The sequence below is a fragment of the Solanum verrucosum genome, unplaced genomic scaffold, assembly GCF_900185275.1.
Source record: "Solanum verrucosum unplaced genomic scaffold, falcon-dt-bn FXZP01000208.1, whole genome shotgun sequence".
Taxonomy (NCBI): Eukaryota; Viridiplantae; Streptophyta; class Magnoliopsida; order Solanales; family Solanaceae; genus Solanum; species Solanum verrucosum.
In genome coordinates, this window is record NW_026020329.1 from 1,767,793 (window position 1) to 2,337,228 (window position 569,436).

The 569,436-nt window shown below is 34.9% G+C and overlaps 9 protein-coding genes, 2 long non-coding RNA genes and 1 pseudogene across 12 annotated transcripts; 6 read left to right on the plus strand and 6 right to left on the minus strand.

Annotated features, from left to right (window-relative positions):
• Positions 1–16,818: 16,818 nt before the first annotated feature.
• LOC125836048 (secreted RxLR effector protein 161-like) lies at positions 16,819–17,466 on the plus strand. Its single transcript, XM_049515138.1, has one exon. It carries the CDS (start codon positions 16,819–16,821, stop codon positions 17,464–17,466), a length of 648 nt encoding a protein of 215 aa, XP_049371095.1.
• Positions 17,467–27,490: 10,024 nt separating this feature from the next.
• On the plus strand, positions 27,491–29,231 carry LOC125836078 (uncharacterized). The gene is made up of 2 exons (XR_007443443.1): positions 27,491–27,670; positions 29,153–29,231. It is a non-coding gene; the product is annotated as an uncharacterized LOC125836078 (long non-coding RNA).
• Positions 29,232–42,979: 13,748 nt separating this feature from the next.
• On the minus strand, positions 42,980–448,710 carry LOC125836077 (uncharacterized). 2 transcript variants are annotated; one of them, XR_007443442.1, is made up of 2 exons: positions 448,701–448,710; positions 42,980–43,212 (listed from the first exon to the last, which is right to left on the minus strand). It is a non-coding gene; the product is annotated as an uncharacterized LOC125836077 (long non-coding RNA). The 2 variants fall into 2 exon arrangements; XR_007443441.1 differs by lacking the exon at positions 448,701–448,710 and adding an exon at positions 412,066–412,075.
• LOC125836066 (uncharacterized) lies at positions 68,007–79,800 on the minus strand. Its single transcript, XM_049515151.1, has 4 exons — positions 79,545–79,800; positions 72,553–73,112; positions 68,736–69,647; positions 68,007–68,567 (listed from the first exon to the last, which is right to left on the minus strand). Exons 1-4 carry the CDS (start codon positions 79,713–79,715, stop codon positions 68,321–68,323), a joined length of 1,890 nt encoding a protein of 629 aa, XP_049371108.1. The 5' UTR covers positions 79,716–79,800; the 3' UTR covers positions 68,007–68,320.
• LOC125836067 (protein HIGH CHLOROPHYLL FLUORESCENCE PHENOTYPE 173, chloroplastic) lies at positions 154,027–161,148 on the minus strand. The gene is made up of 13 exons (XM_049515152.1): positions 160,582–161,148; positions 159,413–159,625; positions 158,436–158,640; positions 158,172–158,247; positions 157,915–158,050; positions 157,691–157,795; positions 156,904–156,984; positions 155,630–155,719; positions 155,485–155,550; positions 154,774–154,830; positions 154,622–154,699; positions 154,503–154,550; positions 154,027–154,342 (listed from the first exon to the last, which is right to left on the minus strand). The coding sequence occupies exons 1-13, from the start codon at positions 161,146–161,148 to the stop codon at positions 154,271–154,273; spliced, it is 1,794 nt and encodes a 597-aa protein (XP_049371109.1). The 3' UTR covers positions 154,027–154,270.
• Positions 240,038–297,243, plus strand: LOC125836062 (guanine nucleotide exchange factor SPIKE 1). Its single transcript, XM_049515146.1, has 31 exons — positions 240,038–240,118; positions 240,649–240,732; positions 247,246–247,408; positions 248,809–248,936; positions 249,020–249,132; positions 249,211–249,266; positions 249,400–249,497; positions 249,610–249,747; positions 250,816–251,124; positions 252,788–253,057; positions 253,487–253,654; positions 253,733–253,924; positions 254,101–254,144; positions 262,383–262,452; positions 264,047–264,208; positions 270,020–270,127; positions 270,302–270,339; positions 270,475–270,619; positions 276,994–277,120; positions 278,858–279,051; positions 280,585–280,715; positions 285,914–285,989; positions 286,140–286,250; positions 290,607–290,789; positions 291,679–291,822; positions 291,953–292,120; positions 292,304–292,651; positions 292,760–293,092; positions 293,201–293,386; positions 295,690–296,661; positions 296,875–297,243. Exons 2-31 carry the CDS (start codon positions 240,652–240,654, stop codon positions 297,127–297,129), a joined length of 5,511 nt encoding a protein of 1,836 aa, XP_049371103.1. The 5' UTR covers positions 240,038–240,118; positions 240,649–240,651; the 3' UTR covers positions 297,130–297,243.
• Positions 397,588–404,805, plus strand: LOC125836068 (apyrase 2-like). The gene is made up of 9 exons (XM_049515153.1): positions 397,588–398,328; positions 398,780–398,908; positions 398,995–399,051; positions 399,182–399,274; positions 402,729–402,934; positions 403,139–403,230; positions 403,757–403,974; positions 404,112–404,301; positions 404,391–404,805. The coding sequence occupies exons 1-9, from the start codon at positions 397,987–397,989 to the stop codon at positions 404,504–404,506; spliced, it is 1,443 nt and encodes a 480-aa protein (XP_049371110.1). The 5' UTR covers positions 397,588–397,986; the 3' UTR covers positions 404,507–404,805.
• A 6,905-nt stretch (positions 448,711–455,615) lies between the features above and the next one.
• On the plus strand, positions 455,616–471,203 carry LOC125836072 (protein GET4-like). Its single transcript, XM_049515156.1, has 12 exons — positions 455,616–455,746; positions 455,869–455,948; positions 456,055–456,133; positions 457,111–457,192; positions 460,072–460,234; positions 467,586–467,676; positions 468,177–468,260; positions 468,473–468,519; positions 469,080–469,208; positions 469,495–469,579; positions 469,738–469,818; positions 470,904–471,203. The coding sequence occupies exons 1-12, from the start codon at positions 455,621–455,623 to the stop codon at positions 470,919–470,921; spliced, it is 1,065 nt and encodes a 354-aa protein (XP_049371113.1). The 5' UTR covers positions 455,616–455,620; the 3' UTR covers positions 470,922–471,203.
• Positions 466,402–467,326, plus strand: LOC125835973 (uncharacterized). The gene is made up of 2 exons (XM_049515067.1): positions 466,402–466,563; positions 466,990–467,326. Exons 1-2 carry the CDS (start codon positions 466,402–466,404, stop codon positions 467,254–467,256), a joined length of 429 nt encoding a protein of 142 aa, XP_049371024.1. The 3' UTR covers positions 467,257–467,326.
• Positions 471,204–473,842: 2,639 nt separating the features above from the next.
• LOC125836073 (uncharacterized) lies at positions 473,843–481,346 on the minus strand. The gene is made up of 3 exons (XM_049515157.1): positions 480,785–481,346; positions 476,429–476,635; positions 473,843–474,205 (listed from the first exon to the last, which is right to left on the minus strand). The coding sequence occupies exons 1-3, from the start codon at positions 481,295–481,297 to the stop codon at positions 474,062–474,064; spliced, it is 864 nt and encodes a 287-aa protein (XP_049371114.1). The 5' UTR covers positions 481,298–481,346; the 3' UTR covers positions 473,843–474,061.
• A 37,452-nt stretch (positions 481,347–518,798) lies between these two features.
• On the minus strand, positions 518,799–519,489 carry LOC125836060 (EPIDERMAL PATTERNING FACTOR-like protein 2). The gene is made up of 2 exons (XM_049515145.1): positions 519,387–519,489; positions 518,799–519,065 (listed from the first exon to the last, which is right to left on the minus strand). Exons 1-2 carry the CDS (start codon positions 519,487–519,489, stop codon positions 518,854–518,856), a joined length of 315 nt encoding a protein of 104 aa, XP_049371102.1. The 3' UTR covers positions 518,799–518,853.
• Positions 519,490–536,719: 17,230 nt separating this feature from the next.
• LOC125836049 (putative late blight resistance protein homolog R1A-10) lies at positions 536,720–538,867 on the minus strand (annotated as a pseudogene).
• Between the last annotated feature and the right edge of the window lie 30,569 nt (positions 538,868–569,436).

Below are 569,436 nucleotides of genomic sequence, written 5' to 3' on the forward strand. Positions count from 1 at the left end.
CGCTACAAAAGTGATAAATAATAATTTTAAATTAATGTTTTTTTATTTTTAATATTTAAAATACTTATGTATTTGATTTTTCACACATAAATTATTTTTTTGACTTCTTTGATTATTATTATTATTTGAATTTCTTATTCTTATTTCATTTTTTCTTTCATTTTTAGTGTAAAAGAAGATTGAATGAAAAAGGAGAAAAAAAATTAAAACTACCTTTTTACGGCTATATTGTAATTTAGTTTTTTTATATCCGTAACATAAATTGGGACATCTATAATAAATTTTACAAGAAAATAAGTGGAAAAAAATTTGACCATCAAAATAATAAAGTTAAATTAGCCACTGAATTTAAAAAGTAAAAAAAAAAGTGTGAGAAGAATCAAATATACCCCTACATGGATTTTTTAATAAGAAATTAATAAAAATTAATTTAAAATTAATATTTTTTCACTTCTGCTAAAGGTAAAAGGTATATGTGAGTCATTTGTGTAACAATAGCTAGAGGTATATATGAGTCATCATAACGAAGAATATATCAGCTCTAAATGACAAATTTGAGGGGTAGATCAAACCCTTTTCCCTACATATATACATTTTTTAAAGGTGTGGGGAGATTTTCCCTACATATAATGATATTATATTAAAAAAATTACATCATCAAGTTACCTAAAATATATTTTTGTAAATAACTTTTCATACAAAGTGAGATTTGTAATATTGAATATATTAAAGGGCATTTCAGTACATTTTATATGTATTTTTAGTTTAAGATAAAAATTTAAAAATTTATTTAACTTTCTTAAACTTTGTGTCAAGTAAATTAGACAAACAGATTAATACAAAGGATACTATTTAAAAGATAATCTTACTCACAATATTTTCTTGAGCCGAGGATCCACCTAACGTGATCTTTTTATCCCATTGGATAAGTATACATACACACCACCCTCTCCATATCTTACTTGTGAGACTATACTAAATATGTTACTATTGTTATTGTTCTAATTTGTTCTAATGCATTTACTTTATTATCGAACAATTTGAACTCACCAATTAAATTATAAAATGTCAATTCATTGAGTGTTTTTTTTTTTTTTTGTAAAAAATAGAAATAAAATCAAAGAAGTTTCCTTGTAATGGGAACGTATGCATGTAAAGATTGAAAAAAGAGGAAAAAGAAAGATACAAAAACATGTTTGAGGATAATTCTTTTATCATGCATGACGCCTTGCATTTATATGATCGACAAAGCACATATCTTCTATCTATATATATAATAGAAGAGGAAATAGTGCCACATGTTGACACCATAAAAATTCTAATTATATTAAATAATAAATAATAATTTAATTTCTATATATATATTAAATAATAAACAACAATTTAAAAACTAAATAAAATTTTAAAACAGTTTTAAAATCATGTACGTTACAAACGGTTGATTTAGTCTCTTTTTTGAAAAACAATAATAAATTGAATTTGTTTATTCCTTATACAATTCAAACTCACTACCGTTTTCATGTTTGAATGTAATACAATTTCCCACAAAAGAAAGATACAAAAACATGTTTGAGGATAATTCTTTTGTCAAGCATGACGCCTTGCATTTATACGATCGACAAAGCACATATCTATCTATATATAATATGAGAGGTGATAGCGCCTACATGTCAGCACAACAAAAAACGTATTTTTTAAATATCTAAAATGAATTAAATCTATATAATTTTAAAATAATTTTTAAAATAAGGGAAATGTAACTGCAAAACCATTTTTTATTGATACACAAAATTTTAAAACATTTTAAAAATTATCTTAAACATGGTAACTGTTTTTTTTTTCTTATTTGCATTTTAAAATAAACATATTTTTTTTAAAAAAATACAACTTATAATATATATATATTCTATATTTACTGATTAAAAAAATTGAAGTAATAAAAAAATAGAGTTGTAACATATTTTTTAAACCATGTCTCAACTAAAAAAAAAATCTCCACTAACTCATAAACACACCTACACCCGTTTTTTAAAATAATTAAAAGACTTGAATTTAAAAATTAAATATTAAACGGTTTTAGAGATAAAAGTTGCAGTTGTGAAAATAGTTTTAACTTCCTCATTATTTTGTAGGAGTTTAAACTTCTCAGTTATCTATTTAAAACACAATTCTCTTCATATCTCATAGGACATGCTAATATTCAAAATTTTCAAATGGCAGAAAAAGAGATGAACGATGAAACTCCATGAATTTTACTTATTAATGCTTCAGATTGGTAGCAAATAATTCAGGTTAATTTTTTTTTATTATAAATATCTCTTTAATTCATGTTAGTTCTTCTATCTATTGGTGAATACGTTTCTTCCTTAACTTTTTTTATTTATAAAAGTATATAAAGTATTCCAATGTGATCAAATTTCGCATGAATAGAAATTGAATTTTGCCGGTTATTTTATTTCTACGTTTGTATGTTGTGGGAACTATGCAATTTTATGAACATTCTCTTCTAATTATTTGTTTATATAAGATGTGAGATAATATGAAGATTTTTGTATAGTTAATACAGCTTGACACATAAAAAATAATAATTATTTAATGCATTCAATAAATTATAGCTTTACGTAATTATTTTGTCCATGAACTATTGAAGATACAATAAAAGTTGAATATTCGTGTTATATGATTATGGTATTCCGAATCACTAGAAGTAATTTAAAGTATTTTTAATTAATCTGTCGTTTTAATTATATAGTTGAATTGATATTATTCTTTATCCTTGAAATGTTGAAAAATACTACTTAATGTTAATATCATTTTTTCGTTTTTCTTTTGACGATTTAATTTTGCTCCTTCTTTTAATGTGACTTCGAAGTTGTTGAGAGAAAAATCACTATAATAAACTTCATATATAGAATTAACATTATCATGAGATTTGTGTATGTGTTTTATCTATTGCAACTTTTTAAGCATTAAAATCTATTATCAATAATTATTGTAAATAGTTAATTTTTGTTGATTCTTTTTTCTATTTTTATTAATTATTTTTAATGATTGTAACTTTTTTTTTTGCAGGTTGATTAGTGTGTGAATTTCTTGAATTTCAATCTGAATTTTATTCTTATTTTTGAAATATTGTCAAAGTTATTATCTACACATACTGAAAGTGTTGCATTCATTTGATAATATAATAATATCTTATAAAATTATTGTTTATTTTGTTGTTGATGCAATTGATATTATTAGATAAAGACTCAACATAAAAAAAAGTTATTTACCAAAAGTTCATCTATAAGCTAACCAAATCTATGTATTTATTTTATTTTATTAATAGAAAATATATCATAATGTGGTAAAGATCTCATGCTTCTTAATATCTTTAAGTTGATAATTATTGTATATTTAATGAGATTTTATTTTCTAATTTTACATTTTTGATAATCTATATGAATACCATTAACAATGCTTTACATAAATATTCAATACAATATAATTTAAAATTTATTTCTATACTCACTAAATGATTTACTACAATAGAGTAAATCACTTTTTTTACCCATTATTAATAGCAATTACAAAATTAACTTTTTCCTCCTATAACAATTAAATTAATTAATTTATCTCCAAAAGTTATTACAATTAATTTTTAAAATTATTGAGATCAGTTTTTAAATTTCTGAGCACTAATTTTATGATGAATTTCAAAAATTGAGGTAATTGATTAATAGCTACGTTTTAAGAAAAAATAATAATTAAATACTCCTAGAAGTGTAGAATCTCTTCTCCTAAATCATAGGCACATAATAATTCATTTATCTCCACTCAAAATAAAAAACACGAAAAATTAAGTCAAAATGACCTGGGAGGCTCCTGTACTTGGCTTCGTTTGTCAGTTGAACCCTTCTACTCATCACTTTGCCAAATGAACCCTTAAACTCAATGAAACTCTATTTTTTAAACCCCTCTAATCATTGTCCGAGCTTATGTGGCACTGAAATGACTTAGTTGGACAAATACGTGACCCCATGCATTTTGAAGCAAGTGAATACAATATTTTTATTTTAAAATTATCAAAATTATAAGACAAAACAATAATAATAATTTTTAAAAAAAAATATTGAAAACCTCCTTCTTCACTCCACCCCACCCCTACCCCCACCCCTTCTCTCTTCTTCTTCTTCAGACCCCACCCAACTCCACCCTTTTTCTCCTCTTCTTCTTCTTCAACCTCAGCCCCCATCCCCACCCTATCCCGCCCCTATTCCTTTTCTCTTCTTTGACGTACACATTATCACAATAAAATCATCAAAAAAAAAAAATTAAAAAGCTTTTGCAAGAAAATATATTATTCACCATTTTTATAAACTTAATTCTTTAAGATCTATTACTTGAATTTACATGTACACATATTTTTTTCAATTTGAAGTTTTCTTGATATCTCTTTTTATCAAATCAAAATAAATAGAACCCTAAAGCATGTGCAAGATATCTTTATTCTATTTGTTGCTCAAATAGAAAAAATATATATTTACTTGTAATATCATAGATTAATATATATATATATATATATATATATATTAAAAAAAACTTATTATATCATCAAGTTATCTAGAATATAGTTATAAGTAATTTTCGCAACAAATAGAAAAAAAAAATATTTACTTGTAATATCATAGATTAATATATATATTAAAAAAACTTATTATATCATCAAGTTATCTAGAATATAGTTATAAGTAATTTTCATAAAAAGTGAGATTTTTATTTTGAAAATAAAATAAATTTATCTTATGTAATAAATTAATAAATAAAAATAACTTGGGGATATTAGCTAGTATAAATTCTATCAAAAATCTGTCTATGGAGACCCTCTCTTTAATTTGTTGATAATAATAATAATAAGTACTATTAGCGGCTATATACTTTGAAATGATAATAACATGTTCAAAACATTATAAACGATGATTAAATGTGTTAATTATGTGCTAACCTAAGTTGAGATGTATAGTGTCAACACTATAATTTATTCTTCTTTATTCCTTTTTCTTAATTTAATTTATTGAGAAGATATGAATTTTTACTTTTGTTGCAAACACATTATTTTCCTTCAAATTACTCAACTCTCATGCTATATGCTTAAGTTTTATGAATTAAGGTTGCCTTTAAGAAAAGCATCGATGAAAGGTTTTCTCACATATGCATGAATTGTGAAATGTTTTCTCACATATTAAGAAATCTTGATTGGTCAATAGATTTCTCACACATGTATGAATCATGATTTAAGGAACTACTTTATGATGATGTCACGACCCAAAAATAGACGCGAGGACACTTGTATATTCCCACCAAGACAAGTTAGTCTCAACCCAACGAAAATGAAAGAAATGCGGAAAATAATAAAACAAGAACAAGATAAAACAGAAAAACTTATTTTTTCTATTAAAACCCTCAAAATTTGGTTGTCACGTGTACAAACCACTAAATACATAAAGTGTGAAATTAAGAAATAAGTACAAGTCTCAATCTTTGATTCTCAATTAGAACAAAGCTTAAAGAAAAGGAAAAGAGGGCCCGTCGGGATGACAAAAGTTACTCTCGATAGTCCTTTGATAAGCCTAAAAAGGTAAGAGAAGAAGGACGATCACGCTAAACCGGGCTCAGAACCTACACAAGTGTAGAAATAAGGAGTGCAGCCTAATAAACAAGGCATCTACCTAGAAATTGAATACCCCTTACATTCCAATCGAACCTCCTCATACTACAACTTTCACAGAAATTAGCCCAACCTAGCAGTTCTACAATGCACAACTCACAAGGCTCAATAATTACAGTTCAATAGTCACAATTTATCAATCAAACGAATCAAGTAGATCAATCACACGCAACAAGTGTATCAATAACAATTAACAAGCAAGTCACACATAAGCATCAAATGCCTCAAGTCACAATAACCAATCCCTCACCGAAACTATTTCCCATCGGCACCATATCTCTAGACGGAACCATTTTCCATCGGTTTTATATCAATCCTCTAGCCGGAAATGACTTTGGTATCACAACACTTGCCGGAAATGACTTAGGAATAATAGCACTCGCCGGCGATGACCTCGGCATCATAAACATCACATACCACATCACAGTGTTCAACAATCAATGCACACACGCAATATCACACCACATGAAAGAGACAATAATTCATGCAAATCAAGTCCACATTTATGCTATCAAGCATTTCATCAATCAATCAATAAGGGTCACAACAAAGCAATTCACATCATCTTGTTCATCACATAACCTTTTCAATTTTAACCCTTTCTATCCATTAAGATTTATCAAGTGGACAATTAACCTTTCACCCCATCCCCATTATTCCCAATACACAAACAACAAAGGGAATACACGAATTCTACTAGAATACAAGGTTTAGGAGATCGCTTGTCTTAAATCAATCAATATACAAGCAAGTATCCACAATCACTTTTCGGAAACAACAATACCCACATCAATTGCTTAGCACAATGGGTCAACTCACTCAAACCCAATTTCAAAAGGAAAGTTTGAATCCGAAATTTAATACTTGAAAGCAATACTCAAAACTTTAGAAACTCATTGGTGAAAATTATTTTGAAAAGGGACTCAAAAACAGTTCAAAATCTCCATTTAAGCTAAGAATTTGAGTTCTTGAAAATCTTACCATTTACCAATCAAAATCTCATATTTTGATGTTAAAATCTCATTATATATGTTATTTACTTATTTATTGAATTATGTATTTTATTGAAAATATCTAAATCGAAAACCTAAACGGCAAAATGGGAATCCTAGTGTATAAACATGAGAATATCAATAAAGAAAACTAAATTAATAAATCAAATGAACCTTACAACCCATTAGATATCAACTTTTGTCCAATAATAATGAACCCTTGGTTTACAGAGAATATATATAAAAATATAAATGCGAATCAAATACGAAAACCATAAGAGAATAAGAAGAAAGCTAAGGTAGAAACCATAACAATTGCTTCAAAGAGAGAGGCAATCTTGAATAAAATTGAGTCAATGAACCAATTGCGCAATTTGTATATTCTCTTTTTCTTCCTCAAACACGAATTCTTGAATCTCAACCTCAACGATGATGTCTTAGTACTACAATTATTTTCATCTTGAGAACCACCAACATTGCTAACACGTTTAGGTGCGCTGATATTTTCATTATTATTCTTGTTTAGCATCTTGAGTGACAACAAATAACCTTCTGCTTTCATATCACTTGGATCCTTGACTTAGTTTGTTTCTTTGATTTTTATTTTTTTGGGTATAGAACAATATAGTTGATGAGTTTGATGAGGCAATGAGGGGGTTTTGGTGTACCTATATATAAGGTTGTGGAAAAAAGGTATTTATGAATAGTCAAAAGTGGGGGGCTGTATGAATAGCATGACTTAATTGCACCATTTAGGAAAGAGATTGTGAAATCAAAGAAAGTAGAAATTACGTAGAAGATATGTATGTATTTGTTAATATTATTTTAGATCGTTGAATTTTTAAAGGACGTTTCACACGCTTTTTTAGATTTATCTAAGCTGAAAACGTTAAGGGATTAACATTTTTAAGTTGGTAGATTCAAAATTAATAATTTATACTTATTTAATAACAATTTTCAAATAACAATTGAGTTTCAACTAAAACTATGACAACCCTCTATCTAAAGAAATATAATGTGAACTCTATATCTACTCTTGCATCAAATTTTTGAGATTATGTAAATTAATGTATTATTATTTTATTTATTATTACTCTAATAGAAAATATATATATTTACTTGGTATATTAGAGTTTAACTTTTATTTATATATATAATATAAATTATATGATAGTATAATTTTTTTTACGTTATTAAGTTACTTAGAATATAATAATAAATAACTTTTCAGCAATAAACGTGCGATTTGTGAATGAAAATAAAATAAATTATCTATCAGAATGCATAAATAAAAATAACTTCAACGGATTAACCTAGTAATAAATTCTATCAAAAATCTACATAAAAATGATTATTTTCTCACATTATCCCTATTAATTAATAGTTAATTAGTATTAGATATTAAAAAATAGTTTGAGAAATTAATAAATAATTAATACTAAAAATAAAATATAAAAAAGATTTACTTTTTGAAAACATATCAAAAGTGACAAATTAAAATGAAAATTTATAAAATAATGGACGATGAGTATTATAAACTATGATCATTAAATGTGTTAATTATGTGTGAACGCAAGTTTTGAGATATATTACAAGATAATTTATTCCCCCACCCCTCTTCTTACCTTAATAATTTATTAAGAAGATATACGATTTTGATTTTCTTGCAAACACGTGTTTTTTGCTACAAATTACCCAACTGCTTTACACGTTCAACTCTCATGCTATATGCTCTCTTGTCAACAAATATAATATGATTTGTCTTTTTCTTTTTAATATTTTTAAAAAGATATATGTTTTTTTGACAATTTATTAATTTCAACTTTTTACCTAACATATTTAACAGTATAAGAAGGGGCATTATGGTACATTTAACATGTCTTTAGTGTAAGATCACAACATTGAAAAATCGTCTTTACTTTTTTAAACTATCATGTTGAATCAAAACCAGACAAATAAACTAAAACGGAGGGAGTACTAATTACAAAATAATTCTAACTTAATTAAAACGGAGGGAGTACTAATTACAAAATAATTCTAACTTGCAATATTTTTTTGAGTCGAAGGTCTATCGAAAACACTCTTTACTCCATGACGGAAACTCGAAGAGGATAAAGTTTGTGTACGCACACACCACCCTCTATAAATCCTACTTGTAGAATTATACTTAATATGTTGGTGTTGATGTTCTAACACATTTACCTAATTATCGAACAATTTAAACTCATCAATTAAATTCTTATATAAAAAATTGATTATAAAAGTTTTTTTTATAAGAAATATACTAATCAAAGTAGATTCCTTATAATGAGAGGGTCATGCATGCACCTTTATTCCAGTAGAAGACTGAAGAATCTCAAGGTCGGGCATCATTATAATTTTTCCTCTATGAAATGGAGTAGCAGTACTATCTGTTGAATAAATAATTCAAATAAAAGAAGAGAAAAGTTACCGTAGCTTTCTTTTAGTATTTTACTTCACTGCACTTTGACTTAACTATCGTTGGACCATAGATTTTCAAATATTATTTGGATGAAAATATGAGGGAAATTTCACCGTGTGTTTGGCCATAGTATTTGGAAAACATATTTTATTTTTTTAGAAAAAATATGATTTATATGCATAAGTTTTAAAAACTATGAAAACTAACCATATGTTTGTATTACAAGTCAATTGGATCTTCCTTGCAACATGCATCATTTCATACACTGGAGCAATGTGGTAGTTTGGAGTGAGTGCAACAAGCATCATTTCATACATCGTGAAGTAGACAAAACACATGACTTTGTTACCTTCAGACATGATGTGAACATGTCTTTTGCATTGGTTTTGAGACATGGTTGTGATAAGTGTTATGCGGATTGAGTAAGAATAAGAAATTAAAGAGGATGTACCATTTCGAGGGACGTGTCGCACGCCGCGACAAATTCTATTATCGAGAAACATGTCGCACGCAGCGACGAATTTTATTATCGAGGGTCGTGTCGCACGCCGCGATGGATACATGAACAGATATGTCCATCATGGGTCCCGAACTGAGAGACAACGGGTGTGTATCATTAGATCAGACATTTATCACTATACTTGACATTGCATTTCATTGTCTTGCACATCTTTATTATTGGTGAACTTGATCTTGCGTTGTTGATCTTGTGAGTGTCATTCTGTGGAACTTGTGATTGATGAACATTGAGTTTGTTGTTGAGGATATGTAATTGTTAGAGTGTTGTTGTTGAGATGTGTGCTATGTAAATTGTAAACTATTAGGTTGGACTGATTTTTATGCAGGTTGTAGTGGTGGAGGTTTGGTTGGGGTGTAAGGAGTACCTATATTCTATTCCCTTAGCTTGTGTTTAGAAGTTTACTTGTTGAGTACCGTGTGGTTTGGTACTCACCTCTTGCTTCTACATTTTTGTAGGTTACTAGCCCGAATCTTTGTGAAACTCTTTATTCTCTTCTTTTCCGAGGCTTCATGTGGAGATTTGTGAGGTAGTTGTTTGTCGTCTCAACGGACTTTCTTACTCCTATATATGATCTTGTTCTATTTTAGAGACAACATCATTTGAGACTTATGTTTTCTTTCAATTCTAGTGTAATACGTTAGAGGCTTGTGCACTTGGGGGTTTAATTAAATTGACATTGTATTCCACATATTATCGTTATATTTGAATTTAGGCTGACTTGTCTAATTGGTGGGATAAGATGAGTGTCAGCACATCCATTTTTGGATCGTGACAAAAACACAAATCATAACTAGTTGTATGTGTGAGGGAAACTAAACTCCAGTAATACCAACCTTAAAAAGTCTCAAACAATTGAATCAAAGGCCTTTCGAATATCAATCTTAACCATATATCTAGGGATGGAAACAGGACATTGTTGGAATTAATACATCCACATTAATGAGTATCCCAAAATTGTCTCTTAGTTTTTCAAGAAGTCTTTTAGAATTTCGTAATACATGTATCTAGTAAATTGTAATACATGTATCTAGTTATTTGTGCAAGACCTTTGATTTACATTATTAGTAGTATAAATAGAGATGTAGTTGATGATTGTAATCATCTCAAGTGACCTTAAGTAGCCTATATAAAACTTGAGCATTCTCTAAAGATAGTATTCTCCTTCTATATTTACTACAAATTGGTGTCAAGAGCAAGTTTTCGTTCTTAATCTGGGGTTAGGTGAAGAAAAAATATGACATCCAAAACAAATGAAGGTGCTGATTCTTCAGTTGTTCTTACTCCATTTTTTTATGGAACTGATTTTGAATACTGGAAGATAGAAATAAGAACACATTTGAAAGCTGAAGTTTTTGTGGACTATTGTTGCAATGGCTTTGAAGAGCCAGAAAACGATGGTAAAGTTACAGCAACAGAGATGAAAAATCTTGGGGCTAAGTATCGTCAAGATGCAAAAGCCTTAAGCAAAATCCAAATGAGAGTCTCAAGAGCATATTTTGTAAAAATTGCTACTTGTGAGACTACAAAACAAGCTTGGAAGTCTCTGAAAACTGAGGTGTATGGTGGCGAAAATGTACGCACTATAAATCTTCAAACTCTTAGAAGAGAGTTTCAAAATTTGAAGATGATAGAATTTGAAAAAATAGATGAATATTGCACCAGAGTCATGAATATTGTTAATGAAATGAGAAATCATGGTGATACAATTACTGACTAACAATTTGTAGAAAAGATTCTAATTAGTGTCACAAAAAAGTATGAGTACATTGTTGTTATCACTGAGGAGACGAAACATCTTTTCAAGCTTTCCATCAAAGAGCTAGTTGAATCATTTTGTGCACACGAGAAGCGAAGATTTTTTCATGAAGATCAACCCAAAGAGACGGCTTTCCAGTCCAGAACAAATGAGAATCCTCAAATATTCTCAAAAAATCAACAGAAGAAGAATTACTGTCACGACCCAAAAATGGGAGTGATGGCACTCGTCTTATCCCACCAAGACAAGTTAGCCTAAATCTCAACCACACATCCTTTCCATAATTATATTACTTCCACCTTAATACCAGATCTAACATTCAAACCACACACGACACCAACTACTCACATGAGGAACTACGCACGAGTCATCATATAAGTGAGAGTGAATGGAATAAAGCGATGAGAATCAAAACCGGATCAAGAATGCACGATAGAGATCTAAGAAGTGAATTTTTTTCCCTAAAAATCACTATAGCCTCTCGAAGATAAGTACAGACGTCTCCATACCGATCCTCGAGACTCTACTTAGACTCAACTTGTACATACGTGAGACCTATGAACCTGGGGCTCTGATACCATTTTGTCACGACCCAAAAATGGGTGTGATGACACTCGTCTTATCCCACCAAGACAAGTTAGCCTAAATCTCAACCATTACAATATAATGCGGAAACTTTATAATCAACTCAAAAATACCCCAAAAATCTGGTTGTCACGTGTACAAGCCTCTAAAGTATTACAATTGATTCAAAAGAGAAACACAAGTCTCAAATGACCTTGTTTCTATAATATAACAAGATCATAAATAGGAGTAAGAAAGTCCGCCGAAATGACAAGCAGCTACCTCACAAACCTCCACAAGAAGCCTTGGAAAAGAAGAGAATGACAAGTACCACAAAAATCCAGGCTCGTAACCTACAAAAAATTGTAGAAGTAAGGGGTGAGTACCAACCACACGGTACTCAGCAAGTAAACCTCTAAACACGAGCTAAGGGGATAGAATACGAGTACTCCTTACACCCCAACCAAACCTTCACAAGTACAATTTATATACAACCAGCTCAACCTAACAGTTCACAATTTACAAGTACATATCTCAACAACAACATTCTAACAAACATATATTCTCAACAACAAGCTCAATATTCATCAATTACAGCCTCCACAACTACAACCTGCTTAAAACCAGCCCAACATAACAATTCACAGTTTACAAAGCACATAGCTCAACACAACACTCTAACAATTTCATATCCTCAACAACAACAACAGTTTCATATCCTCAACAACAATACTCTAACAATTGTATATCTTCAATAACAAGTTCAATATTCATCAGTCACAAGTTCCACGGAAAGGCACTCATAAGATCAGCAACACATAAGATCAAGTTCACCAATAATAAAGAAGTGCAATGTAATGAAATGCAATGTCAAGTATAGTGATGCATGTCTGACCTAATGATACACACCCGATGTCTCTCAGTCCGGGACCCATGGGGGACATATTTGTCCATGCATCCATCGCGGCACGCGACACGTCCCTCGAAATGTAGTATTCATCGCGGCGCGCGATACGTCCCTCGAAATGGTACATCCTTTTTAGTTTCTTATTCTTTCTCAATGCACATAACACTTATCACAACCATGTCTCAGAACAATGCAAATGACATGTTCACACAAATAATGAGGAGATGACCATTTTCATAACATTGCTCAAATCACAACAACACAATCATGGTACAACTTCAACAATGATTCAACAAGTCTTTCAAACAATTCTCAACACATCACACAAACAATTGATCACATTACTCCCAAACATATACCACAAGGAAATACATGAATTCCATATGATTAACAAGGGTTTAGAAATCCACTTGCCTCGATCTATCGAACAATAACTCCGGGACTTGAGTCTTCCCCTTTCGTTAAACTTCCAACTCAATGTCATCTATTCAAATAAATGACCATAATAAGATTTCAAAACTAACAACATTCATATTATTATATGTCTAGCCTAGACCCAAGAACTTACCCAAATCTATAAGCAAGATCTTAAATCTTGATGTCAATTAACATGTCAACTCTCATATTTTCAAATTTCAAGTCTAGGATTATATTCTAAAATCTCCAGTATCATGAATCTAATAATATTCAAATAATACAATACATATAGTATTTAATTAGATCTATCAATATATCACAACTTTGATAATAATGTGGTACCATATTTTTAATTGGAGTCGCAGGAAGAACGAAGGAAAAATATGTGTCCAACAACCAACTAGTACGTCTACTACTTAAATTCCATTATTCCTCACTTAAATCTCCCAAGGACCACTCACTGTACAATGATTACCACCTAATCATTATTCAATGATTGCACTCTAAACCCATTTTTCCACTCACTCATATTCCAATTTCAAATATAATTTTTTTGTCAAACCCACCTTCCTTGATTATCTTTCATAGCCAATATTAATAATAATATTAATTCTAAACAATCATAGCTGCTCATTAATTATAAAAGAGATGAACAATTGCATCCTTATTAAGTTATGGTCATTACCTGGACGAAGTGCATCGACGGTGGAGGTGAGTATTCCAACCCTTTCTATTTTCTTTTTTACTCGGCTGCGTGAACTGCTGTTGTTCGCAACTGCCAACAACATTTGCCCTTTTATTTATTTTTTATTATTTATTTATTTATTTATTTTCCTTTTCTATTATTATTAGCAACAAAATAATCTTTTATTAAATTTGAAAATCATGTCACTCATTCTTATAAGTCATAAATTATTTATAAAAGCTACTAAAAAGGGCTAATATAAAAATAATGAGTAAAATTCATAAAACGACTAAGAGGGTTGTTACAATTACAATCTAAAAAAGAAGCAGGATCATGATGGTTCTTCAAAAAAGATTGAAGAAAAAAGTGAGAAAAGTTATAGTCGTTTTTGTAAAGTTTGCAGAAAGACTAATCACACTGCAGAAAAATATTGGCACAAAGGCAAGACCCAATGTAACTTTTGTAAAAAGTTTGGCCACATTGAGAAGGATTGCTGGCACAAGAAACGGGAGCAAGCAATTTTTTGTGAAAAAAGAGAGGAAGAAAGGGAAGAAAACCTTTTCTTTGCTTCTAAATCTGATACTTCAACAAAAAGCAACGAATGGTATGTTGATAGTGGTTGTAGCAATCACATGACTGGATATGAAAAGGCTTTCCTCTCAATTAATAATAGCATCACTACTAAAGTGAGAATGGGGAATGGAGCCTTAGTTGATGCAAAAGGTAAATGTACCATTTCGATCAACAAAAAAGGGAGCGGTAAGAAAATTCATGATGTTCTTTATGTTTCCGACTTGAAAGAAAAATTGCTTAGTGTTGGTCAACTCATGGAAAATGGCTATTCTCTTGTGTTTAGAGATAATTGTTGCAGGATTTATGATAAAATTGAGTCAAATCAAGTCATTGTTGAAGTAAAGTTGATAAAAAAAAAATTCCTTTGCAATTTCATTACAATGCATTAAAAAATCAAGTTGTAGATGATTCATGACTTTGGCACAAAAGATTTTGTCACTTGAATTTTCATGGTTTGAAGCTTCTTAAGCAAAAAGACATGGTGCAGTGCCTTCCTGAGATACATATGGAGGTGGATCCATGTGAAAGTTGTATAATGGAAAAGCAACATAGAAAGTCTTTTCCAAAAGGGATGTCTTGGAGAGCAAGTGTACTTTTGGAACTAATCTATACCGACATTTGCGGACCAATGAAGACTCCATCTCTTGAAAGTCAAAGGTACTTTCTAATCTTTATTGATGATTTTTCAAGAATGACTTGGGTTTATTTCTTGAAACAAAAGTCAGAAGCATTTGCTACATTCAAGAAATTTAAAGCCCTTGTTGAGAAGCAAAAAGGTTGCAGCATCAAAACCATTCGCATTGATAGAGGAGGTGAATACACAAGTCGAGAATATGAAGAATACTGCAAAAATGAAGGCATTCAGAAGCAACTTACAACAGGGTACACTCCTCAACAAAATGGTGTATTTGAAAGAAGAAATAGAACAATTGTTGAAATGGCCAGAACTTTGATGAATGAGAAAGGGATGCCAAAATATTTTTGGGCAGAAGCAGTACCTACAACGGTGTACATCCTCAACAGGCGCCCGACAAAGGCATTGAAGGACAAGACACCAGTTGAAGCTTGGGGTAGAATGAAATCTTTTGTAAGTCATTTTAAAATTTTCGAGTGTATTTGATATGCTCATATACCTGCTGAGAAAAGAACAAAATTGGATGAAAAAAGTCAAAGATGTATATTTCTTGGTTATAGTGATGTGACAAAAAGCTATAGGCTTCTCGATGTCAAAACTAACAAACTTGTTGTTAGTAGAGATGTCATTTTTAATGAAAAAACAGCATGGAATTGGAAGAATAAAAAGATAGAGAATACTTCTATCATATCTTTAGATGTGTCAAATCAAGAAAAGGATGAGGAAGAGGAAGATGTCCCTGAAGAGGAAGAAATTTCAAATTCAGATGATGAAGAACCACCTCCAAGAGGAACAAAAATGTTGAGTGGCATTTATTAGAGATGTAATTTTGCCAGTGTTGAGCCAGAAAATTATTAGGAGGCAATAAAGCATGATGTTTGAAAGAAAGCCATGGCAAAAGAAATTTGAATGATTGAAAAAAATAATACTTGGGAGCTTGTGGCTATACCCAAAGAAAGAGAAGTTGTAAGTCTAAAATAGATTTACAAAATCAAACTCAATCAGGAAGGAGATATTCAAAAGCACAAAGCAAGGTTGGTTGCTAGAGGCTTCACCCAAAAACCAGATATTGATTTTTATGAAACTTTCTCTCTATTTGCTCGTCTTGAGACAATTAGAACCGTAATTGTTGTTGCTGCACAAAAGAAATGGAAACTATTTCAACTTGATGTCAAATCTGCATTTCTTAATGGAAAACTTGATGAAGAGATTTATGTTGAGCAACCTTGAGGACTTTTTGTTCAAGGGGGAGAAGAGAAGGTGTACAGACCAAAAAAAAGCTCTTTATGGGCTGAAGTAAGCTCTAAGAGCCTGGTACAATGAAATTGATACATACTTTCTGAAAAAATAATTTTCAGAGAAGTAAAAGCGAAGCCACTTTGTATGTGAAGAAAGAACATGACAACATTATCATTGTTTGTCTCTATGTGATGATTTGCTCTTTACAATGATGTGAAGATGATGCAAAAATTCAAGCAAGATATGATGCAAGCCTATGAAATGAGTGATCTTGAGTTGCTAAATTATTTCTTGGGCATCGAAGTTTCTCAAGTGAAAGAAGGAATTTTTATTTCTCAAAAGAAGTATACTAAAAATATTCTTCAAAAATTCAAAATGATGGATTGTAGGTCTGTGGCAATACCATTAGCAGCAAATAAGAAGTTCAGAAAAGATGATGGAGAAAAGAAAGTTAATAGCTCACTTTATAGGAGCTTGATTGGAACCCTGCTATATCTTACTTCAACAAGACCTGACATTATGTTTGCTGCTAGTTTATTATCCAGATTCATGCAAGAGCCAAGCCAAGTACAGTTTGGAGCTGCAAAGCGTGTTCTACACTACTTGCAAGGAACAATGGATTATGGGATAATGTACAAATTTGGTGGAAATTTGAACTTAATTGGTTATTCTGATAGTGGTTGGGATGGAAGTATAGATGACACGAAGAGTACTTCTGGTTATGCTTTCTTATTTGGATCACGTATTTGTTCTTGGTTATCAAAAAAACAAAGTGTTGTTGCTCAATCCACTACCAAAGCAGAATATGTCTCAGCAGCTAAAGCTACTTCTCAAGCTATTTGGCTTAGGAGAATATTTGAAGACACTGGTGAAAAACAAAAAAGAGGGACTGTTTTGTATTGCGATAACAAATCATCAATTGCAATTGCAAAAAATCCAGTCAATCATGAAAGATCAAAGCATATTTCCATCAAGTATCATTTTATCCGAGAAGCACAAGAGAAAGGCGAAATTAGTAAAACTTAAATTCTTATACCTCACATTTTCACAACATTGAGAGTATGATAAAATAAAAATAAATAACTAAATAAAATGAACCTTACACCCCATTAGATATCAACTTTTATCCAATATTAATGAACTCTTGATTTACAAAGAAAATATATATAAAAGAATCAAAAATGAAAACCATAACGGAAGAAGAAGAAAACTAAGGTAGCAACCATAGCAATTGCTTCCAAAAGAGAGGCAATCTTGAATAAAAAAAATTCAACGAACCGATGATGACGCAATTTGTATAGACTCTTCTTCTTCCGCGAACACAAATTCTTGAATCTCCGCCTCAATGAGGTTGCCTTATAATTCGTAGAATTATTATTATCATCATTACTCGTTGTTATTTCCCCTTGAGAATCACCACCATTGCTAAGACTTTTAGATGCACCATTTTTATTCTTGTTCAACCTCTTGAATGACATCAAATAACCACTCTCTTTCATATCTGAATAACTTGAACGTAACAAGAATTTAGACTATTTGTTTAAACGTTGAGATTGAATCGAACGTCGTATGAATTAGTACTCAAGTCAAATATTGGATTCTTGACTTTGTTTGTTTCTTGGATTTTTTATTTTTTTGGGAGAGGATAATAGAAGATGAGTTTGGTGAGCCAATGAGGGGTTTTGGTAATGCCTATATATAATATAAGGTTGTGGGATAAAGGTATTTTTATATATGATTAGTCAAAAGTGGGGGCTAGAAGTGTGAACATGATTTTTTTAATTGAGCCTTGTAGAAAAAGTCCACTTAGGAGAGAGGTAGTTAAATTCAAGAAATTGGAAACTTCGTAGAAGATAGCTAGGTAGAAGCTTCCTCCCCCTTTCAAGTTTCACACTTAATCGCTTTATACGTTATCCGTGTCCGATACAAGCATTACACTATTCTAAATTTATATTGTACTTTCTTTTTGTGGTTTCCTATTCGGTGTACCTGATTGCATTATACATTATTGATATTCGATATTTGCATTAGAGTTTGACTATTCTGGATTTATATTGTGCTTTCTTTGGTTTTTTATTCGGTGTTCGATAGCTGCATTGGAATCCGACTATTACGGATTAGCGTTGTATAAGACCTCATTCGGGGGGAGGGGGAGGGAGGGGGGAGTGCTCCCTAAACAAGATTTTTGTCATATTCAAGGCTCGAATTGAGATCTTTAATTAAAAGAGGAACAAACTCATTCACTGCACCATATCTTTTGATAATGTTCTACTCTCATGGTATATGATATTATATGCATATATGCTCTCTTGTCAAAATAAACTACTACATATTTTTTTAATTTGTTTAAAAGAAATGTTCTTTTCTTTTTTGGCAATTCATTAATTTCAACTTTTCACTACATATTTAAGATTGTAAGATTAAAGGACATTTTAATTTGGTACATTCTACATATCTTTAATTTAAGACTATAAGATTCAAAACTTTTATCTATTTTTTTAACTTTGTGTTAAATCAAAAGTAAAACAAAGGGAGTACTATTTACAAAATAATCTTGACTGACAATATATTCTTGAGTCGAGGATCTATGAAAGTAATCTTTTTACCCATAATATAAAAGGTGTAAATTCGACATATACACCACTCTCTCCAAATCTTACTTTTGTTTCGATGAAGATTGAAGAATCTTAAGATTGCGCATCATTACCACTATCACTCCTAAATATTCAAGATGTATCATAAAAGGAAAATGTAAAGTTTGAATGAATTGCGCTTTATAAATAATGTGTGGGTCAAAATGGCAGGAGAATCGTGCGTTGTTGCGCCTTGTAGAATAGGTCCACTTAGGAACAAGTAGCCAAATCTTGTTTTTATCTTTCTATTCTCATCTAAAATAGGAAAAAAAAAATTGGCAAGAAAATTTGGTCAGAATTTGGCTAGAATGATAGATTTTTTATGTTATTTCAACTTTTAAAACATTTTTACCCTTTTAACTTACATACATTTTAACTAAAAAATGAAAAAAAGATTAGTTTGTTTTAAAATAAAAAAAAATATTAAAGTTTTTAAATTTTCTAGCCAAATTTTCTGATCATTTAGCACTTCCCTCTAAAATAAATGACGTTTCACGTAAAATCCAAGAAATTTATTGAAAATTACAAAAAAGATACATACGTAATTGTTAAAATAAATGATGTTTCATGTGAAATTTGAGAAATTAATTAAAGATATGTACGTAATTGCCAATATTATTTAGACCGTTGAATTGAAGCGGATGCTTCCCCCTTTTTCAGGGTTTCACACCCTTTCTTTGGTTTTAGTCCAACTCAGTAGATTTTGCTTAAATAATATATTTGTGATAGTAAATTTATTATATATGTAGAAATATTAAATTTAGAAGTAATCCAATTATTACTATTTAAAATCGTCATAATAAATTTTAGAACTCATAAAGTTAAAGCTCTAGTCTCGCCTCTCCAGTCTACAATATTACTCTTCCTGTTCATATTGAGTAATGCTTATACCTATTTATTCTGATCTAAAATAAATGATATTTAATTGTTTTCTTCCAAATTTATCATCTTTATGTAATCCAATATTAAATATTTACTATGATATTTAAGTAAGAGTGCTTTAATTTATATATGCATCCAAGAGAATAATATTTTTTAATTTAGTAATTTATATATATAGTAAATAGATATTTTAAATAATTAGTATCTGGCTTGAACATAAAATTAGTGATGATCTGCAAAACCTATACTGTTAACTCTATATCACCCCCACAGTTGCATCGATATTTTGAGACTGTGTAAATTAATGATATTAATCTTCTATTTGTTGCCCAAATAGAAAAGATAATATTTGGTGTCTATGGCAGAATTAAACTAATTTTTTATTTTTTTTTGGTCATCGAATTAAACTAATTATTACCATATGATAAATGTGAATGATTTTAAGCATTTCACGAGGCCGTTAATATGTCTGTTAATTAAAATTATTCTTATTTGACTAGGGTCTATGGAAAAAAATTTGTCGACTCTATGGGTGTGTTTGGTACGAAGGAAAACATTTTTCGGAAAATATTTTTCAATTTTCTCATGTTTGGTTGGGTAAAATGTTTTCCAAATCAACTCATTTTCCTCAAATTTAAGGAAAATGACTTTCATTCAAAAATGAAGAAAACATTTTCCAAAACTCTCCTCCAACTTCATATTACAATTTTTTTGTTGAAAAAATAAATTTAAAGTTTGTTTTTAAAAAATATTTCCACTTTTAAATTTTTATTTTTCACCCCCCACCCCGCCAGCACCCCTATCACCCCCCCCCCCAAAAAAATAGTTTAAAGTTTGTTTTTTAAAAATATTTTCAATTTCAAAATTTTATTTTTCACCCCACCACCCTAACCTCGACCCCCCCCCCCCAAAAAAAATTAAAGTTTACTTTTAAAAAATATTTCCAATTTCAATTTTTTATTTTCACCCCACACCACGCCTACCCGCAACCCCCTCCCCCCATCAGCCCCCTACCAGCCACCAACCCCCTAAAAAAAATTAAGTTTTTTTTTTTAAAAAAAAATATTCAATTTCAATAATTATTTTCTACTCTCTAGTAAAAATAAAAGATATTTTCTCAAAAATATTTTTCATTCATAAATTAAACACTAAAAAATATTTTTCAATAATATTTTCTACTCACTAACCAAACATGAGAAATAAGTCAAAAATCTACTTGTTTCCCAGGAAAACATTTTCTAGAAAAACATTTTCCTTCATACCAAACACACCCTATATCTATCTATATTTTATATTCTTTTTGTTCATTTATATTTATCTATTTTAATTTTTGCATACCTTTTGAATCAATGATTAATACAAATATTTCATTATATATATATATATATATATATATATAAAAAAGAGAATAAGTTTTTTTAGCGCCAATTGAATCAATGACATTGCTTTTAGAGTCATTAAAAGTCTTTAACAATATTTACATAGAATATTAATTATAAATACTCATATTATTATTGCTAACTAATTATCGTAATTTTTTTTATTTATTCTCGTGTTTATGCACCTTTATTCCTAAGAGAAAGATAGAAGCATAGTGCGAGTAGAAATTGAAGAATCATAATATCTTTTTCCACTATGAATTGGAGTAGCACTCACTCCCAATATTCCAAGCAGTAGGGGTGTACAAAATCGAATCGAAAACCGAACCAAATCGCAAACCGAGTCAACCCGAAAAAAAAACCCGACTAGTGGTTTGGTTTGACTTGGTTTGGTTCTGAAAAAAAAAACCGACTATATTTGGGTTGGTTTGGTTTTAACTAAAAAAAACCAACCCGAGACCAAACCAACCCGAATTTATATATAATTTTAAAATTTTATTTTATACATAAAAATATTTACTTTGATATAATTTTTAAATATTTCTTATACTTTTCCATAGTTTTTATCTTTTAATATATTATTTCAAGTTTGAAACTTAGAATTATGAATGGGCCAATAAAGATTATAATCCATAGTGTTGGTAATTATAATAAAGCTTAAATCAAAATCAAATTAATACTTATGCAAAAAGAAAATCAATTCAATACTAAGAATGACAATAATATTGAATATTTGTTCTTTAGTTTTGCATTGGTTTAGACTATTAAAATACATAATCTAATTTTAATTTTCTTTAATATTTAGTCATGTAATAATACTTATTAAACTTAATTTTAGCATGATTTAGTACTTTTAAATTATGATAATTTTCATTATGACTTGTTAATTGCAATATTTGTTTTACGCGATTTCATTATTATTATTTTTGTTGGATATTTTAGTGTCATTAATCATATTATATTGTGTTATATTTTTAAGAAACATCTTAGATAGTTGTATTTTGGTAGGACTAAAGAAATATTTGAAGTACAAGTAAATTATATGTTTGTATGAATACTTTACCGGAAAAACCCGAAACAACCCGAAAAACCGAAAAACCGAAAAATCCGAGGTTGAAAAACCCGAGTTTTATTGGTTTGGTTTGGTTTATAAATTTAAAAATCCGACACAAATGGTTTGGTTTGATATTTGAAAAACCCGAACCAACCCGGCCATGTACACCCCTACCAAGCAGTATCATAAAAAGAGCATGTAAAGGTTCAAAAAAGAGGAAAAAGAAAAGAGATTAAAGAAGTGGAATAAATTAAATATTGTTCTTACAAAAATTGTGATTAATTATTAATAAAATTAAATTAATTCTAAATAATTTAGTCAAGGAACATGTTTAAGATGATATTTTAATTAATTTTAACGAGAAAATGGTCAAATGTCTCCCTAACCTATATTCGGATTTCCAACTAAACACTTTAACTTTACGGGGATCATATCACCTTCTTGAACTATTTAAGTTTGATATTATTACACCCCTAAAACGTCACAATCACATTTATGCTGGCCGGTGAAACCCACGCGCTGATAGGTGAAAATTTTATTTAAAACTTTTTTTTATTCTTTTTCCTTTCTGATTTATTGTCTAGTTAAAGGTCACAATGCCAAAATTTATGGATGTATTTTGGATCTTCAAATTTGAAACTTGTTGATAACATAGATGGTTGGTAATTATTTGAAGCTAAACATGATGAATTTGTCTAAGTTCATGGCTAAGATTTTTAGATTTGAAGAATAGCCGAAACTCCATGGAAATCGATGAGCTTCCATATGAAATTATTGGATCTATATTCTTGATTTGGGAGTTGCTTTCGTTGATGGCTGGAAGAGTTCTGTATGGCTGAAAACTGAAGCTCATAGTTTAAAATGTGAAGCACCAACTTGAAACCTCCATTAAAGATAGTTTAAAAGCTTGAGTTCGAAATTTGATTTGCCACAAACGAGCTTCATTTTGAGTGGGTAATATATCAAAGGAATCGAAATGTCTAGAAAAGTTTATATTCAGAATTTATGGGCGATTTTGAGAAGAACTTAGGTGATTTTATATCAAATTTCAGAGCAATATGCCGAAGAAGATGAAGAACGGGTGTTACATTTTTTTAAAATTTGTAGAAAAATGACCAGTTATTAAAATCAGTTGAGAAAAATTTCTATGGGTCTGTTGAGTATTGAATATAGGATAAAATAGTTTCTTAATATTCAAAGTTTATCGAAGAAAAGCAATTGGGTATCCTTATTCAAGCCTAATTTTGCTTTGATTTGAAATATTTTTGATACATAATTCTTGATTGTGGAAATTAGTGGGTGAAATTGTTAATACGATTTGTGGTGTATGATTGACGTAGTGTTGGCGATGATTTCAAAATGGTGATGAAATTTAATGCTTGCCATATATGTTGTATCAAGTTGCTATGAAGAAGAAAACAAATTAAAATAGATAAAAACAATTAGGAAAAAAAGGAATAATAAATAAATATACATATATTTATGAAAAATATATTAGAATAATATTTTAATATTTGTTTTTCGTCTTCACTCTCTCAAAGAGAGTGAAATACACTCACTTTGCCAAGTTAGCGTTTAGGGAGATAGAAATTTCAATTTTAAAAAGTTCAAGGGGGTGATAGGACCTCCATAAAATTGAAGTATGTAGTTGGAAATCCGAATATAGGTTATGGAGGCATTTGACCATTTTCTCTAATTTTAACTACTAAAGATTGCGACTGAAAGAAAAAAATAATTAACTTTCACACTTGGCACGGAAGTGGTATAGATATTTACTATTTGTGTTGAATTATTCAACTAGTCTGACTAATTTATTTATTTATTTGAGTTACTAATGATAGGGTTAGTTTTAGGAAAACTTACGCGGTTAAGCAAATATATATTATTTATTATTCATCATATTTATAGTTTGCTATAATTATCACTCGCGACTAACATTAACCATTAATTACGTGGTCTGACCTCGAGTTTGTATAATTAGTTACGTTTATATATGTATAATTCGCACATTTGTATAATTCACAACTAACAATTCTTTGTTTGATTTGTATTTGTATACGGTAGTTTGTATTTTATATGACGATGATTTCCTTTGGTTTTTCAGTTTTGTCATCATATATATTCAATCTTTTTGTGTATAACTTTTAAAGTTTGTATAAACGTATAGTATTTGGATTTTGTATAATATAATTTATATAATGTAATTTGTATAATATATTTTTTTTATAATTGTTTAAAGTTCATATGTTTATGTTTGTATCAATTCGTTATTTCGAGTTTTATCATATTTGTATAATTTCAGACATTATATTACTCAATTATACAAAAACATGTGAATTATACAAACAAGATGCGAATTATACAAATTATTGTCCTCTCTCACTCGCCTCTCTCCTCCCTCTCCCAATCTTGCTGACTAGAATATACAAATACATATGTATAATATACAATTTTCTAACCGATATACATATACAATTCACCTCTCTCCCCTCTCTCGCTCGCCTCTCTCCTCCCTCTTCGTCTCGCTCGCCACTCTCCTCCCTATAACATGTAGCTACAAATTGTAATTAGCAAACTATAACTATGAAGCGTAATTAGAATATTTTTGAGTGGCTATATGCGAAAGTTCACTCATTTTAAATTTACACTCAAGCAAAAAGGATGTTTTTGTCATTTTATCAGCTTGATATCAACCTAATAAATATATTACGTGTTGTTATATAATATTATTTTTAATTATAAAATTAGTCATAATAAAGTTTGGTAGACCTGTAATTAGTCTTTCCAACTATGCAAAAATTGTGTCTTGAGAGTCGCAGCTTATCCAATTATCGCATTGTCAACCCTTGAATAAAGCTCTGCGTTGGACATTATTTGTTATTTTATTCAATTATTAAATATTTACTGGTTGCCTACTAGTATATGATTCTATTTAATTAGTTGTCCTCAAGTTTTACGTTTAATATAACGTAAGCTTACAGCGAACGTATGATATGGTTCTTTTTCAGATCTTATATGAACATAATATATTTTGTGTATTAAACTACTGTTGTTGTTGTTGTTGTTGTAGCTTACTACAAATTTGGGAGATCTGTGAACAACTAAAAGAAATGAAATTAATGATGAACTTTGTCATTATTAATCTATCGTATTAACTTTTTTAAAAGGATAGTTTCAGAGATCTTTTTTCAAGTTTTGTCGTATAATATTCACTTCTCATATGGTTTACGATATTACACCTTCTTTATTTTTTTTTAACATTCTTTGAATCTATTTAAAATAAATATAATTCAATTATAACTTGACAAATTTGTCCTTATTTATATATATTTTTTCTTTCATATTAATGCATATTATTAAAATCATGATTATTTAACAAAAATACTTTTAAAATTGTGTTATTGCTTGATAATACTTAAGACAACAAGATAAAAGGACATGATATTGGATATATTCTATATGTTTTTAGTTTAAAACTATAAGATTTAAAGTCTTATTTATTTTTTTAATAAAAATTGTGTCTCAATTCAAAATCAAACATAACAAAATTATAAAATTAAAACAAAGGGAGTATTATTTACAAAACAATCTTGACTAATACTTAATATTTTCTTGAGCTAAGAGTCGATCAAAATTAGACTCTGTACCTTATAATGAAAGGTATAACTTGGAAGGTCAACATACACGACATCATCTTAACAATATCCTATTTATAGAAATACACCGAGTATGTTCACAATATTATTGTTGTTCTAACACATTTACCTTTAAATTTACCTTATTAAATAATTTGAACTCACCAATTAAATATGTAAAATTGATCAAGAAATATGGTTTATTGTGACGACTTTTAGTGGCGACACGTAGAGTTGCAGCAAAAGTTGAAGCTTTTGTAGCGACTTGTAAAGGTTGCCACAAAAGGCGCTAGCTTTAGGGGCGAGCCTTAAAATTGCTACTGAAAATTATATAGTCAGTGGCGACTATGTTTAGGTCGCCACAAATATGCACTAAACTTTTTAATGAAATTAGTTATAGTGGCGACTGATAAGCCGTTGCTACTAAAAGATTATTTGTGGCGATGTAGTTGCCACTAAAACGCCATTTATTGTGGCAACATTTCATGTCGCCAGTAATTCTCTTCTACTTTCTAAATTCAAATTTTATTAATAATAATTTCTTATTTAAATATACATAAATATCATACCAATATATTGAAAACTTCTAATAATTATTTTATAGAATTATTTAAATAAATATAACTCTAATTAAATAGACAAAATTATTATTATATATATAAAGTTATTATACGTATTTATTAAATGAAAAACACTTTGAGTACTAAATAAACTTATTTATGGATATATTTGATTACTTGATTGAAAATAAATTCATTTATCACAATAATAATTAAAGATTTAAAATAATTAGTGATATAGAATAAAAACCCAAAAAATCATAAAGTTGACCAAATATTGATTTGTGTATTTAACTTATAAAAATAATAAAATCATTTTTGAAAATATGTTTTAGATAAACATAATATAGGGAAAAAGTTGACCAAATAAAAAAGTGATGCATATATACCTTTGTCGTCTAACTAATGAGACATACAGACTTACCTTTTTCGTTAACAAACTTAATTAACAAAAATATTTTCTAAAACTGATATTTTAATTTCAAAAATGTCAAGGGGCTTAATTTTTTTTAGCTCATTCAATTTTTACCCTTCAAATCCATACAAACCTAATCCAACTAAAAATACCTTAATCCTTTTGTTATTTAGATCTGACCCAAATAAATTTTATGACTAAATAGTAAGGAATTGATTTATTTATTTTTTATTTCAATTGTGTTTAATTTGAAGCGGTAAAACATTATTAGGTTAATTTTTTAAAGTCACGTAATATTTTTGGAATTAAAAAACCACCATTATTTTTACTTCGATAAATGTAAATTTGTGAATAAAAAAATTAAATAAACATTATTTGTCAAAATCACTCAGGGGCATATTTACTCGAAATATGAATATATTTATTCATTTTCCTTATAATATATGAACCATTCATTAATTTATAACTTAAACATTGTATTTGTTTATTGGGGGTGTCTAGGGTTTTTAATTAAAGGTTCTGCCGAGAGATTGATGAGAGTTGAGAAGCGAGAGAGAATGAGATTGAGAGTTGAGATGCGAGAGAGATCCAAAGGTTGCCTGGAGCGTCCACTGCTGGCATCGCACTTGCTGCCATCGATTGCCGCTGCTCGTTTGTCTTCCCCGTCTTCAGGTAAGTTCTATGTCTTTTTTCATCTATACACACCATAAATGAATTGAGACTAGTTCAAAACTTGATTTTTGTTGGTTGAACATGTGATTTCGATTATTAGTCTCTGTATTTGAAGTTCTTAAATCAAACAGAGAGTAACATTGAAGGTGAAATTTATTGTTGGCTCTGTATGTAAATGAACCCAATTTCCTTACATTGAAGGCATAAGAATGACCTAAAGTTAGCAATTATTTTAGCACCAAGTCCAATTATTTGGAAATAGACTTTTGTGGTTAGAGACCTTTAATTAGCAATACAAGTAGGGTGAGATTTATTGAAAATATACTATTTAAAAAAAATGTTTGATACTAAGATTTGGGGTCTATGAATGAAAATGAGAGAGTACTAGAAAAAGAATAAACAATTAAAAGCAGTGAAAGTTTAAAATTTTGAATAGTTTTAAGTATTGAGGGCAGTGAAACGTGAAATTCTGATAAAAAAGTTTTTTACAACTAAGCACTTGTACAAAAATGTTTAGAAAAGTTTGATATACCTATTTTATATAATACACAATTTTAGTCAATTTACTTTAACTCTTTGAGTTATATTAATTTTATCTTATGATTTCAGTGGCATTGGGCAGCTACTTGGTTGATTCTTTTGTTTAGCTACTGCTGGAGTTCTTTTGAGTTGTGGTATGCAGCTTTTTGCTTCTTTCAGTCCAGTTAGTATTACACTCGTGGTGTCTATGTGTTCTTTCCTCTTAGATTGTGATTGTCCTATTGAAATTCAAGTTCATATCATTAGATTTACTCTCCGTGACTTTAATCTTTTGTACATTTCTCTGAGATAAGAAATGGTAGACCGCTAAGCTCAAAGGAGGGTCCTCCAAAAGAAGCTACATTCCAACACTAAAGCAAGCGCAACGTCGACATTCTATTTTCCTCTTAATAGTTACGTACATCTTGTTAAGAATAGGTTAATGTCGGTAAAGTCAAACCAGACCTTCATTGACATCTTCAGTCCAACACAATTAGTAAATTCGTATTTTTTTAAGTACTACTTTTCCTTAGTTTTTATTACCTTTTCTGGTTTTGCTAACCACTTGATTGTGTTATTCCTCTTTGACTAGATTGTTTTGTATCCTATCTTCCCTTTTTTTTGTGCTATACTTATAGACTAATGAATTAACTGGGAACGTTTTATTTTTTCATGTCAAGGACCATGTTTTACTTACAATTTTGAATGGAGCATATCTTTCATGATAATTGAAACTACACTTTCTACTTTTAAATTTGGCTAGATATCTCCATTTGTTGAATTAGGTAGTTGTAGGAGTACGGTGATACATTCTTGTATATCACTCTAACATAGAAGTTTGTTGAGATTACTTTAAAATACTTTATGTTAAGTAGATATTATAATAAGGAAAATAATGTGAGATGTGTTTCCCTGCATAACAAAACTTTTATGGTTACGAAGAACTACATCTTTTTTATGCAGGTTACACAACTTCATAATTGTTGTAGTTGCATGCCCTGCTGCATCTGATCATGCTCATTACCTTAATGAAGTGCAACAGGTAGGAAGTTTAATTTCTTGTTCGAATAACACTCTTCTGCTCTGTTTGGTCGAATTATTTGCATCATGAATTGCAGAATGTAGGTTTGAAAGAGTGTCTTATGGTGGTATCTACATATCTAGTAGGACAAGAAATACTACCTATTTGTGTTATGGTGGTATGTATAGATAGGTGGACAATAAATAAGACTCCCTCCATGTCAATTTGTTTATCTTGCTTAGATCTGTTTCAAAAGAATGCCTCTCTTTATTCAGTCACTCTTTACACCCAATATTGTACACGGTATATTTAAGGCCACGAAATTCAAAAGGAATTTTAGTGCATTACACATAATTAGTTCATCACCACAAGATTCAAAGGTATTCTTTATTTTCTTAAACTCCATACCGAGTCAAACTAAGACAAGCAAATTGAAACAAAGGGAGTATCTGCTATATTTATTTTCTAAAGGAAAACAGCAAAACTAGTAGGTTTAAGAAAAATTACTAGGTTGCACCAGCACATCAAATTGTAAGTCGGCACTGAAGTTTTTCAAGCCGGAACGTGGAAAAATAAGTTGTGTGATTTGAGGCACTATTTGAGGTGATAATAGCCATGGGTATCTTCTAGATCTGAAGTGCAAAAGACGTATTGATGAAATTGATATTAACCTGCATCTATGTTTCAGTGATTTCACATTTGGTATCGTAACTGTCATTTTGGGAATATTAGTAGAAGATTCAATTACATTGTTGATGTCTTGTTGACCAGCGGCTTCCTTTACAATAATTTTAGCCAGCTAGGAAAGTTTTGTATCCTTTATTGCCTTTGACCCTTGCAATTTACCTTTTATTTCTTTCTTGGATACCCTTCAGATTGTGCGTCTATGGAAATAAACAAATCATGGTTTCCTAAGGGAAAAATAGATTTGTTGCGATTTTCTTTATAAATAATGAAATACTATTACATACTAATTTTCTTTTATCTTTGGCACTTCATTAACCGACTAACTCGAAGGAAGCTTAGGTAAATTGAATTTTGTTTTTCTCTGTCTAAGACAACATTACTATTGTTGTTGCCCACTTAGTCACTAACATTATGTTCTTCTGTACGCTTATCCTTTTACGCAATTAATATTTGTATGAATTCTTTCTGTGTGGAAGATACGGTCATGTAGCATGCTGATGACTGATCTATTTATTTTCTTAAAAGTGTTTTGAATTCTTTAACTCAAATATTATCGTGGTCTCCCCTTATTCTATTATATTCTCATTATAGATTATGAGAATAATTCTATGTTTTTTCTTAATAACAGGGACAATACTTTTACACAATTACAAATGGCGTGACTAAGGAGGAGTGTGAAGACACTACATATGTTGTTTTTTTTAATTATATGTAAGTGCAAAAAATATACAATAGCAAGCATATTGTGTAGGAGTGAGTATATTTAAATGACTTTTTGGTGGCGGTACTATTTAAAATATTTGAGTTGACATGTATTTTGTGTTCTCTGTATTCATATTGGATGTTTTGCCATTGATATGTAATTGAATCAATATTAATGTGTCTATATTTTTTTTTTTGTTGAAAAAATAGGTATTAGTAGCGACTAATGTTGCTACTAAAATAAGGCTATTGTAGCGACAAAACATGCTACTGAAGGTATAATGGTTTTTGTGGCGACTAACATATGAGGTAATTGTAGCGACATAGGTTATTGCTGAAGGTATAATGGATTTAGTGGCAGCAGTAGTCGCCACTAAAGGTCATACTACAGCGGCGACCCTACCCTATATGTATTTTGTTGTAGCATATTCCATTACCTTTTGTGGCGACTGTAGTTACCACAAATAATGGTCATTAGTGGCGACTTCACATTGTCGTCACAACTAACATTTAGTTATGGAAGTACTTGCCACGGCGTCATGTCACCACTGAATATCTTTAGCGGCGACTTTCTGGCAATCTGTGGCGACATTTTTTGCCACTAAACGTCCAGTTTCTTCGCAGATTCAACATCGACAAAGCTAAGGTTGTCAATGCACCTTTAGCTATGCACTTCAAATTGAGCATGAACCAGCAGTGTCATTCTAGTTATGATGAGAAGGAAGATCTGAAGAAAGTTTCTTATGCTTCAGTTTTTGGTAGTTTGATGTATGCGATGATTTGTACAAGAGCGAATATTGCTTACGTTGTTGTTGTTGTTAGCCGTTTTCTCTCTAATTTGGGAAGAAAACATTGGAATGCAGTGAAGTGGGTTATGAGATATCTTTGTGGCACTTTTAGTTTGTGTTTTGGTATAGGGAATCCTATTATTTGTGGTTACACTGATTCTGGTATGGTTGACAATGTTGGTACTCATGAGTTTACTTCAAACTACTTGATTACTTTTGCAGGGGAAGCTATGTCTTGGCAATCTAGGTTGCAAAAATGCTTTGATTTATCTGCAGAAGCCGAGCTTATTGCATTTGTAGAAGCTTGCAAAGAGTTGATCTATATGACGAGATTTTTGGGAAACTTAGTTGTGCTCAAGAGAGGTATGTGCTTTATTGCGACAGTCAAAGAGTTATTCATATTCTATGTTTCATGATCGGTCTAAACACATTGATGTAAGGTACCATTGGATTCGATATGTGTTGAATTCTGAATTGCTTGAGCTTGAAAAAATTCATACAAATGAAAATGGGTCTGACATGATGACTAAAGTTTTGCTAAGAGGGAAGTTTAAAGAATGTTGCTTGATCGCCAGGATGACAGTCTCCTCCACATAGTTATGAGGCGGAGAATTGTTGGATTTAGGATCTTTTTTCTTTTCGGTGTGGATAAATAAAAGTCTTATTTAGACGAGCCACTTTAACCCATAATACCAATATTATGTGGCATATATAAGGCTTATTTAGGTATTATTTTGAGACACATGAGAGAAAAAAGTCAAGAGAGTTGTTTTAGAGATTGAGAGAGAGAAAAATCATGTTTTTGCTTCAAGGAATTTTCTGCACAGGCAGTCCACTTTAAACAGAGTTCTTCACTTCGTTAACCGTTGGATCGTACACAAATTTGAACCGGAAGTTCTCACTATATAATTCTTGTATTTCAACGGTGGAGATTAGATTTAGTTATCTGTAGCTTCTGATTTTGGGGTGTGAACAATAGCTCTTTTTTAGTGGATTCTCTCCTTTAATTCTCTAGTTTTGGTGCAATCTTATTTCGTTGTTGCTCGTTATTTGGCACTTCTTTTGTCGCCAATTTTGGAGAACAATATTGTAACTCTTGGTGGTTATAGTGGAGCTTTTGGTCCAGTGATTTTTTACTTTTCACATTGAAGAGTTTTTCATGTAAATCTTTGTGTCTTGTGTGATTGGTTAATTCTTATCTTATTGTTTTTGTTTGATTGATATACTTGTTGTCGATTCTTCGTATTGATTGATTTAGTTTTTCTTCTATTGATTCAAATTGTAAGGGAAAGTTTAGACTTTGATATTTTTCCACTGCTATCCTGCCGAGCATTCTTTGATAGTGCCTTGCCTTTCCCAACAAAAACTAATGTTATATCTTATATTATCAACTTTATCATATCTGCCCTCACATCAAAATTTTGAGATTGTGTAAATTAATATATCTTTTTTCTATTTGTTGCTCAAATAGAAAAAATATATATTTACTTGTAATATCATAGATTAATATATATATATATATATATATATATATATATATTAAAAAAACTTATTATATCATCAAGTTATCTAGAATATAGTTATAAGTAATTTTCATAAAAAGTGAGATTTTTATTTTGAAAATAAAATAAATTTATCTTATGTAATAAATTAATAAATAAAAATAACTTGGGGATATTAGCTAGTAATAAATTCTATCAAAAATCTGCCTATGGAGACCCTCTCTTTAATTTGTTGATAATAATAATAATAAGTACTATTAGCGGCTATATACTTTGAAATGATAATAACATGTTCAAAACATTATAAACGATGATTAAATGTGTTAATTATGTGCTAACCTAAGTTGAGATGTATAGTGTCAACACTATACTTTATTCTTCTTTATTCCTTTTTCTTAATTTAATTTATTGAGAAGATATGAATTTTTACTTTTGTTGCAAACACATTTTTTTCCTTTAAATTACTCAACTCTCATGCTATATGCTTAAGTTTTATGAATTAAGGTTGCCTTTAAGAAAAGCATCGATGAAAGGTTTTCTCACATATGCATGAATTGTGAAATGTTTTCTCACATATTAAGAAATCTTGATTGGTCAATAGTTTTCTCACACATGTATGAATCATGATTTAAGGAACTACTCTATGATGATGTCACGACCCAAAAATAGACGCGAGGACACTTGTATATTTCCACCAAGACAAGTTAGTCTCAACTCATCGAAAATGAAAGAAATGCGGAAAATAATAAAACAAGAACAAGATAAAACAGAAAAACTTATTTTTTCTATTAAAACCCTCAAAATTTGGTTGTCACGTGTACAAACCACTAAATACATAAAGTGTGAAATTAAGAAATAAGTACAAGTCTCAATCTTTGATTCTCAATTAGAACAAAGCTTAAAGAAAAGGAAAAGAGGGCCCGTCGGGATGACAAAAGTTACTCTCGATAGTCCTTTGATAAGCCTAAAAAGGTAAGAGAAGAAGGACGATCACGCTAAACCGGGCTCTGAACCTACACAAGTGTAGAAATAAGGAGTGCAACCTAATAAACAAGGCATCTACCTAGAAATTGAATACCCCTTACATTCCAATCGAACTTCCTCATACTACAACTTTCATAGAAATTAGCCCAACCTAGCAGTTTTACAATGCACAACTCACAAGGCTCAATAATTACAGTTCAATAGTCACAATTCAACAATCAAACGAATCAAGTAGATCAATCACACGCAACAAGTGTATCAATCACAATTAACAAGGAAGTCACACATAAGCATCAAATGCCTCAAGTCACATTAAGCAATCCCTCACCGAAACTATTTCCCATCGGCACCATATCTCTAGTCGGAACCAATTTCCATCGGTTTTATATCAATCCTCTAGCCAGAAATGACTTTGGTATCACAACACTTGCCGGAAATGACTTAGGAATAATAGCACTCGCCGGTGATGACCTCGGCATCATAAACATCACATGCCACATCACAGTGTTCAACAATCAATGCACACACGCAATATCACACACATGGAAGAGACAATAATTCATGCAAATCAAGTCCACATTTATGCTATCAAGCATTTCATCAATCAATCAATAAGGGTCACAACAAGGCAATTCACATCATCTTGTTCATCACATAACCTTTTCAATTTCAACCCTTTCTATCCATTAAGATTTATCAAGTGGACAATTAACCTTTCACCCCACCCCATTATTCCCAATACACAAACAACAAAGGGAATACACGAATTCTACTAGAATACAAGGTTTAGGAGATCTCTTGTCTTAAATCAATTCTATATACAAGCAAGTATCCACAATCACTTTCAGGAAACAACAATACCCACATCAATTGCTTAGCACAATGGGTCAACTCACTCAAACCCAATTTCAAAAAGAAAGTTTGAATCCGAAATTTAATACTTGAAAGCAATACTCAAAACTTTAGAAACTCATTGGTGAAAATTATTTTGAAAAGGGACTCAAAAACAGTTCAAAATCTCCATTTAAGCTAAGAATTTGAGTTCTTGAAAATCTTACCATTTACCAATCAAAATCTCATATTTTGATGTTAAAATCTCATTATATATGTTATTTACTTATTTATTGAATTATGTATTTTATTGAAAATATCTAAATCGAAAAACTAAACGGCAAAATGGGAATCCTAGTGTATAAACATGAGATTATCAATAAAGAAAACTAAATTAATAAATCAAATGAACCTTACACGCCCATTAGATATCAACTTTTGTCCAATAATAATGAACCCTTGGTTTACAGAGAATATATATAGAAATATAAATACGAATCAAATACGAAAACCATAAGAGAATAAGAAGAAAGCTAAGGTAGAAACCATAACAATTGCTTCAAAGAGAGAGACAATCTTGAATAAAATTGAGTCAATGAACCAATTGCGCAATTTGTATATTCTCTTTTTCTTCCTCAAACACGAATTCTTGAATCTCAACCTCAACGATGATGTCTTAGTACTACAATTATTTTCATCTTGAGAACCACCAACATTGCTAACACGTTTAGGCGCGCTGATATTTTCATTATTATTCTTGTTTAGCATCTTGAGTGACAACAAATAACCTTCTGCTTTCATATCTAATTAACTTGAATGTAACAACTATTTTCACTTGGATTCTTGCCTTAGTTTGTTTCTTTGATTTTTTTTTTTTTTGTGTATAGAACAATATAGTTGATGAGTTTGATGAGGCAATGAGGGGGTTTTGGTGTACCTATATATAAGGTTGTGGAAAAAAGGTATTTATGAATAGTCAAAAGTGGGGGGCTGTATGAATAGCATGACTTAATTGCACCCTTTAGGAAAGAGATTGTGAAATCAAAGAAAGTAGAAATCACGTAGAAGATATGTATGTACTTGTTAATATTATTTTAGATCGTTGAATTGGATTTTTTCTTAAAGGACGTTTCACACGCTTTTTTAGATTTATCTAAGCTGAAAACGTTAAGGGATTAACATTTTTAAGTTGGTAGATTCAAAATTAATAATTTATACTTATTTAATAACAATTTTCAAATAACAATTGAGTTTCAACTAAAACTATGACAACCCTCTATCTAAAGAAATATAATGTGAACTCTATATCTACTCTTGCATCAAATTTTTGAGATTATGTAAATTAATGTATTATTATTTTATTTATTATTACTCTAATAGAAAATATATATATTTACTTGGTATATTAGAGTTTAACTTTTATTTATATATATATATATATATATATATATATATATATATATATATATATATATATATAATATAAATTATATGATAGTATAAATTTTTTTACGTTATTAAGTTACTCAGAATATAATAATAAATAACTTTTCAGCAATAAACGTGCGATTTGTGAATGAAAATAAAATAAATTATCTATCATAATGCATAAATAAAAATAACTTCAACGGATTAACCTATTAATAAATTCTATCAAAAATCTACATAAAAATGATTATTTTCCCACATTATCCCTATTAATTAATAGTTAATTAGTATTATATATTAAAAAATAGTTTGAGAAATTAATAAATAATTAATACTACAAATAAAATATAAAAAAGATTTACTTTTTAAAATATAGCAAAAGTGACAAATTAAAATGAAAATTTATAAAATAATGGACGATGAGTATTATAAACTATGATCATTAAATGTGTTAATTATGTGTGAACGCAAGTTTTGACATATATTACAAGATAATTTATTCCCCCACCCCCTCTTCTTACTTTAATAATTTATTAAGAAGACATACGATTTTGATTTTCTTTGCAAACACGTGTTTTTTGCTTCAAATTACCCAACTGCTTTACACGTTCAACTCTCATGCTATATGCTCTCTTGTCAACACATATAATTTGATTTGTCTTTTTCTTTTTAATATTTTTAAAAAGATATATGTTTTTTTGACAATTTATTAATTACAAGAAAGGGCATTATGGTACATTTTACAAGTCTTTAGAGTAAGATCACAACATTCAAAAACCGTCTTTACTTTTTTAAACTATCATGTTGAATCAAAACAGACAAATAAACTAAAACGGAGGGAGTACTAATTACAAAATAATTCTAACTTAACTAAAACGGAGGAAGTACTAATTACAAAATAATTCTAACTTGCGATATTTTCTTGAGTCGAAGGTCTATCGAAAACACTCTTTACTCCATGACGGAAACTAGAAAAGGGTAAAGTTTGTGTACGCACTCACCACCCTCTTTAAATCCTACTTGTAGAATTATACTTAATATGTTGGTGTTGATGTTCTAACACATTAATTTACCTAATTATCGAACAATTTAAACTCATCAATTAAATTCTTAAATAAAAAATTGATTATAAAAGTTTTTTTTATAAGAAATGTACTAATCAAAGTAGATTCCTTATAATGAGAGGGTCATGCATGCACCTTTATTCCAGTAGAAGACTGAAGAATCTCAAGGTCGGGCATCATTATATTTTTTCCACTATGAAATGGAGTAGCAGTACTATCTGTTGAATAAATAATTCAAATAAAAGAAGAGAAAAGTTACCGTAGCTTTCTTTTAGTATTTTACTGCACTGCACTTTGACTTAACTATCGTTTGACCATAAATTTTCAAATATTATTTGGGTAAAAATATGAGTGAAATTTTACCGTGTGTTTGGCCATAGTATTTGGAAAACATATTTTATTTTTTTAGAAAAAATATGATTGATATCCATAAGTTTTAAAAACTATGAAAACTAACCATATGTTTGTATTACAAGTCAATTGGATCTTCTTTGCAACAGATAACAAATAGTGTCATGAAACTGGAGCAATGTGGTAGTTTGGAGTGAGTGCAACAAGCATCATTTCATACATCGTGAAGTAGACAAAACACATGACTTTGTTACCTTCAAACATGGTGTGAACATGTCTTTTGCATTGGCTCTGAGACATGATTGTGATAAGTGTTATGCGGATTGAGAAATTAAAGATGATGTACCATTTCGAGGGACGTGTCGCGCGCCGCTACGGATACAATCTTTCAAGGGACGTGTCACACACCGCGACGGATTCTATTATCGAGAAACGTGTCGCACGCTGCGACAAGTTTTATTATCAAGGGTTGTGTCGCACGCCGCGATGGATGCATGGACATATATGTCCATCATGGGTCCCGGACTGAGAGACAATGGGTGTGTATCATTAGATCAGACATTTATCACTATACTTGACATTGCATTTTATTGTCTTGCACATCTTTATTATTGGTGAGCTTGATCTTGCGTTGTTGATCTTGTGAGTGCCATTCTGTGGAACTTGTGATTGATGAACATTGAGCTTGTTGTTGAGGATATGTAATTGTTAGAGTGTTGTTGTTGAGATGTGTGCTATTTAAATTGTAAACTATTAGGTTGGACTAATTTTTATGCAGGTTGTAGTGATGGAAAGGAGTACCTGTATTCTATTCCCTTAGCTTGTGTTTAGAAGTTTACTTGTTGAGTACCGTGTGGTTTGGTACTCACCCATTGCTTTCACATTTTTGTAGGTTACTAGCCCGAAACTTTGTGAAACTCTTTATTCTCTTCTTTTCCGAGGCTTCATGTGGAGATTTGTGAGGTAGTTGTTTGTCGTCTCAGCGGACCTTTTTAATCCTATATATAATCTTGTTCTATTTTAGAGACAACATCATTTGAGACTTATGTTTTCTTTCAATTCTAGTGTAATACGTTAGAGGCTTGTGCACTTGGGGGTTTAATTAAGTTGACATTGTATTCCACATATTATCGTTATATTTGAATTTAGTCTGACTTGTCTAATTAGTGGGATAAGATGAGTGTCATCACATCCATTTTTGGATCGTGACAGAAACACAAATCATAACTAGCTGTATGTGTGAGGGAAACTAAACTCCAGTAATACCAACCTCAAAAAGTCTCAAACAATTGAATCACAGGCCATTCGAATATCAATCTTAACCATATATCTAGGGATGGAAACAGGACATTGTTGGAATTAATGCATCCACATTAATGTTTAGTCTCCCAAAATTGTCTCTTAGTTTTTCAAGAAGTCTTTTAGAATTTCGTAATACATGTATCTAGTAAATTGTGATACATGTATCTAGTTATTTGTGCAAGGCCTTTGATTTACATTATTAGTAGTATAAATAGAGATGTAGTTGATGATTGTAATCATCTCAAGTGGCCTTAAGTAGCCTATATAAAACTTGAGCATTCTCTAAAGATAGTATTCTCCTTCTATATTTACTACAAATTAAATTGGTATCAAGAGCAAGTTTTTGTTCTTAATCTGGGATTAGGTGAAGAAAAAATATGGCATCCAAAACAAATGAAGGTGTTGATTCTTCAGTTGTTCTTACTCCATTTTTTTATGGAACTGATTTTGAATACTGGAAGATAGGAATAAGAACACATTTGAAAGCTGAAGGTTTTGTGGTCTATTGTTGCAATGGCTTTGAAGAGCCAGAAAATGATGGTGAACTTACAGCAGCACAGATGAAAAATCTTGAGGCTAAGTATCATCAAGATGCAAAAGCCTTAAGCAAAATCCAAATGGGAGTCTCAAGAGCATATTTTGCAAAAATTGCTACTTGTGAGACTACAAAACAAGCTTGGGAGTCTCTGGAAACTGAGGTGTATGGTGATGAAAATGTACGCACTATAAATCTTCAAACTCTTAGAAGAGAGTTTCAAAATTTGAAGATGATAGAATCTAAAAAAATAGATGAATATTGCACAAGAGTCATGAATATTGTTAATGAAACATGGTGATACAATTTCTGACCAACAAGTTGTGAAAAAGATTCTAATTAGTGTCACAAAAAAGTATGAGTACATTGTTGCTATCACTGAGGAGACGAAAGATCTTTCCATGCTTTCCATCAAAGAGCTAGTTGAATCATTTCGTGCACACGAGAAACGAAGATTTTTTCATGAAGATCAACCCAAAAAGACGACTTTCCAGTCCAGAACAAATGAGATCCTCAAAAATTCTCAAAAAATCAACAAAAGAAGAATTATAATCCAAAAAAAAAAAAGCAGGATCATGATGGTTCTTCAAAGAAAATTGAAGAAAAAAGTGAGAAAAGTTCTAGTCATTTTTGTAAAATTTGCAAAAAGACTAATCACAGTGCAGAAAAATATTGGCACAAAGGCAAACCCCAATGTAACTTTTATAAAAAGTTTGGCCACATTGAGAAGGATTGCTGGCACAAGAAACGGGAGCAGACAATTTTTTGTGAAAAACGAGAGGAAGAAAGGGAAGAAAAACTTTTCTTTGCTTCTAAATCTGATACTTCAACAAAAAACAATGAATGATATGTTGATAGTGGTTGTAGCAATCACATGACTGGAGATGAAAAGGCTTTCCTCTCAATTAATAATAGCATCACTACTAAAGTGAGAATGGGGAATAGAGCCTTAGTTGATGCAAAAGGTAAACGTACCATTTCGATCAACATAAAAGGGAGCGGTAAGCAAATTCATGATGTTCTTTATGTTTCCGACTTGGAAGAAAATTTGCTTAGTGTTGGTCAACTCATGAAAGTTGGTTATTCTCTTGTGTTTAGAGATAATTGTTGCAGGATTTATGATAAAATTGAGTCAAATCAAGTCATTGTTGAAGTAAAGATGATAAAAAGAAACTTTCCTTTTCAATTTCATTACAATGCATTAAAAAATCAAGTTGTAGATGATTCATGGCTTTGGCACAGAAGATTTTGTCACTTGAATTTTCATGGTTTGAAGCTTCTTAAGCAAAAAGACATGGTGCAACGCCTTCTTGAGATACATATGGAGGTGGATCCATGTGAAAGCAACATAGGAAGTCTTTTCCAAAAGGGATGTCTTGGAGAGCAAGTGTACTTTTGGACCTAATCTATACCAACATTTGCGGACCAATGAAGACTCCATCTCTTGAAAGTCAAAGGTACTTTCTAATCTTTATTGATGATTTTTCAAGAATGACTTGGGTTTATTTCTTGAAACAAAAGTCAGAAGCATTTGCTACATTCAAGAAATTTAAAGCCCTTGTTGAGAAGCAAAAAGGTTGCAGCATCAAAACCATTCGCATTGATAGAGGAGGTGAATACACAAGTTGAGAATTCGAAGAATACTACAAAAATGAAGGCATTCAGAAGCAACTTACAACAAGGTACACTCCTCAACAAAATGGTGTATCTGAAAGAAGAAATATAACAATTGTTGAAATGGCCAGAACTTTGATGAATAAGAAAGGGATGCCAAAATATTTTTGGGCAGAAGCAGTACCTACAGCGGTGTACATCCTCAACAAGTGGCCGACAAAGGCATTGAAGGACAAGACACCAGTTGAAGCTTGGAGTGGAATGAAACCTTTTGTAAGTCATTTAAAAAATTTCGGGTGTATTTGTTATGCTCATATACCTACTGAGAAAAGAATAAAATTGGATGAAAAAAGTCAAAGATGTATATTTCTTGGTTATAGTGATGTGACAAAAGGCTATAGGCTTCTCGATGTCAAAACTAACAAACTTGTTGTTAGTAGATATGTCATTTTTAATGAAAAAACAACGTGGAGTTGGAAGGATAAAAAGATAGAGAATACTTCTATCATATCTTTATATGTGCCAAATCAAGAAAACGATGAGGAAGAGGGAGATGTCCCTAAAGAGGAAGAAATTTCAGATTCAGATGATGAAGAACCACCTCCAAGAGGAACAAAAATGTTGAGTGACATTTATCAGAGATGTAACTTTGCCAGTATTGAGCCAGAAAATTATTAGGAGGCAATAAAGCATGATGTTTGAAAGAAAGCCATGGCAAAAGAAATTCGAATGATTGAAAAAAATAATACTTGGGATGGTGGAAATTTGAACTTAATTGGTTATTCTGATAGTGATTGGGATGGAAGTATAGATGACATGAAGAGTACTTCTGGTTATGCTTTCTTATTTGGATCAAGTATTTGTTCTTGGTTATCAAAAAAGCAAAGTGTTGTTGCTCAATCCACTACCAAAGCAGAAAATGTCTCAGCAGCTAAGGCTACTTCTCAAGCTATTTGGCTTAGGAGAATATTTGAAGACATTGGTGAAAAACAAAAAAGATGGATTGTTTTGTATTGCGATAACAAATCAACAATTGCAATTGCCAAAAATCCAGTCAACCTTGAAAGATCAAAGCATATTTCCATCAAGTATCATTTTATCCGAGAAGCACAAGAAAAAAGCGAAATTCAGTTGCATTATTGCCAGACAGGAGAACAACTTGCTGACATCTTCACCAAAGCACTTCCTAGATTTTTTTTTTGCTATCTTCGAGAACGCATTGAAGTTTTCAAGCAAATGCATTAAGGGGGAGTGTTGGAATTAATGCATCCACATTAATGTTTAGTCTTCCAAAATTGTCTCTTAGTTTTTCAAGAAGTCTTTTAGAATTTCATAATACATGTATCTAGTAAATTGTGATACATATATCTAGTTATTTGTGCAAGACCTTTGATTTACATTATTAGTAGTATAAATAGAGATGTAGTTGATGATTGTAATCATCTCAAGTGGCCTTAAATTGCCTATATAAAACTTGAGCATTCTCTAAAGATAGTATTCTCCTTCTATATTTCCTACAGACATGTGCAGGTGTGTAAGGTGCGGGTTTTAGTCTATGAATGGTGGGACAGGTTTTAGGCAGGGCGAATGCGGGGTGTGATGAAATAATTTTTTTTCTATATTGATGCGGGGCAGGGCGAATTACTAGTCTATGCAACGAGTTTAAGGGGGTCTATGACAATGCCTTTCCTACCCGAATAATCGCATGCCTCATTGGGGACATTTATGCATCTCCACTTCAAATGTCCAAATAATCTCAGTCTGACATTCATCATCTTGTCTATTACGTAGTTCAGTTCCACCTTGTCCCAATTTTTTTCTTTTAATATAAGACCAAATAAAATGAAACGAAAGGAGTACATAACAACAAAAGAAAAATTCCAAGTTAGAAATGCAAATTAGTACAGCTTAAATTCTTATACCTCACATTTTCACAACATTGAGAATATGATAAAATAAAAATAAATAACTAAATAAAATGAACCTTACACCCCATTAGATATCAACTTTTATCCAATATTAATGAACTCTTGATTTACAAAGAAAATATATATAAAAGAATCAAAAATGAAAACCATAACGGAAGAAGAAGAAAACTAAGGTAGCAACCATAGCAATTGCTTCCAAAAGAGAGGCAATCTTGAATAAAAAAAATTCAACGAACCGATGATGACGCAATTTGTATAGACTCTTCTTCTTCCGCGAACACAAATTCTTGAATCTCCGCCTCAATGAGGTTGCCTTATAATTCGTAGAATTATTATTATCATCATTACTCGTTGTTATTTCCCCTTGAGAATCACCACCATTGCTAAGACTTTTAGATGCACCATTTTTATTCTTGTTCAACCTCTTGAATGACATCAAATAACCACTCTCTTTCATATCTGAATAACTTGAACGTAACAAGAATTTAGACTATTTGTTTAAACGTTGAGATTGAATCGAACGTCGTATGAATTAGTACTCAAGTCAAATATTGGATTCTTGACTTTGTTTGTTTCTTGGATTTTTTATTTTTTTGGGAGAGGATAATAGAAGATGAGTTTGGTGAGCCAATGAGGGGTTTTGGTAATGCCTATATATAATATAAGGTTGTGGGATAAAGGTATTTTTATATATGATTAGTCAAAAGTGGGGGCTAGAAGTGTGAACATGATTTTTTTAATTGAGCCTTGTAGAAAAAGTCCACTTAGGAGAGAGGTAGTTAAATTCAAGAAATTGGAAACTTCGTAGAAGATAGCTAGGTAGAAGCTTCCTCCCCCTTTCAAGTTTCACACTTAATCGCTTTATACGTTATCCGTGTCCGATACCAGTATTACACTATTCTAAATTTATATTGTACTTTCTTTTAGTGGTTCCCTATTCGGTGTACCTGATTGCATTATACATTATTGATATTCGATATTTGTATTAGAGTTTGACTATTCTGGATTTATACTGTGCCTTTTTTGGTTTCCTATTCGGTGTTCGATAGTTGCATTGGAATCCGACTATTACAGATTAGCGTTGTGTAAGACCTCATTCGGGGGGAGGGGTGGAGGGCTCCCTAAACAAGATTTTTGTCATATTCAAGGCTCCAATTGAGACCTTCAATTAAAAGAGGAGCAACCTCATCCACTGCACCACATCTTTTGATGATGTTCTACTCTCATGGTATATGATATATATGCATATACGTTCTCTTGTCAAAATTTACTACTACATATTTTTTTAATTTGTTTAAAAGTAATGTTCCTTTGTTTTTTGATAATTCATTAATTTCAACTTTTCACCACATATTTAAGATTGTAAGATTAAAGGGCATTTTAATTTGATACATTCTATATATTTTTAATTTAAGACTGTAAGATTCAAAACTTTTATCTATTTTTTTTAACTCTGTGTTAAATCAAAAGTAAAACAAAGGGAGTACTATTTACAAAATATGACTGACAATATTCTTGAGTCAAGGGTCTATGAAAATAATGTTTTTACCCCATAATATGAAAGGTGTAAATTCAGCATATACACCACTCTCTCCAAATCTTACTTTTGTTTCGATGAAGATTGAAGAAATTTAAGACTGGGCATCATTATACTTTCCCACTACAAAATGGACTAGCACTATCACTCCTAAATATTCAAGATGTATCATAAAAGGAAAATGTAAAGTTTGAATGAATTGCGCTTTATAAATAATGTGTGGGTCAAAATGGCAGGAGAATCGTGCGTTGTTGCGCCTTGTAGAATAGATCCACTTAGGAACAAGTAGCCAAATCTTGTTTTTATCTTTTTATTCTCATCTAAAATAAATAACGTTTCACGTAAAATCCAAGAAATTTATTGAAAATTACAAAAAAGATACATACGTAATTGTTAAAATAAATGATGTTTCATGTGAAATTTGAGAAATTAATTAAAGATATGTACGTAATTGCCAATATTATTTAGACCGTTGAATTGAAGCGGGTGCTTCCCATCTTTCAGGGTTTCACACTCCTTTTTTTGGTTTAGTCCAACTCAGTAGATTTTGCTTAAATAGTATATTTGTGATAGTAAATTTATTATATATGTAGAAATATTAAATTTAGAACTAATCCAATTATTATTACTTAAAATCGTCATAATAAATTTTAGAACTCACAAGGTTAAAGTTCCAGTATACTCTTCCTGTTCATATTGAGTAATGCTTATACCTATTTATTCTGATCTAAAATAAATGATATTTCATGTGATTAAGGATTTGTTAATTGTTTTCTTCCAAATTTATCCTCTCTATGTAATCCAATATTAAATATTTACTATGATATTTAAGTAAGAGTGCTTTAATTTATATATGCATCCAAGAGAATAATATTTTTTAATTTAGTAATTTATATATAGAGTAAATAGATATTTTAAATAATTAGTATCTGGCTAGAACATAAAATTAGTGATGATCTGCAAAACCTATACTGTTAACTCTATATCTCCCCCACAGTTGCATCGATATTTTGAGATTGTGTAAATTAATGATATTAATCTTCTAGTCGTTGCCCAAATAGAAAAGATAATATTTGGTGTCTATGGCAGAATTTAATTAATTATTACTATATGATAAATGTGAATAATTTTAAGCATTCACGAGGCCGTTAATATGTCTGTTTAAAATTATTCTTATTTGACTAGGGTCTATTGAAAAAAAATTGTCGACTCTATGGGTGTGTTTGGTATGAAGGAAAACATTTTTCGGATAATATTTTCCAATTTTTTTATGGCTGGTTGGGTAAAATGTTTTTCAAATCAATTCATATTTCTCAAATTTAAGGAAAATGACTTATATTCAAAAATCAAGGAAAACATTTTCCAAAACTCTCCTCCAACTTCATATTACAATTTTTTTGTTGAAAAAAATAAATTTAAAGTTTGTTTTTAAAAATATATTTCCAATTTCAAAATTTTATTTTTTCACCCTTCCATCCTACCGTCGACCCCACTGCCCCCCCCACAAAAAATAATAATTTAAAGTTTGCTTTCAAAAAATATTTTCACCCCACACCACACTTACCCGCAAACCCCCCCCCCCCCCAATCAGCCCCCTACTAGCCACCCACCCCCACCCCCTCCAAAAAAAAATTAAGTTTTTTTTTAAAAATATTTTCAATTTCAATAATTATTTTCTACTCTCTAGTAAAAATAAAAGATATTTTCTCAAAAATATTTTTCATTCATAAATTAAAAACTAAAAAATATTTTCTACTCACCAACCAAACATGAGAAATAAGTCAAAAATCTACTTGGTTGGGTAAAATGTTTTCCAAATAAACTCATTTTCCTCAAATTTAAGAAAAATGACTTTCATTCAAAAATAACGAAAAACATTTTCTAAAACTCTCCTCCAACTTCATATTATATTTTTTTTGTTGAAAAAATAAATTTAAAGTTTGTTTTTAAAAAATATTTCCAATTTTAAATTTTTATTTTTCACCCTCCACCCCGCCAGCACCCCTACCACCCCCCCCCCCAAAAAAAATAGTTTAAAGTTTGTTTTCACCCCACCACCCTACCCTCGACCCCCGCCAGTCCCCCTACCAGAATCCCTCCCCCAAAAAAAATAATTTAAAGTTGTTTTTAAAAAATATTTTCAATTTCAAATTTTTATTTTTCACCCTATCACCCCACCCTCGACCCCCCCCCCCCCCTCCTCCCCACAAAAAAAAAATTGCTTTTAAAAAATATTTTCACTTTCAAATTTTTATTTTCACCCTGCACCACGCCTACCGGCAACCCCCCCCCCCAATCAGCCCCTACCAGCCACCACCCCCCTCCAAAAAAAATTAAGTTTTTTTTTTTAAAAAAAAATCAATTTCAAAAATTATTTTCTACTCTCTAGTAAAAATAAAAGATATTTTCTCAAAAATATTTTTCATTCATAAATTAAACACTAAAACATATTTTTCGATAATATTTTCTACTCACCAACCAAACATGAGAAAACAAGTCAAAAATCTACTTGTTTTCCAGGAAAACATTTTCTAGAAAAACATTTTCCTTCATACCAAACACACCCTATATCTATCTACATTTTATAATCTTTTCGTTCATTTTTATTTATCTATTTTAATTTTTGCATACCTTTTGAATCAATGATTAATACAAATATTTCATTATATATTACTATATAAGAAGAGGGAATAAGTATTCACCACAAGTCAACATGTGTTCCAATAAGAAGAGGGAATAATCAATATATTTATACAAAGAAATAACATATAAAATAAAATGGAGAGAGTATTGGTTTTTCAAAATGGAAAAGGACAAAACACATATAAAACTAAAAAACATATAAAAAAAAAGTTGATTTAACTCTCAAACATAAAAAGTAACATATGTTATTAAAAACTTTAATAAAAAGTACTATAATTTACAATAAATAATAACTTAAAATATCTACAAGACAACAAAAAAAGGACTAATTTTTATACTGATTCTGTCACATAAATTAGGATTGGGATGATTTTAAAATTTTAATTTTGGTTATACAGTATAAAATAGCCAAAAAATTGAATGATATAATTTTAAAAAAAATTAACCGAATGAATTACTATATAAGAAGAGGGAATAAGTATTCACCACAAGTCAACATGTGTTCCAATAAGAAGAGGGAATAACCAATATATTTATAAAAAGAAATGACATATAAAATAAAATGAAGAGAGTATTGGTTTTTCAAAATGGAAAAGGACAAAACACATATAGAATTAAAAGACATATAAAAAAAAGTTGGTTTAACTCTCAAACATAAAAAGTAGCATATGTTATTAAAAACTTTAATAAAAAGTACTATAATTTACAATAAATAATAACAAGACAACAAAAAAAAAGACTAATTTTTGTACTGCTTCTGTCACATAAATTAGGATTGGGATGATTTTAAAATTTTAATTTTGGTTATACATTATAAAATAGCCGAAAATTTGAATGATATAATTTTTTTTTAAATAACCGAATGAATCGTCCTATCGATAACCCTAATGTTACTTCTACTTTGTTTATTTTTACTTAAATTTTAGAAAGATATGCTTCATTTCTACCCTCAATCTTATCGCTACATTTATTTGCTATTTAAAATTGAAATTAAAAAGACAAATGACAAATAAGTTTCTATATTAGCTCACTTATGAGCAAAATATATTATAACAATCTTTACTAATTTTATAACAATACATAAACTATACTCCCTCCGTCCCATATTAGATGAGCACTTCCAACTTTACACGGTGATTAAGAAATCATTAATAAATTGGAAGACTTCACCATTTTGCCCTTTGTTTATATCAATGTACATTGAAATGAGTTACAAAAAATACACATACAATATAGGAATGGTCATATTAATTGTAGGGGTAAAATGGAAAAGAATTAATTAATTCTATCCTAATTTAATAAGTGCTTAAATAATATGAAAAAAATATTTTTAGTAAGATTCTCATCTAATATGGGACGGAGAGAGTATTAGTTTTTGAAAATGGAAAAGGACAAAACACATATAAAATTAAAATACATATAAAAAAAAAAGTTGGTTTAACTCTCAAACATAAAAAGTAACATATGTTATTAAAAACTTTAATAAAAAGTACTATAATTTACAATAAATAATAACAAGACAATAAAAAAAAGACTAATTTTTGTACTGCTTCTGTCACATTAATTAGGATTGGGATGATTTTAAAATTTTAATTTTGGTTATACATTATAAAATAGTCGAAAATTTGAATGATATAATTTTTTTTTAAATAACTGAATGAATCGTCCTATCGATAACCCTAATGTTACTTCTACTTTGTTTATTTTTACTTAAATTTAGAAAGATATGCTTCATTTCTACCCTCAATCTTATCGCTACATTTATTTGCTATTTAAAATTGAAATTAAAAAGACAAATGACAAATAAGTTTCTATATTAGCTCACTTATGAGCAAAATATATTATAACAATCTTTACTAATTTTATAACAATACATAAACTATACTCCCTCCGTCCCATATTAGATGGACACTTCTAACTTTACACGGTGATTAAGAAATCATTAATACATTGGAAGACTTCACCATTTTGCCCTTTGTTTATATCAATGTACATTGAAATGAGTTAAAAAAATACACATACAATATAGGAATGGTCATATTAATTGTAGGGGTAAAATGGAAAAGAATTAATTAATTTTATCCTAATTTAATAAGTGCTCAAATAGTATGAAAATATATTTTTAGTAAGATTCTCATCTAATATGGGACGGAGAGAGTAACAATATAACTTTATTAATGCTGCCCGGGCTTTCTTTTTAATTGTAGGGGTAAAATGGAAAACAATTAATTAATTCTATCCTAATTTAATAAGTGCTCAAATAATATGAAAAAAATATTTTAGTAAGATTCTCATCTAATATGGGATGGAGAGAGTAACAATATAACTTTATTAATGTTGGGCCCGGGCGCTCTTTACTAGTATATATATATATATAAAAGAGAATAAGTTTTTTTTAGGGCCAATTGAATCAATGACAATGCTTTCAGAGTCATTAAAGTCTTTAACAACATTTACATAGAATATTAATTATAAATACTCATATTATTATTGCTAACTAATTATCGTAATTTTTTTTTAAATTCTAGTGTTTATGCACCTTTATTCCTAAGAGAAAGATAGAAGTATAGTCCGAGTAGAGATTGAAGAATCATAATATCTTTTTCCACTATGAATTGGAGTAGCACTCACTCCCAATATTCCAAGCAGTATCATAAAAAGAGCATGTAAAGGTTCAAAAAAGAGGAAAAAGAAAAGAGATAAAAGAAGTGGACTAAACTTATATATTGTTCTTACAAAAATTGTGATTAATTAAATTAAATTAATTCTAAATAATTTAGTCAAGGAACATGTTTAAGATGATATTTTATATATTAATTTTAACGAGAAAATAGTCAAATGCCCCCTTAACCTATATTCGGATTTTCAACTAAACACTTTAACTTTACGGGGATCCTATTACCACCTTGAACTATTTAAGTTTGATATTATTACACTCCTAAATCATCACAACCACATTTATGCTGGCCGGTGAAACCCACGCGCTGACAGGTGGAAATTTTATTAAAAACTTTTTTTTTATTCTTTTTCCTTTCTTATTTATAGTCTAGTTAAAGGTCACAATGCCAAATTTTATGGATGTATTTTGGATTTTTAAATTTGAAACTTGTTGATAACATAGATGGTTGGTAGTTATTTGAAGCTAAACATGATGAGTTTGACTGAGTTCATGGCTAAGATTTTTAGATTTGAAGAATAGCCGAAACTCCATGGAAATCGATGAGCTTCCATATGAAATTATTGGATCTATATTCTTCGATTTGGGAGCTGCTTTCGTTGATGGTTGGAAGAGTTCTGTATGGCTGAAAACTGAAGCTCATAGTTTAAAATGTGAAGCACCAACTTGAAACTTCCATTAAAGATAGTTCAAAAGCTTGAGTTCGAAATTTGATTTGCCACAAACGAGCTCCATTTTGAGTGGGTAATATATCAAAGGAATCGAAATGTCGAGAAAAGCTTATATTCAGAATTTATGGGCGATTTTGAGAAGAATTTAGGTGATTTTAAATCAAATTTTCAGAGCAATAGGCCGAAGAAGATGAAGAGCGAGTGTTACATTTTTTTTAGATTTGTAGAAAAATGACCAGCAATTAAAATTAGTTGAGGAAGATTTCTATGGGTCTGTTGAGTATTGAATATAGAATGAAATAATTTCTTAATAATCAAAGTTTATCGAAGAAAAACAATTGGGTATCCTTATTCAAGCTTAATTTTGCTTTGATTTGAAATATTTTTGGTACATAATTCTTGATTGTGAAAATTGGTGGGTGAAATTGCTAATACGATTTGTGGTGTATGATTGACGTAGTGTTGGCGATGATTTCAAAATGGTGATGAAATTTGATGCTTGCCATATATGTTGTATCAAGTTGCTATGAAGAAGAAAACAAATTAAAAGAGATAAAAATAATTAGGAAAAAACGGAATAATAAATAAATATACATATATTTATGAAAAATATATTAGAAATAATATTTTAATATTTGTTTTTCGTCTTCACTCTCTCAAAGAGAGTGAAATACACTCACTTTGCCAAGTAAGCGTTTAGGGAGATAGAAATTTCAATTTTAAAAAGTTCAAGGGGGTGATAGGACCTCCGTAAAATTGAAGTGTGTAGCTGAAAATTCGAATATAGATTAGGGGGCATTTGGCCATTTTTTCTAATTTTAACTACTAAAGATTGCGACTGAAAGGAAAAAATAATTAACTTTCACACTTGGCACGGAAGTGGAATAGATATTTACTATTTGTGCTGAATTATTCAACTAGTCTGACTAATTAATTTATTTATTTGAGTTACTAATGATAGGGTTAATTTTAGAGAAAATTACGCGGTTAAGCAAATATATATTATTTAATTATTTATCATATTTATAGTTTGCTATACTTACCACTCGCGACATTAACCATTAATTACGTGGGCTAATCTCGAGTTTGTATAATTAGCCATGTTTGTATATGTATAATTCACACATTTGTATAATTCACAACTAACAATTATTTGTATGATTTGTATTTGTATACGGTAGTTTGTATTTGTATATGACGATGATTTCCTTTGGTTTTTCAGTTTTGTCATCATATATATTCAATCTTTTTGTGTATAACTTTTTAAAGTTTGTATAAACGTGTAGTTTTTGAATTTTGTATAATATAATTTATATAATCTAATTTGTATAATATATTTTTTATAACTGTTTAAAGTTCATATGTTTATATTTGTATCAATTCATTATTTTGAGTTTTATCATATCTGTATAATTTCAGACATTATATTACTCAATTATACAAAAACATGTGAATTATACGAATTATTGTCCTCTCTCGCTTGCCTCTCTCCTCCCTCTCCCAATCTCGCTGTCCAGAATATACAAATACATATGTATAATATACAATTTTCTAACCGATATACATATACAATTCACCTCTCTCCCACTCTCTGCCCTCTCTCACTCGCCTCTCTCCTCCCTCTCCTTGTCTCGCTCGCCACTCTCCTCCCTATCACATGTAGCTACAAAGTTAATTAGCAACTTATAGCTATGAAACGTAATTAGGATATTTTTGAGTGGCTATATGCGAAAGTTCACTCATTTTAAATTTACACTCAAGCAAAAAGGATGTTTTTGTCATTTTATCAGCTTGATATCAACCTAATAAATATATTACGTGTTGTTATATAATATTATTTTTCTTATATTATTTTAATTATAAAATTAGTCATAATAAAGTATGGTAGACCTGTAATTAGTCTTTCCAACTATGCAAAAATTGTGTCTTGAGAGTGACAGCTTATCCAATTATGACATTGTCAACCCTTGAATAAAGCTCTGCGTTGGACATTATTTGTTATTTTATTCAATTATTAAATATTTACTGGTTGTCTACTAGTATATGATTCTATTTAATTAGTTGTCCTCAATTTTTATGTTTAATATAACGTAAGCTTACAGCGAACGTGTGATATGGTTCTTTTTCAGATCTTATATGAACATAAAATATTTTGTGTATTAAACTGTTGTTGTTGTTGATGTTAACTGTTGTTGCTGTTTACTACGAATTTGGGGATCTGTGAACAACTAAAAGAAATGAAATTAATGATGAACTTTGTCATTATTAATCTATCGTATTAACTTTTTTAAAAGGATAGTTTCAGAGATCTTTCTTCAAGTTTTGTCGTATAATATTCACTTCCCATGTGATTTATGATATTACACCTTTTTTTTTTTTTAAAAACTTTCTTTGAATCTATTTAAAATAAATATAAATCAATTATGACTTGACAAATTTGTCCTTATTTATATATATTTTTTTGTTTCATATTGATGCATATTATTAAAATCATGATTTATTTAACAAAAGTACTTTAAAAATTGTGTTATTGCATGATAATACTTAAAGACAACCCGATAAAAGGACATTTTGGTATATTCTATATGTTTTTAGTTTAAAACTATAAGATTTAATTTTTTAATAAAAATTGTCTCAAATCAAAATCAAACATAACAAATTATAAAATTAAAACAAAGAGAGTATTATTTACAAAACAATTTTGACTAATACTTAATATTTTCTTGAGCTAAGAGTCGATCAAAATTAGACTCTTTACCTTATAATGAAAGGTATAACTTGTAAGGTCAACATACATGACATCATCTTCAAAATATCCTATTTATAGAAATACACCGAATATGTTGACAATATTATTGTTGTTCTAACACATTTACCTTTTAAATTTACCTTATTAAATAATTTGAACTCACCAATTAAATATGTAAAATTGATAAGTTATTTATTTTTCAAAAAATAAAATAAAAATTAAAGCAGTTTCCTTGCAATGAGAACGTATAATTAATGCATGCACCTTTATTCCAGTAGAGATTGAAGAATCTCAAGGCTAGCACTATCCCTATGAAATGAAGTGGCATTAAAGGAGCATGTAAAGTTTGAAAAAAAATTAATAGGAAAAAGAAAGTGATAGAATTTTGAGAATAATTCTTTTTGTGATGCATGGTTTATATCTTGCCAGATACATGCTATATCAATCGACATTCTTCTCAAAGAAGTGTATCATTTACTATCTCCGTCCACTTTTAAATGTTATGATTTTCTTTTTTAGACTCAAACTATAAGAACTTTGACTAACATTTCATTATATATTTTTTAATCATATTGATATACAAAAAATTGCAATTTATAGTATTTTTCGTATAGTTTCTGAATATCAAAATTTTTTGTTTAAAATATCGAATTAATGTAATTTAATTTAACTTTAAAATTTAGTCAAATTAACTTTTAAAAAGCTCAACATGACAATCAAAAGTAGATGAAAAGAGTACATATTTTTTCTTACTTTTGGAACACGCAGACAAATATATACCATCGACAAGAATATAATAAAGTATGTGATCAAGTATCACTTTTGTGAGAAATGTTAATATTTCAAGATCGTGTAAAATCTACTAATATTAGGCTAAAAATGCATATATTTAACTGTTACGAAGACCTCCTATATATGTGTTTTTTTACCATCACTTGACCATTATTAAAATCGTTATATGCTTATTAAGTGTGTTTCTTTGTATAGTAAACTTATGTCAAAGCTAATTAATAAGTTTGGAGCGAAAATAGATTTGTAATGGAGCTTTGAAATCTGAGTAGAAGCCCATTGAAATGACAAAGAACGCATTCAATAGTCATTCAACTAAAAGAACTTAGAAAATGAAGAAGAACTTGAGGGTGCAAGAATAGACTGCGTGGAGCGGCTATGCTACCAGGCCCGCTCCGCGCTAGTTGAAAAGAAACCAAGAAACTCATAATTAATACAGTGGCTTCTGGAAAATTGGCCACGCGTGGAGCGGATATGCTATCTGATGAGAATACATAGTCGAATTAGTTATAATTAATGTTAAGAAAGTTAGTTATATTGCAGTTAGTTAGGCATTAGTTTGGTTGTTAGAATTCTTTTATGCAGTTAGGATTAGAATCTTCTAGAATTCCCAAATCATTGATTGTATATAAATGATAACATTGTAATGCTTAGTTCCTTAATTTATTTTCAATAAAATTTTACAGCTTCATGCAATTCTCCTTTCCAGTTTCAGTTCTCTCCATATGAGCTTAGCTTGCATTAATGGAGTTCTTCATTTACTTCACAGTCTGAGTTGCTATTTTTCACATGGTATCAGAGCACAGGAGATTGCTCGCAAGTTTTGCTCTGCATCAAATCCATTTCGTGAGCTCATTTTTCCTCTAGCTGTTCATTTTTTTTGTGCATTTTGAATTCATTTGTTGTTTCTGCCATTTTCGATCTTCCTCCAATCCTTTGATCGATTAGAGTTTTCCTCTTGTTTGATTGGGAAAGATTGGATCCGTAGTTTGTTGTTGTTTGTCTGTTGTTAATTGGGAAAAAATAGATCTGTAGTTTGTTGTTGTTTGTCTGATGTTTACAATCCTTGAAACACCACCATGGTCGACATACAAGCTGATACTACTTCAAGTTCTTCACATCTTCCAGTTGATTCTACATTAGTTCGAATGAATTTCTCTAGCCCTTTCTATCTGCACCCGTCGGAGAGTTCTGGATCCTCTTTGTTACCTGTTGTGTTTGATGGTGGTGGTTATAGATCATGGAGAAAAGTTGTCCTTAGAGCCTTATCAGTGAAAGGCAAGACATGATTCATCAATGGAGCATTGGTGCGACCTGATCCTACTGATCCCAATTTTCTACGGTGGGAAAGGTGTGACGACATGGTAACATCTTGGATCATGAACTCATTGTCCCCTGATTTACATGACAGCCTACAGTATGTGAACAATGCAAAGGAACTTTGGGCAGAGTTGGAAGAAAGGTATGACCAAACGAATGGATACAAGTTGTATCAGCTACAAAAGGAGATAAATGACCTCGTCCAAGGTGCTTTAGATATTACTGGCTATTACACGAAAATGAAGAAGTTGTGGGAAGAGATGAACACTATTGATATTAGTTCCCATTGTACATGTGTGTGCACTTGTGGTGGTAAGACCAAGTTGCACAAAGCTGAATAGGACAGGAGACTAATACATTTTTAATGGGGCTATACGAGATGTATACAACCATTAGAGGCAATATTCTCATGATGAGCACACTTCCCAGCATGGCACAAGCCTTTGCCATTTTATCCCAAGAGGAAAAACAAAGAAAAATGAAGTCTCACAACCACACAGTGTTGGATTCCACCTCACTGAATGCATATGTCCAATCTAACAATGGTACAGGACTAAAAAATCCCAGGACTAATTACAGTTCCACTAGGGGAGGTGGAAATGGGCCTAGTAATCACAACAACAACAACAACACTATGTTTAGAGGCAGTTCTAGCACTAATAGGTCCTCACTATTCAGTGACTACTGTAAAAGATCAGGACACACAAAGGACAGGTGCTACAAACTTCATGGATACCCATCCAACTGAAGGTTTCCAAAGGGAAAAAGTTCAGGTTCTGCAGGAAATGTATGTGCTTCTGAGATGAGTAAGGACCAGAGTGAGGAAGATCCTGAATTGAAGAGGCAAATGCCATTGAATGTCTACGAACCAATATGAACAGTTGCTTAATATCTTGGGAACTCTACAAGTTGGAAATGGAGGCACTAACTCAGATAATTCTGACAACATGATGAATTGAGCTGTGAACTTGGCAGGTATACTTGCTTGCTACTCTTCTATAAATAAAATAGGTGATCTATCTTGTAAGTGTGTTAAATTAGTTGCTGACTCTTGGATCATAGATTCGAGAGCATCTTATCGTATGACTTATAATAAAACCACACTCACAAACATCAGACCACTCCCATATCCTTTCTTAATTTCTCTACCTAATGGTTACAAAGTTAAAGTGATTGAAATTGGTGATATTAGTCTAAGTTCAACACTGACTCTTAAAAAAGTATTGTTTGTACCAAGTTTCAAGTTTAATTTAATCTCAGTTCACTGTTTGGCATTACAACTTCATGGTGTAGTTAGTTTTAACAGTGTTTCTTGTTTGCTGCAGGACCCTTCTCTAAAGAGCCCTCTGGAACTTGGTAGAGCCAAGAATGGTATATACTTCCTATGTCCCAAATGTCACAATTGTTGCCCATCTCCTGCTGAGATCAACTCATCTTATGTGAAATGCCATCTTGTTCCTTCTGTAGTCAATATTAACAAGGATTTTGATCCTAATAAATGTTCTGTAAAACATTCTAATTCTATCAATACAAATGGTTGTTCTACTGTCAGTTCTCTTGTTTGTCCTACTGATAATTGTTCTTCTTTTGCTATTACTTTCAATCACACTCATGATGATGAACTCTTATGGCATGCTAGACTAGGACATGTACCTTTTGTGAAAATGAAAAATATTTTCACCATACCTGTCAATTTTTCTCCCAAACAACCTTTCAATTGTACCATATGCCCAATGGCTAGGCAGACCAGACTTTCATTCCTTGAAAGTACCATCACCACTATTAAGGTGTTTGATTTGCTACACATTGATCTATGGGGACCATACCACACTCTCACCCATGATGGTTACCATTATTTCCTAACCATGGTGGATGACTATAATAGGTCCACCTGGACACAATTGCTTAGATGCAAAAGTAATGCCCTGCAAACTATCAAAGCTTTTACATCTTTCATAGAAAATCAATTCCAAACTAAGTTGAAAGCCATAAGATCTGGCAATGGTTTAGAGTTCACATCAGCAGAAGCTACCTGTTTCTTTCAAACAAAAGGAATAATACACTAAAAATCTTGTCCCTACACACCTCAACAAATGGTGTGGTAGAAAGGAAACATAAGTATCTCCTTGAAACAACAAGGGCACTTCTCTTTCAATCACAGTTGCCTATGAGGTACTGGGGAGAATGTGTTTTGACAACCACATATCTCATCAATAGATTACCTACTCAAATACTTCATAATAAGACCCCATATGAGCTATTATATCACAAACAACCCACTTATTTCGACCTTAAGAGTTTTGGTTGCCTCTGTTTTCCAACTGTTTTAAAGACTCACAAGGATAAATTTGAACCTAGAACTATGCCCCATATTTTTGTTGGATATCCTTTCAACACAAAAGGATACAAAGTCCTAAATTTGGCTACCAAAAGAGTTCACATATCCAGAGATGTTGTCTTCCATGAAAAGGTTTTCCTTTTTGTCATTGCTCCTGATGGTTCTAGTTTCAATTCAATTTTAAAATTGCTTGATCATTCTACTAATTCAACTTGTGTACCTGGTCCAATAAATACTTAGGTTGATGATGATTTGTTGAACAATGCTACATCACATGAGGTCACTAATAATTTGGTAACCACAAACACACATTAGCACACACCTTCACCTGTAGCCTCAACTGAACATACCAGTGTAGAAAATCCCACTACTCCAAGTATTCATGTGACCAATGATGATGAACCAGCACCTAGAAAAACAACTAGGACCATTCACACCCCTAACTACCTACATGACTACACTTACATACTACCCAATCTACATTCTTCCACACCTGCACATATCACCTCTGCTCCACATCACTCTATCACCTCATTTTTGTCTCACCATGGCCATGTTTGTTTCACCACTCTTTGTTTTGATAGTCAACGGTTGGTAAATACCATCTCACTTGATTATGAACCTAATTCATATGAAGAAGCTGTGTTGCATCTTGCCTGGCTACACGCCATGACACAAGAATTTGAAGACTTGTATGCAAATGACACTTGGGACCTGGTCCCATTACCTAGAGGGAAAAATGTTATTGTTGACAATGGGTGTACAAAGTCAAACATAAGGCAGATTGTAGTGTGGAAAGATTCAAGGCTAGATTGGTAGTAAAAGGGTACACACAGTAGGCTGGAGTAGACTATACTGAAACATTTTCACCTGTGGTTAAAATGACTATTGTTAGGACACTTATTTCGTTGGCTGTTAAGAAGTGTTGGAGTATGTACCAACTAGATGTCAATAATGCCTTTTTACATGGTGACTTAAATGAAGAAGTGTACATGACACCTCTACAAGGTCTTGAAGTAGGTTGCAATACCATGGTGTGCAAATTGAAAAAGTCCTTATATGGATTGAAACAAGTCAGCAGGCAGTGGTATGATAAGCTTGCCAGCAGTCTTCGCTCAAAAGGATACAAACACTCAGATAGTGACTATTCACTGTTTTGTAGGAGAAAAGACAGCTCCTTGGTTTTTGTTGCAATTTATGTTGATGACATAATCCTCACTGGCACTGATGTAAGTGAGATAAACTCCCTAAAGTCTTTCCTTCATGACCAGTTCAAGATAAAGGATTTAGGGAAACTACATTACTTCTTGGGGCTAGAAATACTGTACAGGCATGATGGTGCTCTTATTTCACAGAGAAAGTTTACTTTTGATCTTTTAAAAGAGTTTGTTGTCTTGAATTGCAAAGCCACTACTTCACCACTTAATTACACTGAAAAGTTGAAGGCTACAGATGGGAAACTACTGTCAGATCCTACTTACTACAGAAAGTTAGTTGGCAAACTAAATTTTCTCACAAACACAAGGATGGACATAGCCTACAGTGTACAACACTTCAATCAATTCATGCAAACACCTAGAGAACCACACTTGAAAGTAGCTTACCATGTTCTCAGATATTTGAAGCAAGACCCTACACTGGGAATTTTCATCTCAAACAAGTCTGACCTCACTGTCAATGCTTATTGTGATTCAGATTGGGCAGCTTGCCCTGATTCAAGGAAGTCTATCAGTGGGTACCTGGTCCTTATGGGGGATAGTCCTATTAGCTGGAAGTCCAAGAAGCAAGCCACTGTGTCTTTATCCTCTGCAGAAGCTGAATATAGAGCTATGAGACAAGTGGTAGGAGAGTTAGTGTAGATGGAAAGACTACTTGATGAGTTGACAGTAAAGTGCTCATTGCCTATACATGTTCATTGTGACAGTCAAGCAGCAGTACACATTGCCAAGAATCCAGTTTTTCATAAAAGGACAAAGTACATTGAAATTGATTGTCACTTTGTTAGGAGTAAACTTCAACAAGGCTTGATCACACTTCACCACATATCCACTAATTCATAGCTGGCAAATATCTTCACCAAAGCCTTGACTGGGGTCAAACATACTACACTCTTGAGCAAGTTCTCTGTTCTCACCTCCAACTTGAGGGGGGCTGATGAGAATACACAGTCAAATTAGTTATAATTAATGTTAAGAAAGTTAGTTATAGTGCAGTTAGTTAGGCATCAGTTTAGTTGTTAGAATTTTGTTATGCAATTAGGATTAGAATCTTCTAGAATTCCCAAATCATTGATTGATTATAAAGGATCACATTGTAATGCTTAGTTCTTTAATTCATTTTCAATAAAATTTTACAGCTTCATGCAATTCTCCTTTCCAGTTTCAGTTCTCTCCATGTGAGCTTAGCTTGCATTAATGGAGTTCTTCATTTACTTCACAGAGTTGTTGTTTTTCACATGGCCCGCTTAGCATACGACCAGTCTAGGTTAATACATTATTTATACCGCACATATTTAAGGAATGTGTGGACAAAAATGGGGTTACACAACTTTTGGGAGGAAGAATAAGGAGAAGAACCGACACATTGGAATTTGTCTTACAGTTTCATTCTCTTCTACTCTTTTACTTGTTCGTTATGCAAATCTATGCTAAGTTCTTAAACTCTATTATGAGTACTTAGATTATTTTCTAGAGTTTTGATTGAACCTTTTGTTGGATGAATTCTTGTTACATTTTTATATAATTGAGTCATTCTTTTATCTCTAATTGTTCAACTACGTAATGATTGTAATTGGTTAGCAATTAACAGTGTCTTTATATCTTGTTTTTCTCGGAGAGATTATGATATTAAGTTTTAGTTGAACAATGTCACTACGAAGCATTAAAAGATCAAGACTGAGATTTAAAAGTGGAGGTTAGAAATAACAAAGCTTTGACAAAATTTAAGTAAATAGATTAATCAATTCGCTAAGGTTCATTCGAGAAAATAACACTAGGAAATTACTACACTTGATCGAGCAATATTTATAGTGAAAGAAGATTCATGATTGGTATGAATTAGTTAGGTGATATCATATCAAACGTAGCGAGAATTAAGGAATCCGACAATTAGAGAAATCATAACTCTAGGCGTCCTTAATCTTGAAGTCAACCTATATTCTTTTTAGTTGATTTTTTTTATTGCTTTAATATTTGTTAGAATAAGAATCTTTCATTTAAAATTAAATAATTGTTCAAATTTATTTTCTTAGTGATATTTAATAATTATAACTAAATTTTAATTCTCTTGAGATTCGACTCCGGACTTAGAAACCAAATTATATTTACAGTGACCACGTATCTTTTTTAGGACGGGTTTTGGACATGATCATCTATCAATCATGTTGAATTTTTCAACTAATCTAACTAATTAATTTATTTAAGTTACCTAAATTAATTTTACTCATGGGAATCTTTAGATTTCCTACTCGCCTGTATTAAACTTAATCTCAATCTTGTATGCCTGCTATGGAATGAGGATTAATAAGAAGGCATTCATAATGTTTGTATAATGATATATTAAGCAAGGCAAATAGGTAATCCTATCAAACCGCTAATCACCTAATCACAAGTCCTTGTGGATCACGTTGGATGTAACAAGTTTTTAACGTTATTGACGACAGAGACTTAGTAATTAACTATTTTAAGAAGTTAATTGTTATTATTTCTTTATTTAACTATTAATAATTCCATCTTGTTTCATTTGTTGTTGTTTAAGGTACTAATTAATCTACACATCACATTTTCATAACATCGAGAATATGATAAAGAAAACTAAATAAATACTTAAATCAAATGAACCTTAGCTTACACCCCATTTGATATCAACTTTTGTCCAATATTAATAAACCCTAATATTCAAAAGTATTATCAAATATGAAAACCATAACATAAGAAGAAGAAAGCTAAGGTGGAAACCAAAGTAATTGCTTCAAAAATAGAGACAATCTTGAATAAAAATGAGTCAACAAACCAATAGTGCAATTTGTATAGACTCTTCTTGAATCTCCACCTCAATGATGATGTTTTAGTACCACAATTATTTTCATCTCTTCTTATTATTTCCCCTTGAGAAGCACTAGCATTGCTAAGACTTTTAGATGCACCAATACTGTTTCCATTATTGTTCTTGTTCAACCTCTTGAACGATAACAAGTAGCCGTTCACTTTCATGTCTAAATAATTTGAACGCAACAAGAATTCAGATTATAACGATAATTTTCACAAATTTAAGATATTTGATTGCTCTTTGAAATTGAATCTGACGTCGTATGAATTCTCAAATCAATTGGTTTCTTGACTTGGTTTGTTTTTTTTTTTTTTTTTTTTGAGATAATATAGATGATGAATTTGATGAGCTAATGAGGGGTTTTGGTAACTATATATATAAGGTTGTGGAATAAAGGTATTTATAGAAAGTGTATGAATAACTTCACGTGATTGTGTGTTAATAAATAATCGTGCATTTATCTTTTTATTCTCATCTTATACTAGGAACAAATAGCCAAATCTTCTAGTTCATATTAACCGATGCTATTATCTTTTTATTCTTATCTAAAATAAATGATGTTTCACGTGAAATTTAAAAAATTAATTAGAAATTACGTAAAAGATGTGTATGTATTTGTCAATATTATTTTAGATTGTCGAATTGAAGCAAACACTTCCTTCTTCTTTCAGGGTTTACACCCTTCTTTTGAACTTAATCGAACACAATAATTTTTTCTTAAATAATGTATTTATGATAATAAATTCATTAAATATGTAGAAATATTAAATTTATTACTAACCCAACCATTATTGCTTGACCTAATTATCTTAAATTTCAAAATCCGTAAAGTTGAAATTCTACTTTTGCCTCTACGACACTACATAAGTGAGGCCTTTCATACCTTTTTATTATGATCTAAAATAAATAATGTTTCATATGATTAAAATGGTATTGATTATTTCTTCCAAAAATTTTCTTATTTAGATTTTATGTAATTAAGAGTTTATATTTAAGTAAAAGTGATTTAGTACAAACAGGAATTTACTTTCTAAAAATAAGTTGGTTTTTAAGGAGTATATCGAACTAAAAGCATCACTTAATACATATGGACCGAAAAGAATAACATTTCATGTTAATTATTTTAAATTAATAATTTTTATATATTGATAAAAATAGATTTTAAGATAAATATTATGCTTAGCCTAAACTGTTGATGATAACCTACAGTATCAACTATATTAGCTCCACACTTGCATCGATATTTTGAGATTGTGTAAATTAATGATATTAGTCTTCTATTTGTTGGTCAAATGGAAAAGATAATATTTGCTAACTAATCAGAGTTTTTAACTAATTACTATTTAATAAATGTGAATGATTTTAAGCAAATATACAATGTTGTTAACAGGTATGTTTAAGATCATTCACATTTCAGTGAGGTTCATGAAAAAAATTTCTGGACTTCATCTATATTTTTTGTTTTTTCGTTTATTTTTATTTGTTTACTTTGAATTTTACATACTTTTTGAATCAATGATTAATATGAGTATTTCATTACTATTTTATAGATATTCAACTTGTATGTTATATGCTCGATTGCCAAAATATACTATCTACAAAACAATTTTGATTGAAAATATTTTCTAGAAGTTCTATCGAAAATAATTTTTTTATTCTATGAAGACAGAGATAAGGTCCGTACACACATCACCTTTCTCAATCCTTTATATATTGATTATGTTGTTATTACTATAACATATTTGTATTTTGAATTTACTTTATTATCGAACAATTTTAAAACTCACCAATTAAATTCTAGAAAGTAAAAATTGATTAATTTGATCATAAAAGTTTAAAAAAATAAAATAAATTGAAGTAGATTCTTTTACCAATAATTGACTTGATATCTTTCAAAATTGTTAAAGCTTTTAGCGACACTAATTTTATAAAGTTTTAATTCTAAATACTCATACAAAAAGAAAAATTATATTATTATCGCTAAATAATTACCACATAATCATTTATTTGTTGCAGTGTGCATACACCTTTATTCCCAAGAGCAAGATAAAACTCCCAAGTCCCAATATTCAAGCTGTACCATAAAAGGAGCATGTAAAGTTTGAAAAAAAAAAGGAAAAAGAAAGAGATAAAAAGATTCTTCTATAGTCGACAATTTTTCATAAAAGTGTATCACTTACATGATTGTTGTTAGTTGTTACTCTCACAACATATAAATAAAATAAACACGATTCCAAGTAATAAAGTGATAAGATTAAATATTGAGAATTTGTGATTAACTATTTATAAAATTTACCTTATCTAGTCAAGAAACATGTTTAAGATGATATTTTATATTATCGGTAAATTTGTAACTACTAAAGATTCCATGGGATATCTACCTGTTGTGTTTGAATTTTTCAACTAGTTTGACTAATTAATTTATTTGAGTTAGTACTCGATATATATGGTTAATTTTATTCTATTGGAACATGGTTTACTTTATCATACTCCCTCTCTGTCCACTTTTAATTGTCATATTACGCTTTTCGAAAGTCAGGTTGACTAATTTTCCAAGCTAAATTAAATTACATTAATTCGATATTTTAAGAAAAAAAATATAGATATTAAAAACTATACGAAAAGTACTATAAGTTGCATATCAATACGATGAAAAATGCATCGTAAAATAGTAATCAAAGTTTCTATAATTTAACTCTAAAAAAGAAAACTACTACAATTAAAAATGGACAAAGAAAATAGTTCTCAAGAAAAGGTAAAATTCATAGACAAAAAATATTTTTGTTTATTGCGTGATATAAATGTCAAATTCTGCTTTTAAATAAAGTTAGAATTACTCGGAAATATAGATGCCGCTCCTTTCTTTGTAAATGACAAAAGACTTGCTTAATATAAAATACAAATCCTTATATAGAGGAACTTTCGCAAATAGTCATTATAATAAATTTAATTATGTTCCATAGCTATAGTTTGCATATTTACAGGTTGTAGCTATAGTTTAAGCTGCCTCGCTTATATAATTCGCGGATTTGTATAATTCACAGGTTTATATAATTCACGATACATTTGTATAATTCAGTTATTTTTGTACAAACCCGAAATAACGAATTTATACAACTACAAACATCAGAAATGTAAACAGTTATACAAACTTTATTATACAAATTCTGCATTATACAAAAGTTATACAAATTATATTGTACAAATTCCGAATTATACAAAAATGTGAATTATACAAAACTAAAAAGCTAAGCAGCGTAATTATAGCTAAAAGTAGGTCACAAATTGTAATTAAGGCAAACTATATCTATGTTAAGTAATTAACTAGTATATGTTTGCTTATACGCGTAATTTTCCCTTATATTTATATATATAAAAGAAAAAATTACCTAAATACACATTTTATTTTATCATAATCTCTAAAATTCCCTACAATTTAAAAAAATTCAAAAATCTCCTCTCAGATATATTACTCTCCTCTCTCGCTATACATTCTAATCCCCTTCTCTGATACATCTCTCTTATCTAGTCTAAAGCAATCAAACAAGTTGTGGAACATTGCATCATCCAGATAGGTGACAGGGTGTTGTTAAAAGCACAGATCATCAACCAATAAAATAAAATAAAAAGAACACAAACAAAGTATACAAACAAAGAGAGAGTAAAATAAGCAATTAGTTCGTTAATCTTAAAGCCTACAACTTTATATGAGTTGGTCAATCTTCCAAAATAATTTATTCAGATCCAGTCTTTATATATATGAGAAAATGACAGAAATGGTCCCTTCTGTTTGAGGTCATAGATTCAAAATATATTTTTTAAACTTTCTCAAAGATTAATACTTTTTATTTCTGCTAAATATATATATCGAACTTTGTTTGTTAAATTTAACAAGAATAGTAAAAAAAAAATATCCTAAATATCAAGAAAATCTCATCAAATTTTAAAAGGGAAAAGAACACGTGTCCCCAAAAAGAAAACTATTTATAAATGGTTGTTTTACTGCTTGATACCATCAAAGTATATATGTACTCTGGTCGTATCAAAGAGGAAGAAGGGTGTTTCAGTGAAAACATTACTCAATTATTGTTTGATACCATCAGAGAGTATATATACTCCGATAATATCAAGGATGAAGAAACAATGGTTCAATGAATAGAACAAGGGACAGTCGAATAAATAGTTTGAGTCGTGGATCCAATCAAAGTAAATATTTTGGGTTGAGTTCAATTTAAATAAGTAATTTGCCTAATGAGTCCAATATGTGTAGTTATCAGCTCCCACCAATTTCTTCTTCTACTTCTTCATGATTTCCCGCAAATCTAACAAATCAAGTTTGATAAAAATTTGATTAGAACTAAAAGTATTTAACTTTTCTTGAAGTTAAAAGATCCAAATTGTGAGATTATTTTAAAGTTACCCACGAGCAACAAAGACATTTTTTGTCATTTTCTCATCTTGATATCAACCTAATAAATATATATTAGGTGTGATATTACATAAGCTTATTCTTCTTATATTATTTTTAGTTATATAATCACTGATAGTGAATTATTGCATATCTGTTATTTTTTCCATGTGCAAAAATCTTTGTTCTACAAGACTTTGATACCAATCCAATTATCGTATTGTCAACCCTTTTGTCTTAAGTAGCTTTAAATAATCTATGAGTTGGACATAAATTATTTGCTGTTTTATTCAACTATCAAGTGTTTATTGGTTGTCTACTAGTATATGATTCTACTTAATTAGTTGTCCTAAACTTTTATGTTTAATAATGTAAGCTTACCAGCAAGTTGTTGTGTGGTCATTTTCGGATCTTACAAACACAGAATGCTTTTGTGTATCAACTTCTTATAAGTGAACCACTAAAAAAAAATGAAATTGATGATAAATTCCATCGCTAATCTATCGTTCAGTTACTTCTAGATCTATTCAAAAACATTTCAATAATATGTTGCAAATTCGTTGCTAGATAAAATTGATACATGTCTGAGCAAAATGTCACATTCTAAATAGCATCTTTGTTGGTGAAGATTCAATTTCCACTTACAATTTCTTACCCCGTCAATCGAAGCAAGAGATAATATACCTTGATATTATTGAGTTTGATTTGAAGCATTGTTCCATCTCAATTGAAAAGGCAACAACATCTCAATGTAGGATACTTGTCCGAGCAAAATATCACATTGTATTTACTAAAGACTATAATTATTGTAGTTTGGTGAATGATCCAGCTAAAATGTTTGACAGATGAGCTTTTTCTTTTCGAGAATTCATAAGTTTTAAAATGACAGAGGGTGTGTTTGGTATAAACGGGAAAATGTTTTTCTTATAAACCAAGTGGATTTCTAACTTATTTTTTCATATTTGGTTGGTGAATAGAAAATATTTTTAATGTTTAGTTGATGAATGGAAAATATCTTTTATTTTTGGCTTGAGACTAGAAAATACTCTTTAGAAAAATAATTTTACCCGACCATCAAACCCAAACTAGGACAAGACACCGATCACCAAAATTCGATCCTGAGATCTAACCCATGACCTGACCTAGACTTTTGACTCAGGACATGACCCAGGAAATTATTTTTCAAAAACAATTTTTTTAAGGAAAAAAAAAATTGACGGAGGGGGCGGGGGGGGTGCAGAGGGTCAGGGTGTGGGGTGGAGTAGGAGGTAAAAAAAAACTTAAAATTTGAAATATTTTTCTAAAGTAATTTTTAATTTTTTGTTTGGTGGAGCGGGGGGAGGCATATTTGAGGGTAGAGGATAGGGGTTAAAATATATTTGAAACTTAAAATATAAGAAAACTTAAAAATTTTAATTTTTTGTTTTGACAGGGAGGTCAGGTTCGGGGTATGGGGTAGGGTAAGAAAAATATTGAAGGATGAAGTAAATTTTCGAAAAATGTTTTTCTTAACTTTTGAAGGGAAGTCATTTTCCTTAATAAAATGAGTTGATTTGAAAAACATTTAAACCTGGAAAAAATTTAAAAACAATATCCATAAAATATTTTCCTTCGTACCAAACATATGTATCTTCCTGTAAAGGATAGTACAACTATAAAATATGAAATGAATACAAATAAAATAAAAAAAATGGAGAAGGGGGTTACTGATAATAAAACATACAAAAATTGTACGTATATCTCGAACAGCTTTAAATTTTGAACAAAGTTGTTCGATATAGGAATAAGGTGAGATATTCCAAGATTAAGTTTATAATTAATTTACTTTTTATTTGGTATTGTTAAATTATTCACAAGTCATGACTGGTTAATATGATTTATCTATGTTGTTAAACAAAATGTTCTTTAAGTTTGCAGCTCCAATTATGATCAAACCAAATCAAAACTAACCACCCCATAAAATTTACTGGAAGACTTGTACAGTTACTCACTATAAAGCTCAAGCCTCGAGCAGTAATATTCGAATCATACTCTTAAATACTCGAAGCATCAAACTATGGGTGGGGAGTGGAGAGAGAAGGGAAATTCAACGATATACAGAACTTGCCCCGGAAAAAAGTATCACTATATAAGTTGGATATAAAAGACAACTATGCTTGCGCGAAGCAATGCCAAATACCAATTTAAATGAAATTAATACCTCACTGAAAGAACACTATCCTTCATTGCCCTGTTCATCATGATCAGGCTGATCATGGCCTGAACCGTAGTTCATCCATGGTAACATAGACTCGAGCAAGACAGCAATTGCATTTCGATCTGTCAGATCTTGGAGACGGTGGTTTGCAGGCTGTGCATCATTTGGCACTTCTCCCCTCGGGTCAACCATGAAATTTTGCAAGTTATCAGGAGGCAAAGTCTGAACTGAATCAGAGAAATCTGATACCAGCAAGTGAGAATACCTGGCAATAGTAGAAAGACAAATTTTAAGCCCCACATGCATGAAAGGTATGTGTAGACAGACAGTTAATGAGTAGTGAACTGAAGAAATACTGCAACATGGGGAATACAAGCAACACCAAAAAAAAAGTTTCATTGATGAGAAGGGCAGGGTGATAGGTAGTACTCACTCATTTTTCTCAGATGAAAACGCTTCTTTTCTCACACATGTCCAGTCTCTGGCATAAGTCCCATCATTCTGCAATGTCTCAATCACCGAAAGTGCGGCATCCCTAAGAAACTTCTGGAGGTCAGGAAGCCTCCATATAATGTAGCTCCTTTCGACATATATATTGATCAAGTGGTCTAAGGAGGGTGTCCCTGTTTGATCAGAGCTAAAGAAATTGTGCTTGATTATGCTAGTCCAGGCTTTATCCTTTAAAGGTACCTTCGACACCAACTTTTTCAAGACTGAAGGATGTAGCATCAATGCCTGCTTCATAAGATCTGCTGAAGAAGCTTTTAAATCTTCTGCCTTTATCTCTTTAGCATGTTCATCATTTTCGACATAGTATCGGCACACAGCAAGAGAATAGGAGAAATTTGGAAATAACCACAAAGAATTATCACTCTTATATTGCTCAGAGAACTGTTCAAGCCATGTATACTCCTCCGCTCTTAAAGAATAGTAGTCAATGCAGAACAAGACACCCATTGGATCGTCTGGATCTAGTAGAAGCAACAATTTGCAGAGCTCAAGGGCAGACCGATGGCAACCACGTCTATCCATGTTTTTCATGTGGGAGAAAAGCACAGAGAACAACGGTTTGTTGATTTCACAACTAAACTTAAGTTGACAGTTGCCCATTAAAGGAGTGAACATTGGATGCCAAGCACATTCCAATGCATACAGACATCTTGCAGTACAATCAGCCGACATTTGCTGTTCACCACTGAATTTGTAATATTCAGCTAATGTAATAAGTGAATCAACATGATACGGATGATGCAACAGAATGTTCACGATACCATTAAAATCATGAACTGCCTTGGCACTTTCAAATGCTTTCTGGGCTTGGCTATAGGATGATGTATGTACATACCTAGGAACACAATATGAATCCAGTTAGTTTACACTTTTACACAATAAATCCATCTTCCAAGACAAGAAGCAGTATCATCAAATGAAATAAAGATATAGGGCTGAAGCTTCAACTCTTAAAGTTTTTAGTTTCATGGGTCAAAGTAAGTTGAGCAATTTAGCCTGAATTAAACAATAATCAAAAAACTTAATTAATCATAACGCGAAGGAATCAAGATGCTGAAATCCATTTATTTCAATCGGCCACTCATATATAGGCTCTCTTTCCAGTTGTTGGAATATACTAAAAGCAAAAAGTGGCGAACTTTCATGCAGTACACAGTTTTGCACGAGTTAAAGCCATTCAGTAATCTGTAGGCAGGATATTATTTTGAGAGCATGAAAATATATTTTAAAAAATAATAAGGTAAGATAATACATTAAAATCTATTTCAAGAACAGTATTTCAGATGATAAGATAAATAGAAACACTAGGCATGTAGCTCAAATTAGTACTCAGTGTTGTTTTAATAGTCTTTAAAGCTTTAACTTATAAGTCAACGATAATACATTAAAATCTATTTCAAGAACAGTATTTCAGATGATAAGATAAATAGAAACACTAGGCATGTAGCTCAATTTAGTACTCAAGTTGTTTTAATAGTCTTTAAAGCTTTAACTTATAAGTTGTTGACGTCAAAATCAATTCCACTACAGTTGATTGGTGGATGCTATAGGATCATGAAGTTCCAAACTTGCAACAATTTTCTATTAGAGTTCCAACGTTAACTTGTAGCTCATTCGGATGCGAAAGAATTTGGAGTGTGTATGAACATATGAGAAGCTATATTACATTATTACAAAAGTAAACTGTATCTCGATTATCCTAAGTACTCCTATTAATTACTTTCTACAACTTATGTGCAGATTAATACTAAAAAGAGGAATATGCTCGCAATACCATTCCAATTTGTTTGGATAATATTGATGAAGCAAATGAATGGTTAACTAGAGCCCCTCAACATCATAAAGAAGGAGAAGTGTATGAAGGAGAAGATCTCACTTATTTACCATGTTGCTATGGCAAGTGGTGTTAAGGAGGGTTCAGGGGGGAGTACTTTAAGGAGCGAGGGAAGAGTAGCTACAAGTTCAAGAACCCTAGTTGATGAAGCCTATGATGATGAAGAAGATGATGACCAATATAATAACATGATGACACTTGAATAGTTTGGAGTTCTTGTTGAAGAATAGGATGTTGCTCCATTGCTTAATATGTTATGACTCATGAGGATTATTGAATTTCTAGTTCTACATCTATTATTTATTTTAATTTAAGAGCTGAGAGATTTGCTAAATATGTTATTTCTATTGAGTTCTTGGCTATTCATCTATCAAAATTAAATATTTTAAATTTTTGTATTAAATTGCACTTCAGTTGAAAAAAACATGTACTCCCTCTGTCCCTAATTACTTGTCCACTTTTGAATTGACACACATATTAAGAAAACAATTAATGACATAGTGAGTTTACCATTTTACCCTTATTAATTATGATGAAGTGGATGAAAAGTTCTACATTTTTCAAAGTAATTAGTTATTTAATTGAGGGTATAATAGGTAAAAAAAAATTGTTCTTTCTTGATTTGTCAAAATGGACTAGTAATTAGGGACAACTATAAAAGGAAAAGTGGACAAGTAATTAGGGACAGAGGGAGTATTTCTCTTCATGCTTCTCGATTCGAGGAAGCGAGCCCTTGTTGCCTTTTTTCACTTCTCTCTCTCCAAAACACTGGGTAGTCCAATAAAAAATTACAGAACTGTTTAAAATTTGTTAACCCAACCCGATACCGATAAACCAATACAATTTTGTCAATCTGATTTATCAACTAAACCAGGTTTTGCACACCCCTAGCTGATACCAGTATTATTATTATTACTCTCCTACTATCTTATGCTTCAATTTTATCATTATTTATTGTTTCCTTTTGCTTCAATTATCGTACTATTTGTTGTTGCTACTATTTCTTATCTCCATCATTTTCACTATTTTATCTATTATATTTCCTTTCCAACTGATTTTGATATGCTTTACTTGATTCGAGATTCTATCGGAAATAATCCCTCTAACTTCACAAGGCAGGAGTAAGTTGCGTACAGACTACCCTCACATTGCACATGTTGTTGTTGGTATTCAATTTAAACCCCTTTTCATTTGATGTTCAACGGAGGCAAGGTCATAACTATTCTACTAGCTTATACTAAGCAATGCATAATCAGACTCAGAAAAACTCAGAATGGCAGCATATAAATGCAAAGAGATCATATTTATGGAAGTTATAGACAAAGAAAAAAAGTAAATAATGATATATGCATTAACATACATTTAGATTATGCAGCTTTGATTTCTTACACAAAATTATTGTGATTGTTTAGGAAATACAAATAGACTAAGCTACTCCATTATGCAAATTATTTGCATAAGATTTTGTGGTGGAATTTACTATAGAAGACAACATCCATTTTTTTGGTTTTGCCTTGCTTTTTATTTTGCCCATCTTCTAAAAAAAGTTGCATCCATTTTTTAAGATAAGACAAAATATCAACCAAAAGAAAATTACAAGGAACACAGGTAGCAAGTCAACTTTAAAGGTTAACATATTTCCTAGAATTTGCTAAACTAATACTACTTAATATGTTATCATAAACCATCCAGAGACAAATTACAAAAAGAACATGTTGTTAATGGTGAAAACTTTTAGTTTTCTTTACTCTAAAATATGGTCTAAATGTTTCTAATAGTGTTTTATCTAGCACAATAAATTGGAAGTCCAAGGCTATGCCTCATCCTGCATTAATACCCCTATTCCACTAGCAAAAGCATATAAAATTGACATGTCAATACTATCAAGAAAAGCAATGACATTTACCTAAAATCAGATATCCCATCTCTGGTTTCCACAAGTTCCATCGACAGTGATCCATCCCACTTTGGCCAATGTTCTAAAGGACAAACAAGAATAGTCTTTCGATGGTTCTGACTCCCACGTCTTCCACCTCTTGACTGTCTAGAACTTCCAGTTTGATGACCTTTTTCGAATGAATTCACCACTTTAGAACCAAATATCCTTCGAAGTTCATTTTCTGCATTAAGAAATTTTGGGTCCACTTGTAAGACAGAAGATGTACACTGCTTGACCACTTTTCCTCTGCCATTTAAATTTCTCAGATTATATTTTCCAGTATCAGGAGCAACATGCTCCAGATGACAAGAATCGTCTTCAATTGATAACTGTTCTAATGACTCATTCCAAGAGTTCCCTTTATCCTTAGCTCCTGGTTGTGACTTCTCCTTGTTTTTCTTCTTTTTCTTTTTCTTAAATTTGCTATCTGACAACACAAATGCTTCAGGAGTGGTTTTTTTGGTGGACGATTGCTTCTCATTGCCGTTCTCAATTGAGGATCCGTCATTGATATCTGCATTGTTTTCCTGCAGCATAAATCCATCATTAGGCACAACTACTGTCAACTAAGTATAACTGCACAAGGATTTATTTATTTATTTGCAAGAAATTTTCATGTAAAAAAGGTCATTTTACAGATTACAAAGTCAACTTAAAATATTTGTACGGCAAAAAATTAAACGAATTTAGTGAAGGGAAATCATAGCACTAGAGTTTCAGCAGAAAAAGAAGCTACATATTAATGTTCTAAAGAGAGCAAAGGAATTTCAAAGCCAAGGGGAATCCTTCTTTTCAAGAAAATGAAGAGGTTGGCACCTCGTTCCCGTGCTAGAGAACGCAACCAAGAAGAATTCATGAAGAAAAAAAAAATAGGAAGAGAATTCAAAAAGGCTAGCTTCTGTCTATAATTTTGATAGATTTGATTTTTAAATAGTCAAATTGGGATGGGAGCAGAGTTTGGAAAACTAGGGTTACTAAAATTAAGAGCATACCCAGTTGTACCAAATCTATAGTCCTTATGTCTACAGTGAAGACCAGACGATTATTATCTCCACTCCGTGCCTACACATAACACCAACTTACCATGGTATCCCCCCCTCAATTTATGCACCCTAAACCACACACCAAAAGTAAGAACAGTTACACATCTCACAGAGCGAGCAGCGAAAGAATGGCATGATGCAGAAGGATGCAACAATCAAGCAAAACATACATCTTCAAATCTTATTTCTCTTCTGGGAATATAAATATCAGTTTCCTGTAACTGGTAACTTATTTTGTTGTCATTTTTTCTTGCAATCCTTCTATGACTAACTTCCCTTCTAAGTTGAGGGTCCATTGGAAACATCCTATCTACCCCACAAAAGTAGGGATAAGGTTTGTACACATCTTACTTTTCTCAGATCCCACTTGTTGGATTACACTGCATACATTGTTGTTGTTGTAAATAAAAGATAAATGAACTCAAACTCAATGATCTACATTTTCTTATGTACGACATGGATTTATCCTTTTTACTTATTCAACAAAAGTGTGGAAGGAGGAAAGAGCAGAGTAGTGAGATTACTTGGTTTTGATGACAAGGGAGCAATGAAAAAAGAATGAAAAAGAACCCTTCGGGGTGGCCCTGTTGGAGGTCTCAAGTTCGAAACCCCTTGCCAGCAAAAGCATGGGGTTTGCCTTCTGGGTCGAGCTCGTCGCACTTGGCTTGCCTAGTGCGGGTTACCTCTCCTATGTTGTTTGCGAGCTATTGCATATGAGCGGGGTTTTTAACCTGTGCGCACCCAAAGGGTAGCGGTTGCAGGTTTCCCTTGTCATCAAAAAAAAAAAAGGATGAAAAAGCACGAAAGCCATTTGAACCGGAGAAATAATTCAAGGATAAATTGAGCAAGTATTTCCTTTTGAATACCTTTTTTGAGGAATAGGGATGGAAACAAACGAAGAAGTCATCCTTAAACATCAAGTTGGAGACAAAAGATATGTTTGAGTAATGCATGCTACACAACTCAAATTATACACAATTCTCCATCAAACTTGACCATCAAGACATCACGGTAGTCTCTACATCAACAATAACATACCTAGTGCAATCCCACAAGTAGGGGACTGTGGAGGGTGACATGTACGCAGACCTAGCCTTTACATCATGATAGTTTCTATTCCACCAAATATACAAGTGAAACTCAAAAGTTCTTTTAAAGCTTTCTACACCATTCTCAGTACATGCAAAGATGCTTAATATGTCATAGTTGACACTTGGACATTAAATCCAACATTCGATTGTAACTTGTCACTTTCAAGGTGTTTGACATTCATCTCAATGTCCCTAAATTTTAATCCCCATCCTCCAGTATGCCAAGACAGAAAGCAAAAGCTTATCTTCATGTCAGGACATTTACATAAGCCACACCACTTCATCTAAAGCCCAACTTAAGGTATCAGGAAAAAACTAATGCATATGCACCAATTTAGAATTGTCAACTGATCACTTTAAGGCTATTCTCTATTGTTCCCATATGAATCCTACCGACATAATTGACCCTATAATCAAGGTTGGACTGTCTCTAAATTTTTGTACATACATACTATGCTCGAAATTGCACCGACTACTAATATGATGAATTAGCATCTACATTCACACACTTATTTTGGTACTAGCAGTTACTTTTGCTTGATGTAGTAAAAAAAGTGGCACTAGGGCAAAGGCAATAGTCGGAAGCAATTCAATTAAATATCAAGAAAGGAATTATGGTGGCGAATAAAAATCAATAGATTGTGAAAAAAGTTCTATGAAACAAATCAAGAATGGAACTTACAAGGCTCACAAATCAAAACCTTTTTTATCCTAAAACTCATACACAAACCCCGTCAACAACTTCATGTTATACATATGTTCTTATATATCCATCTTCCTCACTTCAATAGGAATCTTATACCCAAAACAACTAACTATTAAGTACCATGAATTGTCAAACAACCTTTTTAGGTTATTCCCTGTTCTTTACATGTTCATATTCCTTATTTGAATTGCAATCTTAAGCATCATAATTCCTAGCATCATGGGATGGCCCATCAAATTCATTTCAACACATAGAATTCAGGAAGTTATTCACATCCCTTTGTTTTCTACCCTAATTTCATTGATTTCTCACTAACAAGATTCGAAGTCTAAAACTTACGTATCTCATACGAGAGGGAAAGGCCCAAGGGCATGGAGAGTGGCCCCCTTAGCAAGCATGTGGGTTATTTTGGAAAGAGAGAAATAGGAGGGATTTTGAAGGAGTGGAGCAAGCTTTTTAAAATTTGCGAAGTAGTTTTTTGTCTCTAGTTTCCTTTGGGTGTACTTCGAGGTCCCTATGTGTTTAGAGGATTGGACCTCTTTTGCTGAGAACCATATTATGGCGTAGATACTCTTTTTGGTATATGGCTAATGGCTTGGCTTGTAGGCGAGGTTACCACAATTGTTAATAACATTCAAAAAAATTACATATTGCCCTACTTAACCATAAATCTAGGGTTGGGTTATATTTACTCGCACACTTATTCTTGGCACTTGCAACTTTATATTTGTGGTTAACACGGTCACAAAAAATGGGTATATTCTTTTTTTGGTCGAAAGTAACATTTTAATTCAACCAAGTGTGTAATTACAAAACTGTAGTTCTTTAAACTCCAGAACTAATCCTCAAAGCTTACCTCTTCCTATACTAGGCTAGATTACAAAATTATATGGGTAGGATAACTACTCAATGGGCCCAATATGTCTGCATCTCAAACAGGACGCTCTCTATGAGATGTAATCTTCCACTGTATGATGGGAATTTTGTTGTCCAATTCTTGATTCTCGCTATCATCTTTTCTATAATATGCATGCACTGCTGAATAACTAGCTTCTTGGAAGAGAGGGGTACCCCCAAATATTGATAAGGCATTTCCCCTTTTGAGAATAGCATATCACTGATGATTTGATCCTTGAAGCTCCGAGAAACTCCTGCCAGATATATTGAACTTTTTTCTAGATTTTCTTGTAGTCCAGATACTTGGGAGAAGTGTTGAAAAGCTTGTATAATTAGCTGTATAGATTTTTTATCGACTCAGCAACACATTAAAAGATCATCAGCAAAATAGATATACACTATTTGAAGTCTCTCACGCCTGGGATAATAGATGAAATTTGGGTTGTGTCTAAGTTGCTTCAAGGATCTGTTCAAGTACACCATGGCTAGGACAAAGATGTAGGGAAACATTGGGCCACCCGCCCGTTTGGATTCTCTTAAAAAAAAGTAGCTTTTAAGTCAAAAATAAAAAATCAAACTTAAATGACTTAAGTCAAAAAATAAAAAGTAGGGGGAGGCCTACTTTTGGTTTTTAAGTTATTTTCAACCTTGCCAAACACTTCCTAATTTATTTTAAGTCATTTTTGACTTATTTTAAGTTATTTTTTATATTTACCAAACACTTTAAGAAGTAAAAAACTGACCTAAAAGTAGGTTTGACCAACTTTTAAACCAATCCAAACACCCTCTTAGTCCCTTTTTGCTTGGAACTTAGGAGCCATCCCAGCATTGATAATCAATGCATACTGGACAATAGTTACACATTCCATTATCTATTTCACAAATTTACCAGGGAAGCCAAATTCAATCAACACCATTCTCAGAAATCCCGAGTCCACAGAGTCATAAGCTTTCCTTATATCCACTTTTACTATACATCTTGGAGAGACTCCCTTTCTAGAGTAACCTTTGACTAGTTCATGAGCTATAATCACATTGTCAAGTATACTCCTCCCCTCAATAAATGTAGATCGTGAGGACCCTACCAGATAATCTACCACTATTTTGAGTCTGGAGATAAGGACCCTAGCTATCAATTTATAGACAGTCATACAACATGCTATGGGTCAGAACTCTTTAACATAAGTGGGGTATGGTACTTTGGGAACGAGAGTCACTGTGGTACAATTCATAGCAGACAACAATTTTCCATTTTCAAAGGATTGCTTATAGCACCTCCTCACCTATTGTCCCCAGGATGTTTTAAAGAATTCAGCTAGAAACCCATCAATGCCTGGGACTTTGTCCAAGGGTAGCTTTTTAAGAGCTAATAATACCTCCTCCCTGGTGATCTCCTTCATTAGTTTCATTTGTTGATCTTGTGTAAGGCATGGTCCATCTCCGGCAATGTTGATATCGAGACTGGCCATTTCAGCTGCTTGTATTCCCAACAGGTTCTTGAAGAACAGTAGGAACTCTTGTTGTATCTGTGTCTGTTCAGTTAGTAGGTCCCCAGCTTCAGTGCTAATACTGGCCACCTTCTTTCTAGCTTGTCTTGCCTTCATGAACGCATGAAAAACTGTGTTTGAATCTCCATTGGATATTCAAGGATCTCTAGATCTCTGTCATAAAACCCTTTACCTGAATAATTGACCATTCTTAAAGTTTTACTAACAATGTTCTCTCCTTGCTAATTAGCTCAAGGTTGAATAGATCATTCTGTAATTGTGCCTAAACTATTGCAAGTTGGTCGTGCAATGTTTCAACCTTCCTGTCCAGCTGAGTCATTTCCCTGTTCATGTCTGGCTTGTTGTTCAATTAACTTCAATTTACTCCAGACACTATACATGGTGTGACCATTTATGGATTGGTTCCAGCTATTTTGCACTATCTCCTTGAAGTCCTTTTTATGCAATAGCTCATTATATAATCTGAATGGCCTTGGTAATATTTGTAGAGTGACCTCAGAGTAGATCACAATCGGAAATGGGTATATTCATCTATTCATCTTCTTTACCTAAATAGGGTTCTTATATATCAAAAACAACTAATGTGAATACACCATTTAGAATTGTCAAACAACATTTTAAGGGCATAACCATTCAAATATATTCATCTTCCTCACTTGAATCACAATCTTAAGCAACTTAATTCCATCTTCATGGAGTGGCGCTCCGAATCCATTTTTCAACACACATAATTCAGGAATCCAATCACATCCATTTGCTCACCTAGTTTGTTCACATCTAGATAACAAATTCGAAGTGGTCTATAGCTTAATGCCTTAACCATATATCTAAGGTTGGATTCTGTTCATCGCAAACTTTTTCTTGGTGCTTTCAGCTTTATATTTGTGATATATGTGGTCACAAAAAACAAGGGAGAAAAAGGAAGGAATAGTCACTTGAAGCAATTCTATAAAATCAATCAAGAATAGAATTGCATGGCTGATCAAATCAAAAGCCCTTTTTTTTCTAAAGCTAATCCACAAACTTCAGAAGCATCTTCAGGTTATACCATGTTCTTGTTTATTCACCCTCCTTACTGAAAAGGAATCTTATACATCAAAAACTACTAATGTGTATACACCAATTAGAATTGTCAAACAACCTTTTTAAGGGTAAATACCCAATTCTCACACATTCATTCTCTCTTCTTTTTTTTTTTAATAATGTTGGTTGTTCACATCACCTGTTACCCTCCTACCAACATATGTATTGGATAACTCTATCCTTGGGCAGAAGAAAAAAAACACCTAGAATTTTTTTTCGTGTGCTAGGATTTAACATGATCTCCAAAGTTTTCAGCCACTTCATCAACCGCCAGGCCCTGGCTGCTACTCGATTTGAATCCGAATTTCAAGCAGTTGCCCCAATCTTCACTGAACTGGAACACCCCTTTGCAGTCATCTCCCAACACAGATTTCACGAATTTGTTCAATTTGATTAAAGCTGTTCGCTTTACACCTTTTCAAGTATTCATGTTCCATCATATTCCAAGAATGACATTTGAAGTGATCTGTAGTTAACTTACTACCTTAATCTACCCTAAAATTATCAGGGTTTTGTTCATTCGCAAACTGAAATCAATTTTCTAGGAAATAAAATCAAACAATATGATTTAACCAAAATGACATAACTATCAAATAAAAAGCTTCTTTTTTTCGATAGTAACAACACAAACCTGGTCAACACCACCATCATCATCATCTTCGTCGTCAAGCAGATCGAAGGGATTACGGAAAGTACCGGAAGAAGGAGGAGGAGATTCAGATTCATCTTCGCTATTGATTAGTTGTTGAGTCTCAGGTGGTTCTTGTTCCTTCAAGATTTTCTTCATCAAACGAACCGACATTTTTTCAAGATTTATCAAGTTTCCCCAAATTCAATCTTTGTTTCTCCTTTCTTCTTCTTCTGTGTTTTAGCTGCCGAACAATTCCACCCTTCAATCTAATCCAAGGTTTAAATACAGATACTAATGCCAATTTTATTTTTATTTTTTATTTTTTATTTTATAAAAGAATTGATGCAAGTCGGCTAGTTTTTTTTTTCTTTTAAAAATCATTTTTCAACTTAAATTTTTTTTCTTTTGGGTTGTTATTGTTTTTCAAATTTTTGAAAATTCTAAAATTCAAGTGAAGTTAAATTTTGAATTTTGTTACCAAACTTGTTTTGTGGAATTGACACCGAAAATAGGTGAAAAGTATTGTCAAATGCTTCCGAACATTCGATATATGATTCAATATTTCTAAAATAGACATTATGCACTGAATTTTTAAAGTTCATCTGATACATAAATAAACTTTAATAGGATATATTTTGATATGAAAATTCAATAATTACGTATTAAAAAAAAGATATTGTAACAAAATATGTCCATAAGGGAAAAGGCATAGAATTCATCCTAAATTTGTCCCCAAAAATCAAATAACTTAAATACTCAAATTATTATGCCAATTTATTACATACATAATCTTGTTTAAGGTAATATTAATATTATCTTGGAAGTTGACATGGCAAATAAAGTGTCTTCACTTACTTTTAAGCGTGTAAGAAGAAGAAAAAAAATACTCCCTCCGTCCCATTTTATGTGGCACAATTTCCTTTTTGGTTAGTTAAAAAAAATGTCATATTTCCTTATATTGTAAGTATTTAAAGGTACAATTCCTCTTTTACCCTTGTTGGTCCCACTTAATTTTAAAGATAGTATTCCAATACATTTATGAAGAGAGAGAAAAGTGAGTCTATTTTTTAATATGACTATTTTTGAAGGGGCAATTTAGTAAACATTTCAAAGTCTTCATTTATTTCTTAAACTCCGTGCCCGATCAAATGTAGCCACATAAAATGGGACGGAGGGAGTAATAAAATTATAAACCTGACACTATTTTATTGATCATTAAATAATTAGGTATTTTTAGTATAAATAATTTTTAATATATTAATTATGCTAATTCTCTTTCTTATTTTTTAATAAGTTATGGACTCCACTTTTTTTTGAAACTTCTTTTATTATTCTTCTTTCTGTGTTCTTTTTCATCAATTCATTATCATCATTGATTATTTTCAGCAAATTCATTTGAGAATCTACTTGAAGAAAATCATTCGAAAAATCATGAGGTATATGATGACTTCGATTGAAAATACTATGATATATATGCATAAAAATTATGATTATTTTCTTAAAACTTATCGAAAATTCATCTAGAAAAATGATTACTTCTCTTTGTTTTCTCTATTTTGTCGTAGAAACATCTCAACCATCACAATATCATTTCAGTCTCAAGTCATCAATAATATATTTGATTATTCATTACACACAAAGTATATCAAATAAATTATTGAGTGGCATCCATAATTATCAGAAAAAGTTTGAAGAATTTTAGTAATTTTACAGATCTAGAAGTATTCGTTTGCTTTACCAACACTAATGATATAATCATCGTCTATCAACACTCCACAACCAACATCTTTATAATTCATAATTATCTTACTATTCCTTGTTTTTCTCTTCAGATTTATCTTTTCTCCTTCAATTTGATTTATTAATGATGGAACAAAGAAAAAAGTGGTTTAAAAGAGTGAGAGATAAGTTACGGTAGAAGAGGAAGAATCCAAGAGGAGAAAAAGTGTTTTGGTGAAGAAGATCTCTACTCGGGTGGATGGGAGGAAGGAGGGCAGAGAGGGATTCTATGACTTTTTCATGTTCATAATTGATTTAGTATTTGACATGTTAATTTTTAAAGAAACCTCAGTATAGGTTAGATCTCCACTTTCAAGCCATAACATTATAAATTTGGTGTCATAGATCAATTAAGACATCCAAATGACTCGTTGATGTTACTCATATATATGGTAAATAATTCATTAGAGATGAAAGTTTGATATTTCTAAAATTTAATTTTGATAATTCGATAATCAATAATTAAAAATAGACATTAAATACTCTTTTGAAAATCGTTCTATATACAATACATTTTAATGGTATTTCTGTGCATGAAAACATAGTAATGAAAAAGGTAATAGTCAAAATATGATTCATTTTGACTAAGCGCCCCAATCAACTTCTGATACAATAATTCAATTTTCACTGCCTGACATTAAAAATTGAACCTATATATTGTGTAGAAATTTGTGATGTTTCATTGAATATTAAATTTTAACAATAAAGAAATATTAATTTTTTATAATGTTAAATGTAATATAATATTTTTGTTATTATAAGCACATATCATCAAGAAAAAATAGAAAATTTAAAATAATAGTATTTTTAAAATATATAAAATATCATTTAAATTAAAAAATGGCCACATAAATAATAATTACAATTAACAATAACGATAGATTGATAGATAAAAATAATTAAAATTTACCAATCACACCAATAACTATGAAAAATAAGAATAGCCTTTTCTGTAAAGCAAGATACAGATGCTAGAATGTTAGTTATCTTATTTCAGAATATTTAAGATGAATTTTCTCTTTTTACTATTATTTTATTTTTAAAATATCATCCCAATTTTTCATTTTTATATATAAAAAAGTACCCATTATTTTATCCACCAACCAAATTTTAAAAATACCAACTACAGACATTCAAGAAATGATCCCTCGTCTTTTTAGGTAGCTAATCAAAAACTAAATGTTTGACGAGAAGAAATTGTTCCCTCAATACGAAATTTTTTATTAAAGAATATTTATTTACTAGATTTATTTAATTTATTCACTAATAAATCTTTGTAATATGCTATTTATACATAGCAAGTATGTTGAATAGTGAAAATTGTAGTTTATTGGTTATGTTATAAGAAACGAAAACATGACTGCTTGTGGTTATTTTCAATGTTTAATTGTAATGTTATTTACTTTTGTATTATAGTTGAGTTGTAAAAGTTATGTTGGTTAATTTTGCTACTTTTTAGAAATTGAGGATCGATATAAACTATATTTATAAAATAGCACATCCAATTTTTATTTTTTTTAAATAATCAAATACTATGGTCATCACCATCTTTATGGAATGAGAAACAACGGACACTAAGATAATTTATATGATTGTTTGGTATGACAGTAATTTTTTCGTCTGGCAATCCTACTGCGACATTTAAGACATTTATATTGATCATGAACAAGAACAATATTGTTGTTGAGGTGATAGTTGCTATAATTGTAGTTTCTTCCATGGTATATCTTACTTCTCTCTTTCTTTTTCCTCCAAATATCCTTTTGAAATATCAAAATGTAAAAGAATGATTAGGAGAAATTATTAAGGAAAATTAACACTTTTTGGCAAGTGTTTAATAAATTTCTTAAATTATAGAGATAATATATAACATTTTTTCTCTAGTTATTGGTATAATTTGATTTCAATCCTTTTAATTAATATATGATTCATTACACTTAATCTTAAATTAACCATAAAACATAATTATTTTTGTCCCTTTTACGTACAAACATGTTATTAGATATAGGTTTTAGAACTATATTACCAGTAAATTTGACGTAACAACACAATTTTAACATAATATAGGTAACATTGGTTTTATATAATTGCAAATATTTATCCAAGAAAGATGTAGAAAAACTTGTTGAAAGCGTTTGAATAAATAGAAAAAATATAGGTTTACGTCATCGACGACCCCTTAAACTTGTTTGCATAATTCACTTAGACACCTCAACGAGGAATAGTACTAATTGAACACCTAAAATATTTAAAATATATACCTATTAAGCACAAAATGCAGATGTGGCAAAAAATATGGATCTCACGAATATTAAGCGCGTGACTAGATCCAAATAACTATTTTTTATTTTTCTTATTAAAAATCTTGTACCTTTTTTTCTTTTATTGACATTTGGCATTGAATAATAACTATTTTTTGTATTTAAAAAAAATTCTTAACTAGCAAAAGAAAGTCATTTAGTCAGTCTTTTTCCCCATTTTTTTTTGTTCATACTTCTGCACTTCTTTTCTCCATCTTCATCCTCCATTTTCAGTTCTCAATCTTTTGTATTATTTTTTTGTTTTGTTTTCATTCATTATATTAAAAAAATCGAATCTACTGGGCAAAATTTGTAAGAAGAAAGAAGATTTCGATTTGGAGTTAAAAAGTTGACCGACGTCCGTCAGTTTCTATTTTCGATCATTTCGATCAAACATCACCACTCAAATTAAAATGTAAACCCATTGAATTTATTAAAATGATATTCGAGAATTCTAATAGAATTTACTTGAGTACTCTCAATTTCTCTTCGCCATCGTTCAAGGACATCGATTTATTTTCAACAAATATCTCAATAGTCGTTCCGCTAAGCTATACATATGTCACAACTTATTTCACTATTTATATTTATCTTAATCCCATAGTTTATAATAAGGAAAAAATGAATCTTGTCGGAGGAGTCGATAACATGGGTGATAGTCGTGAGCCAGGGAAAGAAGAAGAAAGACCAAAGGGTTAATCTTTTAGTTGATTAACATTTTGAATTATTAATTGTTGAAAATTAATTTTTTTCATCTTTTTAAATTTTAAATTTATTTTTAATGATTAGATTGGACCCACATGCCACATGTCGTAGTTCTATTTGTGACTTTTTCAAGACACAACGTGTGAATTACACGCACATTATTTTTTTAGCTAGTTGTCATTTTGTGTTCAATACATACATATTTATTAATATTAGAGTGTCTAATAGGTACTAGTCCTAGTTAAGGTGTCTAAATGAATAACGCAGACAACTTTAAGTAGTCGTAGATGAAAATGTACCATATATTTTTTCTGTGAAGAGTTTTGGAAAGGATTTTCAAACTTAAATAAGAATTCTTCTTCTTTTTTTCCTCTCCTTGCTTTGTTGAATGATTAAACTTTTCCATGATTGCTATAAATTTATAAAATAAAAATAAAAAGACAAACAAGAGGGATAAAGTTATTGTAGGAGGTTTTAATTAAATCTTTTATACTATCTTAAAGATTTTTACTATTTTTAATTATTTAACCTTATAAAGAATATAAAAGGAATATATCTCAATTTAGATACACAAACTTATAATTTCTCTTATTTGTAGCAACACCAAATATAATTATGCCATAATCCTAGGGATTTAAAAGGGTATTACAATCTTTTTTATGTAGTGCTGATGAACTAATTTATTTGATAATGCGGTACATTTTATGATTAGAATACCCTTTAGCTTAAAGTTTACTAAATGCTGACCTTTTGGGAATCTCATAAAGATTATGACCTGGATCCGATCGATTTTTTTTTGAATCTCTATACATGCAATTTCCTTGACACAGAGGACGTTCTCATATTCTTTCGTACATCAATATTTGGTATTTTGAGAATATAGTCTTTGTTTGACCTATTGTTTGGATGTTTAGTTGTTCTCTACTGTAGGTGTGTATTATGTGTGCATAAGTATATATTTAAACTTGCATAAAGTTGAACAAGTAGACACATATTTTGCTCGCTTTCCAATGTGTAAACTTATTGTCAATTTACACACTACTTTTGCTTGCTTTCCAATTGGTTGACTTTTCTTTTGGTAGACTTTTGATTTTACTGTAATACATTTTGATACAACCTCATTTAAGTTCTCATTCTATCGTAACAATCTACCTTGCAGCTTAAAGTTTATGAGTGCACAGTATGAATCGTAGAAATTTACGGTTCGTAGTCTGTACTCGTAGACTCCAGGTATGTTTATGAAATTTTGCTAGGTGTAAAGTCAAATGATGAATGCCTTCTACGAATCATAGTAAAACATATGGTCCATAGATGGGCTTTCGTCGAACCTGAAAACTTAATTTAAAGACCCGACCCGCGACCCTTTTTAATAAAACCCTTTTAAAATTCATCCCCCATTTACCTTCACCCTCCAACTATTGCAAACCATTTTCCCCATATTAAAACTCCATTGATCTATCATCATCTCCAATTCTCATTCCTCCTTTCTTCTCCAAAGTCAAACTCCCCTACGAAATCCAAATCCTACCAAATTGTGCAATGGTCGTGGCCAGTCGAAATCAAAAGAAAAAAAGTAGAACCACTCACTCACACAACTTAAATTAACTCATAAAGGTATGGATCTGTGATTACCAATGTTTGTTGAAATTTAGGTTGTAACTTTACTTAGGGTTGAAATTTTGTATGAACTATTGTGTTAAAATCAAACCTAGGTATGATTTTTTTTGTGGGTTGTGATGCTCCCCCCCTTATGAACATTCGCCCGCGAATGGATCTAGACAATTCCTTGGTTGTGTTTTCTTTTTTCTCATAGGACTTTATTTGCGAGTCTATATTTTTTACAGTCGCAAACCTGAAGTCAAATTCTGAAAATTTTAACTACTAAGCTTTGCATAGCTATCTTGTAAGAAGACATATAAATTGGACCTTCAAGCTACTTAAAATCTAATTAAGTCGTTGTGAAGAAATAATTTCCAATTATCGAAATGTGACTCACCTTAAGTCGTAAATAGTTAGGGATACTCCTTCCTCATTTCCTCTTCCGCTTCACAAGTCATTTCCTCGACGTTGTTATTTCTCCGTAACACTTTAACAGAAGCTACATCTTTAGTTTGGAGCTTTCTTACTTGCCGATCTAAAATTGCTATTGGTACCTTTGCATAAGATAAATCTTCAGCGATACAAATATTTTCAATGGGCTTAATACGTGAAGGATCTCCAATGCACTTCCGCAACATAGAAACATGAAATACAGGATGGACTGCTTCCAATTCTGAAGGCAAATCAAGCTCGTATGCCACCATACCGATCTTCAGAATAATATTATACGATCCAACATACCTAGGACTGAGCTTTCCTTTCTTTTCGAATCACATGATGCCCTTCATTGGAGATACTTTCAGGAAAACCCAATCTTCTACATCAAACTCTAAGTTTCGTTAGCGAACATCTGCATAAAACTTATGCCGACACTGTGCTATATGAAGGCTATCTCTAATAAGCTTAACCTTTTCAATCGCCTGTTGGACTAGATTGGCAGAGGCGTATCCAGGATCTCAAGAACATGGGGGCACCATTATCTTCAAAATAGACAATTAATTCAATTATATAAATTTTACGGTGAGAACAAGTTGACGAGCAAGTAGGTAGTAGCAATCTTTATATAGTAATATATTAGCAAAAAACATCATTCACTTACAATTGTCCTCGACGAGTTTTCATATTTTGAAAACGGTCAATAATGGCATCATTACTTACATTTTTAAATATACTACGCTCTATATAGCAAACTAAACAACCATTCAAAAGATCTTCATCCATCCTATTACGCAAATCATTCTTTATGTACTTCATTGATGAGAATGCTCTTTCCACACTTGCGGTAGCAACATGAATAATCAAAGTTAACTTCACAAGTAGATACACAAGTGACCAAGTTTGATCTAGTTTTGTCTCTATCATCACTTTTGCAAGATTCTTGATTCCCTTCAAGTTGAGAAACTTGCTATCACACTTTTGAGCATAGACAATAAAATTATCAAGTTGAAAATTGAGTTCCCGAAGCTCTTTATCACCAAACTCACTTAGGTAGTACTCAACTAGTTTCATTATCCTATCCTTGTGAAAATTAGCAAATGAATCAACCGGACTCAAACTAGCCATATCGAGGAGCAATTCACTAGTCACCACATCAAAACGATTATTGAGTTCTTGAAGTGCCAAATGAATGACGGCATAAAATACTTCCACACGAAAGTGATGTAAATATGAAATATTGGACCTCTTACGCTTCGACTTCCCATTAGAGTAGTCTTCATTCATTTTGGGAATTGAAATTTCATGTTTACCACAAAATAAGCTAACCTCATCCATCATAGAGTCCCATTCATCCTATCTCATCATTTGCAATCGTTTCTTTGAAAGGTCAAGCAATCCCATAGCATTAACGATATCTTGATCTTTCTTTTGTAAAATTTTATTCAACTCATTCGTCAATAGCAACACCTTAAACATCAAGTGCAACATAAAGACAAATTCAAATTCATGAATCTTGCTCAAAAGATTTTCCGCTGCAAATCTATCAAGATGATATGGACAATTACGTTTCATATCCTTACGCATATTAACAATTGAAGAAAAAAGAATCAGGAAATTGTCCAAGGTTTTAAAATGAGACCCCCAATGAGTATCACCCGGTCGTTGGAGGCCACGTTCTTGATTCAAACCTTGCCCTGTATGAACTTCTCCAAATTTAAGCAACTCCTCCAACTTATCTTCTTGATGTTGTCGAAGTGAATCTCTGCGTTTAAATGAAGCTCCAATAGTATTCAAAATATTAGTGAGAACATAAAAAAAATTATCCACATCCGAATTCTTTTTGGAAAGACCTACAAGTGCCAATTGCAATTGGTGAGCAAAACAGTGAATATAATATGTAGATGACGTATCTTGTAAAATCAAAGACTTGAGACCATTTATTTCCCCTTGCATACTACTAGCCCCATCATAACCTTGACCACGTATTTTGGATGTACATAATGAGTGATCCAAAAACAAAGAATAAATTGCCCTTTTAATGATTGAGAAGATGTATCATTTACGTGGACAATACCCAAGAATCGCTCTATCACCATTCCACTTTTGTTGACATATCTCAAAATTAGAGCCATTTGCTCCTTATGAGAAACATCCTTTGATTCATCAACTAATATTTCAAAATAATCACCGTCCAAGTCTTCAATGATAGCCTTAGTTGTTTCTTTAGCACAAGCCTCCACAATATCTTTTTGAATTGTCGGACAAATCATCATATCATTTTGTGGAGCATTACCTAATATTACTCTTCCCACATCAAAACTTCTATCCCCATACCATTTCAAAAGTTCAAGAAAAGCACCCTTATATTCGGAACCTTCACTTTCATCATGTCCACGAAATGGAAATCCCGATGTCAAGAGAAATCTTGCTACATCAATTGAGGCATTTAAACACATCCGCTAATCACTTCTTGCCTTTTCACTTTGCTTGTCAAAAGAAGATTGGATCGATTGTCGTTGGTTTTTCAAATCTTGCATCCTATTGAAACATTTATGATGGATACTATTTACCTTACCAACATGTTTTTTTTAATCTTTCTAAAGCTTTGTTCCAACACCTAAAACCATCTCTTGTAAATGAATCTCCGGCATTTCCACAACTTTCAAGTTCATTCTTGAACAAATAACAACACAAACAAAATGTCGCGTCTGCTTTAATGCTATATTCCAACCATTGAGATCTTCTCTTAAATCAAGTTGGTCGAAATTGACGCATTTTTTTTCCAAACTTAGTTTTAGGGAAGATATGAACAACAGGCTGACATGACTTTTTTTTAATGTAATACCTCCTTACCGCATCTCGAATATCAGGACCATAAGATGAAATAGGCATTCGATCTTTGGGATTTGCTTCAAGAGATTTAAAATCAAGCATATTATCCATATTTGAAAGTGGAAAAGAATTTGTATGTCTTTGAACTTCCGGAGCAACGTGTGAACTCACAAATGGTTGATTAGAGCTAGAACTTGGTTGGCCATCTTTTGGCTTTGGTAACTTGATGAGAAACTTATCCATTTGTGATTTGATGAATTGATTGTAAGAATTATTTTACCTACAAAATTAAATATTCACACTTCTATTCAATCTTATAAAAACAAAATAATTTTAAAAAAATATTAGCACAAATAGCAAGTTTACTAATAAAAGAATCACAATTATTAGATAACTATTTAGAAATCAAGAAATTCTTATAAATTTAAATATTCAAGCAATCAAATAATGGAACCACTTCATAAATCAAGAAAAACATATAAAACAAATGAAGTACATTAATAAATATATTTTTTTAGATAACATACCTTGTTACGTGTTCTCAAATCTCACTTCTACTTCACCATGAACAACAAAGTGAAAATGTGGAATGAAGCCAAAAGAATAACAATATGATGTCTTTACTCCTTTTGACCTTTTAGTTTAGGGCTTTGAAAAGTCAAAAGAAAAAGTTTAAAAAAATAAATAAGAAAAACGTCTAAATAAAGAAGGAAAGGAGAAAAAGAAAGTAAAAAATATAATTTGACTTTATTGACACTTCTAGCTTAAGGTCTAGACATAGCTAATGCAACCTAAAAATATGGGTAATTGAACCTCTTTTTATTTATAAATTATTAAATTTTTTTATGAAAAGTGGCACATTTTGTTATATTAATTAAAAATTAAAAATGTTAATGTGGATAGAAAAATTTGAACCACAAATTTATAAGTTATGCACCCCTATTTGTACTTACTTATCAATATACTAGAGTATTCTTTTTAACCTTGGGTTCACCAATACAAATTTAAAAAGAAAATTAGAAAAATAATAGTATTATATAGGGATTAGGAAGGGGATGATGGGTGCATGTGAACCCCCTCCCCTTCATATACATACGCCTCTGTAGATTGGGACCTAGCAAATCTGCTTCCCCGAGCTCAAACCAACTAATCGAGGACCTACACTTCCGCCCATATAGTGCTTCGTAAGGGGCCATCTGAATACTAGCTTGAAAGTTGTTATTATAAGCGAACTCGATAAGAGGTAGATGTTGATCCCAACTTCCTTTAAAATCCAGCACATAAGCACGTAACATATCCTCAACCGTCTGACTAGTACGTTATACTTGTCCATCAGTTTGTGGATGAAAAGTGGTGCTAAGGTTTACCTGAGTGCCTAGACCTTTCTGAAACGATCTCCAAAAATGTGATGTAAATTGAGCTCATCGATCTGAGATAATAGATAATGGAACTCCATGAAGGCGAACAATCTCCTAAATGTAAAGCTTGGCATAATCTTTAGCTGAATATGTCATCCTAACTGGTAAGAAATGAGCAGATTTTGTCAGCTTATCGATAATTACACAAATGGAATCAAACCTTCGTGGAGTGCGAGGCAAACCACTGATGAAGTCCATATTTATCATATCCCATTTCCATAATGGAAGCTCAATATACTGGGTTAGGCCTCCAAGCCTCTGATGCTCTACTTTAACTTGTTGACAGTTGGGACATTCAGCTACGATCTCCGCTATATCTTTTTTGATGCCCTTCCACAAATAGATCTACCAAAGGTCCTGATACATCTTCATTACTCCAGGGTGAGCTACATATCTAGAACAATGGGCCTCTGAAAGAATCTTTGTACGGAGCTATCCAATTGCCGGTACGCATAAGCAACCCTGGTATCTAAGGACTCCATCTCCAGTTAGCTTAAATAAATGTTGTTGCTTCTGTGGAATCTTTTCCCTCAATTTCCTAAGCTTAAGATCTTCATGTTGCTGCCTTTTCACTTCAGTCACAAAGGAAAATTCTACCATATTCTTAACGACAACACCTCCGCCTCCCGCATCTACCAAACATACTTGCAAATTAACTAGCTGGCATAGGTCTTTTGTAATTCTAGCCTTATCAACTTCAACATGACTTAGACTACCCATGGACTTTCGGCTGAGCGCATCAGCAACAACATTAGCTTTGTCGGGATGATATAAAATGTCAACATCGTAGTCCTTTAATAATTCTAGCCATCTCCTTTGTCGTAGGTTTAACTCTCTGTGCTTAAGTAAGTACTGAAGGCTCTGGTGATCAGTGAAAATATCTATATGAACCCCGTATAGATAATGCCGCCAAATTTTTAGGGCAAAGACAACTGCAGCCAACTCAAGATCGTGTATATGATAATTCTGGTCATACTTCCGCAATTGTCTAGAGGTGTATGCAATAACCTTACCATGTTGCATAAGAACACAACCTAGGACAATTCTTGAGGCATCACAATAAACAACATGCCCCTCATTACCATCTGGAAGAGTTATGATAGATGCGGTCATAAGCCTTTTTCTTTAGTTCTTGAAAGCTCTGTTTGTATGCCTCGGTCCACTGAAACTTAGTTGCCTTATGTGTCAATTTTGTTAGTGGTGTAGAGATAGAAGAGAATCCCTCCACAAACCTTCGGTAATACCCTGCCAAGCCTAAAAAGTTGTGAACCTCCGTTGGATTCAAGGGCCTCGACCAAGTCATCACTGCTTCAATATTTTGTCCATCAACCTTAATACCCTCACCTCTATTAACATGACCAAGAAAAGCTATTGAAGTAAGCCAAAAGACACATTTAGAGAATTTAGCATATAACCTGCAATCTTGGAGAGTATGCAATACAACTCGCAAGTGGTCTGCATGTTTAGCTTCTGACCGTGAATATATAAGAATGTCATCAATAAACACAATCACAAATTCATCCAAGAATGGTTAGAAGACCCGATTCATAAGATCAATAAAGGCTGTTGTGGCATTTGTAAGCCCAAAAGACATGACAAGGAATTCAAAATGGCTATACCTCGTCCTAAATGTTGTTTTTGGGATATCAACTTCCCTGACTCGCAGCTGATGGTTACCAGACCGCAAGTCAATCTAGGAAAAGCATTTGGCACCTTGTAACTGGTCGAATAAGTCATCAATCCGTGGAAGAGGATATTTATTATTTATAGTGACTTTATTTAGTTGTCTATAGTCAATATACATCCGTAAGGATCCATTTTTATTTCGAAAAAAGAGCACTGGGGCACCCCATGGGGAAGTACTTTGCCTGATAAAGCCTTTATCGAGCAAGTCCTTCAGTTGTTCCTTCAATTCTCTTAGCTCTGCAGGTGCCATTCTATAGGAAGGAATCAATATAGGTTGCGTATTAGGAAGCAAGTTTATAGAGAAATCAATTTCCCTTTCTAGGGGAATTCCTGGAAGATCATCAGGGAATACCATTGGAAATTCATTCACGATAGAAATTGACTGAAGAGTCATGGGCTCCTTATCAGTATCCTATACATGAACCATATGGTATATACAACCTTTAGCAATAAAATTTCGAGCCCTAAGGTATGAAATATACTTACCCTTAGGTGTGGCTGCATTACCCTTCCTCTCAAGGACTGACTCACTTGGAAAGTAAAATTTGACTATCTTTGCACGGTAATCAATATTAGCATAGCAAGCTGCCAACCAATCCATACCCATGATAACATCAAAATATAGCATAATCAACTCAACTAAATCAGAGGGGGTTGGATGATCATTAATTAACATCGTGCAACCTCGATAGACACGAGTAGCTTAAATAGAGTCACCAACCGCTGTAGAAACCTCAACTGGTTGTGGCAACAATTCTGATTTCATGTCAATCTTTCTAGAAATAAATGGAGTAATATATGAAAATGTAGATCCAGGGTCTATCAATGCGTAAACAGCTTAAGCAAATATCTTCAATATACCTGTAACAACATTAGGGGATACCTCTGAATCCTGTCATCCTATGAGTGCATAAAAGCGGTTCTGGCCACTGCTCGAACCTGTATCTCCTTCACCTCTCCCTCTACCATGACCCAGAGTAGGATGTGGTCCTGGTCATGGTGCACGGACTGAGGGTGAAGATGTTGTTGTGGATCTTAAAGGCTGAGCTAAATCACCTATGTTCAACCTCAGGCACCGACTAATAAAATGTCCTGTTTGCCCACAATGATAACATGAAACTGAACCCTGTCTACATTGCCTAGAGTGTGGCTTACCATACTGTGTACGTAAAGGAGTGGGATGTTTTATCTGTACATAACGATCCTGTTGACGCTCAGGCTAGCCTGAGCTATGACCTAGTCCTGATTGACTATAACATCAAACCGCGGTCCCTGCACCTATGATGAGACACTACCCGCTGGTCGAGGTGGATATCAATGGAGTGGAGGCCTAAAATCACCAGGTGGATCCCTATAAGACCCCATAGTATGGGTCCTCTTACTCTACTTCCTATCCCTATGGGTATCACGAATCCGTTTAGAAAGGTCCTCTATAGTCTGAGCAAAAGCCTGTATACGGGAAATATCTACATCATCTGATAAGGATGCTACCCTACAATCTTTGATCAGATGATCAGCCAAACCATCAACATAATAATGAAATCTGACTCTCATGGTATGTACAAAATTTGGTGCATATCTTGCCAAAGAATTAAACATGTGGCTATAATTCCTCACACTCATGGTTCCTTACTTTCGATTGATAAATTGGTCAAGACGGGCCTATCGAACTTCCTGTGGAAAATAATGGGCAAGGAAGGCCTAAAAAAAGTCCTCCCACTCTACTGGCGGAGCATCAGGTCCTCTAGATCTTTCCCAGGCCTCATACCAAAGGATGTCTACATCACGTAGCCGAAAAGATGCCAACTCCACTGCCTTTGTGACGGAGGCATGCATCACCCTTAATACTCTATATATATGGTCTATAAAGTCCTGGGGATCTTCAGTAGGACTAGATCCTGTAAATAACTGAGAGGGCAAATGAAGAAACTCTCGTACCTTCGAACTTTCTGGCCGGTCTCTCTGAGTATCTACTCCTGACTCCAGTTGTTTCTCATAAATAGAAACCATCATACTCAACAACTAAACTGCCTCCCTCATCCCCTGCTCCCAATCTCTGGTGGAGGAACAATAGGTACTGGAGGTCCTGTGTCCCTAGCTTCCTCAGGTACCAATGGAACTGGTGAGGCTGGGGGTACTGCATCTCTTCGGGCTTCAACAGGTGCCGGGGAGGCTGGTACTAGGGGTACTAGAGATTCACCCTATGCCTCCAAGGGAATTCTATCCCTTTGACCCGGTGGGGAACGACTAGTACCTTCCTTAGATCCATATCTATCTCTCGATTTGCCATATCCATAGCGAGTGTAGCCTGTTAGATAAGAAACATAAAGCACAATTTAGATTTCAAATGTTCTTATACTTTTGCACTATAGCACCATCTATTAGTTTAATGAAATGTAACCATTTTTAAATTCCCTGTAGCCTCTTGATTATAGGTGTGGTGCACAACACACCCATAAACAAGACTCTACTTGACACGCTTGTGGAGCCCCCGAGATACGATCTACTCTGATACCAAGTTTCTCACACCCCTAAATAGGGGGAGTAACTGACACTCAATACCCTATAAGATCGAGTTACCTACTAAAACATAATAGCAAACCAAAGTGAGAGACAACAAAATTGGACAACACAACCTCTAAAAAGTGAAGACTGGACCCTGAAGGTCATAACCTAATGAGAATAAACCATACAAATAATGGTAGACCAGCCTAAAAAAAATAAAGATGTACTATCTAGCCGACGAGGCCACAACCGAAGACATACCTACCTACACACATATATATACATGCCAAGACTATGGGTTGGAGATTGAAACATACAAAAGAAAACCCAGAATAATGTGTCCATAATAGCCTCTATGAGTGATATAAGCACTTTCGGGACAAGGCCCCAAGTATAGCCAAACTGTACGACAAAAGTAAACATCCTCTGATTGCCCTAGGATAAGATGGAGCTTACCAATACACAACTGAACCTGAATCTTAGTGGGTGGGTCGATTAGAGTCCCTATCTGTACCTGCTCGCACGAAACAAAAAGCAACGTCCCATGCAAAGAGACGTCAGTACGAATAAAAATGTACTGGTATGTGGTATGTAAAGCAGAAAGTAGAATTATAAATATTTACTATAAAAGGGTAATAGAGATACCACTTGAAACTGAAACTCAAATAATCTCCATGGCTGAAGTTTGACCCCATACTATTTAAATATACATGGTATGCTCGTATAATCGTATGTCTTGAATACATATATATATAGATTCAAATGCATGACATACCCAACCAAATGCTAGCAATGATGGTGCTTCCCGTTAGCTAACCAACATCATATATGCCAACTTATGGCCATCGGTGTCTCATACGTATAAATATAGGCAATAGGCCCCATACCCCTCGATTATAGCTCGAGAGTAGAATGCATAGCATGTCATGGATTTATAACACCTATATGTTACTGTTGTCATGTTGCCAATCTTGACCCGTTTGTAGTCTTGTTCTCATAACCTCATAATCACTTTCGTATAACATGAAACCATTCATGGAACCTCATATGTTCTTCCAAATAAGCTTGAAAAGTTAACTCAAATTTTAGAAAGATAACATAACCTTGCAGATATTCATAACAAGTTTAAGGTGATTTACTTAGTTCCTAACTTGGTTCCTAGATAATTTATAAAAGAAGTATTTCAAAAACCAAGTGTTCTAATAGTTTAAACATTTAAGTTATATTAGAGAGTTTTGAAAATCGTGAGTTACTTTAAAGATTTTTCATAATGACTTTAGTGGTGAAAGAGGGCTGGTTACAAGTAATAAGGGTATCTCGTGATATTTTAAGTCACATCACCTAAAAAAGAATAATAATTCATACATGCAGACATATAATCAAGGAAACTGATAAAATGACATGTAAATGTCGAATACTCTATTTATTCGAATAAGTGGACTATCAAAATAATAGAATCATGAAAATAATTCAGCTGAGATCTCAATGCCTTTCACTGAAGGACTTTCTAGCAATAGAATAGCAAAATATCACATTCGGCGTTTTAGGAACTTCCCAAGAGTGGTGCTAAAATGAGGGACGGAGCTTAGCCTTTATATACCTTTCCAATGAACGCTCGAATAGCCGTAGCTTCTTCACGAGAGTTGTTCCTTATGTCCTAAGCTTCGCAAAAACTATATATACACAACTGGTACACACCTATAAACAGTTCATAATTGATCTTAAATCGACAGATTTTCCATATGGCTCCAACTTGACGAAACTTCCATAGAACTTCATAAAAACAATCATAAAAGAGTCCCGAGATGATTACCTTAGTTAACCAAGTGTAAACCTTGAAGAAACACCAATAACTACAAATTTATATCTTCAAAAACTAGCTCCAAATGCAGCTAATAGAAGGGGAAAATGATTGCCACGTGTAGAAATCACATTTCTAGGCACGGGGGCAACCTTTAATGGTTGAAATCGTCAAAAACTAATCTTTATCATGCAAGAACTTTATTAGAACCATCTCTTAAGCTTTATTTTTGTTAGGGAGTGAAAAGAAATGTTTTTGTGGCTTTAAATGTTGAGTAAGCCGACATACCACATTATTGACCCGACCCGAATTTTTCCTAAGCAGTCCGCAGCAAAACCTTCATAACTTCTTACTCCGATGTTGGTTGGATACAGGGTTTTATGCATTGCAAACTAGACACGTAGGCCTTCGATTTGATGGGTCATAGGCCTTTTAACTCTTTATATATTGGGAGAAAACATCCAAGATATTCGACCCAAAGTTAAGAAAATATTATTAGTGAAATTTCGAGAACTTTTGCCGACCTTAGTTTCGCTAATTTTCTTGACTTCAAAACTTAACATACGACCCTTATGCTATTATAGTACCTTATTACACACTATTCTTAGCATGTTGTACACTCATAGTCCTATCCACAAGGTATGTGACAATTTAAACCTTTCAAACGGGCAAAGTTCTACCCGAGCCATTTCTTTAATCATGAACTTTGTTTGAGGGGTCCCTCTGACCTAAAACTTTAGTTTAGTTCCTTTATATTGCCACCTATTTGCAATCTTAATCTCCAATGTACGATACAAAGTCATAAACACCTCATATAACCATGCCATACTACACCACATCTATTATGCAAGAATAGAGAAAAAGTACAGGATCTTACAACGATGATGTGTTAAATACTTGTTTAGAGATAGGTTGGGTTGTTAATCGGAACAAAATTTGAATATGGGTGTAAAATTGGCACACTCGTCTAGCATTTTGTGACCTACGAGGGTATCCTACAGATCGTATAAATTTCTACGATTCGTATTTTCCTCTTGTGGAAAGACTTGAATGATCAGTGTTTCCATGCTGCACATATGTTTGTATGTATTATATCTTGGAGTCATAGGATCTTCTATAGTTCGTAGATAGGCATCGTACACTGACATATGTAAGGATATAATTTGAAAATCACAGGGACTATCTACGATTCGTACAAATGCTTACGACTCGTAGATTAGTCTCGTAGTCCTAAAAGGCACAAACAAGTATCCTAAGTTAGGAACTAAGGGTTGACATACGGTTTGTAGAAATATTGACAGGCTGTACTGTCAAACCATAGTTCCAACTTTAGAAGCTTAAAAATTGACTTTCTTTCCTACGATTGGAACCTACGACCCGTAGAAACTTCTACGGTCCGTAGGAACCCAACCGTAAGACCAAAACAATATGATTCCTGCACATTTTGTTTTGGTTTCTTGGTTTTATTTTCAATTCTCTTGTTTTCTTTTAGTCTTTCTATGGTATTATCAAGTCTTCCACATGTATTATGCTGACAAAAGGTACTTTATAGAAAGGGGGAAAGTCCATCGCACCTTCTTCCTGGGCTCGAACTACTTCTACATATCAGTTGCGAGACAAAACCACAGATGATGAAGAAAGTGGTTGGGAATACAATCCGAACGTGAAAAAGGACTCACCTAGGGTACTCAGACCACCAGAAATTTCCCAAACCTAATTGATATGGATGCGCCCCCACAAAGGTCAGTTCCTCAGTATAAAGACGGAGTTGTAACCTCTAGCTTGGAGGCTACTTCACAAGGAGGGTCGACATCTAGCTTGCAGTCCGAGTCCAGCTCTGGATTGCAATTCGATTCTGAGTCTAATTCTGGCGCATCCCAGTCTAGAGAAGCATCTGATACACCAATCACTAGACTTTCTGAGCCGGTATGAGTTGATGGTGAGCGACATCCGTGGTGTGTCTGGGGTATGTTTGATATCTATTCTGAGGCCATATGCCAAAATTCTTAGTACAAGAATATCGACCTATTAAGGAGGAGCAACGGGTTATTATTGGGAGTATTCACATTGTCCCAGCCATACATGAATTATTCAAGAGGCACAGGTGTGACTGGACGACTGACTCATAGGGAATGTATAATGCTATCATGTTTTGAGAGTTTTATGCCTCCTATGCGGCTATAGTGAAAAATGCCTTACCTCCGAAGGCCAAAGAGTCGGATCAGCCCCACTCCTGACCATATTAGTACATGACATTTCATAACACACAGTTCGTTGTTTTATTTACGAGCCATCACATGAGCAGTCTATCACTACGGTTGAGTTCGATTACCGGATGTAGTTAGTCCGGAGTTGATCAGCCATGAGGGATACGACTCAGAAAAAAGGCTTGTTGAGATCGGTAGTTTGATATATAACTGAGAAGGGTGTCGACACCGAGTAGTTTCGTGATTTTTTGACCGCTATAAAGAAGACTTCACTCAATTTTGCTGTGAAATTTTACTGGTCCATTGTCCGTGCCAGACTATCTCCTACTATGGCAGACAATCATTTGACATTGGATCGATTGTGATGGTTGCATGCTTGATGGAAGGTCATGAGATTGACTTTGCCCGCAATCTTGATAACTAAGATCCACGAGAGAGCTTTTTGGAAGTCTACTACCCTTCCGTTCCCATGCCTGATCTTCCAGCTGTGTAGAGATGTTATTGTTCCGCTGATTCAGGTTGATGCTTTGATTGAGGTTACCAAGGCCGTGGACGTCAGTCTAATTTGCAATGAGGACAACTTGGGTGCACTGAGACGCGGTATCCATTTTGATATGCCGGCTATGAGTGAGGCACCCACCCAGGTGTAGCCTGATGAGGGAGATACTACTGAGACTTCTGTGAGTGCTCCTCCATCTACTTTCGCCCCAGCTAATAGCACACCACGTGCTTTCACTACATTGGGTTTCTCTACTTTTCCCATAGGCAGACTTCTGCGGCTAGAAACTTAGATGGATCAGCTGCTACAGCACCTTCGACCCTGGATGCAGACAATTGTTGAGGAGTCAGACATGAGGATGAAAGTTGTGGTTACTGTAACAGCCCAAATTTTTTTATGCTAATGCCCGAACCATTCTTTATTTGCATGTAAAATTGAATCAGGTGATTCTTAAATTAATCATATGTGTAAATGTCATTTCTTTTGTGTTCTAATGGATTTGGTTATGACTTAAGATCATAAGAGCCTCCTAACACAAAGTTGAGTTGAAAGCTTCATTATCGATTTAGTTTTGACATAAGATTCTACTTAGGTAAACTTCAAACGATAATATCTCCCAGCACATAATGAATTATGTGGCCTATGACCTACCAAATTAAAGTTCTTTAAGTCCTCTTTCCAACGCTACCAAGTTTGACTCATTTCATGTTCGGAGTAAAAAGTTATGGCCATTTTACTAGAAACTTCCATATCAGAGTTTTCTAAGTTTGCGAACGATGGCTCCAACCGACGAGCTGTAAGTTGAACGACGACCCATCCAGTCAAGTCATTTGTAGAGTATTGGGAGTCAACTTTTGGGACCCAAATCCTACGGATCCAACCGATGAGTCGTAAGAATTACTACTGGCTATCATTTGGAACCCATAAATGGACTTTTGAGCCTTAAAAGTTCAATATCAATTCCATGGATGGGATCTACGGTCCGTAGATCAAACCACGAACCATAGATAGTCCCGTGGATAGTTTTTGTCAACTTTAAAGAGGGGTAGTTCAGTATCCCTCCCTTGTATGCTTAAACCACAACCCTCTTTCACCAAATTAAGGGTCTAAATAGTGTTAAAATATTATATTACTTTTTTTGACACTTCAAAGACTTAGAGCAAGGATTCAAGACGAGAAAAGATAGGGTTTTCAAGAGTTCTTCAAATTTCATCTATTTTGCCTAAACTTTGTTCTTCCCGGTATGTAAGGTTATCATAGTGTTGTACTAGTTCGTCCTCATGCCCTAAATCTACTTTCAAATCAACAAAAGAGTAATCTAGGGTTCTATCCTTAGATTTTAGTATTTGTGAGATGAGTTGATATTGAGTTTAGAATTCTTGAGTTGTTGATTATTGAATTCCTATTCCTTATCATTGAATTGTCCTACAATATGAACTGTGATTGTTGAATTGATTGTTCATAACAATTTTTCAACATGAACCCTATTTTGAGTATTCTTTGAATTCTTATTGAAAATCTTTTAAAACAAAACATTATTGTTTGAATTGAGTTTTGAGGAAGTAAATAAAAGTTGTGAAAGAGTATAAAAGAACTAAGTATTTCCTAAATGTTCATTTTTACATGAAGAAAAAGATGTAGACTTTTTGAGAAAAGTTAAAAGTGTTTTTAGAAAGATTAAGTACAGAGCAATTACTTCTTAAAGACCCCCCCCCCCCCAAGCCTTTTGAGTAATTATCTCAACCCATAATATATTTTTACATTATGTAAAGAGAAGCCTTGTTTTCTAAATTAACTATGAGTTCTAAAGACAGTTTAGAGTAGTTACCTCTTTTAAGAGGATAGTTATAGCAATTATCTCAAACCAGAGAAAAATTAATGTTTTTATACATTTGAGCAACAATATGTATATAGGGAGTAGTATTGAGCATCGATATGAGGGAGAGTTCAGACAACTCACAACCCCCGTAAACCATGTCTTGCCGTGGGTACAAGATCATACTTTTTAAATGAATCCTTAGCGACTTCGGGCAGAGCTTCGTGGATCCACTTAGTTGAGGTGTTCTATATCCTGGCATGATATAGGACAGTTCTTGCAGAGTGGACAAGACGGTGTATCATCAGTTAGCTCATAGTGATGGTTGTCGGTAAGAGAAACTCCTAATAGAGTTAAAGTATATTTTTAAATATTACATATTATGTTAAAGTTCATAGAATGAGAAAGTATTTTGTAAAGTTAAATAGTTTCATTCCTTTAATTCTTTACATTCAGTTGAGTTTATGTTATACCTATTGCAGTCCTTCTTTTTAGTTATTTTGCTTCGGCTATATTACATACTCGTGCATTCAATATACTGATGTTATTCGACCTGCATTTTTTATGATGCATATATAGGTGTTGAGGATTATCAAAAGGTGTTTCGTTGAGATCACTTTGCACTTCAGACAGTTTTGGTGAGCCTCTTTGCTTTTCGGAGGATTTCACAATTTACTTTCATGTTATTGTTGAGTTGTCATGGGTCTTGTCCCGACTTCTATTTTAGTAGAGGCTTCATAAATAGTTAGAGTTGAAGAGTATCTTAATATTTCCCTTTTGTTTGAGATGCTTTGAGATTGTATTGCAAAGTATTATTATTATTATTGCAATTAAGTATTTTCAGACAGTTTGAGTTAAGTATTTGCTTGAGTTTGAGTTTTCTAAATTCTATTTCTAAGCTTGTTATCTCTTGAGTAAATCTTCCGCTAAGTAGTCAGCCAGGCCAAGGGTTCGCTTAGGGATAAGAAATGGTTCTCGGGTGTTGGCCACGTCTAGGGTGTAGGCTCGGGGTGTGATAGTTATAGAGAAGACTGAGGCCACATAGAGGAGGATTGATGCCTTCGAGTTTCGGATGCTAGATCGACCCCTGACTACACCAAGTGTAGATCATTCCAGATTTAGTTGGCTAGACTCCATGCTGATGTTGATGCGTTGGCTACTAGAACTTTTTCTACACCTAATCCTACACCTACGGAGGCTGGAGATGAGGTTCTTATGGCATTGTTTGGTGATGTAGACCCTCCTCGTACAGCTGGAAAGTGCTCATAGACTGAGGTTGGTATTTATAAGGATGTTGAGTAGCATGCACGAAAGAGAGAGCATCATGAAAATGAGGCAGCTCTACGATAGTCTAGAGTTGATAAAGATTTGAGATTGGAGAGACTATGACAGCAGGCAGCCGAAGCATCGACTACGGGGGAGCTAGTGATAGTGATCCTTAGATTATTTCAAAAGACATTAATGATGGCATCCCACAGACTAATACACATATGCACATTTTTGCACCGGGGTCCCCACAACCAGACCCATATGCCTCTATCTAATTCTTTGGCTCTTTGGTACCACATTTTTTTCTTCACCTTCGAATCTTTATTTTTTTGTGCATTAAGGACATTACACATTCTTTTTTGTGGGGGTGGGGTGAATTTGTTAAGAGTGTGAAGGGTGAAGTTTGAATAAACATAAGACTCTAACTATGCCTTGGGGTTTTCTTACATGTGTTCTTTTTCCCTAAGGACTATTTAATTTCTGTTGAACCGACATGTTAGGATGTCAATTGTAAAAGTAGACTAGATACAAAAGCATGATGATAGTAATGAAATTGATATCCCTCCAAATTTTTGTGTTTGTGTTGTATCTGTGTGATTGATAAGTCAACTGTGTAGGATCTTTTTAGGAATCGATAGGACAACATGACTTAAATTGAAGCATTAACTAGATACACTGATAATTTGATAGTGAAATGATGTGCCATGTGTGTGTGAGATTATTTGCTCATTCGTACAATATATGCCAATCTAGAACTTTCCCCGTTAGTCTTGCTAAGATGATTTAACTGTTAATTAGGAAAGGATCATAGGCCACTATTGAAACTAACTCGACTAAGCCAAAAAACAACCAACCAAATTAAAATGCTCCCTTCGATCCAAGTAGATCCTAAAATAAACCATTCTTTCGATTTAACCAATTCACCTTTCCTGTGATAATTGTTAACCTTTGTTTTTGCCCTGATCTTTCTTTGGACATCGTGCACCTCAACTCAGGCTAAAAGCCTAAGTAGAGGGTGACTACTATAAAGGAAAACAAGAAAAGATAAGGGGTATGAAAAGAGTTATGTATTGAGAAAAGAGAAGAAAAAAAGATGGTGTGGCAGACTAAAGAAAATAAAAAGGTAAAAAAATGAAAATTTTAAGAAAAGTTTGAAATGAAAAACAAAAGCAAGTCAAAAGTCACACCCAAGTTTTAATGAAAAATGAGGAGAAAAGAAAATTAAGGAGAAACTCGATTTGGTTGTAAAAGAGGAAAATAGCCAATGTAATGTCAAGGAGGGAAACAAAGTCACTTAAAACCTAAATACACCACACCTAACCCTAAGCCTACATTATAAGCTACGAAATTCCTATGGTGATCCTAATCTAACGGTTTGAGAGTCTAAGTTTAGAAAATAAGGGCAAACCTATGGTATTGTGCATGTATTTTATTGAATTCAATTGTGAGAGTGAGCGTATATTGGGTCTGTGGAATTGAACTATATATCAATATTTGTGTGAACAAAGGGATTTTTTCGTGGTAAGGGAACATTTTACATTGTCAAAAAGTTGGTATCTTGGTGATTATTATTTATGTATGTAAGTATATCTATTAGGTATGTCAATGTCATGAATTGATCTACATGTGATGACTTGTTTGAACGCAAAAATTGCAGTGTGTTAAAAAAAGTGAAATGGAGGATAGATGGTTGAAGATACTGCCATGTGATTGCTGGAGTTCTAGGTTACTGTTTGCATTGTGTCGTTTTGTGTTAGTAGTGGCACTCAAGGACAAGAAACAATTTTAAGTTGAGGGTGTTGATGTACCGCAAATTTATGGTACGTATAATGCTTTAAACTTGGAGTTTTGCATGTGTCTTAAGTATTTGTTAGTAGATTTGGTGGGTTTTTACTTGTATTTTGCAGGAAAATAGGTTTTGGGCAAGTCGGGATGAGAGAAAGGTGAAACATCAGTTTTAGAGTTTTACCGACTCATCCTACGAGCCATAGGAATGTGTCGTAGACTGAAGCACTGAAATTTGGAGCTAAGTATAAAACGATGAGACCATATTATGAGCTGTAGGAACTTCTACGAGTCATAGGTATGATTCATAGGAAAGATAGAGATTTTGAGCTCCAGTACTTGAACTACGAAAGAGCAAGACAGGTCATGCAAAATTCTACGGGTCGTAGAACATACCTGTAGAAAAGTCCAGAAGTTAGAAGTAAAGGTGTTATTTGACGGAAGGTCTCTACAAATCGTAGGAATTCCTATGATTTATAGGACCAAATCATGGAAGTGACTGTCGAAGCCAAAATTTTCTATGTTTCCTTTGTTGACTTTGTTAAGGATTAAATGTATATAAATGGTCATTTTATTCTCGTTTGTTTTATAGTTAGACAATTTGATATTTAGTTTTTGGTTTTGAGAATTATTTTGGTGAACATTTTTTCCATTTAATTCTTGAAGTATCAGTTTGAAACAATCTTTTGTTCGTTAATTCAAGATTCCAGAGTTTATCTACTCTCATTGTCAGTTCATGATTTGTTTTAACAAACTTATTATGAATTGTGATTACTCAAACATGAGTAGCTAAATCTACAACTAGGTTTGTGGTAATCATGAGTAATTAATAATTTAGACTTAATAATTAGTCATTCTTGAATAATATTTATGCATGTATTGTTGATCTCTTCACTTTGATTGCATTTTAACGGTGCGCAATGTTTCAAACTGCCTTATTCCTACTTTTCCGACCAAGAAGTAACAAATAGAAAAAGAGATTAAACAAAGAAGATTGAGCGAGTTAATGCATTATCTAATAGCTTGAACCATATCTGTGAAGGCTAATCTTGGTCAAGGGTAAGGGTTAGTAAAGCACACACTCGTAGACCGATCAAATTGCTTGATGAAATTCCTTATTTGGACGACCAATCACTTTGGAGATACATAACTTACCAACTTTGTATGTTAAAAACTAGATAGGATCACTACTATAAGGTTTACTGCGTTAAAGACTTGTGGGTAACACATGCACCCTAGTTTCATCTTCTTTTGACTTAACAAAACATTCGATCATGTTTACTTGGTTACTTATTATTCAACTAAATCAATATATCTTTTTTTTTTTTACAAAACCCCCATTTTACGGAAATAATCTTACTAAAAGTACAATCTACTGTTAATTAGCCTAAGTCTAGACCCTCGTGTTATCAACCCTAACCTCTGTTATGTTCTTTATTTGACCAACGACCACTTATACTTCTTTAGGGAGGTGTAATTTGGGCGTATCAAGTTATTTGATACTCACTCGTTGCTTCTACTTTTGTGTAGGCTACGAGCCCGAATTTGTGTGATTATCCTTTTTCTCTACTTCGTCTGAGGCTTTTCTGTGGATACTTGAGAGGCAGTTTCTTGTCATTTCAGTGGGACCACTTGTTCCATATTGTGTTCTTGTTCTACTGTAGAAACAGACATTTGAGACTTGTAATTTCTTTCAATTCAGTTGTAATACTTTAGTGGTTTGTTGTAACACCCCAAAAATTTATAAGCTAACGCCTGGACCATTCTTTATTTACATGTAAGGTTGTATCGAATGATTCTTAAATTGCTCATATGTGTAAAGATCAATTCCTTAGTGTGGGAATGAATTTGGATATGAATTGAGGTCATTAGAATCTCCTAGCACAAAGTCGAGTTGAAAGCTTCCTTACCGAATAAGTTTTGATGTAAGATTTTAGTTAGGTCAACTTCAAACAATCATATCTCCTAGCACGTAATGAACTAGGTGGCCATACCTACCAAATTGAAGGTCTTTCATTTCTCTTTCTAATGCCACCAAGTTTGCATCTTTTCGAGTTTGGAGTAAAAAGTTATGGTCCTTTTACTAGAGACTATCGCCAAAAAGTTTCCTGAGTTAGTTCCTACGACTCCTTTCTACGGGCCGTCAAAATTTCAATGACTCGTACTGTCTAGTCGTCTAAAACGGCAGAGAATCTAATTTTTGGAGTCCAATTCCTACGAATCCATTATGTGGGCCGAAGGAACTTTGATGGGCCGTAGTTTGGACCCGTAGAATAGACTTTAAGCCTAAAAATTGTATAAAGTCAATAGATTGGATCTACGATTCGTAGAAACTTCTATGGGTCGTAGATTGGACCTGTAGAATGAAAATTTGAGCATTAAAGTTCAATATAAATTTCACGGATGGGATCTACAATCTATCAGTTTTAAGAGGGGTAGTTTAGTCTTTCCTCAATCCTTCTAAGACTAAACCCTAACTTTTTTACACCTAGTTAAGGGTTTAGAAAGTGTTAATTAGTTATTTTGTGTTCATTAACACTTCAAGTCTTTAGAGCAAGGTTCTAAGAGGAGAAAAAGCTAGGGTTTTGAGTGTTCTCTGAACTTCGTTGATTTTGCCAAAAACTTTGTTCTTGCAGACATATAAGGCTATCATAGTGTTGGACTAGTTCTTCCTTACACCCTATATCTATTTTATATCAGTAAAAGAGTAATCTAGGGTTATATCATTAGTTTTGAGTATTCTTGAGATGAGTTTGATGTTGAGTTCTGAGTTCTTAAATTTCTAATTTTGAGTTTCTATTCCTAATTATTGAGTTTTTGTATATTGTGCATTGAGATTTTTGAGTTGATTTTTCATGTCTATTTTTCAGCATGAACCCTGTCCCTGAGTATTCATTGAGTTCTTACTGAGTATCTTTCAAATAAACATAATCGTTTTAAATTGATTTTTTGAGAAAGCAAAGAGGAGTTTTGAGAAAGAATTTTTTACATGATTTGAGTTGGAGTATAAGGGAACTAAGTATTCCCAAATGTAACACCTTTTACATTGACAAATGAGAAACCTTGTTTTCTAAATGAATAATGAGTTTAGAGATACTTCAGAGTATTACCTCTTTTAAGAGGATATTTTGAGCAATTACCCAAAACCAGAGAAAGGGTATGTTTTATACATTTGAGCATGAGTATACATTATTGGGAGTAGTATTGAGCACTAATATGGGGACGAGTTTAGACAACTCAACATCCTCATAAACCATGTCGCCAATATGGGTAAAAAGGGTCATACTTTTTAGATGATTCCATATTGCTTAGTGGATCCACTTAGTTGAGAGGTTTTATAACCCGACATGGTATAGGACAGTTCTGGAAGCATGGGTGAGACGTTGTATCATCACGTAGCTCATAGTGATGGTTATCGGGTAGAGAATTTCCCAATTAGAGTTAAAATGTATTTTTATATATCACTTACTATATTGAGTTCAGAGATAAGTATTTGTAAAGTTATAAATGATTTAACTTTTTATATCTTTAGATTCAGCTTAAGTATATTTTATCTCTTGTAGTCCCTTTTATCAGTTATTTTCTTCGGCTATATTACATACTCGTACATTCCATGAACTGATGTCATTCTACCTTCATCTTTCTATGATTCAGATACAAGTTCTCGAGATCATCAATAGGCGCTTCGTTGAGATCACTTTGCACTTCAGATAGCTTTTGGTGAGCCTCATTGCGTTCTGTAGGACTTCACATTTACTTTCAATTTAGTATCTTTGAGATGCCGTGGTTATTGTCCCAACACCTATCTTACTATGTCACAACCCAGATTGTCATGATTGGCACCCACACTAACCATCCGGTGGGAGAACCATTAATACTAATTAGCTAACCAAAGTACTAAACAACTTAATCAAAACTAAGGCATTTAAAGATACAAAAGCAAGTTTAAATGCAAGAGTCAAGTAGAGTTCCCATAAACTCCAAAAGATCTAACAAAACATTGCAGAAATTATTCCCTAGAACCTGAAAGTCAATGTACCAAAACTCTAACAAAGAACCATAGTCTAAAGAAATGGGTACAACCCAAATTAAACAGGAGAATTATCTAAAGAACTAGTCAAGTCCGAAGAAATGGACTAAACAAAAGGAGAACTCAAGGCAGCCCGGAAGAACTGACTCACCCTTGAATTCGATGACGATCACTGATCTTCTAAACGAGGTATGTCAGTTGCCGCTTAAAGATGCCCTGTACTCAACAAAGAAAGAGCAAGTGTAGTATCAGTACACAACCACAGTGTACTGGTAAGATCACGCGGCTATCCCACTAAGTGCAATATAAGCAAGTAATTACAACATTATAAACATGCATACACCGAACATATACAATATCATTTCAAGATCAATGCACAATTCCATATTCTCAACAGTAAGTGTATGCATAACAAGTCATTGGTCCTCTCACGGAACACATATCCAAACAGTTAGTGTACCGGTACGTGGTACCCGATCCTAGTTAGTGTGTCGCACGTGACACCCGATCCCATGTATGTACCAGAACGTGTACCCGATCCAAGTTAGTGTGTCGGAACATAACACCCGATCCATTCAACAAGCCACAATCACAATAACGATGTATATTCTCATAATCATACAATCAAGTCATGATTCATGGCATACAATTATTTAATCATCCTCATTTACTATTAGTGTGATCAATAATGCAATATTCGCATACATACATGCATTATAATGAAGAAAGTACAAACATATATCACACAACATGAAATCACAACCATCACCTACCTCGAACAAAGCTTGAATCCCCTAAGAAACTTGATTCTTCCCTTTTCAGATTCTTTTCGCTTGTTCTTGGTTTACAAACAATCAATATAATGCTAGGATCAATAAACAAGACTTAATTACTCGAATATAATCAGTACTATCAACCTTAGATCAAACTCATGATCCCAATATCCAAATTAGGGATTTTTCCACCATAATTCCCAGATCAAAACTTCCCCCCAACAATAATTACCCAAGAAACTACGTTCTACGGAACGAAAAATAGATTCGGGGAGTAAAAACCCTACCTTTAGCTTCAAGAATGGTGAAAAACTGTCAAGAAGTCTCCTTGGTTCGTTTCCTAACTTTCAAGAACAAAAATTGCAGAATAAAAAGACATTTTGGGGTTTATTTCCGACTTAAGTCGTGACTGTCCCACTATGGCGGCCCCCATCCCGCCACAGTAACCCCACCCTGAAGGGGATAATCCTGCCCTGGAGGGAATAATCCCGCCTTGGCGGCTTGCACGGAAACAGCGAGCTAATTTAATAGTTTCAAACTCCCTTCGTGCCATGACACTTTAAAAATACCCGTTCACGCTAAGATCAGTTTCGGGAGTTCTACTCGCCCGAATTCGATTCCGTAAAATCGTACGTGTTCCTTATCATCTTAGCTATCTACTCATGTGATCAAATTCATAATTAGATCTCTAATTCGTTACCAGATTTTCCTTGACCTCATTGACTTCAATTTCGTCCAAAACTGGACTAGGTTAAGAATTTCCAAGTTACTACCAAAAAGTTTTCTGACCCCAATTCTTTCTCCATTGGCTTTTCCCTAACGAATGAATCAGGTCGTTACAATAGATACCAATTTACCTATCACTCGTCCCTGAGCGATCAACTAGGAAAGACTAGATATGTAAGGGTAGAGTAGTATTTGAATCATCGAATTACTGGAATACTTGTCTCGCATGTCCTTAGCTTCTGGAGATCGCGATCAAGAATTGCAATCGGTTCTTCTTCATACTGAAGATCTTTGTTTAACAAAACTGAGTCTCACTTTATGATGTAATCCTTGTCCCCATGATACTTCTTCAACATGGACACATGAAATACTGGATGAACTCTAGATAAGTTTGGAGGTAAAGCCAATCTATAGGCTACTGTCCCTACACAGTCAAGAATCTCAAATGGCCCCCATGTATCGAGGACTAAGCTTTGCCTTCTCGTCAAATTTCATCACCAAATCAACCCCCAAAGGTTTCACATTTTCAGCCTCGAACCAACCAATTGAATACCTACACATCCTCCCATAGCCTCAATGAAGTCATCACAATACTCGAGTGATAAGTATTGTTGTATGTAAACTTAACTAACAACAAAGTTATTCCCAATAACCACCAAAGTTGATCGTACTCACGTCTACCACATGTTATCAAGGACCTTGACACAATCATGAGGACGAATCCTTTCTCGCATAAGTATGATAAAATTCTAAATCAATACTCGCTATAATTAGAAGTGAACCTGAACCAACCAACACACACTCATACTACCCAAACAATCATAGTTCTTATCACCATCTCCATCTCACAACATAAATTTCCATGAGCTTAAGTTATAAAAAATTGATCTTTAGACATCAGATACTCATCGAGGGATATGTCAAAGCATACAAACCCTCCAACAAAACTATCGAAATGCTAGATTTAGTAATTGTAGATTACCTCTTACGAACAGTAGAATTGGACCCAATGATCCCCACATTCAACCACACATAATCGATACATGACCTCGACGAATAGACGAATATTAAGATTGTCGGACAACCATAGATATGCATGGCAACTCTTCTATAAATTCTCATAAGCAAGGTGGTACATGTAGAACCACTAAAATACTTTACTAACTCCAAGACAACACCAATATGTCATTTGAAATAACCAAATCTTCCCAATCATCCCACTTAACCAAGAGAACATCGCATGATCAGTACACCTGATCCACCACTAGGGATCCACCCACAAAAGTGAAAACACACGTGAGCATAGCTAGTGAATCATACTCACAATCATCATGAACAATCTAACCATTTACTTACTCTAAACCAACACTTTTAAAATGAAAACCTTTCTTAGATACCTTAACAATCAAAAGTAATAAACTTTATGACTCAAACTAGTGCAAGTCCTTTTAAATGCTCAATATCTGATGCAATTGACCATTTCTCACCTTACAAATTCATACCTTGACAAAATCTATCACCATGAATGTAGACTTAAAATGAAAAATTTGAAATGTAAATTCAACTGTATAACACAATCCCCTTATCTATCAACATTAGCTTATCCCTTGAAGATTTTTATGAATTCATGGATCTTTGCTTATCGATCTTACAATATCTTTCGCTAACAATTCAATTGTACTCATTACTAAACTCAAAGACAAAACAAAGCACTTATCATCACACTCGAGCTAGTGCCTGTACACTCTTTTCTCAAGTCTTTTTCAATAGTTTTCAACCAATTTGACTGACTTGTGAAACTATTACCACAACCACAATAAAACGAATAAAATCACGGTCTTTGAACCCAATTATCTACCCTTCTGAAGATATCTCTTTAGCCTTTGCAATTAAATAAAATATTCTTGCTCTTGCCTCTCTATAAAGGTTGTACTACATCCCACTATATTTCCTTTAATTATAACTCTAGCTCTTTAAAATTCTATTTGAGTGGTGTCCCACCATCTCTTAAAAAATTCTATACAACCACGTTATTCACCAAATATTAGAAAACCACAACCTTAGATACTCGCAAGTCGTAATTACTATACCAAAATTCGTTTAACCAACAATTTTATTATATAGTTGCATCTCGTCACAATCCATCACAAACTTTTATTATCATTACGCTCAGTCAGCCTTAACTATCACTACGAAATCAACCTTTTCATCAACATGACACCTCCAAATTAGGTATACTCATCAAATTCAAAGGACCAACCCAATTCTTATACGCACTTTCTTACTAAAATCTTCAATTTCCTTCACCCAAGTATACTCAATGGAATTTTCTTTATCCATAAGCTTGTCATTCCGGTATTGATCCACTCATTTATGGCTTAAGATACTAGTCCTCATACTAACATCTTCTTTCTTAACAAACAAGAAAGGAGCACCCCACGGGGAAGCAATATGATGGATGAAACCTTTATCAAGAAGCTCCTGGTTTGAGCCTTAAGCTCTCTCAATTCTACCGGAGCCACGCGATAAGAAAGAATGGGGATGGAGCAAGTGCCAATTTCCAAGTCAATGCATAATCTATATCTCGATCCGGAGGCATACCAGGCAAGTTAGTAGGAAACACTTCTCTAAATTCTAACACCACGGGAATAGACTCAATAGAGGGAGACTCAAACTCAATATCCCAAATATGATCTAAATAAGCCAAACAACCCTGCCCCACCAGTTTCCAAGCCCACGCGAAAGATATGATCTTAACTAGCTTAGGCTTGTACATCTCTTCCCAGTCTAACCTTTCCCTAACCGGGATCTCTAGAGTTACCGACATAGTATTACAATTATGCCTGGTATAATAGGGGTACAACCAAGTCATACCTAAGATTGTATCAAGTTAGTCATATCCAGCATAACCAAATCAACTCAAGTCTGAAAATCCATAAACACACAGGACAAACACGATACACATGGGTGATTATGACAGACTCTCCAACTGGGGTGAAAACATGGATGGGGGCATCAAGTACATCACAAACCGCATTAAATCCCAAGGTAAACTGTACTAACACATATGAACATGTAGAACCCGGATTCAAACAAACAGTAGCCATTGGGTCACATATAAGAATAGTACATGTGATCACTGTATCTGATGCCTCAACCTCGGTATTGTACGAAAAGGCATAAAATTGAGCCATGTCATCTCGATAGGCAATCTCCTTGCCTGGCTGCACTACTCTTCTATCTGCATTACCATTTCCCCGACCTCCATGACCTTGCTGATTTCCTCCTCATATGCCCAGGTTCTCCACAATTGTAACACACTTAATAACTTAACTAAGTAAGCATTGTTGCTATTGTAGTAGTCGTATCATGAATCTCTTTGATATATAGAATTAATCCAAGAAATCATAGAATAGCTTCTAACCTCAATTGACATAATTTAATTTCATCATTCGCTAAATAACCCATACATGTTATGACAACCATACTAAATGCATTTTCCAAAGTAATGGTGTTCATTATCTAGTCGTCCCTTATAAAACTTCTTGAATGTTGTCACCTATAAACTTGAATCTACAAAACTGACCTTAATCCCTTCACAAGCGATGATAGTAGCTAGAAAGCCCCATAAAACTCTTAATTTTAGTCACAAAACTAGGTCGGACCTAATTCCTGACTGCTTCACTCTTTTGGGGATCTATCATTACCTCTTCCCTTGAAACTACATTCCCCATAAAGGCAATTAAAGTAAACCAAAATTCACACTTAGAAAATTTTGCATTCAACTTTTGTTTTCCCAAGAACACCCAGAATAATACGAAGATAGTCGGCATGCTCTTTCTCACTTTTCGAATAAACCAAAATGTCATCAATAAATACTATAAAAAATGAATCAAGAAATGTTTTGAACACACCATTCATCAAACTCACGATAGTTGCAGACTCATTTATCAACCCAAAAGACAAAGCTAAAAACTCATAGTGCCCATAGCCAGTCTGATGAGTCCGAGATTTGGACTCATTTAGGGCTTTATTTTTATAGGTTTAGTGTCCTTAAATGCTTATTTTGTGCGAATAACTGATGTAAAATCCTTAATTTTTAGGATTATGGATTAAGGAACAAAGCAAGGACAGTAAGTTGCAAAAAGGAACAAAGACAACTGAAAGAAGGAAGAAAAGAGTGCTTGGTGATGGCCAAGTCCATTTGGCGAGTTGCCGAGTGGCCATTTGACCGCCTAAAGTTCTAGTGTGCCAAACCCTGAAAGAAAGAACCAAGCTAGCGAGAGAAAGGATCACGCGGCGGATTGCCGAGTGGTTTCGCGATACAGTGTTGGATCGCCCAAAGTTACAAACTTGGAGGATGCTAAAGGCCAAGGAAGAAAGGCGATGAAATTGACCAAAGGGCGGATCGCCGAGTGGATCGGCGAGCTCGACTTACTTCACCTAGTGGCTCTTCGCAACACATTTTTGGTGACTATAAATGAATTTTTAAATATAATCTGGGAATCGTTATTCATTCTCAATAGTTCCTGTGTTCATAATTTTCTGAGTTTTGAACTGTGAGACAAGTTTTCCTTAGCTTTGAAGAATTTATGTTTTTCACTTTTGAGAAATTGGAAGTGGGTCTTTGAGATTCTTTGATTTGGACCTTTGTAAAGACTATATTAATCATACCCAGTTGATGGAAACTCAATTTGGTAACGATTTTTATCTTTTTATGATGTCTAGCTAAAACCCCAATTCTTGGGGTGTGATTATGATTATGGGCTGATTTAGCTTATGGGTATTGCTAATTGTTAGTTTAAATGTTGTTTAGAAGTGAGTTCAATCATTAATTGTAGTTTAATTTAAGAATTGTAGTTGCAAATGCAGTTTTACCCTTGTGTTTTTGGCTTACTCGAGAGAGAAGTTTTAAAAATAAGATTATTGAATGATAGTCTGTGGGTATTGGGTTGTCATGGTTCAGCTCAAGAGACTGAATCCTAAACCCTTTTCCACACATTCAGCTCGAGAGAGTGAATGGACTAAGATATAGGCTGGTCTTATTTTGCATGGTGTCACCCCCTGATTTGAATGATGTCTTTATTCAAAAACTTTTATTCCTATGACTTATTTAAGCATATTCGTACTTTACTATTGAATCTTAAACACGTACCACTCCCTATGGGATTCGACCCCAACTCATTTAGTTGTGTTTTATACTGACTAGCGATCGTTGACACTTAGAATTGGATGAAGTGTCCTTGAAACGTTAATCAAAATGGCGCCTCTATCGGGGAGTGGTGTTGGTTAAGATTCTTTGGTGACATTGAATTTTGTTGTTTTTAGTTATAGTTGAATCTACTTATTTTTAGTTTTGGTTTGTGTGTTGCTATTTTAAACAGAGGAAATGAGTGTCAACGGAAGCAATGGTAGCCAAGTGGGCTACCAAGATGACATCGGCAACCTCAACGATGTAAATGAGCTGATTGTTAATGACCCTCATCTAATGGGTGGAATTGGTGCCATTTTTTTGCCTTCGGCTGAAGGGAACATTGTGTTCCATATTACAGGCACCATGTTGCAGCTCTTGCAATTGAAAGGGTTGTTTGGTGGGTTGGCTCATAAAGATCCGCATGAGCATATAAGAAACTTTGTTGATGTTTGCGGGCCGTTCTCCTTCAAGAACATATCCCAAGAGTCGGTCCTTTTGAGGTTGTTCCCATTTTCTTTAATGGGAGAAGCATGTAAGTGGTTGGCTGAATTCACAAGAGACTCCATCAGTTCATGGGAAGAGCTTGTCACCGCATTTCAAGTGTGATTTTTCCCTCCTTCGAAGATGATGACACTTCGGGACAGCATCCAAAGCTTCAACCGTTTGGAGGGTGAGCCAATTCATGAGACTTGGCTAAGATTCAAGAAGTTGGTGATGCAATGCCCAACTCATGGTTTGCCCGACAACGTTTTGCTGCAATATTTTTACCGAAGCCTTGATACAGTGAACAAGGATAAAGCTGACCAACTTTCTCTGGGAGGTTTAATGCAAAAACCTTACATTATAGCAGCCCAACTTTAGGATGGTATGAGAACAATTAATTGGGCTTGGTACACCCGCGAAGATCAGGTCTCCCCTCTCACTTTTAAATTGACCAAGGAGCAGCTTGATAAAGATCAAGAGAGGGACCAAAACATGGCAAAAATCATGACCTAACTTGACAGTTTTTCCAAAAATGTCATGGGAGCTGGTGCTAGAAGTGTCAATGCTGTGGGTGTTGAGTGTGTAAACCTCGATGAGGCCAAGTTTGAAGAGTTGTACAACGAAGATGTGAACTTCCTAGGCGGTGGTTATCGTGCAAACTACCCAAGGCAGGGTGGTAACCCAAGTTGGAAAAGGGATGAAGGTTGGAGAGACCGTGATAGAGAGTGGAGGGATCATAATCCCGTTTGGAAGGAAAGAGATGGGGACAAGGATAGGTATGTTCCTCCTCACGAGCGTCAAAAGCCCAAAGAGCCTGAGAGTGGCCATTCTGAGGATATGCTCTCTCGTATTATCAACAAGGTTGAGGGGTCCAATAAAATTTTGAAAGAAATGAAGGAAGATGTACCAACTATTAGCCAGACGGTTACTTCTCATTCTGTCTCTATCAAATAGTTGGAGACCCAAATGGGTCAGATTTTGTCTCATTTAAACCCAAGACAACAATGGGGGGTTTCCTAGTGATACTATGGCAAACCCCAAAATTGATGTTTGAGCTAGGACTTGTTTTTGGAATAATCGTGTGTTGATTGTGCAGGTGAAAAAGTGGAATGTGTTTGAAAAGTGCAGATGGCGAGCAAAATATCCAGTCGGCGACTCGCCAAATAAGTCGGCGAGCCCAACCTGGACCGTCGTTGGGCTAAAAAATTTATGAAGATGGAGTCTGTAAAATTCGGTGGGCCCATGGACAAGTCGGCGGATCACCGAACTGGTCGGCGAGCCCGACCTTGTCCGCCGTTTGGACCCCCACATTAACTGGAGATCTTGTAAAACTCGGTGAGGTAAGTAACCACTCGGCGTGTCGCCGAGTGGTTTGGTGAGGTCGACTAATATCACCAAATGGGTGAGAACTGGACAGTTTCTTAAAGGCCAAAGGTTTAAAATTTCAAACTCTTTCGCATTCCCTCACTTTTTAGCTTCACAAGATCACACCCGCATGCTATAGTTCCTATTTTTCCCACATTTGCTTGCTTTATTGTCGTTGATCTAAGTTCGGAGTTGGATACTTTGCCACCTAGCTTTTCAAATCATATATTTGGCATTAAAGGTTGGTTTTCAAACCTCGAACGCGTATTTAATAGTGATTAACGTATCAAGACACTTCATCCAATATTAAGTGTCAACGATCGTTCAATAATAATATAACCCAACTAAGTGAGTTGGAGTCGAGTCCGAAAGGAGTAGTTGTTCCTTTAAATTCGAAGGTGAAGTTGTGACAACAATCTCTTCAAAGAAACACTTGTTACGCCTTTATGGTTTGAGTTTCAATTGTCAAATTTCACTCCAATTTCACGAATCAACACAAAATAAACAAATAGTAAAGTAGAACTTGGGGAATTAACCAGCCAATTGTTGAATTTTACTTTAGAGAGTAAATATTGATGCTCACAATAGGGTAATTTGTTGTGGGTAGGTCATGCCATATAAAAGATAACTTTCTTTCGAACAATTACCTTTTCTATGCTGAATTCTCTCAAACTTCAACACAAATCGGAAGATTCCCAACCCTTTGTCCTCATCAAATCCGCTCTCTCGAGCTAGATACAAAGGATAGATTTCGTATTTCACTCTCTCGAGCTGAAATCCCGATAACCCACTACTAAGGATGCTAAGTTTGCTACCTTGGTTCTGTGCCTCTCTCCCTCAAGCAAGCTCAGAAAACTAAACTTGTTACACTAAATATGCAAAACAACTTCAAAATGCAACAACAACTCAGACCCACTTCAAATTAACCCCATTGTTTGCAATTCAACAATACCCACTTTGCAAAACTCAACAATTGGCTTCATAGTAAAACCCCAAGAGAAGGGTTTTAGCCACTCATATCGAAAATAGAAAAAATCAAAATCCATCCTCACTCCCATAATTGAGTACAAAATAAGAATTATATGAGGAAATCAACTAAAAATCTTCTCTATTACAAAATCTCTAAGAAAATCTTGCTAAAATCACTAGGAAAAGCCTTTGGTAGTGTTTTCTCTCTAAGTAATTTCTTCCTCACGTTTCTGAAAGAATTTTCTCTCTCTAGCCAAAACTAATTTTAAACAAGTCTGATATGTCACTGTTTAAGATCACTTGGCGAGGTAAGTCGGGTGTCGCCGACAGATCGGTGACTTGCCGATTGTTCTTCATCTCGTCTTCATTTTTTTCTTGGTCTGGCTACTGTGACTTTAGGCAATCCAGGTCGGGATAGCCGAATAACTCCGCGATGTGCCCTTTTTCCTTCTATCTCGCCCATCAGCACTTGCTTGAATCTTCTTCAGCACTTTTGGCGACCTGATTGTCCTTCACCGAATAGATTGGCGACACGTCGAATGGAATTGCTGCTCGCTGAATTCACCCCCATTTTAGCTCTAGCATTTTGTAATTTTAGGCGGTATCTTGGCAATTTGGTGATTTGCCAAATGACATCGGCAATCATCAGGTCTTCATTTCTTCATTCCTTTAGCTTGCTTTGTTCCTTTCTTGCTCAATAGTGTCCATGCATCGTTCCTAAATCCAAATACCTGAAATTCAAGGAATTACATCATTCATTGGCACAAAACATGCATTTGAGGATACTAAATCTATTAAAATAAATCCCTAAATGAGTCCAAATCGTGGACTCATCAACACCCCCAACTTAAACTTTTGTTGTCCTCAAGTAAAACTCAAGTTCAGCATTTCATAAAGGGATGTCTCAAACAGTGCTACACAAAATTCAATTATGAATGCACACAAAAAGACTCAATTTACTCATGTAAGGATCAATTGTCCACTCAAAGATTCAAGTTATGACTTACCACTATCAACGATTCTCAAGTTTGCAATACTTGCTTCAAATGCAAGTTCAAGCTCAACAAAGGTACTCAAATGCCCTCACACAAAGAATGATTCCATATTCACACACAATGGTTCACAATTTAAAGCTCTAGAACCAAATGCAACGCTCACACTCACAAAAATGAACACAATGCATGATTTCACCCATAGGTTTACTCGTATTTTCCAATCAACACTTGCTTCAGCTCACTTAAGATCAAAAAGGTCTTTTCAAGGCTCGTAATGGGGCTGAGTGCAAAGGTATGGTCATTTAGGCTCAATAGCTAGAATCCTCATGAAATGTGGTGTGAACAACGCTTCCTTTCCTTTTCTTCACCATTTTCATTCGTGCTCACAAGTCATCCCATTATTCACTTTCAATAGACTGTTGGAAACCCCATTTTCTTTATATTTTCACAACTTTATTCCACAATTTGTTCATTCTTTTTCTTTTTCATTCTTTTCTTCTTTTTCTCTCCCTTTTTTTTTGTATGGATGAGTTCCATTTTTCTCAAAACCATGGGTCAAAGGGGACTTTCTTTCACTTCTTGATTTAACTTTTCTTTTCACTACACCCCCAAACTTATTTGGCCTAAGTTGGCTATTCAAACAAACCACAAATCAAGAGGAATATGGGTAATGGATTAAGAAAGGTCACAATGTTATCAAGTTTCTTCTAAGAAAAGGTTAAGGCTCAAAGGGTGTTCAAAAGGGGTTCACACACTCACAAGGTAGGCCACAAAAGAGGTATCATATCAAATTGTTTCACACGGACTAAGAGATTGCCTTACTTAGTCAACCAGACCAACGGAGCAAATTCTAGGTGTCATCACACATGGTTCACGGTAAGCTCATCACACAAAGCATAGACACCAATGTCAAAACAATACTCGACACTTTAACTAGTGTGCAATGCTCATCATAAGAGACTCAATTCGATACTTGGCTAGTCACAACGAGAGAGTTCACATATTGTCTATGCAACTTTATTTGGCCACATCGTAGCCACATATTCATTTTTGTTTGATTATGAGCACTATTTGAGTCATCGGTATTGATCAAAACTGATACTCAAATTTGCAAGAGAACAACCACATTCACAAACATGAGAGGTGGCATAAAGAGGAGGAGGTTCATTAAGGACACTGGCCAATTTCCACACCCCCCACCAAAAGCATTCAACATTGTCCTCAAAGTGGGTAGAGAATGGACATTACCGCAAATAAAACAACATAAGAATAATAAAGAAAGACTAACAAGAAATGAAAACATTCTAATGTGTAAAAAAGTAGAGCAGGGTAACGAGGAATCTTCACTAAACACCCAGTTGGCGAGAGGGTAAACCAGTCGCTGAATGCTTTGGCAATGTGCCTAATGTTCTTTAGATCATCCTTAGTTCCAGTGGACTATAGTCCCAGAGAAGGGCAGATCGGCGAAAATGTAAGAGGTCACCAAACAGTTCAGCGACTCATAGAATGGACTCAGATTATTGCCGACCGATCCTTGAGGGACGTAATCAACGTCGAAGGCAAAAGGGTGAGGACAGTCAGGTCGCCTAAGCACATCGGTGACTTGCCAATAGCACTTTTGTCTCTCTAATGATCCAGCTCCTGTAAAATCAACACACACATTATTTAAAAACCCTAACACTTGGGTTGCCTCCAAGAAGCACCTTATTTAACGCCGCAGAATGACGTGGAAATTCTCTCAGGCATCTTTCAGATACACCACCTCAATCAAAGAGATCTTATGGCACTCTCCAAAGTATAACTTTAAGCGTTGCCCATTCATCTTAAATGCAGGTCCTTCTTGACCCTCAACTTCTATGGCGCCATTGGTGAATACTATTGTCACTCTACATGGTCCTGACCATTTGGACTAGAGTTTTCTAGGAAAGAGTCTAAGTCGGAAGTTGTATAGTAACACCCAATCTCCCATCTTGAACTGTCTCTTAAGTATCTTTGCATCATGCCACTTCTTCATCCTTTCCTTGTAGAGAGCTGAACTTTCGTAAGCTTTAAACCTAAATTCGTCCAACTCGTTTAACTGTTCTACTATCTCTTTTGAGGTTTTTATCCAGTCCAAATTCAGAGCTTTCAATGCCCACATTGCTTTGTGTTCTATCTCGACTGGTAGATGGTAAGACTTCGCAAAAACTAACTGATACGGAGACATACCGATTGGAGTTTTGTATGTGGTGCGATATGCCCATAGTGCGTCATCAAACTTTTGAGACCAATCAATCCTATTAGCATTCAGTGTCTTAGCCAAGATGCTCTTGATCTCCCGATTTGACACTTCAACTTGACCGCTTGTTTGGGGATGATATGGAGTCGCTACCTTATGTTTCACCCCATACTTACTCAATGCAGCTGAGAACCATTTATTACAAAAGTGGGATCCACCATCACTAATACTAGCTAGAGGAGTACCAAATCTAGCAAAGTTGTAGCGTTTCAGAAATTGAATTGTTTGGAAGTGCAACAACTTCCACCCATTTAGAAACATAATCTACTGCCACAAAGATATACTTATTACCAAAGGAACTCACAAATAAGCCAATAAAATTGATTCCCCGAACATTAAATAGCTCAACTTTTAAAATGAGAGTAAGGGGTAACTTATATCTTTTAGACACTCCACCTTGCTTCTGACATTGAGCGCATTTCTTTACAAATTCATGTGCATCATTGTAGAGGGATGGCCAGTAATATCCACTTTAGAGAACTTTAGCAGCTGTACGCACACCGCTATGATGGCCCCTAACCGAGGAAGCATGACAAGCATGGAGAATTTCTACCGCATCTTTTTCCGGAACACACCGTCTAATGATATGATCTACACACTCTCGAAACAAGTATGGTTCATTCCAAAAGTACTTTTTAACGTCGAACATGAACCTCTTTTGTTTGTAAAAGTTCAGCTCATCCGACATTAATCCGTACACTATGTAATTGGAGAAATTTGCATACCATGGAGTTTGTTTGAGAGTTATTGCAAACATTTGTTCATCGGGGAAGGAATCGTCTATGTCAACCTCAGGCTCGTCATTCTGCTTGCCCTCTAACCTTGATAAGTGGTCAGCCACCTAATTTTCGCAACCTCTTCTATCTTTAACCTCAAAGTCAAATTCTTGCAATAGTAGCACCCACCTTATCAACCTCGGTTTTGTATCCTTCTTTGCCATTAGGTAACGGAGTGCGGCATGATCAATGTGAACAATTACTTTAGTGCCTAACAAGTATGCCCAGAATTTCTCAAATGCATAGACTATCGCAAGAAACTCTTGTTCAGTAACGGTATAGTTACGTTGAGCACTGTTTAGAGTCTTGCTTGCGTAATAAATTGGATGAAAAATTTGGTTGCGTTTCTTCCCCAGTACAACACCCAATGCCGTTCCACTTGCATCACACATTACTTTGAAAAATTCTGACCAATCAGGACTAATAATGACCGGGGTAGATACTATTTTTTTCTTCAAGCACTGGAAAGCCACCATACAAGCATCATCAAATTGGAATTTCACCTCTTACTCTAAGAGTTTGTATAAAGGAAGTGCAATCTTTGAGAAGTCTTTGATGAACCTCCGATAGAAACCGACATATCCTAAGAAACTACGAACCTCCTTTTATCGAAATTGGTAATTTCTTAATCACTTCAATCTTCGCTTTATCAAGTACTATTCCTTTTTAACCATGAAGTGACATTTTTCCCAGTTGAGGACCAAGTTCGTCTCCACACATCTTTGGAGAACTTTTCCTAAGTGTTCTAACCACGTCTCAAAAGTATTACCCACAACTAAGAAGTCATCCATAATACCTCCATTGAATCTTCTACCATGTCGGCAAAAATCGATAGCATGCAACGTTGGAAGGTTGTTGGGGCATTGCATAATTTGAATGGCATCCTTTTACAGGAAAGTCCCATAGGGGCATGTGAATGTGGTTTTCTCTTGGTCTTTCGGTGCAATGGAGATTTGGTTGTAATCGGAATACCCATCCAAAAAGCAATACCAACCTCTTTTCGAGAGTCGGTCAAGCATTTGATCCATGAAGGGCATGAGGTAGTAATCTTTTTCAGTCCATGGGTTCAACTTTCGGTAATCCATACATACCGTCCATCCGATCACCGGCCTCATACACAAGTTGCCCTTCTCATTTAGGACCACTGTGATACCCCCTTTTTTTGGCACTAATTGCATTGGGCTCACCCATTTGCTATCAATAATAAGGTAGATCACACCTGCGTCTAACCACTTTATTATCTCCCTTTTCACTACTTCTTGCATTGGTGGGTTCAATCTCCATTGATGTTCAACACTCAGTTTACACTCACTATCAAGTTGAATTTTGTAAGTACATATACCAGGAGGAATGCCCAATATATCAGCTATGGTCCAACCTATAACTTTGATATGCCTTCGTAACACATCAAGAATAAATTTCACCTGCTATTCAAGCGAGTCAGCTGCAATAATCACCGGTAGAGTGTTATTTACCCCCAAGAAAACATACTGGAGATGGGGGGAAGTGCTTTTAATTCCAGATGTGGTGCTTCTTCTGTTGATGGCTTTGCGAGAGGACTCTCTCTATTTTTCAAATCAATGTCCAATTTCAATGGAGTCTTTGAATACCCTCCCAAGCCTGAAAGAGAAGCTACTACATCTTCATAACCTTGAATTTCAAATTCATCATAGTTAGCAAGCACGGCTTCAAGAGGTTCGCTCATGCACATCAAATGGCTCACGCTAGCCACCGCCTCATCTATAACATCAACAGTAGACACCACATGAATATCACTTGGGTGTTTCATTTACTTACAAACATTGAAGGTTACTTCATCTTCATTCACCTGAAACTTCAACATCCACCTGGTTGCTAAGAATGGTCTTCCCAAAATAATGGGAATTTAAGCATCTATTTCACAATCAAGAATGACAAAATTGGCTGGGAAAATGAATCGATCAACCTTCACCAAGATGTCGTAAAGTATCCTCACGGGCTATTTGATTGAACGGTCAGTCATTAAGAGCCTCATGTGGTTGTTTTTGGTTCACCCAACCCAAGTTGTTTGTATATCGCATAGGGCATCAAGTTGATGCTTGCCCCTAAATCGCATAAAGCTTTAGCGAATTGGAGCATGACAATGGTGCAAGGGATTGTGAATTCCCGGGGATCCTCTCTCTTTTTGATTAACTCATTTGTCATAATTGCACTACAACTATGGGAAACTTCAATTGTCTCAAAATCCAAGCTCATTTTCTTTGTGAATAACTCTATCATGAACTTGGCATATTCTGAAATTTCTAACAATGCCTCTACAAGGGGGAGATTAATTGACAATGTATTAAACACCGATAAGAACTTCTTGAACTTCTCATCTTCATTCTTCTTCTTCACACGTTTGGGAAATGGGGGAGGTATTTTGGGCAGAGGTTGCATGACTTTTGGAATTTGAACGTCTTGTTCCACTCCCTTTTTTTGTTCTTTGGCAATGTTTTAACGGCTAAGTAACTCTTGTTCCTCCATGCCTTTATCTTCTTCATGCTTTTGAGTATTTTCATTTCCTATCACATTACCTATTACCACTTTTCCGCTACGAGTAATTACAGCCAACCTTCTAGCATCGTCTCCCATCGTCATCTGTGGTTTCAATTGAGCTGATATTAAACTCAATTGTCCTTCAAGTATCTTGATGGCATTGGCATGAGAGTTCACTTCACTGTTAAATGATGAAAAGTCATATTTCATCCCTTTCAACAAATCATCCGAACCTTCAACTTTATCAAGTATGCGTGACAACAAGTCATTCACCCGGGGACTACTTGCACTCCCTTTTGATTTTGGGCTTTCACTCGAGTGAGTATGGTTATCATCATGATCATCTTCCCTTCTCTAATAATCATTTTGCTCAGCCCAATCTTGATAGGATCTCCTTTGTTCTTCTCCCTTGTGATAGTTCAACCTTGATTTCCGCCTCGCTGTAGATGGCATGGGTGGAAACCCTCCTCATATCTCTTGGAGCTCCAACCATGATTCTCCCATGGCCTTGAGTAATCGGAAGAAGAACCCTCCTCAACTCTAAACACTCAACAACTCCCCTTCATGTGCTCTTGTAGAACTTCCATTTGGGTCAACATATTCTTGATGTTTTCATCACTTTCTCTCTCTCTTTATCAAGTTATTCTTGCGTTAGTCTAAAACAAAATGGAGAGACTTAATCCTCTTGGGTGTACCACGCTTGGTTTATTCTAGTGATGTCATCAAGAAGAATCGAAGCTACCTCAATTGATTGTAACATTATTCCACCTCGTATCAATTGATCAGCCACTCATTTATTAACCAAATCAAGACTTTGGTAAAAGAATTGAAGTAACAAATCGTTTGGTAACCCATGAGTTGGGCATTTAAGTAGGAGTTTCTTAAACCTCACACACGTTTCATGGATAGGTTCTCCCTCCCGTCGCTTGAAACCTTGAATTTCTTCTCTACGTTTCATCATCCTTGATAGAGGAAAGAACCTTGTGTTAAATGCTATAATCAGCTCCTCCCATGATGTGATGGAATTGTTTGGTAACTCGGCTAATCACTTATTAGTTTCTCCCGTTAAGGACAGTGGGAATAACCGCATCCGAATTGATTCTTGCGACACATTTTTGAATGAAAAAGGGTTGCAAACCTCTGTAAAAATTCTCATGTGCTCATGCGGGTCTTCGTGATCTAGCCTTCCATATAGTCCCATCATTTGGAGTAAGTGAAGAGTGGTGCTAGTGACTTCAAACATCGCATTCTTGAGGGATGCAAATTGCACCCATTCCACTTGATTGAGCTGGGTTGTAGACACTATTGATATCGTCTATACCATCTCGATGACCTGCTTGGCTATCATTCATCTCTTCGTCACTCATGTTCACTCTTACGTAGTCCAACCAACTCTTACGCAAAGCAGCCAAAGTTAATTCAACTACAGCCAACAAATTTGAGAGTATCAAATCTTCAATCAAAGAATTCTAAATAACGATACTCTCCGGCAACGGCGCCATTTTGATTAACGTATTAAGACACTTCATCCAATACTAAGTGTCAACGATCATTCAATAGTAATATAACCCAACTAAGTGAGTTGGAGTTGAGTCCCAAGGGAGTAGTTTTTCCTTTAAATTCAAAGGTGAAGTTGCGAAACAATCTCTTCAAAGAAACACTTGTTACGCCTTTATGGTTTGAGTTTCAATTGTCAAATTTCACGAATCAACACGATATAAGGTAACTTTCTTTCTAACAATTACCTTTTCTATGCTGAATTCTCTCGAACTTCAACACAAATCAAAAGATGCCCACCCCTTTGTCCTCATCAAATCCACTCGCTCGAGCTGGATACAAAGGACAGATTTCGTATTTCACTCTCTCAAGCTGAAATTCCGGTAACCCACTACTAAGGGTGCTAAGTTTGCTACCTTGGTTCTGTACCTCTTTCTCGAGCAAGCTCACAACACTAAACTTGTTACACTAAATATGCAAAACAACTTCAAAATGCAACAACAACTCAGACCCACTTCAAATGAACCCCATTATTTGCAATTCAACAATACCTACTTAGCAAAACTCAACAATTGGCTTCATAGTCAAAATCCCAAGAAAAAGGTTTTAGCCACTCATATCGAAAATAGAAATATCAACATCCATCCTCACTCCCATAGTTGAGTACAAAATAAAAATTATATGAGGAAATCAACTAAAAATCTTCTCTATTACAAAATTTCTAAGAAAATCTTGCTAAAATCACTAGGAAAAGCCTTTGGTAGTGTTTTCTCTCTAAGTAATTTCTTCCTTGCGTTTATGAATGAATTTTCTCTCTCTAGCTAGAACTAATTTCAAACAAGTCTGATGTGTCACTGTTTAAGAATACTCGACGAGGTAAGTCGAGTGTCACCGACAGATCGGCGACTCGCCGATTGTTCTTCATCTCGCCTTCATTTTTTTCTTGGTCTGGCAACTATAACTTTAGGCGATCTAGGTCGGATCGCTGAATAACTCTGCGATGCCCCCTTTTTCCTTTTATCTCTCCTATCAGTAGTTGCTTGAATCTTCTTCAGCACTTTTGGTGACCTGATTGTCCTTCGCCGAATAGATCGGTGACATGCCGAATGGAATTGCTGCTCGCTGAATTCACCCCCATTTTAGCTCCAGCATTCTGTAATTTAGGTCGTATCTTGGCAATTTGGTGATTCGCCGAATGACATCGATGATCATCAGGTTTTCATTTCTTCATTCCTTTATCTTGTTGTTCCTTTCTTGCTCAATATTGTCCATGCATCATTCCTAAATCCAAAGACCTTAAATTCAAGGATTTACGTCATTCATTGGCAACATGCATTTGAGGACACTAAATCTATTAAAATAAAGCCTGAAATGAGTCAAAATCGTGGACTCATCAAGCGGTTTTACTCATTTGCAATTTTTTGATCTTACTGATGTGTGCTGGGCCTCTCTGAATTCATATTTGTGTGCTTGCCTACCTTTTTTTAAAATTTAATATCCTGCCTTAATTGCCTAAGTTGTTGATTTCCTGAAATTTTGTGCTTTAAAATTGATCTAAATTTTTGGGTTATGCTTAAATCTTGTTGGGTCTAGTCGAGTGAAGTCTGAGTAACCCATAATTGTGTTAAATGACATGATTTTCCCGATGATGGAACGTTTGACGTCATTCTTAAGGGCGTAAGTCGCCCAATGGACAAATTTGGCCAAAATGGGGAAAGTCTGAGTACCCCGGTAGCATGGGTCTTATGGGTCTAAGCTTAATTCAATGAGTGCATGCTTTGATTTTGTTTTTGGGGCTGTGAGGTTTATTTTGGAAGTCGGCACGTTGGGAAGTTTGGTGAGCTGGGTCAGCTCACCAAACCACTCACTTGTTCGCTGAACCCCCCTTGATCGCCTTTAATTTAATAGTTTTTGATGTTTTTGGTTCTGTAACTTTCGGCGAGAAGTGTGAGTTCGCCAAGTGCACTCGGTGACTCGTCGATGGTCTTCTTTGATCACCCTTTCTGCACCCCTAACCCCTAAAATATACTATAACTTTTGGCGGGCCAGTCGTTGCTCGCCGAATGCTGTCGGCGATTCACCAAAAGGCCCCTCCCATCGACGACATGGCATTTTTCTTAAATTTTTTGAGCCAATCCTTTTGGCGAGCCCGATCTAGTTTGCCTAAGTGATTCGGTGACTCGCCGATCGGTTCGGCGAGTCTGTCTGCAATGTGATTTCTGTGATTTTTCTTGAGATGTTTCTAACTTTCAGTGATGTTTTTGCAGCTATGGATAGACCAAATGTGGCAGGTAGAGACATGCCGCCCTGCAAGAGGGCCAAGAGAATCAAAATTAATGAGGACGACAATGCATCCAAGGCAAAGGCTACCAAACTTCCTACCACAAGTGGGAAGACACATGGGAAAGGCAAGGCACTGACTCCTGCGTCATTGGAGGTCAACTTCGACAGTGACAAAATTTATGCCACTCACCTCACCATTTCTAATAGTGAGGGTGAGCACCAGGACTATCAGGCTGCAACTTCTAAGCTTGAAGATGAGTACTATCAACCTAGAGAGCGGAGCTGCGATCCAAGAGGTTGAATGATTCGTCTAGGATCAGGACTCCCCAGGCCACCACTACTCCTTCTGCTCCAGCACATGTTGTGGTTCCTGCACCACCTGCACAGGGTCCTCCTCCCCAGTCTATGAACAGACTGAAGACTAAGGGATTGAGGACCATTTTAGAGGAGAAGAGGCTATCTATTGACAGGGTAATAGACAGACCCGGAGAATATGAGTTGCTTTAGGTCTCACAAGTTTTAGATCTTTATTAGACGACGTGGCCCTTATATTTCAAACTGGATCCGGGAATTCTACACTGCCTACGGAGCGCTAGTGCAACAAAAGAAGAAGATGCCCACTAACTTCAAGGCGGTTGACTAAGTAATTGTCAGGGGAAAGAATGTGCTATTTGACAGTACTAACATAAATGTTGTCTTGGAATACACCGACAACATTGTAGACGACTACCAATACAAGATCAAGACTAAGTCCTTGGAGAATATGAAAAGCTAGTTGGATCCCCTCATATCTGATGGTACTCCTAGGTGGTTGGAGGCTAGAGCTCTGATCGAAAAGAAGGACCTTAATGTAGCAATGTGGTACTAGTTTGGCTTTATTAGCAGCACTATCATGCCATCCCAAAATGAATCCATCCTCCGACACACAAAGGTGGCTTGTCTTGGATCGATCATTGCATGAAAGCATATAAATTTGGGTATGATCATTGAGCAGGAGATGGCCATGAGGGCTAAGCAGGGACAAACTTCTCTCCCCTTTCTAGTATTGATCACCGAATTGTGCAGACGAGCTTGGGTGCCTCGAGATGAGAATAAAGATGTGGAAGTGATTCCTACCTCATGTACCGACATCCGAAGGATTGAGGTGTAATACTTGAAAGACGAGGCTGAGAAGAAGAAGGCAACCCCGGTGGACTTTCCCCGGTTGTTGATACTCAAACACTACCTGCAGAGGCAGTATTGCCTACTCTAGCCCCTGGGCCTTCAGGTACATCTAGTGTTGTCCCTTCTGTTACTCCAAGTTCCTCCACTACTCTCTTGCCTCCTAGATCTGGTACTGCTGTTGCTGCCCAACCCTCGCTCACCCAGGCCACATTACTATGGATGGGGCAGCTAGCCCATTCTGTTAATAGTCGCACCTCTAGGCTTGAGGCCACCATTCCAGGCATGATCGAGACGGCCCTTGTGAATGTTGTGACACCCTTGAGGTAACTATTGATGCCTTTACAATGTGAATAGTGGTGTGTGAGCGAGACCAAGGGGCCACTGATGAGGTGACGGCCCTAAAGGCCACGATTGCTGAGCTGAGGAAGGACGTGAACCAGCTGAAGTCTACGAATATGTCCATGATATTCGAGACTATGTAGATCCACGATATGCCTGCTGATACAGATGTCCCTTCGGCTACCACCAAAGATGAGGTTCGAGTTAGGGAGGTAGATGTTGTAAAGTCTGAGGTAGAGACCGATGAAAAACATCTTGGTATTGATGAAGAGCCTTCTTATGAGGGCCTTACAGAGATTGAGAAGGCCATGGTAGATTCAGTTGTGCAGATATATTTGACAGACACACCCATGGCTGATCCTAGTGGTGTTAGCAGTGTTGATGTGACACGGGGCATTGATGCCCCGATAGATGGAGAGATTGTGTAGACAAGACTTTTCTTTACCTCTCTTTCTGTCATTTTTATTCACTTTTGGATATTTTTGTTGCATTTGAGGACAAATTGCTTTTTATTTGTGTTGGGGTGAGGCATTTTCATACCTACCCCTCGTGATTATTTTTTTTGTATATATTGGGCTTTTGTGTTTGAATTTTGTTTTGACACTATGTTGTGGATGTTGGAACTTCCGGCTCCTCGTTTTAAATGCAAATGGTTTTTGACCCTTCTGAAAAATTTGCTACTTCTTGATTGTGTTTAATTGTGGTTGTTTTTGTGCAAATTTGAGTGTCGGTCATGATCAATACCGATGACTTGAATAGTTCTCTTAATCGAACAAAAATGAATGTGCGGCTACGATGAGGCCAAATGAAGTTGCATAGATAATATGTGAACTTTTTGCATCTCGTTGTGACTAGCCGGTTATCGAATGAGTCTCTTGTGATGAACATTACACACTAGCGAAAGTGTGGAGTCTTGTTTGATATTGGTGCCAATGCCTTGTGTGATGAGCTTACCGTGAACTTTGTGTGATGACACCTAGAATTTACCCCGTTGGTCCAGTTGACTAAGTGATGTAAGCTCTTGAAATGATCTTTAAAAAAAATTGAAGAGTGAAACAACTTGACATTATACCTCTTTTGTGGCCTACCTTGTGAGTGTGTGAACCTTGCTTGAACCTCTTTTGTGCCTTGCCCTTTTCTTAGAAGAAACTTGAGTAAATAAGACCTCTCTTTATCCATTCACCCATAATCCTCATGAAATGTGGTGTGTTTGAATAGCCAACTTAGGTCAAAAGCCTAAGTTGGGGGTGTGGTGAAAAGAGAAGGAAAATCAAAAAGTGTGAAGAAGTCCCCCTTGATCCATAGACTTGAAAAAGATGGAACCCCTCCATACAAAAAGAAGAGAGAACGAAAAGAAGAAAGAAAAAGAAAAAGAATGAAAAAGTTGTGAAATAAAGTAGTGAAAGTTGCAATAGAAATGGGGTGTCCGATAGTCCATGATAAGTGAATAATGGGGTGAAATTTGAGCACGAATGAAAATGTTGAAGAAAAGGAACGAAAATTGTTCATACCATATTTCATAACGATAGCAACCATTGAGCCTAAATGACCATACCTTTACACTTAGCCCCGTTACAAGCCTTGAAAAGACCTTTTTGATCTTGAGTGAGCTGAAGAAAATGTTGGCTGGACAATAAGGGCAAACCTATGGGTGAAGTCATGCATGTGTTCATCTTTTAGAGTGTGAGAGTTGTTGTGATTCCGAAGCTATAAATTGTTGAATAATTGTGTGTGAATATGGAATCATCTTTGTGTGAGGGCATTTGAGTACCTTTGTTTAGCTTGAACTTGCATTTGAAGCAAGTATTGTGAACTTGAGAATCTTAGATAATGGTGAGTCATAACTTGAATCTTTTAGTACACAATTGATCCTTGCATGAGTAAGTTGAGTCTTGTTATGTGCATTCATAATTGAGTCTTTGTAGCACTGTTTGAGACATCCTTTTTGAACTGTTGAACTTGAGTTTTACTTGAGTACAAGCAAAAGTTTAAGTTGGGGGTGTTGATGAGTCCGAGATTTGGACTCATTTAGGGATTTATTTGTATAGGTTTAGTATCCTCAAATGTTTATTTTGTGCCAATAACTGATGTAAAATCCTTGATTTTCAGGATTATGGATTAAGGAACAAAGCAAGGACACTAAGGTGCAAAAAGGAACAAAGCCAGCTGAAAGAAGGAAGAAAAGAGAGCCTGGTGATCGCCAAGTCCATTTGGCGAGTTGCCGAGTGGCCATTTGACCGCTTAAAGTTCCAGTGTACCAAGCCCTGAAGGAAAGAACCAAGTTGGCAAGAGAAAGGAGCACTCGACGAATCGCCGAGTGGTTCCGCGATACAGTGTTGGATCACCTAAAGTTATAGACCTGGAGGATGCTAAAGGCCAAGGCAGAAAGGCGATGGAACTGACCAAAGGGCGGATTGCCGAGTAGATCGGCGAGCCCGACTTACTTCGCCGAGTGGCTCTTCACAACACATTTTTGGCGACTACAAATACATTTTTAAACATAATTTGGGAATCATTATTCATTCTCAATAGTGCTTGTGTTCATAATTTTTTGAGTTTTGAACTGTGAGACAAGTTTTCCTTAGCTTTGAAGAATTGTTGTTTTTCACTTTTGAGAAATTGGAAGTGGGTCTTTGAGATTCTTCGATTTGGACCTTTGTAAAGATAAAATCAATCTTACCCAGTTGATGGAAACTCAATTTGGTAACGATTTTTATCTTTTTATGATGTCTAGCTAAAACCTCAATTCTTGGGGTGTGATTGTGTGATTATGGGCTGATTTAGTTTATGGGTATTGCTAATTGTTAGTTTAAATGTTGTTTAGAAGTGAGTTCAATCATTAATTGTAGTTTAATTTAAGAATTGTAGTTGCAAATGTAGTTCTACTCTTGTGTTTTTGGCTTGCTCGAGAGAGATGTTTTAAAACTAAGATTATTGATTGATGGTCTATGGGAATCCTAAACCCTTTTCCACACATTCAGCTCGAGAGAGTGAATGGACTAAGGTGTAGGCTGGTCTTATTTTGCATGGTTGTCGATATTCGAGAGAAATCTACTTGATTTGGGGTAAACTGTTCGAGAGAAAGTTTACATCCTCTATAGTCTAGCTTACTCACTAATATCTAGCTATTTTCTAATAATTGTAATTACCCATTTGTCTATAATAGCCTATGATTGAATCACATCCCAAGAACCCATCTCACTATTGTTATTTCGTATTATATGTTGTTATTTGTAGTTGATAATTTCAAACCAAAACCCCCCCATTTGGCATTCGTGTCACCCCTAATTTGAATGATGTCTTTTTCGAAAACTTCTATTCCTATGACTGATTTGAGCATATTTGTACTTTACTATTGAATCTTAAACACGAATCGCTCCCCATGGGATTCGACCCCAACTCATTTAGTTGGGTTTTATACTGACTAGCGATCGCTGACACTTCGAATTGGATGAAGTGTCCTTGAAACGTTAATCGGGTCCTAAATGTCGTTTTTAGTATATCCTCAGGCCTAATCTGTAAATGATGATAACCAGACCTTAGATCAATCTTAGAGAAAAATGATACACCTTGCAACTAGTCAAAAAAATCATCTATACGAGGCAGCGGATACTTGTTCCGAATAGCGACCTATTTAACTATCGGTAGTCTATACACATCCTCTCTTGCTAGCGATGGTGTTACCAATTTTTTTGCTCTAGTTCGGACCATAGAGTGAAGGAGAAAAGATGCTAATTTGTATCACTCAGATACCAATTGGATTCAAGTAATAGCACGAAGAAGTAGAAAGAAGTGAGTTTTTCCTAAAGTCCTATAGCCTCTCGAAGAAAAGTACTGACGTCTTCGTACCGTTCCGCAAGACTCTACTAGACTCATTTTGGTCCAATGATATCAACAAACATAGGGCTTTGATACCAACTTTGTCACGACCCAGACCATCTTGATTGGCACCCACACTAACCCTCCGGTGGGAGAACCATTAATACTAATTAGCTAACCAAAGAACTAAACAACTTAATCAAAACTAAGGCATTTAAAGATACGGAAGCAGGTTTAAATGCAAGGGTCAAGTAGAGTTCCCATAAACTCCAAAAGATCTAACAAAACATTGCAGAAATTATTCGGTAGAACCTTAACGTCAATGTACCAAAACTCTAACAAAGAACCACAGTCTAAAGAAATGGATACAACTCAAACTAAACATGAGAATTATCTAAAGAACTAGTCTAAGTCTGAAGAAATGGACTAAACAAAAGGAGAACTCAAGGCATCCCAAAAGAACTGGCTTACCCTTGAATTCGATGGCGATCACTGATCTTCTAAACGAGATCTATTAGTAGCTGCTTGAAGATGCCATGTACTCAACAAAGAAAGAGCAAGTGCAGTATCAATACACGACCACAATGTACTGGTAGGATCACGCGGCTATCCCACTAAGTACAATATAAGCAAGTAATTAAAACATCATAAACATGCATACACCGAGCATATACAATATCAATATCATTTCAAGATCAATGCACAATTCCATATTCTCAACAATAAGTGTATGCATAACAAGTCATTGGTCCTCTCAAGAAACCCATACCCAAACAGTTGGTGTACCGGTACGTGGTACCCGATCCAAGTTAGTGTGTGACACCCGATCCCATGTATGCGCCAGAACATGGCACCTGATCCAAGTTATTATGTCAGAACGTAACACCCGATCCATTCAACAAGCCACAATCACAATCACAATGTACATTGTCATAATCATACAATCAAGTCATGATTCATGGCATACAATTATTCAATCATCCTCATTTACGATTAGTGTGATCAATAATGCAACATTCACATACATATATGCATTATAATGAAGCAAATACAAGTATATCTCACACAACATGAAATCACAACCATCACCAACCTCGAACAAAGCTTGAATCCCCTAAGAAACTTGATTCTTCCCTTTTCGAATTCTTTACATTTGTTCTTGGTCTACAAACAATCAATATAATGCTAGGATCAATAAAAAAGACTTAATTACTCGGAATATAATCAGTACTATCAACCCTAGATCAAACCTATGATCCCAATATCCAAATTTGGGCTATTCCCACCATAATTCCCAGATCAAAACCTTCCCCCAACAATAATTACCCAAGAAACTACGTTCTGCGGATAAAAAAATGGATTCGAGAAGTAAAAACCTTACCTTTAGCTTCAAGAATGGTGAAAAACTATCAAGAACTCGCCCTGGTTTGTCTACTAACTTTCAAGAACGAAAATTGTAGAATAAAGACGTTTTGGGAATTATTTCTGACTTAAGTCGCGATTGTCCCGATATGGCGGCCCCAATCCTGCCACAGCGACCCTGCCCTGGCGGGAATAATCCCGCCTTGGCGGCTTGCACAGAAACAATGAGCTAATTTAAGAGTTTCAAACTCCTATTTCACAACACACCTTGTCCCATGACACTTTGAAAATACCCGTTCACGCTAAGATCAGTTTTGGGAGTTCTACTTGTTCGAATTTGATTTTGTAAAATTGTACGGGTTCCTTATCGTCTTAGCTATCTACTCATATGATCAAATTCATAATTAGATCTCTCATTCGTTACCAGATTTTCCTGGACCTCACTGACTCCGATTTCTTCCAAAACTGGACTAGGTTAGGAAATACCAAGTTACTACCAAAAAGTTTTTTGACCCCAATTCTTTCCTTATTGGCTTTTTCCTAATGATGAAATCAGGTTGTTACATACTATTGGAGGCTTCATAGATAGTTAGATTTGAGATGTCCGCAGAGTTCGTGTTAAACTATTTTACAACTATTATGTTTATTACATTGATTATTTTCATACGTTTGAGTTGAGTATTGACTTTGAGTTTAAATGATCGAATTTTATTTTAAGCTGCTTGAGTAAGTCTTCCGCTAAAGAGTCAGAAAAGTCAAGGGTCCACTGGGGATTAACAATGGTTCTTGAGTGTTGTCCACGTCCTGGGTGTAGGCTCGGGGCGTGACACTTGTACACGTGACACCCAAGTTTTGAGGGTATTTACGAGTTGACTAAGTTATCTGCATTTATGTTGTCGATATTTTAATTTCTACATTTCTATCATTATTATTTCTGAGTTTTAGCCTGACTTGTCTTGGTAGGATAAGACGAGTGTCCTATTTTTGGGTCGTGTCACATTCCATGTACTGATGTCTCTCAATATTGCAACATTTATAATTCAGATACAGGTGCTCGGATCATAAACATGTGCTTCATTGAGTTCACTACCTCGTCAGCCTTTGGTGAGACCTCCTTGCTTTCAGGGGACTCCATTCATTATGTTTATTAATAGTAGTAGTAGTAGTAGTCAATTAGTAACTTTGAGGAAGTTGTGGGTCTTGTCTCGGCACCTAACTTTATTTTAGTAGAGGCTTCATGGACAAAGTTAGAGAGATAGTTCAGTATTTTCTTTAAGATGTTTTGAACATTTTCATTACCTATATTTAGTATTTTCAGACAATGCATGAGATGTAGCTTAGTGTTTTCAAATGCTCATTGTTAAAGTTTCCACATGTATGTGTGTAGACTTCCGCTATGTAGTCAGTAACGCCAAGGGTTCATTTGGGATCAACAGTGGTTTCCGAGTGTCGGTCATGCCTAAGGTGTAGAATTAGGGCGTGACAATGTGAATATATGATGGTCACGTAGGAAACTCGCAAAAAAAAAGTTACTTCAAGTGTTTTTTTTTTATCATTATCTCTTAATTTGGTTTTTAAAATTATAAATTAATTCTTTTAACTGTTCGTGTGGAGTGCCCAATGACACTATTTTTAAATAAAAAGGAGCATACCCGCACTGTTAGATAATAGTTGGGATGTGTTTCAATAAATAGTTGGTAATAATTCATGTAAGAAACAACAACACATGATAGTTCAAATATGAAACTCGCAAAAAAAGTGATACTTAATTCAAGTGTATGTTTTACTATTATTTCTTATATATCCTGTAATTTTTAACAAAAAGATTCAAATGAACTCCTTGCACCATTGTGGCACCGTCATGTATCCTATCAATAACTTATTTGATTGTTGTATTTTAAACCTTAAAAAGTATCAGATTTGAAGTCAAAAACACATCTAAAGTATCCCATTTTTTGAGTTTCATACTTGAATTATCAGATGTGCAAATTAACTACCTGAACTATCACCAACTATTTTTTAAAACACATCTTAACTATCATGTGTGCGAGTTTTCTACCAAATGACATCTTTTCTTTTAGGTTCATCCCATAAAAATGTTGCCTTTTCATAATTGAAAATAATTTAACTTTAAAATGATTGTTTTTACCATTAATGAAATAATTTATAGCTATAGAAATAGTCAAAAATATTTTAAACCAAAAATGATGACCAAAAATTTGAGACAAAGAGAGTAATAACTAAGTTAACATATTTTTGGTTGGATAATACCCTTTTAAATCCCTAGGATTATGGCATAATTATATTTGGTGTTGCTACAAACAAGAGGAACCACAAGTTTGTGAATCTAAATTAATATACGTTCTTTTTATTCTTTGGAAGGTTAACTAATCAAAAATAGTAAAAGCATAAAAATACTTTAAAAGATTTAAAACCTCCTACAAGAACTCTGTCCCTCTTGTTTGATTTTTTTAATTAATTATATAGCAATCATGGAAAAGTTTGATCATTCAACAAAGCAAAGAGAGAGAGAAAAAAAAGAAGAAAAATTTAGTGGAATTTGAAAAATCCTTCCCAAAAACCCTTCACAGGAAAAATATAAGGTATATTTTCTCTATTTTACTTGGACGCTTTTAACGAAATTTTCTACATTTTTCTTGAATAAACATTCATAAAATTAATGTTACCTATATTATATTAAAATTGTGTTGTTACATCAAATTTAACAGTAATATAGTTCTAAAATCCAAATCTAACATATATTTTACATAATGGGGACGAAAAAACTTATCATGTTATAGTTAATTTAAGGTCAAATGTAATGAATTGCATATTAATTAAAACGATCAAACTGAAATTATACCAAAAACTAAGGAATGAAAAGTGTTATATATTATCTCTATATTAAGAGAATTATTAAACACCAGCCAACAAGTTTTAATTTTCTTTAATAATTTTTCCTAATATTTCTTTTATTTTTTGATATTTTAGGAGGAAAAAGGAGCATACACCATGGAAGAATATAAAATAATAGCAACTATCACCTCGAGAACAATATTGTTCTTGATCATGATTAATTTAAATGTCTCAAATGTTGCAACAGGATTACCAGATGAAAAAATTGTTGTCATAACCAACAACCATACAAATTACCTTAGTGTTCGTTGCTTTTCCTTCGATGATGATGGTGAAGTTAAGCACCTCAATACTATGGGCAACTTCAACATCACCGTTAAAATAAAAAAATTCCTCCCCACTTCAACAATGTTCAATTGCTCCACAAACATGGGAACATTCGTGGCATTTAATTCCCACTATGAGTGTGTTAGCCATTCGGGGCCTTGTGAATGGAGATTTGATGAGAACTTCACGTATCGCTATAGTCCCAAGGAGAAAGAGTGGGTTGCTCGCGAGTACAATCCAAATTATGAGTCACTTACTAGAGGAGGAGTCATCAAAGGGTATTATGTTAACTAAATGGAATTATAAATATCTATTATTACTGAAGATCCAGATAGTTGACTCCAACTTGGTAGGACTATCAAAATGCTTTGTCAAAAAATAGTAGTATGAAATGTAATTTCGAAAAGTAGAATATTTTGTATGAGATCTTAGAAAAATATTTCAAGCTGAGGTCCTTACATAGATACTCAAAAGCTTCGTAGATAGTTTTAGTTTTCTTCCTCCTCATATCTCAAAGACTACTCAAATAGCGATTTGGTAAGCGAGCTATGTTGTGTATGGTAATAGTTGTATCACAATATGTACTCATCAAGTTATGTATTAATGGATTTAGGTTATGCATATATTTGATGGCATCAAGATACATTTTATTGAATTTAATTCAAATAATGAATCTTTTACTAGAGGAGTCATCAAATGGAATTATGTAAACTAAACTGTAATAACACATTTCAAACAATGAAGATTCAAATATAAAATGACAATGATGAGAACGTGACAAGGGATTTTTTGGCGATCGAAGCAAAAAAAAAAAAAAAAGAACTTTCACAAAAGTAAGTATGAGTCATGTGATTCTATCTGAACATACAAAATTAAAAGAAGTGTTCTCGTACGCCTATAATATCCGTTTATCCTCCATTTAAGACTCACTAGCACATTATATTCGTACATGGCAAATTCTAATGGTTAAGTAGTTCTTAGGATACACATAAATTGTAATCACCTGGAAGGTCATTTTTATAAATTTTTATAAAATTACCATTTTACCCCTCCTGATACTGACCCGAGTCTTTTATGTTTGAGTTAGATATTGGTTTTGGACTTTGAGTAAAGAGTTGTGATTTATGTAAGTTTTTGGTTTCAAAAGGCTAAAGTTATTACAAAAGGTTTTCGGTGTCTTTTGGAGTTTCAAGTGCTAGAATGAAATTCCATCGTTTCCATTGGTTTTGGAATGTGTAAATTGGTCTACGAGAGTTGTCGGTTTCAAATTTGGAGTCTTTTTGAGGATTTGAAGTCCTAAGTTGGAACTTTGTGAAATTCTAGCCTATTAATTGACTTTGGTCAACATTCGAGGTTTGCATGCTAGGATCGGAAATTGGAGAGTTCCATTATATTCAGGGGATGATTTTAGACCTAAGTGGGCTCTTGATTGAATTTTTAGAGGTCTCAAGCTTGATTTAGCCTTTTACACGTTATGTTCGTTTCTTGTAACTTTCACGAGTTTCGGGTCAAGGAGAATTCAGATTTGTGTTTCGATAGTTCAATTGAGTCTAGAATGTTGAGTTTAGTCAAATTTCGTATGTGGTTTTTGTGTACAGGATTCAAGTCATATCCCGAGGGTTCATTCGATAATTTGAACTTGGTTGCTTTTCTGGTACTGGTGCACCTCATTTTCGCGAGGCCTGGCTCGCTTTCGTTATGGCCACATTAGTGAAGTTTGAATCACTTAAGAGAAGGCTACCTCTTTTACGGGATTCTCTTTAGTGATCAGGTGGCCTCTTTTGCGATGTTCACGAAAGCGAATCAATGTTCGCAAAAGCGAAATTAAAGACCCTTTTTGTTTGAAAATTTTGGGGTTTTACCATTTTTCATTTTGGAAAACCCTTGGAGGAAATTTTTAAGTGATTTTTATGGTGAATCATTTGGGTAAGCCTTTGTAACTCTGAAACTTCATTTTCCTTTTATCATTCATGGATTTTAACATCAAAACTTGAGATTTTGATTGGCAAATGGCAAGGTTTTCCAAGAACTTGAGTTCTAAAGTAAAATGGTGATTGCAAACTTATTTTAATTTCTTTGTCAAAATGATTTTCACCAATGAGTTCAAAATGCCTTGGTAACATTTTCAAGTAAAGATTTTCGAATTCAAACCTCATTTTCAGAATTGGGTGTTTGAGTTGATTTGACCCATTCTTCAAAAGGTATGAATTAGGAGTAGTTATTTTTGGAATCTTATTGTCATTACTTTATTAAACTACATTGTGTGGCTTTGGATATTGTTTGAAAGGGTAAGACTCGATTCTTGGATTGACTTTGATTGAATTGAGGCAATTGATTTCTAAACTTTACTTGTAGAATTCTTGTATTTTCCTTCATTGTGTGTGTTAGGGAGTAATGAGAATTAGGTGATGGGTTCATTTATTCCACTCGATTGATCTTAATGAACAAAAAGGGGATTTAATGATAAAACAAGGTGTTGATCATAATCATTTGTTAATTGCTTTGTTGTGGACCCAAATTTGTTGATTGTCGAAAAGCCTTGATGGCGTTGTTGTGGCCTTGAATTGCGTGAATTAATGTCTCTTCCTTATGGTATGAAATTGCTTATTTGTATTGATTGTTGTGCACGCGATGAGACATGTGATGTTTATGTCGAAGGGAAATGGTTCAGAAAATTGATATGATATTGTGCGAAGGAAAATGGTTCTGGCTAGTGATATTGTGCCAAAGGGAAATGGTTCCAGCAAGTGATATGATATAAAGCCGGAGGAAAATGATTCCGTCTAGTAATATGATATAAAGCCGAAGGAAATAGTTCCGGCTAGTGATACTGTGCCTAAGGGAAATGGTTCTGGCAAGTGATATGATATGAAGCCAAAGGGAAATGGTTCTGGCTAGTGATATGAAATAAAGCCGAAGAAAAATAGTTCCGGCTAGTGAAATTGTGTCGAAGGGAAATAATTTCGGCAAGTGATATGATATAAAGCCGAAGGTAAATGGTTCTGGCTAGTGATGTGATATTGTGTCAATAGGAAATAATTTTGGCTAGTGATATTGTGCCGCTAGAAAACCAATTTCGGCATATTATCTACTATAACCCAAATTGAATCATGTTGTTGCCAAGTGCGACGTAACCCAACAATGAAGACCATATTCAAATCTTTCTACTTCCAAGGAATGCTAATATCTTGAGATAATTCTCCCGGCTTTTGATGCTCAACTTTTACTTGTTGACAATTAGGAATTAACCATAAATTCCGCAATATCCTTATTCATCCCATTCCACCAATAGACCTCCCACAAATCACGATACATCTTGGTGGCTCCCGGGTGAATGGAATATCTAGAACTATGGGCTTCTGACAAGATCTGCTATCTCAAGTCATCTACATTAGGAACACACAAACGACCTTGATATCAAAGCACACCATCTCTCCCTTGAGAGAAAGCCTCTACGAACTTTTAAGCACCGCTTTCTTCAACTCAACCAAAGTCGAATCAAGACCTTGCTTGGCTTTAACATCTGCCACAAAAAGGGATTCTGAACTATTCTGAACCATAACACTACCTTTGGTAGAATCAACTAACCGAACACCCAACCGGGCAAATCTATAAACATCTCAAACTAATTCCTTCTTATCATCCTCAATATGAGCAACACTACCCATCGATAATCGACTAAGAGCATCTGCCACCACATTCATTTTATCGGGTTGATAGGGAACACTCATGTCATAATCCTTTAATCACTCAAGACACCTTCTTTGATGAAGACTTAGATCTTTCTGATTGAACACATAATTCAAACTCTTGTGGTTGGTAAAGACATCTACATGAACACCGTACAAGTAATGCCTCCAAATCTTTAAGGCAAACACAACCGCCACTAGTTCAACATCATGGGTAGGGTAATTTTTCTCATGAATCTTAAGTTGCCTTGAGGCATAGGCAATAACTTTCCCATTTTGCATAATGACACATCCTAACCCAATTCGTGAAACATCACAGTAAACAACAAAACCATCAGTTCCATCTGGTAAAGTCAACACCAGAGCGAAAGTAAGTCTATCTTTTAATGCTTGGATATTCTTCTCGCATGCTTCCGACCATATGAACTTAGCCTTTTTTGGGTCAATACCGTCAATGGAGAGGCAATTGAAGATAATCCTTCCACAAACCGTCTATAGTAACCGTCTAAACCCAAGAAACTTCTAATATTTGAAGGGGATAGAGGTCTAGGCCAAGTTTTAACTGCATCTGTCTTCTTAGGATCTACCTCAATACCCTTACCGGAAACAATGTGAAGCTGTGGACCTTAACCAAAACTCGCATTTTCTAAACTTTGCAAAGAATTGTTGGTCCTTGAGGTATTGAAACACAATCCTCAAATAATCAGTATGCTCATCTTCACTCCTTGAATAGATCAATATATCATTTATGAACACAGTCACAAACATATTGAGGTCTTGTCTAAGCACCCTATTCATCAAATCCATAAATGTCGTCGGAGCATTAGTCAAACCAAACGACATTACCAAAAACTCATAATGATCATATCGAGTTTGGAAAGCCATTTTCTGAATGTCATCTTCCTTTACCCTCAATTGGTGATAACCCGACCAAAGGTCAATCTTAGAGAAGTAACTTGCTCCCTGTAGTTGATCAAGCACATTATCTATCCTTGGAAGGGGATACTTGTTCTTAACGGTAACCCTGTTCAATTGTCGGTAGTCAATACGCATACGAAGCGAACTATATTTATTTCAAACAAATAAAACTGGAGGACCCCATGGAGAGATGCTCAGTTGGATGAAACACTTATCCAACAAATCTTTCATTTGCTCATTTAATTCCTTAAGTTCTACTGGAGCCATACGATAAGGAGGAATTGAGATAGGTTGCTTATATGGGAAAATGTCAATATCGAAGTCTATTTCCTTTTCGGGAGGAACAATGGGTAAATCATCGAGAAACACTTCCGAAAACTCGTTAACTACGGGGACCGACTCAAGAGTGGTTCGAAATCCATATCCCTAACTCCAACAATATGGTATATGCAACCTTTAGAAATCATCTTTCTAGCTTTAAGACAAGAAACAAACTAACCCTTAGGCATAGAGTTTTCCCCTTTCCACTCTAGGATGGGTTCAATTGGAGATTGAAACTTGACTACTCAAGTTCTACAATCAATAGAAATATAACATTAATGCATTCAATACATACCAATGATAACATAAAAATCTATCATATCAAGCTCTACAAGATCAACGTGAGTGCCTCTATGGGACAAGGAGACGACACTTTCTATAGACCCTCTTAGCCATAATAAAATAACCAACTGGGTAGAGACAGAAAAAGGATCTAACAACACATCCAAAAGAATACCAAATCACATGGCCACATATGGCATCAGAAAAGACAACGTAGCACCGGGGTCAAGTAAAGCATAAACATCAAGTTGGAAGACTTTCAACATATCAGTTACCGCATTGGCAGAACTCTCTTACTCATGACTAGTCTGAAGTGCATATAATCAGTTTTGCTTTAGAGAATTTGAACATAAACCACTAGGCGGATCTTGCTTACCTTCTCTTCCTTTAGCCGTAAGCGATGGATAATCCTTTATTTTTTGACCACTTTTACCACAACCGTAGAAACCATCCATGCCGGCTAAGCACTTACCCTCATGCTTCCATCCACACCTAGCACAAATAGACAATGAAGATCCACCGTCATTCCCTCATTGAGGCTTAGGGTTAGACATCATATCTTTGTTGAACTTAGGAGGAGCATTGGAGGAACCTTGACCGAAAAACCTTTGTCGAAATTTTGAACGACCGTGTCCATCGGACTTTCAATGTGAGAAGTTACCATCACCGGCTCTTGCCTTCTTTGTCTCCCTAGATCTTCCCCTAAGTTTCTCCGCTTCTATTTGTTGAGCATGAACCATAAGACGAGAAATGTCCATATCATTGATAAGTATACCAGTACGACATTTCTTAACTACTATTTTGGACACACCTGAAACAAACTTACTCATTCTTTCCCTGGCATCGGCAATCATAGTAGAAGCTTCGTTGATGCCACTTGCAGTTCCAGTCAGCTTTGGTGATCTTTCTTATATTCTGGAGGATTTCACCTTTACCTTAGAGTTAGTAGTTTTGAGATGTCATGGTTCTTGTCTCAATATCTTTCTGTAATAGTAAAGGCTTCATAGATAGACAAAGTTGAGTAGTTTCAGTATGTATCTTATTTGAGTTGTTTTTAAAACTCTGAGTTCATCTATTGAGTATTGTTCAGATTATTTTAAAGTTGAGTATTTAAGTTTATTGAATTTATTTCAGTTATAAGCTTTTGTATGCTTGAGTTAGTCTTCCGCTTATAGTTGGCCAGGATGAGGGTTCACTTGGGGACCAACAATGGTTCTTGAGTATCGGCTACGTCCAGGGTGTAGACTCGGGTCGTGACACGTAACATGGCATATAGGACCCCGAGAGGCCCAACATAGGCCATTTAGCATACATCATACAAGATAATATAAAATTAAGAGATTTTAAAAGACAATTTAAAAAAATATGAGTTTATAAAACGTTGAGGAAGTCTAACATAGTCTCAAAATCATCTAGTATAACAAGAGTGATCGGGACGTAACCCATACATCACATACAATACTGAAAAGAAGTAAAGACAATATGAAATAAAGGCTCGATCCTCGGAACATGAGGACTAACCAATCTTCAACTCTATTATAGTTTACTCTAGCCACGGGGATGCGAACTTGAAGCGTCGAACCCTACATTTTAATAATAATGTAGGCAAGAGTATGCATTAGTACAGGAATGTACCAAGTATGATAGCAATGCATAAAAGTATGAAATCGTGCTAAAATGACCTTTTCATGACATGTAATGATCAATCTAAATCATGAGGTAAAAGGGTTAGAAAACACAAGTCATAAAACATGGTCAATACAAGCTAACATATTTAAAACATTCATGAGATACTTTTACAAGTAACCTTAATTCATTATTGTGGGAGATTTACCTTTAACCAACATTAAGACCATGTGAGCTATTAACATGGAATCTAGTGTCTACCCCACATAGAAAAAGGTATCCTACTTGCCAAGGTAAGACCATGAACTTCTAGCTTATGTTGATCCACTAGCTAATGCATATTTAAGACAATCATCCTATGGGGGCACATATGTATGGGATAAGGAGATTTCTACTAGAAATCCGAACTCAAGCTACGAAAGTGTTTCCATCTCAATATCCTCTCGGTGCTAAGTGTAAATCCCACATAATAGTCATTAATCTTAACTTGTCTCATTATCCATGCAAAGGCACAATTAAGTAACCAATCCAAGCAAAACTCACACTATCATCCAAGAAAAGATATAATTAAGCAACAAATCCAAGCTAGAGACATCATTAGAATAACTCCTAAATCTTGATTCAAAGCTTAGTTGAAAAACCTTTCAACTCTAAGAATCCTTTATGTGAGAAAACCCTTTCATAATCATGTTTCATGTGTATGTGAGAAATCCTTTCACAACAACAAGAATCACATTGATACTTCACTCTCAAAGCATCCTTAAAATATTTACATCATTTTCATAAAGAACATGCATATCTTCATAAACTTATCTTTCATGATTCAAAAGCTTCATCATATGATCAATTCTAGAAAACATGAATTTCACATAGGTACATGGGGATTCAACTTAGAAACATGCAATTTCTTCAATTCATGCATAAAAAGACATAAATCAATCAATAATATCATAATTGAAAAGAACCCATGTCAATTGAATAAAACCATAACTCAATTGGGGGAATCTAACTTTATAAAATTGGAGAATTTAGGAACCTTATGGAGGAAAGGACTCCATAGGTGAATACTATCTGAAATCTATGGTGAAATTGGAGACTTGACTTGAAACCCTAGCCTTCTTCTTCAATTTTTAGAGAGAGAAATATTTGGGAGGATGAACTTTGTCAATCTTTTGGAATTTTGAGAGAATGAATTGAATTGAGTGATTTTGGGGGTAAAATCATTATATAGGGCTTTGGTAGAAGGTAAAAGACGTAGTTTTGAGTTAAAACAATTGGGAAAGACCCAAAAGCCCCTGACTTAAAAGCTGACGAAATGACTTCAAGGAGGCCTAAACGGCCCGTCTAACGGGTCGTGAAGAAACTCTGTCTGACAGGGCTTTACTATTTTGGACATAACAGTTTACTCTGAGCTAGGAATTAGGCGAACTCGGTGGCATTGGAAAGAGCACTTAATTATATTTAATTTGATAGGTCATGGGGCACCTAATTCATTTTGTTCTAAAAGATATGATCGTTTGAAGTTGACCCTAAACTCTGATAAACCCCCTTCACGGATGACTTCACGGTCCGTGTGAAGCTTCACGGGCCATTTAGACATTTGTGGTCCTTAACCACTGACTAGGGGAGAACCCCCTCTGATTTGACCCATCTGACGACCCCTTTGATGACCCGTCAACATCACCACAAGCCGTCTGGGCATCCCTCAAGGTGAAGCCTACTTGGGGAAGGTTTTGGAAGACCTCACGATCAGCCAAACAGATCGTGGTCCCTTACACGGCCCGTCTAGGGCTCCGTGGAGGGTTTCATGGTCAACTTTTGGGTTCTTGATCAACCCACTTAACCCCTTTATAGCCTTTCTCTAATTTGAGGTGTTATATGTGTCTTCCTTTTACAATGAGTCTCTGAATCAACAAAATCTAAAAAATTATAGAATCCCAATAAGAAATCAAGAATAGTGACACCCATATTGATAGTTTTGGAAATCGGGTCCAAGTCAACTCAAAAAGTTAACTACGATGGTTAGGGATAAATCTGGATTTTTCTTATAAATCATGATACCCAAAGCTTTTGGAACTCACAGGTGAAAATCAATTCGAAAAAGAGTTGAAATCGAGATTTAAAATCCCATTTGTGTCTAAAATCCAAGTTTCTTGAGAAACCCACAATGTTTGAAGTCAAAATCAATGATTAAATGTTAAAATCGTCAAATAAGTAATGGGTAATGAAGGTTTCGAGTCAAAATCGCTTACCCAATTAATGAATCTTGAAAGTCACCTTGAAATCACCTAAATCGTGCTATTAGGGTTCAAATATGGTGAAATGGAGAAGAAATCCCGACTTTTGGAATGTCATTAATTGCCAGGTTTTTTCTTTCCACAAACATGAACCCTACCCAGTGAATGTGGGAGCTACTCTGCAAAAGTGAATGTCTGCACCCAGATACTTCGTGATCCCGACCAAAACCCCGCGAACGTGGAGGCCACACCAGCATACCATTTGCAAACGTGAAGGACAAATCACAAGGCCCTTTGAGAACATGGATAGGATCCATGAACGCTAAGGAGACACTAGACATCAGCAATTACAACAAAACCCCTAGGCACAAGAGTTCGTTGAAAGAACCCTTCGGATGTTCAAAATCCCGTACACATAAATCATATATGCTACTCAACTAAACTCGACGTTCCGAGCATAATGGAACCATCGAAATATGGATTCGAGGTCACCTTGACCCGAAACCCGTCAAAGTCGCAATAACTAACTTTCACTCAAAAAAATACTAAACTGCTCTCGGAGCCTTTGAAAATTCAGTCAAGACCTCACCTAGGCCTAAAGTCATCCTACGAACCCAAGGAAATCATTGGAAATCCAATCCGAACGTCCAAATTGTGAATGTTGACCAAAGTCAACCATTGGCCTAATTATACTTAAACATCCAACACAAGCGCTCAAATCCACGACATAACTCTGAAACTGAAAATGACAACACTCCTAGACCAGATTCCACATTTTTTGAGTTGATGGAACTAACGAAATTCCATATTCGTAGCTCCGGTTGTTGACTAAACCCACTTAATTCAACTTATAAATTTCCAAAATATCCAAAAAATCACTATTTGTTTTATTAAATTTCAAAACTAATCCCAAGAATTGATCAGATATGACTCGGAGAAACTATTAGGAGGGGTAAAATGATAATTTTCTAAAAAATTCCAAAAATGACCTTCAGTGCCATTACATCCAACTTCTTCAATTCTTCATAAAACCTCAAATTTTGGCCACATCAGTAACTTTTATGTTTTAAAAAACAAAAATTCTAAAATCATTTGTGGGGTTAAAAAAGCCCACTCGTATTATAAAAGTTATTCAAAAAGAAATGAAAATCAATCCCAAAATTTTGAAAATATGCTTTGATTCGTATTTTTATTGTTGTTTTTTATACTAGATCTTTGTTCCATAGTGTAGTTTATGTTCAAAATTTCAAGTGATTTGGAGTTGGAGAAAATTCAACCATTAAATGATGTTGAAGTTTTGAAACTTTGAAGAAAATTCAAGTGAGACTTGTTAAGTTAGGTTGAATTTGAAATCCAAAAATATTGAGTTTTGGTATCTAGTTCGGAGGAAAACTACTCTTGGAATTTGAGGAAATTTCGTGAAGATTTGAAGAAGTTGGAAATTTGAGAGTTCTTGGTGTTTTTCATGTTTTCTTGAGGAAGAAGAAGCAAAAAAAATAAATATACTTGATCCAAAATTCCTATTGAAAAGTGTTAAAAGTTGTTTGGGGTCTTGTTGAGGTAAAAAATAATTTTGCAAATCCGAAATTAAAAATAATGGCATGGATGAGAATTTTTTAACGGATGGCATAAATGAGCCTTTTCTCAAAATTCGATGACATATTTGAGTTTTTTTCCTTTAAAGTACATAACCTAATTTTAATTTTTTTTTAATGTTTAATCATGTATTAATACTTATTGGACTTATTTTATCATGATTTAGTACTTTAAAATTATGGTCATTTTCATTATGACTAATTAATTTGCAATATTTATTTCATACGATTTCATTATTATTTTTTTGTTGAATACTTTAGTGTCATCAATTATCTCATATTTTCTATTATTTTCTTAAGAAACACCTTAGATAATTGTATTTTGGTAGGACTAAAGAAATATTTGAAGCACAAGTTAATTATATGTTTATATGAATACTTTACTGAAAAAACCTAAAAAAAACTCGAAAACCAGAGAAACCCAAAAAAATCTGGAAACCCCCGAAAAACCCTAAGGTTGAAAAGCTCAAGTTTTTATCAGTTTGGTTTGGTTTATAAATTTAAAAATCCAACACAAATGGTTTAGTTTGATATTTTGAAAATCCGAACCATCCCGGTCATGTACACCCTAATCACGAGTACTTGAAAAGGGGATTTTTGTTCTAAACCAAAAAAAACTCTCACAAGAGTAAGTGTGGGTTTTGTTTAAATGCACAAAGTAAAAAAGAGTGTTCTTGTATGCTTATAATAGTCCTTTATCCTTCACTTGAGACTCATCAGCACATTGTGTTTGTACAAAACAAATCATAATGGTAGAGTAGCCCCTAGGATACGCATAAAAGAAGCATTTGTAACAACCCGTTCCGGTTGATATGAGTAGGTCAATAGTGGAAGATATTGGGTTAGAAAACTTTTTGGGTAGTGACTTAAAAAATTCTAGGCCAGTCTCAGATGAAATCTGAGCGAGGTGAGGGCTAGGGAAATCTGGGAATGGGTTGGGGGATATGCCTAGGCTTGGTTTATGTTTTCTAATAGCTAAGACATTAAAAAATTCATAGGGCTTTTCGGAATCGAATTCGGGTAAGTAAAACTTCCAAAATCAATTTTGGCGTGAATAGATTGGTATAGGTTGTTAAGGTAGAAGATATATTACGAAACGGGGGATTTTTGGGAGGTTTCGAGTCTTTGATTCCATGAAAGTCGCTATAGCATGCAGTATGCTGCTATAGTAGGATGCATGTGTAGGCGCTATAGAGATGGAAGCCTCTATAGTGGGTCGGGCTACTATAGTGTGGTAAGTCAGGGCTTTATGTATAAAAAAAGTCTCAAAACCTCTTATTTTCTGCAACTTCATTCTTGAGAGAAGGGAAGGCAATTTGGGGTAGTTTGCAGTTGTTTTCCCACCAAATTCTTCGGTAAAGGTGAATCTTAGACCTTAGAATCTAGGGTATTACTCTTGGGAGAGGGTTTTGACTTATTTTAATGGTGTTATGGACCCTTGTTGGGTATAATGATCATGAATTAGTCTGGGGTTATTAGGATTTGGTTTTGGGTATCCTTAGGCTATTATTGATTGATTGTTGTATTTTCATTATTGTTTAGACAAAAAACAAGCCAAGGCACTTCAAAAATGGAAAACTCGGGTTCTTTAGGGTTTTCAATGATTCGAGGTAGTTTATGGTTTGTTGTTTTCCAAAGATTGTAATATGTGCATGTTAACTACTTTATATTGCTATTGTGCAATGCATATGGGGGGAAATTGGAAGGTTAATGTGAAATGATCTTGTGTAGTTATCTCGTGCAACAAACGTGTTTATTTACTTGCAATTTCAAGTGGGTTGATCAAGGTGATTGTGATTGTGCATGTTGTTTGTGATTGATGGTTAGCTCGGGTACCACGCTGATACAGGAATACGAACGGTTGGCTCGGGTACCACGTCTGATATGGATATTAACACTAGTTGGCTCGAGTACCGCGCATGTACATTAAGGGGTCGTTTGGTGTGAGGGATAAAAATAAATAGTGATGGAATAAGAAAATAGTGATGGGATAACGTTTTTGTATCTTGTTTGGTTGTCATGTTTGGGATAAATTATCCCATCATTATATCAGAGTGATGGGATAAGTTATCCCATATACATGGTGGGATAAGTTATTCCAGGATAGCTTGTTCCCAACAAAACAACCCCTAATAGTTTGTGTATGGGTTCTATAAGAGGACCAAGTATTGATACGCCCAAATTTACACCACAATTAAGAAACATAAAGCGGTCGTCATCAAATATAGAATCCAACTAGTTTGGGGTTCAATCTAACATGGGATAAGGCGAGAACTAAGTCGTATGCAGTTATCTACTTCTAGTTACTTATTTCTAAAAAAAATGAGAAATATGGAAATTTTGGATTTTGGTTTAAGATTCACTTTTCGACTAGTAACAATTAACAATATCACTTAATTTAGAATCAATCAGAGAGAATTACCCAAGATTATGTTCACCAAGACTGTATGACTATTTTCGGGTTAATTTTATAACTCAACTTGCGTTGTTAGTATATCATTTTATCAAACTTATGTTACATATACTTGTTTCTCAACAAATTTAAATGTATATCACTTTTATTTTTTTGAACTAAAAGTGTTCACCGTCATTTCGACAGATAGATACTTAAGTTGGTTAATCTTGTTACAGCAATAACCATTAGATGAGTCCAGATCCTCAAATTTATGTTATTAACTCTTTTTCCAAGTTTTAGCATTTTTACTCAAACAAGCTTAACTTCAGGCAGGTTCTAATAATGTTTGCAAACATTAAAAGTCAATTAAGATGAAAGAGATAATAAGGTATACATATACAACACATGAGTCATTCCGTAAAAACCTTATTTTTAGGTCAAGTCGTCATGGATTTCACAACCCTTGGTTGTGGGTTTTATCCACTCATGATAATTGAAACAAGGTATAGAATTGCATTCACTCAAGAAGTAATTACTTACAAGAGTTAAACACAATCAACACTTTGATTTCAATATACCAATGTAATTCTTGTTCAAATTTCGTTCAAGCAGTATTGTTTTCTTCTCTAAAAAAAAGATAATAAAATAAAACCCTAAAAATACTTTATATAGTTCCAGGAAATTTGAAATTTGAAAATAAAAAGCAGAAATCTCGAGACTCGTCTGAAGCTGCGTTGTGCAGACATTGTGCCAATGATTTGGTGTTCTAGGAAAACGTCATGAGAGTTAACAATTGCTTAGAAATTAACGACCACCTATGTTGACTGTGATATAATTAGTTGTATCATACTTTGTTGTTTCCAGTGTGCAAAATAGCTTACATATACTAAGCATTTGTTGTAAACTCGTGATCTATCCTTTTTGAGTGCCAACGTTGTGCAACTCTATTCATTAACAAATCTTGTATAAATCTCTTAAGATTACTTAGCAAGAGAGATTGCTGCTATAACTTCTCTGATGGGAACAATGCACCTTCTTTCACAATCCAGGAGGGTAACAAATGAAGTAGAATCACAAGTATTGCTGATGATGGAGAAGAATGAACATATTCGAACAGAGGCGAAAGCGAGGCTTCTTATGATCTTGCAACAAACTATACCACACATTGATTATGTGAAGGAAGATCTCAGCAAGCAGAGGAAGAATAACAAGCTGCAAGCTGGAAATGGTTCGATTGGTGGTTCTAGTTCACCACGATCGGATGTTTCAAACATTGAGAACAACGTTGTGGGGTACAACATTGAACAAGAGCTCATGCTGCGTCAACTTACCGGACACTCGTCTCAAATGGAAGTCATCTCTATTGTTGGGATGGGTGGGATAGGCAAGTCAACTTTCGCCAAAAGAATGTTTTCTGATTCCTCAATTGTGAGCTTCTTCGAGATCATCAATGGGTTTCAGTTCATTATTCAGATTATGGAATACTGAAGTCCAATATTCTTGAATTAGGAGTAGACTATTTCAAACCACTTAAGAGTATTAAACTTGTAAAGTGTTTCTGGGTTGCATCCTTCTTGTTGCACAAAAGAAATGTTCCAAGGGATTAAGAAAGTGAAACAATTGGGAATTTGTAACTTACATTTGAGGTTTACTAGTGATCCCAAATGCCTAGATAATCTAATATATTTACATGGGCTCAAGGCACTAAGTATTGTATCATACTCGTTACCTCGTGGGCTTCCATGTCCGGCTTCCTTCCCATCAAATCTCAAGAAGTTGACACTCTGCAACACCTTTCTACTGTGGGAGAACATGGCGATTATTAGCAAGTTGCCTAAACTCGAGGTACTCCAATTGAAGGCTCAGGCCTTTGAATGTACTGAAGATGTTGGAGAAACAGTCTGGGAAGTCACAGATATTCTTCCTTCTTGAGTGGTTAGATCTTGATTATTGAACGCATAACTATCAGAAATTGCCACAAGTTGAAAGAGATTCCACAAGTACTTGAGCAAATTGAGTTACGGGGATGTTCTTCTTCCCTCGTGACTTTTGCTACGAAGTACCAAGAAAATCATGAGGATTTGGGAAACAACAGACTTAAAGTTGATGCCTTTGACACAATAAGAGGTAATAAGTAGAACGATTCTTCAACATCCACTATATGTTTTACTAGTAATTGACCTGATGACTTTGGTTGAAAATTTTACGTACATAACTGCAGTATATCGTTTGATTGTAATACGATAGGTAAAACTGAATGTTTCATATGTATAGGCTCTGTGAAATCTGTTGGAAACGAAGACACTTTTGAAAGAGTGGCATGCCAATTGTTCCAAAGAAACCAAAAATATGCCCTTACATCTATGAAAAGCGTAACGTGATCAGACATGACATGACATAGTTTCAGTTTACTGAGGATTTGACCTTAAATGGAAAGATGTGGGAGGTTATTGATTAGGGTAGAAGGTTAGTAGGTAGTGGAGTGTTCTTTTGCTTTCCGAAGGGTTTAGGCTTAGTGGTGTGTGTCTGTCGTAGTATTAGTTTTATTCTTGTAGTGTGTTGCTATTGCATTCTATTACCGTGTGTTTTTTTATGATGTTTTGGTTATTGTATTATTTTGTTCTTGTTAATGTTTTCTTCCATATTGGCTGCTTCACTGTCATTTTCCTATTTTATACATACTTTGATTTGTTGTGGAGGCAGAGAGACTGTTTCATTTCAGCTTGCCATGAGTTGCTTACAAATTGCGATTAGAACACCTGTCTTGCATCTATTAATTTGATGTGAACACAAGTGCACTAAAAAAATAAAAATTGTAGCCTTCTCTGGCAGGACCTTGATTGGGCTATCCTTACAGAAAAATTGAAGTCCAAATGTCATGATTCCATATGAATACATGGATATCACCCTTGGTTCCTCTCTTCCTTCCCAGGCATTGGAGTGTCACTTGTTTTTGCCCTTCCATTCAGAGGAAGATAAAAGAGGAGGACAAAAAGGTTGGATTGTAACTCACTTGGTAATGAGTAATGAGTTTCCTTCAGTCATCTTAAACAAAATAGCTTTAGGGATGTGCTTGCTTTTAATATATACATGACCATCAGTAGATTAAAAAAAATACTATTGCCATATATATATATGTACACATATATTTAAGAACAAATACAGAGAAAGTATTCCTCTTAGTCAAAAAGATCTCGATAAGTCTCACACCAATACCTTCTGTTAGAGATTGAATCAAGATTGTAACTCGAACTAATTGGGAGCATGATCATCATGTGTTTTTCTCCAGCACAGAGAGTGCTGGTGTCAAATAGTTGTTTGCTTTGTCAGGCAAATGTGCAACCTGCAATTTTTATAGGAAACTGAATGAGAAACAGCAATGAAGTAAAAATTTAGCTACTATTGCTGCCAAAAGCAATTCATCCAGAAAGTGAAGGAAATGGCTGTACAATAGTTCGCCTTTGATCATTCAATTGATAAAATTTGTTAAGTAATGGACTTACCAACTCGTACAACTCCTTCCCAGGCTCAGCGACATATTCATAACATACCTAGTCAGAGAATAGGGTCAATTAGTTCATTTGTCAAACTCTGCCATCAAAACAAGTAGAGTATTACTCACATCAAAGCTCTTGTTTCTGGCTGTCGAATCATGCAATGCCTTCACACAAATGTCAGCCACATCAGCACAACTGATTCCCTGCATTTACCGTTACGAAGGTGAGCTCAATTGGAAGTGAAGCAAGACTCTCATGAGTACAGTAGATCTCTTACCTGAGAGATACGATTTCCTTGATCAAATATGAGCGCACGTTGCCCACCTGGTTCTTCCTGCAGAAAGTAATTATATCTTCAGATTTTGCTAAAATCTAATATTTTGGGTGGTAGGTCTCTTATTATTTCCAATAATATGTGAATCAATTTATGGTACAGCTGCTAAATCATGCTTCCTTTAGGCATTTGATTAGTGGAAAACCACATTATTGCAGCTGCTAAGCAGAACTTTCCATAGAAATACATCCGTGCCACCACTGCTGTTAACTAATTCCGTCCTACTCTGACTAACTTTAACCACTTAAAAGGTTCCCTTCTTATAAATCCACTTGAGTCCTTACCGCCCAACATATGGTTCCAAGGATAGTCCATTTGCATCTAATTTAACATCCAGCTAACTTTAGAGCATTGTTCTTAAGCATAATTAACACTTGTTCTGACAAATATTGGGGGAGGGGGGGGGGAGGGGGGGAGGGGGGGGACACACACTTCTTGCTCTCCCACTCAAAGTCCAAATACAACCTATCACAAAGCATGCTGATTTACAATTATATTTGCCTATAGGAATACCTAATTCTAAGCAAAGCAAAAGCTGCCTCGAATCGGACTTATTGCTCGAGGTCAGTCCTAAAGTTAACCAGAAGTTAACTATACTCAATATTTCCAGCTGAAAGACCAACATATGAGCAATGGAATGGAAAACATATTTACCATCAAGGGTCCTGGGCGAATAATTGTGTATCCAAGGCCGGACCTTCTTAATGAATCTTCACCAGCCTACAAAAATTAAAATAATCAGGGATTCAGTTTTAATCCAAGAAGAATACGTGAAGGAAGAGTCTGAAGAAGAGCTCACCCTCTTGGCTCGCAAAACTTGCTCCCGTCTGGTAGGCTCTATTCCTGACCCCGTACATGATACCAAGACAAAGTCAGTTTCTTGTCCAGTCTGCAAAATTTACAATAATCTGGCAATAAGTATATTATCCAACATAATTCTTTTATCAAACTATTTTCAACCAAATCATCATTTTAAAGATGACTGATGAAAAGAAGTAATAGCATCGACCATAAACACGACTATTTTCTGTATAAGTTCACTTTTTTTCTGAACAGCACAGAGATATATAAGTTGCATTCGACCAAAAGTCGCCTAAAATTTGCAGTCAGTATTTCAATACACAAACGCCTAAAACCATGCTGATTTACAACCTATCACAATCTGCCTATCTAATGAAACCAGTCATAAGAAAAACACTGATTGGTCTTTCAGTTAGAATTGGAGTGAATAGGTTTTGTTTGATGTTCATTGATTTGGCACAGTTGTGGTCTTAAGATTCAAATAGAAAAAGAGTAGAACTGTACATTACATTTATGCTTACATTACGAGGAAAAACAAAAAGCACCCATAGGAACAATAAATATAACTATATGAACAAGAAAGCTGCCTTTATCTTCCAAATCACATATTAGATTCTACTAGACGTGAGTCATCTTTCTCTAGGATTTACCAATGACACTAGTCTCAGAAACACAGCACATCATGAAACATGTATAAGCTATAAAGAAAAAGTAGTCAATTTTCATGTGAAGGAGGGTTGCAGGAATTGAACTCTTCCTTTCTTGCTTACTCTATCAATCTACCTATGTTTATGCTATCCTTTGCATCAACTGTCTGCAATGGTTCAGCAGGACCTTAAGTTGAGAAGAATGAACATTGGGCCTAATTCAACCCCGAAATCTAGCTCATTAATTGAAGATTGATCAAAAATATATAAGGAGATAACGAGTACTCACACAACCAATTTAGGACATTCTAACCACATTCTTGGATAAAATTACTTGCATTTAATTTTATCAAAGAACTAGCACATTTTACAGGTTGAACCAAATTGACGGAACTTCAAACTTTTGCGGCCAACAGATATTAATATATATAAAATAAATCTGAAAGTAGAAAGGAGTTCTACCAGGAACACTCTAGACTATAATTATCTTGAAGATTCTAAACAATTACCAGTCAAATTCCTGACTTCTCATAGATTATGACTATTATATGCAGAGCACAAGCAAAAACATGAAGAAACAAAAGTCTCACATAATGCTGTTGCACAAACAGGCAACTGAACTTACAGGCAAAGCCTTAATATATTCCATAATTAGCTGAAAGCTTCTCAGATCTTGGTTCGTCCCCGTAGGTCCTTCAATTGGCCTCTGTAGCAATTAGCAAATGACCATGTCAAGTATCAGCAACTAGCACAGAAAAACAGTTGTATTCTACTTTGAAATGTTTCAAGGATTCATGTCATATCCTATAATAGGGATTTTGCAGGTAGGACTATTAATTTTGTTATGAGTCTTGGATCTTCTAGTGGAAATAGCTCTTCTTTCATAGCATAATTGGTCAAATACTTCAAATAAGAAAATAGTTTGTTTACTTTGTGGCTGGTGGAGGTTTTGGTTGGGGGTTGAAAGCAGAAAGAAACAATCTGCCGACAGATTGTCCATTCTTGGCCAGTATATAGTGGAAATGAAGTAGTTGAGTTGTAAGGTAATATGTTTAGTTCGTATAGATAGGAGAAAAAAGAGGAAATATGAAGTGCAAACACTAACAATAAAAACAGTATGTTTCCCACATATGCAAAAAAGAATTAAGAAAATGACTCCTCAATTATCGGTGTGTATTCACCAAGCCTGGTCCACTCAATCTATTATTTCATTTCAAGATTTTGCTCCTGAATCTGTACTTAAATAATGTGAACTAGACGCAAGTGTATGAGCAATTGATTTATATATAAATCAACTTTTGGCGTTCCAAAAATATGGTAACTCAAGTATAACAGTAGAAGAAATAGTTTTAAAGTTTTAAAGAAGTGAAATGGCAACAATGAGGAAGGGAATGCTTCGGTCAAAGGAAGACCTGTCTTCTAGGCTCAAAGCGTATGGTCAAGGTATGCACAAGGAATGGATCCAATGGGGGATCATCTGGCTTCACCGGCCGAAATGAAGAAAATGGAACTCTCACCTGTGAAAACAAGTGCATATGCAAAGACATTAAATAAAAATATGAAGTATCTAATAGTATTCAGAATGGAGGCATTACTTGATCAATAATTTTCCTTCACGTTGTAAATCCAAACTCACCCTGCAAAATCCTGCTTTTGTGCTAATTCTGGAAAAATACAATTTGCTTTGTGTTGTATCTGCTGAAGGACCAGCTTCAAGAATTACAACATAAGATCTTCCATTTCCACCAACAGAGAATACTAGACCCTCATACCTAAGTATAAAAAAGTCAATAGTGACACAAGTATATGGAGTGAGGATAAATCAACAACTGGAAAAATAGCATCATGTATGAGCAAAGAATAAAAGGAAAAATTGAAATTTACAGTAAATACCTGTCAAGAGTGTAACCCAAAGGGAGTGAGAGTTTTCGTGACAAGTCAACATAGCCTCCTCTTGTGAAGACATACCCTTACATGAGCCAAAAGAAGGAACACATAGAAACAGGGATCAAAATATTGCATCTTTGAAATTCAGTATTTCACAACTATCCTTAGACTTGTCTTAGTTAGCACCATTAGTGGGACTACAGGTCCCTAAATATGTTCACAAACAACGTGTACATGCTTTCAAGACCTGGGATCAACTTCCGCAGTTACCTGAAAAAACAGCCTCTCCGCTTTCAGTAAACTCAAACTTGGCATCCATTCCTCCATCATACTTAGAAACAACCACATCCTGGAAATATGTCCCCTGACGGACTTCCCACCCGTTCAATGAATCTTCAGACTTGAATTTTGCAATTAAAAGCTTGCTTTTGCTACTCTTTCCAGCTCGTTGCTGTGCTAGTTTATTGTTGTAGTCCTACATGTTTTGAAACAGAATGCATACAGATTACACACTGATCAGATCAACAAGGGACAGAATTTGGAAATGCACAGATAAGAGTTGCCTGAGATGGTAGTCCTATACATTTTCTTAAATGCAGGAATTTAAAGCATTTCTGAAAAATGTTTTTACTAATAGCCCAGTTAACTAAGAAACAGACAATTATCACCTCTAACAAAGAAAAGCTGCTATCTAAAATTTAAACTCTTGTCATAATACAAATGTTGTTCTTCTTGCTGAAAGTTAAAAATTGTAATACATAATTTAGCACCAAGTTCTTTATTAGATTTGATTAATTCAACATGGATATTAATATTACCAGATATAAATATACTTTAGTTAAGATGTGTGAAATCAACTATAGTATATGATGAGTTGCCCTTTTCTGATATCACGTTGATACTCCAATACTAGTTTCTTGCCTAAATTTTGTCAAATTAAAGGACAAATATCTTATTTGGTGGCAGCCTACCTATCCACCGGATCGAAATATATATTTCAATACAAAAAAAAATCGCATCTTATGACAAGAAACTATGTTAACCAACTGATGCTTGAGTAGTGCTAGCAGTATTTGCACAAGCATCTTATGCAGCATTTTGAGAGGAAGATTTTGTCATCCAAACTACTGTCAGACATCAAACCCAACCCTTGGGATTTCTGTTTCTTTATTCCTTTTCCATTCCCACTAATTGGTATAACCTTGCCACTAATGTACCAAAACAAGATAGTGGAAGAAAACGAATACCTGCAAGGCTTTGGTGAGATTGTAAACCCCTTGATGATCAACTCTGATGAGATCCCCAGTGATTGAAGACCGAGCAGTGGCACAATAGATGATTTTGTTGCAACCTTGCACTGCATTTTTAAGACTGGAAGGATCACCAACATCGCCTGTCACTAGCTCCACAGACCTTGGTAGCATGTCAACCACTTCCGGTTCAGCTTTCCTTACTAGAGCCTGTGCAGGAATGTAAGACAAATTGTAAGTGATGAGTAGCATCTCAGTTGGATATCAAGTAAATATATTCAACCAAAGAAAAAAGAAATATATAGTTAACGGGAAGGAAGCACTCAAACTCTCAGAACTTGATTTAGGATTCAAACATTGTTGATTCCTTATATATATTTACAACTAACACTACATCTTAATCCCAAACTAGATAGGGTCAGCGATATGAATTATCTATATTCTCATCTATATTCTTTCCAATCCATTTGACCCTTTTCGCTAACTGTTCCAATATTCTCCGAAACTAGAGATTCTCTAAATCTCACACATATCCCTAAGCTGCCATACAATCTCTTTCAAAATTTAAAAGCTCGTGTCAATAAGTGTTTCAACTCTCAATTTGAAACCTTATAATAAAACTTTCTATGCACACACAAATGCAACAACGACAATTACAAAACTACACAACATTCTCAAACTTTATAATAGAACTTTCTATATGCACAAAAATGCAACAACGACGACAATAACAAAACTACACAACATTCTCAAACAAGTTGGGGCCAACGATATAAATGCTCACTAATCATGTTTTAGCATACTACATAAACAAATACTCAAACTTGGCCTCAGCAAGCAAGTAAACATTCTAACTTTGAGAGTGCACATCTAGACACCTCAAATGGCAACTAAACACTCCAACTCCTCCTCAATATGCCTCATGGACACCACGTGACACATAAATTCTGGAGGTGTTCAAATGATCATTTTGTATGTTAAAGAGTGTTCAACTAACACAATGTGGAGATAAGTTGAGGTGTCTAAATGTGCACTCTCAAAGTTAGAGTGCTTATTTAAGTTTGAATGTCCGTTTATGTATAATCCAGAATCCACAATATATGCAATTACTAAAGAAAACGGAAATTAAAGTAGAGCAACAGGCAAAAAGTAATCGAGAAATGGACCTTGACAGTGTAACCCCTAAGCATGAGTTTGCGCACAACAATTCTACCAACACGACTAGTGGCACCAACAACAAGCACAGTAGTATTCTGAGCACCAGGAATAGCGAATTCACACATGGGTCCACCTTCTCTAATAAGCAAAGTACTCTCATCATCAGAACGAATTGTTCTCGAAATTTGCCCTAATCCTGAAAACTTTCGCCACACTTCATCAAACACTTGACGTGAACGCCTTCCTAATCCCACTGGATTTACATCGTCCAATCTCTTTATAACAGAAACTGACGAAGATTGTAACTCTTGCACCTGCTCCCGCTCCTTCTCCTCCACCGTTTCCTGTACTTTTTGCTCCTTATTGTCAATCACTACCTTCTTTTTCTTCCTCTTATTTTTCTTCTCATTATCAGTTTCCGGATTCGAAGAAGAAGTTGCTCTTGTAACAAAAGAAGTGGTGGAGTATTTGCAGTTTGTTGTTGTTGTAGTAGTAGAACTTTTTATTGAATTGGGTTTTCTCCATATTGGATTATTATTGGTAAATGCTACATGAGTGAATGTTGCAGCACTCATTTGGAAAGAATGAAGAATAGAACTCTGGCTTACTGCAATTTTTTTTTAAAAAAATTGACGAAATTGAATTGTCAGAAATCAGAATAGAAATTTTGTGTTTTGAAATTAATAATAATAATAATTCAGAAAGATGATATCCAAGTCATGATTGATGGTGACAGTGTAAAATGTACTCCACACAAATGTGAATGTGAATAAACAAGTGATCTGATCAACCTGCCGCGGAAAAAAATGTTGAAGCTGCTTGTGCCACGTAGAGATACTCCTTTCCTTAGATTCTTATTTTGGCCGGGAGTTTTTTTTTTTATGGTTTTTTTTGGAATCTATTTTTTTTATTAAAAAAAAAGTGTATTTCAAAGAAGTCTATTTTTTTTTTTAAAATCACATTGACTAATAAAAATGTAGCAAATAATTTTGTATCCTTAATCTCATTTTATCAATTAAAATAGAATAATTTTATTTACCTTAAATATCATATAATAAGATCATAATAAATTGAGAAAACACATAAAAAAAAAAACCTGAACTTGATAGGATAACTTACTTTAGCACTTAAACTATACGGGCATTTAAATATCTCCGTAACATCTTTGAAGTGAATTAAATGCAACCCTAAGGAATGATGTGGCAAAGAGAGTGAATTCGCTCACCTAATAGCGTGTGAAGGAGTTAAAAAAGAAAAAAATATATAAAATCATACACATGCCATTTTTTTATAGGTCAATATATAATTATATTTTAAATATTATTTTCTTAATATATTAATTTTTATTAAACTATATGAATTTTCCTATTGGCCCATAAAACTTTTAGTTTTTTTCTCTTCATTTTATGGTCTTCCCCAATAAGCTTCTTATCTATTGAAGCATCCTTTTTTCCTCCATCTTCATCTTCAACTCTATCAACTACCTCAATTTCACCATCTCTTTAGTAATCCACAAAACCCAACACTAACATCTTATTATTGACGTCAATTTCACACCTATAAATTTTGTCGATTTTCATCAGAGCTAAAAAAAAACTTCTTGGTTCACCAAATAAGACGAAGAAAGGAAGAGAAACAGGAGGTGTGGTGGAGCTCATTGAAAAATATGAAGAGGAAAAAAATGAACACTTAAGAGCTAGAAATGGTGAAGAAGAAGGAAGAAGAAAGAAGTGAAGGGGGTGGGTGGGGGCTGGGTATGGGGGGAAATAAAAACGGGGTGGGTGGGGCAGAGTATGGGGAATAAAAATGGATCCCCATCTTAAATTTTAATTTTAGAAAATATATTTGTGATTAATTACTTAGTGTAAATTAATTTTAAAAAGTGTTAAAAGAATTTTTTGTAAAAATAATTAATAAAAAATTTAATTAATGATATGGCGCTGACATGACTATGTTGTGGCACTTACATGGCTACAATGTGGCAAGTGAGAGTGGTATAATAATCTCATAGTGATTTTTAATTCACTTCAAAGATGTTAAGTTTAAGTACTAAAGTAAGTAATCCAACCAAGTTCTGGGGTTTTTTTTATATATTTTCTCTAACAAATTTATTGTTAATTTTTATTTATATAACGATAAAAATCAATTATAATAAAAAAATCAAATTGAAGAGGTATAAGCCTTTGCTAGTTTTTAAAAAAATATTATTAGAAAAAAATGTGTTAAAAATAAAATAGATAATATATTTATTTGGAAAAAGGGCATTTTTGACCCATTAAGTAATAAAAAGGGCATTTTTGGTTCAAAGTATTGACGTAAGGGTATTTTTGGACCAAATTATAAATGGAGGGCGTTTTTTTCATTTCACATAGTTTAAGGACATTTTTTTACCCTTTTCCATTTAAAATATAATTTGTTCCTAAATACGTATCAATTAAGAAAATCAAGAAAGAATTAATTATTTTTCAACTTTACCATTTGTATTAATTATTCTAGAATTAAGAAAAATGTAAATAGATAAAGACTAAATAATGTAATAAAAATATATTAGTCAAATTACACTTTTAATTAATTTTTCTTTAGGGTCGTACAAAATTATATTATAGCAACTAAAAAGGAACGAAAGGAGAAACTACTATATGTTGAAAGATATTTTTAGGTGTCGAAATTGATTTTACAAACAAAGTAATTTGTGTTTGAATAAAAGTGTTGAGTATATATTCTTAAAGTTATTTATGAAAATATAGATTTAAAAGTATTTTTATTTTTACATTAAAAGAAGGGACGAATGATGAAAATGAGATGGAAAGAGAGTTAGAAATTTTGTTTGAGAAAAGATATATATGGACAATTATAAAAAAATATTAGGGATAAAATATTTGATTAAACAAAAGATACTTATAAATTGAAAAATCATAAATTCAATGTGATCATTTTATGGGTTTTAAGTACTTTTGATATTTATCAAAAGGAAAAAGGACAAATATATTCCCGAACTATCGTAAATTTTATGCAAATACCCTCCGTCATACTTTTGGGACATTAGTGCCCCTGCCGTCCAAAAACTAGAGCATATATACCCTTTATACTAACGGACATCCACGTGTCATAATCTTATCCACCGATCTGACATTTATTGACGGATAAGATTGTGCCACGTGTCCCTATTTAGTCTTCCGTTAGAGTGAAGAGCATATATGCTCTAGTTTTTGGTCGGAAGGGGCACCAATGTCTCAAAAGTATGACGGAGGATATCTACATACCATTTATGATAGTTCGGGGGTATATCCTTTTTCCCTTTATCAAATGAATAAATAAGTTGAAAAGTATTTACGATTTGATTTGACCAGCTTATAAATTCAGTCAAACATCTTTCATAATTATTTATATGGAAAAACTATCTAATTATACAAACATTTCTACTATATTTATTAATTTTTCCTTTTAGTTTGAAATAATTGCATATTGTCTCATTAGTTGATAATTTCTTATTAGATTTCAAATCAGATACATGTAGATACATGTATTTTTGCTATCTGATACACTGAAATAGGAGAGGGGCAAGTGAGAGAAGGAGAGAAGCGGCCAAGATAGAATGGAAGTGAGTAAGATAGTCTATGTATCCCAGATACACGTGAATCACACTAGATACATATATCTTGGATACCAAATATATTGTGAAATACAAATATATATGGAGAGAAACGGGTGAGAGAGTCAAATACATATGAATCCACTTAAATATAGTATATTTGGAACAAATTACACATAATTTTGACCTCATGTATTCGAGCCTCATGTATCTGGCGCGTCCAGATGCATGTAGTCAAAGTCCAAATTTTGATAAAATTTGTAATATTAGAAACTCGCATGAAGAGAAGTAATTTGCTCTTAAACTAGTGGGATTTGTATTGTTTGTCTCATTTATATTTATTAAGATAAGAAAGTTCAGGGGAAAAAATTTTGAAAGAAGAGTCTTTTAAAAACCTTTTTGAGGATTAAAAAAAGACTTTCAAAATAGTATTTCCAAGTTTTTTGTTTCAATTTTTTTTGAACATGTTGCAAAAATCAGTACAAACGAGTAGAAATAATTAGTGGTCAAAACATTAGTAACAATATAGCCCTTGTTGACACCAAAGAGTACTTTAGTTTCCTCCTTAGGATTTGGATAACGTGAGATAAGGCCAAATATTTTCTTAGTGGTCTGAAATCCTACAACTAATATTCCTTGTTGTCACAAGGGAGTTCTTTTGTTTTTTTCCCCTTATTAGGATTTGGATAATGTGAAATAAGAAGAGCTAGATGACATCTTAGAAGCTATACAAGTGGTGGAGGTCATGGGATGAGATGGGGAATTGAAGAATTTGGTAAGTGTAAAACATGTCAATTTTCATAAATTGGAAGATTTTCACAAAAAAGGATATTTTTGGGTTGTTATTTAAATATTGTCCCTAGTTTTGACATTTGGTGTCAAAATGACCTTTTTTAACTTTAATGAGAAACTAAAATACCCTTAAGTTTGAATGATATAAATGGTATAACAATGATAACATATGCGTCATCTAAGTCTTATAAAACCGATATCACTTCATGTTATATTCAATTATTGTCTAATTAGATTTTTCGTAAATCATATTGCATCGTCATGATTTCAGAGATACAAGCAAATAATTATAGGAAAAAATACATTTCAAAACTGTGACATCAAATCATAATAGAGCAATACCACTCTTGCTACATTCATGTGGATTACTCACAAATCATATTTGATTGTTATGACTTCAAAATTACAAACAGAGAAGTACGTGTCATACAAGTCATGTCACACATGTTTAACTTCATGATATATTCAGTCTAGTTATATATCCTGATGAATTACTCACAAATCACACTAGATCATCTTGATTTCAAGCTAGACGCAAAAAGAGAAGAAACACTTAGGTTAATGAAATCAATGAGAGAAAATTTCAAGATTATGAATTATCTAACAATCTTATTGCGTATCCACTTGAATTGAATAACTGATTAATTGGGTTGATAATGCTTGTGAGAATTTATCGTCCTTACTCGGCTATTCAAGTTAACATAATGCCTATATTTTTATGGAATTCAAATAAAAAAGAGTGCATTGATAAATTTCATAAAATAATCAAGCGAGACCATTAGGTATATGTCTATTCTAATTGTAAATTGGTAGCCAAATATAAATAATTATGTATTAATCTTTTAACTAATCCATTTGTATTTTGTGGATATGTCCATCTGCATAAATACTTAGCATCCCTTTTCTTTCGTATCATTTTATTTTCTTAAATGACCTAAAGAATATTTTTGCTTTCACATATTAGGTTTGCATTTCATCTAATATTTTTGCTTTATTTGACGCTAATGCATTTTATGATGTCACATATGCTAAAAAAAATATATATATATATGTTCAATCATGGGTGTTTATTACTATATTGTTTATCATACAATCTATCGTCATAATTATGATTTTAATTTATCACCACTTTAATTTACTAATTCTTTTGAACACTTCGATACCCTTAACATATATGTTAATTTCTCTTGTGAGTCCTCCATATATTTTGTGATGTAAAAAGGTTCTCCCTTATTGACATTGTGATCTAGTTATTAGGGTATTTCACGTTGACTTTGATTTTATGTTCATCCTTTATTATAAAAAGAAAGTACTAGGTGTAAGGTATCATCTTGATGAGTGGACCTATTATATTGTACCATAGTAGATAATTGGTTGTAATTTGTTCAAGAAATTTTACCTTTCAATCTATCTCTAATATGTTTGAATTTTTTAAAATTTTATGGGCATGCAGAAGAAAAAATGTTATCCTCATTTGTGTTACATGAATGTCTAATATGTGGAATCCTTTGGAGAAAAGTAAAGAATCCTAGTTGGAGATCAGTGGCGTAGCCAGAAATTTCATTAAGGGTGTCCAATTTTTTAATAGTAATTTTTTTTATAAAAACGACGATTTAAATTACCAAAACAAATAATCAAGTTAAGCAATATTTAATTAAATATAAGAATATTTTTAATAGAATTACAACTGTATAATTCAAAACTAACATAAAGACAAAATAAACTACTATTGAAAACGTAATTTAAATATATTATTGATCTACCTGTTTCTTTATATGGTTGACTTAGAGAAGTCGAACTTTTTTTCGTACTCTATTATAATAATTCCTCATGTCCATTGAAACTTGAAACTAAAATTTTAAGTTGGTTATTTTTGTTATAAAATAAGAGAAAGAGAAGAGAAAATAGAGAGAACTATTGAGATTCTATTCTTAATAATATTGTGATATAATTTGGGTAAATGAGTCTCCCAGAGAAAGAAAACCTTATTCCACAAGGAAAAAATATTAAAATTTAAGGAAATCTTATTCCACAAGGAAAAAGTATTAAAATTTAAGGAAATAATTCAATTTTAATTGGAAAAAAAAATAGTTAGTGGAGGTAAGATTCGAACTTGGATCCCTAAAGCCAATCATGACACTGTTAACCATCAAGCTACTGAACATTTATGTTAAAGTTATGCATGTTTATTACTTAATTAAATTCAAGAAGTCAAAATATTTACAGAAAAATGAAACACTCCTGCGTGGAATCGAACCAGGGCAAAGAGCATGTTCGCGCCGGCTATTGCCAACTACACTACACATTACTTTGTTATTTCAGGGTGTCTAAATTCTATATATATCAACATAAAGTCAAAAAATTATGTGTATATATAGTATAACTTTTTGACGAAGGATGTCCAATTGGACACCGTGGAGCCTACGTGGCTCCGCCCCTGTTGGAGACTAAGTCAGTTTTCCTCTATAAATAAAAGAATCTTCTTGCATTGTAATTCAAATTTATGAGTATACCTCAAACCCTAATATCATTTGAGATGAATAATAAGTCTTCTTTCTTCTCTCTACTACTTTCTTCTTATTGTTTTATATAGTTTCATAATATGTTATCATCACGCGACTCTACCATCTCGAGCAAATACTTTAAAAGGATCAGTATTACAAATTAATGCGGCAGCAAAATGTCACGACCCAAGGGTACCCCCTAGACGTAACATGGCGTACTTGACCCCGAAGGGGTCTCATACAAGCCCTTAGCAAAATCATAACATAAGATACTAGAAAAGTACGGAAAATTTAAAACTTCTTTAAAACCATACAATCGAAAACATTTTCATAAGAAAGCGGAAGTCTTTACTAAATCCTTGTCTCAAACCATCTATTAAACTATTGAGTAAAAGACTTGGGACGCAGCCCATACAATGTCTAAAACATAAAGAAATGACATAAAGGAATAATGGGTTTGTCCTCGAAGCTATGAGGACTCACCAAAATCTTCAAGTCTTCTTGCAACTTCTAGAAAGCTATCCTCCAAAGGAAACTCAAACTCCGAAACCCTACATTTGATTAGAATGTAGGCAATATGTGTTAGTACAAAATGTACCAAGTATGAAAGCTAACACAACAACATAAGAGCATCTTAAAATGGTTAGTCAACATAAGACATAAGCATAAGAGATGATCACATAGTCATAACATAATCTCCAACCTAAGCATCATATAATCAGAAGACAACATAAGACATAATAATTGAGCATAGGAGATAAGCCATATTCATATAAACATAATTGACTCGTAGTCATCTATACCATAATAGCATCATTCTCAAGTAACCTCAAAAGCATACAAGTGCAAAGCATGAATAGCATCCCATAATACCACTCATGCCAAGTACCCATTTTTAGTCATCTTAATCATAGTCTATATACATGGTCAACTCTTAAGCTTCTTTACCATAAGGGTATCATACTCCTAAGTAACCTCAAGGTACGCTTGTGCAATGCATGAAAGGCATCCCATAATATCATTCACACTAAGTATCACCTTGAAGTCAACATAGTCATACTTACCCTCCTTTAGTCTCATTTTTTATCTTACTTCATATAGACAAGGGAACTATCATCCTTAGTCAAACATATCATGGAAGGCAACTATAGCACAACCCTATCTTAAAATATATCACTCATAAGAACTCTTTCTTGAATGACCCTAAGTCATACTTGTGCCATGCATGAATAACATCCCATAATACTACTCATGCTAAGTACTACTTTCAGGTTCTCATACTAATACTTCTTGATTTGAAAGCTAGTTCCTCTCTTTAACTCTAGAACACTATGAGGTACTCTCTTAAGCACATCTTAGTTCGTTATTAGGTCGAACCCTATGAGATACTACTTTCAGCATGTCTAGGTTCATCATCTACATGGATCCTATGAGATACTACTTTAAGCATGTCTAAGTACATTCATACTCTTGAACACTATGAGGTACTTATTTAAGTAAGTCTTAGTTCAATTATGCTTTAGAACACTATGAGATGCTTCTTCAAGCATGTCTTAGTTCATTGGATATGGAGATTTCTACTAGAAATCTTAACTCAACTATGTGAAGGCTTCAATCTCATGAGACCTAACTTTGGGAAAACCCACACTCTACTACGTAAGAGTTCCCCTTTTAACTTGGATAGTCCTCACATCAACTAGGTGTGGTTCTCCTTTCTACTTGGAGCGCGGACTCCATCTTGTATGACACTTCATCTCATTGTCAATATCCACTTGGAGCCAAGTATACACCCCAAGATTTACTTGTTAAGCCTTGCTTAACACTCATATCTCATGGAAGGATGTCCTTGACAACCAATCCATGTTCAATTGATTCTATCACTTCATACTTTCAAGCATTCATAAAGTAGATTAGGTGAGTATAGGCCTTTCACCACAAATCCACCTTTTAGACTTATATTCATCACATTGACTATACTCTCAAAGCCCTAGTGATTCAACATTCATGACTACAAGACTTACTCTCAAAGCTTTACTTCATTCTATCATCATGCATATCTAGATCACAAGACATTCAAGTAATAAGCTTCATCTTAAGAAACGCATCACACTCTTCATTACTAGGTGATTCTTTGTCATAATTCATCATAAAGGCTCAATTCCATCTTTACAAGTCAAGACCCATCATATTCAATAAAGTCTAGTTCAACTAATAATTATATGTTCCTAACCTTGAAAAATTACTACTCATGTCATTGATTTAAGAGAATCACTTTTGAACCTTCAATTTGACCTCTAATGGCATAAACCCATAAATATCACATTCATCAATTTAGACTAGGGATTACCATAGAAATCACATAAATTCATCATAATATCACTAAAGAAAGCTAAATCAATCATAATTAGGTATTATCCACTAGATTGGAATCATACCCACATCCTACCCACAATGTAAGAAGAACCCTAGTTAGAATTGGGTTTCTGATCTACAATTGGGGGTTTACTAAGGGGGCTCTATGGGTGGAAGAACCCATAGATGATAATCTAAACATACCTTAATCAATTCCCTAGCACAAGCCTTCAGCAATGGAGCCTTTGTTCTTGACCTTAGCTTCAAGCCCTAGTTTCTTCTTCGATGAAGGTCTTTCTAGAGAGAGAAATATTTGAGAGATGAGTGATTTGGGTCTTGTGAAAAGTGAATTAAAATTGGGGGCTAATGACTTAAAATACTTTAAATAGGTGAATAAAACTCATATAAAACGACCCCATTAATTAACTAAACGATTTGAAATTTACTAAACTAACCCTCACTAGGCTGCCCCTTGCCAGGGGCCACGCCCAAGTTCACGAGCCATCAAGGGAACCATGGCCCGTGGTGGTGCCCGTGGTCCCTTGACCAGTGGCTCCCCTCAACTCACCAAACTCCCAAAATCCTAAGGCATGACCACGAGCCTCCCACGAGCCGCGGTCATGACCACGGGCAGTGAAGTGGCTCGTGGTCCCTTAGGCAGTAGCTAAGCTTTTGGACCCTGCCTCCCATGAGTCTAAGGGGTCTTCACGGACCGTGGTCAAGACCACTGGCTGTGAAGGTGGTCGTGAACCCTTGGACAGTAGCTTGCCAAGGTTGGGCAGCCTTGGCCCCTTAGCTTAGGCTTGCCCTTTTGCCTTGGCACTTGCCCTTCCCATGCTCAACCAAACTCCAAATGGTCTTCTATGCTACGAGGTCTAACACATACCTTGACGTTCAACCACTAAACCCCTCATTCTAAGCACGTAAAGTCTCATCTACAACTCTAATTCACATACATCAAACCTTAGAACCCTAGCTTAAGGCGCTAGTTTGGTCTACTAGTTTCCGGGGTATTACAAGAAATAACTTATTTGTTTTCGTTGAATAACTAATAAAAAGGTGATAATATTGCACAAGTTATCACATGTCTTTAAATTGCTATTCTACTCCCACTACAGAATAAAAAATGAAACATTGCCGGAGGGGATCTACGTGGACAGGTGGGTGTGCCACGGCACCCAGTGATCTCGGAAAAAATGTTGTATGTATATGTATATATGTATAATAATTCAATCTATATTACTTTTTCCACCCAGTAACTGATATGCGGAACAGCTAAATTGGTGAAGGAGATGGTTTGCTTACACAGCCAACGCGGGTTCAAACCTCGCTGCCAACACCTTTTTTTTGCTTACTCCTTTGCTTCTTTTCTTTTCTTTTTTCTCCCTTTTTTTCTTTTCTTTTATTTTTCGTCTTTTTCATTAGTGTGTAAAGGGCTTAATTTTTTTTCTCTCCATTCATTCTTATTTATTTACTATTCTGTATTAATTCAAATTGACTCCTTTTCATAATTAATTTTTAGTTTTTTTTTTACTTTCTCTTGCACTAAATATTAATCTCTTGATATGAGTGTTACGTGTTTATTTTTTATTAATTAATGAGTACTGAATTATGAACGTCAAATAAATATAATTAAGATTATATTTAAATAGTAGTTTCTAAAAAATATAATTTCTAAAAATGATGAATATTATTATTAAAGTTTTTTTTTTAATTTAAATATTTTTTTGATCTTCACCGACTTTCTTGCTAAGTAAGATGAATATGCTAAAACTACAATTTTTATTCTTTCCCTACTACATATCTCCAACAACACATAAAGTCAATCAAATATGAATATATTATGTCAATACTATTATATGATTTATACAAGCTCAAATTTTAATGTGAAAACTCTTTTTTTTCTCAAAGTTTCAGCGAATAAGACATCTACTTCCAAAAAGGAAATAAAAATTGAATTGTTTAGTTATCTCTAATCTCAGAATATCTAAAAGAAAATATTACTAACATGCATATTCTATCGATTTGTTTATAAAAATAAAAAAGATCAATAACTCGAATTGTAACCCAAAATTAAAGCAACCGATCCTTTTATCTTACTTGAACGATGTGGCATCAGCGACCTCCAAATCCTAGATCCGCCTATGAACATAGCAATATGTGATAATGATCTGTATATGACTAATGTATGTTTTACAACTTTTCATGAGGTCTTGGTGTTAGAAAGTTATGATATGTGGCAAAAGATGAACATGTCGAATACAGATTATGTAATTTGAGCTTTATGCTTATTCTTAATTTAATATTTTTATCAATACTTGCTAAATTACTATGTATACGTATAAGCATCTAGTAACTATTTTGTTGCATTTTATTAGCCTATTATGTTATTGGTTGAGAGTAAGATGATGGATTCATGTTCAATTACATCAAGAAGGTAAGACAGTTGATTCATGTTCAAGCACACCAAGCGGGTAAGATGATAGATTTATATCCAAGAGGATAAGACGATGGATTTGTGTTCAATCGCACCAAGAGGGTAAGACATCAAATTCAAGTCTTGATGCACCTTGATGATAAGATATTGGGTTTAAGGCCCATCTATTTATGGCTTAAAACATCTTTTTATGGATAAGATGTTGGGTTTGAGTCTCAATGCACCATAATCCATATTGATGATATAATGATGACTAAAGCAAATAATATGTTTTTGATAAAAATTAGTCATGAAACTTATTCCATTGAAACCGCTTCATTCCCTAGAGTGAATGTGGTAGCAGTGCATAATATGTATGAAGTGAATAGGGTGTATGCCCACTATGCTAGGTATGGAAAAGGTCACGACGTTGTCGTGGACATAGTATCACCAAGAATGTTGATGAGTCCACAAATTGGACTCATTTAGGGTTATATTTTAATAGAAATTGTGTCCTCAAATGCTTATTTTATCTCAATATCTAATGAAAACCTACGTTTCAGGTGTTTGAAGTTTAAAGGAAAGCATGGACACTACAACGCAAAAAGGAATGAATAGGCTGAAAAGAACAAAGAAATGTATGAGGATCGCCGAGTCAACTTGGCGAGTCACCGAAGGGTCATACTTCGCCTTTTGTTCCAGTGTGCTGAGCCCTAAAGGAAAGGATCAAGTCAGCGAAAAAAGAGAGCAGTCGACGCATCACCGAGAAGTTCAGCGAAGCAGTACCATGTCGCCCAATGACCCAGAGCACGACGATACTGAAGAATGGTGCAAGACGGCAATGAACTACACTAAAAGGCGAATCACCGAGTTGAACGACGATTCCGACTAATGACGCCGAATGATCCGCTGCAGCATAAATCTGTGGAAACTATAAATACTAGTTAGAAGTGTAGTTTTAAGTGTCGAACAATTATTATAATTTTCATATAGAAGAGTACTTTTTGATATTCTTGCTCTAAGTTTGAGAGGGTTTTGAAGACTTAAAGATCCAAAGGGTTCCATCTTCAAGATTTGGATTTGGGTTTCTTGGATTCTTAAATTTTGGCATGTATCAAGACTTAAATCTTCATACCCAGTCGAATGCGAGATCAATTTGGTATTAACTTCTATCTCTTATACATGTGTGGCTAAAAACTCCAATTCTTGGGGTGTGATTTAGCAAATATGGGTTAAGATAATTGTTGGGTCTTGCTTGCTGATAGTTTAATCGTAGTTTGATTGTGATTTCATTTAGTAGTTGTGGATAAATTTAATGAATTTGTAGTTGCAAATACAAGTTTATTTATATGTTTTCGGCTTGCTCAAGGGAGAGGTCGTAAAACTAAAACTATTAAATTTATGGTCGGTAGGAGTGGGTCGACATGAGGTTCAGCTCGAGAGAGCGAATCTTAGTCTCATTCCCACACACTCAGCTCGAGAGAGTGAGTGGGTTAGGGCGTAGGCTGGTCTTCATGAGGCAAGTGGGTGTTCGAGAGGAACACATTTGAAACGGGGTAAGTTGCTCGAGAGAGAGAGCTTATCCCCCTTAAAGTTTAGCCTAGTCACAATTATTCTATGAATCTTTTATCGAAAGCATGTACCCAATAATCTAGATTAACCCGTATTCCCGTCACATCCCAAGGATCCCCTATCATTTCTTAGAAATCCTTGTTTATTTTGTTGGTTTTACTTGCTTGTGACAAAACCCTCCATTGTTAATTGACACTCATGTATCTCCCTTTAATTTACAATGATTTTAATCGTTAATGTCTTTAGCTACGACTAGTTAGAACTAAATTTTATTTTTCTATTAATTCTCAAAACCACTCCCTTGGGAACGATCCCAACCCTTGGTTGAGTTACTACACTATTGTACGATCGTAGACACTTGCATCGGAAGTTTGTGTCTTGATTACACAAACATCAAAATGGCGCCGCTGCCAGGGAGTGGTGTTATTTGGGAATTCGTAGATTAGTAGAATTTTTGTTCTTAATAGTTATAGTTTACTTGCCTAATTTTTAGTTTTGTATTTTTCTTGTTTGAGCTTTGAAACAGAGGAGGTAAGTATGTCAAGCAGTACTCGTTAGCAAATTGAGTTTCCTCCATTAGAAGTAATGATGTTCAGAGATCATATTCTAACTTTCAAACAATTGGAAGATAGATGGATTCATGAGGCATGGGCAAGGTTTAAATCGCTTCTGATTCGATGCCCCACTCATGAAATTCCTGATATAGTCCTCCTGAACTGCTTCTACAGAAGTCTTAGTCCCGAAAACAAAACATTGGCTGACCGATTCATTCCGGGTGGTATTACACATCAGCCTTATGCGATAGCAGCACACCTGCTTGATCACATGACTGAAGCAAACCAAGAAGTAGAGAAAGACTTCATGTTGGCTGCACTAATGACTAAGATGGATGAGTTGGCCAAAAAGATAGTGGAGATTGAAGTCCAATGCAAAAGGAAGGACATATATGTTCCCCCTCATGAGTGAAGAAATCCCAAGGACAATGAGGGTAAACGTGTTGAGGGAATGCTCTCAATCATTCTCAACAAGGTAAGTGAGCATGATAGGGTGCTGGAAGAAGTGAAGGAGAACATCAAATTGATGAAACAGATGATTAGTTCTCATTACAGATCCATTTAGCTGCTCGAGAACCTTACGGGTCATGTGATGCCTCATCTCCATCCGGCACAAAGAAGGGGGTTGCCAAGTGATGTTTATGCTAACCCCAAAAGTGAAGTTTAGGTGTTAACCCGCGTCGTGTCATAACGTTAACTAAGGCGACGTTTGGGAGGCAACCCAAAACCCTTTATTGCTTTATGTTGCTTTGATAAAATAATGGTATGTTAATTGTGGAGGAAGAAGTGTGGGAAACATTTGGAAAGAAAGAGATTGGCAAGGGAAATGTTGGTTGGCGAGTTGTAAAAGTATTAGGCGACCCGACTCACACCGTTGTTTGATCTAACCCATCTTGGGTTTGGGGTTTGTAAAACTCGACGGTCTTGGCGAGTCGCCGATCAGCTTAGCGACCCCGATTTGTATCGTTGTTTGGATCCCTACATTAACTGGGGGATTCTGTAAAACTCAACGAGGAAGGTGATTGCTCGGCGTGACGCCGAATGGTTCGGCGCTCACGACTAATGTCGCTGAGTGGGTAAGAACTAGACGGTTTTTCAAGCCAAAGGTTCAAAAGTTTCAATTTCTTATGCTCTACCTCATTTTCAAACTTTGCAAACTCGTACCTAGTTTTATTCTCAATATCGCTACATCTCTATTTTGATTTGGTTGTTAAATTGTGCTTGGATCTGGATTGCATTGCCGCCTAGCATCTCAGTAGTATCTTAATCAGCAATCAAAGGTTGGTTTCCAAGCCCTACGTTCCTTTTATCAAAAGTTGTGCTCAAATGCGATGACATTACTTTGATGATGTGTGCTAGTCCTCTCTGGTACGATTAAATTTTTTGTTTACTTGCTTTGATTCGATAATATTGACTGTACTGAGTTTAATAGTTAATTCCTGAAAATTGTGCCCTATAGTGGATGAAAAATTGTGGGTTATGCATAAGTTTCGCTGGGTCTGAGCCTAATTTGGCTATTGCATATTTTGATTTTGCTTTCGGGGGTTGCGGGGCTGATTTTAAGAAGTTGAGTTGATAGTAGGCACGACGAGTCATTTTTGCGAGCTGAGACAAGCTCGCCGAACCACTTAGCAGTTCGCCTAGTTGCCCTACCTCGCCTTTGATATCGTGCTTTATGTGTTGAGGTTTCTGTATCTTTCGGCGATAAGCATGAGGTCACCAAAAGCACCTGGCGACTCACCGAAAGTCTTCTTATTCGTCTTTTATCAACACCCCTGACCCTTTTTGCACTGTAACTGTCGGCGGGCATCCTTTTGTTTGCCGAAAGTATTCGGCGATTTGCCGAATGGACTGCTGAGTCAGCCTGCTTTTCTAACTTTATCTCAAGGCTTTACAAACATTGTCCAGACCAAAAGTTGCAGGAAGAAATATGCCACCCTGACATATAAGGGCATAAAAATCCAGAAAAGATGTTGGGACGACAGATCACCCCAAAGCAAGGAGAGAGAACAAGAAAGCCAGTTCCAGTAAGAGGATTCCCATTGACCCTAATGTCCTTGTGTGGGCTCGAGGGTTCATTAACGCAAAACATGCCTTCGGAGCAGCTCACAAGTTGGATAATATAGCTAAGGCTAATATCGCTGCAGCAACTGAGGAAAATGCAGCTAATGAAAACCAGAGTCAAAATGACAACACTCCGGGCACTGATGCCCAGACAGATGGAGCAACTGCGTAGACAGGATCCCCTCTTTACCTACCTCTCTGTCCTTCTTTATTTTAATTCTGGATATTATGTTATTTGCATTTAACAACAATTGCTTTTTAATTGTGGTGGGGTGAGGCTTACCTTTTGTGTGCTATTTGTTACTCGTGCTTTTATGTATATATTTGGGTTGTTCTGTTTAAAATTGTGTTAATACTGCTTTTCTGTGGATGTTTGAGCTTGTGACTCCTTTTATTTTAAATTGCAAAATGATTTTGACCCTTCCGAAAATTTTGACTTTATCGCACATTTTTGCCACCTCTCGTGTGTTGAATGTGGTTGTTCCTTGGCTAATTTGAGTCTCGGTTTCTATCAATATCGATGATTTGAATATTGCTTACAATCGAACAAACATGAATATACGGCTAAGATGAGGCCAAATGAAATTGCATAGACAATATGTGAAGTCTTTGCATCTCGTTGTGATTAGTCATTTATCGAATCGATTCTCTTGTGATGGCCGTTGCACACTAGCAAAAATGTGGAGTCTTATTTGATTTATGTGTCGATGCCTTGTGTGATCAGCTTACCTGAAACCATGCATGACAACACCTAGAAATTGCCTTGTTGGTCCGGTTGACTAAGTAAGACTTTCTTTTGATATGATCTTTGACAACTTCGAAGAGTGTGAACCAATTTGACATATACCTCTTTTGTGACCTACCTTGTGAGCGTGCGATTCTCTCTTGAACACCATTTGATCCTTACCCTTCTTTGAAAGAAACTTAATGAAAACTAGACCTTTCTTAATCCATTACCTATAATCCTTTTGAATTGTGGTTAATTGAATAGCCAACTTAGGCCAAAAGCCTAAGTTGGGGGTGTGGTGAAAAAGAATAGGGAGAGTCAAGAAATGCAACGAAAGTCTCCTTTAACCCATGGTGTTGAGAAAAATGGAACCCTTCCATATATATAAAAAAAAAGAGAAGAAAAGAATATAAAAAAAAGAAAAGAGAAAGTTGTGGAATAAAGTACCAAAGAAATAGGGTTCCAAACAATCCATGGGAAGCGAATAATAGGATGACCTAAGATGCACTAATGAAAATGATAGAAAGAAAAAGAAAGGAAGTGTTGAGAGAACCACATTTCATGAGGATAAAAGTCACTGAGCCTAAATGACCATACCATTGCACTCAGCCCCGTTACAAGCCTTGTTAAAACCTTCGTGATTTTGAGAAAGTCAAAACAAATGTTGATTGGAAAATACGAGCAAACCTATGGGTGAAAGCATGCATTGTGTTCATCTTTGTGAGTGTGAGCGTTATATCTGATTCTTGAACTTTAAATTGATTATACCTTTACGTGTGAAAATGAAATCATCATTTGTGTGAGGGCATTTGAAGGCTTTTGTTGAGCTTGAACTTGCATTTGAAGCAAGTATTGCGAGCTTGAGAATATTTGGTAATGGTGTGTCACAACTTGAATATTTGAGTACACAATTGATCCTTGCATAAGTAAATTGAGTCTTGTTGTGTACATTCATAATTGAGTCTTGCGTAGCACTGTTTGAAACATCCTTGTTGAACTGCTGAACTTGAGTTTTATTTGAGGACAAGCAAAAATTTAAGTTGGGGTGTTGATGAGTCCACAAATTGGACTCATTTAGGGCTATATTTTAATAGAAATTGTGTCCTCAAATGCTTATTTTTTCTCAATATTTGATGAAAACACTTAAGTTTCAAGTATTTGAAGTTTGAAGGAAAGCATGGACACTACATCGCAAAAAGGAATGAAAAGGCTAAAAAGAACAAAGAAATGAAGGCCTAAGGATCGCCGAGTCCACTTGGCGAGTCGCCGAAGGGTCTTACTTCGCCTTTTGTTCCAGTGTGTTGAGCCCTGAAGGAAAGGATCAAGTCTGCAGAAAAAGGGAGCAGTCGGCGCATCGCCGAGAAGTTCCGCGAAGAAGTACCATGTCGTCCAATAACCCAGAGCACGACGATGTTGAAGGCTGGTGCAAGACGGCGATGAACTACACCAAAGGGTGAATCACGGAGTTGATCGGCGATTCCGACTAACGACGCCGAATGATCCGCTGCAGCACAAATCTGTGAAAACTATAAATACTAGTTAGAAATGTAGTTTTAAGTGTCGAACAATTATTATAATTCTAATATAGAATAGTACTTTTTAATATTTTTGCTCTAAGTTTGAGAGGGTTTTGGAAGACTTGAAGATCCAAAGGGTTCTATCTTCAAGATTTGGATTTGGGTCTCTTGGATTCTTAAATTTTGGCATGTATCAAGACTTAAATCTTCATACTCAGTCGAATGCGAGCTCAATTTGGTATTAATTTCTATCTCTTATACATGTGTGGCTAAAAACTCCAATTCTTGGGGTGTGATTTAGCGAATATGATTTAAGATAATTGTTAGTTTAATCGTAGTTTGATTGTGATTTCATTTAGTAGTTGTGGATGAATTTAATGAATTTGTAGTTGCAAATACAAGTTTATTTATGTGTTTTTGGCTTGCTCGAGAGAGATGTCGTAAAACTAAAACTACTAAATTTATGGCCGGTGGGAGTGGGTCGACATGAGGTTCAGCTCGAGAGAGCGAATCTTAGTCCCATTCTCACACACTCAGCTCGAGAGAGTGAGTGGGTTAAGGCGTAGGTTGGTCTTCATGCGGCAAGTGGGTGTCCGAGAGGAACACATTTGAAACGGGGTAAGTTGCTCGAGAGAGAGCTTATCCCCCTTAAAGTTTAGCCTAGTCACAATTATTCTATGAATTTTCTATCGAAAGCATGTAACCAATAATCTAGCTTAACCCGTATTCTCGTCACATCCCAAGGATCCCCTCTCATTTCTTAGAAATCCTAGTTTATTTTGTTGTTTTTACTTACTTGTGACAAAACCCACCATTGTTAATTGACACTCGTGTGTCCCCCTTTAATTTACAATGTGTTTAATCTTTAATGTCTTTAGCTACGACTACTTAGAACTAAATTTTATTTTTCTATTAATTCTCAAAATCACTCCCTTGGGAACGATCTCAACCCTTGGTTGGGTTACTAAACTATTGTATGATCGTAGACACTTGCATTGGAAGTTGTGTCTTGATTACGCAAATATCAAATGTCTCTAGGAAGACATGTATTACTGAAAAGTTTCCTGCTTTATCTTCTAGCTTGTATTGGACAATAATTAGTGCAATTGAGGCACAATCTGTAGTAAATCAGAAGTTTTCTAATTCTTATACTCAGATTCACAAATGATGAGACACATTATCGAAAATTCAAATGGACATCTATTAAAGAACCTATGATTCTTTTAAATAGTGATTTTTTTGTATTGCTTATTATAAAGGCAAGTTAATTATGAAACCATCATCAATAGAAATTGAGATTGAGTCCCCCGAGTTCTTGAAACATATATTTGCATGGGAAATTTGTGGACCTTTTCACCCACCAAGTGGGTTGTTTAGATACTTCATGTCCCTAGTAGATGTTTTTTTTTTCTAAATGGTCTCATGTGTGCCTATTGTCATCTCACAATTTGACGTTTGCATAATTGTTGGCACAAATAATATGATTAAGGGTGTAATTTCTTGATAATCAAATTAAGTCAATTCTCATTGAAAACGTTCCAGAGTTTTCTTCCCAAGCATTTGATTATTATTGTGTATCGATTGAAATTGAATAAACTCAATATTAAAGTGAATGTGATAGTGCAAAATAAATTATCAATACGCATGTGAACTTAATCGTGATGGGATCACTACTCACTTTCAGAAAAAGTAGAGTGAGTGAGAAGAAATAAATCTGAAAATTACTCTCAGAATAGTAAATCTAAATTTTGCTCATATAATAGTAAATAAGAAGTTTGTTATAAGCAAAAGGCACATGTCAGGATAAACTTGTAATTTACTAGTATAAATAATTTTATTAGTTGATATGAATTATTTGGTCAACCCGAAGATGTGCATACTGCATAATAGACATATATTGAAGAACTAGATGATTTTTTAAGAATTCTTTATGTTGTTTGTTCTCATGATAAGTTGATTGGATCAACTAATGTTGGGACTAAATTCCTAAAAAGATGAATATGGATCCGTTCACTTGTCATGTGATATGATAAATAAATGCACCTAAAAGATAATCATATGTGCATTTATTGTCAACGTGCAATTTGACATTCGCAAAACTGTTTGTGCATGATAATTGAGTTAAGAGCACAACTTTCAGAATATGTAATCAAGACAATTCATCTTGATAATATTGATAAATATCCAAATTGATGTGACATTAAATGTCACAGATAAAAAGTTAATCATTGCTTATGAGAACAAAGATTCATGGTCTGAAATATAATTTATTGCATACTAAAGTAATTGTATGCATCAGACCAATAAATTATGATCAGTTTTCCTCTCAATTATATTACGGTTAGGGATCAAATATTTTCCATCTAATAGATTTTGATCGTTGAAGAAGAATCCTGGAAAAGATTGGAAGAATCTTGAATGGAAGTCGTATGTTTTAATTTTCCCTTAGGGTTTCAATGAGAAGAGAATGAGGGATTAAGAGATGAAAATCTGATTGTTTTGGGCCTTTAATTAGTCAAGAAATTTGTTTAGGGTTTTCTTATAGGTAAAATATTAAAAAAAAAAGACCCTTTTTAATGTTTTTCCGTCAACTAATTCGTGAAGGCTACTAAAGTGATCATAACTTTTACTCTTTTTACTCAAAACTATATTGTTGAGAAATTGGTGGCGTTGGAAAGAAGATTCAAATACCTTTAATTTGATAGGGTATGGGCCACATAACTCTTTAAATAATAAGATATATGGTTGTTTGAAGTTGACTCAAGTAGAATCTTACAACAAACTTAATCAGTATGAAAGCTTTCAACTCAACTTTGTGCTAGGGGATTCTAGTGACCTTAATTCATATCTACATTCATTCCCAAACTAAAGATTTAACCTTTACACATATGGGAATTGAAGAATCATTCGGTACGATCTTATTCACAAATGAAAAATAGTTTGAGTCTTAACTTAGAAATTTTTGGGGTGTTACAAAGGAGATAATAAGCAACCAAGAGTTGGATGCTCCTATTGAATGTCCATGAAGGACAGAGTCTACGACATGCATAAAGCATAATAGACCACTCGATTTTATATAAAATAATCCTTGAAAAAAGGAGAGGAGCAAATGATTAAAATGATCATAATGAGAAGGTAATGTGCTCTTGAAGAGCCTATGACATAACACTTCATGGAACCTCATGAGTGGGATAGGTACCTAAAATAATGAAGTGGTGAGATCTGAATAAGTTATGTCGTATTGTAAGCCGATACAAAGTGATATTTCATCGAAGATATCTTTGATACAATATAACGTACTATTGTAAAATATTATTGATGTACCGTGAATGTAAGGTATTTTTTATGCATTAAACTTAGAGTTTTTCATGAGTCTTAGGCAATTTATTAGAAGATGTGATGGTATTTTGATTTGATTTTGCAGGAAATAGGTTTTGGAGTAGTTGGTATTCGAAGAGTTGAAACAACAGGATTTTGGTGACAAACGAAATCACCTACGAGTCATCATTCTTTTGATGAGCTGTAGGTGGAAGGTGTGGTCATAGTGCTGAGAAAATGGAGTTAAGCGTTCAACGACGGAAGGAAATTGACGAGTTGTAGTAATCAATACGAGTCATACATGAGGAGTCATAGATAACTTCAAAGAGGATGAGTTCCAGTATAACGACCGGATTCCATCGTTATAGAAAAGCCAATGGAGAAAAATTTTGAACCAAAAAACTTTTTCATAGTAACTTGAGATTTCCCAACCTAGTCCAAATTTGGATGAAATTGGAGTCTGTGAGGTCTAGAGAAATCTGGTAGCAATTGGGTGATCTAATAATGAATTCGATCATACGAGTAGATAGATAGGTCGTTAAGGAACCCGTACGACTTTATGGAATTGAATTCGGATGAGTAGAACTCCCGAAACTGATCTTGGCGTGAGCGGGTAGTTTCTGAGTATCGTTGGTTAAAGGTGTGTTGTGAAATGGGGGTATTGGAATTATTAAATTAGCTCATTGTTCTGTGCAAGCCGCTACGACGAGGATTTGTGTTACCAGGGCGGGGCCGCTGCAGCGGAGTGGTACCGCTATGGCGGGGCAAACGCGACTTAAAGTCGGAAATAAACCCCAAAACGTCTTTATTCTGCAATTTTTGAACTTAAGGGCTAAGGAGCGAACCCATGGTTTTTCTTGAAAGTTTTCCACCATTCTTGAGGCTAAAGGTAAGATTTTCACTCCCTAAATCCATTTTTTGATCTGAATAACGTAATCTAATGGGTAATTATCGATGGGAAAGAATTTATATTTGAGAATTATGGTGGAAAAGCCCTAATTTGGATATTGGGATCATGGGTTTGATCTAGGGTTGATAGGATTGTTAGTAATCCGGATAATTAGTGATTGTTTATTGAATTTCGTGTTATTTTGATTTTTGTAGACCAAGAACAAGTGAAACGAATCCGGAAAGGGAAGAATCAAGTTTCTTAGAGGATTCAAGCTTGTTTCGAGGTAGGTGATGGTTATGATTCTATGATTGTGTGATGTATGTTTGTTCTTGCTTCATTATGATACATGTATGTATGCGAATATTACATTATTGATCACATTAATTGTAAATGAGGATAGATGAATGATGAATGTCATGAATCATGACTTGATTGTATGATTATGAGAATGTACTTTGTGATTGTGGCTTGTTGAATGGATCGGGTGTTGCGTTTCGACAAACTAACTTCGATCGGTTGTCATGTTCCGGCATAATTATGGGATCGGTTGCCACGTTCTGGCATTATTTGGATCGGGTACCACATTCCAGTATGCTAACAGTTTGGATTTGGGTTCCATGAGAGGACCAATGACTTGATATAACTGTGATATTTGAGAATTGTGAAATTGTTCGTTGTTCGTAAATGCTGATGATATTGTATATATTTGGTGTATGCATGTTATAATTATATTGTATTGACTTAGGTATGTTGCACTTAGTAGGATAGTCGCGTGATCCTACCAGTACATTGTGGTTGTGTACTGATACTACACTTGCTCTTTCTTTGTTAAGTACAGGGCATCTTCAGCCGGCTATTGACAGACCTCGCTTAGAAGATTAGTGATCGTCATTCGAATTCAAGGGTGAGCATGTTCTTTCGGGCTACCATGAGTTTTATTTCTATCTATGTCCACATTTCGGGCTTAGATTTTCTAGTTAGTTGTTAGTACATTAGTTTAGGGTTGTAACCCTTCTTGTTAGACTTATGGATTTTGTTAGATGTTTTGGTACGTTGATTTTCAGGTTCTAGGTGTTACTTCCGCATTTGTTTAGTTGTTAGACTTTTGTTTGGAGTTTATGGGAACTCCCTATTTCTTTCCTTAGCATTTAACTTTCTTCCGTAACTTAAATGCCTTAGTATTTTGATTAAAGTTGGTTAGCTTATTAGTATTAATGGTTCTCCCACCGGAGGGTTAGTGTGGGTGTCAATCACGATGGTATAGGTCATGACATACCGTCCATGAACGACGGTTGAATAGGATGGTATGTGCTTAGACCTACAAGCCGTAGGTCATGCCCGTTGATGGTACCCACTAGAAAATTTACTAACTGTTGAATGATTGAGGCACCTACGAGCCTTCGTTCCTTCGACCAGCCGTACGTGGCCAACCGCAGGTGACAAGGCACAAAACTGTATTTCCTTTGTCTTCATTTTCCTACTTGGTTTAGGACTTGTTTTCTATAAATATTAGTTGTAAATTTCGTTTTTGGGTTGTTAGACTTTTTGAGATACTTTGTTTTAGCTTTGAGAATTATATTGCAAACATTTTTGGCATTTAATTCTTGAAGTTTGGTTATGAAATTTGCTTTTGTTCTTCAATTCAAGATTTTGGATTTCATCTATTCTCATTATAAGTTCATGATTTATACTATTAACCCTAATATGAATTGTGAATTCTTAAGCAAGAATAACTAAATCCACAACTAGGGTTGTGGGAACCATGAGTAATTAATAATTAAATAATTTTGGAATAGTGTTTATGCATGTATTTTTAACGGTGCGCAACGTTAGAACTTGCCTCACTCCTACTTGCCCGACCAAGACAGTAATGAATTAGAAAGAGATTAAACAATGGAGATTTAGCGTAATAATCCGCTATCTAATAGCCTAACCCAAATAAGTGAGGGCTAATCTGGGGTCAAGGGTAAGGGTTAGTAAAGCACACATTTGTAGACCGACCAAGTTGCGTGGTTAAATTCCCTACTTAGACGACCAATCACTTAGGAGATACCTAACTTACCGAGTTTGCATGTTAAACACTAGGAAAGAGTCACTATTATTAGGATTATTGCATTAAGAACTTGTGGGGAACACATGCCCTAGTTTCATCTGATATTGATATTACAAATTGTGAATTTTGCTTACTTGTTACTACAAATCAATCCACAATTACTTTGTTTACAAACACCCCCTGTTTACGGAAGTAATCTAACTAAACGTACAATTAACCATAAATTATCCTAAGTCTAGATCATATTCCTCGTGGGATCGATCCTAACCTCAGTTAGCTTCTTTATTTGACAACGACTGCTCATACTTCTTTAGGAGGTGTAATTGAGGCGTATCAATTATGAGTATCTAAATTTTACCGTCAAGTAAAGCATGTTGGCGTAGAAATATTTATGAAGTGAAAAATGGAATGATGCATTTTAGTAAGCGTAAAGCTTATTTAACTTGTAGCCGAGACACTAGAAGATGTCATGCATTTAATATTGAATGTTGTCACTTGAAAAAAATGATATGAATACATTCAAAATGCATGAAGTATATACAAGTTTTTGAAAAACTTGTTTATAAGCCTCATATGGATTAAATCAATCAAGAATCTTTCGTATTGTTATGCAAGTTAATAACTTGAATTGTAACTCTTGAAGAGTTTTCGAAAGGCAATAGATTATTTGCTTAAAGTAGTTGACATGAGGAACTTGCAAAATTCTTTGATCATGAAAGGAGGATTCATAAAAGGAGATAGAAAGAAGCACATTTCGTCAAATCTTTTCTACACACATGAGCTCCCAAGAATGGTGATATCAACGTGCAACAGATTTGTCCAAGTAATAATATGGTTGATTTATTCACAAAGTCTCTATCAACTATAACTTTCGAGGAGATGGTGCACAAGTTTGGAATGTGTAGATTCATGTCTTTGGATTGATGTTCACATTAGGGGGAGTTAATATGTGATGTACTCTTTTTTCCTCACAATGTTTTGTCCCTTTGGATTGTCCTTGTATGATTTTTAATGAGAAATCCAAAATGTGTGTTATAAGATATGTGTACTCTTTTTTCTTCATTAAATTTCTTTCCACTAGGTTTATCTAGTAAGGTTTTAACGAGGCACATAAGCTATCAAATAGACATTCAAAATGGAGTGATATAAACATATTTATGTTATAGTGAATGTCTATTATATGGAATCCTTTGGAGAAAAGTACGGAATGCTAGTTGGAGACTAAGTCAATTTTCCCCTATAAATAAAGGTGTTTTCCCGAATTGTAATTCAGATCTATGAGTATACCTCAAACCCTGATATCATTCAAGAGGAATAAGAAGTTTTTTCTCTTCTCCCTACTATTTTCTTCTGTATTGTTTTATGTATTTGTGATTATATATCAGTAATAATACAGAAAGGAAGTTGACAACCAGTGGCGGATCTATGAAGGGCTGTGGGGGTGCCACACCACCCCCGAACTTCGATGGAAACTCTATATATACATAGGTATATATATATATATATAATATTTATATAAATATAAAGCGTGCCACCCACAAAACAAAATTGGCTTGTGGTGCCACGGTAGGAGGACAACTTTAGAAGGTTGATGTTACGGTTCAAATCCCATTTGGCACCCACGGACTCTAAATCCTGGATCCGCCACTGTTGACAACATGACTGTGGTGATATTGGGCCTACCGATAATTGGTTTGTCATATGGATACTTTCACTTGGTGACAACTAATTATGTTTTGAATTTCTACCCTATAGGCCAGCCCAAAATGAAAAGTATCATATACAAAAGTTATAAAATGAAAGAGATGTTAAACATATTGCTCCATCAAGCTTATATTTTCAAGTTGTTTTTTCAAATAGAGTAAATATTATATGGTCTGTTTATTGAGTTAATTCACATTAAGCCATTCGAAGAATTCTTCCGGAAAGCATTTGTTTATTGAGTTAATTCACACAATTTTAATGTATATATTTGTATATATGCTAAGAATTATACCCAATATACATAGGTATATAAACTAAAATAACATGTATTGATCCATGTACATATTCATTGTTATGTGTATACAATGTGTTCAATTTGGTAGACCAAAAAGGTGCATTGGGAATATGTGTTTACATGCTTGGTACATACAAACGTGAAATTTGAAAAGGTCAAAAAGATTTAGCTTTCCGAAATTCAATATAAACATATGTTGGCTAGTAAGTGTAAAAAATGATGTGTAATGCTAAATGGCCAGAAAATTTGGTCAGAAAATTAAAAAGTCTATAATATTCTTTTTATTTTAAAATAAACTGATCTTTTTTCCAATTTTTAATTAAAAGATATTAAAGTTAAAAGGGTAAAAATGTTCAAAAAGGTAAAATAAAATAGTGTGAAATATGTTAGTTTACCATTCTGGTCAAATTTTGATCAAATTTTCTGGCCGAAAGAATTTTTTCAAAAATTATTTGGTTGATCGTAAAAAGTAAAAACTTGATTTCATGAGTGGTACATTTGTAAAGTTTCTATCATTCTTGGTGATGAGTATTTTTACAATAATAAATTTAGTAAAAATTACATAAATCTTATAGTGTTAAGAGCTAATTACTTTCTATCTCTATTATTTTTCAAATTACAAAAAAAATTCTTAGAATAATAAAATCTCGGATACATCAGAAAACCTGTTGATACATAGCTCACAGATTGTAAATAATACATAAAAGAGTAGTAGGGTATGCATAATTTTTTACAAGCGGTGTCATCTTTAACACAACTCACAAATACTATTTTATCTTTTCCAAAAATTAAAATAAAAAAATATATTTTTTAACTTTTTTTGGATAAATTTTCATTTTGAAAATAATCTCACTAGAAATAATAGGGCTAAATATTATTTAAAATATAAAATAACAAAAGAAGAAAAGAAAAAACAAAATATATTACTAAACACCTTAAAGCTCATGTATTAAAAAGAAATCAAGTTATCCGAACTTCGAAATCATATCCCTCACGTGGAGCTGATGCACTTAACCAATTGAGTTGCGCACTCCTTTCTATCAAGAGTTACCACTTTATAATAGTATATTAGACACAAGTGTTCATACTAGTACGGGTTCAATATCTGTTATTTTTTATTTCACTTTATGTGAAAAAGAATTTAGAGAGTCAATTAATTTTTAATATGATTTTAAATATTTTAAGTTGTTAATAATTGTTTAGTACTTTTTACGTAATTTTTAAATAATATATATTACTTCTCGTGTCCCAATAGCACAAATAAAATTTCAAGAGTAAATCAAATGTTGTTAATTATTGAAATTTACAATATTTTTTATGTAGTTTCCAAATCAAATAATACATCTTACTTATTTTGTCCCATTTAATGTGACACAGATAGATTAATTTTATGAAAATATTTTTAGTTGTTAATTATCATAATTTATAGTATTTTTTACGCAATTTTTAAATATATAAAAAAAAAACAAAAAAACAAACAAATTAAAATAGAAAAAAAAATTGAATATAGGGGAAGCTGCCAGGCAGGCATGTCGACCATGACCTGTCTGGTTATCCCTACTTATATATCAGTAAGGGATATCTATATTTTATGTCGTCTTTTAATTATATGTACATATTCAACAAATTTTTTCAATGAAGTCGTGTCCTATGACACCCTTTGGGTTGTAACATCTCGCTAAGTCAAAGAATTAGAATTAGAAACAGTCATTTTTGGAAAGAATGAAAAATCTGGAAAATTGGTTAAGTTATGTTAAGTATGGGTTTTTGGTCAATTTCAAACGACCATAACTCCTAGATCAGGTGTGCTACAAGATACCGTAGGAAAGATCTTTGAATTATCTTTCCAACGCCACCAAATTTGCTCAGTTTCGAGTTCGTATGAGGGAGATATGTCCATTTGAAGTTGGGAAGTCTAGATAAGGAAAGTCAAAATCGGATTTTAGAAGGGTATTATGGTCTTTTCTCTACCAATTAAATTATTTCATTTTTGGTAATTACTTAGTAAACTGAATTTGGTCAGTTTACACACTCAAAGATTTCACGCTAGGGTTTTTAGAGAAAGGGCGCAAGAGGAGAAAAGAGGAGAAAAGAGGAGAAAGAGCCAAAGTTCATCGAGGTTTTGCTTGAGGATTTCGCCAAGGGTTGATCCCTACGAGGTATGTGAGATCACATAGTGTTGGGTTAGTTCACTCACAGGCCAATCATGATTTGATTCAGCGTAATTATGTTCTTGAAAGAAAAGTTTATGAGTTCTCGATGAATATTGTTGAAAATTTCGTTTAAATCTTGATTGTTGAAATTGTCGAGAAGTTCTTGAGTTAGATTCATGAAATTAGATGTCTTTTTTAGTAGATTCTTGCATATTTTGATCAAGTAGTCGAATCTAAGTGTTTGGGGAAAGACCCAATTGAATCTAGAGGGCTTAGAGTTGAAAAACGACCAAGAGAATTCGTTAAAAATCTGGGGAAAAGGGGTGGGGCGCCGCTCCACTCAGGGCGCCCAACAAAGTGCTCTGAAGTTTGGCCTCTAGGGAGCCGCGCCAGCCAGAGCGCCCAAGCCAGTGTCTGAAGTTTATGTCTGGCGCCCCGCGCCACTCAGAGCGCCAGGGACGCGAGGTCTTCTACTTTTTCCCACTTCTTTCCATACTAGTTCCCTTGAAACGTACCTATGTTTCCTAGTTGATTTCTATACTCGAAGGTACATCTAAACAACATGAAATCATCAATAGACTAGTTGATTCACTTAGTGTTCAGGCTCTATACCCTCGGTAAGGTATAGGACGACCCTGGCAGCGTGAGGCAAAATGTTGTATCATCACAATAGCACTTAAGTGATAGTTGTCGGTTAGAGAAACTCCCACAGAAGTATTTTATATTATTATATACACAGAGTTATTTGTATTTTCATATACATCCAAAGTTTATATTATATTTTTGCATACATACAGAGTTATTATTGTATTTCTAAATACACAAAGTTGATATCCATGTTTTAAATCTTTTCTTTATAATGCACTTATTTATACTGCTTTATATTGAAATGAGTTCACTTCAGCTGAGTTGAGTTGAGACCAGGTTTGTTCTTTCAGTTCCTTTTAAGCTTATGTCTTGTTTCAGTATTCCCCTCGCATGCTCGTATATTCAATGTACTGCTGCCAGTTGTCCTACATCTTTTTATGATGCAAATGCAGGAAACTAGGATCAACATCCAGTGCATCGTTGATTATAGTTGAGCTACAGAGTTGTTGGTGAGCCTCCTTGCTTTCGAAGGATCCCTTTAATTTTTTCATTATGTTTAGTTCATTAGGATGTCGTGGGTTTTGTCCCGACGTCCATCTCAGTTGTTAGAGGCTTCATAAACAGTCAAGATGTTAGTTCTTTAGTCTTTTCATTTTCATTCTATTATGTTGAGACTTGAGCTGCCACTTTGGCTAGTGAATGTTATTTTAATACATTCTCAATTATCTTTGAGTTTTCAGTTTACTTTTAAAGGTACAGTTATGTTGGGTTAAGTCTTCCGCTGAGTGTAAGCCAGGCCAAGGGTTCGCTTGGGGCAAGCGATGGTTCTCGAGTGCTAGTCCCGCCCAGGAGGTAGGCTTGGGGCGTGACAAACTTGGTATTAGAGCACAAAGTTCAAGAGTCCTAGGGAGTCTATGAAGTCGTGTATGTAGAGTCTTAGTTATTAGTGTGAAGCGCCCCACATCTATAATTAGGAGGCTCCAACATTTAGGAAATGTGTTCACTTCTTTGATACTCATTTCGTGCGATAGAGTAAATCTCTATAAAGTTTCTTTTAACTCGTACTTGCGCTTGTCTTTCAGATCATGCCTCCACGAAGAGCTGTCAGAGGTTGTCCTGCTAGGCATAATGTTGAGGAGCAAGGGGTACCTAATGCACCTGAAGTGCAACCCCAAGGAGAGGTCACTAATGATGAATTATGTGAAGCTATCTGGATGCTAAGTCAAGTTGTGACCAATCAAGTTGGACAGAGAGAGAATCGACAGGAAGGGGCTGACACTTCAAGGATCTGTGAGTTCTTAAGGATGAATCCACCAAGCTTCGCTGGTTCAAGTGTTACTAAGGATCCAGAGAACATTGTTGAGGAGCTTCAGAAGGTTTTTAAGATCATGCATGTTGCTGATGCTGAAAGGGTACAACTAGTTTCATACCAAATGAAGGGTGTCGCTAGGATCTGGGTTGATCAATGGAAGAAGAACCGAGTTGGGGTTGCACCACCTATGAGTTGGACTTGTTTTGAAGAGGCCTTCTTGGGGAGTTTCTTCCCCCGAGAGCTAAGAGAAGCAAAGGTACAAGAGTTTCTCACTCTTCAGCAAGATTCTTTGAGTGTCCATGAGTACAGTCTCAAGTTCACACAACTTTCCCGCTATACTCTGGAGATGGTTGCTGACATGAGAAGAAGGATGAGTTTATTCGTTGTTGGGTTGTCACTCATGTCAAGCAAGGAAGGCAAGGCAGCTATGCTGATAGAGGATATGGACATAGCAAGGCTAATGATCCATGTGCAACAAGTTGAGGAGGACAAGTTGAGGGATAGAGAAGAGTTTAAAAATAAAAGGGCTAAGACATCATGGAATGAGTTAGGGCAACAGAAGAGTAATGCCAACCGGTCATCCTTCCAACAAAAACCAAAGGGACCTACTCTATCATCTACTAGTACTCCTGCACAAAAAAACAAAAGTGAGTACAATAGTCAGAATTTCAGAGCTAAACCTATCTATTCTCAGGGTAGTATGGAAAAAAGGGGTAGTAAGCCTCCTGCGTGTGCTAAGTGTGGTAGGAACCACTCAGGGATGTGTCGTGATGGCTCCACTGGTTTGTTCAAGTGTGGCCAGAACGGTCATTTTATGCGAGAGTGTCCAAAAAATAAGCAGGGTAATAGTAATGTGGCCAATAGAGCCCAGTCTTCTTCAGTTGCTCCACCAGACAGAGACGCATCTAGATGAGCTACTTCAGGGGCAGAAGGAGGAGGAAACCGTCTTTACGCTATCACTAGTCGGCAAGAGGATTCTCCAGATGTTGTCACTTGTATGTTTCAAATCTTTAACTTTGATGTTTATGCGTTGCTAAATCTAGGAGGGAGTTTATCTTTTGTAACTCCTTATGTTGCGATGAATTTTCATATTCTTCCTGAAAAACTTAGTGATCCCTTCCGTGTTTCTACACCTGTTGGTGAGTCTATTCTAGTAGAGAGAATCTATCGTAATTGTCCCATTTCTGTCAATCACAAGAGCACCATGGATGATTTAGTTGAGTTAGACATGGTAGATTTTGATGTCATTATAGGTATGGACTGGCTTCATGCATGTTATGCCTTAGTTGATTGTAGAACTCAAGTTGTCAAGTTCCATCTCCCTAATGAGTCATTTATAGAGTGAAAGAGTAGTTCAGCAGTGCCTAAGGGTCATTTTATTTCGTACCTTAAGGCAAGAAAGTTAGTTTACAAGGGGTGTGTTTATCACTTAGTCCGAGTTAATGACTTTAGCATTGAGATACCTCTTATTTAGCTAGTTCCAGTAGTAAAAAAGTTCCTAGAAGTCTTTCCATATAATCTTCTCGGAGTCCCTCCTGAGAGAGAAATAGACTTCGGTATAAATATTCTTCCAGATACTCGTCCTATATCTATTCTGCTATATAGGATTGCACCAGCACAGTTAAAAGAGTTAAAAGAGCAGTTGAAAGATCTCCTTGAGAAGGGTTTTATTCGACTAAGTGTCTCACCTTGTTAGGGCACTCCGATCTTATTTGTAAGGAAGAAATATGGTTCCCTTAGAACGTGTATAGATTACTATCAGTTGAACATGGTTACCATCAAGAATAAGTATCCTCTTCCGAGAATTGATTATTTTCGATCAACTTCAGGGTGCCACTTGTTTCTCTAAGATAGACCTCAGATCTGGCTACCATCAGTTAAGAGTAATGGAATGTGATATTCCAAAGACAGCTTTCAAGACCCGTTATGGTCATTATGAGCTTCTGGTCATGTCGTTCGGTTTAACTAATGCACCTACAACATTCATGGACCTTATGAATAGAGTATTCAAGCCTTATTTAGATATGCTTGTTATCGTATTCATTGATGACATACTAATCTATTCAAGGAATGAGGAAGATCATGTTAGTCATCTCAGAATAGTTCTCCAAACTCTAAAGGATAGAGAGTTGTATGCCAAGTTCTCTAAGTGTGAGTTTTGGCTTGAGTCTTGGCTTGAGTCTTTGGAATTCTTAGGCCACATTGTTTCCGGTAATGGAATTAAAGTTGACACTCAGAAAATAGAGGCACTACAGAATTGACCTAGACCCACATCTCCAATTGACATTAGGAGTTTCTTGGGGTTGGCTGGATATTATAGAAGGTTCGTGGAAGGGTTCTCATCTCTTTCGTCCCCCTTTGACTAAGTTAACTTAGAAAATAGTGAAGTTTAAATGGTCTGAAGCTTGTGAGAAAAACTTTCAAGAATTGAAAAGAAAGTTAACTATTGCCCAGTATTGACCTTACCAGAAGGTACGCAAGGCTTTGTTGTATATTGTGATGCATCCAAAGTTGGTTTGGGTTGTGTGTTAATGCAGAATAGCAAAGTTGTAGCTTATGCCTCCAGACAGTTGAAAGTCCACGAGAAGAATTATCCAACCCATGATCTAGAGTTAGCTGCCATAGTATTTGCTTCAAAAATATGGCGTCACTATTTGTATAGTGCTCATGTTGATGTATTCACCGATCACAAGAGTTTTCAGTATATGTTTAGTCAGAAAGAGCTTAATCTAAGACAACGAAGGTGGTTAAAACTACTCAAGGATTATGACATGAGTATTCTTTATCACCCAGGTAAGGCTAATGTTGTTACTGATGCCTTGAGTAGATTGTCTATGGGTAATATCACCCATTTTGAGGAAGATAAGAAAGAGTTAGCGAAAGAGGTGTATAGGCTGGCATGATTGGGAGTTCGACTAATAAATTCCACAGAAAGAGGAGTGGTGGTGATGAATAAGGCTGAATCATCATTAGTGTCAAAGGTAAAAAAGAAGCAAGACCAAGATCCTATTTTGCTTGAATTAAAGGCAAATGTTCATTAGCAAAAAGTATTGGCTTTTGAACAAGGAGAGATGGTGTATTGAGGTATCAAGGTAGGTTATGTGTACCAAGGGTGGATGAACTCCAAGAGAGGATCATGGAGGAAGCTCATAGCTCCAGATATTCTATCAATCCAGGGTCCACAAAGATGTATCGAGATTTGATAGAGGTTTATTGGTGGAGTAGTATGAGAAGGGAATTGCTGAGTTCGTTACTAAATCCCCGAATTGTCAACGAGTTAAACTAGAACACCAAAGGTCCGGTGGTATGGCTCAGAATAAAGAACTTCTGGAATGGAAGTGGGAGATGATCAATATGGATTTCATCACATGCTTACCAAGCTCTCGTAGGCAACATGATTCTATTCTGCCCACTTTTTACGGGTAAAAACTACCCATTCAGCAGAAGATTATGCTAAGTTGTATATTCAAGAGGTAGTCAGACTTCATAGGGTTCCGACATCGATTCTTTCAGATAGAGGTGCACAATTTACTGCACAGTTCTGAAAATCTTTTCAGAAAGGTTTGGGTTCAAAGGTGAACTTGAGTACTGCTTTTCATCCTCAGACCGATGGTCAAGCAGAGCGCACTATTCAGACTTTAGAAGATATGTTGAGGGCCTGTGTGATTGATTTCAAGGATAATTGGGATGATCACCTACCTCTCATTGAGTTTGCCTACAACAATAGTTACCATTCTAGCATCCAAATGGCTCTTTATGAAGCTATTTATCGGAGAAGGTGCAGATCTCTAATGTAAGGCCAAAAATATATATTTTAATCATTATTTGCCGCACATTTATTATTTATATTTATCCATTCTGAGCATTAATTTTATGAATTGTGCTAAATTGTGTATTTTATTTGTAGGATTAAATTGGTGGAAAATGAAGAAATTTTAAGCTAAAACAAATTAATGATGGACGATTGAAGAAAGAAATAAACCAGATAGCTTAACGGATTAAATTTAATATTATATTAATATTTCAATATATAAGAATTGTAGCGCAAAGTGAAGAAACCAAAGTATGTTGTTATTTCATTACCACCGGGCAATCTCTAAAGCCACTGGCCAATTGATGCATGGCGGTGCAAATCAAATAATTTGAGGCAGTACTGTTCTACGCAGACAGCTCACGCGGCGAAAAAAAAAAAGAAAATCCAATTCCTTTTGCTTTTGGATTTCTAATTCAATTTGGACTCAGTTATTTTATTTAGGGTTTTCTATATCTATAAATAGTCCATAGAAATAATTATTTAGGGGGAGATCAATGAGAGGAAATACTTTTGAGGGTTCTTTTCTTCTTCTTATTTGGGTTAGACACAATTGTATACTTTTAGTTTTTGGTATTTTCTTGGGAATTAATTTTGCAAAGTTTGGCAATTTGATTTCCTAATTTCGGTTTATAAGATTTTTGCTTTCAATTTCAATTGGAGATTACGGGTTTCTTCTACACATTACGTAAGTTCATGAATTCTTCTTCCAAAAATATGAATTGTGTTCTTGCTAGCATGGGTAACTAAATCCACAACTAGGGTTGTGGGAACCATGAGCGATTAACAAAGTATGAATAGTAACTAAGTAATTCTTTAATAGTGTTGTTGCATGCATTGATAATTTTTTCGTTTAGAAGTCTTTTTAACGGTGGCCAACGTTAGAACTCGCTTTGTTGCTACTTGCCAGACCAATGAGGTAGTTAATAAGAAAAGAATTATCAACAAAGATTTAGTGTGATAATATCTAATAGTCTAATGTCAATTAGTGCGAGGGTGAAAACTAAGTCATACATTGATGTGATGTCTAATCTGAGGTAAAGGTAAGGGCTAGTAAATTATACACACGTAGCCGGACCAAGGTGCGGGGTGAAATTTCCTATTTGGCGTACCAAGCACTTAGGGATACATAACTTACCACTTTGCATGTGATACACTAGGAAATAATTACTATTACTAGGATTACCGCGTTATGAGCATATGAGGAACACATACACCCTAGTTTCTTTCTCTCATTGATAACAACTAAAGTTCGAATCTTGCTCACTTGCTCTCTCTAAACAACAATCAGTTATTTGTTACACAACCCCCCCCCCCATTTACTTACTTGTCTCGGAAATACGTAATGGTAAGTTAAAGCTAAGTCTAAATCATATTCCTCGTGGGATCGACCCCAACCTACAAGATGGGTTTTTTACTTGATAATGATCGCTTATACTTCTTTAAGGAGATGTAATTTGAGCATATCAAATTTTGGCGCCACTGTCAGGGAATAAGGCTTTTAGATTAAGTTTAACTACATAATTGAACTTTAGTCAATTATTTCCTAATTTTACTTTTATTTTTGTTTTTGTTTTCTACAGGTTTCTACTATAGTGTATGCCAAGTACACGGAGTCGAGGCAAAACCATTGACTCAATACGATCCAGAGTTAAGCAGAACTTTGAGAAGGATGAGTAATCAAGGTGTCATATCAACCCAATCAGTGGAAATCTTGATGATGGAGTTGAGTTGCAGCCTCCTGGGTTGTTAATGAGAATGCACATGTTTATGGTGATAATTTACTTGGAGATACATTGAGGGTGCAAAATCCGCCAGAACCAAGGTTGCAAGATAACTACAGGGTCGAGTTTAATGCTGTTGAATCTGAAGGACCCATTGTTCTCCCTCCACTACCTCCGGGGCATACATTCGTGGTGACTAGAAGTCTGATGCAGATGCTTACAGCGAGGGGTTTGTTTTCTGGTATGGCTTTAGAAGATCTGCATGGGCATATGGCCAAGTTGAGGAGTGTTTGTAAGAGTTGTGTGGGGCGACCAGAGTTGGATATGAACTTCATAGGGTTGAGAGTCCTCCCTCTATCATTGACCAGTGATGTTAATGTATGGTTTTCTGAGCTCCCGTACAACTATATTCATACATGGGATCAATTGCACATGGTGTTCATGGCCAAGTACTTCCCATTGTCAAAGAAGCTGAACCACAAAGATAAACTCAACAACTTCGTGGCACTACTTGGAGAGTCTGCGAGTAGTTCGTGGGATAGGTTCACTGCATTCATTAAAAGTGTTCCAAACCACCGCATTGATGATGAGGCACTAAAGGAGTATTTCTACAGAGGTCAAGATGATAATGTAAGGCTTTACTTGATAACGATCGCTTATACTTCTTTAGGGAGGTACAATTTGAGCATATCAATCTCCAATTAGATGGTTTGAGGTTGGTGAAGCTGGGTTGATAGAACCAGACTTAGTTCACCAAGCTATTGAAACGACCCCAAAAATGCCCGAAAATGTGCTTCGGAAACACCTATAATTGTAATTTCCGTATATCTCAAAATCCGTGCATGATTTTGGAAATTCGACTTCATATTCTTATTCAGGGGGGTAAAATTGAGTGGGAAATGGGTCTAACCCGAATTTTAGAGCAACCGTATCAAAATTCAAAAATCGCAAAAAATACGATTTTCAGGGTCAACTTTAAAGGGGCATATCTCTTAGCACACAAGGAACTGGAAGGGCCGCTACCTATTAAATTAAAGCCCTTCGAGTTAGCTTTCCAATGCAATTGGTTTCACCTCATTCTGAGTTAGGATGAAGGAGTTATGATCATTTTCGTAAAACCTGTCGGAGCAGAATTTCAATTTCCAGTAGCTAAAGTTACTGTAGCGGCTGGACGTTTTTCTTTTATAAAAAAGAGGATTGTCCCATACTTAGTTATATTTCTTTCTAGTTTCAAAACACTCTCTAAACCCTCTCCAAAATTCCACCAAGATCTTCAACCAAATTCAAACATCTCAAGTTTTAATTCCGGATTCAAGACTCAATCTCAAGCATCAATTCTCCATTCCAATCCTCATCAAGGATTCTCCAAAGTTGAGGTATGTGGGTTGATTGTGGAAACCTTCCTTTCCACAAGTCCAACCATTTATCCTCTATTTTTACTTCAAGTTTATGGATCCTTATGATCATTTATGAACTCTTGAATTATGGAATTACTACTACACATCCTATTATGGTCTATTTTTGCATATTATCATGAAATGGAATTATTATGTAATGTTTATGGTTTTCATGCTTCCATGATCAAATTATGAAGGTTGATATATATACTTGTATGTTGTTGGTGGGCTGATTTATATGAATGTTGGAATTGGTTGGACTTAGTACTCTTGAAAGACATGATTTTATCTACATGAACAATAGCCCACCATGTGTTTGATAAAATGTCATTTATAGAATTCTTAGGAAATGGAAGGTCCAATGTACATCCTATGAGTCGGATGATTATATAATTATTGAAATGATGATGAAAGGGATACATGTATATGATTTTCTCTATAAAAGTGTTGTGAGTCGACCAAGCCTAGTACGGGGGGTAGTAGGCCCGTATAACCGTATCAAGGGGTTGGTACCTTGGTTGCCTAGTACGGGGGGTAGTAGGCCCGTATAACCATATCGAGGGGTTTGTACCTTGGTCCCTAGCTCGGGGGTGGTAGGCCCAGGTAACCACATTGAGGGGTTTGTACCTCTTTCTCCTCTCCAAGGGGGTGGTAGGCCTTGGAAATACTATATTGATGGTCACTCACCACACATGTACTACGTCCCACTAAATATGATTCTTATGTAAGCGTCATTATATGTATCATTTCTTTAATATGCTATCTATCGGGTATGATTATGCATTTTTCCTATGATGTCCATCTATTGTAGCATTGCATTGCATCCCATATACTTAGTACATTCAAACGTACTAACGCATACTCTATGCCTACATGATGTCACCATGTAGGGACCGGAGCACCGCTTGACCCTCCTCCTCCGCGTGGCTAATACGATTTCCTATCAAGGTTATTGGTGAGTCCTCCATTCCGAGGACGTTGCTCATGATCTTTTGCTATGTATAAGACTTTTCTTTTTAGTTATGTTTTGACTATGAGGGTGAGCCCGGTAGTTTGTCTTGGCCCCCGCTAAGTACTCATGTTTAGAGGTGGTGTTGGACAAGTTGTGTATTATGCTTGAGTTTGACTCATCTATGATATTTATGTATCATTTCTTCTTTTTTTCTCTTGCTCCCTTAGTCCCGATTTCCCCCTTGATTATGCTTGTCGCTTATGGTCATTTTAATTGCTTCCGCGACCAAAGATGTGTAATGATATGCTATGAGGCTTGTTTGGGGTTTCTTCGGGTTCCCCATTCGTCGGTCACGTCTAGGCCCTAGGCTTGGGTCGTGACAGCTATGGAGAAGGTGAAAGTCATTAAAGAGAGGTTGAAAACAGCGCAGAGTTGTTAGAAATCTTACACTGATGTTAGGAAAAGGAGATAGAGTTTGAAGTAGATGATTGGGTATACTTGAAAGTTTCACCCATGAAGGGTGTTATGAGATTTGAAAAGAATGGGAAGCTTAGTCCCCGATATATTGGCCCTTACAGGATATCCAAAAGGGTTGGTAATATAGCTTATGAGTTAGAGCTACCCCAAGAGTTGGCAACGGTTCATTCGGTATTTCATGTTCCCATGTTGAAGAAGTGCATGGGAGATCCTTAACTTATCATACCTACTGAAGATATTTGTATCAAGGATAGTTTGTCTTATGAGAAGATCCTTGTTCAGATTCTAGACCATTAGGTTCGCAAGTTAAGGACCAAGGAAGTAGCATCAATCATAGTTCTTTAGAGAAATTAGTTTGTTAAGGAAGCTACTTGGGAAGCTGAGAAGGGTATGAAGAAGAGATATCCACATCTCTTTGAGCCGGAGAAATTCCAGATCAAGGTACTAATCCTCTTTTTAGTACTCTTTAATTGATATGCTTAATGTGTTAGATTTGATTGTTGGGTGTTTGAACTAAATATTTGATATTATGCCCTTAACTTACTAAGAGTAATCTCATTCGAGGATGAATGTTTCCAAGGGGGAGATATTGTGACATCTCTCTAAGTGAAAGAGCTAGAATTAGAAAGAGTCAATTTCGGAAAGAATGAAAAATCTGGAAAATTGGTTAAGTTATGTTAAGTATAGGTTTATGGTCAACTTTAAACAACCATAACTCCTAGCTCAGGATGATTTAGGTGTGCTACAAGATACCGTAGGAAAGATCTTTGAATTATATTTCTAACGTCACCAAATTTTCTCAGTTTCGAGTTTTTATAAGAGAGATATGTCCATTTGAAGTTGGTTATCTAGATAAGGAAAGTCAAAACCGAATTTTAGAAGGGTATTATGGTCTTTTATCTATCCAATTAAATTATTTCATTTTTGGTAATTACTTAGGGGTCTAAACTGAATTTGGTCAGTTTACGCACTCAAAGATTTGACACTAGGGTTTTTAGAGAAAGAGCTCAAGAGGAGAAAAGAGGAGAAAGAGCCAAAGTTCATTGTTCTTAAGGTTTTGCTTGAGGATTTTGCCAAGGGTTGATCCCTACGAAGTATGTGAGATCATATAGCTTTGGGTTAGTTCACCCACGTGTCAATCATGATTTGATTCAGTGTAATTATGTTCTTAAAATAAGAGTTTATGAGTTCTTGATGAATATTATTGAAAGTTTCGTTTGAATCTTGATTGTTGAAGTTGTCGAGAAGTTCTTGAGTTAGATTCATGAAATTAGATGTCGTTTTGAGTAGGTTCTTGCATATTTTGATTATGTAGTCGAATCTAAGTGTTTGGGGAAAGACCCAATTAAATCTAGAGGGTTTAGAGTTGAAAAATGATCAAGAGAATTCGTCAAAAATCTGGGGAAAACGGGTGGGGCGCCGCGCCACTCAGAGCGCCCCACAAAGTGCTCTGAAGTTTGGCCTCTGGGGCGCTGCACCAGACAGAGCTCCCCAAGCCAGTGTCTGAAGTTTCGGGTTTGGCTCCACGCGCCACTCAGAATGCCAGGGACGCCAGGTTTTCTACTTTTTCCCACTTTTTTCCGTACTAGTTCCCTTGAAACGTACCTATGTTTCCTAGTTGATTTCTACACTCTAAGGTACGTCTAAATAACATGAGATCATGAACCTTGAATCCATAATTAAATTCAAGGAAAGTTAAGAGTCAAGTCAAGAGAAGTTCATAGAGTTTTCCAAAAGTCTTTTACAAATGTTTTAACATTGTTTTAAGACTTGCGTTTGGAGTTGAGTAAAGAGTAAAGATTGAAGTTCATTTATTCAAAAGAGTATATGGGGACTATGTATTCCCAAAGAGTAAAATATTTTCACATTTAAACAAGAAAGGAAACTTTGATTTCCAAAAGAGCCTTTGACCTAGTTTTTCAGTAAAGAGTAAATGTTTTCACAATTAAGCAAGAGAGGAAACTTTGTTTTCCAAGATAGCCTTTGAGCTAAGTTTTCAGCAATTATCTCAAATCACAGAAAGAAGCTATGTTTTTAAACATAAGAGCTAGTATTATATTTTGGAAGTAGTATTGAGTACCAATATGGGGGAGAGTTCAGAAAACTCCCAGCCCCATAAACTATGTAGCCATCATGGGTAGAAAAGGGTCATACTTTTTAGATGATTCCTTAGTGCTTTTTAGTATAGACTAGTGGATCACTTAGTAGTCAGGTTTTATACCCTCGACAAGGTATAGGACGGCCCTGGCAGCATGAGGTAAAATGTTGTATCATCACAATAGCACTTAAGTGATGGTTTTCGGTTAGAGAAACTCCCACAAAAGTATTTTATATTATTATATACACAGAGTTATTTGTATTTTCATATACATCCAGAGTTATATTGTATCTTTGCATACATACAGAGTTACTATTGTATTTCGAAATACACAGAGTTGACATTCATGTTTTAAAGCTTTTCTTTATCATGCACTTATTTATACTGATTTACATTGAAATGAGTTCAGTTCAGCTGAGTTGAGTTGAGACCAGGTTTGTTCTTTCAGTTCCTTTCAAGCTTATGTCTTGTTTTAGTATTCCCCTCGCATGCTCGTACATTCAATGTACTGATGTCGGTTGTCCTGCATCTTTTTATGATGCAGATATAGGTAACTAGGATCAACATCCAGCACATCGTTGATTCTAGTTGAGCTTCAGAGTTGTTGGTGAGCCTCATTTCTTTCGGAGGATCCCTTTTATTTCTTTCATTATGTTTAGTTCATTAGGATGTCGTAGGTCTTGTCCCGACGTCCATCTCAGTTGTTAGAGGCTTCATAGACAGTCAGGTGTTAGTTCTTTAGTCTTTTCATTTTCATTCTATTATGTTGAGACTTAAGTTGTCACTTTGGCTAGTGAATATTATTTTAATACATTCTGAGTTATCTTTGAGTTTTCAGTTTATTTTTAAAGGTACAGTTATGTTGAGTTAAGTCTTCCACTAAGTAAGTAAGCCAAACCAAGGGTTCACTTGGGGCCAGAAATGGTTCTCGAGTGCCATTCCCGCCCAGGGTGTAGGCTCTGGGTGTGACATGGGTCTAACTAGATTCGCCCCTGAATGAGATGGATGTATTTGAGAAGGAATAAGGATGTATCCGAAATGAGGTTTTTGTAATTTTTTTAACGATATATTTTTTTTAGAAGCTACGATAATATAAGATAGATAATTAGGTGATTTTTCATAACCTTAAGCAGTTCTAATAAGCTCTCAACGCTTACCAATTTTTAAAATTTCCCCAAAGTTTTGTTCGAATGTTTGGTTAGCCCAACTAAATGTTAATGGGCTATATAAAGTGTGGTAAAAAGGGAAAACTGCACAAAATAGATCCAATTGTGAAACTATTTATCCAAATTGGACTCAATCGACCCTTAATGGACCCATAGCTTAAACTATTTATCCGCTTACCCCACTTTCTCTTTTCTTATTTTGCGTATGATGTCAACATCTCTACAATAAATTAATCCTTTATGATACTCTATTGGTATTATATAGTATTGAGCCTAATCAACTATTATACTCCATTAGTATTTTGATGCCCTATCAATATCGTATAGGTTTGGGTTCTTCTTTTAAGAAATAAATAATAAAACAATTAAGAGAAAATTATTAAAGTCACAATCTTATTTATTAAACTCTAAATTAGTAGAAAATATATTTTTTGTGATACTCTATCGGTATATTGATACCATATAGGTATCATATAGGATTGAGCTTAATCCTCTGTGATACTCCATCGGTATATTGATACCATATCAGTATCATATTGGATTGAACTTAATATTCTATGATACTTCGTCGGTACCATATCGATATCATATAGGACTGAGCTTAATCCTCTGTGATACTCCGTCAGTATATTGATACCCTATAAGTATCATATAGGATTACATTTTTTTTTAAGAAATAAATAAGAAACAAGTAAGAGAAAATTATTAAAGTCACAATCTTATTTATTAAACTCTAAATTAGTAGAAAATATATTTTTATTTTTATTTTTCTCTTTTTACAATTTTTAAAAAAATTGTATCTTAACTATAACTCTTTTTAAATTAAAATATTGAAGAAATGAAACATACCTCAATTATACCACAACAATACGTAGATATGCACTAATTGTATCATGGATGATTGAGTAATCTCATTGAAGGACTGAGGAAAACCTTAATGAAAATACTGCTTAGTTACTCATTGATAGGGCTAGGCATAAACACCGAAAAACCAAACCGAACCGAATTATTTCGGTTTTGGTATTTCAGTTTTCGATTCGGTATTCGGTATATGTTTTGTGTATTTTTCAATATTTCAGTTCGGTTTTCGGTAGGTAATTTTTGTGTTATTCGATATTTCAGTTTACCAAAATATATTATATTATAATATATATTAATATTATATTAATTATTAATATTAAATAATAAATATTACTATAGTTTAAAATTAAAAGAAAAAGTTTGTCTTTTCAAACTTTTGTTACTTTTCCACTTTACAGTACCAAAGTTCCCACTTCCCAAAGGCCAAAAGTGACTGACATTCCCACGTTCCCACTTCCGAGTTCCGGCGACCGTTCCCACTTCCGAGTTCCGACGACCGTTCCCACTTCTGAGTTTCGGCGACCGACGTCGACCAGCAGTAGCACTCAGCAGCTGCCAGTCGACCAGCAGGCAGCTGCAGCACTGCAGCGACCGACGTCAACCAGTAGGCAGCAACACGCAGCACATCAGCAACTAGCCGTCAACCGACCTTTTCACTTTCCACATAGCCAGGCGCCACCATAAAAAAACCGAACTAACAAAAACCGAATCGAATCGAATTATTTCAGTTTGGTGTTCGGTACACGTTGTACAAGAATCAAAAATCGAAAAAACAAAAAAAAATAATCAAAATAGAACCGAAATACCGAATGCCCAGCCCTACTTATTGATACCACCAAAGTATATGTCACGACCCGGGAGCACCCCCAAGTCGTAACAAGGCGTATTCGACCCCGAAGGGGTCTTATACAAGCCACATAGTCATTCATTGCATTCAATAATGATAATAGTGCGGAAATAAAAACTTATTTACATCCAAACATTCAAGCTTTATTAAAACAACTTTAAAAACACACAGCGGAAGTCTAAGTCTCACATGGCCATCTTAGACACAATCACAAAACATAAGTAGGGACACAGCCCTTTACAATCAAAAGAAGTATATTAAGTCTATTACAAGAACCTTATCATAAAATTAGAATAGAAAAGTCTTGTCCTCGACATATGAGGACATACCACAAGATCTTGGAAGAACTTCAAGTTCCAAGCTTACTATAGAACCCGCTCACTTTCCGGAACCTACACTAGTAGAAAATAGAGAAATATGGAATTAGCACAATTAAGTACTAAGTATGATGACCATGCAAAACATGCTTTAAAAGGGACATTTTGGCTAGAAACCATGCATTATGCCACTTTTTGAAGTATCATGAACAGTTGCATAAAAGACATACAAGACAAGCATAAACATCAAGTAAGTCATAATATCACCTTTAAACAATATCAACATGAAAACCTTTACCTTGGACCTTCACCTCAAGCAACCCTTATGCTATACCTCATGCAATGTATGGATGGCGTCCCATACCACCATCCATACTAAGGCACCACATTTAGGTCACAATTGTGTCACATACATTAGGATTTAGAGAAACTCACTATGACCCTCTCCAAGCCTACTCATGCAATGTATAGGTAGCATCCCATACTACTACCTACACTTTGTAGAGCCTATCAAGAAACCATAATGAAATCTCACATGATTGGAAGTAAGCATTTAACCGACATAGACCATGAGAGCTTGTCATGGAATCCGGTGTCATAAGTCCCCACACTGTAAAGAGGTGGTCTACTTGCCTAAGGAAGACCAGTATATATAGCTTAATGGATCCACTAGCTACCTATGCGGGCACATAGTTTATGGGATAAGGTAGACGATCATTGAAACTCATGCCTAACCATTGGGGGAGTTTCCATCTAACCAAATCCACTTGATGCTTAGCCTACATTCCCATAGAATAGTTCGTTACCTTGACATTATCACATATGAGAGGTGCCATTGGCCTACCAACTCCAAATTACATTCATTAACACGTGAAAGGGTGCTTTAAGCCTACCGTTTCAAGATTCATTTAGGAAAGCTCATTAACTCCTCTTGAAAGGGTGCCATGGGCCTACCGGTTCAAGTCTCATCATTAACCTTCATGGAAAGGTGTCATAGGCCTACCGACTCCAAGGTTCATTACTATCATTAATGGAAGGGTGCGATAAGCCTACCGATTCCAAGGTTCATTATTATCATGAGTGGAAGGGTGCTACTAGCCTACCGATCCGAGGATTCAACAACCAATAATATAATCATTTAAACAAGAAAATGATGCACAAGCTCTACCAATTCGAGATATGCAATAAATTGGAGAATCCTTCATATTCTATCATCAACATTCATGAGTGTCAAATTGAGAAAAATCCTTTCAATAATAACACATTTACGTTCATAACATGATCACATTAGCTCCATTGAATGTCCATTCATAAAAATGTCATGTAACACTTATATTTCTCATACTATACCTTCAAGGCCATGGTCACAATACATTCCATAATTAAACACCTCCACCATAAGTGGATCAAACCAAGCAAGAACAATTTTTTTATCCATAATATGAGATTAAGCCAACTTACCATCCTCCAAAGCCATAATCAACAACACTCAAGTCCCAACCATTTTTCTTACCACAAGAGAATTCATCCATAACTTGCCCATAAGGCCACAATCCTCAATTCATCCATATACCAACAATTCATCATAAATAGGTATATAAAACCATATAAATCAACAATACAATCCAATCTAAACTCAATTTCATCAACATTAAATCATAGGCATTAAACCCACTTCATTAGCAAATTCTAGGCTTTTAATGAAAACATGGGTTCTTGAAGAAGTCTCATATAAAAATCATCTTAAAATCATAAATAGAACTTCAATTCACCAATATAATGACTTTGAAAATATTTTACCCATGAACCCATACCTAGAATAGAAAATAGAAGTTTTGTTCTTTGAATACTTTTGAAACCCTTTTGAATGGACTCCTTGAAGGAAAGATAATCAAGGATCAAGGGTCACCATACCTTTGTTAAGACTCCCCAAGAAAATTGATGAAGAAACCACCTTCAATCCAAGCCCTAGCTCCAAGTTCTTGACCTTCTTAAAATGGAGGATTGTAGAGAGAAAAGTATTTGAGAGGAGGTGAGTTCTTTTTAATTCTAATTTGAGTGACTTAAAATGGAAGAATTTGGTCTAGAAGGGTTTTATAATTGCTAGGAAAGGCATATAATAAAAGGGGATCAACTTAGGAAAAGAAATAAGGACCCACTTAAAAGTTTCCACCAAACCCGTCTAAGCTCGTCCTTGCTGACAGTGCTTCACTATTTTGGGCATAACGTTTTACTCCGAGATCGGAAAAGGGCAAGCTCGGTGGCGTTGGAAAGAGGACTCAGATACCTTTAATTGGATAGGTAATGGTCCACCTAATTCATTTTGAGCTAAAAGATATGACCATTTAAAGTTGACCCTCACTCCTAACTTAAAACTAAAAACTGTTTTTAGGGGACAGTTTTGAGGGTCTCGGTTCTAAATGATTTCATGACCTAGCTTAAGGTCTTGCTAGCTTATAAAGGTGATTAATCAACTAGTTAATCAACCCCTTAAGCCCTTAAACAACACTCCAAACTTCAACGACAAGACCCTTACAACTTACTAGTTCAAAAGACTAGTTTCCGGACGTCACTGTCATTTCTCATCATTTCATCAAGTTCTCAACTCCAAACTCACATGTGAGGCTCTAGTTTCACTAGTTCGTTTTTTTGGGTCGTTACAGTATATTATAGTTTGATGGTATCAAGGAGGAAGAAATCGTCCTTCAATGAAGACACTACTTAGTTCTCTTTGATACCATTAGAGTATATTCATGTGCAATAATATACTTTGATGATATCAGAGACAGGGAAAAGGGTGAGCGATGATGTCAACATGATGTCGGGCGCGGATAAAAATAGATATATGTCATTTTAAAATAAAAAGGGGTATAAAAGTAAAGGGGCATTGGGTAAATATTTTACTTTTTGAGGGTATAAGAGTTCTTTTCACGGTAGAATATGAAGAGATGTTTTTTGAATCGCATCATATTCAATTTTTATTGTTTTCTTCTTTCACTTTGTTTACTAGTAATGGTTAATAATTTGTATTTCTAAGATACTTATACTAATAATTTTCCAGCATTTCATAAGAAACGATAAAATCTAAAAGCATATTTTTAAAAGCGGAAAGTTAAAACTAATAAGAAAATAGAATCTATAACAAATCAGAAACAACTTTGGAAGAAGAAAAACGAGTCCGCTGAATGCTCAGTGTGTCCTTAAAGAAATTATTCCCTTCAAGTATCCGAGATTAATAGAATATATCCTCCTAGAATAGAACGATTTTTACTCACAAGTGTATTGATACCTAAAATTATGGTGTCAGGGAACCTCCCAACGGGAACAAAATACACTAGAATTTATTCATGCAGAAGAAGAAGTTCAAAAAATTCTTAGTTTGAACTCTGAAGTCTAAGAAATCAAAGGTATTTATAGCCGCAAGAAAATTTGCAACCTCCCAGAATAGTCACTTAGAAAATGATTGTTGCGAAAAGTTTGCAACCTTCCAGGATAGTCAGTTAAGAAACGATTGTTGTGGAAAGTTTGTGACCTTTCAGAACTGTCACTTAATAAATGACAGAAATTTTAGATAAAATTCGGGAAAGAAACTAAGCATGGTCTCACAAATCCAATTTGAGTTGGCTAATTTAATGATTAAATAATTTAATAAATAGTTTGTAAAAAATTGTCCAAAAATAATTTCTCAATTAATTTTCTAAGTCAAAGTCAAAGTCAAAGCCAAGCAATCGACGATGCGATGGGTCCCTCTTTCCAACCCTTTTAACAAGTAGAAGTGTTTCCTTATTTAAACACTTGAATTTTTCTTTCCTATTCACTAAAGCATAGGAAAATATGAACTTTCATATTTCCTTCATTTTCCATTTATTCTTACTATACCAACAATAAGTTTAAAATTTATACTACTTATTAAAAACTAAAATCTTAGTACTTCTGAAGGAGTATACTAATTAAAAGTCAATCGTAGATCTACTCTCAAACTGTATAACACAAAATAAATTTATACCTACTTCGTTATAGAAAAAAAAAACATATACTTATATTAAGTTGAATATATAGTTACCAAATACCACATTAAAGTATAACAAAAAATATACAATGCTGAATATCCTAGGAAAGTATGAAGTATATAGTTAAATCATTTCATTAAGAATAAAAAAGAAATTTTAAATTATTTTTAATTCTAAAATGTGATATTCTTTATAAATAGATTAAAAAAAATATCATGCAAATTAAAACCAAAAAAATATTATATTTAAAATAACAATACAATAAGTCGATAACACAATAAGTAGCCATCATCCAAACAAGTTGTTACATGTCTAAATTAGTGGAATTTGGTGCTAAGACACCTTTTTACTTGAAGCCTTTGTTTCTTACTCAATGTCCTCCTCATTATAAGTTTCATGAAATTTATCTTTGATACTACTGTTAACATCTAGTACTATAAGAATTCACCAAGAGAATAATATAAAATTATTGTTATCTTTGAATTTCACTTTTGGAGTTTTCTTGAAAAAGAGTTTGGTGAGGTTGGAAAATTTGTACTCAATCTCCCCACTAATGGACCTCTCTCCCTTTTTTTCTTTTTCCTTTTAGTTTTTGATTTTGCATCCAATATCTAATACTTGTATTGAAGATCAATCAATTTAAATTCGCGTCGTGTAGCGCTTTATTCGAAGGAAAGCACTCCAAACTTTTTAAAAAATCATATTCAAAACTCGAACTCGAACTCGAAATCTCTGATTTAGAGAGAAAAAGCTCATTCACTACACTATTGGAGGGTGTAATGGACCTCTCCAAAATAAAATAAAATTGAATACTTGAAAATAAAACTGATTTATTAACATCAACAATATGAATGGATGAAAAGTTCAATGCGTCATAAAGTAATTTGTTTTTGAATAATAGAGGAAAACATTTGAAATTTTTCCGTTTATTAATGCACATCAGCATTTCAGTTTTATTACTAGCTATACTAAAATGGGAAATTTACGTAATTGCATACTTCTTCCGTCTCATTTTATACGACACTTTTTGGATTTTGAAATTCAAATAAGTCTATTTTTTACTGTAAATTTTTCATAGATCTTTTAAACATTTTGAATTATCAATTATTGTGACTTAATAGTACTTTTTACATAGTTTACAAATATATAAATTTCATTTAAAAAAATTTGAAGATTTCATGCGCAAATTACCGGTCAAATTTGAATTGTTTGACTCTCGAAAAATGAAAAGTGTCACATAAATCGGAACAAAGAGAGTATTTAAGATAACATAATTTCTAAAAATTCTTACTATTTGAATCAATTACAAAGAATTTCATTTTTCCTTCTTTTATTAACATCTTGATGCATTACTCCACCTCTATCAGATACATTAAAATTTGTTTGTGGAAAGGTACGCGGTACATATGTTATTGTTGATACATAACCCCAATTATTTCAAACATAAATCAGTACGAATTTGGTTTATAGTTATGTATCCGATACATAACTTATATATCGTATACATAACTTATGTACCGTTTGCTATGTATCAAACATAGGAGCATCCATGAGTTTTGAAAAATCCAAAATTATTATAATTTGAATTTTTTTTGAAATAAGACATAATTAACGCCCAAATTATTGAGTTTTATGTAATTTATATCAATAAAGATAGTACTATAATTTAATGTAAATACAAGAATGTCAGATTATTATTTTATTTTAGAAGACAACTGTGTCACAGTTGCAGCACTTTTAGGCTGTTTTCGTAGTATCCAATCATGTCTTCAGAATTTTTAAAATTCCATCATCATGACTCTTCAGAGCCAAGGTACTTCAAACAAAGATCTTTAAAAAAATAAAATTAATCAGATATTTTTATTGTTGGAGTGTTTATTGGGTGGTTCGATTTGATTTTAAATGTTATTAATTTATAAATATGTTAAGTTATTATAAAATTATTAAAATATTAATTATCAATTTATTAATTATTACTCGTTAACTGCTCAATCATAGATTTAATCGTTAAAAAAAATTGTTGGATCTAATAAATCTAAATTACATATGGTCAAATATGCGACCTTCGGAATTTAATATATTATCATGCTACCAAATAAATAGAATAATGTCCACTTTAGCTTCTTTTAACTTCAAATTGTCGAACTTTTTCATTATATAATATTGTACTCATTACAAGAAATATTTTGCAAGTCTTAAAATACACTAAAGTGGACATTGTTCTATTTATTAGGTAGAGTTGTAATTATTTAATAATTATTATTGAATTATCAGTTAATTCACTAAGGAAAAAAAAATTCTAAACCGTATATAATCGATAATCTAGTAAAAAGCCTAAATCATTATCGAATAATTAGATCAATATATCATTATCAATAATTGAATAATATTTTTTCGATTTGATTTTGAACAATTTTCATATTAACCCAAAAACAATTAAATTCAAGGATCACTCCTTAAAATAAAGAAAAAACTACCTAATTAATTAGAGAATACATACATTTATTTTATTAATATGTATGTGTATTTATACAAGAGAGTAAACAACAAATAAGGAAAGAATCAATTAATAAAGTATTGTGATCTTCTCCTAATCATAATAGAAACTAAATTACTAATGATATACTAAGATATGAAAGATCAATCAAGATAAATCCTGATATCAATCGAGATATTAGTGTGCATGGCTGATGTAATGTATTCTGAAGAAACCTTGGAGGGCTAGCTAGCATGTAATTGATGTATCATTTGGATGATGCCTTCTTTTTATTTCTCCTAACTGATATAACTTACATATGTTTACTTTTTGAGGATCTTAGTAACTCAGTTGATTAACTATCTTGACTTTTATTTTATTGGTAAGGATTTAATTATCTACCTTGTAATCCTCTCCCGTTTTCCCTTGTCTACCCCCTATATATATATATATATATATATATATATAAACTTTTAATTTTGTTTATAAAATTAGATTCCAATCACCTAAAACTAGAGATATACATAATATAAAGTCGTCCATATATCACATTGCTTGACATGTAACTAAGTTTATCAAAGTTATCAATGTTATTAGATTCACTATCAACTAATGTGGTGTGACAAATAATGTTGTTCTTCATTTAATTAGAGATCTCAATTTCAAGCTTTGAATATGAAAAAATTCTTGATAAGGAATGCTTCCCTCGAATGAGCCTGTGTGAAATTTTATGATAAATTCATATTAAATTTTGGATTAATCCATAAATTCATGATATATTGACCAAGTCAAATTACTGGTTAGTAAAGTCGGCTTAATATTTAAGTCAAAATCTATGACTTAAATAAAGTCCAAATTACATTTGGGTCAGTCCATTAAGTTGGCAAGACGAGCCAAACTCATGTTCTTCAAGCCTAGGGGCCAAAATTGCTTGGACGAAAATACCCCTAAAATCATAGCTCAAGCCTATATAAAGAGGTCTTCATAAGACCAAAAAGAAAAAGAAAAAAAGACACACAGAAATACATAGAGAATCCTTGCTCTTCAGTGGTGATCTGCAAGTCTTCCGCATACAAAGAAGTCTTTGCTCTAAGTGTTGAGCCGCAAGTATTCCATCAAATCAAGAACATCCGTGAAGAGAAGAATCAGGGGTTTACATATCTTAAAGATTTTATAAAGATTGTAAACTTCGCATAAATTCAACTACAAATACTATTGTTTGCTTGTTATTTTCCTTTCCTGTTTGTTGTATTTCAGGATTGAAACTTTAAACGCATACAAATTGGCACGCCCAGTGGGACAATCTTTACCTCTAATCTCTTCTCTTAAAAAAAACCAAAGTTCAAGAACATTGAGATGACTTTCAAGAAGAATAACTCAAAATCTGCATCTGCATCCAAATTCGGATCCGCATCTGCATTCGCATCTGGATCTGCATTTGTATCCGCAAAAACTGATGGATCCAAATTCTACATTGTTGTGAAAAATATCCTTGATGTTACTGCGGGAAGCATGAGACTTGTCACAAGGAACCAAGCCAAATTGCTAGGACAACAAGCCTCCCGAGTGCCGTTCGAATTTGCTATTGTCTTTGGTTTGTCTCAAAAAAGTGTAAAGTCTCTTGTAAAAGCCGCAAAAGAAGACATTACCGAAATGGTTGAGAGGGTTCTTTCTCAATTGAGCCTATCTACATCTAAAAAACCCTCACTTAAGCCAACAATGATGTCTTAAGCAATGGGTCTACTCTGCACAACATATCTACATCTCATGTCATGGAAAATCAATGTTATTCTCCATCATCTGCAATGGTGATCGAAACTTCCACCATAAAAGAACAACTTGCAATTTTGATGAAAACAGTTGAAGACCTATCAAAGTACATCAAAGGTCAAGATGTTCAGATTATCCAGTTGACAAATATGATGGAGGATATGGAGGAAAGAAAATTCACTCAATTATGTGCAAAGCTTCATGAAACTCAGGAGAAGAGAGAGTCATTCGCAAAATAAGAAATAATCATTAAGGAGTTTCAAGTGTCTGTCGAAGGTCTGATTCATGTTGACAAATTGAAGGACTTCATCAAAGAGGCTATCAAATATAAATCTGAGTCCACGTCCAAGTCTCCTCTCACATATGTAAAGCCGTATTAATCAAAGAATTGATAACCTAAAAATACATGTTGGCTATCAACCTCTTAAGTTGCAGCAATTCGACGGGAACGAAGATCTGAAACAACATGTAGCACACTTTGTCAAAACTTACAATAATGTTGGGACGTATGATGATTATCTTGTTAAGTAGTTTGTTAGATCTCTCACAGGAATTACTTTCGAATGGTGCATAGATCTTGAGTCTAGTTTCATCAATAGTTAGGAGAAGATAGAGCAACGATTCCTTAAGCATTTTTATAGAACAAGGCTTGTTGTGAGCATGATAGAGAGATTGCAAACGCCCATCAAAGAAATGATGAACAAGTTATTGACTTCATAAATCGCTAAAGGAGCTTGAGCCTTAACTGCAAAAATCGACTTAGTGAAACTTCTAAGATCAAAATATGCATCCAAGGTAAGCATTGGGATCTTTGACACATATTGCAAGGCATAAAACCTAAAACATTTGAAGAACTAGTGGCGCGTGCTCATGATATGGAACTAAGTATGACTTCAAATGGAGATCAAGAATTGTCCAACTTTGAACCTTACAAAGAAAATATAATTGACATTGAAGATGAGGACAAGTTTTCATCCAAAATCGAAATTGAAGAGTCTATGTAAGTTGACATGCTCCTTGACTTACGAGTCTAAACTGCAAGTCATAATGCTCCTTGACGTACGAGCCTAAAATGCATGTCGTGAAATTCATCAAATTCAAGCCAAATTTTTCAAGCTCCAAAGCTCCTCAAATTCGAGTTATGACAATGAAATTTTATGATAAATCCATATAAAATTTTGGATTAATCCATAAATTCATGATATATTGACCAAGTCAAATTACTGATTAATAAAGTCGGATTAATATTTAAGTCAAAATGTATGACTTAAATAAAGTCCAAATTACATTTGGGTCAGTCCATTAAATTGACAAGACGAGCCCAACTCATGTTCTTCAAGCCCAGGGGCCAAAATTGCTTGGAAGAAAATACCCCTAAAATCCTAGGTCAAGCCTATATAAAGAGGTTTTCATAAGACCAAAAAGGAAAAAAAGGAGACACATGGAGAATCCTTGCTCTTCAGTGGTGATCTACAAGTCTTCCACATACAAAGAAGTCTTCGCTCTAAGTATTGAGCCGCAAGTATTCCATCAAATCAAGAACATCCGTGAAGAGAAGAATCAGGGGATTAAATATCTTTTCTTAAATATTTTATAAAGATTGTAACTTTCGCATAAATTCAAATATAAATGATTTGTTTGATTGTTATTTTCCTTTCATGTTTGTTGTATTTCAGGATTGAAACTTTAGACGCATACTGAGCCTTATATGCAACGCAAATTCAAATTAGACAAACTCCAATATGAATATCCAATACCGAGTAAAAATATATTAAAATGAAATCATAAAGTATCAAGGTTATCTAAGCTATAGGAGTCATAAAATATATAAGTACTATCGAGGTTATCAAAGTTGTAGGCTACCGTAGGTTGTCATATAGGGTGTGATCCGTACGAAGGAAAATGTTTTCTTCGAAAATAAGTTGATTTTAAACTTATTTCACATATTTGGTTGGTGAGTAGAAAATATTATTCGAAAAATATTTTTTAGTGTTTGATTGGTGAATGAAAAAAACATTCTTCCAGAAAATATCTTTTATTTTTGGTTAGAGAGTAGAAAATATTTTTTAGGAAAATAATTTCTGATTCGAAAACCAATTCAGAAAATCGACCCCTACCCCGACACTCTAACCTAATCGATCCGGAATTCGACCCCGACATTCGACCTAGGACCTAACCCTGACACCCTACCCTGACCCCAACACTGACACCCCAAAAATATTTTTCAAAACAAACTTTTAATTTTTTATTTTTTTTTTGGGGGGGGAGGGAAGTTGGTGAGAGGGACTAGTAGGGGTGGGCAAAAAAGAATGAAAATTTAAAAGAAAAAATCAAATTGAGGGTGTGAGTTTGGTAAGGGGCTAGTAGCAGCGTAAAAGAATGAAATTTTAAATATTTAAAATATTTTTTTAAAAATAAATTTTAAAATATTTGTTTTGGTTGGGGGTGTAGGGGAGGGGATGGTAGGAGGGAAGAGTAGGGGGTGGGGTAAAAAATATTAGATTTTTTTAATTTGATATTTATTAAAAAAAAATTAATAATTTTTTTGTGGGGGTGGGGGTGGAGGTGGTAGGGGTAGGGTGGGGTAGGATGGGATAAAAAAAATGAAACTTTAAAATTTAAATTATTTTTCAAAAATAAATTTCTTTAGTTTGGTGGGTGGATAGGGTGTGGGGCTGGTTTGAAAAATATTTTCCGTTTTTTTTAATAAAGTCATTTTCCTTAAATTTGAGAAAAACTAGTTATTTTGAAAAATATTTTTCAAAACATTTAAGCCAACCAAACATGAGAAAATTTCCTTCGTACCAAACACACCCATGATGTTAAAGTTATCCTTATTTGTAAATGTGTATATAATACTATATATATACCGAAGGCCAAAATAATTACTAGTGTGTATATTATAGTAACTTATAAGTAACATTTGTATATTGTAGTAACTAATAAGTAACATTTTATGCAATCCTTCGCTTGCCTTTAGCTTTGCATAATATTATCCCTTGCTTGAGTTAATTTTCCAAATGGTCACTTAAGTTTTGAAAGTTTGGATCGATTGAATGAGTATATTAGTTAAATAGGTTTATTAAGAAAAATTAAGTGGAACATTTTAGTTTTTTCTAGATTTGTATACATAAACATAGCAGGCTCGTTTGTATCTATGAAAACCTTTTAATTGTTCTAGATTTGTATCCATATACATTACAAGTATCTTTGAAAATTGTGTTTGTATAATTACGTAAATTTGTATATGTATATATTCTCTGTATTCTCCGTCGGTCCTGGCCAAATGGCAAACTAGGTGACACACTAGCTGCGAAATACAATTAATTTAAACTGTAGCTATAGCATTTAAATAGAATTAAATATTGTTATATCATATATTTTCCCAAAAATTAATGTGGCGTCACATGTGAATAAATAGAGAAGGAAGCTTTTGTGGTGTGAAGTATTTTTTAGAAAAATAATAATAATTGAATAATTTTATAATTTTTTTAAAAAGTAATTTGAATTAGTAGGGAATTCTCAAAAAATTAGTGATCATTCATGCAATAAAACATCACTTGTTTTAAGTTGATCGGCTTACTCACTTAAGGATTGTTTGGTAGATTGTATTATAAGAAACAATGCGTTAATTAGTTTTGTGTATAATTAATAGTTTCTTAATTGGTAATTGGTACACTTTTTCAAACCCATGTATAACTAATACTTACATTAGTTATACACTCTATTGTGTATTGAGGTGTAAATTTGCAATACATGAAAATTCATGGTATTAGTAATGTAAGGGCTTTCAATGCATGCATTAGTACGGTTAAAGATACAATTGTCCTTAAAAAAAAAAATTTGCATCTTTTGCACCATATTTATGGATGACATTTTTGTAAATAAATATATTTTTAGAAATTATGCAATGTATGTTTTAATACACCAAATCAAATAATGCACAAAAAATAATATATCCATAACTAATGCAAGCATAACTAATACAAACATTATTAATATACTTTATTTAGCATTATTCAAATACACTCTACCAAACGATTGCTTCATTACTTTGGCTATCTTGGCTATATGCTAGTCTTATGAGTTATGTTGGTGTGTACCTTTTGAGACTATTTTACTTTTAGTAGTAATTTGTCACGATCCCGACTATCTTAAGTGGCACCCACACTAAACCACCTGGTGGGAGAACTAAAGACTAACCTGAAGCCAATCAAACTCCATTTATACATCCCAAGTATATCAAAATAAAGAAGTAAAACAGTTTCAACAACTAAGAATTGAGTCCCCATAAACTCAACCCATAGCCAAAAACATTCAATGCGGAATGTAACTCATATGAACTAAAAGTCACCATACCAAAACTCTAATAATCAAGACTAGGGATGCAACCACAAAAACTAAACATAAAACTAAATTCTAATGCATGTGTCAGAAAAGATGAACAAGAAAAACAGAGGGATCCATGACAACCTAAAAGATGTAGCTCACCTTGGGATTCAGAATCAGCTATCCCCTCAACTGAGGTCTTGGATCAGCCGCTGGAAGATTCTTTGTACTCAATAAAAAAAGAACATGTGCATTATCAGTACACAAACTACAATGCACCGATAGGATTACAAGGCCAGTATAAGATATAAACGTAAACAGTTCACAACAATGCAGTAACACAAAACAATGCATATAACAACATGTATCAAATTGTCACGACCAAAAGTACAGCCTGAACGTGACATGGCGTATAGGACCCTGAGAGGCCCTACACAAACCATTTAACATACATCATACAAGATAATAGAAAATCAAGAGAGTTTAAAAGACAATTTCAAAACATAAGAGTTTATATAAAAATGTAGCGGAAGTCTAACATAGTCTCAAAGTCATCTAGTACATCAAGAGTGATCGGGACATAACCCGTACATCACATATAATATTGAAAAGTAAAGACAATATGAAATAAAGGTTCGGTCCTAGGAACATGAGGAGTCACCAATCTTTGATATCTACTAAGGTGATCTATAGCCACGGGATGCGAAATCAGAGCGTCGGACCCTATATTTTTACAAGAATGTAGGCAAGAGTATGTGTTAGTACAAATATGAACCAAGTATGATAGCAATGCATAAAAGTATGAAATCATGCTAAAAGGACCTTTTCATGACATGCAATGACCAAGCTAAATCATGATAAAAGGGTTAGAAAACATAAATCATAAAACATGGCCAATGCAAGCTAACATCTTTAAAACATTCGCGAGATACTTCTAGAAGTAACCTTAGTTCATTCTTGTGGGAAATTTACCTTTAATCTTAACTCATCTTATCATTATGTGACATGAGTATTCGCCTCTTGTCGTATCATTATAGGACATGAGTAATCGCCTCTTGTCTTATTATTATGGAACATGGGTAATCACCTCTTGTCTTATTCTTATGAAACATGGGTAATCACCTTTTGTCTTATTATTGTCGAATATGGGTAATCGTCTATTGTCTTATTATTATGGAACATGGGTAATTGCCGTTTGTCTTATCATTAGGGGACATGGGTAATCGTCGTTTGTCTTATCATTAAGAGGACATGGGTAATCGCCACTTGCCTTATCATCCATGGAAGGCACATCAAGTAGCCAATCCAAGCTAGGTTTTTATTAGAATAGTCCTGAATCTTGATTCAAAATTTAGTTGAGAAAAACTTTTCAACTCTAAGAATCCTTTATGTGAGAAATCCTTTCACAACAACAAAAACAACACATGTGCTTTAATCTCAAAGCAACTTAAATCATTTTTCATCAATTTCATAAAGAATATGCATATCTTCATAAATTCATCTTTCATAGTTCAAAAACCCACATCATATTATCAAAGCTTAGAAATCATAGGTCATGCATGGGTTCATGGGTAATTCAACTTATATCATGCAATTTCTTCAATTCATGCATAAGAAAACATAAAACAATCAATAGGATCAATATTGAAAGGAACCCATATCAATTGAATAAAACCCTAACTCAATTGGGGGATCTAACTTTACAAAACTGGAGAATTTAGGAACCCTATGGAGGAAAGGACTTCATAGGTAAATACTATCATATCTTGATGCGAAAAGCTTGAAATCAATTGTGAAATTGGAGACTTGACTTGAAACCCTAGCCTTCTTCAAACTTTAGAGAGAGAAATATTTGGGAGGATGAACTTGGTCAACTTTTGAAGTTTTGAGAGAATGAATTGAATTGGGTGATTTTGGGGGTAAAAATCATTATATAGGGCTTTAGGTATAAGGTAAAACAACATAGTATTGAGTTAAAATAACTGGAAAAAGACTAGAACTTAAAACTACCAAAATGACTCGCTAGAAGGTCTTCACGGGCCGTCTAGAGCACCACCGACCGTCAAGTGGGTCATGAAGATGCTCGGTCTTATAGTTCTTCACTATTTTAGGCATAACTTTTTACTCTGAGATTGGAATGAGGTAAACTCGATGGCGTTGGAAAGAGGACTCAATTACCTTTAATTTGATAGGTCCTGTGACACATAATTTATTTTGTGCTAAAATATATGATCGTTGAAGTTGACCCTAAACTATAAGTCTAACAAGTCTTCTTCACGGACGAATTTACAGTCCATGTGAAGCTTCACGGGCCATTTAGACGTCTGTGGCCCTTAACAGTGACTAAGGGAGAAACCTCTTCTATTAGGCCACTTGATGACCCATTTGACGGTCCGTCAACATCACCACGGGACGCCAGTGAGTGACACCTGCCTAGGGCAGGTTCTGAAAACTTACCACGAGCCGTTTAATGGACCGTGGTCCACTTTTGGGTCCTTGAACAACCCGCTTAAACCTGTCACGACCCGAGCCTACACCCTGGACATGGCCGGAACTCGAAGACCATTCCTGGTCCCTAAGCGAACCCTCATCCTAGCTGACTACAAGCGAAAAACTGATTCAAGCATACAAAGCTTAAAAACTGAAATAAAAGTTCATAAAACTTAAATACAGACTTTAAGTCCAAAGAAAACTCTGTATAATAAAATATATACAACTCGCCATAAAAAGGCAACTTTAGTCTTTAAAACATTTAATAAAATAAATGATACAGACTTCTCAACTATACTGACTATCTATGAAGCCTCTAACTGATAAAGATGGAAGTCGGGACAAGACCCACAACGTCCTAACAACTGATATAACTGAAAGGTAAATGAAATCCTCCGAAAGCAAGAAGGCTCACCATAGCTAACTCGAACTCTCGGATGTATCAACGAAGCTCCTGTTGATGATCCTGAATACATGTGTCTGCATCATGAAAAGATGCAGGCCAAATGGCTCAGTACGTGGAATGTACGAGCATGTAAGAGGAATTCTAAAACATAAACATAAGTTTGAAACTTGATAGAAATGAAACATACTTACCTCTTCTCAAACTTACTCAACTCAAGGAATACTCAAGGGTACTCAAAACTACTCAAACTTACTCAACTCAGAAGTACTCAAGGATAAGATACTCAACTCCGAGATTAGATACTCAACTCTGAGATTAGATACTCAACTCAAGGATATGATATTCGACTCAAAGATATGATATTCGACTCTAGATACTCAACTCTGGATACTCAACTTTGAATACTCAACTAAATATGACTGAACTCATTTCAATATAAAGCAATTTAAAACAAGTGCAATATAAAGAAACAAACTGTTTAAAAACATGCTGTCAAATCTGTGTGTATGCAAGGATACAACATAACTCTGAAATGTATATAAAAATACAATAAACTGATGTATATAAAAATACAATAACTTATGTGGGAGTTTCTCTAACCGACAACCATCACATAAGAGCTATAGTGATGATACAGCGATCTACCTCACGCTGCCAGCGCATCCTATACCCGGCCAAAGGTATAGGACCTGAACTACTAATGGATCCACTAGTCTATGTGAAAAAGGGTTCATCTAAAAAGTATGACCCTTTTCTACCCATGATGGCTACATGGTTTATGGGGGCTGTGAGTTGTCTGAACTCTCCCCCATATCGGTGCTCAATACTACTCCCAAAATATACTAGCTCTTATGTTTTAAAAACATACTCTTTTTTTCTGCTGATTTGAGATAATTGCTCAAAAACTTAGCTCAAAGGCTATCTTGGAAATCTCAGTTTCCCTGCTTGCTTCATTTAGAAAGCTATTACTCTTTCTGAAAACTAGCCCGAAAGCCCTTTGGAAATCTCAGTTTCCGTTCTTATTTAAATGTGAAAACATTTATAAACTCTTTGGGAATACTTAGTCCCCATATACTTTTGAAGAAAAGGACTTCAAACTTTACTCTTTACTCTTTACTGAACTCAAAACTTAAGTCTTTAAACAAAGTTAAAACGTTTGTAAAAGACTTCTTAAAATATGGTTCATACCGAATTATGGACATGAACTACTAAATGCAAGGTTTTCAATAACCATAGATAGAACTCAAATACTTGAAACTCAAGAACTTCAATGATACTACTAATTTCAAGAATGCTCAACTCAGAGGGTTCATGCGGAATTATGAGCATGAACGACTCAACTCAAGGACTCAAAGATACTTCTCTTCTCAAGACTGCTCGACTTATAGGATTCATGCGGAATTATGGGCATGAACAATTTAACTCAAAGACTTTATGGGTAACATGTAATAGTCCCATGCTTAGAAATATAATCTCAAAGGGGATTAGGAACTCAATACTCAAGACTTAGAACTTGAAGATACTACTCCTCTCAAAGATACTCAACTTTTGGAGTTCATGCGGAATTTATGGGCATGAACGACTTGACTCGTAAGTCTACATAACATTATGAAACTCATGTATGTGACTCTTCTCATTCTCTGACTTACTTCCTCAAAACTTAGTTCAAATCGATAGTTGATCTCAAAGGATTCACAATTGAACTCAAAGGCTTTCTTGAACTCTACTCTTAACTCTCTCTTGAATTTGAATTATGAATTCAAGAGTTATGATTCATGATATGAAGGATCTCAATAACAATATAGCTATTCGATAATTAGGAATAGAACTTTTAAAAGAAACATGAATTCAAGAACTCAAAATCAACTTAACTCAAGAATACTCAAATCTAGGGAAAGTATCCTAGATTACTCTTTTACTGATCTAAAAGTAGATGTAGGGTGTGAGGACGAACTAGTCCAACATTATGATAGCCTTACATACCTAGAAGAACAAGATTCTTGAAGAATCTTTAAAAATATTGAAGAAGAACTTGATTAGAAGCCTTGAAACCCTAGCTTGAAGGTAAACAATCAAGAAGACCTTTCTTGAGATTCTCGAGTTAGTTTCTTAAAATCTCTATAGCCAAAAATTATGATTTTCATGAGTGAAGATGAAAATCTGATTGTTTTGAGCTTTTTAATTAGTCAAGAAATTCGTTGATGGTTTTCTTGGAGGTAAAGAGACAAAAACGATTATTTTCAATATTTTCCCGTCGGCTAATTCGTAACAGCACTGTATAGGTTACTAAAATAGTCATAACTTCTTACTCAGATATTGGATTGATGTGAAACTGGTGGGGTTGGAAAGTAGATTCAATTACCTTTAATTTGATAGGTTATGGCTCACGTAACTCTTAATATTCTAAGAGATATGGTCGTTTAAAGTTGACTTAAGCAGAATCTTACTTCAAAACTTAATGAAACTTCAAGAACACTTATCAATAACTCATCAAGAACTCTAATCTTTAAATTTCAAGAACGAAATTACGCTGAATAAATCATGATTGACATGTGGGTGAAAGAACCCAACACTATGGAAGCTTACATACCTCTTAGGGATCAAACCCATGGCGAAAATCCGCTACAACACGCAAGAATCTCGACGAACGCTTGATCCTCTCCTCTTTTCTCCTCTTCTCTCTTCTTCTTGAACTCTCAACTAAAACCCTAGGTGTATTTTAGAATTATAAAACTGAACCTAATAGGATTTGACCCTTAAAATATTACTAAAAATGAATTAAATCTGGTTGGGTAAGGAAAAGACCAAAATACCCCTCTTTATTTTCGGCTAACTTTCCTTAACTGGACAGCCTATCTTCAAAAGGTCATATCTCACTCATCCGACCTCGAAACTTAGCAAACTCAGCGGCGTTGGAAAGATAATTCAAATATCTTTCCTACGGTATCTGGTAGAACACCTTACTCATTCTGAGCTAGGAGTTATGGTCGTTTGAAGTCGACCCAAAACTCATACTTAACTTAACTTGCAAAATTCCAATTTAATTCTTTTTGGAACTCAAGGTGCTACATCTAGTGACCTTAACACTTAAGAAATTTTTAATTCCTTGCCAAAATCTCACTCACTATGAAGAAAGGTTCGGGTCTTAGTTCAAAAAAAATTTCTGGGGTGTTACAAAACCTTTATAGTCTTTCTCTAATCTGAGGTGTTACACAAACCACATAGACTCTCAGTCACATATCATGGAAAAACAACATTTTTATGCATGTCCCACATGATCATAAATGCAAATATTCAATTCCCTTATGGAACCACAATTATATACTTGGTCCTCTCACGGAACTTAAATCCAAATTGTTATTGTACCAGCGTGATATTCGAGTCATTCATAGTTAATGTATCAGTGTGGTACCCAAGCCATCCATAGTTAGTGTACTGGCATGGTACCAGAGTCAGCCAACAATCACAAATAATCATGCATAATGAACAATACCACTTGAAAATCACAAGTCACAATAACAAGTTCATTGCATGAGATTACATACATGATGTTGTTTCATATGTCTCCCTACCATGCATTGCACAAATGATACTATAAAGCAGTAGACATGCATACATACATAAATCGGAAACATACAATCACCACCTACCTCGAATCAAGCATCTTGGAAACTCTAAATAACCCGAGTTGTTCCCTTGCGACGTGTCTAGGCTTGTTCTTAGTCAAACAAATAATATAAACGATAATCAATCTCTAATGACCTATAATTTACCCGAATTATCAACAAATCATAATCCTATGACAATATATGATCATCTTTCCCAACTTAGGGATTTTTTCACTATGGAATTATGTCAAAACCTCCACTGCCAAGGGCAATAACCTAGATTCTTAGGCTTAAGATTCAATGCATAAGGTTGGGGAGTCAAATTCTTACCTATACCGATGAATTTCGTGGGGAAAAAACGAGTGCAAAGTAACCAAAATCACCCCTCCCAAAATCTCCCTCCCAACTCCAAAAACACAAAGTGTAGAAAATAGGGGATTTGAGGCTATTTCTGCACTAAAATTTGTTTCACCCCCTATAGAAGGCTAGGTTTCTAAAGTGACGTCGCTATAGCGGAAATTAACCCCATTGTAGCGGTCTAAGCACCGTTATAGTGGAACACCTTTCGTTATAGTGGAATCGATGATACTTCAGAAGCTCAAAATTCAAAAAAGTCCATTTTTATAACACAACCTCTTTCCTTGACATCCTGACATATACCTTCCACACCAAGATCAATTTCGGGAGCTCTACTTACCCGAATTAAATTACTATTTAATATTCTTTTTACCCAAATACTTTCACTATTGGCTTACTCATAACGACTAGATCATGTTGTTACATAATGGAATAGTCATGTATTGAAATCTACAATAACTATATGAGCTCTATTAATATGTAGTATTTTCTCTGTTTCAATATGTTTGTCTGATTTTGATTTGACGTTGAATTTTAAAAAGTAGAGAAGATTTTAAATCTTGTGGTATTAAATTAAAAATATGTTGAATTTAATAAAATATCCTTTAATCTTATGATCTTAAACATGTCGTGTGAAAAGTCAAAACTAACAATTATAAAAAAACATTTTGTAAACACATTAAAAGATAAAGTAAATAAACAAATTGAAATGAAGTAATATTAAGTAACAATAGTATGGGTAGTTATGACTTATGTTGTTATTCAAACCTAAACTTTACGCTTCGTCTATGATTAGTTTACAATATGAACTCGTTATTGGACCATAAAATAAGATTTGCAAACAATGTCTGGTGTATGATTTAATAAAAAAATTATTTAGGCCTTTCGATTGTCAATTAAGTTTTCATTTTGGATTGTGATTATTTATATGATACATATCAATCTTATAAAAATTAAAAATTATCACAAGTCATGAAATAGTTTATACTTTTAAAATATTTAATAAAGACTTAGTCCTACTTGCATTCATGGAAAATGAATCTAAAACAACAATGCAAATTGAAAAATACTTCTAAAAGACTATGAAGCTATTAATATGAAACTTGACAAGTATATTATAATCTACAATCCAAACAAGGTTAATCACAAAGAAGCCTCAATTGTAAATAAGAATATTTTAAATAAATAAGTTTTATTGAGTATTTCAAGGTAGAATGTTGCAAAATGTTACTCCATGTCCTAGGTTAGAATACAAATTTTAACTAAATATTAATGTTTAAAATATTTACGTTATTTTATATGATCTACTAGAACTTTGAGAATTTTAGAAAATTTTAAAACATGTTCTGCAAATTTTTGCTGAGTTTAATCACTGAGCGTCATCAAAGCAAATCTCGATTCTCCATTCAATAAATTATTCAAATTAAATAAAGATATCAATCTAAATAGACAAACTAACTATCAATTAATAAAAAATATAATTATGTATCAATCAAGATTTAAGCTTACGAAATTCAATTAGACACGTCAACTCCTTATATCAAACAATTCGAGCATGATAGAAGAAATATATGTTAGCTTAAAAACTCAATAACCGTAATTGGCGCATGTTACTGATATTAAATATGGTAGTTATTCGATTTAAGTTTTAAGTCTTTATGTATAACTATACAAAATGACAAACATTAATACTATAGATATAACTACATTTGTCAAAATTATGATACATGACGACATTTTGAATTTAATAGAAATACACTAAACTTTAATCATTTTCTTCAACGACCCAAACACCTTCTTCGTTGAACTTTATACTTGCCTCTCTAAAACTCTCCTCATCCAATCATTTTACCTTAAGTATTTGTTTCATTACGAAGATTTCTTTATATGTATGTTACTTCCGATGAAAATTTTGAAAACATGATTGATGAATACGAATATTTGAGTTTATCTTCTAAAATTTCTTTGCTTTGTTTGTTCTGATATTGATGAGACGAATTTTTGACAATGTTTCTACATTATTTGTTGGTTTGTTCATTTCTACTCTATCTTCTAGTGTCATTGTTATTGTGTTTTCGCTAAAATTTTAAATCCATTAATATTTTGTTTTATTTGATTTTCACCATCGCTTATGCTTATTGATGGAAATTTTATCCATCTCATATTGCTCCGGTTTGAGGAGGAAGACCTCAAAAATTGTAAAATATCTCTTTTATTTTTTCTATTGTACGCTTTTTATGATGACATAATTATATCTCATAAAATAAAGTGATTTATAAGTATTTTTTTTATGACAATTAAGGTAATTTATTGTGATGATATAAATGTATTTTGTAAAATAGAAGTGTGATACAGTGAAATAAAATGGAATATAAGTGTATGATATATATAAACAAAATTGATGTTGTATGCATGTAACTTGTATATGTGATATTTTGGAGTGATTGTAAAGTGCATTTGAAATGTATGCATATGTATAAAAGTTGATCTTGTATTCGAATGATTTTAATTAGGCAGGAATATTTGTATTCGTGTAGATATAGTGTATTTTGCTTGCCCACAAAAATAATATATTTTGCTTGGGCACAGATACAATGTGTTTCGCTATAATTTGTCATAAATACACAAATTATCACTATATTTCGTATTTATAAAGAGAAATGTCACTATTTATAAAATATTCTCTATTTTGAATGTCATAAAACAGACTAAAGTTTTTCTCAACTTTTTTTTTATTGTTAAAAGATAAGACACAACAATCAATTTTCTGATTTGCGATTTCTTTTAACCATACAAGTAAGAATTTGAATTTTAAAAGCTTGAACCTCGTTATAGGTTTATGCAAATAAAAAAGCGAGCACAGTGAAATACCTATTAGTTATTATATTTTTTTATACCTCTCTAAGAAATGAATATTAATGACTAAAATTTATGATGAAATGTATAATTTAGACGATGAATAAGAATTTGAGTATGAAAGATTTGAAGGACTAAAACATAGGGTTTATGTTTGAGGTGAATCTTGAAATATGTTATGTTTAATTTAAGGTTCTTAAGAAAGTAGAAGACGAATAGTGATAAGCTAATGTGATTCATATTATTTTTCAAATAATTTATATTTACAATACAAATTGTATCATCCCAATTTTTTACTAAATTCATGCTTAAAATCGTCAACGTTAAATAAACTTTATTATTCATGTAAAATTGGTATAAGATGGATTAAAAATCAAGTAAATGAATGAGAACTAAAATTTGTGATGAATTTGCATTACTTAAGAAAAAATCTTAACTTGAAGCATTAAAATTTTATAATACTTCTGAAAAATAAAACTTTGATAGATTAATCTGACATACTTTCTTAAGTGATGCTAAACAATATAGTATAAACTTAGAAAATAAATTATGAACGAAAATTTTCTTGATAAAATTTTTAAAATTTCTGAAAACAATGTCCCAATAGTCACTCTACAATTTGTGGACAAATACCATATATCGTGATTTGGCTCGAGGCTTCCTGTGTAATTTTTTTTCCTGAATTCACTTCATGGTTTGATATGGATTGATTTATACTCCATGACTCGTGCTGCCAATAGTGATTCAAAGAAAAAAATATCAATTCGTTATTTAAATTTTAATGTATCACATTACAAATCGTGATTCAGTCCATGAGTCGTATTATGCTTTATGAAAACTTGAGAGTTGAGTTGGTATTGAGGTTGGTTCCATTAGTGGTTCTGCAGATGATAGACTTGGTTCACGACTTCTGAATCAATTTATGAAACTCTAAGACTGCAAAATATCAAAGTGATTTTTTAATATTAAGTGTTAAGTATTTATAAGTTCAAAATCTGAGATGTTAGAGAAGGGTATAGCACTTGAAATCCACAAATTTGTAAATTTCTTCTAATTTACGACATTAGAAGAAGGTTCAAATACATTCCTATCGTAGAACTTAACTTTATCTCTACCAAGGATGTATAGATGAAGATCATATATAAAAAAATGAAGAAGTATAGTTTAGGGATAATGGTCTGAAAAATATCCCAACTTTGGTCGAATTTGTTGTTGCGATACTAAACTTTCATGAGGACCTATTACCTCCCTAGACTATTTAATACCGTATTTTTTACCCCCTAAACTATTTAGTAGTGTATTTTAAAGGTATATATGTGCCCACGTGGACACATTACTATTTATAATTTTGCATTATTTTTTATGCCCATGTGGGCAAATATATATGTTTAAAATATGGTATTAAATAGTCTAGGGAGGTAATAGGTCCTCATGAAAGTTTAGTATCGCAACAAAAATTCGACCAAAGTTGGGGTATTTTTCAGACCCTTATCCCTATAGTTTATATTTTGTCAATTAGACCTTCTTTATATTTTAAAGGGAAAATGCATAAGTACCCCCCAACCTATGCCCAAAATCTCTGAGACACACTTAACCTTTACTAAGGTCCTATTACCCCCCCGTACTTATTTTTTAATTAATTTTCTACTCCTTTTTGGACTACGTGGCACTATCCTTGAAAAAATTGTCAACACGCGCTGGGCCCACAAGATAATGCCACGTAGGCCAAAAAGGGGTAGAAAATTATATATAAAATAAGTTCAGGTGGGTAATAGAACCTTAGTAAAGATTAGGTGTGTCTCAGAGATTTTGAGCATAGGCTGGAGGGTACTTATGCATTTTTCCTATTTTAAATTAAGCTAAAAGTAAACATATCAAGAATATATAGTGAACAATAATATAAATTATCACCCTATTTAAATATAGGAATACTCTTAGCCTTAATTTAAAATAAAGTCATGTGTAACGAAATATACTTAACCCTTCTCAAGAAACAAATCCAAATATATACAAGAACTTTTAAATAATACAATTTATGAAAGAAATAAGACACAACTCTCACCATAAGGAAAGATGAAGAGAATCTGTTAGAGATTGTCACTATTTTCACCTATGAACCATCACTAAATCCTGCAATCAGACTTTGTCAATCATAGCAAGAGTAGTATCAGTACAAATAACATGTATTGGTAGACATCATCGATTAATTTGAATTCACCATATAATATCATGTTAATAATCAAAGAAACATGAAACTTAGAGATATAATTAGGACTCTGACCCTTTACGTGGCCAGCACTCGAGAACCATATTGACCCCCAAGCGAACCCTTGTCGTGGCTCATTACTCAGCGAAAGACTTACTCAAGAATATATGAACCTCAAATGTAAACTCAACTCATAAAGATATCATTACTATGATAATTTAACTCAATATATATGAAATACTCAATAAAACATAACTTATCAACTCAAGTCTTTAAAATATCATAAAAGAAATGAAAAAAAGACTCCTCAACTACTACTGTCTATGAAGCCTCTAAAATACTATGATGGAAGTCGGGACAAGACCCACGACATCCTAACAAATTGGAAGTAAATGTGGAACCCTCCAGAAGCAAGAAGGCTCACCAAAGCTTAATGTGACTGCAAGTGGTAGCAACGGAGCGCCTGTTGATGACCCTGAATACCTGTATTTGCATCATGAAAAGATGCAGGCCAAATGATGTCAGTACATTGAAATGTAGGAGCATGTAAGGGGAACTCTGAAGCATAAACATAAGTTTGAACTAATAAAAAAGAAGACACACTCACCTCGTCTCAACTCAACTTGACTCAACTCAAGAATACTCAACTCAATTCAATATGAAAGAAATAATAAAGATGCAATATATATATATATATATATATATATATATAAAGCTTTTAAACAGTAGATAATAACTCAATGTATATAAAAGAACGACAATAAACTCTTTGCTCTTATTTGGGGGATTCTCTAATCGACAACCATCACTATGAGCAATGTGATGATATATCGTCTCGCCCACGCTGCCAGAACTATCCTATATCTTGCCGGAGTATAGGACATCCTCAACTAAATGGACCCACTAAGCTATGCTTAAAATCAATAATGAACCATTTAAAAGGTATGATCATTTACCCATGTTGGCAAACATGGTTTATGAGGATTTTGAGTTCTCTGAACTCATCCACATATCGGTGCTCAGTACTACTCCCAATAATATATATAGCTCATGCCCACATTGCTTAAAAGATTCTCTTAAAAGAGATAATACTCTAAACTCCTCATGAACTCATTTAGAAATCAAGATTTCCTCTCGTTTTAAATGTAAAAGTGTTACATACTTAGGAATACTTAGTCCCCTTATACTCATTTTGAAATATGAAATCTACTCTCCTCATTCTCATACTCATTTACTCAAGTCTAAAAAAAATTATAAATGATTGCAAAAGACTTCTCAAAATGACTCAAAAGGACTCCCTCGAACTTTACTCTTAAGTCTATCTGAATTTGAAATGTGAATTCAAGAGTTATGATTAGGATATATAGGATCCCTTAATGATTAATGAAGACTTAGATAGGAGGTAATAAGAAAAGAGCAAACACACGATTCAAAGGTACACATATAAGATGAATAACAGAGGCGAAAGGGGCCTGACGCCCCTGGCGCAACAGTGGCCCCCCGAGCCTGTAATACCCCGCAACTAGAAAGAACTAGAATTAGAAAGAGTCATTTTTGGAACGGAGAAGGGCCTAAAATGCCCCTCAAGTATTTGAATTGGTACAAAATTACCCTTCATCCACCTATCGGTCCTAAAATACCCCTGACGTCCACCTTTCGGCTTAAAAATACCCTTATGTCTAACAGATCACTCTCATTAGGTGGATGGAGGGTAATTTCGTACCAAATCTCATAGTTTAAGGGCATTTTAGGTCTTTTTCCGTTAAAATAATTTGAAATTACTTAATATATAAGCTCATGTGATTGACTTGATTTTGAATTTCATAGTAAATTTAAAATTATAAAAAGGTTAGGCATCTACTCTCTAAAATACTCCCTCCCTGGCCCTTCACTTCCTATCTCTTCCAAAAAAAATCTATTTGTGTCTTATCCACAATTTTTTTTTAATTCATGACAAACAAAAGATAAAAAAGGGAGGAAAATAATGATGCATTCATATATAAATATTTAGTTCAATAAAAGATGACTTAATTAAGAAAATATGTACAAATATTACATTTTTTTGTGTGTACCCAAAATTAAAAATAAAAGAATAAAAATAATCATTTCTTTTATCCCCACCCTCATCCCATCATGACAATAATACTAAATAAAAGATTATAAATATGTGAGTTCATTTCAAGTTTGAGTCCCGGATATCCTAATTAAGAATAAGAGATTAAAAAAAGGAATAAAATAGAAAATGAACAAGACATTTGGATAATTGAGAGAAAATTTTATATTAATGAAAATCATAATATTTTTAGATGGACAATCAGTCGGGGTAAGTATGAATTTTAGTTGGATTCCCATTTATGAGTTGAGTTATGTTATAATGAATTGGGTTTGATTTAAAATAGGTCAATAGAAAGATATCATGAAATTATTTTTTTCCAATATTATTTTCAAGTGTATCGGGTCAAAATATGAATCATAAGTGGTAGAAAAATAGTATTTTTAAAAATATCATTTTTATCATTTATTTGATAAGGGTTTAAATTTGTACCAATCACATTAAGCAATATAATAAATAAATATTTAATAATTTTACTTTAAGGGAGCTATTAAAAATAAGGGCAAATATGAGTCAAAAGATTAACATTGAGGGTATTTTTGAGTCGAAAGGTGGACGTCAGGGGTATTTTAAGGCCGATAGGTGGATTGAGGGTAGTTTTGTACCAACTCAAATACTTGAGGGACATTTTAGGCCCTTCTCCATTTTTGGAAAGAATGAAAAATCTAGAAAATTGGTTAAGTTATGTTAAGTTTGAGTTTTGGGTAAATTTCAAACGACCATAACTCCTAGCTCAGGATGAGTTAGGTGTACTTCCAAATATCGTACAAAAGATCTTAGAATTATCTTTCCAACGCCTCCGAGTTTACTCAATTCCGAGCTCATATGAGTGAGATATTCCCATTTGAAGTTGGGTTGTTTAGATAAGAAAAGTCTAATACGGATTTTGGAAGGGTAGTTTGGTCTTTTCGTTACAAAATTATTTTATTTCGTTTTTAGGGGTTTGTTTGGGGTCTAATAAGATTTAGATCAGTTTAGTCAATTGTAAATTCACGCTAGGGCTTGGAGAAAAGAGAAAAGAGGAGAAAGGAGAAGAAAGTTCAAGATTCGTCGATTTCTTGGAGAATTGTGTGTGGATTTCTTCAAGGGGTGATCCCTACGAGGTATGTGAGATCACATAGCGTTGGGTTAGTTCACCCACACGCCAATCATGATTCAATTCAGTGAAGTTGTATTATTTTGAAAGCAAATCCTATGAGTTCTTGATGTTAATTCGTTTGAAATCTTGTGGGTTCTTGTTGTTGAAGTTTCTTGAGGTTGATTCACATATTTAGGTGTGATTTTGAGTTGAATATTGCATATATTGAGGGTATAGTCAATCCTAAGTGTTTGGGGAAAGAACTAAGTTGAATTAGGGGTTTAGAGTTGAAAAACGAAGAAGAAAAGTCGGAAGCCAACTGGGCAAGGGCCTGGGGCGCCGCCCCAGCCAGAGCTCCCCAAAAGGGGCTCTGAAGTTTGGGCTCTGGGGCACCCCGCAAGCCAGAGTGCCCCAACCCAGGCTCTGAAATTTAAGGGCTAACGCCCCGCGCCTCTCAGAGCGCCAGGGACGCCAATTCACCCACTTCCCCCCCCATTTTTCCCGTGTTAGTTCTTTAGCAACGTACCTATGTTTCCTAGTTGATTCCAACACTCTAAGGTACGTCTAAACATTATGTAATCATCCATAAACATGAGATCATGAACCTTGAATCCATACTTCAATTCAGGAAAGTTAAGAATCAAGTCAAGGGAAGTTCATAAAGTTTTTCAAAAGTCTTGCACAAACGTTTTAACTTTGTTTTAAGACTTGACCTTTGAGTTGAGTAAAGAGTAAGAGTAAAGTTCATTTCTTCAAAGATTATACGGGAACTAAGTATTCCTAAGAGTTAAAATGTTTTCACATTTGAGTAAGAAAGGAAACACCGATTTTCAAGAGAGATTTTAAGCTAAGTTTTGAGTAATTATCTCAAACCAAAGAAAGAGTTTTTGTTTTAAAAACATATAAGCTTAGTACATTTTGGGAGTAGTATTGAGCACCGATATAGGGACATGAGTACATAATACCTCAAGTCTCCATAAACCATGTATCCATCATGGGTAGAAAATGATCATACTTTTTAGATGATTCCTTAGTGCTTGTTAGCATAGACTAGTGGATCCACTCACTTAAGGCGTTCTCTATGACGACAAAGTATAGGACAGTTCTGGCAGCATGGGCAAGACTCGGCTTATAGTGGTGGTTGTCGGTTAGAGAAACTCCCACAATATTCTATTACTTTACATGTAAACTGAGTTGTTATTACATTTCTTTAACAAATTGAGTTGCTACTACTGTTTTAAATGCTTTGTATAACTGCACCATTATTGTTGTTTTACTTTGCATTTGAGTTGAGTTATTCATGAGTTGAGTAAAGCCAAGGTAAGTGTTCTTTTCAGATTCCTTTCAAGCTTATGTCTTGTTTAATATTCCCCTCGCATACTCGTACATTCAATGTACTGATGTCTTTTGGCCTGCATCGTTTTATGATGTAGACACAAGTAACCAGGATCAACATACAACGCCTCGTTGAGCACCCAGAGTTAGTTGGTGAGCCTCTTTGCTTTCCGGAGGACCCCTTTATCATTTGCTTTAGTACTTTATTTGTAAGGATGATCAGGGGTCTTGTCCCAACATCCCTCCTTGTTTTAGAGGCTTCATAGACAGTTAGTAGTTCAATTGTCTTTACATTGTTATTTCTTATGTTAAGACTTGAGTTGCCTTTATGGCCAGTGAATTTTTCCATTTTACATCTAAGTTTGAGTTATAAAGTTGTCTTTTAAGTCTTCCGCTGAGTAAGTAAGCCAAGCCAAGCCAAAGGTTCGCTTGGGGCCATTATGGTTCTCGAGTGCCAGTCTTACCCAGGGTGTAGGCTCGGGGCGTGATAGAGCCAGCCCTCCATTTACTGGGCTGGTTTGGGGTACACTGCAGGCGTAGGGCACCAACCTCCTTGGCACTACGTGGGGGCGCCCCTCCAGCCTAAACCCAAAATGTTTTAACGAATTTTTCTTCTCGATTTTTTGTCCCAATTCACCTAGAATCGATTGATTTCTTTCAAACTCCCTTAGACTCATAAACCCAACACAAGTAAACGAAAACCTACTTAAAATCCCTCAAGAATAACACTTATTCGTAAGACCCTCACCTCAAGAACTCAACAAGACTTCATTGTTAAAGAATGAAACACAAAACCTCAAGAAATCTCAATATACACAATCTCATGGACGAATTCAATAAGGAAACTCATGATTAGCGTGAAGGTGAACAAACCCATTACTATGAAAACTTACATACCTCGAAAGAACTAAGTTCTTGGTGAAAATCCTCAAATTCTTGAAGAACTCCTTGAAACCCCTTCCTTAAAGAACTAAGTTCTTGGTGAAAATCCTCAAATTCTTGAAGAACTCCTTGAAACCCCTTCCTTTCTCCTCTTGAACTTTTCCCTAACTTTCTTTGTCACGACCCAAGCCTAGGGCCTAGACGTGACCGGCGAATGGGGAACCCGAATGAGCCCCAAACAAGCCTCATAGCGTATCATTACACATCCTTGGTCGCGGAAGCAATTAAAATGACCATAAGCAATAAGCATAATCGAAGGGGGAAATCGGGACTAAGGGAGCAAGAAAAAAAGAAGAAATGATACATAAATACCATAGATGAGTCAAGCTCAAGCATAATACACAACTTGTCCAACACCACCTCTAAACATGAGTACTTAGCGGGGGCCAAGACAAACTACCGGGCTCACCCTCATAGTCAAAACATAACTAAAAAGAAAAGTCTTATACATAGCAAAAAATCATGAGCAACGTCCCCGGAATGGAGGACTCACCAATAACCTTGGTAGGAAATCGTATTAGCCACGCGGAGGAGGATGGTCAAGCGGTGCTCCGGTCCCTACATGGTGACATCATGTAGGCATAGAGTATGCGTTAGTACGTTTGAATGTACTAAGTATATGGGATGCAATGCAATGCTACAATAGATGGACATCATAGGAAAAATGCATATTCATACCCGATAGATAGCACATAAATGAAATGATATATATAATGACGCTTACATAAAAATCATATTTAGTGGGACGTAGTACATGTGTGGTGAGTGACCATCAATATAGTATTTTCAAGGCCTACCACCCCCTTGGAGAGGCGAAAGAGGTACAAACCCCTCAATGTGGTTACCCGGGCCTACCACCCCCGAGCTAGGGACCAAGGTACAAACCCCTTGATATGGTTATACGGGCCTACTACCCCCCGTACTAGGCAACCAAGGTACCAACCCCTTGATACGGTTATACGGGCCTACTACCCCCCGTACTAGGCTTGGTCGACTCACAACACTTTTATAGAGAAAATCATATACATGTATCCCTTTCATCATCATTTCAATAATTATATAATCATCCGACTCATAGGATGTACATTGGACCTTCCATTTCCTATGAATTCTATAAATGACATTTTATCAAACACATGGTGGGCTATTGTTCATGTAGATAAAATCATGTCTTTCAAGAGTACTAAGTCCAACCAATTCTGAAATACATATAAATCAGCCCACCAACAACATACATATATATATATCAACCTTCATAATTTGATCATGGAAGCATGAAAACCATAACATCACATAATAATTCCATTTCATGATAATATGCAAAAATAGACCATAATAGAATGTGTAGTAGTAATTCCATAATTCAAGAGTTCATAAATGATCATAAGGACCCATAAACTTGAAGTAAAATAGAGGATAAATGGTTGGACTTGTGGAAAGGAAGGTTTCCACAATCAACCCACATACCTCAACTTTGGAGAATCCTTGATGAGGATTGGAATGGAGAATTGATGCTTGAGATTGAGTCTTTAATCCGGAATTAAAACTTGAGATGTTTGAATTTGGTTGAAGATCTTGGTGGAATTTTGGAGAGGGATTAGTGAGTGTTTTTGAGTGTTTTGAAGCTGGAAAGAAATATAACTAAGTATGGGACAATCCTCTTTTTTATAAAAGAAAATCGTCCCAGCCACTACAGTAACGTAGCTCATTGGAAATTGCGATTCTGCCCGGACAGGTTTTACGAAAATGATCATAACTCCTTCATCCTAACTCGGAATGAGGTGAAACCAATTGCATTGGAAAGCTAACTCAAAGGGCTTTAATTTAATAGGTAGCGGCCCTTCCAGTTCCTTGTGTGCTAAGAGATATGCCCCCTTTAAAGTTGACCCTAAAAATCGCATTTTTTTTGCGATTTTCGAATTTTGATACGGTTGTTCTAAAATTCGGGTTAGACTCATTTCCCACTCAATTTGACCCCCTGAATAAAAATATGAAGTCGAATTTCCGAAATCATGCACGGATTTTGAGATATATGAAAATTACAATTATAGGTGTTTCCGAAGCACATTTTCGGGCATTTTTGGGGTCGTTTCATTCTTGAAGGTTTTAGAATGAATAAAAATTGACTTAATCTGATTAGACCACTTAACTTAGGTGGGTAAAACGTGTTAGGATAGTAGGGTAAGGAAAAAACCAAAATATTCCTCCTTAAAATGGATGAATTTCCTTAACTAGATAGACTATACTTAAAACGGGTATATCTCCTTCATCAGAACTCAGAATTTAGCAAACTCGGCATGTTGGAAAGATGACTCAACGACCTTCGATTTGACACCTCATGGGCTACCTAAATCATCATGTGCCAAAAGTTATGGTCGTTTGAAGTTGACCCTAAACTCACAATTGAAGAGTAACTTGAACCAATCTCTATTTAGCTCTTTCTAATTTAGTTCTTTCTAAATTTAGCTCTTTTTAAGACCGAGGTGTTACAAATCATTACTCTTACTATAAGTTGTATTACCTTGGAACTTATACGTTCTATTTTGAATCACCTATCTCCTTTCTCTACCAAGTTCACCATTTAGGTCATTTCACCTTTATATCATATCATAACCTAATCCTTTTATCACATAAAGATTTCTCGAACATAAGATCATTACTAACTCTATTACCAATTTACTATTCTCTTTGAAGTTTCCATGCCAACACTCTGATCCTTGTCCAATTTAGTATATCACTTGCAAAACCATCATTAACCACCTTGACTCAACCGCCATCCAAGACATGTTTAAAAACATAACAATCATGCAAATTTGATTCATTGCACCTTTCAGATAAAATCCCTAAAATACTAATACAATATTTAGTATGCAATCTTGATTTACACATGGATCACCTCAGCATTTATATACACCAATGCGGCTACTCAAGGACCGACATGTGCTGAATATAACACAATAAATAAATTCGATTCATTCACGGAACCAATATATAACAATCACGTCATGAAGAAGTAATTTCGATTCTCTCATGGAACCCATAGTCAGTGTATCATGCGTGGTATTGATGCCAACCGTTAGTATGTACTGGCGTAGTACTCTAGCCAACCATATACGAATATTCATGTACAAGACATGGTATTCAATCAAACACTTAGGGGTTGTTTGGTAGAGTGTATTAGGAAAAATAATGCATGCATTAGGTGTGTGTATTAGTAATACCTTGTTTGGTACACTTTTTCATGACATGTATACACTATATTGTGTATTCAGTTGTGTATTACTAATACCAAGAAATTCTAGGTATTAGTAATACATAACATTTTAACACTTGCATTAGATTATATAATTACAAAACTATCCTCAAAAGCCTTTTATAAAAACATTTTCCAAGAATCTCTGCAGCTGGTCTTGTGCTCACCAAGGATACCATTACTCATTAATACATTTCCTTTACAAAGTAGTTGCCTATATTCCCCGGAGGGGGTGGTGTAGAACTAAAGATTTCTCATGGGTGGTAAATAATTTGAATTTGTTCAATTTGACAAGTTGAACTTTATGGTCCTGTAGAGTTTTACGTGTCTTCATCGCTGGACTCTCTCATATTGAATGCTGTTGATATTGCCCTTGCTATTCAATATAGTTTAATAAAAATATTTACTATTGTGACGATTAGTTTGATAAATGATGTTTTAACAAATAAATCTTTTTTGATGTTTTAGCAAAGAACCTTGTTGCAAATGAAGTGTACAAAGAAATAAAGTGTGAAGGATATTTTTGCGAACATACATTTTTCTAATAGAAATTATGCAGATTTGTTATTTCTAATACATCAAACCAAACATTGTATAAGAAATAACTAATGCAAGCATTACTAATGCAAGCACTACTAATGCATGCATTACTAATACACTATATTTTGCATTGTTCTTATATACTCTACCAAACGACCCCTAGTATATACCAAGCATAATACCCTAGCCAATCGTGAGATATTCTCTACTAGGCATAATATCCGAGCCGATTAGCAATCACATATCACATATCACAATCACAATGAATACAAATCACACTTGTACACTAAGTAAACACATCCGTTGCATGCGATCGATAACAATATAATATAAAGCGATCAAACAAACATAACCTATCCAAAAAGATTCATGCCCAAACAATTACCGATCATAATCTGATTACCCACAATTACCTTTCCCAGGATAACACCCAACATTCATCATAAGATCAACATTAACTAAGCAAATTCATCCTCAGCCTAAGCCACAACTAACCACAAATTCAATCATCCAAATTTTGTGCACGAAGACCTACACATGCAATCTCTTGATAACCTACAAAATATTATGTAAATAAAGACATGTCTAACTACTCAGTTAAAAAATAAAATTTAGCCTACCTGGACGCCATGCAATCACTGAAGAACTCAAAGCACAAGTCTCTGCTTCGTGGGATGAATTTTAACGGACGTAGATAGAAAATTTAGGGGTTTTAACCTTTCCTTGCGTACTGAAATTCCTCTCCTCCATTGTTCTCGACCTTAGAGCTGCTTAAGGGATTTTTTAAAAGTAACCCTCATTTATTTTACCACTGAAGAGGAGGAGGAAAATAAAAGAATTCACGTTTTCAAGTTTTGCCCTCGCTGATCCCGCTATAGCAGCGCCGCCATAGGTGAAATATTTCTGCTATGGTGGAATGAAATTCAGCCTGGTCAATTTTTCAAATTCTTAAATTTTTCGTCATGTACCCTAAATTTTAAATCGACTACATATTTCAAAATATATTGAGGTTCTGCACGAGGTGCCTTTAGAATAATGACGGACCAGGTTGTTACACCACTACTTGACTTAAAAATAACAATTATTTTTATTTATACATTTCAGAATCAAGTCAATTACTTTTTGAAGAAATTATACTTATAAATAGCAATTTTATTTTTTTAAAAATGTTTGGAATTGCATTATCTTGCAGTTGGGTCGGCACTATTGCACTCGACTTTCAAATAAATCTCCCCTCCCACCCAAATGAAATTGTTTTAAATGGATGTTTGATCATATTTCATTGTGAACTTTGAAAATATAATTTTGTTTTTAAAGTAAAAAATGATGTATAAAAAAATTGAAGTTATGTTTGACCAAGGATACAAGTTATTTTCAAATTCTTAAAAATTTAATATCCAACTTCAAGTTGAATTTCAAAATTTTATGGACTAACATAACTTTCGAAGTTCAATTTCGTCAAAAATGAAAAAAATTCATTGGCCAAACACACCTCATTAAGAATGATTTTAAAAAAGAAAAGAAAATGAAAAAAGAAAGTCACTACGTATATTTTGAGTTATTAGTTGATTTAGACCAGTGTCGATTTTAATTTGACTATATTTTGACCAACACAAGTCGCCTGAAAGCTCACCCCCTCTCTGCGCTGTGAGCTTTTTCCTCTCCGTCGGCTTTCCTCTTCCGTACTCTCCGCCGGTTACTTACTCCGGCGAAATCGATCTGTAAGTTTTCACATTTTTCTTTCTCCTCCCCTCTCTCCCTTTCTCCAGATTTGCTACTTTCTGTCTCTCAAGGGACAGAAAACCCTAACTCTTTTTGCTAAATGATTGTGCAATGCAAATTGCAAGTCATATTGTCTTTGTTTTTTCCAATGCGCAATGAAAGCTACAGTTTCGATTTGTAAATATCTCTTCGTGATTTTCCCCAAATTGATCTGCTTTGCCTTCAAAGTTGTGTTGGTAAACTGACTACTATAACTCTGAGTATGACTAACCAACTTTTCTGTAACAATTCTCTTAGAAAGGAAGAAAGCAAATTATTGTAGGCTCTTGTCATTTTTAACCGTTAAGGTTAAGGAATTAGCTTTCTTTTGTTTGTTAATGTGTTTAAATTGTTTTTGTAGCATGTTTTTGATATGGCATTACTCTACATTGTTTGAAATGCAAGATTTGTACATCTCCCGAGTAAAACACCCTTGCCTCTTCTTACAGTACTCTGTTTGATATTTTTCACTATGTCTATTCTTTTGCAGTTGATGGAAACTTCATCTAGTGGATATCGATTTCGGAGAATACCACACCATTCCTTCGCTGGTTCCTTGAATTTAGATCCACTGGTGAGTTTGGTATTCAAGCTTTTGGACTTACCAATGCTTCTTTGTATGGACAGAAAGTGACAGATTGGGAGGAAATAATCTTCAGTCTCATTTGTTATTTTCTTAACTCTAGTCTTTTTCATTGTCAATAAAGAATTACAAGGATGAGATATTTAAGCTTAATATTCTTAAGAAATGAGAACTAAGTCAGTAGGGATCCTGTTAGTGCTGCAAGTCTATTATAGCCAAATTACTAAGGAAGGCACTTTGTTTGGTCTATAAAGATGCTAAAAAGACCACTTCTCCCCAAACCGAATTCTTCATGCATTCATCTTCGTAGTCCTTACATTGCTTCCATGCTAGGATTACCATGGAATTGTCATCAAAGTTGCCTCTATAAAGCTTTACCTCCTTCTTTCTGATAAAGCGTGCGTTGATTTAGAGTCTTTTGCTATTTGTACTGGGAGCACCCTTGGAGGCCAACTTGCCTTGTGCTTGGGGTTTCCATCCAACTTATTTCCTTTTCTCTTGGAAGTCTACCAATTATATTGGGAGAGCACTTTTGTGAATTTGTAATGTGATGTAAATACATTTGTAATGTAAGTACAAATGTGATCACTTGTTTTTAAGCCAAAAAGACAAAAATAAGCCTAAAGCAATAAGCCCATCCAAATAGACTCTTATTTACTTGTTGAGTAAGGTATGGAAGTAGTATCAACTTTTCTTTGGATCAAAGATGGTGTGGGGAGAATATGTTGGGGATGTTCTTCCCCAATTTATTTAGAGTTTATAGATAGAAAGAGATAATGGTGTAACAAATTTTTGTTGGTGCAAGAAGGGGAGTTTGTGGGACTTGAGATTCAAAAGGAATTTACAAGAGAGGGGGGGGGGGTGGATTAATTCTTAATGTTGAAACTACTCTACTAAATGAATACCATGCTCACGGGTGAGAACTCGTGGAGGTTGGAGGGGGGAAGACAAGTAAGTAATAATGTATTTTAAGTCAACTTATACTATCATAAACTTTTGTTGTGAGAGTAGTCGAGATTTCCATGTCTTTTTTGATTTTTGGAGCACCTATCAAAGTTTGCTTTTTCACTCGTGGGTAGCAAAAGCGGTCGATTGTAACGACAAAGATCATGAGAAAGAGTAGTAATTTTTTTATGTACATATGTTTAGGAGAAGAAGTTTTATCACTTCTTGGTACGTTGCCAAGGGGCTTCACCCATGTGGTGGTTGAATTGTTTCGTGGTAGTGGGTAATGGAAGGCTAAGTGAAGGATACACACAGTTGTGTCACTAGAAGAAGAAGGAGGTGTTCACGGGTTAGTTATTGGTCAAAACCAAAACCAAAACAAAATCAATTTAATTGATCTTTAAATTATTAAAACCAAATCAAACCAAATATAATATGCAATTATCAGTTTGGTTGTTATCGGTTTTGGTTCAGTTATTAGTCATACGCGAAAATAAAATCAAAAGACAAGGTAAGGAATAGAAAAACAAATAAGTTAGCAAACAAACACTTGCCAACATCATCTGCCATAATTGAGTCTTCACTGACAATGGAGAAAATGAAATCAAGATCAGAAGAGCCAACAATTGGATCATGCCTCCAAATTGATTCCATTAAATCCTCCTTGGTATCGAGGAAGAGCGATATTTTCATCTTGATTGTTACCATTCTTGTTTCCAAATACGCTATTAAGAGCTAGATGTTCACATACTTGACAAAAGAATGCCATTGGCTTTTGTAAATGTTCAAACTATTAGGCCATCTAGGTCTTTGAGCAAGGCGCGAGAAAACAAGGATCATTTCCTTTTTGGTAAGTAAAACAAAAAATATTTAAAGCTTTGAAGTTATAGTGGGTAATATGAATGTGATTAGCCTAGAAATTTTAATTGAGGTCATAAATATAGTAGCTTAGATGAAGGAGAACTCTTGATGTAAAGTAGTTATGACAGATCCGTGTTCTCTCTGTTTGAGCAAGGTCATCAATTCAAAGATAAATCACATTGAGAAGAGTTAGAATGAGTCATCGATATTTTGAGAGTGGTGGGAATACTAGAGAAAACTGATGGGTAGACAAAAGGAATATAGGGATGAAATGCTAATTAGTACTCAAAATTCAAACATAAGATTTTCGTGCTAGAGATTCTTAAGGAAGGAAGCAACAAAACATTTGATTTCGCAGAATGGTTGTTAATGGGGCGACAAGTGTATTTTGACAACTATATCACAAAATTTTTGAACAAGGTTTTAGTTTCATTTGGGTTTATTGTCATACTAAAGGGTAAACAATCAAGCGGGCGGGGTGACCAGTGCTTTCGTGTGTTCACGTAGGGTCCGTGAAAGGGCTGCATCCCAATTGGGTGTGGTGTAGACAGCCTACCCTGACACTTAATTTCATACTTTTTTCTTACAAATTCCTTGGCATACTTCTCAATCTTGAAGCTTGAATCTCCATTAGCATTTCTTAATAGGGCCTTGTTGTAAGTTGAGGTCTAAACCCCTTATTTCTTTGGGGACTTTATCTACTCCTGATGGATTAAGTGGAACTTCCTAGCCGAATCTGTTGAATGTTATTGGAAATTCCTCTTAACGCCTCTACAATTTAATACCTTGTACGTTAACCAAATTGTAAAACAATGAAAATGAAGTATGTAGGGATGTTTGTAAGTGTACTCTTAATTAACACCTTTGTCCCTCTTTTGCCAAGCACCTCTTCTGTCATCCTACTACCCCCGTCTCAACATTTTTAACCACAAAAAAACAAAGCTGACTAGATGGAACTTATGTCTGATAACCAAGCGGTCCTTCACATTGCATCAAGTTCGGTATTTCATGAGATGAGTAAGCACATTGAGATTAAATGTCACTTTGTCGGAGAAAAGATACTCTTAGGAGATATTATTACAAAATTTGTGAAGTGGTGATCCGTCTGTAGATATTTTCAGCACGTCCATCACTGGTAATTACATTTGTAGCAAGCTCAATCCATATGACTTGTATGCACCCACTTGAGGGGGAATGTTAACATAGGAATAGGAGTATGGTTTGTATATAGTATCCTACTTGGAGAAGGAATGTCATGTATGCCTATAAATAGGTCTTAGTGTAATAATGTAGCTACACAATTCAATAATATTTCTCAGAACTTTCATATCCCCATAGCTTATATCATGTCCTCGATAAACTGAAGATGTACCCTGATCTGTCTAATCACCTCTCCCCAATATTTTTTCAGCCTCCCTCTACCCCTCTTTAAATCCATCATTGCCAACCTTTCACACCTCTTACCAGGGCATATGCACATCTCCTTTTCACATGCCTAGCCATTTCAGCTTCACTTCTCTCAATTGGTCCATCACGGATGCCACTTTCATCTTGTCCGGGACATCTTCATTCTTAATCTCATCTCTCCTAGTATGTCCACATATCCATCTTTGCATCCTCATTTCCTCAACGTTCATCTTCTGAACATGAGAGTTCTTGATAGGCCAACTCTCTGCTCCATTCAACATAGTCTGTCTAACTATCACTTTGTAGAACTTACCTTTAAGTTTTTGTGGCACATTCGTATCATACAAGACTCCCGATGTGAGCCTCCATTTCATCCACCAGCACCAATACGATGTGTGACATCATCGTCAATTTTCCCATGGTAGAAAATATGTTTTGTATGGAAATACATCTTATGGTAGGATTTTTCCTTTCAATCTCCCAAATGACAAAAAAAAGTTACATTCATTGTATATTTGGTGCTGAATCTCAGTTTAACTTGGGTAGCATAGCACATATACGTACTAGTGAATTCACCCGCGCTTCGCGCGGTCATGAAAAAACACAAATAATTTACTAAATATTATTTAAATAGAAGAGGTATTGTATATATGTCTTTTTTTATGTATATATTTAATATATGTGAATTTTAGTTGAAATTTTTAAATACTTTTTGAGAGTTTCTTCTTACATAAAAAGAATATAAAATAAAATAATTATATTATACCTTCGTATAAATGTATAGATGTATATTTGGTTCCATAGGAAAAAATATGATTATTTTTTACATGTTATCATCTTCTTTAGAAGTGAAAGAACATTCTTGTAATTTATAACGATTTAAAAATAAATAACATAAATACACTATTTTTCAAAGTAAAAAAACAATAGAAGAAGAAATAAATAAATATACTTTTAAAGAATAGATGATATATATTGGGTTTGTTAATTATAATTAATATACTTTTAATGTAAATAAGTAATGGTTACAATTAAATAGTGAGTAATGTTTTAATCGTGGAACTTCTACGTACTAATTAGCTTTAACGTAGAATAATGATTTTTATAATGTGATAAAATATAATTAACGTTCTTATTCTTAGAAAGTTAGTCAATTAATTGTTATTGTAATTTCCAAACATTATGAGCATGTAAGCCAAAATAAACTTAAACAATGATGACCCAAAATGTCCTCTTCTCGTATTTATTTTAGATTTAGGCTATTTATCTAGATACAATATATATTTGATTAAATATACATACACCATCTTCTTATTTTGAGTATTAGAGATAAATCTAGCACTAATTTATAATCCCCCAGTATAAAACAAACTAATAATTAGTTAATACTTTATATTATTCATTTGTGTTGTTGATTTTGACTTTGTTCATTTCGATCTTTTCCGCCCTCCTCTACCAAATATGAATCGTAATTATGTTTAATGAAGTGAATTATGTAGAAAAACAATAAACAATACAACTTGACCTTATGATGAACAAATAAGTTATGCCCTTTCTTTATAATATCAATAACAATGATTGTGTCTCAATTATTTCAAATAATATAAATGTTTCTTCTTTGTGTATATAAACTTTTTTAGAAATACCTCATCCTCTTTCCCTCCATGTTACTGTATATTTATCTTTTAAAGTTTTCACGTAGGCATATTTCTCGATAGTTTTAAGAACTTACATAACAAACATCAAATAAAGAATATATTTTAATTATTAAAATTTATTTCTTTTAAGCAATCGATTATAAATTTTAAAATTTGATTAGTAATTAGCATCTTTTTCAACATAATTAAGTTACTAATTTGAACCAAGAGAGAATATTTATAAATTCTAAACTTGATTTGTACTTATAGCAAAATTTCAATCATAATTAAGATAAATTTGTGAGGAAGTGGTATTACTTTAGGATCTTACTCTAGTATTTTATAATACTAATTTGAACTAAAAGAAATTATAGACTTACAACAATAAGATGTTCGTATAAAAATTAAACTTAAGAGGCATCATAAAGATACACAAGAAAGAAAGAAAGAAATAATACAATACACATATCATTGCGACTTTAATCATTAAAATAAAAAATAGAAGGAAAAACTAAATCAATATACATAATTGTCTAAGATCTTGTCATATCCTCTTCACAAGCCTATCAATATTCAAGAGTTTTTTTTTTTTTCAAGTCAAACAAAAGCGGAGAGGCATCACTGTTGTTGATATCCACTTCACAAATCTATCACTATTCAAAAGCTTTCTTCGTATAAAAATTAAATTTAAGAGGTATCATAGAGATATATCAGAAAAAAAAGAGAAAAAAGAAATAGAACAATGCACATCATTAAAAATAGAAGGGAAGAGAACTCAATACATAATTATCTAATCTCTTGTCAATATTCACTTCACCAGCCTATCACTATTCAAGAGTTTTCTTCTTCTTTTTCAAGCCAAATAAAAGCATGAACATAATACTATAGTGAAAATGAAGGGTAACTTTGGATAGAATCTCATGAAACAAAAAATATGAATTTATATAGAAAATAATGGAGGAATACCATAAGGTATCTTAACTTTCATATTTGATATTTAAGGGTTATGAATATGAAAAGTTATAAATCATGAGAGTTATAAATATATGCACATTATATCTAATAAAGAAGATATATTGTAGTGGGAGAGGGTTATGAATATGAAAATTTGGAAATTATGAAAGTTATAAATATATGCACATTTTATCTGATAAAGAATATATATTATAGTGGGAGGTGAAAAGTTGAGTAATTGAATATAAAGACTTAATGATATATTTAAAAAAACAAATAAATTAAATGAAGAAAATGGTCAAAAAAAGAAGAAAAAAGATAAATATGAATGGAGGCCATAGAGAGGTGCCACATCACCTTGTCTATGTTCCTCCTTTATATATAAATAGATTCCTTATTAAGTGCTTGAAAGCCATCCTTCATAAACCCTATGCAGAATTTACAATGTACAGTTTGTGCTACTAACTTAATCAAGTATTCTTATTTTTATAGTTGCATCGTGCAATTCATGTATGGTCCTTTTGGATTGTTGATAGAATGTGGAGGCAGATTATGTCTGTACCCACTTTGATATTAAATATTATTTTGACAAGTTATTCAAAAATTATCTGTGCGATAAACCATTTCATTCTTAATCACCACTTGATAAATTCCTTTGTCCTATTATCATGCTCTCATTATTCTTTCCTTTTAATTGCAGCTTGATGAAAATTTGGAGCAGTGGCCACATTTAAATGAACTCGTGCAATGCTACAGAACCGACTGGGTAAAAGATGAGAACAAGTATGGTCACTATGAAAGCGTCAGCCCGACTTCATTTCAGAGTCAAATATATGAGGGTCCTGATACTGATATTGAAACAGGTGAGATACCCTACTGGGACACCTCTTCTCTGTGTATGTGAAGATTAAGGGTTAGGGGTCACTGATATTCTGATGTGTCTTGTGTGTATTCGTGAGTAGATTGTGTTCAACATTTTGTGAAAGGGTGCCGATTTGAACGGAGAAGTTTCACATTTCATGTGCATCTATGCAACTCTTTTTTCCAGCAGGACATCTTCAATGCTCTTCATTCATCCATTCCTAAAGAACCTGACGATTCCATAAATTCTGAAGCTCTTCTTCTCATCTCTTCCAAATTAAACATCTTAATGGTGCAATACATGTAGAATTGTCTGCTAGTCCGTTTGTGCATACTATCTTTAAAATCAAGAAAATAAAGTGTATAGCAAAGTCATAGTAAAATACAACAATTTTTCTGTAGTATATTTCAACAACATACCCAGTGAAATCCACAAGTGAGGTTTGGGGAGGCTAGAATGTACACGGACCTTACCACTACCTCATGGAGATAGAAAAGCTGTTTTCGAAAGACCCTCGGCTCAAGTGAAACAAATTCCGGTATAAAGAAGAAGACAATGAAGAGAAATCGAAACAAGAAACAGTGCAAAAGTAGCTAAAACAACAATAAAATCATGTGATAATCGAAATGCCTTAAACAACATACTAGTGTAGATTATTATTAAAAAACAATAATAAACAATGATAAAAAAAAAAAAAACAAGAACTATAATAATAAAACTAGTACCATCGCAAACACCAACCACCCTAAGCAAGACAACACTACACTATCTACCACCCTTCTACCCTAATACAAGTCCTGCACACCCTCCTATCTAGGGTCATGACCTCGGTAGCCTGAAACAGTGTCATATCCTATCTTATCACCTCTTCCCAATCCTTCTTCGGTGTACCTCTACCTCTCCACGTACCTCTATAACCAACCCCTCACTCTGTCTCACTGGTTAACAAAATATATTAAAAAATTCGAATGCCAAATTTATTTTCCAAATATTAAAATGAAGAAATACTCTATGAATATGGAAATTCCATTAGACCTGCTTAGTCTAGAACAGAATGTGCAATCCTTGAATATCTGAAATTGTCCTTGTTGAAATAGCTTTCGTATCATGTAGTGAGCATCTTGTATTTCATAAAATTATATTCCTCTATTGTCGTCGTATCCAGAATATAAGTAGACACCTAGAAAGCATTTTGATTCTTTCCTGCCATGCAAACTAATGAGTGTTTTACAGCGGAAACAGCTTTCCTGTGGGTTTGGCATTTAAATTTCCTTTCAGCTAATTGCACCCTTTTGATTAGCTGAAAATAAATATTTGAAAATATAGTTACAGCCCAACTGTCCGCTTTGCAATATTATTGCCTTTCTTGGAACTAATGGTTATATGCTGAATTGTCTTCAGAAATGCATCTTGCAAATGCTAGACGGTCTAAGATTGAGGATTCAATTGATGGTGAAATCCCCAGCACTTCCGGGACACAACTCTCTGAAGATAATTTCTCTGACCTCTCAAATGCCAAAGTCTCCAAGGTTGTTTCCTGTTACACAAATGCAGATTGCAGGCCTTTTAAAATGCTCGTTCTCTAAAATTGATTCAAATCATTAACTTGCAGCATTTTGGTGAATCCCCTCTACCGACTTATGAACCAGTTTTTGACTGGGAAAATGAAAGATCATTAATAATTGGGCAAAGGATTCCTGAAGCTCATATGTCCCAGTATACGAGGTTGTAAATCATTTAACATTCCTTTTGTCCTCTCCCTCCTTGTAATGTTTCTTATCACTTAAATGGCTGTGGTTATAGCGGTCTGAAGATTGCTGTGAAAGTCCTATCATTGTCATTTCAAGCTGGACTAGTTGGTGAGTTTATATTGTTGAATACTGGTCTTGATTGTTAAAAAGATGTGTCTGCTTAAGATTTTTCTATTCATTTAAGCCTTTGAAATTTGAGCTGCCAGCACTCCTTATCTGAGTTTCCGAAGTTCTTTTGTAGAGCCGTTTTATGGCACAATTTGTTTATATAATAGGGAGCGAAGAGAAAAACTTTCTGAGGATTTTATTTTCCATGTATTGCCTACCGAAATGCAAGAAGTAAGCTGCTTCAGTTTTGCTTATCTTTTTCTTGGTTTTCATTTTTACTTCTCTCTAGTTTCTTCTGATGCTAGCCTGTTGTAATGTCTGTTTATTTTGGATCCATCTCCAGGCAAGCAGTTCCTATGAAAGGCGTTGCATTTTTCATCTAGATGCTCCATCAGCATCTATTTGTCTGCTAATCCAACTAGAAAAACCTGCCACTGAAGAAGGTGGAGTGTCTCCTTCTGTTTATTCACGAAAGGAACCAGTAAGTTTGATGACCTCCTCTGGGAAGACCTAACTTAATGATTGCTTCATTTTCAATACATTATTTTGTTTAAGTGATTTGTTATGCTGACACAAAGCTTAAATTTGGTCTTCATCTTTTTGTTGGTTACACTTATTTGGCATTTGATACATGGTTGCTGAACATTTAGCAGTTGCAGACTCTTGGAGAAAGGAATATGCTTCCACTTGGAATTCTATATAGGTCATTATTAGCATGAAGAAGTGGAGATATCCTCTCTACGTCCTGCCATTTTGGCCCACTTCTTTTTTTCTTACATTCGGAAAGAAAAGAACTGTACTAGACTTTGGGTGTATGGTATTGGATATGATCTTACTGCAGCCAACTGGATACCTTTTTAAGCCAAAAAACCTGCTAAACTAGAATATTTTTGGTATGCTGGACAGGAAATAAACATGTATCGAAGTTTGTGTAGGTTGTATTTTTAAAGATTTCCTTGCAATTAACAAATCTGCTCTCACCATTTCTATTCACACGTTTTTCATCTTCGTGGTATCAGACCTCTTACTTCTGTTTTTAGTTTAGTTATAGAATGTTATGCTCAAGTTTGATGTTATCCTTTCTATAGCTACACTGTTAGAGCCACATCAGTTTACTGCCATATCTGGACTTTCCCTTTAAAATTATTGAATTGTCAGTCTGGAAGCTTTAATCGTACTTCTAGTCTGTTTGTACTTTCTTCCAGTAGAGGACATACTTTCTTGAGATATCTGATTAATAAAGGAAAGGACTCCATCTGTTTTAGTTTCTGTGAGAAGTAAATCACTAGAAACTTTCTTGCATTTGATTTGTGGTGGTTGTAATTTGTTACTTTGCCAGCTTTTCTATCAAGTACATTCTGAAGATGTGCTTTTCTTGAGGTTAAACTATTGTAGTTTCTTCTCAAGCGCTAAGTTAGAAATGTTGTTTTGCTTTCGCTGAAGTACTCCAGCTTGTTTTTGCACGGATAGGTTTTGTTTATATGCAGTCATTTTGCATGTAATAGGATATGTTTTTTTCTTCTAATTGAATATCTCTACCTGTATGTAGGTTCATCTGACAGAGAGAGAGAAACAGAAACTACAAGTATGGTCGCGGATCATGCCTTACAGGGAGTCCTTTTCCTGGGCCATCATTCCACTCTTTGATAGTAACATAGCTTCTGTGGGTGGCTCTGCTTCTCCCAGCAGCCCTCTTGCTCCCAGCGTCTCTGCTTCAAGTTCACAAGAGGGTATCACTGAGCCACTTTCAAAAATTACAGCAGATGGAAAGCTTGGTTATTCAAATGGAAACTCCATCGTCGTTGAAGTGTCTAACTTAAACAAAGTCAAAGAAGGATACACTGAGGAATCTCTCCAGGTTTGTTTTCATTCATTTGTTATCTTTATGATTTCTATTCACTTATTGGTTTAAGAATAATTTAGAGCCTGTTTGGAATGGCTTATTTTAAGTGTTTTTAAGCCAAAATAGCTTTTAAGCACTTTTTTTGACTGTTTGGGTAAATTAAAAAGTGCCTATAAGCGCTTGATTTAAGGGTAAAATGATAAAAATAAGCCAAAAAAGCAAAAGCTAATCCAAACAGACTCTTAGTGGCCTTTGATGCAATCTAACTTATTTTACCATTACTTTTTTTTTAGTATGTCTTGTATGTTGATCCTTCTCCTTAAACAAAGTCAAAGAAGGACCCACTAGTGTATCCTTCCAAAATAGAGTTCCCTTCCATCCATGATATTGATCCTCAATCTGCCTTTTAGATTCAACCACAACTTCCTGATGGATCTCCATAGGCTGATTCCATAAGGAGTGGTCACAGTTCCTCATAAAGTATGTTCTTCTTTGGTGAACCTCCACAGTTGTTTTGCTTCTTTAAGCTCCTGATTCCCATGCCCCTTTCTTTTTTTTTTTACTTATGGTCAGCTTTTTCCATTTAACCAAATGGAATCCTCTCTTCTATCTATTGCCTTGCCATAGGAAATTGCTCCTTACTACATCCAACCTCTTTTCTGCATTTACCGATATAGGAAATAGTGACATCGTATATGTGGGAAGTGCATCCAGAACTAGTTGATTGGAACCAATCTACCTCTAAAAGATATGCAGTTCGTCTTTGGTAGCATCTTTTCTCACATATTTCTATGATCCAGACCGTATATCTTTGGATTTGCTCTTTTCCCCAAGCGGCATTCCAAGATGCATGGTTGGGGTGCTTCCAATTTCTCCACCCAATGTATCAACCATCTGTTGCATTCTGTCCACTACATTCACTGGAAAAATCTGTCTCTTTCTCTAGTTTATATATAATCCTGAGGTTGCTTAGTAAATTAAGTAATCAGTTGAATCAATCAAAGTAAAGCATAATAAGCAAGTAAATCACGGCATATCACCTAGTACCTGCACAAGCGCTCGTCACCTCGCCTATACGCTCCCCTCATTTACATAGTATATTTCTCATCCTCTAGTTGGGAAAAATCCCCCATTGAAGTCTTAAGTCTTAACTTACTTCGGTTTGACTGTAGCTTTAATCCTCTCAATATCTCTTTTTTTTGGTTTTGGAGAAAACAATAAAACCTCTCAATATCTCTACCGCTTCTTGATGAAAGTGCTTTTCAAAATAAGTTGCCTTTGGTAGCATGGCCAAACAGACTCTTCAGTCTTGTTAGATGACTTCTAATATTGTTATTACAATTATTACAGTTATGTATATATATTTAACTTAGTTTAACTCTTATTTTTATGTGGTGTGATGATGACTTGAGGTAGGCTTAAATGAAATCGTGAGGATTCATATAACTAACCCCAACTTGTTTGGGACTAAGGCATAATTGTTGTGGTCCGTCCACCACCATAAAGCATTGCTATATAGGAATTTAATGTTGCATCTATTCCTGCTTATGAGTTTTTCCTCCCATTACTCGATTGAAGTCAGCACGTTCTTCTGATTTCTTTTGCTTAAGTAACTAATTTACACATTTCAATTCTGCATCCCTTCTGTCAGTTGATATTTGATTTGATTAAATTTCAGGATCCAAAGAGGAAGGTTCATAAACCAGTAAAAGGTGTCTTGAAATTGGAAATCGAAAAACTGCCAGCTAGCTCTACTGAAGTTGAAAATGCTTTGGAGAGTGGTAGTTTGATCTATGATTCTCTTGATCATGGCGACCATTTGAATGATTCAACTTCTATGAAATGCCCTACTAATGGTTCCTTTTCCAAGTCTAAATCATCTGAGATGAAAGAGCTTGTTCGGAATGGTTCAGTTACTCATGAAAATGTGGAAAATACTGCTGATGATGTAAGTGTCGTCTTTCAAATCAATGTTTTTTCCTTTTAAGTTCAACAATTATAACTTTAGAATTGCTTAGTATATAGCTGGCACATTTCAGTGGTATGTTGTTTGAGAGATGTGCTTTTCTGTTCAGCTGCTTTAGTCTAAACTCTCATATATGGAAGCCTCAGCCGTCACCCTGATGATCTGGTACATCTTTGTCTAAAGATGATTCTAAGATCGTCTAAGATAATATACTTAAGTAAATCTTGTGCTCATATAATGTGACCAAAATACTTTTCAGTTTATTGCAAAGGCTTAAATGCAGAGCAACATAATTTTTCCAAATCTTGTGATATAGGTTACGTGGCCTGTTGGTCTTGCACCTGTCAACTTGTTCGATGAGATTTGATTCATTACTAACTGATTCAGAATAAATTATATTTGAGTGTACAGTTTGAAGCTTTTGACTTCCGCACAACGACAAGGAATGAACCGTTCTTGCAGCTCTTTCACTGCTTATATGTCTACCCCTTGACTGTTAGTATGAGTCGGAAACGAAACATGTTTATTCGTGTTGAACTGAGAAGGGACGACACAGATATTCGAAAACCATCTCTAGAGGTCTGTATTTGTGTTTTCAGAGCAGTTTATTTTGTAGATTTCATGTGGTTGGATTCCTATATAACTCTCTATCATTAGGCTATGCATCCAAAGGAACCAGGTGTACCACTTCAGAAATGGTCTCACACACAAGTTGCTGTGGGGGCAAGGGTGGCCAGCTACCATGATGAAATCAAAGTTTCTTTGCCTGTTATTTGGACACCATCACATCACCTTTTGTTTACTTTCTATCATGTTGATCTTCAGACAAAACTTGAAGCACCAAAGCCGGTAAGTTTGATGTTAATTGGCTTTTGAGGATCGTGTCAATTAAACTGACAGTTTGAGCGTTCCTCTCTTCACCCTGCATGTGTTGGAATGTGTGTGTTTTCCACATGTTAGAGTTGGTACACTGGTTGATGGCAGACTCTTTATAAGTTGCTCTTTTCTTTGTTTACTTCTGCCAGGTGGTAATTGGATATGCTTCACTTCCATTATCGACACATGCACAGTATGTTTTTCTATTCTTTGACTAAAGTGTCTTTTATATTTCCCCTTCACTTTAATATCGATGTTTTTCAATATCTAGCTGGATTTTTCCTCTGTTAGTACCTTTATTTCGGGCACACATCTCATTTAATTGAGGGAGCAGCTTTGGGCCATCGGCTGCCCAGTAGAAAGAGGGAAACTCCTTTTCAAGAATGGGCCAGATTTTTCAAGTCAAGTCATTTTTAATGACATAACTTGTTAAAGCCCAATACCACTTAACAGTGGTAATTTTCCAGAACTCCCAGAGCTGCAATACAATCAAGATACAGAAAGAATAGCCACTCAGAACTCGAATCCAATTGCCTAGGTGGAGGAGGAGATGGTTAACATGGTCGGAGAATCAATTATAGAATCTCAACACCTATTAATGAGTTAATATCTCAAAATGTCATTGAACTATGAGAATTTAACTAGCAAAGTCATTGAACTTTGTTTTGTTTCAATAGAATCACTCAACTTAACACTTTTATCTTCAAAAATCACTCAACTACATTTATCATTAAAATAAATTTGACATAAAAAATAAATTCTTTTTTATTTCATATAATCATAGACTCCACAAATAAACAATTTTTTTTTTTAAAAAACTAAAAATGGTGCGGATTTTGACCTTTTCTTGAAAAAAAATGTTGCAAAATAAAAAATAATGTAAAAAATGGTGACTTTTAGATTTGTTATTTCTCTGTGGATTGTTCCTGTTCAGTGAGTCCACCAGAGGTTCACACTTTCTTTTTTTGATAAGGTAACTTTATATTCACATCAAAACTCATCAGCAAAGCCTGATGAGGTGGGATTTACAGCCCCCAGGGGGTAATTTCAAAAGCCAAAAACTGGCCAAAACTTTACAATTGAGCTTTAAAATCCACTAAGCTATCTACCTCCCCCACCAAATCCTGTTTACACCAAAAATACAGCAGGCTCAAGCTATTCATCTTGATTTTCTGAGTGCTGTTAAGTTTCCCATCATGTGATCTTTCATTTCTTTCCTTCCACAATGTCCACCAGATGCAGGCTGGGATGCATTTCCACCAGTCCTCTTTGGATCTTCTTCTTCTGCCCACTCCTTCCCATTGTCTCAACAACTCTAAAGTAGTCTTGGGCATTACCCAGTTAACTCCAAGTATACATAAGAACATGTTCCATAGATTTGCAGCTGTTCTGCAGTGTAAGAATAAGTGACTATTAACTTCTGCCTCTTCCCCACACATGAAACACCTTGAGCAAATTTGTATACCTCTTCTTTGTAACACTTAATGAGTTAGACATGCTTCCCTAATTGCCAACCAAATAAAACCTGAGTCCTTGTGAGGAACCTTGATTTTCCAGATTAGTTTCCAAGGCCATTCCATTTCCATAGCCTGATTAGAGTTTAAGCTCCAGTAACAAGACTTCACAGAAAAAATCCCTTTCTTGTGCATCCCCACCAAAAAATCGCTGTTTGCGTGTTTTCCCTCCCATCATTCCCCCATTTAGTGCTTCTTAGCATATTCGCATAGGAAATGTTGTTGTCAACCAGTCTATGCTTCTCTAAGTTCCCCCCACGTTTGGACTAATGAATCTCCCAACTTTCTCTGCAATTCCTGTCCAGCCTGAGTTAAAATTTAGCTTCGGTATAATGATGACTGCCCTTCTTCTACCTCTGACGTTTATCAAGCTTATATATCTGCCAAACTTGTTAAAATTCTTGGCGCAATAGATTTCTGAAAAGGCATCTTTTTTCTTCCATCTTCTAACTGAGTTCCCCTTCGATTTGGAAGCTTCTCGCAAGGTCCAAGAAATCCATTCCATATCTTTGCCATTGAATGTTGTTCTCGTCACAAACTTCCTGTTTCTTTCTGTGCAGTCATACCAATCTCCTGTTGTACCTGAGGTTCTTGCAATATCGTATGATTTGAATCCCACCGCGAAGTAAATGATGTCGTCCATCAAATGCTTGGCTGAGGATGAAAGAGAATGGAAAGAAAGAGAGAGAAAGAGAAAGAGAAAAGAGAGAGAAAGAAGAAGCGAAAAGGTGTTCCAATGATCGGAAGGGATCACCGGATATAGAGGAAGGAGAGTTAGGAAGGCAGTTCTCCGGCGACCTACCGAAAAGAGGGTTCTCTCTCTCCTAGGAAGTAGGAGAGAGAGTTTTTGGGAAAAGTGCCTCCACTTTCTTTCTAGTTTCTTGGTGTAAAAATTATATTTTGAGAAAAATGGGAATTGTTCGAAGAAATTTAAAATTATTCAAAATGTATTAGAAATAACACTTCAACGGGAGAAAGTGCCTGGAAATGGTGCAGATTCAATTTTTTTCAAAAAGTAAAATAAAAAATAATGTGGGAAATTTTAAATTTTTATTTATTTGTGGGATTCTTGTTTATATGGTATAAAAACAACTTATTTTGCCATGTCAATTTGATTTTAAAGATAAATGTATTTGAGTGATTTTTGAAGATTAAAGTGATAAGTTGAGTGATTTTATTGATACAAAATAAAATTTAATGACTTTGTTGATTAAATTCTTATAGTTCAATGACCTTTTGAGATATTAACTCCCTATTAATAGAGATAGATGATAATTGTGAGAAATATTGGAGAAAAAATATTATTGAATTGTTGTCTCTACATTATTACATAGACCGTACAATACAATCCTTGACCAAGTAGGAAACTACATTCTATTCCTATTCCTATCTCTATTGTAAGTAGGATTGTATATACCTATTCCTACCAGTGGCGGACCTACCTTGTGCATAATGGGTGCTTAAGCACCCACTGCCTTTTGTGACAAACTTTACTATTTATGTATCAAATTTAGTATTTCATTGAAATGTATTAATTGAGCAACCATTCTATGTAGTAATTTTCGAGTTAAAAAAAATTGAGCACCCATAATATAAAATTTTTGGATCCGCCACTGTATTTCCTACTCTAACGATAATGAAGTAAGGGGGGGAGATGTCAGAAAGGAGGACAATGGAGCTTTAGAAACAGGATTGGGTAAAGTTTTGGGTGTTGATTTCCAGGGCCATGGAGAGGAGGCCTTGGAATTATTACTTCAAGTGGACAATTCAAGACATGCCAGGAGAATGGAAGTAGAGGGTGTGCAAGAAAACAAGATTCAGAGGTTCCCAAGATTTAAAAAGTCTAGTAACTTTGATGTGAAATTGAAAAATAGTGGAAACAGGGGTACGTGGAGAAACTTGCTCAAAATCTTTCTCTCTCCTAATCTAGGAGAGCAGAATTCCCCTCCGGTGACCGAATGTCACCAAAATCCTCTCCTCTTTTCTTTCTTTCTTTCAAACTGGCATAATCTTCTTTTTCTTCTAACCTATTTTCCTTTTCTTCTAATCAATATAAAGATATGATTTTCTTCGCAATGGGATTCAAGTCTTATGACATAGCTAGAGATGAATCACGAGCGGAGATGTGGTATGACTGGACTGAGAGAAGAAGGATCATGATTAGTAGAGCTAGCTTTAGTCAGAAATCGATGGAATGGATCTGTTCGATCCTTAAGGAAACGTCAAAGGTGAAAGGAAACACAGTTAGAAGATGGAGAAGACAGGAGCATGTTTCACACTTATTCTGTGCAAGAAACTTTAACAACAAAGGAAGATATATAAGCATTATCAGCATTCAAGGAAAGAGCAAAGCAGTATTAATAGTCCCAGAAATCTCATTCAGTGTTGGTTGGTGGGATCTGGCCACCAAAATTGAAAAGTTCATTTATTACAAAGCTAATAAGAGACAGTCAATCAGAATTATAAAATAGTGGATAAAGAGATTCCATATGCAGAGTCGGTGAGGAGGAGCAGATGGTCGTCCAGAGAGATCAATAGTGCAGTCATAAAGGAGAGAGGGGACACCATCCTCAATCAACCTTGAAATGAGCTCTTAGGCAAGAGCCTTGTTGGTAGCTTTCCAACAATTGGATCTGAGATGGCCACCCTGTCGGAAGTTCGTAGATGGGCAAACAAAAATTGGAACCAAGCCCACGGCCTTAACGTTTACGAGATGGGAAACAACTGCTTTCTCTTCGAGTTTACGTCCATAAATGCGGCCGAGCATGTTCTTAGAGGAAGATGGTTGTGGAAGAATCAAGGAATTCGGCTGCAATGGTGGTCGCTGACTGTTGGTGCAATTCAATCTAGGGTTGCCATAAGCCAGTTGTGGATCAGTGGGCCTCCCTTTACATTTGTGGTTTCAGAATGTATTTAAAGCAGTGGGGGACTTCTGCCGTGGCTGGGTGAAGACAGAGGAGGAAACAAATCTTCGCAATCACCTAAAGTGGGCAAGAATACTAGTCAAAGCCAACGGAAATTCCATTCCGAAGGAGGTGAAGATAGCTTTTGAAGGTATTGAGTATATCATACAAGTATGGGATGAAACACCGACAAGGTTTTTCGCCGGAGAGAGTGCCTACGATATCGGAGGAGATAGGAGGACTCAGTCTTCAAACCAATGGTTATTGCAGAAGGGTGAAACTTTGAAATCCACTCCTCTGCCTGCCAGCTGGTGACATGAACTTTCACGTGGGAAGCACAAAAGATTTGAATCTATTAATAGGGCACGTGATACTAAGCAGCTGAAAGGAAAAGAGTTAGGCTTGGACCCACTGGCCCAACAAGCTTTATTTATCCTGTGAATGAAGTACCACAGATCAGCCTCCTGGCAAACATTTTAGGTGGCAAGATAGGGGAACTTCCCACCACCTATCTTGGCATGCCTTTGGGAGCTAAGAGTAAATCTTTGAGCATCTGGAACTCTGTGGTAGAAAAATGTGAAAGGAAGTTGGTTAACTGGAAAAGTCCATACTTATCCTCGGGTGGTAGAGTCACACTTATCAACAGTGTTCTTGATGCCATGCCAACCTATATGATGTCCCTTTTTCCTATGCCTGGGAAGATCATTCAGAGGCTGGACACAATCAGAAGAAATTTTGTTTGGCAAGGTAATAGGGAAGGGGTTAAGAAATTTCACTTGGTTAATGGGATGCTGTTATTTCCAACAAAAAAGAGAGAGGTCTGCGAATTAAGAATTTGAAAGCCCACAATAAGAGCCTTCTGCTAAAATGGCTCTGGAGGCTAGCAACAGATGATCAGAGCTTATGGAAGGACACTATCTTTGCAAGATATGGAAAGGAAGGATCATGGACTACTAAGGAGGTTAATACTCCTTATGGTGTGGGTCTATGGAGAACTATTAGAAATCAGTGGCCTGGAATTTGGAGCAACTCTGTGATTAATGTGGGAAATGGGAGGAAAACCTTGTTCTGGAATGATATATGGATGGGACAAACACCTTTGAGACAACAGTTCCCAGACATTTATATTCTCAATCAGCAGAAAATGGCTGCAATTGTAGAAGTAAAAAATGAACAAGGATGGAACCTGATTTTTAGAAGGTTCCTCAATGACTTGGAAATGGAGAGATTGACTCAGTTCTATAATACCTTGGAACAAGCCAAGAACCTCACTTGTGAGGAAGACAAATTGACATGGAAGCTGGAGAAAGATGGCAAGTTCAAGGTGAAATCAGCCTACAAACTACTATACATTTCAACAGAAACCAAGGAGTTGTGGCCTTGGAAGATGATCTGGAAAGGGAAGATACCACATAAGGTGGCTTACTTCACATGGCTTGTTGCAAGACAATCTGTTCTGACTTAGGATAACTTAATGAAAAGAGGAAAGGACTTATACTCCAGATGTTTTTTTGTGAATCTGAGACGGACAATAAACCATCTTTTTTTGCATTGTAAAGTGACTGAGAAACTATGGAAGTATTTCATTAACCTAAGAGGTATCACATGGACCATGCCTAGAAATACTGTAGAAGTCCTAGCATGTTGGAATAGAGATGGAAATCAGTCAGGACACAAGGAGAGATGGAAGATTGTCCCTGCCTGCATCTGGTGGACAATATGGAGTGAGAGAAATCAAAGATGTTTTGAGAACAAGAGCATCCCTTTCCAAAGCATTAAAATGAATTGTTTAGTGACCTTTTACTTTTGGTGTATCCATTCAATTCCCAAGGATCCGGGGAACATCACCCTATTCTTAGATAGTTTATGAGGGAGATAGGTGTTTTGATTCTTTTTGGTAAACCCTCTATACTTTTGATGTAATTACTACAGGAGTTCACTATTGGTGTACTTCTATGTTTATAATACCAGTTAACTTTCTCAAAAAAAAAAAAAGTGATAGATGAAATTTAAATTGGTTTAATGGAATGTAAGGGACTAAATAACAGGGATAAGAGAAGATTAATCAAAATAATTTGGGGGGATGGAATGCAGACATCATTTGTTTGCAAGAAACTAAGTTAGAAGGGGATGTGATAGAGGATGTTAGGCAGATTTAGGGAGGGAGATAGATTTGGAAGCTAGTGGGACTAGATGGGGAATTCTAATGTTATGGGATTGCGTGGAAGGGGGATATTCTTGAGATTGACATCTACTCTGTAACCTGCGAATTTGAAGCTCAACTTCAAAATTTCACTTGTCACATTACAAGGGCTTATGCCCCCAATTGCTATATGGAAAGGAGGCTTGGCTGGGAGGAAATAAGGGGGCTATAAGGGGTTTAATAGAAGGACCTTGGGCTTTGTGTGGAGATTTCAATGCGGTGAGGTTCATCTCAAAGAAGAGAAACTGTTTGAGAAGGAAAAAAGGCATGAGAGAATTTGTAGATTTCATAGAAGATCTGAAGTAGATTGACATTCAACTAGAGGATGACCCATATACTTGGTTCAAAGGAGATAATCAAGACATCACCTCCAGAATTGATAGGCTTCTGTTATCAGAAGAACGGGATGATAGCTTCAACAACATCAAATAGATTGCTTTGCAGTGGCTCAGATTAGACCACACTCCTATGGCATTGCAGGGGGGGGGGTGTGTGGAACCAAAACAAAAATTATTTCAGGTTTGAAAACTAATAGTAAGACACAGGGGTTCACAAACAGAATTAAGGAATGGTGGGACACTTCCAACTTCTCCGGGAGACCAAATTTCATACTTGCTTCAAACTTAAGGCATTAAAAGGAAAAGCTTAAGGTTTGCAGCATGAGTGATCAAGGGAATTGGGGAGCCAAAATGATGATCTTACTCAAAGAACTGGTTGTTTTTTTATGAAGTTAGTAAGGGTAGATCACTAACTGAGGTAACAAGGTACAATTTTGGATTATGAGGAATTGGTCAAATATGAAGAAATTTCACCGAGACAACGAGACAAGATCACTGTGGTTAAAGGAGGGGAACAAGAACACTAATTTCTTCCAAAGATTGGCCAATGCACACAAGAGTACAACAACATTGATCAACTAGTAATCCAAGGAGAACAAACCCAAGATCCTGCCAGAATTAAAGGGGAGATAGTAGATTTCTACAAGAAGCTATATACAAAGACTATTGATTGAATTAAAGGGGAGATAGTAGAATCCAACAATTGTATGTCTGTTTTTCTAGTTTTTATATGATTTTTTGCTTATATATTCTGTCTCTATTTATTTTGGTCTTTTTTCTTTTAAATTGTGCTTCACTTCAATGACATGAGCGCTTTGCTTCTTGCTTAGCTTAAAGCGTGAAGCGGGACCTTGTCACTTTTTACCGCTTTGCGCTCCCCTAAACACTGATAGGAACAAACAAAAGAATATAAAAGAAAAACTCTGATGGATTTAGTTGTTTTTTAGTTTTATTTCCTGCATTTGCATTGTTCAAATGTAGCATTCAAGTGGTCCAAGGTGGCAGACTTAATATCTAGTTGTCATGAGTGGCTTGGGCTCGAAACCCTCCTGTCATTATACTCTTTTAACTGCACCAACTGATATGGGATTGATGCATAGTTGAATGTTTTTACTGCTTAAATGTATTGGTTTAATTTGGCAGCTCTGGGTTAGTTTTTGTAACAACAGAATTTCTTTTGTGTAGATGCATGACCATCCAACAGAACATGAATTAGGGTACTACTTATTGTAATTTGTCACTGTAACTTGTTTATTTTCCTTTCTGGGAAAACTTTAAGACCTGCTACTTGTTGTAATTTATTTTCTGACAATTACTTATTCACTCTCCTGTGGGGTGCGTGTGTGTGTGTGTGTTCTGTATTAGTTGTTCTGTACTTCTCCTATGGGATCGGTAATTAAAGCTCTATCTTGCCTTGGCAATGTATATTCTCTTGAGAAATGTGAGATTTTAACATGCTGGAGTTTCATCCAGGTTCAGATCTGAGATATCCTTGCCAATCATGAAAGAATTGGTTCCTCATTATCTTCAAGAAAGTGGCAAGGTTTGTTTCCTATCATGTTTGCTATTGTTAACCTTCCATCACTCTTTATGTTCTGGTTGTGTTTTATGTATGAACTGTTATTTTATGTTTAATTTGGGAGTTTTGTTTCATTTTTTAACTTCTCATCTCATTTCTTTTTCTGGGAGTTCAATTTCTTGCCCTTCTAGACTGATGATTATAGCTGCAGTACAGGGCTAGGGTAGCTCTTTCTTTACTTTTCAGGATTGAAATCTTCTCTATTTGAATATTCCTAGTTATTTTGCCTTTTTGTGGAAAAGTTCCACACGGCTTTTTCATGAAGATAATTTTTTGGGTATGATAAGAAAAGCCCTGCATTCAAGGTGTTCACAAAAAAAAGTAAAGAGCCCTACTGAAATATGATAATTTACTTAGAACATCCAATCATCTTTGCTGATTGGAAAGTATATATAATCGAAATATTGAAAAAACTATGAAGGTTCTGCTAATATCTACTTAATCATTTTCAGTTTCTTCATACCTCATCCATTTCGTTTGTTCCAAATTGCCACATGAGTGCCAAAAGTGCTACTTGCTGTGTTCTTCTTCGCTCCTCCTTTCGAACTTCCACTATAGTAACATCTCTGTGATTGTTCATTGTTCATGGCAGTACACCCTCAATGTCAATCCCAAACATTCATTGCATCAATACCTGTATGCCACCTTAATCTTGCCATGAAGATGCGAATGCCAAATGCTGTGGATTGTCCCACTTTTCCTTTTAAGCCACGTATAGTGGTCGATGCAATTTGTTCTTGGTGTGATTACTTTTTGACAAAGGTGTTGTCTATATTCTACAGTTTTAGAACACCTCTTACCAGCTCTCAAGTAACCTACTCAACCTATCTATTCTTAATTGAGACGTATTCAGCCTATGTGCTCTTAATTGACTCCTTAACTGCTCTAGAAGAATCTTAGAACTGTCAGAATCTGTATGCTCTTTTGTTTACTCATTGTGATATTTAGTCGTAGACCCAACAAGCCTACTATAGCCCGTAATCTTTGGACTTGATAGTTTTGAATTATCTGATAGGTGTTATGAGCCTTTTGAATTTTCAAAGCCATACCTTCTCTTCCCTGTTGTTCTCGTCCTGCACATGAGATCCTAAGATCTCCTTTCTATCTGTCTCTTTCCTAATTCCCCTTTCCCATTTTTTTTAACCTGGTGTACCAACTGCATCACAGAGCTCTTCAACAATGAGTTATTTTCCAATTTCCTGCCTCTATGTTTTGAAGATCTTCTGTCAGATCATTGTGATGGTGAGCCATACACAGCCTGGATTTTTCTTTAGTTTTCTTTCTTAACTTTTAAAGTAGATTCCTTATCTTGAATCACTGTTTTTTCCGCCAAGATAATATCTGGAACAGCTATATTACTCCTTTCTGTTCCCAGCCATGGATAATTGCTTTTTTCTTAGGCAGCTTCTACCTGATGATTAGTTTTCATGCTACCTTAGCCATCTGTCCAAGTCCCACTGGATTTCCCTCTTTTAGTTATACTCGTTTTGTTGTGGACAGGTGACAGGCATGATAGTCCTGATGACATCATAATTTCTTTATGTTTTCTTTCTTGTAGGAAAGGCTGGATTACTTGGAAGATGGAAAGAATATCTTCAAGCTTCGTTTACGACTATGTTCATCATTATACCCAGTTAGTGAGCGCATTAGGGATTTTTTCCTCGAGTATGATAGGCATACTCTACGGACAAGCCCCCCTTGGGGATCTGAACTTCTTGAGGTACCATAACTAGAGTTGTCATTGACCATTAGCTGTTATTCCCTGTGCTGTAGTTATCACATTCTAAAGGTACTGTGCAAAAGTCGGGACTTTGTTTTCCCTTTTTTTGTTTGTTAATTTGTTTGAAAAGTTAACTGTAAAGGACTGAATATTACTGGAGCTTACAAATCAACGGAAATATAAAAATAGGTAGTAGGGAACCTATCTTGGTAATGAGATACTTTTGAAATTTGTGGTCTAAAATAAGTCATATATTTGTGTGGCTAAAAATTATTTCATTAAGGGCTCGTTTGGTAGGGAGTATTTGGAGAAATAATCCATGTATTATGTATGGTATTATTTAGTACTATGTTTGGTAGGAATTTTAGGCCTATGTTTAACTAGTCCATGGATTAGTTATACACCCTACATGGTATTATAGGATGTATAACTACTACCTTCAATTGATGGTATTAGTAATACATATGATTTAATACCATGTGATTAATCTATGTAAAGACAAAAAATACCCCTCAAATCCTTTTAATCATTTTATTTATTTTCTTGATTTTATGTTTTATATTTGTACTAATAAATTTATTTAAATAAATCAGCTTACATATTTTATTATTTAGAAACTGTTGTTGTTTGTTGCTAAATAAATCCAATGCAAATCAATATAATATTTGAAATGAGAGTTGTTTAACATTTACTAATTGAAAAGGCAAGTATATGACCACATGATGTTTGTGATCTTAATTGAATGTATTATTTGTTGATATATATGTGATTTTCTAATTATTTGTATTTTTGAACAATTTATAAAGTTGCATACATATTAAATCTACAACTTTAATTTGCAATTTTTATGTGTAAAGCAAATGGTTTATGTGATTTTACTATTGTTTATCGTCTTTTGGTTTTAAAAGTAGATGATCTATCTTTTTTAAATTGAAATCTGATATTTTGTGAGTGATCAATTTATTAAGATGACAATTATTTACCCTCAAATAATTCAAGTGGGAAAATAACAAATATGGCGACAAGATAGTTCATCTCCTAGCTAGTTAGAAAGGGACAAAAAAAAAAATATTGTCTGGAGTTATCTACCTTGACCCAATTACATAAAATAGAAAATCCCATAATAATCATATATATATTTTTTTTTTTGATAAAGGTAACATTTGTATATCAATCATTAGCTCAAAGCTGGTATCCAAAAATTTACATCATATCCTCCCTCCATACATGTGTGTCGGGCATAAACAAAAGATAAAGAAAAAATAGAAGAAAAAAGAGAACTATCCCTAGATCCTCCTTTCACCTTTATAAGGACCCTAGAATGTCTACAATAGCCACAAGGTCATCTATATACTCTGAACTACACCAATAGCAAAAAGTGATAATGCAGTTCATTTTAATCTTGTGCAGAGGGCTGCTCTTGTTATCAAAATTCCTAGAATTCCTTTCTTTCCATATGGTCCACCAAATAACAGCTGGGACAATTTTCCATCTACTCTTGTCTGTGCTGCCACTGCCCTCCATATTCCAGCTTTCTAGAGCCTGTCCTGTTCTCCCTGGAACAGTCCAACTTATACCTATGAAGCTAGTAAACAAATTCCATAGCTGGCGAACCACTTTACAATGTAAGAAAAGATGATTAATTGTCTTTGCAACCTGCTCACAAAAACAGTAGCTTGGGCACATTTGTATTCCCCTCTTCATAAGATTCTCTTGTGTAAGTACAACCTCTTTCACCACCAACCAAGTAAAAACTACCACTTTATATGGTATTTTAACCTTCCATCATATATATATATATATATATATATATATATATATAAAAGAGAACCTTATGCCCGCCTATGTGGCGCCACCACAAACCAGAATTTACTTTTAATTTATTTATTTCCAAAACTAACCTTCCCCTTTCATGAGAAGTTGTGAATTTTATGAAAAATTGTGACTTTTATGAAAAATTGCGACTTTAATGAAGAGTTGCGACTTTAATGAAGAGTTGTGACTTTTATAAATTATGACTTTTATGAAAAATTGTGACTTTTATGAAAATGTGCGACTTTAATAAAAAGTTGTGACTTTTATGAAAGGTTGTGACCTTTCGGAAGGGTTGCAACTTTCCAAATAGTTGCAACCTTTCCGATAAGTCACAATAAACATTTGTTCACACTACCATTTGCTGTCTATAAATAGAGGGATTTCCTCTCATTTTAAAACAATGAAAATTCTGAACCTCTTCTTCTTCTTCTTCACAATTAAATATTTGTGTACTTTACTCATGTTGAGTGGCTCAGTGACGCCATTGCTTATGTTACAGAGGATATGTAATTTTACAGTCATTAATTTATGCTTATGCTGTTAAGGATAAATGATAAGATGCAATAATTTTTATTTTTCTTTACATTATTAATCTTTTATGTAAGATAATATAGTATTTTAGTTATAGTTACTGATAGGTTTTAAGTATTATTTTATATATTCCGTGATACTAAATTCCCGTGCGAAGCGCGGGTAATTTTACTAGTTCAAGGGTATAATTGAAAAGAACTTTTTTGTTGAGTTTTAATTCAAACACAAGATTAGGTGGAAAGCAATGAACCAAACACTTGATAAAAAAGATCTCTGCATTACTAATTCTTGCATTACTAATCCTTGCATTACTAATTCCTGCATTATTAATCTTTGTACCAAATGAACCCGAAGGGTAAAATGAGTATTTTAAAGTTAAATTGTTACTAAGGGTGTGTTTGGTATGAAGGAAAATGTTTTCCTAGAAAATGTTTTCCTGGAAAACAAGTTGATTTTTGACTTCTTTTCTCATGTTTGGTTGGTGAGTAGAAAATATTTTCCGGAAAAGATTTTGTGTTTGATTTATGAATGATTTTTTTTTTTTGAGAAATATCTTTTATTTTTACTAGGGTAGAAAATAATTTTGAAATTGAAAATATTTTTTTTTTCTTGGGGTGGCGTGGGGTGGGGGTGGGGGGAGGGTAGGGGGTGGGTTGAGGGTAGGGGTGAAAAATTGAAATTTTGAAGTTGAAAATATTTTTTAAAAACAAACTTAATTTTTTTTGGGGGGATGGGGGTTGGTAGGGGGTGGGTGGGGTGCGGGGGCTGGTAGGAGGTGGGTGGGGGGTCGAGGGTTGGGGTGAAAAAATAAAATTTTGAAGTTGAAAATATTTTTTAAAAACAAACTTAAATTTTTTTTTAGGGTAGGGGTGGCGAGTAGGGGGTGGGTGGGTTGGAGGGGGGGGGATCGAGTGTAGGGGTGAAAAAATAAAAAATTGAAATTAAAAATATTTCTTAAAAACAATAAAAAAAAATTGATAGGGGGGGCGAGGGTAGTGGGTGGGGGTAAAAAATAAAAAATTGAAATTAGAAATATCTTATAAAAATAATCTTTAATATTTTTTTGGGAGAGGGTGGGGGTAGGGGTAGAGGTAGGGGTAAGGGTGGGTAAAAACATTGAATCTAAAAACAAGTTTTTAATTTTTTTTTTTTTTTGGGGGGGGGGGGTTGGTTGGGTGGCTGGTTTGAGGGTAGGGACAAAATAAATTGATTTTTTCAACAAAAAAGTAATTGTAGTTTGAAGTTGGAAGAGAGGTTTGGAAAATGTTTTCCTTAAGTTTTGAAGGGAAGTCATTTTCCTTAAATTTGAGGAAAATGAGTTGATTTGGAAAACATTTAACCCAACCAAACATGATCATACCAAACACACCCTAAATGTAGAAATGTGTCATTCTTTTTGGGACTGACTAAAAATGATAGTAAGTCATATAAATTGGGACAAAGAGAGTATTATTTTATAGAGGTATTATTTAATTGATAAATTAATATTTATAATTTAAAGAGTGTTTTAGAGATTCAATGAAGGTTAATTTTGATTACATAGTTGGGGATGAAGCCTCAAGGAATTTAAATGAATCCTCTTGTGAAAACGACATTCATGAATTTGAAGTCATGATTAATAATCTCGGTTACCGGATAAGATGGATGTCATTAGTCGGTTAGATTACCCAGGTGAAAAATGATGAGGTTCAAAGCTTAGAAAAAATTGTGGATACCATCGGAGAAAACAATGTTAATGATGAAGTTGAATACAATACAATACCTTTGGAACCAATTACGTATAAGGAAGCAGTTATCGTGTTTAGGACTCTTCAACATTTTTTTGGTGCAGTTCAAGAAGACAACATCAAAACTTTTGAATGCAATAAGAAAAGTAGAGATGAGTTTCAACTAGATTTAAATTTTAACAAAAATTTAAAACACTATAATCATATAACACTATAATCATATTTCACTAAATTGTCTAGATATTTTTATAATTTCAAAGAATTATTAATTGATAATATTAATGGGACCATATTTTTATAATGGGTCTTCCAAAAATATATTATCTTATCAAAGTCTGTGATTTTTTATACTAGCCCAAGTCGGGACCGGAGAAAAATATTAACTTAGAGAGTTTATTAATCTATCGAGTATTAATTTAGAGAGGTTCTACTGTAATTTAACTTGAAAATTTTCCTTTTACCCTTAATGAAATGATTTACAACCACACAAATATCTAAGATTGTTTAGACCACAAGTTTAAAAAATCTTCAGTTTTTTCTTAAACACCGTGCCAAATCAAACAATGTTTAAATGGGACAGAAGTTGTACTATACATTTAAACATGTTTCACTGATTTGTTGCTCTCCATATTCTTCTCTCTTTATTTGAGTGGACCTGCATTATGTGAAAAAAATGGAGTCTGTGAAAATGATATCTGAGGAGTCTTAAGTGCCAGTGTTTAGAGAAAATAACATGTACTTATTTGTTTAATGTTCATGTTTTTTGAAAATAACAGTAACTAAGTACTATTCTTATCTATTCCCCATAACTATTCTGGCTTCATCTCACTAATTTTCTGCGTCCATCTATGGTGTTCTTCATCACTCAACTCGGTTTTGATTCATTTCGTCAAGTTGCAAAAAAAGGTTATAACTTATAACCTTGTCCTTTATGTCTTCCATACATACAACCTGAAGTTTCAACTCCTTCCCTGTGGCAGTCCTATGTGCCTCATGCCCATGGATTATTTTGGCAGTCACTACTCGAACTCTGAGTATTCATGAATCTTGTATGATAACTTATCAAGCTAGCTGTTTGCATCAGTTGATTTGTCTGGTCAATGTGTATTTTAGTTGGTGAAATGTCATCCTCAGATCATCGGCCAGTTGGCACTGTGGTCAAACTGGTAGCATACATGTCCTTATCAACCGTCCTTCATTGATTAACTGTCGCACCACAGCCAAGTCAATCTCCTGGAAATGCTAAGTCAGTTTTGTCTCAGAGCAGTTCTAAGCTAGTTTTATTTCTGACCTCATATTCTAGTTTTAATATACAAATTGAAGTTGTTTCATCAGCTTGAGTTTGAGGGGTTATGTTAAAATAAAGAGAGCAAGATTCTTAATGGTCATGTCATTGATGAAAGTCAAGAGAATAACTAAGATTAAAATATTCTAATCATGATGTATAAAAATTAGGAATCCGAAGAACTTGGAGACTTAACTTGTTTCATGTAACTTGAAACTCCTGCATAAGGAGCTCTCTTGTTAGTTGTTAATGACCAATTCAGTAGAAGTTCTCTCTCTCACTTTCCAAAACTGTCTTGCTGTCTAATTCGGCTTTAAGGGTTAAAAGTGTCATCTTCTGTCCCTGTTAATGTTCTGCTTGGTAGCTGCTGAAAAGACGTGGAAACATTGAACTTGTTACTTTTCAACTATGCCATGTGATGAAATGGTAATTAAAGTTATCCAACTTTTGCAGGCAATCAATAGCTTGAAGAATGTTGATTCCACTGCGTTGCTTCAATTTCTTTATCCAATCTTAAACATGCTTCTCCATCTTATTGGCAACGGGGGAGAAACTCTTCAGGTTTGAGACAGTCATCACTGCTGCCTTTCATGATACCTGCCTTTTTTATTTCACTTGGTTCTCAAATAATGTACCTCTTTTCCGCCCTTTCACAATTGTTATCTGCTGTTGGGCTCTGCATCACAATTCTAAATGGTAAATATTGAGGCTTCTTTTTTCACTTTCTACTTTCAGGTTGCTGCCTTTAGGGCTATGGTTAACATTTTAACAAGGTACATTTTATAGTTGCTCTATGATTTGGCTTAAAAGGTTGTAAAAAGGTTTCAGGAGTAAGAAATTATATTGCACTCACACTGCTATGTTAACACTGTTATCCTCTATTAATAACATTAGATCTCTACCCGTAGGGTGCAGCAAGAGTCAGTTGATGAAGCTGAGAGAAATGCTTTCCTGGTAAACTTTGTTGATTATGCTTTTGATGATTTTGGCGGCCGCCAGCCACCAGTGTATCCTGGTTTGTCCACAGTGTGGGGAAGTTTGGCTCGCAGTAAGGTAAAATTAGTGACTTGTACTTTTCTTTTGTTAAGTCTTTAGCTTTATACAACTTGAGTGCTTACTGGAAAGCTGTTGGCAATGAAATGCTTAGAAACTTAAAAGAAGCTTGTTACCATTCTAAAAAAAAAGAGCAAAAAACCACCTTAGAAGAAGCTCTCATAATGGGATTCTAATGTTCTAGTACTTGGACCAAATAACAACAACAACAACAACATACCAAGTGAATTGGACCAAATCATACAATGCAAAAACTCAAATCTGAAAAATTAGGAACCATCAAATCTAAAGAGAACAATTGTTGTTCTGATTCATCTTAATTTAGCTGCATGTGTCATAAATTTAATATTTAAGCTTTACTGTTATTTCTAACAGAAGATACTAATATCAACAAAATTTTAGATGGAGTATGTTTTGATGAGAATATGTTTTGTGGTAAATCTGAGGGACTGTTACGTCATCAGTTAAGTTATGTAAAGCATTCCTCTCTCTATTTTTTTTTTCTGGGACTCCAACTTATAGAATTAGGGAAGGAAAGCTGGCAAATGACGGAAATTGATAATTCTATCAATACTTTGATATTGTAATTCTTGTGGTTCCATGCATCTGTTTGTTGCCAGTTGGTTGGTTGTCTATGCAGCCTTAGTGCTATTCTCGGATAGTTCTGTCTTGGATTTCTGACTACTAGTCTTCTGTTAGTTTCCTTTTCCCATCCAGTCACCGTTCATGATCCTCTTTGTGGAAATGTTCACAAACAAGCACAATAGAGACAAACTCAGTATTTCTGTAGTTGTTTTGTTCCCGAATCTCTCACCATCCTTCTGCAATTATCATCAATCACTTTATCTACTATACTAAATAGAAGAGAAAGCTACATCTAGAGAAGAAAGTTTTGGTACTTTCATGGATGATGAGAAATTGGTGAATGAAAGTTTCTCCACGCACTGAACATAACACACTCAACAATTTGGCCCCAGCATCCTTTTGTTTTCAACTGTCAATATAAGGTTATCCATGTCAAGTTTGCTGAATGAGAACTCTCAAATGGAGAGTTCTTCCATTAAATAGAAAGAATTCTGATTTACAGGCCTAATAATCTGCTATTTACACCCCTAAATATCTGCTATTCCTAATTGTAATATCTCTAAAAATATGCTACATTAATCCCTGATATCTTTTACATATGGAAAGCAACTGACACCATAATTACACTAATATTTAGAGCTATTACATAGATACGTACAACTATTAGAATTTGTCCAACATGCGAACATCCCCCCCTCAAACTGATGCCGATGAATCCAAAAGCATCAATTTGCCTACCAGAAACTGATGACGTTTCCATGCCATAGATTTTGTAAACACATCAGCTATTTGAAGATCACTGGATACATGTGGAAGAGTAATGACTCTCTTATCTCTTATCTACAATTTCTCTGATAGAATGACAATCCATTTCTATGTGTTTGGTCCTTTCATGATAAACCGGGTTGGTAGCAATCTGAATGGCACTTGTGTTGTCACCATGGAGATGAGTGGGATTAGATTGAGGAAATCCAATTTTTGCTAGTAAACCACGAAGCCAAACAATCTTTGAGCACGCAGTAGACATTGCGCGTTATTCAGATTCTGTTGAAGATTTTGAAACATGGTCTTGCTTCTTGTTCTTCAAGATATCAAGGAATCTTCGAGAAACATGCACCAACTTGTGATAGAACGACGAGTATCAGGACTTCTAGCCTAGTCAGAATCACTAAATGCATTAAGTTGAATCGAAAAACCACTAGGAAAGAATAATACACCAATAGATATTTCCAAGAGATATCAAATAATGCGACGCAAAACCACCAAATATAGATGGTGAGGAGTCTGCATAAATTGACTCACTTGTTGAACTACAAAAGAGATATCAAGCCGAGTAATAGTAAGATAATTTAGGCTACCAACTAATTGCCGAAACAAAGTTGGATCATGAAGAAGTTCTCCTTTCGCATGAAAATACTTTACATTTAATTCCAATGAAGTATCTACAGTGTCACGCCGCGAGCTACCCCCGAGACGCGGACACGGGACCTAGGACCACAAGTGATCCCAAGCTAACCCTGCTGGCATGATCATGAGCATAATAAGGATAATAAACTGATGCGGAAGCTAATTCATAAATACATCTGAAAAGATGGGGAATACCCATGTACTATAACTGAATATATCAAATCTGAGAGTTTAATACAAAAGAAATATCAAACTCAAAATACTAAGCTGAATCTAACTATGTCTAAATAAGCCTCTAAACTGACTAGAAATGTTGGGACATGCCCCAACTAGGTCTAGCAAAACTGAAACTAAAGTCTAAAAGCGATAAGATAAACATGTCACTAGTCCTCGAAGAATGAGGACTCACCACTGATGCTGTTGAACTGGAGATCGGGAACCGATCTAAGCGTGATCTGGATGCTGAGAACCTGAACCTACATCACGAGAAGATGTAGCGCACGTATGCGTCAGTACTTGAAAGGTACTGAGCATGCAGGATAGAGTAAAGCTGAAATAACATATAACTGAACAAAGCAATAAAGCAATGAAATAATCTGGACATGATATAAATACTGAAAATACTGAATACTGAGCTAATTGATGCAATGACCAAATTTATAACATGCTGAGACTGAATACTGACTGTACTGAAATATGGTAAATGCAAAAGAGTCTGACTGAACTGTGGGAGCTACTAATAACCGACATAAAACCACATGAGCTATGGAGTCCGATGTATATGCCCCATCGAGAGGACCCAATATACCCTGCCAGAGGTATAGAGGCATGCTGGCGTGATCACTAAACTGATGTTGCCCATAGAGGGGACTTACACCTACGTGGCTCGTAGTTCTGGGACTATATGGGTACGCTGAACCCTAGTCCAACTCGGTATTATGCTACTCCCAATGAATTAAGTGGTTAACTGGTTATGACTGAATTTCTGTAAATACTGGATAGCTCAAAACTGAACATGCAAACTGAGAATGCAACAATTAATTTGATAATGATGCATTCATAAACTGAGGCATGTAAAACTGAATACTGAAATATCTGACCTAGCATGTGTAATTCAAGAACTAAAGAAATACAAAGCTAGGGTTTTGAAATTCATGCGATAAACTGAGCAATAACATGATAATCTGATTTGGAACATTTAAATAACTAATTTATGATGATCTGCTGTAATTCTAGAAACCCTAGGTCTGTTCATAATCATGGAATCAAGAATCTGATTGAATTTTAGGGACCTAATGGGCGAAAGGAACCCACTAGTGAAATCCCACATACCTGGTGACGAATTCTACGGAGAAATCTTTCGATTTCGGGGCTGGAACTGATGGAACCTTGCTGCGTTATTGAACTAGGGTTCTTGACCTTTTTCTCCTATCTTGATTCTAATTTTTCTAAGTTTTGATTAATGATTTTGACTAAGGTAAGTTCTAGTTATGTTTCTAGGCTTTAACTGACTAAAACTTCATGATTCAAGGTCTAAATGCCGTATCTTAGGGGTTAAACGAAATAGGAAAAGTCTAAAAGACCCTTGAATTAACTGTTGTCGGAGTGACCTACGGATTGGACCTACGGGCCGTAGGTCAATCTATGGTCCGTAGATTGTGTCCGTAAGTCAAGCCTGCTCGACATGCCTTCACTAAAACGAGCATAACTTTTTACTCAGAGGTCAGAATTTAGCAAACTCGGTGGCGTTGGAAAGATAATTCAATTATCTATCATATCATAGGTCATGGGACACCTAATTCATTTTGTGCTAAAAGTTATGACCATCTGAAGTTGACTTAACATCTAACTGACTGCTGATCCTCACTTACTGTCAGACCTACGGACCATGCATCGAATGACGGTCTGTGCTGGTCGACCGTAGTTTGTGTCAGAGACTGGGTAAGGGAAGTCTCGATCCACGGACACAGACCATGGACCGTGGTCTGATCTACGGACCGTGGGTCTGTCCGTGAGTTGGGACTTAGCCAATTTTCTGAGCTGGTTTGGGGAGGAGTTGCAGTGGTGAATCACGGACCACCAGTACGGGCCGTGGTCTGACCTACGGTCCGTGGATGGTGACCGTAAGTTGCACCTTCAACTTCTCAAAATCTGCATTTTTGGTCCATTTCGGATACGGGGTGTTACATACAGAGGAAGATTCTTGAAGACCAGCCAGAACAATCAAATTCTGAGTACATTTGTGTTGGTTCAAGTGCACACCTAAAGAATCATAATGAACTTCCAACGCCCAAACATATGTAAGAGTACCAAGATCTTTCATATGAAAAGAATCCTTAAGCTGTTGTGGAGGCTAGCAATTTGTGAAGAATCAGTTCCTGTTATAATAATATAATCTACATACACCAAAAGAAGAACACAACTTGTAGATGTTTTTCGAAGAAACATAGATGAATCATATTTGCTCTTCTCTAAAGAGAATTGAAGCAAAGTAGATCGAAACATGTCAAATCAAGCTCAAGAAGCTTGTTTTAATCCGTACGAAGACCGCTTCAACTTACATACATCTTATGCAGGTGATGAGAGCAAACCAAGAGGGGGTTTCATATTGATATCTTCTTTGAGATCACCATAAAGAAAAGCATTTTTGATATCCATTTGATGAAAAGGTTAGTTTTGTGACGCTACAAAGGCAATAATAGTTCGCACCGTAGTCATTTTTGCTGCCGGCGCAAAAGTCTCCTCATAGTTCACACCATACTCTTGTTTATTACCAAGGACCACCAATCGAGCTTTGTACGAATTCCATCAATATGAAGTTTAATTGAATAAACCCATTTACAAGCAATTGGATGGACATTCGAAGGACAAGTAACAATGTTCCATGTGTTATTTTCTTTAAGAGCCAAAAGTTCTTCCTCCATTACTTTCTACCAACATTCAAGCTTGGAGGCTTGTGAGTAACCTGTTGGATTAAAGATGGTGGATAAAGTACAAGAAAAACCATACAAGTAAGGAGTACGAGATACTTTGGTTGATCGCCGAGGAGGCTCAAGAGGAGCAGGCTTGGAAGAAATCTCAAAGTTGTCCGACGTCGTTCATATACAAATCTAGGTTTTAACTGCTTAGAAGAAGATGACAAATCCTCAAACATAGGAAGAAGAGGAGAGACAGAAGATGACTCAACATGAGTAGGAAAGAAATACTAATTCTCAAAGAAAACAACATTTCTAGAAATAGGAAATTTATTAGAACTTGAATCTTAGTAAATAAAACCTTTCTGACCATAACCTATAAAAACACATTTAGTTAGACTGAACATAAAGTTTATTGCGTTGAGAAGGAGGCAGATGCACAAAACAAACACAACCCAGATGTATGCAAATTATTGATTTCAAAAAAATGTATGCAAATTATGATAACTAGGATTTTTGTGATAAAGACTATAATATGGAGACTCAAAAGTTAATACTTTAGATGGCAGTCTATTAATCAAATAAACAACAGACAGCTTCCACCCAGTATTTAGACGGGATAGATGACTCAATAATAAAAAGTATGAGTGACATCTAAAAGGTGGCGGTTTTTACGCTCAACATCCCCATTTTATTGTGGTGTATATGGGCAGGAGCGTTGTGAGACGATTCCTTTCTCAAGCAAGAAATTATTGATTCATGAGACATATTCTCCACCAGAATTAGATCTTAATATTTGATAGAGATGGAAAATTGTGTTACAATGTAAGCCAAAATTTTCTGGAACATGGAAAATACCTCAGATTTAGAACGAAGAAAATACATCGTCTTTAATAGTAACTGGAATATGGAGATTAAGTGCAGAATCCGAAGGAAAAAAACAATTTTCAGAAGGAAATGAAGAGAAACTAAAAGTATATTATTGCTTCTAGGTTCAGAAGCCTAAAAGGCACAGCACTCTTCACCCAGTAAAACAGAAAGAATCCCCTGACAATATATTTTCACAAGTGATACTTAACCGTAGTCCGTAGTCTTTACCTAGCACCATTACATGGTTCATACATATCAACTAGGACCAAAAGATAAGGTTTGTTAGTTATACATAACACTGACAGCATCAGGGGAAATACAGAAAACTCAAAGAGATCTAGCAGGGGTCTATCAAATCAGAAAGTTTTCTACAAGATTCTCCTGCATCATTAAGACTCTCATTTAGTAGGGTATGTGTTAGATCTGCGTATATCATGTTGACTTCTGTATGTCATTGCTAGCTTAGTTTACTGGATATTGGATAACAAATATTTTAGCACCACAGGAAAGGACTCGATGGCCTGGAAACTACAGAACCATTTAGTTCTTTAAGATTTCTGTATTTTTATGTCTTAACTACTTTGGTTTCTGGTACAGGCAAAAGGGTACCGCGTTGGGCCTGTCTATGATGATGTCTTGGCAATGGCTTGGTTTTTTCTTGAGTTAATTGTCAAGTCAATGGCACTGGAGCAGGCTCGATCCTTCTATCACAATCTTCCATCAGGTAATTGCCCATTGGGCATGTTACTGCTGTCATTGTTATTATCATATCCATTTGTAATCATGTAATCATGCTTTTCCTTAAATCCTCTTGTCTGAAAAGTGCATTCATTTAAGGTCTTTATAACAACTGTATTCATTGTTTTCCTTCACTCAGTCAACAACAACATACCCAGTATATTCCCACAAGCGAGGAAATTACAATAAAGAAGAAAAAAAGAAGAAAACTTACCTTTTGCATATGATCAAGGAAAAACAGTTGTGATGTTTTTGTACTTCCATTAGTGATCTTATTTGGCTGGTCTTTTTGTCACGACCCAAACTCCCCTAACCTATGATGGCACCAATACCCCAAACTCGGTTGGCAAACAATTCTATTTTTTTATTCAAGTTCCATTAATTAGATATATGAAGTAAAGCATTAGAAGCAATTATTAGTTATAAAGGCGTCTCAATAGTCATAAGTGTGGAAATCAATGGTGCAACCCCATAATTTGGTGATATGATTACAAGAGCAACTATGCATACTAAAGTACAAGTCTAAATAGTTTAATAGTCTGAGAAATAAAGATAGATGGAGACCGGTGCTGCAGATCAACCAAGCAGCTCATCCCAAAGTCTCCAAGTTGGAAACTATATATCAGACACGTTTGCACGCTTCATTCTTTCATAATTTGAACCGGTGGAAACTATACTCAAAGCACTACAACTTTCATTGTATATCATCTCCAAATTCCTTATAGATTAAGAGCAGTTCGCTTGCGAAGTCGGGTCAAGCGCAAAAAATAATAATCAGATTTTTAGCACTTTAAATATTTCAAAACTTACTTCAAATGCGCTGAAATCACCTGAGCCCCTCCGGATGCAACCAAAACATGCAAATAACTCCAAGTCACCCTACGAACCTGTGGAACTCTCAAATCACCATTTCTAGGTTGTCTAGACACAAACTTGACCGTGTTCAACTCGTAATCTTCAAAATAACTAGTTTTTAAATTTAATGTGTGAATCACTCCCGATCCCCTTAGGACCCATCCAACAAAGTTCTAAATCATCATATGAACATATTGGAACTTTCACTTGTGTAACCCCCTCTTGTTTCCTATTCTAACATAAATGATGATTTTACTTGGAGTTTTTGTAAATCTAATTGATAAAAGATGGATGTTGAGTTAAAACTTGGGGTGCGTGGTAGGTGAAGTGATGAACAAGAACTTGTGTCTCCACTTTTAGGTTTTCCATTTATTCGATGGGTTTTTTCGAGTGATGAAGGGTTGTAGACTTGTAGTAGGGGAATATCTTCTTACTATATGACAAATTTTTTCTTGGAATGGGATGTTTTAGTATAATGCTCGATGAAAAATGAAAATGTTTACCAAGTTGGTAGTTTTGGTCGCACCTTGTTACATGTGTCTCTTCTACATGATAGTCTAATCAATTCATCTAAGGATGTAATCAGGTAGTCGAATCCAATCATCCATCTATGTCCATTGTGAATGATGAGCGTGCATTTGCTTCACCACTGCTATACTTTGTTTTGAGCTAATAACCATGGCTTCCATTACATGCATGCGAATTCAGAATTTAGGTTTTGAAGTCTTAGACTACTTGTTATTTACTCTGTTTGGATGCCTAGTATTTCTTTTGAAACTTCAAATTTCTGACTGTCGAATAGTTGTGTTTGGAAATTCACTAAATTGAGGCTTTATATTGATAAGCTGTTTCATCCTTCCGTGCACAGGTGAAGATATCCCGCCAATGCAATTGAAAGAAGGTGTTTTCAGATGTGTTGTTCAGTTGTATGATTGCCTTTTAACAGAAGTTCATGAACGCTGCAAGAAAGGTCTAAGCCTGGCCAAGCATTTAAATAGTAGTTTGGCTTTCTTTTGTTATGATCTTTTATCCATCATTGAGCCTCGTCAGGTCTTTGAACTGGTAAGCTTTCAAACTCAACTTTTGCTTGTCTTTCTGATTTAGTCTTCCCTAATTGCTGTTACCCTTATTCTACATTACTCAGCCCTGTCAGCCCTCTTTTCTCCAGTTAATGGTTGAGACATAATCCACCACCTTGGTTCCTGCTGGACTTTTCAAAGAGTATTTAACCCAATATTTGCATAGTTAAGAAATCTGGGACCTCTCTCAAGTGATACCTCCAAATCTACTAAGCAGACATCTGCTAATGTAGTTTTACTTCAGAGAATCTTCTTCCATCACAACTGTGTTTCTCAAGATTTTCTGATCTTTCCAACAATTTAGGTTCAACGTCCGACCCTTTATGCAGAGCTGCTGCATTTACTTATCTCTTAGTCATCGATACAACGGTGGGAGATTTAGAGTCTTCCCCAAGCAACTTAAAATCTTTTGAACCACATCCAACCAGCCAGGATTAGAGCTAATCTAAAGATGATTACTGCTGATCTCTCTCTCTCTCTCTCTCTCTCCCACATTATTATTTTAATCATAACAAACCACCCACACCTATTGAAGTTCTGTATTATATTATATTCATATACTTCCTCTGTTCAGTTTTTTTCTTTCTTTCCATTTTAGTCCGTTTCAGAAAGAATCTCTTTCCTTTTTTGGCAACTTTTCACATGGCATGTTTAAGACTACAAGATTAAAGGACATTTTAGTACATTGTACCTATTTTGGTTTAAGACCACAAGATTCAAAAGTCTTCTTTACTTTCTTAAACTCTATGTCAAGTCAAAACCAGAGAAACAAATTGAAACGGAGGGAGTACTGCTTAATTTTTGCCCATCTTCAACAAATCTTTCCTATGCTTTCTGATGGTAGATGCAGAACACTACTGCTGGCTGATAAAACAATAATAACAGCATCTGTCCAAACTAGTTGTGTTGGCTATTTGAACCCTTGAAGTACATTTGGGCCTGATTTAGAGCAGTGCATATCACTGAATTTATGTTTTATCAACCTTCATACTGCTACCGCTAAAATGATTTCTTCTTTTCACTCACCAGCACATACCAGTCAGAGCAATTTTCCTTTAGATCGGTTGGCTCAAAAAGATGTTTCTCTAGGGCGCTTGAGTCGACCTGAACACTACAAATCCACACCTAATTCACTCAACCTATATACTGCTAACGTGGTTCCTTCTTTTCACCAGAATGTACCAATCAGTGCAATCTTTCTTTAGGTCAATTAACTAGAAGGCCTTCTCTCCTGCTTTGAATTCTTAGCATGACTAAGAAAAATAACGGAAAGAATGTCGATTCGGTATGCTGAACCAACATGATTTACATTAAAATGTTAATGCGATGGTCGTATTTAATTTAAAAGGGAAACATACATTTTCTTCAGCTCTGCTGTGGTTGTGGCTTTATTCAGCACCAAGCAGAATTTTCTTGATATCATTATGTTATGTGATGTTACATTAAATATTTTTAATTTTTGTTTTCCCACACTCTAATAATTATGCATCTTCCTTGTAATTGCTCTTTTTTACAGGTGTCCTTATATCTCGATAAATTCTCTGGAGTGTGTCAAACGGTGCTGCATGACTGCAAGCTTACCTTTCTACAAATTATATGCGATCACGATCTTTTTGTTGAAATGCCTGGACGAGATCCTTCTGATAGGTAAATGTTCAAATATTTTCAACCGTCTTTTTTTGTTCAAATACTGGTTAGTTTACCTTGTTTATTCTGCTATAGCGCTACCCTTTTATATAAAACATCTATTCTACAAGGTCAAATGACTTATGTTCAGATTTATTATATATTGAGTTAATTCCTTATAGAAATAACTTGGTAAAGCCACTTTTGTTTTTGTTTGTGTTATACCAATAATGTTTTACGCGTTGTTCCACAAAAGAACTCCTATTATGGAAAGCACTAGTGAATGGCATAGATGGTCCCTTAAGTTTGAGTGTAGGTGTAAGTTGTTCGATAAATATACTTTTTTGCATATTAAATCCTTCGAAGATGGAGTTTCTTCTCCATTCCATTTCATCACGCGATAGTTCTAATTGGAGCTCAGATCTAGCATAGAGTGTCAATAGCTTTACAAATTTGTAAACATAGCAGATTCGTAACTTATTTAATTTCTTTTTTACATTCATTGTTTGGAAAACATATAATCTAGATTTCCCATGATATCTTATGCTGCTTACTTTGATCATTTGACCATCTAATCTTTTGTTCTTCATTATTTTAAAAACATGCTGAGTGACTTTAAAACACTCTTTTCTCTAGAAACTACCCATCACGAATCAACTCTTTTCATACACCACACACATTACTTGTCAATTGTAGTGAAAAGTGAAAAAAAGAAAAAGATGAAAACAAACCGAGTCTTTTCTATTCCTCATTCTGCTTATGTTACTTCTAATTAAATTGCAGGGGTACTAGTTTTATAGGTTTCTTGTTTTGTTATATATGGACTCCCCATGATACTGAATACAACCAACTATTACTATTCGAAGAGTCATTGAAAGTTGTCCGGATAAATATACATTTTACTGAATACAACCAACTATTGTCCTGCCTCACTTCACTTTTGCTCCTCTTGCAATAGTTTATTAGTTATACTTGCACTACATGTATTCTATCATCCTACAATTATCTTAAGATCCTGCTCTCCAAAATCCTTTTCCATTGTTCTAGGGTTTATTGACTTGGTTCCTAGGTTTGTCCATCAATACATGTCATTTTAAAAAAAGCATCCATCACTCATACTCATCTTGTATGACTAGATTATAGAAAATTGGATCTCTATAAACCAACAGGTGGGAGAAACTTGTTTTGTATACTTCATCAAAAGAAGCTTGTTTGTATCTCCTCCGGTTGTTCACACACTTGTCGCATCCTCCAAGGACTTCTAAAAATGCATAATTCCTTTTAATTAGGTAACAAAGGAGGTATTAACTCATGTTATTCAACTATATTCGTGATGATTCATTTCGTGTCTTTGATTATAAGTAAAATGATGCATGTGATAGAGCCAGGGGAGGATGCAACTATATAGCTACGGGTTCATCTGAACCAGTACTTTCTATGCAGAAGATAAGTTAATGTGCAAAAATGTCACGCCCTGAGGCTACCCCCTAGACGCGGACACGGGACCTAGGATCACAAGTGACCCCAAGCTAACCCTGCTGGCATAATCATGAGCATACTAAAGATAATAATAACTGATGCGGAAGCTAAATCATAAAGTAAGTCTGAAATGATGGGGAATACCCATATACTATAACTGAGATGAATGAAAACTGATGAGTTTAATACAAAGAAAATATTAACTCAATACTAAGCTGAATCTAATTATGTCTGAAAGTAGCCTCTAAACTGACTAGAAATGTTGGGACATGCCCCAACTAAGTCTAGCAAAACTGAAATTAAAGGACTAAAAATGCTGAAAGAAACTCATGACTATTGTCCTCGGAGAATGAGGACTCACCACTGATTCTGCTGAACTGGAGATCGGGAACCGATCTAAGCGTGATCTGGATGTTGAGAAGCTGAACCTACATCACGAGAAGATGTAGCGCAGAGTATGCATCAATACTTGGAAGGTACTGAGCATGCAAGATAGAATAAAGTTGAAATAAACATATAACTGAACGAGCAATAAAGCAAGAGCAGAATCTGAACATGATATAGATACTGAATACTGAGCTAATTGAATGTAATGACCAAATTTATAACATGTTGAAACTGAACACTGACTGTACTGTAAATGAGGTCAATGCAATAGAATCTGAGTGAACTGTGGGAGCTACTAATAACTGACAATAAAACCACACGAGCTAAAAGTGGAGTCCGATGTATACGCCCCATCGAGAGGACCCAATATACCCGGCCAAAGGTATAGAGGCATGACTGACGTGTTCACTAACTGATATTGCCCACAAAGGGGACTTACACCTACGTGGCTCGTAGTTCTGGGACTATATGGGTACATTGAACCCTAGTCCAACTCGGTATTATGCTACTCCTAATAGATTAAGTGGTTAACGCATTATGACTGAGTTTCTGTATATAATGGATAGCTCAAAACTGAACATGCAATCTGAGAATGCAACAATTAATTTGATAATGATGCATTCATAAACTGAGGCATGTATAACTGAATACATTATGACTGAAATACTGAATAGCTCAAAATACTTACATGTAGATACTCATACTTGAAAACTCCTTAGAAAACAATTCAAAATCATATTATACTATGATCATTGATGACTTGGGAAGTCATACTGCATAAACATTGATGGTATATCTAGATACCGTACTGTTCATACATTAATGACCTATTTGATTGTCATACTAATCATGTTTTAGAAGCTCTTTCTCAAAAACTCAGTTTAAAACTCAAGTGTTGTCTTAAAAAAAGCTTCTCAAGATTTATAACTCAAAATAGGGTTTATGCTGAAATATACTGATAATGTGGCGTTCAAAACTGGAGCATGCATATCTGAATAACTGAAATATTTGACCTAGCATGGGTAATTCAAGAACTAAAGGAATACATAGCTAGGGTTCTGAAATTCATGCAATAAACTGAGTACAAACATGATAATCTGATTTGGGACATATTCATAAGTAATTCATGATAATTTGCTGAAATTCTAGAAACCCTAGGTCTGTTCATAGTAAGAGAATCAAGAAACTGACTGAGTTCTAGGGACCTAATGGGCGAAAGGAACCCACTAGTGAAATCCCACATACCTGGTGACGAATTCCACGGAGAAATCTTTAGATTTCGGGGCTGGAACTGATGTAACCTTGCTGCGTTCTTGAACTAGGGTTCTTGACTTCTTTCTCCTCCTACGTTCTAATTTCTCTAAGTTTTTAGTGAATGATTTGACTTAGGTAAGTTCTAGTTATGTTTCTAAGCTTAAACTGACTAAAACCTCATAATTTAGGGTCTAAACGACATAGATTAAGGGTCCAACGAAATAGGAAAAGATCAAAAAACCCCCGACTTAACTGCTGTCGGAGTAACTGACGGAGCTGACTGACGGGCCGTGAGTTGACTGACGGTCGGTACTGGTCGACCATCGTTCGCTACTGAGGATTGAAAGTTGACTGGCCCATCGACGGAGCTGACTGACGGGCCGTGAGTCGACTGACGGTCCGTACTGGTCGACCGTCGTTTGCGACTGAGACTGAAAGTTGACTGGCCCATCGACGGAGCTGATTGACGGGCCGTCAGTCGACTGTAGTTGGCTTCCGTCGGTGGCACCTTCAACTTTTGAAAATCTGGAATTTTTTTCCTTTCTCGAATCTGGTGTGTTACAAAAAATCTATTAAAATTGCAATAAATAGTAGGTTGGAACCCATAATTTTTAAAATACAAATGATTTCAAATACTAAAAATTATGAAGGTTGAACCCATACAACTTAAATGCTAGATCGCCTCTGGCTAGAGCAAGTGCAAGTGAATGGATGTAGTTAAAAAGAAAGCAGGGGTAAGCCTTGAATAGGGGCTAATTTTTGCAAGCTCTTGTCGTCGTTGAAAAAGGTACATAATGTGAAAGGTTAATGATGTTGATAGCAAGATGTCTAATGGTTGCATAGTTGTAACAATCCCTATTGCAACAAACTAGATTCCAGAAACTCTAATTATTGTCTAGATTCCTAATACTTTTTCGTTTTTCGGATAACCGTAAGATCTTTTATTGATAAGAAATATGATGGTGAAACCTTGCATACAAGTACTAGATATAAATACAAGAAGAGTGTAAAAAATTGCAAGCACACATGACTTTGTGCAATAACAGCCGATCATCTAGACAATTGGTATATCATTTGTGCTCCTACAAGTACACAACAAAACTTTTCCACTGATAACTACACAAGCATTTCTCCATCAGTCACACTTCTATTTCTTCTCTTTAGCATTTTTCACATGAATTCTAGAGGAGTCATTTCTATTCGTTTCTTTCTGCACTGTCATCTGAAGGGCTGCTCCCTAATGATTCTTGGTATTACTCTTTCATTATCAAATATATTCCAAAATGTACTTCGTAACCTAGATTCATAAGATGATGGAGCAGTAAATGAGTTGTATCCTCTCTTGCATTCTCGCACATGAAAGTTCCGACTAATGTTTAGTAAATTTGCTTTTCATCGAATTTTCAACTGTTAGGATGGATTCCTGTGTCTAAACAAAGGAAAGAGGCATTTCTTGGTGCTCTAGGGATCCAAGTTGGGGAATGTGGGAACTACCTGCCATAGAGTTCTCATTTTTCCTTTGCAAGTTGGAGAAAGATTTTTCTGTGAAAGTTCAAGTCCCATGAAATATGCCTCCCACTCTTTGCAAATCTCAACTACTACTGCTATCTGCTGTGTTAAGATGTTCGATATAGCTTGATAAACATAGACAGCAGCAACACAAGAATTCTGCTTCTAAAAGTTCTATTTCCACTCCATTTCCTACTTCAGATCTTGCAGTTCAATGGAATTCATTTTCCCTTTCATTGTGCTCCTCCATAATGCTGTTCCATATGGTTGCTTTACCTGATAAAAAATGTTACCTAATAGTATTTCATGGACAAAAGAATTTCTCTGAAAATCTTTTTAAGTATTCTTCAATGCTTTTACTTATCAACCAAAAAAATTGATTTTCTTTAATGCTTCATGCTTTTTCGTTTCCCAAAGCAACGATATGGAATGGCAGTAGCAGTATGCTTCTTAGTTAAAACTTCTTATTTTGATTTGCATGCAGTGCCTGTTGACAATGCTGGCAATGTTTCACTGTGCTCTGCCATTTTTTGTTAATCGCTTGGCCTGATCGACAGTTTAACTTGTGATGTTATATTTTTTATATGCAGGAACTATCTTTCATCTATCTTAATTCAAGAGATTTTCCTTACATGGGATCATGATGACTTGTCAATGAGGGCAAAAGTGAGTACTTAGCTGGATGCTGATATATTTATTCAAAATTTTCCTCCAGATAGTATTCTGCTCGTTGTGGGGAGTTGAGTTCAGTGCAATTATCTTGCCTAGCTCAGGCTTTCAAGCTGCACATTAAACTTTCACTTTATATATTTATAGGCGGCAAGAATCTTGGTGGTCCTCATGTGTAAGCACGAGTTTGATATCCGCTACCAAAAACTAGAGGATAAATTATATATTGCTCAATTATATTTTCCCCTTGTTGGCCAGGTTCGTGATTCTAATTGAGCAATGTTTTATAAGCTTTTGTTCACCCTGATTGATAATGTTGTTTATTCGCGCATGTTGTTCAAAAATACTTAAAGTGTTAGAAATTTCTTTGCAAAACCTCCACAATGCTCTACATTACAAGGTTTGGTGAACTTATTTACTAGCTGTGAGAATAAAGAGAATTTGAGATAAAACTCAGGTTGATTATTCCCTCGAGCTATTGGGGTTTAAATAACTATGTTTACATGTTCCAAAAAAGGAAAGAAAATCACTACCTAATTACAATAGGAGTAAATTAAGATACCTCTATATTTACATATAACCTTGAATATTCACAAGGTATCTTACATCCCCTCAAACTAGTGCATACAAATTATATCTACCGAGCATGTGACATATATAACTTGTTCTGGGACCGGCTAGGGACTTTGGAAAATATATTAGACCGCACAAACTTTGTGACAATGTCTCTGGAAAGTACTATCTATCTGACCAAATGACAATGATATCTCTATGTGTTTGGTCCTCTTGTGAAACACGGGAGTCGATGCAATGTGAAGTGCAGCTTCCTTATCAAACACAATTTTCATTTATTTAATCTCTCCAAATTTCAACTCCTAGTTGCTTGATCCGTATTAGTTCACATGTCGCCACTTCTGCCTTTGATCTAGCAACCACATTTTTTCTTACTTTTCCAAGACACCATATTTTCCCAAACTAGAACCCAATCTTGCCTAGTCTGCATCTGTATATCCAATAATTTTCTCATGTTCTTTATCTTCGTGAAATAGTCCTTTTCTTGGAGCAAATTTTATGTATCAAAGAATACGATTAATTGAATTCTAATGACTGTCACAAGGAGAATCTAAGAACTAACTTACAAAATTGATTGGGAAAGCAATGTCATGTCAAGTCAGTTAAAATTCAATTTTCCTACCAACCTTCTATATCTTTCGGGATCACTGAGAGGAGGCTCCCCCTGACCTGGCAGGAGCTTAACATTTGGATTTTTTGGAATATTAATTGGCCTGCAATTTGTCATCCATCTCTCCTCAAGAATATCAAGTGCATACTTCCTCTATGAAATGTCAATTCTTGATTTGGATTGAGCAACCTCAATTCCCAAGAAGTGCAATCGACCAAAATTCTTAGTGTAAAAGTGCTGAAAAATATGATGTTTCAACTTGGCAATTCTCTCATAATCATTACTTGTGCTGATTGTCATCAATGTAAATCACCAAGTATCAACTTCACTTCAAACCATGTCACATTCCTAAATGACGTCCAAACCATGCTCAAGGAAACTACCTCAAGCCATAAAGTAATCGCCATAGTTTGCACACCATGTTAATACTTAATAGATGCCCCTGAGTGACATTTTACTCCATATACACCCCATCTTCGAGGTTCCCATGATGGATAGCATCTTTAATATCCAATCGGTAGAGAGGCAAATGGTGAACTACTATAAATAAAAAGAGACGGACTGAAGCAATCTTAGCTACATAAGAGAAGGTGCCACCATAGTCAAGTCAGGAGGGTTTATTGATGGTAGTAGGTGGATTAGCAAACATTATAAAACATGTTTTCGTCAAAAACAAAATAATTGTGTAAAACCCTTGGCGACTAGTCGTGCCTTTAGGCGATCAATCTATTCTTAGGGCCGACCTTCACTGCATATACTCAACGGCAACTAAGAGTGTGTTTGGTATGGAAGAAAATATTTTCCCATTTTTCCATGTTTGGTTGGCCAAAATATTCTCTAGAAAAAAAAGTTCATTAAAAACTGAGGAAAATGACTTCCTTAATCAAAGTAGGAAAATAAGTAACATAAGTGATAATGTGACATTGCTAGTTCATTATCTCTTCCCCACCCACCCCACCCCCTCTCTGTGACCATCCCAACCCCCTCCACCCCCGAACTCCACTCCCCACCCCACCCTATAATGTTTTGATTGATAACATACAAAACATTAGAAAATAAGTAACAAACCCACTTGTTTTCCAAAACACTTGTGCAGAAAAATATTTTGCATGGAAAACATTTTCTTCCATACCATATACACCTTAAATGTAGACATACCCTGTGGTAGATGAACAAGCTCTGAAGTGCCACTAGAGTGTAAGGTAGACATCTCTCCAATCATAACCTTGTTGTCAGCCTGGATAAGAAAGAGCTATACATGTAGTCTTGGGAATAGAATTGCATGATAGTAAATTAGTAATGATCTCAAGGTAGAATGAGCTGGGGACAAACAATGATAGCTCAAAGAAGTATAGATAGGATGGGGTTACAAGTAGGCCAAATACCTTTTGGAGTGGCAATGGGAGAACTTTGTGTAGACGGTAGACTACTCCACAACAGGCAGGAACTCTGTGGTGGGCGTGAATTGTTTGGACCGGATGAGAAGTGCCATGACGATGATAAGTCAAAAATGGTGGAGGTAGAGTTGAGGAAGACGGAGTTGTATAAGGTGGAGTAGAGGGATAGATTATGGCAGAAGCCACAAAAGATGGAACTATTAAAACGTCTGAAATGTCTTGATGTTAAGCCGAAGATGTAAAGTAGGGCTGACCTTCAAAGAAAGTAACATCAGTGGTTATAAGGTATCGATATAGATCAGATGAGTAGCATTGATATCTCTTTTGTACCCTCAAATAATTGAGGAAGACATATTTAAGAGCACAAGGAGCCAATTTGTCTTTTTCTGAGTGAGGTTATGAACAAAACATGTGCTCCCAAAGACACATGGTTTTAGGGAGAGCAAGGTTGATTGAAGAAACTATATTGCTCTTGAAACTTGATTTTGAACAACAGAAAAAAGCATATGGTTAGTCAAATAACAAGATGAAAATTGCATCCCCCAAAGCTCAATGGAACATGTGCCTATACGAATAGTGTGCGGAAGTGTCAACCATATGCCCATTTTTTCTCTCTGCGATCCCGTTATATTCTTCAGTTTAAGAACAAGATCAAGATGTCTACTGAAGAATTTCATGGGAAGACAAAAATTGTTGAAATTGGGATGATAAATATTCACATGCATTATCACTACAAAAAGTATGAATGGAAACACTAAATTGATTTTGTATTTCCACACAAAAAGTTTGAAATATATAAAATAATTAAGAATGATCTTTCATTAAGAAAATCTAAGTCAATGTTTAGTAATCATCAATGAAACTAACAGAATGCTTTTAACCCAAGGTGGAACTAACTCTACTAGGACCAAATATCATAATAAACTAAATGAAAACCAGACTCTTGACGTTTATTAAAGACTACGCAGAAAGGTAGTTTGTATGTGCTTCCCCAATTGAAATAAACAGAGTCTTACAATAGAGAATTTTGACAAGCTAGGTACCATCTTTTGAAATTTGGATCAACTAGGGTATCCCAATTGTTTGTGTATTAAATCTAGAGAGTCGGAGGCTGAATAGACTGTAACAAAGCTGGGAGGACTGAAATAATAAGGTCCATTTGATTCATACCCTTAGACAATCATTCTTGCCATACTAGGCCCTTATAACAAAGAATTCACTAAAGAATGAGATGAAACAATTTAAGGCTCTAGCCGAACAACTCGTTGACGGAAGGCTAAAGGGACAACCAGGGACAAAGAGAACATTATTTAGAGTAAAGAAAGGTAAAAAATTGACTTGACCTACTCCAATTGTTATGGTTTGAGAACCATTAGCTAAGGTAGCAATAGGAAGGGAGTAATACTAAACATTATATATTTGTTACTAGAAATGTGATTGGAAGCACTCGAGTCCATGACCCAGAGATGAAGTATGGTGGATCGTGAGAAACAAGCAATAAGATGGCCAGTTTGAGCAACAGAAGAGATTGGTGGAGATGTGTGCTTACTCGCCTGATACTCAAGAAAGTCATTGTATTCTACTTAGATAAAGAGAACAATTGATTGGTTGGAGTACTAGTGGATTCAGTCTTAGCAACATGAACATCTTTTTGTTTACCATGTAAAGAGTAGCACACATCATGGGTATGGCCCAACTTGTTACAATAGTTACACTTTGACTGAGGTCTCCCACAGCGGCCTCCTTGTCGATTTCCAGTCCTAAATGTAGCTTGAGATGCTAGAACAGATGATTTTGTTGATTTTTTTGAGCTTGATTGACATGTTTTTACTTCATTTATTCCAATCAGTTGCGATTTTTGAAATTCTTGGTCCTCATTTGTTGTTTGTATATATTGTTATTTTCTCTTTTATTGCATATTCATTATCTTGTTTTTTTTCATCCGCTTCAAGCTTGCGTTTTGCACTTGAATATCCAGTTCACATGTTGATCTTTTCTATGATTTTTGCCTGTGACATTTTTATGTGTGTGCAGATCCTGGATGAGATGCCTGTCTTTTACAATCTGAGTACAATTGAAAAGCGTGAAGTCTTGATTATATTTCTGCAAATAGTGCGCAACTTGGACGATGAAACACTTGTTAAAGCTTGGGAGCAGAGCATTGCCCGTACCAGATTATTCTTTAAACTCTTAGAAGAGTGCTTGATGCATTTTGAGGTTGAAATCTGAACTGCCATTTATTTAACATTCAGAAGCTCAGATTTCATGTTCATTTGACGACCCGTGTGGTTGCAACCTTAAAATGATTTTGATAGCCAATTCAGGATTTTTTTATGCGTTTAATGGTAAAAACTTCTGATATGCTTCCCAAACATAGTCACATGAGAAAATAGGAACATAATGTAGCTGGATGACATAAATTAGGTATTTTGTGCCGTAGGACGAGTGTTTCATTAGCAGTGGTTTGAGTTTAAACTGACTTGTTTGCCAATGTGGTCGTCCAAGAGAAACAGAATTCACTATGTCAAATGTCTTGTGTTATTTTCCTGATCAAATTTTAGGATAGTGGTAATAGACCTTTTAACATTTAAGAACGCTTCAGGAACAAACTTAAAAGTACTAAAGGTGATGGATAGGAGAAAATAGCACTTCCTCTAGTCCAATATGAATAAACTGTTGGGGTGACACACCCCTTAAAGAAGATACTTAAAGACATTAATCAAAGGGTAATTTTTCTATATTACCATTTTGATTCTTCCCAAACTCTTCTTAAAAGTAGAGGAAGTCACTATCTGGGATTTAAAAGTAGTTGAAAACCCCATTGAAAAGAAGGGTAATTCTGAAAAAAAATAATTAAGTCTTGAACTTTGAAAAATTCCTTTATTTTATATTGGACTGGAGGGAGTATTTGTTTTTAGATTAAAAGGTTCTGTCACACCACTAAATCATTTAATTTTTCTAGAACAGGGCATACCATTGGACCTTCGTGGGAAATAATTTGAACATAGCAATTTTGCCCTCTAGAAATGCTGGTGTTTGGTGTTATTTGTCTGTCACTAGACCATTTGGCTCTGTGGTACTCATGTTGATTCTACATATTTTGCAGCATAGGAAACCTGCTGATGGCATGCTTGTTGGTAGTAGTTCTCGTAGTGTGATAGGGGAGGGACCCGCATCCCCAAAATATTCTGACAGACTTTCACCTGCAATTAACCACTACATGTCTGAGGCAGCAAGACAAGAAGTCAGAGTACGTTATATGTGTTCAAAGTTGACCAACTCTTTTGAGCTTCACAAGTTTTCAGTGTTACACATGCACTCTCTCTCTCCCCCTCCCTTCTTTTGTGATAGAACTGTTTCTAAGATCTATACATCTTCAGGGAACTCCGGATAATGGTTATTTGTGGCAGCGGGTTAACTCCCAATTAAGCTCTCCTAGTCAGCCATATTCATTGAGAGAAGCCCTAGCTCAAGCCCAGTCCTCCAGAATTGGAGCTTCAGCACTAGCATTAAGGGAATCCTTGCATCCAATCTTAAGGCAAAAGCTGGTATTCCTCTATGGGTTTTATTTGCTTTACTTCCTAGATTGAGAAACCTTGGATTACTTCCTATGGCTAGTCAGAAGTCATAAAACCTTGTGACACGTACATTTGCAGCATGAAATGACTCTTTAGCTCTTTATCTTTCTGTCATAAACTAGTTTCTGTCACTTAATCGTAAGATCATTTCAGGAACTTTGGGAAGAGAACCTGAGTGCTGCTGTTAGTCTTCAAGTTTTAGAAGTTTCTGAGAAGTTCTCACGGACTGCCGCAACGAAGCGTATTGCTACTGATTATGGAAAACTTGACTGTATCACATCCATATTTATGAATGTGTTCTCACGAAACCAACCACTCTCTTTCTGGAAAGCACTGTTTCCTGTCTTCAACAGTGTCTTTGAACTTCATGGAGCTACATTGATGGCAAGAGAAAATGATCGTTTCTTAAAGCAAATTGCTTTCCACCTTCTTCGGCTTGCAGTGTTTCGAAATGACAATATCAGAAGAAGGGCTGTAATTGGGCTGCAGATACTTATACGGGTAAGGCTTGTAACAGAAGTTTGTATATATTGTTCCTGTTCGCTTAGTTACCAGTTTGAGTAATCTTTATGTATTGATTGCTAAACTTAGTTTTGTTTCAATCTGCAGAGCTCGTTCTCTTATTTTATGCAGACGGGAAGATTAAGAGTCATGCTAACCATTACATTGTCAGAGTTAATGTCTGAAGTTCAAGTAACACAAATGAAACTTGATGGAACACTAGAAGAAAGTGGTGAAGCTCGTCGTCTTCGAAATTCTTTGGAGGAAATGGCAGATGAGGCTAAGAGTTCCTCCTTATTACTTGAGTCTGGGCTCCCACAAAATGCACTGGCTGCTGTTCCAGAAGGATCAGCAGAAAACCTCTGGTCCTGGTCTGAGGTGAAATTTCTTTCTGAGAGTCTTCTTATGGCTCTTGATGCCAGCCTGGAACATGCACTTCTGGTAAGTTTTGACCTCCTTAATCACTGCTCTTAAGTTCAAACTATTAATATTCTGTAATAAAGTTTTTTCATTGACTCTCTTGTAATCTCTTGCACAATTTTCCTGCAGGGTTCTGTTATGAATGTCGACAGGTATGCAGCTGCAGAGAGCTTTTATAAACTAGCGATGGCATTTGCTCCTGTACCAGATCTTCACATAATGTGGTTACTGCATCTTTGTGAAGCTCATCAGGAAATGCAGTCTTGGGCTGAAGCTGCTCAATGCGCTGTTGCTGTTGCTGGTGTAGTGATGCAGGTAACTTGATTGCCTTACCTTCCTGTTTCTTGTAGTGATGTTGGAAGGAAGAAGTAAGTAATCCTGCTTCACCAAGAAAACTCATCTTTTGTTGGTCGTTTCCAAGTTAGTGCCGGAAATCCTTTCCTTATTTGTTTCCTAGTTAAACTGGGACTGATCGTCTAATTTTGACAAAAATCAGCATCTAGACTTTAGATTTACAGCTTTGTATGGTGGGGTACTCTTTTCTGCTATAGCATTTAATTCTATTCTGCAGTTACTTGATTTTTCTTTGCTGATGAGAATGCAATCTTCTGCTGATCATGTTATAACCTTATTGGTGCACCATTTACTTTAACTTAAAGGTAAAAGATGCGACCAAAAAAAAAACCTTCTAAGTTATGTGTTTTAGCCCTTGTATTCTGGTTTAGAGATTTGTGCGCACATGTAGGGACAACATGGAGATTGAAAGAACATCTAGTTTTAGAGAACTCCTAATGTGCTTTAAAATCTGAATGTATCAAACGAATAATTGATTGACTAATGCAACAATACTTCTACTCAAACTTTGTATACTTGATACTAATGCGCATGTATGCTTTAATTTATCAATAACTCTGGTCTTGATGAGTTTAGAACCTAGATTCATCTTGGTTCACATGCAAATTTGTTCTCTAGCCTCATTTTCTCAAAACTTTTTTGGAGTCGTCATTTCGCCTCTATTAATGGGAGATCTAGATTTCTTGAAAGATCAGGTCATCTACTTGGTCCTTGGACATGAAGAGGCCTAAATCAATGACCTCTTGCGAGAAGGTCTCCAAAATTCGTCTATCAAAATTGTTGCCTTATGTGCAAGAATAATGGGGTGTACTCTCATTTATTTGAGGAGTTATCCTTCTCCACAAGAGTCGTGGAGACATCTATGCAACCTGAGTGATTCTATATGACTCCTTTTTCCATTGCTAAGTTTATCTGTCAAACTAAAATATTATAATATGATGAGTGGTAAGTTTTTCAAAAGAGTGCTTGATTGGTTATAGTTACCTTTATTAAAAAAAAGAGTGCTTGATTGGTGGTTGTGATGTGGTGATTTAATAGATGACATAGTGCTAGAGAATGTTCCAAGGTTGGTTTATATCCTAACGGTTTTTAAATACATAAGGATTCCATGTTGTATGTGACCCAGACCCCACTTTGTGGGATTCCACTGGGTATGTTGTTGTTGTTGTTGTATGTGGTGTAATGCAGTAGGCCTTTCATGACACCCCCTTGGTTATTGGAAGGCTTTCTCAATTTGATGGGAGTCTTAGTGGGTGATATAGTTCTTACCCAAAAGAGAAATCGAATTACTCAACGACTTCTTTGAATGCTGTGTTGTTGTCACTATTCTTATTGCCATGACTTAGGACTGTGTTAAACCCTGGAAATGACTTAGAAGAGTGTTTTACATGAAGTGGATGGAGCATTGTCTAATTTTCAACATACAGTTTGAAATATTCTGCATCTTTATTGGAAGCAAAAAACTTTTTAGAAGGTACCAATTAGTTTAAATTTGATTACCAAATAAAAACTAGTTGAAGTAAAGAAGTAGGTTTAGAGGATATAGATCAGTTTGTAGATTTATTAAGATCTCTGTAAGTATCTTCTTTTCTATTTGTTTTTTTTATCTAGCACTTTTTCATGGTGTCCAGCATGTCCTCAATGCTGAGGAATACACATTTACCAGTTTAAAAAAAAAAAAAAAAACTAGTTGAAATTTTCATTAGGTCTGATATTTGATAGTATATCTATTTAGTTTGTTTGAAGATTTTATGTTACTGAAGGGATAAGTGTGAGATAAAATCTCTAGTTTTAGAGAATCCATAATTTGTCTTAAAAGACAAGTTCTTGAGTGTTATAGAGAAATAGGCACAAATGAAGGGGAGTAGTTAGTTAGGATTCATAGAGATGACCCGGCTAGTTTCAGATTGAGGAATGGTTATCCTAATAGGGTCAAGTATTTTTGTGCATCTTTTCAGAGATTTCTTCTCTATGGATGTGCTTGAATTCATCACTCCAGTACTACCTGATGCCCATGTGCATCAATTTCTCCTGACACTTTCAATTACAGTTAGCCTGGTTTTTAGCGACCCAAAACTGATGCTAAAAGTTGTAGTGTTAGATATTGGGTGCTTGAACTAAGTCTACTAGGTCTTCAGTGATGCTGATGCCAAGAGGCATATGTTTTCATGGAATGATCTTCTAACATTGCTTTTTAACTTTAAGAAGTTGAAGCATGGCTAGACATATGTTGTGCTGTGATACTGATAGGTATCTATCTCCAGGCCCTTGTGTGTAGGAATGATGGTGTCTGGAGCAAGGATCACGTGAGTGCATTACGCAAAATATGCCCCATGGTCAGCAGTGACATCACTTCTGAGGCTTCAGCAGCTGAGGTGGAGGGATATGGTGCTTCAAAACTCACAGTTGACTCGGCTGTGAAGTATTTACAGCTTGCAAATAAGCTTTTCCATCAGGCTGAGTTGTTCCATTTCTGTGCAAGCATTCTAGAACTCGTAATCCCAGTAAATAAAAGCAGGAAGGCATATGGACAGCTTGCAAAATGCCACACAACACTTACTAATATCTATGAGTCCATCCTTGAGCAGGAATCAAGCCCTATTCCTTTCACAGACGCCACATATTATAGAGTTGGATTTTATGGTGAGAAGTTTGGGAATCTGGACAGGAAAGAATATGTTTATAGAGAGCCTCGTGATGTGCGATTAGGTGACATAATGGAGAAATTGAGCCATATCTATGAGTCGAGAATGGATGGAACTACATTACACGTAATTCCTGATTCAAGACAGGTCAAAGCAGATGAGTTGCAGCCTGGAGTCTGCTACCTGCAAATAACTGCAGTTGATCCAGTAATGGAGGATGAAGATTTAGGAAGCAGAAGGGAAAGGATATTCTCTCTTTCTACAGGAAGTGTCCGTGCTCGTGTCTTTGATCGGTTTTTGTTTGATACCCCTTTCACTAAAAATGGAAAGACCCAAGGAGGCTTGGAAGACCAATGGAAGCGGCGAACAGTTCTGCAAACTGAGGGATCTTTTCCTGCGCTAGTGAATAGACTCTTGGTTATCAAATGTGAATCCCTTGAGTTCTCCCCGGTTGAGAACGCAATTGGAATGATTGAAACTAGGACAGCTGCATTAAGGAATGAACTTGAAGAGCCTAGAAGCTCAGAAGGCGATCAACTTCCCCGTTTGCAGAGTTTACAGAGGATTCTTCAAGGTTCAGTTGCAGTTCAAGTGAGTGTTCATGTCTTTGTATATTCACTTTTCTTTAGTACATCACCAGATTCTTTTCAATAGGTGCTGATATTTCTGCAAATTTTATGCATTTAGACAGGTTATGTTCAGCTTCTCCCTAATCTTTATCTTTTCCATCTAACAATGCATTTATGTTATCTATGGTTTTCTTGCTGGAGTTTGCTTATCCAAGTACAAATGGAACTTTTACAGGTTAACAGTGGAGTCCTCAGCGTCTGTACAGCTTTCCTTTCTGGTGAGCCTGCAACTAGGTTGCGTTCACAGGAGCTACAACAACTTATTGCTGCCCTTCTTGAATTTATGGCTGTGTGCAAACGTGCTATTCGAGTACACTTTAGGTTGATCGGGGAAGAAGATCAGGATTTCCATACTCAGCTTGTAAATGGGTTCCAGTCTCTCACTGCAGAACTGTCACATTATATTCCTGCAATTCTTTCAGAGCTTTAGCAGTATTTCTTATTTTTTTTTTTTTCTGTATGTAGTCTGTGTTCCTCCTATAATATGTTAATATTGTTTGCAATGACTTTGTTTTGTATTCAGGCTGGGTCTCTGTTCATAATTAGTCTTTGGTATCCTCATCTTTGTATTTAATCATTCCCTTTTCCTTTAAACTTACATGATCTATTCTGTGAATCTCAAAATTAGGCTGTTTGAAGAAACATTCCAGGTATATGTTCATCCTGACACTGCTGCTTTCCTGTAATCATCTCTTCAGCATTTCTGCAGTCAGATTTCCCTCCATTTTGTGTATGCCTCTTTCTTTCAGGAAAGTAGGATTATTGATTATTGCTTTTTCCGTACCTCCGGGAAAAGCATGAAAGAATGACACAAATGTACCCCTCTGTCACCCCAGAATGAAGGGTAATCTTGTAGCTATAGGCAAGGGAAGATGCATTGTTGGGTGCTCCAACTCTTTTTTTTTTTTGTTGAGGTCAAAACTTAACCTTTTTCGAGATAAGGGATGTATTGATTCAAGAGGAGAGAGGAGCCGTGTTGCCCCCCTCCCTCTTTAATTCATTCTTTCCTTATAAGTTCTCTGTGTTGTTTTTCTTAGTCATGTGTATGCTCTTGTTGCACGCATGCAGTAATGCCCTTAAAGCTGTGAAGACAAGTGAAATTACTCTGTTACACTTGGTCGCGTATACTACTAGTAGCATCACGTTTATTAATTAGATGATATTCAAACAAGTGAAATTGTAAGCTGGTAGAGTGGAAATAAAACACTTAAAGGTTGAAGATTATTGATCCACCTATGCATGCGCCTTTACGATCTGCCAGAGATGGTAGAATACGGTTTATGGCATAGTTATCTCCTATAATTGCCCAACTGAAGGATTGTGTAGTGTTTTCTTTTTGTTAACTTGGTAGGATGTTTGGTTTCTTAAGAATAAGTTGATCTTGACATATTTCCCATAACAAAGCAACCGTTGATATTGAAGCAGCTAGCACGTCTCTGAACTTGGCTTTTGACCAGCAGTACAGAATAAGCAAAGATGCAAAATCTCCATGTTGAGTACAAGAAAAATAATCAGAGATACTTGGTCAAATCATTCTACGTTATATTTCTTATCTGCCTCTTTTTGGTTAAATGGACTATTTATCATATATCATATTAATCCTAGGCCCGCCTATGTGGTGCCACAACAAATCATGATTCCCTTTTAATTTATTTATTTTCAAAACTAGCCTTCCCCTCCTCTCAGAAATCTTCACAACCGTCACAGCCATCTTTTAAATTAAGCCTCCACCAAATCAGCCTTTGTACTTAAACAAATGATTGCTAGATAGGAATACCCAGCTAAACTTAAGTTTAACCAACTGGTACCAGAATGAAGTATTGGGCTAAACTATGAGAGTTAGCTGGCTCGGATGAATATATAACAGCTATACCTTAAGAAATTACTTTTTAATTTTGGAATTGTGAATGCTTTTTCTTTAATCCTATGTATACTTGCATTGTTGCATGCATTAATCTACCATTTCTCGATAATCTTACTTTACCTTTGGTGATTTGAGTTAATCATTTTTTTGTCTAGGAGTGGTTTAATATAGATTGAAGGTTAATGTCATTTATTAGAGCTTTGAATGAAATATGAAGAGTTGCGACTTTCATTAAAAATTGTGACTTTTATGAAAAATTACAAGTTTTTAAAAAAAAATTGAAAGTAGGCATCAACCCATTTTATTAAAATAATAAAAAAGGAAACCCGGTCCACAGAAACAACAATGAACCAAACATAAAAAACAAAAACAAAAAGAGAAACACTGGACACCATGTCTGAATGTAGCTCAAGTTTGTCTCTTCATCTCCTCTTGACATTGAGACTTCTTCTCCTTGGATGAGACCTCTTCTCCATACAGGTAAGCTCTATGTAACCCTCCTCTGCTATTACTCTGTCTAATTTCAAATCTTTATGCTACAACTGCAAATGGTGGTCTTCCTTGAAATTTTGTTGAGTTTCAGATCCGTTGAAATGGAGCAGAACCCTTGTTGACCTGGGATTTTCCAAGAGGTAAAGATCGAAGCCAAACTTGTTTTGATGTAGCTTTCGCTAGTAGATAGTCGACTCCTGCTTACGTGATTGATGAAATCAAAATGGAGGCTAGCTCGACAACCCATGTAAAATTAGTAATTTCTTTTCTTAGATCTAAATCTGATGGATTGAACCCCACAAATGGGATTAATACAACCATCAAGATTTCGATCTATGAAGAGAAAATACTAACTCTATGATCTTGAATTTGAATCTGATTCTAGCATTGTATAAGTTCCAACACCAAACCTTTAACTACCAACTGAGAATCAGAAGCTCAATCTTTACTCATAGGTGCAAAGATACAGAATAAACTATCTAGAAGTAACAAAGTTAGTACAAATTTACTCGTCCTAGTTTATTATCATACGTGACACCTCAAAGCTCTCACCAGGTGCATGATACTTAACCAACAAAATCTAATTCAGACGAATTGAAGAGTACATAACTAACAACTAGATGAATTTATTTAGCACCATAGAACCTTAAGAGATATAGACATATTTTATAAAAACCTTAATGAAATTGTCTTATCCTTAAATGAGGAATGCCATGTTTATCTGCGTTAATGATTCTCCTACCTACAAGTGGTACATCTTGAAATTGTTTAAACTCAAAGGTACCTGCAAAATTAAAAGCTAGGTTAGTAAAATAATCAGCAAAAGTATTTCCCTCCCTTAAAGGAGTGTTGTACTCTTGTTGTCATCAATGTTCTCATTTTGTTAATATAATTGACCTCCAAAGCCACACTCCAAGGAACAATCCATTTTCCATTCAACATATTAACCAAGGATAAAGAGTCAGATTCTAGTATAACTGGTGACAAATCATTCTCCAAGCAAAATTGAAGACCTTCCTTCAAAGCAATAGCCTCAACCACCATGTTAGTTGTGTCTAGGATTCTTAACCCCTTTGCTCCTACTAGATTACTAGAAGAATCCCTAACACAAAAGACAATAGTACTAGGGCCAGGATTACCTCTTGATGCCCCATCAGTATTACATTTCCACCACCCCAAATATCATGCCCCGAAACTACCTCCAAGACGCGGACACGGGACCAAGGATCACGAGTGACCCCAAGCTAACCCTACTGGCACATCATAAGCATACTAAATAAACTGAATTAGGAAAGTACTGTGCGGAAGCTAAATCATAAGATAAACTAAAATGATGGGGAATACCCATAAACTATCTGAATATAAAAAAAAAACTGAGAGTTTAACAACAACTGAAAGGTCAAACACAAATGCTAATGTTGAATCTAACTATGTCTGAAAATAGCCTCTAACTGACTAGAATTGCTGGGACATGCCCCAACTAAATCTAGCAAAACTGAAATTAAAGAACTAAAAATAGAAAAGAAACCTATCTGTCATCCTCAGAGAATGAGGACTCACCACTAATGCTGCTGAGTGAAGATTGGGAACCGATCTATGCGTGATCTGTGATGAGTCCACAATTTGGACTCATTTAGGGCTTCATTTTAATAGAATTAGTGTCCTCAAATGCATATTTTGTCTCAATAACTGATGTAAATCTTCAAGTTTCAGGTATTTGGAGTTTGAGGCAAAACATGGACACTACTTGGCAAAAAGGAACAAAATGGCTGAAAAGACGAAGAAAAGAAGGACTGAGGATCGCCTAATGCATTAGGCGAGTCGCCGAATGGTCTCAACCTCGCCCAAAGTTCTAGAGTGTTGTGCCCAAAAGGAAAAGATCAAGTCGGCGATGAAAAAGAGCAGTCGACGCGTCGCCGAACAGTTCCGCGAAACAGTACTATATCGCCCAATGATCCAGAACGCGAAGATGCTGAAGGCAAAAGTTGAAAGGTGATGAAGTAGACCAAAGGGCGGATCGCCGAGTGCATCGACGATCCCGACTAATTGCGCCGAGTGATCCTTCGCAACAAATTTTTTTACAACTATAAAAGTTAGTTTGAATTTTTATCTATGTATGCAATTTTAGATACAACATTTTATTTTTCTAAGTTTTCAAGTAGAGAATATTTTTGCTTAGCCTTTGAAGATTTGAAGACTTCCAATTTCAAGAAATTGGAAGTGGGTGTTGAATATTCTTCATCCTAGACTCGTTTAAAGTGAATATAAATCATACCCAGCTGATGTTACTTCAATTTAGTATCATTTTCTTCCTCTTTTTCTATGTCTAGGTAAAACCCCAATTCATGGGGTGTGATTTTGTGAATATGGGTTAAATTTCCTGTTGGGTATTGCTTATTGTTAGTCTATTTGTTGTTTAAATGTGATTTCGTTTAGTAGTTATGTTTGATCTTAATGGGATTTGTAGTTGCAAATATGATTTCATCTTAGTGTTTTTGGGTTACTCGAGAGAGAGGTTTTAAAACTAAGACTACTAAATCGATAGCCGGTGGTTATTGGGTCGTTGTGGGTTCAGCTCGAGAGAGTGAATCCTAGGTCTTTTCCCACACATTCAGCTCGAGAGAGTGAATGGGCTAAGGTGGAGGCTGTGCTTAAAAGCGACAACTCGGTGTTCGAGAGAGACCGAGTTGATTCGGGGTAAGTTGCTCGAGAGAGAATTTACCCCTACTAAAGTCTAGCCTAGTTACAAATGTTCAACAATTGATTATCAATAACATTTATCCGATAGTGTAGTTTATCCCATATTCCTATCACATCCAAAGAATCCCATCTTCCTATATTCACATCTTTATATTTTCACTGTTTTTGTTCACTAGTTGAATGCAAAACCCTCCATGATAGTTGACATTCGTGTCAACCCATTGATTTATCATTTTTTTACTCGATAATGTTTTTAGATATGGTTAACTCTAGCATATTCACGCTTGACTCTTAATTCTCAGAAACCGTTCCCTTTGGACTCGACCCCAACCCATTTGGTTGGGTTATATTACTATTGTACGATCGTAGACACTTGAATTAGAAATTATGTCGTGATTACGCAAACATCAATCTGGAAGCTGAGGACCTGAACCTACATCACGAGAAGATGTAGCATAGAGTATACATCAGTACTTGAAAAGTACTGAGCATGCATGATAGAATAAAGCTGAACAATAAACATAACTGAACCACAACATATATCTGAGCAATGATAAGAGATAAGCATGATACTATACTGAGAATACCGAACATGAACTAACTGAATGCAATGACCAAGTTTATAACATGCTAAGACTGACATCTGACTGTAACTGAATACATGGTCAATGCAATAGAATCTGACTGTAAGAGAGCTACTAATAACCGACATAAAACCATATGAGCTAAAGGTGGAGTCTGATGTATACGCCTCATCGAGAAGACCCAATATACTCTGCCAGAGGTATACAGACATGACTGGCGTGATCACCAAAATGTAATGTCCAAAGAGGGGACTTATAAACCTACTGGGCACATAGTTCTGGGACTATTCGGGTACGCTGAACCCTAGTCCACTCGGTATTAAGCTACTCCCAATTGATTATGTAATTAACAATTTATGACTGAATTTTTGTAATATGGATAGCTCAAAATACTGACATGCAAAATCTGAGAATGCAATAATTATGATTGATAATGTGACATTCATAAACTGAAGCACGTATATCTGAAATAACTGACCTAGAATGTGTAATTCATGAACTAAACGAACTACATAGCTAGGGTTCTGAATATCATACAAGGAACTAAGCAACAATATGATAATCTGATTTGGATCAATATAACAGCTAAAACCCAATAATTTCTAATATTCAAGAAACCTTAGGTCTACATAATATTAAGGGAATCAAGATTCTGACTGAAATCTAGGAACCTAATGGGTGAAAGGAACCCACTAGTGAAATCCCACATACCTAGTGACGAATTCCACAGAGAAATCTTTCAATTTCGGGGCTGAAACTGATGAAAACCTGTTGTTTTCTTGGACTAGGGCTTGGTAAGACTCTTTTTCCTTCTTTTCGTTCAACTAGATGAATTTTTGGAGAATGAGTTGACTAGGGTAAGTTCTAGTTAAGTTACTAGGCTAAAACTGACCAAAACTATGTAGTTTAGGGGTCCAACGCATAAGGAAAAGACTAAACGACCCTTGACTTAAAAGCTATCGGGGCCACCGACGGAACTGACCGATGGTCCATGCTGGTCAACCGTCGATGGGGTTCTGGGGCTTGATTCTGAGGCCTCGATCCATGAACTTGGACCACGGTTCGTGGCCTGAACTACGGTCCGTGGGTCCGGCCGTGGGTCATGCCTTATGAACTTTTCTGGGCTGATTCTTGGGAGGGCTGCAGGTGGCCATCCATGGACCACCAAGATGGACCGTGGATCACCCTACAGTCTGTGGGTGCCAACCGTGGGTTGCACCTGCAACTTTTGGAAATTTGCTGGTTCGGTCTGTTTTCGGATACGGGGTGTTACACCAAAGGTGGTGACTTCTACCTCACCACCTTAGATATAAAAACAGGCTTGAAGCTATCAAGCAAAGCTACCATCTGAGGCCAATTTTCTGGGATATTAGAGTATTTAAATTTCAATTTAATGAAATTTCTAATAGTGTTGGAGATATCCCAAATTACTCTATTAGCAGAGTAAGAACTACCATGTAAGATGGAATTCCTCCTTTTCCACAGAAACCACAAGATAACATTAGGCAATGCATTAAAAGTCATCTTTTTCCTAGTTTTGCCTTTAACATCCCACCATTTCATCAATACTTGTTTTACCTGAACCCATGGTCCCAACAGACCAGCTGCACCTGAAAAAAACCTCCACACAAAATCTGCAACTTCCCTTTTTAGGAATAAATGATCCATTGTCTCATCAACTGGAATCACACAACAACCACATAGATGAGATATGTTAGGATTCCATTGTACCATTAAAGTAGCAACTGGGATTTTCTTTTGTAACGTCTCACAAATTGAAAGAACTAGAAAGAGTGATTTTTGGAAATAATAAAAAAAATTGGAAAATTGGTTAAGTTAAGTTTGAGTTTTTGGTCAAGTTCAAACGACCATAACTCCTAGCTCAGGATGATTTAAGTGTATTTCTAGATATCGTAGGAAATATTTTGGAATAATCTTTCCAACGCAGCCGAGTTTGCGTGATTCCGAGTTCGTATGAGTGAATTATGTCCATTGGAAGTTGGGCTGTTCAAATAAGGAAAGTCCAATCCGGATTTTAGAAGGGCATTATGGTCTTTTCACCACCCAATTAAGTTAATTCGTTTTTAGCAATTAAATTGGGTTCTAAACTTAATTGGTTCAGTTTAGACAATTGGAAATTTACGCTAGGGTTTTTGGAGAAGGAACGCAAGAGGAGAAAAGAGGAGAAAGAGCAAAGTTCGTCGTTCTTGAATGTTTAGCTTATGGATTTCAACAAGGGTTGATCCTAAAAGAGGTATGTGAGTCTTTCGTAGTGTTGGGTTCGTTCACCCACGTGCCAATCATGTTATTTCAGCGAAGTTTGTTCTAGAGAGTTGAAAGTTGATGAATCCTGAATGGTGTTCTTAAAATTGGCCTTCGTTATTGAGTTAGGTTAAGATTGAAGAGTCCTTTGAGGTTAAAATGTCGTTTCTTTGAGTTGTTTGAGTTAGATTCTTTTGTATACATACTAGGTATCTGAATCTAAAGGGATTTTGAGAATAAGAATTGAGTTTAGGTGCATTGGGGTTAGAAAATGAAGAAGGAACAAGTCGGGCAGAAACTGGACGCAGACCTGTTCCTTAGAAGTGTAACTTTCTCTTCGCGTCGTGGAGAGGTCATGGACCTCTCTGGCTCAAAAGTTATTTCGCGATCAAATAATTAAATGCACCTCCGCGTCGCGGACTAGTTTCTAGGAAGTGAATTCTTGATCATTTCTCATGTTTAGCTATCTAAAATCATTCCTAAACATCATGAGATCTTTCCTATGACAAATCACAATCCTTGAATCCATAATTCAATTCAAGGAAAGTTAAGAGTCAAGTCAAGAAAAGTTAAGAGTCAAGTCAAGAGAAGTCAAGAGTCAAGTTAAGAGAAGTTCATAAAGTTTTCCAAAAAGTCTTTTACAAATGTTTTAACTTTATTTTAAGGCATGAGTTTTGAGTTGAGTAAAGAGTAAAGTTTGAAGTTCATTTCTTCAAAAGAGTATATCGGGACTATGTATTCCCAAAGAGTAAATGTTTTCACATTTAAACAAGAAAGGAAACTGAGATTTCCAAAAGAGCCTTTGAGCTAGTTTTCTGTAAAGAGTAAGAGTAAAGTTCATTCTTCAAAGATTATACGGGAACTAAGTATCCCCAAGAGTTAAAATGGTTTCACATTTGAGCAAGAAAGGAAACTGAGATTTCCAAGAGAGCTTTTAAGCTAAGTTTTTGAGTAATTATCTCAAACCAAAGAAAGAGTTTTGTTTTTATAAACGTATGAGCTAAGCATATTTTGGGAGTAGTATTGAGCACCGATATGGGGACGAGTTTGAGTTCAGATAACTCACGTCTCCATAAACCATGTAGCCATCATGAGTAGTAAAGGATTATACTTTTTAGATGAATCCTTAAAATGCTTTTAGCATAGACTATTGGATCCACTTAGTTAAGCGTTCTATATGACGGCAAAGTATAGGATAATTCTGGCAGCGTGGGCAAGACGCTGTATCACCACTTAGGCTCGTAGTGATGGTTGTCGGTTAAAGAAACTCCCACAGAAACTATATTACTTTATTTTATGAGTAAAGTTGAGTTTGTTATTGCATTTTCTTTAACGAACTAAGTTGTTTTCTAATGTTTTAAAAGCTTTCTATTAATTGCATGCGTTTTATTGCTTTATATTGAGTTAAGTTATCCAGGAGTTGAGTAAATCCAAGGTAAGTGTTTCTTTCAGATTCTTTTCAAGCTTAAGTTATAGTTAGCATTCCAACTCGCATACTCGTACATTCAATGTACTGATGTCAGTTGGCCTGCATCTTATTATGATGCAGACGCAGGTAACCAGGATTAATATCCAGCGCCTCGTTGATCCAGTTGAGCACTCAGAGTCAGTTGGTGAGCCTCCTAGCTTTCCGAAGGATCCTCTTATTGCTTTCAGTAGTTTAGTTTATTAGGATGTCGTTGGTCTTGTAGCGACGTCTATCTCAGTTGTTTAGAGGCTTTATAGACAGAGTTATTGATGTTAGTTCATGAGTCTTTACTTTTCCTTTTCAGTTAAGTTGAGACTTTAGTTGCCATTTTGGCCAAGTTGAATGTTGACTTCTAATACATTCTAAGTTATATTTTGAGAAGTTCAGTGTACTTGTTTTAAAAGTATTTATCTTTAGTAAAGTCTTCCGCTGGGTAAATAAGTCAGGCCAAGGGTTCGCTTGGGGCCATCAATGGTTCTCGAGTGCCGGCCACGTCCAGGGTGTAGGCTAAAGTCTCTTTCTAACTCGTGCTTACACGTAACCAATTTTGAGCTGGCTTATGGTCGAGAGTGCCTTCATGAGGTGTTTCTTTCCTCGCGAGCTAAGAGAAACAAAGAGATGGTTGTTGACATGAGGAGCAGGCATTTCTTTCCTCGTAAGACATCCATGCTAATAAGTTACATGGGTATATTAAGGCTGATTATCCATGTGCAACAAGTTGTGAAGGAGCAATTGAGGGATAAAGAAGAGTTTAAGAACAAGAGAGTTAAGACATTAGGGAATGAATCCGGGTAGCAAAAGAGTAATGCGAACCGGTCTTCTTTCCAACTTAAGCAGAGAGGACCTGCTCCATCATCTGCTAGTGCACCTACACCAAGGAACAAATGTGAGTACAATAGTCAAAATTTTGAGAACTTCAGAGCTAGGCCTGCGCATTCACAAAGTAGTAAGGCACAAGGGGGTACTAAGACTCCTGCATGTGCTAAGTGTGGTAGGAGCCACTCAGGGATGTGTCGTGATGTTTCCACTAGTTGCTTCAAGTGTGGCCAGAAATGTCATTTTATGAGAGAGTATCCTAAGATAAGACAATGTAATGGTAATGAGGGCAATAGAACCCAGACTTCTTCAGTTGCTCCACCAGATAAAGCTGCATCTAGATGAGCTACTTCAAGGGCAGGCGAAGAAGGAAACCGTCTTTATGCTATCGCTAGTCGCTGAGTGCAAGAGGATTCGCCAGATGTTGTCACTGGTATGATCCAAGTCTTCAATTTTGATGTTCTTCCTGAGCAACTTCTTGAGCCCTTTAGTGTTTCTACACCTGATGGTGAGTCTATTCTAGCAGAAAGAGTCTATCGTGATTGTTCCATTTCCGTCAATCATAAGAGTACCATGGTTGATTTAGTTGAGTTAGACATGTTAGATTTTGATGTCATTCTAGGTATGGACTGGCTTCTTTCCTGTTATGCATCAATAGATTGTAGAACTCGAGTAGTCAAGTTCCAATTTCCAGTGAACAAGTTATAGAGTTGAAGAGCAGTTTAGCAGTGCCTAAGGGTCGTTTTATTTCGTACCTTAAGGTGAAAAAGTTAGTTCTAAGGGGTGTGTCTATCACTTAGTCCGAGTTAATGACTCTAGTGTTGATATACCTCCTATTCAGTCAGTTTCAGTAGTAAAAGAGTTTCTAAAAGTTTTCCCAGATGATTTTTCGGGAGTCCCTCCTGAGAGAGAGATAGACTTCGTTATAGATGTTCTTCCAGATACTCGTCCTATCTCTATTGCTCCATATAGAATGGCACCAATAGAGTTGAAAGAGCTTAAAGAACAATTGAAAGATCTCCTTGATAAGGGTTTTATTCGACCAAGTGTCTCACGTTGGGGCGCTCCGGTCTTATTTGTGAGAAAGAAAGATGGTTCCCTTAGGATGTGTCTAGATTACCGTCAGTTGAACAAGGTTACCATCAAGAACAAGTATCTTCTTCCAAAAATTGATAATCTTTTCGATCAACTTCAGGGTGCTTCTTGTTTTTTTAAGATAGACCTCAGATCTGGCTTCCATCAGTTGAAAGTAAGGGAATGTGATATTCCCAATACAATATTTAGGACCCCGTCTGGTCACTATGAGTTTCTAGTCATGTCGTTCAGTTTGACCAATGCACCTGCATCGTTCATGGACCATATGATTAGAGTTTTCAAACCTTATTTAGATATGTTTGTTATCGTCTTCATTGATGACATACTAATTTATTCAAGGAATAGAGAAGATCATGCTAGCCATTTTAGAATAGTTCTTCAGACTTTGAAAGATAAGGAGTTATATGATAAGTTCTCTAAATGTGAGTTTTGGCTTGAGTATGTGGCGTTCTTGGGCCATATAGTTTCCAGTGATGGAATTAGAGTTGATACCCAAAAGATAGAGGCAGTGCAAAATTGGCCTAGAACCACATCTTCAACTGATATTAGGAGTTTCTTGGGTTTGACTGGATATTATAGAAGGTTCGTAGAGGGGTTCTCATCTATTTTGTCCCCTTTGACCAAGTTAACTCAGAAGACAATGAAGTTTCAATGGTCTGAAGCTTGTGAGAAAACCTTTCAGGAATTGAAAAAGAGGTTGACTACTGCCCCAGTATTCACCTTACCAGAAGGTACGCAAGGCTTTGTTATCTATTTTGATGCGTTTAGAGTTGGTTTGGGTTGTGTGCTAATGCAGAATGACAAAGTTATAGCTTATGCCTCCAGACAGTTCAAGGTTCATCAGAAGAAATACCCAACCCATGATCTGGAGTTGGTTGCCGTAGTATTTGCTTTGAAAATATAGCGTCATTATCTTTATGGTGTTCATGTGAATATGGTCACTGATCACAAGAGTCTTCAGTATTTGTTTAGTTAGAAAGAGCTTAATCTCCTACAGAGAAGGTGGTTAGAGTTACTTAAAGATTATGACATGAGTATTCTTTATCACCCTGGTAAGGCTAATGTTGTTGCTGATGCCTTGAGTAGATTATCTATGGGTAGTACCGCCCATTTTGAAGAAGATAAGAAATAGTTAGCAAAAGAGGTGCATAGACTTGCACGACTAGGAGTTCGACTAATGGATTCCACAAAAAGAGGAGTAGTGGTGATGAATGAGCCTGAATCATCATTAGTGTTAGAAGTAAAAGATAAGCAAGACCAATATCCTTTATTGTTTGAATTAAAGGTAAGTGTTCATAAGCAAAAAGTGATGACTTTTGAACAAGAGAGAGATAGTGTTTTGAGGTATCAAGGTGGATTGTGTGATTGATTTCAAAGGTAATTGGGATGATCACCTACCTCTCATTGAGTTGCTTACAACAATAGTTGCCATTCTAGCATCCAGATAGCTCCTTATGAAGCTCGTTATGGGAGAAGATGCAGATCTCCTATTGGATGGTTTGAAGTTGGTGAAGCTGGGTTGATAGGACCAGACTTAGTTCATCAAGTTATGGAGAAAGTGAAAGTGATTCAAGAAAGGTTGCAAACAACGCAGAGTCGTCAGTAATCTTACACTGATGTTAGAAGAATAAAGTTAGAGTTCGAAGTAAATGATTGGGTTACTTGAAAGTTTTACCCATGAAGGGTGTTATGAGATTTGGTATCAAGGGGAAACTTAGCCACCGGTATATTAGTCCTGACCGGATATCAAAAAGGGTTGGAAAGGTAGATTATAAGTTAGAGCTACCACAAGAGTTAACAATAGTCCATCCGGTGTTCCACATCTCCATGTTGAAGAAGTGCATGTGAGATCCTTCACTTATCATACCAACTGATAAGTGATCAAGGATAACTTATCTTATGAGGAGATTATCTTATGAAGAGATTCCGATTCAGATTCTAGGTCGGCAAGTTCGCAAGTTGAGGACTAAGAAAGTAGTATCAGTCAAAGTTCTGTGGAGGAACTAGTTTGTTGAGGATGCTACTTGGGAAGCTGAGGAAGATATGAAGAAGAGATATCCACATCTCTTCGAATTCGGAGAAGTTCCAAATTAAAGTACTAATCCTTTTCTTGGCTTTTATTTATAAGATTAGCATGTTGGAATTGCATTGCTTGTTGGGTGTTTGAGCTGATTGTTAATGTTACACCCTTAGCCTACTAAGATTAATCTCATTCGAGGACAAATTTTGGAAGAGGAAGATATAGTAACGCCTCACAAATTGAAAGAACTAGAAAGAGTTAGAATTAGAAAGGCTGATTTTTGGAAATAATAAAAAAATCTGGAAAATTGGTTAAGTTAAGTTTGAGGTTTTGGTCAACTTCAAACGACCATAAATCCTAGATCAGGATGAGTTAGTTGTGTTTCCAGATATCGTAGGAAAGATCTTGGAATAATCTTTCCAACGCCGTCGAGTTTGTGCGATTCCGAGTTCGTATGAGTGAGTTATACCCATTGAAATTTGGGCTATTCAAATAAGGAAACTCCAATCCGGATTTTAGAAGGGCATTCTGGTATTTTCACCACCCGATTATGTTAATTCGTTTTTAGCAATTAAATTGGGTTCTAAACTTAATTGGTTCAGTTTAGACAATTGGAAATTTACGCTAGGGTTTTTGGAGAAAGAACGCAAGAGGAGAAAAGAGGAGAAAGAGCAAAGTTCGTCGTTCTTGAAGGTTTAACTTGTGGATTTCGACAAGGGTTGATCCCTAAATAGGTATGTGAGTCTTTCATAGCGTTGGGTTCGTTCACCCACGCGCCAATCATGTTATTTCAGCAAAGTTTGTTCTAGAAAGTTGAAAGTTGATGAATCTTGAATGGTATTCTTGAAATTGGCCTTTGTTCTTGAAATTAGGTTGAGATTAAGGAGTTCCTTGAGGTTAAAATGTTGTTTCCTTGAGTTTTTTGAGTTAGATTCTTGTGTATAAATACTGGGTATCTGAATTTAAAGGGAATTTGAGAAAAAGAACCAATTTTAGACGAATTGGGGTTAGAAAATGAAGAAGGAACAAGTCGGGCAGAAACTGGGTACCAGGTTCGCGGACCTGTTCCTCAGAAGTGTATCTTTCTCTTCGCGTCGCGGAGAGGTCACAGACCTCTCTACCTCAAAAGTTATTTCGCGATCAAATAATTAAATGCACCTCCGCGTCGCGGACTAGTTTCCAGGCAGTAATTTCTTGATCATTTCTCATGTTTAGCTATCTAAAATAATTCCTAAACATGATGAGATCTTTCCTATCACAAATCACAATCCTTGAATCCATAATTCAATTCATGGAAAGTTAAGAGTCAAGTCAAGAAAAGTTAAGAGTCAAGTCAAGAGAAGTCAAGAGTCAATTTAAGAGAAGTTCATAAAGTTTTTCAAAAAGTCTTTTACAAATGTTTTAACTTTGTTTTAAGTTTTGAGTTTTGAGTTGAGTAAACAGTAAAGTTTGAAGTTCATTTCTTCAAAAGAGTATATCGGGACTATGTATTCCCAAAGAGTAAATGTTTTCACATTTAAACAAGAAAGGAAACTGAGATTTCCAAAAGAGCCTTTGAGTTAGTTTTCAGTAAAGAGTAAGAGTTAAGTTCATTCTTCAAAGATTATAGGGGATCTAGGTATCCCCAAGAGTTAAACTATTTTCACATTTGAGCAAGAAAGGAAACTGAGATTTCCAAGAGAGCTTTTAATCTAAGTTTTTGAGTAATTTTCTCAAACCATAGAAAGAGTTTTGATTTTACAAACATATGAGCTAAGTATATTTTGGGAGTGGTATTGAGCACCGATATGGGGACGAGTTTGAGTTCAGATAACTCACATCTCCTAAACCATGTAGACATCATGGGTAGTAAAGGATCATACTTTTTAGATGACTCCTTAAGATGGTTTTAGGATAGACTAGTGGATCCACTTAGTTAAGCGTTCTATATGACGACAAAGTATAGGACAGTTCTGGTAGCGTGGGCAAGACGTTGTATCACCACTTAGGCTCATAGTGGTGGTTTTCGGTTGGAGAAACTCCCACAAAAACTATAATACTTTATTTTATGAGTAAAGTTGAGTTTGTTATTGCATTTGCTTTAACGAGCTAAGTTGTTTTCTAATGTTTTAAAAGCTTTCTATTAATTGCATGCGTTTTATTGCTTTATATTGAGTTAAGTTATCCAGGAGTTGAGTAAAGCCAAGGTAAGTGTTTCTTTCAGATTCTTTTCAAGATTAAGTTATGTTTAGCATTCCAACTCACATACTCGTACATTCAATGTACTGATGCCAGTTGACCTACATCTTATTATGATGCAGACACAGGTAACCAGGATCAATATCCAGCGCCTCGTTGATCTAGTTGAGTACTCAGAGTCAATTGGTGAGCCTCTTAGCTTTCCGAAGGATCTTTTTTTTTGCTTTTAGTAGTTTAGTTCATTAGGATGTCGTGGGTCTTGTACCAACGCCCATCTCAGTTGTTTAGATTCTTCATAGACAGAGTTAGTGATGTTAGTTCATGAGTCTTTACTTTTCCTTTTCAGTTAAGTTGAGACTTGAGTTGCCATTTTGGCCATGTTGAATGTTGACTTCTAATACATTCTAAGTTATATTTTGAGCAGTTCAGTTTACTTGTTTTAAAAATATTTATCTTGCGTAAAGTCTTTTGCTGAGTAAGTAAGTCAGGCCAAGGGTTCGCTTGGGGCCAACAATGGTTCTCAAGTGTCGACCACGTCCAGGGTGTAGGCTCGGGGAGTGAAATCTTTCTCCACACCTTCCAAGGTAAGAAAGATATTTTAAAGGGGATGCCTTTTACCCAAATCTTCTTATAAAAATCAGTTTCCTCCTCTCTCTTGCTTATAAGATCCCAAGCACTTTTGAATGTGAAATGACCAGAACTGGTCCTTTGTCCACCATGGTTTATCACTAAGGTCTGGTTGTCTAATTTGGTCTATGTGCAATTTGACATGATCCACCACATGTGGAGGCAAGTGCCTCATCATCTTCTCATAATTCCAGCCATTCTCACTCATTAAGGTATTAATATATGTTAGATTGTGGTAGGTCTGAACTTCAGTTGGTTGTGAAAATAGAGTCCCTTGCCTTGTCCAATTATCAAACCATATTGAAGATGTACTACCTCTTGGCTCCCACCAAATAGACTGTTCAAAGATATCCCTGTCCATCAACATTTTCTTCCATATTTGAGATCCACCTTTCTATTGTACCAAACTAGGAATTTGCTGCTTGCAATATTTATTCCACATAAAATTGGTCCATAATGATTTTTGAGTTCTAAATTTCCACCAAAGTTTAGCATATAGAGCTTGAGACAAATCAAACATAGATCTAAAACCAAGACTACCCTCTTGTTTGGGTAAGCAAACTTCATTCCAAGCAGCCCAATGCTTACTCTTTCCTGTTACTTTATTACTCCAATTTCTTTTAGTAAAGATTCTATGGAGTTCTTTTAAGACACATATAAGAGGTACAATAGCTGATAGAATATGAATGGGAACACTTTGCAAAGCACTATTGATTAAAACTTCTTTACCTCCATAAGATAACATATTTCCTTTCCAGGCTTGTATATTTGATTTGACCCTTGTAATAAGATCAGAATAATGCTCATTTCTCTTCTTAGTTTGTGATATAGGACATCCCAAATACTTAAATGGAAATTGGCCTCTACTGAAGCCTGTACACTCCTCAACCAGCAACCAGTCAGCAGCTGCTGCATTTTGATGCATATAAAAGGCACTCTTATCCTTGTTAATTTTATGTCCTGATTGAGCTTCATATTTCTTTAAAATTGACATGATCTTTGCCAATGAGTATCTGTGAGCTGATGCAAAAATAATAGTATCATCAACGTAAGCAAGATGATTGATATTGACACTCCATTTTGGCATCCCATAACCCTGAAATAGATCATCCTCAAATAAAGAGTTTAATGCCCTAGCCAATGCTTCAACAAATAGAATAAATAAGGCAGGAGGTAATGGATCTCCTTGTTTCACTCCTCTAGTAGAGTGAAAAAAGCCATGTAACTGACCATTTATAAGTACTGAGTACCAATTGATAGCAAGCAATCTCTATATTAAATTCACCACCAATTCAGAAAAGCCCATCTTTCTTAGCACTTTCATCATAAAGAACCAAGACACTCTATCATAGGCCTTTGCCATATCAAGCTTAATTACAACATTAGAAGGCTTATCCCTTTTCTTGATGTCTGTGACAACCTCTTGTGTTAATAGTACATTTTCAATTATACTTCTACCTTTCACAAAACCAGATTGATTTGCAGAGATGAGTTTAGGAAACATACCTTCTAATCTGTCATGAACAACTCTAGAAAGAATTTTGTTGATAAAGTTACTCAAACTTATTGGCCTTAAATTTGCAAAGGTGTTTAACTTGGTCTTTTTTGGGCAATAAGACCAAATTAGTGTGAGTAATAGATTTAGGAAGAGATTACCAACAAAGAATTCTTGAACCAATCTGAAAATATCTTGTCCTACAATCTCCCAACAACTTTGATAAAAATTACCAGTTAACCCATCAGGACCTCCAACACTATCCCCATTCAAGTTGAAAACAACTCTCTTTACTTCCTCAACATCTGGCTGTTTGCACAAATCAACATTTTCCTCTTCTGTGACAACATTAGGAATGTGTCTCAACAAAGAAAAGGAAGTAGCTTCTCTATCTTGGTGAAATTGGTCCTCATAATATTGAACATCTTCAACAACTATCTCATTATCTTCCATCAACCAATCACCTTGTCTATTTTGAATTCTGTTAATTTGCAACTTTTTCCTTCTACCTTTAACAATGCTGTGAAAAAAATTGGTATTTCTATCTCTATTTTCGAACCAATCATATCCATCTTTCTGCTGCCAAAAAAACCTCCTCAAAATGTAAGTACTTTTTATACTCAGCTTGGGCTCTATGTAGTATGTCTCTATTTTCAGCATTAGGGACTTCCTCAAACAATTGTTCTTTGATCTTGACAATATCTTCCCTAATTAGTAACTACTGAAAAATATCCCCAAAAGCTTCTTTACTCCATTTGGCCAACAGATATTTGACCCTTTTGATGTTCTCTTTAAAAAGAAAGAAAGGATTTTGGGATACATCTACAAGCCAGTTCTGCCTCACTACCTCCTTAAATTGAACATGCTCAGTCCCAAACTTAAGAAACTTGAATGGTTTCCTATGTCTAACCACCCCCTTTTTCATAGCCAATAACATAGGGCATGATCAGACCCTGTTCTTGCTAGATGTTCGATTTCCATAAAATTAAACCAATTTTGCATGTGCTGATTAGAAAGAACCCTTGTTGACACCCAATTTTGACCAACCTTTAATCATTTTTGGGAATGCTATTCGATTAAATACGTATTATTAAAACATATTTCGAGTTTAAATTTTTAATCGATTTTGTCTAAAATTATGAATTATTAAAGTATTTTATTATTATTAAATCATTATAGTTGAACTCGAAGCAATCATTTTACTCTGAGGTTTTAAATTTTAGTGATTTTTATTATATAAAAAATATTTTTATATTTATAGTATTTTAATTAAATAGCATTTCTTTAAATTTCCTCTAAATCATTTAAATTGTAGCCTATTTTATTCTAATTATTTCAATTCTAGCCTAATCAATTCCAATTTTATTTCAATAATAACCACCCTTTCATTGCAATTCTAGCTAGTTTTATTTCAATTTTGGCCAGTCCAAATCCTCAAGCCAATCTGATTTTAAGATTTCATCTTTTAATCTCGATTGTCCTTATTCCAAGATTGGATCCTAGCTCTTCATCTCTTTTAAATCAATGGTCCGAATTTATTAAGCTTTATTTTCCTATTTACACCTAAAAGACTCCTAAACCTAAAACTCATTCACTATTATCTTCCTCCCCTCTCACTCTAGTGCCGCTCCTCCTCCCTTTTTCTCTCCAGATCCCCGCCTCCGGTGAGAACCGAGAAGTGTCAGCGCCGCCTCACTCTCTTCCCATCTCTTTCCCCTCGTCAGTCTCCTCTCTTCTCCCCTCGCCCCTCTTTCCTTTTATCCTCCTTTCTTCAAATCGACGGAGAACATCCTCGACTAAGCGACCTTCGATCAGTGAGCAAGCGAGGCCTCGTGTCTCATCTCCTCTCTTCTCCGATTGGAATAAGCAGCAGCTCCGGCGAGAACTCCTCAGCGAGCAACGATGACAACCAGCAATGAGCAGCTAGCTCGGCAAGTTCAAGGGATCGATTGAAGACAGATGTAAACAGATCCATCCCTGGTTAATGTTGATTTCGATATACTCTCCTCAAATTTTGTTTCCTATCAGTAATATTGCTTAATTGTGGCAACTAGGAAATCCTATTATAATTAATACATATCCGTGTGATTTATGCACGCATAACTTTGGTAAGTGTATAATTGACCATTTTTCCAATATATTCCTTCTCTTCGATATATCTTTAATTAATATAATGGCTCTTTAATTGATTTCTCTACCTTAATTATAATGTGTACTGATGTTTACTCGTCTATTTTAGGTAAAGCCATTCAGTTAAGGTAAATAATTATGCTAATTGTATTTCTTAGTTAAGGAAATAAAATTTTCAGAATTGCTCTTGCTTTATGGGTTTTCCTTATTGGTATGCCATTCCCACTATAAAAAGATACCATTTTCCCTTTTTATTTACTCACGGTTTACACACGGTAAAACACACTGACTAGGCTTGAACACTTTAACAATTAGAAAAAAGTTCTCCACTCTTAATGAAAAGAAGTTTCTTGCATATTGGGAGTGTTCTCTCTTTGTAGCGTTGCTGTTTTGGATTGAAAACCTAGCTAAATACTTCATTGCTGATAACTATATTCTGCCTAATCGATTAGCTCTTCTTCATTGGTTTAAATTTCATCTGGCATCATCTATTTTGAATATTGTTGTATGTTTGAATGAATAAAAGGAATTGTACGAGCCAATCTTTTTCTCCTTTTGATATGTGATGTTATGTTTACTGTTTTCCATAATTCTTCAAGTTTTATGTTCTTGACTCTGCCTATGTGCTATGTTTTTATGTATAGATATTGTGTGGTCTCTGGCTTGTTTTGATTGTCTAGCAGGTTCTTCAAGAAAGGTTCGGATGTTTCGAAGATTTGCCATGGGGTGGGAATGTTTAGCAGAGCTTTGTTTATTCAAATTTATAATTTTGTGTCGGCTTGTAATAATTTGTATAAATGTTAACAATATGCTATACATATGACTTGGGGGATCGCCTAAGAGGGGAGGGTTTATGTGCTAACTATTTCTTTAGCTTTATTTTATTACATGTGAGTTTGCTATAGATAATATGCCTAGATGCGAGCATGTCGGAATTTCTTAAATAATCCGCCTAAAATCAACTCTTTGCTTACGTATAACTTGTCTTATCTTAAAACTGACTAATTTGTAATAAATAACCTTTAAGTATGTTGCACTATCTGATTTTCTAAATAATTGTTAGATACTTGGATTAATAAGAGTTTTGGATAATCTTTGGTGTGTTGGTAATCTAGATCTTAAGATTTATATGTTAATAACGTTTCGACACGCTAATAAATTTAAAAGGAGTAAAATCGGAGACTTTCAAGTGTTCATCTGCTCTAATTGTTATGTGTTAAATTAAAGCATGTTCACACCTAGAAATCATGCTCTTAAATAACAATTTGAATCTATGTTGTCTGATTGTACTGTTTGTGTGATATAAATGTGTTCTTCCATTTAGAAAGACTGCATATATGATTTTAATAGCCTAATAATTTTCAACTTATTTGTCAGTCGGTTTAATAGATGTTAGCAAACTAATTTACCTAGAAGTCATATGTAGGATCTGATTAAATATCCATAAAATTTGCCCGCTGATGAATAAATTCAATTTCACCTTAGTAACTATGCCTAAGATTTAATAGAACTAATATGGATCAGTTTAAAAATTCACATCATGTTAAAAGTAGTAATAAAGTTGCTGCATATTTTCTAACATTGCTAACAATTCCGTGATATAATTTTCTCTACCATTTAAGAATAAAAGTAAATTCATTTTCCTGTATGCTATAATCTGCCCCCAATTAGATAAAATGAAATTAAATCAATTCTGCTTTAATATTCTGGTTGTAATATGACTGTTTTGAAATATGCTCCAAAATAATTAATTTTCTGCATCGTAATTAACTGTTTTGCCACTTAAAATCAGCTATTGATTAATCTCTGCATCTATTAAACTGACTACCCCTTAAAATAAATTTCACATAATAGTCAAATCAGCTACTGATTAATCTCTACATCTATTAAACTAACTACCCCATAAAATAAATTTCACATAATAGTCTAATCTGCTACTGCATTAATATGCTAATTTTTGCATAATTTGTCACTTTAAATTTACTGTCCTAATAAAATTCTGCCCGAAATATTTTAGTTTCTGCATTATGAATAAATGTCATGCCACTTTTAATCAACTAATAAATAAATATTTCATGCATGCTTTATTAATAAAATAAATAAATTATGCATTGTGTCATAATCCCCTGTCCTTGTTAAATTATTTAGCACATTATTATGAAACTTGTTTATGTGTTTGTATGCCACACACTTTGCATGCGACCTTTTCACAGTTACTTGTGTTTGCCACCATGTTTAATAAAATCTAGAGGCCAATATGAGACATTGTGTGCCAAATGCTCGTTCAAATTGTTTTGCTTGGTGTTTAGGGGGCCTATTTAGAAGCATATATTTTTATTTTGGTATAAATTCACCCTAATAGTAGTCCAATGCCTCTTGGAGCTTAAGCGTGGACGCTAGGCACCTTTTAGAGATGAAATGCATGCAGAATATGGGGTAGGGGTAGTTTAGGCCCTATGAAGATGATGATATTGCCTCGAGCTGTAAATGACAAACATTTATTTTGTCTGTCCCTATATAGAAGCCGAGTGCTAATCCGTAAAGTTGTCACAGTCTCCCTTCCCTTCTCCCTTTTTATGTTTATAATAATTATAATTATTTGGGGTAGTTTAATAAAAAATAAAATTTGATTATCCTATTTGATTGTGCAATTTCTGTCTCATCGCTTATCTTCTATAACTGTTTCATGTTTAATATATATATTTAATATTATGTTATCGCCTAGTTTTGCATGCTTAATTAATTAAATAAATAACTTAAGTGATTTAATTGTTTAATATTATGTTATCACCTAGTTTTGCATGCTTAATTAAATAAATAAATAAATAAAGTGATCTTGATTGTTTAATGTTAATAATCACTTAGCAAACATGTTTTAAATAACCAAATAATGAATTGACTTTAATTGCTACTTGTAACCCCATATAAATTGCATGAGATACGGACGAGACCCACATTTATGGACCTTGAGGGATGCCTAACACCTTCCCCTCGAGGTAATTTGAACCCTTACCCGATCTCTGGTTCGTTGACCTTAGTTAGATTAGTTAGGTTCGATAGGTGCCCTAACACGCCTTAATTCGTTAGGTGGCGACTCTTCAATCCAACCCAAAAGCCCAAAAGAGTTGTTAGGTCGTGCACTCGAAAACACGTTTTGTGAAAAAATAGGGCACGACAGAATGACGAATCTACTGGGGATATTAGGTTCTAACCATTACGTGTCTCAATGATTTGTGTGGGGTTTACTTATTTGGTCATTTTATTTTTTGTTGGTTATTTGCTTGTTTAGATACAATTTGATTTCCCTGTTTATTGTGTATTTCCATGTTCCACCCTTTTTCCTTTTCCTTATTTGTTTATTTTTATGTTTAATCCCCTCATTTTTCCTTATTTGTTACTCGTATGCTTAATCCCATACCCTCTTTCCATCTTTGCTTGATTCTCCAATATGTTTGTATGTTTATTTCCTTTTATTTATGCATGTATTTATTTACTTATTTATTTATTTACCGCTTTTCATAAACTTCTTATATGTTACTGCTTTCCACCTAAAGTGCTAAATGTTATCGCTTTGATAAACTGACATTCCGCTCATACTTCCCCCTAATTGGGAACCTCTTCCTTTATTTATTTAGTTCTTGTGATGGTGTGTGACTATGCACATCTCACAAATACTCCAATGCTCTTCAAATACCCTGTATTAGAGAGATGGTTGAGGCATAGCATATGCGGATAGTTTTACTACCGTGGAACCATGTGCCTTCTCGCATAGAATCCCTTTCAAGTCCGTGTCAAGCCAATTCTTAGAATTCTCAATTAGGTCATACATGTTGCATAAGCCCTAGGCGGTTTGACCCTTGGTGTCAATCCGCATGATTAGTAGCCATCCTATCGTCTAAAGGGCCCCAACACTCTTTAGACAAATTGCATAATTATGTGTCAATGTGATCACGATAATTAAATTAAGCCAATTTTTGCCAAAATGGAGTTTAGAATTTGTTTGTTATTTTGTTTGCAGAGTCATGACCTTCCCATAATCCGCTGCCCCACAAATGGTCGTAAATGTAAACTACAAGCTAAGGAACTAGTGGATTGATATTAAAAAAGACCGCGAAAGAGAGATCCGTAAGTTGTTGGGCGATATTACCTACCTCATCTTTGTTATACCAAACCTTCACCTGATTAGGGCCTTGCTAGAATTTTAGGACCCTGTGAGAATGGTCTTCAAATTCGTGGATTTCGACTTGGCGCCAACGATTGAAGAGATAAGTGGTTTCATCGACATGCCATACCATGAATGTGAAATGATGGTACCATATAAGCCATCATCGAGGGAGTTTCTAAAAAGTCTGGGAATGAAGTCAAATCCAACCTTGCCTTTTTTAGACCTTGGGTGGATTCATTTTGACTTTCTATATTCACGCTTTGGCCGAGAGGATAGTTATTACTCTTTTAGTGATGAGTTTGAGTGCTCCGTCTAGAAATGGGAAACATATCGTCTAAATGCCTTTGCCATTGCCCTATTAGGATCCCTGGTTTTTCCTAAAATAAGAGGGCGGATCGACACACGTTTGGGTTATGTGGTCCGAGATTTTGTTCAAAGAGAGGGCGAACCTAGGAAAACTATAGTGCCCATGATCCTAGTAGAAATAATGAGGAGTCTGTCAGCATGCGTCAACGGTAGAATATTTTTCGAGGGATGCAACCTTTGCCGCAATTATGGGTTATTGAACACTTCTACCTACGATTTGACGCGGTAGACATCTTTCTTGGTTATGGCAACAAGATTAATAATCATCCAAGAATAATGGTAGCTTTCACCGCCCCTGTAGGATACGTAGACTGGCAGATATTTTTGATAGCGCTTGAGAGCTGCCGCATCCAATGGAAGCTCCATTGGTTGTCCACCCTTCATGCAATAGTAAGAGGCAATGACTGATACTTCATTGAGCTTATTGGCTTAAAGGGCGTTCAACCATTCGCTTCTCTTCGAGTACTCCGTCAATTTGGGTAAACTCAAGTAATACCACTCCGGTCTGATATGGAGCAGTTTAAGTATGAATTTGGATTAGATAAACCACAAGTCCACAACATACTTCGAAGATGGGAGTGAGTGTTGACCATTCCTATCGGTGCACGACAGACCTTATGCACACGTGAGTATTACATAGGGATCCTAAAAGAGGTTAAAGATAGAGAATTGAGTAGGGAAGGATACTATGGGCTCACTGATGAAAGGGAAAACATATGGGCACGCAATGCGTTGAAGATCGGACATGAAGTCATTTCCTATACAAGAAGTCAATTGGCGCCAAGCTCTTGGAACCAATATCTTCAAGATTTCAGAATATAGGATGACTTTCCCATTGTTACCCCATTTTCCTTAGTTTATTTCAGTTTTTATTTTTCAATTATGATGTATTGTCGAATTTTACAATAAATAAAGTTTGTTTATTTCCTATAATCTAAACTCTAAATTGTCAATTAAGGCTTGAATTAACTGTTGTGCATCACTTATATTCGTCTTAGGCCTATCTTTGGCTCAACGAGGCTCCTTGTATTTAAGGCGTTTATCTTAAAACATTGTGCTTGTTATCTCAGTCTATGCAAAACTCTAACTTAGGTTTCTTTTGCTTTTAATTTTGTTTTTACCCTTCCCCAACGGTTGATCTATAAGCTATGGTTTACCACACACGATCAATGGGTGCTACTCTTCCTTCTCTTCCAACTGAGAATCGCAAAGGAAAAAGGAAAGTGACTAATGAGAAGGTTATGGGTAATACTATTGAAAAGAAACATCCTTCAAACGAGTTTGTCTCAAGCTTGGAACAGAAAATATAGAAGTTAGAAGAAGAGGTGTCAGATATGCGTGAATGGGCTAAGCTGTTTCTCTCTGTCAATCCCGCCTTGGAGACAAACATGAATAAGTCACATGTCACAAGTCAAGCCACTCTCCAAGATAATCCTCCACCCACTCACCCTATTTCTCATCCTCCACCAACTTACTCTGCTTCTCATCCTCAAAACCAACTAGGCTCCATTCATATGCCTCCAGTGAATACCCAATTTCCAAATTACTAATATCCTCCCCAACATCATGCTTATGCTTCCAAACCTCCATATCTCACTCCGCGCCTGCAGAATCCCATCATATAGGCTCCTCAATATCAGATGCCTCTACACCAAGTTTCTTGGTATCGCGCGCTGCTTGTACCATTTCAAATTCCTCCATATCAAAAGCCTTTATCCTAAAGGCCTTATCTACCATATCAACAACCATCATATCCTGCCCACAATGTCAAAACCCTCACTCAACCCCATATTCGTAAAATCCTATTCAATGCTGAGAAGAAACCCATTAAAGTTTACACTTTTTTAGCTGAATCCTTTGACCAACTCTATAAAAAGGCTTAAAGTGGTTGGCTATGTGACACTTATCCCTGCCAAGAATCCAGATACTCAATCCAAGGGGTATGACCCAAATGAGATTTGTGACTATCATTCAGGATGAAGGGACATCCTATTGAAACATGTCGTGCTCTATGAGGCAAGATTCGGCAACTGAATAAGGCTAAAGGCATACACTAGACAAACCTTGTGCCAAAGAAGCCCCAACAATAAACATGTCGAAGCTCATTTGAAGTTGTTTCCAATAAGTGGCTTGCGCCATTTAAGTTTTTGTGCAGGTACCCATAGTAGCATATGCACAATAAAGTTGGTCAGAATCTGTCATTTTCAATATTGGTTAAGAATGCTCTGTCTTATGCTCTCCGTATTTGGAACTACGTCAGACCTGATTCCCGTTTAAGAGGGTATACGTAGGCGCTCCTATGGATTTCGGTCTTATCATAATAAAAATTCCATTTTCCCTTTTGACTGTGTAACTGGGCAAATTTTTGAGAGAGTCTAAAAAATTCCATCAGAAGGACATTTTCTTTCAAGTGAGGATACTGGGGCAGAATTTTTGAGCGGAAGTCAAAAATTCCTTCAAAAACATTTCTTCTCGCAAATCAGTAACCGGGGTAGAATTTTTGAGAGGGTTTCAAAAATTACTTCAAAAACATATTTTCTTGCAAATCAAGACTGGGGCAGAATGTTTGGGAGGATCTCAAAAATTCACATCATTAAGCTACAATCTACAATAAAAATCAGAATAGCAGAAGTTCTACACTGGACAAATTTTTTTGAGAGGGACCACAAAATCTTTTGACAACACTTCAAAGGACATTCGAGCAGACGCCAAAGGAGCATATTGTGCCAAACAAGGGATACATATCAACCTCCCCTTAAACTAACTATTTTTCTTTGAATGCATAAAAGACAGGTACATATATAAATAGCAACTTCAACAACGCTTGAAGGATCAACATACCACCATTTTGAGCCAGACAAATCGCTAATCAATGACATCCCATCCTTCCAACAAGGAAAATATCAAGCTACATTACTCTGATCCAATATCACTAGTCAAATGGCACACTGTTCTTCCGGATAGATGGTCAAGCTACAATACTCCGAACTCAAAATTCACCGACAAATGACACTCGACCCTTTCAACAAGGCGAAGGTTCAAGATACTTTATGCCCTCAATCAACTATTATTCATATGCCCAAAGATTGCATGTGCCAGAGAATTGCATTATTGCATGTGCTTGAATTGCATTGTGCCCGAAGATTGCATGTGCTCGATATTGCATTGTTCCCGATATTGCATTGTGCTCAAAATTACATTGTGCCCGAGATTGCATTGTGCGTGATATTGCATGTGCTCGAATTGCATTGTTCCCGAAGATTGCAAGTGTTCGATATTGTATTGTGCCCGATATTGCATTGTGCCCGAAGATTGCATGTGCCCGAATTGCATTATTCCCAAAGATTGCATGTGCCCGAAGATTGCATTGTGCCCGAGATTGCATTTGTGCTCGAAGATTGCATGTGCCCGAATTGCATTGTGCCCGAAGACTACATGAGCCCGAGATCGCATTTTGCCCGAGAACTGCGTGTGCGCGAATACATCTGTACAGAGTCACTACTAAATAAAGCCACAATATGCTCGAATTACATCAAAACAGATACACTCTCTTTACTCATTACTTATGTTTCGAAGGCGTCATGGTCTAAACGCATCTTTCATGGCCTGCGGACATCATATCATGGCCTAAGGATTTAATTTCTGTTTATCATGATCCACATATGTCATAGTCTAAATGCATCATTTTTCATGGCCCCCAGACAACATTTGCATGACCTGAGGATATAAATTTTGCGTATCATGACCCTAGACATCACCTAAGACTCATTTTCATAGTCTTAAGGCAAATTGATGGTCGATATGGGAAATTGCATCATGTTCACATTTACCGTTTATTTCATATATCTTCTCTAATAACTTTATTTAGTCATATTACAAGCTATAGATTTGCAGATTACAGACAAGATCAATCACCTTCTGAGATACTATTTCCATGCTTGCATGGCTATCACAACAAAGGCACTACCAAACTCTTTGCTACTTGTATCACCGTTTTTAATTTAATCCTTGGCTACTCATATTACGTCGTCTTCATCAGATCCTTCGCTCTTAAACCGGAAATCTCTCTGCCATGTCTTTCTCGCTACTCTAATCTTATCCATTCAAGCCGATATCATTCCCATTCGAATATCATACTGCTCTTTCATTCTTTAGGAGCTTTGTTTGCTTCTGAATCCAGAACTACACACGACCTGATTCTCGTATAACCAGAGATATGTAGGCGTCTTAATACCAAAGTCTCGGTCGTACCCCTTTTTAACTCTATATCGTTTCAACTGATCCTACTGACATCTCTCGTCGGTCAGACAGAATTGGCTACTAAGTCAACGTTGGTTGCCCAACAATTCATCCTTCATTTCCAAGCAACAAAAGGGCAGCTGTTGACACCCAATTTTGACCGACCTTTAACCCTTTTTGGGAATGTTATTCGATTAAATACGTATTTTTAAAACATATTTTGAGTTGAAATTCTTAATTGATTTTGTCTAAAATTATGAATTATTAAAGTATTTTATTGTTATTAAATCATTATAGTTGAACTCGAAGCAATCATTTTACTCAGAGGTTTTAAAATTTAGTGATTTTTATTATATAAAAAATATTTTAATATTTGTAGTATTTTAATTGAATAGCATTTCTTTAAATTTCCTCTAAATCATTTAAATTGTAGCCTATTTTATTCTAATTCTTTCAATTCTAGCCTAATCAATTCCAATTTTATTTCATTAATAACCACCTTTTCATTGCAATTCTAGCTAGTTTTATTTCAATTTTGGCTAGTCCAAATCCTCAAGCCAATCTGATTTTAAGATTTCATCTTTTAATCTCGACCGTCCTTATTCCAAGATCAGATCCTAGCCCTTCATCTCTTTTAAATCAATAGTTCAGATTTATTAAGCTTTATTTTTCTATTTACACCTAAAAGACTCCTAAACCTAAAACTCATTCACTATTATCTTACTCCCCTCTCTCTCTAGCGCCGCTCTTCCTCCCTTATTCTCTCCAGATCGCTACCTCCTGCGAGACGAGCAGCAGTCGGTGAGAACTGAGCAGTGTCAGTGCCGCCTCACTCTCCTCCCATCTCTTTCCCCTCATCATTCTCTTCTCTTCTACCTTCACCCCTCTTTCCTTTTCTCCTACTTTCTTCAAACCGACGGAGAACATCCCTGACTAGGCGACCTCCGATCAGTGAGCAAGCGAGGCCTCGTGTCTCCTCTCCTCTCTTCTTCGATCGGAATCAGCAGTAGCTCCGACGAGAGCTCCTCAGCGAGCAGCGACGACAACCAGCAACGAGCAGTGACCTCGGCAGTTCAAGGGATCGATTGAAGACGGATCTAAATAGATCCGTCCCCGGTTATTGTTGATTTCGGTATATTCTCCTCAAATTTTGTTTCCCAACAGTAATAATGCTTAATTGTGGCAACTAGGAAATCCTATTAGAATTAATACATATCCCTATGATTTATGCACACATAATTTACCATTTTTCCAATATAGTCCTTCTCTTCGGTATATCTTTAATTAATATAGTGGCTCTTTAATTGATTTCTCTACCTTAATTATAATGTGTACTGATGTTTACTGGTCTATTTTAGGTAAAGCCATCCGATTAAGGTAAATAATTTTGCTAATTGTATTCCTTAGTTAAGGAAATAAAATTTTCAGAATTGCTCTTAATTTATGGGTTTACCTTATTGTTATGCCCTTCCCACTATACAAAGAGACCATTTGCCCGTTTTATTTACACACGGTCTACACACGGTAAAACAGACTGACTAGGATTGAACACTTTAACAATTAGAAAAAGGTTCTCCACTCTTAAATTAAAGAAGTTTCTTGCATATTGGGAGTGTTCTCTCTCTGCTGCGTTGCTGTTTTGGATTGAAAACCTAGCTAAATACTTCATTGCTGATAACTATATTCTGCATAATCGGTTAGCTCTTCTTTAGTGGTTTAAATCTCCTCTTGCATCATCTATTTTGAATATTGTTGTATGTTCGAATGAATAAAAGGAAGGGTACGGGCCAGTCTTCTCCTCCTCTTGATATATGATGTTATGTTTACTGTTTTCCATAATTGTTCGAGTTTTATGTGCGTGACTCTGCCTATGTGCTATGTTTTTATGTATAGATATTGTGTGGTCTCTGGCTTGTTTTGATTGTCTAGCAGGTTCTTCAAGAAAGGTTCAGATGTTTCGAAGAGTTGCCATGGGGTTGGAATGTTTAGCAGAGCTTTGTTTCTTAAAATTTATAATTTTGTGTTGGCTTGTAAAAATTTGTATAAACTTTAACAATCTGCTATATATATGACTTGGGGGATCGCCTAAGGGGGTAGGGTTTACGTGCTAACTATTTCTTTAGCTTTATTTAATTATATGCGAGTTTGCTATAGATAATATGCCTAGATGCGAGCATGTCGGAATTTCTTAAATAATCTGCCTAAAATCAACTCTTTGCTTATGTATAACTTGTCTTATCTTAAAACTGACTAATTTGTAATAAACAACCTTTAAGTATGTTGCACTATCTGATTTTCTAAATAATTGTTAGATACTTGGATTAATTATAGTTTTGGATAATCTTTGGTATGTTGGTAATCTAGATCTTAAGCTTTATATGTTAATAACGTTTCGGTACGCTAATGAATTTAAAAGGAGTAAAATCGGAGCCTTTCAAGTGTTGATCTGCTCAAATTGTTATATGTTAAATTTTAGCATGTGCACACCTAGAAATCATTCTCTTAAATAACAATCTGAATCTATGTTGTCTGATTATATTGTTTGTGTGATATAAATGTATTCTGCCATTTAGAAAGACTACATATAGGATTTTAATAGCCTAATAAATTTCAACTTATTTGTCAGTCATTTTAATATCTGTTAGCATATTAATTTACCTAGAAGTCATTTGTAGGATATGATTAAATATCAATAAAATTTGCCCGCTGATGAATAAATTCAGTTTCACCTTAGTAATTATGCCTAGGATTTAATAGAATTAATATTGATCAGTTTAATAATTCACAGCATGTTAAAAGTAGTAATAAAGTTGCTGCATATTTTCTACCATTGCTAACAATTCCGTGATATAATTTTCTCTACCATTTAAGAATAAAATTAAATTCATTTCCCTGCATGCTATAATTTGCCCCCACTTAGATAAAATGAAATTAAATCAATTCTGCTTTAATATTCCAGCTGTAATATAACTGTTTTGAAACTACCCCAAAATACTTAATTTTCTGCATCGTAATTAACTGTTTTGCCACTTAAAATCAACTACTAATTAATCTCTGCATCTATTAAACTGAGTACCCCTTGAAATAAATTTCACATTATAGTCTAATCTGCTACTGCATTAATATGCTATATTGTGCATAATTTGTAACTTTAAATTTACTATCCTAATAAAATTCTACTCGAAATATTTTAGTTTCTGCATTATGAATAATTATCTTGCCTCTTTTAATCAACTAATAAATAAATATTTCTTGCATGCTTTGTTTATAAAATAAATAAATTATGCATTGTGTCATAACCCTCTGTCCTTGTTAAATTATATATCACATTATTATGAAGCCTGTTTATGTGTTTGTATGCCACACACTTTGCATGCGACCTTTTTACAGTTACTTGTGTTTGCCAACATGTTTAATAAAATCTAGATGCCAATATGAGACTTTATGTGCCAAATGCTCGTCCAAATTATTTTTCTTGGTGTCTAGGGGGCCTATTTAGAAGCATATATTTTATTTTGGTCTAAATCCACCCTAATAGTAGTCCAATGCCTCTTGGACCTTAAGCGGGGACGCTAGACACCTTTTAGAGATGAAATGCATGCGAAAGGTGGGGTAGGGGTAGTTTAGGCCCTACAGAGATGATGGTATTGCCTCGAGCTGTAAATGACAAACATTTGTTTTGTCTTTCTCTATATAGAAGCTGAGCGTTGATCCGTAAAGTAGTCAAAGTCTTTCTTCCATTCTCCCTTTTTATGTTTATAGTAATTATAATTATTTGGGGTAGTTTAATAAAAAATAAAATTTGATTATCCTATTTTATTGTGCAATTTCTATCTCCTCGCTTGTCTTCTATAATTATTTCATGTTTAATATATATATATTTAATATTATGTTATCGCCTAGTTTTGCATGCTTAATTAATTAAATAAATAACTTAAGTGATCTTAATTGTTTAATATTATGTTATCACCTAGTTTTGCATGCTTAATTAATTAAATAAATAAATATAGTGATCTTGATTGTTTAATGTTAATAATCACTTAGCAAACATGTTTTAAATAACCAAATAATAAAGTGACCTTAATTGCTACTTGTAACCCCACATAAATTGCATGAGATACGGACGGGATCCATATTTGTGGACCTCGAGGGATGCCTAACACCTTCCCCTCGAGGTAATTTGAACCCTTACCCGATCTCTGGTTCGTTGACCTTAGTTAGATTAGTTAGGTTAGATAGGTGCCCAAACGCGCTTTAATTCGTTAGGTGGCAACTCTTCAATCCAACTCAAAAGCCCAAAAGAGTTGTTAGGTTGTGCACTCGAAAACTCGTTTTGCAAAAAAATGGGGTGTGACAACCCTATCTAATCTTTCAAAGATACAATCATTTCCAACTCTTCCATTCCACCATGTGAAAGGACTACCTTTGAATTGAAACTCTAATAGATCACAACTCTGAATACAAGTCTTAAAATCGTCATGATCAACCTTTTGAACTGGCAGTCCTCCAATCTTCTCATCTGCATTCAAGACTACATTAAAATCTCCACCAATTAACCAAGGACTATCAATAGTTTCTGTCATTTGATATATATCCTCCCAGAGCATTAATCTATCCTCACTAGTTCATTTAGCATAGACTAATGTAACATGAAAACTATGAGGTTGTTGTAGCTTTTTTAAACAAAGTGTCAACTATTGTTCTGTATCCCTTATCACAGTAACATCAAAATCTGAATTAATAAACACCCGAATCTTTCCATTGCAATTTGCTTTCACTAATGCCATCTTCAACCTCCTTCTATATTTGTTGATCTGTCTAAAATGTTGAAATGGTTCCACCAAGCCAATAAAAGAAAATTTATGAAAGTTATGCAAAATTTGCACTATATGGAATGCTTGTTGGGACTTTACATACCTAATGTTCCATATTACAACTTTCATAGAGTAATACTTGGATTTATTTCTCTTTGTCTACTTCCTGATGGGTTGATTGGCATCTCCAATTTCTTGCTTCTTCCCTTTTCTTACGAATTGAATCAATTTTGGAGACAAATCTGCCTCTAAAGGAAAATTATTTTGAATTTCCTCAGAAGGATCAACTTCTGTAACTCCAACAACTTGATTATCTTCTATTTTGCCAACCTCTTCTTGTTCAATATTGTGCGTAATAATATCATGCAACACCCTATGAGGGGATACCACTTAAAATTGCATCTACTTAGTTATGAATAATAGTTATTGCCTATTTAGAATCAGTTGTCGCCCCTTGATTACCATTAAAAATTACTACAACTTTGCTATAATCACATTGGTTATCAAAATTATCATCCTCATTACTTTTAGCAACCATATTTGCATCCATTACTATGTCAACATCACCCATCTCTGCATCAGTTACTGTTGCCATACGTATATCTTCACCAATACAAAGATTAGACTCTTTACTTGCATCACTCTTCTTTGCAACATGTACTGTCACATTCTCTGTGCTTGCATTTAATTCTTTCTCGTTTTCAATATTAATAGACATCTGTTGTAACTGATCACCTATATTTTGTTTTGCAGATGTATCAATTGTAACCCTTTCAACCATGTTTTGTGCTTGGTTATTTGGAGAGGTTCCAAAAGACTGACGAACCCATTCTCGAGTTGAAACTTCTAGTTGACCCTCTAGTGATCCCTGATGACCTCTTTGTTGTATGCTATTTTTAATACATAGATTAGGACCCTTAGCTTCTGAAAAGGATGCATTATTAATTGCTTCTTTATCTGCTAAGTTTTCCTCGGTTAGCGCTGCGAATCTATTGTCTTTCACAACATTCCATGAACCTGGGTTTCCTACTACTCTACCACTAGACAGGATTCTAGCCTTACCTTTTCAAAAAAGTTTGACCCACGGTCGCTCGGGCTCTATCTTACACTCCCTATCTTGATATTTCTTATTTTCAACACTATTCTCTGCACTTTTCTATTGATTAGATTCACCCTCATATTTATTAAGATTTCTGCACTCATGATTTTCATGCCCTTGCATCTTACATTCATAACAATACTTCAGTATATAGTCATATCGAATATGCACCTCTTCTGATCTCACTTCCCCTGATCCTTCATCAACAATATCCATCATCACAACCTTAGGGAGATTACTCTTTAGATCAACTTGAACTTTAACACTTGCACAACCTGGTCTAGTTCTATTTAGAGTTGCTAGATCGAGCTGAACGAGTTCCCGTATATCAGAAGCCAATGAGTATAAGCATTCTTTGACAAAGTATATAGGTAATAAGTTTGTAAAAGAGATCCAAGCTAGTGCCTTTGTGGTCTCCTCATTAATTTGAAATCTTGCATCATATATTAGTGTGCGCATACGGTATGAATACCCATCCTTACAGCCAATGTAATACGTCCCAATAGATATCAGATTAATGAAATCGACTTGCTTGGAGAGCCTAATTAGAATATGTTTGTTACGCAATAGCCCAATTTGACAATCACCTTTAATATCACATTGTTTCGATATATTCAGTCTCAATTCCTCCATATATCGTATGTGAATTTGCCAATGACGGCATATTGTAGGTTTTCAATTCTATTCATGATGTTCACCTCTTCTTTCGACCATTTAATCCGTGGAACACCATCTACAATCACAACTTGTTTTCGCTGAATAGTTTTTGAATTTTTAGCCTTATTCGCAATCGTACTAATATATGATACTGTACAAGAAATTTTGTATTAAGATTGGACACATTAGGGTTCAAAGGAGGAAATTCGGTCTCAAACAGATGACCAACCTCTGAAGGAAGCTGGCCGGCGGCCATGGTGGTCATAGGGTAGGTTATTAGGTCATATTGTGACTTTTTGAAGAGTTGCGATTTTTATGAAAGGTTGTGACTTTTATGAAAGGTTGTGACCTCTCCGAAGAGTTGTAACTTTTCCAAAGAGTTGTGACATTTCCGGTAAGGCACAATAAACATTTGTTCACACTACCCTTTGTTGTATATAAATAGAGGGATTTCCTCTCATTTTAAAACAACGAAAATTCTGAACTTCTTCTTCTTTTACACAATTAAATATTTGTGTACTTTTCTCCTATTGAGTGGCTCACTGACACCATTATTTTTGTATCAATACACTGGTGAATAGAATCGTTCTATCCTAAGATGATTTATCCTTTTAAACCTTGGGTACTAGAGGGGAATAATTTCCTTATAGGGACACTGTGTATTCCGTGGGCTCGATTTTTCCTTTTTGTTTCATTTTATTGTTACAGATCCTGGTATATTTTTTACAATCATTAATTTATGGTTATGTTATTAATTGTCGATTTTGAGTGCATGCTTTAAACTTTGTTGTTTATGTTTCTGCAAAGTTATTGTGATAAGTATTTGTTAATATAGATTAAATAACACAAGTTAATTGAGTATTAAGGCAATTTTTCTCTACTGTAATTGTTGAAGGTAAAACAAAAAAAATTCCTTAAAGATCTATACTACCATTTCTTGAAGACAAAATTCAAATTTGGTATACCATTGTAAGGACATAAAGACCTTAAAAACCTTATCATACCTTGATGTGTGAAGTGAACTAGGAAAAGAAGACAAGAATTAATAAACTTTTGACATGGCTTCAAGGATGTTGTGTCGGGTGACCTATAAAGGAATATGACTAGACTGGAGCCTCTTTTAATCCCAAAGATATAGATAACTACACAATAAATTAATTGCTCATATTCAATATGACGTTTGGATAGATTCTAGAGTTTACTACAAGTTGTAAATACTTTTCTTGAAGTAATAGATGTGTTTCTCGACATTGTGATTGCAAAAGAAGTGTAATTTCAAATTGAACTTCATCACTCTAGTATGTTGATTTTAATGTCACGACCCAGGAGGTACACCCTAGATGTAATATGGCGTATAGGACCCCATACAAAATACATAACATTCATAACATAAGAAATAAAATATGAGAGATAAAACAATATTTCAAGTCCAAAACATTTTTATAAAAGTAAAGCGGAAGTCTAGACACTTTGTCTCAATAGCCATCTAATACAATAGAATGAAATTGGGCCTACCCTATACATCATGTTCAAAAACTGAAAGTAAGACAAAAATTAAAAAGAATCAAAGTCCGTCCTCGAAGCATGAAGACTCACCAAACTAGGAAATAACCAAGTCAACCTCTAGCCACAAATCTGAGAACCTTGAATATCAGACCCTGTATTTGGGAAAAAATGTAGGCAAGAGTATGCGTTAGTACAAAACAATGTACCAAGTATGATAGCCATGCATAAAACATTTAAATCATGCTAAAAGGGGACATTTCATGACATGCAATTGACCAAGCTAAAACATGATATAAGAAGGTTAGAAAACATACTTCATACAACATGGTCAACGCAAGCTAACATCTTTAAAACCTTTGAACTTATATGAGATACTTCTTGAAGTAACCTTAGTTTATTATTAATGTGGGGAATGAGCCTTAACTGACATAGAGACCATGTGAGCTATAACATGATCCCCCGGTGTCTCCCACACCAAAAAAGGTTGCCCTACTTGCCAAGGTAAAACCATTAACTTCTAGCTTAAGTGGATCCACTAGCTAATAGGGATAAGGAGAATTCTACAAGAAACCCGACCTCTACTAACGAGAGAGCTTCCATCTCAATATCCTCTCGGTGCTAAGCATAATTACCAAGGAGTAGTCATTTCTACTTGTTCATATTATCCATGGAAGGCACGTCATCTTGCCAATCCAAGCTAAGTCATGATTCATCCATGGAAAGGTATCATTCATTGACCAATCCAAGCTAAGTTTCATTAGGATAACTCCTTATCTTTGATTCAATGAAGTGAGAAAACCTTTCAACCTTAGAATCCTTATCATGTGAAAAAACCTTTGACAATCATGCTTTAATGTGTTTATGAGAAATCCTTTCCACAACACAACATCAATCATCATCATTGATACTTGACTCTCCAAGAATCCTTAAAACATTCATATAATTCTCATGAAAACATGCTTAATTTCATAATCTCCTCTTTCATAGTTCAAAACCCACATCACATCATCATAATTGGAAAATATGAGGATTACATGGGTTCATGGGGGAAGCATTATAAATTCATGGTATTTCAAAAATTCATGCATAAAAGATCATAATTCAATCATTTAAATCAATAAATCGAAGAACTCGTGGTAATTGAAGAAAACCCTAACTCAATTGGGGATTTCTACCTTTGAAAATAAAAGATTTTGGGGACTTCATAGTTGAAAGAAATCCATGGATGAAAACTATCATACCTTGAAGCCAATTGCTAATCTTCAATGGAGGAATTGAGACTTGACTTGAAACCCTAGGTTGAATCCTTTTTCTTTAAGTTTTCTAGAGAGAGAAATATTTGAGAGTTCTTCTTTTTGGTGAGTTTGAAGAGAATGAAGTGAATGAAAAATTTTTGGGGTTGGAAACTCTTATATAGGGGTCTTAGACATAGGCAAAATGACATAGTATTAGGCTAGACTAATTAGGAAAATACCCAACTACCCCTAAGATTATTTGTCGACTACAACTCAAGGCCTTCGATTGACGGTTCATGGACAGGACGACGGTCCATCCTGAACGACTATCATTTGTATCAGAGACTTGGGTTTGGGGGGTCTAGAGCATGGTTCTACCAATGGTCCGTTGGTTCAGGCCGTAGGTCCAACCACCAATATTTCTGATATTTGTTTTTTCTTTGGATTTTTAGGTAATGTACAATTTTTAGCTATATGTCCTAATTTTCCACAATTGTAACAAGTACATTCTGTTAATTTTTTCTTTGGTCTATATGGTCTTTTAGTTTTATAGTTTTTTTACATAGTATCTTCTTCTTGGTTTTTTATATTTATATTTTGATATGTATTTTTTATTATATTCTTTTTATAGTATCTGTCTGTACAACCGAATTGGGGTGTTGTTTTATTTTTGCAACATGCTAAGTTTTTTACCAATATTTTCTCCATTTTTATTTCTTCTTTATGTTTTTCACATAGTTCTATAAAACATTGTTGTAAGAATTTCATTCTAGTTCCTAAGGTATCTGTTAATCCTGCTTCATTCCAACATTTTATTACTTTTGAATTAAAAGGTTCTGGTAATTTTGTAAAATATAATTTTCTTATTTCTTTACTTTCTTCTATGCTATATGTTCCTTTATAATAGTATTCTCTAAATGCACATGTATATTCATCTATATAACACATGTTACATATTGCTAATTTTGTCATTAGATTCCGGTTTATGATTTTTTCTTTATTTTGTTCTTCTAGTTCTGTTGTCATACTACTAAATTCGTTTCAACGGACCACACCTACGGTCCGTGGTCCCATCCACGGGCCATGGGTGGCCTCCGTTGGTTGTCTCTTACAGCTTCTGAAAAATGCAATCTTACCCTCTTTTGGATTCGGGGTGTTACAATATCTCCCCCTTGGGATCATTCTTCCTCAAATGAGTAACTAGACATCACTTAGAGGAAAAAGACTCTAAACTAGCAACCCATCATGCATGCAACTTCATAAAAATGTGCACAACCGAGGAGGAATATCGACTCCAAGCTAAGACATACTTAAAACATCACAAGGAAGATGGAAACTAGCATCCTAACATGAATACAAATCTCATAAATGCATATATCCAAGGAGGAAACCTCAACTCCAAGCTAATCATACTCATATCTTCATATCATGAAATTCATGTGCAACTCCTACTCAAATACACATATTCGAGGAGGAAATATCAACTCCAAGCTAAAGTGTGTTGAAAATATCATATCATGAAGTCTATGTGCAATTCATACTCATATGCACATAAACATGTAGAAATTAATCAGATTGACTCATTTTCTCAAAACTTAAGCTTTTCATGAACATGCACAAATAAGGAAATCATGGGAATATCTAAAACACATGACACCAACATTGTAAACCAAGAGGAACTCAATACCTCAAGCTAGAGTACGAGTAGAAGGAAAACGATGAGGATATCGGGACATCATATCGGCCTCGGCCTCCCAAGTAGTACCCTCAACTAAATGATTCCTCCATAACACTTTCATAGAAGCAACTTCCTTGTTCCTCAATTTCTTGACTTGCCGGTCTAAAATCTCAACCAGAATCCTTCATAAGAAAGATTTTCTTTAACTCCCAAACCTTCTAAGGGAACTATGGATGTCGGATCTCCAACACATTTCTTTAACATAGAGACATGGAAAACCGGATGCACCGATGCCAACTATTTAGGAAAATCTAGTTCATATGCAACTTTACCAACACGCCTCAAAATATGATATGTGCCTACATATCGGGGACTAAGCTTCCCCTTTTTACCAAATCTCATTATACCCTTCATAGGTGAAATTTTCAAGTAAACCCAATCATGAACATTAAACTTAATATCTCTTCTTCTAACATCGACATATGACTTTTGTTAACTTTGAGTCGTTCTCAACCTTTCTCTAATAAGATGAACCTTCTCTATAGCCTTATATACTAATTCAGGACCTATTAGGGCTACTTCACCCACCTCAAACCAGACTATAGAAGATCTACACCTCCTACCAAATAATGCCTCAAAAAGAGCCATACCAATAGTTGAGTGATAGCTATTATTATAAGCAAATTCAATCAATGGAAAATGGTCATCCCAATTGCCCTTAAAATCAATCACACAAGCTCTTAATATGTCTTCCAAAGTTTGGATAGTACGCTCCGGTTGCCCATCGGTTTGGGGATGAAAGGCCATACTAAGCTTAACACGAGTACCAAGACTGATGCGATTCAGATTGCCACAAGACCTTTCACTCATAGCCAAGTTTGGGAACTTCAATGTATTGAAGAATTGTTCACAAAGATGGAGATTCTTGAGCTTGTATTGATGACAAAGAGAAGTTTACATGCATGGAAGATCACTTGGGAAAGTGAACGGAAGAAAGTGGACAACACTGCCACTTTTGGCGAGCAGGAGCTGTTCGGCGCATCGCCCAAGGGCTTAGACGATGACCCCAACTCGCCTAAAGTTTCAGAACGTAGCTGAAAGCAAGAACTATCACCGAACCAAAGGGCGAATCATCGAGTCACTAGGCGAGACCGACTTGGCTCGCCCATTGACAATTTTGGGTCACTTTTGGGCCTTTTTATCTAAAACTATAAATATCTACTTTGGGTTCATTTTAGAGGAGACTATTTTGAATATTGAATATTTAAAACTCATGTATGAGTGTTGATAGGTTGGTAAATCTTTTGGTTGATCTTTGCTTATAAACGAGGGTTGCTTGGTGAATTTGATTCCCTTGAGGTCTTCGTAAGAGTTAGGTGTTATTGTAGGATTAACGGATTGAGGTCATTGGGTTTAATATACCCTTTGGTTCCTTTTTGTTTCCTCTTTGTGTGTCTGTCTATCTATCTTTACTTTTCGTATTTAATTTCCGCATTTTAGTTGTGATTCCCTTTTGAGAATTACATCATTTGGTATCAGAGCCAAGTTTAGATTCGTCCCAACGATTCTAGTCTTGGGTTTGTTGCTACAAAAAAAAGGTGTTCAAAATCGTTTTTGAAGAAAACCCTAAAATTGCTTTTGTGATTTGTGTCTTGTTTGAAGTTTCTAAGGTTGTATTAGTGTTCCCAAACCTTATTTCAGTCTAGTTTTGAGATTTGAAGGAGTTTGGTTCACTATTGAAGAATCCACCATTGAAGGTTGAATAAGCTTGAAGAAGGTCCAAGTGGGTTTTGAAATCTGTAGATTTTGGCAAGGTGTTGAGAGTTAAAAAGTATTGGGTGTTGTTCCCTATATCAAGGAGAGCTTGTATCTCAATTTTCGTAAAATTCCAAGCTAAAGATCTTGAGGGTTAATTTTTGGGTCTTCATCTTGTTCTTGAGTTCTTGAAGAATATTCAAATCTTAAAAAAGAAGGAATATTCAAAAATAAGGAATTTAATCCTAAAAGAAAGGAAAGATAAAGTGGATAAGTGTTTGTACAAGAGGGAATTTACCAAAAAAGGTAAAGACTAAAGGGAAAAGTGCAGGGGGACCACATGAGCACAAATTTAGAGGTCTCCAGGAGCAGGTGCTGGAACTTTCGGCGAGCTCGACTTTGCTCGCCAAGTCCATTTGGCGCCTCACCTATTGGGTAGGTGGGTCGCCGAATTGACCCATAGACACTATAACTTTCGGTGAGCTAAGCCTTACTCGCCAAGTCCATTCGGCGCTCCACCGAACTGCCTCCCCAATCGCCGAGTTGCCTTTGCAGACTGTCAAGTTTGGCGATCCCATCTTCAAGTTGGCAAGCTGAACTTCACTTTTGGCGAAGAAAACATGTCATTTGGCGATCGAAAACTAGTTTTATGCTTATAATCTTAGGTTCTAATTCCTTAGTTTCTTTTGTTTTATTCTAATTCATTCACAAGATTCCTAAACTGATTTTCAACTTGTAATTGCTCTACTTGTTGATCATTGGTTCTTGAATTCACTTCTTTTTAGTGCCATTTATTTTCATGCTTTTATTCATTTTACTTTGTAGTTAACTTCTTGATTCAAGTCCATTTTACTTTAATCGAGTTGTCCTTCTTTTCTTAAAACAAGAATCCATTCCGGCCAAGAGTAGAATTTGACACGTTGTGATCAACCGAGTATAAGCAATATTCAACCTTGGCCGCGCCAATTTGACAGACAATCAAAGGTGTGTAAACACGAGTGATTTTGAGTTCATATTTTACTAACACTAACATCGTTTGTTGTTTTGTTGAGTTGTCTTATTATTAGGTACAATGGCAACCAGAAGTCAAACCCGCCCACCTAGGGGGAAGGTTACTTTGGAATCTATCATGGGGGTGATTACTAATGTGAGTCAGATAATGGGGAGGCTGGAAGGAAGAATGACCGACTTGCAAGATAGTTTGTCCATAATGGTATATGGGGGAAACAATGTGGAGGATCAATTTAATCCTACTATCACCCCTGAAACTGCCCATCAAGTGTTCAACCCAACACCGATCAATCAAGATGAAAGTTGTGAAGGGAAAACCCAGGAAGGTGTTGAAGATGAGGAACAAGACCCATGTAAAGGTAGAAAAGTTGTAGTGTCTGATTGTTTGATGAGGAAGTCCACAAGGGATAAGGCTTGGCCCAAAGAAGGAGAGTTCACCATACCAACGTATGTGGTAAGGCGAACTATGACTAGCAAGGCCATGGGTAGCCAAATTCAAAGAGAGAATATTTTCCATTCCAAGTGCCTCATCCAGGGTAATGTATGTTCCTTGATCATTGATAGTGGAAGTTGTGTCAATATTGCTAGCACCGCTTTGGTAGATTTCTTGAAGCTTCCTACCACTAAGCTTTCTAAGCCTTACAAACTTCAATGGTTGAGTAAGTGTGAGGAATTGAGGGTGCATAAACAAGTCTTAATCAATTTCCAAATTAGGAAATACCAAGATGCGGTCCTATGTGATGTGATCCCAATGCAAGTTTGTCATGTACTACTCGGGAGACCTTGGCAATATGGTCGTTCGTCAAAACATGATAGGAGAACCAACACCTATTCACTTGTGTCGAATGGATGTAAGTATGTCATTCATTCTATGTTACCATCTCAAGTCAAGGAAATGTATCAAAAGATGAGTGCGTTGAGGGATAAAAGGAAGAATGAGGAGGGACATGTAGAGGTCGAATGCCAAGAAGAGGAAGAAAGGAGGAAGTTGAAAGAAAAAGTCCAAGTGTTGTTGGCTGAGCATAAAGAGATAAGGGAGGACATGGAGGTCGAAAGTTCATTGATCCGTATCACACATAGGGATCATGTGTTGCAAACTAACCTATCTAATTCTTCTCTTCCCTATTCTATTTCCTTTCTTTTACAAAATTCTAATGATGCCCTTTTAATGGGACTGCCAAGTGGAGTGCCCCCTTCCCGGAGTATTGAGCACTAGATTGACTTCGTGCCGTGCTCACAATGGCCAAAAAAACCGGCTTATCGAAGTAATCTAGAAGATATCAAAGAGCTACAAAGGCAAGCTAAGGAACTCCTCAACAAGGACTATGTGAGAGAAAGTACAAGCCCGTGTGCTGTTCCGGTTCTATTGGTTCCAAGGAAAGATAGAGCATGGCGCATGTGTGTTGGTTGTCGGAACACAACAAAATCTTCATCAGGTATCATTCTTCTATCCCTAGACTAGATGACATGATTGATGAGCTCAATGGGTATTGTGTGTTTTCCAAGATGGTTCTTTTCTATTCATGTATTAAATGTGATGATGCTTCCAATGTGGTATCTTTGTTTGATGAAAATGTTGTTAAGTTGTTTGAGAATCCACTATGGTGTGATGACACCCTTTCCAGAGGTGGAAATCTCCCAAATGTTCTTAAATTGTTTGAGAATCCACTGTGGTGCAATGACACATTTCCTAAAGATGGAAATCTTTTTTGTGAAGATGGTAGTACATTTATTGGAAAGGGTAGTGTTAAGATGAAAGAGAATGCCTATGTGTTAACTGCTACTTCGTCTATGTGTGTTCCAATGCTTCATATGAGTTGTGATCCTCTAGTATGTAAAGTGGAGGCTAAAGTTGGGAACCCCTTGATTGAAGTGTATTTAGGCAACACTTTTCTTGATTACTTGTTTGTATATCATGATGTTCACGCTATTAAGTGGAGTATGTTTGGGGAAGATAAAAGTGCCAAGCTGACAAAAAGAGGTGTACTTGATCCAAGTTCGTGGATTTCCTTTCCATTTGATCTTGGTAGTGAGCTGGATTGTGGTATTTGTGTGGTGATGCTTGGTCGAGATGGCAGGCATAATGTGGGTGAAATTGTTGATACGTTTCCCTATAATGGAAAGTCTTCCTTGAGGGTTTACAAACCACTGGAGGAGCCTACATTGCGTATAGGGATAACTTCCTAAACCCTTTTCGTTACTCTTGCTTTGAGCATCATCTTGTTGATTGTGCATCTTATGGGGGTAGGAGTTATTGCCAAGAGAAGGTGAGGTTTGTACCTTCCTCTACTATATCTTTTCATATGATGAGTCCCCTAGTTGTATTAAAGGTGCATTGCATGTGGATTGGGGTATCATTGAGGTTTTTACTTGTTTGTATCATCCAGTCATGTGGACCTTTTATCAGTTTAACCCCGGTGAATGTTTGAGAGTTTTTGAACTTGCGAAGGTAACATATTTTGGGTGGTATTATCCTATTGATGAGAGGAATAGCCAATGTCCTTGTTCTCCATCTATGGGCTTAATAGCCATGAAAATAGAGGATGCTTGGTTGTTCCTTGAGTTTGAGTTTCCTCGGTTCAATGTTTTTAATACTAACCATTATACTAACCATCATGCTATGAGGATATGTTTCTTGCTTGTGATCTACATGGTTTTACAAGGTTTGGATTCGAGGAATCAATATTATCTACTTGCATATGATGATACTCATGCTTGTGTGGGTAGGATATTTTATGTTAGTAGTGGTATCAATAGGACAAATAAGAGTCTCTGTGACTCAATTCTATGTAATCCTTTTCCATTTGACCTCGGTGTTGGTTTTAAGTGTGCTGAGCATGGTAGTAACACCGTCTTTCATTCATATGATTCTTACTTGGTGTTATTACTTGATCCTATGTGCTTGAATGAGGTATGTTTGCCAATTTGGGTAGGGAATGCTTGTGTACTTGAACCCGCTCATGAATTGGGAATAATTACTTTCTTGAAGTTAGCTAGTGCATTGGATGGTGTCTTAATTTGGGTCAACATTACTTATGCCTTTGCACTTAGGTATGAGAGTGTTCATGTGCTACTTGACTTAAAGGGGAAATTATGTTTGTTGAAATGTGGAACCAATGAGGGTCTACATATGTGGTAGCTTAAGTGTATTGGCTCCTTCGCTGTACCCCTTTGTCAAAGTTTCTTAATTAACCAAGTATTTATTGCTTTGATGGGTTACAAACCCTTCGTTGATAATTTTGATGCTTAGTTATATGTTAAATTTGTGCATCCTTGGCCTAGTGATAAAATAGTTATTGCTAACGCTAACCCTCATGCCATAAGGATCTTGTTATTGTTTGGTTCCCCTATGGTTTTGCAAGGTTTTGATTCGAGGATGAATCCTTTTCAAGAAGGGGAGAATGATGTAATTCAGATTGCCTCAAGACCTTTCACCCATAGCCAAGTTTCAGAACTTCAGTGTATTAAAAATTGTTCACAAGGATGGAGGTTCTTGAACTTGTATTGATGACAAGGAGAGGTTCACATGCATGAAAGATAGCTTGGGGAAGTGAATGGAAGAAAGTGGACAACACTGGTCCTTTTGGCAAACCAGGACCAATCAGTGGATCGTCCAAGGGCTTGGGCGATGAACCCATCTCACCTAAAGTTCCAGAACCTGGCTAGGACCATCGCCGACCAATGGGCGGATCGCCAAGTGCATTAGGCGAGCCCGACTTGGCTCGCCCTTTGGTCATTCCGGGTCACTTTTGGGACCCTTTTGTATTAAGTTCCTAAAACTATAAATAGGTAGTTTGGGTTCATTTTAGACTTAGACTATTTTGAATATTGAATATTGAAAACTCATGTATGAGTGTTGAGAGTTTGGTAAAGCTTTTGGTTGATCTTTGCTTGGAAATGAGGGTTGCTTGGTGAATTTGATTCATTTGAGGTCTTCGTAAGAGTTAGGTGCTATTGTAGGATTAACAGATTGAGGTCATTGGATTTAATATACCCTTTGGTTGCTTTTTGTTTCCTCTTTGTGTGTCTATCTATCTATGTTTACTTTCCGTATTTGATTTCCATATTTTAGTTGTGATTCCTTTTTGAGAATTACATCAAAGATCCTTTTGGAAATATTTCCAAAACTGTGAAGTGAATTGGGTACCTCTATCGGAGATAATGGACAAGGGTTCTCCATGCAACCTTACCATTTCTCTCAAATACAACTTACCATAATCCTCTGTCGAATAGGAAACCTTGAAGGGAATGAAATGAGCTGATTTTGTCATTCGGTCTACTATAACCCAAATCGAGTCATGTTGTCATTGAGTACATGGCAACCCTACTATGAAGTCCATATTCAAATCTTCCCACTTCCAAGTAGGAATACTAATGTCTTGGGACAAACCTCCCGGTTTCTGATGCTCAACTTTCACTTGTTAGCAATTAGGACATTTAGTCACAAATTCCACAATATCCTTCTTCATCCCATTCCACCAATAGATCTCCCACAAATCACGGTACATCTTGGTGGCTCTGGGTTGAATGGAATACCGAGAACTATGGGCCTATAACAAGATCTGTTCTCTCAAGTCATCAATATTAGGAACACATAAACGACATTGATATATAAGTACTCCATCTCCCCCTTGGGAGAAAACCTCTATAGACTTTTTAAGCACCGCCTATTTCAATTCAACCAATATTGGGTCAAGACCTTACTTGGCTTTCACATCTATCACAAAAGACGATTCAGAACCACTATGAACCATAACACCACCCTTGGTATAATCCACTAACTGAACTCCTAACCGGGCCAATCTATGAACATCTTGAACCAACTCTTTCTTTTCCTCTTCAATATGAGCAACACTACCCATAGATAAGCGAATAAAAGCATCCACCACCACATTCGCCTTACCGGGGTGATAGAGAACACTCATATCATAATCTTTTAATAACTCAAGCCACCTTCTTTGGCGAAGATTCAAATCCTTTTGGCTAAACACATATTGCAAACTCGTATGGTCGGTGAATACATCAACATGAACACCATACAAATAATGCCTCCAAATCTTTAAGGCAAAAACAACCGCCGCTAATTCAAGGTCATGGGCATGATAATTCTTCTCATGAATCTTAAGTTGCCTTGAAGCATAGGCAATAACTTTCCCATTTTGCATAAGCACACATTCTAGTTCAATTCTAGACACATCATAATAAACAACAAAAACATCTCTTCCTTCCGGTAAAGTCAACATTGGAGCGGAAGTAAGTCTATCCTTTAATTCTTGAAACTTTTCTCACAAGCTTCAGACCATATGAACTTAGCTTTCTTTAGAGTCAATGCTGTCAATAGAGAGGCAATTGAAGAAAACCCCTCAACAAACCTTCTATAGTAACTAGCCAAACCCAAGAAACTTCTAATATCCGAAGGTGATAGAGGTCTAGGACAACTCTTGACCACATCCGTCTTAATAGGATCTTCCTCGACACCCTTACTTGAAACAATATGACCTAGGAAAGCCACAAATCTTAGCCAAAACTCACATTTGCTAAACCTTGCATATGAGTTGTTGTTCCTTAAGGATTTGCAAGACAATCCTCAAATGATAAATATGCTCATCCTCACTTCTCGAACAAATCAATATATAATCAATGAACACAATTACAAACAAATCAAGGTATTGTCTAAACACCATGTTCATCAAATCCATAAATGCCACCGGAGCATTAGTCAAACTAAAAACATCACCCAAAAACTCATAATGACCATACCGAGTTCGAAAAGACATTTTCAGAATGTCATCTTCCTTCACCCTCAATTGGTGGTAACCCGACCTAAGGTCAATCTTGGAGAAGTAACTTGTCCCTTGAAATTGGTCAAACAAATCATCTATCATTGGAAGAGGATACTTATTCTTAACTGTAACCAATAATCTATCCTTGGAAGAGGATACTTATTCTTAACCATAACCTTATTCAATTGCCGATAGTGTATACACATTCAGAGAGAACCATCCTTCTTTCTAATAAACAAAACTGGAGCACCCCATGGAGATTTACTTGGTCGGATGAAACCCTTATCCAACAAGTCTTTTAATTGCTCTTTCAATTCCTTAAGTTCTACCAGAGCCATTCTATAAGGAGGAATAGAAATAGATTGCATATATATTTCCTTTTCGGAAGAAATACCAGGTAAATCATCTGGGAACACTTCTGGAAACTTATTAACAACGGGGATCGACTCAAGAGTAGGGGTTTAAGAATCTATATCCCTCACCCTAACTAGATGGTACATGCAACCCTTAGAAATCATCTTTCTATCTTTAAGATAGGAAACAAACTGACCCTTAGGCATAGAATTTCCCCCTTTCTATTCTAGGATAGGCTCATTCGAAAACTGAAACTTGACTACACGGGTTCTACAATCAACGTAGCCAATCCATACCCAAGATAACATCAAAATCTAGCATATCAAGCTCTACCAAATCAACAAGAGTAACTCTAAGGGATAAGGAAACGAGAAACTTTCTATAGACCCTCTTAGCCACAATAGAATCACCAACAGGAAAAGAGACAGAAGAAGGTTCTAACAACACATCTGGGAGAACATCAAACCTCATAGCCATATACGGCGTCACGAAAGACAAGGTAGCACCGGGATCAAGTAAAGCATAAACATCAAGTTGGAATATTTTCAACATACCGGTAACCACATCGAGAACACCCTCTTGTTCACCTCGAGTCTGAAGTGCATAAAATCAGTTTTGCTTGGAAGCATTGGAACCCGAACCACTAGGAGGATCTTGCTTTCCCTCTCTTCCCTTAGCCGTAAGCATTAGGCAATCCCTTATCTTATGCTCACTTTTACCACAATTAAAGCAACCTTCTGAGCCGGGTAAGCATTTACCCTCGTGCTTTTTCCCACATCTAGCACAAGTAGACTTAGGCAATGAAGATCCACTACCATTCCCTCCTTGAGGCTTAGGGTTACACACCCCATCTTTGTTGAACTTAGGAGGATCATTGGGGAAACTTTGACCAAAAATCCTTTATCGAAATCTAGGACGATCATGTCCATCGGACCTTACATGAGAGAAATTGCCATCACTGGTTTTTGCCCTCTTTGTCTCCCTAGAATTTTCCTTGAGTTTATCCTCTTCGATTTGTTGGGCATGAACTATGAGTCGAGAGATGTCCATGTCACCAATGAGCATGGTGGTACGACATTCTTTAACCACCATTTCTGACACACCCGACACAAACTTACTCATCATTGCACTAGAATCGGCAACCATTGTAAGGGCATATTTAGATAGTTGTGTGAACTTCAAAGCGTATTCCCTCACACTCATACTTCCTTGACGAAGGTTGATGAACTCAAGCACCTTTTCTTCCCTCATCTCAAGGGGAAAGAACCTATTAAGGAAAGCAACCTTAAACTTTTCCTAATCAAGAGGACCTGTATCTTTCGGTATCCCTTCTTTCCATTGGTTGTACCATATTTGAGAAACACCCATAAGGTGGTAGGCGGCCAACTCCACCTTTTCCTTCGGCGTCACTCCCATGATCATCAAAACCTTGTAGACTTCGTCGATGAATACTTGAGGATCTTTCTCAACCTTAAAACCATGAAACTCCTGAGGGTTCATCCTAGTGAAGTCCGTCACTCTTGAATCCGCCGTACCCACATTTAGGTTCACTGGGACCACAACCTCCCTATTGGCTTGGGCCGTCACAGCTTGAGCCAATACTTGAAAAATAACCCTAAACTACACGTTAGTCACTTGTTCAGGCAAAGGATCGACCGGAGCTTGAAGAGCTTGTGGAGGAGCTTCTTGTTCCTCATTCTCCCTTACATTCCTTCTAGCATACACTCTTCTATTATCCATGTCCTGTAGAGCATCGAGTAAGGATTAAGAGAGATACTTTATAGAGTTAAACTCTATCGCACGACTTTAGAGTAATCAAAGAAGTGGAGTTTCCTAAACATCTTGTAGCCACTCATTCATAAATGTGGCACGCTTCACACTCATGAACGAGACTCTACTAGACGTGACTTATGAGACATCCTAGGACCATTCTAAACTGGTGCTCTGATTACCAAATTTGTCATGACCCAGAGGTACACTCGAGATGTAACATGGCGTATAGGACCTCGAGGAGCCCATACAAGACACTTAGCATTCATAACATAAGAAATAGAACATGAGAGATAAAACAACATTTTAAGTCCAAAACATTTTTATAAAATTAAAGCGGAAGTCTAGACACTTTGTCTCAATAGCCATCTAATACAATAGAATGAAATTGGACCTATCCCATATATCATGTTCAAAAACCAAAAGTAAGACAGAAACTGAAAAGAATCAAAGTCCGTCCTCGAAGCATAAGGACTCACCAATCTCAAAAATCAACCAAGTTAACCGCTAGCCATAAAACTGAGAACCCTGAATAATGGACCCTACATTTGGGAAAAATATAGGCAAGAGTATGTGATAGTACAAAACAATGTACCAAGTATGATAGTCATGCATAAAACATTTAAATCATGCTAAAACATTTCATGACATGCAATTGACCAAGCTAAAACATGATATAAGAAGGTTAGAAAACATACTTCATAAAACATGGTCAACGCAAGCTAACATCTTTAAAACCTTTTAACTCATATGAGATACTTCTTAAAGTAACCTTAGTTCATTATTAATGTGGGGAATGAGCCTTAACCGACAAATAGACCATGTGAGCTATAACATGATACCCCGGTGTCTCCCACACCAAAAAAGGTTGCCCTACTTGCCAAGGTAGAACCATTAACTTCTATCTTAACTGGATCCACTAGCTAATCATCCTATGGGGGCACATAGATAAGAGATAAGGAGATTGCTACTAGAAACTCCACCTCCATTGCCGGGAGAGATTCCATCTCAATATCCTCTCGGTGCAAAGCATAATTCTCATGAAGTAGTCATTTCTTACTTGTTCTTATCATCCATGGAAGGCACATCATCTTACCAATCCAAGCTAAGTCATAATTCATCCATGGAAAGGTATCATTCGTTAACCAATTCAAGCTAAGTTTCATTAGGATAGCTCGTTATCTTTGATTCAATTAGGTGAGAAAACCTTTCAACCTTAGAACCCTTATCATGTGAGAAAACCTTTCACAATCATGCTTTAATGTGTTTATGATAAATCCTTTCAACAACACAACATCAATCATCATCGTTGATACTTGACTCTCTAAGCATCCTTAAAACATTCATATAATTCTCATGAAAACATGCTTAATTTCATAATCTCCTCTTTCATAATTCAAAACTCACATCCTATCATCATAATTGAAAAATATGGGGATTACATAGGTTCATGGGGGAATCATCATAAAATCATTATATTTCAACAATTCATGCATAAGAGATCACAATTCAATCATTTAAATCAATAAATCGAAGAACCCATGGTAATTGAAGAACACCCTAACTCAATTGGGGATTTCTACCTTTGAAAATAGGAGATTATGGGGACTCCATGGATGAAAGAAATCCATGGATAAAAACTATCATACCTTGAAGCCAATTGCTAATCTTCGATGGAGGAAGTGAGACCTGACTTGAAATCCTAGGTTGAATCCTTCTTCTTCAAGATTTCTAGAGAGAGAAATATTTAGAGTTCTTCTTATTGGTGGGTTTGAAGAGAATGAAGTGAATGGACCAATTTGGGGTTGGAAACTCTTATACACGGGTCTTAGACATAGGAAAAACAAAATACTATTAGGTTAGATGAATTAGGAAAATTCCCAACTACCCCTAAGATTAACTGTTGACTGCAATTCATGACCATCGATCGACGATCCGTGGACAGGACGACAGTCCGTCCTGCACGACCGTCTTTCATATCAGAGACTTGGGTTTGGGGGATCTGGACCACGGACCCTCGACCACGGACCGTTGTTCCACCAACGTTCTGTTGGTTTGGGTCGTAGGTCCAACCCTTTGAACCCCTTTTTGGGGATCCATCCACGGACCACACCTACGGTCCATTGTCCCATCCAAGGGATGTGGGTGGCCTCCTGCAGCTTCTAAAAAATGTAGTCTTACCCTCTTTCAGATCCGATGTGTTACATTTAAAAAACACTCAAACAAACTGAATAGTTTTCTGTAATATTTTTCTCTTTCAAGTATATATGATAAGTTGAATTGTTGTCCAATATGATACACTCTTCCTTTAATATTTCATTTTAATAATTTCTTATGATACATTTAAATGGGGAGGTTAAAAATGATATATGAAAAGCAAAGGTAGGGCTGAACTTTCTACACGTTAAAATTAGAATATTTTTTCTCTTTTTTAGCCTTTTAAAATTTATTTATCCCATTACCAACGATATTTATTTATTAGAAAATTTAATATCACAGGTTGATGTTCATTTGATTCCCAAAAAATATCAAATAGTAACACTTTCTGGAAGCAAAATGATAAATTATAAAAATATTAATATTCGTTACTACGTAATCTTGTATGTAGGATAATATTTTTTTTTTGTAACATCTCGTAAATTTAAATAACTAGGAAAGAGTTGAAAGTTGAGGAAAGAATCATTTTAGGAATGTATATGAAAATTTAGGAAATTTTGAAGTATGTTAGTTGAGTTTTTGGTCAACTTAAAATGGCCATAACTCCTAGCTCATGATAATTTAGGTGTATTTCCAAATATGGATGGAAATCTTGAAATAACCTTTCCAACGCCGCAGAGTTTGTATGAGTGAGTTATGCCCTTTGGAAGTTGGGTTGTTTGATTAAGGAAAAGTCTAATCCGGATTTTGGAAGAGTAATGTAGTCTTTTCCTTTCCTAATTATTCTAATTCATTTTTAGGAGTTAATTGGGGTAAAATCAGATTTTGGTCTCTTTAGAAAAGTTGAAGTTTCATGTTAGGGCTTGGAGAAAAGAGAAAATAGGAGAAGGGAGAAGAGAAATCAAGATTCATCAAGATCGTCGAGTTTAGCTCGTGGATTTCGTCAAGGGGTAAGCCCTACGGGATTTGTGAGATCACACAGAGTTGGGTTAGTTCACCCACACGCCAACCATGATTCAATTCAACGAAATTAATTCTTTGAAAGTTTAGAAATTGAGTTCTTGATGAACATTGTTGAAAGTTTTGTTTGAATTTCTTGTGGGTTGTGTTGTTGGAGTTTCTTACAATTTGATTCATGTTTTCGGGTGTAATTTCAGTTTGAATCTATCATATATTGAGGGTATAAATGATTCTAAGTGTTTGGGGAAGTAACCATTGAAGTTTAGAGATGAAAAACAGAGAAGAAAAGTCGTCAAACACCTGGGGATAGGGGTGGGTCATCGCGCCAGCCAGTGCACCCCAAAAGGGTCTCTGAATCTTCACCCTTGGGGCGCCGCACCAGCCAGCGTGCCCCAGACCAGTCTCTTATTTTTTAGGGCTGGCACCCCGCGCCTCTCAGAGCGCCAGGGACACCAGTTCTCCCCATTCATTCCCCCTCTTTTCGTACTTGTTCCTTAGCAATGTACCTATGTTTCTTAGTTAATTCCAACACTCTTAGGTACATCTAAACATCATGAAATCATCCATTAACATGTGATCATGAACCTTGAGTCCATAATCCAATTCAATGAAAGTTAGGATCAAAGTCAAGAGAAGTTAAAAGTCAAATCTAGAAGTTAAGAAGCAAGTCAAGAGAAATTTATAAAGTTTTTCACAAATGTTTTAACTTTGTTTTAAGACTTAAGTTTCAAGTTAAGCAAAGAGTAAAGAGTTGAGTTCATTTCTCAAAAAGCTATAAGGGAACTAAGTATTCCCAAGAGTTTAAAATGTTTTCACATTTGAACAAGAAAGGGAAACAACGATTTCCATGAGAGCTTTTAAGTTAATGTTTTGAGTAATTATCTCAAACCAAAGAAAGAAGTTTTGATGTTAAATCATATGAGCTAAGTATATTTTGGGAGTAGTACTGAACACCGATATGGGGATGCGAGTTCATATTAACTCAAGTCTCCATAAACCATGTAGCCATCATGGGTAGTAAAGGATCATACTTTTTAGATGACTCTTTAAGATGCTTTTAGCATAGACTAGTGGATCCACTTAGTTAAGGCGTTCTATATGACGGTAAAGTATAGGACAATTCTGGCAGCGTGGGCAAGACATTATATCACCACTTAGGCTCATAGTAGTGGTTGTCGGTTAGAAAAACTCCTACATAAACTATATTACATTATTATATGAGTAAAGTTGAGTTTGTTATTGCATTTTTCTTTAACTAACTAAGTTGTTTTCCACTATTTTACAAGATTTCTATATATTGCATATGTTTATTGCTTTATATTGAGTTAAGTTATTCAGGAGTTGAGTAAAGTCAAGGTAAATGTTCCTTTCAGAACCTTTTCAAGCTTAAGTTGTGTTTAGCATTCCAACTCGCATACTCGTACATTCAATGTATTGATGTCAGTTGGTCTGCATCTTATTATGATGCATATGCAGGTAACCAGGATGAGCAACCATCGCATCGTTGATCCAGTTGAGCACTCAGAGTCTGGTGGTGAGCCTCATTGCTTTCTTGAGGATCCCTTTTATTGCTTTCAGTATTTAGTTCATTAGGTTGTTATGGGTCTTGTCCCGACATCCATCTCAGGTTTTAGAGGCTTCATAGATAGACAATGTCACTCCCCAAGACTACCTCCGAGACGCGGACATGGGAGCTAGGACCACAAGTGATCTCAGACTAACCCTACTGGCATAATCATGAGCATACTAAAGTTAAGTTGAATAATAAACTGATACGGAAGCTATAGTCATAAATAAAATGAAAAAATAGGGAATACCCATATACTATAACTGAGATGAATGAAAACTGACGAGTTTCATACAAAGAAAAAATTAACTAAATACTAAGTTGAATCTAACTATGTCTGAAAATAACCTCTAACTGACTAGAAAGGATGGGACATGCCCCAACTAAGTCTAGCAAAATTGAAACTACAACACTAAAAATACTGAAAACATAAACATGTCACTGGTCCTCGAAGAATGAGGACTCACTACTGATTTCGCTAAACTGGAGATCAAGAACCGATCTAAGCGTGATCTGGATGCTGAGAACCTGAACCTACATCACGAGAAGATGTAGCGCACGTATGCGTCAGTACTTGAAAGGTACTGAGCATGCATGATAGAATAAAGCTGAAATAAACATATAACTGAGCGAGTAATAAAGTGAGAGCATAATCTGAAAATGATATAGATATTGAATACTGAGCAAACTGAATGCAATGACCAAATTTATAACATGTTGAAACTGAATACTGACTGTACTTAAATGAGGTCAATGCAATAGAATATGAGTGAACTGTGGGAGCTACTAATAACTGACAATAAAACCACATGAACTAAATGTGGAGTCCGATGTATACACCCCATCGAGAGGACCCAATATACCCGGCCAAAGGTATAGAGGCATGACTGGCGTGATCACTAACTGATATTGTCCATAGAGGGGACTTACACATACGTGGCTCATAGTTCTGGGACTATATGGGTATGTTGAACCCTAGTCCAACTCGATATTATGCTACTCCCAATAGATTAAGTGGTTAACATATTATGACTGAGTTTTTGTATATAATGCATAGCTCAAAACTGAACATGTAGTCTGAGAATGCAACAATTAATCTGATAATGATGCATTCATAAACTGAGGCATGTATAACTGAATACATTATGACTGAAATAATGAATAGCTCAAAATACTGACATGTAGATTCTCATGCTTGAAAACTCCTTCTTAGAAAACAATTCAAAATCATATTATACTATGATCATTGATGACTTGGGAAGTCATACTGCATAAACATTGATGGTATATCTAGATACCATACTGCTCATATATTGATGACCTACTCGATTGTCATACTAATAATGTTTTAGAAACTCTTTCTCAAAACTCATCTTAACTTTCTCAAAAACTCAGTTTAAAACTCAAGTGTTGTCTTAAAAAAAAGCTTCTCAAGATTTATAACTCGATTTAAAACTCAAGTGTTGTCTTAAAAAAACCTTCTCAAGATTTATAACTCAAAATAGGGTTTATGCTGAAATATACTGATAATGTGGCGTTCAAAATTGGAGCATGTATATATGAATAACTGGAATATCTGACCTACCATGTGTAATTCAAGAACTAAAGAAATACATAGCTAGGGTTCTAAAATTCATGCAATAAACTGAGTACAAATATGATAATCTGATTTGGGACATATTCATAAGTAATTCATGATAATCTGCTGAAACTCTAGAAACCCTAGGTCTGTTCATAGTAAGAGAATCAAGAAACTAACTGAGTTCTAGGGACCTAATGAGCAAAATGGAACCCACTAGTGAAATCCCACATACCTGGTGATGAATTCCACGAAGAACTCCTTCGATTTCACGTTTGGAACATGAGGAAAATTGATGTGTTCTTGAACTAGGGTTCTTGACCTCTTTCTTCTCTTAGCATTCTAATTTTTCTATGTTTTGAAGAATTATCTGACTTAGGTAAGTTCTAGTTATGTTTCTAGGTTTAAACTGGCTAAAACCATAATTTAGGGTCTAAACGGCGTAGCCTAGGGGTCTAACGAAATAGGAAAAGACCAAAAGACCCTTGACTTAACTGTTGTCGGAGTGATCTACGGACGGCAACTACGGTTCGTAGGTCAATCTATGGTCCGTAGATTGGGTTCGTAGGTCAAGTCTGCCTGACAGGGCTTCACTAAAATAAGCATAACTTTTTACTCGGTGGCGTTGGAAAGAGGATTCAATTATCTATCATATCATAGGTCATGGGACACATAATTATTTTGTGTTGGGAGTTATGACCATTTAAAGTTGACCCAATCAACAATTTTCCTCTAACTGGCTGCTGACCCTCACCTACGGTCAGACCTACAGACCGTGGATCGAACAACGGTCCGTTTGGGTTTGCCGTCGTTTGCGTCAAAGGCTGGGTAAAGGGGGCCTTGATCCACGGACACAGACCACGGACCGCTGTTTGACCTACAAATTATGGGTCTGTCCGTGGGTCGAGACGTAGCCAATTTTCTGAGCTAGGTTTAGGGAGGGGTTGCAGTGGTGAACCATGAACCACTAGCACAGGCCGTGGTCTGACCTACGATCCGTGGATTTCAACCGTGGGTTGCACCTGCAACTTCTCAAAATCTGCATTTTTGGTCTATTTCGGATATGGGGTGTTACATTATCTCCCCCTTGGGACCATTCATCCTCGAATGAAGACTAAACTAGCAGAGTATGGAGGGAAGAAGCTGCAATCCCTACCACTAAGTACTAGAAACTAATTTTTGACTGAACTGAGTTCCAATAACATGCAAATACGCTGAAAATGCAAGGCTGACTGAAGGAATAAAATACTAAGACTGAATATGCGCAAGAATGACTGAAAAACATATGAGGAAATATTACCTCAAGCTGGAGAGGAATCAGAAGGAAAGAAGTGAGGGTAGTTGGACTTTATGGTTGCTTCTGCTTCCCAAGTAGCTCCCTCTACGGATTGACTCATCCACAAAACCTTGACTAAAGTGAATTCTTTGTTTCTCAACCTTCGAACCTGACGATTAAGGATTTCAACTGGTACCTCTTCATAAGTGAGACTATCCTTCACAGCCACACTTTCTAAAGGTACAATAGATGCTGGATCACCCACACACTTCTTCAATAGCGAAATATGAAAACTAGATGCACTGCTGCTAATTCAGTTGGCAACTCTAACTCACATGCCACTCTACCAATCCTTTTCAAGATCTTGTAAGGGACTACATATCTAGGATTGAGCTTCTTTTTCTTGCCAAATCTCATCACCCCTTTCATAGGCGACACTTTTAGAAAAAACCAATCATCAACTTGGAACTCTAGTTCTCTTCTCCTTACATCTACATAAGATTTCTTGTGACTCTGGGCTGTCTTAAGTCTATCTCTAATGAATGGCACTTTCTCCATAGGTTCATGAACTGAATCTAGCCCTATCAAGGCGGCTTCACCTACTCATCCACCTAAGGAACACATAAGCGACCATCTCCCCCTTGGGAGAAAACCTTTACTTTCTGTTGTTGAACTGAACCTTCTGACTGAAATAATATAGGATCATTGTCTTGTTTCCTTTAACCGCCGCTACCAATGAAGGTTCTGATCTATTCTGGACTAACACACCACCATCTGATGTGTTAGTATGACTAACTCCTAAGAGAGCAAGCCGATGAACATCTTTTTCTACTTCCTTTCCTTTTTCCTCAATATGTGCTACACCACCCTCTAGATTCACCTCTTTTTGGCCTTAAGGTAAGAGATAATCGACATACAGGCACTGAGTTATTACCCTTCTATTCTAAGACTGGCTCGTTTGGAAATTGGAACTGAACAACCCGAATTCTACAATCGATTGAGGCATGACAGAACTGAACCCAATCCATGCTTAGAATTATATCGAAATCTACCATTTCTAACTCTACAAGATTTGCTGAGGTGACTTTCTGAGAGACTGAGATAGGGCAATTTCTGTATATCCGTCTAACTATAACTAGGTCACCAACTGGGGTAGAGACTGAGAAGGGTTCTGAAGGAGTTTCTAGACTAACTGCTAAGATTACTACTATAAAGAGAGTTACAAAGGTAAGAGTAGCCCTTGGATCTAACACTACAAAAACATCTAAAGAAGGACTCGAAGCGTACCAGTGATCACATCAGGAGAATCTTCCTGGTCCTGGTGAGCCTGGAGAGCATAAAGCCTGCCTTGGCGTTGACTGCCACCTGTACAAGATGACACACCCTGCTGAGTTGGGCAACCTGTCGGTACTGTTGGAGTTGTAGACTGAACCCTAGTATTGTTACCTTCTTGCCCCTTCTTGGTAGAAGGGCCATTCTTCACCCTATGACCAGACTAACCACACCCAAAGCGTCATTCCTTGCCTGCAAGACACTCACCTAGATGGTTCTTACCACACTTTGGACAAGTTGGGTAGGTCTTATTTCCTGAAACACTTCCCTGAGACTTAGAGCCTCGTGCCCTACTATTCTGATCTTGTTAAAACTGTGAGTGATTTCCACCACCTGATTTTTGCTGAGAGTACTCATAGTTCCCTGTTCTAGCTTTCTTGTTTACCTTAGCGATTTCCCTAAGATTATCTCCCTCGACCTGCTGATTGTTTTGATTATTCATACTTTGAGCCAAAAATTGAATAGCGTTCTAAAACTCTACATTCAAAACTTCCTGATCTGGGATTAGAGGAACTGCGTTAGCGTTCCTGGCATTAGCTCTACGGGGAGGCATGATCGATGTAACGTAGAATGTCGAGTTAGAATAGAATTAGATCATATCTTACGGACGATAAGAGTAATGAGAAAATGAAGATTTTTCCTAAAACACTTCGTAGCCTCCTTCTCATTAGATGTAATGAAATTCACACCCATGAAAATGACTCTACTTAGTGCGGCTTTTCAGACATCCTAGGACACTTAAAACTAGTGCTCTGATACCAAGTTTGTCACGCCCCGAGACAACCCCCGAGACGCGAACACGGGACCTAGGACCACAAGTGATCCCAAGCTAACCCTACTGGCATGATCACGAGCATACTAAAATAAGTTGAATAATAAACTGATGTCGAAGGTATAATCATAAATAAAATGAAAAAAATAAGGCATACCCATATACTATAACTGAGATGAATGAAAACAGATGAGTTTAATACAAAGAAAATATTACCACAATACTAAGTTGAGCCTGAATATGTCTGAAAATAGCCTCTAACTGACTAGAAAGGCTGGGACATGACCCAACTAAGTCTAGCAAAACTGAAACTAAAGGACTAAAAATACTGAAAAGATAAACATGTCACTGGTCCTCGAAGAATGAGGACTCACCACTGATTCCGCTGAACTAGAGTTCGAGAACCGATCTTAGCGTGATCTGTATGCTGAGAACCTAAACCTACATCACGAGAAGTTGTAACGCACGTATGCGTTAGTACTTGCAAGGTACTACGTATGCAGGATAGAATAAAGCTGAAATAAACATAAAACTGAAAGCAATAAAGCGAGATCATAATCTGAACATGATATAGATACTGAATACTGAGCTAACTGAATGCAATGACCAAATTTATAACATGTTGAAACTAAATACTGACTGTACTGTAAATGAGGTCAATGCAATAGAATCTGAGTGAACTGTGGGAGCTACGAATAACCGACAATAAAACCACTTGAGCTAAATGTGGAGTCCGATGTATACGCCCCATCGAGAGGACCTAATATACCCGGCCAAAGGTATAGAGGCATGACTGGCGTGATCACTAACTGATATTGCCCACACAGGTGACTTACACCTATGTGGCTCGTAGTTCTGGGACTATATGGGTGCGCTGAACCCTAGTCCAACTCGATATTATGCTAATCCCAAATAGATTAAGTGGTTAACACATTATGACTGTATATAATGGATAGCTCAAAACTGAACATTCAATCTGAGAATGCAACAATTAATTTGACAATGATGCATTCATAAACTGAGGCTTGTATAACTAAATACATTATGACTGAAATAATGAATAGCTCAAAATACTGACATGTAGATACTCATACTTGAAAACTCCTTCTTAGAAAACAATTCAAAATCATATTATACTATGATCAATGATGACTTGGGAAGTCATACCGCATAAACATTGATGTTATATCTAGATAACATACTGTTCATACATTGATGACCTACTCGATTGTCATACTAATCATGTTTTAGAAGCTCTTTCTCAAAACTCATCTTAACTTTCTCAAAAACTCAGTTTAAAACTTAAGTGTTGTCTTAAAAAAAGCTTCGCAAGATTTATAACTCAAAATAGGGTTTATGTTGAAATATACTGATAATGTGGCATTCAAAACTGGAGCATGTATATATGAATAACTGAAATATCTGACCTAGCATGTGTAATTCAAGAACTAAAAACATGATAATCTGATTTGGGACATATTCATAAGTAATTAATGATAACCTGCTGAAATTCTAGAAACCCTAGGTTTGTTCATAGTAAGAGAATCAAGAAACTAACTTAGTTCTAGGGAGCTAATGGGCAAAATGGAACCGACTAGTGAAATCCCACATACCTGGTGACGACTTCCACGAAGAATCCTTTGATATCAAAGATGGAACTAGAGGAAACTTGATGTGTTCTTGAACTAGGGTTCTTGACCTCTTTCTCCTCTTAGTGTTCTAATTTTTCTAAGTTTTGAAGAATGATATGACTTAGGTACGTTCTAGTTATGTTTCTAGGCTTAAACTGACTAAAACCTCATAATTTAGGGTCTAAACGACGTAGCTTAGGGGTCCAACAAAATAGGAAAAGACCAAAAGACCCCTAACATAATTGTTGTCAGAGTGATCGATGGACGGGACCTACGGGCCGTAGGTCAATCTACGGTCCGTAGATTGGGATCGTAGGTCAAGTCTGCCCGACAGGGCTTCACTAAAATGAGCATAACTTTTTATTCGAAGGTTGGATTTTAGAAAACTTGATGTTGTTGGAAAGAGGATTCAATTATCTATCATATCATCGGTCATGGTACACATAATTCCTTTTTTGCTAGGAGTTATGATCATTTGAAGTTGACCTAATCAACAATTTTCCTTTAACTGGCTGTGGACCCTCACCTACGGTCAGACCTACGGACTATGGATCGAACGATGGTCCATTCTGGTCGGCCATCTTTGCATCCGAGGCTGGGTAAAGGGGGCCTTGATCCATGGACACAGACCACGGACCACTGTCTGACTTACGGACTGTGGGTCTGTCCGTGGGTCGAGACTTAGCCGATTTTCTGAGTTAGGTTTAGAGAGGGGTTGCAGTGGGGAACCATGGACCACCAGCACGGGCCATGGTGTAACCTACGGTCCGTGGATGGCAACTGTGGGTTGCACCTGCAATTTCTCAAAATCTGCATTTTTTGTCTATTTCGGATACGTGGTGTTATAAACAGTCAGTTAGTTCCTTTTTCTTTACTTTTTTATTGGCTTATGTTCAGATATGAGTTGCCACTTTGGGTAAGTTAAATGTTTATTTCTAAAACATTATGAGTTTAGTTTGAGACAATTGAGTTATCTTGCATTTGAGTTCTTTTCTTAATGCTTAAAGTCTTCTACTGAGTAAGTAAGCTAGGCCAAGGGTTTGTTTAGGGCCATCAATGGTTCTCGAGTGTCAGCCACATCCGGGGTGTAGGCTCGGGGCGTGACAAACTTGGTATCGAGCACATAGATCAAGAGTCCTAAGGAGTCTCTGAAGTCATGTCTGTAAAGTCCTAGTTATCGGTGTGAAGCTTGCCACATCTATAATTAGGAGACTGCAACATTTAGGAATTCCTTCACTTCTTTCATACTCACTTCGTGCGATAGAGTGTATCTATATAAAAGTCTCTTTCTAACTCGTGCTTACGCGTGATCGATTTTGAGCTGGCCTATGGTCGAGAGTGCCTTCATGAGGTGTTTCTTTCCTCGTGAGCTAAGAGAAGCAAAGAGATGGTTACTGATATGAGGAGCAGGATGAGTTTATTCGTAGTTGGGTTGACTCGTCTGCCAAGTAAGGAAAGTAAGGCAGCCATGCTAATAGGTGACATGGACATAGCAAGGCTGATGATCCATGTGCAACAAGTTGAAGAAGACAAGCTGAAGGATAGATAAGAGTTTAAGAATAAGAGGGCTAAGACATTAAGGAATGAATCCGAGCAGCAAAAGAGTAATGCGAACCGGTCTTCTTTCCATCATAAGTAGAAAGGACCTGCTCCATCATCTGCTAGTGCACCTGCACCAAGGAACAAATGTGAGTACAATAATCAAAATTCTTAGAACTTCAGAGCTAGACCTGTGCATTTGCAAGGTAGTAAGGCACAAGGGGGTACTAAGACTCCAGCATGTGCTAAGTGTGGTGGAAGCCACTAAGGGGTGTATCGTGATGGTTCCACTACTTGCTTCAAGTGTGGCCAGAATGGTCATTTTATGAGAGAGTGTCCTAAGAGCAGACAGCGTAATGGTAATGGGGGAAATAGAGCTCAGTCTTCTTCAGTTGCTCCACCAGGTAGAGTCGCATCTAGATGAGCTACTTCAAAGGCAGGCGGATAAGGAAACCGTCTTTATGATATCGCTAGTCGCCGAGAGCAAGAGGATTCACCAGATGTTGTCACTAGTATGATCCAAGTCTTCAATTTTGATGTTATTCCTGAGTAACTTAGTGAACCATTCAGTGTTTCTACACCTGTTGGTGAGTCTATTCTAGTAGAAAGAGTCTATCGTGATTGTCCCATTTCCGTCAATCACAAGAGTACCATGGCTGACTTAGTTGAGTTAGACATGGTAGATTTTGATGTCATTCTAGGTATGGACTGGCTTCATGTTTGTTATGCATCAATAGACTGTAGAACTCGAGTAGTCAAGCTCCAGTTTCCAGTGAACCAGTTACAGAGTTGAAGAGTAGTTCAGCAGTGCCCAAGGGTCGTTTCATTTTGTACCTTTAAGGCAAAAGAGTTAGTTTCTAAGGGTTGTGTCTATCACTTGGTCCGAGTTAATGACTCTAGTGTTGAGATACCTCTCATTCAGTCAGTTCATATAGTTAAAGAGTTTCCAAAAGTCTTTCCAGATGATCTACTCCTAGTCCCTCCTAAGAGAGAGATAGACTTCGGTATAGATGTTCTTCCCAATACTCATCTTATATCTATTCTGCCATATAGAAGGGCACCAGCATAGTTGAAAGAGCTTAAAGAACAATTGAAAGATCTGCTAGATAAGGGTTTCATTCGACCAAGTGTCTTACCTTGGGGCGGGCCGGTCTTATTTGTGAGAAAGAAAGATGGTTCCCTTATGATGTGTATAGATTACCGCCAATTGAACAAGGTTACCATCAAGAATAAGTATCCTCTTTCGAGAATTGATGATATATTCGATCAGCTTCAGGGTGCTTCTTGTTTTTCGAAAATAGACCTCAGATCTGGCTACTATCAGTTGAATGTAAGGGAATGTCATATTCCCAAGACAGCATTCAAGACCCGTTATGGTCACTATGAGTTTTTGGTCATGTCGTTCAGTTTAACTAATGCACTTGCAGCGTTTATGGACCTTATGAATAGAATTTTCAAACCTTATTTAGATATGTTTGTTATCGTCTTCATTGATGACATACTAATCTATTTAAGGAATGAAGAAGATCATGCTAGCCATCTTAGAATAATTCTTCAGACTTTGAAAGATAAGGAGTTATATGCTAAGTTCTCTAAATGTGAGTTTTGGCTTGAGTCTGTGGCGTTCTTTGGCCACATAATTTCTGATGATGGAATTAGAGTTGATACCCAAAAGATAGAGGCAGTGCAGGATTGGCCTAGACCCACATCTCCAACTAATATTAGGAGCTTCTTGGCTTTGGCTAGCTATTATAGAAGGTTTGTAGAGGGGTTCTCATCCATTTCGTCTCCTTTGACCAAGTTGACTCAGAAAACAGTGAAGTTTCAATGGCTGAAGCTGTGAAAAAAGCTTTCAAAAATTGAAAAAGAGGTTGACTAATGCCCCAGTATTGACCTTACCAGAAGGTACGCAAGGCTTTGTTGTATATTGTGATGCGTCTAGAGTTTGTTTGGGTTGTGTACTAATGCAGAATGGCAAAGTTATAGCTCATGCCTCCAGACAGTTGAAGGTTCATGAGAAGAATTACCCAATCCATGACTTAGAGTTGGCTGCTGTAGTTTTACCTTTGAAGATATGGTGTTATTATTTATATGGTGTTCATGTAGATATATTCACTGATCACAAGATTCTTCAATATGTGTTCACTCAGAAAGAGCTTATTCTCAGACAAATGAGGGGGTTAGAATTACTCAAGGATTATGACATGAGTATTTTTTATCACCTAGGTAAGGCTAATGTTGTTGTTGATGCTTTAAGTAGGTTGTCTATGGGTAGTACTGCCCATGTTGAGGAGGAAAAGAGAGAGTTAGCGAAAGATGTGCATAGACTTGCACACTTAGGAGTCCGACTAATGGATTCCACAGAAGAAGGAGTAGTGGTGATGACTGGGGTTGAACATTCATTAGTGTCAGAAGTGAAAGAAAAGTAAGACGAGGATCCAATTTTTCTTGAATTGAAGGCAAATGTTCATAAGCAAAAACTATTAGTTTTTGAACAGGGGGGAGATGGAGTATTGAGATATCAAGGTAGGTTGTGTGTACCAATGGTGGATGAACTCCAAGAGAGGATCATGGAGGAAGCTCATAGCTCTAGATATTCCATTCATCCGGGTTCCACAAAGATGTATCGTGACTTTAGAGAGGTATATTGGTGGAATAGTATGAAGAAGGGCACTGCAGAGTTTGTTGTGCAAAGTGTCCGAATTGCCAACAAGTTAAATTAGAGCATCAAAGGCCCGACGGTTTGGCCTAGAATATAGAACTTTCAGAATGGAAGTGGAAGATGATTAATAAGGATTTCATCACAGGTTTACCAAGGTCTCGCAGGCAACATGATTCCATTTGGTTGATTGTCGATAGAATGACAAAATCAGCCCACTTTTTTCCGGTGAAGACTACCCATTCAGCAGAAGATTATGCTAAGCTATATATTCAAGAAGTGGTAAGACTTCATGGGGTTCCAGTCCCATTATTTCAGACAGAGATGCGCAATTTGCTGCACAGTTTTGGAAGTCATTCTAGAAAGGCTTGGGTTCAAAGGTGAAATTTAGTACTGCTTTTCATCCTCAGATAGATGGTCAAGCAGAGCGCACTATTCATACCTTAGAGGATATGTTGAGGGCTTGTGTGATTGATTTCAAAGGTAATTGGGATAATCACCTACCTCTTATTGAGTTTGCTTACAATAATAGTTACCACTCGAGCATCCAAATGGCTCCTTATGAAGCTCTTTATGGGTTAAGGTGCAGATCTCTTATTGGATGGTTTGAAGTTGGTGAAGCAGGGGGTTTAGGACCAGATCTAGTTCATCAAGCCATGGAGAAGGTGAAAGTGATTCAAGAGAGGTTGAAGACGGTGCAGAGTCGTTAGAAATCCTACACTGATGTTAGGAGAAGAGAGTTAGAGTTTGAAGTTGATGATTGGGTGTATTTAAAAGTTTCACCTATGAAGGGTGTTATGAGAATTGGTAAGAAGAGAAAGCTTAGTCCCCGGTATATTGGACCTTATCGAATCGCCAAGAGGGTTGGCAAAGTATCTTATGAGTTGGAGTTACAATAAGAGTTAGCAACGGTTCATTTGGTATTTCACGTCTCCATGTTAAAGAAGTGCATGGACGATCCCTCATTGATCATACCAACTGAAGATACTGGGATCAAGGATAGCTTATCTTATGAGGAGATTCCTGTTCAGATTCTAGATCTCCAAGTTCGCAAGTTGAGGACTAAGGAAGTAGCATCAGTCAAAGTCCTTTGGAGGAATCAATTTGTTGAGGAACCTACTTGGGAAGCTAAGGAGGATATGAAGAAGAGATATCCACATCTCTTCAAATCCGAGGAAGTTCCAAATCAAGGTACTAATCATTTTCTTGGCATTTTACTTATAAATTGACATGTTGTGTTTGCTTTGCTTGTTGGGTGTTTGAAATGTATGAATGATATACATCTTTAGCCTAGTATAAATAATCTCATTCGACAACGAATGTTCCCAAGGGGAGATATTGTTGGAAATCTCTTGGAATAACCTTTCTAACACCGCTGAGTTTGCGTGATTCCGAGTTCGTATGAGTGAGTTATGCCCTTTGGAAGTTGGCTTGTTTGATTAAGAAAAAGTGTAATCCGGATTTTGGAAGGGTAATTTAGTCTTTTCCTTACCTAATTATTCTAATTCGTTTTTAGGAGTTAATTGGGGTAAAATCATATTTTAGTCAGTTTAGAAAAGTTGAAGATTCACGCTAGGGCTTGGACAAAAGAGAAAAGAGGAGAAGGGAGAAGAGAAATCAAGATTCGTCAAGATCGTTGAGTTTAGCTTGTGGATTTCATCAAGGGGTGATCCCTACGAGGTATGTGAGATCACATAACGTTGTGTTAGTTCACCCACGCGCCAACCATGATTCAATTCAGCGAAATTAAGTCTTTGAAAGTTTAGAAATTGAGTTCTTGATGAACATTGTTGAAAGTTTCATTTGAATTTCTTGTGGGTTGTGTTGTTGGAATTTCTTGCAATTTGATTCATGTTTCCGGGTGGAATTTCGGTTTGAATCTATCATATATTGATGGTATAAATGATTCTAAGTGTTTGGGGGAAGGAACCACTGAAGTTTAGAGGGTTTAGAGATGAAAAACGAAGAAGGAAAGTTGTCAAACACTTGGGGATAGGGGTGGGGTGTTGCACCAGCCAGCACGCCCCAAAAGGGTCTCTGAATTTTCACCCTTCGGGAGCTGCGCCAGCCAGCGCTCTCCAGACCAGTCTCTGATTTTTTAGGGCTGGCGCCCCGCGCCTCTCAGAGCGCCAGGGACGCCAGTTCTACCCATTCGTTCCTCCTTTTTCGTACTTGTTCCTTAGCAATGTACCTATGTTTCGTAGTTGATTCCAACACTCTTAGGTACATCTAAACATCACGAAATCATCCATAAACATGAGATCATGAACCTTGAGTCCACAATGCAATTCAAGGAAAGTTCGGATCAAAGTCAAGAGAAGTTAAAAGTCAAGTCTAGAAGTTAAGAAGCAAGTCAAGAGAAGTTTATAAAGTTTTCAAAAGTATTCCACAAACATTTTAACTTTGTTTTAAGACTTAAGTTTCAAGTTAAGCAAAGATTAAAGAGTTGAGTTCATTTCTCAAAAAGCTATAAGGGAACTAAGTATTCTCAAGATTTTAAAATATTTTCACATTTGAACAAGAGAGGGAAACACTGATTTCCAAGAGAGCTTTTAAGCTAAAGTTTTGAGTAATTATCTCTAACCAAAGAAACAAGTTTTGGTTTTAAATCATAGGAGCTAAGTATATTTTGGGAGTAGTACTGAACACCGATATGGGGATGCGAGTTCATATTAACTCAAGTCTCCATAAACCATGTAGCCATCATGGGTAGTAAAGGATCATACTTTTTAGATGACTCTTTAAGATGCTTTTAGCATAGACTAGTGGATCCACTTAGTTAAGGCGTTCTATATGACGGTAAAGTATAGGACAATTCTGGCAGCGTGGGCAAGACATTATATCACCACTTAGGCTCATAGTAGTGGTTGTCGGTTAGAAAAACTCCTACATAAACTATATTACATTATTATATGAGTAAAGTTGAGTTTGTTATTGCATTTTTCTTTAACTAACTAAGTTGTTTTCCACTATTTTACAAGATTTCTATATATTGCATATGTTTATTGCTTTATATTGAGTTAAGTTATTCAGGAGTTGAGTAAAGTCAAGGTAAATGTTCCTTTCAGAACCTTTTCAAGCTTAAGTTGTGTTTAGCATTCCAACTCGCATACTCGTACATTCAATGTATTGATGTCAGTTGGTCTGCATCTTATTATGATGCATATGCAGGTAACCAGGATGAGCAACCATCGCATCGTTGATCCAGTTGAGCACTCAGAGTCTGGTGGTGAGCCTCATTGCTTTCTTGAGGATCCCTTTTATTGCTTTCAGTATTTAGTTCATTAGGATGTTGTGGGTCTTGTCCCGACATCCATCTCAGTTTTTAGAGGCTTCATAGATAGACAGTCAGTTAGTTCTTTGGTCTTTACTTTGTTATATGCTTATGTTCAAATTTCAGTTGCCACTTTGGCTAAGTTAAATGTTTATTTCTAAAACATTATGAGTTTAGTTTGAGACAGTTGAGTTATCTTGCATTTGAGTTCTTTTCTTAATGCTTAAAGTCTTCCGCTGAGTAAGTAAGCTAGACCAAGGGTTCGCTTGGGGCAAGCAATGGTTCTCGAGTGTCAGCCGTCTGGGGGGTGTAGGCTCGGGGCTTGACATTTTTAGTTTTAATAATTGATAGGTTTTAAGTATTATTTTATAAATTCTGTGATATTAAATTTCCACGCTAGGCGTAGGTAATTATACTAGTTTATATATAATTAACTAAATAGCTTACATCATACATTGTTCAGGAGTAGTTATTTCAATTGTTTTGGGCCAATGGTTGGCCTTGCATGTTAATATATGATATTACAAATGTAATGTTTCTAGGAAACATAGTTTCTAAAATGTAAGTTGCATTTGTTGCAAACATTAAAGGAATTGCCAAAAATATTAGGTTATTGTGTGCATTGGAGCTCCTAGCTTATGTATTAAAGATCTGTACAGAAATATGATGTTATTATATGGTAAATGTCCATGTGTGATGTGATAATAATTTCATTTTGATTTTATCTAATAATTTCTAGAGAGTAGAAGTTTGTTCTACTATAATTTGAAGTTCTTGCTTCAATGTAAGTGGCTCAACCAATGGTGTGGGAAATGCTCATCATGTAGTCCATTACCTAGGGTGTGTTTGTTATGAAATGTTTTCCATTTTTTCCATGTTTGGTTAGATTAAACGTTTTCCAAATCAAATCATTTTCCTCAAATTTAAGGAAAATGACTTCCCTTCAAAACTCTACTTTATCCTTCAATATTTTTTTCTTACCCTACTCCATACCCCAAACTTGAACTTCTCCATTTTAAAAAAATTATTTTTTTTAAATTTCAAATATATTTTTACTCCTACCCCAAACCAACCCTCCGCCCCAAAACAAAAATAAAAATAAATTTTAAAATTATTTTTGAAAAATATTTCAAATTTTAAGATTTCTTTTACCTCATTGAACCACTACCACCCCTATCCCCCCACTCCCTACAACCTCGAATTTAAGAAAAAATCATTATTTACCCCCCTGCCACCCACACCACCCACTCAGGCCACCCCCCATTAAAAAAATAAATTTTTTATCTCTTTTGAAAAATATTTTAATTTTTTTTAAAAAAATCATTTTTACGTCACCCCCATCAAATTTTTGGAAAATATTTCAAATTTAAAAACATTTCATTTTTTACATCACCCCCATCAGATAGTTTTTTTTAAAAAATTGCAACATATTTAAAATTTAAAAAAATCATTCGAAAAATAATTCAAATTTTAAAAAAAAACATTTTTTACCCCAACCTCCACACCTACCCCCAACCCAGGCCACCCCTATAAAAAAATAATTTTAAAAAAAAAGAAAGTTGGAAAATATTTCGAATTTGAAAAAAATATTTTTTTACGTCACCCCCCCCCCCCTCCAGGCCACCCCGTCAAAAACTTTTATTTTAAAAAAAAATCATATTTTATGCCACCTACCACCACCCCCCCATCTCAGGTCACAAATTCTTAAGTTACAACACCTAAATTCTTATTCTTCTTTAGGTGTTGTAACTTTAAAATATTAGGGATGAACATTATGAATTTGAAACCACACATTCCTTTCTAATTTGTTTTTTTTGAAAAACTTTAAATAATATGTCGATCTCCAAAACTCTTAAATGTAACTCATGTGTTTAAACTACTAAAGGGCGTGTTTTTTTAAATACTTTCTTTTACAAACTACTAAGGAAACATATATAGAAACTAAGTGAAGAACTTTAAGCTCTTTATGAACATCCTCAGGTTTATGTTACCTTTCTAAATCCGAGTTAAGTGTACCCATTTAATCTACAAGTACATGAGGTTCTATGAGACATTCACATGTGATACGAAAGTGATTACGAGATTATGAGAACAAGTGTACCAATGGGCCAAGATTGAAAGCATGATTATGGTAACATAAATGTATTACGAATCCATGACATGACATGTTATGCATTCTACTCCTGATTTATAATCGGAAGGTATGAGGCCTATTGCCTATATTTATACATATAAGACACATATGGCCACAATTTGGCGAATATGATGTCAGTTCGCTACATGAAGGCACCACCATTGCTAGCACTTGGTTTGGTATGACATGCATTTTCATCTATATATATATATATATATATATATATATATATATTCACAACATACGATTATGCGAGCATACCATGCATATTTAATTTATATAGGGTTGGATGTCAGTCATGGAGGCCATTAGAGTTTCTGTTTCAGGTGGTATCTTTGTTACCCTTTTTACAACAGCTATTTATGATTCTACTTTCTGCCTTACATATCAGTACATTTTTATTCGTACTGACGTCTCGTCGCCTAGGGAAGCTGATTTTTTTTTTTTGTGCATGCAGGTCCAGGTAGAGATTCTAATCGACCCCCGCTAGGATTCGGGGATCAGTTGTGAGTTGGTAAGCTCCACTTCTTCCCAGAGATTTCATAGGTGTTAAAACACTGATTATGAAAAGAGGATGAAGCTTGACTAGAAGAAAAGAAAGGAAGATCTACAGTAGAATGGAAGAATAATCATTCATCAAAAAACTCAATACCATACAATGCTTCTATCTATTTATAATTATCTAGCCGACTTAACAAGTAAAAAGATCCAACTCAATTAGCTACTCCTAATCATCATTAATTAACAAACCAACTGATCCTAAAGTTGGTTATAACAACATTTGCTAGCTGGCATCCTAACTGATCATTTTTGTACAATTCTTTACTCTAATCACTCCCCCTCAAATTGAGGGTTGAAAAACATCTATTAACCTCAACTTGTCCAATATGTAGTGATGTTGTTTGCCTCCTAGAGCTTTAGTCAAAATGACAGCTTCTTGATCAGTTCTAGGAATATGCATTGCCTTGATTAATCCCTTTTGTATATTTTTTCCTCACAAAGTAGCAATCTATCTCTATGTGTTTGGTCCTTTCATGAAATGTAGGATTCCCAACAATCTGTATAGCAGCTTTGTTATCACAGAACAATTTCACTGGTATCTTCACCTTTATATTCATTTCTGCCAACAGCCCTACAAGACAAATAATTTCTGCAACAACAAAAGCCATACTTCTATACTCAGCTTCTGTTGTACTTCTTGACATAGTCTTATGTTTCTTTGATTTCCAAGAAACCAAGGGGTTACCTAACTTCACACAGTAGCCAGTAACTGATTTCCTTATTACGGCACAAGATGCCCAATTAGAATCACAGAAGGTTGTTAGTGTGACATCCTTGTCACTACTCAGCAAAATTCCCAAGCCAGGATTCCTTTTAAGGTGCCTTACTACATGAAGTGCTCCTTCCATATGAGTTGTTTTGGATCATGCATAAATTGACTTAAGGTTTGGACTGTATAAGAGATATCAGGACTGGTCATTGCTAGATAGAGTAACCTCCCTACTAATCTTTGGTAAGCACTTTTATCCATCAATTGTGGATCATCATCAACTTTTTTTTGCAAGTACTTATCATAATCAGTGGTGGTGTATTTCATATGTTGCTCTAGAGGTGTCACAGCAGGCTTAGCTCCTCATAATCCCCATTCTGAAATTAACTCCAAAGTATACTTTCTTTGTGTCATGACTATTCCTCTACTAGACCTCAGAAACTCTTTCCCTAGGAAGTATCTCAATTCTCCCAAATCCTTGATTTTGAAGTCCTGTTGCAAAGTGTTTTGTGATTCCTTGATAAGATGCATGTTATTTCCAGTGATTAATAGGTCATCCACATATATAAGTATCATCACAATTTTCTGACCAACTTTCTTGGTGAACAATGAATAGTCATGTTTACTTTGTTGGAACCCAGAGTTGATCAATGCAGTGGTAAGTTTTAAGTTCCACTGCCTATATGTTTGTTTAAAGCCATATAATGATTTTTTTTAACTTGCACACCTTTGAGGTCTCCCCCTTACTGCAAAAACCTTGAGGCAGTACCATGTATACCTTCTCATGAAGATCACCCTGTAGAAAAGCATTAAATACATCCATCTGAAAGACAAGCCAATCATGTATAACAGCTAGAGAAAGAACACACATAACAGTAACCATCTTTGCAACAAGAGAAAAGGTATCATGAAAATCCACACCCTCTTTTGTGTGTAACCCTTTGCCACCAGTCTAGCTTTAAATCACTCTACAGAACCATCAACATTATACTTGATCTTATAAACCCATTTATAACCAATGGTTAGTTTTCCAGCTAGTAAATCCACTACCTCCCAAGTTCTGTTTTCAACAAGGGCATCAATTTCTTGTTTCATGGCTTGAATCCATCTATCATCTAATATAGCTTCAAAGTAAAGGTGGGGTTCAATGGAAGGAGAAAATTTAAATAAGAAAGCCTGATAACCAAGACTAAGATGAGAGTAATGAATAACATTGTGAATGGAAAATGAAGATGGTCTGGAATGAGTGGGTGGATGAACATAATCAGACAGCCATATGGAAGGACTGATAGCTCTAGAATGTCTTTAGCAAGCATTGTGGCTGGTGAAAGAGTGGGAAGAGAGGAAAGTTGTGGAGGAGATATGGGAGAAATGACAGGTGAAATAGGAGGATCATGAGAATGAGAATGATGTAGAGAAGGGTATGGATGATCAAAAGTGTTCTCAAGAGGTAGGGGTGTAGAATCTGAGTCAAGAAGATCGGGGAGGATATCATAAGATAAAGTGTTAGATGGTGAATGTAGAAAAAGAAAAATGTATTCTCTAAATGAACATCTCTGCTAACAAAAAAAGTGTGAATTATAGAGTCTATATCCCTTTTGAGTAGATGAAGACCGCATAAAAGCAGCAGGGATTGCTCTAGGTGAAAACTTATTAGAAGGAGTAGGATTAGTAGCATAGCAGAGACAACCCAATGTTCTCATGTGTCCTAGTCTGGGAGCAACTTTATGGAGTTTGTCATCAGGTGAGACACCATATAGAACTTTCGAAGGCAAGCTATTGATGATGTAAGTAGTTGTAGGCACAGTACAATCACCCCAAAATTTAAGAGGAATGTGACTTTGAAATTTTAATTCCCTGGCAACCTCAAGAAGATGTCTATGTTTTCTTTCAGCTATGCCATTCTATTATGGGGAGTAACGCCTCGAAGCTACCCCTTAGACGCGGACGCAGGACCTAGGATCATGAGTGACTCCAAGCTAACCATGCTGGTACATCATGAGCATACTAAATAAACTGAAGTAAAGAAATATTGTGCGGAAGCTAAATCATCGGATAAACTGAAATGAAATGATGGGGAATACCCATAACTATCTGAATATATAAAAACTAAGAGTTTACCAACAACTGAAAGGTCAAACTCAAATGCTAAAGCTAATTCTAACTATGTCTGAAATAAGCCTCTAACTGACTAAAAGTGTTAGGACATGCCCTAGCTAAATCTAGCAAAACTAAAACTAAAGACTAAAAGCAAAAGAAATATTTATGTCGTCCTTGGAGAATAAGGACTCACCACTGATACTACTGAGATGAAGATCGGAAACCGATCTATGCGTGATATGGAAGATGAGGACCTGAACCTACATCACAAGAAGATGTAGCGGAAAGTATGCGTCAGTACTTGAAAGGTACAAAACATGCAGGATAGAATAAAGCTGAATAAAAGTATAACTGAACAAGGCGGTAAAGCAGTGATATAATTTTGAACATGATACTATACTGAATATACTGATCATGACATGACTAAATGCAATGACAAAGTTTATAACATGTTGAGACTGAATTCTAACTGTAACTGGTAACATGGTCAATGTAATAGAATTTGACTAGAGTATGGGAGACTCTACTAACCGACGTAAAACCACATGAGCTAAATGTGGTGTCCGATGTATACCCCCCATCGAGAGGACCCAATATACACTGCCAGAGATATAGAGGCATGACTAGCGTAATCACTAAAATGTAATACCTACAGAGGGGACTTATAAACCTACGAGGTCACGTAGAGGTAAGCTGAACCCTAGTCCACTCGATCTTAGCCTACTCCTAATTAGAATGTATATAAGCAATATTATGACAGAAATGCTGAAGTACTGGATACCTCAATTACTGATATGTAAACTCTGAGAATGCAACAATTATGACTGATAATGTGACATTCGTAAACGGAAGCATGTATATCTGAATAATCTGACCTACCATGTATAATTCATGAACTAAACAAATCTATATAACTAGGGTTCTGAATATCATACAAGAAACTAATTTGCAATAATATGATAATCTGAGGGATCATTCTAACAGCTAAAACCCAAAAATTTCTAACATTCAAGAAACCCAAGATCAAGATAATATTAAGGGAATCAAGATTCTGACTAAAATCTAGGGACCTAATGGGTGAAAGGAACCCACTAGTGAAATCTCACATACTTAGTAACGAATTCCACGGAGAAATCTTTTGATTTTGGGGCTGGAACTGATGAAAACTAGTTGTGTTCTTTAACTAAGGCTTGGTCGACTTTCTCTTCTATTTTGCTCTAAGTTTGATAATTTTTTGGTGAATAATTGACAAAGGTAAGTTCTAATTAGTTTACTAGGCTAAAACTGACCAAAACCACGTTGTTTAGGGGTTAAACGATGTAGTTTAGGTGTCCAACACATAAGGAAAAGACCAAACGACCCCTTACTTAAAAGTTGTCGGGCCAACCGACGGACCAGATCGAGGGTCCATGGACTGACCCACGGTCCGTGCTGGTTGGCCATCATTCAGCTTTAGAGAGGCTGAATCTGGGGCCATGATCCACGGACCAGGACCATGGATCCGTGGGTCCGGTCGTGGGTCATGCCTTAGAAGATTTTGTCTAAGGTTTCTAGGAGAGTTGCAGGTGGTGAACCACGGACCACCAGAACGGACCGTGTGTCACCCTACAGTCTGTAGGTGGCAATCGTCGGTTGCACCTGTAAGTTCTGAAAATCTACATTTCGGTAGTTCTAGCATACGGGGTGTTACATTATCTCTTCCTTGGGAACACTCATCCTCGAATGAAGTCTAAACTAGTTGGAGAGGGAGGGTAAGAACTGCAAACCCTTCCACTAATTTCTAGAAACTGATTTCTGACTGAGCTAAATTCCAAGGACATGCAAATACGCTGAAAATGCAAGTACAAACTAAAGGAACATGATATTAAGACTGAATCTACGCATGAATGACTAAAAAACTAGAGAGGAACTATTATCTCAAGCTGGAATGGAATTGGAAGTAAAGAGATGAGGATACTTGGCCTTCATGGCTGCTTCTGCTTCCCAAGTTGCTCCCTCTACGGACTGACTCCTCCACAAAACCTTAATTGAAGTAAAAAAAAAATTATCAACCTTCGAACCTGACAATCAAAGATTTCAACTGGCACCTCTTCATAAGTGAGATTATCCTTCACAACCACACTTTCTAAAGGTACAATAGATGTTGGATCACCCACATACTTCTTCAACAACGAATGTGAAAAATCGGATGCACTACTGTTAGTTCTGTTGGTAACTCTAACTCATAAGCCACTTACCAACTCTTTTCAAAATCTTGTAAGGGCCTACATATCTAGGATTGAGCTTCCCTTTCTTGCCAAATCTCATCACCCTCTTCATAGGTGACGCTTTCAGGAAAACCCAATCATCAACTTGGAACTCTAATTCCTTTTTCCTTACATCTGCATAGAACTTTTGGCGACTCTGGGTTGTCTTAAGTCTATCTCTAATAAGTTGCACTTTATCCATAGCATCATGACTGAATTTGTCCCTATCAAGGCTGTTTCACCTACTTCAAACCAACCAACTGGGGATCTACATCTACGCCCATACAATGCCTCATAAGGGGCTATCTGAATGCTTGAATGGTAATTATTATTGTAGGCAAACTCTATAAGAGGAAGGTGATCATCCCAACTACCCTGAAATCGATCACACAATCTCTCAACATGTCCGCTAAGGTTTAAATGGTACGCTCTACCTGACCATCCATATGTGGATGAAATATTGTGCTAAGATTAACCTGAGTACCAAGACCTTTCTGAAATGACTTCCAGAAATGAGAGGTAAACTGAGGACATGTATCTGAGATGATAGACAAAGGAACCCCATGCAACCTGACTATCTCATTAATGTAAATATTGGTGTAGTCCTCCACCGAATTTGTAGTCTTAACAGCCAAAAAGCGCGCAAACTTAGTGACTCTATCAACTATCACCCAAATGGAGTCATGCTATCTGCCAGTATGAGGTAAACATGTAGTGAAGTCCATGTTGATCACTTCCTACTTCCAAGTAGGAATGTTGATCTCTTGAGTCATACCTTCTGCTTTCTAATGTTCTACCTTTACTTGCTGGCAATTAGAGCACTTAGCCATAAAATCCGTTATATACCTTTTCATACCATTCCACCAAAAGACTTCCCACAGATCACAGTACATATTAGTGGCGCCGGGATGAATAGAATATCTAGAATTATGAGCTTCTGCAAGAATCTGCAGTCTCAACGCACCCACCTTAGGAACACATAATCGACCGTGATAACGAAGCACACCATCTCCCCCTTAGGAGAAAACCTCAACTCTTTATTGATGAACTGCACCCTATAGTTGAAGCAATATCAGAGCAATGTCTTGCTTTTCCTTAACCTCCGCTATCAATGAAGATTATGACCCATTCTAAACTGTTACACCACCATTTGATATGTTCATAACATTAACCCCTAAGCGAGCAAGTTTGTGAACATCCTTTGTTAGTTCCTTTCTTTTTTCCTTAACGTGTGCTACACTACCCATATATAGTCTACTAAGAGAATATGCTACTACATTGGCCTTACCAAGATGGTAATGCACACTCATATCATAGTCCTTGAGGAACTCAAGCCATCTCTTCTAGCGAAGATTCAACTCTTTCTGGGTGAACACATACTGAAGGCTCTTATAGTCTGTGAACACATCTACATGAACACCATACAAGTAATGTCTCCAATTATTAAGTGCAAACACCACTGCTGCAAGCTCGAGGTTATGAGTCAGATAATTCTTCCCATGCACCTTAAGCTGTCTAGAAGCATATGTTATAACCTCACCTCGCTACATCAACACACAACCTATGACGACTCTGGATGCATAACAATAGATAACATAACCATTTGAACCCTCTGGTAGAGTCAAACAGGAGTTGTAGTCAACCTAGTTTTTAGTTCTACAATGCTTTTCTCACAATCACCTGACCACTGAAACTTAACCTTTTTCTGAGTCAACGGAGAAACTACGGATGAAAATTCTTCCACATACCTTCTGTAATAACCCGCTAAACCCAAGAAGCTTTTAATATCTTTAGGAGAGGTAGGTCTAGGCTATTGTTTCACTACTTTTATTTTCTGGGAATCCACTCGAATCCTTTCACTAGACACAATATGTCCAAGGAAAGCAACAGATTGCAACCAAAACTCACATTTGCTATACTTAGCAAATAACTGGCGATCTTAGAGAGTTTGCAGGACAACCCTCAAATGATTCGCATGCTCTTCCTCATTCCTAAAGTAAATGAGGATATCATCAATAAATATGATAACAAACAAGTCCAAATACAACTTGAACACTTTGTTTATCAAATCTAAGAAAGATGCAGGAGCATTGGTTAGTCCAAATGACATAACTACAAATTCATAATGACCATACCGAGTTCTGAAGGTTGTTTTTGGGATGTCACTATGTTTGAATGTAAGTTGATGATAACCGGATCTAAGGTCTATCTTCAAGAAATGATTAGCACCTTGAAGTTAGTCAAACAAGTCATCAATCCTGCGGATAGGGTACTTATTCTTGATTGTGACTTTGTTCAACTGTCTATAGTCAATGCACATTCTGAGAGAACCATCTTTCTTTTTCACGAACAACATTGGGGCACCCCATGGGGAAATACTGGGTCTGATAAAGCCCTTATTTAGAAGGTGTTTCAACTGCTCTTCTAGTTCCTTAAGCTCAGTTGGAGGAATTCTGTAAGGAGGAATAGAAATAGACTGGTTATCTAGAAGGAGATCAATTCCAAAGTCGATTTCTCTTTTAGGAGGAACTCCAGGAAGATTTTGTGGAAATACTTCTAGGAAGAGAAAAGACATAAAGACACCATCAAAGTTGTCCAGTATTTGCATAAAGACACTTTAACTTTCAAAGTGTCCTATCACCCCACAGAACTATTTAATATCTTTGTAAATGGGCCATTTTGACTCATTCCCTCGTCTGGGTTGTTACCACGCATATGAGGTGCGCCATGTAGTGTTTTCACTGCATAGACCAGTTTAAAAGTGTCACGTGTCATTTTCTTTCTTTATTATTAATTATTTAATTAATTTATGTCATATTCCCCAAATTTAAACCCAAAATAGCAATTGGTAGCCCTAATTTTTCAATTTCATGATTTTTTTCCATCGCAAGATCAACGTTGCTACTCTCTGTTTGACGACTTCATCATCTTACGTCATCCTTAATCATTAAAATAGAATAGTTGATTGACCATTTGAGTAATGGACTCCGAAAAGGTTTTACCAGAAGAGTCAAAACAATACACATAAGCATTGTCAAGAAAAACAACCAACACAGAACAAAATTACAGTAGCACAATATCAAAATAAATTTATTCCATTGCTAAAACATCTAAAATTAATATACTGGGTAATTTTATTCTATTTCTATCACTTCCCTTTCCCCTTCTTTTGCGTTCCTACACAATCCGCGCAAAACCATTTCCCCTTGGGCTGTTCTTTGAGGCCAACGCAGCCGTAGTGGAACCACTCTGTTTTGCAAATAGGATTGTCGCAAGCAACCATTTCACCATAGATAACTTGATTGCAGAAACAGTATGTTGGTTCGTTAGGATCAGCAGGCATAATGATGTTAGTCACAGTGGAGGCACAAACCAAACAGAGAAGAAAAGGAAAGGGGAAGATGACTTTTCTTCAAAGAATAGGGTCGGGTCAGGTTGAATTTTATCACAGGGAGTGAGCAACATGCGCGACTACATAGACTAGGGAATGAGTCAAAATGGCCTATTTACAAAGATATTAAATAGTTTTGTGGGGTGATAGGACACTTTGAAAGTTAAGATGTCTTTATGCAAATACAGGACAATTTTGATGGTGTCTTTATGTCTTTCCTCTTCTAGGAACTCATTGACTATTGGAACTAACTCAAGAGTTGGGGTTTCGGAGCTTGAATCCTTAACCCGAACTAGATGATAGAGATAACTGTTAGAGATCATCTTTCTGGCCTTAAAGTAAGAAATGAATCGACGCATAGACACTAAGCTACTACCCTTCCATTCTAAGATAGGTTCGTCTGGAAACTCAAAACGAACAATCCTAGCTCTACAATCGACTGAGGCATAATAGGAATGTAACCAATCCATGTCTAGAATGATATCGAAGTCTACCATTTCTAACTCTACAAGATCTGCTGAGGTGACTTTTTGAGAGAATGTGACAGGGCAATTTTTGTATACCCATCTAGCTATAACTAGGTAACCGACTGGAGTAGATACTGAGAAGGGTTCTAAGAGAGTTTCTGGACTAACATTGAAGTTGACTGCTATAAAGGGAGTTACAAAGAAAAGAGTATCCCCTGGATCTAACAAAGCATAAACATCTAAGTTAAAAACTCGTAACGTACCAGTGACTACATTAGGAGAATCTTTCTGATCCTGGCGAGCCTGAAGAGCATACAACTTATTTTAACGATGTCCACCACCTTTCCTAAATGAGTTACCCTGCTGAGTCAGGCGACCTGTTGGTGCTGCTGAAGTTGTAGACTGAGCTCTACTATTATTGCCACCTTGACCCTGTTTAGCAGAAGGGCAATCTCTCAACCTGTGACCAGACTGACCACACCCAAAACATTTTTCCTTTCCTGCAAAACACTTGCCCGGATGGTTCTTACCACACTTTGGACAAGTTGGGTAGGTTTTGGTGCCTGAAATACTTCCTTGAGACTCAGAGGCCGATGCCCTACCTTTCTGATCCTGTCGGAACTTGGAGGATGAAACACTAGCTGATGAAGGTGCTGGAGCTGAAGACTTTTGCTGAAACTACGAACGATTTCCACCACCCAATTTTTGTTGAGAATACTCATAGTTGCCTGTTCTAGCCTTCTTATTATCCTTAGTATGTTCCCTAATCTTATCATCCCCAACCTACTGAGCATGAGTCATGATCCTACAAATGTTCATATTTTCCAGCAACATAGCAATCCTACACTTTGTTTTCATTAAGTCGGATAACCCCTATAGAAAATTGTTCATTTGATCCCTGGAATCGGCAACCATGTGAGGAGCATACCTGGAGAGTTGAGTGAACTTGAGTCCATACTCTTAGACTGTCATGTTACCTTACCTCAAATTTATGAACTCATGAGCTTTTTCATCCCTCAACTCTCTTGGGAAGAACCTGTCTAGAAAAGTCTCACTAAAGCATTCCCAAGAGATAGGAGTTGCATATGTACCCCTGTTCTCTTTCCATTGAGTATACCAAATGTGAGCTACATTCTTAAGCTGATAGGATCACAACTATACCCTATCAATACATGTCACTTGCATCACTCCAAATATCTCCTTGACCTCATCTATGAAGTTTTGGGGATCCTCACCAATTTACGATCCTAAGAACTCAAGCGGACTCATCCTAACAAAATTGCGAACCCTGGTTGCCACTGAACCACCACTAGTATTTGCAGGAACTGGAACCTGTTGGTCGTTCTGGTTAGTCACACTCTGAGCCAAAAGCTGAATGGAGTTTTGAAATTCAGCTTTCAAAATTTCCTGCTCTGGGACTGGAGGAACTACGTTAGCATTGCATGTATTTGCATTCCTTCCATAAGCTCTACGAGGAGGCATGATCTGAAACGCATAACGTCGAGTTAGAAATGAAAATTTAGATCATACCTTACGCACGATAAGAGTACCAAGATAGAGAAGTTTTCCTAAAACACTTTGTAGCCTCCCTCTCATTAGATATGGTGCACTTCACACCTATGAAAAGGACTCCACTTAGTGTGTCTTTTCAAACATCCTAGAACACTTAAACCTAGTGCTCTGATACCAAGTTTGTCATGCCCCGAAGCTACCCTCAGAACACGGACACATGACCTAGGATCACGAGTGACCCCAAGCTAACCCTGCTGGCATATCATAAGCATACTTAATAAACTGAAGTAAAGATATACTGTGCGGAAGCTAAATCATCAGATAAACTGAAATGAAATGATGAGGAATACCCATAACTATCTGAATATATAAAAAACTGAGAGTTTAACAACAACTGAAAGGTCAAACTCAAATGCTAAAGTTGATTCTAACTATGTCTGAAATAAGCCTCTAACTACTAGAAGTGTTAGGACATGCCCCAACTAAATCTAGCAAAACTAAAACTAAAGACTAAAAGCAAAAGAAACATGTATGTCATCCTTGGAGAATGAGGACTCACCACTGATACTGCTGAGCTGAAGATCGGTAAAAGTTGAAGACCTGAACCTACATCACGAGAAGATGTAGTGCAGAGTATGTGTCAGTACTTGAAAGGTACTGGGCATGCAGAATAGAATAAAGAAAAATAAAACATATAACTGAACACGATGGTAAAGCAATGATATAATTCTGAACATGATACTATATTGAAAATAATGAACATGACATGATCGAATGCAATAACCAAGTTTATAACATGCTGAGACTGAAATCTGACTGTAACTGATACCATGGTCAATGCAATAGAATCTGACTGGACCATGGGAGCTACTAATAACTGATGTAAAACCATATAAGCTAAATGTGGAATCTGATGTATACTCTCCATCGAGAGAACCCAATATACCCTGCCAGAGGTATAGAGGCATGACTGGCGTTATCACTAAAATGTAATGCCCACAAAGGGGACTTATAAACCTATGGGGGCACGTAGAGGTAAGTTGAACCTTAGTCCACTCGATCTTAGCCTACTTCCAATTAGAATGTATATAAGCAATATTATGACTGAAATGCTGAAGCACTGGATACCTCAATTACTGACATGTAAACTCTGAGAATGCAACAATTATGACTGATAATGTGACATTCGTAAACTGAAGCATGTATATCTGAATAATCTGACCTACCATGTATAATTCATGAACTAAACAAATCTATATAAGTAGGGTTCTGAATATCATACAAGAAACTAAGCAATAATATGATAATCTGATTTGGATCATTCTAACAGCTAAAACCCAATAATTTCTAACATTCAAGAAACCCTAGCTGTAGATAATATTAAGGGAATCAAGATTCTGACTGAAATCTAGGGACCTAATGGGTTAAAGGAATCCACTAGTGAAATCCTACATACATGGTAACGAATTCCACGGAGAAATCTTTTGATTTCGGGGCTGGAACTGATGAAAACTCGTTACATTCTTGAACTAGGGCTTGGTCGACTTTCTCCTCCGTTTTGCTCTAAGTTTGATGAATATTTGGTGAATAATTTACTAAGGTAAGTTCAAATTAGTTTACTAGGCTGAACCTGACCAAAACCACATAGTTTTGGTGTCCAATGCATAAGGAAAAAACCAAATGACCCCTGACTTAAAACTTGTTGGGCCAACCGATGGTCCATGGACTAACCCACGGTCTGTGTTGGTTGGCCGTCGTTCGGCTTTAGAGAGGCTAAATCTGGGGCCATGATCCACGGACCAGGACCATGGACCATTGCCTAACCTATGGTCCGTGGGTCCGGCCGTGGGTCATGCCTTAAAAGATTTTGTTTGAGGTTTCTGGGAAGGGTTGTAGGTGGTGAACCACGTACCACCAGAACGAACCATGAGTTGCACCTGTAACTTCTGAAAATCTGCATTTTGGCAGTTCTAGCATACGAGGTGTTACATGGGGTATAGACATAAGTCCTTTGATGAACAATACCAAAGGATTGAAATAAAGCAGTACATTGGAAGTTAATGAATTCTAGACCATTATCTGATCTTATGGTCTTAATGGATGTGTCAAATTGATTATGAACAAGATGCATAAAGGTTTGTAAGTGAAGTAAACAATCACTTTTGAATTTCAAGAAGAAAACCACCCACGTCATTCTACTAAAATCATCCACAAGGGTAAGGAAATATTTGTTCCCATTATAAGTGTCTTGTTTAATAGGATCCCATACATCCATATGTTCTAACTGAAAAAGCATGAACAAAAACAGTATTGTGAGTAGGAAAAGCTATTCTAGTTTTCCTAGCTAATGGGAAAACAGGACAATTACAAATTTTAGATGTATCTAATGTATGTTTGATAACTTGTATTTGATTGAGAACTGGAATTGGTGCATGCCCAAGCCTTTGATGCCAGATGGAACTTTTGATATTAGCAGACTGAGTTGAGAAGCAGACAAGAGCATTTTGTGAGTTGACAGAAGTGGTAGGTGTTGGTGATTTGGTGGGTAGAATGTAGAGGCCATCCTTGTCCTTACCAATCCCCTTCACCTTGTCAGTGTAAAGATCCTGTAAGAGAAATAAATCAGGATAGAAGGATGCAAAACATTGTAGGTCTTTAGTAAACTTAGACACTGAGAGTAGATTGTATTTAAACATAGGTATATAGAGGACATATTGGAGTGTTTGATCTGTGTCTAGTGTACAAAGACCTCTATGAGTGATTGGAGCTACGTCTCCATTAGGGAGATTGACTTGGTTATAAGTGGAAGGTGGAAGAGCATGACTAGAGACAATAAATCCAGAGAAGAAACCATGTGGTTTGATTCCCCAGTATCAACAATCTAGGAGTTAGTTTTGAAACCAGCTAAAAAATAGTTAATCGTACTTGACATATTTGCTACATTTTCAGGTGTCTCTTGCTTGTCAAGTAGATTGAGTAGCTTCTGAAATTGTTCAGCTATGAAGCCTTGATCCTTAGCATTTAGCTTCTTGCTATTTTGCGACTGCTCATAATTAGAGAACCACATTTGCATTATGTGCATTGTAACCACTAGATCTATAGCTATTTTGACCTCTGTTATATCCAAAATTATTGTAGTTGCCTCCTCTAAAATCACTCTGGTCTTTCTCTCTATTCCTGATGAACTTAAAATCTGTGGGATATCCAATGAACTTAAAATCTGTGGGATATCCAATGAACTTGTAACACCGCTCTCTAGTGTCGCCTTTCAAGTGACAAAAATCTCATTGAAGATGATAATTTCTCTTCAGCTCATGTTGTTATTGTTCCTATGGAAATTATCATTCACAGTAGTTGATCTTGAAGATTCACCAACCTCATAGCGAGAAGACATAGTTCCCTTTTGCTTCAAATTGGGATCATGTCTCATCATAGAAGCAGCTGCAATAGCTGAAGACTCACCATCCTCATAATGTAGACTAGGGCGTGAGGTTTTTACAGCCAAATTCAGATGAGATCTTTGACTTTCTTCATGAATGATTAGTGAATAGGCTTGATTTACTGAAGGTATAGAGGGCATCATTAAAATTTGGCTCATCGACTAATTATAATTCTCATTTAGACCCCCTAAAAACTGCATTAGCTTTTGTTGCTCTAAATTCTGGATGAATTCACGTGATTACTCACAGAAACATGAAGGAGGAGGAACCAAGGACTTACATTCCTCCCAAAGTTCGCTCAATCTTGAATAATAAACTGAAATCATAGAAGAACCTTGAACGAGTGTCGCAATTCCTCTAGAAATATGATAGATCTTAGTGGCATTCACCTTGTCAAATCGCTCTTTGAGATTTGCCCATACTTTGTGAGCATTTGATGAGTACACGATGCCATCAACCAGATCCTTTGATACAATGATCATGATCCATAAAAGCACAATTGCATTTACACGCTCTCATTAATGGTCCATCTAACCTTCATACATATCCTTCATGTATGTGCCATCCACGAAACCAGTTTTGTTCTTCCCTAACCGCGCAATTCGCATCGATTTACTCCAGAGAGTATAATTCTTCATCCCAATGAGAATGCAATGAGCTAAGTTTACACCTGGAATATTCGAACTCTGTAAAAACAAAGGATCAAAAGAATCGAAGATTGGCCTTGGAATTCGAGCATTCTCCAATCCCGATCCAGTGGCATCATTCGATGATTCACCCCCAATCGCCATTTATGAAGAGTATACAGAATCACAAAGAAATTATAGAACAAGAAAATTTAAACAATCTATGATCGCCATTATTGGCTCTGATACCATGTTAAAACACTGATTATGAAAAGAGAATGACTCTTGACTGGAAGAAAGAAAGGGAGATCTACAGTACAATGGAAGAATAGTCATTCATCAAAAAACTTAGTACCATACAATGCTTATATCTATTTATACTTATCTAGGCGACTTAAAAAGTAAAAATATCTAACTCAATTAGCTACTCCTAATCATCATTAATTAACAAGCTAACTGATCCTAAAGTTGGTTCTAACTACCTTTGCCAGTTGGCATCCTAACTGTGACATCTCGCAATTTGAAATAACTAGGAAGAAGCTAATAATTGGAAATAGTCACTTTTGGAAAGAATGAAAAATCAGAAAATTTTGTTAAGTTAGAATAAGTTGAGTTTTGGACAACTTTAAGAGGCCATAACTTCTTACTCAGGATGAGTTAGAGGTAAATACAGATATGGTAGGAAATATCTTGGAATTATCTTTCCAACGCCGCTAAGTTTGCGCATTCCAAGTTCGTATGAGTGAGTTATGCCCTTTGGAAGTTGGGATGTTGGAATAAGAAAAGTCCAATCCAGATTTTGAAAGGGTAGTTTGGTCTTTTCCTTAGCCTTTTATTTTAATTCATTTTTGGTAATTACTTAGGGGTCTAAACTGAACTTAGTCAGTTTACGCTTTTGGAAAAAGAGTTAGGGTTTTGAGAGAAGAGAAAAGAAGAGAAGAAAGGAGAAAAACGTTCAAGATTCGTCAAGATCGTCGAGTTTAGCTTGTGGATTTCGTCGGGGGTGATCCCTACAACGTATGTGAGATCACATAGCATTGGATTTTTTCACCCACGCACCAATCATGATTCAATTTCAGCGAAGTTATTAGATTTGAAAGTAAATCATTGAGTTCTTGATGAAATTCGTTTGAATTCTTATGGGTTGTGTTGTTGGTGTTTTCTTGAGATTGATTCATGTTTTTAGTTGTGTTTTATTAGTAGAATCTGATGTATATTGAGGGTACAAATGATTCTAAGTGTTTGGGGAAAGAACCATTGAAGTTTAGAGGGTTTAGAGATGAAAAACGACCAAGAAAAATTGGGAATTTTTTGGGTAGAGGCTTAGGGAGCCGCGTCTGTTAGAGCGCCCCATTTCAGAGTCTGAAGTTTGGGCTCTGGGGAGACGCGACAGCCATAGCACCACAACTTTTGCTCTAAAGTTTGTGCTTTGGCGCCTCGTGCCTCTCAGAGTGCCAGGGACGCTAGTTCTTCCCAACTTCCCGTACTAGTTCCTTAGCAATGTACCTATGTTTTCTAGTTGATTCCAACACTCTAAGGTACATCTAAACATCATGAAATCATCCGTAAACATGATATCATGAACCTTGAATCCATAATCCAATTCAAGGAAAGTTAAGATCAAAGTCAAGAGAAGTAAGAGTTAAGTCAAGAGAGTTCCTAGAGTTTTTCAAATGTTTTAACTTTGTTTTAAGACTTAAAGTTCAAGTTGACTAAAGAGTAAAGTTTGAAGTTTATTTCTTCAAAAGTATATGGGGACTATGTATTCCCAAAGGGTTTAAAATGTTTTCACATTTAAACAAGAAAGGAAACCTCGATTTCCAAAGAGCCTCCGGGCTATTTTTCAGAAAAGAGTAATTGCTTTCTAAATGAAACAAGAGAGGAAACTTTGATTTCCAAGATAGACTTTGAGCTAAGTTTTTGAGCACTAATCTCAAATCACAGAAAGAAGTACGTATTTAAACATAAGAGCTAACATCATATTTTTGGGAGTAGTATTGAGCACCGATATGGGGGAGAGTTCAGACAACTCACAGCCCCCATAAACCATGTAGCCATCATAGGTAGAAAAGGGACATACTTTTTAGATAATTCCTAGTGCTTTTTAGCATAGACTAGTGGATCCACTTAGTAGTTCAGGTTCTATACCCTAGGAAAGGTATAGGACGGACCCGACAATGTGAGGCAAAAGGTTGTATCATCACAATAGTTTTTACGTGATTGTTGTCGGTTAGAGAAACTTCCACATAAGTAATTGTATTCTTATACACACAGTTTATTGTATTTTTACATACATTTCAGAGTTATATGTATATTTGCATATACACACAGTTTATTGTATTTTTACATACATTTCAGAGTTATATGTATCTTTGCATATACACAGAGTTGACATCATGTTTTAAATAGATTTTCTTTATACTGCACTTGTTTTAAACTGCTTTATATTGAAATGAGTTCAGTTATGTTGAGTTGAGTTGAGCCAAGTAAGTTCTTCAGATTTGTTTCAAGCCTATGTTGTGTTTAGTATTCCAACTTGCATACTCGTACATTCAATGTACTAATGCCAGTTGGCCTGCATCTTATTATGATGCAGACAGAGGTAACTAGGATCGGCATCCAGCGCATCATTGATCCAGTTGAGCACTTCAAAGTCATTTGGTGAGCCTCATTGCATTCTGGAGGACTCTTTTTTATTGCTTTTAGTTCTTTTCAGTATTTCATTTGTTAGGATGATCGGGGTTCCTATCCCGACATCCATCTCAGTTGTTTTAGAGGCTTCATAGACCGTCAGATGTTAGTTCTTTAGAATTTTCATTGTCATTATCTTATGTTAAGACTTGATTTTGCCTTAATTGCCAAGTTAAATGTTCATTTATAACATTCCATTTATTTCATAGCTTTATCTTTATTGATTTAAGTCTCCCGCTAAGTAAGTAAGCCAGGCCAAAGGTTCGCTTAGGGCCAGCAATGGTTCTCGAGTGTCAGTCCCTCCGAGGGTGTAGGCTCGGGGCGTGACAAACTTGGTATCAGAGCATAGAGTTCAAGAGTCCAAGGGAGTCTATGAAGCCGTGTATGTAGATTCCTAGTTATCAGTGTGAATCGCGCCATATCTATAATTAGGAGGCTGCAACACTTATGAAATTTTCTCACTTCTTTCACACTCATTTCGTGTGTTAGAGTTTGATCTCTTAAAAGTTTCATTCTAATTCGTGCTTGTGCGTGTTTTCAGATAATCATGCCTCCACGAAGAGCAGTTAGAGGTCATCCGGCTAGGAGAAATGTTGAACCACAGGAACAAGGGGTACCTAATGCACCTAAAGTGCAACCCCAAGGAGAAGTTACCAATGCTGAGTTATGTGAGGCTATCCAGATGTTGAGCCAAATTGTGACCAACCAAGCTGGGCAGTAGAGAGGGAATTGACAGGAAGTAGCTGACACTTCGAGGATCCACGAGTTCTTAAGGATGAATCCTCGAAGTTTCACAGGTTCAAGCACTACAGTGGATCAGAAGAATTTTATTGAAGAACTGAAGAAGGTATTTGAGGTTATGCATATTGCCGATACTGAGTGAGTTGAACTAGCTGCATATCAACTAAAGAATGTTTCTAGGACTTGGTTTGATCAGTGGAAAAAGGGTAGAGCTGAGAATGCACCACCTGCGAGTTGGGCTTGTTTTGAGGATGCTTTCTTGGAGCGTTTCTTCCCCCGAGAATTGAAAGAGGCTAAGGTACGAGAGTTCCTCACACTTAAGTAAGATTCTATAAGTGTTCATGAGTATGGGTTGAAGTTCACCCAACTGTCCCGTTATGCTTTGGAAATGGTTGTTGACATGAGGAGTAGAATGAGCTTGTTTGTTATTGGGTTGGCTCGTCTGTCGAGTAAGGAAGGTAGGGCTACAATGCTGATTGGTGACATGGATATCTCAACGTTAATGGTATATGTGCAGCAGGTTGAGGAAGATAAGCTAAGGGATAGAGAAGAGTTTAAGAACAAGAAAGCTAAGACAGGGAACGAGTCCGGACAGTAGAAATGTAATGCCAACCGATCATCATTCCAACAGAAACAGAAGGGACCTGCTCTATCATCTGCTAGTGCACCTATACCTAAGAACAAATGTGAGTACAATAGTCAGAATTTCAGAGCTAAACCTACTTATTCTTAGGGTAGCATGGCATAAGGGGGTAGTAAGCCTCCTTCATGCGCTAAGTGTGGTAGAAACCACTCAGGTACATGTCGTAAGGGCTCCACTGGTTGTTTCAAGTGTGGTTAGAATGGTCACTTCATGCGCGAGTGTCCAAAGAACAAGAAGAGAAATGTTAATAGGGCAATAGAGCCCAGTTTTCTTCAGTTGCTCCACCAGACAAAGCTATGCCTAGAGGGGCTACTTCCGGTATTGACGGAGGAACAAACCGCTTGTATGCTATCAATAGTCGCCAAGAGCAAGAGGATTCGCCAAGTGTTGTCACTAGTATGTGATACGCTCAAATTGCACCTCCCTACAGAAGTATAAGCGATCGTTATCAAGTAAGAACTCAACTTGTAGGTTGGGGTCGATCCCACGAGAAAAATGGTTTAAACTTTACTTTAACCAACAATTATATTCAATTAGTCAAATTACTTCCAGAAACAAGAAATTAAAGGGGGGTTTGTTTGTGTGAAACAAATAGTAAGAATTTAATAAGTTATCAGTAATAAAAACTCAATTTTGGTTGTTATCAAGATGAGAGAAATAACTAGGGTATATGTGTTCCCCACAAGCTCATAACGCAATAATCCTAGTAACAACAATCATTTCCTAGTGTATTACATGCAAAATGATAAGTTAGGTATCTCCAAATCCTTGGTCCGGCATCTAGAGAATTTCACCCCGCACCTTGGTCCGGCTACATATGTATAATTTACTAACTCTTACCTTTACCTCATATTAGACATCATAATCGATGTTTGGCTTAGTTATTACTTCGCACTAATCGACACTAGCCTATTAGATAGTATCACACTAAATCTATGTTGATAATTCTTTTCTTGTTGATTACCTCCTTGGTCCGGCAAGTAGCAACAAGGCGAGTTCTAACGCGTTCACTCGTTAAAAAGACTTCTAAACGAAAGAATTATCAATGCATGCGAAACACTATTCAAGAATTGCTTATGTACTATTCGTACTTTGTTAATCGCTCATGGTTCCCACCTAGTTGTGGATTTAGTTACCCATATTAGCAAGAACACAATTCATAGTTTTAGATGAAGAAATCATGAACTTACGTAAAGAGAATAATAAACCCAGAAATTCAACTTGAATTGCAAAACCAAAATCTTCAAAACGCACTTAGGAAATCAATAATTGCTAGTGTTGCAAATTAATCTCCAAAACCACAAAGTAAAACTAAAATAATAATGTCTAGCCCCCAAAAATGAGGTTTACATGTCCTATTTATAGAAAACAAATCCTAAATTAAAAGGGAAACAAATTAAGGAAAGTTTGTTCAGGCACGCATCTTCATTCCACGAGACTGACTTACGAACCGTCGATGGATCTACGGTCTGTAAGTCCCTTCCGTCAGCCAGGACTTAGAAAATATTTTAGCTCATAAAAATCAGTTTCTCTTAAGCAAACGACGGACTTACAGTACGGACCGTAGATCGATCTATGGTCCGTCAATCCCCTCCGTAGCTTCACACTTAGAATCCTCAAAAATCAGGTACTGGAACCCTCACAGTATCATTCTACGGATCAATCAGTATGGTCCGTAGATCAATCTACGGATCGTCAATGGCCACCGTGGTTCCACACTTGGTCAGATTTCCCTGATTTGTCATCCATACCTTGCCTGCTGATCTACGGCCATCACCCACGGACCGTCAATGGACCTACAGTCCGTAGATCACCTCCGTGAATGCCCTTTTTTCTGCATTTCTTTCAGTTGTCTCTATATCTCTGTGCCTGAACATCTTTCCTGCAAAATACAATAAAAACACATAAAAACCAATACAAAAAGGCCCTAGACACACACAACTTGTAAGTGAAATGTATTAGAAATACCGTAAACTCACGGTATATCAGTATGATCCAAGTCTTTGACTTTACTGTTTATGCTTTACTAGACCCAGGAGTGAATTTGTCTTTTGTAACTCCATATGTTGCTATGAATTTTGATGTTAATCCTGAGCAACTTAGTGAACCATTTAGTGTTTCTACACTTGTTGGTGAGTCAATACTAGCAGAAAGAGTCTATCGTGATTGTCCCATTTCCATCAATCACAAGAGTACCATGGTTGATTAATTCAGTTAGACATGGTAGATTTTGATGTCATTCTTGGTATGGACTGGCTTCATGCCTGTTATGCCTCAGTTGATTGTAGAACTCGAGTTGTCAAGTTCCAGTTTCCAAATGAGCCAGTCTAAGAGTGGAAAAATAGTTCAACAGTGCCTAAGGGTCGTTTCATTTCGTACCTTAAGGCAAGAAAGTTAGTTTCTAAGGGTTGTGTCTATCACTTGGTCCGAGTTAATGACTCTGGTGTTGAGATACCTCACATTCAGTCAGTTCATATAGTTAAAGAGTTTCCAAAAGTCTTTACGTATGATCTACCCGAAGTCCCTCCTGAGAGAGAGATAGACTTCGATATAGATGTTCTTCCAGATACCTGTCCTATCTCTATTCTTCCATATAGGATGGCACCAGCAAAATTGAAAGAGTTGAAATAGCAGTTGAAAAATCTTTTAGAGAAAGGGTTAATTCGACCAAGTGTCTCTCCTTGGGGCGCTCCGGTCTTATTTGTGAGGAAGAAGGATGGTTACCTTAGAATGTGTATAGATTACCGCCAATTGAACAAGGTTACCATCAAGAATAAGTATCCACTTCCTAGAATTGATGATCTTTTCGATCAGCTTCAGGATGCTTCTTGTTTTTGCAAAACTAGACATCAAATTTGGCTACCATCAGTTGAAAGTAAGGGAATGTGATATTCCCAAGACAGCATTCAGGACCCGTTATGGTCATTATGAGTTTCTGATCATGTCGTTCAGTTTAACTAATGCACCTGCAGCGTTCATGGACCTTATGAATAGAGTTTTCAAACGTTATTTAGATATGTTTGTTATCGTCTTCATTGATGACATACTAATCTATTCAAGGAATGAAGAAGATCATGCTAGCCATCTCAAAATAGTTTTTCAAACTTTGAAAGATAAGGAGTTATATGCTAAGTTCTCTAAATGTGATTTTTGGCTTGAGTTTGTTGTGTTCTTGGGCTACATAGTTACCGATGATGGAATTAGAGTTGATACCCAAAAGATTAAGGCAATGCAGAATTGGCCTAGACCCACATTTTTAACTGATATTAGGAGTTTCTTGGGTTTGGTTGACTATTATAGAAGGTTTATAGAGGGGTTCTCATCTATTTCATCTCCTTTAACCAAGCTGACTCAGAAAACACTGAAGTTTCAATGGTCTGAGCTTGTGAGAAAAGCTTTCAGGAATTGAAAAAGAGGTTAACTACTGCCACAGTTTTGACCTTACCAGAAGGTACGCAAGGTTTTGTTGTCTATTGTGATGAGTCTAGAGTTGGTATGGGTTGCATGTTAATGCAGAATGGCAAAGTCATAGCTTATGCCTCCAGACAGTTAAAAGTTCATGAGAAGAATTACCCAACCCATGACTTAGAGTTGGCTGTCGTAGTATTTGGCGTCATTATTTGTATGTTGTTCATGTTGATGTATTTACTGATCACAAGAGTCTTCAATATGTATTCACTCAGAAAGAGCTTATTGTCAGACAAAGGAGGTGGTTAGAATTACTCAAGGATTATGACATGAGTATTTTTTATCACCCAGGTAAGGGTAATGTTGTTGTTGATGCTTTAAGTAAGTTGTCTATGGGTAGTACTGCCCATGTTGAGGAGGAAAGGAGAGAGTTAGCGAAAGATGTGCATAGACTTGCACACTTAGGAGTCCGACTAATGGATTCCACAGAAGAAGGAGTAGTGGTGAGACTGGGGTTGAACATTCATTAGTGTCAGAAGTGAAAGAAAAGTAAGACCAAGATCCAATTTAGCTTGAATTGAAGGCAAATGTTCATAAGCAAAAAGTATTAGCTTTTGAACAAGGGGGAGATGGAGTATTGAGATATCAAGGTAGGTTGTGTGTACCAATGGTGGATGAACTCCAGGAGAGGATCATGGAGGAAGCTCATAGCTCCAGATATTTCATTCATCCAGGTTCCACAAAGATGTATCGTGACTTTAGAGAGGTATATTGGTGGAATAGTATGAAGAAGGGCATTGCAGAATTTGTTGCTAAGTTTCCAAATTGACAACAAGTTAAAGTAGAGCACCAAAGTCCCGGTGGTTTAGCTCAGAATATAGAACTTCCGGAATGGAAGTGGGAGATGATTAATATGGATTTCATCACAGGTTTACCAATGTCGCATAGGCAACATGATTCTATTTGGGTGATTGTCGATAGAATGACAAAATCAGCCCACTTTTTGTTGGTAAAGACTATTCATTCGGCAGAAGATTATGCTAAGTTGTATATTCAAGAGGTGGTAAGACTTCATGGGGTTCCGGTCTCCATTATTTAAGATAGGTGCACAATTTACTGCACAGTTTTGGAAGTCATTCCAAAAAGGCCTGGGTTTAAAGGTGAACTTAAGTACTTCATTTCATCCTCAGACAGATGGGCAAGCAGAGCGCACTATTTAGACCTTAGAAGATATGTTGAGGGATTGTGTGATTGATTTCAAAGGGAATTGGGATGATCACCTACCTCTCATTGATTTTACTTATAACAATAGTTACCACTCGAGCATCCAAATAGCTCCTTATGAAGCTCTTTATGGGAGAAGATGCAGATCTCATATTGGATGGTTTGAAATTGGTGAAGCAGGGTTGATAGGACCAAATTTGGTTCATCAAGCTATGGATAAGGTGAAAGTGATTCAAGAGAGGATGAAAACGGCGCAGAGTCGTCAGAAATCCTATACTGATGTTAGGAGAAGAGAGTTAGAGTTTGAAGTAGATGGTTGGGTATATCTTAAAGTTTCACCCATGAAGTGTTTTATGAGGTTTGGTAAGAAGGGGAAACTTAGTCCCTAGTATATTGGACCTTATCGAATATCCAAAAGGATTGGCAATGTAGCTTATGAGTTGGAGCTACCACAAGAGTTAGCCGCAGTTCATCCGTTCTTTCACATCTCCATGTTGAAGAAGTGCATGGGCGATTCTTCATTGATCTTACCAACTGAAAATATTGGGATCAAGGATAGTTTATCTTATGAAGAGATTCCAGTTCAAATTCTAGATCGCCAAATTCACAAGTTGAGAACAAAAGAGGTAGCATCAGTCAAAGTCCTTTGGAGGAACCAATTTGTTGAAGAAGCTACTTGGTAAGCTAAGGAGGATATGAAGAAGAGATATCATCTCTTCGAATCCGGACAAGTTCTGAATTAAGGTACTAATCCTTTCTTAGTATTTATTTATAAGTTGGCATGTTGTTTTGCATTTGTTTGTGGGTGCTTGAATTGAATGTTGCATGTTACACCCTTAGCCTAGTAAGAGTAATCTCATTCGAGGATGAATGTTCCCAAGGGGGAGATATTGTAACATCTCGCAATTTGAAATAACTAGAAAGAAGTTAATAATTGGAAATAGTCACTTCTGGAAAAAATGAAAAATCTGGAAATTTTCTTAAGTTAGAAGAAATTGAGTTTTGTCCAACTTCAAATGGCAATAACTTCTTGCTCAGGATGAATTAGAGGTAGTTCCAGATATGGTAGTAAAGATCTAGGAATTATCTTTCCAACACTGCTGAGTTTGCGCGTTTCCGAGTTCATATGAGTGAGTTATGCCCTTTGGAAATTGGGATGTTGGAATAAGGAAAGTCCAATCCGGATTTTGAAAGGGTAGTTTGGTATTTTCCTTACCCTTTTATTTTAATTCGTTTTTGGTTATTACTTAGAGGTCTAAACTGAACTTAGTCAGTTTATGCTTTTGGAAAAAGAGTTAGGGTTTTGAGAGAAGAGAAAAGAATAGGAGAAAAGAGAAGAACGTTCAAGATTTGTCAAGATCATCGAGTTCAGCTTGTGGATTTCATCGGGGGTGATCCCTACAAGGTATGTGAGATCACATAGTGTTGGGTTGGTTCACCCACGCGCCAATCATGATTCAATTTCAGTGAAGTTATTAGATTTGAAAGTAAATCCTTAAGTTCTTGATGAAATTCATTTGAATACTTATAGGTTGTGTTGTTGGAGTTTTCTTGAGATTGATTCATGTTGTTAGTTGTGTTTTTCTAGTAGAATCTGATGTATATTGAGGGTACAAATGATTCTAAGTGTTTGGGGAAAGAACCATTGAAGTTTAGAGGGTTTAGAGATGAAAAACGAGCAAGAAAAATTGGGAATTTTCTGGGCAAGGGCATGGGGTGCCACGCCTCTCAGAGCTCCCCACTTAAGAGTCTGAAGTTTGGGCTCTGGGGAGACGCACCAGCCAGAGCGCCACAACTTCAGCTCTGAAGTTTGTGCTCTGGCGCCCTGCGCCTCTCAAAGAGCCAAGGACGCCAGTTCTTCCCATTTCTTCCCCAACTTCCCGTACTAGTTCCTTAGCAATGTACCTGTGTTTTATAGTTGATTCCAACACTCTAAGGTACATCTAAACATCATGAAATCATCCATAAACATGAGATCATGAACCTTGAATCCATAATTCAATTCAAGGAAAGTTAAGATCAAAGTCAAGAGAAGTAAGAGTCAAGTCAAGAGAAGTTCTTAGAGTTTTCCAAAAGTCTTTTTTCAAATGTTTTAACTTTGTTTTAAGACTTAAAGTTCAAGTTGAGTAGAGATTAAAGAGTAAAAAGCTTTTCTTTATATTGCACTTGTTTTAAACTGTTTTATATTGAAATAAGTTCAGTTATGTTGAGTTGAGTTGAACCATGTAAATTCTTCAAATTCCCTTCAAGCCTATGTTGTGTTAGCATTCCAACTCTCATACTCGTACATTCAATGTACTGATGCCAATTGGCCTGCATCTTATTATGATGAAGACACAGGTAACTAGGATTTACTTCCAGCACATCATTGATCCAGTTGAGCACTTCAGAGTCATTTGGTGAGCCTCATTGCATTCTGGAGGATTCATTTTTATTGCTTTCAGTTCTTTTCAGTATTTCATTTGTTAGGATGATCGGGAGTCCTGTCCCGACATCCATCTCAGTTGTTTTAGAGGCTTCATAGACAGTTAGATGTTAGTTCTTTAGTCTTTTCATTGTCATTATCTTATTTTAAGACTTGAGTTTGCTTTAATGACCAAATTGAATGTTCTTTTATAACATTCCAGTTTATTTCATAGCTTTATCTTTATTGATTTAAGTCTTCCACTAAGTAAGTAAGTCAGGCCAAGGGTTCACTTGGGGCCAGCAATAGTTCTCGAGTGTCAGTCCCGCCCAGGGTGTAGGCTCGAAGCATGACACTAACTGACCACTTCAATACAATTCTTTACTCTCAACAATAGGATGTTTACTTTTTTTTGTATAGTTTGGGTATAATCAGGGCATTGTCTCGACCAGTGCTTATGACACTCTTAGAGGCTATTGTGGAACAATATTCTAGGTTTCTTTCTGTAGCTTTTAGTCTCCAGCCCCATAGGCTTGGCATGTATATATATATATATATATATATATATATGTATGTATGTATGTATATGTATGTATATGTATGTATGTATGTATGTACGTATGTACGTATGTATATCTTCAGTTGCAACCTCGTTGACTAGCTAGTACTTTATTATTTTTAGCTTGTCTACCTTCATCTATATGACTTGTTGTTATTCAGGTTATGACCTTAATGGTCCAGTCGTAGTATTTTAGATTGTATGTTGCCAACCTTCTAGGCCCACAGTTGAGTTAGTTGGTATGTTTCAGTGGCTAACTCGATTGCATAAGGTATCGAGTGCCAGTCACGCCTCCCCTAGTTTGGGGCGTGACATTTTTATTACCCCATCCCAGCCTATCAAGTACCCCCAATCCCACACCTCACTACTCACCATTCCCAAAAAAATCTTTTAATTTTTTAGGGGTGGATGGGATGGAGGGCGGGGATAGGGTGTGGGATGAGATAAGAAAAAATAATTTTATTTTAAAAGTAATTTTATTTTTTTAAGGCGTTGGGTCGGGGGGGTTGGAGTGGGGGAAGTCAGGATAGGTGGTGATGTGAGATAAGAATATCTTTGTTAGAACTTTTAAAAAATATTATGAGGGGTTGGGGGGTGATGTGGTTGGGGTACTGGGTAAGGGATGGGATAGAGTAAGATGTTTTTTCTTTAAAAAGTTCTTTTTTATAATTACTAAATTTTAGCATTTAATTTTTTAAATATTTTTTCTTAATTGTGTATGTGCGTGTGTGCGTGCGTGTGCCACATCAACATTTTTTTCACATATACGCATAAGAGGAGTGTTTTTAAATTACTTAACCAAGTAAAATAGTCTTTTTAAAACTGTCAAGAATTATGTCACTAAAGTAATAATTTATGCTGAGTTTGGAGGAAAAAATGTAGAGGTAATTTCGTACAAACATTTATAACGCATGGATTAGTAATACAGGGATTAACAATGTAGAGATTAGTAATGCATAGTTTATTTTTTATTAAGTGTTTGGTTCATTGCTTCCCACTTAATCTTGTGTTTGATTTAAAACTCTACAAAAAAATTATTTCCTATTATACCCTTGTGTTATTATTAGATTGTTTATTTCATGTAATTGGTCAAGGTAGATAACCACCGGACAATATATATTTTTTGTAGGATTTTCTATTTCATTTAACTAGTTAAGTTATATATATATATATATATATTAATTTTGAGGTGTGATGTACCACTAAGGAGATCCTTGATGGCACTGTGTATTTTTAATCTTTTGTTGGTCAAATATATCTTAAACTTAACATAGATTTAAGGCTACTTAAATTGTTCGATACCTAAAGCTTATTAAAAAAAATAGCTCAAGTGGTTAATCTACGAACTACATAAAAGAAAATGGAGAATTTTGTTTTTTAATGAAATCATCAAATTACACTAAACGGATTTGGAGAATTAAAAAAGAACATGTATAACCAGTCCAATATAAATAAAAAAGAAATCAAATTACAAAAGAAATTTAGGAAAAAGAATAGGGGGAGTTTAGTCATTTAGGGGTCTTATCAGGGGCGGACGTACAGTGGGTCAAGTGGGTTCATATGAACCCACTTTGTTGAAAAATAACACAGTATATATATGTATATTTAATCAGTTTTTAAAATTTTATATGTATATATTAACTTTTGACCCCACTAACACAAGTGTGACCCTTCCGAGTGGTGAAGAGGGTTCAATTTTCCCAGCCAACCCGGGTTTGAATCCATGTTGCCACATTTTAGTTTTAATATCTTGAACTCACTTCGTGAAAATTCTGGGTCCACCACTGGGTCTTATCCAAAGATTGTCAAACCTTGAATTAGTTATCCCTTTATTTTCTAGGGATAAAATAAGACCACATATGTTGTATCATTAATCCATGGATTAAATTAAATAATGTAACCAACTAATGTACACTACTTGTTTTGTTCAACTTTGGGATAAATGGTGAGAAAACAATACAACTTTTGCATCACCAACTACACAACTTGAGGTTCATGAATGAGTATTACTCACTTCTAACTAACGACTTGTTACTCATATTTTGTAGTGTTTCATAAGACTTATTAGAGGACGGGGAAGACTTAACAAAATAATACTCCATATGTCCTAATTTTCTCTAGATGTTGAGTTTATTTCAAGGTCATTAATCATCGTCACAATGTGTGTTACACAAGATGATGTGAAATTGGTCTGTTTATGTAATCCGTAATTCTTCAAGAAGACAAGATTACCCCGGATCTTCTGGAGAACTTCTAAGAAATTTCCAATGAGAGAAACTATTGCTTGACTATAAGTCAAGTAAGGAAAAAAATGAACAATAATTAAAAACATGATTTAAGTCCTCCATCTACTTAAGAGTATGTAGCAACAAAACAATAATACTGTGAAGAATTATTTGTTTTTTTTTGCTTTTAATTAAAAAAATTGTTTGATATGTGTTTTAATTTCCTGCTTTTTTATTCAAAAAAATTTAAAACCTCAAAAGTTATCTTTAAGTAGGGAAAAATGAGGTAAAATAAGATGTTTTTTTAAAGTTCTTTTTTTTAAAGGGAAAATAATTGTTTTGTCCCTGTGTTATGACCTTATTATGATTTTAGTCCGTGTGATATTTGACTTCCCCTATTTAACCTTTAATTAAGAAAGGAGAACAATTTTAATCTTTTTATAAACAATTGCTACAAATATTATAAACATATTTGTCACTACAGTCAAGAACAATTACGATATTACAATAAAGAATACTCTTCCACTATTGATCACAAAGATTAAGTCGATTGAAAAAGAATTACACACGCTAAGATTGAAAAAGAATTACACACAAGGAGAACAATTTTAATCTTTAACTTTAACTAATATTAATAATTTATTCAATTTTTGTCAAAATATTTTGTCCATATGGAGTGTGACACGATCGTTTCTTTTAAATAAAAAAGAGAGTGTATTACACACTACGAATCTACGATAAAGTGTAATAAAAGAGAGATAAGTGTGTTTGTCAACCTAATAAGTGACTATTTTTTAAATATAAAATTCACAATTTCAATAATTTAAATATGAAACTAAAAAATAAATAAAAATTAAGTGTGTTTCCAACCGTAATGTCTTAGTTTCTCTCCACATGTGTCACTCACTAGTCAGTAGAGTGGCAAATTGCTCATGCCCGGTTCAACAGTTCAGTTCTCCATTTCAACAGACGTAAACCCGAAAGTCCTTCTTCTTCCCCACTGAACTTCGCCACTTTGCTTATCCTACACTCTCGGATCAGCCCCTTTCCCATCAATACAAGATTCCTATAGTGTACATAAAACCCAATATTCTCAAAGCAATAATCTCTACAGGAGCGGCATTTTGCTTTACAGCCGTTCCTGCTGTACAATTTTTTCAAATTTTGCTTCTAGTTTTCTAGTACAACAAGAAAGAAGAACGAACTGGAGTCAATACAAGAAACCCAGTCCAAGAAACCGCCAGGTAACGGTCAGATCCGATACCGATCACCATCAGCAGCAGAACTATTAGAGCATATGCAACAGGAAGACCCAATTCAAATGGAGCATGAGAAAATGTTGAAACGTAACAGGCAACAACATGGGGACTCGTTTTCTGATAAGATCCATAGATATCGTGGAGTGATTTTAGTGATTTCGGTTCCTATGTTGCTTATTTGTTTTGTCCTTTTTGTAATGCCCACGAATTACTCTGATTCGATGGGGTCAGTTAATAGGAAGTTTTCACCCAAGTTTGGATCTAGAAATTATGCAGTTATATTTGATGCCGGTAGTTCTGGTAGTAGGGTTCATGTTTTCTGTTTTGATCAACATTTGGATCTTGTTCCCATTGGCGATGACCTCGAGCTCTTCTTGCAGGTAATTTTTGGATTTTGAGTTGATTTTGTTCTTCAAAATGCTGCTCAAATGGAGCCCGTAATTGCAAGTTATACTTTTTGGGTGTATTTGATGTGTCAAAGTTGTTTTTGCAGAACATACTTTCGTTGATGGAATCCCTTTTTAGGAAAAAATTACTCTTGTCACTTAGACTTCTGCCATTCAATTGTTGTTGTTAACCTTTACTACTCAATAGTATCATCAACGCATTATACTTATAATCTTGTTCTTCATTGAACATTACAATATGCCACTTACTCTTATACACATCCAACATTGTGAATTAGCATATCCCATGGTAAAACATTTATCATAGAAAAATTTTCTCTATACAGAATGTACCCTGTAAGTTTGTTGCAAATGATCACCTGTATTGTGTAAAGGCTTTCTCTTGGCACCAATTGTTCATCTATAGTTGGGTTTGGCACTACAGAAAAAACCAGGGCTGAGTGCATTTGCTAGTGACCCTGCATCGGCTGCAAAATCTCTTCAATCACTTTTGGAAAAAGCTGAGGATGTAGTTCCAATGGATTTGCGCAGTAACACACCAGTCAGAATTGGGGTGAGTGGATACAGTTATAGAATTAGGTTGACGTTAGATTCTTTAGCCTACTCAATATACTGAATACTGATGTGGAGTATGTCTAGGCAACTGCAGGTTTGAGGCAGTTGGGAGGTAATACATCTGACAAGATTCTTCAAGCGGTAAAATTGATTCCTTTCTTAGACCATCCTTCGTAACAGGCTTTCTTTCTGCTTGGGCATGTCTTATGATAGAATTTTAACTGTTCCTTTTCTATTTTGAATTTCTGAATCACTAAAATCTCATTTGAAGGTGAGGGATTTTCTGAAGAGCAAAAGCAGCCTCAAGTCAAAGGGGAGTTGGGTTACTGTTCTTGACGGGAGTCAGGAAGGTGCTTATCAATGGGTATGTAATGTGGATTTCAACTTGTTCTGTTCTTCTTTGTACTTAGAACTACCATGTCATTTGAAGTTATAGGTGCTTGCTTAATTTGAATTTGAGATTCTTGAACTTTTTTTGGAGCTGAGGGTCTACCAAAAACAACCTCTCTACCTCACAAAGGTAGTGGTAAGGTCTACATACATCCTACCCTCCCTAGACCCCACTTATGGGATTACACAGGGTATGTTGTTTTTATTTTGTTGTAGATACCAGAGAGAAGTAGTGGTTATGATCTCCTGTCAAGGATCATTTTCTGGTAGTTTACCCTTTTGTGTGATGTTGATTAGTTAATTCAAAGTTGTTGTCTCTTTATGCCAAGATGTAGGGTAACTAGAATGGAAGAAGTGAATTCTAGCTCAGCTTAAAGGAGAAAACAACCAAAAGTAGAAAATGGCCGTCATGCCAATTTTTCAGTATTACCAATTAACATCTTGAAGCTGCCTTTGAAGAAGCTTCATATGAATAGCAACTCTAGTTGGAGTTGTCAAACCAGAGAACAAGGACTCTTATCATCCCGAATGCTTTCTTGTTGCATTCACATCGTATCCCTATAATTTCCACAGAAGTATTTTGGTCTCCTTCAAGCCTTTAGGCCATGTTTAGTGACACTAGATCAGATTGCAGGAAAACAACTGATCCCATCTGAAAGATGAGATTATTATCCTACTCATTTCAGGATATTCTATCACTTCCATGGAGTGGGGATAAGGGTTGAGCTTTTAAGTTCATTAGATAACTTATCCCATCCTAAAGATAGGGATGAGGGGAAGAGCTTTAAGTTTATCCGTATTCCCATCCTATAGTGTTTGAAACAAAAGGTAGAATATGCAAATTGGAGATTTTACTGTCCAGGTGGCTTCTCAATGAGCTTTACAGTCTTTTTGGGGATATGCTAAGAGAAGACATCATGAATACTTTGCAATGTTTCCACTATCATGAAGTGTTCGAGAGAAGCTTCAATGCTACAGATGTTGCTCTCAACCCAAAGAAAGTAGGTGCATCTGAATTATGGGACTTCAGACCTACAAGTCTCACAAGTGGGTGTATAAGATCATGGCTAAATTATTGGCAGAAAGACTGAAAAGGGTAGTTAGCAGCCTAGTAAACAAACATCAGATGCCATTTAAAGGGGAGACAGATGGGGAAGGGGAATCTGATGGGGAAGAAAGAATGAAGAAAGATGGGTTAGATTTATTGGAAAACGGGTTTGGGTGTTGGGTTGGGTGGGGCTTTTTTATTTGATAAAAAAATATGTGGACCAATGAAAATTGGCCATTTGTTTAGTTGAATTACATGTCAGATTTCCCTTAACTAAAAGGGCATTGTTTAACCTAAAGAAAACGTTAAGGACATTTTAAAACCAATAGGTGGAAGGAGGGCATTTCTGAACCATTACTAATAGGTCAAGGGCGTTTTTGAGCCTTTTTCGTTGTTTTTTTTCATTAGAAAGGAGACTCAGGCAGGGTGATGCTTTGACACCTTTCTTGTTCATTCTAGCCAAGTAAGGCTACAATAGTATGGCGAGGATTACAAGTTCTCATAAAATAAGTATGATGAGGATTACAATCCAGAACAGGTGGTTAAGAGGATTTAAGATGGGCAATAGGTTAGGAGAGGACATGTAACATTTCATTTACTTAATGTAGATGACACAATAATTTTTTGTGAAGCTAGGGCAGAACAAATAAGATATTCTACTAGTATATGAATCAACATCTGGTTTGATTGTGAACGGGAGGAAAAAAGTCTATTCCCAAAGAGACTGTACAAGTGTGACTCTAGCCAACATTTTGCAATGCAGGGTGGGGAAAATGTCAACAGTTTACATTGGCATGCCTTTGGACAATCTAAGCTACACAAACTCTTCATTTTCAGTGCCGCTCCTGTGTGGACACAATGTGAGTGTCGGTGTGGGTATGGGATCTGTACCGCATCTGGTCAATTGATTTTGGGTACTTCAACTAATATTGACGGTGAAGTTTGGGACAAATACAGTGACTTTTGTAATCAAACTAAAAGTTAAGGTGAAATTGAAGAAAAAGAAATACCTCGTATGTAGAAATTTCTATGTCAGTCCTTTTCTTTACATCTCCTTCTGTGATTCTCCTCTTGATCAATATTTTCTCCTCAAAATACCTTGTTAGTTTTCCAAATTATGACTCATAATTTTGACATAGAACTCTATTTTTTAGATATTTGAATTATTTATAGCCGAATCCTCGTACCTGTGTTCGTATTTGGATCCATACCCCAAATCATAAAATTTAGATCATTATTTTGGGGTCATAGGTGGCCTGGAGAAAACATCTTGAGAATCACATTTCCTAAAATGTATAATATCTCTTGTCAAAAGAAGACGTTAGTCCATTGGTTATGGAGTATGCAAGGGGGAGAAGTTATTTGGGATTTGAGGTTTAGGGAGGAATCTTCAAGACTGGGAGGTTGGAGAATTTCAAAATCTGACTCGATTACTTCACCAACAATAAGTTTTTATGGATACTGTAAATGATGGAGGACAGGAGGAAGTGGTGTTTTCTCAGTCAAATCTTTATGAGAAATTCCTCTCTAGGGAGGAATACCACTTTTTCACAGAGTGTAATATGACCTCCAGGTACCTCAAAAAGTTTGTTTCTTCACTTGGTTAGCTGTGAAGGAAGTAATCTTGACGGCGGAAAATTTATGAAAAAGGGAGATCACTTGTGTCAGTTGGTATTTTATATATAATCTGGAGAAGACGTAAGTAAACCACCTCTGATTACATTGTCGGTTAGCGTCTTCTTTGTGGGGGAGAATTCTGAGATGGTTTGGAGTTGAGTGGGTGGTGCCTGGCACTGTGAAAGACTCAACAGTTAGTTGGGCTCTTAGAAGACGGAAGAAAAGAAGCAGAGACTGAGATTGTTGCTCGATTGGCACTCATGTGGACCGTATAAGAGAGAGGAACATAAGAGCTTTTGAGGGCATAGAGAAAAATTTTACGTATTTGAGAAATAGTCTCTTTGCTCTTATTTCTTTTTTGCATTCATGAAGTTCCTAAGGAGGCAGGGATGCAGATACAGCCAGGAGGTTTGCCTAGAAGCAGCCTAGGTATAGAGGATTGGGTGGCTTTTGTAGAAAATCATGTTTTGCTGTGAGGTTCTCTACGTTTTGGTATACAGGCACTTTTTACCCCTGTTAATATGAACACTATTACTTCATAAAATAACGAGGAGATTGCTTTACTAGTGAAACTGTTTTTATAATTAAGATCTTTGCATATGTAGGTAAAATTGATCACATTTGTGCTATCTTCTCTTGATCGTTAATCCAACCACATGGATTACATGACCCATCTAACCTTGTGTTCATAAACTGACTGTAGGATACACGAGTCAACCAATTGATACAGTTTGTTGAATTTGTATTACAAATGTCTGTGCAGGTCACCATTAATTATTTGCTAGGCAATTTGGGTAGGAAATTTTCTGATACTGTTGGAGTGGTTGATCTTGGAGGTGGCTCAGTACAAATGGCATATGCCATCTCAGAGTCAGATGCTCAAAAGGCTCCAAAGCTATCAGTTGGAGAGGATGCGTATGTGCAAGAGATGTATCTCAAGGGGGTAAAATATTACCTCTATGTTCACAGGTCCGTCTCAATTCTCATCATATGTAAAGATGTATATGATCTCAGAAAATGTCAGGGTACCCAGTTAACACTTGCTAAATTTACCTTGAATTTCTGTTCCGACTTATTTGCAGTTTCACTTGATATCTGGACATGTGGGTTTCCTTGTGTTTTCTCACCCTTTTATTGCACATATTTAATGTGATTTACCCATCTTGTTTGCAGTTATCTGCGCTATGGATTGCTTGCAGCTCGAGCTGAGATTCTGAAGGTGACTAAGGAATCTGGCAGTCCTTGCATCTTGACAGGGCATCATGGTATTTACTATTTTTCTCAATGCTGCTATTTCTGTCCCATAGTTGGTTCTTTTGGTGCGATTGTCTTTTTCAAAGCATCACTTACCTCCCTCCATCTCTCTCTGTCTCTCAATGAGTAAGTAAGAGAAGAAACCTTTCTCTTAACAATCCACTAAAACAGTAAGAAGAAATCCTCTCTGTGAAGTTTCAACTTCTGTTTTCCCCAAAATCAAGGTTGTCCTTAAATGTTTAGTTACTCGTAAAGCAAGTCACTCGTCTTTATTGTCAAACCTTTTGACTATCCAGTTCAAAAATTTGCCAGAAGTCGTGTCATCATGTGCAGATCACGTGAAATTTTACCCCTCCAGATCTGAAATGTTTGAAATACGTATGGACAAAGAAAGGAAGAGATTTTTCTACTTAAATAGAACTGAATTCGAATTTAATGAAATTTTGAGGAAAGGGTTCAATTATGGTACTGGAATTATTTCATCAACTATATATTCCTATAAAAGTAAATTTGTCTTGACAATATTTTCTTTACAAGGGTCCTACAAGTATGGAGGAAAGGTTTACCCGGCATCGACTATGTCTGAGGGTTCAAGCATGACAAAATGTAGGTTGGTAGCCCTGAAGGCTCTGAAAGTTAATGAATCAACATGCACCCACATGAAATGCACCTTTGGTGGAGTGTGGAACGGTGGAGGTGGAGCTGGTCAGAAGAATATGTTTGTGGCCTCATTTTTCTTTGATAGAGCTGTTGAGGTACGAGTCACCATTGAGTTAGATGCTTACCAAACTTTGATGGGCTTACAATTGTACCTTTTGCTGCTGTTCCGAGAAAGGATAAATTCCCTACTATTCTATGGTTTTGCAACTAATATAACGTCTTGTGGGCACAGGTTGGTTTTGTTGATCCAAATGTAGCTGTTGCTAAAGTTCGCCCAATTGATTTTGAGAGTGCAGCTAGACGTGCTTGTGATACTAGACTTGATGATGCCAAAGCTACATTTCCTAGTGTGGAGCCAGATAACTTGCCATACTTGTGCATGGACCTTGTCTACCAGTACACACTACTTGTAGATGGATTTGGTAAGACTAGATTCATCCTTCAGGAAATACACAAATTACAGATCAGTTTTAGTATGTTTCATTTAGTCATTGAATACTTTATTGGACAGGACTTGATGCTCGTCAAGAAATGACATTGGTGAAAAAGGTGAAATACAAGAATTCCCTAGTTGAAGCAGCATGGCCATTAGGTAGTGCCATTGAAGTCGCGTCATCAATGAATTAACTTAAAAGATTCAAGATTTACACATCCGGTTTTGCCTTGTATTAGCTTGTGGGTATCAACTATCAGCGGTCTCTGACCTGCAACTAGGCTCTTCGCGCTCGAGAAGATCATCCTTGCCATATAGTTGGATGCCTGGTTCAAGCAAATCGCGATTGTTTCCCCTTTTATTCCAAGGGGGTGGCTGGTTAAGAATAATGATAAAATCTGTTTGTGATTATATTATAGGAAACACTGATGTTTGACGAAATGAATGATAAGATTCGATTTTTATGTCATTCTTAAGCTCTCTTTGTCCATGAGTGGAAATCCAATGATATATATATATATATATATATATATATATATATATATAGAGAGAGAGAGAGAGAGAGAGAGAGACGCAATCTAGTAAATCAACTTCCTCAGTATTAAAATCCAAGCTGGTGTGTTCTCAAAATTAAAGAAAACAGCATAATTTTCTTAATTGTTCGAGCACAGTGAACAAAAGTAGATGAATAAATATGAGAAAAGTAAATAAATTAAGATCAAAATAAAGTGGGAGGATACCAGGGAGACGATCAAAATAAGTTTTTGACAAGACCATTAATCGATAAAACAAATATAGTATTGAGGATTTGAGGTGGACAAAGCCCTTCCATCCTAATTAACTTTGTTCTTTCTTCACAAAGCAATGATTCACTTTCTAGAATTAATAATTTTGAAAATTATTTGATTAATCTGCTCGTACAAATTTATATTTATATAATCATTTGATTTTCAAAATAAAAACATATAAGTCACAACTCTTACTTTCAAGTAGCCAAAGAAAGATAAACAAAGAAAATCAAAGACATCATGAAAAGGGAGTAAAAGTGCATTATAGTGCTACAAAATATTATCAAGGAGAAAAATGGAAAGAAGAATAAAAAAAGGTACAAATTCTTATAAGATGAGAGGAAAATATAAGAATACTAAAGAAGAAATGAAGACCAAGATATTGCGAGTGGAATATAGTGTTATTTTATTTTCTTCAAGTGTATCTTCCACAAGGGTGAAGAAGTATGATTTTGTCTTCAATTAATCAATAAAATAAATACACTAATAAGTATTGAGGCGGACAAAGTCTTCCATCCTAATCAATTTTGTTCTTTCTCCATAAAGCAGTGATCCACTTTTAAACATGAAATGAAGACAAAATGATATTGAGAGTAGAATGTAGAGAGCCTTATTTTATTCTCTTCAAGTATATCTTCCACAAAGGTGAATAAGTATCATTTTGTCTTCATTTAATCAGTAAAACAAATACAACAGTATATACTGAGGCGGACAAAATCTTTCCATCCTAATCAACTTTGTTCTTATTAGAGAGTCTTATTTTATTATCTTCCATCCTAATCAATAGAATGTAGAGTCTTATTTTATTCTTTTCAAGTGTATCTTCTAATACCCTTTTATAGGATGCACAATTTATAATCTTTAACAAATATGTTGGTACAATATTTAAGTAATACATTAAAAGATACATGTATGTTAAAGAGTTAAATGAATAAAACATCCACAATTAAATGAATTCATAACACTCCCCCTTGGATATGTTTATAAATAATTGTCTCGTTAAAATCTCACAAGGAAAACCTCAGTAGGAAAAAACCTAGTGAAGGAAAAAGAGTATACATATCTTGTGATACGCCTTAAGTGCCGCCTCATTAAAAATCTTACCAGGAAAATCTAATGGAACAAAATCTTCAAGAAAAAAAAGAATACAACACATATTTTACTTTCCCTGATAAAATTTTATTTGATATCTCGAAGCTGATGCATTTTAATCATTTATCTTAGCTCTCAAATGTTGACATTGGCAAGACTTTATGAATAAATTTGTAAAATTATCACTCAAACGAATCTGTTAAACATATATTTCACTATTTTGTTTAATATCATGTGTGAAAAAGAACTTAGGTGAAATATGTTTTTTTCGATCTCCTTTGATTTATTCTTCCTTTAATTGAGCTATGCAAGCATCATTATCTTCATATAATATTGTTGGAATCTTTGTTGGCACAAAAAGATTACATTATTGCAAAATGTGTTGAATCATTGATCTCAACCTGTAACACCCCTCAAAATGAAGTAGGATAAAGTAGAGCCTCACATGGGTTTTATACATTAATAACTTGTTAAAATAATGAAGAATAGCCTTTTTAGTCAGTTTAAAGAGTTTGGAAGTCAAACGTCAAGGGACGACCAAGACGTTCGGAAACTACTCTTTTACGTGTTGGTGTGTTCTAGTATGTTGTTCATGTTTTTATGTGTTGTTTTGAGTCTAAAATCAGTGGAGGTGACCCTAGTGTCTTAATAAATGTTTTTAGGGTCAAAACGTTCGGATACGACACCCCGGGGGGCCACCCTAAGGGTCCCCGAGGAGGACCCCAACCTTGGCCAAGCAAGGCAGCTTGAAGTTGTGCTTGGAGGGAGCATGTCCGCGTCGCGGACTAGCTCCACCAAGGGCCAAATGTTCGGTCCGCGTCGCGGACGTGTCGCAGACTCTTCTGTCTCAAAATTTAATTTTCAGAAACTGGTGGGAACACCTCCGCGTCGTGAACCTGTGCCCCGACGAAATCTGCAAAAATAAAACTCAACTTTGACTTGTTTAAAAAGGTCCAACTAAGTGAGGGGTAGTTTGGGTACCTTGGGTTATTGTTTTAAGTGTTTTTAAGTATATTTAAACATTTAAACTCTATTTTTAAAGTCATTCTCCTAAAGTCAAAACCCTCCCTCTCTCAAACACTCTCAAAAACCCCATGGAAGCTCAAGGTGAAAGATGGAGCTAGGGTTGATGGTGGCTACTGATTTCTTCTTCATTTTCATTTGGTTCTTGATGATTAAGGTATGGGGATCCTTTATCCTTGATTATTCTTTCTTTCAAGGAGCCCAATCAAAAGGTTTTCAAGGTTTTTCAAATACACAAAATCCTATTTTGAATTCTAAGCATGAGTTCTTGCATTAAATAATTTTAAATGATGTTTCATGTTGTTATTAATGATTATTTATGGTTTTAAGAAAGAAATCTTTGTGAACCCATGTCTTCTCAAATTCTTTAAATTTGGCCTAAAGTGGGTTTAATGATTTTGAGTAATTGATGAAGGATTATTGAGTGGTTTGATGTGGGCTGTTCTTATATGATCTTAGCTATGTTGAATTGCTGGAAATTTTTATTGAATTGTATAATGTGAGGTAGTAGCCTTGAATGGTCATAAGTTGGGATTTAGCCTTTATGTTGGTTATTGGATATTGTATAGCTTAACTTGTATAGTTGAATGTTGTTGTTATCATTGTTATTGTATTGTTAAATGTTAGAATATGAGGATGATGAAGATAGCTATGGAAAGAGGGTAAGTTGACCTAACTTGATGAATATTGTATAATTGGCATGGAATTGAGTATTGTGGCTTATGACCTTTGAAAGGTTGAAAGGTGGTAAGATGGCTTGATCTATTAATATTGCTATAATTGTTTCTTAGGTTGGATCCACCTTTGGTGGAAGTGTTGCCTGTTGCTCTAGAATTATGATTGTGGCCATGAAGGGCATTATATAAGTATTGTTGTGTTATTATATATAAATGAGGCTATATGTAAAGTCCTATATGAAGCTATATGTAAAGTTTTATGTGAAACTATATGTGAAGATATGATCTGAATGAGTTTATGTGATCTTGTGATGATCCCATATAAAGTGGATAGCATTGTGATCTAAAGTATGATTTCTTATGAGGTATATATGTGATGATGTTGGATTATGAAGTGTCCTCAAATGATAATGTTGTGACTTGGTTAGTAGACTAAAGTGTCTCTTCTTGTTACTTAAAGTCTTGAATGCATGAATGTGTGAAATGGGTTAGAACTAAGAAATGGTGCCCTTTCTATAAATGCTAAAAGAGGAACTCTAGGCCAAGACTTGAATCGGCAGAACTAAGAAATGGTGCCGTTTCATAAGTCTAGCTTTCCTAAGTAAATGTATAACTTTGAAGGATGGGCCTTAGGGCGATGTTCCCTTCTTGAGTGAAATGATAGACTTAGAGATGGATGGAGCCGGAACGGCTTGAGAATCCTTATCTAAGAAAGTTAAATGAGCTATCCTTATGAACCTTGATTGGCTATGACTAATAAATGAGGCCTTTCTTGGGAAGAGGTACTATGAGTTGGTTGAACTAGAAAAGGAACCCTCTCTAGTACATACGTGATTGAATATTCTATGGGAAACAAGGCTAGCACCGAGTGGATGTGGTTAGGAAGGTGGCCTAGTTAAGTATGAGATTAGGCACAATGAACTTCCTTGGACATCCCCTAAACCATGTGCCTACATGGGTTGTTTACTAGTTCTACCCTTGGCAAGTAAAACAACCTCCACGAAGTAGGATAGACTCCGGATTCCATGCCTAGCTAGTATGGTCTATGTCGGTTATGCCTATTCCCATCATGTGGGATGTGCACTATAGTTATTGGATAGGTTCTACAACGTGTAGGTAGTAGTATGGGATGCTATCTACACATGGCACGAGTAGGCTTTGAAGATACTAAAGTGAGTTCCCTAAGTCTAACGACTATTATGTGAAAGTCCCCTTATGTGCTTGAAGGTCTCCTAAGTGGTTTCTTAAAGAATGTTAGTCTATTGGTGTTATGTTGTAAATGAAATGTCATTATCTAAGGTAATCTTGAGGAACACTTAAGTGTGCTTGAAGAGGTTGTATGGGCGGTCACTTCTTGTCTCACTCAAGCGTGTCTTAAGGTTATATTAGGTAGAGGTCCTATGGTAAAACAATGGCATGTGTTCTTCTAAAGTTAACCATGGGTTGGATATGGATATGTTGAGTATGTGTATGGTTGGCTATGGTCTTATATGCGAATGTTGACTTGTATTATATCTCTTAGACTTGTGAAGTGAAGGTTTTATCAAAAATGATATGAAAGCATATGTACCTTGTAAATGTCTGTTGAAGCATGTTTTGCATGGGCTCCATACTTAGTACTTAATTGTGCTAACCCCTTTCTTTCCCTTTTTGACTAAAGTGTAGGGATTGGGAGATGGTGACATGTCATGGCTACTTGATAGGTTTCTAAGTGTTGACGATGAAAACTTGGTGAGTCCTCATAGATTCGAGGACAACACCTTACATGTTCCTTTTGATGTATTTCTAGTATTTTGTTTACGTCTTGTATGGGCTTAGTCCCATTGTTGTATTCAAGTATTAGATGGTTTTGAGACATCATGTATAAAGTCTAGAAAGTCTCTCGCTTGCTATTTTTAATGAAATGTCTTCTTTGTAAGGAAAGTTTTTAAATTCTTAGTGACTTTTATGATCTATGCGATGAATGAATGCTAAGGCTTGTATGAGACCTCCGAGAGGTCGAATACGCATGTAACTTCTAGGGGGTGCTCTCGGGTCGTTACACAACCATACACACTCTCGACTAGCTTCATCAATGACTATTATCTCCACATGATTTGAAAAAGTAGTAATAAATGTGTGTTTTCATCGAACGCCATGATATAGTTATTCCCTCCATATGTGAATAAATAGTATGTCTAAGATTAGACTTTATGTGGGTCAGATCAATATCCCGCATCTGCATAATCAATAGGGGTGGGCATTCGGTATTTCGGTTCGGTTTCGGTTTTTTTTTTTTGGTTTTTTCGGTTTTCGATTCTTGTACAACGTGTACCGAACACCAAATCGAAATAATTCGGTTCGGTTCGGTTTTTATTATTTCGGTTCGGTTTTTGTTATTTCGGTTTTTTGTTATGGGCCTGCTTAGTGGGCTTTTTAAAATTTTGTAATTTTTCTGTTTATTTTATTTATGTTTATTTCTTTTTGCTTATTTTACTCAGTTTTTCAAATTATTGTATGATTCAAAATAATAAATTATCGTTAACATTGAAATTTAGCCTTGTATAACATTGAAATTTACCGGTCGTTGTTGTGCTACGGCTGCCTACTGGTCGATTGGCAGCTGCTGCATGCTGCTGGTCGCCGGAACGGTCGACGCTGCTATAGTCTGTAGACGACTAGACGTGGGAAGTGGGAACGGTAATTTTTGCCTTTTGGGAAGTGGGTTTGTAAAGTTGAAAAGTTTGAAAAGACAAACTTTTGTTTTTAATTTTAAATTATAATATTTATTTTTAAATATTAATAATTAATATAATATTAATATATATTATAATTTAATATATTTCGATAAACCGAAAAACCGAAATACCGAATTACACAAAAATTGCATACCGAAAACCGAACCGAAATACCGAAAAATACAAAACCATGTACCGAATACCGAACCGAAAACCGAAATACCGAAACCGAATTACCAAAATAATTCGGTTCGGTTCGGTTTTTCGGTTTTTCGGTGTTTATGCCCACCCCTAATAATCAATCATTTCTGACTTGAATGTATTATGATACACCAATTTCATCTCAATTGCTCCTTGAAGATATCTGAATATATGCTTAACACCTTTCCAATGTCTTCTTGTTGGACGTGAGCTAAATCTCGCCACTAAATTTACTGTAAATTAAATATTTGATCGGATATTGTTGACAAGGTACATAAGTGCCCCGATAGCACTGAGATATGAAGTTTCATCACCAAGAAGTTCTTTATCCTTTTCTTGAGGTTGGAATGAATCCTTATTTATATCAGGCCATCTCACAACCAATATGATACTCAATGGGTGTGATTTATTCATGTAAAATCGCTTCAACACCTTTTTAGTGTATGTTGATTGTTGGATAGATATCCAATTTGTCAACTGTTCAATCTGTAGGCCAAAACAAAATCTTATCTTACGAAGATCTTTCATTTCAAATTCTTTCTTCAAACACTCAATAGATTTTGAAAGATTTTTAGGAGTGCCAATGATATTCAAGTCATCAACATATACAAATATTATAACAAATTTAAATTTCAACCTTCGTATAAAAATACAAAGATGAATAGAGTCATTCTTATACTCTTCCATTAGCCAAAATTCGCTAAAATGATTATACCACTGATACGCTCAAATTACACCTTCCTAAAGAAGTATAAGCGATCTTTGTCAAATAAAGAACCCAACTTGTAGGTTGCGGTCGATCCCACGAGGAATATGGTTTAGACTTAAACTTAACTCACTATTATATTCGTTTATTCAACTTATTTCCGAGACAAGTAAATAAGGGGAGCAGGGGGGGGGGGGGGGATTTGTGAAACAAATAACTGATTGTTGTTTAAGTAACAAGTGAGCAAGAGTCAAACTTTGTTGTTATCAATGAGAGAGAGAAACTAAGGTGTATGTGTTCCCCATAAGCTCTTAACGCGATATTCCTAATAATCGTAATCCTTTACTAGTGTTTTACATGCAAAGTTGGTAAGATATGTATTCCTAAGTGATTGGTCCTCCAAATAGGGAATTTCACTCCGCACCTTGGTCCGGCTAGGTGTATATAATTTACTAACTCTTACCTTTACCTCAGATTAGACATCACATCAATGTATGACTTAGTTTTCACCCTCGCACCAATTGACATTAGACTATTAGATAGTATCACACTAAATCTCTGTTGATAATTCTTTTCTTATTAACTACCTTCTTGGTCCGACAAGTAGTAACAAGGCGAGTTCTAACGTTGGCCACCATTAAAAATACTTCTAAGCGAAAGAATTACCAATACATGCATCATACGTTGTTAATTGCTCATGGTTCCCACAACCCTAGTTGTGGATTTAGTTACTCATGCTTGAAAGAACGCAATTCATATTTTTGTAAAGAGAATTCATGAACTTATGTTTAGAGTAGAAGAAACCCATAATCTCCAATTGAATTTCAAAGCGAAAATCTTATAAACCAAAATCCGAAAATCAAATTGCTAAAGTTTGCAAGTTAATTCCCAAGAAAATATCAAGAACTAAAAGTAAACAATAATGTCTAACCCCCAAAAACGAGGTTTACATACCCTATTTATAGAAAAACATGTCCTAAACAAAAAGGAAACAAAAAGGAATTCTGGACGCGACTTTGATCGACGACTCGACCTACGGACCATGGGTCAACCTACGGTCTGTAGGTCCCCTCCGTTGGTCAACACTTAGAACTTTTCTACATAGGTTGGAACTTTCAACTCCAATTCATCACTAACGGACGTACAGAACGGACCGTAGGTTGACCTACCGTCCGTGGGTCCTCTTCCGTGGCTCCACACTTAGGATTTTCATCAGGTACTGAAACTTCAACTCTCTGAACACCTACTATGAACATGCAGGACGGCCCGTAGGTCGACCTACCATCCATAGGTTGCTTCGTGGTTCCATACTTGGTCAAACTTCCCTGATGCTCCCATCTATGCCCACCATCAATAGAACGTCATAGGACCTACGGTCCTTAGGTCCCTTCGTAGGTGGCTACTTCTGCAGATTTTCCAGCTGTCATCTTACTAAATCGCGTCCAAGCCTATTTCCTACAAACATGACACAAAAACATTAATTCCAATACAAAATGGCCCTAGACACACACAACTATTAAGTAAAATGTATCAAAAATACTGTAAACTCACGGTATATCAATAACCTCAACTTAAATATGTTGTTTGTCCTCAAGCGACACACTAACACTCTACACGACACTTGTGTAGAAGCAGATATACAAACTCAGCAATCACATGGCTATTTCAACCCATTCCATCTTCTTAGTGCAAATCATTTTTATTAGACTCAACAAGCTAACTCATGCGGATCAAGATATGACAAAGATCGACCAATAGACACCACAACATACACTTTTCAGAATCACCAGGATACCAACTTTCCGACAATGTAACTAGTGCCCTCACTTCAAACAAAATCCTTTTCACAAGAAGACATGACTTTTGAGTTTTAAGAATCATTCAACACTCATGCTCAGAAGTGACTTCAAGTATAGTTAGTGTTCAATACCATAGGCTTGCCCTTATTTTCACTGCTTAGACTCCCCAAACTAGTTGCTAGGATCACTATAGGACTTTCTTAGCTTGTAACGTAGGCTCAGGGTCAGGTGTGGTACATTTGGATATTTTTCAGTGACTTTCTGCCCTCCTTGACATTACATTGGCTTTTTACCTATTTTCTCAACCTATTTTTGACATCCTTTCATTTTACTTTCTTTCCCTTGACTATTTTCAACATGGATGTGACTTTTTACTTTTTGTCTCTTATTTTTCACTTTCTTCTTTTTGTTTCACCTTTTTTTTCTTTATTTCTTTCATCACTTTTATTTATCATCTTTTTGCTTCTTTTGCACAAAGTCACATCCTTTTTTATCTTTTCTTTTTCTCTTTTCAACACAAAACTCTTTTCATACCCTTTTTTCTTTCGATTTCCTCTTTCATAGCCACCCTCAACTTATGGATTTTGCATTAGTTGAGGTGCACAATATCTGATGTCGGACCAAGGCCAAGATCAAGGTAACTTTTGAATTAGCCACCCTCAACTTAGGTTTTTGGCCTAAGTCAAGGTGCACAAGTCCAAGGAGGGACCTGGGCCAAGACAATTATTTTTGGGAAGGTAAGTTAGGTGAATCAAAAGAAATGGTCTATTTAAGGCTCAAACATTAGGATCAAAGGGAACATTGATTTCATTTGTTTAGATCATTTTAGGCTTAAGTGAACTAATTTGAACAAGGGCCTATTGTCACGGACTTAGAGTCTTACTAAAGCTCTGTGCGGCACTTGACAACTTACTCACGAATCTTTCACGATCTTGTAAGCTCAAGTAAGCCTTTACGACTAAGATCGCTAAGAGAATGAAAAGGAAGACTTAGAGAATTTTGGAAAAAGGCTTGTATTGCTTGGAGAATGCTTTACAAGTTGCTTGGTTTCTTGCTTGGATGGTTGGATGCCTTGCAAATGAATGGCACCCCCAATTTATACTAACTCCTAAGGACTAAAGTGTAAATTAAAACTACTTACAAGTCCCTAAGATATTTACACAAAAGCCCTTCTCTAGAATTCTCTACACACTCTAGAGAATTCCAAGGCTTTCTTGGAAACTATCTATATTATTCTAGAGTATTCTAAGGAATTCTCTAGCCTTCTTGAATAATCTAAAGGGTTCTAGAGTCTTCCGAAAACCTCTCCACAACTCTAGACCCTTCCGCCCCTACTAATACACAAAATTTCACTGTGATGTGGCGGGACGTGACACTCTCCCCCACCTATTGATGCGACGACCGTGTCGCATTACTTCTACATCGTCATCCGAGCCTTGTGCATGCGCGACCAATAGTCCATTGACTCGATTAAGGCCCTTGTGCAACGCCTTCAACGTCTTCCATATCGCTTTTAGCTCGGTCTTCTAGCCTACCTCCTTCCTAGGAGGCAAGCGCCTCGGCGACTTCTTTGGCATCACGACATTGTTCTCTTTTGGCACCTTCTTCATGCACGGTGGCAAGGACCTTCTGGCACCATTATTCTTCTTCGAACTTGCAATGGTGGCTCTAGACATCAACTCCTTCTTCTTAGGGTTTTTCTCTAGCTGCATGGCTGTTAGGCGGACTTGTCCTTCCGTCTTTGGCACCTTGACCATGGGCACCATACATGATCTTCCTTGCTCCATGACTAGAAGTCGTTGGAGGTAAGGGTCGATCACTGCGTGGCACTGCTGGAAGAACTCCTGCCCAAGAATTATGTCAAAGAGATCTAAAGGAGCAACAGTGAAATTGGTCTTACCTTGCCACTCGCCTAGCGTGATGCTCACTCCATGCACGACTCCGCTCACAGGAGTCGGGGGTGCATTGACCGTCCTGAGTTGGGTTTTACTTGGATTGTAACCCAGACCCAACCTTGTCGCTGCCGTCTTGGTCATGATATTGACCTCTGCACCCGTGTCGACCATAGCATGCGCGGGTCTTTCATTTATCGTAATGCCGACATACTATGCGCCGTATCCTCTTGGCTTCTCTGGCTGCTTCGTGATGGCTCCGCATAGTCCTATCGAGCCCAACTGCGTTGTCTCTACGCCTTGTCCTTGCTCCTGTGCGTCTTTCGCCTTCCGCTCTCGCAGGATAGCACCAAGGCTCTTCAGTTCAGGGCACCTTGCATAACCATGCGGCCCGCCGCATATGTAGCAGCCACCTTTGTTGGCAACCTCTATCTTCCTCTCTGTGTTACCATGACGTCCAGACTTCTTGCCATCAGACTTGTAGGTATCATGATTCTTGGGATGTGGCCGCTGCTCCTCGCCTTTGCCACGGTCTCCCCCACCATGGTCATGACTACCTCTAATCTCCTCTCCTCTGGCTCTATCGGGCTTCTCCTGCCTGAAGTCTGTCAAAGCTTCGGTTTGCATGATGGCTTCATCTATGGTCCTGACTTGCCGAAGTTCCAACTCCGTCCTGGCCCAATTTTGCAGCCCATCCATGAAGTGGAACAACATATCATCATTCGTGAGGTTAGGAATTTGAAGCGTGAGGGTAGTGAACTCCTGCACATATGTGTGGATGCTGCCCGTTTGCTTCAGCTCCCTAAACTTGCGCTTCTCCTCATAGATGACGTTGTTAGGGAAGAAGGCTTTCTTGAACACCTCCCGGAATTTCTCCCAGGTGTTGATGGTGCACGTCCCCTTTCCTATCTCAGCCTCTTTGCGCCTCCACCATAGCATGGCCATCTCCGAAAGATACAACACAGCGGTGTTGATCTTACTCTCGTCGCTCTTCAGCCCGTTGCACTTGAAGTAATTCTCCAAATGCCAAAGGAAATTCTCCACCTCTTGCGCGTCACGGACGCCTTTGAACATAGGTGGCTTGGGAGCCTCAACCCTGGCCTCCCTATCTTGGTCAAGCGACGATGATCCTCCAGTTGCCACACCTTCCTTGAGTGCTTTCATCTCGGCCTTCATGGTCTCAATCGTGCTCAACGCCTCCATGAGCCGACACTCCAAGGAAGTGATAGCCTCCTTCATCTCAAACTCAGCCCGCTGACGTCCCTCCAACTCCTTACGGATGTTTTCGGTCTCCTCAAGGGTGCAGTCCTCAAGAGTCTTGAACTTACCATCAGCCACGTTCAAACGCCGGACTAATATCTCCACGGCCTGCCTCGCCACTTCAACCCTTGCGACCCATTCCTCTCCAGCGGTGACGTCAATGGCCTCCTCAGCGAGTTCATCGTCACTTGCTTCGGTGGTCGAGGGTGGGTGAGATGTTAGCGCCTCGCTTGGTGTGGGATCCTGCAGCATTTCCTCATTACTCCTTTGGTGCTTCTTTCCCTTGCGGATTTTCTTTCCACCATCCAAACAGACATTGGTGGTGCTAGCGGCGTTCACGTCTTCTTCGGTTGCCATTCCCTTAGTGCAAACCTGGCTCTGATACCACTTTGTCACGGACTTAGAGTCTTACTAAAGCTCTGTGCGGCACTTGACAACTTACTCACGAATCTTTCACGATCTTGTAAGCTCAAGTAAGCCTTTACGACTAAGATCGCTAAGAGAATGAAAAAGAAGACTTAGAGAATTTTGGAAGAAGGCTTATATTGCTTGGAGAATGCTTTACAAGTTGCTTTAGTTGCTTGCTTGGATGGTTGGATGCCTTGCAAATGAATGGCACCCCCTATTTATACTAACTCCTAAGGACTAAAGTGTAAATTAAAATTACTTACAAGTCCCTAAGATATTTACACAAAAGCCCCTCTCTAGAATTCTCTACACACTCTAGAGAATTCCAAGGCTTTCTTGGAAACTATCTAAATTATTTAGAATTCTCTAGCCTTCTTGAATAATCTAAAGGGTTCTAGAGTCTTCCGGAAACCTATGATCACTTCCCAACTTCTAGCCTAGATCATCTTTGTATGACCAACTGGGAAAGTTCTAGATTGGCACAAACTGTCTAAACATTCAACTTTTCTCACACACTTTTGGCACCTTGTTACATTATCAGATTATCAGATTACCCAGTTCAAGTTTTAGCTTAAGTCATGAGGTCACATCAGTTCCTTATCATGTCACATTGAGATCCAACACATTCAACTCATCAAGACTATCGATTTAGCACATTTTAACATTTTTGGACAGGGATAATTTTTTTATGCTTTTTATGCCATCATGCTTTCATGTTTCTACTTACTCCTACACATACATCCCTAAACATGCCGAAAAAAAACACAGGCAAGAAAACCCCAAGAGAGGACTATGAGTTGGGTTACTCAGACTTCACCCTATCACTCACAATCCATTTACCCCACCCCAACAAAATAAAGTGAAATTGCCCCCAATGCACAAAAAAATAAAAAGCAAAGGATCGGGTGAAGCAATCCTGTGGAGCATATGCGCCGAAGACCCCTCAAGAAGAGGGTGAGTCTGGTTTCCTAGAACCCGTTGGATCAACACTTGGAATGCCATCAGTAGCGCTCCCATCTACCATCTCAGCACCCTCAATAGTGCTATCATAAACTCTCGAGGCACCATCAGTAGTGCTCATATCGCTAGATGGGCCCATACCTATCTCCCTATCCCTCTGTTGTCTCATCTCTTTGTCAACTATGGATGCCCTCCGAGCCACCTCAATCTGCTGGTACTCTCTCTTCCTCACTCTCTCAGCCTCAGTGTCATCAAAAATACGACCGGAGCGGGGGCGCTTCCCAGAAATACGGGAAGAATATGGCGGTGGCACACCATCTCTAAATAGGGCACTCAACACCATATCATCAACCGGTGCCATAGGGGCAGACTCTAGCTCAGTCTCTGGTGGAGCGAGAAATGCAGTGACATCAACACGGAGGCTCTCTATCTCATTTTGGAGGGTGGTCATATCAATAGTCAAGGCCGACCTCTCTATGACTCTCAACTCAAAGGAATCCAGGCGCTGATGAATGACCTGAACCTTCTGGTCCATCATATTCTCCATTCGTTGTTCAACCCTAGCCTCGGACTCCGTTATAGCACGCTGCATCCATGGCCTCACATGCTGAAGCAGGGTAGCCATTTGTGCCTCGAGCCTCAGTACTCGAGCTAGAGGGATGGCGGTGGAACCAGAAGAATGGGTGGCTCTGGACGAGCTAGGGGCCTGAGTGGCGGCTAAAGATGGATGAGCCTAAGCCTCTGCTATAATGGCTGGAGGGGAAGTGTCATCAGCCTGCATCTGCTACAGGATCATCACTCAATGTGGTACCTCGACCTGTGGCTCCCTGCGATGTGCAGCTACATTGGCCTCATCCCGAATAAGGCCTACATCAGGAGTCTTGGTTGCCTGAAGCAACCGGTCACAATGCCAAACGTATACACCAGAGTCCGTGCAAAGCTGGAAGATGAGGCAGGGAAAAGGCAAAGTGGTGGTGGCCTTGAAGACCCTCTCATGGATCACCGAAATCAGGATGCGACTGAAATCTATCTCCAACCCGGCAACCATAGCTGCAACCATCACCGCACGATCCCATGTGAGCATATTATCTACCTGAGTAGGGGACACATGATTACGCACCAGCAACTAGAAATATTTAGCGGCAAAGGTCAGGGTCGCCTTTTTAATACCCAAACTCGGGGCCTGGACCCACTTAGTGTGGTCTCCATCAGTAGCCAGATGTTGGGCCAGCCATCTCAAAAGGTACTTGTTGCTCCCCAATATAGACGCAAGTGTACGTGGTCGCGCAAGTAATATGGATTCTTTAAAGAAATGAGTTATCGTTCCCAAGGGACTTATGATCGATTTATATCTAACACTTAATTCCACAAATAAAATAAAAGTAACCTTTCAAGAGTTGGTGATAGTTGTTTACTACTACTACGAATTATACAATAACTAATAGTAACGGATTGTGAATGACTTTAAGATGATGTTTCAAGCAAGTAAAAGACAATTCCAGGGCTTCAGCATGCAATAAATCTCATGTATCATATTATCGGCTTAGAACTAATTTTAGTTGTCAAGTTACTGATTTGCAGGGTTAATTGTATGAGTCGGGTTACACACCTCTAGTCACCTACTCCAATTAGCTGTCTAACTACATCGTTGAGTAGGGATAAATAGACTAACTGGCGAGCATTTATATTTCATCTTGTTTCATAACCAAGCGAGTTGTTCGTCCGGGCGTCACTCCTGAATACAAATCACTTTAACTTAATGGGTCGATCAAGCTCTCTATATTTGTTGGTCTATCTAATCCCACCTCTCTCGATTTTAAGATTAGATAATAGGTTTATCTTATGGTGCGCAAGCATAAAATACTAAAACAAGAAAATAGAAGTAACTTATAATGACAACTAAGAATTAATTCATAAACCTTAAATATTCAACATTCGATTCGTAGCTACAGCCCCAGAACCAGGGCGTTTAGCCACTCATGCTATTAGAAAACCACAAAATACAATTGTTCATGTGATTTCCAGAAAATAAAAGAGTTAGAAGATCAAAACCTATTACAATCGATGATACTTGCTCTTGCACACCAATAAAAAGTTGAACCCTAACAATGGAGCCCTAAGGGTCTATTTATAATAGTTGGGGACAATAGAGTCGAAATCTACTACAATTAGGAATCCTTTTTAATAATGTTTTTGCTGGTAAAGTCGGAACAAGGGTGGGGCATCGCTCCCAAAATGCGCCTGGCAGGCTGGCGCGCCGCGCTACCAGTGTGCCAAAATGCAGCCCCAGTAACTGCGCCTTGGCGTGTCGCGCCCTTGCTGTGCCAGTGATGCTGGGGAATCGTGCTAGCTTTAGCTTCTGGCATCACTTGTCGTCTTCAACTCCTTTTCCTTCCTTGCATCAATCACTTCCCTTAGGAATCCTGCAAAATCACTAATCATGTATATTAGTATGCAATCATCGCAATTCTAAGTAAAACATGTTCGTTAGATTAGTGAATATCCTTAAACTCACGTTAAAAGATGGGTAATTTGTATTAATTGGGCATATAATTATGCCCAAAATCACCACCCCACACTTAAACATTTGTTAGTCCTCGAACAAACTTTATCTTATTAAATCACACTTTTTTGCATATCCCTTGGACTTATCAACCCACCTTAAAATCAACCAAACATTTTTAATCATGATTTTGTAGTTCAAAATGGATGCAACATTTCAAAACTTTTACACCAAGTTACAACACATATGCTCAAAGAATGACTTTTTTTACTATTTTTCCGGGCTAATGCAAACTCATACAAACATACCAATTAGATAATCCAAACACATGCCATGAATGCCCTCACTTATTTGTGTTTAGTATAGCCTTTCACTCAAGCAATCATAATATGAACAAGGCCTATTTTCAAACAATCAACTCACTACTCACGAATGAAGTTCTTACTTCTCTCAACATGCCATAAGCTTGCCCATAGTGTATTTTCACTTTCACTTTGTATTTCTCAAGGAATCAAGAGTACTTTCATTTGGTTGTAATGTCGGCTTAGGGTAAGGGAGGGAATATTTAGGAATCATTTTAGTGACTACACCTCCCTAATGCACATGTCATTGTTTTGCCAACAACTTCCTCCTTAGCTTTTCTTTCTTGTTAGTACACACTTCATGAATCTTTTCCCTTTTGTTGCTCCATCTTTGCCCATTATTCATTTTTTTCTTTTCTCTTTTGTTTTTCTAAATACATGCCTTTGCACTAGCCACCCCCACTCGATTTTAAGGTCCGAGTGAGGTACACAATATCCTTGGTAGGACCAGGGCCAAAACAGAGTTTCACTTATTCTTTTGTTTTCCACACAATTTAGCATTTCACCCTTTCTCATAACAACCAACATTTTCAGCCCTTCTTCTTAACATAGTGCATTAAGGATTTCATTAGGATCAAAAGACTTTGGTATCAAGCAAACAGGTTTCGGCTTATCGTGTGGCTTATCAACAAACAAGGCTAAAGGCTCAATGGGGTTTCACTAGGGGTAATTTCAATGGTAGGCATACAATTGGAGTCAAGAATTGGCTTTTTTCAAAGAAACACCTCAATCACATTCCCTAAGTCATACAAGCTACTTATTCAACACACACAAGGCAAGTTCTAGATATCAATTGAACAAAACACTGTCCTCAGTGTGCAAAGTAAAACAAAGTGAAAAGGTAAAAGAGAACTCCCTTTCGGCCTCTAGGCCACGTGCTGCAAATCAACGGCCCGCATCAATATCACCATCTCCAGGGCCAATATCATATGATGCATCCTCATTTGAGTCATCCACCTCAGCAACAGTGGCATCATCATCATCATCAATGGGTTCTTGGAAAGCCGGGCCCATCCGACATAAGTACATCGCGATATCCGTCAGAGGGTAACGCTCCGCTAGTGTCGCCATTTCATTCTCAGACACCGGACGACCACCTACCCGTAGTTGTAAATCAGTCATTCCAAACATACGCCCCATCCAACTATCATCACGAGCTTACCTATCAATAACAATCAACACGGGACCTTGCGATAGATCGTGCACTTTAGTTCTTGTGACATCAACCAAGCGTCACTCTAAATTAAGGGCACGGGGGAGGGGGGTGGGGGGTGGGGCGTACACATCATGAACTTCCTTCTCAATTTGTAAATCTCAGAGCTACCTAGTAATGATGCTCCCATAACAGAAACACCATCTCTTATTTGTCCTAAGCTTAAGCATGTTTTGCTTCAAAATAGCCCCAACATTCACCAGCAAACCCTTCATCAAACGGTAGACTAGCACCACTCTCTCCTTAGTGACATCAGTCGTATGCTTACACGGTAATAAGGTGCTACACACAATTTTCAACCAAATGCGAGCCTCCAAATTGAAGTGGCCATAGTGAAGAGTCAAATGACATCCCGTGTCTCTAACTTTATCCCACCGCGCAACAGAATTTACCCCACACAAAGTATGCTTAATATCACAATAAGGAGGTCTTTCAATCATTGCCATAAATTTAGCATTGTCACAATTTGGTGTACCCAAAAAATCATTCAGTGCTTCCACAGTAAATCTTACCCAACTTTCCTTAATGAACCCTCGGTTCAACTCAACACAATGTGTATTCCAATTCACATAAAATTCACGGACTAAGCTTAAATTGCACTAACCTTGATCGATGAAGACATATTGGAGTCCCAAAACAAGGATTTGGGCGAGAATGTAGGGAAATTCCTGTCCCAATCACCCCTCATCTACATACTCATCACCTAGGTACTTGGATTCTTGTTGACATTCGTACCAATTCTTTTCATAGTGCATTACAGTTTGCTCGCCAAATTTTTGAGGCGGCAAATTAGTGGTTTCCCGATTAGAACTTTCGGTAGCCGCTCATTTCCTACTACTTATAGTACCCAAACCACTAGAAACATTCTTACCCTTATGAGCCATCTTTACACCCAACAATGGGAGAAACTAAGAAAAGAAAAAAAGAAAAAAAATTGTGGAAAAAGGAGGAGGGTCGGGTGGGCAGTGGGGAGCGTGAGGTTGGTGAGTTTTGGAAGTTTGGTGGATTAGAGTGGATTTTAAGAGGTGAGAGTTGAGGAAAAGGGAAGGAAAGAAGGTTTTAGTAAGGATTAATGGAGGATTTTTGAATTTTGGGGAAGAAAAAAAGTGGAGAAGAAGAAGAAAAATTATGGGTTTAGAGAGAATTTGAAGGAGAGGGACGATTTATCGAGAGAAAGAATTTGGGAAAGTGGGGTGTATTTATTTGGGTAGGTGGAGGAGTTAAAGGTTTGAATTTAAGTGGGTCCCACGATTTCCCAAAAGTTTTGCTCGGTGCGATAGGGGTGCGGGGCGCTGCCAGTATGCCAGAAACCTCCCCAAGTAAAACTCCTTCTGGCGCGAGGTGCCCTGTCTGTGCCCAAATATGTGGCGCGGCGCGCCCATGTTGCGCCTGTCATCGGCGTTCTCTGGGAGCCTTGCGCGATGGTGGCGCATTGCGCTGCCAGTGCGCCAAAAAGAGGCCCCAGTAAGTTAGTCTGGGCGTGGCGTGCCCAAATTGTGCCCAAACTGCATTTTTCAACGTATTTCTTTTATTTTTGGGTGGTTTCTCCTTCTATGACCTGCGCATCAACCAAACAACGTGACATAATAATGGTGGGTTGCCTCCCACCCAGCGCCTTAGTTTGGTCGTGGCACGACTCATTTTTTTGTATTTTTATTTATAATTTCTAAAGCCCTATCTAAAAACCAAACTAAGAAAATAAAAACTCTACGCCTAGAAATTTGAAACTAAGCTAAAATTTCAAAATTAAGCGAAACTACTACCTATTACATATCATTCACAGGTTGCCTCCCGTGTAGCGCTTGATTTAACGTCGCGGCAAGACTCAGCTTAGATCACTCATCATTAAGCTCAAGAGCCTCCCGATCACGATTCGAATCCACACCTAAGTAGTGTTTCACTTTCACCCTTTTCCCATTTACCAAGAACGTAGGGCCAGTCTCACCTTTAAGTTCAATAGCCCCATGTTGTGTCATTCTTACTACTGCGAAAGGACCACTCCATTTAGAACTTAGTTTTTCGGGGAATAACCTCAATCTAGATTTAAAGAGTATTACCTTTTCTCCCGGAGTGAAAGTACGAGTAACTATGTGTTTGTCATGCCACATTTTCGTCTTTTCTTTGTAGAGCTTGGCATTCTCATATGCGTGGAGCCTAAACTCCTCAAGTTCATGCAATTGATTCACTCTCTTTCTACCGGCCAACTCGGGGTCCAAGTTCAGCCTCTTAATCGCCCAATAAGCTTAGTGTTCTAATTCCACCGGAAGATGACATACTTTACCAAATACTATATGCTAGGGAGAAGTCCATATGGGTGTCTTATATGCAGTCCTATATGCCCACAACGCATTATCTAACTTCTCAGACCAATCTTTCCTCTGCGCATTCACCATTTTCTGCAAAATTTGCTTCACCTCCTCTCTATTCAAAACCTCCACTCGGCCACTCATTTGGGGATGGTAAGCTGTAGAAACCTTCTGACGAATACCATACTTAGCAAGAAGATTTTTAACTAGATGGTTAATGAAATGCTTACCTCCATCACTTATGATTGCCCTTGGAGTGCCAAAATGAGTGAAGATGCGCTTCTTAATAAATTTTATCACCACCCTTGAATCATTCAAAAGAAGAGCGATAGCCTAAACCCATTTACTCACATAATCCACAGCCACAAGGATGTATTGTTTTCCATTTGATGGCGGGAAGGGAACTATAAAGTCAATACCCCACACATAAAAAATTTCTACCTCCAAAATGTTACTTAGCGGCATCTCATGTCTTCTCGAAATAGTACCCAACCTTTGGCATTTGTCACAACCCTTCACAAAAGCAATATAATCTTTAAATAATGAGGCCAAAAGAAACCAGATTGTAGTACCTTATGTTTTGTGTGCTCTCCTCCATGGTGACCTCCATATGGGCTAGCATGACAACTTTCGAGCACTTTTTAAACCTCATACTCTGGAATGCATCTTCTCAATACCCGATCCACACCTTGTTTGAACAAGAATGATTCATCCCAGATATAGAACTTAGCATCATGATTGAGATTTTTCTTTTGTTGCGTGGTTGCACCTGGAGGGTAATCTCCACTTACTATCAGATTCACAATGTCTACATACTATGGCACTTAAGAGATATATAATGCCATCAGTTGTTCATCTGGAAACTCTTCCCAGATTTGCTCACCTTCATTCATATGGGAAAAATCCTCCAACCTAGACAAATGATCAGTTATTTGATTTTCAGTACCTTTCCTATATTTAATCTCAAGGTCAAATTCTTGGAGAAGCAATATCCATCGAATCAACCTTGGTTTAGCATCATTCTTATTGAATAGGTACCTAATAGTTGCATGGTCAGTAAAAACAATAACTTTAGTACCTACCAAATATGATCTGAACTTGTTGAAAGCGAACACTAGAGCTAGCATATCCTTCTCAGTCACTGTGTAATTAGCTTATGTAGAGTCCAGGGTCTTGCTTTCATAATAGATCGAGTGGAACACCTTTCCTTTTCTTTGTCCCAACACTACACCCACTTCTATGTCGTTTGCATCACACATGAGTTCAAATGGTAATTCCCAATCAGGAGCAATTAAGATGGGAGCCTCAATTAAGTTCATCTTCAACATCTCAAAAGCTTTCAACCACATTTCATCAAAGCCAAACTTCACCTCCTTCTCCAAATTGACTGCACATAGGTCTCGCAATCTTGGAAAAATCCTTGATGAATCACCGGTAAAAACCTGCATGACCAAGAAAACTATCCCCGACTTAGACACCTTATGACCCAACACTATCCCCTCTCTAACCAAAAAATGACACTTCTCTCAATTTTGCACTAAGTTAGTGTCCTCACATCTAGCAAGTACTTTATCAAGATTCCGGAGACATACCTCTAAAGACTTCCCAAAGACGGAGAAATCATCCATGAACACCTCTACAAAGTCTTCCACCATATCATGAAAAATGGTTATCATACACCTTTGAAAAGTCACTGGTGTATTGCAAAGTCTGAATGGCATGCGTTTGAAAGCATAGGTACCATAAGGACAAGTGAACATGGTCTTTTCCTGATCTTCGGGGGCAATTAAGATCTCGTTGTATCCAGAATATCCATCTAAGAAACAATAGTACTTCTGCCCTGCTAGTCAGTCAAGCATCTGATCAATTAAGGGAACTGGGTAGTGATCTTCACAGGTGGCATCATTAAGTTTCCGGTAATCCATACAAATTCTCCAACCGGTCACTGATCTAGTAGGAATCAACTTCTTTTCGTTCCTTACCACTGTCATACCTCCCTTCTTGGGAACACACTGCACCAGACTTACCCACTTACTATCAGAAATCGGGTACACAATTCCAGTATCTAGCCACTTTATTACCTCATTTCTCACAATTTCTTTCATCACATGATTTTGCCTACATTGATGTTGTGCACTTGGTTTGTGATTATCTTTCATGTAGATTCTATGCATACATAACGCCAGAAATCCCATGAAAATCAACCATCTGCCATCCAATCGCTTTCCTTCTCCGCTTTAGGATCCTTAAAGTCGAATTAACGTGTTCAGACAACTCTGCAGAAAGTATAACAGGCAAAGTTTCATTAGCACCCAAAAATGCATACCTTAGGTGAGCATGCAGAGTTTTTAAATCCAGCTTGATGGCTTTGGTGGAAGCCCTAACACACGATCTAATGGCTCTCATCTACGCTTATAAGTCTCCACAAGTGCCAGATTTAACCATGTTTCTATCTCTTGATCCTCAGTATCTCTATCCACCTCATGACCCACTAACACTTTTTCTAAGGGATCTTCGTGTAACAACCTATATTATGCGTATGTTAGTTCTATTCATGTGATACTTGACATAGCCTTATAGTATATGTGAGGGACTGTGCTTCTTATATGATTAGTGCTGGTTTAAACTAACTCGGAAGGTGATGTAACGCCTTGCATGTTTCAGCATGTGTACTGCAGGTTAACTCCGACGGAAGTATTTACACTAGAGGTAGTAAGGTGGTAATTAAGCTTAAAGTTGAAAATTAAGTGCTAAGTTGAAGAAAAAGAGATTAATATTTAGAAGATGGAATAAAATAAGTGAGTTGTTTGCTTGACTTAACTAAGCTAGTAGGTGCATCACCTACTTTGACTTATTGACCAGTCCAAAGGACCAAGTAGGTGCATCACCTACTAAGACTCTTTTTTTTTGCTTTTTTTTACCATGTAATTGGGCCAAGTGCACTACCACCTACTTGCATTAATCTGGCCCAAGTTGAGTAGAAGAATAACAAAAAATGGATAGCCAAGGCCCAATAGTCTTAAGTCAAAAAAGGCCCAAGTTAAAAGGCCAAGTAGGTGGGTCACCTACTTGACAATATATGGCTGAAAATTGGCCAAGAAAGTCGGCCATTACACCTCCCTTTTTAAAGGGATAAAGATCAGATCTTTTGCTCCATTTTTCACTTGCAATTTTTTTAGATTTCTTAAGCTTCTCTCTTGGTCTCTCTTGGCTTCAATAAGCAGCCCTAAAACACCTTGGATTCTTGAGTATTGTCCCCCTTTTCAAGTAAAAGTTTGAAGGAGAGTTTCAGTTCTTGAAGTACAAGTTTAGAGGATAAATTTCCAGAAACTAAGGTAAGACTACTGCCCATTCTTGCCTATTTTTAAATACAGGTTTGGGGTGGAGAATTTTGTATATATTTATCAAGAACTAATGGATGGTGATAAATCCTTGAGTCAATATTCTCCTATTATGCTGAAAGATTTTTAGGGATTGATAGTGGATGCCTTATGTATAATATTGTTGGGGGTAGTTTGAGTACCTTGGCAAAAGATGTATGAAGTAATATTAATGTATAGAAGAAGGGTGTGGTGGTTCACCATTTGTGTAAGGGTTGTATGGGCCTATTTTCCGTCAATTGTTTAGCTACTATTTTTTTTGGGCCTTAATGTGATTAGTTGCTGACATCAGCTTAATCATGACTTATATTGTAGATTAGCACCCAAGAAAGGAGGCTAAATCGTGACAGTTGTATTGGTCAGAAAATAAGGTATGTAGGATTGTTCGATTCCATATTCCTTGGCATGAAATCTGATACTTGCGACTAATATCAATAAGTGAATTTCCTAAGTTCTATTCCTAGTAAAGGAAACATAGTGGCAGCGTACGATATCCAAATAACTCACAATATTTCCCCCTCTCCTAAGTGTATAGAATTACTTAATTATACGTTCAGTACTCCATAGTCAATTGAAGTAAATTGTGTCATTTAAGCTCACAAGTAATGCATTGATGTTACATAGCTCTTTATGTCATTGTTACTGCCTTTGAAGTATTATTTTCATGTCTTCTACTACTGATCCATAGTTCCAAATATTAAAACTGATTATGACCACCAAAACAGCAATCTTAAAGATTAAAGAATTTAAGTAAAGCAATCTATATATTAAGGGTGGCATCTCAGGGGAAAAAGCCTAGCATGGGCCGATCCTAATTAGTATAGAAAGGTGACAGCTCAGTGGCAAAAGCCTAGCATGGGCCGATCCCAATTTGTGTAATTATGAGGACCGCATTCCAAGGGTTAAAATGCCTAGCATGGGTGTTCTACCACTGATCAGTTGGTCATTCGTATCACATGCCTTATAAAGATCATAACACACAGAAAGGTAAAGATAAGAATGTAACATACATGATCCCACAAGAGTTAACAGATGTGGTCTTCTATTCCGATTTATGCACACATATATTGATACTTGGTTTCATTTGAACTCTTAGTTTATATATGTTATTACCTTACATATTCAGTACATTTTTTGTACTGACGTCCCTCGCGGGGGATGCTGCATTTCATCTTGCAGGCACAGGTACTCCAGCTAGTAGACCTCATCAATGACACTCAGCTACTTTTGGTGAGCTCCAGGTTGCTTCAGAGCTTTACTGAGTCCTTGGTAGATTCATTTTGGTATTGTATCGTAGTTAAGGGTAAGACAGGGTCTGTCTCGACCTACTCTAAGGATTTCTATCTTTTATGTATGTGGTTCAGTTGCGTCTTAACAAGTTGTGGCCTCAATGGTCAAGTCTTGTATATAAGTTTTAGTCTACTTATGTCAGTTCGTATCGTTGCATCCTATGTAAACTTGTCACAAGATTGTTATAGTTACATGCATAGTAAGCACATGTTATATGTTGGTTCTCTCGGGCCTTTAGGGTATCGAGTGTATCTCCGTCTTAATTGGATTTGAGGCGTGACAAAAGTGGTATCAAAGCAGGTCATCCTAGGGAGTCTACAAAGTTGTGTCTATGTAGAGTCTTGCTTATGGATGTGTTGTGCACCACATTTATAAACATGAGGCTACGGGACATGTAGGAGTTGTCACTTTTCTTTCATTTCTTAGATCGTGTGATAGAACCAAGGTTGTGGGAGAATCGTACCTAACTTCTAAATTGTTTTATTATAGCGAAGATGACAATTACGAGAAAAAGTAAAAGTATAGGTAAGCGAGTGGATGTGGCTGCCTAAGAAGGGACCAGCCAACCACCACCTAGTCAAGTTGTTCAAGGTGAGGCTTAAGATCAGTCTCTATCACAGACTTCCTCGACCCCTCCATCTCCAGAAGATCTAAGGAGGGAAGTTGTACCTCAAGAACTCCCTATTAATGCTACCGAGCAAGATTTAAGGAATGCAGTCCAATTATTGACTCGTATAGTTGTTGGCCATAGCCAAAGGCAAGAAGGTCCAGTTGCAGGTACTAGTGGTGTAGATAGAGCAGCTAGCATGCGGATACGTGATTTCCTTAATTTGGACCCTCCATCATTCACCGGGTCAGATCCTAATGAAGATCCACAAGACTTTATAGATCATATCCAACGCACTTTCAATGTTATGCATGTAAGATGTAAAGAAGCGCTCGAGCTAGCAACATATAGATTAAAGGGTATGGATATATTGTGGTATGGAGCTTGGAAACAATTTAGGGGAATAGATACACCTTCAGCTACATGGAAAGAGTTCAAAAAGGCATTCTTTGACTATTACCTGCCATTGGAGATCCGAGAGGCCCGTGCGGATCAGTTCTTAAATCTCCACCAAGGAAGTATGAGCGTGAGAGAGTACAGTCTCAAATTTAATTCCTTGGCCAGGTATGCTCCTAATGCAATAGCTACTACGGGGGATAAAGTTCATCGATATGTGGATAGATTAGACTCATATCTGGTTAGAGAATGTACCATTGCTTCATTGAATAAAGATATGGATATAGCAAGGATGCAAGCTTTTGCGCAAAAGTTGGAGGATCAAAGGCAAAGAAGAAGGACACAAGAGTCAGAAATAGGGCATTCTAAAAGGGCCAGATCCATGGGGTAGTTTACACCATCCCAAGGTGAGTTTAGGCCTCGGTTCTTTAACAGACCGCCTAGGCCATCATCTTCCTACTCTACAGTTAGTGCCCCACCTCAGTTTCAAGAGTCTAGGGGCAATCAGTTTGGGCAAAGAGGTGAAAGCCAAGGTTTACGAACAACAGGGTACCAAGAGCAGGGAAGTAAGAGCCAATCAAGACCTCCTCGACAGTCTTGTAAACAATATGGAAGAAATCATTTAGGTGCATGTTGGTTTGGGACAAATGTTTGTTTTTGGTGTGGTACACAAGGTCATATGATGAGAAATTGCCCTCATAGGGGTGTGGGTAGTGTGGCACAACCTACTAGATAAGTTGTGGCATCCTCATCATCATCACCTTCTTTAGGTAGAGGATAGATGCCTACTGGTCGTTGTAGAGGAGCTAGGGGAGCAGCTAGTTCTAGTGGAGTTCAGAATCGCACATATGCTCTCGGGGATCGACAAAATTTGGAAGCCTCGCCGTATGTGGTTACAGGTACATTGTCCATCTTTTCACATATTGTATATGTATTAATTGATCCGGGGTCTACACTATCATATGTTACTCCATTGATTGCTGAAAAGTTCAAAAGAACACCAGAATTATTAGTGAAGCCATTTGAAGTGTCTACACCGATTGGTGAGTCTATTATAGCTAGAAGGGTTTATCATAATTGCATTGTAACTATTTGTGATTGTTATACATTGGCTGACCTTATTGAGCTAGAAATGGTAGATTTTGATAATGGGTATGGATTGGTTAGCTTCTTGTTATGCCACGGTAGATTGCCGAACTAAGATGCTGCATTTCCATTTCCAAAAGAGGTCGTCCTGGAATGGAAAGGTAATATTGGGACACCAAAAGGTAAATTTATTTCTTATCTTAAGGCAAAGAAGAAGTTGTCCAAAGGATACATATGGCATCTAGTGAGAGTGAAAAATATAGATGCGGAGCCACCAACTTTTCAATCCATTCCAGTGGTAAATGAATTTCCCGATGTATTTCCTGAAGATCTTCTGGGTTTGCCTCTAGAACGAGAAGTAGAGTTTGGTATTGATGTGATTCCAAATACTCAACCTATATCTATCCCTCTATATAGAATGGCCCCGGCAGAATTACGGGAGTTGAAGGAGCAATTAAAAGACTTATTAGAAAAGGGATTCATAAGGCCTATATGTCCCCATGGGGAGCACCAGTTTTATTTGTACGCAAGAAAGATGGCTCGTTAAGAATGTGTATCGACTACCGGCAGTTGAATAAGGTAACGATTAAGAACAAATATCCCCTCCCTAGAATTGATGATTTGTTTGATCAGTTACAAGGTGCTAAGGTGTTTTTCAAAAATCAACCTAAGGTCGGGTTATCACCAAGAGAGGGACAAAGACAAAGACGTACCCAAGACAGCTTTTCGAACACGGTATGGTCATTTTGAGTTTTTAGTCATGTCATTCGAGCTAACGAATGCACCAACAGTTTTTATGGATTTGATAAATAGGATGTTTAAGCCATTTTTAGATGTATTCGTGATAGTATTCATAGATAATATTTTGGTGTATTCAAGATCGGAAGAGGACCATGTTAATCACCTCGGCAGGTTTTACTAATTCTTCGTGATTGTAAGTTGTATGCAAAGTTCTCTAAATGTGAGTTCTGGTTAACATCTGTGGCATTCTTAGGTCATATTGTATCCGATGAAGGATAAGGGTTGATAACCAGAAGATAAAAGCTGTGAAAAACTGGCCAAGACCTACAACGCCTACGGAGATCCGTAGTTTCCTTGGATTGGCTGCTTATTACAGAAGGTTCGTTGAAGGATTCTCTTCCATTGATGCACCCTTAACAAAGCTAACACACAAAGAAACCAAGTTTCAGTGGAGTGATGAATGTGAAAGAAGCTTCCAAGAACTAAGGAATAAATTAACTTCTACACCTGTATTAGTACTTCCAGACGGAACAGAAGGGTATGCAGTGTATTGTGATACTTCAAGGGTGGGTCTAGGATCTGTATTGATGCAGCATGGTAAAGTAATAGCTTATGGCACAAGGCAGCTGCGGCCACATGAGAAAAATTATCCAACTCATGATCTAGAGCTAGCAGCAGTTGTATTTGCTTTGAAGATATGGCGCCACTACTTGTATGGAGTTCATGTTGACATATACACTGATCACAAGAGTTTGAAATATATTTTTAAGCAAAAGGACCTAAATCTGAGGCAATGAAGATGGCTGGAGCTATTAAAAGATTATGACATTGATATCTTGTATCATCCCGGGAAAGCAAATGTAGTAGTTGATGCATTAAGTCGTAAAATAATGGCAAGCACTTATGGGCAGTCTGTGGAAAGACAAGCAATAACTAAGGATCTATGTCAACTAGCTAGCTTGGGGGTTCGCCTTCTTGAATCTCCAAACAAAGGGGTTATTGTGCAAAATGCGGCAGAATCCTCATTAGTAGTGGAAGTGAAAGAGAAGCAGTACATTGATCCTATTCTATTGAAGCTTAAGGAGAATGTACAACAGGGTATGACAAAGGCATTTGAGCTTACGCAAGATGGAGTACTTCGATGTCAAAACAGATTGTGTGTACCTAATGTAGATGAATTAAGAAAAAGGATTATGATGGAAGCGCATCATTCAAGATTGTTCATCTGGGGTCAACTAAAATGTATCATGACTTGACAAAAATGTATTGGTGGGGGGACATTAAGAAGAACATTGCGGAATTCATGGCTCAATGTCCAAATTGTCAACAAGTAAAAGTAGAGCACCAAAAGCCTGGAGGTTATATGCAGCGTATAGAACTTCCAATTTGGCAGTGGGATATGATTAACATGGATTTTGTCACTGGCTTGCCTCGTTCATTTCGGAAGTTTGATTCTATATGGGTAATTGTTGATAGACTGACCAAATCAGCGCACTTCTTGCCGGTCAAGACTACTTATACAATTGAAGAATATGCGAGGTTGTATATTAAAGAGATAGTTTGTCTACATGGAGTGCCAATCTCTATTATATCGGATAGGGGAGCTCAATTCACTGCAAATTTTTGGAAGTCATTTCAGAAGAGTTTAGGAACACAAGTGAATTTAAGTACAGCCTTTCATCATCAAACAGACGGTCAGGCAGAGCGTACAATTCAAACACATGAGGATATTCTGTGAGCTTGTATATTGGACTTCAAAGGTAGTTGGGATGATCATTTGCCATTGATCAAGTTTGCATACAACAATAGCTACCATTCAAGTATTAAAATGGCACTTTATGAAGCTTTATATGGTAGAAAATGTAGATCCTCAATTGGCTGGTTCGAAAAAGGTGAAACTGCCTTATTTGGGCCAGATCTCGTTCATCAAGCTATGGAAAAAGTAAAGGTGATACAGCAACGACTAATAACTGCTCAAAGTCGACACAAATCATATGCGGATGTTAGAAGAAGAGGACTAGAGTTTTCCATAGGGGATTGGGTGTTCTTGAAGGTGTCTCCAATGAAAGGGGTAATGAGGTTTGGTAAAAAAGGGAAGTTGAGTCCCCGCTATATAGGGCCATATAAGCTTATTCGAAGAGTTGACCAAGTAGCCTATGAGTTAGAGCTACCACAAGAGCTTTCATCAGTTCATCCGGTGTTTCATGTCTCGATGCTTCAAAAATGCATAGGTGACCCATCTCATATTACTCCTACTGAAGATGTACAGGTTACGGGAGATCTCACTTATGAAGAAGTACCCATTGCTATTCTGGATTGACAAGTTAGGAAGTTAAGAAATAAAGAAGTAGCTTCTGTAAAAGTATTATGGAGGAACCAACAAGTAAAAGAAGTTACATGGGAAGCGGAAAAAGCAATGAAACTGAAGTATCCTCATCTCTTTCAAATCCATGAGAAAGATGAAAATGCTTAGTCTAGACACTGACAAGTAAGTACAAGCCTATATATATTATGTGATTAATAGTAGCACTAACTTAGGCTTGAACTTGTTTGGGCTGGATAACCATGCTAACATTCGAGGACGAATGTTTTTAAGGAGGGGAGGATGTAACAACCTGTATTATGCGTATGCTAGTTCTATTCATGTGATACTTGACATAGCCTTATAGTATAGGTGAGGGACTGTGCCTCTTATATGATTAGTGTTGGTTTAAACTAGCTCGAAAGGTGATGTAACGCCTTGCATGTTTCAACATGTGTACTGCAAGTTAACTCCGACGGAAATATTTACACTAGAGGTAGTAAGGTGGTAATTGAGCTTAAGGTTGAAAGTTAAGTGCTCAGTTGAAGAAAAAGGGATTAATATTTAGAAAATGGAATAAAATAAGTGAGCTTCTTGCTTGACTTAACTAAGCTAGTAGGTGCATCACCTACTTTGACGTATTGACCAGTCCAAAGGACCAAGTAGGTGCATCACCTACTAAGACTCTTTTTTTTTGTTTTTTTTTTACCATGTAATTGGGCCAAGTGCAATACCACCTACTTGCATTAATCTGGCCCAAGTTAAGTAGAAGAATAAGGGTAAATGGACAGCCAAGGCCCAATAGTCTTTAGTCCAAAAAGGCCCAAGTTAAAAGGCCAAGTAGGTGGGTCACCTACTTGACAATATATGGCCAAAAATTGGCCAAGAAAGTCGGCCATTAAACCTCCCTTTTAAAGGGGTAAAGATCAGATCTTTTGCTCCATTTTTCACTTGCAAAATTTTCAGATTTCTTAAGTTTCTCTCTTGGCCTCTCTTGGCTTCAATCAGCAGCCCTAAAACACCTTGGATTCTTGAGTATTGTCCCCCTTTTCAAGTAAAAGTTTGAAGGAGAGTTTCAGTTCTTGAAGTACAAGTTTAGAGGATAAATTTCCAGAAACTAAGGTAAAACTACTGCCCATTCTTGCCTCTTTTTAAATACAGGTTTGGGGTGGAGAATTTTGTATATATTTATCAAGAACTAATGGATGGTGATAAATCCTTGAGTCAATATTCTCCTATTATGCTGAAATATTTTTAGGGATTGATAGTGGATGCCTTATGTATATTGTTATTCGGGGCAGTTTGAGTATCTTGGCAAAGCATGTATGAAGTTGTATTAATGTATAGAAGAAGGGTATGGTGGTTCACCATTTGTGTAAGGGTTGTATGGCCTATTTTCCGTCAAGTGTTTCGCTACTGTTTTTTTTGGGCCTTAATGTGATTAGCTGCTGACATCAGCTTAATCATGACTTATATTGTAGATTAGCACCCAAGAAGGGAGGCTAAATCGTGACAACTATATTGGTTAGAAAATAAGGTATGTAGGGCTGTTCGATTCCATATTCCTTGGCATGAAATCTGATACTTGCGACTAATATCAATAAGTGAATTTCCTAAGTTCTATTCCTAGTATAGGAAACGTAGTGGCAGCGTACGATATCCAAATAGCTAACAATATTTCCCCATCTCCTAAGTGTATGGAATTACTTAATTATACGTTGAGTACTCTATAGTCAGTTGAAGTCAATTGTGTCATTTAAGCTCACAAGTAATGCATTGATGTTACATAGCTCCTTACTGCCTTTGAAGTATTATTTTCATGTCTTCTACTACTGATCCATAGTTCCAAATATAAAAAATGATTATGACCACCAAAACAGCAATCTCAAAGATTAAAGAATTTAAGTAAAGCAATCTGTATAATTAAGGGTGGCATCTCATGGGCGAAAGCCTAGCATAGCCCGATCCCAATTGGTATAGAAGGGTGGCAGCTCAGGGGCGAAAGCCTAGCATGGACCGATCCCAATTTGTGTAATTATGAGGACCGCATCCTAGGGGTTAAAATGCCTTGCATAGGTGTTCTATCACTTATCAGCTGGTCATTCGTATCACATGTCTTGCATAGGCAATCTGTATAATTAAGGGTGGCATCTCATGGGCGAAAGCCTAGCATGGGCCGATTCCAATTGGTATAGAAGGGTGGCAGCTCAGGGGCGAAAGCCTAGCATGGACCGATCCCAATTTGTGTAATTATGAGGACCGCATCCCAGGGGTTAAAATGCCTTGCATAGGTGTTCTATCACTTATCAGCTGGTCATTCGTATCACATGCCTTATAAAGATCATAACACACAGAAAGGTAAAGACAAGAATGTAACATACATGATCCCACAAGAGTTAACAGAGGTGGTCTTCTGTTCTGATTTATGCACACATATATTGATACTTGGTTTCATTTTGAACTCTTAGTTTATATATGTTATTACCTTACATATTCAGTACATTTTTTCGTACTGACGTCCCTCGCGGGGGACGCTGCATTTCATGTTGCAGGCACAGGTACTCCAGCTAGTAGACCTCCTCAATGACACTCAGCTACTTTTGGTGAGCTCCAGGTTGATTTGGAGCTTTACTGAGTCCTTGGTAGATTCATTTTGGGATTGTATCGTAGTTAAGGGTAAGGTGGGGTCTGTCCCGACCTACTCTAAGGATTTCTATCTTTTAGAGGCTTTGTAGACTTATTTATACGGTTCAGTTGCGTCTCAACAAGTTGTGGCCTTAATGGCCAAGTCTTGTATATAAGTTTTGGTCTACTTGTGTTAGTTCGTATCGTTGCATCCTATGTGAACTTGTCACAAGATTGTCATAGTTACATGCATAGTAAGCACAGGTTACATGTTGGTTCTCTCGGGCCTTTAGGGTATCGAGTGCCTGTCCGTCTTAATTGGATTTGAGGTGTGACACTTCGGGCACCACTGACTGTGACTCTTCTAGGTGGTCTACAACCGTAATAGCAGACAATTCTTCATAGCTAGAAGGCAATTTTAAAGCTCGATTAACATCAAACACTTCAACCTTATCATGTGCCCTCATAGTTAATTATCCAGTTGTTACATCAATCAATGCCCTCCCCTTGGCCAAGAACGGACGTCCCAATATTAATGACACATCAAAATCGAGTTCAAAATCTAAGACCACAAAATGCATTGGGAAAATCAGGGAACCTACTTGTACTAACACATCTTCAACCACCCCCTCATACCTAGCAATGGATCTATCAGCGAGTTGTAGAATGACGGTGGTTCGTTTTGAACTACCCAACCCAAGTTTTCTTTACAATGACAAGGGCATCAGATTTATACTTGCCCCCAAATCACACAACCCCAGGCATGAACACTTTGCCCAATTGTAATATGCACAGTAAAACTACCGGATCTTTTAACTTTTTGGGTAGTCTATTTTGGATTCTAGAGCTGCACTCCTCAGTAAGTGCCACAGTTTCGTACTCCGTGAGCCTCCTTTTGTTAGCCATTATTTCCTTCACGTACTTAGCATACTTGGGGATACCCTGCAACATGTCAACCAAAGGTAGGTTAATATGAACCTGTTTAAGGACAGAGAGAAACTTAACGAAACATTCATCCTCATTATACTTTCTGAGCCTTTGTGGAAATGGAGGAGGTAGTTTCTTTTGAGGAACGAGCGTCTCAACATTGGAGCTTTTTACTACATCTTCCACTTTCTTTTCTTTAGTACCAGCCTTAGTATCTCTCTTCTTTGGAGCCAGTTCCTCTAGTTGTAACCCACTTCTAGTACTTATTGCATTCGGTTGCTTTGGGTTGGGTTCAGTATCACCAGGAATCCCACTTTGGGGACGCAAGTTCAGAGAATTAGCTACTTGTGCAACCTATTTCTCTAAATTGATTTGGGACATTTGAAGATTTCTGATGTTCTCATCCTGCTTATCTATCCTATCATTTATTTTTGTCCCTATTTCAGCCATGAGCTTTTGGAGTAGCTCTTCATTGGTCATCCCCCATTTTGGTGCACTAGGATTTCCGTTTTGGTTAGGATTTTGGTATTGTTGCCCAGCCCCTTGAGAACGGTATTGGTTAACCCCTTGCGCTTGGTTTTGGTTTTGGTTCCCACCCCATGAGAAGTTAGGATAGTTCCTCCAACTAGGGTTGTAAGTGTTGCCATAGTTTTGTTGACCTCTACCCCTTTGCGCATTACCCACATAATTTACGGAATCCGAGTTTGCCTTACATTGCTCGGTTTCATGAGCTCCACTACCACATACCCCACACCAATTGGCTGCCTGTTGTACCATGTTCGCTGGTGCTTGGTTTATTGACATCTGTTTGAAATGTATAGCTATATTGTGTTGCATTGCATCCAGTTTGGCATTTCTGGCGGTAGCTTGATCTACATCTAAGATTCTCATGGCTTTTTAGGTTGTGGTCCTAGGCATTTCTCCTTCATAACCTGGGTTCCCTTCTGAGAGCCTATCGATTAAGTCAAATAACTCTTCACAGGTTTTTGCTAAAGCTTGTCCTCTTGCTGCACTATTAAGAAGTACACGTGCATTATAATCTAAACGCTCAAAGAAAGTGTGAGCAAGTACCTCATTAGTTTGCATGTGGTGCGGGCAGACATTCAACATTTGTTTAAAACGAGACCATGCTTGGTATATATCCTCCCCATGATTTTGCTTAAATCTTAGTATCTCACTCCTCAATCGTGCGGTTTTCTTGGATGGAAAGAATCGACTCAAGAACTTTTTTGCTAGATAATCCCATGTAGTAATGGAGTTTGGTGGCTCACAATCTAACCACTGCCTGGCAGTTCCTAACAATGAATATGGGAACAACGTCAACCTCACATAGTCCGATGAGACTCCATTTGGGATATAAGTGTCACTAATCTCTATGAAATTCCTAATGTGGATTTGAGGATCCTCGTGGGGGAGACCAGTGAATTCCCCATTAACATGAATGAGTTGTACCGTGCCTTGTTTTAGTTCAAATCTACCCCCGATGGAGGTTTCCTAATGCTAGACACCACATTAGCTCTTAGTGGGACTGCCACATCACAGCTGGTCTTGCAGGTACGACAGGGAGAACCTCTTGGTTATTCAGGTTCTCTCGATTATTCACGTTATCTTGGTTATTCTCCTCATTGTCTTCCTAAAGACCTAACCCCAATTCTTCATGACGTCCTTGATTAGCCACTTTTCTGTGTCGGCGTAGAGCTTTTTTGGGTTCGCTGTCTGGTTCGACAAGTTCTCCTTTCTGAGACAGACTTGAAAGTCAATGCCTGCAATCAAAAGCTAAGATCAAGTAATTAACACCAAAATATTCTAATTGTAAACTTAAGAAGATCGAATATAAATCAATTTCTAAGTCCCCGACAGCGGCGCCAAAAACTTGTTGCTCCCTAGTATACACGCAAGTGTACATGGTCGCGCAAGTAATATAGATTCTTTAAAGAAACGAGTTATCGTTCCCAAGGGACTAATGATCGATTTATATCTAACACTCAATTCCACAAATAAAATAAAATTAACCTTTTCAAGAGTTGGTGATGGTTGTTTACTATTACTACGAATTATGCAATAACTAATAGTAACTAATTGTGAATGACTTTAAGATGATGTTTCAAGCAAGTAAAAGACAATTCCAGGGCTGCAACATGCAATGAATCTCATGTATCATATTGTCGGCTTAGAACTAATTTTAGTTGTCAAGTTACTGATTTACAGGGTTAATTGTATGAGTCGGGTTACACACATCTAGTCGCCTACTCCAGTTAGTTGTCTAACTACATCATTGAGCGGGGATAAATAGACTAACTGGTGAGCATTTATATTTTATCATGTTTCATAACCAAGCGAGTTGTTCGTCCGATTGTCACTCCTGAACACAAATCACCTCAACTTAATGGGTCAATCAAGCTCTCTATATTCTCTAGTCTATCTAATCCCTCCTCTCTCGATTTTAAGATTAGACAATAGGTTTATCTTATGGTGCGCAAGCATAAAATACTAAAACAAGAATATAAAAGTAACTTATAATGACAACCAAGAATTAATTCATAAACCTTAAATATTCAACATTCGATTCATAGCTACAACCCCAGAACTATGGCATTTAGCCACTCATGCAATTAGAAAACCACAAAATACAATTGCTCATGCGATTTTTAGAAAATAGAAGAGTTAGAAGATCAAAACCTATTACAAACGATGATACTTGCTCTTGTACACCAATAAAAAGTCGAACCCTAACAATGGAGCCCTAAGGGTCTATTTATAATAGTTGGGGACAATATAGTCGAAGTCTAATACAATTAGGAATCCTTTTTAATAATGTTTTTGCTGGAAAAGTCGGAACAAGGGTGGGGCATCGCGCCCAAATCGCGCCTGGCAGGTTGGCGCGCCGCACTGCCAGTGCGCCAAAATATAGCCCCAGAAACTGGGCCTTGGCGAGTCGCGCCCTTGCTACGCCAGTGATGCTGGGGAGTCAAGCCAGCTTTAGCTCCTGGCGTCACTTGTCATCTTCAAATCCTTTTCCTTCCTTGCATCAATCACTTCCCTTCGAAATCCTGCAAAATCGCTAATTATATATATTAGTATGCAATCATCGCAATTCTAAGTAAAACATGTTAGTTATATTAGTGAATGTCCTTAAACTCACTTTAAAAGATGGGTAATTTTTAGTAATTGGGTATATAAATATGCCCAAGATAAGGACTCCCTCTTCTCAACATCCCGCTGAAAAGCTCCGCTCGGAATAATGCCCATCCGATAGTCGAACTATGTTGTATTGATGGTCAGAGTCTGGTCCAGGCCATAGATGAACCTGCGGAGGGTGGTCTCAGAGATGTCCACAGAAAAACCTCTAACTAGTGTAGCCTCAAGTGGAGGCTGAGCAGCGGACTTGGCTTTCTTGGAGATGGACCCTCTAATAGTGGCGGCATAGGAGGCATAGAACTCCCTGACTATCTCTTCACTGTAAGTTCTTGAGGGTCGTGCTATCCACTCACACCTGTGTCTACAGAATAGCCCCTCAATAATTGGAGTGGTGTGAAGGCTGCCTGTGAGAACCCGGCGCTCATCGGTGACTGTCCGAGCTATCTTATCATGTTCATTAAGCAAGCAGGCATATCTGTATAACTGATACTGGCCCTCCACACACCATCGATTTGGTTCTTCAGCTACTGGTGCAGATTCGGTACTGCGGGGCACTGGAACGTCACCCGCACTATCAGCCTCAGAAGACGAGGTGGTGCTGCCATTAGAACTGGAGTCGGATGCAGACTCAGAGCCAGCCGGTGATAGGATCAGTATGGCCCCTTCATCAGACTGGGGCAGTGACCACATCAGGAATCACCTACTAGGACAGATTCCGTGTAGTGCGTGGAGCAGTGGGGGATGTCCTGGTAGGCGGTGGAACTTACTCCACATCCTCATCCTCATCGATCAGCCTTAATGAGGGAGCAATAAATTTGGATTTTCCCTTTGCAGCATAAGTTGGAGCTTGCTTGGGAGCCATGGTACCTGTAGAAGCTTAGTTAGTACTAAAACAAACAAATAAAACACACGAAAGAATTTTAGAACAAGAAACAAATCAAAACGAAAAAATAAATAAATATGGGCAGTAGCTGAACTGCCAACCCACAGTGGGTACCTACGGTCTGTAGATGGACCTACGGTCCGTAGGTCAGAGTACCCAAAATTAGGTTTCTGATGTGGGAACCACGGATGTGAAGAACGGTTCGTCAATGGAACGACGGACCATAGTCCACACCGTGGTTCGACACTTAGCAAAAATAATATGTTCTTCTGACCTACGGTTCGTAGACGAGGTCTCATGGATCACTTCTTTCAAACCTTTTTCTTCTCCAATTTTAAACATTTTAGGCCTATACATGCATTTCAACAAGTACTATGGTAGTTAATCATCCTTAAGGTTCCAATTTTTACCGAATTTCACAATTTAGCACACTGAAACCCACGAACCCTAAGTCAAAACTTCCATTTTGGCCTATTAACTTGAGTTGTTCAGTTTTAAGTAATTACACACTCACATACCATCATACCAAGGGTCTTCTAGCTTACAATTTCACATACTAACATATGGTTAACAACCCAAGGTCAAGTTCCAACTTCGTGACTTCATTATACAAACTATTAATAGTGAATTCAAAGTAAGGGCGAAGTCATTTACCTTTCAAGTAATCGAAGTGGGTGAGTTTGATGCAATAAACTTCTAAACCCTCTTTGTAAGCCTTTGACACCGAACCCGGACTGTGAAATCATTGGGGAATGGAGATGAGGGATTTGGAAGGGAGAAGAATGTTATGGGAATTTGGGAAGTGAATGGGGAATGAATATGGGAGTTATATGAGTAATTAGAGGGATTTAGAAGGTTGAAAACGATTAGGGGGGATTTAGATGGATGTGGGAAGTGTTTTGAATTTAAATGGTTTTATTTAAAGGGAGTCCGAGTCGGGTCGGTAGAACCCTAGTTTTGGACCCACGAGACCCCGTCTACGATCTGTGGGTCGACCTACGGACCGTAGGTCACTCTGACACTTGGAATTTTTGAAAACTTACCTGGGGTCTACGGACGCCGTTCACGGTCCGTGGGTGGACCCACAGACTGTCGATAGGGTCCGTAGACCTCTGCACAACTGTTTTTCTACAGATTTTGCCTTTCGCCCCTGCACACGTAGCAACCATTAGGACTTTCTTTTACATTTTCTAGACACTTTTTAGACACGGACCCTATTCTATATCTAGACAACACTAATACAAAAATAAAACACCTATCTAAAGAGTTACGTAGATTAAAATAAAAGAAGAAAACTCCTAAGTCGAAAAGAAAAACATATAGTTGGCTAGATTGTACATCTTGGGTTGCCTCCGAACCAGCTCTTGATTTAACGTCGCGGCACGACGCATGCCCCTTGATTACTCAGACTTCATCAAGGTAATATGCCTCAATCGCTTCTTGCACACTCTCCAATTTCCCCATGTAGACTTTGATCCTTTGCCCTTTCACTTTGAACCTTGTTCTCGAGCTCGGTCGCTCCATGTGGAAACACTTGAGTGACTTTGAATAGCACGGTCCACTTGAACTTGAGCTTGCCAGGAAACAAGCACAACCTTGAGTTGAATAGAAGCACCAGATCACCCACAACAAATTCACGCTTTTCAATCTTTTGATCATGATACTTCTTCATTTTCTCCTTGTACAAGGCTGAACTTTCATAAGCTTTTAGGCGAAACTCATCAAGCTCATTCATGTCATTCACTCTTTGACTCGATGTGGTGCCCCAATCCAAATTCAACTTCTTTAGTGCCCACTTAGCCTTATGCTCTAGCTTTACCTGCAAATGGCATGACTTCCCATATACAAGTTGGTAGGGGTACATACCTATGGGAGTCTTGAATGCAGTGCGATAGGCCCATAGAGCATCATCAAGCCTCCTTGACCAATCAGTTCTATTGGCATTCACAATCTTTGCAAGAATTTGCTTTATCTCTATGTTTGACACTTCAACTTGCCCACTAGACTGCGGATGGTAAGGAGTGGCTACATTGTGACGGACTCCGTATTTCTCTAGCAACGCCTTGAACAACTTATTACAAAAATGAGAACCTCTATAGCTGATAATCGCCCTATGTGTACCAAATCTGGAGAAGATACTCTTTTTTAGGAATGCGGTGACACTTTTCCCTTCATTGTTTAAAAGTGCAATTGCTTCCACCCATTTCGACACATAATCAACCGCAACAAGAATATACTTCATCCCATGTGAACTCACAAATACAACACAAATAAGGCTCATCCCAAAAGAACTTTTTCACATCATGCATAAACTTTTTCCTTTGGTGAAAAGACAAATCTGATGGAACCAGATCACTTGCCAAGTAGTTAGCAAAGTCTGCAAACCAAGGAATAAGATCATGAGAAGCAGCCAATAATTGTTCGTCTGGAAAAAATCATTAATTTCAGCCCCATCTCCTAGATTGAGCATAACTTCCTCCTCTAATCTGGACAAATGATCGGCAACTTGATTTTCGGTCCCCTTTCTATCTTTCACCTAAAAGTCAAACTCTAGCAGCAACAATACCCATCTAATCAACCTCAGTTTTACATCCTTCTTAGCCATAAGATACCTCAATGCATAATGGTCAGTATGCACTATGACCTTAGTACCAAGCATGAATGATCAAAATTTCTCGAATGCGAAAACCACAGCAAGGAGTTCTTGTTCAGTCACCGTGTAGTTCTTTTGAGCCACATTTAGAGCTTTGTTGGCATAGTAAATAGGATGAAGAATCTTTTCTCGCCTCTGTCTCAATACCACACAAAGCGCCACTCCACTCGCATCATACATCACTTCAAACAGTTACCCCCAATCCGGTGAGATAATGATAGGTGCGGAAACTAGATTTTCTTTCAACTCTCCAAATGCTCTTAGACAAGCATCATCAAAATCAAACTTACACTTCTTTCGAGGAATTTGCACAATGGGTGTGCAATTTTGGAGAAATCCTTGATAAACCTCCTATAAAAGCCTGTATGCCCAAGAAAACTTCTAACGCCTTTAATAGAGATAGGTGGTGGAAGCTTTTCTATTACCTCGACTTTAGCTCTATCAACCTCAATACCCTTCTCAGAAATCCGATGACCCAGAACGATCCCCTCATTCACCATGAAGTGGCACTTTTCCCAATTGAGCACAAGATTGCACTCTTTACACCGTTTCAGTACCTCGACCAAATGCATCAGACAACCATCAAACGAGTCACCTACTACAGAGAAATCATCCATAAATACCTCAATAGTGTCCTCCACCATATCTGAAAAATATCGACATCATGCAACGCTAGAAGGTCGTTGGAGCATTACACAACCGAAATGGCATCCATTTGAAGGTGAAAGTCCCATAAGAGCAAGTGAAAGTGGTCTTCTCTTGGTCTTACGGTGCTATGACGATCTGATTGTAGCCCGAATAACCGTCAAGAAAGCAATACCAACAATGCGGTCCAACATCTGATCCATGAATGGCATAGGGGAAGTGATCATTTTCTGTCCAAGCATTCAATTTGCAGTAGTCCATGCATACTCTCCATCCAGTAACTGGCCACATCGGAACAAGCTCATTTTTCACATTAGGAGCCACATTAATCCCACCTTTCTTAGGAATACACTAAACATGACAAACCCAACTACTATCTGCAATGGGATATATGACTCCAGCATCCAACCACTTGATGATTTCCTTTTTCACTACCTGTTGCATATGCGGATTTAGTCTCTTTTGGTGCTCGATACTAGGCTTGTGATCCTGCATGAGTTGGATTTTATGAGAACAAATGCCATGAGGAATCCCAATAATGTCCGCAATAGTCTATCCAATAGCCCTCTTGAACCTCTTCAACACAGAAACCAGTTCCTCAACTTGTTCCTCACTGAAATCTGCCGCAATGATGACCGGTAAAGTACCATCTCTCCCCAATAATACATACCTCAAATGCAATGGTAGAGCCTTGAGCTCCAATTTTGGAGCCTCTTCAATAGACGGTTTTGCGGGTGGAGAGTCGCGATTCTTCATATCTAACTCCAATTTCTTCGATTTGGAACGAAATTTGAACCTATCAAGTGCGGCCACTAATTCATCATAGTCTTCAATACCATCACCCTAAAAATTCATCATTATCGTTGCCAGTGCATCAACACCCAACCTCTCTTCAATAGACACAATCAGAACTTCATCTGCCCTCTCTCCATATCGACCAAGGCACGCCCAGTAGCAAGGAATGGTCTCCCTAGGATGATGGGAACCTCAAAATAAACCTCATAATCAAGTATCACAAAATCCGCTGGAAAAATAAACAACTACACTTTCACAAGTACATCTTGGAGAACACCAATAGGCTTCTTCACAGTTCTATCAGCCATGAGTAATCGCATCACAGTTAGTTTTGGACCCCTAAACCCAACTTCTTGTAGATAGACAATGGCATCAGATTAATGCTTGCTCCAAAATCACACAACGCCTTCGCAAAATGCAACAACCCAATGGTACAAGGAATAGTGAAAGCACCAGGATCCTCTTTATTCTGCACAAGTGACCTAGTAGCAATAGCACTGCAATATTGCAACCTATCATCATTTAAAACTGTCGGCCCTCTTCTTAGTCACCAAATCTTTCATAAGTTTTGCATACCTATGCATTTGCTCTAAAGCTTCTATCAACAGAACATTGATAGAAAGTTGTTCCAACATAGTAATAAACATGCAGTATTTTCCTTCTTCATTCTTCTTTACCAACCTCTGTGGGAATGGAGATGGAGGTCTAGGCATGGGAACAACTTTTTGGGTTATCTCTACTTCCTTCTCTGTAGGATTCTTGGACTCTCCAGTAACCTCAAACTCATCATCATCTTTTTCAATCACAATTTCAACCTTAGACGGCATATGTGGATCAATGGATTGTTTACCCCTTTGAGTAGTGACTGTCATACAATGCCCATCATTATTTGTATTCTGGATGGTGTTGCTAGGAAGTGTGCCAGGTTGACGTGCGTTTACTGTAGTGGACAATTGATTCATTTGCTGCTCTAGTTGTTTGATCGACACTGCATGGGCATCAACTTTATGACCAATTCCAGACAAGTCATTTCGCATCTCTTTCACATTCTCATTAGTCGTGTCAAACCTCTTCATCATCTTCTGCATCATATCCTCAATATGTAACATACTACCCCCAGTTTCCCTATTGCCAGATTCCCGATTTGTAGGTGGAACATAAGGCCCAACTCTCTCGTTTCTTTTGTCATAGTTGTTTCGGTTGTAGTTGTTGTCACGATTATAGCTCCCATCCTGGACATAATGACCCTCTCGATTATAGTTACCATAGTTCCGACCTTGGTTTCCTTTAACATGGCGCCAATTATCCAAATTGGAACCTTGGGCGTTGGCTAAGAAACCCCCCGTTTGATCATTCAATAAGTAAGCATCCTCTTCATAGTAGCATTCCTCAACTGGTAGTGGTGGATTTCTAGTCAAGTAGTTTACCACATTCACCTTTTCTGCACCTCCGCTCAGATGCTTCAATACCAACCCAAGTTTTATCCACATCTAAGCCATCTCCTCATGAATGTCATTGGTTGATTGAGTAGGTGCAGCTTGAACTGCAAAAGTGTTTCTTCCAGTGTCTCACTTTCTAGTGTTTCATGCTTTATTATTTTGGGAAATCTTCTCCAGTTTCTCTGTGATCTCCTCAAAAGTGCACTCACCATATGATCCTCCATCGATAGTATCAAGCATAGCCTTACCATTGTCATCATGGCCTTTGTAGAAGTACTCCTTCAGTGACTCATCATCGATGCGGTGATTCAAAACTCTTCTTATGAATGCAGTGACCTATCCCATGAACTACTCATAGAATCTCCAGGTAGTTCCACAAAGTTGTTGAGTTTATCTTTGTGGTTTAGCTTCTTAGACAACGGGAAATACTTGGCCATGAACACCTTGTGCAATTGGTCCCATGTATGAATTGAGTTATATGAAAGCTTAGAAAACCAGATCGCAGCATTTATGGTCAATGATAGAGGGAAGACTCTCAACCTTATGACATTCAAATCCAGCTCCGGTCGCCCTACACAACTCTTGCAGACACTCCTCAACTTGGCCATGTGCCCATGTGGATCTTCCGAAGCTATACCAGAAAACAATCCCTTCAGAGTAATCATCTGCATCAAACTACTCGTCACCACAAATGTATGCCCTAAAGGTAGAGGACGGAGAACAATGGGTCCTTCTGATTCAACTGTATTAAACTGGACCCTGTAGTTATCTTGCAGCCTTTGTTCTAGCGGATTTTGCACCCTCAATGCATCTCCAAGTAGATTACCACCAGGAACCTGAATGTTCTCATTATTCACTACGTCCTCATGCTCCTCTATGATCGGATTATTATTGCCCCCTTAATTTGCCATTCTTCTCAAAGTCTTGCTTAGTTCGGGGTCGTATGGAGTTAGTGGTTCGCCTCGACTCCGTGTACTTGGCATACACTAGAGTAGAAACTTGTAGGAAACAAAAACAAAAGAAAACGTAAAATTAGGAAATAATTGACTAAAGCTCAATAATGTAGGTAAATTTAATCTAAAAGCCTTGTTAACCGGCAGAGGCGCCAAAATTTGATACGCTCAAATTACACCTCCTTAAAGAAGTATAAGTGATCGTTGTCAAATAAAGAACCCAACTTGTAGGTTGGGGTCGATCCCACGAGGGGATTTATGAAACAAATAACTTATTGTTGTTTAAGTAACAAGTGAGCAAGAGTCAAACTTTGTTGTTATCAATGAGAGAGAGAAACTAGGGTGTATGTGTTCCCCATAAGCTCTTAACGTGGTATTCCTAATAATAGTAATCATTTCCTAGTGTTTTACATGCAAAGTTGGTAAGATATGTATCCCTAAGTGATTGTTCCTTCAAATAGGGAATTTCACTCCGCACTTTGGTCCGGTTACGCACTTTGGTCCGGCTACGTCTGTATAATTTACTAACCCTTACTTTTACTTCAGATTAGACATTACATCAATGTATGGCTTAGTTTTCATCCTCACACCAATTGACATTAGACTATTATATAGTATCACACTAAATCTCTGTTGATAATTATTTTCTTATTAACTACCTTCTTGGTTCGGCAAGTAGCAACAAGGTGAGTTTTAACGTTGGCGAACATTAAAAAGACTTCAAAGCAAAAAAACTACCAATACATGTTGATGCACCATTCAAGAATTACTTAGTTATTATTCATACGTTGTTAATTACTCATGGTTCCCACAACCCTAGTTGTGGATTTAGTTACTCATGCTTGAAAGAACACAATTCATATTTTTGTAAAGAGAATTCATGAACCTACGTTTAGAGTAGAAGAAACCTGTAATCTCCAATAGAATATCAAAGCGAAAATCTTATAAACCGAAATTGGGAAATCAAATTTCCAAAGTTTGCAAGTTAATTCCCAAGAAAATATCAAGAACTAAAAGTAAACAATAATGTCTAACCCCCAAAAATGAGGTTTACATACCCTATTACCCAGTCATTTGTAGTTGATGAAGTCTTAGAATTCTCCTCCCCGAGAGCTTTGTCATGTGTCCCATTTATCTTTTTTGTTCCTTTTACTACTGCATTAATGGTATTTCTGTTCGACCTACTAACAATGGATTCTTCAGTTGATACTCTATCATTGTGTGCAAAAGCTTTCTCTTTGTCTATAAGTCCATTATTTAAGGCAGCAAAAGAGTTTTTCGTAGTAATTTCTTCCCCCTGATTATTGCCTTTCTCCCTAATATCTTCTCTTGAGAATACTTTACTGGTAGGATGCCATCTTTTGAGAAACCTACCCATTCTGATAATCGGACCCTCACCAAGATGCTTGTTAGCCTCTTCACCCTCTAGTTTCCCTTTATCATATTCTGATTGTGATCTTTGTAATTCATGATGTAATATTCTACAACCTTCCTTATTATGCCCCTGCATCCTACATTCTTTGCAGTATTTCGGTAGCATGTCATATTGAATCTTAAATCGTTCCACCCTGGAAGTTTGCACATTCTCATTCACCACTTCCAATTCCATAAATTTTGGAAAAGTTGAAAGTAAATCAATTTGTACCTTGACCCTGACGCAGTTGGGTCGTGTTTTATTAATAGTGGCCATGTCTAAGTGAAGAGGTTTTCCTACTGCAGTAGCTAGTGAAAAAATGGATTCCTTAACAAAGTATGTTGGTTTTAAATTCGGAAAGGAGATCCAAGCCATAACTTGTGTAATTTCTTCTTCTACGTTGAAATTAACATCATAGATAAAGGGCCTCATCAAGTATGAATACCCATCCTTAGCCAAAATATAATAATTAGGTTTAGACATCATATTAATGAAATCTTCTTGTCGATTGAATCTCATAAAAATGTATCTATTGCGCAGTAATCCAATTTTGTATTCACCCTTGATATTACACTATTTGGGGATTTGAATTCGTAGCTCTTCAAGTTCTGGCCATCGATATGAGAATTTTCCAACTACAGCATATTGGAGATTCACTATGGTATTCATTATGTGTACTTCATATTCAGTCCAGGTAATTCTATGTATACCATTATTATAACAATTTTTTTAATGAAAATGGGTTCAACAGATGATTTGGTTTGATTTGTTGTCGTGTAACCCTTTAAAACATTGGCATAACAATTCGACAAAATCGCATCGCTATTCACTTCAGTATGCAACATGGTATGCGCGATAGGCAAAATAGGAATATTTGCAGAACTTGTAGAAGGATGTATCAGATGTGGGAATTTAGCAAGATTATGTTGGTCAGCCAAGGAGGTTGGTTGACCAGTGGCCATCCACTACAAGATCAGCAGAGAAGCTAGTTCTCTAGGTTTTCAGCGCCAGTCACCCTTTTCATCCAATAACAATTAACTAATACCGATAATTAATGTTTTTTTCTAACCTTAGTTGTTGATGGTTTAATAACCAACTTTTCTTGAGAACAACCAGCATAAGAGAGTCCCTTTGATTGAAGCAATTTTGTTCTTCAAAATATGCTCATTTGAATTCTTAATTATTTTGCGCATCATTTTATAAAATCATGTCAAATAATAAAATCATTATAATAAGTAAACTTTTTCTTTATTATGACATATGATTCAACCATAACAATAGTTGTATAGTACAACCCAAAAGAAAGTGTAGCTAATTTTTCATGCATAAATATTTTTTCCGCATTTATTGTGGTAATATAAAGGTATTCAACATTTTCTTCATTTGTAGTTGATAGTCATTTTGGCGAATAACCCTGAAAGTTAACAAGTTTCTTTGAGACTTACTACAATACAATGCATTATATATCAATTACAAGTACTGTTCCTCAAGGTAGTAATAAAGCTGCTCTTTCAAAACCCTCAATCAATTTTGTATTATCGGATGTTATATTAACATAGACCTTTTTCATGACTAAATGAGAGAAATATTTCTTTTTTCTTAGTATCATATGAATTGTGACACTATTCATAAGGCACATATCTCTACTATTCATCTTGAGTCCAACGGAAGACTAGAATTTTTTATTTATCTTCATAAAATAAAAATACATAATAAGAAGTACGAAATAAACTAACAAAAGAAGATTCAAGTACTTTAACTTTAAATAAGATATTAAAAACACATAAAAATAACCACTTTATTCATTTTTCAATTCAATGATCAATCTTCTGTTTTAATATCCAAAGAAAGCCCAGCTTCTAAATGAATAATATTATTGAGATCATAAAAAATATCATCTTTCAATGTCAAATTCGCCTCAACATTTTCATCATATTTCTGAGAAGGCTCTGCCTGAGCACAATCCTTAAGAGTCAAATACAACTCCATCCAAACATTAGAAAAAGAGGTAACACCTTTATTTTCTTTTCTTTTGAAAGAATTTTGATAAATCCTGGCAAAATGCTTAAGTGTCCGACATTCATTTTTTCAGGCCGCGACGATAATAGTGATCACCTTTGCCTCTTGAAGGATTATTTTGATAACTCATACTTTTTTTTACTGTTGTTATGACCATCACCTCGACAATTATTATATCGTCTCTTGTTATTATCACGCCCACACACATTATTATGACCCTCAATATTTAGTCTTATTTCAGATTGGTCGGGTACTTCTATCATATTTGCTTATGATAATGGAGTAGTTTCAATAGAACGGATTTCATGATTTCATTAAAAAAAACATTATGTTTCTCAACTACCAAAACAGATCAATTCAGTATTTTTCTGAAAATTCTTTTTACGTTATTGTTGATGTAATGTCAGATTTGAGGCATGTGAAGTAATTGCCATCTTTTATAGTTTTTCCACATAATTGAGAAGTTATTCTAAATACAATAGAATTATACTCAATTACGATTTTGAAATCATAAGTGCATCCACTCATAACAAGCTCTTGCCAATACCGTTGCCTTAAGGTGGTCATACCTTCCTTTCAAAACACAATTCAAGTGGATCTTTCATCGTAAATTAAAGATATTCTTAATTGTTCTACAATATTTATTACTAGTTTCAATAGATATTAACGCCAAAGTTGTGTAAGAATTATAAATCATATTTAATATCATACCCTTCTTCTTTATGACACACAAATAATGATCATAAATGTATGACAAGAAAATACTTACGTGTATTCTAACTAATGTGCTATCATATTTCATAGTATTTAATTTTGTGTTATAAGTTAGTGACATATAAATAACACAATATTTTAATCCTTAAACATTTCAATTATCATACCTAGTAAAGTATCATAATAATACCTAAAGCAAGTCATGTATGCAGTAATTAAATTGCAGATCGAAAACTTACGAAAGTCCTATTGGAGATGTTATAAGCGTATACATATATACCTGAATCGAAAAGAAAAATGATTAACTTTTAACATAAAAGACTGTCCTGATTTAAAAAGATCTTAGTTGATTTGAGACTCATGTTTGATAACGTGTTATAAAATGGGAGGAAAATATAAAAAATACTAAACAAGAAATGAAGATAAAATAACATTGAGAGTTAAATGTAGACAGTCTTATTTTATTCTCTTCAACTATATCTTTTACAAGGATGAAGAATATCCTTTATAGTATGTACAAATCATCCATTTACTATCTTTAACAAATACACTAGTACAATATTTAAGTAATACATTAAATAGATACATATATGTTAGAGAGTTAAAAGAATGAAACATCCACCATTGAATGAATTCATAATATAAATTTATTTGTTCGGTACTTTTTTGTTATTTCACATATTTTCTTTGTTTTATTTTTCAAAATATTAGATATATCATAGTTAAAAGGGAAAATAGTCAAAAATATCCCTCAACTTTCACCTATTAGTTATTTTTATCCTTCGTTATACCACACAATTATTTATACCCCGCCATTACCAAATTTAGCAAATATACCCCTCAATTGGATGATTTCCCCCAAATAAAAAAAAACTATTCAATTTAAATAAAAATTACTCGATTTTCCTATTTTAATTCGAATCCGACCAACTAAATAAATAAATTCAAACCAAATTAAATCTCAAAACTGTCTATTCTAATCTTCTTCATCTCGTTCATCTATGGAAACACCATTCTCCATCTGTTCCCAATTTATCTGATCCTTCTTCATCGCCTTCCTCCATGAAAATCCATAAAAGAGGAGGATCCATGATTTTTCCTCCAAGTGAAGCTCTTTAGGTCATTCAAAAAGTTGTTGTTGATTCGAACTTTCTTTTGCAATCTTTACTAGAACCTTTTCCATTATTCCTGTTGGAAAGGAGCTTATTTTGTAAATATTTTATTTTTAAGGGTCAATTAAAGCTTTTCCTTTTGCAATCTTTTGTGTGTTATTATTGGTTCGTATCTCTAATTATTTGTGTATTGTTATTAGTTTTCCTAGTTCTTCTTCTTTGTGTTTGGAGTTCTTGTTCGAGTCAAAATCAATATTTTGTTGAATCTTTGTAATGCACTTAAAAAGTTCTTTAGGTTGTTGAACAAAAAATAACTTATGAAAATTTCTAACATGGATATGTGATTGATACAGGAACATATTTTTTAGATTTTTTGAAATGGGTATTAAGAAATCGATACAAGAACATATTTTTTGAAAATTTCTGAAATGAATATGTAGGAATTTGATACAAGAACATATTTTTTCTGGAAATTCTAGTTGTATTTTGGAGGAAGCATTAACTAACTGATTGCTTGATAAACTTGGATATAAAATAAATAAAATAATGAACGATTATTGTTCATAACATCATATTCGATTTTGACTTTTTAATACTTTGAGAAAATAATGAAAAGAATTGTGCCATCAGCACACTTGTTAGGGACTTAATGAAAGTTGTGTTCTTAAAACTTTTGAATTTTTTTTCTTATTTTGTGGAGACAGTCTTTTGTGACAACATTAAGGAGATGAAGAAGTTGGAATAGATGGGATTTGAATAGATGAGTTTTGAGATTTAATTTGGTATGAATTTATTTAGTTTAGTGGATCAGGCTCGGGTTCAAAGAGAAAATCAGGGAATTTTAATTCAAAATTGGTAGTTTTCGTTGATTTGAGGGAAATCGTCCAATTGAGGTTTTTTTTGCTAAGTTTGATAACGACGGAGTATAAATAACCACATGATATAAGAAAGGGAAAAGGCATAAATTACCCCTTGAACTTGTTCCAAAAAGTCAGTTACACGCTTAAATTATCATAGTGACATATTACACACATATACTATTCAATAGTGAATTTTCTTACCCCCTAAAACTGACGTGGCAAAAAAGTAAAACAACAATAAAAAATAGGTGCGTCAGTTTGAAATTAAAGTAAAAAAAAAAGTTAGAATCCTCTTTTCCACCCCCATCCCCCATACCTCTTCTTCTTCAAACCCCACCCATTGTCCTCTTCTTCTTTATTCTTTATTTCGTCACACTTCTTTATTTTTTTCTCACAATCTTAAAGCACAATTTTTTTTTGATTCACAATTAGGTTAATTTCCATAGATTTGTTAGTGAATAATTGTATTTTATCTAGAAAAATTTTGATTGATTGTTTCTATCTTTTTCATTTTTTTTGACTTTGTTAAAGAATTTTTTGTTGTTAATCAATTTTTGGGTTTGGTGGTAATAACAACTTTATGGGTTTGGTGGTGATGGATGGCAGGTGACAAACATTAAAAGAGGTAATTGAAGGTGGTGAATAAGAAAAAATCGATATTGATAATGGTGGTGGTGATATTTGGTGTTGGGTGACAAAGAAGAAGAAGAATTGAAGGTGATATAATGGTGGTGAAGAACAAAATCAATAGTGAAGGTAGGGCCCGGATATGATTTTCCGATAAAATGAGATTTGAAAATGTGTGGGATTAGTGATGAAGAAGAAATACTTATTAGAGAATTAAAATAATTAATTAGAGATTAATTAGAGTAAAATATAGTTAACAAAAGAAAAGTTAATTAATAAAGAAAAGAAAACAAAAAATTATAATTTATGACATGACGATGGCGTAGTGCTGATGTGGCAGCGAGTGTAATACACCATATAATGTGAAAGTGATGTTGCACGTCTCAGGTGGTAATAAATTACTTTTGAGTAGTTAAGGTGTGTAATAAGTCACCATGATAGTTTAAGCGTATAACTGACTTTTCAGGATATGTTTAGGGGGGAATCTATGCATTTTCCCTATAAGAAAAGATAAAGTTAACTAATAAATAAATTGAGAGGTATTTTTTATCCTTTTCCCTAGTTGAAAACATTGTAATTTCTAAAAAATAAGAACTTCATTATATTTTTTTTAAAAAGGAAAATTGTTTATCAAGTTTACATAACAAATTTTTTATATATACACAATTTATAAATATGGTATTTGAAGTAATTAAATTATTTCTATTCATATCATCAAAAGATCAAAATTTCAACTTTAATCAAATTTATAAAGCAAATTTTATTTTTTATTATATGCATATATTATACATATATATGCGATATTCCAGTATTTCTCAGACCTTATTAAAACCTCTGATTCTTCAACCTCCTCTCTACTTTTTCATCGCAAGGATGTCTCGAGAGAGAGCCAAACGTGCGACACTGCCTCCAGCTCAAGAGGTGCCCCAAGATGCATAATTTTTTTTTTTGGAACTACTAAATCTGAATTAACCCCTCAGTATAAAATCTATGCCAATTTTCTTGTATAGGGATGTTTGATTTACTTGATTTATGATTTGCAGAATATTGAGAAGTTGGAAAAGGTTGTAAAACAGGGAAATTACTATGGAGCTCAACAGATGTTTAAGTCTATAAGTGCTAGGTACAATCTTTAAAAACCCCTCTTTTTTTATTTTGATAATTTGACATCAAGTCTAAAAGGGGTAATCTTGGATTCAGTTTTTTTTGTATATTTGATATGATTTCAGATATGTGTCTGCTGAGAGGTACTCTGAAGCTTTGGATATTCTTAAGTGTGGTGCTTGCTTACAATTGGAGAATGGACAGGTTATGATCGATTACACTTGTATCCTTTCTCGATTTTATGTGAATGTATTTGATTGGATCCATAGAGTTTAAGATGTTAATTGAAGGTTACGAATTAGGGTAGAAGTTTAGCTGGTGGTTGAGCGTTCCTGCAGGATAGTCTTGGTGGTCGTACTTGGATCTTCTTTCGTACTAGTGGTGTTAGCACTATTCTCGTAGTTTCTTGTTTTTTGATTTTGGTTATGGCCTGTGTTTTTTTGTGTTTCGGTTATCGTATTATTTTGTTGTCGTTATTGTTCTTTCCTCTGTATATTGTGTACTGCTCTATGTTTCACATTATTTCGTTGTTGTTATTGTTCTCATTTTTGTATTCCCTTTTTCAAATTGCTTGGAAATGCTTTAATTTAAGCCGAGGTTATATAGGAAACAACCTCTCCATCTTTACAAGGTAGGGTAAGATCTGTATACAATGTACACTTTTATCCTCCGGCCTAGACCCCACTTGTGGGATTACAGTGGCTGTGTTGTTGACACTAGAAGAAAATATTAGAGTGATGGTTGAAAAGTTAGCTTGATACAGAAAGCATTATAGATTGAACACCTTAATATACTTGAATCGTGAAAGTTGTATAAAACTAAATCGTGCGAAACATTTTTGGGATGTTCTAAAATTAAAGGAGTGCGTACAAATTTGGATTTGAGGAGGGTCTAGGGGTGTACATTTTTCATTTCCTAGCATTCCCAGTGGGAAGATTACTTATACGTATTGTGGACAATTCAGCAGATAAAGTTATCACTTGCAACAAAAGTCTACTATCTAATCTGGATGACGTCATGGTCAAACTTATGTCCATGAAAATTTTTAGACTCGATGGAGTTGGTAATGGCACTTAAATATACTTGAAACTCAAAGCAATTTGAGATTATTCTTGTTGCGAGACTAAAAAAGGACATGTTTTATTTCTGTATTGATAAAAGACGATCTTGACAATTTGCAGGTTACCTGTGGGTCAGAGCTTGCTTTGTTGTTTGTTGAAACTCTTGTAAAAGGAAAAGTTTCTTATAATGAAGAAACTCTTGGTAAGTCTGCTCTTATGTTTACGTTCTGGTAAATTTTCCTATTCTATACATTTATAATTTATCAAGCTGAGTTTGTTCATGAACTATCAGTTAGTCATTTCTTTATTCTTGTTTTGTTCTGTTAATTATCCTACTTTATCATTAGTTCGAATCACTCCACTCTTTCTAGTTCACGTGTCTGTTTCTTGACTTAATTTGCACTTAGTAAGAAAGGAGTCCTAGTAATTTGTTATATCAAGAAAAGAGTCTATCACTCTGATAGTACCCTCCTTAAAGAAAATAAAAACTGTATCTGATAATGGTCAACTTGTATTAAATATTAATCCCCTAGAACTTCTGAAAAATACCGCATGACTAGCCTTTAATGTGGTAAGATATTGAATTATCAAGATTTGTCGCTTTTCTCGCTTCATGCTCGACAAAACACTATTAGAGGCAGACAAATAATGGATATTGTGTTGACAACTAATGAAGCAATTAATTCTGGAATCTGACAAAGAAAGCATGGCATTTTTGGTAAAGTTGATATCGAGAAAACGTATGATCATGTCAACTGACATTTCATCCTCGGAATGGTGAGACAGATGGAATTTGTGGAGAAGTGGATCAATTGGTTTTGCATCTGAACTGTGAAATTTTCCATCCTTATTAATGGGGCACCAGAAGTTTTTTTTTAGTACACATAGAGGGATAAGACAAAGGGAACCTTTATCCCTTTTCTTATTTATTATAGCCATGGAGGGACTTAACAATATGCTTAAGATTAGGAGGATCTAGGGTTTCAAAGTTCCCAGAATTTGAGAAAACAGACTTGAGATTACTCATCTCTAGTATGCTGATGATACTCTAATTGTGAGAATAATATTGATATATTTTGAAAGTTTCTCTAGTCTTCACATTAATTGGAGTAAGAGCCATCTATTCCCAATTAATTTGACATCCAATATGGAGCAGTTGTGCCAGATTTTGGCTGGAGTAGTGGTACCTTGCAATCAGTTATCTTGGCATGCCTTTGGAGCAAATCATGAACCAACGAGATTTTTTGGAGAAATTGAGAAGCTGTCCAGATGGAGATCACAATATTTATAACCAGAGATATATTATCTTGATAAATTCTGCCGTAGATGCTATACTCATGTTGTTAGATGGAGGATAGACAAAATCAGGAGATCTTTCTTTGGAGAAGTAATAAGGAGAAAAGAAGCTTCCACTTAGTAAATGAAAAAATCTTATTAAAATACAAGATTAAAAAGAAAACTAGAAGTCAAGGTGGACTAGGTATCAAAAACCTTAGGAATCAAAGTGAAGTTCTTAAGGTGAAATGGCTGTGGAGATATTTTCAGGAGCTCCAAACTCTCTGTAGTATTATCAAAACAACCAAACAGCTGGATAGTTGGATTTTTAAAGAAGTTACTACTCCTTACGGTGTAAGCCTATGGAGAACTATTAGGTCCTAGTGGCCTTTCCTAAAAAGTCATTCTACTGTCAAGGTTCACAGTGGCAACAAGACACTGTTTTGGACATACAAGTGGATGGGTTCTGCCAGCTTACAAGATTTATTCCCTGATTTATTTGCCCTAGCCCAACATTTAACACAAGACAGTAGGTGAATGGGATTTGGTCCTCCATGTTGCTTTGACTCTTCAAAAATGCCAAGCATGTCGAATCCTCCAAAAGTAGTGCATCTTTGGAGGATCCGATCCGGGTGTGACAACATTTTTGGGGGGTCTGAACAACATAGCTCAAAAGACTTCTGAACGATGGGAGATTCCAAGGTTCATTGACTTTTACAAGTATCTGGAATCTTTTCTAGGGCCACAAAATTGAGTGGACTGTTTATGGTGGAATCGACATAGCAAAGGTATTTACAAGGTGAGGGAGGGGTACAAGATTTTAAATTAAGCTAAGACACAGATCACTACATGTGCTTGAAGCACATTTGGAAGTTAGAGTGCCTCAAAAAGTGGCCTATTTCACTTGGCTTATAGCTAATGAGGCTGTGCTAGCCCATGACAATCTATCAAAGAGGGGAATATCCCTATGTTCAAGATGTTATTTATGTGGAAGTGATGCTGAGACAGTTAGTCATTTTTTTTCTGCGCTGCATTGTCACTGACCAGCTGTGGAAGATTTTTATTAGTCTTGGAGGCATCTCATGGACAATGCCTAGTAAGATTGTTGACACTCTTTTTAGCTAAGAGGTAGTTGGAATTGGTGCAAGAAACAGAGATAGAGGGAGGATTATCCTAGCATATATTTGGTGGACCATCTGGAGAGAAAGAAATGCCATATGTTTTTTTTTTTTGAAATTGGTACATTGTATTCCTCAGCATTAAGGATATGCTGAAGATAGTGGCAGCAATGTGTAGAAGATCAAGCTTAACTGTATATTGTTATTTTGTTTCTGGTGTACAAAGGCTTAATATGAAGATACTGAAACAGTCCTAGAGTTTGGAATTTGTCTAGAATTGCCATCTCTGTTTAATATTTTGTTTTCTCTTCTTTTTTTTTGTTTGTAAATATGGTTTTTCAGTATTACCTAACTACTGGCTTTAAAACAAATTGTTATCAGTTTTAAAGAAGGAACTACTGATTGCATTTTATTTACCGAAAGATAATAAAACAGTCACTTCAAAGGTATAATATTTCATTAAATTTAAGGGATCTATACGTATTCTTCTGTACATGAGTTCTTCAAATAACTAGGAAAGAGAGACAAAATATTCTGTAACTTAACCAGCATGAATTAAATCCTGATGTGACTTCATATTGCTGTATCATAAGGGGTAATGGCTACTTTGCTGCTCTACTTTTTTTCATGTATTGATGCTTAATAATTAGTTCCAGTTCTTGCTTGATCATGATGCAATTCTCCTTAGACCATGTCAGGAAAATCTATGAGAAATTTCCTCGACCGTTGGTGCCACAAAATTTGGACCTCACAGATGACGATGATGATGATATGCAAAAACTTTCAGAAGCCATTGCAGCAGCCAAAACCCGAGTAGAATGCTGCTCTTCTTTCTTAAAAGCTTCTATCAAGTTAGATGCTCTCCCTCTCTCGTCCTTGCACATATTCTCTATGTTTGTTTCATTTGTAAATTCTTAAAAAACATATCATTTTTGTTGTTTGAATTATGTATTTGTTGAACATTTTATATTATACCACTGAGGATTAGCTATCGAGTTTGCTTTTAATTTTAAAGGGAATTGGCTTTTAGTGAACGGGTACCGTACTTTTTGGATAATTGATAGAAGAAGAAATAACGAACTCAGCAAATGTACTTAGATCTCCAGAAGCAGCGCTTAACTTTTTACACAATTGGTTGGGTAATCTTCATTTAGACCCTTCCATACTTTTCTTCAAAATCTAATCTGTGCAGCCTATTTGGATAGACCATGGATTGAGCAAAAGAAAGGCCTCACCTTCCTTAGCTCTCCTCAAAACTTATTTGGTTTTCATTTTTTATGGAAATCGGTGAAGTATCAATGTGTTCCCTGGAATCCAAACCTTCACTTTCGAAGTACCACTGTCCATCCTGCAGTCGTTTCTGGAGGATCCACACTGCTGTGCAATCTTCCTGCAAGACATCTTCAAGTACTCTTTTCACCTCTTTGTTATATCGTGTGAAACAGTTAACATTACCTCATCTTGCAATCTTTTCTGGTAGAAATTTCTGTCAAGGGTTAGTATAAACCATGCCACTGTCAGTGCTGGATCAAGTTGAAAAAGACTCCCAGGCACGAATACCAATGCACTTTCTCTGTCCTACTTTCTAGGGCAGTAGAAGACCATTTTTCCAGCAGCAACCACCGGAATCTTAGCCTTTTCTTTCTAAGCCAACAATTATCACCCACTGTGATAATTGCTACACACTTTAGCCTAGGATGGAAGAGAAGAGAAATTATTTTAATGCTGGGTTTAAGTCATTCGACATCACTAGATGGAACTCGAGCAAGTCTGAATGGTATGAATGGGCTGAAAGAAGCAGAAAGATGATGACGAGGTTAGTTATGAGCAAGAAAGCTATGGAATGGATATGTTTCTGCCTGAGAGAGGCTTCAAAGGAGCACAAAAAGGAGACGAGAAGATGGAAACTAGCAGAAAGAGAGGGAGAGCTTTTTTGTACTAAGAAGCAAAATGAATATGGGAAATTTATGAGCTTGATAACCTTAAATAGTGGTGGAAGGTCGGGATTAATCATACCAGAACTTGCATTAAATGCAGGGTAGGTGGATATTGCATTAAAGATTGAGAGATTCATTAAATGTCAGCAAAGAGAGAAGGAACATTCTTTCTCAAGGGTGACGGAGGATGAATACTCTTATGCTGAGGCTGTCCAACAGAGTAAATGGGGGAGCAGTAATTTAAGAGGAGCCGAGATAAACACCAAGAAAGGAAGCATTCCGATTACTAAGCCAGTGAATATTCAGGAGGAAGATCTCCTCAAGAGATGCCTTATAGGATATTGCACTGCAGGCAAGAAGGAGAAACCAACTCTGGTGGATATCAGGAGCTGGTCCTCCACAAACTGGAAAAAGGTCTTTGGAGTCAACATATATGAATTGAACAGCGAAATGTTCCTTTTCGAATTCCCCAATAGATACATGGTAGAATTGATCATCCAAGGCCAATGGAGGTGGAAGAGTAGCATATTTCATCTAGATTGGTGGAGCCCAACAACAGGGTGCACTCCTAGCCCCTCAACTGTGCGTGAAACTTGGATTAGAGTACTGGGGATTCCATTGCATTTGTGGTCTAGGAAGGTCTTCCAAGAAATTGGGGATCTGTGTAGAGGTTGGATTGAGACAGAAGAAGAAACTGAGCTAAAAAACCACCTGAAGTGGGCAAGGATTCTGGTGAAAAACAACGGGAGAAACCTTCCGAGAGAGGTCTCTGTCGCTTGTGATGGAATTACATATTTTTTTCCAGTTTGGGCAGAAAGCAACCCAGATTCGAAATAAGGTCGAAAAGTGGAGGCATAGTCGCCGGGGAAGATGAGGTCCTGTGCCCAGGGAATAGATTTATCCAGAGGTCTGATGGCGTAAACATCTGCGACATAGTACCAAAATCCCATCCTTTTAGGGATTTTAGTACGTCGAAGCACGTGGGTGTACTTCGACAGCTGGAAAGATAATTGGGAATGGAGCACGTGAGAGGCATGTGAGTTTTTTAAATGAGAGGGCTGAACTAGGCCCATCAGGAAAGCCCAAGAAGAATACCAATTCTAAATGGCCCAATGGCCCTGATTTTGCAGCACATGTCATTTTTAATGATTTACAAGGGACAAAGCTCGGCTGCACAGAAACCCAGAAGGACCATATATTGGCTGGTGACATAACAGCCTTGCACGTGTCCAATTCAGGCGAAGCAAAGCAGAACATGAATCGTGACAGAGCTGCTGGAGGAAGAAATCAGGGGAGATTTGATGATACCGGGAGAGGAAGAACCTAACTCCATAGATAGGGGAGATGATAGAAAAATTACAAAGTCAGGGGAGACTAGGCTAGCAATACAGAGCTCAAACACAAAAATAGTTAATTGGGAGGTGGAGGAACCTGTACCAATTATGGTGCAACAACAACAAATGGCTCAAGATATAGATAAAGCGAATTCAGCATGGGTACAACAGAACTTGATAAATCTAGGGAAAATCTTTGGGATCGATTTCCAAGAGCATGAAGAGGACAAGTCAGGAGAATGGAGCAGGATACAGAAGTTAAGAAACTCAAGATCAAGGGTGCACAAGAGCTTAAAAGTCTTGTAGCCTTTGATGTAAAATTTAAAAGTTCTGGGAGTAGGAATAAGGGGAGGAACACAATCTTCAACACATGATGAAGTTTAAGCTAATATCATGGAATGTTAGGGGATTAAACGATAGGGAGAAGAGAAGGGTCGTACTTAGTTTGTTGTCTGGATGGAGAGCAGATATAGTTTGTCTCCAAGAAACAAAAATTGAAGGGGATATCTCAGAGATGGTAAAGCAGATTTGGGGAGGCGGGTGGATTAGATATGTCTGTCTAGAAGCTAGTGGAACAAAAGGAGGTATCTTACTGATGTGGGATGCGAGGGCATGGATGGGGGAGGTCTTGGAAATTGGTTCTTACACCATTACTTGTAAATTTGAATCACAAACCCAGAATTTTAGCTGCCATATATCTGGAGTGTTTGCTCCTAACTGTTACAAGGAAAGGAGACTTGTATGGGAAGAATTGAGCTCAGTAAGGGGCCTGATAGAGGGACCCTGGGCAATGTGTGGGGACTTCAATGTATCTAGGTACATATCTGAGAAGAAGAACTGCAACAGAAGAACTAAGGGAATGAGAGAGCTTTCTGATTTCATAGAGGACATGGAATTAGTTGACATGCAATTAGAAGATGCTGCATACACATGGTTTAATGGAGACCAACAGGAGGCAACCTCCAGAATTGATAGAATCATGATTTCTAAAGAATGGGATGATACCTTCAACAATTTGAAACAGATTCCTCTTCAAAGGCTGGGCTCAGATCATATACCAATAGCTTTGATTACTGGTTGCTGGGAGAGGAATAAAAGCTACTTCAAGTTTGAAAATTGGTGGCTGCAGTCAGAAGGATTTGTGGATAGAGTTAGAGAGTGGTAGAGCTCCTTCAGCTACACAGGAAGACCTGATTATGTTTTGGCATGCAAACTTAAAGCACTGAAACTTAAGCTAAAGGAATGGAAACAAGAGGAGGGTGGAAATCTGGGCAGTCAAAGAAGGAGATTGTTAGAGCAGTTAGCAGAATTAGATACAAAAAGGGTAAAAAGAACTCTCACTGTGGAGGAAACGACAAAAAAGGCTGCAGTCTTACTTGAGTATGAAGAGCTAGTCAAGAAAGAGGAAGTTTCATAGAGACAAAAATCAAGAGTACTATGGTTGAAGGAGGGAGACAAGAACACCAAATTCTTCCACATAATGGCAAATGCTCACAGGAGATATAACAATATAGATCAACTCATGATACAAGGAGAGGTTACTCAAGAGAAAAGCAGAATTGAAGGGGAGATAATAGCATATTATAAGAACCTGTATAGAGAAACACATCAATGGAGACCTTCTTATAATAATGCTGAATGGCCAATGTTGACTGAAGAGGAGAAAATGTCCCTGCAAGGCAGATTTGAGGAGAATGAAGTTTTAAATTGCCTAAAGCTATGTGTAGCCGATAAGACTCCTGGTCCAGATGGGTACACAATGGGTTTCTTCATCAAGTGTTGGGATGTACTGAAGAAAGACATCATGGACACATTTCAAAACTTTTATGAGCAAGAAGTCTTCGAGAAGAGTTTCAATGCTACTTTCATTGCACTCATTCCAAAGAAAAAAGGAGCCAACGAGTTAAGGGATTACAAACCAATTAGCCTCATAGGGAGCATTTACAAAATACTCTCCAAAGTTCTCACAGAAAGGTTGAAAGCTGTGATAGATAGACTGGTGGACTCACAGCAAATGGCTTTTATAAAAAGGGAGACAAATTATGGATGCAGTGTTGATTGCTAATGAAGCTGTAGATTCCAGGATTAAGCAGAAGAAACCTGGCATTCTATGCAAGCTGGACATAGAAAAAGCATATGATCATGTGAATTGGAAGTACCTTCTGAAGATTTTAGAGATGATGGGATTTGGACAAAAATGGTTGAACTGGATTAGCTTCTGCATTTCTACAGTTAGCTTCTCTGTTCTGATTAATGGGTCCCCTGCAGGGTTTTTTCAAACTCAAAGAGGACTCAGGCAGGGTGATCCATTGTCCCCTTTCTTGTTCTTAATTACTATGGAGGGGCTGAATAATATGCTCAAGACAGCAAATATGAGAGGATGGGTAAAGGTTTTGATGTGGCTAGAGAAAATACAGAAAGCTTGGAAGTGACACATCTTCAGTATGCAGATGATACACTGATTTTTTGTGGAGCTGAGGAAGACCAACTGAAATACTTAAGGGTGATCCTGGTGCTGCTTGAAGGGGTATCCGGGTTGCACATTAACTGGATAAAAAGTTATACGTATACTATCAATGAGGGCAACAACATAGACTTGTTAGCTTCAATTCTAGGGGGTGAAGTAGGTACTCTACCTACAACATATTTGGGTATGCCATTGGGAGCAAAATCCAAGTCCTTAGAAATTTGGAATGGTGTGATAGAGAAGTGTGAGAAGAAGCTGGCCAGATGGAAAACTCAGTACTTGTCAAGTGGGGGAAGACTGACCCTCATTAACTCAGTCCTGGATGCTCTCCCAACTTACGTGTTGTCTCTATTTCCCATCCCACCAGGGATCACTAAAAGACTAGACAACATAAGAAGGAAGTTCTTGTGGCAAGGAAACAAAGAGAATAGAGACTTTCATCTAGTTAAATGGAATGCAGTGACAACTGGAAAGAAGAATGGTGGTCTAGGAATAAAGAATATGGAGCTACATGGCAAATCACTCTTAATGAAGTGGTTGTGGAAATACTCAAATGAAAACCAAACACTTTGGAGAAGAGTGATAGGTGCCAAATATGAGAATGAAGATAGTTGGATGACTAAGATTGTGACCACACCTTATGGGACCAGTTTATGGAGATCCATAAGAGCATTATGGGAGGAAGTTAAACCCAAATTCAAGATGAAAGTGGGGAATGGGAACAAGATCAAATTTTGGAAGGATGAATGGCATGAGAAAGGTAACCTGGAAACTCTTTTCCCTGATATTTACAATCTGGCAATGTTCCAACAAAGAACTATTGCAGAACTATGGACACCACAAGGGTGGAATTTCATCTTCAGGAGAGAACCAAATGACTGGGAAGTGATGAGGTTGGCAGAATTCCTCAACATGGTTGGACGCTTTACTGGACTTAAGGCATATGAGGATATGATTTGGTGGAAAGGCAACAATAGAGGAGAGTTCAAAGTGCATTCAGCTTACAGGCTGATGGATCAATCAAGCCAGCAGAGTCCCATCTGGCCTTGAAAACAAATATGGAAGTGTAGAATTCCCCACAAAGTCTCATGCTTTATTTGGCTGCTAGCTAGGAAGCTGCCCTGACTCAGGATAATGTAATGAAAAGGGGGATAACCTTATGCTCTAGGTGTTTCCTATGTGGGGAAACCTTAGAAACTGTAAACCATCTATTTCTACACTGCAAATACACTCGGCAGCTTTGGAAGATTTTCTTGAGCCTTAAAGGCATATCCTGGACTATGCCTAGGAGAGTTACTGAGGCCTTGTACAGCTGGGAGGAGGCAGGTGCCCTTGCAAAAGACAGAACTAGATGGAGAATTATCCCTGCTTCAATATGGTGGGCAATCTGGAAAGAAAGGAATTCCAGATGTTTTGAAGGCATAGAAAATAGTGTGCAGGATGTTAAACTAAACTGCATTTTGTTGCTATGTTTTTGGTGTAATCAATTATACTCAAATGACACTGCCTCTATAGTTGATGTTTTAGACTCAATATAGAAATAGGGTAGGAGTGTCTAGAGTGCATTTGTATATAAGGTTTGAGTACAACCCATGTACTTTTGTGATATAATACATCGTTACCATTTTCAAAAAATAAACCGTGCCACTGTCTCTTTATAAGAGCTCATACACGATTATGAGTTCACAGGGCAGATCTTCCCCAGATACAAATTTGGAAGCAATTAGCCTTAGAATCTTGAATACACACTGAAGCACACATTTATCGAGGCGAAATGCTCAACATGTTTTGAACTTCGCTTCAGGGCTTAAGCGCGCTTAAAGCGAGCCTATGACAACACTGTTCTGTGTCAACTTATTTCGACCAAGTCCACGAAGTGCAAGTGCAAGTTGTCGAAAGTGATTTTGCCTAAAAATGGAAAAGAAGGTGCCAGCAATGATACTGAAGGTGGCAGCCTAACGAGAACAATAAAAAGAAAGTGGACACCTCACGGAAATACAAAACGCACTCTTCGCAAGCAACAAGTGCATCAAGATGCTAAGTATTGTCATACCCGTGCTTATAGTAAAGGAGTATGTGCAATGTGTGGAAATGAAGTTCTTGACACCAAGTTATACAAACAGAACAATGTATGATGAGGACATGGTGAGGACCTAACTTCTCTGTTACCTCAGCACTCTTATCCTAGAGACTAGAGACTAGAGACTAATTCCTACTTTGTGAATGTGATCAGACGCGATGAGTGGCAGTTAATTCTATATACATGATTCTGTAAAATACTTAAAGAGCTGCACCCAATGAGTTTCCGTAAATTGGTGGTCTTTTGAAACATTTTTAAAAAAAGTTCTCGGGGAAAATTATCTTGGTGGTTTTATTAAGCGGCGACATCTTGTCCTCTTTCAATGTTCTATGACCTCATTTATTTATTAGCATCTTTTGGTGAGAAAATGTTGTTCTTTTATAGGTGGTCAGCAGAATTTGGTGCACTTAGGTACGGATCTCCAGAGCTGCATGAGATGCTGGCAGATTATATGTATTCTCAATCTCCTGAAGTGGTATGTTCTCCAAGCTTGATGCTCTTTTATGCTTATTAAAAGAAACATGAAATGCCCGTTATGTTACTTACATGGTTCTATCTTCATTTCTAGAAAGAAAGATTAGGTTCTAACATGACTAAGACGATTCACAAAATTAAGAACTGGCAATAAAATGAATGATTATCTTGTTTTAGAGTCCAACTGTTGCTAATGACCGCCTTTTTCACCCTGCTCATACTTAACATACCGTATGGAACTATAACTTGAAAGAGGCTAAAGCATAAGATTATATTTATCCGTTAGTCTAGGTTTCCACTTACTTGACCTGCTTGTAGTAGCTGTTAAATATTTTCATATTATGACTGTAGTGTCTTTGCCAGCAGCGGTCTTAATGTTTCCTCACAGTACTTTGCTATCTGAAATTGAAAGGAAGTAGTGGCCGACAGTTAACGAAATTGGATTCCAAGGCCAATCATTGGAAATGTGGTGGACCTCCTTACATTCTTCTTACTTTGCAGGATATGGTTAAAGTATCTTTTCATTTTGTTAGAGGAAGGAATCTCAAGAAATTTGCATCGACTATCATCAATTTTATGGGAAAGGTAAGCACTGATTCCTGTGATTCTTTCGCTATCTAGATATCACGAGCAAATATATTAGGTTCAAAAGCTGGATCTCCAGTTTCCTGTGGAAATATAGTTTTTCTTCCATTTTAGCATTTTGTTGCTTTTGCTAGGCAGCAGTTTCATGAAATTTTTTGTGGGCAATTGACTTGATTTGAAATATAATGTAATTCATAACATTTAACCTGCAGTGCTATCCAGGAGAGGATGATTTGGCTATTGCCCGGGCAATTTTGATGTAAGCAGAGTTGTAATATGAATAAGTGCCTTGCATTCAATTACTGTTCTGCTCAGTATATCCCATTTGTGCTGGTTCATATTAGGAACATTGTATTTGAATAAATTATTTTACACTTTACAGTTACTCCAAGGTCTGTAAATATTTGCAATTTTCTAAGCATTTGCACTATTGTAGCTCTGCATATTATTGCCTCTTTCATTGTAATGTTCGATCTTTGTGCATATTTGTCAACCAGATTAATCACTTTCGGTTTGTTCCAGTAGATGGAACACAAATGGCTACCAGAATGCTAGGGAACATGGTGGCGAGGCATCTTAGAAAATACATTTGGACACAAATTTATTTAAAATTGAAACATTCTTTCTATGCATATACCTAACAAATTTTAATATGAGTGTAAAATTCCCCGCTGAGAACCATAAACTAGAATATGTTTATCTAGCTGTTTAAATTCTCTATTTGACTGATGTTCCAGTCAAGAGTCTTTTTTACGCTTTTTTTAGTTTTTAGCTTGTAGGTCGAGCATATAGTTTCATTTTGTCATTCTGCTTTGGCAGGTACTTGTCTCTGGGAAATCTAAGAGATGCTAACAAGCTCATGGATGAGGTGGAAACGGAAATGCAGCTGAAGCATCTTGACTTTCCTCAGTCAGAATTAATGCAGTTTGTCAACTACCTTTCGCTGACGTAAGTCTCAGTATGTTTTTTGAATACTTTACTTTTTATTTTGATGTGTTAAAAAGCATTTATTTTTAAATTTTTTATATGCTGTTGCCTCTTTCTCATTTTGAATCACTCCAACTGTCTATCATTAGTAAGTTCGCAAATTTTACAAACATTCCTTCTGTACCCTCCCCTCTGTCTGTCAGATCTTGCAAATTGGTGCTTCTGCACTGGCATTGAGGCCTTGTGATTGTCCTCGTGTCTTTTACTTCATTAAAGTCAAATGAATTGAAGGCAATTTGTAATTCAGGTTGCAGAGAGATGCTTTACCTCTCTTTAATATGTTGAGACAGAACTACAAGTCTAGCATAGATAGAGATCCTCTATTTAATGAGGTAAGCTCTTTGAAAATGCGAGTAATGTGCCTTCTTCAATATTTATGATGAATGATTCTCTTTGTAGTTTTGTTCTGTTGTTTAATGACTCCATTCTCCATCCAGTTAGACTGATGATTTTCCTCGTAATTCACATCTTTTACTGTTCTGTGGTTTAGTTGCTAGATGAAGTTGCAAAGAAGTTCTATGGCGTACAACGTAAAAGTCCTCTTCAAGGCATGTTTGGTGATATCTTCAAGGTAATATAATATTGTCAAGGTTTAGCAATTTAAGAATTTACTGACAAAACACAAAAGCATTGTTCTCTTTAATTGTAGAACATTACCCACCCTCTAGGGGCACTTGCAAATTATAAAAACATATATGAATGAACTCCCTGAAGTTGTAGAGAAAAATGAAACAACTCTATTTTCAGTAATAAGGCATGTTTTACTAGCTAGTATGAACATCAAAATCTATCTTCATGCCAGAACCACTTATCCTTTGATGAATCAGACTTCCCCGTTCAATACAAGGATTGTTCTCTTTTATCTACCTTGTATCTTTGATGTAAGCAAAACATTTGGGATCGAGTAGATGACTGACTAGACTTTTGGAGGCTGAAGTGTGCTTGTTATATATATATCGAATTAGGTCTCAACGAGCGAATCAGTGTTTTACCACCAACCACAAGTTTCATGTTCGATGCAGTATTCATGTGGGAAATTATGATCAGAGAGTTCTTTATCAACCACCATCTACTTCAGATATCCCTTCAGAAATCTTTTTCAAATACAAAAAATTCAGTATCTTCCCCGAATTAGTGAAATAGACAGGACTCCTTTGTCCAGAATAAGAAGTGGTGGGTCGATTTTCATAATTATATACACACACAAAACTTGTCTAACCACTAGCTAGATAACCTAGTGGGTTTCATTCTCACTTCCTGAATTAGGTTCCGTTCTTGCTGACCCAGAATCTAAAATCCAAGTAGTTAGTGAAGAAACGGGAAGCCTTGTTAACCACTCAATCTTGTTTGGCCTATTTGTTGTTGGTTATCACATTACTCAAGTTCTTACCTTTCCAGCTGATGCTCACTCAAACAAGCCTTATCGAGTTAGTTTCTGTAGGTTAAAATGTACTTGCCACTAGTTAGGTAGAAAAACAAATTGTCTTGCCACATTCCATAAATTCAAGGTAGTTATTTGTATACTGTGAGAACATAAATTCCCCCCAACCAAACCTAGCATTTTCTTTTCTTTTAACCAGTTCTTGGCGTTTGTTTTCAAAGCTCTCTCTCCCTCTTGTGTTTTGTTATTGCGTAATAACTTATCGGGTTTTGCAGATGATGGGAGGCGAATAGAATGGGAAAGAAATTATTTCAACATAATCTCACATCTATATAGTGTGTCCTGATAGACTAGTTGGTTCATTCAACACCAATCCAAGTAGTCCATGAAAGATCCCCTTGCAGTTAAATGGATGTGCTTGCCATAATTATTTATGTTTGATATGGTTTTATGAACATATGCTGCAGAATGGGGTCATGAATTCTAATTGATTGCTCAAGGTTCCCTATTCTTGTTGCCAATATGTCTTGCAAATATTTCTATTTTGAAATCAAAATATCCTCTTCTTTTGCCTATGCATGTTCTCTTAGTTTTGAACAATTTTTTGTCCCCATGAGGGTTCGGTCTTACATTTTTTCTCCGCTTGATAAAGTTTTTAAAAAATGACCTTAACTTAGAAAAATTCGGTGAGAAGAGTTTATTCTGCCCCGGTCTGGTCCGGTTTTGCGGACTTTGTTAATTATTTTTTAAAAATTAAATTAAACTAGCCGTTTCCAGGCGTTGGGTAACAGCTATTGGGCCCACCCAACGGCCATTTCACCCCCTAACCCCCCCCCCCCCCCCCACAAAAATAAAGATCCCCCTACCTCCAAACTTTTTTTAATACCCCAAAGTTTTAAAGAATACATTTTAGTCCTATTTTTTAACTATAAAAACCCTCAAATCTTTATTATTGTTACTCACAAATTTTCTTCATCTTCTACTCTCTCAAGTCTCTAATCTCTATTAAATTACAAATTATATTAGTTTGAAAGCAATTTTGGTGGATTATTTTGGTTTTTGGAGCAACCTTCAAGCTTCAATTTTCCGCTTTTGGTCATACGTCTACTTTTAAATAGACGTTTGGTACATTCGTTCCAACTCTAATCTTTTTAGTCATTATTCATTACTTATTTAGTTATTTATTTGTTTGTATTTAATTTTTGTATTTTATATAATTTGCTTACTTTTTAATATTTTAATATGGACTCCGGTAAAAAAATATTGGCAAGGGTAAACAAACATTTTTGGTGCAGTCACTAATGTATTTACCGAAAACTCCGGGAAAATAAAAAATTTGGTAGTTCTTCTAAATCTAAAACTAGACAAGTAGCTTTTAAGTAAGAAAAAATACGGAAGATTTTACGCATGTCAATGAAAATTGTTTTTAATATTGATAGTAAAGAAGATGTAGAATCTTACAATAAAATTAATATTATAGTAATTTTATCTCTTTAGTTTTTCCGTTCTCTTCTATATTTTTTATTTATGTACTCGATTGAAGAACTTAAAATATATATTTTTAAATTCTTTTAATTACACCTCCTTACTTTCTCTTTTTCATAGATGAACTAATTTGAAAGAGATTGAGAGAAAGCTGTAGCAGAAGAAGTTGGACATTTTGTCTCGATCTTTTTAGAATGTTCATTGAATTTTTAGAAAGTTGATAGTGATTATATATCGAAATACAAATTGATTTGAAAAGGTAACGAGGTTTTGGTGGAATGTTTCATCACAACTCGATTCAAAACGAAATAGCGAAATTGTGAACATTACTATTAATTTTCAGAGTCAATATCAATCTTCTTTCTATTCTCAAGCTTTTGTAGTAAGAATCCTTATGAAATATATTATTCAACTCTGAATTCTTTCTATTTATCAACCATCTTACAATAATAACTTGGAAAATATAAGTGTCAAAAACTCATGTTAACAAATAAAAAACTAATTAAAAAGTTTTGTATTGATTTAAACAAGTTGTTCACATTTAACATTTTTTATCTACAAGTTCACATTTAACATTTGTCTACTAAAAAAAAGATTACTAAAGATTAATTATTTTAGTATTAATATTTTAACTTTTTATTATCACGCAAAGCGTAAATGAATACACTAGTTATAATAAATACCTCTTAATTTCTCATTTAAATTTGGCCAAATCCATAATTGGCCCCCTTAAAAGAGTTGATACGGCTATTCATTTGACACAACATTTGGCTATTGAGCTATAATGACTTGTTAATTTAAATCCATAAATACATGCTTCTTGCCATGATAATTAGATATTTGTTAACTGAATATGTCATAATGCGTTCACGTAAATAAAATTACAATCTAAGTTAATTTTAAAATATTCACACATCGCGCGTGCGAATACTATACTAATAAAAGACAATATAGTATGTGAATTTCACACACTAAAGCACCAAGAATAACGAATGGAGAGTGTTTAGTCACTTTATTAAAAATTAACAAAAATCTCGATGGGGATAAGTTCAAATTAAGGGGCGGGTCTTACCTTTATTTAATATCAATGACAATGAGGTAACAAATCTTTATTAGTTAAGAAACATGACAAAAATAGGAGACATAAAGAACCAGGCATTCTAAGATCATTACAGAGTTTGTAATATACTTTATGATGATATTATAAATAAGGATGTTTAAGTAATGCAAAAATATAACAATCAAGAAAAAAGGTAAGTTATCAACCTCAAATTTTCTTTTATAAATGTATAAATATATTATCCTCGTCTTTCTTCTTTTTTTTCAAGTAAAAGAAAGAATGACTTATTCACAAACTTCGTGTGGGAAAAATAATTTCTTTGAATAGAAAAATATTATGTGAACACTTGCTCGAACGAGTTATTCCAAATGTCACACAACCATTTATTTGTTGTACTCCAAACAAACCTCAAAAAATTACTTCCCCCATTTCAATTTGTTTATTTGAGTTTTACTAAGGACAAAGTTTAAGATAGTAGGTAACTCCTGAATCTTGTGATCGTTAACACCAAAGAAATGTGTAATGTACCATGATACCCTTTAATTTTATGGTTATAAACATGCCTGAGATTTTGAAATTGAAGAGTTATCAAAGAAGAAGAAAAAAATATTTTCAAAAAGATTAAAAAGGAAATAAACAAATTGAAATAGAGGAAGTTGTAGCTTATTCATGGTTGAAGTTTTTCCTCTTGCCATTGAAAGTGGATAAGAAACTCAAAATTTTTACTTACCATGCTCTCTTTAAACCAAAGGAAAAGGTTGTAACATTCTCCCACCTTTTCTAACATTTTCACTCTTTTGCAACCCATGCTATAAGATAGTTTTCAAGATGTAACTATGAAGATAGATAGAATAAGTTACAAAAAGCTGCATAAACCTTAGGATATCATTATGATATATTTGCATCCTTTAGAGATGGGCTGACCACCACACCTGTTGAAGCTCGCATACAATGCGTTCCTAGTGCAGCAACGGATGCACCATCTGTTTTTAGACGTGGTTGTACTAGCTCCCAAATCTTTTTCTTTGCTACCTGCATACCGTTGAAGAACGACGTCAGCCCAAAACCAAATGGAATACCTCCTTCCTCATCCAACAAAAAAGTAACTATACAAGGGGTATTAGAACAGCACTCGCTCTCTTTAACGAACCCTGCTTCATTCTGTGCAATATACTGTAAAGCTTATAATAACAAGTGCTACTAACATAACCTATCAGACACGTTACATTGATCTTTCCGGACAGCATTACCCTATTGCTAACAACTGAATGAGGTGCACATTCTGAATGCTTCTCCAAGAAATCAACAGATATCCATCTCAGTAGTAAACATTATTCCATCCAATTTTGGATTCAACAAATGACAGGTCTTTATAATTCTTCAATGAACAGAAGGGGTTCCGCCCCAAAAATTCAAGAGGTAACAAGTTAGTATAAGAAGTCAGTATTCAAGAGGTTACTGTGGTTTCTTGAAATCTGTCTTACAGATGTTTTTTATCCACAGTTCCTAAATCTTTTTTTTTTTTTGTTGTTCTTAAAAGAGGATGTAGGAACTATGGATAAGCATCTGTAAGACAGATTGCAAGAACATGCATGACAGACCGCATTTTATAATTTTGCAAATAGAGTTTTGCGAAGGAGGATTCTAGTCATAGATGGAATAACATGAGTAGAGATCCTTCAATTTCATCATCCTACTATGTGACGATTAATCACTGCTTCTCATTTCTGATGTTCCCTTAACACCCAATAGGTTGTCACACATTGCTCAGAGAACATAAACAACACAATGCATGACTAAGGTGTCTATTACATGTGGATCTCTTTAGAGATATGGATAGTTAATACATAATAGTACGTTAAAACTCCCCAGCATCCGTTGGGTAGACCAAACTAGATGGAATAACATGAGTAGAGATCCTTCAATTTCATCATCCTACTATGTGACGATTAATCACTGCTTCTCATTTCTGATGTTCCCTTAACACCCAATAAGTTGTCACACATTGCTCAGAGAACATAAACAACACAATGCATGACTAAGGTGTCTATTACATGTGGATCTCTTTAGACTTTAGAGATATGGATAGTTAATACATAATAGTACGTTAAAACTCCCCAGCATCCGTTGGGTAGACCAAACTAATGAATCAAGACATGTATTTTTCATACACATTCATCACTTAACCATGGTTATATGGTTTAAGTGAAAATGATATCTACTCTCACTTTGAATTTTTCCAGCTAAGGTTGAATTATGGTGTAAACACCAGGTGGGTAAGTATTTAATACCTAATCTTCTTTTGCTTCCAACACTATGTTTGGATGGTTCTTACGTATTGTTTCATAATGTATAGTATTGTATTGTTTTAGTAAATACAGCGTTTAGAAATTTAAACTGTTAGAGTTTCAAACTTTATGATGTAAAGTTTAAAAATTGAATTTTAAAAAGCAATATTTTGTAATTTATTTCTTTTAAATTAGACTTTTAAAAGAAATATTTCCTAATTTTTTAAATTTTAATAATTAATTTTTATTTTTTTTTAAAAAGTGTCGTTATCCCGATTAACCGGTCCGGTACCGGTACTGTACCAGTCCGGGATGGTACAACGTATAAATTCCGGAACTACCGGTACCGATCCAGTCCCGGTTCCGGCCTTTTTCCTCCTGGTGGACACCGGTTCCGGTTGGTGCCGGTCCGGTAGTTCCGTTACCGGGTCCGTTGTCAGCCCTACAGTAGTACGAGCCTATAGAACAGATCCTATTCAAGTAAGGTCGTAAAAGAAAAATGCACATTAGTTTAACACAAAGATAAAACACCATTTGGCTATAATCCTATCCCGATGGTCCAAAAACTCAAAAACTAACAAGTGAGGTAAGTGTAACTTCTGGGAATAGAAAGATCTTTTCTTCCTGGGGTTGAACTAGGAAAGATAGATCTTACAAAGGTAGGGAAGTACACACCTGTAGACGCAGTCATTCTCCAAAAACTGAATCTCAGGTGCATGTAACCTTGACATAGTCAAAGACTTAACCTGGATAGCAGTCCTATTTTCTCATAGTCCAGTGAGCAATACTAGAGGAAAGGACGAAAGCATTTATTTCCCTTTCCTCCCAACTCAACTACCCTCATGCTCACTATAGCATAAACTAGTTGCTTCAAGTAAAAGAAAGAACATCACACAGAAGCCTCTTGGCTTTTTAGGCTAGTGCACCGCCTCTTATAGGCAATCAAACTTTACAACAGAGATGTTACCTGGTTGGGTGTTGCCACATCAGGTAGATTATCCTTTTCATCAGCAGAACCAAACCATATCCTTTCCCCAGGAACTGCACCTTCAGGTGGTTCTAGAAGTTCCACATTCTCATGAGATGCATCAGATGCTGCCATCAGCATTCCATTTGATTTGACACCACGCATATTCCTTGGCTTTAAATTTGCAAGAACAATCACACTTCTCTCCTGCATTTTGCAGCATGCATCAAATGCTTTCTTCAAATTATTAACTGTAGAAGTCTTTAACATGTCACTATTTGTGGACTTTAGAAGCTTAAGCACATAAGAGACACATTCACCATAATGTAAGCACAATAAACAAGTTCTGTTGCATCTTAAGATATGCCAAAAACTATCATATTATTAATTACAGAAAAAGAAACAAATGAATCAAACAATCATAAATGAGTTGTCCCGAGAAAAACTACTCCCTCTAATTCCATATTAAGTGAATTTGTGAGGTAATGCACACCCATTAAGAAAAACATTCAAGGACATGATTTAAACCATATTTTCCACTATTCTCCTTTTGTGAAATCATAAATATAACTTTGTAAGTAATGCAATGTATCTCCTAGATATGTAATATAAAACTTGGAAGGGAAGGGCCAATATGGGGAAAAGATTGAAACATTTATCCTGAACTTTGAACAATTCAATTTTTGAACAATTAAAAAAGTCCCAAAAATTCACTTAATATAGAATAGAGGGAATAATATATAAAGTTCTATCAGTTTAACTAGAAATGTGCTCCAATAATACTTGAAGCAAGAGGATTTTTTTAAAACCTAACCACTGGGATTTACGAAGATTCAAACCTTCAATCCTAGAAACTTGAAATCATAGCTATTTTAAAGGTTGTTGGATGTCAACTACTACTACTACTACAACATACCCAGTATAATTCCACAAAGTGAGGTCTGGGGAAGGTAGAGTGTTGTTTCCGATAGACTCTTGACTCAAGGGAATAGTCCAAAGCAGTCCAAACAAAGAAGTAATAGAAGTACAAAAAATAACATATAGTAATGGGACAATAACTACAACAAAATAATATGATAGTCGAAGCACAAGACAACAAATAATAACATAAATCAAAGGACCAGAAACTATCGGGGGAATAATACAACTAGTATGGACGATAACAAGACAATGCGCCACTACCTACTAACCTCCTACCCTAATTCATGTCCTCCACAACCTCTTATCTAAGGTCATGTCCTCGGCAAGCTGGAACTGCACCATATTCGGTCTAATCACCTCTCCCAATACTTCTTTGGTCTACCTCTACCTATCATGAAACCATCTATAGCCAGCCTCTCACACCTCCACACTAGAGTATCTTTACATCTCTTTTTTACATACCTGAATAATCTCAGTCTCGCGTCCTGCATTGGAGTTATGTTTGGACATGAAACAAAGTTGAAGTTTTTTGAGCAAAAATTTGAAAAACTCCTAGAAACTATTTTCAAATCTCAAATTCAATAAGGTATACCTTCTATGTGAATTTTCCTTTTTCTAAAGTATTCGGTATTGTTGTCTCCTTGAGCAATAGACATTTAGACTTCTGACTCCAAGAAATCTCTTCAAATTTCGCCAGCTGCTGCAGCTCAAGTTTGAGATTCTTAGATTTTGCAATTTTATATGGTACTAGAGGTCTGGTTGCGCCAGTTCGTTAAATCAGCATTAACTCTCCCAAGGCTCTGCTCCTTTGTGTGTCAACTTTTTCATAGACTTCTTTGTTCCATGTTGTAATATCCTTCTTAAGGCATCTCAGTTTTGCATCAGAATTCACACATTTGTTTCTTGAAATTTGCCGAAATATCTAGGTGACCGATCCTCAATTTTTGTTTCTTGAAGAATAACTAGATTAATTTTTCATTTCTGATTAAAGATTTCAAAGTTTCCCTCGACACTTCCATTTAGTCCACTCCGAAATAGCATGCCTTGGACCCTCGCAATTTCAACAAAAACCCATCACAAATCCCCTCTTATCTGAACTAGGCTCACTTGATCACTAAAAAGTCATCCATCTAATTTGACCTAAGTTGCTCGGACTCAGGTCGGGGTGTCCGATACGGGTGCGGATCTAGAGGTCGGATCCTTCATGATCTAATTTTCAAGATTCGGGGATATGGATCCATGTATGGATACGGATGCGGGGATTCGCCTAAAAATAATTAAAATATTTAAAACTAGAGTTATAAAACCCAAATTATGAGATATTATGTGGAAAACTTGAGGAGAATCCTTGAAGGAGATTAAAGGAAAAGGAGTGACATAGAAATTTCTATATAAAAGGTATTCTATTCCCTTCAATTTCACCCTACCTTTTGTATTGATTATAGGAATCATTAAAATTGTCTAGACTTTCCCCATTGATTTTGGTCAAAGTATCCAAAATCCATTGACCAAATCGGACACGGATCCCACACCCATGTCGTGTCAACACGGGTGCGGCACCAAAAGTGCAGAGTCTGAGCAACTTAGAATTTGACAATCTTCTTATTCGTCACTACTTATATGGCTTTAAGCCAAAGACCCTCCAAGAAAGGTACCAATGGGGAAAGATCAATAGAACCTGGCTGAGTCTAATCTGGGATATAAGCGCCCTTTTTTAACCAATTCTGAACGGATTCACTCATGCCGGAAGGAGCATCCTCACTTAGTAATCGATTCGCTTCATGCAAATCCGAAGAAGTTACAAGGGACAAGTCATACACATGAAATTTTCTACGTCGGATTTTGGTTGGAGTTTCTAGAAGTATCTAGTAACGTTTTTCTACTTAGTTCTACACCATTGCTTCTCACCCTTCATTTCAAACTCAAGGTAAAGCCTTGATCGATATGAGAAAGATTAGATCAAGAACCTAACATGTACAAGGGGTTTGGGATTGAATAGCCTTACTCAACAAACACCTTCCTTATTAACTAATAAGGTTGCTTGTTTCCACTCATTGAAGATTTTTAGCTACAAAAGATCAACAATCCCATCATAGAATTCTGACTTAAGTTTTTCATTCAATCCAACCTGATCTCCCTAAGCTAAGGGCTCTCAAAATTTTGTTAAAAGAGTCGGTCTAACGAGGCTTCTTTCACTAGTTGAATTTCCACGAATAGAACAACTCAGTCCATCTTAGAATGAATATACTTCTAGTCATTGATCTAATCCAGATCTTTGACAACAAAGAGATTTCTGAATTGCGAGGTACCATTACGAGCTCAATATATACGAGTATGTTTTTGAAAAATAACTCGAACTTCATGTCACTCGCTTGCTTTAACTACTCATACTATGAATTTGGGAGCATCAACTCCATTCCCGTGGGCTTTGAGGAACACGAGAAATAGTTGGAATTTTATGAAAACGATATTTTTATTTTTATTTTAAATTGGTAAATTGTAATATTTTGTTCTTTTAGTTTTGTAAGCCTTCCACTTCTCTCTTAGCTTTGCATCCTGTAAATCCTTTGTCTATTCGGCTCTTCCTTTTAATAGGTAAAATCAAAATGTGACATTTAACGATGAAATGCCAGGAACTTTTCAAAATAGAATCACAAAACCTAAGAAATCGAGACAAGAATAAAGTTTCAGTTCTGATTACAATAAAGTGTTCAATCTTGTAGATTGGATTAGCTTTTTCCTAAATAAAGGAAAGGAAACATTGGTAGGTCCATAGGTCACTTGAATTGAGAATGACATTGAAGAGATAATAGTCAGATGCAACCTAAAAGGAGACATCTAAAGAGTAGTGTCGTCTAAGTGGATATTCAGGTGGTTGAGACATAAGAGTAGCAACATGAAGCTTTTAGGTACGAATGCCAGCTAAAACACCCAGGGGCAATTTCGTTCACACACTTGTTATTCGAGTACCATACTACAAGAACTTTTATGCCGGAAGCAATCATGTAACGAATGTGATACGATGAAGAATAACATAAGGATTGTCATACAATGGATAATAGTAAAAGGGATAGCTATGCAGGGATCACCTGCTTTAAAGGCATTTTTTTCTTTAAAATTATTCTTATCCAGGTATTGTTAATAACCATATTCTTCTCCTACATTCTATCTCATATATAATACATGAATTCTCACATAAGTATGCCAAGTTTAACATCGAAAATAGACAACAAGATTAGCAAAAACAACAACAACATACCCAGTGAAATCTCTCAAGTGGGGTCTGGGAAGGTAGATCATACACAAACCTTACCACTACCTCGTGACAACAAGATTAGCATATATGCATTATCAGGATATGTAAAGAAAAAAACAAGCAGTACAAATCCACATTAGAAATTAGTGTATACTAGAAAGCAGCAGCAGCAGCAATACCTGAAGATGATCAAGAGGTACATACTTAACCAACCCACTACAAATGATTCTTGGTTCAGCCTCACCAACATCAACCTCTTCAACATAAAGTGAATCAGCCTCCTCATGTCTCCACGCTCTAATTATCCTCCCAACCCTAATATCCAAACTATTCGCCGCATCCTTAATCTTCCTCATCTTACTCTCCTCATCCTCCTCAACTACTTCACCAGACGAATCCTTCTCTTCTACACTCACATTTGATTGTGCCGTACAGTAAAAATTAAAGTATAACTTCGTAATCTGACTACCCCAATCACCAATTCTATGACCATTGACACCAGTACTGAAAAGGGTATTGTTCTTTTTCTGGTGCTGAAGTGAGAATGTTGAGGAACAATAGTGCACCCTTGAGCGTGAAGCAATAACAGTAGATGATGAAACTGCTGCAGGAATTGAATTTGTTCGGCAAGAAAATAACAGAGTTCCACTTCCCTTTAACCAATTAGCTGCCCCAATTCCCATTACAGCCATTGCTGGTTAATTGCTCTTCTAGCGCTACGAAGAAGTGAAGAAGACGGAGTGTGAATTGGGCTTAGGATAAAAACTAGAGAAAATATTCATATTAGTCACTTAAGTTTTGGATATTACACAAATTCAAACTACAGTAAATTAATATAGCTGGACCATAAAATATTGTTATTTTATAGAGGTATTATTTAATCGATAAATTAATATTTATTAATTTAAAGAGTGTTTTGAGATTCAATCTTGTGATGCTAGGATAATAAGAGATTTCAAGATGTATTATCGCAACAACTTTTATTGTAGGATATTAGAAGGCTTATGAAGTGAGACAAACTGATCCATAAAAGATTAATGTTTTGGATGTTATTTCAATGTTCAGCAAGAGACAATAACAAATTGTTTTTGAAACTGCAATAAAATTTGTTTGAAGGATGAAATCTCAGAGAATTTGAATGAACACTTCTGAAAAACACCATTCATGAACTTGGGGTCATGATTAATGATCTCGATTACCGAAATAATATGGACGTCAATAACCTATTGGATTACCATAGGAAAATGATACATGTTCAGAGGTTCGGAACTTAGAAAAAATTGTGGATCTCATAAAAAAATAATGTTGATGATGAAGTTGAAGATGATACAATACCTTTGAAACCAGTTACATGTAAGAGAACACTTGTCAAATCTAGAACTCTTTACACTTTTATGGTGCAATTCGAAAAGACAACATCGAAATATTTGGATGCAAAAAGAAAAGTTAAAGATGAACTTCAACTAGATTTAAAGTTTAACAAAAAAATAAATCACAATAGAATTACATTTCACTAAATTGTAGTAGATATATTTGTACTTTTAAAGAAATTTTAATTTATGATTTTAATGGGATCAAATATTTATATAGGAGTCTTCTAAAAATATATTATCTTATTATCTTATCGAAATAGGTGATTTTTTCCATTGGCCCAAGTCGGGACCGGAAGAAAATATTATCTTAGAGAGATTATTAATTTATCGAGTATTAATTTAGTGAGGTTTTGCGGTACTCTATTTTATAAAGTGGAGCACTAATAGTCCTCTTACCATACAAAAGATTTAGAGTCTGTTTTAAATTGCGGCTAAAAACTGCTTATTTTTGGAATTATTTTTTAAAAAATAGCTTTTCAAAAAGTGATTTTGAAAAAAAAGCAATTTATGTTTGATTAATTTATTTGAAAAGTGTTTTTTATAAGCAAATTGTGTTCGGCTTATCTTTTTCAAAAAGTCTTTTTGAGAGTTAAATTACGATAAGGGACAAGTATTAATATACTTTTAATGTTAAGATTATTTTATTAGATAGAAACTAGCTTTAAAATGCATTACAAAAAATTAAATTAAAATATTCCAACAAGGAGAGTGAGGAGGAGGAGGATTCCATAGATTGCACTCTCTAATTAGCTTATATCTCTTATTTTATGAACTTTTTTAAAATTTTGAAAGACTTTATTAGTCTTTGAATTGTGATTTAGCTATTTTGGAAGATTAATTTAAGTTTGTTGTTTTATATTTTGTGTAGCATGTTTATTATGTTTTTTGTTTGATTGGGCTGAATTGAATTTGCAGGTGGGCAGCAGAAACTAACAATTTCTGTTGTCAAAAAAATGTAGCTAAAGCGACGGACAGGGTAGTTCTGTCCATCGCTTTTCTACATTTTTTTTAAAAAAATCTCAGAAAAGCAACGGACAAGGTCCTTTAGTCCGTCGTTTTTTGAGCTTTTCAAAATTTAATTTCCAGAAAAGTGACGGACTACATCGCTTTCCTGAATTTTCTTAAAACATAAAATTGAAGAAAAGTGACGGACAACGTCTCCTTGTCCGTCGCTTTTCAAGATTTAAAAAAAATATATAAAATTAAAAAAAAGCGACGGACTGTGTCGCTTTTTGAAAATTAAAATAACAAAAAAGTGACAGACGACATCGCATTATTCAAAAAAATGCGTCGAGCCAAAAAATGGTGAACTTGACTACGTCGATTTTGACCAAAAAAGCAACGCAATCCATCGCTTTTAGCCGTCGTTTTTCGACAACTTTTTAGTAGTGAGTATTGCTTATATTATAGATTGGAAAAATAGACAAATATACATCAAACTATCATAAATGGTATATCAATACCCTCCATTATACTTTAAGGTTGTATATGCCCTTATTGTTATTCTTTTGGGTTGTTTATATCCTTGAAGCTAACGGATGGACACGTGGCTTCATCTAAATAATTTATCCGATTTTATTTATTTTTTACCCAAAAATTAAAAATCCACCTGACCCACAACCAAAATGGGTGTTGCCAAAATCCATTCTTCATTTTTCTCAAAAACCATTTATCTATTCTTCTCAACCCACCATGACCATGGAATCATGAACTCATTTTTCAAGAAAAAAAATGACTTTCACTAAGACTACTCTCTTCTTTACTTTCACTTCAAATTTTGTATCTTCCCCATTCCATCCAACTTCAACATGTCACGTCACCTGCTTGTGTCAATCTCGTTTCTTTCAAAATCTTTAAATAGGTAGACTTTATGCTTGCTAACCCCAAAAAAAAAAAAACTTTATCTTCATTTAGCATAGTAGGAATCTAGGTTATTGGGTGTTTTGTACACCAAGAATATTTTCAACCCCTTTCAATTATAAGAAATCGATTTGAGTTTGAAATTTTCGATTTGATTGTAGACCCACTTTAAAGCTTGAAGTTTTGTCCATCAATGGTGGTAGTATTTTCTCAAACCCCTTTCAACAATAACAAATGAATTTGAGCTTGAAATTTTTGATTTGATTGTAGACCCACTTTAAAGCTTGAAACTTTATCCATCAATGGTGGTAGTGTTTTCTCAACCCCTTTTAATAATAACAAATCAATTTGAGTTTGAAATTTTCGATTCGATTGTAGAACCATTTTTAAGCTTGAAGCTTTGTCCATCAATGGTGGTATTGTTTCCAACCCCTTTCAACAATAATAATTTGATTTAAACAAAAAAAATATGATTTGATTGAAATAATATGCTTCTGGATTTTGTTTGTGAGATTTGGAAAATGAATTGAAGAACATTTTTCCTTTTATTTGATTTTTAATGGAGATGAACAACTATGTTTTTATTTTTAATTTTAAATGTCATGATATATTTGGGTCATGAGTGGGTAAATTATGAAAAATGGGTGGGTTTTCAATTTTTTGGATAAATAAATAAATAAAATAAGGTAAATTATTTAGATGATGTCATGTGTCAATCTGTTAGTCTTAAGGGTATAGACGATTCAAAATATTGACGGTGAGGATATATACAACCTTAAAATATAACGGAGGGTCTTGCCATACTTTGTATGATAGTATGGGGATATATTTTTCATTTTTCTCTTATAGATTTGGGAAAACTGCGATAATCTTCATCATTATATATACAACAAGTCACTAACAAATATTTGCAGATTTTTTCTAATGTTAATTCGTAGGAAAAATATTGTAATTTATGGAGCAAAAATTACACCTTTTCAAAATAGATATATCTCTAATGGACATAAACATTCAATTTTATTTGAATAAAAATTTAAAATTTGTTATAAAATAAAGACAAAATACTAAAATCATATGAAGAGAGTAAAGGAAGATAGAAAGTAGAAATAAGAGTAGTAATTATTTTTTGGGTATCTTTTTACATTATTCTTAATGTCCTTTTATAGGCATTATTACATGGAGTAGTCATAGTGATATAGTAACAAGGTGCGGTCATCCATGACATCCACCAACCAATGTATTTACAACACTCCCCCTCGGATGTTCATGTATATATATATATATATATATATATATATATATATATATATAAAGATGTGCATAGTCATTCATGATATGATGTTGCCTCGTTACAACTTGCTTGAAGAAAGCTACTTGTAAGCTGATTGTAGGAACCTATTTGTAGAGATACTTGTAAGATGTTTATAAGAATCTGATTGTGTGTAGGCTGCTTATAAAATCTGCTTGCGGAGCTGTTTGTAAGTTGCTGAGGAACCTGTTTGTAAGTTGTGTATATGTACCTCCTTGCGGAGCTGTTTATAAGTTGCCTTCTTAATTTCAAGCTTATCCAGAATACGTGTAATGAGCATCTACAATATGATATATTTCTACTCATTGGAGTTCATCAATAGATAATGTGCCTCGTTAAAACCTTACTAGGAAAAATTATGTGGGAAAAAGTCCTAGTGAAGGAAAAAAAGTACACATATCTAGTAATACGCATTGAAAGTTGCCTCATTAAAAACCTTACCAGGAAAACCCAGTGGGACAAAACCTCGATTAAGGGAAAAAGAGTGCAGCGCGTATTGTACTCCCCCTGATTAAAACATTACTTAACAACTCGAAGTTGACGTATTCCAATCTTATATCTCAACTTCTCAAAGGTTGAAGTTGATAATGCCTTGGTGAATACGAAGTGTTAAACATTGGCTACATCCTTCTTTTGAAGATCATGAATATGAAGAAGAACTTTGATGAAATATATTTTGTTTAGTCTTCTTTGATGTGTCCTTCTCTTTGTTGAGCTAGACATGCATCAATGTCTTCATATAATGTTGTTGGAATATCTCTTTTCAAAGGAAGATCACATATTTTCTGGATATATTTATTGATCTCAACCAAATATATTTTTGACAATCACTCAATTCGTGATCTTGTCGACGTAGACAAATTGCTCGTTCGATTTGTCAACAACAATCGAGCACTGACGAACAATTTCAATAAAATTGACTGTCTTGTAGAATGACTTTATATGATAGTATTTTCAAATGAAAATTTATAACTTTCGTGAGATCAAACTTCATAATTTCCTACAATTTCATGATCAATAAACCTTGACACAATTTATCAGAATAAATAATTTATATCGATATTTCATCACTCTAATATATGACCACCGATAAGAGTGATGCTATATTTTGCATGCATACTAATAAAATTATTTACCATGAATAATAATAGTAGGATACATAAGTGCACCAATTGCACTATGACATGGTACTTTCTAACCACTTTAATGAGATCGAAATTGATCTTTATGCTATGCGATCTTACAATCATTGGGGTACTTTTCAATGGAATCGCTTTATAACCTTTTAAATCTTTCAGGGATTTCATTTAATATTTACTTCTAGCTAGACATGATAATCATTCATCATGCATATTCAAGTTTTTCATATATTGTCAGACTGATAGAAACCTCATTGCACCCACCTTAGGAGTATTTATCTCCATACAACAATGTCGGGACTTTTGCGAAAAATCTTCATTTTTCCATGCACAAGTCGTACGTTATATTTTACGATTATACTTATCGCACAATAATTCATTTGTACCCCAATGACATTATATCTTGGTATATGGACAAAATAAGTCCAAAACATCACTTTTCCAAGTAAATAAAAATATACTTGAATTGTATTTTCTTTGGCCAATCATTTATCTGTCAACTCTCGACAGATTTAATAGCAAGATCCTCATCACCATTTATAATTTTGAGCGCTACATTATATTTAAGATATCATCGACGGTTATTTGATATCAATTCTAATGTGACATAACTTATCAAACTCTCTTTATTTTTCATCATTTTCAGGTACCTGAACCTTTGCTAAGGTTTTATGAAGTGTTATGTCATGACACTCTTTCTAAAGCATTTGCCTCATTATTATGACCATCTTGATCATTTGCTCCTTTTTTATTCAAGAAGTTTTATCTTTTGAATCGATTAATTTATCACGCTTTAGGCGTGCCATAAATTATGTCCTTCAAGGACTTTTCATTAGAGCATTTATAACTGGATTATGAAATAGGGTCAGTGAATGCGTCTGACAATTGACTTAAATTATCTCTTCAACGAGAACATACCAATGATAATTCATTATGTATAACTTATTTTCTAGTTGTTTATCTCCCCCTAATGTTAGAGAATCTAACATTCACCCAACCTTATTTGGGGACTCATCTTTGTGCATTCCGTAATGGTGGAGCAATGAAATAATATATTGCACACTTAAAATTTCTAGATTAGTATTATTTGGTTCCTGACCCTGAACCAATTATGATAGGGGAACCTTGTTGACTTGATACGTACAAGTGTTGCAACACATTAAATAACATATCCCACATCAAATTTCTTTTGGGAGTTTTGTTCTCATAACCAATGGTTTAGCTATAATTGGAGGCATATAATTTCTGCTTAAACCACTTGGATATTAACCAACATCATCACTATAATTTTATAATTTGAAATGTGCTCTTGATTTAAATTCGAGCAAACAACCTTTGCAAAAATCAAATTGCAAGTTGATGATAAAGCGCATGTGACCATAACACAGATGCATCTATATCATAGTAAATGGTCCACATGAAAGGTGAACAGGCCCATATTCACCTTTTTATACATTTCAAAATTTCAGAAGATACAATCTCAACCTTTGTTAGTGCAATGATAATTTATCATGAGAACAAACAACACAAGAAAATTCTTGAAGTATTTATTATTTCTTCCATATATATAACCACATGAATTCTCATTTATTTGCGTATCATATTTGAATCGGCATGGTCATTAACCGGTCATGCCAACTGATATTTATTTCAATAAACTTCTAGTTTATTTTGCATATGATTCCATCATCATGCTCATATTTAGCTACCATAAACATCATGAAAACATGGGTAATTTTTCGTGTAAATATTTATAACCCACTTTGATTATATTAATATGAAGATCTTAAATCATTCCACTTTTTATAGTCTCAATATAATTATTATTTTTTTACTATTTCTTTGAAACTTAAAAAGTTTCTTTCGAGACTTACTACAATTTCAATATCATGAGCAATTTTATTTCTTTGAGTAGTAACACAGTAGCTCACCAAAGCTCACAATTGACATTTGATACTACCCCATATTTCATAACATTATTTTTGTGATGAACATCTCTTTTAAGGAGAAATTTATATCATTATTGTCATGGTCAAAATCATTACAAGCAAAACTTGTTTCTTGATTTACTTTTGTCATTAGTATCTCTTCCCTTTTGTTTAATATCTGGCAAATATTTTTGACGTATAGAGATACATAATCAATGACAATTTTTTGTGGTCAAGAATTATTCCTTCTTTTGTCATTTTGATAGGTCATAATAAAACGTACCATGATATTTGTGATGTACTAAAAGTATTTGACCAATGACCATTTATACCAACATAAAATTTCTTTATTTCTCTCTAACCTCCCATAGGGGTGAGTTGTGATATTTATTAAATCATACATGAGTATGTCCTTATTTATAATTTTCATCATCTCTTGATACATTCATTTTCAAGAATGGTCCACTTTTCATGATACTAACCACAAGTCACATTCTCTTCAAGGAATTGACCATAATCATATATACATGCTTCATAATTATTCCTTTAATTAGAAGTTCATTGTCATGCTTTGAAATTTATCATATTCATATGACATACCTCGACATCACTTTTGGAAGTCAAGTGTATCGCCATTTTTTCATCCTTTTCTTTGATGGAGGATTTATAAACTTATCAAATTATTAGGTCTCATAACAAACATGTTTCTAATGACCTTTCATACCATTTTGATGACAAAAATTACCTTCATATTTTGAAGGACTATTTGGAAAAATTACAGTGTTCTTCATTTTTACCACAATGATGACTATTATTAATTTGTCTTTTGTCACACCCACATTCATTATACAGTCTCAATAGTCATCTTTTAGACTTATCATGTACTGCTACCACTTTCATTTTTAAGAATGGGGCAAAATCGTGTGTTTCATAATTTTCATCAAGAGCACATTAGTTTGCTCAATCATCATTATGTCATCACTATGGTGCATTAGGACTTAAATCCAATATCTTACCCTCTTGATTCGATGAAACTTGAATTCAATCATTTTACCCTTAACCAATGAGGTAATAAGCCAAGGTGTAACATGACTCACTCATAAGCCTTTAAAAGAATATTATGTTCACTTATAGAAACAAAATAAATTTGCTCTTTTATACTTCAATTCTCTTCTCTTCTGAAACAAAATTGTTAGAATTACATAAATCAAAGTTTAAAAATTGTTAGAGTAAAAAAAATTAATGTATTCAATCTCTTTATATAACACATGTAATACAATAAGTTATTAATATAGAAAACATTCATTGTAAAAGTTGAAACAAAGGCTTAAAATATTTTCTTCATATTCTAGTAGAAACAATACCAAGGCAAATTCTTTTCAAATTAGTGTCACGCCCCAAGCCTACACCCTGGGAGGGACTGGCACTCGAAGACCATTTCTGGCCCCAAGCGAACCCTTGGCCTGACTTACTTAACTCAGCGAAAGACTTAACTCAATGAAACAGTCTCAAATAATAACTTAAAGAATAATAAGTTGACCAAAATGGCACTTAAGTCTTAAACAACATCTAAAAGATAAAGAAAGACATCTGAACTAATAACTATCTGACAGTCTATGAAGCCTCTAAAATACTGAGATGGATGTTGGGACAAACCCCACAACATCCTAATAAATAAAAGACTGAAAGCGAATAAAAGAGTCCTCTGGAATGCAAGGAGGATCACCACTGACTCTGAGCTGCTCAACTGGATCAACGAGGTGCTGGATGCTGATCCTGGTTACCTGCATTTGCATCATATTAAGATGCAGACCAACTGACATCAGTACATTGAATGTACGAGTATGCAAGTTGGAATGCTAAACCACACATAGGCTAGAAGGAATCTGAAAGAAACTGAAATAACTTACCTAGCTCACTCAAATCAACCTTACGGACTCATTTCAATATAAAGCAATTTAAAGCAAGTGCAATATAAAGAAAAGCTGTTTAAACCATGCTATAAATTCTGTGTGTATGCAAAGATACGATAACTTTGAAATGTATGTAGAAATACAAATGAACTGATGTATATAGAAATACAATAACTGTTGTGGGAATTTCTCTAACCGACAACCATCACATAAGAGCTATAGTGATGATACAACGATCAACCTCACGCTGCCAGAGCATTCTATACCCGGCCAAAGGTACAGAATCTGAACTGCCTAATGGATCCACTAGTCTAATTTGAAAAGGATTCATCTAAAAAGTATGAACCTCTTCTACCCATGATGGCTACATGGTTCTATGGGGGCTGTGGGCTCTTTGAACGCTCCCCCAATTCGGTGCTCAATACTACTCCCAAAAATGTACTGGCTCTTATGTTTTTAACACATATTTCCTCTATGATTTAAGATTAGTGCTCAAAAACTTAGCTCAAAGGCTATCTTGGAAATCAAAGTTTCCCTTTTTGTTTCATTTAAAAAGCGATTTTTCTTTTCTGAAAACTAGCCCGAAGGCTCTTTGGAAATCTCAATTTCCAATCTTGTTTAAATGTGAAAACATTTCTTTTAAACTGCTTTGGGAATACATAGTCCCCATATACCTCTTTGAAGAAAAGAACTTCAAACCATAGCTTTACTCTTGCTTAACTTCAAAACTTAAGTCTTAAAAATGACGTTAAAACATTATTAAAGACCCTTGAGAACTTTGAGAAACTTTGCTTTGACTTACTTCTTAACTTCTAGACTTGACTCTTAACTTCTTTGACTTTGAACTTAACTTTCCTTGAATTGAATTATGGATTCAAGGTTCATGATCTCATGTTTATGGATGATTTCATGATGTTTAGATGTACTTTAGAGTGTTGGAATTGACTAGAAAACATAGGTACATCACTTAGGAACACGTACGAGAAGGTGGGGAACGAATGGGGAGAACTGGCGTCCCTGGCGCTCTGAGAGGCGTGGGGCGCCAGGCCCCAACCCCTGTACCCAGGTGTTCTCGACTTTTCTCCTCCGTTTTCCATCTCTAAACCCTCCAAAGTTCCATGATACTTTCCCCAAACCCCTAGAATCAATTGTACCCTCAATATACAACCAAGCTGACTCGCAAAACAACCCAGAAACATGAATCAATTCAACACTAGGCATTCAACAATCAACCCACAAGAATTCAACAATGTTCTTCAAGAACTTCACTTTCTTAAAATTCAAACAACTCCAATTTCACTTAATTGAAACAAATTAGTGTGTGGGTTAACTAACCCAACACGAAAGAAATCTCACATACCTTAATAGGGATCACCCCCGACGAATTCCACTCGTAATCTTGAATGATCTTGGCTAATTATTGCCTTATTCTCCCGTTCTTTCTTTCTTTCTCTCTTCTCCAAGCCCTAAGCGTATTCTAACTTTTCAAAACTGAATTAAGTTCTATTTTTACCCCTATAAATCCCTAAAAACAAATTAGGAAATTAATTAGAGAAAAAACTACTTTGCCCTTCCCTAAATCCGGATTGAGACTTTTCTCGATCCAACAACCCAACTTCCGGAAGGCATATCTCACTCATACGATGTCGGAATTTCAAGCTCAGCGGCATTGGAAAGATATCTCCAAGGGCTTTCCAACCATATCAATAACTGCTCCTAACTCATCTAGAGCTGGGAGTTATGGTTGTTTGAAAATGGCCAAAACTGACTTTCTTAACTTAGACAAAATTTCCAGATTTCCTTATTCTATCCAAAAATTATTATTTTCAGATTTTAAACTCTTTCTAGTCATTTCTAGGTGCGAGATGTTACAATATCTCCCCCTTGGGAACATTCATCCTCGAATGAGCTTTATTTCACCATGCTAAGGGTGGTAACATCAATTTTAACACTCAACAAGCAAAACAAGTAACACATGCTTACTCAATAATTCAAGGAGTACTAAGAAAAGAATTATTACCTTCAATTGCATTCTCTCTAGATTCAAAGAGTTGGGGATATCTCATTTTCATGTCCTCCTCAGCTTCCTAAGTAGCTTCTTCAACAAATTGGTTCCTCCAAAGGACTTTGACTGATGCAACTTCTTTTGTTCTCAACTTGCAAACTTGGCGATCTAAATTCTGAACTGAAGTCTCCTCGTAAGATAAATTTTCTTTAATCCCCATATTTTCAGTTTGTACTATCAATGAAGGATCTCCCATGCACTTCTTCAACATGGAGATGTGAAATACCGGATGCACCGCTGCTAACTCTTGTGGTAGCTCCAACTCATAAGCTACATTGCCAATCCTCTTAACTATGCGATAAGGTCCAATATATCGGGGACTAAGTTTCCTCTTCTTACCAAACCTCATGACTCCCTTCATGGGTGAAACCTTCAAATACACCCAATAATTTACTTCAAACTCTAGTGGCCTTCTTCTAACATCTGTGTAGGATTTTTGACGACTCTGTGCTGTTTTCAGCCTCTCTTGAATCACCTTTACCTTTTCCATAGCTTGGTGAACCAAACCTGGTCCTATCAACCCTGCTTCACCAACTTTAAACCATCTAATAAGAGATCTGCATCTTCTCCCATAAAGAGCTTCATAAGGAGCCATTTGGATGCTAGCGTGAAAACTGTTGTTGTAAGCAAACTGTATGAGAGATAGGTGATCATCCCAATTTCCATTGAAATCAATCACACAAGCCCTCAATATGTCTTCTAATGTTTGAATGGTGTGCTCTGCTTGTCCATCTGTCTGGGGATGATTGGCAGTACTCAAGTTAACCTTTGAACCCAAACCTTTTTGAAAAGATTTCCAGAACTGTGCAGTAAATTGGGCACCTCTATCTGAAATAATGGAGACTGGAACTCCATGAAGTCTTACCACCTCCTGAATGTATAACTTGGCATAATCTTCTGCCGAATGGGTAATCTTTACCGGCAAAAAGTGGGCTGATTTTGTCATTCTGTCGACAATCACCCAAATAGAATCATGTTGTCTGCGAGACCTTGGAAAACCTGTGATGAAATCCATATTAATCATCTCCCACTTCCATTCTGGAAGTTCTATATTCTGCGCCAAACCACCAGGCCTTTAGTGTTCAACTTTCACTTACTGGCAATTCGGACATTTGGCAACAAATTCTGCAATATCCTTCTTCCTACCATTCCACCAATATACCTCTCTCAAATCACGGTACATTTTGGTGGAACCCGAATGGATAGAATATCTGGAGCTATGAGCTTCCTCAATGATCCTCTCTCTGAGTTCATCCACCATTGGTACACACAATCTCTCTTGGTATTTTAACACACCATCTCCCCTTTGTTCGAAAGCTAATACTCTTTGCTTTTGAACATTTGCCTTCAAGTCGAGCAAAATGGGGTCTTGGTCTTGCTTTTCCTTCACTTTTGACACTAGTGATGATTCAGCCCCGTTCGTCACCATTATTCCTTCTTCTGTGGAATCCATAAGTCTAACTCCCAGGCGTGCAAGTCTGTGCGCATCTTTGACTAACTCCCTTTTCTCTTCCTTAACATGGGTGGTACTACCCATAGATAACTTGCTTAAAGCATCAACAACAACATTATCCTTACCTGGGTGGTAAAGAATACTCATGTCATAATCATTGAGCAACTCTAACCACCTCATTTTTCTGAGATTGTGTTCTTTCTGAGTGAACACATATTGTAAGCTTTTGTGGTCAGTGAATACATCAACATGAACACCATACAAGTAGTGACGCCAAATCTTCAAAGCGAAGACTACCGCAACCAACTCTAAGTCATGGGTTGGATAATTCTTCTCATGAACCTTCATCTGTCTGGAGGCATAGGCTATCACCTTGCCATTCTGCATTAACACACAACCCAAACCAACTCTGGATGCATCACAATACACCACAAAACCTTGAGTTTTCTGAGTCAACTTCGTCAAAAGAGACGAAATGGATGAGAAACCCTCAACAAATCTCCTATAATAGCCAGCCAAGCCCAAGAAACTCCTAATATCAGTTGGAGATGTGGGTCTAGGCCAATTCTGCACTGCCTCAATTTTCTGAGTATCAACTCTAATACCATCATCGGAAATAATATGGCCCAAGAATGCCACAGACTCAAGCCAAAACATACACTTAGAGAACTTGGCATACAACCCTCTATCCTTCAAGGTCTGAAGAACTATTCTGAGATGACTAGCATGATCTTTTCATTCCTTGAATAGATTAGTATGTCATCAATAATGACGATAACAAACATATCTAAATAAGGTTTGAAGACCATGTTCACAAGATCTATAAACGCTACTGGTGCATTGGTCAAACCAAAAGACATGACCAAGAACTCATAATGACCATATCTAGTCCTGAATGTTGTCTTTGGACTGTCACATTCCCTAACTTTCAACTGATGGTAGCCTGATCTGAGGTCAATTTTCGAAAAACAGGTGGCACCCTGAAGTTGATCAAATAAATCATCTATTCTTGGAAGAGGATACTTATTCTTGATGGTAACCTTATTTAATTGATAGTAATCTATACACATCCTATGGGAACCATCTTTCTTTCTCACAAACAAGACTGGAGCGCCGCAAGGTGAGACACTTGGTCAAATGAAACCCTTATCTAATAGATATTTTAATTGCTCTTTCAACTCTGCTGGTGCCATTCTGTATGGCGGAATAGAGATATGACGAGTATCTGGAATGATGTCTATGCCGAAGTCTATTTCTCTCTCAGGAGGGACTCCGAGTAGATCATCAGAGAAGACTTCTAGAAACTCTTTTACTATAGGAACTGACTGAATGGGAGGTACCTCAGCACTTGAGTCATTAACTTGGACTAAGTGATAGATACAACCCTTTGAAACAACTTTCTTGCCTTAAGGTACGAAATGAAACGACCCTTAGGAACTGCTGAACTACTCCACTCTATAACTGGCTCATTAGGAATCTAAAACTTGACAACTCGAGCTCTGCAATCTATGAAGGCATAACAGGCATGAAGCCAGTCCATACCAAGAATGACATCAAAGTCTACCATGTCTAACTTAATTAAATCAGCCATGGTACCCTTGTGATTGACGAAAATGGGACAATCACGATAGAGTCTCTCTGCTAGAATAGACTCACCAACAGGTGTGGAAACACTGAATGATTCACTAAGTTTCTCAAAAAGAAGTTCAAACTTATTTGCAACATAAGGAGTTACAAAAGACAAACTTGCTCCTGGTCTAGCAAACCATAAACATTAAAAGTAAAGACTTTGATCGTGCCAGTGACAACATCTGGAGAGTTCTCTTGCTCTTGGCGACTGGTGATTGCATAGAGACGGTTTGTTCCTCCGCCAGTACCAGAAGTAGCTCCTATAGGTGCAACCCTGTCTGGTGGAGCAACTGAAGAAAACTGGGCTCTATTGCCCCCGTTACCCTGCCTGTTCTTTGGACACTCTCGCATGAAATGTCCACTCTGACCACACTTGAAACAACCAGTGGAGCCTTCACGATAAATACCTGAATGGTTCCTACCACACTTGGCGCATGCAGGAGGCTTACTACCACCCCCTTGCGCCACACTACCCTGTGAATAGGTAGGTTTAACTCTGGAATTTTGACCATAGTACTCATTCTTGTTCTTAGGCGCAGGTGCACTAGCAGATAATGGAGCAGGTCCATTATGTTTCTGTTGGAAAGACGACCGGTTTGCATTACTCTTCTGCTGCCCAGACTCATTCCCTGTCTTAGCTCTCTTGTTCTTGAACTCCTTCTTATCCCTCAGCTTCTCTTCCTCTACCTGCTGCATATAGACCATCAACCTCGAGATGTCCATGTCCCCAATAAGCATTGTTGCCCGGCCCTCCTTGCTTGACAGGTGACCCAAACCAGCAACAAACAAGCTCATCCTACTTCTCATGTCCGCAACCATTTCAGGAGCATAGCGAGACAATTGGGTGAACCTTAACCCATACTCATGCACACTCAAAGAATCCTGCTTTAGGGTGAGAAACTCATGTACCTTAGACTCTTTCAGTTCTCGGGGAAAGAATCGTCCCAAGAAGGCCTCCTCAAAACATGCCCAACTCGCAAGTGGTGCATTCTCAGCTCTACCCCCTTTCCACTGATCAAACCAGGTCCTAGCAACATTCTTCATCTGATATGCAGCTAGCTTAACTCTCGCAATATCAATAACATGCATCACATCGAACACCTTTTTCAATTCCTCAATGAAGTTCTCTGGATCCTCTGCAGTGCTCGAACCAGTGAAACTTGGGGGATTCATCCTCAAGAACTCACGAATCCTTGAAGTGTCAGTCTCTTCTTGTCGAGCTTCTCTTTGCTGCCCAGCTTGATTAGTCACAACTTGACTGAGCATCCTTATTGCGTCACGGAACTCAGCATTGGTAACTTTTCCTTGAGGTTGCACTTCAGGTGCATTAGGTAACTCTTGTTCCTCGACATTTCTCATAGCTGGACAACCTTTGACTGCTCTTCGTGGAGGCATGATTATCTAAAACACACGCAAGCACGAATTAGAGGGAAACTTTTAGAGATACACTCTAACGCACGAGATGGATATGAAAGAAGTGAAGAATTTCCTAAATGTTGCAGCCTCCTAATTATAGATGTGGCGCGCTTCACATAGATAACTAGGACTCTACAGAAACGACTTCATAGACTCCCTAGGACTCTTGAACTCTGTGCTCTAATACCAAGGTTTTCAAACCCCGAGCCTACACCCTGGGCGGGACTAGCACTTGAAGACTATTTCTGGCCCCAAGCGAACCCTTGGCCTGGCTTACTTAACTCAGCGGAAGACTTAACTCAATGAAACAGTCTCAAATAATAACTTAAAGAATAATAAGTTGGCGAAAATGGCACTTAAGTCTTAAACAACATCTAAAAGATAAAGAAAAACATCTGAACTAATAACTATCCGACTGTTTATGAAGCCTCTAAAATACTGAGATGGATGTTGGGACAAACCCCACAACATCCTAATGAATAAAAGACTGAAAGCGAATAAAAGAGTCCTCCGGAATGCAATGAGGCTCACCACTGACTCTGAGCTACTCAACTGGATCAACGAGGTGCTGGATGCTGTAAGAGGCAGGCTAACTGGCATCAATACATTGAATGTACGAGTATGTGAGTTGGAATGCTAAACCACACATAGGCTAGAAGGAATTTGAAGAAACTGAATAACTTACCTGGCTCACTCAAATCAACCTGACCGACTCATTTCAATATAAAGCAAGTGCAATATAAAGAAAAGTTGTTTAAAACATGCTATAAATTCTGTGTGTATGCAAAGATACGATAACTTTGAAATGTATGTAGAAATACAAATGAACTGATGTATATAGAAATACAATAACTGTTGTGGGAGTTACTTTAACCTACAACTATCACATAAGAGCTATAGTGATGATACAACGATCAACCTCACGCTGCCAGAGCATTCTATACCCGGCCAAAGGTACAGAATCTGAACTGCCTAATGGATCTACTAGTCTAATTTGAAAAAGATTCATCTAAAAAGTATGAACCTCTTCTACCCATGATGGCTACATGGTTCTATGGGGGCTGTGGGTTCTTTGAACACTCCCCCAATTCGGTGCTCAATACTACTCCCAAAAATGTACTGGCTCTTATGTTTTTAAAACATATTTCCTTTGTGATTTGAGATTAGTGCTAAAAAACTTAGCTCAAAGGCTATCTTGGAAATCAAAGTTTCCCTTCTTGTTTCATTTAGAAAGCGATTTTTCTTTTCTGAAAACTAGCCCGAAGGCTCTTTGGAAATCTCAATTTCCAATCTTGTTTAAATGTGAAAACATTTCTTTTAAATTGCTTTGGGAATACATAGTCCCCATATACCTCTTTGAAGAAAAGAACTTCAAACCATAGCTTTACTCTTGCTTAACTTCAAAAATTAAGTCTTAAAAATGACATTAAAACATTATTAAAGACCCTTGAGAACTTTGAGAAACTTTGCTTTGACTTACTTCTTAACTTCTAGACTTGACTCTTAACTTCTTTGACTTTGAACTTAACTTTCCTTGAATTGAATTATGGATTCAAGGTTCATGATCTCATGTTTATGGATGATTTCATGATGTTTAGATGTACTTTAGAGTGTTGAAATTGACTAGGAAACATAGGTACATCACTTAGGAACACGTACGAGAAGGTGGGGAACGAATGGGGAGAACTGGTGTCCCTGGCGCTTTGAGAGGCGTGGGGTACCACGCGCCAAACCTTAGAGAGCTGGGTGGGGCGCTCGGGCTGGGGCGACGGGCCAGAGGCCAAACCTCTGAGAACCTTTTGGGGCGCGCTGAGAGGCGCGACGCCCCAACCCCTGTACCTAGGTTTTCTCGACTTTTCTCCTCCGTTTTTCATCTCTAAACCCTCCAAACTTCCATGATACTTTCCCCAAACCCCTAGGATCAATTGTACCCTCAATATACAACCAATATAACTCGCAAAACAACCCGAAAACATAAATCAATTCAACACTAGGCATTCAACAATCAACCCACAAGAATTCAACAATGTTCTTCAAGAATTTCACTTTCTTAACATTCAAACAACCCCAATTTCGCTGAATTGAAACAAATTAGTGTGTGGGTGAACTAACCCAGCATGAAAGAAATCTCACATACCTTAATAAGGATCACCCCGGATGAATTCCACTCGCAATCTTGAATGATCTTGGCTAATTCTTGCCTTCTTCTCCCGTTCTTTCTTTCTTTCTCTCTTCTCCAAGCCCTAAGCGTATTCTAACTTTTCAAAACTGAATTAAGTTCTGTTTTTACCCCTATAAATCCCTATAAATGAATTAGTAAATTAATTAGAGAAAAGACTACTTTGCCCTTCCATAAATCCGGATTGAAACTTTTCTCGATCCAACAGCCCAACTTTCTGAATGCATATCTCACTCATATGATGTCGGAATTTCGCAAAGTCAGCGGCGTTGGAAAGATATTTCCAAGGGCTTTCCAACCATTTCAATAACGGCTCTAACTCATCCAGAGCTAGGAGTTATGGTCGTTTGAAAATGGCCAAAACTGACTTTCTTAACTTAGACAAAATTTCCAGATTTCCTTATTCTTTCCAAAAATCATTATTTTCAGATTTTAAACTCTTTCTGGTAGTTTCTAGGTGCAAGATGTTACATATAGTCCCTCCCTTTTTTTTCCGCAGTAGTACAACTCCTTTACAAGGAGGGAGTGGAGTTGTTTTAATAATTGCAACTTTCCTTCGGTGACCCACATCACCTTTATAATGAAAAATAATATAAAATTTTCAAAAATGGAGAATATGCAATTAGATCTCAACAAGACATAAGAATTGAACAATAATACCATTCCTTTTGTAAAATAAGAAGCATTTCCACCAATTTATTGATAAGTATGTGATTCAATATGAATCTTATGTAAGGCATCTATTAATTGTTTGCAATATAAATATATTGATGATAAAAATCAAATCTTATCTATGGTTCTAAAGAAAGTAACTACCACACAACAAAAATCAAATTCAAACTTGACTTACCTTGACTCTCATATTACAAAATATTTTTGTATAAATAAATATATAAAAGCCTCAATAAATTATTCATGGTGGCAGATTGCAATCTCAACATCTTCAAGAATCATATTCTATTATCACAAGAACAAGAAACAACCCAACAAGTTGATTAAATTCTTAAAACTCATAGTATATATTATTGGCCTTTTTAATTTCAAGAATAATGTTAAAGAACTTACTAGCAATGATTCAATTAGTTCAATAATTTCATCTCACCTCAAGAAAATAGCCGATTACAAATAACTATAGATTCATCCAAAAAAGATCAAGAACAAATGAATTTTAGTGAAGAATATAAGAGAATGGAATCAATATGAGATTATATCAAACATATTACTTTTTATCACCCAAATCAATAAATTTATAAACTACTCAATGATGATATCTTATTTGTTTTCTTAGTGAAGAAATTAAATATAAAAAAACCTTTGGAGTAAGAGATCAACATGTGGTTAGAACTTCGTGCTGATAATGTTATAAAATAAAAACAAAATACTAAAATCATATGAAGAGAGTAAAGGAAAATAGAAAGTAGAAATAAGAGTAGTAATTATTTTTTGGGTGTCTTTTTACATTACTCTCAATGACCTTTTGTAGGCATTATTACTTGGAGTAGTCATAGTGCTATAGTAACAAGGTGAGGTCATCCATGACATCCACCAACTAATGTATTTACAACAAAATTTAAAATTTAAACTCAAACAAGATTGAATTTTAGTTGATTGAGGAATTGACACTGACATACAACTATTATATACAATTAACAATTAATAGTCTAAAAAAAATTAGCACATATTATCCAAAACGAAATATAACTGACTTTTTATAGTTTTTTTGTTTTAATCATGTGTAACCAACCAGCATTAATTAAGAAAATGTGAGATTATTTTTTCTTCCTTGTTTTTAACTAGAGTTAAGGAGGTTAGATTTTCAATTTCTTTAAATTCTCAAACTCAACTTTATTTATCCGTCTATTAAAAAAAAATATTAACGCAATTTACAGAAACATAAAGATATATTTTATTATAATTTTATGAATTATATTTACCAATCAACTATAATTAGTTTATTAAAAAACCGATTGCCTACTTTTAAGAAGTGAATATTTTTATTAATTAACCCATTAAAAAAGGTTACATCAACCTTTAAGGAATTTTTTATAAAAAAGTTCTTTACATAACTTATTAAAAAATTGTGACTACTTTTAAGGTAAGAAAATATATTATTAATACTCAACTAACGTGTATTAATTATCAAATAATTGGAAATAATTAATCAAATAATATGTATGCATAAATTATACAATAATTAATTTGCAATTACATAATGTATGTTGTAGATAGAAACACTATGAAGAAAGAGCCCACAATTACTTATGAACAAGGAGTTGAATTATGTAGAGATGCTATGGATGAGGAACTCTGGAAAGCACTAACCTCTATTGGAGATGATAAAGCACCTGGAGTGGATGGTTATAATGCTTATTTCTATAAGAAGACTTGGAGTATCACTAAAGATGACATGTTGATGGCTATCAAAGAATTTTTTCTCTGGAAAAATGTATAGACCAGTTAATTGCACTATGGCACATTGGTCCCAAAAAATTCCAATCCTTTGAATATAAAAGAGTGTAGACCTATATCTTACTGCACCATCATTTACAAAATCATTGCAAAGGTCATAGCTACTAGGATGCAAAAAATTATGGCATTATATTATCAGTGAAGCTCAATCAGGATTCATCCCAGGAAGAAAGATTGCTGATAACATCATCCTTGCCACTGAGCTGGTTAAAGCATACTCTAGACAACATATCTCTCCAAGATGTATGCTAAAAATTGATCTACAAAAGGCTTATGATTCTGTGGACTGAGCTTTCTTAGAACAAGCTCTGGAGAATTTATGTTTTCCTCAGAAATTCATCAAATGGATCATGGAATGTGTCCATACTGTGAATTATACAGTCATGGTAAATGGTGAGACCACACCACCCTTTAATGCTGCAAAAGGGCTTAGACAAGGAGATTCCATCTCTCCATACTTATTTGCTATATTTATGGAGTACCTGAGTAGATGCCTTACTGAAGTTAGAGAATTTGAAGGGTTCAAGTTTCATCCTAAGTGTGGTAGATTGAATATAACTCATTTATGTTTTGCAGATTACTCTTTAGTAGAGGGGATCAAAATTCTATAAAGATCATCTATCAATGCTTTCCCAAGCATCAGGATTGAAGGCAAACATGAATAAAAGTTCCATATATTTTGGTGGTGTCCCTGAGCAAGAAAAACTAAATATATTCCATCAGAGTGGTTTTGGATGTGGCATCAGGATTGAAGGCAAACATGAATAAAAGTTCCATATATTTTGGTGGTGTCCCTGAGCAAGAAAAACTGAATATACTCCATCAGAGTGGTTTTGGATGTGGTGAATTTCCTTTCAAATATCTTGGTGTCCCTCTTTCCACCAAGAAACTGATTATTATGCAGTGGTCACCTCTTATGAATAAATTATTGCTAAAATCTCCTCATGGACTGCTAAGAAGCTATCATATGCAGGAATAATGCAATTGGTTCAATCTGTGCTATTTGGTATTCAAGCCTACTGGTCTCAACTCTTCACCATTTCTGCAAAAGTTCTTAAACTTATTGAGTCATACTATAGAAGTTTCACTTGGTCAGGATCTAATACTATTACTAAGAGGGCATTGATAGCATGGGAGAAAGTTTGTTTACCTAAATTAGTTGGAGGCATGAACCTCATTAACATCAGGCTGTGGAACCAAGCTACTATTGCCAAAACTTGTTGGGATCTTGCTCACAAATCTGACAAGTTATGGATCAGATGGATTCACTTATTTTACGTAAAGAATCAACAGTTCTTCATCGCACATATTCCAAAGCAGGCTTCATGGATGGTCAAGAAGATACTTAATGCTAGACTGACTTTAGAGCAAACATAGAAGCAAAATGATCAAGTAACTATTGGCAGCCTCTACCTGTGTCTACTTGGAAACAAATCTAGAGTGCTCTGGAAATGTCTGATGTTTGCCAATTCTGCACGACCAAAAGCCATTGTTACAATGTGGCTCCAATTACAAAACAAATTACCAACTGGTGATAGGTTGGTTTCATGGGGAATGGATATAAATCAACAATGCAAGTTATGTCAACATGATCTTGAAACTAGAGATCATTTGTTTGTTTACTGTGAGTTTACAAGAGATGTCTGGGGAAGCCGATGGCATGGGTCAAATGGCCAATTTATACTGCAGACACTAGGGCCACACATATGAAAAGAACCATAGAGAAAGCCAGGGGCAACACCTTCACTGTGCAGATGTTCAGGCTAATGTATGTAGAATGGAGCCATGCAATGTGGAGAGAAAGAAATCACAGGATTTTGGAAGACAAAAGTAGAAATTTTGAACACATTGCGAAAGAGGTATCTTATATGTGTTGTATGAGGGTTCCTAAGGGCATGAGTTCTAGGCTACAACATCTTAGTTTTATTTGAAGTTGTATCTCCTTTGAGTTTTGTTTTCTTTGATTAACAAAATGTGATGTAGTTTGTTATGCTTTGTAAATATCAGTTGGTGATTAATGAATATACAGTTAATTACCAAAAACAATAATCATAAACATAGGCGTGTGAATTGTAGTGATGTATACAGTAATTGCAACATGTATACATAAGACTATTACCATCAATTGTAGTTACTATAATGAATACAAGAATGAGATTAATATGATACATATATAAATTAAATTTATTCATAATTTATACATGTGATTTTGTTTATGTATATGGTAACTGCACGATGCATACATTGGTTCATATTCATCCGTGTATTCATTGATTTGTATTCACCTAATAAATTTGTATACTTTTATTCAAATTGAGATTGAAATTCATTGGTATACATTGGGTTGTATTCATCAAAATCAACATTCTGATTTTTTACGAGGATTTCATGAGAATTTTCTTGCCCATGAAATTGAAAACAATGATTTCAAATACTATAACGTGAATTTTTGCCAAAAAAAATTAAAAACCTTTAATTCCACAAATCACAAAATTTCAAAATTAATTGGGCAAGAAATGCTACATAATTATATATTAAATTTGGGAGGATCAATCGATAAACATACAGTTATATCTGATTTGCATAAATAGAGTGAATTAAGGAGAATAAGAGAAAATTTAGAAGAGAAGCAAATATACATATGAAAAGGATTTTAGAAAGAAAACAAAAAAAAAGGTTGAATAACCTAGATTTTTGCAAAAACAAAATTGTGCACAAATCATGAAATTCAGCAATTAATTGGACAAGAACAAGATTATGTATAAAATATGATTTTTAGAAGTATCCATGAATAAACAACATATTGTTAAATATGATTTTCATAAACAGATTGAATTAATGAGAAGAATTGAAAATTAGGGAGAGAAACAAATATACGTATGAAAAGATTCTAGAAAGAGAAAAGAGAGACAAACAAGAGAAGAACTCTATTTTAAAACGGTTGACAAATAAAAGGAGAGATAAAATAGGAATAATAGAACAATAATTTTTTTCTTTTCAAGAAAAAAGAGGAGCAATCCAACGTGTTTAGAGAAAAATTAAGGAGAACAAAAATACATTTTTTAAGAAAAAGAAAAATAACTATCGAATGTCAAATAAATAAAACAATGTCTGTATTGCTAAAAAAAAATTAAAATGGGTTATTTACTGCTAATTTAGTCTATAGGTTGTCATATTGTGCCATTTTGTCCAAATAATTTAAAATAAATGTTTATTTTAAAGCTCAAGTTCTATCTTTGATATTTCATATATATATATATATATATATATATTAGAAACATAGGAAATCCTGGCAATAATTTATGAAATCCCATGCTATCCGGGTTCGCCCTGCACCTTCCTTGGCAAACGGGTAATCCAACGGATTCCTTCGGCAGCCTTTCATAAACCTGTCTGGATAACCTATGTCTGACCTCAGTCTAACTGTTCAAACTGTCTTCATAATCGACACAAACACCATTTCTTATAGTAACCTAGTATGTTATAGTTCAACACCAAAATTTTAGCTTATCATTTAGGCTAAGTACATAAAGAAATAGATAAAAGAAGAACACAAAAGAATAGTACCTGAAGTCGAGCTCCAAACCCGTCAATGTACAAACCAAACTGAAAGCTTTTTATTCTAACTTCCGGGAAACTTACAAAGGAAAATATTACAATATTTAAAGATAGAGAGAGAGGGGGTTTTCTGAAACCTGCCTCCTAACTAAAACGTACATCTTCTTATATAGAGGTTCTAAATCATAAAAAAAAACAAAAAAAAGGATGGCCCACACTTTTATATTGGCCAACAACAGAACGATAAGACCGACAAACAAGGTGTGGTCTTCTTTATTATAACATATGGCCGACATAACTTTCGGCGTCTACTCATCTTTATTAAAGATGCTTTTACTTTATTTAAAGTAGTTTGGCATACTACCCCTATCATTGAGTTTTGTGGGGTCTTCATTCACGTTTTCTCCTTACCTTTGCATGTGGCTTTGGTGGAGGATTCCTCCACTTGCACTTGGAATTTCTTGAAGAGAGCGTCAATATCAACTTCTTCTGTGCCATGATCACATTGGGCTTCTCCCACCATACACGCCTTATCATCCTGGTTGGTGTGGCCTGCTGATGTCATGGAGATATCACCCCCAATATCTATATCAAGATTTTTCTAAGTCTTTCTTGACTTCTTCCATGTAGAAGGCTATAGCCTCCGATTTGGATATTATCCCCTTCTTCATGTGAAGCTTCCTAGCAATTTGTTTAAATGGGCTAAGAATATCTTTTTGCAATTTTGATATTTCCAGGACATGATATTTATTAATCGAATTGTTTATTAAGTCCAGAATTTCATGGCCATGAACCTTGCCTTCAAAATCTTTGCTAATCAGCTTGCTCCAAAACTTTGTATAGAAAGTTTGTTGCAGGCATGGTAATCCTTCAGAAGTATTATGAAATTCTACATTCCATTTCATAATCTATGGAATAGAAAATTCTATAAAAAAAAAGTACATAACAGACATCCCTTCGAAGAAGATATTATCTTGCTCCATATTTAAAAGCTTGGGGGATATGTCTATCCATTCTGAATATAAACTATTGTATTGTTAAGGTAGAATCTTTATTGAAGGATCATATAAAGTCCACCATTTACAAAACCAATTTGGGATTGGCTGAGTAAAGACATTTGAACAAATCTTTATAAACTATGAATGCTTCTTATTAGCATTCTCATATATTAGAGCTTACTGTCAAAATAATCTCAGTAATTGTATTTTACTGCAATGTTTTGTTCAGGATGGATATAATCCCTTTCTTTTAATGGGCTCATTCCCCATTCTTCCGAAGTGAGAACCTTTTTTATAATTATCTTCAAAAAGTTATAAACTTTTCTTGTATTAGCAAGGTAAAAATGTTGGAATTCACCTGACACTGCAGCTGAGAGTATCATCTCAAAATGCATCATGTATTTATACGCGGTTGTAGTATAGCAAACTGAATCTAAATACCTGGCCATTAATTGCCAGGGATCATGTTTCCAGCGTAAATCACTATTTTCTAAAAGGAGTATAACTTCCTTCTTATCATTTAAATCAAACACTTTCGTGCTTTCTTCATCCGCTAGAATTGTGGAATAAGTTGGAGGAGTATTATCCGTTTCCTTTTTAGATTTCATAAAATCCAGGAATTCCTTATACATAGAATGGTTCATATTAAGACCGCTATCACTAGTAGAAGCAATATTTGCTGCTACTAGTTGTTTGTTTCCTAGCTGAGCGAGGATATGAACCCCTCTTGTTGTGCCGCGTCCTGTTCCCTTCCTTGAAGGTGGAGGCCATGAAGGTCTCATCCTGAAAAGAAGAACGACAATTTGTCCAAATATTCTCTAGTCAGAAAATCATGCTGACTATTATCTGAACCTTTCTTATAATGAATCTCAAAATCAAAAGGTGCAAGTAACGCTTGCCACCTAGCAAACATCTGTTTAGAAACATCATGTTTACAATCTTTATTAAACATAAACTTAGTCGCTTGGCAATCAGTTTTTATAAGAAACTTTTGATTATAAAGATCTACTTGAAATTTGAGAACACTTTTCACTATAGCCAAAATTTCTTTAGCTACAGTGACATAATTCTTTTGAGCTGAATTCTTTTTTTCTCAATAGAATTGGACGATATAATGTCATTTATTATCAGGGCAATATTGCGTCAATACTCCAACGTATCCTATATCTGAAGCATCGATCTCAACCGTCTTTTTCCAATTTGGATTGGCTAGAGTGAGACAAGGAAGATGTTTAACCTTTTCCTTAATCCTTTTGATGGCTTCAGTATGATCATTCGACCAGGCTTTTGGATTGTTCTTAAGCTTGTCGTATAGGATAGTCGTATCAATAGCTAAATCTTTTATAAACGGAGCAACATAATTAAGGCTTTCAAGAAATCTCTGCAATTGAGTCTTATTAGTAATGACATCAGGGAATTTAGAATAAAATTCAATACTCCTATTAATAGGACTAATATTTCCTTTCTGAATATAATGACCCAAAAATCTTACCTTAGTATGAAATAAAGCCATTTTAGGGGCAGATAAGACCAAGCCATTCTGAATGATAATCCTCTTGAATAAATCAAGATGTCGAAAATGGGTTTCTATATTTTTTGAAAATACCAGAATATCATCTATATAAACTACGGAAAAGGGTCAAAATTGCCCCTAAACTATGTGATATAGACCACTTATACCCTCTGTTACATTTTGAGCTCAAAAATACCCTTACTCTTATTTCTAGAGACCACAAATACCCCTCAAAAGTTAACAACCCAAATTTTAATGACATGGCAAGCCATGTGTGACTGATCCTTCCACCTAAGCTGCCAACTAGGATTACCACTAACTTGTTTTTTAAATCTAAATCTCCTAAAATTGTATTAATCCAACAAAAAAAAACAAGAACAAAGTTAATATTATCGAGCTGTAAATTTTCCCTCATACATACAGAAGATACAGGTATGTTATACAAAAAATCATCCTATCAAGTTAGATATATTATATATTAGTTATTTATCAAGTGGAAATATACTTGGTTAATAGTTAAACTACGATGAAAAAATAACTTTTAACGGCAATAAATATAAATATTAATAAAGAGTGGTATATATTTACGTAATTAAAAATAAATAGTTTTTAATTAAAAATATAAATACTTTTTATGTAATTAAAAATAAAAGATTTATTTCTAATTTTAGAAGGATTTCTAATTGTTGGAAATCCTAGTTGGCAGTTTAGGTGGCGAGATCAGTCCACATGGCTTGCCATGTCATTAACAATTTGAATTGTTAACTTTTGAGGGGTATTTGTGGTCTCTAGGGATAACAGCGGGGGTATTTTTGATCTCAAAATGTAACGGAGGGTATAAGTGGTCTATTTCGCATAGTTCAGGGGCAATTTTAACCCTTTTCCGTATAAACTATAATGAAATTATTATATGGCATGAAAATATCATTCATGATTTTTTTGGAATTCTGATGGAGCGCTTTTCAAACCAAAAGGCATAACGTTCCATTAAAACTGACCCATAGGGACATTAAAGGCTGTTTTAAACCTGTCAGACTCAGCTATTTGAATCTGCCAATAACCTGATTTCAGATCAAATTTAGAAAATATGATTGCATCATAAACTCTATCTAATAAATCCTTTTTATTAGGAATAGGGTACCAGATCCAGCGCAATGCTTTATTAAGCGCTTTATAATGTATGACCAACTTGGGGGCACCACTTTCTTGTTCTGCATATTTATTAACATAAAAAGTTGTACAAGACCATGGGGACTTGGAATGCCTTATCAGGCCTTTCTGAATCAAAGACGCAATCTCTTTCTTGCATAATTCCATATAATCTGAATTCATCTGACAAGGTCTTGCTTTGGTAAGAATATTATCCTCTACAAAGTTATCCTCATACGGGAGGCTAACAACATGCTTCTTTCTATTCCAAAAAGCATTTGGGTGGTCCCCACAAATATCAATGGAGAACTGATTCTGTAAAATAGCAATCTTATCCTACAATTTAGGATTCTGAAGAGTATTATCAATCTCAATGCTATTTATTTCTCCTTTTATAAAACTGACTTGATTATTTTTCAAAATCAATTTCGAGGTTAATTCATTAACCATCCTCGTAAAAGGTTTAGTAAGAAATTCTAGTATAAAAGGTTTATTATTCCAAGTATCAATAGTTTTTTCATTATCCCAATAATTAAGAGGAAAAATATCATTGATAAAGGGTACTCCCAAAATAATTTGGTTAGTGATATCTTTCACTAAAACAAAGCTTTGAGGAACATAATTTTTTCCTTTGCAAATAAAAGCTTTAGGCAGTTTAAACTCAATATTCATCTTGCTTCCATTCGCAGATCTCAAGCTATGAGTAGTTTTATGAAAATACCTTGAAGGGATAAGTCCTTCTTGGATGCAATTTAAATCTGTTGCACTAAGAGCAATGAATTATTTGTTATAATTGTAATCTATTAAAAGAGTGATTTTCGTATAAAACTTTTGAGAAGTAAATGCTTTCAAACTTTGTAAAAAATCACCTTCGGTATTACAAAAATTTAGGTTCTTAAGGAAATCAAGGTTATTACTTTCTCCTTCACAAGAAGATGAAGAAGTTGAGTTAATACTCAAATGCTTCCGAGTTTCGAAACTATTAAGTCAAACTTCTATGATGACATTCTTCTCCTTGAAGTGTCTAATATCCTCCTTGAGATTATTAATCTCCTGTTTCAGATCATTGATTGTAGTAGGAAAGCTTATTAATCTCCTCCTTTCCGTCAATAGGTTTCGAAAAGGCTCTAATACCAAATGAATAATGGATCGATCAATCAAGACTACAAGGAACCTTTAGAACTGGAATTAATCTGAGAAACAAGTTAATCAACCTTGTTATGCAAAGAAATAATATGCTCACCCAAAATACTCATATACAAATTTGCGTAATTATTTTGCTTAATCATGGAATTGATATGTTGTGTAGTAACTAAGGCAGTATCATTTTCAAATAATTTTGAAAAAGCATTAAAGGTAAAGGTAAAGTGGCTCATGCCAGCTCCATCCTCCCTCTGATATTGAAGATTTTAAGCTGAAAGATTTCTCGGACTTAGAGAATTTCTTAGAAAAAACTTTTAAAGGTAATAACCTTAAGCCCTTAAAGGTTAATAACCTTTTAGAGGGAGAAAGTAGTAAGAATATGGAGTTTCCAGATGAGATTAATAAAATCTCAGAAAAGTATGCCAGGAAACCGGTTCAAAGGATGTACTACTATCCTAGACCTACTCCCCAAGATGTGCTCCTTGAAGAGCATGAACATATTATAAATAATAGTTATAATGGAAAGAAATCTATGAATGGAACATAGATGGGTATACAGATAGATAGATCTATACGACCATACATATAATGCTCATGTATAGTACTATCTGTAAGACGAACAAAAATAGTGATAAAACTATTGCTGATGTGATAACAACGGGATTTACCAGCTAATTAAAAGGTTGGTGGGATAACTATCTCAATTAGGAGCAAAGAGATAAAATTATCTTAACAGTCAAACAAGAAGATCAAGGATTGACTCAAAACACTGTCTATACTTTGGTTCTTAATATTATAGAACATTTTTCAGGAAGATGGTCTGATAATAGCGAAACCATCAGAAGACTCTTACATCATTCAGATTCTACAAAGACATTTTCCTTTGCAGAGTAATGGAACTACCAGAGTGTAATAGAACTCATTGGAAATCCAAATTTATTGATGGATTACCAGCTCTTTTTGCTGAAAGAGTTAGAAAGATCCTTAGAGGAGATGGACATAGTATCAATTATGATGACTATACATATGGAAAGCTAATAAGTGTTTGCGTACAGGAAAGACTTTCCTTATGCAATGAAATTAAGTTAAATCAACAGATCAAAAGACACCGTCTTAATGAAAGACAACAATTGGGAGAATTTTGTGAACAATTTGCTCTAGACATTCCCAAACCTGCTTCTAAGGATAGAAAGGAGAAGCAGAAAGAAAAGCATTCTTCCAAAAATAGATCTTCCAAGAAAGATTATAACGAATGGAAAAGGAATAAAATTGAAAGAAAAGAAAGAAGGGCTGAAGGAAAGAAAAGCGAGAGAAGATTTTATAAATCTAAGAGCAAATATGACAAGTTAGATACTTGCCACAAATGTGGAAGATTTGGCCATTATGCAAGGGATTGCAAAGTCAAGAAAAAGATAAAAAGCCTTGACATAGAGGATAATCTTAAAGATTCTCTTTATAAGATAATGCTAACTCTGATTCGGAAAAATCAGACTTAGAATATAGCAACCAGGAAAATTCCTCTACAAGTGAATATCTCAAAGATCTTCACCAAGAAGATTATATGTCTTCAGATGAAGATTTTTTACCTTACCAACAAGGATTAGAATGTGACAAGGAGGCTGAAGAGGAAGATGATCTCTATAAGATCTATTCTCAGTTCAAAGAATTGAGTCTCAATGTCATTGATAATGACAAAGTAATAGAGCTTTTACAAAGTATAAAAGATCCAGCTATTAGAGCTCAAATTATTGATAGGATTGGTAATACGTCTATCTCTGAGAATCATATCAAAGAAGAAGTTCCTACTAAAGAAAGTTCATATACCATGGCAGAGGTTAAAAACCTATTGACGGAAAGGAGGAAATTAATAAGCTCTCCTACTACAATCAATGATCTGAAACAGGAGATTAATAATCTCAAGGAGGATATTAGACACCTCAAGGAGATGAATGTCATCATAGAAGTTCAACTTGATAGTTTTGAAACTCGGAAGCATTTGAGTAATAACTCAGCGTCTTCATTTTCTTGTGAAGGAGAAAGTAATAACCTTGATTTCCTTAAGAACCTGAATTTTTGTAATACCAAAGGTGATCTTTTACAAAGTTTGAAAGCATTTACTTCTCAAAAGTTTTATACGAAAATCACTCTTTTAATAGATTACAATTATAAAAAAGAATTCATTGCTCTTATCGATAGTGCAGCAGATTTAAATTGCATCCAAGAAGGACTTATCCCTTCAAGGTATTTTCATAAAACTACTCATAGCTTGAGATATGCAAATGGAAGCAAGATGAATATTGAGTTTAAATTGCCTAAAGCTTTTATTTGCAAAGGAAAAAATTGTGTTCCTCAAAGCTTTGTTTAAGTGAAAGATATCACTAACCAAGTTATTTTGGGAGTACCCTTTATCAATGATATTTTTCCTCTTACTTATTGGGATAATGAAAAAATTATTGGTACTTGGAATAATAAACTTTTTATACTAGAATTTATTACTAAATCTTTTACGAGGATGGTTAATGAATTAACCTCGAAATTGATTTTGAAAAATAATCAAGTAAGCTTTATAAAAGAAGAAATAAATAGCATTGAGATTGATAATACTCTTCAGAATCCTAAATTGCAGGATAAGACTACTATTTTACAGAATCAGTTCTCCATTGATATTTGTGGGGACCACCCAAATGCTTTTTGGAATAGAAAGAAGCATGTTGTTAGCCTCCCGTATGAGGATAACTTTGTAGAGGATAATATTCCTACCAAAGCAAGACCTTGTCATATGAATTCAGATTATATGGAATTATACAAGAAATAGATTGAGTCTTTGCTTCAGAAAGACCTGATAAGGCATTCCAAGTCCCTATGGTCTTGTACAACTTTTTATGTTAATAAACATGCAGAACAAGAAAGTGGTGCCCCCAAGTTGGTCAAAAATTATAAAGCGCTTAATAAAGCATTGCACTGGATCATGTACCCTATTCCTAATAACAATAATTTATTAGATAGAGTTTATGATGCAATCATATTTTCTAAATTTGATCTGAAATCAGGTTATTGACAGATTCAAATAGCTGAGTCTGACAGGTTTAAAACAGCCTTTAATGTCCCTATGGGTCAGTTTGAATGGAACGTTATGCCTTTTGGTTTGAAAAGCGATCCATCAGAATTCCAAAAAAATCATGAATGATATTTTCATGCCATATAGTAATTTCATTATAGTTTATATAGATGATATTTTGGTATTTTCAAAAAATATAGAAACCCATTTTCGACATCTTCATTTATTCAAGAAAAATATCATTCAGAATGGCTTGGTCTTATCTGCCCCTAAAATGGCTTTATTTCAGACCAAGGTAAGATTTTTGGGTCATTATATTGAGAAAGGAAATATTAGTCCTATTAATAGGAGTATTGAATTTGCTTCTAAATTCCCTGATGTCATTACTAATAAGACTCAATTGCAGAGATTTCTTGAAAGCCTTAATTATGTTGCTCCGTTTTAAAATATTTAACTATTGATACGGCTATACTTTACGATAGGCTTAAGAACAATCCAAAATCCTGGTCGAATGATCATATTGAAGCCATCAAAAGGATTAAGGAAAAGGTTAAACATCTTCCTTGTCTCATTCTAGCCAATCCAAATTGGGAAAAGACGGTTGAGACCGATGCTTCAGATATAGGATACGTTGGAGTATTGACGCAATATTCCCCTAATAATAAATGACATTATATCGTCCAATTCTATTGAGAAAAAAAGAACGCAGCTCAAAAGAATTATGCCACTGTAGCTAAAGAAATTTTGGCTATAGTGAAAAGTGTTCTCAAATTTCAAGGAGATCTTTATAATCAAAAGTTTCTTATAAAAACTGATTGCCAAGCGGCTAAGTTCATGTTTAATAAAGATTGTAAACATGATGTTTCTAAGGAGATGTTTGCTAGGTGTCAAGCGTCACTTGCACCTATTGATTTTGAGATTCATTATAAGAAAGGTTCAGATAATAGTCTGCCTGATTTTCTGACTAGAGAATATTTGGACTAATTGTCGTTCTTCTTTTCAAGATGAGACCTTCATGGCCTCCACTTTCAAGGAAGGGAAGGGGACGCGGCACAACAAGAGGGGGTCATATCCTCGCTCAGCTAGGAAACAAACAACTAGTAGTAATAAATATTGCTTCTACTAGTGATAGCGGTCTTAATATGACCATTCTATGTATAAGGAATTCCTGGATTTTATGAAATCTAAAAAGGAAACGGATAATACTCCTCCAACTTATTCCACAGTTCTAGCGGATGAAGAAAGCACAGAAGTGTTTGATTTAAATGATAAGAAGGAAGTTATACTCTTTTTAAAAAATAGTGATTTACGCTAGAAACATGATCCCTGGAAATTAATGGCTAGGTATTTAGATTCAATTTGCTATACTACAATCGCGTATAAATACAGGATGCATTTTGAGATGATACTCTCAGCTGCAGTGTCAGGTGAATTCCAACATTTTTACCCTGCTAATACAAGAAAAGTTTAGAACTTTTTGAAGATAATTATAAAGAAGGTTCTCACTCCGGAAGAATGGGGAATGAGCCCCTTAAAAGAAAGGGATTATATCCATCCTGAACAGAAAATTGCAGTAAAATACAATTACTGGGATTATGTTGACAATAAGCTCTATTATATGAGAATGCTAATAAGAAGCATTCATGGTTTATAAAAATTTGTTCAAATGTCTTTACTCAGCCAATCCCAAATTGATTTTGTAAATGGTGGACTTTATATGGTCCTTTAATAAAAATTCTACCGGAACAATACAATAGTTTATATTCAGAATGGATAGGCATATCCCCAAGCTTTTAAATATGGAGCAAGATAATATCTTCTTCGAAGGGATGTTTGTTATGTACTTTTTTTTTATAGAATTTTCTATTCCATGGATTATGAAATAGAATGTAGAATTTCATAATACTTCTAAAGAATTACCATGCCTGCAACAAACATTATATACAAAGTTTTGGAGCAAGCTGATTAGCAAAGATCTTGAAGGCAAGGTTCATGGCCATGAAATTCTGGACTTAATAAATAATTTGATTAATAAATATCATGTCCTGGAAATATCAAAACCGCAAGAAGATATTCTTAGCCCATTTAAAAAATTGCTAGGAAGCTTCACAAGAAGAAGGGCATAATATCCAAATTGGAGGCTATAGCCTTCTACATGGAAGAAGTCAAGAAAGACTTAGTAAAAAATCTTGATATAGATATTGGGGATGATATCTCCATGACATCAGCAAGCCACACCAACCAGGATGATAAGGCGTGTATGGTGGGAGAAGCCCAATGTGATCATAGAACAGAAGAAGTTGATATTGATGCCCTCTTCAAGAAATTCCAAGTGCAAGTGGAGGAATCCTTCACCAAAGCCACATGCAATGGTAAGGAGAAAACGTGAATGAAGACCCCACAAAACTCAATGATAGGGGTAATACGCCAAACTACTTTAAATAAAGTAAAAGCATTTTTAATAAAGATGAGTAGACGCCGAAAGTTATGTCGGTCATGTGTTATAATAAAGAAGACCACACCTTGTTTGTCGGTCTTATTGTTATGTTATTGGCCAATATAAAAGTGTGGGCCATCCTTTTTTTTGTTTTTTTTTATGATTTAGAACCTCTATATAAGAGGATGTAAGTTTTAGTTAGGAGGCAGGTTTCAGAGAAGCCCCTTTCTCTCTATCTTTAAATATTGTAATATTTTCCTTTGTAAGTTTCCCGGAAGTTTGAATAAAAAGCTTTCAGTTTGGTTTGTACATTGACGGGTTTGGAGCTCGACTTTAGGTTCTATTCTTTTGTGTTCTTCTTTTATCTATTTCTTTATGTACTTAGCCTAAATGATAGGCTAAACTGTTGGTGTTGAACTATAACATACTAGGTTACTATAAGAAATGGTGTTTGTGTCGATTATGGAGACAGTTTGAACAGTTAGACTGAGGTCAGACATAGGTTATCCAGACAGGTTTATGAAAGGCTACCGAAGGAATCCATTGGATTACCCGTTGGCCATAGAAGGCGCAGGGCAGACCCGGATAGTAGGGAATTTCATAAATTATTGCCAGGATTTCCTATGTTTCTAAAGGTTCCTTGTAGTCTTGACCGATCGATCCGTTATTCATTTGGTATCAGAGCCATGGACTTTTAGTATCGATAGGTGTTATAGTTCAACGCATTATTTACTCCTATGAATATTATAAGAGGAAGATCTACTGTTAAAAATAGTAGAAAAGAGGAATATGATATACCGCAACATCTAGATCTACTTAATAAATGGAATATTCCTAAGATACCTCCCAAAATCATATACCAAATGGGAACCTTTGAGAATCTCGATCTCAAACAGATGGTTAAAACCACAGAGGAAACTATTACTATTAATAGTGATCATCAGTATTTACCGTTTTATGCATATTGGTTTGGTACAGGTGGCATTTAAGTCCCTCACCCTGCGTGGTCTACCTGAAAGTTTTATAGCAGCTTTACGTGATGGTAGAAATCATAACTGGAAGAAATCTCTTATAGGGACTATTCAAACTAGTCTAGTTTATGGATCAGTTTATTTCAATGCTTATCCTAATTTACAGATTTCCTTACAGGATGAGAATTCTCTTAGTTCTCTCATGCTTAATGTTAAACTTCATGGTTATGATTATATGCCTGGAATTGAAGTTATTTGCATTTGTTATAGAATTTATTATAAGCTTTTACACACTTTAAATGCTATGTGTAAAATGATTGATTTCAAAAATGAGACAATTCTTATAGAAACTAATTTTGAAAAATCTAAGGTTTTCACTTGCAGACCGATTAAGTGGAAAGAATTTGATTTTCCACAAGAATGGGTTATTGAGGGAGCAGCCCTTCCTAAAAATAATATTAATGATGAAGTTTCAGAAATTGAGATAGTTATCCCACTAACCTTTTAATTGGCCGGTAAATCCTGCTGTTATCATATCAGCAATAGTTTTATCACTATTTTTGTTCATCTTACATATATTATTGTACATGAGCATTCTATGTACGGTCGTATAGATCTGTCTATCTGTATACCCATCTATGTTCCATTCATAGATTTCTTCCCATTATAACTATTAGTTATAATATGTCCATGCTCTTCAAGGAGCACGTCTTGGGGAGTAGGTCTAGGATAGTAGTACATCCTTTGAATCGGTTTCATGGCATACTTTTATGAGATTTTATTAATCTCATCAGGAAACTCCATATTCTTGCTACTTTCTCCCTCTAAAAGGTTATTAACCTTTAAGGGCTTAAGGTTATTACCTTTAAAAGTTTTTTCTAAGAAATTCTCTAAGTCCGAGAAATCCTTCAGCTTAAAATCTTCAATATCAGGGGGAGGCTAGATGCTGGCATGAGCCACTTTACCTTTACCTTTAGAACTAGAATTAAGCTGAAAAACAAGTTTATCAACCTTGTCATGCAAAGAAATAGTATGCTCATTGAGATAGTTATCCACCAACCTTTTAATTGGCCGTTAAATCCCACTATTATCATATCAGCAATAGTTTTATTACTATTTTTGTTCGTCTTACAGATAGTACCGTACATGAGCATTCTATGTACGGTCGTATAGATCTGTCTATCTGTATACCCATCTATGTTTCATTCATAGATTTCTTTCCCATTATAACTATTAGTTATAATATGTTCATGCTCTTCAAGGAGCACATCTTGGGGAGTAGGTCTAGGATAGTAGTACATCCTTTGAATCGATTTCCTGGCATACTTTTCTGAGATTTCATTAATCAGAAACTTCATATTCTTACTACTTTTGGTATCAGGGATAACTATCTCAATCAGGAGCAAAAGGATAAAATTCTCTTAGCAGTCAAACAAGAAGATCAAGGATTGACTCAAAACGCTACCTATACTTTGGTTCTTAATATTATAGAACATTTTTCAGGAAGATGGTCTGATAATAGCGAAACCATCAGGACCTTACTCCAGAATCTCAAATGTAAGACTCTTACATCATTCAGATTCTACAAGGACGTTTTTCTTTGTAGAGTAATGGAACTATCAGAGTGTAATAGCACTCATTGAAAATTCAAATTTATTGATGGATTACCGACTCTTTTTGCTTAATCATGGCATTGATATGCTGTGTAGTAACTAAGACAGTATCATTTTCAAATAATTTTGAAAAAGCATTAAAGTTAACAATCTTATCATTTTTATTAATTTGAAAAGATTGTAAAGGAGGAAATACTGACTTATTAATTTCTCTGTTACTTAAAGTAAAGTCTCTTTGTATCATAGAGATGTAATTATGCACATGCTTACACATAAACCAAGGAACACAAGATATTATGACATTTTGTCTTGATTCAATAAGATCTTTATAAAAATCATCTTGAAAGCTCATTTGTTCATCTTTATTAAAATTTTCAAAAAACCATTTTCGGAAAGGTTTCCATTTAGAATTCTGAAATTCTTTCGAAATCTTTTCTCTTGCCGGTGATCCCGGACTAAAGTCAATAGATTTGTCAGACATCATAAAAACAGTTTATGTAGATAACCCATCTGGAAAATTCATTTCAGATTCAGTTATATCCAAATCTGAGCTAGATCTAGGAATAGGTCTGGCAATATTATCCTTATCAATTTTTATATTATCACATCTATAATTTTCTCGAATTTGAGAAGTAGAAGCTCTTGAAGGAACCTGCACAATATAATCAACAGGGGAGATATATGATGAATCCGATCTAGTCAATCTAGAAGACAAACTATGATTATCACTTCTATTATGCGATACAATAGAATTAGAAAATTTAATTTTCACGCTTACATATAAACCAAGGAACAAAAGATATTATGACATTTTGTCTTGATTCAATAAGATAATTTACTTACACAAGTACATAAGAATATTCTTAATTAAATGAATAAAGTGGATATGGACTTAAAAAAATTAAATTGATCATAAGAGAAAATCTCATGTTTCATAAATACATAACAAACTATACAACAATACATAGAGATATAGACAAGCATCTGCCATTTTGTTTTTGTTTTTGTTTTGAGAAAGAAGGCATAGACGATATTTTTCAGGTATAAAATTACAAAATATATACTAATAGAGTAATCATGGGTGATAAATCTTATTACCACATTTGCATTTCCATGCAAGAAGATAATAAGTATCATGTTGAGAATAAGAAGAAACTTTGTGTTTTCCTTGGTGAATGGGTGCAATTAGGGTAGCCATACAAGGGCTGCAGTTGAAGCATTTGTCAACACTACACCTTGGTGGCCTTGATCCTACCTTCACTCCCCAATTTGAAACCTCAACACCACCTGTACGTCAATATATCTCATTGATCGACTCACCATTTAAATTACAAATATTTGTGTACTTATAAATCATTTCGTTAAATGTAAAATGTGAGTATCAATTAAATTTAGATACCGAGAATAGTGTACTTTTAACCATGACTATTTGCAATTTGTAGACACCAATCTTCTTCTCTTTCTTCTTCATTATTTTTATGAGTAAAGCATGAGAAGAGGAAAATAATGATGGCATCAATTTTACTTTTTTTTATAAATAAAATAATTTAATGCATATTTAAAGCACTACGAGAATAATTAAGTATCATTTAATAAAATACTACTGACCTGTAATTGGAACATGACATATAAAGGCACTGATCAAGAGTCCACTGGCAATTACTACTACAATTCTCAGCTCTTGACTTGAATATTTAGTGAATGAAGCCATGAATAGCAAACACTTTCAAATTTTCATAAATCTTGTCCTATTTTTGCAGCCCTATTGAATGTTAAGAGACAGACCATTAAATATACAACAAATAATTCACTCATAAATTAGAGTGGAGCATAGAGGGTGTCCCCCTTGCATCTTGCATAATAGTGACATATTTCTACGTGACATGATATTGTTGGTTGTTTAGAAATAAATGCTCTCTTCTTGAACCTGTCTCGAGGGCCAAACATAATTGTACTCCCTCTTGTCCCTAATTACTTATCTGCTTTTAAATTGATACACTTATTAAGAAAATAATATTTGACATAGGGAGTTTATCATTTTACTCCTAATTATGATGTGAATGAATTAAAAACTTAAGATTTTCAAAAAGTTTTTCCTTTGTCAAAGTAATTAATTGAGGATATAAATAAGTAAAAAATTATCCTTTCTTAATTTGTCAAAATAGACAAATAACTAGGGACAATAAAAATGAACAAATAATTAGGGAGAGAAGGAAGGAGTATATATTACTCCATTTGTCCAATAATAGTCAACTTATTACTACCGGTATTTTGACCTCCATTAATTCCTTCTCCTAAAGTAAGAGAAAGAGAATGTATGCAATAGGCTTAAGACTAGAGAGGGCCTACAATTTATCACGGTTGGTCTAAATATTATGGATTATATCACTGCATTTATGATTGAAAGAAATTATTTTTCTGGATGTCACACTCCATTAATGTGTTTTATTATCTTCATATATGAGATTTTAAAAGAGACTTAAAAGATGAATAAGTAAAAAGAAGAAGAAAAAAAATCCATATTAGATACACTGTAGTAAAAATCATAATTGTTAATTTACTTTTCTTTGTAAAATAATTCAACCTTGATTTAGAATATCTACTATATACTGTAAAAAATATTTTAAAATGTTTAACCCAGAACAACACAATTTATTATATTTTGAAAATGATTGTGTCATGATAATGATGAACATGATAAAATTTAACTATGAAAAATATAGTTATAAGTAAATTTAAAGTTATGTGCTTTATCATTATTGTGTTAATCTTTCTGCAATCTAGTCAATTATGATTCAAGCAAGTCTTTATTCTCAACACATCTTCAATGTATGTTGCATACAAAAAAGCCTTAGATATCCATGCAATGTATGTATAATCTAATAAAAACTTGACAATTTTTTTTATTGTAATTGAGTCATACCGTAACTAATTAAATTAAATCATACTCATCAAAATCGATCTCTTCACAAGAATGGAACGACACATATGCATGCTCAAAACATTGCTTACTCTACGCAAGAATGTTGGTGACTTCTTTGTCCTGCCTTACCATTGCAATTTTGCAATAAATAGTAAAATAATCCTTGTAATTGAATCTAACTATTTATGAATATTTAAAGATAAAGTGTACACGAACAGTTGAGCAGTTTTAGAAACCACTTTTAAATTCAAATAAAAAAAGTAACCAAATTGCCATGTTGTATTCTTTTTTCTTCTTCTTCTTTTTTTAACGTGGGTTAATTTTATTTTATTTTTAAAATTGTCCGTGTTTTTCATCTATTTTGCAATTTTATTTTTACTTTCAAATTTTCCTATGGTTTACCGTATAAAAGTTTTAAATTATTTTTAAAAAAAATTAAAAATAAAACAGTTTTCCATTTACATGGGATTAATATTTAAATTGTTTTAAAATTATTTATATTGAATTATTTTAATTTTATTTTAATTATTAAAAAATATTTTTACTTTTAAATCCATATTAGATACACTGTAGTAAAAATCATAATTGTTAATTTACTTTTCTTTGTAAAATAATTCAACCTTGATTTAGAATATCTACTATATACTATAAAAAATATTTTAAAATGTTTAACCCTGAACAACACAATTTATTATATTTTGAAAATGATTGTGTCATGATAATGATGAACATGATAAAATTTAACTATGAAAAATATAATTATAAGTAAATTTAAAGTTATGTGCTTTATCATTATTGTGTTAATCTTTCTGCAATCTAGTCAATTATGATTCAAGCAAGTCTTTATTCTCAACACATCTTCAAATGTATGTTGCATACAAAAAAGCCTTAAATATCCATGCAATGTATGCATAATCTAATAAAAGCTTGACAATTTTTTTATTGTAATTGAGTCATACCGTAACTAATTAAATTAAATCATACTCATCAAAATCGATCTCTTCACAAGAATGGAACGACACATATGCATGCTCAAAACATTGCTTACTCTACGCAAGAATGTTGGTGACTTCTTTGTCCTGCCTTACCATTGCAATTTTGCAATAAATAGTAAAATAATCCTTGTAATTGAATCTAACTATTTATGAATATTTAAAGATAAAGTGTACACGAACAGTTGAGCAGTTTTAGAAACCACTTTTAAATTCAAATAAAAAAGTAACCAAATTGCCATGTTGTATTCTTTTTTCTTCTTCTTCTTTTTTAACGTGGGTTAATTTTATTTTATTTTTAAAATTGTCCGTGTTTTTCATCTATTTTGCAATTTTATTTTTACTTTCAAATTTTCCTATGGTTTACCGTATAAAAGTTTTAAATTATTTTTAAAAAAAATTAAAAATAAAACAGTTTTCAATTTACATGGGATTAATATTTAAATTGTTTTAAAATTATTTATATTGAATTATTTTAATTTTCATTTTAATTATTAAAAAATATTTTTACTTTTAAATCCATATTAGATACACTGTAGTAAAAATCATAATTGTTAATTTACTTTTCTTTGTAAAATAATTCAACCTTGATTTAGAATATCTACTATATACTATAAAAAATATTTTAAAATGTTTAACCCTGAACAACACAATTTATTATATTTTGAAAATGATTGTGTCATGATAATGATGAACATGATAAAATTTAACTATGAAAAATATAATTATAAGTAAATTTAAAGTTATGTGCTTTATCATTATTGTGTTAATCTTTCTGCAATCTAGTCAATTATGATTCAAGCAAGTCTTTATTCTCAACACATCTTCAAATGTATGTTGCATACAAAAAAGCCTTAAATATCCATGCAATGTATGTATAATCTAATAAAAGCTTGACAATTTTTTTATTGTAATTGAGTCATACCGTAACTAATTAAATTAAATCATACTCATCAAAATCGATCTCTTCACAAGAATGGAACGACACATATGCATGCTCAAAACATTGCTTACTCTACGCAAGAATGTTGGTGACTTCTTTGTCCTGCCTTACCATTGCAATTTTGCAATAAATAGTAAAATAATCCTTGTAATTGAATCTAACTATTTATGAATATTTAAAGATAAAGTGTACACGAACAGTTGAGCAGTTTTAGAAACCACTTTTAAATTCAAATAAAAAAAGTAACCAAATTGCCATGTTGTATTCTTTTTTCTTCTTCTTCTTTTTTTAACGTGGGTTAATTTTATTTTATTTTTAAAATTGTCCGTGTTTTTCATCTATTTTGCAATTTTATTTTTACTTTCAAATTTTCCTATGGTTTACCGTATAAAAGTTTTAAATTATTTTTTTAAAAAAATTAAAAATAAAACAGTTTTCCATTTACATGGGATTAATATTTAAATTGTTTTAAAATTATTTATATTGAATTATTTTAATTTTCATTTTAATTATTAAAAATATTTTTACTTTTAAATCCATATTAGATACACTGTAGTAAAAATCATAATTGTTAATTTACTTTTCTTTGTAAAATAATTCAACCTTGATTTAGAATATCTACTATATACTATAAAAAATATTTTAAAATGTTTAACCCTGAACAACACAATTTATTATATTTTGAAAATGATTGTGTCATGATAATGATGAACATGATAAAATTTAACTATGAAAAATATAATTATAAGTAAATTTAAAGTTATGTGCTTTATCATTATTGTGTTAATCTTTCTGCAATCTAGTCAATTATGATTCAAGCAAGTCTTTATTCTCAACACATCTTCAAATGTATGTTGCATACAAAAAGCCTTAAATATCCATGCAATGTATGCATAATCTAATAAAAGCTTGACAATTTTTTTATTGTAATTGAGTCATACCGTAACTAATTAAATTAAATCATACTCATCAAAATCGATCTCTTCACAAGAATGGAACGACACATATGCATGCTCAAAACATTGCTTACTCTACGCAAGAATGTTGGTGACTTCTTTGTCCTGCCTTACCATTGCAATTTTGCAATAAATAGTAAAATAATCCTTGTAATTGAATCTAACTATTTATGAATATTTAAAGATAAAGTGTACACGAACAGTTGAGCAGTTTTAGAAACCACTTTTAAATTCAAATAAAAAAAGTAACCAAATTGCCATGTTGTATTCTTTTTTCTTCTTCTTCTTTTTTTAACGTGGGTTAATTTTATTTTATTTTTAAAATTGTCCGTGTTTTTCATCTATTTTGCAATTTTATTTTTACTTTCAAATTTTCCTATGGTTTACCGTATAAAAGTTTTAAATTATTTTTTAAAAAAAATTAAAAATAAAACAGTTTTCCATTTACATGGGATTAATATTTAAATTGTTTTAAAATTATTTATATTGAATTATTTTAATTTTCATTTTAATTATTAAAAAATATTTTTACTTTTAAATCCATATTAGATACACTCTAGTAAAAATCATAATTGTTAATTTAATTTTCTTTGTAAAATAATTCAACCTTGATTTAGAATATCTACTATATACTATAAAAAATATTTTAAAATGTTTAACCCTGAACAACACAATTTATTATATTTTGAAAATGATTGTGTCATGATAATGATGAACATGATAAAATTTAACTATGAAAAATATAATTATAAGTAAATTTAAAGTTATGTGCTTTATCATTATTGTGTTAATCTTTCTGCAATCTAGTCAATTATGATTCAAGCAAGTCTTTATTCTCAACACATCTTCAAATGTATGTTGCATACAAAAAAGCCTTAAATATCCATGCAATGTATGCATAATCTAATAAAAGCTTGACAATTTTTTTATTGTAATTGAGTCATACCGTAACTAATTAAATTAAATCATACTCATCAAAATCGATCTCTTCACAAGAATGGAACGACACATATGCATGCTCAAAACATTGCTTACTCTACGCAAGAATGTTGGTGACTTCTTTGTCCTGCCTTACCATTGCAATTTTGCAATAAATAGTAAAATAATCCTTGTAATTGAATCTAACTATTTATGAATATTTAAAGATAAAGTGTACACGAACAGTTGAGCAGTTTTAGAAACCACTTTTAAATTCAAATAAAAAAAGTAACCAAATTGCCATGTTGTATTCTTTTTTCTTCTTCTTTTTTTAACGTGGGTTAATTTTATTTTATTTTTAAAATTGTCCGTGTTTTTTCATCTATTTTGCAATTTTATTTTTACTTTCAAATTTTCCTATGGTTTACCGTATAAAAGTTTTAAATTATTTTTTAAAAAAAATTAAAAATAAAACAGTTTTCCATTTACATGGGATTAATATTTAAATTGTTTTAAAATTATTTATATTGAATTATTTTAATTTTCATTTTAATTATTAAAAAATATTTTTACTTTTAAATCCATATTAGATACACTATAGTAAAAATCATAATTGTTAATTTACTTTTCTTTGTAAAATAATTCAACCTTGATTTAGAATATCTACTATATACTATAAAAAATATTTTAAAATGTTTAACCCTGAACAACACAATTTATTATATTTTGAAAATGATTGTGTCATGATAATGATGAACATGATAAAATTTAACTATGAAAAATATAATTATAAGTAAATTTAAAGTTATGTGCTTTATAATTATTGTGTTAATCTTTCTGCAATCTAGTCAATTATGATTCAAGCAAGTCTTTATTCTCAACACATCTTCAAATGTATGTTGCATACAAAAAAGCCTTAAATATCCATGCAATGTATGTATAATCTAATAAAAGCTTGACAATTTTTTTATTGTAATTGAGTCATACCGTAACTAATTAAATTAAATCATACTCATCAAAATCGATCTCTTCACAAGAATGGAACGACACATATGCATGCTCAAAACATTGCTTACTCTACGCAAGAATGTTGGTGACTTCTTTGTCCTGCCTTACCATTGCAATTTTGCAATAAATAGTAAAATAATCCTTGTAATTGAATCTAACTATTTATGAATATTTAAAGATAAAGTGTACACGAACAGTTGAGCAGTTTTAGAAACCACTTTTAAATTCAAATAAAAATGTAACCACTTGCCATGTTGTATTCTTTTTTTTTTCTTCTTTTTTTTTAACGCGGGTTTATTTTATTTTATTTTTAAAACTTTTCGTGTTTTTCATCTATTTTGCAATTTTATTTTTACTTTCAAATTTTCCTATGGTTTACCGTATAAAAGTTTTAAATTATTTTTTAAAAAAAATTAAAAATTAAACAGTTTTCCATTTACATGGGATTAATATTTAAATTGATTTAAAATTATTTATATTGAATTATTTTAATTTTCATTTTAATTATTAAAAAATATCTTTACTTTTAAATCCATATTAGATACACTGTAGTAAAAATCATAATTGTTAATTTACTTTTCTTTGTAAAATAATTCAACCTTGATTTAGAATATCTACTATATACTATAAAAAATATTTTAAAATGTTTAACCCTGAACAACACAATTTATTATATTTTGAAAATGATTGTGTCATGATAATGATGAACATGATAAAATTTAACTATGAAAAATATAATTATAAGTAAATTTAAAGTTATGTGCTTTATCATTATTGTGTTAATCTTCCTGCAATCTAGTCAATTATGATTCAAGCAAGTCTTTATTCTCAACACATCTTCAAATGTATGTTGCATACAAAAAAGCCTTAAATATCCATGCAATGTATGTATAATCTAATAAAAGCTTGACAATTTTTTTATTGTAATTGAGTCATACCGTAACTAATTAAATTAAATCATACTCATCAAAATCGATCTCTTCACAAGAATGGAACGACACATATGCATGCTCAAAACATTGCTTACTCTACGCAAGAATGTTGGTGACTTCTTTGTCCTGCCTTACCATTGCAATTTTGCAATAAATAGTAAAATAATCCTTGTAATTGAATCTAACTATTTATGAATATTTAAAGATAAAGTGTACACGAACAGTTGAGCAGTTTTAGAAACCACTTTTAAATTCAAATAAAAATGTAACCAATTTGCCATGTTGTATTCTTTTTTTTCTTCATTTTTTTTAACGCGGGTTTATTTTATTTTATTTTTAAAACTTTTCCGTGTTTTTCATCTATTTTGCAATTTTATTTTTACTTTCAAATTTTCCTATGGTTTACCGTATAAAAGTTTTAAATTATTTTTAAAAAAAATTTAAAAATTAAACAGTTTTCCATTTACATGGGATTAATATTTAAATTGATTTAAAATTATTTATATTGAATTATTTTAATTTTCATTTTAATTATTAAAAAATATTTTTACTTTTAAATCCATATTAGATACACTGTAGTAAAAATCATAATTGTTAATTTACTTTTCTTTGTAAAATAATTCAACCTTGATTTAGAATATCTACTATATACTATAAAAAATATTTTAAAATGTTTAACCCTGAACAACACAATTTATTATATTTTGAAAATGATTGTGTCATGATAATGATGAACATGATAAAATTTAACTATGAAAAATATAATTATAAGTAAATTTAAAGTTATGTGCTTTATCATTATTGTGTTAATCTTCCTGCAATCTAGTCAATTATGATTCAAGCAAGTCTTTATTCTCAACACATCTTCAAATGTATGTTGCATACAAAAAAAGCCTTAAATATCCATGCAATGTATGTATAATCTAATAAAAGCTTGACAATTTTTTTATTGTAATTGAGTCATACCGTAACTAATTAAATTAAATCATACTCATCAAAATCGATCTCTTCACAAGAATGGAACGACACATATGCATGCTCAAAACATTGCTTACTCTACGCAAGAATGTTGGTGACTTCTTTGTCCTGCCTTACCATTGCAATTTTGCAATAAATAGTAAAATAATCCTTGTAATTGAATCTAACTATTTATGAATATTTAAAGATAAAGTGTACACGAACAGTTGAGCAGTTTTAGAAACCACTTTTAAATTCAAATAAAAATGTAACCACTTTGCCATGTTGTATTCTTTTTTTTTCTTCTTTTTTTTTAACGCGGGTTTATTTTATTTTATTTTTAAAACTTTTCGTGTTTTTCATCTATTTTGCAATTTTATTTTTACTTTCAAATTTTCCTATGGTTTACCGTATAAAAGTTTTAAATTATTTTTAAAAAAAATTTAAAAATTAAACAGTTTTCCATTTACATGGGATTAATATTTAAATTGATTTAAAATTATTTATATTGAATTATTTTAATTTTCATTTTAATTATTAAAAAATATCTTTACTTTTAAATCCATATTAGATACACTGTAGTAAAAATCATAATTGTTAATTTACTTTTCTTTGTAAAATAATTCAACCTTGATTTAGAATATCTACTATATACTATAAAAATATTTTAAAATGTTTAACCCTGAACAACACAATTTATTATATTTTGAACATGATTGTGTCATGATAATGATGAACATGATAAAATTTAACTATGAAAAATATAATTATAAGTAAATTTAAAGTTATGTGCTTTATCATTATTGTGTTAATCTTCCTGCAATCTAGTCAATTATGATTCAAGCAAGTCTTTATTCTCAACACATCTTCAAATGTATGTTGCATACAAAAAAGCCTTAAATATCCATGCAATGTATGTATAATCTAATAAAAGCTTGACAATTTTTTTATTGTAATTGAGTCATACCGTAACTAATTAAATTAAATCATACTCATCAAAATCGATCTCTTCACAAGAATGGAACGACACATATGCATGCTCAAAACATTGCTTACTCTACGCAAGAATGTTGGTGACTTCTTTGTCCTGCCTTACCATTGCAATTTTGCAATAAATAGTAAAATAATCCTTGTAATTGAATCTAACTATTTATGAATATTTAAAGATAAAGTGTACACGAACAGTTGAGCAGTTTTAGAAACCACTTTTAAATTCAAATAAAAATGTAACCACTTTGCCATGTTGTATTCTTTTTTTTTCTTCTTTTTTTTTAACGCGGGTTTATTTTATTTTATTTTTAAAACTTTTCGTGTTTTTCATCTATTTTGCAATTTTATTTTTACTTTCAAATTTTCCTATGGTTTACCGTATAAAAGTTTTAAATTATTTTTAAAAAAAAATTAAAAATTAAACAGTTTTCCATTTACATGGGATTAATATTTAAATTGATTTAAAATTATTTATATTGAACTATTTTAATTTTCATTTTAATTATTAAAAAATATCTTTACTTTTAAATCCATATTAGATACACTGTAGTAAAAATCATAATTGTTAATTTACTTTTCTTTGTAAAATAATTCAACCTTGATTTAGAATATCTACTATATACTATAAAAAATATTTTAAAATGTTTAACCCTGAACAACACAATTTATTATATTTTGAGAATGATTGTGTCATGATAATGATGAACATGATAAAATTTAACTATGAAAAATATAATTATAAGTAAATTTAAAGTTATGTGCTTTATCATTTTTGTGTTAATCTTTCTGTAATCTAGTCAATTATGATTCAAGCAAGTCTTTATTCTCAACACATCTTCAAATGTATGTTGCATACAAAAAAGCCTTAAATATCCATGCAATGTATGTATAATCTAATAAAAGCTTGACAATTTTTTTATTGTAATTGAGTCATACCGTAACTAATTAAATTAAATCATACTCATCAAAATCGATCTCTTCACAAGAATGGAACGACACATATGCATGCTCAAAACATTGCTTACTCTACGCAAGAATGTTGGTGACTTCTTTGTCCTGCCTTACCATTGCAATTTTGCAATAAATAGTAAAATAATCCTTGTAATTGAATCTAACTATTTATGAATATTTAAAGATAAAGTGTACACGAACAGTTGAGCAGTTTTAGAAACCACTTTTAAATTCAAATAAAAATGTAACCACTTTGCCATGTTGTATTCTTTTTTTTTCTTCTTTTTTTTTAACGCGGGTTTATTTTATTTTATTTTTAAAATTTTTCGTGTTTTTCATCTATTTTGCAATTTTATTTTTACTTTCAAATTTTCCTATGGTTTACCGTATAAAAGTTTTAAATTATTTTTAAAAAAAATTTAAAAATTAAACAGTTTTCCATTTACATGGGATTAATATTTAAATTGATTTAAAATTATTTATATTGAATTATTTTAATTTTCATTTTAATTATTAAAAAATATCTTTACTTTTAAATCCATATTAGATACACTATAGTAAAAATCATAATTGTTAATTTACTTTTCTTTGTAAAATAATTCAACCTTGATTTAGAATATCTACTATATACTATAAAAAATATTTTAAACTGTTTAACCCTGAACAACACAATTTATTATATTTTGAAATGATTGTGTCATGATAATGATGAACATGATAAAATTTAACTATGAAAAATATAGTTATAAGTAAATTTAAAGTTATGTGCTTTATCATTATTGTGTTAATCTTCATGCAATCTAGTCAATTATGATTCAAGCAAGTCTTTATTCTCAACACATCTTCAAATGTATGTTGCATACAAAAAAGCCTTGAATATCCATGCAATGTATGCATAATCTAATAAAAACTTGACAATTTTTTTTATTGTAATTGAGTCATACCGTAACTAATTAAATTAAATCATACTCATCAAAATCGATCTCTTCACAAGAATGGAACGACACATATGCATGCTCAAAACATTGCTTACTCTACGCAAGAATGTTGGTGACTTCTTTGTCCTGCCTTACCATTGCAATTTTGCAATAAATAATAAAATAATCCTTATAATTGAATCTAACTATTTATGAATATTTAAAATAAAGTGTACATGAACAGTTGAGCAGTTTTAGAAACCACTTTTAAATTCAAATAAAAAAGTAACCACTTTGGCATGTTGTATTCTTTTTTTCTTCTTCTTTTTTTTAACGTGGGTTAATTTTATTTTATTTTTAAAATTGTCCGTGTTTTTCATCTATTTTGCAATTTTATTTTTTACTTTCAAATTTTCCTATGGTTTACCGTATAAAAGTTTTAAATTATTTTTAAAAAAAATTAAAAATAAAACAGTTTTCCATTTACATGGGATTAATATTTAAATTGTTTTAAAATTATTTATATTTAATTATTTTAATTTTCATTTTAATTATTAAAAAAAAATTGTGGTCCTGACATGTATGCATTTTTTTCTTCTCCAATTATATATAGATAGAAGATAGATTTTTTAAAATGTAATAATTGAGAATTTTAATTAATATAAAATTAATTTGAATTTTTTAATTAGCTTATAAAAAATAAATTCTAGCAGTTTTTAATTTAAGATAGAATTGGGAAGTTAGTAGGTAGTTAGTTGATAACATTTACAAAAAATTAAAAATGATCCCACTATTTTTTTTTTAAATTAGGCAGTTAGCTTTGAATTAGGAACAAACACATTCAAATTATTATTATTTTAAAAAAGGAGATCAAAACATCAGTTTTTTTACGTAAACAAATTTTAAAAACTGTTTTTTATTTATGTTTTTTAAATGTAAGATTATTGACATGTGTCTATATTTATTTATTTAATTATTGATTATTTAAAATTAGTTAAATTTTAAAATTAAAAAAAATTGTTGTGCTGACATGTGTCGTTTTAATTCTAATTATTGACATGTGTCTATAGTTATTTATTTAATTAATAATTATTAATTATATAAAATACTGAAAATTTATGGTGTTGACATGTGTCATTTTTTCTTCTCCTTTTATATATAAATGGATTTAAGTGTTACCAATGATGTGAATTCATTTTTTTTTCTTTACTTTCTAGTTTGATTTGTAATTTTCATTTTGATGATTCTAAAAATCTGGCTGAATCCAATCTGGGATATAAGCACCCTTTCTTACCTATTCTGAACGGATTCACTTATGACGGAGGGAGCATCCTCACTTGGCGATCGATTTACTTCATGCAAATCTGAAGAAGTTACAACGGACAAGTCATACACATGAAATTTTCTACATGTGATTTTGGTCGGGATCTAGTAACCTTTTTCTACTTAGTTCTACACCCTTTATTTCAAACTCAAGGTAAAGTCTTGATCGATATGACAAATTAAAAATTAGTTGAAGAACCTAATTACATGTACAAGGGAACTTGGGATTGATTAGCCTTACTCAACAAACACCTTCCTTAATAAGTAACTTGTTTCCACTGATTGAAGATTTCAGCTATAGGTTATGCATCCTGATGGTGCCTGCATTAATTATGACGCATTGGTGTTGCTTCTTAACATAACAATCACAATTGCCTCGTACCTCCGGTGAACTATAACAATCAGATTTACCAAAAATGAATTGCTCACTACAATGGATCCGCTTTCAATCAGGTGGAACATGATATGATGAATTAACTAGTACTAGTTCACCTTAATCACACTAGGTCAAACAGAAACAAATTCCGAGCACAATGGACAAAATAAATAAAACAATATCCCCAAACAGAACTTAAAGTATGTAAAAAAGAGTTAGTCTCTTAGATATGTTTTTTTAAAAAGAGCACATATAAAAAATAGATAGATACTTATACGAATATTATACCTATGTTGGAGGTGGAAATAAGTGAGCAAACTCTTCCTTATGTTCTTTTGATATAAGCTAAGTAGTGCATTTAATTGTGATTTCATACTCTTCATCTCTTGCTGCTACTCTGGAGTTGGAGCGCTAGATGAACTCACAGTAACATGCTTAAATCTTCTAGATGTTTGTTTAAATGTCATAGTTGGAACAACACCCAAGCCTAACCCTCGAACATGACTCAGGTGTTCGGGACCGAGTAGGGCATCAGTTGGTCAAACTTCGACAATAGTTTCTGGGTTTTGACTTCGGATTTCTCCTGTGCAAAAGAAAAACAAGTCACATACCAGTTAATGAGACTCACACATTCATTGAAGGAGTTATCATTAATTTTTTTCTGGTTCGCCCATGCGGTATCATAAGCTTTTTGGCAACTAATTTGAATTACAACTTCATTACTCAGTAATACAAAAGGAAATTGTTGTTGAGATATACCATTCTACCATCTAGTTTTAAAAAATAGTACAAGTATACATATATTAGAAAATCTTTCATTTTCCCTAGCTACTTCCGTTTATTTGCTTTAAAAAATTTCAATTACAAGTAAAAACACCTTTAAGGCATTTTCTTTAAAAGATTACAATAAATATTGACTTTTCATTATTTATCTTCAACTCTCGGGCTTTCGCTCTTCTAACTTACTAAATTTAACTTCCAAACTTTTGGCCTCCCAATCCAATATATCACTACATATACTTATAGCTTCTAAAATTATTTCACTTTCTAGTAAATCTATTGGGTTGTATCGGGTATTGTTTTATTTGTAATAAAGAAAATTTGTTTGCTTTATTAATTCTGGTAATTTTTCATAATAATTTGTTCTTCTTCAATTGATTTATCAGGCTTTCAATAAAGATTCTCTTTTGAGTTTTTTTTTTTCATTTGTTATTAATAAAGTATGTTTGCTTCATCACGTATGGAATTAATTTAATTTGCATTGAATTGTGTTTTTTTTATTACATAAAGAATAATTTTCTTTTCTATTTTTTTTTATAAGATACAAGTAATCTTAATTATCATTCTGAAGAAAAATAATGTTACACCTTGTGCACCAATAAAGCCATACGTAGAAGTAAATAAATATATTTTTGGCATAATTATTGTAAAATTTTATTTTATTTGTGTACCATTTGTTAGTAAGGATTAGATGTCTCAGTTGTAAGCAAAATACTTGGCAGATTTAGATGTTAAAATTTAAAATTTTAATACAATTTATATTGTTAAAATTGAATTTTCTAAGTTAATTATATATGTCAAAGAACTGCAAGTAAACTCTTTTTTTCATTTCTTCCATTTTTGGAAGTTGATTAGAATGAGGAATTGAGATATGATTATTTCTTACGCAAAATTAATTAATTATTAAATAACTTTTTTAGTTAAATTTTAGAGAAAATGGCCAAATGACCCTCTAACCTATTAGTCAATTCTCAACTACACACTAATACTTCACGGGGATCCTATTACCCCTTTGAACCTTTTATTTTCTATATGTTATAACCCTTAAACATTGATCTTTTATCATTAACCAGATGTATACACATGCTTGTATACACGCGCGGGGCCCACTCCTATCACTTTTATTTTTCTTCATATTTCAGATCCAGTGAGCCCACTTCCTTTACTTTCCTCTTTAAGACCATCTCCAACCCAACACAAGTTTTACACCAAATCCTAAATTTGGTGTAAAATTTGGTGTTTTGAGCTCCAACCCACACCAATTTTTACACCAGATTTGGTGTGTGAATAGTGTTACACCAAATTTGGTGTAACACTAGTCATCACACCAATTCACTTTTTGAATATTTTAATATTATTTCATTATACAAACTTTTAATTAAATATTATATAAATTGTATGTTTCAATTAAATCTCTTGTATATTTAATTATTTTTTATGTAATATTTTTATAATATTAATTTTAGATATAAAATTTAGCTTATTTATAAATTAATTTTTCTATATATGGCTTTTTTTTAAATTAAATTAATGTTAATTCTACTATAAATTATAATTGGATATAACTACAATTAACCTTCACAAAAATTAAAAATGCAAACATATAAATTTTAAATAAATAATACAATGTACTTAAAAATAACATAAAATAATAAACATTCAACAAAGTAGTAATTGACATACATCAATTACTACTTTTATTTGTATTATCCATTATTATGTATAATGTATAATATTTGCTAGCAATTTATATTATTTAAAAAATTATGGTACAAAATAATTTTATATTAAACGATTATAAAAGGAAATAATATGAATTATATATGGTGAATGTTTTAGAAAGAATTTGTTTTATAAAATAAGAAAATATAAATGAAATAAGAAATAATAATATAATAATGAAGAGAGAGAAAATATTCCTTTTTGGTGTAAAATTTGGTGTTTGGGTTGGAGATGCCCTAAGTTAGGATGAAATTTCTAATTTCAAACTAACCAATCAATTGTGTATCAATATTTCTTCTACAACTCCAATGACAAGTAACTTTTGTACATCCATAAATGATTTTTCTTAGTACTTCACTTTTTACCATTTCAAGAATTAATTTTTCAAACATTATTTTTGCTTAGTTTATTCTATTATATAGCGAAGAACACATAGTTATAGTGACCCAAGTGAGTAAAAATTGACATTTTTTTTAATCTTGAGGGGCAGATCTAGTGATGGAGAGGAGAAACGTATTTTCATGATTCTTCTTCTTAGAGTAAGGAGGAAAATAATGCTTGTACATTTTCTGCGATTTTATATTTATGAGTTTTATATTTATGAGTTGAAGAGGGAAATAACTTATATTATGGACATCGACAAGGAGAAGAAATTTCAAACCTTATCGATGAATCTCGGTACCCAAAAATTTTATAATTTTGATAGGGGAGAAAATTTTATAACACTAAATTTGAAATCGGAGAGCACTAGAGAGGATTACGAACCCTCACAACATCAGGCTTTCAAATGGAAGATACCAATGGAAGCTTTGAAATGGAAAATGATAAAACTCAAGCTTTGAAAATGATAGAAAAGAGGAAGAAGAGAGAAGATTTTTTCAAGAAAACGGACAAAAATGCAAGCTACAGCTGGCAGCCTTAATTTTAGGCTGATTTCATCTTACATGTGGATTTAAAATGCAGATTATATGTTGTAGCTACGTTCTTACGTGCCTAAGGAAAGTGTATTCACCTTCTTGGACATGTCAGTGTTTAAGGGCTACAAAATATCAAGAATAAAAGGTTCAGGGGGTAATAGGATGCCCGTGAAGTATTTGTGTATAGTTGGGAATTGGCTAATAGGTTAGGGGCCATTTGACCATTTTTCTCTTAAATTTTAAGTAACTTTTTTATTAAATCTAATAGTATGATAAAAAAAAGTAATAACAAGAGTTGGATCGAATACGTCCGTACCTTGCTCCTTAACGTGGGTGACATTCAAGTATTCAATTAAAAAAAAGATATTTTTCTTTTCTTTTGATCATTTTATGTTATGTCAACACACTGTGTTAATTTATTTTTATTTATTTATTCAATTTAATAGTAATGAAAAGAAGTTTGTATCAACTATAATGAATATATGCTTTATTAGTAGCTTCTATTTTATAAAAATGAAATTTGTGATTTAATATTATGTCAAATAATTGAAATAATATATTTAATCTTCATTGCGGTTCTTTTATTTTCAAATATTAATTAAAATAGGAAAACCATTTTCATAAGTTAATTGTAATATAAAAAGGGAGATTATTTTGATTCTTGTGTGCTATATAGTACTTTATTGTTTAGTTATCTACTGTTTCATTTTTATAATATTTTTATATTTGTTGAATATAAAATTTTCACATTTAGATATGTTTTGCATTAATTTATTTATTTATTAACCTTTTATTTTTCAATCGTATGATGACATGTTCATCTTATTGCTTTTCACGTTATTTGGGTTGATGTTACAAATGTTTTTTTATGTTAAAAGTGAAAAGTTTTAAGTTCAAAGTTAGATTACGAAAATGCATTTCTCTATTTTTTTTAATTAAAAAAAATTACATTTTGCTAACTTTTATAATCAAATCAATAATGATAATTAATATATTATATATTAGAAAGTATATCTTAAATTACTGAATCATGGATATTATTTAAGTTACCTTTTCATTCAAACCATAGTAGTATTAGTACAAAATATTTGTTCACACTACACTGTTAAAGTAATTACTCTAATATATATTGGATGAAAGGTGCAGTAATATGCAAGTGAATATGTATGATGGGTTTAACAAATGTACTTCCTTTGATATGTATTATAGCTAGGTCCAAGTTTACAAGTGTTTTTAGCAGGTGAAATGAAAAATGAAAGAAGATAGAAAGAGCACATGAACATATTAATTAAGAATTGGCTAATAATCAAAGATGCATGGAATTAGAATATACCTTTCAATTTGAATTTCCACAGCTTACTTGTTCTTGTTGAATTTTCTTTGCACTAGAGCCGCAATTGTCAACTTGGATCAATTTTAGTGTCATTATTTCTCCAATACTCTCGGGAATGTTCTCCAGTTTATTCAAGGCACGCGCGCAATAATAGTTGCTCAAGCTAACATTGGAAAATTATCACTATATATGTGCTTTCCTACCTTTCCAGACATTGGGATGTAATTTGTAGATATTTTAGTTTTTGAAATACTACATCTTCTTCATCTAGTATCCAATATGTTCCAGTGAAAGCATAATTCCCGTTGAGCACCTCAAGATTGGGTAAATTCACATGGTAATCTAGCTAGTATTTGATAATATCAATATCCCTAGAGAAAATCATCGGGTCAATGGCTGCTGCTTCTGTTGCTATGTCTAGTGTTTTCAGCTCCTGTACAAGACTGAGAGAATCAAGAATAGCAGGCCAATCAGAATGCTCATATCTATCTGAAATCTTTAGCTTTTTTAGATTGGGAGGGAGTCCTTCTTATGATTTCCGGAATAAAGGGAGATCGAGTAATGGAGACAAAGCTTTTTCAAGTTACTGAGAAACAAAGGTTGTTCTCGTTTTCTGCCACAAGAGGATTAGTGGTGAATCAATATCCACATGTCTCTTATCTCTGGCATTCTCCAGATATTGAGTGGGTGGTGCTGTCGATTTATGACATGCATACCATTTTCAGTATCATGAGCTTCTTTTAGGCATAGAAGATCGTGAATTTTGCAGGTTCTCATCCTTCCATTGTACCAACCAAAATTAGACTTCTATCAATTAACTCTTCCAAATACTCCTTTTCTAACCTTTTGTTGTTTCTTGCCTTTACAAATTGCTCAGCAATCCATAGTCTAATCAAATTGGAAACACCAATCTCCATATCTTCAGGAAAACCTCCAACATGCATAGAGAAAACAAGCCCTCAATTATTCGGGCAACTAATTGAAGCTCAAAGAAAGAATTGATTGGCACCTCTCCGATACCGTACCAAAGAATGAGTTCAGATTTTCCTCAACCTTCTTCCAATTATCATGTGTTGGGTCCATTTTTCCAAGAAGTCCAGCAACGACAACAACCGAAAGAGGTAATCCTCGACATATATGCTTCCCTGTTTCTTCTAGTAGAGGACGACAAGGATCTTTTTTGAATACTTTCTCGGTGAATAGATTCCAACTATCATCAAGACTTAGAAAGGACTTACTATGAAGCGGATAATCAGGGCAGTTGACATAATCAGCAACATACTTGAGTTGAGCCGTGTGGTTAATAGAATTTCAGCTTTTATTGTGATCATTTGGAAATATTCTTTGCATCTGGTCCCATGCCTTAGTACTCCAAATATCATCTATGATAATTAGAAATCTCCTACCCTTAAGACCTCTATACACAATCTCCATTAGTTTATCATCATCACTCATTTCTTGTTTGCTTCCAGTAATTGAAGAGAGAAGTTCAAGAAGCATTTGTGTATTCTTCGGAGATAGTGACCCATGCATGTTTATCAAATCGAGAACGAATAAATGAATCACCATAAACTTTTCTTGCAAGAGTTGTCTTACCTATACCGCCCATACCAATAATTGGTATGACAATTAACTCGTGTGTTTGGGCTGTGAGGCGATCAAGTATGGTGTTGAAGTCATCCTCCATCCCAACAATAGTATTTTCCTCAATTGTACTTTTTTCTGGTGAGGATGAAATTCTTGCTAATTCTGCAGATTTGCTTCCATGGGTGTTAAATTTGATCAACATCACCTCTTTGTTGAAAAAATAAACTTGTTCTTCCACTTTCAACAATTCTTCATATAAGGATCTACACGCCTTTTGCCGCGCTTGTCCTCACGATCTGCTAGAATGATGCTTTCTAGAATTGAATCAACTCTATCTTGTGCTTTGTCTACTACATTTCTGATCCTCTTCTCTATTATCTTTAGAGTTTCAATATCTTTGGTCTCCTTTGTCGTATCCTCAAGGAAATCTTGCATAGCAGAAAGATTTTGATAGAGAGATTCGACAAGTTGTTGTGTACAGCTTTGATAAACCAAAGATTGATTAGGTTTCAAAAATTGGTTCAATGTATACATAAGTGAAGAAAGAGCAGCAGCATAGGCCATTTTTCTTTGTTGTGATAACAAATTTTGCAGTTTGCAGATTTAGTGTCTCTGCTTTAGTAGCTTTGTTATTTTTAGGCTAAAAGGTTTTGTCCAAATGATTTACTTTCTTTTTTTTTGTTTCACTTAATTAATGGTAGTAGTACTATACATATGAGATGCACATGTCCAGCTTGATTACACACGAGTTTAATTATACAATGCAGCCAGTTTACACTAAATAGTTAATTATGAATCTGAGTCGTTTTCCTTACAATTTACAACCTTAAATGAAGTTAAGACAGTTGGAAAAATATTTTAGTTAAAACAATGATGGTGGCCATCAGAACTGGAAAATAAAATTCATAATTTATATTTAAATTACCCAGGGACGCTCTCAAATATTTTAATTTATTTTTTATTATGTATTGCAGTCTCCAAGAGCATCTTAGCTAGCGTTTGATCATAGATTTCTAAATATTTTTGACAAATATTATTTGGGTGAAAATTTGGATGAAATTTTACGATGTGTTTGGCCATAGTATTAGGAAAACATATTTCACTTTTTTAAGAAATATGATTTATACTTAACTATCAAAAATAACCATATGTTTGTATTACATAGCAAGATAGAAACGTCGACGTAACAAGATTCATGACTTCCGCAACAAGTCAATTGGATCTTCGTTGTAGCAAATAACAAATAGTGTCAATGACACTGGAACAATGTGATATTTTGGAGTGAGTGCAACAAGCATTATTTCATATATCGTGAATTAGACGAAACACATGATTTTGTTACGCTAAGCCGATTATTCGTCATTTTCATCAGCAACCATATCATCACTTTCATATTCACTGAATATTCCATCACTGTTTTGGTGTTCACGTAAAAAAAATTATGTAATACAGCACAAACAACTACTATAGAGGTGTTTTTGTAAAAGATAAAAATTTGATGTAGAATTTGAATTTTTAAAAACTCCCAAATAATGAGATTTGGCCCAAATACTAATTTTTTCTAGTATTTGAGAATTTGGGTTATTTGGCAAAAATATTTACCAAATAATGACAAATTGTATGAACAAACACTATTTGTCAAAATTTCCCCAAAATTTACTTAGAAAATTTATAGTCACACGGGTCCTTAGTATAGTCAATTAAATTGTGACTTTTGAAAAATGTGCATAATGTATCGACAGATCTCGTATGTTTAAAAATTGTATACTATAAAAATATCTTTTAACTTGATCTTATTTTACATTTATACTCTCCAATTTTGTTTATGCATAAGTAGACATAGGATGTTTATCATTTGTTTAATTGAAAGAGATTATGAATTTCCAATTGGTATGTTGACAAATGAGAACACAACCCAACAAACTTTACATTACAAAACAAGAAAATCAAATTGTTTCACTTAATTAATCTATCTATATCTATATCTTCTATACTACCTTAAAAGCATGAACTCTCTAACTTGAATGTTAAATTACTTTAATACCCTCAACATTAAACACCAATTTAGTATATATTTTATATTTTATTTATTTATTTATTCTATATTATATTAAAAGCTGACACATTTTCACATTGATGGGTAGTGACTTTTTCAAAGGGTTGTGACTTTTTTTTTAAAAGTTGTGACTTTTTCGATGTTATGACATTTCTGAATGATTGTGATTTTTCGTAAGGGTTGTGACTTATTTGATAAGGCACGATAAGCACCTTTTCATACGATCATTTGTTGTCTATAAATAGATGGGTTTTCTCACATTTTTAATCTACGAATTTTGTAAGTTTTATATTCTTCTTCTTCTTAAAACAAGGAAGATTGTGAGAATTGTTCAATTATGCAATTACAATATTTTTGTGGGTAAATTAGATAGATCAACAAAAAATGATGCAACAAGGAAAATGGAATAACTCAACTTTAAATGAGAAGACTATCTAGATAATTAATATATACTCTTTTTCATTGCCACAAATATACTTTTGCAACAACTTCTACTTGACAAGAAGTTCAATGATTTTATGTTGCTATAACTTGGTGTTCAAGCTGCGAAAAGTCTCAAACTGTTGGAGAAAAAAAATTTGATCAAAAACTTGTTTGTGTTTCCAATTTATTTGTTATACTTTTATTATTATTCAGTTTAATATAGAATGTTTGGGGGGGGGGGGGGGGGGGGGGGGGACATGCTTAAGACCACAAAGTTAAATGGCATTTTTATATATTCTACATATCCTTAAATTAAAAGTCTTCTTTATTTTTAAAAAATTCATATCAAATCAAAATTAGACAAATCTATATCTATCTTTTTATCTATACTACCTTAAAAGTATGAAGCACCTAACTTAAATGTTAAATTATTATAATGCCCCTCCACCACCCCCCTCCCCCCACTTAAAACACTAAATTTAGTATATTTTCTATATTATATATTGTATAAATTATACAATATTTATTTATTTATATTATATTATATTATATTAAAAGCAGACAACTTTTCACATTGAAGGGTTGTGACATTTTCAAAGAGTTATAACTTTTTCGATTAGTTATGACCTTTTCGAAGGGTTGTGACTTTTCCAAAGGGTTGTGACTCTTCCAAAGAGTTATGACTTTTTCAATAAGTTGTGACCTTCTTGAAGGGTTGTGACTGTTTTTTGATAAGGTACAATAATCATTTTTTCATACACTACCCTTTGTTGGCTATAAAAAAGAGGGGTTTCCACACATTTTTAAACTATTTTTTAAAAAAAAGTTTTTTCTATTGTTCTTCTTCTTAAAACACCAAATTTAGTACATCTTCTGTATTTAACATTATATTTATTTATTTTATATTATATTATATTAAAAGAAGACCTCTTCTCATTGAGTGCATCTTCTTATTGAATGTTTACGACTTTTTCAAAGAGTTGTAACTTTTCCGATGAGTAGTGACCTTTCCGAAGGTCTGTGACTTTTCTGAAGGGCTGTGACTTTTATGATAAGGAACAATAAGCATATATGTATACTACCATTTGTTAACTTTAAATGGAGGAGTTTCCTCAAATTTTTAAACTTATGTTTTCTATTCTTCTTGTTGGGATAAATTTTATTTTGATGAATGGCGAAATGCAAGGAACACGTAGGCAAATTGATCTCTTGAGAAACTGTTTCAAGGAGGACTTCTATACCATAAAAGAGTTTTATTACAATAAGAGCTCAAATTGAAATAGAGTTGCGAACTGAAAAAGAGTCCTGGAAGGAGTAGAAGAGCTCCGAAAGCAAAAGCATAAATAGAGGGATAGTCCTCCAGATTACTCACGCACTTACAAAGCAAAAAGCAATTGAGTGATTAACTTTCAAGATGATGTTGAACAGAGAACATTGAAGAATAGGCCCTAGGAAGTTTTCTTAGTGTTTGTGATTTATTGTATTGATAGGTCAATGATTTATAAACTGAATCTACACTACTAAAAAACTGCCAAAAAACAACGGTCAAAAGCGACGGACTACGTTGCTTTTTCGGTCAAAATCTATGGAAAAGCGACGCAGTCATGTTCATCACTTTTTGGCTCGACGCTTTTCAAAAAGCGCGAACTACATCGCTTTTTGATTATTTTTTTTAACAAAAGCGACGGAGTCTGTCGCTTCTTTTACATTTTCATTTATTTTTTATTTCCAATAAGTGACACAGTCTGTCGCTTTTTTGGAAATTAATATTTTAAAAATCCCAGAAAAACGACGAACTAAAGGACACTGTCCGTCGCTTTTTTGGAAATTTATATTTTAAAAATTCCAGAAAAGCGACGGACTAAAGGACATTGTCCGTCATTTTTTTGGAAATTAATTTTTTAAAATACCCAGAAAAGCGACGGACTAAGGACCCTGTCCGCCGCTTTTCTGGGTTTTTTTGAAAAAAATAATGCAAAAAAACGACGAACAAAATCACCTTGTCCGTCGCTTTTTTCTGCAATTTTTTTACAGCAAAAACAGACAGTTTCTACTGCCCACCTGCAAATACATATCAATTCAATATATTCAACCAACCCAATCAAACAATATAATATAAATATCACACACAACATATAAAACATCAAACTTAAATCAATCATAAAAAATATCTAAATCACAATACAAAAACTTATAAAGTTATTCAAAATTAGTTTCAAAAAGTTCATAAAAGAGACCTAAATTAAGGAGTGCGATCTACAAAATCATCATCCTCATCACTGTCGTCGTCGGTGTCCTCGACAAGAGAAGATGTAGTAGGTCGACGAGCAAGGTTCAACACTTGTTCTTTGATTTCCTGAACGGTCGCACTCATGCTTTGTGGTTCAGCTTTTCTTCTCCGCTCCGACTCTGCCAGTGCCGATGTAAGCTATGCTATTTGAGTTCACATAGCAACAATCTGAACACCGTCAAGTGTCTCGGCTTGACGTGACAATCTAATACCTTGTAAGCCTGACTGGAATCTTCTTACATTGTTTCGAGAGCCTAGACCATAAACTCTACCCTTGTGTGTCCCCCTGCCACTTTCTCTGTCCAAATATGGGTGAATAGTTCATGTGTCATTTGGACCGAACTATCTAGATTCTCAGCGACATACTGATGAAACTCATTCTGCATATTAAATATAAAAATTGACATCAATATATATACATATCATAAGTATATTCACTATTAATATATATTATTCATATTAAATAACTTACAAAAGTTCGTTCGGCGCTTTCCTCAACCCACACATCCGGATCCGACTCATTTTCTTTCTTCTTCAAATGAGTCTTCTTGAAAACCTCCGATCCAATGAGAGTGTGCCCCAATTCTTTTTCCTATAAATAAAAACTAAAATTTATAATGATATATATATATATATATATATATATGAATCAACTAATTATTTAATTAAAAGTTTGAATTAGAACTAACCATCTCTTTTGTGATTGTTCCAACGGTCTTTGCACCTCCGGTGTGCAACAAGTCACCCTTAAGACTGCCTCTAGCTTTTTTGGCTTGCTCGGACATTAACTTAAGCTTAATTATCTATGTTCCAATACACACGCAAATCATCAAAAACATGAGGCAACATCCAACTCGGATGTTGATCAGTATCCCGAACTTTCTTTAGCCAGCTAGATAGTCTTGCGGATGCCCTCCTCTCAAATGTGGTCACAATGACCAAATTGTGTCTCGACTCCCAAGTACACCTAGTCTAAAAAAATTGAATAGTGTTAATTAGATTGATAGTAAACAAAAAGTAAAGTCTACTAAAATTATTAAACTTAACTAAAAAAGATATACCTTAAATTCATTAAACATCGCCTGGCGTATACTATTTGAAATCTCGCTCCAAGAGCGATAAACCAATGTATAAAGTCTTCTAACACAGTCTTTTAAAGCCCGGACAGCATTCTTTGCAGGATGTCACCTGCAAAACACATAATAAATATGCTAGTTCATGAATAATATATTAAAGTATAAGAAATAAATAAAATAAACTAACAAATAGATAACAAAATAAACTTACGATGATCCATCCGACTCAATCATGACTGTCCTTCTGGCCAGGAGCTAGAGCAGGCATCTCAGCATCTGGTGTAACACTAGATGCAGCTGTAGATGAAGGTGATACACTAGGATGCACAAAACGCTGAGTCAATGGAGGCGTACTGACCATAGCATATGACTGCTCGCTACTAGAATCTCCAATATTCATGGCAGATAACTGAGGAGATGTACTTGTAGGAGATGGAGTACCATCCGACATCCTCCCTGCCAATAAGGGTAGAGGTTGACGAATAGCCTGTAAAGGTAGGTCCTCGTAGCACCGTGGAGGCAATGCCTGTGAAGTAGAGGAAACACCGACTGGTCGACAATAATTAGGATAATATGCCCGAGGATCCGCCGTATCAAACGGAACGCAAATAAATGAGTATCATGACTAATGTGCTCTGGCACAGAAGAAATAGATCCTGGAATATCCTTAGGATCTATGGGTCTCCTAGACTTCTTCTTTTTAGCCTTATTAGTATGGCTAACTCCAAGATACTCGCGATGTCTATCACCGTCACCGCCTGATGACATCTATATGTAAATTTACCTGTATAATATATAAAAATTATAAATTAAATAAAATTAGCAAAATAAATTAACCTACATATACTAGCTTTCATTCTACTACTATTCCTCCTCGCTTGTTTCAATTCCATCATTCTCCCATTCTTCCTCCTCAGTTGTTTCATTTTCATTATTGTCCCATTATTCGTCATCAAATGATTCATTTTATTCATTTTCAGATATTTCTTCCTCTACATTCAGTATCTCATCATCATATACTTCTTCTAATATGTGTTGAGGATGTTGTAGTGAGATTTCCAATTCAATATCAACTTGTTGATGAACAATTGTAACATCATTTTGATACGCCACATCTAAGACATTGTTAATTTCAATTCTTCCAACAGGCTCAGTTTTTATAACAACCCACCAATCAGCTTTGTCTCTAAGCAATGGATATGGAGCGCAATACACTTACTTAGCATTTTGTGCAATAATAAAAGGATCATAACTTTTGTATTTCCTGGTGTGCTTAACTTCAATTATATTATGTTGATGGTCCACCTTTGTGCCTCTATGTGATGGGTCAAATCACTGACATCGAAACTATACAATCTTCTTCTTAGGTCAACCTGAATCCTCACTTCAATAATCTCATGAATGATGCCATAATATTCAATAGTTTGGTCAGTACCATCAACATCACCTTGTTTGTAGACACCACTATTATTTGTTTTCTTGTTCCTAGAAACTTCTTTAGTTTGATACTTAAAACCATTGACATAATACTTATTCATTATCAGTACTTGAGATTCAGGTCCAAGTGCTACATCTTTCACTAATTGCAAATGTTGGACACTTGAGTATTCATCGTAAACCTGCGTGATTTTTATTTCAAGTAATATAATTTAGTATAACATGAATATATTAATAAATACTTAGTGATTCAATGTAAGCTTGCACACTTACATAGTTTGTTAGCCATTTGGAAAATTATGTATAGATGGCTTCATTACCCCATGTGTTTACGAAGAAGCTGATCATTTTACATTCAAGTATTTCGTTAGTTAATGAACACTTATTAGTATGTAATTTGATAACATATTTTTAACACTTACTTGAGATATGATTGAATCTCTGGACAATTAAGCAAAATATGTGTCACATCTCATTGCATTTTCATATTAGTGAAGCCTCGCTTTCCACATTTTTTAGATCCTCGACCATTTTGATTAAAAATTGATATCGATGGAAATAAAGGATCAATATCGCCTTCATCATTGTGATTGGGCCTGCTTCTCCTACATGACACATCATCATCAAAGTAATAAGAATAAAAATCACCAGTTTTTCTCCCAATATGACCTTGCACAACTGATCGTTCGATCTTTCCCCTTCGCTTAATTTTTTGCTTGGAACTACCAATTTTTCTGCATGTATATATGTATATATATGTTAATAAAAGACTTGGAACTACATTAAATTAATTTATATTGTTAATATATATTTATAATTACTTAATAAGTAAATTTATTATTACTTGTATATCTAATTAATTAGTTCATAAATACTACATTTAATTTCAAGATCTACAAAGTTCAGCCTTAATTAATTCATAAATTTTAATTAAGTTTAAGATTTCAAAGTATTATAAATTAAGTCCAAAGTATTAATTTTGTTAATTCTAATTAAGTCCAAGTTATTATAAATTAAGTCCAAAATATTAATTAAGTTTAATTATTAAGTTCTAATTAATTAAGGTCATCAAGAATTAGTTATATTCAAGTTCAAGTTCTAAATTCAAGTTCATATTATAAAAGTTATTAGTTATATATAAAGTGCAAATCCAATAATTAGTTAAATATTCAAATTCTAATTAAGTAATTTGTTCAAGTTCTAAATTCAAAATAATTCATATCGAATTTCTAAACTTAGTTATTTATAAATTTCTAATCCAAGAATTGGTTATATTCAAGTTCAAGTTCATATCAAATTAGTTCTAAAATTAGTTGTATATAAACTTCAAATCCAAGAATTAGTTATATATATTCAAGTTTTAAGTTCCAAGTTCCAAGTTCAAGTTCAAGTTCAAGTTAATTTTAATTAATTCAAGTTCACTTCTCTAATCTATAAAATTAGTCATATATAAACTTCTAATCCAAAAATTAATTTTTATATATATATATATATATATATATATATATATATATTCAAGTTCTAATTCAAAAAAAAAACCCTCATATATTCATCACATTCAAACATTCATCAATTACTAACTTCTAACTTCAAATAAACAATTTACTAACTAACAATCATCAAATTTTAAAAAAATCTCAATTCACAATCAAATTAAAGATTTTCAAATTCAAACTAATACTAAAATAAAAAAAACCTAATTCATTCTCTAACAAATACAATCAATCATTCAATCCAAAAAATACAAATTCAATAACTAATTAACAAAATCAAATATACCACAAATATCAAAAATTAAAACTAATTTGAAGAAACCCTAACCTTAAATTAAAGGAGAAATTAGAGACAATGGAGAGGGAGCTAGGCGGCAACAGCAGCAGCAACGGCGGCGTCAGCAGCGGAGGCAGTAGCAGCTTCTTGGAGCGATTTTAGAGAGAAGGAAGAATAGGGAAAAACCTTTCTGGGTATCCAGATATTTTAAAGAAAGCGACGGACAACATCTCTATGTCCGTCACTTTTCTTTTAAATGGTTGACCAAGATTTTGACCAAAAAGTGACAGACTAAGCGACATTGTCCGTCGCTTTTTTAAATATTTGACCATCTATTTTGACCAAGAAGCGACGGACGTAAAGATGTTATCCGTCGCTTCTTTAAATAATAATTAATAGAAAGCGATAGACAACGTGGTTATTTTTAAATTTATAAATAATTATTTTTAATAAAAAAATGGCGAACAACGTCTCTACCTATATTAAATAATTAATTATAAATTATATATATATATATATTTGGTGCAAAAATACGCAAAAATAAAAAGCAACGGACTAAGAGATGATGTCCGTCACTTTTTTTTAAAAAAAAAATCTAAAAATAATTATTTTTATTCAAAAGCGACGGACAGTGTCGCAATCTGCGTCGCTTTTAAGTGCGACGCCGTCCGTCGATTTTTAACAGTTTTTAGTAGTGCTAGGATCTTAGTCTTCAAGTTTTGGGTAACTCGAAGACATTGGGAACACATACCTTGGAGGTTTGTGCTAGAATAGAGATTAGTTGATTGATCCTTAGGTTACATAAACTCTTGTAATCTCGTTGGTTGTTGAGGCTCATTGATATTTAGTGAAGTTGGGGTAAATCTTGTTGAGGAACAGGTCGTGATTTTTACTGGTTTTGAGCCGAGTGTTTCCACGTAAAATATTGTGTTCTTACTTTATTGTCTTTACCTTGTCATTGAAACACGTTAGACAACTTGGTTCACTTAGGTAAAGTCTAAGAAAAGTAAGAAAAATCTAGGTCGTGTAGAATAACAATTGATATCAGAGCAAGGTTATCTTATACAGGCTAACACCAAGATAACGATCGCAATGAATTATGCACCACCTATCGGGCACAACAAAGGACAATCAACTATCCGACCTCCAATGTTCAATGGGTCTCACTTTGTTGGTGGAATGCACGCATGGAAGATTTCAGCCAAGCTGAAGATTATGAACTCTAGGATAGGATAACTATTGAACTTACTATTCCTATGAAGACTATGAAAGGAGTTCAAGTTCCAAAGGTTAGAATTGATTTCCCTGTGGAAGACCTATCCCTATCAACTCTCACGAAGAATGTTAAGACCAAAAACATTCTAGTTTGTGGCCTTTTGGAGTTGTAGAGGATGAAAAGATTTTCTTCTTTTTTTCATTTCTCATGTGAGAACCCTTTTTATAATTTTGAAGTTGTATCTATTCTGAATGGACACAACCAATCCAATTAACCCACATGGATGACCTGATCCAATTTCCATCAAGAATTTATACTAGAATCATGGGGAAAAATCCCTACAAAAATAACAAGACTCGTAGTTTCCTTATCTTTTCCAATCCACTATTTATTTATATATATTTATATTTATATATATATATATTTATATATATATATTTCTCTTCACATGGATCCGAATTAACCCACATGGATGACCCGATCCAATTTCCATCAAGAATTTATACTAGAATCACGGGGAAAAAATTCCTACAAAAATAACAAGACTCATATTTTCCTTATCTTTTCCAATCCACTATTGATGTTCTTTTTTGAAGCTTAATAATGACACGTGATCAATATGGATTTTGATACCGTGGTGAGATTGTTCTATCCTTAACCAGAGGTCTCATATTCGAAATTCGAAGATAAAAAAAATCCTATTAAAAAGTCACCTACGAATGATTCCTGCAAAACACGATCCGTGTTTAGTTAGAGCTTCAATACAATGGAAAACTAGACAAAAATGTCACATGTTATAAATTGATGGTATTATGTTACTGGCTTCAACTTCCTTTCTGTTGGGGTTCAATCAACTTTTTTAAAAAGCAGAATAAAGTGTCTTTTTTTTCTCTTTTTCTTTTATTAATTAATTCATTTGTTTTGTTGTTAGTGAATTTATGAACTTTAGAGGAATTAAACCAAATTGATTTTTCGAAGATGTTAGGTATCTTGGGATATCCACAAATGTGATTATTGGTGGATTTAAAATATATATTTTTGTGAATAAAAAGTAACTTATTTGTAAAATAAAATAAAATTTAAAAGTAGTTCGATATACAATAATATTATTTAGCATTTAATTACTCCGTTAGCTGTAATATTCGAGCTCCACCATAAGAGAATAATTAAAAATGTATTCCTACATAATCAATTTGTACATGAATATATATATATAAAGTCATCTGTGGCCCCTTAAAGTTGTTCGTATAATTCATTTAGACACCTTAACTAGGAGTTGTACCCATTGAACACTTTTACCGTTCAAAACATGTACTCATTGAATACTTTTTGGTGACATGACATCATTAGTATAATACACATCCAAAAAGGCGAGTGGAACCAAATATTTTTTTATGGACGAATAAAAAATAGACATGTCAACATCAGAAAAATCATAATTTCTATAAAAAAAAATTAAAAAAAATCGTTGGTAGTCATCTGAACTTCTCAATCCAAACATACTCATTTGCCTTCGCCACCATCATCGACACACCCCTTTTCCATCTATTCCTGCGTTCTTTCTTTTTTTTCTAGCATCATTCCGTCATCATTAATATCATAATTATTTTCTTCATCGGAAAAGCATTAATTAAAGAAATAAAAATCAAATTGAGTCAAAAAAAATTTTGGCGAAATTCCATTTTTTCCAACAAGACTAATATGAATCTGAAATTATTTTCTTTGAAATCGTTAAAGAATTCAAATTCTAAAGAACCCACAACATTGAAGAAGAAAAAATATCAACAAATCTTGGCTATTGTTCGAAACAAAGAATGAGATTGAGAAAAATGACAACTACAATATTGAATTAGAATTAAGGAGAGGAGGTAGGTGTACGGTTATCCGAAAATAGTTTTCCTTTTTTTTTTGGCTGAAAACAAATTTTTATTTTATTTTTATTTTTAATATATATGTTAATTATTATTATGGGCCAAATGTCGCATGTCCTTTTATGATTAGTTACTATGCCATGTCATCGCGAGGGTATGACACACAATTTCTATTTTTAGTTGATTGTCAAAAAATGTTTAATAGATATTTTTTTTACTAATAAAAGTGTTCAATTGGAACAACCCTAAGATGAGGTGTCTAAGTTAAATATACAGACAACTTTAAGTGGCTACAAATGACTTAAGTCTCTCTCTCTCTCTCTCTCTCTCTCTCTCTCTCTCTCTCTATATATATATATATATATATATATATATATATATATATATATATATATATATATATATATATATATATATATCTTCTAATGACAAGAAATTCGCCGTCGTTATTCTTTGGGTGTACATACGGTAAAACTCATGCTCTTATGCAATAGCTTACAAACAATCTAAGAGAGGTAACTCGCACTAGGCAAGCTCAGCGCGAAGATCAAACCCCTTACTTTTGCTGGTCAAGGATTTACACGAATATTATTGTAAAGTTGATTCTAGTTAAATTAACCCTAATCTTTTTTTTAAACCATTACTGATGATTTATTTTTTTTACTTGAATTCTCATAACTGAACCCATTATAGTTGAATCATAGGTTTTCAACAAAATAACTTTTAAAAGTTTAGGTATTTTTCACAAATAAAATTGTAATATTATTTTGATTCAAATTCTGAATTTATGATAAGAACTTCATTAAATATGCATAAATTATTAATTTAAAAAATTATAAAAAAAATCATAAATTTTAAATTATAACTCCGGTCTCTGTGACTTGGTATAGTGAGAACAAAAAAAACCACAGTTGCATTTGTGAAAACCAACAAATTAGAATAGAGTAACATTTTCTAAATTTTACTACACGATTTACAATGTGACTATATTCTTCTGAATAACTTATACGATAGTCAACCTTTTTGTTTTCTCCACTCTCTTCTGCTTTTTTTAAAGGGCAAAAAACAATACAGAATAAGCACCTTAATAATCACTATATAATAATAGTTTTATTTTTCACCACTATAGTAATAGATTTTTTTCAAAAACATACAATAATATTAATAAAAAGAAAATGAAACAAAATTAGGAGAGAGATTATTATGACTCACGATTTTTTCTTCTTTTCCAAGATTTTTTCTCATTTTTTCTTATTTACCTTCCACAATCAATTCAAATTGTTATACATTCTCTTTCATAAAAAAGAAGGTATTTTAACCAAATTAAAACTCTCTACCTCCTCTATTATGAAAGTTTATACAATTATTGATATGAACAATGTTTCAATTCTAATTCAATACAACAGACGATGAGATGCAACAAGTATGTGTTGATAAATACGTTGAAATTGGTGATTGTTATTTGTTTTTTTTCGTTATTGTTATTTTATAATCTGAAAATAGTAGTGTTGTATGTGATGAGTGTTGGTGTATTTGATATAGAATAGATAATTTATTATACATCAAATTCGGTTGGTGTATGTGTAAGCACGGCGAAATTGATGATTTGTTAACATAATGAATTTAAAAGATTTGATATTTTTTTCGTGCTTGTTATTTTGAAATCTGATCATATTTAGATATTTAGCTTCTTTATTTTGTGGTAGATGTGTTGATGTATTTGATATATTTTAGATAACTTATATACACCAACTTTGTTGGTGTATGTGTATATGTTTGTGGTATACGTCATTGTTGTTAAATAACTTAGTAATTTGTAGTGTATGTGATATTTGGTTGGGTTAAGTTATATACATTGAAATCTTAAAATAATTATAGTGTTTAAATTACTTATTAGTTTATGTTGGTGTATTTCATACCAAAATAACAGCCAAATTGTTATACTATCTCAATAGTTAAAGTTATTTTGTATAGCAACGTCATCATTGTTTTAATATAAATACATCATATTGTGTACCAAAAAATAAATCAATCTTTTATACTGAATTAAATTGAAAACACCATTTTGTGTTATTTATATATATATATATATATATTGGTTAATATGATGGTGTAGCGAATATATTTAGATATTTTGCTTCTTCTTCTTTTTTTTTTTGATAAATGTCTTGGTGTTAGTATATGTACATCATTCATGTACGCTATAATTAATGTGTAAATTTTAAAAACTCTTTAAATCAAATTTATTATACAAATAAATTGATAATTCTTGGCTAGTTTGTGTTGTAAATGGTGGTGTATGTCATTCATTAAATATCAAATTGAAGTGTACATCAAAATTTCACCACAATGTACACCTTTATTAAATTGTAGCTTTGAATTATTTTTTTTGTAAATAATTTATATTATGATTTGACATATTGATATACATTTGAATGTTTCTAACTATTTATGGAACTGTACAGCAGGAATGTATGTTTGCAAGGGTGATATATGACGCAACGATTAAATATGATCTATATATTTGAGTTAATGTTATATAATAGTGTACACCATTATGTGGAATCAAATTATATACTAATAAAATTGTCTTTACGAATAAAAATAATAATGAAACCATATTGTATATCAATTAACACCATAATATAATATTTTTTCTTTTTTTACAATATTAACTAAAAAGATTATATTACCGATATATGAATTAGTCTGCAAAAGTAATTATTAGACGCAAATATTTTTTTATGATTTTCTGTATATTGGCATTTCATATGATGAAATATAAATTGGTACTTCTTTTATAAAAGAATTGAAACCGAATTGGGGAGAGAGAGAAAAAAATGAAAGAATAATTGTATCAAATAAGGAAAGTGTTTAATGGTAGGATTCCTATTAATTTAGACTATAAATTCTCTCCTAAAAAATTAACACTTTAATTAAAAAAATCAACAAAAAAAGAGAGAGAAAGAAACGTACATCCTAAGAAAAAGGATCTTTAAGTAAAGAATCATATTCAATTATAATTGTTATTGAGAATACCAAAGTAAATATAGTAAATTATGAGTCCCACAATATTAGCACACTAACCCAAAAAATAGCAATTAAAAATGTGTATTATTTTCAAAATTAGTTCCTTATAGTGTTGAAACTGAAAGGTATTATTGTCAAAATGTTGATTTTGATTATGGTATAAAATTAACTTTTGATATAAAAAGGTTTGTGCCTTTGTAAAAATTTTAACGAATTTCTGTATAAAATGGTACATATTAAGGTATTTTGTTGGATTAAAATATGGTGTAATACTCTTGCTAAACTGGTAGGCTGAACATCAACTTCAAACCATAATTTATGTCATATAAAATACAGTTTGTTAATTATTTATAAGTATATATTTATCCAATTAATAATCTTATAACACAACAACACCAACATTTTATCAATATCACCTTTCAGTTCCAACACTGAAATGAAGAACACCACATTTTGAGAAATATTAATTTTCAGAATTTTAAGGATTAAAAATGAAATACAAAGATAAAAAAAAAAATCATCAAATTTATCCAATTGTATAAATATAAAATTTTCTCCTTACCCTTCCTTTTAAACAAACTATGGGTAATAGAGATAGGCTTTTCATTACCAATGGCAAGATTTTCTTTTTCATATTCACTCACCGAAGATAAAGTGAATGCATTCAACTCGAAACTTGTTCTCAAACAAGCGTTGTTAATATTCTATTTATAATCGTACAAGTCAATAAAAACATAATAATTTTATCTCAAATTATAGGCAATTTTGAAAAGAAAAAAATTGTTTGAAGATTAACCAAAATTCTTAATGAGAAAAGATGTACACTTTTAAGGAGTATAATCCATAGGAAACACACCGTTTTCTTTTTTTTTCTGATTAGAGATGATTTTGAAAAAAATAATTTTTTAAAAAATAAATTAAACCCATTACCGAAAAAACATGAATGAACAACTTCTTACTCCTAGAAACTTACAATGAAATTGATAAAACTAAATTAATGATTTTACTTTCTTGAAAAGGAATAAGAGAGAGAAAAAATATCTTTAATATAGAAACGTATTCAATAATAATTATAATTGAAAATCTAAAAAAATATACACCATAAATTATGTGTCCCACACACTAACCCAAGAAAATAGCTAGGAAAAATATGTAGAAACGTGTAGTATGTAATACATTGTCATATTTGTAATTAAAAACTTAATGTTGTAAATAAAAATGAATATGTTAATATAATGTAATTTGAAGTCTTAAACACAATATTCTAGTAATTTCCCCTTTTTAAATTCCAAGTATACAATAAAATTGTATATTTTGCTTTATCTGAATAAGGGCCTCTCCAACCCTATCATTTATTTTACTTTTCAACTATATAGTTTTTTTTTATTTTTTCAGACAACTAACTCCAACTCAATTTTCTATTTTACTCTCTAAAAAGGAATATTTTTCTCTTTCCTCAATATATTATTATTTCTATTTCATTCTTATTTTCTTATTTCATAATATAAATCATTTCTTTCTTTTGCAAATAATCACTCTATAATCTTTATGTAATACAAAAGTTTTTTAAAAAAAATTCTTCATTTAATATAAAATTATATTTTTATTCTAAATAACATAAATTGAGATAAATATTATATATAATACATATTAACGAACAATTCAAATAAAAGTGAAATCATTGATTAAAATATAATTGCATCATAAATATTGTATTATCGTAAAATTTATTTTAAATTTTACATAAATACTCAACTTTCAAGACTGTTACGTTACTCTCATAAATGTTCTATTAATGTATTACGGAGTTTAAAATGAATATTTTTTGTCCTTATTTTTTATGTGTAGCTAAAAATTGTTCAAATTGACAATTTCATCTCGTATCCAATTATTATGTACTAATTCACTTCCCATATTCCATTTTGAACTATTGCATCAAATATTTTCATGCTCTTTAAAACGTATAGTTTAATAATTTATCACTATATCATAAAAAAGTAGATTGTTTAAATTATCATGTAAATTTTGTGCATACTTCATAATGAAAAATAATTATAATCTAAATTACATATTTAAAATGACAAAAAAAATTAAAAATTAAATTAGAAAAAATGTTAATTCGGGATGGATCATGAAAGTAGTATACTTATCAATAATATGTTTTAGATGCTATATTACTTAGAAAAAAATTACAAATATTAGAGACTTTAACTAATAATCCTATATAATATAAATAATAATAAAATAACTTTAAGTTACATATTTAAAGTGACCACTTCTTTTAAAAAATAAAATAGGAAAATTATTAATTTGGGTGGAAGTAGTAACTTGTTAAATGTTATATTACATTAGAAATAATTACAAATGATAAAGACTCAATTAGTAATATAATAGATATAATATTATAATAATCAAAAAGTAAAATAGAGAGGTGAATAGTAGTTCTCCAAATTTAGAGAACTACTATTCACCTCTCTATAATTGAAGAATAGAGAGTGATTGGAGAACCTATTCTCTATTTTACTCTCCAAATATAAAAAATAGAGAGTAAAATAGAGATAAATTGGAGATGGTCTAAGATAACATCTAGTGAGTATATGGTGGAGTATTATGAGAATGAAAAAATGATTTCTTTATGTTTTGGGGTGGTTGGGGGCGGTTATGTACAAAATAATCCGAAAGTGTTCTTTGAATAATTTTGGTCTTTTAAATTTGTTAATAGTGAGCACTTTTTATCTCCGTTATATATTTAGCAAAATATATATTTTAAATAGTAAGTGTGAAATCACATCCAGAGGTATAGTTATTTTATTTTTTTAATGATAAAAAAAGTATATATTTCTTTAATGTTCAGTTTCTGTTATATTTGATCTATTATAACTTTTTGTGTTGTAATCTTTAAGATTTGATGAGAGGTTTTAATATTTACGATTTGATCTTTCGTTTCGCAGTGTAACAAGAGCTTAATTCTTGATACCAAAATTAATAGAAGAAAGAAAAGGAAGAGGAAAGAAGGAGAAGAAGAGATAATTCTTTTGATTTAATAATAATTTTCCCTTAGCAGAGTAGTACAATTTGTATACAACAATGATACAAAAATGCTGACATTTTCGTTGCTGAGGACAGTTGTTCAATTCTCTAACAAAATTGAAGACTAGTAACACAATTGCAATTAACTAAACTTAAGGACTAATAAGTAAATACTTAATACTAAAATAAAGGGACTGAATTAACTTATTTAAAACTTAATTTAAAACAGTCACAATAGCTAATTGTGGCAATCCACTCTTCTTCAAATGGCACTTGTCTTCAAGGATCAGCAAAGTCTGGGAACGGTGACTTGATGAATTGATAATCTTCCCACGTAGCTTCTTCTGGCAGTAAGTTGGCCCATTGTACGAGCACTTGTGTTGCAGCCTTGTTTCCTTTCTTTATGATTCTTCTTTCTAGTATAGCCACGGGTTGCACGAGGGGTTGGCCATCAGGTGAACAAATGGAAGGGTCTATAGCAGGATTCACTTGATCACCCACCTTCTTCTTAAGCTGAGATATGTGGAAAACATGATGTATCCTTGCAGTAGGAGGCAATGCTAATTTGTAGGCCATTGGTCCAACCTTTTTGATAATCTTATAGGGTCCATAGAACTTTGACACCAGCTTAAGATTTTTCCTGATAGCTACAGATGTCTGTCTATAAGGTTGTAGCTTCAAGAACACCCAATCTCCTTCTTCAAACTCCCTCTCTGTCCTTCTCTTATTAGCATTTACCTTCATCTTGTTCTGAGCTTTAGCAAGATTCTCCTTCAATATCTTAGCCATCGTTGCCTTTCCTTGAATAATTGATCAACAACATCAACTCTGGATTGTGCAATCAATTCGAAAGATAGTTGAGGAGGGTCATAACCATATATCACTTTAAATGGAGACATTTTCAGTGAAGTATGGTAATTGTTATTGTACTAGAACTCAGCTAAAGACAACCACTTGTTCCAACCCTTTGGTTTATGACCTGTCATGCATTAAGTAATTCTCCAAACACCTATTCAACCTTTCTGTTTGACCATCTGTCTGGGGATGGTAAGCAGAGCTATACAGTAGTTGCACCTGTAGCAGTTTAAAAATTCCTTCCAAAAGTGACTAAGAAACACCTTATCCCTATCAATGATTATAGTTTTTGGCAGCCCATACAACTTGTAGATATTGTCCATGAATACTCTAGCTACTTGAGAAGCACTAAATGGGTGGGCAATAGCAATGAAATGGGCATACTTGTTGTACCTATCAATGACCACTAGAATAGTGTCCATACCTTCTGATTTGAGTAGACCTTCGATGATATCCATAGATATGTGTTCCTATACTCTCTCAGGTATTGGTAGTGGTTGAAGCAGACCAGGGTAGGCTACTTGCTCATCTTTGCTTCTTTGGCAGGCATCACACTCCTGGACAACCTTCTTAACTTGCTCGATCATAGCAGGCCAGTAAAATACTGCCTTCAATCTCTGGTATATAGCCCACACCCCTGAGTGTCCTCCTAATCCTGAGTTGTGTATAGTAGATACCAAATGCTCTATTAGGTGTCCATGACTACCTACCCAAGCTTTTCCTTTATGCCTTAAAACTCTTTGTTGTAAGGAAACATAAAGTGTAGGATCAGGATAGTTACTCAATATAATAGTAGCTAGTAATACCTCTTGGTCACCTTCATAGCTTTCTAGTATTTCCTCAATCCATTTAGGTTGCAGTGTTGATATAGTGAGACAGTGTGGATTAGCCTTCCCTAGTTGGTGATCTACTTTCCTGGATAAAGCACTGCCACTACATTATCTACACCCTTCTTGTAATGTATTAAAAAACTTAGCCCCATCAACTTGGTCAATCCTTTATGCTGGAGGGAAGTAGTGATCCTTTGTTCCTGTAGGAATTTCAAGCTAAAATGGTCAGTTCTGATTATGAAGTGGTTAGGGTGCAAGTAATGCCTTCATTTATCTATAGCTTGGAGGAGAGCAATCAACTCCTTCTCATACATAGACATCCCCTGATGCTTCTTACTTAGGGTCTGACTCAGGAATGTTATGGGCCTTCTATCTTGCATTAACACTGCTCCAATTCCAGTGTTGCATGCATCCACTTCTAAGACAAATAGTCTTGTAAATTCTGGAAGTGACAAGACATGTGCATTAACCATGACCATTTTAAGTTGTTGGAAAGCATGGTCAGCCTCATCATTCCATTGATAGTCCCCTTTCTTCAGCAAATTAGTCAAAGGCTTGCTCAAATGTGCATAACTTTGCACAAAATTCCTATAATATCTTGTTAAGCCCAAGAACCCTTTCAATTCCTTGACTGTCTTGGGTCGAGGCCACTCGACCATTGCAGAGATTTTGGATTGGTCAGTGCTCACCCCTAAACCTGTAATAATGTGTCTCAAGTACTCAATTTGCGATTGTCCAAACTCACATTTGCTTAACTTAACAAATAACTTGTTCTCCTTAAGTATTGTAAGTACCACTCCTAAATGTTGAATATGATCTTCCATGGTTTTGATGCATATTAGTATGTCGTCAAAGAATACTAAAATGAATAACCTTAACTGATTCTTGAATACTACATTCATTAGGGACTGAAAAGTTGATGGCGCATTAGTCAACCCAAATGGCCTTACCCTGAATTCCCATAGACCATGATGTGTTCTAAAAGCAGTCTTATATTCTTCTCCAGACTTCATTCGCACTTGATGATAGCTTGCTCTTAAATCCACCTTGGAAAACACATTAGCTCCAAAAATCTCATCAATAAATCATCAATCATTGGAATCAGATATTTATTCTTAACAGCGAGGCTACTCAATCTCCTATAATCAATGCACAACCTCCAAGTTGAGTCCTTCTTCCTGACTAACAAGGCTGGTGAGGCAAAAGGGGATTGACTGCGAGTCACAGTGGTATCCTTGAGCATGTCATTAATAATGGACTCAATGGCATTCTTTTGATAAAAAAAAATACATGTGTGGTCTGAGATTGAAAGGTTGAGTTCCAGGGACTAGATTGATCGCATGATCACAAGTCCTCTCTGGTGGCAGTTCTTTGGACTCTTGAAAGATGGCAGCACGGTTCTGTAATAATTTCCTGATGCTAGGATGCAGCATTTCCCTCTCTTGGTTGTCCATACTATCATTTATCAGTGATAGTTCAGCTACAATTTCACAGGTACCACAATGCAACATTCTCCTTAAAGCTTTAGTGTCCACATGGGTGACCTCCGGGTCCTTTTGAATTCCACACAATGTGATCAGTCTCTCATTATACATAAAACTACTGTGAGGTCTGGTGTGCAAAGTTACAGGCGCAACCATATCTATCTAGTCCATCCCCAAAATCATATCACACCCACCCACTTTCATCAATCTCATCTTAAAATTAAACTGTTCACCCTGCACCCTCCACCCAAAAGATGGACTCTCTAGTTGGCAACTCATCAACTGCCCATTAGCCACTGTGATTCTCATGGGTCGCTGCATTGGTTGGGCTGGCAATCGAAGCAGTTTAACAATGTGGGGATCCACAAAAGAGTGAGTAGAACCACTATCGATTAAAATTACCATGGGTAGTTTTCCAGCATAGCCTACAATTGTAATTGTAGATATGTGTTCACTGGAGGTACTCAGGCCCAGTAATGCATTTAAGGATCGTTTGGTAGAGTGTATAAGAATAATGCAAAATATGGTACATTAGTAATACTTGCATTATTAGTGCTTGCATTAGTAATACTTGCATTAGTTAAGCAAGTATTATTTCTTATATATTGTTTGGTTTGATGTATTAGAAATAACAAATCTTGCATAATTTCTATTAAAAAATATATGTTTACAAATATACCCTTCACACTTTATTTATTTGTACACTTCCTCTGCAAAAAAGTTATTTGCTAAAACATCAAAAAAAATTCTTTGCTAAAACATCATTAACTCTTCTTCTTTTTTTAAAAAAATTAATATTAAATAGTTGTACTATTGCGTCAAAATATTTTTGTGGAAAGTTGGCAAATAATTTTTTTTTATCAAATTTATCATCACAATAGTAAAATAATATATTAAATTTATTGAAATTGGTTTTTTTTTTTTAAAAAAAATAATAATAAGATACTTAAGAGGTCATAAAGCCTATTAAGACACCAAAAAAATAAAAGACACCGAAAAGCAAATCTAAAAAAAAACAAAAACTTATGACAACAAAGAAAATGAAAAGGCTTTAAGGGTAGTTTTGTAATATAATGCAAGTGTTAAAATTCTATGTATTACTAATACCTAGAATTCCTTGGTATTAGTAATACACAAGTTAATACACAATAGAGTGTATAACTAATGCTTGCATTAGTTATACATGGCATGAAAAATTGTACCAAACAAGGTACTAATAAAACACACACCTAATGCATGCATTATATTCTCTAATACACTCTACCAAACGACCCCTTAAGGATACTTCAGCTTGAACCTCACCTTCTTCCTCTAGAGTATCAGGTACATCCATAAACTCTTCAGGTTGTTCCATTTCATCGTCCATTTCGACTCCATCAATAGCATGTAACCCCTTCTGTTTGCATTGGTGACCCGAAAAATACTTCTCCTTACACATATAACAAAGACCTTGTACCCTCAGTGCCTCCAAGTTAGGTGGTAAAGTGTTTGGCTTAAATGGAGCCCTAACTTGTGGTCTTTGATTAGGATAGGTTATCCTCAATGGTGCTTGATTTGGAGGATGAACAATAGGGGGTCTTACAACATTTGGTTGTGGGTTCCTCGGATAAGTGATAGCTACTGGTCTTGGATTTGGAACAAAAGGAATAAGAGCCTGGAATGATTCTTCATACAACTTAGCAATTTCGTAAGCATCAAGCAACGTAGTGAGATTAGCTAATTTAACCAATGGCTTCAGTTCTGGTTTAAGACCACTAATGAAACTCGCTACAAAGTGAGTTTCATTCAACAATGGGTTAATTATAATCATGTAGCTAGTGAGTTTCTCAAACTTATCTTGTTATTGATTCATTGTTTCCATTTGAATGAGTTTGTTGAATTCGTCAATAATGTCCTGAGGTCTAATGTTTCCAAATCTCTTGCAAAGCTCATTGCAAAACCTCTGCCATGTCAACTTTCCCCTATGGTTGACTAGATAGATATCAAACCAAATATCAACCCTTTCCTCAAGGTGTACAAATGCATAACTAAGCTTCTCTTGCTCCCCTATATTGTACAATTCAAAGAACTTTTCACACTTCCTTAACCAGCTTCAAGGGTTCGTGCCATCAAATTCTGGGAAATTAATCTTTGGTTTGAGTGGGCAATGAGTGGAAGCAGGGTTTGAAGTATGGACTATCGGAGTGGGAATTAAAGGGGGGCTGAAGAATAAAGTTGTTTCGAAACAAATGAGGGCTTGAGAAAAGAGAAGCAAGTGGAAAAGTGAATCCCCGACCGACCTCGAAAGAGATGGAGTAAATGGAAGGTGAGAACCAACAATTTGAGGTATAGAGCTTACCATTGGGAATTTTTCGGTCGAAGTTTGGCCAGTCTCTAGTCGGACCTGAGTTCCAAGACCCCGTGTTGGTGTTGCCTGTGGAGGCGAATCAGTCGGGGTGGTAAGGAGAGAGCTCGGACTGTTCTGCAATGCCATATTCGAAATGATGAACTTAAGCTTTTTTTTCATCTCACAAATCTCACCCAACTGAACCTGAAAGTGTAATTGATTCAGCTCAAGGGTTTCAAAACGTTTGCCCATATCCTCCACAAAGATTGAGAGTTGACTGCGTACCATGCGGATATCATCATGCAAGCTTTGCAACTTCGGAGGCGACGCCATTACGGGAAGCGTTGAAGTACCAAGTGGCTCTGATACCATTGTAACAAGAGCTTAACTCTTGATACCAAAATTAATAGAAGGAAGAAAAGGAAGAGGAAAGTAGGAGAAGAAGAGAGAATTCTTTTGATTCAATAATAATTTTCCCTTAGCAGAGTAGTACAATTTGTATACAGCAATGCTGACATTTTCGTTGCTAAGGACAGATGTCCAATTCTCTAACAAAATTGAAGACTAGTACCACAATTGCAATTAACTAAGCTTACTTAATACTAAAATAAAGAGACTGAATTAACTTATTTAAAACTTAATTAAAAACAGTCATAATAGCTAATTGTGACACGCAGTTTTCACCAAATCTAACATACATAATTTATGAAACATTTGATGCTCACTTTTGACAAATTTGAAGGATCAAACTATATAAAATAAATTTTGGGATCGATATTAAACCTATCGCAAACATAAAGAATCACTTCTGTCATTTTTCTACTATATATTTTTCTGTCTCGATTTATATAATACATTTTTTTAATCCGTTCTAAAAAGAATATATTTTTATAATTAAAAAAGATGTACTTTTTTTTTCTTTTACTCTTAATTAAATAATTTATACTATAAATATCTAAAACTTATTTTATACAATAATTTTTCTAAAAAAATAAAAACCTTTTAACTTTTATACCTGATATCACATCAATCAGAATGTAAGAAGTATTTATACTAACGGACTTTGAAGGTATCAAATCAATTCTTACAACATTGAAAATATCCACATGATAATATTTAATTCTACATCAATTACTCTCTTGTCTTTTTTTATTTGTCAAATTTTAACTTGATACACCTATTAAGAAAATATTGATTGGTATATTTTTTATCGGTTTTAGTTCTTAACGGTTCGGTTTTCGATTTAACCAATAAAAAAATGCTTACAAAATAAATATATGATTTTTCTAACAAAATTTAACTCGACAAGACAATAATATAACTTTACAAATGCTCATAAAATAGAAATAATAATAACAAACATGAAAAGACTATACATGTGTAACACAAAGAGAAATTAAGAGGATTAGAGTTTCTTACATTATGTTTTGATAGTTTGTATAAGGTGAAGTTGTGAACTCAAAGTCATAGTGAAGTATGAATTGAAGGGTAAATGACAAAAACATAACTAGTAAGATATTGAGATTAATATTTAATATTTATGTATAGGTAAAAGTAGAAAATTACTATTGTCTTAATGCGTTATCGGTTTACCCAATAATTCAATATTAAAAATCAATACCGAACCAATAACCCGGTAATTTTTTTTATAAAATCATTAAAAATTGTTAACGCAATAGCAATAAACTAATAACAGTTTTTTCGATTCAATTTATCTATCGATTCGATTTTTGCACACCCCTAATATATATATATGTATACACACACTCATTAAATGATACTGTACGAGTATATATTACCACTGATATCTCTAATAAAGGAAAAATGAAAATAAAAAGAACAAAGAAATCAATAATAAAAATATTACCAAATGGTATCTTTAATAAAGGATAAAGAAAGAAATAATAAAATTATCCAAATGGTATCTCTAATAAAAGATAATATAAAAAGGAATAAACATAATAAATGAAAAAAGAATAAAAGAGAAAATAAAAATAATAAATAACAAAAGAACAAAAGTAATTTATTTATTTTTTCTTAAAATGGTAAAAATATAGAAAAAGAGGGAATTTTTTTTAAAAAAAAGAGAGGATAAACTAACTCAAATAATAATAATAGTAAAAATATTCCAAATGATATCTGTAATAGAGGATAATATGAAAAAAAGAATAAAAATAATAAATGAGAAAAGAATAAAAAAGAAAATAAAAATAATTAATGAGAAGAACAAAAATAATTAATGATAATGAGAAAAAAAATCAAAATAATTAATAATAGTACAAAAGTTTTGGATTGGGACGAATTGGGCCTAAGTTTTAAAAGATTCGAGTGAAATTGGACCTAAATTTAAAGGGGGGCTGAAGGGAGATTTGGCTTAATTATTTTCTCATTAAATTTAATTATTTTTGTTCTTCTCATTAATTTTTTTTTTTATTCTTTTCTCATTTATTATTTTATTCTTTTTTTTTATATTATCATTTTTATTTTCTTTTTTATTCTTTTCTCATTTATTATTGTATTCTTTTTTTTATATTATCATTTTTATTTTCTTTTTTATTCTTTTCTCATTTATTATTTTATTCTTTTTTTCATATTATCCTCTATTAGAGATATCATTTGATTTATGTAAGTTATACTAAACTAAAGGGCGTATGGACCATAGTTTATTTTGGATCAATGAGTATTTACTGAAGGCAAAATTACGCGGTTAAGCAAACTTATACTACTTAATTACTCATTATAGCTATAGTTTGCTATAATTACCACTCACGACTAACATTATACATTAATTACGCATGTTGACTTCGAGTTTGTATAATTAGACACGTTTGTATATGTATAATTTGCCAGAATATACAAATACATATGTATAATATACAATTATCTAACCTATATACATATACAATTCACCTCTCTCCCACTCTCTGCCCTCTCTCACTCGCCTCTCTCCTCCCTCTCCCAATCTCGCTCGCCTCTCTCCTCCCTCTCTCAATCTCGTTTGCCATATATACAAATGCATATGTATAATATACAATTATCTAACCTATATACATATACAATTCACCTCTCTCCCACTCTCTGCCCTCTCTCACTCGCCTCTCTCCTCCCTCTCCCAATCTCAATTGCCATATACAAATACATATGTATAATATACAATTATCTAACATATATACATATACAATTCACCTTTCTCCCACTCTTTGCCCCCTCTCTCTCGCCTCTCTCCTCTCTCTTCCAGTCTCGCTCGCCTCTCTCCTCCCTATAACATATAGTTACGAATTGTAATTATCAAACTATAGCTATGGAGAGTAATTGGGCTATTTTTGAGTGGCTATATGTGAAAGTTCCCTTTACTGGATTAGTTTAAGTTTGACTGTGAAATTGTAATTATTTTATGTTTTGTGACTCATTTATGCAGTATCCTCTGCATTCAACTCATATTTGGCCCAAAATTTTTCTAAACCAAGCCCCAAAGCCCGTATCTAATTACCCCATCCAATATATATTTTTTCCAACCCATTACGTTTACACTTTCCTAATTGTAATTCCTAATTACCACTAATCACTGAGTTGAATAAGATGATATTCTTGACATCTTTTAATATTAATAATTAACTTTCTATTCATTATTTTTCTTTTAATGATGTTGATTGTTTAGAAACTTGCGTGGAAAGAAAAATGAATTGGAATAGAAAAATATGAAAGTAAAATTAGGAAAAAGAAAAGGTTATATTATTATTTTTTGAAATATCTTATCAAATTGTCAAAAATAACATTTTGTTTGAATAGTCATTGTAGTACTAGTATGAATTTGCAGTGGTCATCATTGTGATATGAAAAATAGAGTACAATAATGACATGCATTTAATTTGTAGTTATCCTCAATTCCTCATTGTATGAAAAATAAAGTAATACAACAATAGTTGTCTAATCTTTACTAGGTAGTCTGCTCACAACATTTTAAATTTTTGAGTGTTTTATATTTTGATTTGACTCATTTTATTTGTTTTGAAAAGATCGATTTAAAAATATCGAATTAAGTTGAATCAAATCAAACTGAATTTGTTTAGTTTGGTGTTCCGTACACAATTTTTCAAAATCAAAAATTGAAGAACTAGATTGAAATTTGATATAACCAAACGGAGTTTATCGGCTCTTTAATTTAGTTCTTGTTGTGTGACGTCGTTAGAAAATTAACTTGGCATTAATTTGGTTTCCTAAAATAGTATCAAAACTAACTAATTAAATTATATATTTACTTTTTGATTTTGACTTATTCATATTGAGTTTACATAACAAAAGGGTCGCAACTAGTTTTAAAGTGACAGAATATAAACTGCAATCACAAATAGAATATGAAGAAATATAATTTTATCCATGATTCGAGGGTTGTTAGTGATGTATTTCCCAAATTAGGATGATTTAGATTTGATCTCTTTATGAATATTTCATGAATTTGTAGAATATTCGAGATGAATATTCGAGATCTCGATCTCTTTATGAATATTCCATGAATTTGTGATGGAATTTTTGAGATGTCTTTTCAAGGGAATATAGTATCTTTTATATAGGCATGTACTAGGGTTTAGGGTTTAGTAGCATTCAAGAATTCTAATTGGACCTGAATACATCTTGTAGAGTCCCAACTCGTATTGAACACGTCTTGTAGAGACCCACAAAATTTTAATGTCTATAAATGCCCCCTGCTTCAAGGCTTGTTAGAGTGTAGAGTTGATGAAACTCAAAGACGAGGCTTAAAGTACACCATTCTTCAGATTTGCATATTTGATTTGTGAGATGAGAGATGAAAGACAAATTTGGTCCCACTAGACATGTCAATTTGTTTGCAACAAATTTTAAAGTGACAGAATGTAATTTGCAATCACAAATAGAATATGAAAAAACATGATTTTACCATGATTCAAGGGCAGTTAGTCATGACGTATTTCCCAAACTAAGATGATTTGGATTTGATCTATTTATGAATAGTTCATGAATTTGCGGAATATTCGAGGTTATGATCTCTTTATAAATATTCCATGAATTTATGATGAAATTTTCGAGATATCTTTTCAAGGGAATATAGTATCCTTTAGATAGGCATAAACTAGGATTTAGGGTTGAGTAGCCTCCAAAAATTCTTATTGGAATTGAATATATCTTGTAGAGCCCCAACTCGAATTGAACACGTTTTGTAAAATCCCACAAAATTTCAATATATACAAATAGACCGTCATATTATCTAAAAACAATGTGATGAATACACAAGTATGGTAAAAAGGAAATTTGGAGTACAGATCATCGCACATTTATGCAGAATTCAGGGAAGAACTGCATCCCAAGAGGTGTGACGGAGACAATCCTAATGCAAGCATTAGTGGTTACTTTCGCAACTCAAATTCATAACCTATAAATTACTTGGAGACGATTTTATTATTGCTCCAAGACTCTCCTTTATGAATATAAGGATAATATTAAGTAGAATATTGTTGTTTATAGCCAGTAATAAACACGAAAATTTAACTGTCAAGAGATTAGAATAAAATGTTTAAATATTATGTTTTCGAAAGGGCACATTTTAGCACCACTAAAAAAGCTAATTACATTTTTTGATTTCCCTAAATCTCATAGTGTTAAGAGCTAAGTACATTATTTTCCCACTCTTTTTCAAATTACAAAAATTTCTTAAAATTTATGGATTTCGGATACATTACTGGACTTCCGGATAGATCACTGGACTTCTGGATACATCACTGAACATCTGGATACATAGGTGAGGGATCTACGAGAGAGAAGGGATGTATCAGAGAGGGGATAGGACATTTGGATACATCACTGGACTTCCGGATACATAGGTGAGGAAGGTATAAGAGAGAGGAGGGATGTATCCGAGAGAAGGATAGGGATGTATCAGCGACAGGAGAGTGATGTATCCGAGAGAGAATTTTTGAAAGTTTTTTAAATGGTAAGGAATTTTAGAGATTATGGTAAAATAAGATGTGTATATAGGTAATTTTTCCAAAAAAAAAAGCATAGTAATAGTGATAAATTTATTGTTAATCCTATTTAACAACGAATTAGCAGCATCATAAAATTATGTTCATCTATTGGTTTGGTTTAAAGTCATGAGTTGGGAAAAAAATCATCATTCTGGGTTAGTCATCTTCTGCTATACAAAAGAAATGACCTTTTTTTGTCTTACCAAGTCTTAATAAGAAAGTGAGAGATTTTGAAAAATAATGTATAGTAATTCTTTTTAATAAATTCATTTACCAAATAAGAAAGTATTTTTCTCAAATTGAAGTTTTTCTGAGAAATTTATTTAAGGTTTCTAATTATATTTTCTGTGAATAAGTTATTAATCCATTATAATTATTTATTCCAGAATCATGGCAAAAAAATCCCTACAAAAGTAACAACTCATATTTTCCTTTATCTTTTCCAATCCACTATTGATGCTCTTTTTTGTAGCTTAAAAATGAAAAAGAGATGCATATAACTAATGACCATGACCAAATGGATTGTGGTGCTCCGTTAGGATTACAACATTCTTAATTAGAGATCTTAGAATTAAGTTTTATGTATAGAAAAAATTCAGTTGAAGCATTATCCCTGAATAAAATTTGTAATGCGTGATTCAAATTTAGTCGGATCTTCAATGCAAGCTCCGAATAAAAAGAAAATGACACATGTAACAAATTGATAGCTCAACTTTCCTTTTTGTTGGAGTTCAATCAACTTTTTAAAAAGCAGAATAAAGTGTCCTTTTTCCAACCTTCTTTTTTAAAAAAACAAAAAATATTAATTCATTTGTTTTGTTGGTAGTGAATTTTTATGAACTTTAGAGGAATTAAACCATATTGATTTTTCGAAGAAGATGTAAGGTATCTTGGGAAATCCACAAACGTGATTATTAATGGATTTGAAAAATATTTTTTAAAAACTAAAAAGTCTAACTTATTTGTAAAAAATAAAAATGAAAAAAGAGAGTTTAAAGTAGTTCGATATAACACAATATATTTAGCATTTAATTACTCTGTTAGCTGTAATATTAGAGCTCCACCATAAGAGAATAATTAAAAAATGTACTCCTACATAATCAATTTGTTCATGGATTTGCACGAATATTATTCTAAAGTTAATCCTATTTATTTATTTTTATAAATAGTTACCGATGTGAATTTTTTTACTTGAATTTCTTATAACTGAACCCATTACAGTTGAATTATAGATTTTCAAGAAAAAAAAATCCTTTTAAAGTTTAGTTATTTTTTACATATAAAGTTGTAATAAATAGGATTCGGGTTCACTACACGGCTAGGGGTGTTCGTGTGTTCGTGGTTTGATTTGGATCGGTTATTGGTTAAAATCAAAACCAAACCAATCTAGTCGATTTTTTAAATTTCTAAAACCAAACAAACTAAACGAAAAAAATAATC

Coding starts and splice junctions, on each gene's coding strand:
- LOC125836048 (XM_049515138.1), top strand. CDS start 16,819: ATGGATTGTAGGTCTGTGGCAATACCATTAGCAGCAAATAAGAAGTTC.
- LOC125836066 (XM_049515151.1), bottom strand. CDS start 79,715: ATGTCGGTTCGTTTGATGAAGAAAATCTTGAAGGAACAAGAACCACCT. Junction 73,113..79,544: donor ATGATGGTGGTGTTGACCAG/GTTTGTGTTGTT, acceptor TTTATGCTGCAG/GAAAACAATGCAGATATCAA. Junction 68,568..68,735: donor TTTTCATCTGAGAAAAATGA/GTGAGTACTACC, acceptor TACTATTGCCAG/GTATTCTCACTTGCTGGTAT.
- LOC125836067 (XM_049515152.1), bottom strand. CDS start 161,148: ATGAGTGCTGCAACATTCACTCATGTAGCATTTACCAATAATAATCCA. Junction 159,626..160,581: donor TTAGGGGTTACACTGTCAAG/GTCCATTTCTCG, acceptor ATTCCTGCACAG/GCTCTAGTAAGGAAAGCTGA. Junction 154,343..154,502: donor GGAAGGAGTTGTACGAGTTG/GTAAGTCCATTA, acceptor TAAAAATTGCAG/GTTGCACATTTGCCTGACAA.
- LOC125836062 (XM_049515146.1), top strand. CDS start 240,652: ATGGAAACTTCATCTAGTGGATATCGATTTCGGAGAATACCACACCAT. Junction 251,125..252,787: donor ACACTGAGGAATCTCTCCAG/GTTTGTTTTCAT, acceptor ATTAAATTTCAG/GATCCAAAGAGGAAGGTTCA. Junction 279,052..280,584: donor CTCGTCAGGTCTTTGAACTG/GTAAGCTTTCAA, acceptor TCTTTTTTACAG/GTGTCCTTATATCTCGATAA.
- LOC125836068 (XM_049515153.1), top strand. CDS start 397,987: ATGCAACAGGAAGACCCAATTCAAATGGAGCATGAGAAAATGTTGAAA. Junction 398,909..398,994: donor ACACACCAGTCAGAATTGGG/GTGAGTGGATAC, acceptor GAGTATGTCTAG/GCAACTGCAGGTTTGAGGCA. Junction 403,975..404,111: donor TCTTTGATAGAGCTGTTGAG/GTACGAGTCACC, acceptor TTGTGGGCACAG/GTTGGTTTTGTTGATCCAAA.
- LOC125836072 (XM_049515156.1), top strand. CDS start 455,621: ATGCGATATTCCAGTATTTCTCAGACCTTATTAAAACCTCTGATTCTT. Junction 455,747..455,868: donor CACTGCCTCCAGCTCAAGAG/GTGCCCCAAGAT, acceptor TATGATTTGCAG/AATATTGAGAAGTTGGAAAA. Junction 469,209..469,494: donor GTCAACTACCTTTCGCTGAC/GTAAGTCTCAGT, acceptor TTTGTAATTCAG/GTTGCAGAGAGATGCTTTAC.
- LOC125835973 (XM_049515067.1), top strand. CDS start 466,402: ATGCCTAGGAGAGTTACTGAGGCCTTGTACAGCTGGGAGGAGGCAGGT. Junction 466,564..466,989: donor TAGAAAATAGTGTGCAGGAT/GTTAAACTAAAC, acceptor ATTTCGACCAAG/TCCACGAAGTGCAAGTGCAA.
- LOC125836073 (XM_049515157.1), bottom strand. CDS start 481,297: ATGGCTGTAATGGGAATTGGGGCAGCTAATTGGTTAAAGGGAAGTGGA. Junction 476,636..480,784: donor TACCTCTTGATCATCTTCAG/GTATTGCTGCTG, acceptor TGCAAAATGCAG/GAGAGAAGTGTGATTGTTCT. Junction 474,206..476,428: donor ATGTGGCAACACCCAACCAG/GTAACATCTCTG, acceptor AACGGTATGCAG/GTAGCAAAGAAAAAGATTTG.
- LOC125836060 (XM_049515145.1), bottom strand. CDS start 519,489: ATGGCTTCATTCACTAAATATTCAAGTCAAGAGCTGAGAATTGTAGTA. Junction 519,066..519,386: donor ATGTCATGTTCCAATTACAG/GTCAGTAGTATT, acceptor ATTGACGTACAG/GTGGTGTTGAGGTTTCAAAT.